The following is a 557,247-nucleotide window of genomic DNA, read 5'->3' on the forward strand; positions in this document are numbered from 1 at the left end:
CATTTTTAATCATTAAAGGAAAGAGAATATCGACAACCTGGATAATAGTTCTGTACCGAAGTCATCATTCTGCAAAGCTCCATGTGGATATTTGCAACCATTAACCCTGTACTCTAGTAAAGACCATGTGTGTTGCAAGAGTGCTTGTTTGCAGGACAGTGAACAGGTGTTAGGGTTGATTAATTTATACCATTAAACAATTTTAGTAATAACCATCCAGAAAGTTACAGTTAACTACTGATACCTATCAAGGTATCTACTATAAGCTCATATTAAGACTCGGGAGAGAACAAAGCTTAGGTGTGATATCATTTAGAGGTGTGTGCTAGCTGACACAGAGCAGGTCAAAGAGCAGCTTTTGCACATACAGGGAAAATATCACTCACTGTCCTCAGCTTCAATTCATTCCTGATTATTTCACAGTCCTTTGCACATTTTGAAAAGCACAGAAAAAAAATATCTCATCGAATCCTTCTCTCATTAGCAGAACTTCATCTGCCTTTTCCTAAGTGCTGTAGGAGTCAAGGAGTTTAGACAAACACACAGCACAGCGATGGTGGCTCGTAGCCAAAGGGCCTGTCGCTGCACGCTGCTGAGCTGCAACACAGGCAGCAGAGAGCCCTGCTCCACAGCCGACTTGGCGAACACACAGAGAAGTGATCAGAGGAGCAGGAAATAACCACATTAACCATCGTCAGTGGTACACGGCAAGCGTTATAATTGCACAGTCAACTTATTAACCTCCCCATGATTCCTTTTTGTGTTGCTCAAAGGCAGTGACATGATGAGGTGTTCGCGGTTTCCCCAGCTCTGAGCTTTGCTGGAGGAGGGGAAAATACAACAGAGGAGCAGTCAGCAGATGGGAGGGAAGGGGTAAATATTCAATATTCATATCTCTAGTCACTTGAAACTGCAGTTGAGTTGCTATTTATGGAATGCTTTCATTACCTCTCCTGGTTAAAGAAAAAAATTAGTCATTGGTTTAGGTAACTTTAATAGATAAGGTCCAATTCCTCCTCCCCTCCCCCAACCCCCCCCCACCCCCCCCCAATTTATATTTTTATTTTTTTGGTCTATTTTCCACTAAGCGCTTGTTTAGGTGAAGGCTGTCAGAGTTACAGAGCCATCCAGAGACTGATTCATTCAGCTCTTTTATGTAAAAATGACAGCAATGTGCAGGGTTGGTTAGACAACATCCCCTGTAAAATGCAACTCATGCTTCTTCTCAGGACCCAGATCTCTCTCAGCCCAAGGTGCATTTTTTGTGATTTTTTTTTTGTTTTGTTTCCTGATGAATATGTTAATGTTGATTTTTTTTTCTTTTTTAGTATGCTGTCAAACCTGTTTCACAGGGCACGGATTTTTAGAAGGTCTAGAAATCAGCTCCTCCTTCAGCTTTGCAATACTAAAATAAAATAAGTGTCACCATTGTGACATAACAGCAAGGGAACTAAAAAGAAATATCAGATGGTTCGCTGAAAATCTAAGGTTTTAAAACAAATTAAATATGTGTGAAATGACTTCTGATTGCAAAACCCACTCCCAACAGCAGTGACATGGGATATGCTAAGGGATATTTTCACAGTAGCAGGATATTAAGTATAATTTTAATTAACTCATCAGTTACTTAAAATAATAAAACACAACACCCTCTTCCTAATCATTTTCCCTCACAGTGACTATTGTGACAAGCTGTCAGTTTTTCAGTTTTTATAAATCACAGAGTGATTGTACTTCATATGAATGATTGCCCCTTCCAGATGGATCCAGATCGATGCTCTAATGTTACTTTCAGGAGTCAGGACCCCTAGCCCCATCTCTGGGGTCACTTTGTATGGGCAAAACCAAGACTCACAGTGGCACCAGCTCTTTCCCCTCGGTCTTGTTCCTGGGAAAGGTAAGAGCAGGGACTTGGGTATACGAGGAGCTGTAATTGAACATTTTTTCCATTTAAACAAGGGTGGGAAGACCCCAGCATGTTCCATCCCACAAGGTGAGTCCAGATGCTGTCTTTACAGCTCGTTTTTCAGTAACAGCCCGGTTAATTGAAAGGTGTTTTAATGGTTTCTCAGCAGCTTGGCCGTCCCAGACCAGCTCACAGGGTAATGAGGGCACAAGGGATATCTCCCCTGCACCACAGCTGTCACAGCAGTATGCAGTGACCTCTTGCATCATTAATTTCTCCCTTTCCTGGCAATTAACTTGGCAGGACCCATAACCTTTCAGAAACCATTGTATGGATGTTAGAAGACAAGTTTTCATGAAACTATCTTAAAAAATAAATAAATAAAATAAAACTTTTTTTTTTACTTTTTTTTTTTTTTTTTCTTTTTTAAAATCTTTCCTACAGGAAAAAAAAAATCCACTTCATTTATTCATTCAGAATTTATTACAAAACTAAAACCACACCTGTGTCCAATACTGAAAAATCAACTTAATCAAAAGCAACATTTCTTCCTCTTAAACTTCCAGACCAGGTTGATCATGTGTCCATTACAGCTTAAGGAGCCCCACCATACTGCCCTCCCAGAGATATTCAGTTCTACCTCAGAGCTATCCCACCGAAGAGATCTATATAAAGAATGTTTGCAAGGAGACCTCAGCCACCAATTCACCCCACCTGGGCTCCCATCACATTTAGTGATAGAGAAGTGGTGCAGAAGGACTTTCATGGGACTGAGAGGAATGGGAAAAAAAAAAAAAAAGAAAAATTCTCCATGAGACAAATTCCAAGCTATTTTGAGTTTTACAGCTCAAAGTGAATATTTTATTTGCATCTTTAAACTCATGGTGAACACAGAGACCCCCACTATCACCCACTATCACCCATTGCTCCTAGCACACAGTTTCACAGGCTATACTTTCACGTTTGTTGCTGCCTCCATATTTAATCTCTATTCCCATGTAAAGCATACTGACATTAGCCAGACTTGGCTGGGTGGAGCAACACATCCTTTGTATTCTCTGTTTTGGAACATCACCTAACAAACATGTCATGCTTTTTTTGACAAAAAAATTTCATAGCAACAGCTGCAATGTGAACTTCCAATGACAGACACTTAGCCAGAGCCTAATCTGTATGCTTCATTTAAGAGGCCACAGATCATCCTTACAGCTCCAACCTATTCTCCCCCTTTTTATACACATGCTGGAGTATTTCTTTTGGATATCATAAAGCATTAAGTCGCGGTATCTAAACGGTCAAGAAAAAATTGGTTTTGTTCCATGTTCCAAGGGTAATTTCCAATTAAAATAAGCAATTAAATAAATAAATAAATGAAATCTGACTTTGGAGTAGAGACTGGTATCCAACCACCATTCCTCCTCTGAGGTGAGAACCATTACATCTAGACAATAACCATAATCATTTTTACTCAAGACCATCGTTTCAGTTTTGGGCACCTGTTTTCTGTGTAATTGCATTTTATATTTCAAGTTCTTTCAGCCCTGGTTCATAGTTTTGTAATAGCCTTAGATACTCCTTCTTGTGATCCCTGAGACTGTCAGAGATGATTAAAATGAGTTAATAATGAATTCTGCTTGAGGTCTGTGGCAGAACTGAGTCAAGCAGTGTGGCTTATTGAAATAAAGCCTTTGCTGGAGTTAATTGATTTAATTCCAATATATGAATACTTTCATGGGCTAAAAATAGTATTTTCTGCAGAGCTCTTCAAGCTAGTGAAGAAAAGCAAAACACAAATGATGATGGGAAGTTAAATGAGGTCAGATTGGAAATAAGGCACATGCTTTTGACAGCAAACATGATTAAATACTGGAACAAACTACCATGCAAACCAGTGAATCTATTATCTCCTCAAGAGTTCAAATCAAAATGATGGAGATCTTTCTAGAAATTATGCTTTCTTTCAAATACAAGTGCCTGAGTCCACTCATAGAGGAACACTACGGCTTTCTACAATGTGTGAAGGCCTGAAAGGCTGACTAGATAGCTTAAGATTTTTATTTTTTAATACCATAAATTTGTCATTGTCTCTTCACCACTGAGCTAAAGAAGTGAAACAGAAAGAAGCAAAATCTTCTGTCCTGGGAATGTCTCACAGCTCTTGCTGGTACTGACTGATGATGAAGAAGGCAAACCTGTCCCATTTCATGCATTGATTCAGAGCCCAAAAAAACATGATTTTTCATATGTCTCCCTTTGTGGAAGCACTAGAGGTGTTGCAAAGCAGTGGCTCAGCTCACAGGCAGACACTGTACCAAACTGTTCAGCTTCCCTACCATTCATATAGCTGCTTCATTGATTTTAGCAAAAACTCTGTAGTCAAGCATCAGGAAAGAAATTGAATTGCTCCCCAGCTGCATTCCACCATTCCCACCCCACCACCTCTCACTCTGCTGTTTCTCCTTATTTGCCCTGGTGCTCAGAGCAATGCACACATTGCATTTGTTCTAAGGAAAGGCTATTAGAGACCCTGAGGAAGAGCATTTGTTTCTTAACAGAATGAGTCTTTTCACAGAGCATTTGATGAGATCTCAGGAAATCTTTGTGTTAATTCAGTGGTGTGACCTTGGCTACAATGAGGGTGCTACTACTTCCACATCTAACTGAAATTATGACCTTGAGTTAAATGGATGAAGAGTTCCATATAAGCATAGTTCTTTTTTTTTTTGTCACAATGTCTCCCTGACATTTTTATATAAGCATATGATACGATGTAAGTAAGAGACCCAGCCTGACAAGATGTCTGGAGGTTTTTGTTACACAGCCAGAAAAGCTTCTGTTGAATAGAAAGCATGGGATGAAGTAAAAGAATGGAAATAAAAGCTCAAACAGAGGATCTGTAGAGGGAAGAAAGGGAGGCATGTTAAATGCTCAGAAAGTATCTTCCAAATAACGCAATTACCTATTTGCAACCTGTAATTCGTGATGCATTTCTCTTACTTTTCACAAAGACTGACAAGGAGAATTTTTCCCTTCCCCTCCTCCCCTGACCTGCACCATTACCTAATTCTGTCACCGAGATGAGAACAAGCTAAGTCCTAATATTTCACTTGGATTAGCAGTTCCCACCAAATGACAGAGGCAAAAGATTTGTACTGGAAAGTAACAATGGCAAAGCAGAATAAAAGACTCTGCTGCTTTGAATTATTAATAGTGTATCACCTCACTGCACATACCAATCACACTGCTCTCTTTTCTGGTGCCTCAGGAGAAAGGAACATAGTTTTCAGTGTACTTCAAGCCTTTTAAAAGTGCTTTGAGTCCACCTAGCTATTTCATACCTGGGATAGTTTCAGGGCAGGGCAGCCTTCTTAAAGACATAGAATCCTGCCTAGGGGTATAACAGGAGGCTCTCATGTGGGTTATTTTGGGAAGACTTTTTCAAAAGAAGCTAAATGGAAGGAGAACAGTTTAGTGTTCCACAGTCCTTCAAGTTCTACTTAAAAAAAAAAAAAAAGTGTATGATTTTCTGAGCTGCGATGCACCATGATTCCCTTCTGCTGGGCGTCTTTATGCACATTATCCCACAGATTATGTTCAAGCCTTTCCTAATGTATCTAAAAGCCCTGAACAGTATTTTGAGGAAGAGTAGCAGCTTCTTCAGGACAACCAGAAATTGCTTTATTGGACACCTCCAATGGGTGTCCTGGAGTTACTGTGGCTCAGGGGAAACATCAGCAGGGAAAACTCAGGGGGTTGTCAGTGTTGTATTTGCTGTGTCCGAATAAGTGTTCTAAAATATGACAACCTTGCTTCCTAACAAGCTTGTGGTTTAAGTTGCAGTGGACTAAAGCAAATTATCTCCATAGTGCCCTTCATAGCAGCCTCCACTATGGCTATTCCTCACCTAGGTAAAAAATGCTCCTGCAGAGTCATCTTTATTTGCAACCTCTCTCATCCGCTTATCTTTGATGGGTGAAGATTCAGAATGTAAGAACTTGCAGAGGAATCATGAATCTGTGATATTGGATTGAATTAACTAGAAAATTTAGGATTTTATTTCTATAGCAGAAGCTTGCATTTTACTGTTTGAAAGAATAAAGTATTTTAAACCTGAAACAAGTGTAAATGACACAGCAATATGTTTTTGCACCTGCAGGAAGGATTAAACTATTGACCCAAGAGATGAAAAAGATGAAGCATGCACGGCTGACCGAGTTGCAAATTTTGACACTCAATGCAAGGGGTAGCCTTTTGGGAGATAAATCCTGCCTGCCTACTGCAAGCCTGCCAGAAGCTGCTTTTGTGTAGGTACCCTCTTCACAATGCCACCACAAGGAAATGCAAGGATCTTGTGTACAGAGACATGGACATTGCTTGTTGGTGCAGTTCTTCTGAAAGTTATGTGCATGGACTCAGTATTTTACTACCTTGTGGTAAAAGCACCTAGGGCTGGATAATCTATACAAATGAGTTTAATGGTCCAGGACAAAATTAACATTTATTTCTAACCTTGGTTACTTTTAGTCTGTGACCTGAAGAATGTCATGCTAAATCCTGCAATTTCTATCCTAACAGCAAATACTTTTCTCAGCGGGACCTGCATCACATTTCTTCCAATATTCATGGAAACCTAACTCCTCCTAGATGCCTGAAGACTCCTTGTTCAGTTCAGGCTCCACTGTGCTGATGCAAATCTCAGTCATGGAGAGATGGATTGAGGATCCATCGGAATAAATGAACCCAAAGTATTACAGCAGCACCGAACAGCTCAAGTGAGACCTTTCCTCCCAAGCCAACAGCACAAAATGGCTACTAAGATTTTGCGTCTCAGACACCCCTGGGAATTTTCCTCCTACCCTGACCTTTCTTCTTGCCTTTCCTTCATGATCATGATCATGGCTGGAATCAAGACTCCAGGAGCCTGGTGCTCATTACCATGGATGCCAAAGCACATTAGAGACTGTTAAAGTTGAAGAGCCTTTTCCAGAGCAATCAGTTTGTAACAGATACCTTTCCAGACCTTTGTGACAGCACTTGGCTGCATTACATTTAGTTGTTTGGCACTGAAACACATGTATGCACAGTCTTAAAAAACAAATGTAGCAGATGAAACATCCCACACTTGACATTACCTGAACCCTTGTTAGAGTTCAGTGCAAATTCTTCCTTTGCTTTCAGTAAGACAGCTGGTCCCATGATCATCCTTATGGAAGCTATAAAGAGCCACAGGTACAGAAATAGAAAGGATGCAAGATCACATGCAAAACCTGTACATGTGCAAACACAGCCCCCAACCTGAATATCTGACACAAGATGAAAACAAGACACTGTTGAGTCTCAAGTCAGTTTTAAGAAAATAAAGACCAAAGGGTCTAGGATGCTTAAGAGGAAGAAAGAGAGAAAGAGAGAATAACACAAGCTCCTGTTGGAAGCAGGGAGCTTGAAAAAAATAATCAGAATTTCAATAAGGTTGTCTTAAAAATGGTTTTGGAAAACAATCGCATCTGCTGACTATCACAGTCTAATTCATTAGAAAATCTGTCATACTGCTTGCAGAGGAAAGTCAGTAGCATCAGAAACATTTCCAGTATTTTCTGAGAGATCCATTTACTCTGTAATGATTGTTTAGGTAACTTGGAAATACTTTCCCTCTTTCTTGTTTTCCTGTAACATCCTTAAATAGCATTCACTTTTTCGCCAACACTGAATGTTAATGTGCAAAAAGGTCAGCTGCTTTTGTCCTCTACAGTACATCATTTTTTAAAAGAAGCTCTTAACTCACGTGGGCCTCTAACAAATAAACATCAGATGCTCTTCTCAAGCTCAATGCTCCCTGCCTGGAACAAGGAAGGCAGATATATCTAAAAATATAACGCTTTTGTATTTATAGCTGAGCAAAAAGTTTAGTGTGCAAATTAAAGCTCATGGAAATCATCTGATTTCTCTCAGTGATCACATCAGTTTTCCAGAAGGTCACACAGCATTTCTAGATTTTTCAGGCCAGCTATAGGGCCCAAACTAACCTAGAGAGGTTTGCTATATCAATTTGGATATATGTGGTTTTAATGTGAAAGCATCAGGCTTTGAATGAGATAGGAATTGAAATGAGTTGGGGGACAAGAAGAACAGACTTTTCTAACCTGATTTCTTTCTGGCAACCCCCAGAATTCCCTGTTTCACTTCAGCTTGGGCAGGGGTTGTTATACTAACTCCATCCTATACACATGTGCCAGGAAGACTTAAATGAAAGTAACAATGAACAATAGCATTCAGGACATCTCTCTGCTGGGCCTCAGTGTGTTCTGAACTTATAGGACTGCAGTTATCCAGCGTATACATCTCTATTTATCCAACACACAGCACTGCAGTAGTCAGCACAGTGGCATTCCAGCTGCACAGCCAAATTGTTGTTCCCCACAGAGGTACCAATTGCCATTGACTGGGTGCCTGCTGATAGCCCCTAGCAATTGCAAAATAAAACCTATTGGTTTAAAGCTACCTTCATGATGTGTTGCAACTCATAAGGTGCTAGGATCTCTGGTCAGGAGAACACAGCCCAGGTAAGCCTGTGAATGGCAACAGTCATTTGAAAGACATCATCTGGGAAAGATAAAACTTTTTTCAGTAGTTTCACTTTGTTGAATACATAATCCAGCACTTCCTAATGTTAAAACACATCTGTATTAGGAAAAAAAAATAAAAATCCACAGTAGTTATTGTTCTAGAAATCCCCAAAACATTACCCTATGTGTTATATTCTCCTAAACATTATCTTCTATAAGCCACAGGCAATGTCCAAGCCGTTTGGCTAATTCCTCCTACATTTATTTTATGTCACACCAGACTCTAGTTGATTTGTAATACAGTCTGTAGTCAAAGTTGGAATCCCACTTCACTCCACTCCATATGGTGCAAATGGAGTTAGTTATCTCTTCAGTGCCCTGGGAAATGTTATCAGACACAAGACCAGGTGCAGTCACAGCTGATGAGGGGGAAGTATTCAGGAGTGGTTTTGCATTACTGCAGTGGGACTCCGCAAGATGCCCTTGGTGGTTCTCAGGTTGAATAAATCACTTCACCAGCCACTTCTGAATGTGTGTCAATAACGAAGAGTTTGCAACCAAAGGGGACAAAATGGATGGAGAGGAAAAGAAAAGAAAAAGGACTAAGTACCAGAGGGATTTGTTTGATGATGTTTGGCCTGTTCGTGTCAGAGTCAAAATTGCATTTCAGGTCCTTGATCCTAACGCAGACCTAAGGAACTGAGTTGTGTCATTTCAGATAGCCTACAAGGCTTTTACAGGCTGCTTTGTTGAGCTGACCATACACATCTGTCAAACTTTTCTCTCTCCCCATAAACAAACTCTTATGGAGGTGTTCCTGCCTGAAGAGTCTAATCCTCTTAGAGCCTCAAAAGAGACTCACATGGATTTTTGTCTGTTTTCTGTCAGCGTTAGAGGATTTGATTGATTCTTTCATTATTCTCCCAGCTAAGAATAATGGAGAGTGGCATTTTGTTTGGAGAGGTGCACATTGGCTTAAAAAACACTCCCAATCCATCTTGAAGTACCTGCTCCTGATAGAGCTCTGGAGAGCTGAGCAGCACTATTTCAGGTGTTCAGTCTGACACAGAAAAGATTTTTTTCCCTTCTATGAAAGTGTTACACTGAGTGTGTGATTGTATCCTGTATGGGTTTCTCTTTTGGTCTTAACCAGGGCTCAGACAGGGCCCTTCCAGTCCTGGAGTAGATCTGGGGTTGACTCTTGCAACCCTGAAGGGGAACAGCCACAAACTCCATCCCAGGAAGCCACAGCAGTAGCATGAGACAAAGATAAATGTAGGACATGGGGCCTTAGTGCCTTGTAGATGTATTGAGAAAACTGCTGCACAGCTGCAGGTGGGTCCCCAGCAGGTCACAGGTTTCTTCTCACAGAGGCACATGAAGAGTGAATGTTTGTAATGAAGGTTGGAGCACATCACTCCATGAGTGGCAGCAGACAGGGCACAGTGATCATTGCTTCTACTTTGAGTCTAAGCAGGGAGGTTGGAGCATGTCGATTTGGATGGAGAGGAACCTCATGCAGTTCAACAAGGGCAAGTGCAGGGTCCTGCACCTGGGAAGGAACAACGGCTTGTATCAGTACAGGGTGAGGGATGACCTGCTGGAGTGCAGCTCTGTGGAAAGGGACCTGGGGGTTGTGGTGGACAACAGGTTGACCATGAGCCAGCAGTGTGCCCTCATGGCCAAGAAGGCCAATGGGATCCTAGCTGGGATCCTAGCCTGCATCAAGAGGCATGTGGACAGTAGGTCAAGAGAGTCGATCCTCCCACTCTGCACTGCCTTGGTGAGGCCACTGCTGGAGTACTATGCCCAGTTCTGGGCTCCCCAGTACAAGAGGGGTGAAGAGCTTCTAGAGAGGGTCCAGCACAGAGCTACAAACATGATGAAGGGATAGGAGCATCTGTCCTATGAGGAAAGAGAGCTGAGCCTGTTTAGCCTAGAAGAGATGAAGAGGGGATCTCATCAATCTCTATAAATACTTGAGGGGACAATATTAAAAGGATGAGGCCAAACTCTTCTCAGTGGTGGCCAGTGATCGGACAAGGGGTAATGGGTATAAATTGAACCACAGAAGGTTTCATTGACATGTGAGGAAGAATTTATGGTTTGGGTGACAGAGCACTGGAACAGGCTTCTCAGAGAGGTTCTGGAGTCTCTTTGGAGATATTCAAAACCCACCTGGATGTGATTCTCTGTAACGTGCTGTAGGTGACCCTGCTTGAGCAGGGGCATTGGACCAGATGATCTCTGGAGGTCCCTTCCAACCTCAACCATGCTGTGATTCTGCGATGCTTCCCCTGGAGCAGACACTCAGGCTTCATTTCTGGCAATCAGCACACAGTGGAGGGATGCCCAGGTCTTACACCCATGCACAATAGCTTATGAATATGAAACTGTAGTTAATCCCCAACCTCAACTAAATAGAAACACCATTGGTTACAGTTGTTGCTACCGCATTCACTGAGTGCACCTGGCAATGGAGTGGGGTCCTGCTTTCAATAAACAAACCTGCCTCTGCATGGTCCCTCTTACCTGTGTTCTGGAGTCACCCAGAGCACATTTTTCTGTTAGGTACAGTATAGCAGTGGTGGTAGCAGAAAACACGGCCATCCTGAGGCTACAGAATGGCTGAGATCTGGGTTTATATCCAAGCTCTAATACAGCCATTGGAAAAAGCTGTTTCTCTCTGCCTTCTGTTTCATTTATTTAGAAACTGAAACATTCAAATGGTGAAAAGCCTCCTTCATATTTTAAAGGTTATTAACATGCTGATGCCCTGGTTGCCTGCAGGATTGCAGAATACATGAATGAAAATGCAAGATGTGGCACAGAACCTCTGCTTTGACTAAATCTCTATTTGCATTCAGCACAGACACTGTGGCACACAGACGCTCCTCTGGCAACTTGAACCCGGTTAAAACACCCTGGCTCCTGTTTGAATAGCTCTCAGTAAGGCTGCCAGATGACAAAACCCCCCCAAGTGAGAATTCCTTTATCGCTTAGGTGTCATCTTAGGATAAAACAGCCAAAAGTGGGCCAGTTATGCTGTCACCAGAACACTTCAGGAGCAGCCCTCACTATTAGTGTCAGTGCTTCCTCAGGCAAAGAATGGTTTAGAAAGAGAAGGAGAGATCTGGGGGAAAGCACTTGAATTTGGCAAGAATATAACAATTAGCACTAGAGATGAGGATACTGAAGCCCAGGAGACCTTTCTTAGCTGCTGTGCTGTTATCACATGATGGGGGAGCATATTTGAAGGTAATAGCAAGTAACTTCATTAAGCTCTCAACGGACTGGGAAGCTTGGAGAGCATTAAAAAAAATAAATAAATAAATCTCTCTCTCACCAGGTGGCTTTCAGCAAGCTCTCCTAGTTCCCACACAATGGTATTTTCAGTATCATATTAAACACAGTAGGAAACTTAAATGCTTAAATGTCCTTGAATGTTTTTGTCTTCTGTTTTGGCAACTATTTTCCTTTGCTGCCCTCTTGTGGTATTATAGGAAAAAAAAAAAAAAAAAGACGCCCATTCAGAACAAAAATAAAAGGTTTCATTCACCAAAATACATTCTGACCTAAGTTCACCTAGACTGGAGACAGATCTTTGTGAAATTAGTTTGTTTAATTTCATATTGTTTCTTCATGAAATATGTTTCCCTCTGAGTGTCAGGGTGGCTATGGTAAAACATCTCAGATGTAAAATATCCATTTTGTAAAAATCATCATTCAGGTTGGGTGAAACCAGCATGAAGCAATTTTTTCCTGAAGGACCTCTGTGGAAATATAAATATGTGCATGTATATATATATATACCAATATATAAGCAGGTATGCAAATATGTACATGTTTATGCATAAATATTTATACATATATATACAGAGAAAGTACAATATGAAAAGGAGTTTAGTTACTGCGGCCCAAGCAGAATTCTCATTCTTATTGTCATGATTTCTAGGACAGACAAATAAAATCTTCCTGGATTAGCTTTGAAGCAAATCCCATTCTTGGGAGACTGTAACAGATTTTGAAGAGAAAGAGTCAGACAAGATTAACAGCCAAAACTTGCTTTCCGTTAAACAAAGATATGCTGAAGTGAACAAGTTTGCAGCAGCACATCAGTTCAGAGGATTGCAGCAGCACTCACACTGTGCACACATCTCACATTACAGACAACTTTGATCTGATTGTTACCCAAGATTTTCCAAGATGTCTATATCTTTGATAAAGCTTTAAGTCCCCAAAAAGAGCTGAAGAATGATCATTCATGAGTTTATCTGCTTATAGAACTCTGTGAGCTGGCGAATGATTAAGATTATGCAAGGTCTTGCTTGTTATGAGGGAAATATTTTTTCACTTGCAGAAATTATAATGCAATACATTCTCCATGCAGGCAGTCTTTTTATGCAAAATATGGAAAGGATAAAAAATCCTAAATACAATATATATACATATATATATATTTATATGTATATATATATAATGTCATAAGCTAGATCCTATAAAGACTGCTTAAGTAGGTAGGACTAACAAAAGCCACAGACAATTTACGGTTATCTTCTGCCAGTGGCATCATAAAGAGACACTGTATGACTTCATAGTGGTAAGTCATTAGAAGTGACCTGAATTTTGCATTTTATATCCATAGTAGGTTCTCTTACAGGCTACTAGTTTATTAACATCTTTAATTGCCACTGAATAATGCAGTCATATGATCTTTATTTATGAGTAACTAAATGTTATTATCCAATACAGGGTGGCCAAGAGCAGATAATGCAATCATAGCTGGATGAGCTGCAGCCAAGGCTGCCTCCAGCTTGCTGCACTGTCAAGGAAAATATCCACAGAATACGTGACATAAACCTGTAAGGCCTGAAGGTCTTTATGTTATCCCAGTAAAACAGTGCTGTGAAAGCCTGTGGGACTTCAGGGCTCTGTAGGTACAGCATCACAGTGAAACACGGTCTCAAATTAGGCACTGAAAACAGCATCAGCTGAGACACTTAAAATATGCTATTTTGTTTTTTTTTCTGCTTTTTTCCTCTTCAGTTAAAATTTATCTTTTTAAGAAGACTAAGTTTGTATCCCATAAAAAGCAGGCATATATTCACATGTTTTATAAGTGCCTAATATTTCCAAAACTCAGGCAGTTTATTTACCCTAAGCTCTTTCACTGGGCATGGTCTACCATTAGCCTGACAACAAAAGCAAACAGAGGTTTTATAGTGGTCATTAACACAAACAGAGAAAGGAACCCTCTTCAGTAAGTCCACCACAGACCCCTTTCAGACACCTCTTCTTTGGGCAATGATGGCACATACAAGCAGACCATGTTAGCTGTGTTGGGAAGCTAAATATTAGTCCTCAGGGTGATAAATTGGAGTGGTTTTCCCACCTTCCTCTCCCAGCAGATATATTCATGCAAAAAAGTGTATTCTTTGGGATACTTCACAGTCACTGCTCATGTACGTCCAAACGTTAAACTTTCTTATAAAATGTTGGCATTTGCAAATATGTGTTCATATTTGATATTTTCAGGTATTTCATATTTTCAGAAGATATTTTCAGGGATCCATATCAGGACCCTGCTGATTTCAGAGGATAATATACCATATCATATTCATCATATTGTCAGACCATGCTGCATCATAGAATGTAATACATTTGGATCCCAAAATTCAAGGCAACTACACATGCTTTGTGTTTGTGATTCTGCAGTCATTCAGAGAAACTAAGAGCATTCTTTTTGTAAATTCATTGAATTACTTTAAAAAGTTTAAAGGGGGAGATCATATATCCTAGAGGAGGACATGTGGCAGACAGAGTGGGAAAGTTAGTTGTCAAGCAATTTATTCATGATGCTGGAACAATACAGAACAGCTACTTTCTGTGCAAGTTTTGGAAGGAAAATATAGTGAATATCTTGTCAAAAGTTGTAAGTGCTGTGGGCTGGGATCTCAGTTCCAGAGAGTGAATCACTGGGGTGGTATGGAGTCATCTATTGTGAGGTTGGCACTAAATTTTAAAGTACTCTAGCTAGACTCTACTAGACAAAATTAAGAAGGCATCATTAGGACGTCATGTTCAACTGTTTATCTCCAAATATTTTCCAGTAAGATCAACACCACAATGTCACAGATGAGAAAAAGAAGGCACAGAGAGACAAATCAATTTATTCAAGGTCACGAAGCAAGCAAGAGAGCTCTATTCTTTGAACCAGAGACCAGTACTCTGCCCACTTGACCATATTGCATAATGTTTTCATTCTCTATGGCCAGAAAAAGCTCTATTTGTTCACATAATGCTTGGCATAACTAGCTGTGACTGCCCCTCTGAGAGTGATGGATGTTATTCAGTATGCTAAATAGTCTGGCCATTCACCAGTGCTCTCCACCCATGTGAACTCCAACTATTTACCTCCTATCTGTCCATACAAAAGCACACAGTAAGTGACAGCACTACCTTATGTTGCAAAACAGAGTCAGGAAAATGTTATCATCAGCAATTTGCTATAGTAATTACTGTTTTGTTTAAAACAGTGTCACTTCAATAAACTCATACACCGCTTGTCATAAATCTCATTAACAAACAGTCCAAACACGAAGAGTAAAAATATCTATTACCTTGACATGTGGGGGAAGGTGTGCAAAGAAAATTAGGATGCTGTTCTAGGCCAATGCAAATTTCTATAAATCACCTACTGGTGCAAATTGATATAGCTCTGTTGTATTGACTGATGCTACATTAACATGGGCAGACATTCTAGCTGATAAAACATCATTTTTGTCATATCTAATTTAAGGAAAAACCTAACCAATCAAATGCTCTGAGCATTAAAAAGAAACCAACACCCTGAGGTCATAATTTCCTGCAATCATTGTTCTTGTGTCCTCAGGCAGAATCTGGCAAAATGGGTGAACTCATTGTTCAAATCACAGATTTACACTCAGTGACCCCACAGTAGCATTTAACACCCACAGTATACAGCATAAATGATGAGAGAAGGAAGTGATGCCAATTAGTATCTGACCTGTTGATTTTCAGTAATGAGCAACACATTCAGTTCTGCAGCAATTCAGGGACACATGGAAGAGTCCTGGTTGCCAAACTGTACTGACAGCCTGCTCACTCAAACTTTGTGAATTCACCACATTATTTTGTCTTGGAACACTAACAATACATTTATTCACTGGGAAAAAATAATTTATCTCACTTCCATTCCTTTGCTTTGCTCCTTTTTTTTTTTTTTTTTTTTTTTTTTTGACAACAAAATCCGTAAAATCTAATGAATTGCAGAATCACATTGTATTGTGCTGTGGCTGGAAAAGTCACTGTGATATATGTTACTTTCATGTTTCAAAAACTTCTCTTTTATTTTTGTCTCACTGGAGCAAAGAATTAACTATATATTTTTCTTTCTTTATATATATTTATTATTGTTTTACATAAGCACCAACAAAGCGTAAGGCCCTTTTATCTTTATAACTTTGTAAATTATAGCCAACCTCAGAGGATAATCCTGTGTCCCAAAACTTCACAGATTAAAGGAAAAGGATAGACACAATTATGGCATGGGTATAGGAGGCATGATGTGAGGCAGGAATAATGCCTCTTACCCTTATGCTGCTAGTGTTTGTCTTGGCATGTGAGGTTTTGGAGGGAAGAAACAGAAAAATATAGAAAATAAGCCAATGAGAAAAATAAGGAGCACGAGGAGGTTTACTGCAATGGCTGGAGCTCAGTCTAAGAGAACGGCAAATTGTCTGCTTTGGGAAAGGGCTGCCCACACCTACAGAGAAGAGCACTTGACACAACCCTAACCCTATCTCTGTCTGACTTGTCTGTGCATCTACTCCTTCGTGTCTCTCCCGAAAAGAGAGTGACACCTAGCTACTCCACATCTACATGGCCATGCCAGCTCTTCACCTGGGTATGGCACAGTAGTTCCTGGTTTCCAAAACAAGGCTTCAATAAACCATCTCCCCTGTGACCATGATCAGAGAGATTTTCATGTTCATAAACACCTTGGTCTGGGACATCACAATGCACCCTGATACAAGGACCTCAGTTTCCCCTCCTTGCTCCTGAGCTGTTTTATTGGTATTTTGAGCAGACATCCGCACAGTGCAGCAGTTTTCCCAGGAACTGTTTCTTTTGTGCCCTACAGCATGAGCCCAGATCACAAATCAGGGCTGACTTCCCCATAGGAGATCTCCCAAAGCTCACATGGTGGTGTGAGTGTCACTGCAAGGAGAGGCTAGGGAGGACATGTTTGCATGGAGCTGTAAGTCCCAGGAGAAGAAAGAGTCCTTACCTCCAACAGCCACTCCTTAATTTATGCCCTGCTGGTGCACCATTAGTCAGATGTGATGAGGTTTGGAAATGTTCAGAGAAAAACAGAGCAGTTACACCCCAAGGAGAGCTTCATCTATTCAGCTCAGATTGACCTGGGAGGTCCGGGAGGTTTCTAATCAACAACGTTGCTTTTGAGTTGAATCTCAGCTGGTGGCTGGACAGCCACTACTGTAGTTTGTGATGGCAGGACTGCAGCCTGCGGCATTATTTAGCTAGATTAGTTCACTTTCTAATGTTTTCTTTTTGATTTAACTTCTCCAGTTTTCCAGATGCCTTAATTTTTGCTCTTTGCTCTCCACCAATTGGAATATGCTGTCCTACATACATGTAGGACATGATGCTCTGGAAACATAGATAAGACTGACACCTCTCAGATAAATGATCAGTTTGCTTTGCTCAGTTATTTTTTTATGTTGATCAAAAGATTCAGTAGTGGGTTATTGAAAATTTGCAGCATACTAGAAAATAGGACAGAAAATAGGACATCTGGACCATCCTCCTGACCCAAACCCCATCTGCTCAACCTATAACATTCTCACTGCTATATTTCCGTCTCTATATTTTATACAGCACCATTGATTTTTCATATTCTTCTAGCCACTGCCTAAAACAAACAAACAAAAATATTTCCTCTTGATCATTTTGCTTCTTTCTCTCTAAACTGAATCTCATTTTGTATTTGATAACAGCTCTGTGTCTTTTTAATGTTATTTCTATCTCCTGCCTGATGTTCACATTTCCCCTCGATTTAATAGTCTTTGAGAATCCCATTAACAAGCAGCCAACTCAGCCTTCCTAGACCATTAACAAGGGTGTTAAACAAGACGGACTCTAATGGTAACCCATTAGCCACTTCCTCAAAAATGATGCAGTTTCAGTGGATTTAACCAACTTTTCTGCAAAGAAATTTTGAATTAATGTTTTGGGTTAGATTTCTTCAGACATTATTCAAATTATCCCTTCAAAATCCATAGCTGATTTTCATGTTTCTTTCCTTCATTTATTTCCTGGTGTTAAAGGAGAACTGCAGACAGCAAATCTTTGTGCTATAATTCTGTTAAAAACAAGCCTCCAAAATGTATCTCATGCTTTTTGCACACAATGCCAGTATTTTCTTCATTTTAGGACTCTCCCACCATTTCATTCACCGTCAAAGGAAAAACAATTGCCAGGACCAGTTTCCCTTCACCCTCTGAGCACTCTTCTCTAGATTTTCAGAGCTGTCCCCAGTTGTCTGATGTTTTTCAATCAATGGTGTTGTTCACCTCAATGAATGTGTTTCTTTGTGACTCAGACTAGGTTTTAGCTTCAAGGGGATGTGAAAAAAAGAGCGAACCTCTTTTGTAGTACTTGATGGAGCAGTTGGACAGTGCATCGGAGCATTGAGTGTTGGGACCTGAAGGCAGTTAGGTCTCTGAGAGGCACTATATAGAAAAAAAAAAAAAAATAGTGCAATAGCTCTGTTGTGTTCTTTTCCTGCTGGTGAGATGTTGAAGGGCATCCCATGACCTTCACAGAGTTGATGGATGAGACACAGCTCTCAGAATTGGGGCACACCTGGTGACCTAAGTGCTTGGGTGTCAACACCTGAAGTCCTCAATGTGCTTGCTTTCCTCAGTTGCCCTTGGGATTTGGTTCTCCTGAGACCTTTGCTCATTGTCACATGGGGCCAGAATACCTCAGTTTCAGCCCATCATAAAAAAGGGAATATAGATTCATGATTGTCTCTTTCCAGCTGACATCTGCTTTACTTTATCCCCAAGCTATGCAGAGATGGCAGGTGTCTTTGCCTTGAGGTGACTCACTTGCTTCCAACTGGATAGTTTAAAAGCTTGGCTAAGAAGGGTTAATTAATTTTGGGAGATATTCTTCAATGCTCATAATTGATTTTATACTTAATGATATTTAGAGTGTTAGATATATAGGTTTTTGGATAGCAGAGAAATTATTTATTCACAGGAACGGAAGGCTGTACAGATCCTTGCTCAGTTTTGTGAGTGGGAAAAACATTCCAAACCTGTGGTTAGATGGCTTGAAGAACAGCAATACAATTATAAATTTACCAGTCTTAGAACAGGAAATGATCTGTTTAATAGACTCCTAATTCAACCACCTACTTTAATTAGGAGAGAATGTAATTAACATTGAAATCACTGCCTTGAGACACAGGTTTATAGGAAGAACGAACCAAAGATGTTACAGCCTCAGCCCACTGGCCAAATTCTAAAGTTAAGGGTATTTAAATAGCCATTTCATATCCAGGAAGTACTTCTGAACTGCTGAACAGTTACTTTTTCATACACTCTTGGCCAGTTTAAATTTTATTCTTTCATTATTGTTTGCCATGCATAGGAAACATTAGCAAAAAATAGTGCTTTCCTAAAAATCTCAGACTTACGTCATTGCATGCTCAGAACTAGCCCTGAAGAGAAATTCATGGAGAGCTATTCAAGCCTCATACAAAGGGCATAAAACTCTCCTCTCTGAACTGAGAGATTTTTCTGCAAAAACTTGCATATACTTTTTTAGACATCTTTCCTAGATATCTCGACACCAAAGCTCCTATTTGTGCACCTCAGTTCTATGAGGTTTCTAACGAGATCTAAACTAGCACACGATAGACATGTATTTTACAGAACTGGTAAAACACATAGACATTTTATAGAGAAACACAACATTAATTGAAAGTCTCCAAAAAGGACTCATTTTTATTCCTACAGAAGGCAGGGATATAATCCATGACTCTCCTGTCAGCTCATAGCAAAGAATCTTGCACTTAATACTTAAATAAAGGCATCTTTCCTATCTTGTTAAAACCAGATGGAGGCTTTTCATAGTTTGACTAGGCCCCATCAAGCTAAAAAGAGACTGTGATTAATGTTTAACATTGGTAACTTCAACACAAATAGCAGCACTGGTAGTGACTGACTCTAAGAATTTTAAATCACACAAGAAATATGTTGAATTCTACTCAAAAACTCATGGGTTTGGTTTATTTCTGTGTCAAATGCTGCATACACTGATGTAGATCCACTCAGCCAACACACCAAACCTCTGCAGTTGTAATGATGTCATGGAGTAAGAGGGCATAAAAAGCTATGGGAGGTGCACAGCGAAGTACTAAGGATAGAGTTTAATCCACAGTGCATCTGTCTGCTCATTAATGGACTGGAACCTTGCAATCCAGACCTCAGGAAGGAATTCATCCTGACAGTAGACACCTGTCTGGAGCAGCTCTCTAACTGTCTTTGTAGTCAATGGTGAGCTAGTCAGCAGAGTTCGGGCTGTTACCTGTCCAGTTAAATGCAGGCACCTATTTAGCAGTGAAACCAATCACAACCCGTGTTCCACTGACTCTATTGAGCACAACTCCACTGATTACAAAAATTCTGTGGTCACTCATTCCATGTAAGAATCTAAATTATAAACACTTAAAACTGAGTGAAATTCCTCCGCAGATACCGCTGTCCTGACGTTTGGGGGCAGCAGCTGTCATAGAAACTTGGTGGTAATGTAATGCAAAACTGAAATGGTACCCTAGGGAGGATGTCAGCTCTTCTCTGCAAGGAGAACTGAAAAGTTAGAGGTCTGGCTCCATCCTTCAATCAGAGAGCTGGGTGGGCATTGCAGTACTTAGTGTCTATCAACAAGATCTGCCAAAGTCATTCTACCTCCCCTCATTCTTTAATGTCCTCAATAAAAGATAATGATAAACTCCTACTATGCTTTTCTTTTTCAAGGGTTAATGGTTCATTATCTTCCTGCTTTTCTTTTCACTAAGTAAATTGTTTATTTAATTCTCTAGCTAATATTGAATCTGATATTAATGTACTTGTCATAAATTCCCTTTTCATCTCTGTTATTATTCTGATGTCTGTCATTCAAGCAAAATTCAAATTTCTCATAAGGATACTATACAGAAAATTAAAGGTGATGTCTCATGGTTGCTAAAAAAAGCTCCTTTCCATTATCCATCATTACCATAATGAATTGTCATCGTTGACAAGAAGAGGTGCAAAATCAGTTTTAAAAATATCCTGCCTCTCAAATTGAAGTTAATCAGGTCATCCCTTGGGATGAAAAGATTTTAATTTGTAGTATCTGTCAAACCTTGGCCAAGGAAAATAACCTGTATGAATATTTTAAAGGGAAACTTTATCCTGCAAAGCCAGGGGGATTTCTTTATTAACAGCAGGGTAAGGACCCCCAAATGAGATTAGTCTCCTTCAGGTTTAGTCCTTTTGAGGCCGTGCAAACACTTTTACTATAAACAAAATACTACAGGAGTGGAGAAGTGTTATATCCATATTATTGTAGGGGTGCTAAAGTAGGAAAATCCTAACTTGAGAAAGGTCACAAAGAATGTTGTAAAAGTCATAACTGACCTGAGGCCTGAGATGTTGGCTTATTCACAGGATCATCTTCTAACACCTATTCTGCAGTTCTGGCCAATGGAAAGCTCCCTCTGACCTTTTACAAACATCAGTGTTGAACCACTCACGGAAGAAAAATCCAAGGTCCCTTTTCAATCCTTCCAGAAATCAGTTAATGTGGTTTCTTCTTCAGCTACACAGAGTGAGATTTACAAAATAAGTCTTTATTAGCATTTCCATTACCTAGTATAAGTTCCTAGAAGTGCAACAGGTCAAAGAACTGAATATCTCACTTAAATGACATTATTTATCAACCATATATCTGTACATATATCTATACTTTCTTTCATTCTGGAATACTGCATAGCCTTAATGTCCGTGTTGCCAGGTTGTTTTATCAACCTCTCACAATTAGGCAGTCAGCAATCAGGGAAGACATTTCACTTGAACAGCAATTATACTTCTTGCCATATAATCAAGATAACCGGTACTAACATTGCTGTATCTTCAGATGGAACCGATTAAGTTTCCCTGTCATTAATTTATGAAGACATTATGACTTACGCAACGTCATATTAGAACCTCTCCTTGTACATCACTACAAATGTTTATCTGCTCAAAGTACAAATATGTTTTCTTACAAAGAAATGTTAGTTTTATTCAGATGTACAACTTGAAAATGCAATGTGAACTTATATTTTATTCAAAGTGAAATTTATGAGATTGAATTTTTGAGACAATTCACTAGCTCTACTTGGCTAATGATACCTCAAATGTAATAAAAGGACATATAAAATGAATATAGCTACTCAGCTAATTTGTTTAGCACAAGTTAAGGAACAAAGAAATAAAACATTTTAAGTAAAAGGAAAGAAGTTTTTGCACTTCCATGAGAAATGAACCTCACAGATGTCCACTGCAAACACCCAGAGGAGCCTAAGTGCTGGATTTAGCAAAGGACTTGCACTTTTACTGGCTACGTAGGTGGTCAGCTGAATTAACAGCTAAGAAGAGCATATGTGAGAGTGATAAGTGAAAATTAAGAAGATATTTGAAGCTTTTTCAAATAACATTCTCATAAAAAAAAATGCAATATGTCTTTATCAATCCACCTCAAAGTGTCTGGAAAATCGATTGATAAATGCCTTGTAAAGTTTTATAATATTAGCTAGCTATAAAATAGAAACCAAATTTCATGATCTGGATTCACACTACCAGTTTAGATAAGTTAAAGACACACATTTGTTAAAACCAAAATGAAACTAGGGAGGGATTGCAGATACTTTAGATCAGGGGCACGATACACATGTTCTTTCAGTACATTAGATGAACCTCAGTAAACAGAAATGTCGCATTGCATTTCTGAAGGAGAAAGAAAATATGCACATACTGCATTAAGAATGACAGCATTATCAATAGCATGGCCTAATAATAATAATAAAAGACTATGGAAGCCACATCTGAGCAATGCTTGCTGCTGTTGTCAAAAAAGACAAATTTCCTTACATTAGGAATGAATAGGTATGGTGTCTGCAAGTTGTGGGACATCATCACTCTCTTGAAGATGTCACACTACTGAAGCATTGGTTAGAGAATTGAGCTTAGGAGTGGATCCTATGCTTAAAGGAGTCCAGATAGGAGGAACAAACAAGACAGAAACTTTGCAAAATATGGCTTCTAAGAATGGGTGTCAGGAATTGCTGTGTTTAGTTCTGGGAAAAAAAAAAAAAATGTTGAAGAATCAGAAAAGAGAAAGAAAGGAAGGACTGCAAAGAACAAGAACAGAAGAGACTTTTAATAAACAACAGTTGGTACTAGGAACAATTGTTTGCTAACAGTGCCTCCTAATTCCATTTTCCACATGTTGCCACATGAAATCCTGAGTTAAATTTCCATCATGGGAAGCCTCAGTTAAATCTGAGTAAAACCCTTCCAATAACATGGACAGAAAAGCGTGGAAACAGGATATCTGCTAAAGACCATGGGCTCTCCTTCCCTTGAATTGTTGAGACCTGTCTGGGTAATTTTTTTTTTTTCCATGAGATGGTCAATGTTTAGCACATCAGTAGAGCAACAGGTTACTTCTGCCATTATACCCAGTACAGCTTTGTCCACATTCTCTCTTTGCTCCTACTGTACTGCCTGTCAGGAACAGTGTGGATACATGTGCTCTTATTTTAGTACCACGTTCCTTTATTCTCAATGTTTTATGATTTTTCTCAAGTGACTTGTTTGTTTGTTTGTTTTTCTAGAGAAACAGACAAGTACCTTAAAATATTTACACTTTGTGACAATATCAATGGGTTGCTATAGTCATTGTAAATACCTACAGTGAACAAATGTTAAAACTGAATGACAATTACATCATGGGATTCTAGGAGTATGACTTTTATTGTCATATATTAAAGTTACTATGATTTATTTTTACCTGTTCATATAAAACAAGATAAATGAAGAGAGTTAAAAATGGACAATGAATCTTATGAGTTGGCTACAGAATCCCAGGAGTGAGCTTTCACCAAAGCAATGACTGAGTTAGCTTTAAAATTTACACTTTTCTTAATTCATTAAGGGGTGAATTGCTCATTGCCTCTCTAATATAATTTTCCACTTGCCCAGTCAGAAGCATTAACAGAAGATATTGCAATTGTCATATATCAGGGCTGCTTCCTCCCTTGTGTTTGATGGTTTACCTGTCCTATATAGGTATCACAGAGCTCACTACCTTATAAATTAAAATGAGGCAAAGTCCATCTGACTTTGTTATTCTTCCAGTTTCTGGTGGCTTTGTTTCATAGCTTTCCACTTCCTTGGATAGATAACACTTTTTCAACTTGTAGAAGAAATTATGGCATTGTTCTCGGGGTGACTGATTGGTTACATGCTTGATCTTAGGAGAGTAGCAGGAACATCATTTTGTACAGTCATTTTTGTGACTTATGGGATTTAAAGAACATATTTTTCCACCTGATAGTGCTTTTCAATCCCTATAAAATGCTGCATGCCAGAAAGGAATGTGATGACTTATTTCATGCACAGAGCAAGGCAAAAGCAAAGGAGGTATTGTAGGGTAACTTGACAACTTCTTTGGAGAAGTTTCTTCTTTGAGAAAGTTCATGCTCCAAAAAAACCCTTAATACATTAGGTCAAGGCAAAAGCCTCATTACAACAATAGCAATTAAAATTCCAGTAAATAATTCTATAATGGGCTTAACAGGGGATTTTGCTCTCTGCATTTCTGTGTGCATTTTTTCACAGGAAGCCTGTGTGTGGTTTGTGGGTTTTGTTGTTTTTTTCTTTGTTGCCATTGTAATTCCTCAGCCTTGGGTCATTGCAGGGAGGCAACTGCAGAACAATGAAAGTTTGGCAACATCAACCATGAAAGTATTATAGCTTCAGCTATCTCCTCTCTTCCACAGCTACAGATCATTGTCTATATTCATGCAGGCTCATGAAAGGCTTTGCAGGAATACTGCTCAGTATGTTATCCCAAAATAAAGTGGCACTCTTACAGATCACAAATATCACTGCAAATATTCACTAAAGCTTTAAGATGATAGAATATATATGGCTTTATCCTATTCATACTGTCAGTTGCTAAGGGGAGCTTATAAGGGAGACCATATGCAAAATGAAGTAAAGTACATTGCAGTTATGAGCAGGAACTGAAAAACTGCAGATGCAAAGGTATAATCTGATTCCCACTGCTTTTTATTCATTATCTGATCCCATATCAAGTCTCTATCACTGTCACTGACTACAGCTCATAATCCTCTTGCTTCATTTCTACAGGCATTGCTGCTGAAGATAATGATATTATTATTTAATCAGATTCTATAGATAAACAGAGTCAGACTACAAAATTACAAAATTTGTAATGTCGTAGTGATGTCTTGGCTCCACCTAAAGAAGAAAAGGCTGACCTGCCTCAGAGGCATAACCAACCTGTGGAGAAAGTAAGTCAGGAAGATGAAGGAACTCCTCTACTGGAACCCACGTGTGAGATCTGCCCTCCCCTTCTCAACTTAGGCTCACGAAGTCTAGGGGTCAAGACCTGAATACTCTACCTTTGCAGAACTTTCTTCCACTGGAAAAACAATCAGTATCTGGCATCACAGTTGTAGTCTTTCATGGACTCTCTGGGTTGGACTCTTCAAAAGGAGAATTACTAATACATTTATGAAAAGCTTTTGCCTGCATTTGAAATGAACTGTCTTTTAGAGGCACATATGAATCATAAGTACATTTCCCAGTGTATCTTAAAAATTATAACCATAATGATAAAAAAGCAACAACATAAAGGATAAAGATTGAGTGGTAAGTAGCACCATTAAATACCCCTTCTCACTTCCTCACATACCTTATTGTTCATTGTTTTTCTATCATTATATCGAAGAGCCATCACAATTATAAGCTCTGTCATGGAGTTTCCATTGATCATTGCTTAACACACCACAGATAACCCTAATCAGATAATGTAAATTTGTAACTCCTGGAATTTCTTAATTGGTAGATCACTGGCTCAGACAGTTGCTAGATAATAGTCTCTATATATTTTTAATTGATACATCTTGTTAATCAGCAGCAGCCCTATAGTGGATTCTTCAAGAATCTGTAAATGCCATCTGGCTATTTCTGAAACTGGTTATTTGAATTATTTGAATCAAGGTATCTCTGATGAACTACTCCCAAGGAGAGAAAAGCTAAGCAAGTGCTCACATGAGATATTTCATGATACAAGGCAAAGAGTCTATATCTACATTGCTGAAAGCAGCTTCAAGACCACTGTCATGAGAAGTTCATCCAATGAGCTTATACCTGTGTTGTAGGTTTTTCACTTTTTTTTTTTTTTTTGGCAGGGGGGGAAGAAATGAACAGGATGGAAAGTATGCAGTGCTGTGGCCACACTTCTCACACACTGCAGCTGTAAGATAAAGGTTGTTGAATGGAGAAAACCCAAAGAATTTGTACTGGTACATCAGCAAATTTCCTCTCCCCACCTCCAACATATACACTAACCCTACAGGGACAATTTTTCATCTTTATTTGTGCTCCTCTGCATCCTCAAACTAATGCATCATGCCCAACACTGTATCACAGGGTGGAAAACAACCATGGAGGACACCAGGCATCTTTCTCCTTTTCCCAGCAGTCTGGGAGCCAGAGACAAATATGTATTTTCCACCTTCAAATGTTATGAATTGCATGGTTCACTAAATGCAGAGGGAAAAATACACTATCCTGAATATTAAACTAGCATAGTTTCTCCAGAGAAGGGGAAACCAAGGAGTATGCTGTAAAACTGACTCGAACGATTTAGCACAGAACATGCCATTACCTCTTCAGAGATTTAATGAATATCTGATCACTGAATTTGCAGAGACACACATGAGAGCTTAAATAAAGTATAACAAAAATAGAAATTAGTTTTTGAGCCACGATCTGAAAATACTGGATACTAAAATAACTGGCTCTGCTCATTCCTTTTTAGCCTTTTATCTAGTTCTCTTGGAATAGTACATCATATTATTTAGGGTGAACAGATCAACTGAAATCTGATTTTCCTTTAAATCGTATGAACTTCTTTCACTGCCTACAGCATGGCACAACTGTTTTGTTTTCTTCCCCCAATATGCACTGCAAGGCAGAAAGTTAATATGCTCGTTGCAAATGGCATAATCAGCTAGGTGATATGGGAATGCTTCTGAAAGCCTTAGCAAGTGCTCAGATCTCTTCAGCAGCCGCAGAAGCCTTTAGGGATAAATATTGAATGTGGTATAGTGGGATTTAGCACCACGGCTCCTATTACCTTTCAGGGAAGGCATGCAGCTGAAGCTTTCTGCACCATGTTAAAAATTTAGGCCTTGATGTTTAAATATTGAACAAAATGTTTAATGTGAGAACATCAGTTGCTCTTTGTCGTTCAGGCACTAATCAAAGGAGGAACGGAAACAGCTTATGAGCCTTCATGTTGGCTCCTTTCACTGATGCTATTATAAATGAGGGCACCGTTCAGCCAAAATGTGGCCCCCAGCCAAAGGCACAGAAATGCCAATTTTAATTTCTTTCATGGTTCATAAATGCACATACAGGGAACATTAAAATTCCCATCCTGGCTTTCAGCATCATAAGTGCTAGAGGATGACAGACTGTTAGGGAAGACAAAGGCATCAAATTATCATCTCAGGAGGGAAGGTTCTGCTTCCCACCGGGTATAGGAATTACTAGTTGGTGGGAATTTGGGTTACCCTAGGGAAAGTGCAGCTGCCATATAAACAGTAAGAGTAAGGATCTTCCTTGCACATGGATCCCTTGCCACTTACTGGGACATTTTATCTGGAATATTATTGATATCTGCTCCTGCATTACTATTTCACTGTGTATTTGTCATGCAGAAAGGACAGTAGACACAGAGTTTTCTCCTCTTGTTTCACAGTAAGAGCCAGTTTAGGCAATCAGTAGGAAGGAGTATTATGTGAGTGAGGGCATTATATTTACTGGTGCTGGCACCTTCTCAGTACCTGTAGGCTAACCACTCTCTCCTATGACCTACAGAGTGATGAAGCTCCCAGGAGCTATGAAGGGTATGAGGACACAGAACTTTGCATAAAGGATCTATCCCCATCAGATTCAGAAAATTGTGTGAGCACAGACATGACAAAAGTTAAAACAGGTCTATTGAAACCTTATCATGCTGTGATGTAGTTATTTTTTACCACTGATTTCCTTCTTCAGCTCTTCTTGATTGATCATGCTTTTATCCTCCTTGACAGAGCCACTGATCTCCAGGAAGTGATTTTGTCCCCATATTAACATGCTCAAGGCAACTGCCAGCAGGTCATGGATTGGGAAACAGAATGGTCCTCTACTTACTGCATCAATCCAACCTGAATTGTCATTGAGAGGAACCCTTCCCTCAGTTGATCTTGTAAGGAGTTGATCAAATATTGCAAAAACAAACAAACAAACAAACAAACAAAAACAACAACAACAACAACAACAAAAAAAAAAAAAAAAAAAAAAAAAAAAAAAAAAAAACGCTGCAAACTGCAAACCATCAGGACAGAAAAATTAAGGGAAAGAACAGTGGAGAGAATTGGAGACTGACAGAATAAGGGGGAGACGAGGGGGGAAGAGGAGGGAGAAAAGAAAATTCCAAAACAAAAGGAAAAGAGGTTAAAATAGAGGCAAACCGAGGACAGTGTTTCTGAATGCACACACACACACACAAGTGAGGAAAGTGGATGAAAGCAAAGAGACATGCAGCTGGAAGGTTTCATGTATTGCTTAATGTTGTATGCCCCTTTTGTAACAGCAGCATCCCAAGAAGAATCTAGGTAGACACTTGGTGAATATCATTTTGGGATAATCCATCAGTGCTTTATGTAGATATCCAGGGAATTTTTCAGCATGGTCTTCTTTCCTTGGTAGGAGTGTAAGAATTCCTTGAAGTTACACAGTAGAAAATAAGTAGAGATTAAGTGAACAGACAGGTCTTTGAGGCAAGTGATCAGGAAAAAGTACTGGAAGCATCTTCCTCCAAAACATCATCTTGCAAGTGAGTTGACACTGTTCTGTGAGTTCTTGCATCGAGATTCATTTTATCATTCACTTGGCTACAAACAGGAGCTGAGGTAAATCACTCTATTTACTGATTTGGCCTAGGTATTTCCTGCATACATGTAAATGGAGGAGCTATCTATTAAGTAGTGCATAGATATGAAAGTCAGACAGCTGTGAGGTGTTGCTTTTTTTTTTGCAACTTGCGTGCTTAATGATGATCATGTCACATCCTCCAAGTCAACTTAGCTCTGTGCCTTTTGGCTCCCCACCTTCAGAAGGGGGACAGTAATATTTTCTTCACAGAGACCTCAGATCCTTCAGAGGCAACATAAACACTATTAAGGGAATTTAAAATGGAGAAAAACGCCTTCTTTTGCTTTTCCTTCAATTACTTTAATGATATTCCAAACTATAGACACACCTATGTGTTTCTGCCAGTTCATTTTTTCTTTGTTTAATAATAAGAAAGAACTCTATCCAAATTGATTAAGCTTAGCAACATGGATTCCAGTGGTGAATATAAAAATTTTCAACTTCTGTCATACAGCTAAAGACAGCAGTGCACCTCCACAAACCTCTGGTGGGATGTCAATGTAAACTTCCACAGCAGCAACTACAGCCACTTTTTACTATCTCCTCTCAAGAAAGTCTTGCCTACTTAGGGCACTGATTTCTGAACTCCAGGAGCCACAACTTAAAAGAGATGTATTTTTCTTAAATTTTGCCACCCTTCACTATAGAGTGCCAAGGGGCAACTTGCTGGTAGTCCACCAAAAGCCTCCAGCTTCAAAATCATGAGATGAGACCTGGCTAGGGACTGGCACAGAAGGCCATCTCCAGGTGATCTAATTGCATGGTGGTTTTACTCATCTGGGCCGCTGAACTCCACCACACGGTTCTCTCACTCCCCCTCCTCAAAGGGAAAGAAGAAGAAAATGCAATTGAAAAGCTCAGGGGATAAAGACGGAGATCACTCAACAATTACCACCACAGGCAAAACCCCCTGCTCCTGTCTGGGCTCCTCTCCATGGGCTGCAGCTCCGGCCCAGGGCCTGCTCCTGCAGGGGCTCTCCATGGGCTGCAGCCTCCTCCAGGCCACATCCACCTGCTCCACCGTGGGCTCCTCCACCCATGGGGGGCTGCAGCGTGGAGATCTGCTCCATGTGGGACCCATGGGCTGCAGGGGGACAGCCTGCTCCACCAGGGGCCTCTCCACAGGCCACAGGGGAACTGCTGGAGCACCTCCTGCCCTCCTGCTGCACTCACTCTGGGGGCTCAAGGGCTGCTTCTCTCACATTTCTCACTGCTTTCTCCCAGCTGCTGTTGTGCAACAGTGTTGTTGTTGTTGTTTTCTCCCTTTCTTAAATCTGCTCTCACGGAGGTGCAAACAACATTGCTTATTCGCTTGGCTCTGGGCAGCATCAGGTCCCTTTGGAGCTGGCTGAAACTGGCCCTTATCTAACATGGGACCAGCAACTGCTGGACTGTTCTCACAGAGGCCACCCCTGCAGCCCCCAGCTACCAGAACTTAGACACATAACGCCAATACAACTTTTAAGTAGGTACCTGATCACTCACACCAAGAAGTCAAGATGGACAGATGGAAATGATGGTTATACCTTACCCTGTATTTCTGTGTTGTTAGCTGTGAAACTGGAATGCCTTCAGTCAGATGGCCATCTGTCTGAGACATTTTCTTAGATTTTAACTGCCTTTGTTCAGAAGGATGCATTAGATGACCTACAGAACTCTATTCTAATATTGTATTCTGAACACTAATTATTAACCAGAAACAAACAAACAAGCAAGCAAAACAGTCAGCAGCAAAGATGGAGAATGACCCAAGAAGTGATGAATTTATCAAAGGGTAAATGAATTATACAGTGTGATCTAGAACATATGCAAGATGGACTTGAGCAATATGTAATTTAACACAGGCTACATTAAAGTTCGTCACAGTGACTAAGATGCACTTTCATAATAAATAACAGTGTTTAAAATTAAAAAGGCGGCTCAGAATTCCCCAAGGGCAATCAGCTGAACATTGACTCTTCATAATAAATGACTAAAGAGAACAAGCTTCACACCTAACTGTAGAGAGGAAATGCTAATCAGGAATAGAAAGATGGTATTGCTTTTGCATGAGGAGCTCCCTGCTGGGATACTAAGCCCAGAGATAAGGTTTTCACATGGAAAATGATGGATTCTACCAACTGTAAGTTTAGTAGGACATTTATTTTTTATCATTTTAGTTTCTAGGAAACAAAAGTTCCAGAAGAGTCTAAGGAAGGGGTGGAGACTGCTGTATTGCAGGAGAATAAAAAACATCAATATAGAAAAGCTTGACAAAAGGGAAGGTGAAAGTGTAATTTGATGACAGAGTATAAATTCTCCCATGAGGAAAAGAACACTGTAAAGATTATTTAATGTAACAGAAATGGAAAGAATACAAACACTTATAAAGCTAGGAAAAATCAGACTGGAAATAAAATTGCTTTCTTTAATGGACAGTTAAGCATGGAAAACCTTTCTTTGCAATGTGATTGAATACCTATCTGCATTTAAATGCATATTCTGTGCCACTCTGCCTCTCTAAAAATATCTTTTTTAACTCAGTCATAGATGTGAAACAGAATCATTGAATGAAACTCTGTGGCCCGAGTGACCCGGGAAGTCATATCACTTGGCAATAACAATGAGTTAAGACAGTGGGACCCAGTTCTTCCTAAATCTTGCTTCTTTAAAGCACTTGCATAGATTTTATCTTGCTGTGTCTTCTATATGACCCTTGTAGGTGATGGAGCAGTGGCACAGCTTACCCAGAGGTGTTGTGGGGTCTCCCTCTTTAGAGATATTCAAAAGCTGCCTGGACATCATCCTAGGCAATCTGCACTAGGTGGGTCTACTTGAGAAGGGGATTGGACCAGATGACCTCCAGAGATCCTTTCCAACTTCACTCCTCCTGCAAGTCTATGTTTCAAGTAGGTGAAGTTTTGCTGATCTCTATGAACAAACCTTTGATCACATCATAATATCAGGAGGTAAAGGACAGTACTAGGGGTATTATGCTAAGTCTGCGTTCAGCAGATCCTCTTCTGTATCTCCTGTATTTCAGTTAATGATGGTCCACATCATTAACTGAAAGCATTTACAAAAGTATCCATCCATGCAGGCATATTCTAGATCCTTAGACTATGGTATAAATTCTCTATGACTACAATTTCCTGTGCATCTGTCACTCAGAGATGCTGATGTAAGGGTGCTAAAAAAAAAAAAAAAAAAAAAAAAGAGGTAGTTTCCCCAACAATTTCAGTGTGCATTTTGTGTTTTGATCTCCTTGACAAGATAATATTTAGAATTTTGCTGGTTGTCCTCTTGGTTGCTAAGTGACAGCAGAACTGAAGATGAGGAAAATTCACTTTGCAGGAGAGCACCCACAGAACACTGTTCTCAGGATAGCACTTTTACTATTACAGTGCAACACATGTCATGGAAAATGATATGCTAAAGAACATCCAAGAAAGGGACTCCTCCAGCAAAGCTGGCAGCTTGCAAATTTGAACTGAAACAGTCATTTCTTAAAATAAAATATATATATTAAAAAAAAAAAAAAAGTGGGTTTCAGATTGAGATCTATGCTGTCATATTCAATTGATGCTTCTAGTTCATACACCAGTCACCCTAGGGCTCTGATTTTATTGTATTCTTAAACATTCTGATAAAACCTGTCCATGCAAGTAAGTATGTAGTATCAGTGGCTAAGTTTATTCTCTGAAAGTGATGATCCAAGTGCAGGTGCAATCAAGGAGTGCTCTGCCTCCATGTGGCTGCCTCAGGTTTTGGTTGTGGACTGCCTGTTTTTCTCCACACTCACGATGCATGCCTGCTTGTGCCCACACTGAAAATCTGGAAATTTTCAAAGAGCTGCTGGATAAACAATCTTTTATTCCAGAAGGCTGAGAAGGCAGTTGAAGGACATCAAAGCTGGTATCTCCAGCCTGCTCCCTGATGGCATCTATATGCTATTCTTCAACAAGATGTCAAGTTTGCTTTCTCAGAGCAAGCATCTGTAAAGAATATCTGTGTTATTGGGCAAGCAAGAAACATGATTAATCCACTGAACTAAATGGATGTCATACCTCTTTATAGATGTATCTCAGTCTGTTACAAACATGCCAACTTTAGCACACAGGTCCTTTCACTGGCTTTAGTGAGACTGACTGTTCCATTTAAAACTGCTCATGTTTGAGACCCTTATTAAACTACAGTCCACAGACAGCATAGCAATTTATTATTGATTAACATTAAATTTAACTGCAATCTAATCTCAGTTGTAGTCTAACGACAAAGAATATATGAAACTACATTTAATAGGCAACAGCATTAATTCTACGTGGAGCTAAATGTTTCAGAAGGACCTCTTTAACAATCTCAATTCTAACTGAGACTTGAGAGCAGACTCAGCAACTTTGCCGATGACACAAAGCTGTGTGATGTGGCCAACATGCTGGAGGGAAGGGATGCCATCCAGAGGGACCTGGACAGGCTTAAGAGGTCGGCCTGTGCGAACCTCACAAGGTTCAAAAAGGCCAAGTGCAAGGCCCTTTATCTGGGCCAGGGCAATCTCAAGCACAAATACAGGCTGGGCATGGAATGAATCACAGAATCACAGAATCACAGAATTTCTAGTTTGGAAGAGACCTCAGGATCATCGAGTCCAACCTCTGACCTAACACTAACAGTCCCCACTAAACCATATCCCTAAGCTCTACATCTAAACGTCTTTTAAAGACTTCCAGGGATGGTGACTCCACCACCTCCCTGGGCAGCCTGTTCCAGTGCCTAACAACCCTTTCAGTAAAGAAGTTCTTCCTAACATCTAACCTAAAACTCCCCTGGCGCCACTTAAGCCCATTCCCCCTCGTCCTGTCACCAGGCACGTGGGAGAACAGGCCAACCCCCACCTCTCTACAGTCTCCTTTAATGTACTTATAAAGAGAGATAAAGTCATCTCTGAGCCTCCTCTTCTCCAGGCTGAACAAGCCCAGCTCCCTCAGCCGCTCCTCGTAGGACTTGTTCTCCAGGCCCCTCACCAGCTTCGTCGCCCTTCTTTGGACCCGCTCAAGCACCTCGATGTCCTTCTTGTAGCGAGGGGCCCAAAACTGAACACAGTACTCGAGGTGTGGCCTCACCAGAGCCGAGTACAGGGGGACGATCACCTCCCTAGCCCTGCTGGTCACAGTGTTTCTGATACAAGCCAGGATGCCGTTGGCCTTCTTGGCCACCTGAGCACACTGCTGGCTCATATTCAGCCGACTGTCCACCATCACTCCCAGGTCCTTCTCTGCCTGGCAGCTCTCCAACCACTCATCTCCCAGCCTGTAGCTCTGCTTGGGGTTATTGCGCCCCAGGTGCAGGACCCGGCACTTGGCCTTGTTGAACTTCATGCAGTTGACCTCAGCCCATCAGTCCAGCCTATCCAGATTCTCCTGCAGAGCTTTCCTACCCTCGAGCAGATCGACACACGCACCTAGCTTGGTGTCATCTGCAAACTTACTGAGGGTGCACTCAACGCCCTCGTCCAGATCATTGATGAAGATATTAAAGAATGGATTGAGAGTAGCTCTCATGAGAAGGACCTGGGGGTGTTGGTTGATGAGAAGCTCAACATGTGCTGGAAATGTGGACTTGCTGCTCAGAAAGCCAAACATATCCTGGGATGCATCAAAAGAATTGTGGCCAGCAGGTTGAGAGAGGTGGTTGTCCTGCTCTACTCTGGTCTAGTGAGACCCCACTGGCAGCACTGTATTCAAATCTGGTTGTTCAGCCTGGAGAAGAAAAGTCTTCAGGGAGAACTTACAGCGAACCTTCCAGCGCCTAAAGGGAGCTACAGAAAAGCTGGGGAAGGACTCTTTGTCAGTTAGTGGAGTCATAAAACTAGGGGTAATGGCTTCAAACTAAAAGAGAGTAGATTTAGATTAGATATAAGGAAGAATTTCATTCACCACTATAAGGGTGGTGAATAGGTTGCCCAGAGGAGCTGTGGTTGCCCCATCCCTGGCACTGTTCAAGGCCAAGTTGGTTGGGGCTTTGAGCAACTTTGGTCTAGTGAGAGGTGTCCCTGCCCTTGGCTGAGGGTTAGAACTAGAAGGGCTTTAAGGTCCATTTCAATTCAAACCATTCTATGATTCTGTGATAACAGTGGTGTTCACTGTCCATAGTTTCATAGTTAGTGAATAATAAAGATAATAATGGGGTTTGTGTGTGTTTGCTTGTTTCAATGTTTTGCTATATCTAGGTGTCTTTTTAGTGCCAGCATTAATTGTACAATTTGTTTTCTTAAATCATCCTTGAAATTATTGTAAAAGAAATGCTGGGAACATGTATTCTCCTAAACAAGAGAGACTTTTTATATAAATGAATGCCACATGCATTAATCTTAATCATACATGAACACATCAGTCATTCCAAAATTCTTACTTTTATAAAAAGAATCCATATGTACACTATAATAGTGTAGGCTTTATGTTTTGCAGTCTCACAGAATTAGGTTCATTTAAAGCTCTGAGGGCAATTTGTTTTAGTTTCTTGCTTTGTTTTTGTCTTGAAACTTCTGGCAAGGTGAACATATTTTATCTGATCTGTTTCATTTTGTTTTACTTCACTCCTTGAAACACGTCAGTATTTTTCTATGCTGCCTACTTATGAGACTGACCAGCTGGCCACGGGTCTCATTTGGCCAGCTGTTAGATGCTCCAGAGGGTGAGTAAGCATGCAGGGGAAGGTTATTAAACTGATTTGCAAAGTTCATGTACTGTTGTGAACACTTACTTGTAAAATAATCACTTTCTGGTCCTGTAAATAGATTAAGACAGTAATTCTCACTTTTCAGAGTTGTTCACAGCTTTCTGATTAGTGATTAATTTGTAAATATGACTTCTGAAGATCAACTTGGTTCATTCTATTTATTGACTGACGTTATAAAAGATTATAAATACTCAGCTTCAAAAAGATACATATTAAAAAACCCTTTATTCTTGCTCCTGCCATAGGCAGCATATCAAAATAAAGACAATGTTTTTAAATGCACAGTTATATTTACAGTTATAGTTTATGAGTTAATTGCATGTTTTCTGTAGCCTGACAAAATCTCTATTTGACCATTGAATACGCAGCAGTACCAATCCACTAAAATATTAATCATAAAGACCACCTACAGGTCTTCCTGTTTTCTAGCAGCCATCTGGCTGCTAGAGAAAACCTGGCTCAGAAGGAAAAGGAATAAAATTGCAGAACTCAGAAATAGCACATGTTTGTTGGAAAAAAAAAAAAAAAAAAAAGGCACTCAAGCTCCTAACAATCTCCCCCACCCCCTCAACCCTCAGTGAAATAAGAGATTTTGAAAAGTTTGGCCAGGCCTAAAGCTGCACAGCAAAACATCTTGACATCTTGGAAGTCTGTGAGACAGGCCATAATAACTGCATAAAACCTTTTGCTAACGAGTAGACAAAATAATGAATGATAACAGGAGTAGCTCAGGCAATATTTCATATGTTGCAAGAGGCAGTTGGACTTTTATAAAAAAAATGTGACAATACATCAAAGTGTCTGTGTCAGTCTTTATTTTAGTAGAACCATGAATCCCACAATAGGAACAAAGCCAAAAACTATTTTAAAACTACAGGCTGGTTGTGTGAACAGGTCTTCATTTTGTCTGCTAATGGTCATTTTATTGTTATTTCATAGCAGTTTCTAGGTTTGCTTAAAATGAAGATGGACATGGACTTGTAACGCTCATCTTCAAATGAGCCACCAGGCAGGTGGCAGTGCCATATACATCTAGGTAGGAGTTTTGCAAGCTGCTATGTGTTATTCCCCCCTTCTCAGACTCTCTGCTCTCTGTATACATATAAAGATTTTCAATCACAATAAATCCCAGATTTTGCCACAGTACCTCAAGTATTTAATGTTCTTCTGTAGGAGCCAAAAGTCATCTTATATCCTTAAATTGGCCTCTTAACTGTTTCTCTTTCTGAGTTTTCTCATCTGTAAAACACTTAGTTGTCAGTTATGAGGATTAATGAGCTGATATTACAGAAGTGCATGGAAGGCAAAAGTATTATATTAGATGCTAAATACAATTTGTATCAGCATGTCAAAGGTTTTAGTTCAGCTTAAAATGTGACTGGCCATCAGATGAGCATTTTCAGTCCTGTTATATATCATATCATGAAAATATTTTAACCAGAGTGGATAAAAGTGGTTTGAGAACTACTTGAAGATCACAGAATCACAGAATGATTTGGGTTGAAAAGAACCTTTAGATATCTAGTTCTATCTCCCCTGCCATGGGCAGGGACACCTTTCACATCTTTTTCTCCATGGTCACTCCAGCTGAGCCATCAGCTGAGAAGCTACTTCTCCAAGTTCTGACCAGAGGCCTGATACAACCATGCATGCTCAAGGGGTTGAGGGCTGAGCAAGGAAATATCTTTGGGAACTTAAAATTTTTCTATGCTCCCATTTTCTCTACATGTTATTTTATGATCTCCATACACAGGTTTTGGGAGATACAATGAATGTTTACAGAAGAAGAAGCTGATCACATTTGGGTTGTCTAGTCTGGAGAAAAAAAGAAAAAAAAAAGGCTGAGAGGTGACCTCACTGCTCTCCAACTCCCAAGGAGGACATGCAGAGGTAGGTGCTGGTCTCTGCTCCCTGGTAACTGATGGCAGGATGTGTGGGAATAGCACATAGCTGTACCAGGAGAGGGTCAGACTGGATATATGGAATAATTTCTTTACCATGAAGGTGGTCGAGCACTGGAACCAGCTTCCTAGAGAGGAGGTTGATGCCCTACACCTATCAGTGTTTAAAAGGTGTTTGGTAATGCCCTCATTAATATGCTTTATCTTTTGGTTAGCCCTGAAGCAGTCAGGCAGTTGGACTTGATTATCCTTGTAGGTCCTTTCCAACTGAACTATTCCATTCAATTCTGTTCCATTCTGTTCAAGTCCATTCCATTCCATTTCATTTCATTCCAAAACATTTTGAACATCCCAGATGAATGATTTGTACCAGGATTTGGATTATCACTGGTTAAGCTTCAACACAGTCACAGCCACAAGGGGGATCATCTTGTTGCAGGGTAAAATTGACATTTTTATCTCCTTGTTTTCCTTTTCACATTCTGTTTGAAGTAAGTTGGATGATTTTTCTGTGAACGATGATTTGTCTACTTGGGCACTTGTGCCTAAGTCTAGTGAGGTATATCCAAAGCTCTGCATAGATCCAGCTTTCCTTGTTTATAAATCAGTGGGAAACTACTCGCTGCCTGTACTAAAAGAATGAGGTCTGTGTTCAACTGTTTTGTCTCCAAACTACTTAAATTTCACTCCTGAAGATAAATCCCTTACCCTTGCCAAACACCTTTTTAGAAGACTGCAGCAATTAGAAATCCAGGAAGAACAGATTTGTTGCTCTATTCCCACTGCTAGCCCAGACACTGTCAATAAGAAAAGGAGCTGGCAAACTAGAAGTTGGAAGCTCTGAACTTACAGGCTTATCGATTCTGGAAGATTCTCGTGACAAAAACCACACTTTCAGACCTAGTACTAGCCAGATGGAAAAAGGCTATTTATTTAAGGAAGACTGAGAGACATTTTATTACATTCAGAGTACATCTTTTTGTGAATACAGACTTCATTTCTAATGTAGTATAAATATATAAACTTGCTTAATTCTGTAAAAGAAATAAAAAAGTTTTAAAAATCTATAAATATAGTAACTAATAATATGGGACCAGAACTTGCCCCATCAGCTGCAAGTTTGTGTTTAAAATGGATCCATTTCATTTCAACAAGCAAAATGAGCAAGACTTAAATTAACTCCTGAAGGTAAAAATAGAAAATTGCTGTATGTGTGTACATATACATGCACACACATGTACATACATGTTTTCAGACTCTTGTCTCTGGTTTCTGTTCTACTCCCACCACATAAATTCGAGCTTCATCAGATAGAAGAGAAAAGTTTTAATTAAATTTTAGCTGTTCAGAATGTCCAGAAGACATCCTGAGAAGAGAGCTGGTGCTGGATTCGAAGAGATAATGTAAACTGGCTTTTGAGCTGACCTGAATAGGACAAGGACACATTTAGCAGGGGCATGCACAAGGCAACCTTAGCAATACTAAGTTACTCATTCCAGTTTTAAAAATCAATTCTGATCTAATCCAGGGGTGATATATTAGACATTTGCTGAATTTGGATATACCTTATACATTCTGCTTTCCCCTCACTGTTTGTCCTGGTGGATATGAAACTAGTTATGAACCAACGGATAGCTTCTCCATTCAATCAGATTTGCCTGTAAAGAAAAACTTCAGATCTAAAAGCATTACCTGAGAAAGAAGCCACCTGGGCTTCCAGTGTGTGTGCATTGACGCCCAGCATCCTGGTTTCTCAGGCCTAAGATGTGCATGTGATAAAAAGTACGAAAAAAGGCCTCTGGAATTAATAGAACTCACAAAACTGCAGGATATTTTATCTCTGAGGTCTGGTAGAATCTCCTGGTTGAAGCCAAGGTGTCCATCAAGGTGTCCACAAGAATTAGGTGTCTGTCTTTGGTCCTCACACCAGCTCCCCATAGGATTAAAGCATGCATTCGAATGCCTGGTGGAAGGGGAGCTGTATGGCACTGTTATCAGGTCCAAAGCCTCCTGAATGCAAACGTCCTGGCATTTGGGATGTCACTGGAAGAAATGCATACATATATAAATTCCAAATAGATCTGCCTTCACTTTCTAATTTGTCATCACCCTTTTTTTATGTCTGTCTTGGGATCTAATGCAAGACAAGTCTCTACACTCTGCAGAGGTCAGAGATATACTTTGATCTTCTCAGGGGAGGAGTGAGAGATGAAGAGAATGGGAAAATAAAGTTTTTTAGCAGAAGAATGCAACATTTTCCTTTCTTTCCAAGCAAGCGCCCTCCCTCTGCTAGAACAGATAATTTCTTTCAAGGCCCTGTCTGTCTGCAGGCAGATCCTGTTGTCACTAGGGCTCGCAAGAGAGCTGCTGGAGCCTGCCTTGGCTCGCCGCGGAAATCGTTCCTCTTCGGCATAGCCCAGGCTTAAGGCAGCGAAATGTGCCAGTCTGCTGCCATGAAGAGATGGAAACCCTTGGGAGGCAGTCTGCACGGCGGAGAGCCACTGCTCCTGTGCTGTTTGTGAGCTCTTACGGGCAAACACTTGTATGATATATTTTTCTTAAGTCTCATTCCCATGCAAGCCTTGTCAGAGCAGGGAAAAAAAAATCTGAAACAACCACGCTGTTCCACCCATACAAACGCCCCTGAGCAGTGAAATGACCTGTGATCATTTCATATTTAATCACATAGCTTCTCCTGGCATAGCAGATACCACCACAGCCAGTGTAAACTAAGTGTGGATTGCCCTTGACACCAGCACTGGCATTTTGCTGTCATCTTCCTCCCACTCCAGCATCCCCTGAGAGCGCTGCTGGGAAGGGGAATGCGACCAGCTGTGTTTCTGAAGCACATGCAAAGCCATTTCTGTCTGTGATGTCTATACAGGGCTGGGATGGCTTGACAGAATTATTGTGCCACACTGAACAACAGTGCCTTTACTGAACAACACAGCCGCTGTCAGAGAGCTCTTTGATATGCACTCACTGCCAGCTTGTAGAAATAATTGGTTCAGAATTTCACAGGTGCTGAGCCTATGTAATACCAGTCATTTCATCATAGGCTACATAAGGGTAAATGAAGAATGGCAGCTGCCATGGTATCACCATGGATGAGGGTCGCCATACTGTACTTACAAGAAAAGAGGAGAAAAGTTCTCCTACCTACTCCCACTTAATTAACATCTCATTTACATTTGGCTATGCAGCTGCTCAGCTACATTCCCAGAATGTGCAGCTCTCAGAAATATACCTGAAAATAATATACGGGGAAACGTTTGCTTCATACAGGCTATTTTGCACATGAGGTCTTCATCCCTGTTTTGAGAATCGGTCCCCTTGTGACTCTGTCATTCAGATGAGGACATTGCCCTTAGGAAAAGCACTGTTTTTGTCATTCCTAAAAATTGTTCATCACATTTGATTTAGTTGAAATTGCCCTTTGGGAGCACATAGATGATTCACTAGCAGAAAACTCAGTCTGAGCTCAAGTCTGCCTTAAAGAAGGGGGCAAAGCAATGGCCCTGCAGCCCTGTTGAAAGAAAACCTCTTGCTGACATTGAAGACCTTTACACCAAGGTTTCTTGGAGACAGCATTTTCCCAGGCTCAATTTTGGTTGCCTTAGCTTGTTCTGAGTTAGTGAAGGAGTCAGAACATTTTTGTTTTTCTGAACCTGTTGGGTAACATTTCTAATGCCTCATGACCTCATTTTTCAATGAAGGAAAAAAAATATATATATTTTTATCTGATGACTTGATGACTCCTGGAAAAATAAAAAACAAATAAAAAATAAAAGGATGGGAAGGAGGGATTTAGAAAAGCAGAAAATATCCAGCAGCACCAAGAGTCACAGATGCATGACTGTAATGTGAAGTATGGAAGGGTGGAGAGCTGCAGAAGACCCTTCCAAGGGATTGCTTCCTGATTCCTGGAGAATCTCTCCCACCCACTTGAAAAACAAGTACCTTGCTGGTAGCCTGAGCAGTTTGGAAACTAGCTGACCTAGATAAGAAATATAGAGCTTTTGTCACCTTTCCACTTGTAGGAAAAACTAGTGTAAATAGGCGTAAACAGAAAGACTTCCACCTGGGATATATCACTGTATGAAATAAAAATAGGTGCACATGAAGTGGTTTGTCCAATTCCCATATCAGGACTCTTTGCACAAGAGGCAGAGAAGAGCAAGAAATCAGGGGGAGAAACCCAGAAGGATAAAAAAGTGAAGGAATCATCCTGAATGAGTCAAAGAGCTGAAGAGAAAATTAAGAACTTTTGTGTTCAGAGTTGGGATGGTTCTTGGAAAGAAAATAGAGTTGTTATTACTTGTTTCTTTTCTCCTCTGTTCTTGTCTTCAGGAATCCAGGATTTTGTACATTAACAAAATTTCATCAAAATTTGTCACCTCTCTGCATTTTTACAGAGACCTGTTTGAATTCTCCTGTCCATGTGGGCTAGGAAAGACTGGTGTTATTTTTCTCACTAACAGTGATTCTTCAAGCTATTAATTAAAATGCTTGTAGAGCACTTTAAGCCTTGAGTTAAAGACACATCATTTGTGCATTGTATCACTTGTTTTATTGCTATCCTGGGAACTAGACAGAAATATTTCTTTGCTTTGCACACCTTTGTCCTTTTCCATTTCTGAAGCACTGCTTTCTGTTTGTTATTTCTCCTTGTTTTTAACCAAGATGAAGTTTAAATTGCCATCTTTTTTGTTTACATCCCTGTTCAGCAGCATCCTCATTCATTAACTGTCAGCACAATGTCAGGAACAGCAGAGCTTCTGAAACCAGTGTTGCAAATGTCTCCCATTCCACTACCACAATCAATTAGTCACTTTGGGTCAGAACCATCTGTCTAGGTATTCTCCTTCAAAATCTACATACACTGCTATTCTTTTCAACATGACTTCTTGTTTTCCAAGCTGATGCACACTGACAAGACAGCCATAAGAAAACAAATACTTAAAACAAAGCTATCTGGAGTCCATAATACAGAATGTTCTGCTTTTTTTGAGTAATATATGATCTCTGAACTCTGCTTATGCAAACAGTTGAGAGTATGGGTGGCTGTTCATGGGAGAAGCAAGGTTCAGGACATTAATGAAGAATGTGTCATCCCTGGGGCAGTGGGAATTTGCCTTCCCAAGTGGAAAGATGGGTTAGAGGACAGAGATTAAGGTTCTTGCAGCCTTAGTGGCAAAAGTGAGATTCAGCTCCCATTTACTCGTCCATCTTGACCTCCAGGCTCCTTTGAATTGGTGGAAAAGTGAGACCAGGCACCAGAGTGAAAACTTACTTCTGTGATCCCTTCCCAGACCTGCTCTTCTCCACTTACTCCTGAGGGATTCTAATGTTTGCCAGTTCACCTAGGGCTGTCAGCTGAATCCCACAGCTCTCACCTTCCCAGTCTGATTAAAAGATGCAAATATCTGACCGCCTGAGGCTTCAAAGGACTTTCTTTAGAAGAGCTGAAGGAGTAACAGAATACTACATGGAGCATCACTTAGAGATCATGTGAAACAGTTTGCCAGTTCTGTCAGGTTGTCTGTGACTTAGTACATCAGCCACCCAAAAAAAAAAAAAAAAAAAAAAGGCGAGAGAGGGAGAGAAAATAATAATAAAAAGAGAAAAAGAGAGAGAGAAAATAATAATAATATTAAAAGAGAGAGAGAAAGAGACAGAATAAAAAGGGGGAGGGAGAAGCAGAAATCTGTCTCTGGACACACATTGGGTCATCCCCAATGCTAAATTGTTCAAATTGTTCTCCTGCCTCCTTCATCTCTCTTGTCCTCATGTTTTATGATCATTTTCAAGTGGTTTTGTGCAAGCATAAATCTACCCTTTGATAAAAGTAGATCTGATGATATGGAAAGTAAAATCAAAAGCTTGTTCTCCCCCCAAATGACAATAATCCAGGAAAATATTTTCTTCACAAACTGGTTTTATGTATAGTAACTAAATCTAGTAATTAGATCAATTTATCAGCTGGTATGAATCAATATAAAGACAAAGGGGCAAAAAACTACAGCTACAAGTTGACATTTAGCTTCCTTTAAGGGCAAATTTATTTCCTTTCAGTCAGGGAGAAGGACAGTGATGGGGCATAGTGAGGGAAAAAAAAGCAAAGACCGAAGACCACAAGTCACTGTTACTTAGGCATTCTTTTCAAAAAATAGACACAAGATCAAAATTTGCCTAAATAAGAAAAATGGGCTGAGAAATTTATTTATTCCTTTCATCTCCTCCCACCTAGCTGAAGGACAAGTTACTGCTCCATGGTGTTGTTATAAATGGCTCGGTGCACTTCGTGCTGTTTGCTTACCTCTATTCCTTTATATTCTTTTAATAAATCCTATTTTTTTATTTAATCCTAATTTGAATCCTGAGCCATTTATAACAGTGTTGATTAGCATGTCTCAACTGCGAGCATGCTGCAAGCAATGAGGGAGGCAAGGCTTGGCAGCCCCGACTGGGGATCTGCTGGGACCAGGGTCTGGTCAGTCATCTCCTGCAGGGTATTCACAGCCTCCCTGAGCAGTCCAGAGATCTGCCTGGATATTTTTAGAGCATTTCTGGTGACAGTCATTCAGTTTTCCTAAACACTGAAAAAAATAATATTAAAAAAAGACAATCAGACATTTGTAGTTAGTAAATACAGAGCAGTCTGAGACCAACTGAGGTTCCTTATAAAGAAACACTTTTCTCCTCCCCCCATGATGAAATGCAACCATGAGTTCTCCTCTTCTTTAGCCTTGTTATTACAAGGGTCATGTCCCAGCTATTTGCCCAAGGCTGCTGCAGATGCACAGCCACAAGGCCACCACGCACAGAGCCCATGCAGGTGAACCAGGGATGACAGCAGGGTGCAGGCCTGCTCATATTCCTCTCCTTCAGCTTGCTCAAATCAGGCCATGATTTGCTGCTCATTCCCGCTGCCTTGTGCCCAAGCAGGGGTTTGGGAACATTGGCTTCTCTTAGCAGTTTGTCTTTTTGGATATATGTCAAAACCTAATCTGAAGATATTCTGAAGGACAGGGACTGTTAACCTGCATGAGCTCCTGGCTGGATGGGGGAGGTACCTGTATGGCCACACTGCAGGCTTATCAGCAGACCCTGGATGAGTTGCAGCACCAGCTGCTGCTGCCAGAAGAGAGCCAGTTGCTCTCTAGAGCCTCTCTGTCCCTGGTAAACTCATTCCTGGTGAAAAGTAAAATTAATGTGCCATCCAAAGCAGCTAGAGGGTTCTTGTTCTGCCAGTTCTCCTTCAAGAACAAGGAGGCATTCACTGAAATTAAACACAGAAAATTAAAAAACGGGTTTTCATACATCACATGCAATTAAGCTGTTTTCTGTGTAATACAGCAAGTTGTCAAGTCCTGGGACCCATCAAGATCATAATGTACACAAGTGCAGTCTTGTTATCCAGCCTGTCCCAAACTGACTAAAGAGAGAGTATTTGGCAGAGCCAATTAACTTCTGTTTAAGGATTTGAAACAATTCGGCTGTTAGAGATCAGGGGACAGATGGTGGAAGACAGGGACTTTCAGGTGACCACCTCAGAGCTAAACCTTCCTCTGAAACAGCCAGAACAGCCCTTTTAAGAAATAGCTTGCCTTGACTGAACCTGTTTTATGGACTTGAGGGACTGAACCATGTTTGTTAACTTCTGGTAGGGTTTGTCAAATATTGCTTAATACCAAAATTAAACATGAAGTGGCCAAACAACATAAGCATGTGGTATCGTGAGAGCCCTTTGAGATGTAATATGGGCTGAGCCGGTGGCCAGACAGCATAGTTTCAGCCTTGAATATTGTACATGCCTGTGGGATGCTGCATTGCCACCTTCCCCTGGGGATATGCATGAGGTAGCATAGAAGTGGCTCAGTTTAGCAAGGTTTAGATTTGGAAATAGCAACCCCTTCCCAAAATCCATCTCCAAAAGCCATCAGGATGTTGTGGCCTAATTGCTAGCCACAGCAGTGCAGAGAGAGGATAAAACAGGCTGGGAAAGGATGCACCAAGGTAGTCCCCCCAGGGTCCTTTCTCCATGGCAGTCAATCCCCCTCATATAACCAGGCCTTCTCTCACTGCCTGCTCCAGGCATTTGCACTATTATGGCTGCCTTTAGAAAATATTTGTGTAGCCTGGAGCCCAGCAATTAGTGGCTTTTCATGGGGACATCCTAACCATGCCCTTCTGTCACTCCATTCTTTTGCCACTGGCTTGGCAGGGGGTAGCCTCAAGCCAATTCCTCGTTTTTTCCAGCAATGTCTTGGGTGGGGATGCACAGCAAGGATGAAAGTACCCATCAATTGCTAGTTAAATGTAGCTTTTAAACTGTCAGGGAGATAACTTCGTCTCTAAAGGACCTGCCATTTCATACTGTTTCGGAGGAAGCTGTTTCAGGGCTGAAACAGCTCCGCTTTAACTCCTCACCTGTGAAATATTTAATTTCATACTAGAAGTTCTCATTTCTCAGTAGGCTATACTGTCTGGATGCTGATCTCATAAAAAAGGCCACCACCTTAACTTTGCAGGTGAAAGCTAATACTTCAGCTCCTTTTCCAACGATGTAGTGCACACCAGTACATTCACAGGCATACGGGATGGTATTGCTTGATACCCATGCATTATAGAAGACTATCTCAGAGTGGGACTGCTACCCTAACAGTATTGCATTCATGCATAAACACAGAGAACATCTTGCAATAATATTTGTTATTTATAGCAGCAACCAAAAGCCTTCTGGCTGGCTGTTCTGCCTGAGGGCAGCCCATGCCCATCAGATCATGGCCAAGCTACTCCAACACACCTATTTATTAATTTGCTGAGATTCAGGAATGGTTAAGCTTTAATAAGTTTGCAACAACTCAAACAGGCACCAGAGACGTTATTTAACCAGCTGTTCACTAACTTCAAATTGTGAATAAATGTTTCTGTATGAGTGCCTTTCTCTTCTTTTCTCTTCAGCTATTGTAAAACATCAGAGCTCTACTGAAATTAAATTCCCTTTTCAGGAGTTTTATACTTTAATGTTGGTTAAGATCTGTCGAATTGTAATGCTAATAAGTTTTATTCCTGGCTCTGCCACTGACTTGCTTACCAAAGAAATTTATTTCACTTTTGCTTCATTGTCCCCATCTGAAAACAGATTTACTAATATTAAGAACCTTTCATTTCAAAGTACTTTCAAGGCTTGGAGATAATTCACCGTATAGGTTTTAAGCATTGTTGTTATAACCTTGGCCTACCTTGAAAGAAAGGATTGTATTAAGCCAAAGATCTGTTTTGAAGATATCATTGTTGCTGAAATGGGTCAAAATGTGATGTTTTTTCAAGAAGGCTACCAGGCAGCCTCACATCTCATCATTTCTGTCTTGTGTGACTAGAGGGAAGTTAAATAAATACACAAGAGAGGCTGCATACAATGAAGCAGGGAATATGTTTTACTGGGCTTGATCACATTTGTTCTTTTTGAACTCAGTAGTGCTGCATGCCAGAAAACTTCCATTCATTGCCACCAATTTAGAGGTTTCTCAGCATTTGAAATAAATGAAAAAAAAAAAAAAAAAAAAAAAAAAAAGATGCTTCTTAATAAACGGCACACTGTCAAGTCTGCATCCATTTTTCTTTATATAAAAAAAAAAAAAAAAAAAAAAAAAAAAAACACATGTAGTTATTCTGTATTTTTTTCCAACGGTTTCCTTCCTTGCAGTCTCTTGTCCCCTTCTGCTGTTTTACAGGGATAAAACAATCACTGGGCCAGTTTAAAGCTAATACTTTAATACCTTTTTAATGTCTATATCCTGATGATAAACAGTAATAATAGAATGATCTTTGTCTTTGCTGCACATTACACATGACAGAGCTTCCTGGAGATACTACATGACAGAGACCACTCTTACATCCAAGGAAAATATGAGCCAGAAATGCTTGTAAGGCTTTTTAGCCATACAGCACTTAGGGTTACAAATAGAAAAGTAGTTGTGTAAATAAGTACACAGGGAGAAGCAAAGTTTGTGGGAAGAAGCCACATCTTCTGTCAGAGCATAAGTTCAGAAAAAGATGAGCTTCATCAGATCACTTAGACCAGGCAACAATCATTGCAGGTGCAGTAACGCTGGTACTGCAAATGCATACACATTTACAACAGACCTGCAGAGCCTCAAATACTGAACATGTGGCTCATGATTGTCTTCTGCCTCATGTTTCCATTCAGACTGGGCAAACATGGCATCATGGCCAGGACTTCCCAGCCACTGTCTTCACCAGACCTCCCAGGTCCTTCTCTGCATGGGAAGGGAACAGTGCAGGATGTGCTGCTCCACCACAGTGAGGAAGGGGAGCCCAGACCTGTGTCACAGTTGCTGATGTGCCACAGAAATGGAAAGCTGTGTTAAAAGAAGCCCTGGCAACAAGCATGAGTCATAGCAATAAGCAAACCTGTTCATGAGGGGAACTCTTCAAACAGGGAAGTTGGTTACACAGCTCTTGGGTATGATGATAATATTTGAGAAGTCCAGCTGGGACAGGCCTTAACCCACAATTTAGGGCCTAGCAGATACAGAGTATCTGGAATTCAACTATCTTGTTATGTGCTTTTTGAAACGATGGTAAGAACCATTGTACCGTTGGGCACGTACCAACAGTGTAATTTGCATTGTGTGGGAATAAACTATGAATTCAACTAGCTGATCTGCAGCACAACACAATGAAATGGACGAGAAAGAGAAATCAGAGCTGATAGTCTTTGTACATTAGTGTGTAATCTTGTAGCTTCATGGGTGGTTTCTGACCAGCTGCTTGCAAGTACTGTGTGGCTTGTGAGACAGTTTAAATAAAAAACAGACAACAAAAAACACAGATATCCTAGTGACAAGGGTCAAAGTCCCTGGCTGAAGAAAACCACAGAGGTTGGACAAACATATACCACTAGAAGGCAGCCCAGGCCAAGCATCACAAAACCCATCTTGGTGGCCAAATCCCATAACCTAGTGCACAAGGTCTGGTACACAAGAGATTTGTGAAAATGATAAATTCTGTGTTCATAATTCTGTGTTCAAACCAGTGATGTGTTTCTTCAGCTTTGTTATGCACTGAAGCTTTTTGTTTGTTTGTTTTCACAGAGCTGCTTGTCTTGCTTTACTGAGAGGCCCAAGGAGATGTTTTTTTTCCACCACTTCACAGCCCGGGTGGTCTTTGGAGCTAACCATTGCAAGAGCTGGACACTACTGCTCTAAATAGACTTAAAATATAGCACACATGAAAACTGGCTATGGACTGGAGAAAGGAACAAGTGTCTTCCTAAGTAAAGACAGAGACTAGCAACATCCCAGCTTCTTCAATCTCTCACACTAAATCTCCCTAATGAATGCTGAGGAATGGAAGCAACAAGGTGGAGTGTCCCTTCTCCTTTAACCCAACAATGATAATCTATCAATACATCTAAACTCCAGTCCTCTGGAACTAGCAAAAATATTGTTTGGCCCTTTGTGCAGCGTTTGTGGATAGTAAAAGATGAACATGACAAGGACTTTATAAGTTACTCCATATCACCCCAAAACGATAGGTGAAGATTGATAGCTCCATCCCAAGTGTTACCTATGTGAGACATTGGCGTACATGAGCCACTCAGATATTCTACTGCTTCTCACACCTTTATTATGGCTGTATCAGTCATGTCAATAATGATCAAAAAATTAAAGTATTTAAACTTCATCTAACCCTTCTGCCCAATTATCTCCAGAATGCCAGCAAGCTAGTCACTAATTTCAGTGGGTTTCCCTCCTGATACTAATGTACTGATGTTTATTGAAACAGCCTAGGATAAAAATAAATAAATAAATAAGTTCTTCACAATATTAGCACTTTTATAAGAACTAGCAGCCAAAATTTTCAGAGCACTTTATGAACACGAATGAATTAATCTGCATAGTGAAAATAGAAGTGAAGTGACTTTGACTGTTGTCCCCTTAGATTTAAAGGAAGAGTGTACAGTCTGGTTTTGCATAAATTTATTTCTGGGTCAAGCCTTGCATTCTTTGCCAGCATTAGTATTCATTAGAGAAAGAAAAAAGTATGCAAGAATGGAATGCAGGGGATTAAAAATTGCTTTCAAAAATGGCCTTGAAACATAAGTCTTTCAAAGAAAGAGACAGTAAAACTTCAATAATACCTTTTTAGTTAATGAAATAGAAAAAAGCATTTTAATATGTTTAGGTCAATAGAGCTCAGTAATGAAGGATATTCACTGATGATGCACTAGAATGGAAAGTCATTATAAAAATCCAGATGTGGTCTATTTCACAACAGATTAAAGTGTAAAACCAGGGTTAAACCTTGATGTAAGGTGATCCATGTTCTGTTCTAGACTGTCATGAGACAAGTAACTTAAGGCCTTCTTAACTTTATATACTTGCTTATGACAGATTACTTGCTAAGACCTTAGATGCCATCAGTATGGATGGAATGATGGTCTTTAAAGGGGTCCCCATATCTCAGAACCCTAACACTACACCCCGTTAGCTTGGAATACTGGACTCAAGAGATGGCTACAGTATTTGTTTCTTTGCTGTTAGCATAGACATATATTTGAAAACTTTTTCCAAGCTTTTCTAGGCCTTTCTCCAAAGTGAGGTACAGAGAGCCAAGATGTGCAAAGGATCAGGAACTCCAGTGTTAGGTGTGGGTGCTGAGTAAAGGTGGGTACCAGGGAGAACACTGTAGCTATAAGAAAATATTGGATGATTTTACTTCATCATCTTAATTAGTTATTTACTAATTTATGAATTACCATTATGGAGAAACATGGATATAACGTCTCCTTTTGGGCCTCTCATGACTGCTAGCTGATAGCCACAAGGTCAGTTTTCCTCCTCTCTTGTCCACTGCTTTCTCCCATTTCCTTTATTCTTTTAAGGCTTACTTCAAATTACTTCATGTTTTTTTTCAGTCCCAGCCCAACAGCTTTAATAGAGTATTTACAGAGACAGGACCAGCTGCACCATATAAGTCACATCTAAAAAGTTTCAAGACCTGGAGCACTGTCGTTCTTATCCCTACAAGCCAGGGAGCAACCAATTCCTTCCTGGTGTTGCACTGTAGTCATTCCGTCCTCTTTCATGCATCAGCCCATCCTGCATGCAGGTGCCATGAATATGTAGATTCATTTCACTGTTTGACCAGACACATGTGGAATTAGAGGACCAGAAGAAATGCTAATAGACCGTTTTACCCTAAGGACAGGTAAATATCCAGATGGTCTCTGAAATTTTTTTGTCCCACTCTTCGAAATTGGCACTGAAGAAGATCCCACAGAATCTGAACAAAGTCTGTGCTTTGCAGCTTTTATATTTTGAAATATTTTCCTAATATGGAATTTGCCTTTTCCTAGCTGATTGAATGAATTTAAGTAAGCTCATTTCTTCTTATTCTACCAGAAGCCCAAATAATGACATTCTCAAAGGCCTCATCACAACATCGTGCATACCATGATCATGACTAAACTGTATTCTCCTAGGTTATGTGAGACTCTTGACTGGAAAACCATCAATAGCTTCACTAAAGCTGGATCCATAATTTACTAAAGAGATCAAGAGATCTCATCTCCTGATTCTAAACAATTCTCCAATTCTCTTTCAATAAAAAAAAATAAAATTTAAAAAAAAAAATGAAGTATTTTGGCCCAATTTGTTCTTGACACACATACACTCACTGCTTTTTAAACATCTTTTTACTATTTGACAAACCTGCAGAAATTGATTATTTAATAATATTTGCTGTTACCTGTGTAACAGAGTTAAACCATCTGATCTAGAAATCCCTGATAACATGCGTACTCTTCCCGAGTCTTCTAGGACCCCAGAGCCCTTGCTGAGTCCTCAGAGATAATCACCAACAATTCAGAGCTGCCTCGGCTGGATCCTGAAATCCTCTGAATTTTATCATGCCCTGCTGAGCTGAACACATCTATTTTATATAAATAACCGTTGACTTTTCATTCACTCCCTGATCTCATTTGCATTTCAATCTCTTTGTTAAAATTAATTTTGTCATGTATCTAGACATAAGTAATCTTTTTGGAGGAGAAAAGTGAAGCAAAGATGGCAATTATTTTCAATCTTCTCTACCGTAACTCCTTTTTTTTTATTCTTCTCATTAAATAGTGGGCAGCTACGTATTCTCCTTTCCATCTTTATATTTCTAATGTATTCACAGAACATTTTCTTGTCATTGTGGTGATTTTAAATGTTGGATTAGAACTTGGACCTTTGGTGTTCAATCTTTACTTTGGGGAGAATTTAAAGAGGAACAGGGAAAGAATCAAAGGAGAAATCCAGCGAGCAACTGAAGAAAAAAGAAAGGACAGGGCAGGAAAGGAACAGAAGAGATGAGATGGAACTGAGTGTCACATAAACTAATATCTCAATAACTTACATTCTTTATCACAATCAATTTAAAAATTTCTTCAGCATGTGAAGATAAAAAAGAAATGTTAATCTAGACAAAATAGATTTTCTTTTACATATAATTCCAGTTTCTGTGGACACATCAAGGGACAGAGGTTACCTGTGAATCTGACTTACTCTGTCATCCTAAAAATTAGTTGCTGTGGTTTCCCAAAGCACCACGTGAGTCACCCAGACCATTTCCAGCGGATGCAGTGGTAAAGGTCACTTTTCAAACACCATTTACATCGGCAGCAGCCCTTTGATACCTGGTACACTTGTATAAGACAATCTCTTTCTGAAGTGCACCTACAAAGACACAGCTGATAGAATCGGGTCATTGTTCCTCCCAGCCCCAAGGCCTTGCAGGGCATCCTGGCAAAGTCCCCACTGGCTTCAGAGGCGCCAGGAATTCACCATGTCTTCTTCTAAAGAGAAAAATGAGACGGGTTCTCTGCTGATGTCTCCAAAGAAGGAATAGGAGCAGGTCCACTGAGTACACACAGTGCAGAACAGCCAGCTCAGGGGTGACATTAACACAAGGACTCTTTGTTATTTGTCCTCCGCTGGCATTGATTGTTATTCAGTGCCACAGGACTGCAGGGCAGGTGTCATTTTAAAGATGCTGAACTGCGGTGATATGCTGCTTTTTTGACCGCTGTCAGTAAGCCCATCACTGGATACGGCAGAAGATAGCTGATCTCCTGATACAACCTATAAATTTGTCACCACTGGAGAATGAATGATCCAGTAGAGAATTATCCCTCTGCCCGTCTCCTTAATGACTCTCTGGTTTTTGTGGGTGCATGCACAGGTAGAAGCTATCCAGCTGACAGGTTGCGAGAACCAGCAGGTGCTTAGCATGCAGTGCTTGTAGCACACTCCTTGGGTAGCATTAGATTCTTTGATCTGACTTCACATTTCAAATTTATAGAACAATATTGAATTTTAACTACCTGGGAAAAGCTTGCCAGCCTGTGCTTTCCACACAGCAGACGTGGAACAAGCACAATGTGGATCACATTTAGAGTAAAGCTGTCAAATATTTGGTAGCTGTTACTGGGAGCTCAGCAGACTTCCACTACCCCATTAATTAATGTTCTTTCATATCACTGCTCTCCTCAGGTGCTTTCCTGATTTGGAGCTATGGCACTGAGCCTTGGATTTTAATATCAACCATTATTAACATAACTGCCCAACCATGCTGGATGATTTATATCTGAAATAAGAGGAACAGACCCAGGTCTAATGAGTTAATGATTTTAAAAGGTGTGACCAGAGAGGAAATAGGAGAGAAGGATAGGTTAATGGGCTCTGTGTTCAAGGAATTCCTCTTAACCTACGCATTTGTCCCTAAAAGGCACTGCATTTTTGCTACACTTTCTTTTTCTAATAATCAGAGTGATGAACAACAGCTGAACTAAGGCACTTTTAAATGCTCTGACAGCATAACTAACCACTGGCATGGCAAACTCTGGGCCAGAGCTCCATCACAGAGCAAATCTTTAAATCAAGAAGTATATTATGTTCCAGTTCTCCACAGATGTATGCATGTTATGCAGGATCCCATGGGTGGTATCTTATGGCATCTGGTAGAGAGAAGATTGGATTATTTTGTCATAATGAATTTTTTTCAGTCTTAGTATGTTCTCATTCCAATTTTAATCTTGTTCTAGGAAAGCATCTCTATTTCAGAGAGCACTAAACCATATGCTTACTCTGCAAAATGACTCTACCTTAAATTCTGTAACTCCACAGTGGCACAAGTACATGCAAAAGGGTTTGTCTGAATTGGATTGAAGTCAAAGGCAGGATTCACCATGTCAGCAAACCGGATCCTAATTTCTTTCTTTTTGCTGCATCATCATTAAACACCATGGGATCATTAAGAGCAGCCCACTCAGGTCTGCTCAGTCCCAATCCTGTGTGTTCTGGAAAGCGTACATTAGGAACCTTACATAATCTCAGCATCTTTGATGTGGTTTGGTTTATTTATAGCAGCTAGCTCTTGTGAATAATGATTCCTGCTTCAAAGAGTTCATAGCTAGTTTCAAGTTCTTGTCCCTACTGTTCTTACCCTCCAGAAAAATTGTCTGTTTTTCTGTGAGCTTTTCTGCCATGGTGGGGCAAGCGTGCAAGATGACAACACCGAGTTCTATGCACTTTCTGCTGATTGATTCACTGCAGGTTGGTCAGGACAATACCAACAATCAGGAAATTAATTCTATTGGTGGCAGGCATTTTCAGACATAAGTTTGATCTTCAGCCTGAGCCTTTTGTCCTCTACTGTATATTTTTAGAGGCTCTTGCCACTGGCACTGGTGAAACATTTACAGATGAATTCTTTGACTTTTATTGGCAGCCAAATGCTTTAGGTGGCAATTAAACCTCAAAATAGAGCAGTGACAAATTTGGTGTTGTGAAAAAAGTTTCTTTGCTCGGGAAAATATTTTCACTTTAATCTATTCACTGAATTTCTATTGACATACACAGGAAGTTTGCCCAAGGGCCCTTGAAGAGAGAATAACCATTTGTGCCAGTATTGCATAAAGATTTTAAAAGCATTGTGTTTCACCAATGTGATCTGAGTTTCTGTCCTAAGAGAAAAGCACTGAGTATTTGGAAAAGAAGAGTCTGAAGGAAGAAATTCAAAGAGATTTTCCAGCTCTTGGGTTTGCGGTTATAAAAGCAGCATTTCAGGGTCAGAAGGCATCAGAAATGAATAAAGCTTGTGTTTCTGGATTAAAATGGATTTTTACATTACTAACATATCAGAACTGGCTTTCACCTACACTGTGGTCCTTTGAAGCTCTGGGTGGTGTGGAAAACCACATGTGGAGCCCTTCATGGAGCAATTAGCTCATCATTTCATCTTTTCAAGGATGTGCTTTAATCTACCTCATCTTTTCTTCCTCGGTCAGTAATTTCAGGCCCCTAATCATTTTTATTGCTCTCCTGAAGCCTTATAATTTCCAGTAGTTAGAACTTAAAGCAATATGCCCAGTGCAGTTACAGCAAAGTCTCTAAGAGCTACAAAGAGCTTCAATTACCTCTTTGGTCTTTAACTGCAATTCTGCCTGGTTTTATTTGCTGATAATATCAAATAGACAAATTATATGTCCTCTATCATCGTAATGTCTGTACTTAAATTATTTTCCCCACATTATATGATGCCAACTAGAATTTTTTCTGACACTTATTTGTTTACTTTTTCCATATTTCTAGCCTGTTTCTTTATGTCTTTTTTTTTTTTTTTTTTTTTTTTTCAGGTTTTGTTAGCAAGCAGAGAAGCTTTAGTCCATTTAAGAACTGTATTTAGCTGCTCCAGGTCTTGTGAGCAGTCACCTTGTTATAAAAATCAGTCAGCTCTAAGGAACAAAGGCAAAATGCATCTGCTGTCAAGGAACAAACCACGTCTAGATACAGCCCTGCAACAACACAGTGTTCACCTAATGAAAAGAGGACATCCCCATATGGGTATCAACACACAGATGCCCGTTATAGTAAAAAGAAAGAAATGAGAACTTTCCGTGAGAGTATTGTCTGGTTTGCTTTGGGCATCTGTTTCATTGTGATGTGCCCTAAAGATGCTGAATCTCTTCACTGACTGAAAGGAGAGGAGGTTGCCTCTCTGGTGGGTAACACTCTACAGTGTAGACGTCTAAAAGATGGTGAGATGAATCCCATTTTCTCCACTGCTAAAGCCCCATTCAGAGTCAGGTACAGGTGCAATAGATATCTTATTTCAGCCACAGCAGCTACTTTGACATCTGAAACAGAAGGGGGTGACAAACGACTCAGATCAGGACTCATTTCCTAGGATCTGCACAGACAGCAGGAAATGCTTACAGCGCCTAAGCGAGGTTCCTAGAATAGGCTAATTACAGTGTTCAGTGTCTCTGACCCACTTTCACATTTTTAGTGCTTTGATTGTGAGAGCCTCTGAGACAGACTTCTGCTTCTTGCATTGCCTGTGTGCACAACCTAGCATAACTGGCATAGTGTGCCTACAGAACCCTGGGTGTGGCTTAAGAAATAATATCAGAACAAAATGGAATTCTGTTTTTCATGGAAAATATTCATAGAACTTAATTTAAGTGGCCCAGCACATTAAACCTAATGGGTACTTTTCTGACTGTATGATCAACTGACTGCATGAACAAGTTCTGTAAATGTCTTTCCTGTAATGAATACTAAAGGAGCTAGCTGACCATTATTACTGAAGTCAAATTTCAGCTTTTGAAAGCAGAAAATCCTGAAATATAGCATTGGGTCATAAGAAGAATGGAGTACAGTGGATAGATCTGCTCAATGCACCAAGCACCATAAAAACTCCACACAGGCATTTTTTAATTAAAGAAGGCTCTTGTAACCTACCACTGTGCCTCAGTCTCCCTCTCCTTAACTAAGAGATCATAGCTAAGTGGTTAGCAAATCTGCCTAAAACCTCACTTGACAGGCACCTAACCTGTAAAAGTCTAAGCATTGTAATTTGAGTGGAAATGCTGAGATTTCACAAGCTCTATTCAACTCCTTAAGCTATAGGGAGCCTCCCTCCAGGCACATGCAGATGAGTGAGCTAGCCCAGGAGCCATGGTTGGCCTGGGCATTTGGGAACATGTTTCTAAAGTGGCAGAGTCAGATCCAGCAAGTCAGGGTACCAGTCATGAGAATCTTTCAAATGTGCACAAAGTTTTATATCACCTTGGGCTCCAGATTCAGTATTACTTATTTCAGGAACAAGCAGTAATAAAAATGAGAAGAAAAAACCACCAGGTTTTTACAAGATAAATAGTTCCAGAGGGACATGCAGATAGAAAATCCTCAAAGGGACAGAAGGCTTTTTTTTTTTCTTGTTCTTGCAAAACAACTGGCTTCATCATTTTTTGTTGTTCATTTGTCCTACTTCTTGCAGCAGCATCTTTGCTGAGACTTTCAAAAATGGCACTGACCTCTATTTACATTCCAGAGCTTTCCTCCTCAGGAATGACTCTGTACCCCAGAAAAATGGGAGGTATCACTGTGCTGGGCAAAATGGAGATGGTAGCAGGCTTTGTTTTGACCCAAGCTCTTCTTGTCACATACACAGTATTGACAGGAATTAGCTGCCACTTATAATCTGTGCCTGCTTGAGATACAGAGGGCAATCCTGTGTTTAAACAACCCTGAACATCCCCCAGGAATAAGGAACTGGGGGGATCTCCTGAGCCAAGTCTCATCACCAGCTGCCACATATCATTGAATTAATTTCATAAACTGATCACATTTCACCTTAAAAAAAAAAAAAAAAAAAAAAAAAGAGAAGGGATTTTTGTCCTCATTGCATTACTGGAGGGTCTTCCAGAATCTCACTGCCGTGACAATTAGAAACATTATTCTACCTTCCAGCCTGGATTTATCCATAAGCAGTTGACATCTAATTGTTCTTCCAGTTGTATCCCTTAAACTAATTCATTCTGATCTTTCCCTGGTGTTCACCCACTAGTGTATTTATAGCTGACAGCCACAGCCCTTCTCATTCTTCCTTTTGCAAGACCAGACAAGCCCCAAGCTCAGTCAGACTCTTTCCCAATGATGAACTCCCCCTCCCCTGGTCATCACCATGACCTCTCTCTGTCACTGCTGCAGTATGAACTCATCCTTCTTTTCAAATGGGTGGTGAGAACAGTGCAGTGTGCAGACACTTAACACTTTCCTGCTGGAAACACTTTCCTTGAGACATTCCAGAATTGCCTTTGCCTTCTTCACAGCTGTGTCATTTCTGTGGCTCATGTTCAGCTTTTATCTGACTGTTGCACGAGTCTCTCTTCTTCTCAGTTATTTCCTGCTGATGAACTCCCAGCTTACAGCAGAAATCCATCTTATTACTCCCTAAGCCCCTGCTATAACAAAGTATTTATGTTCCTAATTCCTACTGAGACAACTCTTAGCATCCTGCTGAAATCAGTAACAATCAACTGCTACTACCCTGCTCCCACTGAAATTACTAGGACTGAGGTTTTGTAGTGTACAATAGCAAAAAATACAATTTGACAAGAGGACAGAAAAAAGTAAAGCATATAACAGATCTTGATGCAACAATTCTGTTGTCTTTTCTTTTCCTTTCTTTTCTTTCCTTTCTTTTTTTTCTTTTCTTTTTCTTTTCTTTTCTTTTCTTTTCTTTTCTTTTCTTTTCTTTTCTTTTCTTTTCTTTTCTTTTCTTTTCTTTTCTTTTCTTTTCTCTCTCTTTTTTATTTTATTTTATTTTATTTTATTTTATTTTATTTTATTTTATTTTATTTTATTGTTTTATTTTTTTTCTTTTCTCATTGAGTAAGAAGAGCTAAATGGGACTGCACTGAAAACAAAATGGTCCTAGCCTGCTGGTTCTCATAAGTCAATAGGGATATCCACACAAATACATCAGTTTCAGGAAATCCTGTGTTGAAACTTCGCAAAATAGTCTTTGCAGAGAGGGCAAAAATAATTACTTATTTATTGGTACTCTATGTAAGACATTTCAAGACTTTATCTAAACCTGTCATATGTTTCTCTTAGTGCTACAGTCCAGCCTTGCTATCCTGCTGAATTATCACAGGATGACACAGTTAAGAACATCATTTCAAAAACAAAAAAAAAAAAAAAAAAAAAAAAAACCAAAAAAACACAAGAGGAAGAGATGTTTCTTTGGTGTAAAAGTAACAATAATTTAAGAATTAATTATTTCCAAACAAACAAAAAGCAGTTAATTATTTCTTGGAACAAGACTAAAAGAATATTTCTGATTGTTGGGCTCTGCAAGGTAATAAAAGTGTGCATTTTACTTCCAACATGTTTCATAAACATTAAACAAGCTGCAAATATGAAAGAAGATTGCATTGTAATAATTACATGACTGTTCAGAAGAAAAGACATATTAATTTTCTTCCAGGACACTGAGTTTCTTGGAATTTTACCAAGGATGGCTGGCTTTTCTTAGCGTCGCAGAGATAAGCCCGTACTGCAGGAATGGGTATGAGAATTGGGAAACCAGAACCACTGGGACTGATTCTCTGTGGGGGCCCATTGCAGGGACACAGAGAGGCTGCAACGTGCAAAGCAGTCATTTGGCTGCAGCTCCTCCTTGCTGCTCAGGTCTGCACACAGCCTGCCCCTCTGTTTGCCCTTCAGCTAAATACAGAGGTTAAAATATTATGTTCTTTTCTTACCAAGTAAAAAGTCCAATACACTTTAAATCATATAGCAGTGACTAGATGTCCCTGACACAAGCACACTGGAAGAAAACAGCGATGCTACCTAAAGAGAAGATCCAAGCCAGAGGTGACATGAGGAAGAGGTAGTGTACTAAGGGTGACAGAGGGGAGTACATGTATTTGAGATGTGCCCAAAACCTCAGCCTGAAGACATGGCTGAATATTACACCATCCCAAGAGGCTTTTTGAATGACATAAAAATCCCTCTAGCCCCGAGAAAAGTCAGGACTCATGGTGTCAAAGGTAACTTTATGAAGTTGGTGCTGAATATTTAACAAGCATCATGAAGAGTCTTAACCCGAGGGCTGTGAATATGAAATTCATAGAAGACAGTGAAATACTCAGGTACTCCTTAAAAAATTGATCAGTTAACAAAGATTAGGATTAACAAAAGTATTTCCATTCTGTAGACTGGCTGCCAGGTCTCAAAGAGTGCAAGTCTGGGGGGCAGAGGGTCACCAGCATCCTGTGGAGTAGCACAGGCCATTGCATTCTTCCAAAAAGCTGGATTAAGCATGTGTTTAGTACAGATAACTAATCTCCTTGTAATGATTTCAAGTAAGGGTGAGTTCAGCACCTTTGCTGGTAGATGTTCCAATGTTTAATTAACCTCAGCTAGGAAATTGTGTCCTCTTTCTAATTTATAATCATCATGTTGCAATGTCATAGAGGACAGGGCTGGAAGGGACCCTGAGTAGTCTCTGTCCATTTTGCTGCAGAAATGGATTGGCATTATCCAAACTACTGATATATTTGACATCTGTTCTTAACAACCTCCAGAGACACATATAGGACCAAACCCCTTGGTTTGGTTTCCCTAAGGAAATCTTAATGGAGCAGGAGCGGTCTGTCCCCACGTGCCCAAAGACAAGCCAATGGGAAGACCAGCCTGGCTCAACAGAGAATTGTGGCTTGAGTTTAGCAGGAAAAACAGGGTTTACAATCTTTGGAAAAGAGGGTGGGCCACTCGGGAGGACTATAAGGTTGTTGCGAGGCAGTGCAGGGAAAAAATTAGAAAGGCCAAAGCTCATCTAGAGCTCAATCTGGCGACTGCCATCAAAGACAACAAAAAATGTTTTTACAAATACATTAGTGCAAAATGGAGGACTAAGGAGAATCTCCAGCCTTTACTGGATGCAGGGGGGAACTTAGTTACAAAAGATGAGGAAAAGGCAGAGGTGCTTAATGCCTTCTTTGCCTCAGTCTTTAGTGGCAAAACCAGTTGCTCTCTGGATACCCAGTACCCTGAGCTGGTGGAAGGGGATGAGAAGCAGAATGTGGCCCTCACTATCTATGAGGAAATGGTTGGCGACCTGCTACGGCACTTGGGTGTACGCAAGTCGATGGGGCCAGATGGGATCCACCCGAAGGTACTCTGAGAACTGGCGGAGGAGCTGGCCAAGCTGCTTTCCATCATTTATCAACAGTCCTGGCTATCAGGGTAGGTCCCAGTTGACTGGTGGCTAGCAAACGTGACGCCCATCTACAAGAAGGGCTGGAGGACAGACCCAGGAAACTGTAGGCCTGTCAGTTTGACCTCAGTGCCAGGGAAACTCATGGAGCAGATTATCTTGAGTGTCATCACATGGCACTTACAGGGCAACCAGGTGATTAGGCCCAGTTAGCATGGGTTTATGAAAGGCAGGTCCTGCTTGACGAACCTGATCTCCTTCTATGACAAAGTGACACACTTGGTGGATGAGGGAAAAGCTGTGGATATGGTCTACCTTGACTTGAGGAAGGCTTTTGACACCGTTTCCCACAGTATTCTCCTCAAGAAACTGGCTGCTCATGGCTTGGACTGGAATACACTTTGTTGGGTTAAAAACTGGCTGGATAGCTGGGCCCAGTGTCGTGGTGAATGGAACCAAATCCAGTTGGAGGCTGGTCACTAGTGGCATCCCCCAGGGCTCAGTACTGGGGCCGATCCTGTTTAATGTCTTTATTGATGATCTGGATGAGGGGAGCGAGTGCACGCTCAGTAAGTTTGCAGATGACACCAAATTAGGTGCGTGTGCCAATCTGCTCAAGGGTAGGAAGGCTCTGCAGGAGGATCTGGATAGGCTGGACTGATGGACTGAGGTCAACTGCATGAAGTTCAACAAGGCCAAGTGCTGGGTCCTGCACCTGGGATGCAATAACCCCAAGCAGAGCTACAGGATGGGAGATGGGTGGTTGAAAAGTTGCCAGGCAGAGAAGGACCTGGGAGTATTGGTGGATAGTCAGCTGAATATGAGCCAGCAGTGTGCTCAGGTGGCCAAGAAGGCCAACAGTATCCTGGCTTGCATAAGAAGCAGTGTGGCCAGCAGGTCTAGGGAAGTGATTGTCCCCCTGTACTCAGCTCTGGTGAGGCCGCACCTCGAGTACTGTGTTCAGTTTTGGGCCCCTCACTACAAGAAGGACATGGAGGTGCTTGAGCGGGTCCAGAGAAGGGCAACGAAGCTGGTGAGGGGCCTGGAGAACAAGTCCTATAAGGAGAGGCTAAGGGCGCTGGGCTTGTTCAGCCTGGAGAAAAGGAGGCTCAGAGGCGACCTTATCGCTCTTTATAAGTACATTAAAGGAGACTGTAGAGAGGTGGGGATTAGTCTATTCTCCCACGTGCCTGGTGACAGGACGAGGGGGAATGGGCTAAGGTTGTGCCAGGGGCGTTTTAGGTTAGATGTTAGGAAGAACTTCTTTACTGAGAGGGTTGTGAAGCATTGGAATGGGCTGCCCAGGGAAGTGGTGGAGTCACCATCCCTGGAGATCTTTAAAAGACGTTTAGATGTTGAACTTGGCAATATGGTTTAGTGGAGGACTTGTTAGTGTTAGGTCAGAGGTTGGACTCGATGATCTTGAGGTCTCTTCCAACCAAACAATTCTGTGATTCTGTGAAATGCCTTATATTTTAAATCTTGTCACTTATATTCATAGTCATTAGCATTCATTTCTTACTTGTTATTTAAGTTTGGTAAATTTTTATGCTTCACTGTTGCTTTCTCCTACAGGATGTTTTTTTCCCTCAAAACATACTTCTTGTGTTTGTAGGTTCATGATTCTATGGGGCGTCAGGAGTATTCAGATAAGCACAGCATTCATTAAGATCTTTTCCTTACGTTCCCACATTGCAAATACATGTTTAAAGAGAAGTCAGTTGAATACTGTGAAAGATGGGCAGTCTTAGTAACTACTAAACATCTTATACTTTAGTATTTCAAAACTATAAACATTTAAGTATTCCCTCTGACCTGGAATCACATATGACTCATCATGGTAAAATAAGATGTGATGAAAAATGCCTTCTCTTTTTCCTTTCATTTCCAGAGTTACACTGAATGGACCTTTCTCACCTATCTACCCTAACATTTTCTTCCTCTACTCCTGAGAGACCTTTCTTTTCCCTTTTGCGGTGTCTCCCAGGATCTGTGCAATAAGGCTTCCAATGTTGTCACTGGTTCCAGCACAGGCCACTGCTGGGGGACTGTCTCTCACTTCCTTGGGGTCTCATCTGTAGATAATAAAAGCTTCTACTCTTTCTCCTGATACTTCAGACTTTGGGAAAAATGTAGCTCATTGGGGAATGTTAGCTATTCAGGTGCAGAGTTTGTTTCACTGTTGACTTCCAGAAATATAGACAATCAAATTACCCACCTTTTCCTTCAGTTCAGCTGAGATGTGTTTGTAAATGCTACCAAGAAGATACCTTTATGTTAGAGTTTGCCTTAGCATCTATATAAACAAAATGCGCTAAGGGAGAAGCACTCCAATTTCCATTAAAGATTCAATCCTACCATCCTTGCAAACACAAAGATTCATACATTTTCAGCATATAGACACAGGATCAAAAGAGGGAGTGCAGAGTAAAACTTCCTACCAACAAATGTAATGTCAAAAGCTGTCTACTGAGTTTTCCATTCTTTTGTGTAAATTGCAGATCATTAAAATGTCACAGAGAGATGTTTCTTAAATCTGGAATTCTGAAATGAGAAGAAGATGCAGAATCTAGGTCAGGTAATTTCAGAGCCTACAAATGTCAACAAAACTTCATGGTCTGGGGTGATAAACGAATTCAACTGCATCAAATTCCGCAAGTAAAATCTTTTATTTTCTTCCAAATTCTTGAGGCTGTGGCCATAAAATTGTCTGTTCAACCATTACTCATTCTGGATAGTTTTCTCCTGATTGATTGGGGTTTTCTCCACACAATTTTCAAAATGGTGCCATTTACACATTGATTTTCAATACCTAGTTTATAAATCATTGGAGAGGATGAAATGAGCAGTAATGAGCCTATTTGTGCACATCATTGAGTTATATGATCTTTTTGAGTTTGGAGTGAACATACCAAACCAGACTACTGCATTCTTAGGTCTTTCTAAATGTCTGCAACACCGTTTCTATGCTCTTCACGCATTAGGATGAGGACATACGGGGGGAATAATGAGTTTTACTGTATGTCAGAACCTGAGGGATCAAGGGAGGGATAAGGGAGAGAAAGGGAAAAAATGTCCTCCTGTCTGGATTATCTGGGAAGGGCAGGCAGCTGTAGTTCCCCAAGAGCCATTTTCTAGAAAGCTTCGTCAGGTCTCCACCCATAAACCACTAAGTAGTTTAGGTGGCAATGTAATTATTTCAGTGTACATATGGAAGGAGAGTTGAATCCAAAAGTCCTCTCTGTGCACCTTGTGCTTCAACGGCTTTCATCAGCCAGGGTGAGCCACTGGTAGATCAATGCACTGCATTGGAAAGGCATCAGTGTAGGAAAGGGGCCACAGAGCAAGAACAAGCCTGGGCCTGTTTGTTCAGTTGTCTGTAGACATTTTGAACATGGAGCCACTCCAAGAATGGACCCTAAATCAGCAGGTTATTGCTTGGCAGGCTCTGCCATGTGCAATTTACTCTTCCTTGGAATTCCTCTGCGTCTCTTTTGCCCTGCCTTGAAAAGTATATACAGTTAATTTATTACCACACCTGCTGTCCCCAAGGTGTGTTTTAGAATGACCTCTCTTTGACTCTGTGTTATTACCATTGCCTCCCATCACCATTTGAATCATATCCCCTTCCTGCATTTTTCCCGCATGAATTTCAAGGAACTAGGGAAGCTGAGTTTAATTACAGTTTCACTGGCTTTATTATGTTATGGCACTGAACCCCAAGGCTAGGCTATGAGGGGAGCTTTATAATAAGCTATAATGATCCATCTTTTCTTATGTACTGTGAATTTTAAGCCTCCCTCACTGATTATTTATTATTTCAATATGGTATATGAATTATTTAATTCTTCAAAGCTCTAGCATGTATGGAAAAAAATATGAGAAGCAATAAGGGTCAAGACTTGCTTCCACTCAAGACATAAACCCAGCCCTTGGCTATTTCACATAAAAGTAGCACTAACCTGTAGAACTGTTTAAATGGAAATTATTTCATTACTTGTAATGGATTTACAATGGACTTACAATGTTGTCTAAGGAGTTGGCTTTCAAGGCCCGTGTAGACACCCAAGTAACATCCTGGTGCAACTCCTCAAAGCAATTCCTGCCACTGCGGGATCTTGTACCATTGCTGGAACCTCACCTTGTCCAGTCATCTCTGATTCAGGCAGGCTAGAGCCTGGGGTCTGTGAGAAGGCACTGGTATGATATTTATGGTCTGAGTGTAGAGACTACATGCCGTGATGGTCTATCTTGGCTTTAAGCCTCGAGTAGGTATGAAAGATCATTCCTCAGGATTGGTAGACAGCACTCTTCCAGGAAGCAGTCACTGGTTGGAAAGGGTCCAAGCGCTGCCAAAGAACAGGAGCGAGAGCCAGAAGGGATATTTATGCAACTCCTGGAAGGCATCTGAATCTAAGGGAACAGATTCCAGCCTTCCAGGCAAAGGATCACCAAAAAAAAAATGTCTGTAAAGCTCTTTGTAGAAGTTCACTTCACTTCTGAAAGGAAGTGTCTCTGAGGACAAAGAAGATGCTGCCCATGCCATGTCTTCTGTCTTCTGTTGCTATGGTAACCCTGAAGGGGTTTTTTTGGTTTGGTTTGGTTTTGTGATTTGTTTTTTTTGTTTTTGTGATTGGTTGGTTAGTTGGTTGGTTGGTGTTGGTGTTCTTATTTGGTTGGTTGATTTTTTTTTGTTTGTTTGTTGTTTTTTGACTTCTGTTTTGTTTTGTTTTGTTTTAGGACAGAGCTCTATAAGTTTCATTATTTACATTAGATTTGTTTCCTTACAGTGATCATGTTTATTTCCCACTCTCCCCATTCCCACAGACTGCCAGTACACATCGTTAAATAATTAACACTCCTTTGTATTATGCACCTGGGAGAGCATTGCAAACATCAGCCTCACGGTGCAATTTGAAAGTACAGAAATTGCTCTCTGATTTGAAGTTGAGCAGGGGGAATGTTCAACCTTGAGATAATATTTTTCAGTGCATTTACATTTCTTTGTCACTTGCAGCAAATTTTTAAAACTTAATTTGCATTTCAATTTTTGTCATTCCATACTTGCTTTCTGTATTTCACTCCACATAAAATATGAAAATAGACTGTGAAACTTACTGGAAGCTAACAAATCTGGCTCTTCTTTTCTAGCAAAATGATGCAGTGTTTGGCTTATAAACCCAGCAAGGGAATAATTCCAATCAAAATTGTTTTCATTGGAATGCTTAAATACAGAAACATTTCTATTGGTTAGAATCTCCATTTTACAGAACCTAAATTCAGCTCTAACCTAGCTTGTTGGTATACTTTCTGAAAAATCCTTCTGTGCTTATTTTCTTCCCAGCCTACAGACCCTGCAGTTGACTAACCTTTAAACAGAAGGAAATCTTTTAAGGAAAGCTTCTCAGGCTCCCTTGGAGACAGCAGAACCATATTACTTTTAAACGCAGTGATAAGCTTTAGCATTTCTACAAAGAAAGAAATTCAAGAAAGAAAAATATCCCAAATTATATGGGGGAAAAAAAAAAAAAAAGTAAATTGGGAAATGCTTTGGGTGCAAACCTGAAACAAGACAACCATATTTTCTCTTATTTAGTTAGAAGTAGAATACAATTTTTTAGGGTTCTTCATCTCCTCTGGGTTGGAGATAACCTACCTTTTAAAGTTCTTTAAAAAAAAAAAAATAAACATAAAAATAAATCCAAATTTGGATATGTGAACTGACTTCTTTCCATTATACTTTATTTTTTGTAAAACAGAAAGTTTATCTTCATTATTTTCATGTCCAAAACCAATAGAGAATGCTTCCAAATGCAGCCATGTGGATTTTGTGTACTTCCACTGAAAACATGTGTAAATCTACAGCTACCTTTCTTTGCCTGGAGGAAAATTCTTTACTTTTTTTTTAGTCATTGAAATCAACTACAACAACAAAAAGTTGATTTCTGACAATTAACAATTGCTTCTCTCATCCAGGAGATCTTTCTTGTGTTGGAGAACTGGGCCAGAGTTGAGCACTGGAACTCTGGAGTCACTGTTGCTATTAATTAATACATATCCTTGGAGGATTTGAAGCTATGCCACCAGTTCTGCCAGCTAGAATCAAAATAGAGTCTAGCTGTTGTTCAGCAGGGAAGATATCTCTTTTTCTTCTTACCTTTACTCAATCAGTAATTAATCGTAGAGTCTTCCAGAGGAAGAGAAGGTGTTAAGGTGGGACAGTTTGCCCTGTCACCCTGTTTTTTGTGAGTAGAGGGTCCCGACTCATCACTTCTTAGTATCTTTTAACATAGATCAAACCCTAGTCTGAGATTTTTATCTCAAAACTTTTGCACATCGAAGTAATCCTTGCTATGCATGTATATACCCCAATACTATGGCAGGGCAGGTTGTCCTCTGGACATAAACCCAGAGAGCTCTAATGGGATGCAGAGGGATCTGGTTTCTCATGGTTTAGTCACTGATCATACATGAATGAGATCACTTCCATAGCTGTAGTCAACTGACAGCAATCTGGGAAGTCTCATCTACTCTTGTTGCTCCTAAACAAGGGAAGAAGGTGCTGTGTGTCTGGGGAATTGGGATTGGCTGGCATTTACTGGGATGCTGAGCATCTTTGGATCCTGCTTGCTTGGCAGTCATCTCTTTAATCAAGTGCAAGTTCAGTGCTCTCTAAGGCAGCCCAGAGCAAAGCTCCGAGGTTGAGCTCTGCTAAACACTGATTGAGAAACAGAAGCAAAGGAGGCTTGAAGGAGGTAGCTGTAGAGATGAAGAGGTCATACAGCGGTAAGACTGTTTGCTTCCAAGGGGGGAATTTGAGCTAAGCTTTTGACCTCCCACAGACTTCCAGTGCAGAACTGAAAGCAAATTATATGGTCTGCTTATGTTTTAGGTCCTTATGTACAACATGGGCATAATTCTATTTCTCCACTTCACAGAAATGTCATGAGTATGAAGGAAGGGAGAAACTCTGAGACTGCAGCAGTGACAGCCACAGGAGCATGTAGGATATGAAGCCCTGGATGGGAAACAAGTTCGGATCTTCTGTGAAACTCAAGGAAGACGGAGTGAGTCAACAGTCTGCCGGGACACAACTAACCACAGGACGGGAGCTGAGAGTTAAAATGATAATTTTTTTGTATTCCCACAGCAACTCCAGAAAATTATAATATTAATAATAACCATCCACTTCCCTGTTTCACCCAAATAATCAATGCAAAGCTCAGCTAAATGTCAGTTCTCCTCCACTGTAATGAAAGAGTTTGTGCAATGCTGACAGTCAGAAACAAACCGTTTAGGGCAATGAGGAAGATTGTAACAAGAAATGTCAGGGAGACAGAAATAGCTGGTCCTCTCACAATTTCACCCTCAAGAAACACTTTTTTACAAAATGAGGCTGGGGATGGGACAGGGTAAAGGAAGGTCATGGATTGCACCATGTAAAGTCCTTGTTAGAGAGTTTTATATAAAACCTGCAAATAGAATTTTTGCCCAGCATCAGCCAAAAAGCAACACTGTTCTATGAAGAACGTCACCAGGAATGACGCTGTTTCTGAGGACAGACTAAAAGTTTATTTTTTTTATTTGTCCTAAAATGAACAGTATGCAGTATTTCCCTCATGTTCACACATCTGAGACCTTGTCAAGTGTTAGTGCTTTTAACCTCATGAAATCCTTCAGTAGCCATAGGTGCAGTTGAAGGACACGGTTTCTAGGACAGCTCACTGCCAAGAACAACAAACATCCTCAGTTGAAAGGCAGCCATGGCATGGCTGCCTTGCTTGTTTATGCCAAGATGCAGCACAGCCAGCCAAAGATGGCATAGATGAAATGAGAATGTGATGGCTGCAAGGAGACATGGGCAACACTTTGCCCAGCTTAAGACACCAGCCTCAAAGCACAAAAAGGAAGGGAAGAAGAGTATGGAACATATTCTTCCAGCCTATTCAGTGGCCACTCAACCAACCTAATTTAGGCCTTAGATAGGTCTAAACTTAGACCTGAGATTCTTCACCACATACATCCCTAATGCACATTCTGCACAAGACTGCTAGGCAGTTTAGATCAGTTTCCACTGATGCAACTTAGACTGTGAGCTGTCACATATGTTAGTATTTGGCCTTCCAGCCTCATGAGAATCTCACTCAATGAGAGTTTATGAAGGGTTGTTGAGAACAAGGAGCACAGAGGGAAGAAAAAAGCCACAACACAGAAGGCCACAAATTATATTTGCCCTGCAGCTGTATTTCATCAGCTGTTCTGCAGGAATGTGCACTATCTCAAGAGGGAGCAATAGGGCTGGTCATACTAAGGGTGTAAAAGGACATGAGAGAATCATGGTTAATCAACCAGGCCCCACACCCCATATCTTAGGGGCTTCGTAGCAGTGCGTGCAATGCTAGTGAGGATTTTCTCAAAGGATTAGCAGCTTTTCCATTTAAAATAATTTACACAAAAGCATCTTCCTTCCCTAAGTCTGGTTATTTTTAGGCAGAGAAAAATACACACACTTATCTATATAAATAATCAGGACCATATGGCCTAAGCATTCCAAACAGATCAGTTAAACCAGCTTTCCAAGAGAAGGACTTTATGTGTGTGTGTGTGTGTTTCTAAGTATGTTTAGCACAGATGAACTACATACTAGTCTGGCTTCTCAGAGACCTGAGTACAGGACTGATCCGCTATGGACTTACAACAGGTTCTACAGGTGCCTCATGCTCTACAAAGAAGGAGACAGGTTGTTTTCCACAGTATATTCATGCATGGCTGTGTTTTGTGCCTGACCCAACACAGCATGTAAGTGCCAAGATGAGTATACAAAAGAACACCAATGCAGTCCTTGGAGCCACTAAAAACTGGAGAGAGTCCAGGCCACTGAGATAATCGCAAGGCTGAAGAACCTGACATACAAAGAAAGGTTGAAGGGACTGGGTTTGTTCAGTCTCAAGAAGCAAAGGCTTGGGGAAATCTAATTAAAAACTTCCAATACCTAAAAGTAGCTATAAAGATCAGAGCACTTTCTTCACAAGGATGCACAACAACAGGACAAGAAGCAATGGGAACAAGAGAAATTCCACATGGATATAAAAAATTAGAACAAATAAACATTGAAATAGAATTCCCAAGAAACAGTGGGATTTTCCTCACTGTAAATATTCAATGTTTGGCTCGGGAGGACCCTAAATAACCTAATCTAAGGCCCTGCTTTCCAAAAAAAAGCCTAGGCCAGATGATCTCCAGGAGTTTCTTCCAGCCAAGACTTCTTTGTGATTCTGTGATTGATCCAGAGCTCTTCATGTAGGACAACTTTCCAAGTTCAGTGATGAAAATAAATAAATAAATAAATAGATCCCCCTAAATGTGTAAGTTGAGCTCAGATGGTGATGAAGGGCCTGTAGCCTGTATCCAAATGCTCCAAGTTCTGCAGGCTCAAAGGCTTTGATAATCATAGGGAACCGAAGGTGAATGCAAAAAGGAATGATCTTGAGACAGGTGCACAAAAAGTAACTCAGGTAATTTTATTTTTCAACAGGTTTTTCAGAAGAGCTGGTCCTGAGGCCCCAGCTGTCACAGTGCTGAAGGCACTGTACCCTGCAACAGATTGACCATTTTGGTATCAAACGCAAAAGGATAAGCAAGATCAGTTGCCATATTTCTAGAAAAGGCAGTGTTCCCTTTGCTGCAAGTTCACAGCAACTTCCACAATTCATCTTTGGCTTCCACTCTCATTCTGCCACATGGCAGGTCTGCACACAGCTCTGGGAGATAAATCTCCACACAGCCAGCAGGAATCATGCAGCAACCTGCACATGGGAGCTGAGGAGACAAACACATCCCCCAGGAGATCATGTTTATTTTTAGGGCTGAAGAGCCCACTAAAAATCTGTTGAAGAAAATAAAGACAGAGTCCCGTGGTGACAGCTAATGCTATAAGTAAGAAGACAGATGCATGTATGTGTGGAGCAGATTAGTTGAGAGAGCCCTGCCAAAATCTGTTGGCGTATAATTTTCAGGTCATAAAACTGTTTTTAATAGTAGGGCAGGAGCAAGCTAATATTGCTTCTCTGTTTACTTGTTTGTTTAAATTCCTAATCCTAGGAAGAAGTCACTTTGAACATTTTGCACTGTATATATGCAGTCAGCGAGCCTGAAAATTAAGAGCCTTGACTGGGGAGTGAACGAAGCTCTTTGTGCTGCCCAGCCTTCAGCTCCTCTTGGCCAGCAGAGATTTTCCCTCATGTGGGGAACTCTTTGACAGATGGTATAATGGGGCTCAGAGGGGCACTAATCCCCCAGGGTTTTGGAGGGTCGTGCAAAGAGTATGAAAGGCCACGCTGAAGCAGACTCCAGCTACTCTCAGCCAACAGCCACTTTGGCTCTATTCCCAGCTGGTGTAGGTTATTGCAGTCTCTGGAGTATTTCTAGCTCCTGAAGGGGGTAGGAGTATTAGAGGGGAAGAGAGAGAGAGTGAGTAGGCTGCAGCATCTGTAATTCCCTCAGTAGAAAGTATGGTTGCAGCCTTCACTTTATACACACACATGCATGCACACACTCACACAGTCATGCTTGGCACACATGGCCAGGAGCGACTGAGCCCTGGACAAGAGACACTGCCAGCAGACAGAGCCATGCCAAGCTAGAAAAACTGATTCCCTGTGGATGTCAGGTCCCACACTCAACAGAATATTACTGATCTGTGCTTGCACTGGTGTCTGTCTGCAAAGCCCATCAAAATGGGGTGATGAGCAGAGTGGGGTGCCCTTAGAATCGACCTTAAGTGGGCAACTGAAAGTAGGAGGATTTCAGAGATTTGATCATTGCTGCTAGCGAGGGGCAGCAGTATATTTATAGCCACCAAAAGTTAACGGATGACCAGACATCGGTATTGCTAGCGCAGCTGTACTGTGACAAAGCGGTGAAGCAAGGCTACGTGGCTCATCACTATGTTTTCCCTCACCTCATGGTAAATTAAACACAGAACAATTCTCCTTTTCCCTAGCTCTGCTCTCGCCTTTTCATTTCCATCAACATGATTGCAAACTTCAGTCCTTTTGACCTGTACTGGAAGAGAGAGAAAATCAAACACGCACATCTCTTAAATTCATGATGTTAAAGTTATTTACCTCTGTTATCTCTAGCCAAACAGAGTACTGCAGGGGCTTTCTCTTGCAGAAATATTTGTCACTGTTCTGGCTTCAGCCTCTTGCTTTTTTGTCGGTGCTTTAAAAGGAACAGTTTTCCTTCTAAACAGACACTTGGTTTTAAATCAGTGTTTAGCCCCATTACTCATCTAAGTACTCATTATTTCTCAGTTCACTGATATTTATTCATCCACATTTGATGAAACTGAGTTCTTCTTCATATGCTCTTCACAGCTTCCACGCTTTGACTGTGGTCCCTGGTGTACCCAGCTGCTTTTCTGCCTATAAAATTTCTCTGTATGCATTTTATTTTTTGCTTCATGTGTAGTTAGAAGCAAGATGAATCCTCCCTTTGAGTGATTGCTTTAATATTCATCCCTTTTTGTACCTTTTCGTGTGCATTACTTGTTTTTGTACACGTGGGATTTGTGTCAGGAGGTGCTAATTTCTTCCTCTGACGTGGGTGTTGTAAGTGACAGGTGTTAATAAGGTTTGATCTGTGACTTGTACTTTATTCAACTTAAGGGTTTTTCTTCTCACTTTAGCTGTCTCTTTAACACCTTTGATAGATGGCATACAACTGCATATCAAGGCATTTTGAGAGGTCTCATTGATATTTATATGTTTAGCATGTACTCCACTAGCTCTCGCTGTGAACTAACCCTTTGACTGAAGAGCTTTTCATTTTATGCTCATACTTTCAAGTTTCTGCCCTGACTTCCAAAGAAATGCATCCAGCCCTTCCCAAAGGACCTTGAAAAGGGTAAGAAAAATGAGAGTCACAAAGAAAGCAGTGTGACAAAGAAATATCCACATATGTTTAACCCTTGCTCTTCCTCCAGAAGAAAAAAATATATACATATGTATTTTTTAAAAAGATTTTGTTTTTGCTGAGACAGTTTTTTTCAATAGTGATAAGAATATCCTTCTGAATAAAACCTTCCCTCAGGTTGAGACTTAGCCCTGACAGCAATGACTCAACTGCTATAAATTCCTAACTGGAAATAAGCCAACTTTTAACCTGGTTTGTATTCTTTGCAGAAAATCATGGGCAGAAAGCAGTTTTGCACTTGCCCATGGGCAGACCTTCCCTGCATTTGATGTGTTATCCACATGCTGTTGCAGGAAGCTTTTGTGATATATTGGATGCAAGGGTGGTGCATCAGTTTCTGATCCATTTCTGCATCAGTTCTTGCAGTAAAAAGTGATATTTCCTTTGAAATGGGTCACCATGGTCTTGTTCTGGAATTAGTATTAATACTTTTAATTTAGATCTTATTCCCTTCTCCATAAGCTGCTTCCTCTGTTAGTTTACCTGTTATATTAAGTTCTATTTTGCCTAGGGTTGCAGTGTAGGTGGCTTTGGCTGAGCTGTTCAGCCTCTCTCCATAGTCAGTGGGCAGAAATGAGAATTTCCATGAAGCAGTTAATTGCATTTGGGAATAGGTGACTTAACTGGAAAATAAACCTGTCAAGGCCCAGAGACGAACCCAGTTGTTGTCCTCTCTGTCATATAAGAAAAGTATCACATTCTAATTTAGGTACATGAACCCCAATCTTGCCATCTCTTCACTGATCATTTATGATGCTTTTCATTCCCCCCTGACTTTTCCTCCTTACAGAAGGGCACAAGGATCTTTTTGTCTTACTTCTAACTACTAACCCACGTTTAAACATACTGGAAAAGCATTGTAAAAAAATAATTTAATATCTCCATTCTGCCAACACCCCTAAATCCTGATGGCTTCTTTGATAAAGCTCCTAAAGAGTAGCTGAGTTGCTCTGTGTTTATCCTAATGAAGCAGGAAAGGCCTACATGACCTAAAAGATCCAGATTTCTATATTTTGGGATGCCACTGAAGAAGGCCAAGAGAACAGGAAACCTGACCATCATGAAGGTCCACCAGCATGAGGGCTTTCTCATCAGCCATACCATGCATCTGCAGCCTCCAGCACCTGAGATGGACTGAACACTTGCTGTTTGCCAGTACCAATATACAACTCCTCATATTATTCTCCTCACCAAGCAACAGGTCATTAAGGTAATAACAGTAATTTAAAACTGTAATTATCCCACCAGCAGTCAGAGAGAGAACAAACTATGGGAGAATCATTCATTTATTTCTTGCTCAGTGGGACATCCTAGCACTACAGAATATGCCACCCCGAATAGCAGAGTCCCATTTCCAGTGAATAGGAACCCACATCGTAAGAAGTCACATTAACAGCCATGGCAGAGAGGTCAATGAATTTACATTGATCCAAGGTACCAGCTGGAAATGGCAGGGGGTCTTTCTACAGCACCATGTCCTGCTGCGCCATTGTTTATCTTCCATATGCTGTGCGGAATAAATAGAAAACGTTAGCCTCCAACTGCCCTGCAGTCAATAAATGTCACACAGGATTTTTAAAGAAAAAAATAACCATTTACATTTAATTTGTAGCTGCTGAAATGGGAGAGAGGAGAAAGAAAATTCACCTGTATCTCATGATTTCTGGACATGTTTTTCAGACTTGCCCTGAGTTATCCACATGTTTTGCTGTCAATGAGAAAGTTTCTCTACTCAGTTTTTTGGGGGGTTGAGCACACATTTTGATTGACTGTTGGAAAATCCTCACTGTAGCTGTGCACTGAGGGAAAAAAAAATCTTCAGTCAAAGGGAATAAAACTCCTGAGAACTACATTCTTTGCCACCCTGTGTTAAATGTGGCCATCCACAGATGCGTCAATCAGATGCAAAACATACAACAGCAGTAAGCAGACACATGGATTCAAAAGGGTAGGAGCCCAGCCTTTGTAGTAGAGAATCTGGATTATGGGAGAACATGCACTTTCTGCATGTATGTATTTTAAGTAGCTCTGTATGCATAAACAGAGAGAAAATAAGCTTTTCAGACTAGCTATGCTTCACCGCTTTGAAGCTCTGCTGTCTGAGTCATGAAGGAACTTGTTAAGAGCTCCAAGGCATAAATGTTAACATGGCCATGGAGATGTTGTTTTCTCTTTCCAACACCTGGAAGAGAGTTCACTTGTAATGGTCATAGGGAAGGTGATCAATAGAATTGGTGTGTCTGGCATACCTTTAATCTTATCCCAAAGCAGGCATCTCAGGTAGCTGAGATGAATCATGCACAGTCATTAGTTATGTAAAAGCACTAGACACATAAAATTAGGAGCAATGAATCTGACCATCGAGGTTTACTTCTGAGTAAGAAATGTTCATGATCTCCAAGGAAAACAGGAAAATATCCTTAGAGATTTGCTATTTCTGTCCTATAAAAGGCAAACATAATTTGGCTTCTCTGTTACTGACAGACTAGAAAAGAGAATAACTTTAGAGACTGGAGTTCCTAAGGTCAGTAAAAGGGATTCCTATGGACGCTGGTAGGTTTTGAGTCAAGTCTTCAAGCAGAGGCTGAAAAAGATCTTCACATCAATATTTAGTTGAGGTAGGAGCAACATCACAGTCTGCCTTCAGTCTTCCATCCCAAAGACTTGCCAATTGCCTCCAGCCAGGATGCCCCCCATAAAAGTGCTTTGCCCCTTTTCAAACCTGCATTTTTTCCTAACCCATTGCTGGACTTTCACAGTTGTGTGGGCCAAATTGTTGTTGAAGCTGTGATGAGCCAAAACCACTTCCATAGAAACCTGTTGGACTTTTTTCTAAAACTGGTCCAAATTCCTTAACAATGTTCATCACAAGTCAGCTTAAATTTCCTAGTAGAGTTCCTCACAAGGATGGGTGAAAGTGTAAGGTATTATGTGGGAGAGAGAGCAGAAAGGGACAGATATACCTTGGGAAGGCTTGGCTGACATGCTTTATCTTGGGCAATAAAAAATCAAAGGTTTTGCTCATGCAGTGGGCAAATACATACATCTCTCATGTACAACGGTCTGATCATCCCTGAGCTTTCACCCTGCTGACAGTGCTCTTTGGCACTACAAAAGACAGACTCCCAGTGCAAATTCCCCTCCAATACAGCAGCCTTTTTTCCAAGTATCATGTAACAAAAAATGCCATGGGGTTCCACGGTAATGTGAACCACTTGATTCAATATTTATCAACCTAAGCAGGTGCCAAGCAGTAGAGTTATTTGGGCATTTTCCAGAAATGCAGTTTATCATTGGAAAATGCCAGTTTGTTGAAATGGATACTTTCTTGGGAATATGCCAATTTTGATGAAATTTTCATAAGAAAGGTTGCCATGGTGGTGTTGTATTTCTGGTCAAAATGACAGACACTTATCTCTCTTCTAGAAAAGCCATTTTTGCTATGGTTAAGATATCTGCTGAAGTCAGGACATCCAGCCCTAAATCTATATCCAGACCACAGCCTTGGACCTGGCTGCTCAGTTACCTTGTTGAGTAGTTTAGCAGCCCATTTTCTGCCCTGAGATGACTGTGTTTCAGTGTCCCCTGTAAAAGCTGTTCCACATTCTCTGAATAATTATTGGTGTAGGAATTTGAACCTTAGTCCAAACAACAAGGCTTGAGACTCAGCCAAGCTCTTTCTCCTTTTCTGGCCAAATATTATTTATGCATTAGAAATTTAGTCACTGGAAGGAATAGCTGTTCTTCACTTAGCCTCAGTGTGTGCCCCCAAATCTAATTAATTGCGTCTAAGCAACACTAACTGTGTGTTTACTATACGGGTGACTGGACACTGGCACAGGCTGCCCAGAGAGATTGTAGAATCTCCTCCCTGGAGATCTTCAAATGCCATCTGGATGTGGTCCTGGGCACCCTGCTCTGGGTGTCCCTGGTAGAGCAGGGTGGGACTATATGGACCCCAGAGGGCCCTGCCAGCCTCAGCCCTTCTGGGATTCTGTGTCCATATTCATAGCCATGTGTGGTTTGCCTTCCACCCACACTGCAACCTTGCAGATAGCCTATAGCTTGCATGTTGAGAAAATAGTGCTGAGCAGCAACATGTGAGCCAAAAGCCTGCCTACTTAGTCCCACATGCTCTGGCAGGCACATCCCAGCAATACTGAAATCAAATACTTAAATCAAACAAATCAAAACACTTTGATCAATAGAATTGGATTAAGTGCAGAAATGAGTCTGGTATGAGTGGAAGACTGAGGGACATCCAAATTAAGGCAGAAAATGCAGATGTTGACCTCAACGGGAGTTAAGGACATCGAGCACAGTGGAAAACACCCATTAGGGGTGTTTGGATCCACATCCTTAAATGAATTAGTTTAAGTTCAGAGAAGTCTTATTTATTTGAATTCAGTGAGGGGTGCTGGATATCAGCTTCTGGTTTTGGCATATGTCCGCTGTCTCCAGCTGAGTGAACTTCTGACTATTTTTCTGGTAAATTTCCGCAGTTTTATGTTGTTTCGTTTTGTTTTGTTTTTTAACCAAGAAACATTTCATTATAACCACAGCTGGTCAAGTAACCTCATTGTGGATAATAATTGGTGAGAATTTTTTATGTTTTCTCCCTGGAGTAAATATTATTTGCAAGTATATAATCTGTCAGGGTTCTCCAAGGAGCAATAGGAAACAGCAGCATAAGCAGGATTTTTTTCTACTGTGATCCAAACAGTCTCATGCTTATGTAGGAAAAGGTACATAGGAAGAGAACTTACAGTATCTGATTTTTTTTTTCTATATCCCACTGCCCAGTGTGCTGAATGGAGGCAGAAAAACTGTGTGTTTATCTATCTATATGCATATATACACACTCACTTACGGGAAGGAGGAGGCTCATTCTGTTGATGAGTCAGAGTAGGTTGAGTTGAGAAGGGAAGGGGAAGTGTGAAGACTGAAATAACTGTTTCCCCTATCTAATTTCCAGTTACACCATTTAACATTCCTTCAGTCATGAGACGGTGTAAGAAAGAAGCCATGCAGCGACTGCCCAAAAGGCATCCATTTCCAGAGAGCTGAGATGGAGGCAGAGCATTGGGGTTTGCTTAGTCAGAATGGAAGCTGTGGGAGAAAAATGCACTTATAAGGATAAAGGAAGGGACAGAAAATAATAGAAGGTAAAGTGTTTGTGGGTGAAAAAAAATCTATGCTTTCTTTGCTAATGGCTGTTGAAGACACCTACCAGAGCCCTGCATGAAAAAGCTGTGCAGAACTGGGTATTCACAGAATCACAGGCTAGCTGAGGCTGGCAGGGCCCTCTGAGGTCCAACTGGTCCCACCCTGCTCAAGCAGGGACACCCAGAGCAGGATGACCAGGACCACGTACAAGAAACTTATTGAAGATCTCCAAGGATACAAATTCCACAACCTTGCTGGGCACCCAGTACCAGTTCTGCCGCCCACGCAGTAAAAAAACACTTCCTGAAATTCAATGTACAGACAGAATTAAATGCACAAACAGGAAAAAAAAAAAAAAAAAAAGTGCTGGGGCAAATGGTCAGAGCAAATGGAAACAGGAAAGAAGGTTGTCACTGCTCCCTGTGAAGGAAGTGACGTGAGGTGATGCAGCCACGGAAGGTGTAGGGTTGTTTCCATTCACTTTGACATCTGTGGGGGTTCCACTACTTTACCTCTCAGCTCCAGGTCTGGCTATCACCAAGCTGTAGGCACCAAGCTGTCAGGTGCCCTGAGAGAACAGAGGGCTCATCCATCTGGACTTCCCCTGTTGCAAGGTCTCTCTGCATTTTTGAACAATAACCAGTGATCGCTCCTTCAGGAATACCACAACCAAACTAAGACACTGCATACCAACACTATCATTTCTCACTTCCAAAGTCCCACCACTACATTGATCTTTACTTAAAGGGGGAGTTACATGTTGAATACCTGGTGCAAATGACTCTGAACTGACATTTGGTAGTTCTGAAATCTCAAATGTACTCATCCCCTTGTGCACATAATGTACATAATCCTGTGAGTATTCATTTTCTATTAATACAATAAAGAGATCATCAAATGGAACTTTAAAGCTGCAAAGAGTAACATTGTCAAAACAAAGAGATGATAAAGATTTAGCAAGTAAAAAGCTCATTTTACAGCACTAGTTTGGGGCAATCCATGGAATGTAAGATGAACATCTATCCTTAACATGTCATTGGTTTCTACACAGTCTATACTGAACTAAAAACTGAATGTAGTTCCACCACTGTGATGAATTTCTTCTAAAGTATGATCATCTTAAATATTTATGTTTTCAGTCATTATGGTATATTTCCATGCTTTATTATATTTACACACACTTGCCTGCATGTAATAAACAAAAGAGAAAAATTAAAATCCCAATCCCAGAAAAATCTGGACATTTGTTATTTCGTTTGGTTACTTGGGAGTGAGCATGACCAGAGCCTCAAGGACAAGGCCTGCAGTCGAGGCTTTTCATGGCTTATAGGTTGTGTCCTATCAACCACATCTACATGACCTTAGGTCTCAGTTGGACAAAGCATGCAATGAAATCCAATCCTGACTAAAAAAAAAACCATCTAAACACATGCCTAAGTTCTGTTTTTAACAGCAAAGAGTTAAACATGTCCTCAAGTCCTTCACTGTCCGAGGAGCTGTACGTGGCTCCAGGACACTGTTAGTTGCCATGCTTGTTCCATGCATCCCTCTGCCACCTGGTTGGTCCCAAAATACAATTGAGAGTGTTTCCATCTCTCTCCCTGCAGACTACATCCACGCCTGGAGCCCAACATCTCACCTGGGAACATGACCATCCACCACAGCTCACTGGAGGGGGTACGGTCACAGGTTATCGTCACAGGAGCCACCACCTACATGCACAACTTTTCTTCAGTAAACTGAGTGTCTCTCTTTCTGTCTCTCTTTGAAAAGTCACCACACAAAGGATAAAAGTGTTTATTTAGATGAAGTTACTGAGATGTAGCCAAGTGTTTGTAATAAAAACATTACAACATGTAAATTGTGATTAATCACTTTGTGCTTTAGAATAAAGCTGGAAGTTCACTGCAGATATTTCAGAAGTCCTCATAACAGACTTTCACTTGTGTCTAAATCAATTGCTTCCTTCAAATCATAAATATGTATATATGAGAGACCATCAGTAAAGTTTTATTTATTCATGAGCCTCTGTCTCCACTAATTGCAGCATTTCCAAGTATAACAAAAAATACAACAGCCTTCCTTCCCTGACTTCCTTCTTGATTATAGCACGATATGATGAAATAATTAATTGCTGCAAAGATTGTGCAATTAAATGTCTGGCTATTATTTCACAAGTCTGAGAATAAATCAGAGATTCATTTCATTGTATTCAAACTTGGCCATAAAATTTACACAGGTGGCATCAGTACCAGATCTTATGTACAGTTGTCTCAATTTCTATTTTAGTAAGTTTTAAGGAAATTAGAGCTTCAAAGCAGTTTGTCTAGCAGAATGTACAAATTCGACCAGAGATCTCAGCAGTAATTACAAAATCCACAAGTCCTGAGCTATGAAAAAGTTTACAAATACTAGTGGGTTTTCAAGTTCTCAGAGGTCCAAATATTTGCTGCAGATTGCATCACAATGAATCAGCTAGCCTCCTGAGCCAGGAATGAAATAATTATGATTTTTTTTTTCCATTTTAGGCTAAACTGAGACTCAGAATTTTAATTCCTTCTTTTTCTTCCATCCCCCCAAACCAAAAAGAGAATATAAACCTCTCAATTTTCATAGTCCTGGCTCAAAAATGCCTACTCTGATTTAGTTAAAACTTCCTGGAGAACAAGCATGCTTCTCACAGGAGGCCGTGCAGCAGAAAGCAGAGCAGAAATGGAGGGATTTCAGGAAACATTTCTGAATCAAGCTCCAAGCTCCTAGTGCAGAGTGAGCTTTAGCCAGAGGAGACTGAGGAGTTCTGCTTTTTCTTTTTTCTTCCCCCCAGCCTCCCCCTCCCATTGTACGAAGAAACAAAGAAAATGTCATTTAATTGAAACTGAAACTTAACAAGGAAATTGATGGATTTTTTTTTTTATTTTTATTTTATTTTATTTTATTTTTTGAAAAGGTTTTGAGACCTTAATGTGGAATATCTGGGCAAAACTGGAAGAAAACCAACTACAGTGATGTTCTGAGGCCCTGTAGCTGGGGCAAAAGCCTGGACTGCCGGTGATAGCAAGTAGGTTCAGCCCTTCCAAACTTGTGAGAAAAAGATGAATCCTCATTCCTCCCCACCATTTTCTTGCTTTCCTATTTGGGTAGTAAATGTTCCAAAACAAAAAGATTATCTACCCATGTACATGCAGCAAAACAGGGGCTGGATTTGGACTGGGGCTTCTGACTTGTGTCACTTCATAAGCAATCACATCCATCTCCATCTATTTTTAACTATTGTCAACCTGCTGGCTGCATGCTGAGCTACGTTGTGACTTGTGCTGGCCTGAGATGCTCAGAAGAGTGAAGCAGTGTGCTGTTGAGAGCTGCTCTGGCTGCTGGTGGAGCAAAGACTGGCAATGTCCCTCAGGCAGACAAGGTTGCAGGTGCTATTGCAGCAGAAGGACTCCCTGCGAGGAAAGAGTGAGGGTGCTACTTCGTTTCAAGAATATAGATGAGGATTGGATTTGACTTCAATTATTCTGCTCTTCTTAAGGCAGCCTGAGCATGTAATATTCAAGCTGGGTGCTGGCTAAGCGAGAACCCTCATGGTAATTCCTAGGTCTTTAAAAACCTGAAACTCATTACATCCTCTAGAGGTTTTCTTCCTCTAGACACAGACCACAGACTCTAGAACCTTATATATTTTCAGAAAAATCTTATACAGTGTTTTTTTAGTGACCTCCATACACTCAGTCTGTGTCAGGCCCCAAAGCTTTTATTGAGGATACTTTACCAGAAAACTACTGACTTCAGCCTCATGCAGCAGGACAAGCATGGTGAGAACAGATCTGAGTACAGGCACTGTTATCTTTGGACTCACAGTTCAATTCAGCTGCAGTTTTTGGTATCTGCTGTACCTCTGTTCTTCAGTACCCAGTCTTCAGTAACTTTAGGCAGTTCAGTGTCAGCTCAAAGCCACACAATAACTTCACATCCCAGATCCAAATTTAAGCGAGTTTCTATAACCTGACCACTGGGATTGTAGAATGTGACACACTGAGCAAAACTTAGCCAAGGCAGATCTGGGTTTGTTTTCTGTCTTAAAAAGAAGCTGTAATCCGTTCAAAGAATTACCAAGGTATTTTGTAACCAAGCTAGCTCATTTCTCAAGTTCACACCAAGGTAATGTGTTATTAACCTCCATTGTTCAGTTTTAATCTCTGTCCATGTGAGCAAAGTTGGATTTGTCTCTTGTTTAATTAAGGAAATACTCATCTGCCCTCCTGACAAAACTCAGAAATGAATGGATCTGTGTGAAGAAGAGGACAGCAAAGGGAACTGCTGTGTTATATTCTTCTGAGGCCAAAAAAGTGAAAGACAGAAACTATTTTCCGGACCATTTAGTACCATGAGTTCATCTATCATGGGCTTACTTGAGTAAGCAGAGTTCACATCGCTCAGCAATGTCTTCAGCCCTTGGTGCCAGGGTGGTTAACCCACCCTGGGGTGCTTACAGTTTGGGAATCAGGGAGGCAGCCCACAGAAAGGGATCTCTTCCGATCCTATGCAAAAAAGCCTCAAGTCTTAATCCCCTGCTTCATTCAAATCACCAGAGAGCATGACAAACTTACAGTGACTGTGCCTGAAGAAGCCACCAGTTGGCACTTCCCAGTGGTAGCTATAATCCGTGTTTACTGGCCAATTCCTTCTTAAGCTGATTTTGTGCCATGTAAAACAGGTCTGCCTGCTCCGCTGTGCTGATAGGCAGAAGTAAACAGAGGCTAGCCAGAACGCCTGGGAGCATAGCTAATGAGAAATGCCAATTAGCATTGCACAACATAATGCGCTTAGTGCAGAACCAGCAGTGTTTTGTGGCCTCTAGCACGCCCAAGGTCAGTCTAGAGGATATTAAGGACCTTCCCACCTAGGAAACATGGATGACAATTTATTTTCTGATTTTTTTTTAATTAGTTGCTTATTTGTCCTAAAATAAACAAATCAGAGGAAGTATTGCATCATAAAATACCTTCACTAGCTCCCCCAACCCTCCTTGCAGTAAGAAGGAAAGGTTAGTGAGGGAGATGCTAATAGGAAAACATCTGGCACAACACCTGGCGGGGCTACAAGATGGGGATGTGGGTAGCTGCGTCTTCCTGAAGGGGGCCTCAGATCTCAAAAGATTGGGAAACGTTGCTCCGAAGGACTGTGGAAGTGAAGTGCTGTTAGGTTTGACAGTAACAGTGTGATATTGTCCATGTAGGGCCACCAGATAGCTGTTCACAACCCTTCTCCCTGGTCTCTGTCCTCCTGGCAAGGAGATCCAGCTGTTGATTTCTCCAACGTCAGCAGATTTTGCACTCCTTTCTGTTTCCTGTGAAATGCAGTTTCTGCCTTTGTCTTTCTCCTTAATTAATTCTACATCCTCCAACTGCCCCTTTTGCCATTCCTGATCTTTAATGTGCTCAGATTTATATGGTTCTCGATGATAATCCTTAAAACTAAAGTGTATAGCTATCTATTTAATCCGCTTTTCTGCCTCCCTTGCTTTTCATCTCTGTAATATGATTCTCTCCTTCCTTTTTTTTTTTTTTTTTTTTTTTTTTTTTTTTTCCTGCAGGCAGCCAATGCCAAAACAAAGCTAGTCTTATTACTCTGGTCATACATTTTTAATGAATTTTTGTTTCATGCTCACTATTCCATTTTTGTGAATAGATTTCTATCTCTCTTTCATGTATTATTATTTATAAAGCTTTCTCACAGGTCTCCCTGCTGAGACGCTTTGACATTATGTCTCAGAGAAGTAGAAGGATGCACATTAGCAAGCCAGAGACAAGCTGGTTCCAGCACACAAATTGGCTGGTTTCACTGGGCTTGATGGGAGCCCAATTGCTCAATACTGCATCTTGAGTCAGGCTAATCATGATGTTAAACAGAGCTCCACAGCTTCTTGCTGGAGGTTGCTCGGATGTAGCTGGCTCAGAATTAGGTCAGAGTGAGTGGTGTGTCTGTACCCACCGCACAGCTACATCCCCATAGCATTAATCTCAGAGCTAGACTCTTCTAGGAAATGGGTGTCCAAGCAACATTGCATAAACTACCATTCTATTTGCTTTTCTACCTCTGTGAAGTGGCAAGAATATTTTTTGCATGCTGCCTCTATACCTTCTGTTCTGGCCTAGTTAAGTTTATTTAGTATTTTGCTTTGGTTGGCCCACTGGCTCTTCTTTTTTCTCTTTCCCAAGTGGCTTACAAGTGCATTTTTCTTCAAAATCTTTGAAAGGAGTCATTTCCCCATCACAGTTCTGTATCTTTTCATTTTCACACTTTACCACAATCAAGATGGTGCAAAGTCGTTGGATTCCTTCTATTCTTGTATTTCAGATAAAATAAGCAGTAGTCAAAGTCTCTTCAGGTGGACAGAAGGCTCCACTTCTCCCTGTTAAAGAAGAATCTGCTAAAAAAAAAAAAAAAAAAAAAAAAAAAAAGACTATTTTTTTTCTTTTTCCTCCCACTTTTTTTGCTCAAATATTCCATTGCGCATTGCACAGAAATCAAATAAATTGTTCAGAAAACTTCAGATATCTTATCTTCAACAAGACCTTTCTTGGGCAGCTAGGGAAAAAGATTGGTTTGTCAGCTTATTTCGTGACTCCACCATGGTGCTGTCTAATCTAATTCAAAACTCTGAATCTAATTTTGAGGGCCCTCTATGGACTGCAGTTAGCCTATATCACATATCAGTTGTTTGTCTTGAAAGCTGTTCTGTCTTTAAAGTCCATTCAGATGAAACGACTTACCCAAAAATTCACATTGAAGAAGCTGGCAAAAAAAGTCCGTGGCTTCATGTTTCATTTCTATTGGACTCCATGTTTCAAAATATCATCATTGTGAGCAACAGATCTGCTTTGTCTCAGAAATAATTTGAAATAACTAGGCTGAGAAGCTACATAAAAAGAAAAAAAGTCCAAGAGCATTCAGCAACAGTATGCAAGAAAAAACGAGATTCTTCAAATATACAAAATCGGATTTTTCAATATGCTTTATTTCACACCCAATACTTAACCCATTATTTCTTAATTTCATGTTTAAGCTGTCTAGACTGTCTTAAAAATCAAATATTAATAAATAAAATTTTGAGGGCACCTTTTCCTGTTTCTTGGAAGCAGGGAATAAAATGTTATAGGAAGAAAATATTCTCACAGCATTTTTATATTTTAAAGAGAAAATTAGAGTCTCTGGAAAACTCTGCAAGTACATAGTAAATGCGGCTGCCCTGTTGGCTTCCTTTTCCAAATTCCACAGTGATATGGTGGATTTTGTACACAATAGTGGCTGACATTTGAATAGCTTGCAAGAAGTTTTGCTGTTAGCATCCCTGCCTCAAACACCCAGCAGTATTTCCATTTCCCCCTCAAAAAAAAAAATGTTTAGAAGGAAAAGAATTCAGAATTGAGTTGTCTGGAATTATTTTTGGACTGAACTTGAATCACCTTTGGCATTAAACATGCCTTTCATTTTGGCACTTGAACTTTGCTCAAGGAGATGGGGAAGAGCACAGGCACAGTGCCATGCTTTAGAACAAAATACCCATTTCACATCACATTCCCACTGCCTGTATCTAATTGCATGTGAATATCTGACAGGAAATGGAACAGGATAGTCAGTATTTAATGCTTTTAGGAAACAGATAATCAGTAAATTGCTCTTTGCTATAGTTAAAGGAATGATTGTTTTACTGGACTGACCAAAATCAAATTGTACCAGGGATGCCAAAGCAGAGAGACAATCTGTACCATACCAGCTGTAAGTGATATAGTTCTTTCTTGCCTTTTTTTTTTTTTCCTGTTGGTCTTGGTTTTGTTGTTTTTGTTTTTGTTTTTTTTTCAGCTTTAGATGCATTTCTTTCCCTGATCTGATGGTCTCTCCTAGTACCTGCATGTTTGGTAAGGAGAAAAATTTAACTTTCAACATTGTTAAAATAATTAGCTGTCATATACAGTTTCTGCCATCTCCCTAACCAGGATAATGTCATCTATAACAAAGCATCAGGGCTGTCCCTACATTATAAAAATTATTAGTGTTCCTAATGATCATTTTCCAGCTTTTGAGATGGGAAGAGGCTTTGCACTTTTTAAGTGTCTTGAGATGGTGAGAGGGTGACCTTTTTTTTTTTTCTTTTTTTTTTTTCCTTTTCGTTCTTCCCTAAAAAAGAAATAAGGGGAAAGAATCCTTCTGAAAAAATATATAATAATAATAATAATAATAATAATAATAATAATAATAATAATAATAATAATAATAATAATAATGACAATAAGTTTTCCAAGGAGATGCAATATTCTTAGCCTCCACCTAGTGGTAGCTGTTAATGATCTTCCTGTGAAACTTTCCCAAAGCAAGTTTCTTCTAGACTGTGCCAAGTTCGTGGTGAATTTATATTCACTGAGACACACATTTAAAAGCCCAGTACTCAAGGGCACTCTCCTCTCCTTGGAGACTTCAGAATTACTTTTTGCATTACTTTAGCTAACCTGTCTAATATGTCCTTCCTCCTCAGTGACAGGGGGAATGCAGATGTATCTGGTGACGTATGCTCCCAGCCCCCATAATCCCACACTTTTTAAACAGATCACAGACTCTGGAGGAAGAAGGGTAAAGTCCATTTTCAAAACACAGCAGGTTATTTGGATAATGCTTACTCATTTCCTATGAGAACTTCTAAATTCTAGTATGGGCTAGTGTTTCCATATTTGAAAACAAGCCTTCTACTTCTCAGGGTACATTCAGCCATTGTTCAGCACAATGGGATTTGAAATATTGTGGTGGGGTTCCCATGGGTCAACCTACTCAAAATTTCCTCCCTTGCTTCACTAGAGATCATATTTCCACCTAGTTCAATAAATGGTAGAAACAATTGACCTGATTTTTTTGCTTTTGTTTTTGCAAAGCATCAGACAAAAGAAGTGCATCAACTGGATGGCAATTTTTCTTGTCTTCTTTACAGAACATGCTCTGTAAGTGGCATTAATGTCATTAGAGTGTATGTGGTTTGTGTATCTACTGTGGTCTCAACCTAGGAAATGTAGGACTGTTTTCTTAGGGAGTCGTCAGTCTTTGTCATTTTGCCCAGTGTGGTTTTGTTAGTATTCATCACATTAAAATATAAAACACCTACTAAAGAGCAAAAATCTAATTGAATGATACAGCTAGATAGGAAAATTAAGAGATGAGCCCAGGGGATATCTTGAGTAGCTTTCACTGTTCTAAATTATTTCCCTTATAATGAGAAAAAGAAACATTGAGGAAGAGTACGAATATCTAACAAATATATTACATATGACTTTAAATTGTGCATGTGGGCAGCAAGATTGTATTTTACTTTTCACATTCCTGCATGAGAGAAATAAAATATTTATTTTAGAAAGCTATCAGAGATGCAATTTAAATTAAACCATTTAAAGACTGATGTGCCAGATGACAATGAATTTAATAATACTTTACAGTCTTTGACATCTTTAACAGTGGGATAGTGAAGCACTCCATTAAACTTTACAATGCCCCTGACAGGTATTGCCATTAGAGGATGCTAAAAGGAAGGTGACTTGCCCAAGGTAGTACTACATGGGCAATAAACCTCAGCTATCTGAATATTCCCTGATCTAACTATGAAACCTGAACTATGTCAGCCCACTTACCTGGTCCCTCACCCTGGGACTCAGTGGTGTTGTCAGACCTCCATATCATGGTGTATATGGTGGATGGCTCCTGCAGACACAAGTTGTTTCTGCCTCTGTCTCAGCTGACTTAATTGGCGTGTCTGTTTCCTAAACATCATGTCAGATGGACCGAGGTTAGCTTTTGTGGATTTTGCTTGGATTATAACAAGTTCAGCAGTTTGTCTCTCCTTAGATTCCCAAGCTGTGACTATATGGGAAATAAATAACAACGTTGCTGTACAGAGTGAGAACATTGGCTTTTTCTAGTGGGAGCAGCAAACACAAGCAGCTCTGAAAAATTATACAGATGTCCATTTGTTTCTTAAAGATACATTCATCTTTCAGAAAAGTGTTTCTGAAGTCACATTTGGACTTGGCTTTCTTTAACATCCCATATTGCTAATTGATTTTTCTGACCTTCTCAGCCCATATGAAAACAGCACGGTTGGGACCGCTGAGGGAAAGTACTGTTTGCTACCACAAGAACCACATGGCCAGCAGCCAGCAGCACAATTACACCACGTGCCTGGAATGATAATTGAGATAATGCTCCTTTCTTTACTTTTAACCTTCATATTAGCACTGATGCAGACTTTGCTTGACAGAGAGACAGATAAGATGGGGCACTTAAGTGTATTATGAAAGCTCTTTACAGAAGGACCCCAGAAGGTAACACAAAGAGACTACTCATGTTGACCTGGTGATGGGTACCCTCTGGAGAAGAAAATATAAATTATTATTATGATTGTCATTATCATTATTACTACTGCTACTGCTATCACTGCTGTTATTACTACCATTACTTGCTGCACTGAATGAGGATCTGGGAGATGTTAAGGTGGTAGTGTCTACTAAACAGAGAGTAGAAAGGAGAAGAACATCTTGCCCCATCCCTGAAAGTGTAGGCCTCGTCCCTGGAGGTGTTGAAGGCCAGGTTGGATGAGGCTTTGGACAACCTAACCTAGTAGGAGGTGTCCTTGCACATGGCGGGGGGGTGGAACTGGGTGATCTTTAAGGTCTCTTCCAGCTCAAACCACTCTATGATTCTATGACTCTATCATCTTGTCTCATGAGGAAGCCCTACCATTTTTTCTCCTCCCATCCCCTTTGTACAGCATTCCCAGCCTCTCCAGCTCAGTTTCAACTTTTTCCCTTCTCCCATCTCTGTTTTTTTTTCTGTAGCCTGACCTCCGCTCCTCATCACTGGGGCTACAGAACTCCTGGGAAGCTTTCAGATAGTTCCAGACATTGGATTTGCGACAAGGAATGAAGTCCCAAGCCAAAAACTGAAATCAGAACTGGGCCACCAGCAAAGAATTTGGCAGTATCTTTCTTTGGGGATTAGACCCTTTGGAGATCTATGGTGCTCAAATCTGTATAGCACGTAATGAGAGACAATCCTTTCCCTCAAAAACACTATGTATGAGCTTCAGAGGGGAGACCAAAGAATGGAAAATACATGCCAGGCAATAATAATAAAGGACACAAAATAAGATTCATCAAGAGAGACAAAACTTTGCTTTAAAATCAGAAATGAGGCAGAGGGAGTAAACAGTGGTAAGACTACCATGCATTTCATATAGATCTAGACTGAAATAATAATTCCAGATTTTAGTATTCCTAATTTTCTGTTGGATTCCTTCCTTCCTTCCTTCCTCCCTTCCTTCCTTCCTTCCTTCCTTCCTTCCTTCCTTCCTTCCTTCCTTCCTTCCTTCCTTCCTTCCTTCCTTCCTTCCTTCCTTCCTTCCTTCCTTCCTTCCTTCCTTCCTTTCCTTCCTTTCCTTCCTTTCCTTCTTTCTTTTGTGTTTATGTGTGTACAGAAGCCCAAAATCTGTTCCTTTTTTAATGGAACTAGACTGGCTGCTTTTCTTCAGGCCAGATTTTTTGCCATTTTGATAATGAGATTTTTTTTTCCCAGGTAAATCCCCAAAGTTTTTGTCTATCTTCAGTTTTAACATATGTCTAAAAACTACTTCTATGTTAGCTTAACACTTCTATTCTCCTTAATGGGTCCCTTTACCAATATTTTATAACTTTCATACACTTCTCATGGGTACCAGGCTTTTAATTTTTAAGCCCAAAGTTACCATAAGAAGTCAACCCATATTTAATAATAAAATAACATAATAAAAATAAACATAACACCATCTAAAAAAAAAAAAAAAGCCTTTGAGGCAGCATGAGTCATAACAATCTATTACTTGTTGTCCTTTTATTTTTTCCTCTTCTGTCTTCCACAATTAAATCCTAATGGTCTCAGAGAAGAGATTTTCTGGGGCCTTTATACAATGTAATTTTTTTCAAAAGTATCTACAATCACTTATGCAGTAGTGTTCAAAGCATATAAATAAGCTGCTCCTTCAGATATATATATATATATAAATACATTATATATATATATATGTATGATTTTTTTTCCCATTGAGCAGTTTTAAAGTGCCCTTTTCCAATTAGTGTTTGAGAGATGCCAGGGAAGAGATGTTTATAGAGCTGTACTGCACAGTAGGGGTGAATGCAGCCAAAAACTTCCTGGGGACTGTGCATCATTGCTGCCTCTCCCGTCAGACTGAGTGCTGCTGACAGGCAGATGAAATCCCATTAAACTACTGCTTTCTCTTCCTCCTAGCCTTCCTCCCCCAGGAAATTTGTCCTGCAATGGGGTAGGGATCAAGGCAGTGCAAATCACATCTGGGGACAACTCTGTTTTTGCATCACTGCTTGGAGCAGATACGACCAAGACGTGATTCCCCAGCTGCATCCTGACTCCTCTCCCTGCCTCATCTCTGCTCGACTTCAGAAGCTGTAAATTTCCACCCACAAACGACACATGAGCAGAGTGAGGATGGCTGATTTGGCCACTCCTACTGGAAAAAAAAAGAAAGGGGGGGGGGGGGAGGGGGAGGAATATTAAAAACACATCCAATAAATGTCATGCCAATGTCAATTAATTAGGAAGAGGGAATAGTTCTGAGATGGCTATATAGGGCAGCACTGTTTTAGTGACAATTATTTTAAATAATCAAAAACAAAGTGTTGAGATTGCTGCATAGGATCTGAAGAAAAAATCAGGGTTTTAAATACATAGAAAAAGAGGAAATTTAACATTCTTGCAGACCCAGGCTGGCGTAAGCTCAGTATAAGCACAAGAGTTCAGATTCAGACCGACACTTTATACTTTGCTCATCGTCACTGCTCTCACAGCCACAGCCTACCATCTCTTCTGCAATCCTGCCAACCTCAATGTTTTTTATTACATCTCACATTATTTCAATTTTTTTCTTAAAGACACGGCTCCTAGAAACATACTCTGCATAAGAATCTCAGTCTTCTCTTGCAGAAAATTAAGTTTCCAGACCTTGCTATTGCAGGACAAGGCTTGGAAAACATGAATCTTAGTCAAACCTAAAAGCCTGAGAAACCAGAAGGAAACTCAGAAGGATAGAACCATCTTTTTTTTTTTTTTTTTTTTTTTTTAACACCTCCTTGCTTTTAAGCTTGTCACATAGTGTTTCTGGTACCTGACTCATGATTTCTGAGTGCCTGAGGCTGGCAGTCCCACTTCCCCAGATTGGAGGTTTGCCAGCAAGGAGCCTCACAGTTCTGAGCGAGAGGCAAAATGAACACAACAGCAACCCTGAGCTATGCAAAACTTCAGTCCACAGGGACGACTCCTTACATGCTTGGAAACCAAATGCTAGACGAAGTCTGCTGACAGCTTCCCTCCAGGCTGCCCTCCCCTTCGGTGTCCGATTGCATGAGCCAAGCAGGAAGGCTCTGTCAATATTTAGCAAATGCACCTGAGTCAGGAGCCTCGCCTGTGTAACCATTAAAGAGAGAGGCAGAGGCCTCTCCAGAATGTAAATTCAATCGCTTTGCAGAGGTGTTTCCATTGTCTGTAGACTAAGTATTCTGATCTCTGTGAACCAAATCCAGACATATTTATAAAGTGCCCCAGCTTAGATGGGATGAATGCAGGCTGAATCCCCATGTCCTAGGGATGCCTCTTGGAAAAGCGAGTACTGCAGAGATCTTTAGTGCAATCATGAAATGATTCTGCAAATAAGAGGCGGCATTAAGGAGCAGTTACCTGAGCCTATGTCACAGGAGAATGTTGATAATCCACCCAGCCTATGGCTCTTATTTTTCAAAATGGGTCATATGAATTAGAAAATCCCCCACATTCATCCCTTCTGCCTTCAGATACATACTAACAAACATATGGGGAAATGAAGCCTACATGGCTTCAAACAGAAGTGCCTTTAAAAAAGCCCTTTTTATTGGATGTTTCAACCCACAAAATGTGTTGAGAAGAAGAGAAGCAGTATCCCTCACAGCGAGAAACAGGGACTTGGACACAGAGGTCACTAGGATAGCGAGAACGTGCCTTCTGCTGCTCACCATGAAAAAAAACTCCTTTTGCACACTCTCCTCTCAGACTTGCTGAGTCAGGTGAATTCAGAAACAGCTCCTTCTGCACAGGCCAGGCTCTGGGCAGCAGATGCAGAGGCTGACCAAACTATTCCCTCTGGTTCCACCCCAAATATTTGTGGTTCTGAATACTGGAAACGAGAACCATCCATTTCTCCATGTCCAAGCATTAAGGAGGAGAAGGTAGCTGGAAGGTAGGAGTTAAAAGGAGAGGAAAAGAGGTTGCAGAAGGCACAAGGGTGTTTGGGAGGAGGAGGGCTGTGTGATCATAAGCAGAGGATCTGGCAATACATAGATGCAAGCAAACAAATGCCAAGAGGTTGAACAGAAGGAAGAAAACTTTCTGAAGCCTGAAATTTGGAAATACCAGAATTAAAGTTACCAGGGCAACCATAATTGGCCCCATGTTATATAAGCTTTAAGATATGGTCTTTAATTAGATGACCACATGCTATTTATTCCCTGGGACCTAAAGATCATTTTCAGTGCAGGGACTGGGTGTGGTACTGGGACAAAGGCTGATGTCCCCAGCAGTCCTGGTGCCAATGGCCGGGACAGCAGGGCAGGACTCTATGAGCAGATGCTCCTATGGCTGAGGAATGTGAAGCCCCAGATCCAGTGAGACAGGACTTTTCACCTGCTCTTTGACACCTTGTAGGGAAATCATTGATTCTTGTATTTGTCATGGCTGGTTGTTAATCAGTGTCCTTTTTGGGGATATGGCTTAATACTCCAGGGTCCAGAGGTGAACATGGGGCCTTGAAGCCAGTGGGATCCCCTGAGGTGTGAGGCTGACCCACCTCAAGTTCCCTCTTCCGCATAAGAGAAGGCTTTGGACTATCGTGGTAAACCCTCAGAAAAGCTCCAGGGAAAAGTAGCATTACAAGTCACCCCAGGGACAGGTGGCATGCCTTCAGAGTGGGGTTTCAAGCTGCACGGAGCAGATAAAATATCTGGTGGAGCCTTGGCAGTGGACCAGCACAGGACCCTAATCCACACCCATACAGTTGTTAGGGAAGAGCTTTTGCAGGTACCCTTACTATGGGCATTACCTATCCATTTGTGATCACCACCTGCAGCTGCCACGTTCCTTTAACATTATTGGGTTGGCTACAACGTTAGCAGAAGAGATGCAGCAGGGATGTGTCACGGTGCTCACCTTGCTGCTGCCGGCTGGCTGGAAAGTGCCAACAGCCACCAAGGAACCTGATAGAGGCCATCACCCTGAGCCCCTGCAGCTTGTCTCCTCATATTTTTTTTTTCCCCCTTTGTTTAGACAGGTAGTTTACAAATTAGAACTCGTCCTCACTGCCTTTTCACAGCATGAAATGTGATTTTAGTCTGGGTTTTCAAGCCCTCCTATAATCCAAGGAACAGTGTTTGAAGTGCTGCCAGTTGTTTACGATGCCTCCACCATTACAATGGCCCCAACATTGTCATTTTTCTGTTCAGCTGCAACACTACAGAAGCACACACAGACATTTGTGATGGCAGTTTTTGCTGACCCAAAGAGGAATGTGTTATTTTGGATCTTCCTTTCAAACACAAAGAAAAATGAAGGAGAACTGGGAAGAAAGAAAGCGTCTCACACAGCAAAATAATTTTTGAGCTGAAATGACTCAGCCATTTTCTGCTTAAACACAAACATATACACAAAAATATCCCCGTCACATTATGCAGAAATCACCTTTATTTCAGCTGGAAAAATAAAAAGCCACTGAAGCATTATGAAAGCAGCCAGGGCCAGCCAGCTTCTGTGCCGAAGCCGCAGCGTTGCCCTCCCCCTCCGCCCCATACTTTTGTGGATTAAATCTGACCAAAAGAAAAGGGTTTGAAAATCAGGAGGGGAGAGGGGGGGTCTTTCCTGGCCTGAAACCAGAATTCTGCTGCCAGCTTTCAGCCAGAAGCAATTTCTTACAGCTGAGTTATAAAACTGTGAAGAAAAAGAGAGGCTGGGAGAGGGAAAGGGGAGGGAGACAGAGGGGCTTGCAATGGAAACACAGGCATGACCTTTGATTCTTCAGTACTAGTGGGTGATGCTGGGGTTCTCTAGGGGCAGAAAGGTCTTGTATTAAACCAAAAGGATGAGAGGTCTTCCGACAACAAGAAGAAAATATGTTGAGATCTTTTCTTTTATTTTCTTTTCTTTCCTTTTTTTTTCTTTTTAATATTTAATTTTCAGGACATTCTTGGTCATTTATCTGACTTCTGTAAAATAGCTGTTAGTTGAACCACTGAGTCATATAATTGGATCTTGTCGTTTTACTGGTGACATTGTCTTTGAAATGTGTTTTTGGCCGGTGTTTTACCTTTTGCAATTATTGAAGATCCTCCCCCCATAATTATGCACACCCAAGGAGAGTACGTATCAATTATAGCTCATCTCTGAAAGAATTGCTTCTTTAAAATCCTATTCTATGCTTACTGGGGATCTCTATTAAATGTTAAATAGCGGGACATGTCTAATTTCAGACCAGTGGTTCAAACAGCAGCCATTATGTACACATATATATTTTTGTGACAATTTAAACATGACACTGTGCTTGTGGTTCAGGACTCCTCTGATGCCTCAAGTGTATTGTTAAATGCTGAAGAGGAAAAATGTGCCATAGAGAGAGGGGAGTTGTGAAGTGACTTGACTACTGTCATGTGTAGGCTTTTGGCAGAAGGAGGAGCTGTGTCTTGTCTCAGAGTCCAGAGTTGTGCGCCCTTTATCAGTGCTCTGACTTCAGGACTATGTTTCTCACCCATGTTAATTAAAGGATGCACTGTTCATTTGGAAACAAAATACAAAGTGTACAAAGAAAAAAAAATCACAGACAGCTTGCTGCAGTGTTGTCCCAATGGTTTTCATTTCCAGCCAAATAAGAAAAAAAAAAAAATAGACTAAATGTTAAACATTAATTTGTTACTTTTATGTTGCCCCTGTTTTCTTTCTGGCATGTTTGCGAATTTCTGTGTAGGAGGATTTTGGATGGATGGGAATAGGGTTTACAACACTTGTGCAAATGCCTTCTGATGTTCTGTACCAGTCAGCTTTTTGCAAGGGTTTTGCTCTGGTGTAAACTGCTTCTCATGCAGCTGACCCATGCTGCCCATACTGATGTGCCCTCGCTCTGACCTGCAGAAAACACTGCAGTGCAGGAAAATAGCATTTTGTCTTCGAGCTATTTGCATCTTTGGTCTTGTGGCTCATACCACCAAACGTGACAGCACCTGTGATTTAGGTAGTTGTTTACTCGAGACTCGCTACCATAGGTCATTGAGCAGACATTGACAGCATCACTGTGTGTTTTCTCTGGTCTTGAACTACAGACAATGAGAGAAGGGCCATTTAGCAGCAAACAAAGCCCCTTGCTCTGCAGTTCAGGCCTGGGATGAGATTTGTTTGTAGGACATTTCCAGCTGCCTGAGGACTCATGGGTCTTGTCTGGACACCTCTGTAGCTGAGAGCGGGAGACAGTTCTCAGGACTTGATTTAGTTGAGAATGGAGATTCCTACAGTCATTGCTGATTTTTAAATGTTTATTTATTGTATTGTGTTAGTATGGGGCAGGGCTTCATACTTTGCATATTATACACAGCTGCATCTGGGCTTGAAGCACCATGAGCACCAATATTAAAGATAAATCTTTTTGGGGATGATGAACAATTCATTCCTTTTCTGTTTTCACAATGCTGTGAAAGGCTTAATGTGTCTTTCAGCCAGTTTGCAAAACTGGTTGCAAAAGGGAGCTGGATTTTAAGGAAGCAGTGACTATGGCATCTCCTCCAGAGACAGATAGTTCAGCTGATGCTCAAGACCTGTCCTATTCATCTGCTGGTGGCTGTTCATACAGATGGCCAAGTGGGATTCACCTATTTAGGGCCTGAATAAGGGATGTGAAGGAGACACTTACCTTGCTGTAACTGGGATTCCAAGTCATAAAAATATATCTCCCTCCTCCAGACTCAGCATTTTTTCGTAGAAGACCCTTTAGTGCACTCTGCTGCACAGGAGCCTTTTGTGTAACTAATTTCTTTTATATTCTCTAAAAATAGTTCCCAGTTTTGTATCAAGTACCCTCTGATCTGTGTCAGAATTAGGAATGGGGCCAAACCATATCCACTTACCAAAGCCACCTTTGATGCTGGAAAGTCAGAAAAAAAAAATAAAATCCAAAGTTATCCTTCGGTTTCATTTTACAGAAAAGTTTTGCCAAACCACATTTACATGCTACCCAATTTGAAAAAGAAAGATTAAAAATTCTTTAAGATGTTTCAGAACTGAAGTCCAATTTTTATATATCATTCCAGCCAGATGTTCAAAACCAGATAAGCATCTAGCTCCCACTAACATGATTTGAGGGCAGTTGGGTTCTGGATGTCTTAGATATTTGAATGCTCTGGACTTCAAAGGTGTTGGATCTTACATCTTATTCAAATTCAAAGATTTGGACTTGCAAATGACTTCTCCTTCTGACTGAAACTATTTAACTAGCTTTATCCTGTTGTCAGCAAGAATTGGTCTTTGAGCTAAAATGATGTCAGTTGCACTTTCCCCATTAGAAAAGTGAAAATAAAACCCCTCTGATTTTGATATCTTGTAGTGAAGATGTTCAGCCTTTTATGTGGTTTCATCTTCTGAAATATACAGCTGGTGTAAACTGGCCTCAGTTCTGGATAGAGTTTCGAGGTTGGGCCACTTAGGGAGTCCTAGAAACTTGTACTACCACTATTTGCCACTCAAATTCCTTGTATTTGCTTCTCTTTTGATGTGTGGTGCCACTTTCACATGTGAAATGTCCTCTCCAGGATGTTGGTTTGACTTTGCATCTCCGTCAGCTCTTCAGAAAGTCAGAAATTACATCCTAAACCAAAACCAAAATGTAGTTCAAAGTACAATGCAATGCAAAACGCTAACGGAAATGCTTCTGTCTGCTCCGAGATTCTTCAGTCAAAAATCATTTTTAGATATCTGGCCACTTCCCAGCCTTTTCTAAATGGAAAACTCAGTCAGCCCGAACTCCGCTCCTTTTAGATGTTTGTCGCAGAGTTGAAATTGACTGGAAAGATGCAGGACAGGAGGCTGTCTGCCAGGAGGCAGGGTTTTCATCCCTCTCCTACGCATAAAGCTATAAATCATATTCTGCCATCAGATCATTATTTTTCTTCTGTTTCTTATAAACACAGCAGCAGCATCAAATGAAATATGAGCTTTCCAAGGCTGTTGGATTTCCTTGTACGTACTGTAGAAGGCAACATTTGCAGACATATGGCATGCAGGCTACACTTAGAGAAGCATTTTGAAAACTGAACTTGGACATTTTTCAGTCCAATAATGTGTAGGTGGTCTGGATTACTAACCCTAAATCACTTCAGTGGTAACTATTTTTCCTGGTCCTACACATCAGTCTATATGACATTAGGTTTCAGGGATGTATGGGTCTTTCTTTATTATTATTGTTCACTCAGTCAGTCACAGCACCCAGAAGTATGCAGGTGAAGGACACTCCATGTGCCATGCTCTGGTCCCAAGGCCGTGGGTTGGCTTCGATCAAGTTGGATCTGATCCGAGTTCCCCCACCAACTTGTGTTTCTTCCTGCCTGTTTCCTCTCCCTTTGTCTCTGAGGCATCGCTAGGATAACAACACATGGTTTGTTAGGAATTCAGTTGCTGTGGGAGAAGCTGACCATGGAAGTACCTAAAATACTTTATTAGTTTTGTCTTATTGATTTTCATTTACCTTGCTATGTGTATATATATGGATATATATGGAGATATATATTTAAAAATTTATGTTCATAAACATATATACATGGGATTCACAAGCCTTTTTGGAAAGGGTGCAGTTCAGGGAAGGCCATAGAAAAGAGGAAAGGAAGAACAGCAATGACATTTTGGCAGAGGGAGCTGTATGGGCACGAGCCTAGAGACTACAAAGGGTGATGAAGAGAGCAGATTGTTGTGGCAGGCAAGCAAGTGTGAAAAGCTCTGTGAAAAGACAATGAGGCAGGAACTGGCCCCATGGAACATTGAGTGCAATGGTGGCAACACCCTCCTTACAGAAGTCACATCTAAAATCCTCCTGTGAACCCTCCTAGGCTTTGCCTCTCACGTGCTCTTCCACTGGATGCCCCAAGCCTGAAGTGAGCAGTGCAAGGGCTGGACCCAGAAACCGAGGCCCCAGCTCGCAGGAGTGGGCACGGGGTACCCCAAACCATAGCAGCATCAGCATGCCACATGTTCCCAGGACTATTTCTCACCAGACTTTGGAGAGCAACCTGTGTCTGCCCTGCAGAGTAAGGTAACCATGTTCAACTGCCCACAAGGAATGACTCCTGTCTCATACTGTCTCCCAGAACAAGGCCAGGAGAGGTTTACAAGGGATCCAGTTTGAACTGAGCCATCAGGGTGCCTGGGGCTGACCTGGCAGTTTCACAGCACAAATGATCCAATCCCAGTTCCCAGATACATTCCCTAACACCATTCAATTTACTGCTGTGAATACGGCAGCCCTTCACCTTGCTCTATATACAACAAGATGCTCAGACACACAGCCGTGAGGAGTTCACCTGCAGCCTACGCCCCTGTCTATAATTTCCTGCCTTAGCATATGGCAGATGTGGCCCATCAACTGCAAGATTGGTCTGAGGCCATCTTTTGTGCTGAGCATGCAGCCAGTTTAATCACACCGTGCATCCTTTAACATGATTGCACTCATATTTATTGCTGCACTGACACAGGCAGTTTAGCTACATAGCTGATGGATGCCTTAGAAAACCTCATACATTAGCTTGGTTAGAAAACCTGATTTCCTGTCTCTAAGTGAACGGAGAGGTCCTTCAGAGGCCGATACAAATGCCTTATAATCCAGCTCTAGCATACCATTAAGGAAATTGTCTTGAGACCAGACCCTGCAGATTGATAGTCTCAGTTTCATTTGCCAGTAGCGCAGGTGCAGATGCTATTAACAAAATGCATCAGAGCATTTTCACAAAAGCTACCAAACAATTTGCTCCAAGGCTAGCCTGCAGCAAGGAGTTCCTTGAGTTAATTATTCACTGTATCAGTGCAGACACAATCTCAAAATTAGAATTAATAAAACACTAGAAGGTTAACCCCAAAGGGAATACCTTGGAGAAAGATACTACATTGACAAGAAGATTGAGTAGATGACCTAGCAAGAAAAAGTTATTTCCTTTTCTAATTTTTGTATTAAGACTTTACCATATGTGCTCAAATCCCAAGCACTTTACACACTTCAGAGAACTTGTCCAAACCTAAGTGCCTCTTGAATTATTTTTTTTTCCTTAGGATATAATAATCCTCACTGTTGTCTCTTTGGACTTATTAGTGCTGACAAGCCTGATACATGCATTCACACTCAATTCAGTTCAATTAACACTTACTGTTTGTGTTCAAGTGTTCACAGTGAAAAACCTTTACAGAACACTTTGGATATAGCACGAAATCTTAGTAGTTATTTGCATCTCTTTGTTCTCAGCCCACCTCAACTTTTATTAGTGCCTGCAGAATTGAAAGTGTTTAACGAAGTAAGGAACACAGGCAGAACTGAATGATCAGATAGGTCTTCTCCAACACTGAACTCTGAGATGTTAAAGAGTGTTTAAAATTCATCCAGAGCTGCAACCTTATTTTTTTATTTTCACTCAATCCTTGATCTTGAATGGAAAGCATTCATTATTTGTCCACATCTGTCATTCATAGATCTGTTTATTATGAAAGGGATTAGGTACTTCTCCCATACAAATCCCGTTATTCTGTAGGATTTACAGTCTCAGCAATCTTCTGCTCTGAAAACACCACTCTGTCCTTTAGCACCATCGAGCAGTTGCCGCCATTTACATAAACGCAGGACAAATTCCAGGTTCCAATGATCCCCAAAACATCTGCACTCAGCCTCCCCGACTCACACCTTCCCAGCCACTTGCACTGAGCAAAGCAGTAGTAAGAAGAAGCACAGCACTGGAGAAAGAGCTGAGGGTCCTTCTTACCACTTGTGGCAGGGGAAAGTCAGACCTTGAGGGCAGGGGTGCAAAAGAAGAACAGTTCTGGCATGTTGGCACAACTGGTGTCACCCTCAGCACATGCTGGGGCAAGTGGCAGGAGAACAAGGTCCAAGGACTGCACAGGAATTAAAAACTGGTAGCAGATTAAAGTCTGTAGCAAGACTGAAGAGATGACAGAGAAACAGAACTGAGGGATCAAAACCACAGCAGACATAGCAGTTGTCCTTAGAAACTGAGCTGATAGACAGTTCTTACAGACAGTGAAGGCACTTGGACAACCCATGCCAGCTTTTTTCACCTGATAGCAGTTTTATGTTATATGCATTTTCAAATGAAGATCTTTTCTTTGATAGGTAAGTATTGGAGCAAATACCCTTTTGAGGTGTAAATTGTCTGTACAAAAGTCCCCAACCAGCAGCATAAACCTGAGATTTTTATTTTATTGTCACATTACTCCTTGACTGAACAAGATGGCAGCACATTGAGTAACAGAGTAGGTAGACATGGCTTTCTGCCTCTTTATACTCTTAATTGCTTAGTAAGAGCACAAGGAAATATGACCATCTCAACAATAGGCTTATTCTCCTTCTGTCCTCTGCCCAAGGAGACTGCAGAAAACCATTAGTACATGGTCTGGGTTCAGCTACATCTAGGCACACCCAAAAGCAGGTATGGTGGTGCAACTCCCTGTTTTTCTGAGCATGCTGGTGGCTGTGTGGCTGCACTGGACATTGTGCTCTGCTTCCTGAGCAGCTAGCTCCATGAAGCCAACACAGCTTTTCCCCAACAAGGAAGCAGATGGCTCCTGGGACCAAGTCATCCCTGGCAGAAGTCATTGGGTTTCACTCAGGTAGGACTGCAGCTACACTCATCCCAGGGGTCCAGACCTTGACTGCTCATCTGCATTGCCATATGCTCTGCTAAAATTGTAAGCTGTAAATTAAAAGGCACAAAAAAAGTGCAGCTTAAAGAATCCTTCACTGTGTGGTGTTTCATTTAAGGGTTAGGTGAATCAGCCTCCCTGAAGAAGGCAATCTCTTACCATATGCCCATCCAGCCCCACAGCTCCCCCGCAGAGGTGCTGCAGGGTAGAAGGGAGGTGCACACTGTAAGCTATACACCAGCTCTGCCTGTCTGTAACAAAGAGTATTTAGAGAAACAGATCTATCTTTAAATGACGCCTCACTGGGTAAATACCTGAAATTCAGCAAGGACTATCTGGAGCTCTCAGAGGAGACTTGGACCTTGTTAACACCACTGGCAAAATTCCCACTGTGATCACTGAGCCCAGAGGATCACCATCAGACTCGTCTCTTTCAATGCACGAATTCAGAGCTATGAATGTTTAAAATAGAATAACCTCAGCTCTTCTTAATGTTTCCATCTCTGAGGCAGCACTGAGTTACCTGAAGTTCTCCTTTTATGCAGAGGAGAAGCAATTAGCACAATGAGTACCACACAGAGTCAGGCATCAAGCTGTGACAACCACAGTAATGGGGCACCAGAAGACAAATGGGCAAGCACTGAATTTGCTCCTTAAGACAGGGACATAATAAAAAAACAACCTGACTACCAATGCATAACAGCAGAAAGTACAGAGAAAAGGTAAAATATAGCAGTCAGCAGTTAAATTGTAGCACCTTCGGGGGAAGAAAATCTTAACCTGTGTATCTGACATGAAAGCAGCTCTAGACAGGTGATACTGAAAGTTTCACAGGCAGAAGCTACATCCTTTATCAAAACAGTTAGGATAATGAGTAAAAAGAAGACATATTAGCAGGCACACAGCCTCCCTTCATGTCTGTGAACTTCTATAGTTGTTTTTTATGAATGCTACAGACTTGCCTCAGACTTTTCATATTGGTGTTGATTCCTACCCAGCCCTCTTCTAGCTGACAGAAGGTATGTTCTGACTTAGACCTATGCCAAGCTTCAAATCACTCTCTGAAATCAACCTGTGCAATTTCACCACTTTTATAGCTATACAAAGTGAGGTCTCAATGGGAAACTAGTCAGATATTCTCTGCATGAGTCAAAAGGAAGGGCAGAATGCTGCTTCCCTCTCCCTAAAGTGGTGGTCTGCATGACTAGCAGAAATAAAACACTATTTATGTCACTGGCAGTGGTATATTTTACTCCAAATCCTTTCAGGAAAAATAAATAAATAAATAAATAGTCTCAAAGATCTCTAGAGTAATGAGGGGCCAATAACTACAATAATTTATTTGGAGGAGAGAGATGCTTTAAAATTGCAAGAAAGTACTGGGCATGTTGCTCTTATGGGAACCATTCATCTTGCATCAGCTCTTTCAGCCTTCTCTTGAGCTCCACACATGCAAAAGCACACTTGTGTGCATGGAGGGTACACTTGAGTCCAATAGGCCAAGAATTAAGAGAAATGTTTTTCTTCCCTTTTATTTTGTTTTTCAGATTTAATACATGCCTACTTACCGTATGGGTCTGCTTTAAAATCTCAGGCTGGTAAAGGGACAGAAACTCTTTCTGCAACTAGCACAATAATTCCTATCATCTCAAAATTTATCCTAAGCACATCTTAAAGTTTTTAGACAGAGATGAAATGTCTTTATATTAAAGGACTTAGGTTTGTTACAGCTAAGAAATGCACTTCTTTTCATCAGATTTTTCTTAGTTGGCTATAAGAGACTCGTTCAATTATTTCAGACAACAGTCTATCAAAAAAACAAAACAGGTATTAAATCAGTAAATGAACCCTGCTTCTCTTCTGATTTCCTTTAATTTTGGACCATTTTAACTTCAGTTAACCAGTTTTTTTTTTTTTTTTAATTAATATAAATAAACAATATTCTATTGCAACCAATAACTTCAGAGTAATTTCACCAATTGAGGTTTTGGTCAATTATCTCAGTGGAACTATTGGTATTTACCTCAATGCAAATAAAACATCAATCAAGTTCCATATTTTGTACAATTTCCTGAATTTCAATACACATATATAGAGAAATGAAGAAAACTATTGAAGACGAGGTGGGAATGGATGAAAACAGCATATCCACAGGATTTCTTAAGTAAGAAGATAAATAAGTTTTATTATGATCAATAATTAGCACTAAAAACACCCTCAGCACTTCCATGGTGCTGCTCACACAGCAGCTTGGTTATAGCTATCTTTCTGGGCTCACTTGTTCCTATGCCCCAGACAGTTTAGATCTTAGTTTGCTGCATAAAGATGAAAAAATTAATTTAGCTTAAATGTGTCAACAGAGAGTATTTCCATCAGTGAAGTGCAGTTGCCTCCTCTTAGCCTCTACAAGATTTCCAGTAGAGACATGCCCATTTACTCTCCTTCCCACTCACTCTGTAAAGCTCTGTAGGATAGAGATAATTTTCTTATACCTCTGTATGTCTTTGATTCTGAAAGGGAGAGGCATGGATTAAGGAAACACCCCAGCTGAGCAGCTGTTATTTGTGGATCTATCCCTCGGGCTAATCATGTAGCTCAAGACCTAATAAAGCAATGAAACAGGAGCCTCAGTGCTGGCAGGGCAATTTTTGGCATGAATTGAAACTCATCCTAAGACAAAAAAAAAAAAAAAAAAAAAGTAGAATGCTAAAATTCTAAGGGGCTTACATATAGCCTGTTAGGCATTGTTCATAATAAATCTGATTGTGGACCTCTCACCACGACTTTGATCAGACAATAGAGGCAGAACACCTCCTGAAAGCCTGAAATTTCAGGTACTCTGGTGTATGGCCAGGAGAGATCTTTCTGCTAAGGGGTTTGAAGTAAATCCAACAACTCATTGTTAAACACCAGCAATACTCTGAAAAGCAAGAGTTCAGAAAGAGCCTATACTTGAAAAGTCTGCTCCCCATGTTCACAAACCTGACAGCTTTCATGTGGAATTTCTGTATCTACCAGTAAAAGGGGGGAAAAGAAAAAGACTTTTCATTCACAGATGGATTATATTTGATCTTATATCATCAACAGACAATTAGAAAGCAATTCCAAAATTGCTAATATTATATTTCCAACCATTGCTTTTTGATCTTCACATTAGACAGGAGCAAATTTATCTTACCTTCCCCTGATATTTCTCTAACAATTACAAGTCAGGGGACACGCAAATTACTGACTTCTCAAGTTTGGGAACAAAACCTAGTGTAGCTCCATGAACTAATAAGAAGGATTTACAGATTTTCCTGGTTAAATGAAAAAGAAAAGAGAAAAAAAAAAAAAAAAAAAAAAAAAAAGAACTTCTATTTTGTCTTCATTTAAAGGGAAAAAAAAATGAATTCAATGAATATTTTAAAAAATGCCACTGCCAGGTGCTACCACCACTTTACTCAGTGGATTCAGAGTCCACACAGGAGGTAGAAGCCTGGGGTTCAATTCCTATTTTTTCACACTGAGATCTGAACCTAGAGAAAGAAGTTACAGCTATTGCACAGGGGAATATTCTGCTGAGAAATAATTTTTTTCGGTTGTTGTTGTTTTTTTTGTGTGTGTGTGGTTTTTTTCTTCTTCTTTTTTTTTTTTTTTTCCCTGTTAATGTTGTTCCACTGTATATAAAATATTGAAATATTCATTAAGCCAGAGAGAATGGCTCTATATCATGATGTTTAGGCTCTGCAGTAGAGAGGCAAGACATTGCTCTCATGAATATTTCAATATTGTAAACAAAGTAGAACACACTCTATTGGAGGTATTGAAAGAACAACCTTCCTTCTGTCTCCCCTCTGCACCAGGAGATACCTAACGGTCTGGTGATTAGGGGCTCTTCCTGGGAAAATAGGGCAAGCTCAGATCTCCTCAGGCAGATGAGGAAACTAAAGCCTTATTTCCTGCATTTTAAATGAGACATTTGCCCAATGAACTACTGAAAGAAAGGGGACAGGTGGCTTTTAAATCAAATAATCTGTCATCATGTATCTCTCTCTTTTCTCCCTCTGCCCTTCAAAAATGACAAATGAATGTTAACTCCTGAAACAGTTCTAAGTCCACTGAAATGTCATGTTTGGGCAGAATATTTAACCAAAACTCACTCAAACCTGAGCATATTTGATGTTCTTTATATGTTCTTTAGAGCTTTGGGTTCAACTCAAACATTCCACCGATCCTGTTTCTGCTTCATTCTATGCCTCCTGCAACTTGGACAATGTCTTACCTCTTATCTTCCTGTGCACTGCAGGTCAGGTTAGTGAACAGTGATGGAAGGAATAAATGGTCCAGAGAAGGCCTCTGATAAGTGACCATTTCAGTTTGGAAGTGCAAATCTCTCATTTGTTGGAGAAGTAGATGGATGGGTTCAAGGGAAGAAAAGTGGTGCACTATTTTAAATAAATTCTCAAATACATCTTACTTTAAGTAAATAGAGGTCTATTAGAATTGGCACTCATGGAACATATACATATACATATATATATATATATATATATATATATATATATATATATATATGTACATACATACCACATATCTATTCTACAGGATTATAGACTTAAAGATGAAAGTTACTACTAAAAGTGCCAGGAGCTGTAATTGGTCCATGATGTATTAAAGCCACAGTGTTAGTAGCTGAAGAGGAAAAATTCTTGTGAAGTGCCTCAGAAAAATTCCTAGCCACTATTGCATTTCTGTTTAAAAAAAAATATATATAAAAAAAAAAATCAACATGGTCTGATGACCAAAGCTTCTTGCATTATGCATGAGGCTACATTAAAGCCACAGCATGGTATTTCTTCACAGTGTGCCTTTCGTACCCAGTATGAAGTAGCTAGCCTAATAGTGTTAGATTTTAGGCCGACCATTTAATTTGGTTGTGAAACTTGTTTTTATGCCTATACAATATAACCTGAAGACATAAATAATGTCAGGTAAGAAGCAGAACAGCCAAGGATGTAGCAGAGTCTTTGGATGTTCAAAGCTCTAACATCCCTGGGACCCGAGTGATAAGCATACATAGATCAGGACAACATTTCTTCTGCTGTCTTCAGAGCTGAGAATCTCTCTTTATCTGGCCAAGATAAATAATGTTTTGAAAACCTCAGTGTGAAAATATACTATTTATACGATTGGTTTTGTCAGACAAATTATTTTGTCAGAATTTGTTGTGTAGCAAGCATTCTGGAAGTAATACAAGTAAAATAATTCTGCAAGGCATGATATAAATGCAGTGAACTCTTGCTCCATATAGCTCCAAGAAAGGCTTTTCAGATATATCCATCTAGTTCTCAGAGAGTTTACTAAGAATCATAGATGATAGAAATTTCACACACATCTATCTTGTGCAATTTATTCACCAAACAATCCCTGGGCTCATAAATACTGAGGGAACCATTGATGTTCTGAGAGACAGGCTGTCACGTAGAGGCAGTGAGATTGCACATTTGTCTGAGCTCTTTACAGGCATACACAGCTTCTGGCTATGTCTGCATTTGCAAGTGAAATGGTGCAACAGGAGCATCAGATTATCCTATTGCACATTGCAATTGGAGCAAAACCGTTTGTGCTGAGGACCTAATAACCACACTGCGTGTTTGTTGTGGTTTTACTTCACAACAGCTCTAACCTGGTCCTCAGGACAGGATGCCTGTTAGTTGTTGGAGCACATTAGGTGCTGGCCTGGAGCACATCTTTTGGTTTACTTTCCTCTTAAGAAATCTGGCTCTCGAACTCAGAGATCTCCATGATACAAATCCAAGTACAGAGAGTGGGAACAACAAAGAGACTTAAAAGCATGCACCTGCTAAAGCTAAAATCTAAAATGTATGCATCCAACTTTTTAAACCAGCTTGCTTATTCTTTACTTCCAACCTGTCATTTCTATACTGTTATTTCTCAACTCAAAAAAACTGTGTCCTTCATAGGAATATCAAATCTCCTGCCTCTCTAAGGTGAATAAAACCAAAGACCGTTCCAAAGTCACCAAAACCATGGCTCTGGCACAGCTGTCTATGTCAGATGTGAGCTTACAGCCCTTACAGCCCCAGGCACAGCTGTCTATGCTAGCTGTGAGCCCTCCTGGATGACTTTGTGATGGCACCTGAAGCGTTACAGGCTCACAGCTGGGCTGGATACCCATCTAGTGTCTGCTCAAGCTCTGTCCCTGGGCAGGACCAGGTGAATGCATTAGTGCAAAGATCTCTGCTGAAATGGCAGTAATGCTGGAGACAACACATCACAATGAAGAAGCAGTTCAGATACTCTTTTATGATTATCCAGCTGCGTGGAGTTGGTGGCTCAACCATCCCAGCTGGCCAGAGGATGATTTTTCTTGTCAGTGAATATCTAAATGAACCTCAGGCCAAATACGCCTATACTGAAAGAAAAGCTATTAAAATTTAAGGTAAGTATATTACAATTACCTGAGAGATGTCTGATGGCAAATTGGTGGTGGTAGTAGTAGTAATATTCTGATCATTACTTATTTAGTGGTTGTGTTGAAGGATGCAGTTCATGCACTGGCAAACAGCTCCTTCCCTGTAATGCCTGAGAGGGAGATGGAGCATTCAAGGCATAAGACAATATTCAGGGATCCTCATTGTGGGTGGTTATCCAACCCTTTGAACAAAATTACGTGTCTTTGATAAATCAAAACTTCTCACCAGCTTCCAAACCAGTCTGTTTAGACACCTGTAAACCTCCAAAAGAAAACAACAACCACAATAAAAACAACTATGGTGTTAAAGTTTTCCATGCCATGCATAAGAATACATGCATTTTTCCTCTTGCAACTCTGTTCTAGCCATAAGAAACATTCTCTTTCCTTACCCAGTAACATCCTGAAAAGGTGTTATTTGAATCAGGTCCCATAATTTTCTGATTCACAACCCAGCTTTTGTTACTAAGTCAAAAAGATACAAAGAAAGAACTTACAGTTATAAAAGTAAATTGTCCTAAAATACTTGTGAGCCTTTTGGAGCTGGGGCCCACATCTTGGCAGGCACAATGAGGTTGCAGAACATCACAGTGGCTCCTCAACATAAACAAAAAGAATCAAAATCATTTTCAGTGTCCACACATTTCACACCATAGGGATCAGACCCAACTGGCCTCCTGATGACAATGTCATATAAATATTAAATATTAATACTACTTTTATTGTTAATTTGGCAAAATGTGATACTGTGTAAATTGAAGTTTGTCTCTTTTGGCTGTCCTACAACAAGGAAAACACATGTTCTTAACGTTTCTAGCTGGATGGCTTTCTGTTACAAATGTTTGCTTTTCTTAAATTAACATACATGAGTGGGCTGGGAAGAGTTGTTGCCTTTACCTGAAGTCTTTCAGCCCCCTTTCTGTGAGTCACATTTACACCTACTGGAGATCTGGGCACGGGTGAGAGATTTTATTCATCAAATAATAACTGGAAAGAGCTATCTAAACCCATCTTTTCTTTTACTTTTATGTGTTTTAGTGCAGTTCTTGACAAAAATGTAGGTCAGACACTAATTCTAAATGTCTGGAACTATTGCTTATTCCATTTGAGGCTATTGAAAACCAAATAAAACACTGAAGTGTTCAAGCATTTTATGTACATATTTACTCTTATGTTTTCTATGTGTTGTGATAAGGAAATATTTATTTTCATGCAATCTAGAGACACTGTATTAACAGTGAGAAAAAAAATGCTTGTGAATATGGCTATCAGGATGTTTGCCAGCTATCTCTCTTCTTTAACGTAGCAAAAATATTTCTACTTTACCTCTTCATAAATGTACTCAAGTCTTGGGCAATGAAGTACAGGCTGGAAGAAGAAAAAGTCTGGAGGAGGCATTCCAAGCTATCTCCAAGTACATATGGTAGAATATGAGTTGCACTCTCTTAAATAGCTCTGCTACTAATAGCTGTTTGAAAGTATAGGAGCTAAATGTTGTTAGATGTGACACACCAGAAAAAGGTGAGGTCTTTTTGGCCAGAGAATGAGGACAAAATGGGAAATAAACAGGAAAATACAGGACCAGGTGTGACCTCTAGAAAGAAAATACTAAGGTACAATGTAAAAGCACAGGCATAAAAAGAGTGAAAGCTGGTAATGATTCTGTGTTCAGATCTGACTGTTGAATACTGATGAGATAATCATGGAAAACTCCTTTATTATCTCAGTAGGGAGACGGGAAGAAACAACACACCACAGAAACAAATAACAGTGTTTGTGGAGGTATGTGGCAGATTAATCAGCTGAGACAATGCTCTGTCACTATGCAAACGTGATGAGATAGATGCAGCTGCCCAAACTGAGATGCCCAGAAACAGCAACTAGAGGCCAATCAGGGGATCCAAGGGCAATTCAAGCAGCCCCAGACACCTTTCTAATATGAAAATATCCAAATTTAGGTGTCTACATGAATGCCGGATGTCTGAAGTTCTGTATGTGGAGGCTGACAAATCCAGTGTCATTTCAGGTTCTGTGGAATATTTGGCCTCGTCTCCATCTATTGCTCTCTGTCATGTTGGGCAATCCACTGCAGATGTTTCAGATATCCTAGGGGATCTCAGGCAGCATTAGACTGGTTTTAGGCAATGACATTCCCGCATCTGTCATTACAGCAATGGGGACTGCAGTGGAGATTACAATTCAGCCGTTCAGCCTCAAAGTAGTCAAAATGCAAAGCTGGCCCCCTGAGTCCTTCTTTCAGCTCCACTGTCTCTGTGGACTGGACCTTCATTGGCTGTAATGGAAGCTTAGACACCTCATGCACACGTCGACATACATAGTGCACACGTAACTGTTTTATTTCAGGGATGAACTCAGCCTGAACAAACAAAAGCTTGGAGAAATAAACATAAATCTGGTGCAATTCTTGGAAAATTGTGAGGGCTGCTGATTTATCTGATGGAAAGGACCAGACAGCAGCAGGTATAAAGACAGAAAGGGACAGATTAAAGTTAAAGGTCTTTAAGGCACACAACAGAGACTGGAGTCAATTCATTTGTTTTAAGTGGCCTCACATTGCCTGCAAAAGAAGGCTGCCAGCCACGAACCAGTACACCCACCGCGAGGCTGCAGGATCAACAACTGATTCACTTCCATGCAAACAGTGGAGGCAGCTGCAGTGCTCATCACAGCAACAATGAACATTATCCGGCTGCAGAAATGTGCCTGTATGCTGGTGACATACCAAAAGCTGTTCTAAAGCCGCCAGGTGAAGACAAATCCTCAATGTGAAATTCTCGCAAGGTGCATTGCCTGGGTTTGTGGAAGCAAGCATAAGACCCAGCAGGAGGCAGGACAATGTAAGCCCTGATGTGGTACAGCAGAGCCAGAAAATGTCCTCAGGGTGAGACAGCAGTCACTGTAGGTCAAGCACTCCGATGCACAAGGACACAAGACAAGGAAGTGAAGCTATAAATAGGAAATACGCAGCCAATGAGGGATGAGAAATGCGGAGGGCAGTCACTGAGGAAGGAAGTTACAAGGCTGCTAAGAAAATGGCTCGTTACATCTTTTGAAACCTGCTCAGACTGGCTTGCTAGTCCGATAGCACTGAGAGCCTTGCAGATGCTTAGGGATCTGCATCAGCCCACAAACACTGAGCAGCATCACAAAAGAAATGTCACTGCTGATTACAAGTGAGTGAAGCCAGAGCACTTGGTTTGTTCAAGGCAGAACTGTCTGCTGAATATTGCATCAGGATGAGTCTGCTAGGGATGTGCTGTGGATAATGAATTTCTTTGGGCTCAAGCTTAGTTTCAGCCACCCCAGGGAGGGTCTGGTGAACACCAAGTCAGTCACTAGAGAAAACCCAACCAGCAACGTTTATATATCTTTGAGTGCAACCAAGAGTTTTCTGATTAGAACACCTCTGAGCACACAGTAACATAATCTGAGGGGGCAACAGCACAAACTGTTGGCATTTTGCAATTACGTGGCTGGCCAAATCACTAGAAGCAATCCCCCTTCTGCATGAGAATATACAGAAAGAGCAAAGCATGCAAAAAGCGTCCTAGCTATAAAATCCTAACCAGGTTCTTGGAAAAGATCAAAACAAACTTCTAAGAGGGGAATTACATCATAAGGGAGAACTTTCCCAGTTTCTAGTAGGTGGATAATTTGGAAGACGTTCAGGCCAAACTCTGATGGGGAAACAGAAAACATATTTTGCTAGATATGACGTAACCAGGTCCCGTACTCAGACAGCCGAGCACATGACACAGTAGCAGAGTTCAAGTGACTCAGCACTCCAGGAGAATTTTAATACAAAACCTCTTCCCCTGGGTAGGCAGAAAGCAATAGGAAAACCAGATCAGCACTAAATGGCATGAGCTAAACATCCATCTGGACAAAAGAACAATCGCGCAGGCAAATCTGGCAGGCTTATATGTAACAGCAACAGGCTCAGGACAGCAGATGAAATGAAACCAGTAGCAACAGCGGCGTAATGGCAGAGAGTTGAGCCCACGTACAGCTGGGGCCACGGCCAGGAAAGTGCTGCAAGATGCTCAGCAATCAGCTGAGCCAGAGGAAATGAAAGATATGAGAAGAGCGTGTCCCAAGGAGGGCCAGAACCAAGCTGCTTGGGGGCAGCCAGACATGGAAGGGCAAATCCTGCCCTCACAGCAAGCACGTGCTGACAGCAGCAGCTTTCATCAAAGACCTACACGGGAGAAGGATGATGTAACTTAGTAGGTTACAACAAAATGACTGTAAATGGAATAATCATATACCTGAAACCCCAGGTTATCAAATTAGTGAAACAACTGTTAGTTGTTAATCAGTCATTAGTGGAACAACTGTTATGAAGTTGAAAGAGAGAAGTACAGATTGCAAAAGCACACATTTTTGAGGAGTCACTCAAGGCACTCTGGGTGCACATGACTGGGGTGTTGAGACAAAAAGAGGAAGACAAAACCATCTCAGGACCTCTGAGTAGGCCAAAAGGAAGCATACACTTGAAGCTCAGCTGCCTGTTTTTTTCTTCCTTTCCATATTCCCTCCCAGCTATTGCAGCACGTGCTGCCTCACTGTGTGCACCCACAAATTCTGTGGGTCAGCACTCAGCGTATTGAGCTGGAAACACTGCCAGCCATCTCACTTCTGATGCTGAAAGCCTCACTAATATATTCACTCTCGTAGCTCTTCTGTTTCAAACTGTGCAGAGGCACATCAGCACAGTTCCCCCTAATCCTCTTTTGCTCAAACATCCCCTATTGCTCAGGCACATTTAACTGCTTATTAGGCCGCCGCTACCTTAAGGTCAGTCATGATTATGTCGTTTAAAACTTCCAAGTGTTTCTTTCCTATTGACTAACCACATCATACAACGGACTAATTAACCCACCAGGTTCTCATTAAGCAGTATTTCTTCACTCTCCTCCAGGACCACCAGCTGTGCTGCAGATTTCCTCTGAGTTTAGGAAAATAACAAGATTCATTATCAGAAATGGATTTTTTTTTCCCCCTTGGCATGCCAGGAGGCCCACGATCTGGTTTAAAATAACAGCCCCCAGACTTGGGGGTTCAGGGTAGGACTGACACAGCCTCCCACAGGAGATCGAGATGATCCAGCAACACGGAGGGGAGTGAGGAAAGGATCCCAAGACAAGGAGACCTGGATTCCTCCCCACGTGCCCAGGATGGATGAGGAAGTGTGTTTTACTCCTTCACAGACTGAGATGTGATAGGTATCACTGATTAAGACAGACATCTCACTTCAGAGCTAACAGCAGGCATCTGACCAACCGTGTCTCCTGCCCTTGTGCAATTCTTCTGCCACTCCAGAGCTGACGCTCACCAGCCTCCTTGTTTTCCAGAGGAAGAAATGCAACACAGATACCTGAGCCCACAAGCAGAAAATGGTGCTGAGCCCATGCCAACCTCAGTTTTCTTACCCAGGAGGTGTGTAACAGTTTCAGACACAGCTTCAGACACAGCATAAGGGTTGGGCAGATGTCCAAGCTGTACTGGATCCTAGTGAAGGAGTGGCCCTCACCTCCATCCAAGCTCTGCTCAGCCCATGAACATGCACCCAAACTTCAGGCCTTGCAGTACAGATCATCAGCACACCAATGTCCTCTGATCAGCAGGTCAAAATATATCATTTTCACCTTACTTAGGTTGGTGGTGAACAAGTTAGACACCAGTGTACAAACAGCTGTCCCAGGTATTAGCTGGCTTTAAAACCAGAAAAAAAATAATTCTGATTTATTCTAAACATAATGGACCCTATTTTTTGTGTCTCCTTAACTTCAAGGTCAAAGTGGACAATATTTTTGCTATTTATTTTCACCTGTTTAAGAGATAAATTTTCTCTCATTCTCTCAAACATTGGCTTCATGCTGTGATTTGGGTCATGTTGAGGTTATAAAGGAATGTTTATTCACCATTTAAAATACCACTGGTGTGTTTCTGTAATGAAATTATAAGTTAATTTGTATTAAGTGTAATAAAATGTCTATTGTAAATAAAAAATTGTAAGTTAAAAAAATAAACTAATTTGGGCAAAGCAGATTCTCTGTTTCATGAGAATCAGCAGCATTTAAAGTATGTTCCCACCTTGAACTGGAAAAAAAAACAAACGAAAAAAAAACTGTCACTAAGACACTAAAATACAAATTGATTTTGATTTTATGTGTTATATGATCTCAGTCACTTTGAATTTTTTTCATTTAAAATTTAATGTTGCTAATCTGTTTATGAAAATACATGATTTTAAAGTAAACATTGTTTAGACTAAAATTGTTCACTCTCAGCATATTTTCCTTCAGAATTTTTCAGTCTTTTTTCTTTTCAATATCACACTTCTAAATGAATGATTTCATTTTTTTTTTTTTACTAAAACAGCTTTCTTTTTCAGTTGATATATAAGAAAAGAAAAGGAATACTGGAAGATAACAATCTCACTTTTATCTTCAATAACAGATTTTCCTTGCATAGGAAACTTTAATTTTTAAAGTTTCTAATTTTTTCATTAAAATATGCAAAAGGGAAATACAAGGGATAAAACATTCATAAGAAAGAAAATCCATATACAGCTAAAAGGCAGTATATTACCTGAAGTACATTAGAGTGTATTGATTTTATGAAGTTATCTTTCAACTACTAATTATATGTTCAATACAGGATTATCAATCTTAATAAAGTGATGGAGTCAATGCAGTCAAAGGAAGAAGCCCTTTCAAATGCATGAGTTGCAAGACTGCAGGTTTCCAGCATCACACCCAGGCCAGTCTGCTGTGAAAGCAAGTCTTCAGGCTGTGGAAGACCTTTGTGTGAAGCCAGGGGCTTCAGTGTGAAGCTATGGGTCTTCTCCCTGCCTGATTTTCCTGGATGGGATTTTTCCCCCTCCAGCCCTCTCTGCAGAGATGCCAATGGGACCATCTGAAAAAGGTCCAAGCTGCAGAGCGATATGACAACTCACCAGGAAGCTAGGGGCTTCAAGGGATGTGCACAGGAGAAAGCACCTTCCTGAACACTGAAACGATAAATAAAGAAGCCTTTTAAACAAAGATTTCATGTTGTCTGGGAATATTTTCTGTTGTTCCAATATCCTTAAATAATCAAAGCTCTTCTGCAAACTGATATTGATGAGACAAACGCACACATCCTAAGAGTAAGTCCTTGCTCAAATACTGTTTTTAATTTGTTTTTCCTCAAAATCACAACAAAGTGAACTGTTTGACACTAAACAGGCAAAATGAGAGGGTTTGATCCTGAAAACAAACAAACAAAAAGTGTGAGCAAAAAGCAGGCAGGATCAAGAAATTCTTGTTGAGAAACTTCTGGTTCAAGTGACCACAGAGCAGGATCCCTACTCAAATCAAGTGCACAGCCAACCCAAGTAAAAGTAGATTACATAGAAATAGTTTTGAAAGTGTAAAGACTAGGTCTATGAAGCAAACTTCACTTTAATCCCATGTTCACTTAGAGAAGCTTAAAGCTTATTTTTAAATTACTGTGGTTCACTTGTGCACCCCGAAGAACCACATTCAACCCAACTGGTGAACTCTGCCCCGCTCTGATTTACAGCATATTGTTTTACAGAACCTTCTTAGTCAACATATGGGAACAAGGATGGAGGAGGAGCTGGGAACATCTGCTTTTCTTGTCTTGGGCTTGCACTGTTGCTGCATACAGCTTTTTGCTCTGGAAGATTGTCAAGCCTGTAATAGTCACCAACCACTTGGATACATCAGAGCGCTCTGATGCTGTTCTGTTTGTCTTCCTGCCGCGACTAATGCGGGATTTTTCTGGTTTTGACAGGGTGTCGATGTGCCCAGCAGTTTGCTTGTAGGCCTGGCTGTAGGGCAGGTGGCCAGGGTCCCCACGCCATACCTCCAGCAGCCGTCTCGTGCTCACGCTAAGGGTCATTGCTGTTACTGATGAAACAGCTCTTTCTTATTAAAGATTTCCAATGAGCTGATTCAGAAAACAATTTGGTTTGACACCAGCTATTCTATCACTGTCACTTTCTATACGCATTTCTGGGGAAGAGATCATTATTTTCAAGAAAAACCCACACTTTTCGCTTCAGATGTGGTGGAGTGGGAGGGGAGGTGGCCAGATGTGGTGTTTGGCTCCGGAGCACGATAGGGCTCAGGTCCAGCAGACAGAGCTGAGGTACAGCTCTGCCTTGTGGTGCAGAGACTGCCTGGCTTCTGTCAAAAATATAGACGTCGCCTACAAACTGTTGCCTCAGGGAAAATGAAATAAATAAATAAATAAAATAAATAAATTTAAAAAGGTACAAATCTTATGAAAACAGCTCTGAGGATCTTGTACAAGCATGGGTTTGGTTTGTGCTGCCCTATCAGCAAGCGATGCTGAGAGCAATGCAGCCAGCATGCTGCCTCTCCTGCTCTGTGGAGGTGGCAAAGGCCAGGCTGTCCTCTTCTGGCCTCGGGTAAAAAGGCTAGAAATACTCCTTCTAACCCTTGTGGGTTCTCAAAAATATCATTCGTTGGGAGGGTGGTGGGAACTTGGCCCTTCACCTGATGAAACTCATGCCCCAGAGTACGCAAGAGGAGAAATTGCCACTTGTCTGAAATGCCTGATCACAAGGGTAAGTGATCAGCAATTGCACAGGAGCAATCCCCAAGTCTGTGTCTCAGGCAGAGGGCTTTCCTCAGCCCCTCAGTACCCATCACAGCTCTCCCACAAGCATTCTTGTCCCCACTGCACTGCTGATGTCACGGAGAGCCACGGAGGGGGGAGCAAGGAGGCTGCCCTGCTCTGCTTTCCTGCCATGGTGATCAATTATGAAATCAGTGTCTCCCAAGGCACAACAGTAAGCACTCCGCAATGTGTTAAATCACTGTAATGATGGCCAGGAGAGATGGTTTCAAAGCTGCCAAGAGCACGGCTGACTTAAGAGTAAGAAAATGGAGCGGCTCCTATTGTTCCCACAGGAACGGATCCTGCCACTCTCACGTCTGCTCCTTTGAAATCACCGCAGCCACTCATGGAGGATGGCTGCACTCAGAGCATTAAAGAGTCAGCAGCCAACTTGGCTGTGCTGGTGGGTGGTGAAGCAAGTCAGGGCTGAAGAATAACCTTGAGTGAGGGGGGAAATGCAGCCCACGGCCACAGGCTCACTTTCAGACTGCAGGACCAGGATGCTCAGAGAGACACCCAGTGAGAAGCACTGGTCTGTGAACTGGAACAGATGCTGGTTGTCCCAGGCAAACAAATCCCTTTCCTCTGACTTGGCGACCCTGCTCCCCAAAGTGATGATCCAGGGCCTCTGAGCGCTGTGGGGAAGCTCGTGTTCAGCTGTGAAGCAGGAGAACCGTGAACTGGAAAATGGCCCTGACACTGCTATCAGGCTGTGCCCGCTTCCCAAAGCAGCCTCTGCTCCCAGCCATGTCAGCACAGGCTTGTCTGCAGCTCAGAACTATCAAAAGTCACCACTAATGAATTTTTTCAAAACTGCTGCTATTTTCTGTCTCCATCCCATTTCTCTCTTCATTTGCAATCTTTCTGGGTCACACACTGCCAAAGGATATTATTTTGGTTGTCTTGCATGTTTATTTTTTTTCTCAGCGCAGTGGATAAGAGGTTGCCCCAGACACTGCGTTGTCCACGGCTTTGTCATTTTTCTGGCAGGTTATTCCCCACATTGCAAGGTCATCCTGTGCTCTTCAAACTGCTGAGCTGAAGGAGTACTTGGTCACCACTTTCCCAGTGAGCAGTGAGTAGGATTGCAGCTGCAGAAAATGAGCCTCTCTCGGGCTTTCGCAGCCCTCTTCCAGCCCCAGACGGAAATGGGTTTCCAAGTGCAAAGTACAGCTCAGGACACTACCCCAGGTGGTGTCATTTTTGCGGCGTTCCCATTTTTCACACACTGGCAGGGAAGCAAACAACAAGGCAGTTCACTGCACAAGCCCTCGCTGGGTGTCACAGCTCTGTCTTCCTGCCTCCCTGCATTAAATTCAACCTTCAAAACCTTGTCTTTCCTCCTGGCACGTCCCCTTCTCACTCGTGTGTGTGGGATCGTACACTTCTTTCATGCTGGTGATGTGCCAACAGTTTCTCAGCTTCCTGCTTGTCAGCATTTGGGGTCCATCACACATGGAGGAGAGCTGGGGTGTGCCATGGAGCCTGATGGATGTGGTGGAGAATTAGGGAGAAAAGGATTAGAGAGAAAAGGAGCCACAGCCCAAGGTCACAGCCTCCATCATCGGCCTGCCCTGACCTGTTTCTACATCCTCCCAGCCTTTATCCACACATTCAGGCTGGTTTTATCCATCAGTTCCCCTGTTAACACCCATCTCTGCTGCGTTTTCCTGAGGAACCAGCTGGGCTTTAGCATTGGCAGCTCTGTTTAATGACTATGACTGGATTTTCTGAGGACACATCTTTTCTTGTATGTCTCTGTGTGCATACCCTGAACCCACGGGGCAATTTCAGTGAAATCTGGATGAGGACATAACATCCTGAAGTGTTTTCCACATTAGGGGTGAGACACTCAGCTCAGGAGAAGGCTGCAGAGCAAGCTCAGCCCTTGCTGAATACAGGAGGGAGATCTCATCAATGTTTGAAGCAGCATCATGAAGTAAACATCAATAAGCCTCAAAGCAGAAGAGGAATTCAGGTTGCATCATTTCTGATCCTGAGATAACAATGACTTGCTTTCAAAAAGTCATTCAAAGTCAGACCCACCAGGGCTCACCTATGAGATGTGTGATTGTGTCTGCGATGGCAAGAGCAATTTAATTTTTCCCCCCCCATCCTCCAACACTTCTTGTCATGGGACATATGTTTTGGGGCATGCTTTGCCACCAAACTCTGCAGGACCAGCATTTAACCCCACAGCCCATCTAAATGGCACCAGACTGATTGCAGAACAAAAAACAGCCATAGGATAGACCCTTGAACCCAGACTTCCACAATATATTTGGCTCTGGAGTTCTCCAGGCTTATCTGAAGGATATTTCACTTCATTTTCCCCAGGGGAATGACATTTGGCTTCCTGTTCTTCTGTGAAAGGGAAATCTGCTCTTCAGAAATATTTCTAGGGAGGATGACAAATGAATATTTCTCTTCTGTCAACATTTTAGTTTTAGTCTCGTCTAACATTGTTGAAATATCCAAGATGTTCCAGATTTTAGCTCTTTGAGCTTCGCAACTTCCCTTGATGTTTTGCATCCCGTTTCCTGCAGCCACTGAGGTAAGTGGAAGGCAGTGTGGGGGAGGATTACAGATGGTCACTCCAGAGCCTAGCACTTTTTGTTGTCTCATCTGCAGTTATTTCATCACCCCAGGCCTCACACTTCCTTTCAAATGTTCTACCTATTGCCCAGTGGCAAAGTGGTAAAAGAGAGAAACTAAGTAAGTAACAAGGGTTTTCCTCTCCCTGCTTTCAGTGCCCTACAGAAGGCACTGATCCTCTTGTCCAGAAGGTGCCTGCCCTCAACAGGATGTTTCCAAGCAACTAAATTACGCACCAGATTGCTGAGAGTCAATGGAAAGAATGATATCTCTCTGCAGGGAGAGCTACAGCTTTTACTCAGCATGTGGGGAATCGCTGGGGTGAACCAGTCAGATACACTCAGAGCAAGACCTCACTTCCATTCAGCAGCATTTTCTCCTGAGATGAAAATAATTCTCTAGAAAGCTATTGGCACCCAGGCTGAGATTTTCTCTGGATCTGGGCATCCAAATTACATATCCATGAAATTATAGTAGGCTGTTTTTAAAAAGTCAGTTCCTATCCAGCCTGCTTGTCTTCACATCCTGGATGCTACGCCCGAGCAGTGCTGCGAACATTAACTCTTCTCAAAATATTCTCAAATATTTTGGCAAGCAGCAGGGCAGAGAAAAAATGCAAAACACTCTGACTCAGTCCATGCTACCCCGAGTGAGTGGCAAAGGAAACTCAGTAGCCTCAAGGATTTGTCAGATACGGAACAAAACAACATGAAGATGTGTCCTGAGGAACATCTGCCAGTCTCAAAAGTGTGTGCACATCATAGTGGTTTTCTGACACCTTCAATAAGATCTCACTGTGTTCCCATGGGTACTGCAACTTTGATTTTCTGTGCTATCCTTCCTTTATAATGTATAGAGACCAGGCTGTTGTCTCTGCAACCAGTGAGGAGACATCACAGTAGGTTTTTGGAGGTACAGTGCAGATGTCCACGTTCCTTGCACATCCTTCTAAGGAAATAACTTGGTCTGGGAAGTTTTCTGAGCTTGCACACTGGTAGGAGTCCACCCCTGGCCTTTGTAACTCAGTGGTCATCCTTGGTGATGTTCCTTCACCTTTGCTTGGAAGCAAGGAACCCCCAAAGCCTTATTCAGACTGAGAACAGCAGGGTCTCTTTGTCTGGACCCCAACATTATGCTAAATGTTACCATGGTATCATCTGTTGAAATACCGTGGTATTTTAGACGTTCCAGGGAAACAAGGGAGACAGCTGGGTTTCTACTCACCTTCCCCTAAAGAGATTTCTTGTGAAAAGGGAAAGGAAATTCTGAGTTGAGGAAGAAAGTTAAAAAAAATATAAAATAAAGCTTTTTATCTGGTTTATAGAATAGTACAAAATGTCTAATAAAAACCATGAATCTGTTCATTCTTTGATTCAACACCATGAGTATTGGGTAGAAATTGAACCAGTGACTGGCACTCACAACATAAGCTTTGTTTTATGGTATAAATATCTGAAGCTATTCTTGAAGGAGGAATGAGCTGGAGTTTTTGTGACAGCACTAGTCAAAGGACAGCCCGTAGAAATGCAGAAACCCACGCAACCAAGACAGACATGGAACGAAACCAAACAAGAGGAAAAGGCAAAATGTTGTGATAAATGCACCAACTGTATTTAAGAAAAATTAGAAGCAATATTTTGCTTGTCTTTTTAAGTGACTTAATGATAGAGAAACATAGCAGAGACAGCCTTGCAATTGAAAACCTTCCATCTCTCCACAGGAGGGATTATCACAGGCTTTGATGTTGCTAGCACAGCTTCTACTAAACAACAGTACTCCTGAACTAATGAGTTTGCAAAGACATTTTCCAAACCATGTAGAGACATTACTATAAGAGGTAACAAGCTGCAATGGATTGGTCTTTACTTGGACCAGAGGTTTTATTGAGCTTTCAGAGAAAACCAGAACTTTTGAATTTTTTATTTTCCTCGTGAATTACAAGGAAAAAGCTGCAAATGGCATGGGTTTGACAATAAATAAATCTGGCTTTAGAACACCTAGTACCAAATAAAGGCTACTGTAGCTTCATAATACAAAACATCCGATAAAAATTCACTCTGCCATCTCAAATTTCTTCAAAAAAATGTGGGCAGGTTAATTTCATCTTGACAAACTTTAGGCTGGAACAAGTAATCACTGCTTCCACTGCTTAACTTGATGATAGACCTCTGTCATCCCAAAACCAAGCTTTAACCCAGCATGAAAACACAAAGCCAGACTGAACTTCATGGTGAGTGCTCACCTAATTCAATGGAAAAGTCTTTCTCATGCTTGTTTCTCTATACTTGATCTCAATCAAAATTGGTGTTGCTGAGCAGTGGGATTGTGGTCTCTGTGCTTTCGTACCTCTATCTGTGGTTTGAAACAGTTGTTTGGTTTTGTTTCATTTTGTTGTTGTTTTTTGTTTTGTTTTGTTTTGTTTTTTTCTTCTAAGGAATGCTTTAGAAAGATAAAGTAATTCAATGCGAAAACAGCAATCAATCATCATCACCAAAATATTAGCTTAGTTTGACTAGGGTCTATGTTGCAGTGATGTGCAAGGCTGCTGTGCAGATTTCCCCCAGACAGTTCACATATGCAAGCTGGGGTCATGTCTGCTACCACCAGGCCACCTCACTGGCACTGTGCTGAGTGAAAGCCACTTCTGCAGCATCCTTGTTAACGTGCCCAAGCCACTGGGTGGGTGATTGGAGAAACACAGCCAGCAGCTTCATGAACAGAGAGGGTGCAGAAGATCAGTCTTTTCTCAAACAAGCTTTTTAACCATTTTTGCCTGCAATTTCCTCCCTTTTGCTCCCCTGTGGTAGCATAACCCATTTTGGGAAACAAGATAACGCAAGACTCAACAGGCAATTACCCACTTCTCCACTGAGGTCCAAGGATTTTATTTGCAACCAACCTGTCTTCCAACTATATATAACCAAAACCACCAGTTATGTGTGAAAAAACAGGAGTTCTTTGCTATCTTTAAAATATATTCCTCTGTATCTGATGTCTTAATGTCAGAGGTTGTTCATTTCATTTCCTTTTGCCTGTCAGGATGCAGGGTTTCTTCTTAAATAATGCAGATAATTGCATTTGACAGCCACCTGCCAGCAGAAAATTTCACAGGTAAAAAAAGATAACCGTCAGTTTAAAAGTCACAATACCTATTTAATAGAGTTAGGAACTGTTCTTTAATAGCTTCTTGCTCTTTGAACAGTCCATTCCAGGGAGATGAATGTGTGTTTTTGGTAGCGAATGAAACTGATATGTGCAATTGGACTCAGTGAGTTTTTCATGTGATTTGAATAGGTTTTGTGAAATGTGCTTGTGTGTGCACAGTCCCTGCAAGACAAACCTGTGTATCTACATGCAAATAAAGAAAACAGCTACCTTCCACATTTCTCTTAGTTACTGCTTTTGCCCCATGCCACAGCATTTACTTTTCCTTTATTCTTCAAACATGGCTGGTAACAGCAACGCTTTCCAGTTCTTAAGTAGAGCTCTGTGTGTGCTGGCAAATTGCAAAGTATTTGGCAAAGGAAAAAGTCTGTGATTACCTCCATGTTGCCAATGAAGAAACTACTATAGGAGAGTAACATTGGAGGGTTATATCTTACTTGCAGGTTATTTCATTTCTCAGGTATCCTATTTGTAGTAACTTATAAATTATAAGAGAAAACTTCCCTTTCACTCAAATATTTTCAGGTACTCAGAAAAATAGCTATATAGGGCTACATAGGCCAAAATGAAAAGTCAATGAAATGAAACTGTCAATGAAAAGTTAAAATAATTAAAATATTTCATAGATCAAAAATCCTAAAATTATTTGAGTTCATCAAAAGCCTTATTTTAAGTACGTGATTTTTTTTTCTTTTTAATCCTGATCTTTTTTTTTTTTTTACCCACTAGTGCTGCTTTACTAATGACTTAGATCATATATGTAACGTTTCCATGAACCACAATAGCAAGCACCTCAGAAGTAGCTGTTTTGTGTAATGTTGTTTATTTAGTTTTATGCTACTCAAACTAGAAACAACAAAGCAAAACATCAGCTCAGGGATTCATGATCAGCAGAATGTGTTGCTCCCATTATTAGTTAAACAGTTAGCCTTTTTCTGTTTCCCAACACCATGAATTTCCCTCAAACAATTCAACACACCTGGACCCAGTTAGGAAGAAAAATATAAAACACCTCCTAAGTATTGCAATTAGATTTGTTCTGGCAACTTCTGCATCTGTATTCAAATGGCAATTGGCTTCTGGCACAAAAAATCATGCCAAAAGTAATGTTTTCTTTTGCATACAACATATGGAGCTTTTTCGCTGAACTCCACCATGCAGCATGCTTCTGGTAAGGCTCTGTCAGACCTGGGAGTGAGACAGCCCCACACTGCTAATTTCTGCTGGGACTTCCAAGGTGTTATCAGTGCTGCTAAATGGAGAGAGCAGCTGAACTATGATCACAAGTCATCCAAGTGGCTTTAAATGTCATCAAAATTACCTGCCAGCCAGAGGCTCCTACAAGAGGGATTTCTGATACAAATGTGATGGCCACAAGCAAACTCAAACTCAGCAGGTGGAAACAAGAAGGGAATTTATTGAAATGCAAAAGAAGGAGAATTCTCAATTTGCAAAGGCTTGCAGCCTGATGCTGTATCCAAAAGGGCAAACCTGTGTGTCACACTGTAGGTAGCACTACCCCTGGCTACCACATATGGTTTTATGGTGATTCAGCCAAGGCCTCAAGCACAAAAGATTTTCAACTCAAAGTTTGAAAATCACATGATGATAACGTTTGCAAAATTTTACATGGTTTCTGTTTGCTTTTAAATCTAAAGCACTTCTGGAGATGATTTTCAGGCTTCATTCATAATGTTGTCATATTATCAGGTTCAGAGTGAAGCATTTCCTTAGTGAAACTCTTTAGAAAATGAAACTAAACTGTCATGACCCAACCTCAGAACATATATTTTTTTCCTCTTTTTCAAAAAACTGAGGGTGGTAAACGATCCTTGGAGGGGAAGCAGTGTCCAGCCCCTTCTGCCCACTTGCCCACCTTCCAGCTGGTGACTTTGGGCCTGGGCCGCCTTGGTGAGGTGCCATGTAACATCAGGGCCTGATTACAGCAGACCAAATATATTGAGGAGTTTTGTTGTCCTTCCTCCAGGTCCGCAAAAACTCTGCTTTCTGGCTGGTTTAATAGGAAAGCCCTTTTGGGAGCGAGCCTGACAGAGACTGATGTAGGCCTAGAAAAACAGATTGGAAGGCCAGGGGAAGGAGACTGTACCTGCTGTGGGCTGGCTGGAAATAGCCACAGCTAAAGGTGGGAGAAAGTCATGAAGAAGAAATCAGGGCTCTGAAAATGGTGAAATGTTCAGTCCGGATGAGAAATTGGGTAATTTGAACTATAAATTAAAACAGTTCTTTCATGTCCAGAAGCTGGGCCAGCCACTCCTAACGAGTTGTAATGAGTCAATGCAGCTTGCAGGGGTTGAGAGCCTTCAGGGAATTCAGAACCAAAACCAGCACATGTTGGCTAGATGTAGATCTAGAAGCACAGCAGAAGCACCAGCAGAAAAGACTGGTCAGCTCAGCCCAAGAGTGAGAAGTTTGCTTTCCACCAAAGCATTTTCTACAGCCTCCTGCTCTCCTGAAGGAGAAAGAGAGCTGGGGCAGGAGCTGACATGGGCTGAGGAGATGCTGAGCCACCTTCACGTGTGTGTGAAAGGCTTCATATAGTTCAGCAGATGGCTCAAGATAAGGAGTAAGGAGAGTAATGGGAACTTTGACATCTTTTACAAGTAATTTCCTCAACTTCCTATCAACCCTACAGAGGTGGTTTGTGTAGGAGTGTAGGCTCTTCGTGTAGGCTCTTTTGCAGGTGGAGTTTTTCATTGTGTGCACAGCATTAAGTGCTGCAGAAATAGGAAGTTGTCTTTTTCTTCTGAGCAAACCAGTCCCTTTCAGACCTCTCATTTGGCCCCAGTTCATGCTTCTGTGGGCACAAGGCATCTCAAACAGCTTCCAGGGGCAGAAGATCTGTGTGAAGGGCACCCAGGTCATGCTGTATATCCCAGCATAATTTCTGGGAACAGCAGAAGTACCTCAGTCGACATGTTTAGAAAATGCCATTTTAGGTGCACCCTCAGCGAAAGCAGCTGTATTTTAAAAGCAGAGTCTTACAGTGGAAATGTTTGGAAACCTGAGACACAGCGTGGTTGGAGGCAGCTGTGCTGCAGGGGCAGGAGAAGACTGTACAACTGCTCTGTCTGTATAGACTCCTGCAAGAGCTTCATGATCCAGGAAGGGCATTCAGTGTCCTGAGTCTTGCATAAATCTGTTCATTAAAGTGAAATTTTGCTTGCCATCCAGAGCAGATACACTAAAACATTAATGGATCCATCCTCAGAAAGAGACTGGTTAGAGGTGAATTTTGGTCTTCTGATTTTTTTTCCCTCCTGAACTTTTGCTTTAACTCCCAGGTTGGAAAAATAAACCAGCAATGTTCACTTAAAAAAAAAAAAAGGAAAAAAAAAAAGGAAAAAAAGGCACAGATGGAGGACAGTTTGGGAGCCTTAAAGCATATCTTGGCCTCAGCTCTGTTCCAGACCCCTTAATATCGTCATTGACTGAGGTAGTTTTAATGGGCTTTAAAAAAAAAATAAATACATGAAAAGGGATGTTTCAATCAATGCACTATCTTTAATTCAATATTCATCCCAATTGATTTTCACTTCCAAGTTTCACTTCTGCATGAAACACAGCATTGTGTTAAGGAAGTTGTGGGGGAACTTGTAGGTTTTGGCAGCTGGAGTGAGGGGAAACTGTGGTTTTTAGATTAGAGGAAGGTGTGGGAATCCGCTCTTCAGCTGGCGGTCAGAGCAGCCGGGCTTGTATGTGTTGTTTGTGTGTGCTTTTGTTGCCAGCTCGTCAGAGTTGTTACCCAGCGGAGGTGAGCGGGATGTGAAGGCAGCCGCTTGCCCTGGGCCCATCAGTCCCTGTGGCGCTGCACCAGGATGGGGCCACCCGTGCTGAACCCCATCCTGAAGCACTGAGGAGCCACGAGAGCTAATACAACTCATCTGGAGGAAAATGCTTTGGGGGAGGTAGTTTCAAGCTTATCTCCATGTCCAGGAGGATGAAGTCTTTCCATTTGGTGACACGCAGGCTCACTGGACAGGGCAGGACCCTGCATGGGTCCCACTTCCCGCACCCCAAACCCAAAATGAGCTACAGCCACATTGGGATCTGCTTCATTTTCAGGTTGCTTTGATTTTCCATTCTTAACAGAGAGCCTCTGCCTTCGAGCCAGGTAATGGCACCACGCCATCCCGACATCCCTGAGCTCCTCCCCAGTGCTCCCCTGCCTCCTGATGAAGGCAAATGATTTCCAGGCACCATCCCAACCCAGTGCCCACATTAGCTGCCTGGGGAAAAGAAATCCCCTTTCCCAGCTGGGGCATCTCCATTTACAAGTCTGCCAAGCTCCTGAGGACCGCAGCTCTCGGGCAAACATATTTCCAGATATTTTCTGTGGCTGCACTGTATACTCTGTGATTCAGTCTCATGAGATATGCAGGGCTTTCCATGGCAACCACAGAGACAGCTTTCTTCTTAAAGAAACAGTAAGCAACAGCAAATGAAAAGTTTAAAATGAAATTATCAACCCATTTAAGGATATCAGGAAGCTTATCAAAACAAACTCTGCTCGCAGGAATGCAGCTCTGTCCCTGCAGGGAGCAGGGGAGCCGTGTTTGACAGACGTTTTCATGGTTCTGGACACATGTAAGAAAAAGGAAAATTGAAAGTAGAAGCCAATCAAACATGCATCCTGCTTGTACCTCACCTGTCTCTGCACCTCCTCACTTTGCCAAGCTGAGCCCCTCCCAGTTCCCTCACCAGCTCCTGGGGCCTGCTTTTGAGTTACATTTACACTCATTCCCACCAAAAATATGTGGTTTGCTTGTGCTTCACTACAATTGCCCAAATGCCAATCCACATGCCATCTTCACCATGAACCCAAGTCCTTCTCTTTTCCATTTCTTTCACCAACCATTAATGATCTCCATTTCTCTCTATCTCCTTTAGAGCTCATTTTTGTCTGAAGCTCAACAACGTTATCTCAACCACATCAATAGCTGTCCTTGCAATGCCTGGATCATTTATAATGGTCTGTGTAGCACTTTGTGCATTGTTACTCTGCTCTTTTAATGGGAGATGCTTTCAGTAGCTTTCTTCTTAATTTGGGGCTTGGTGAAAAAGGGAGGGAGTAATAACTCCTGAATTATTCTGCTGGCTGAATTATTCTATGACTGTTATATGTGCTAGATATCATTAGAGCTGTAATGGAAAATGGAAGTGTTGACAAATTACAAGGAAATTCAGAAAATGACAACAACACAAAGGGACTGAAAAGGACTAATTTAGTATTATTGAAATTTCTAAATATTCTCCCCAAGAAAGGGTATATAAAGGTTTTGTGGACTTTGCTAAATCCACAAAGGTGTCAAGGGCACAAGCAGAAGGAAAATATATGTTCAGGGTAGAGCTTGAAAAGCAAGTAAAATTCAGAGGATCATATTAAGAAGCAAAACCCTAAGATAAACCTTCAATTGAACTCTAGTGGCTCAAGGAGCTGCCGTGAAGGCAGGTGGCCAAAATCTCCCTATTGACACATTTCCTTATTACCAGTTTAGCAGGGCAATTATGAGCTGCAGCCTCCCACCACCCAGAAGAGAAACAGAGCAGCCATCTATAAAGCCTTCTAGGATAGCACAACTTCAACCCCTCTTGTCTGAAACACTTCTACCTGTAAATAACGGCACCCGTTGACTCAGGGATGTGAATTCATGCTTCAGTGTTACTGGAGCAGAGACCCTCTTCTTTCTCTTTCCTATGAGACTGTGCTGTGCTGCAACTCAGTGTTTACCCCCAGGGAAGTTCAGGGATGAGGCTCCCTGAAGTGATTGATTTCCCTGAAGAGATTTGTCCTCACCACAGGGAGATGAGGCTTCATCTGGAAGGCTTCTGGGAGTGCTCTGCCCAAGGAGCCAGCCCTCCATACCTGCCCACATGTAATAAGAGCTTGAATGCCTAAACCAAGGGCTGCCACAGCTACTCTCCTTCTTTAAGTAGCTCTAAATGCACATAGTCACCCACATCCATGGATGCTGAGAATCACAACCTAAAGCACTCTGGACTGCACACCTGGGAATTAAAGCTCAAGCTTTCAAGGATGCACCCTTACCAGAGGAAGAGTGGCATTTCCTTATGAGGGCAAATAATTACCCTGCCTGCATGTTTTGGGGCAAAACATTGTTGTGGTCATTTGGGAGGTAATCACATTTTTTAATTATATTTATTTATTTATTTATTTTTTACCAGTCAGAAGATGCAGTTGCAGGATAGAGTGGCATGATACACTAAATGCTATGGAGCAATTTGGAAAACAGGTTAGACATTTACTCCATGTCGCATGGAAACCAGAGGCAGGACCAGCAGCAGAGCCCTGGCATCCCCCAAATATAAGCTGTAACCACAAAACTATCCATCCTTCCTCCCACAGCTGCTCTTGTGCAGCTTCACTGGGGAAGGGAAAAAAGCTGTAAGTGCTCAATAACTGGAAAATGAACTTAGTAGCGAAAGCAAGTCTGTTTCCAAACTTTTAACTACGAAGGGTCAAGGCAGGGAAGAGGGTAAGCCTATAAAAACAGATAATCTGCAGTGTTCTGCTAACTGGGATATCCTATAATCTTTATAAGACAAATGTTTTCCAGCTAGAATATGTATTCATTCTTACAAAATATCTGGAGTAAGAACCACAATAAATTGTTGCAGCTCTTTGAAGTCTGCCAAGCTTCTGTGAGCTGGGCAGGCTGAGGACCAGCTCTGGAAAACTTTCTCTTCATTTGAGTATTAAAAGGGCTAATAAAACAATGAGGACATGGCAACTTCTGGAGGTTTTTCTTTAGTTGCCAAGGGACAATTTGGAAGTAAGCATGGTTTTTAATAGCACTCTTCACTCTAGTCCGTTAGGCGTACTTAGAGGACCAGTCGCAAAGAGCATCTCCTGCTGCTTTGCAGATTAATTACCCAACGTTTGCATGAAGTGCTGTGTCAGTGCTGTGTTATTGCTTCCAGTAGCACCACTCTGCAATGAGTGCGAGCAACAACTTTGAGAGGAACATCAGCACTTCTGCAATGTCTCTGTGTTTCTTGTAACTCTGGCAATAATGTCCTGCCCTCTGCTCCAGCAAGTGCCATTTCTCTACAGAGCTGTTGATAGGGGTGCTTGGTACGTGGTGGGATATATGGCTTTTTGTGCACACCAACAGACTGAATAGGCCTCAACGGACAAAGCCAGATACACCAAATCCTGCCTCTCTACTGTGTTAGCTGCCCAAAGTGTTTTTTGGTCTTTCATCTTCCATTTCCTGTGTAATCGGACCCTATATAATGATTCCTGTGGAATTCACATAGCCAGGGAGTCCAGAAACACCTAAATGTTAAGGTGAAAGCTGTTCTATATCCTGTGATGAATGTATGGATTCGGCCATGACTGTGGTTCCCTGCAGAGTATCCCTAGTGCTTGGTCACGGAATGCAAGATTTTAGGGTCAAAAATACCTGCTCCCCAACAGTGGCTAATGAGAACTGCAAAAGAGAATAATTTACATTTTTCCCAGTCCTTGGGACAATGTGATCTTTCTCTGCAGAAGTACATGTATATGTTTGTACAGTGGAAAGACATAAAAAGCCCTTTCTGTCCTTGCCTGTTTTACTCAAAAGCCAGTCATCATCACATCCTACACTCATGAGACGTGATCTGCGGTCTACTTGCATGTTCCCCTTTCTCCAGCTACCTTGAACTCCTGTTTGCACTGATATCCCGGTAAGACCCCAGCAAGGTGCAGCTCCACTCTCTACTTCTCCCTCCTCAGGGTATTACTTAACAGAATACCTTTGGCAGTTTTCCCTCCTGCATATGCAATGAACCAGGCTGTGCACATTCATCATAGTTTCCAGGACACAAAGGAAGATATGGAGCAGATCAGAATCAGTCCGTGTTTTCTAACCACCTTCATAGCAGAAGTCTGGGAGAAAAGAGGAAATAGTTCTGAGACCTGAGGTTCCTCTTTATTTCTATAAAAATTTCCTATGAAAGGGGTGTGCATTTTCCAAGGGAATGAGTTATTCACTCAACACTTGCACTAGGAAAGTCCTGTGGGGAAGAAAGATGGGAAGGGAACACTCAGAGAATATATATCCATCCACGGGAAGCTTATATTAATGCAAGGTCACAGCCTGTTGCTGAAATACACACGGAAACAAAATCCACTTTTATACTGCTTGCTGAAGGATTATGTTCCTAAAACAAGCATTGCAGAGAAGATGGAGCCAGACTTCTCTGAGGTGTATGATGAAAGGACAAGAGACAACTTGATCTAACTTTGAAGCTGGCCCAGCTTTGAGAGACCTTCAGAGGTCTCCACCGATGTTACTCTATTGTTCTACAATATATAAAAATAAAATGTAGAATGTCTATTAAGAGGTAACACGCTTTTTGAAGATGTCTGATTTTCTTCATTACTCAGCTTCTATTTAAAATCACCAATAACTCCCTGAAATTCTCCCTCAAATTATTTCCATTTAGCTCAAAAATTCCCTGGTTTTAATCAGAAGTCAAAATGAATCAGCTGTCTCTGCACAAGAGCATCAGCTCATTAGAAATACCCTGCTGTGTCAGATCTGCCATCCATCTCCTCCACCAGTGACAGTAGGAGATGCTATTCAGGGAGAACACACCAGCCAGATACTGCCTGTGGTTTATTTCCCTTGCACTTCCCCAGTCTCTACTCTCACTGGAACATGGATGTTTAAGGATATGTCCCCATCTGTTCCCTCTGGTTGCTGTTCACGGCCTGTTTCACAGTCTCCTCTAACATCAATACCAGAAGTTCACTTCATCCTATGTAAAGCAATTCTTTCTTTTATGTGTTTTTAAAAGATCTTCACCAGTTTCAGTGAGTGTCCAGTAGTTTCAGTACTGTGGGATGTGGTCAGTACCAGTTCTGCAGTCACACTGCCTACCACCTCCTGAATTTGTAAATCCCGATCAGATTCCCCCTCAACCTTCCCTTCAGACAGAAAAGTCCTGGCCTCTCTGATGCTATTTTGGCTGCCTTCCTCAGAACTTCCCCTAACTCTTTAATGGCCTTGAGATGCAGAAACCAGGATCACACACAAGACTCCTGGGCTGGGAGCACCAACAGTGCAGCAGCAAGAAGAGTCTTTGCCATGTCTGTAATATCCTTCCTGATGATGCCCTTTTATTTTTATGATGCCATTTAATTGACTTTCTTGGTTTCTATTTAACGTTAAGTCAGTGATTTCAAAGAGCTGTCACTGATGGCTCCAAGACATCTGTCCTGAGTTGTTTTTGTTTGTTACAAAAATCCATAAAGATACTTAAGAAAAAGAAAGCTCTGTGAGTAGGCGGTGTAATATCTGGACTACCTAGAACTACCTAACTCATTTTTAAATAATGAACTAATAAGATAAACAATTAAAAATAAAAAGCTTAGGACTACAATAAAAGTAATGCTTAGCTGCACACTTTTAACTCTGTACAATGTCAGTGAGATGGCTTTGTCTTTACCTACATTATCATGATATACCTCTCAAGCAATGCTTTTGTTCCATTACTACAGCTCAGTTTGTGTTTCCTTGCAGAGTTGTATTTTGTTCACCATACATTTTCCTTAGAAATTTTCCCACACTTTGTTCTCATACAATGTTTAGAAGAAATTATACTCTCACTGTACAGATCCTTAAAATATCAACACTAAGGTGTAGTACCTTGTTAAAGCAACGTGTGTTTTACCTGGACAGCAGGGATATTCCTGTACACTGGTCTGGAACATGGGTTATTTCTCATATTTGACCAATATACATTTTCCCCTTCTGTGCTCAGCACATAAGCATGATAGACCTATTTCTCCTGCAGAGTTTCTTTCCACTGACCAAATGCTTGTCAAGAGGTATACTTAAGGAAGATGTAACATACCTTTGAGATGTGCAAATCCACTCCAAGACTTTTCAAAAGAAGGGTGGTCTTCTGGGTGAGGAATTGATGAGTAATAATTATAGACTCCAAAAACAAAATTAGAAATGTATTGTGCCCTGAATAGGAACACATGTAAGAAAAGCTAGGCTATTAATCAGATAATAGACTACTATGACAATAGAGTGCAAATGAGTAGGAAAAGTTTACAGGGTGTTATCTGCAGCTAAACTAAAATAATATATCTACCTTTTGTGGTTATGCGATCATTCAATCACACCAGCCTACTGCTTGTGCAGGAGACGTTCACTCCCTCCATGTTTGGCAGCTGCTGAGTTCTGAGCAATTCAGATTATGCAGTCTGAATTTTTTAGTGACTTTTATTTTGCCATGTCCTACAATTATGAACCATTTGCTCTAAAAAGCTCTTAGTAGCTTTTATCATTGCTGCCTCTTTCATTGCCATAAAACAGAAACGTACACAACCTAAGGCTAATTTCTGCTCTGAGTTGGACAATAGATAAGTTATTATGGAGAAAGTTGAGTATGCAACTCATTTCAAAACCTGCCTCTGGGTCCTGAACACAAATTTAAAATGTTCTCATACTGACATCAGCCTGCAGAATATAAATAAAAGTGGGTGAAGGGCAGAATCATCCATCCTGGGATTCAAGCATCTCTCAAGGCAGTCCTGGTAGAGCAAACCTGAAGTCTGTCAAGCCATGATGAAGAGACATGGGAAACAACATGAATATAGAAACCTTCAGCATCAGTGAGAACAGCCAACTCTTGTATAACCCAATTTTCTCCTTCTCCTGAGAAAGGCCAGCTCATATCTGCACTGTCAGCATGCCAGTGTGGCAGAAACATTTCCCTGGTGCTGCTACATGGGAGCACTCAAAGCAAAGCCCGAGGAGTGAGGGCCACTGGGGATCTCTAAACCCATGCTCCTGCTCCCTGTAAACTTCTAGTTGCCCTGGTGGGTAATGTCCCTACGATATAACAGCAATGGAAAGCACACACCCAGGTTCCACAGAGGACCAGAACAGAAGAGTTTTATGTGATTATGCCTCTGATAACAAGGAGCTTGGACAACACAGAAGAAATTAAATCCTATATGAGGGATCACTTGGCTTGGGCACAGTCTGAACTCCTAGTCTGGGGACTCACCTGTCCAGCACCCATGCCAAATACTGAACTTAGCCTTTGTCACATCCCTCCAAAACTCCATTTTTAAAATAATCATGCCTTTGCTAAATAGGACACACACCTTTTTCATCCACTAAACAGCTTCACAGGCATACACAGAATGCAAAGGCTGATCCTAGAAATCACACCATGCAGGAAAAGGCAAGGGGAGCCAGAGGAGTTAGGACCCGGAGGCTTCACCGCAGACTGCAGCAAAGCCGCCTGAAAGCAATTAGCTCCTGCCTGCACAGGGATGTTGTCTTCTCTGCCTTTGAAATCACTGTGGTCAGGCCTGCCTGGGCTACCCTTATGGCAACTAGCTTTAAAAAAAAATATTATAAAAAATGTTAATAACCAGATTAGCCTATTGATATCACGAACCCAGCTATATGTGAATTAAGTACATCCCTCTTCAAGCTGTGAAGTTATTTAGTCAGGGCCACCACATCAGCAAGGAGAGGGAATATTTATTTTTTTAATGATGTCATGAGCAAGACCTGGAGTGGTGCTGCTGCTGCCGTAAGAGTCAGTGATTAAAACAAGATGATGTTTATCCAGAGCCAGCACTGAAACAAGTTGTTTAAAAGGGAAGTTTGTTTACAGCACAGTAGTACCTGGACTCCCCTGAACATAGGCCCTTTTCCAGGAGCCGTCTGCTCTGCAATGGGCAGAACTGTTTTAAAGTAGCTTGACATGGGGGCAGCACTGCTCAGTGAGGACAAACAGTCTGCTTGACCCTAACATCCTTCCTTTCCTCTTCATTTAGCAAAATCCTAATATCAATCAGGAAAGAAAATGAGTCTGGTTAGCTTTTCAGAGGTTATTTGTTATTAGAGCATTTCTTTTTTCACTCCCAACAAATTCCAGATGTCAGAGACTGTCAATGAAAGATGTCAAACAGTAGCAGGAATAGTCACATGGGAGGAGTCACAAATCCACCCCTTGTATTGGGACAAGAGTTCATCATGCAGATGCAAACTGAGTTCCAGGATGACTTAGGAGTCTTCTATAGCTCAAGCACAAAATAAATACATAAAATCATTAGAAAAGCCATAGTACTTGAAGACAAGGCACTGTCAATGAAGCTACTACAGTTTACACCTGGTGGAGACCTGATCCTACATCAGTGATGTTTCCCAGCTCATCTCTTGGTTTAAGGAAAGCTCTGACCAGTTCAGCATCACATGCTCTTATAAGCCGATATGCTTGCCTTACTTACACTGTACTCTGTGCGTCTCTAAGTTTCTGGTGTTCATAACTGCTTGAAGAACACAACAAGCCTCTTCAGAACCACTTCCCCATCTTACACATTCAGCTTTCCCTCTGTATTTCAGTGCTATCACCTTTCATCAGTGTAATAGAAAAATAGCCATCATAAGGGATACATCAGCCTTGTTTCTCTTTGCTGGGAGAAACATGCCTTAATCCAAGGGCTGACTACTGCCGTAGTAGGGTCAACAGTACAGCAAATAGCCTTTACTCCATTTCTGTTAGGTTCATTCTGTTCTCGTGAGGAAAACCCTTTGTGTCTTCTCTTAAACACCAGTCTGTGCCTTGCCATTCACAGGCATGCAAAAACAAGTGATGTTATTGCACAAGCCCATATCATACCCAGCTGTGGACACTGTTCTAGTTCATTTGGAAAAACATACGCCACATCTGGCAAGACTGGTATTCCTTTTATTAAAAACAATGAGCTATATTTTGGTCTGACTCCTGTTTTGCTGAAGATGTGCAGCTGTTAAATATAATGCATGTGAGTATTAAATAGCGCTTTCTCCGTCCTAGTGTGAGTACACACATGTGTGGAACTGGCAATTCTTCCTGCCTTTTTTAAAGACAAAAGGGAAGTATTTTAGCTTGGGACAACATGAGAAGAACTTGGACAACTGGCTGAATTTGTGAGCGAGAGGGAAGTTCTCTCAGCTGTGCTGTGAAGTGTGGCCAGATACCCTTGGGCAGACTTGTCACACAAACGTGGAGAAAAACAATCCATTGCTCCTTGCCTCTGCCATCATTCTTATTTGGCAAGATAATTTTCACCAAATAAAATAACTGCTGACACCGTTCCATATAAGCAGACTGCAGAAAGGTAGCCCTCAGAGGCCATGTCTGACACCAGGTGGTGCATGAGATAAGGAAAATGATGGCTGTAGATGGCTGTAGACATCCCACATCTGCCTAAGAAACCTTATGGACACATTGCAGCTCTTCCTGGCAGCAGCAAATTCCAAAATAAAGCATGAGGAAAACATGAACACGAGGAAAAGTTCTCCAAGGTTGAACAATACTCTGTGTGTCCATTGCAGTTATATGCAACATCAGCGAGCATCCTCGCCAGGCCACTGCAGTGCATAGTACATCATGCTGTAAGAGAAGCAGAGTCTTGGGTTACTTCAACCACAGGACTGCTTTGCTGGTCAAGTCCTCTTAGTCTGATGGTTTTGTTGTGGCAGGCAGCTGGGCACCACACATCTCAGAAAGGTAAAAGCAAGGTAAGGTAAAGGTAAAAGAACCCATGGGTTGAGATAAGGACAGTTCACCAGGTAAAGCAAAAGCCACACACACAGGCAAAGCAAAGCAAAACAAGGAATCCCTTCACCCATCCCACTGGCAAACAGATGCCAGCCACCCCCAGGCCAGCAGGGCTCACCACGTAGCAGTGCCTTGGGAAGACAAACGCCACTGCTCCCAGTGCCCCCTGCCTCATTCTTTCCCCCAGCTGCCATCACTGCGCATCCTCATGGTGTGGGATGTCTCTTTGGGCATTTGGGGCCAGCTGTCCTGGCTGTGTCCCCTCCAGCTCCTGGGGCACTGGGAGTGCCCCCCCTCGCTGGCAGGGCAGCACAAGGAGCTGGGGAGTCCTTGGCTCTGAGTGAGCACTGCTCTGCCACTACTGAAACATCCATGTGCTGGCACCATTATTTTCATCAAAAATCCCAAACACAGCATCCACACAAGACTCTAGGAAGAAGATTAACTCTATCCCAAAACCATGAAATAGCTATGCTGTCTAAGTCATCTTTATGTTGGTATAATAAAACCAATTCCTTGAGGGAAAGAGCCATGCCGTTTGAAGGTTTTGATTTTTGTGTTTGCTTTTTGATTTTTCCAGTAAGAATTCCCATAACATGGGGCAGGAGAACAGAGCTGTTAAGGCCAAACATTTGTGCCCAGCCCTGACATAACTAAGCAGGCACAAGGGCACAATGGGGAGGGATACAATTTACCTGGGATGTTCTTCAACTGGGGCAAGACCCCAGGAAAAATGTTGGGGCTGTACCAGCATGGCCAACATGGTCAAAAGAAAAAAACTGATGAGTGCTGTGCTTTCTGAAGTACTGCAGAAACATGAATGAGAATGCCTACTCCTCCTGCAAGTAAATATGCAGATTACCTCTTTTACTCCCCTCTTTATGGGTCACTATTTAATTTCATTGCTTGGAATAAAGTCCAGGACAACATCTTGGGGAAAATATCCCATAACAACAGGTCCTCACTGGTCTGCAGTTCCCTGCCTTGGGACATTATCAGGAAAAAACAAATTGTTGACCTGGAGTGCAGAATCTTAAGTGTGATATTTTTAAAGAAATTAAGATCCTAGCCCAGTCAGTTGAAAGAAAAAAACATTCCACATATGAACCCCTTAGCTGGACTTTATTTTATATTCAAAAGAAATATTTTCTCCTTATCTAATCTCATTGCAATCAAATCTTAAGTTACATCCAACATAAATGTCAATTCCATTAATTATTTTTGCACAGTCCAACACAGCAGACACCTCCTAATAATTTTGTTGTTATCATGGGAATATTTTTCACTACCTAATTTCTTCTCATAGCTGTCACACATCCAGAAATCCCAGTCTTCCCCAGATCTCTGCAATGTTACCATGAGCCTGCAGTAAAAATACTGCACTCAACAGAAGTGGAAAGCAAAATATTTAGGGCACCTTAGAATAAATCAAGCTGAAATAAGGCTTTGTTTGTCAACCACATGCTTCTTTAAATTTAATTCTGGGAAGAAAAAAAAAACTTAATGTTTAAGATTTTGCTCAGTCTGTGATCTGCCACTTAGGTAAGCTCAGTAATGCAGGTGTTTTGATAGAGAAACTGGGTCAAGTTTCTCTGAGATCTGAGCAAGGCCTCAGATGTTACTTAGCATTGTAGGAGTCTGTGGTACTTCCAGGCAGCGTGGGGAGAAGATGACGCAGAGGCAGAGCCATATTCATGTGGGTACCACAGTAGACAGTGGTAGCAGCTGGGGGAAAGTGTCTACAGACCTTTAATTTGCATGTCTCTCTTCCCTGTCCTTTGGAAATTGGCTCTGAGAGCTGTGTCGAGGTGCCCTCCCAAAAGAGCTGATTTGCATCTAGCAAAGAGCAATAGAAAATGAAGAAGACTTTCAGTTGTTCTCTATTTTGGTTTCATATATCACCCACTTAATTCAGAAAATAATTGCACCACAAAGCTTCCAGCAAGATGAAAATCATCTTCTTCAAAATGAGTCAAGACACATCAGACAGGGCACAAACCAGACAAGAGCTACTTCCTTCATCAGAGGCCTCCGCTTCTCCCCTGGCAGCCAGCAAACCATCATGAGACCTTCCAAGCCTTGGGCTCATCTTGCATGGTGCAGGGCAGCCCTGAGAAACAGTCCCTGACATCTTCAACCAGAAACTGCTCCCCTTCACCCTGAATGGGAAGCTGGGTCATGCTGAGAGCAGGAGAGGAGGTCCCAGCAGAGTTTCCATCAGGGTGCACACCCCAGCCATAGCCCATAAGAAAACATATTGAGATCTGTGGTTGTGGAACAACCTGGAGCAACACTGGCCTGTGACAAAAAAAGGGCCAAAGACCCTTTGTATAAGGTTACTACCCAAGTGGTCTGCTGTTTCCAATCCATTTCAGGCGAAAAATGAAGGATCTGCTCTTGCTTCAGCAGCCTCTCCATTCAGGACTCGCTGACCCAGCTCTGCTGGTGACAAAACATTTCCAGGCAAAAAGCTCCTTCTTGACTCAAAACCCCTGACAGGAAAACAGAAGGAGCCTGTGAGCATGACCATTCTCCGCGTGCATGGCACATGACTCACCTTCTTTACAAATCTCTTTTCCAGAATAAGAATAAGGAAAAAAAAAAAAAAAAAAAAAAAAAAAAAAAAAAAAAGGAAAGGAAAGAAAGAAAAGAAAAGAAAAGAAAAAAAAAAAGAAAAAAAAAAGAGGAAGTAGAGGAAGTAGAGCAAGAAGGCAAGAAGAAACCCTCAGAAACAGCAAGAAAATAAGCTGAGACCAGAGATATAAAAACAGCTGTCTGCTACAGACAGATCTACAATTCTTCATTACAATATTGTTACATAAGGTTATTGTGAAGAAGCTTTGAAAACACAGACACCAGCACAATGCGATGCAAGTTAGTGTTTGCAAGAGTAGTGGATCTCAGCATACAGGAGCCTGATATTAATAAGGTATCTGTCAGGCCACATTCACACTGCAAACTTCTTAGTGACCTGCAAAAAGCACCCAAGAGAGAGGGTAAATGAGATTCTGAGCTTTGTGTCAGTGCAACTTATATCCTGCTAGCAGCAAAGTTAAACTTAGCTGAATGCCTCTGCCAAACCCCAAGCCCCTGCCTGGAGTCCTCGCATGGGCAGTGGCCACAGAGAGCTACATCTGGCCACTGCTACTCTTGGCAGTATACAAAAATTTGGTCCCTGTTTTAGCCTGCTCCACCATGGGCTCCTCCATGGGCTGCAGCGTGGAGATCTGCTCCATGTGGGACCCATGGGCTGCAGGGGGACAGCCTGCTCCACCAGGGGCCTCTCCACAGGCCACAGGGGAACTGCTGCTGCCTGCCTCGAGCACCTCCTGCCCTGCTGGCTCTTGTCTAACTATGGGCAATTTCTGCCCACATGAGCCCACAGCTTCCGCTCTTCTCCCAGACGCCAACCCCTGCGGCCCCCACTACCAAAACCTGGCCACATAAACCCAGGACAGCGTGGAGAGTTGGTATCTCCCTATTAATGTAATGCGGGGAGGTGCCTCACAAGCTCAGTTACAGATGGCGAACAGGAGACGACTCCCGTTCCCACATGCTGGCATACACTGCACCACAGCTGTCTATGAACCCCTGACTCTTCCTCTGAGGATGCCCAGATCTGGTGATTTCCAGAATGAAGCTAGCCACCAGATTTCCATTTGAATCAAAATCAACAGTGATCTGGAGCAATTGAAATATGTTGCTACATTGGTCTGATTCCATAATTTCCCAATATTTCTGTCAGCTTAAGCTTTGTCATTATTATATTGCTTCAAGCAATGGGGTTTCCCCTCCCTTACTGGGCCTGACATGGGACATCCATCCAAAATCCAACATGTAAAGCAATTGACTGAAGGAAACATCAGTAGAAAGATATGAAAGGGAAATAAAATAGTGTTCAGAAAAACAGCAAAATGAAACTACCTCAGCAGCCCTGAGCTTTTCACACTTGTGCTAGCAAAGATAAATTCCCTAGTCAGTTCTGGAGTGCTGAACAGATGGAAAGGGCACTTTTTACCCTATACCTGAGCTAAGTATAAATAAATGCCAGCTGTCCTTCATGTAAGCACACAGTCTAAGGAAGGGGACCCCTATCCTTACAGCTTCTCTGAGGAGTCTGTGCAGAGCAAACGCGAGCCAACTACTGTGATCCTTTGGGAATCACACTGAGAGAAGAGAGAAGACCTCTGCTGTCATTAGGATGGCAGAATATGCTGCATGTATGCCCAGGAGGAGAAGGACTCTCTAGACACTTTCCCCACTCCCCAAAAGAGGCAACAGCTTTTCCTCTACTGCTGCTGCCATGTGGTTTGGGCTGAAATCTTGCAGCCTCCTCCTCCAGCAGCTGAGCAGACAAACCGCAGGCCAGCCACTTTCTCTGTGTCTCCATTTTCCTCTTAGCAGAAAGGATAATAAAATTACCCAGCACTCAGGAATGCTGCAGCTTTAATTCATTAATATCTATAAGGAGCTTAGAGATCCTCAGCCATAAGGGGCTCTGGAAATGCCAGCGGAAACGCTTTGCATCTTGTCACTCTACTCCAGCTTTCAAAATTTCCCTACTGAATCCACTGATTCAAACAGTTTGAGCTCTAAATTTTCTGACTTGGCAAATTCGAATCAGCTGTTCACAGGGATGTGAGGAGTGAAAACGCGATCTTTGTCAGCGAGAGGAAACGGGGAGCAGCACTAGTCTATCTGCATGCTGCATGAGTCAGCCACAGTTTGTGCACCTGCTGTGACTTACAAATCTGAATGCACTTGGAGATGCTGGTTTTGCAAACAGATGGATTTTGTAAATCCTGTTAACGTTTCTGTGTGTAAGAGCTTCCCAGCAGAAAAGGAGCATGTCCATGTGAGTATTGGATCCACTTACCCTTATAGATTTTAAAATAGTGGCTTCATTTTACTCAGGCTGGAGATATAAATAGATTTATTGTAGAGTGGGCATTCTGGTTGTGTTTGTGAGAATGGTGACTTTCAGGAAATTAAATTTTAGATTAGCTGCTCTAAGCTATAAGAAGGGGAGAAGAGGAGAGATGTGTGTCTCTAAAGACAAATCGGTTCTGGAGGGCTCAGTTCAACCATACTCCAACAAAATAACAAGCTTGGAGACAACACGGGGTCTGTGTGCATAAACTGCTTGTTGTGCTCACTCTCAATCATAGGGTTTTATTCCAAAAAAGTTAGTGGAATGTGTTTGTTCTCACAATGTTTAAGCAGCTTAGGCAGGGAAAATTGCATAATGCTTTTCCTACGTAAGCTTTCAGTATCTGACTTGTACTGGACTCTTTTGCTCTGTGCTTCTACAGCCTCCTTTTGCATGGGATAGGGCCAGAGAGGTAAACAAGGAAGCCAAGCCCAATAAGAAGGGGGAAGAGGCCCTAGAGAAATGCAGAGGGGCAGCAGAAGCACAGCATGCGCGGCAGCAGTTTACATGCAAAACTGCTGAGATTCTTCCATTCGTCTGCACAGCAAGACTGCTATGGAGCTGGTCAGGCACATGCCACATCTGGCTGTGCCAGCCATCATCCCCAAATCTACTGGCCATTCTGAATTAACCCAAAATGCACAATAAACAAGAAATGGAAAGGGAAAAAGATCAGTAATCTTCAGCAGTCACAACAGGAAACTGTCACCCCCACAGGTGACCTCTCATGGCTAGTGGGCCTCAGCAGAGGGTTTAATTTTGGCAATAGTTTGAGAAGATGAGGTGGAAGACTTGTCCTTTTGCTCTTTTCTGAAGGGACATTCACACCTGTAGGTAGAACAGTGACCAGCACTAAGGCAGTGAAGTGGCAGCTGTGTCATGGTCTGACAATGAAGGAGATGAGCAGAAGTTGGTTTAAATGTTGGTGTCCAACGGGCAGAACCCACCTGTAAGACTCACCTCCATTAGGGAGACATAAAGTCCTGGTACTTCCCCACATTGCTGTGATCATCAGTTATTTAATGCCTGCCATATACTGTAAAATCCTAACTGTTTTTATCGGAATTTATTATATGGGCAATTAACATAGGCAATCCCATTACCGCTAATGGGATTTATCTGACTAAATCTCACATGTGTTATTCTCCTAGAAAAACAAGCGATCAAGTTTTTGGCTTAGCCTAAGTTTCCAAAGATAAATGTATTCACTCATTTATTACTAACTACACAGCTTGTGGCCATGTGGTGTGAGTATAAACAAGCTGAGCAAATGTCTAGTATGGGAAGGAATAAAATGTTAACGCAAATAATTGATTTGGTGATCTCTTTGCAGCCAGCGAGACAGATATTTCATTGCCAGGTCTGCCTATGTAAAACAGTAATTGTGTGATTATCACTTAATGACTGGAGTTCATTTCTTTTCCTTCCCAATCACAAAAGCTGTGTGGATCTGCTCAGAACATATTGATAATTTCAGGATATTTATGCAAACAAATCTGAAACCACAGCAGCCAGCTCAGGCTGTATTTATGTCTCTGCATTGACACGGAGGAGACCTTGCCAATAAAGATGTCTCCAGCAGAATGGGGCAGAGCAAGACCAAGGAGAGAGGGCAGCATCTGAGCTGTTACCCCTCAAAAATACTAAATCATGAGGTTACGTCCATCCAGAGGAGGATGGCTGGGGTGATACTGCAGTTAAAATGAGGGGACAATGGCATACACAGATGCTGAGCATATGGAGCAGCCCCCACTTGCGTACAGCTCCTACCCCTGATCACAGGTGTTAATCAAATGAGACTGCTGCAGCAAACCCCACCTTATACAGCACCCCAAACAATTCTCCAATCCACTGATGGCCACAGAAATCTTGCTTTGAAAAGTGGTTTCCTGGTTCACTCTACATGACAGTCTGAAACATTTTAAAGCTTGCTGAGCAAGGCTGCTCTTCATCCCAAGGACTCAGTGTCTGGACCCTACCTGTGTAGGCATGCTTTTCAACACATCACAGCTCCAGCTATTATTTTGCTCTTGGCTACTTCTGGAGCACTTCCCAGTCCTGGAAGATCTGACCCTCACCACCACTTAGACTGCCAGAAGTGGTGCTGTTGAGTACCATGATGAGGATTTTAAAATGCGTAAGGGGTTAAGCACCCACCTCCTAAAGTTTTTCAGGAAGAGGACAGTTAATTCCTTTAGTTATGCTCACTTGTAAGCATAGAGTGTCTCTGCACACAGCATGTCACAAGGACACTCTCAGGCATACAGCATTGAACTCTGTGAGCATGCCTACATCCCTACTCATCACGTGGCCCTGGACAAGATATATGTAAGCTTGGTGCCAAAGTCACTGCAGATACTTTTTCTTGTTCTGCAGGAGGAAAATCCTAAAAAAGAACAAGCTATAGATATGTATAAATATTCATCTGGCATTGAAAAGAAATGCATAGAGGCATCTAGAGTTGGTTTCCATCTGTTAGTGAAGATCCCAAGTGTTGTTACTGGAAGCAGAACCCAACTGGCTCATCTGCCCCTACTGTGTTACACATCCTCTGTCGAAGCAGTGTGCCTGTTTCCTGGCCCGGGTCTGTGTTATCAGTTGAACTGTGTCTAGGTGATGGGCTTTGTCATGAGCAGGACCAGTGCAAGTGCTTTGACTCTGTAGGCAGATGATGACCTCAGTGTATTGCAGTGAGATATGGATGGAGGGAGCTACACATCCCTCCTGGTCTATCTCCTCACCCCTCAGGTTAATGTCCGGGAGTGGAGGAGCCAGACCCACCATGGCAGCTAGAATCAGTGTTGTTACACAACCTAGATGTAAAAAAAAACTATGCTTGGGTCAAGGGCAAAATCTGCATTGGTAAATAAAACAAGCCAGAATACTTTGGGTTCAGAGGAGAACCACAAAAATGATTAAATGGCTGGAACGCTTCTCCTAAGAATAAAGGCTGAGAGAGCTGGGATTGTTTAGCCTGGAGAACAGAAGGTTCCCAGGAGGCCTTATATCAGCCTTTCAATAATTAAAAGGGACTTATAGGAAAGAAGGATAGATAATTTTTACCAGGGTCTGTAGTGATAGGACAGGGAGTCTGTAGTGATAGGACAGGAAGTAAAAGTTTTAAACTAAAATACAATAGATTTAGACATAAGAGATTGGATATAAGGAAGAAAATCTTTACTATAAGGGTGGTGAGGCACTGGAATGGGTTGCCCAGAGAAGCTATGGGTACTCCATCCCTGGAAGTGTACAAGGCCAGGTGGGATAGAGCTTTGAGCAACCTGGTCTGGTGGGAGGTATCTCTGCCTATGGCAGGGAGGTTGGAACTAGATGATCTTTAAGGTCCCTTCCAAACTAAACCATTCTATGATTCTGATTTACATCTGCTTAAGGGCAAATGAAGTGATGCAGATCATGTCCTTTGAGCTCTGCACCCCCAAACCAGAACACCTCCCTCCTTGCTTCTTGCTGGTCCTGGTCTCCTCTGAGCAGTGCTGCCAGGCTTCCTGGGACGATGCTGGTTGGATAACATCAAAAACCTTTAACACAATATTCTAATTAATGGGTTACCAGGGACGGTTTCCAGCCTGTGCCCTGGCCCTGTGTGTCTCCCTAGTTGTAGCCAAAGGGGCTGACTTGGGAGTCAAGTCCAAAGCTGAATATTCTCAGCACCGCGGGTTTTGCTGAGCCTGTGAGTCTAAACTGGGAATTCCCAATGGGACCTGAATTCCCCTGCAGTTAATAAGGGAGTCTGGAGACCGTGTACTGTCCCACTTACAGCCCATTTTCACTGGACAGGCAGTGAGCCCAGATGGCTGGTTTTGATATAAAACATGTTTTCCCTATTTTTGTCTCTCCTTCCCTGCCACTTGTATGTTTGCTTCACCCGACTATGACTCCCTGCTTATTGCAGTCATGTAGACGTAGTGAGACAGCCACAAATGCGAGGCTTAATACCTGAGTTTGATCCAGTACACCACTGCAGAGCAGTACTAACCAGCAACACAAGACTGTGTATGTGGTAAAGGAGATGGATAGAAATCTCTCTAAATACATCTTTGAAAAACAGGGAAAATAATCTACATAAGTCTTTTTTTTTTTTTTTCTGGTTTTGAATTTCCGATTGATACTACTGTAGGAGGACATGCAAAAAAATGTAGGTGTCCTGCTGGATTAAATTTGGAGGCAACTGATGATGCCACGTTACATTATAAATAACTTCTCTCTAAAACAGTTTAATTTATTCTTATGTTTTCTCTTTTCCTTAAAATCCTGGGGCTGAGCTCAATAAACTGATAGAAGAACTCCCACTCCCTTCAGCAAATTTTGGATCAGGTCCTGTGGGATTAGCCCACATGAGCTTTACAGAGCAAGTACATGCACGCAGCAGCAACAGATTAATGAGGCCATTTCTGTGACCAAGCATTTGCCGACAGGGGTTAAGTTTCCATGGCCAAGCACTAACAGACTTAAGTCATCATCTTAATAGCCTGCACATCCATTATATTGAAAGTGAAATGAGCACATCTGGGTGCCTAGAGTTGCAAATGATTAATAAAGAAAAAAAAAAAAAAGGCAGATAACTGAGTGGTAAAGTGAAGAAACTATATAAAGAGTATGTACATGTAAATGTCATTCAAAGAGTCATGCTCAAAGTTTGAGAATCTGTGAGTCCAGTGAGTGCTGTGTATTCTTGCACAAACATGTTCCACTGACAAATGAGCCCAGTATTTGATGTCCATTTGAGCACTGGTGTCAGTGCTGACACAGAAATGTAATTCCTGCTGGCTTTGGTAGGAGCTGCTTGTACATGATGGAGAGCAGCATGTGAGCAGTAGGGTCCAGTTTGAACCACCTAATGTGAGGAAATTGGGAATTAAGTCTAATAACTGACTGCAAGCACAGAGAGAAGGTTTAAATAAACATGCTTCAGTGCAGGGACAGGCGATATGTTTGGAAATCTGGGCAGGCTCTTTCTGCCGTCTGTGTTTTGTTTCTGAATCCAATGCTATCATAATGAATAAGCTGTTTGCTCTTTCGACTGCACACCACATGACAGCTAGTTTCCATCCAAAAGCTTTGGCCCCTGCATGTAAATTGATCCTGTAAAGTTAACTCCTTTGTTCAAGAGGTTAAGTATGCGATGTATCAATCGGGCTTTTTGTGTAAAAGCCATAGAATGATATACTTTTTGAGCCATATGTGTATTGCAGAATAATTTGCACGAGAGGTATGTGGAGGAGCAAAGATGGATCATACAAAAAATGTAGGCTCCAGTTCAAGAAAGCATCCATTTAGAATGGAGCGGAATTTAAGCATATGCTTAACTCCCACTGAAATACAGCTTCTAATCACGTTTGAGGTTAAGCGTGTGGTTAATGCTGGCCCAGCAGGGAGGGATTTAGGCACATGTTTAAAATCTCTGAACTGGGCAGGGGTTACCTAAAGGCTTCCTGAGTCTGCACTGACAAGACCAGTGATCCAAATTTGCACCCAGCCTCCAGCAAAAGTGCCAGATAGAGCCACAAGGGAAAGAAAAAGTCTGAAGGAAACAGGATGATCAGGAGACACTTCAGAAGGGCCAAACATGCGAGTTGGGTTTCACCCTGTATGTGAGACATGGTTATTACACCTCCCTGGGATGCAGCAGTGCAGCTAGAAGATGAGGACACGGGGGGCTTCACCATTCTGCATGAATCCTCTGCTTACAGGCTGGGGCAGGTGAATGCTGAGGACACCAGACAGGACTCCAGGAGATCCATGTTGTTCTGATCCACATGTTGGACATGACCTAGGGCTACATTCCTTCTGCAGCATAGTGACTCTAGCATGCATCCCAGCCTCTCAGGTGGAGATGGAGGACCAGGAGATACTCACAGACACAGGGGGCTACAGAAGTCCCTTTTACAGGTAGAAAAGTACCTCCATCCTATGTCCTGGTTGCTATCACTGTAAAGATATTCAAGATATTCCAGAGAATACGAAGGGCTTCTGTAAAAGTAGCTTTGCCACGATGAGGAACTCAGAATGAACCACAAGGGAAAAAGGAATCTTCTTTGCAGGAAACAGTACTGTCTTTGCATTGTCTTCTTCAGTGAAACCCACGTTGCCTAGGTAGAATGACGTCTCCTCTGACATCTTAATCCCCGCCGCCTACCCTGCTGGCAGCGGGATCATATGCATCTTTGGCAACAGACAATTGGCATTTTCAAAACATGTTAAATTCTTCCCTTCTGCTGCAGTGCATCTGGACACAGAACATACTGGCAGCCTCGCTCAATGTTATCATTTTATTAGAAACTCTTGAAGAAGCATATTTGTCTTATCCCTTCAGCTTTTTGTTATTTCTCTCTGGTAGCAAGAAGGAACAGCGAGCAAGGTACTTCCCAAAGAAAATAAAGGCACAGCCTCTGCCCTGCAGAGCCATCAATCCCTTTAAGATCCTTTGCAGTGTTGTGAAATAAGAGAATCAGAAAATCTAATCCCACCGTTGTGAAAATGTGAAGGTACTTTTAATATTTCTTTTTTGTGTGTGTCTCTGTGTGTGCGTGAGTGTATTTAACCTTCGTCTTTTTAAAAAGGAAGTTTATTTTTTTCCATTGTAATGGGGTAGATTGGGAAAAGTAATGCTCTCCTTGATTTCACTGCCTTAATCCTGTTCCTGCTCCAAGGCAGAGTGATGTATCAGTTGTAGTGCTGAGCACCTACCATGTTCTTCCTCCTCTCTGCTCCTGGATTAAGCAATTTCTACAGACACCAGAGCAAAGTCTGGGGTCATTACCAACTCTAGGGGCTTGTACTGATTTCAGGAGCATTGTTGGGCTTTTGTCTGATCTAATCTAGCACAGCTCCACTGCCTGTCCAGAGCCCTAATAGTTCCTGCCAGGTGGGGATCTGGCCCTCAGCCTCTGTTAATTATCATAATCATTCAGAGATGAAGAATACGTTTATCACAAAGCAGAGAGAGACCCGTCAGCTGCATGAGCTGCCAAAAGGGAAGGTGTTTGCTCGTCTCGGCTCCAAGGGGTATCACCTCAGTGACACAGGGCACAGATCTGCCAGGAGCAGGTTGTTCCCACTGATGCTAACCGGAGGCGATGGAAAGAGACTAGACAGCTCTTCCGAGTCCCTCCCTGCCCTATTTTTCTGTGATGTCTGTTATTTAACAAGGGATCAAGCTTTCCCTGTTGGTACAAATTATACCACCCGAGGCCAGGCAGTGTGTGTTACAGGAGCAGAGAGCTCAGCAGGCTCAATTTATGGCATGGTTTTGAGCATGAAGTTCAGTTTCTGGGGCCAGGAGCTATGGAGGGGGGGACCAGGAGCTCCCAGGGTAGTTGGAGCTTCATCAGTGCATGATGAAGGTGATGGACAAATTGAGGCCAGCTGAATTTCCCCCTGCATTTCGCTGGCTGGTTTGGGAGGTTTTGCATGGATTAGGGGAGGATTTGTCAGGCTGCAGTGCCAAGACTGTTGATTCACAGAATCCTTTTTATTTTTCAACTGTGTCAGAGTTCCCTAGCTGGCATCTCTCTCCCCAAACCTGCCCAGTCAGTGGAAAAGGAAGATTTATTTCCAGCCTTTGTTTTACAGCTGGGGTGAGGAGAGGCTTCTTTTGTCTGACTTTAAGGAGATGCCTCCTCCTCTTCCTGAGCATGCAGCCCATGCAGGCCTTCCTGCCAGCGCTGGGGCAAGTGGGGGATGCTGGCAATTTTCCCTTGGCACAAGGGCATCGATACCAACATGAGACACCCCCCTCCCAGATGCACACGTGCCTGTCTGTTGACTGCTGCAGGAGCTGCCTGCATATTTTAGGAGACAATTAGGCTAAGGCAGTGCCTACTGCCTATTCACTCTTTGTCTCCACCCTGGGGAGCAGGAGGAATGATTTATTAAGACTTAACATCTTCTGGCTTTGGTCAGCTGTGGTGTGAAAATAGCTTCATTGAAGGCAATTAGTATTGAGCCCTAATTAAAACCAAAATGGTTACTGCACTTAGAGCACAGCCTCAGAGCAGGAGAAAGAGGAAAGCAGGCAATGGGGAACAGGCAGGGGCACAGCTCCAGCCACCCCAAGCTGCCTGCTCACCCCCAGCTCATGTGAGGGCCAAGGGTGGGCAGCCCCTGGCCATGTTCAGCCCTTCTCAGGGGCTTCCCCAGCAAGAAAAAAGTAGGAAAGTGTCCGCACAGCTCTGTTGGGGCTGAGAGTGACCTGAAAGGCTGGAGAGAGCCCAGCTGGGGCAGCCGGTGTGCATCCAGACAGCACAGGAGAGACTAGTGCTCCCTGCGGCAAATCATCACTAATCCTCTGAAAGCAGAGACAAAATCTAAACAAGGGATGCAGCCTGAGCTTGCTCGAGTGGCTTTGTTCAGCCTCTGGCACCTGCCCAAGTGGGGCTGGGTAATCCTCCAGCACTCCCACAAGGTTTGCCTCAGCAGAAGGCCCGGCATCCCCCAGGCTGCGCGCCCCTTTGTGCCAGGCCTCAGGCCTCCAGTGCTGCCTGCAGCCCGGCATGGAGCCCCCTCATTAAAAATGTGATTTTTCCACCCTTGTGCTTGGCCCTGTGTCAGGTTCTTTTAGCGACTCTGAATGAGAGAGTGTTTTGTGCCTGGGACTTCTCCAGCACTGAGGCCAACTGATTTGGGATAACCTGCACTTATAGTCCCACAGTTTTTCCCTCCAAAACACTGTAACCTCTTCTGGGTGTCCTGCTGGGAAAGGTGTCTGCTCCATGCTGGTTCCTGAGGTATGCTGGAGACTTTTTCTAACAATATAACAGTGGAGACAAGTGCCAGCCCTTTGGGAAATCCCCTGATACTTTTAAATTTATTAGTCAGGATGTAGATTAGATGTCTTCAGTACATTCAGGTGACAACAGGACTTCTGTGATTGAAGTTGCAGCTCCGCAACACTAATAGTGTAGGGGAATTGTGTAGGGCTGCTGGTCAGGGGAAAACAGTCCCTGCTTGAGCCAAAGACGTTATGAATGTGAGCATGAGTCTACTCAGCACCTCCACTTCCATCACATCAGTGGCCATGGGGCTCTCAGTGCACACCCACACATCCACTGAGCATCACAACACATTGCGCGCCGTTGTCATGCCCACACCTCCCACACCACCCATTTGCACTGCCCATGCAAGTGCCTGTGCGTTCACTGCATGCCAGACCTGGGAGAGGGCTGACCAGAAATCCAAAGCAATCCTAGCCTGCACACATTATAAATTGCTTCTTGTGGAAAATAGATCACTGCAACTGCTAGGAAAATTTGGATCTGGAGTCTGGTCATTGCACTCATTTAGAGCTATGTTAAAGTAAAATATACTTCAGTTAAGTATCCATGTGCCTTACTGTAGCTTAATAAATCAGATGACACATTGCAGTCAATTAAACCAACAGAATGACAGTAAACAGTAATATATGGTGTGTGGTACAATATGCAGTCATGTCTGCTGTGGTAAGAGGAACTCATCAAAGAGCCTGTACTAAAGCAGGCAGTGTCACTCAGTTCTGGTAAGATTTCCAAATAAAGAAGAAGCTTCCTTATTTGAGGTTTCAATAAAAGTTAGGTTCCTTTTCCTACAAGGAACTGATAAATGCCATCATCCGTCCAAGTTATTCTGAGATGTTTTTCACCTCAGGTCTGCTTGCCTCTCTATGAATCATTTCCCCAGAATTATGTGCATGTATTTAAAATGTGTTCTTGGTGTATTTAAAATCTTGAGCTAATTGCCAGCTTGGGGTTCCTTCAGCATAGACTAACAAAAAGATTTTTAAGATTAACTGTTTTATTATTAGCAAGGATTAGATCTTCAGCTGTATAAACTGGGTCAGTATCATTGCAAATACAGATATGATCCTTATCTCACTAGCACACAACTTTAGCCTTAAACTACAGTGCCTTTTTCTGCATCCTGAGAGAAATCCACTGGGATGCATAACACATTCTGTATCTTAGTGCGGGGGAGAAATTGTCATAGCACCTGCCCTAGAGCCCATGGAAGGCAACAAAAAGCCATGCTTTGATTTTAGGATCAGGCCTATGCCTGGTACAGCAAAGCAGGTAGTTAACTTTAACCATGTACCTCATTTTCAAGACTTTGGGAGGGTGTGGAGGAGGAATACTTTTAATTTTGACAGGACGTTACAAATAAAATGCTATTTAATGAATAGAAAATCTGTTGAATTCAGGAGGCAGTTATGTTTTTGTCTAGAGTTCCTTATCCTTGAAGATCCTCTAGTTTCACCAATGTTTAATTCAGCGGGAGTTTTCCACAGAGAAAATCTGTCATTTATTTTTCCTTACGGTACCTACTGAGCAAATATAGAGAAAATAAAGTTTACCATGGCACAAAGGAGACTTGAAGTCACTTTTCAATTACTTGATGTTACAAATATCTGGAGCTGTGACTGGTCTCTCATGCCCACAGCTAAGTATGTTTATTGAAAAATCCTGTGCTACGTGAGCAAATGAGATGGGGGCAATGTGTTACTCAAAGCTTTTCATTATTACTTTTTTTTTTTATTTTTAATTTCTTCATTTGTCTGCCTTGATTTTTAAAAGGTTGACTCACAAAAAGTATGTCTTTGCTAGTCAAAACAGAGCTGTATCCTCAAAATTACCACATCTGGTCCAAACTAAATCTTGATCTGTGCATGTGCTTTCTCCAAGCCCCAGACTTTTTCAGATTCAGGACAGTGATTCAGACTCATCTTTCTAATGAAGATTAATTACATATGGGTTTCATTGTGGTTTCAGAGACCTAAAAGGCAGCAGAGAGACCAGCAGATGCAGATTCTTAGACGGGGAAGACTCAAGGGTGCACATATAGCTTTATAGGCCTAGTTATTATGTGCAAGAACATTATAGATTTTTTGTATATGCCTTTGCCTAATTGGGTGACTAATTATCCAGATACTGAATTACATAAAGAATGGAGAAAGAGGGTCAAAAAGAGGCAGAAGAGAAGAATATAAATTCCTCCATACACAGTCTATGTTCCTGAATCCCATATACCTATGCTGTTCCCTCCCTACTGTGGGTGTCCGTCCACACCTGCTGTTCAGGCACATCTTCATGCACACAGGTGTACATTGCTAGGTAATACAAGTCCAGACTCCTATGTGCTATCTGGATATGTCCAGCTTTGAAACTAGAGCCTTGTTATCAAAGGTGGTGGATAATGATAACTAACATAAAAATCAGATTCAAGATGAGATTTTACGCCTGGAGTTATCCCAGCAGTGTAGGGGACCTTCCACAGTTTTGGAGTGGCTGCTTCAAAATGCATGTTTTAATTCAGTGCCCTGGGTCAGTCTACAGCTAGCGTTTCTTTTCCAATTATTGTTGTGAGCGGATAAAATATATTTTAATATCTTTGTGCTAAGAGTCCTATCTCAAAAGAGAGCAGTATTTCTACTGCACTGCAAGACCATTACATTTATTTGCACAATTCACTTAACTCTGGTCCATGATATTGCCAGAAGCCCTTGATGGAATTATAGTTCCATAATTATAGCTTTATAAATTACAAGCCTTAATAGCTTAAGGGCCAGATTCTCACTTGCAATAAATCATAAGAGCTTCATTGATTTTATTGAAGTATATGGAGGTATGTCAGCTTACACCAGCTGAAAAACAAGGTGAGATCTTCACACTTTGAAGTCATTGGGAGTTCTGCCATCAATTTAAAGGCATCCAGAAATTAACCTTTGGTCCTCATTTTTCACAGCCACTTTGCTACCATGAACTGCATCAATACAATAAATTGTTGAAGATAATGGTATCACAAACCAAGATGATGTTGCTAACTAAAATCTGTCATTACCACTCACGCTTTAAAAGGTTGAGCACTAAAAGGGTATGATTCTCTACCACCTTCGACTCGCTTTGTATAGACAACACAGTAATAGATCCTGAACTTCAGCGATATCCTAACATCTTTTTATGGATGGCTTTGAATATGAATACATATAAAAGTTTCAGAATATCTCACTGCTCACTCATAGCTAATTTATTGTTCATGCATGAACCTGTGTGAAGAACAGGTTAATGACTGGAAGATAGGCATCATTTCAAATGGTCAGCAAATGGATGGATCAGTTAACTCCAATCCTCTAGAAAACTGCAGAGCATTCTGCCAAGAAGCCAGTGGAAGAGAAGGACAAAATACAGAGCATGGGAGGAAGGATTGCATTGGATTAAATAAATATAACATATTTATGTAAGTAGTGAAAGTCATTCACTGCCATGGGTTATATTTGACCTAGCAGAGATCACTCAGGATGGAGTGATCTTTCACTTCACTTCACTTTCACTTAAACAATAAGAATACACTGCTCAGTGTTTCCCATTAAAGTAATGTATATAGCACTTACATAGTGTCTGTGTGTTTTAATGACCATAATACTTCAGTGGGCTTATATTTGGCTATCCATATGTTCAGGTATGGAAACAGACCTACTGAAATTTTCAGTCCAAAATAGCTATTGATCTTTTTGGCAACTAAAATTTGCACACCTGTGTTCTGCCCAAGATTTTGCAGGGAGTCAATTTTGGCAGGCACATCGGAGATCAGCAGTTCCTAAGTCCAAGTAATGAACACTTGATTACAATTTATTTCCTCTGAATGTAATTCCCTTAAATATCAAAATAGGTTCTCCAGAGGAGGATTATTAGGGGTCTGTTAAGGATAGGAAAGTACAAGCCCAAAGTTGCTAGCAGATGAGGTGGCTGTGACGTAGGCGAAGGAAGGCATAAAATGTTTATCCCTTTAAGCCATGGTGATTGATGAAAGGTAAGCTTGAGAGTGTTCTCCTGAGACTGTTCCTGTGTTGCACTTTTCTGGTTTTCCTTTCCTCTCTGTTTATGGTTACAACTGTATTATTTGTCCCTCAGCTAAGATAAACATAACTTCCCCACTTTTGAATCCGTTATAACAAATTTACTTCTTTCACTCAGGAAAAGAAAAAAAAAATATCTTTATCTGTTGCTTCTTGACAGCTCCAACACAGAAAGATAAGAGAAGGCTGGTAAAAACATTGAACTTCTCAGAAAAGAGGAATCTGTGGTCATGAAACAGGCAGGTGATAATGAGCTCCTTGCCCCAGGGCAGGCTGTGCTCTCCTTGGGGAAGCTGGAGCAACTGGCATACCAGTTCAGCTCTGATGCATCAAAGGTGGCATTTGAGAAGGTCATTGCTTCGACTTGTGTCAGGACCATGACAAATAAAAATCAAAGATTGAAAATCAAGAAAATTGTGAAGTGCTGCAACCAAGTCCCATCCAAGGAGTAGATAACTGAGAAGTTAATAGCAGGTGGCTAAACAGAACTTTCAATGGACATATTAATTTAGACAATGATGTGCTGATGCCATAAACTACCCTGCAAAGGTAGAGCAGCCTGATCATGGTGGGTAGCTGGAGTCCTGCATCCACTACAGCCTCAAATGCAACAGCATAGAGAAGCCCACTCCTGCAAGCACTCCTGAACACACATGCTTTCATGTTATCAAGGCCTTAAAAGTAACGTGACAGTGATCTTCAAAGTGAATTGATAAAGTCAATCTGGAGATCTTCAAAAGTCATCTGGATGCAGCCCTTGGCAACCTTCTCTAGGTAGCCCTGCATGAGCAGATAACCTCCAGAAGTCCCTTCCAGCCTTAACCATTTTGTGATGCTGTGATTCTGTAATTTGAGGGCCCAATTTCTCCACTGTTGCTTGGAAGATGTATTAAGCACAGTTTATTCTCAGTCTTTCAGTGTTGCATATGCCTTTGCTCATTGTACTGATGGATGAGAGTGGAGTTTCCACAAACTCCCTGTGAGGCTATGATGAATACAGCCCCAAGCACTGCATTTTCTGGGTACCATGTATTAACAGAGCATTAACGAGGAGAACGTTAATTACACATTGCCACTACTACTCACCCAAAAGGAATTCAGCCTGACAAAACACCATCATAAAAAGGAAGGCATTTAGGAACAAATCTATGCATGTGACATACATAAATAATTTCTATCCTGACTATGCAAGCCTTGTGTGGCTTGTAGCTGGCTGCCAAGGTCTCTGCAGCACCATCAAGCACACCCTCAGGTGACGGTCCAGTGGCTCTGGTTGCCACTTAATGAGTGCTGACAGGAAGATTAGAACAAAACCACAAAATACCCTCTGATAACTTTTCTAGAATTAAAACCTGCCCTTCTGGTGAAGCTATATGCTCGAGTTCTTTTTCTCTTGCTAATTCCATTTTTAGCCAAGCTTCAACTTTTCAGTGACCATGGGCCAAGGCATCTGGATATCTGGGGTTAGCAATGTGCTGTGAGGACATGGCTACCTGATTCCCTGCCCGTTTGCATCCCCAGAGCATCCCAACCTACTACTTTTACTCATCCACCCCCAAGAGAAGGAGACCAAGAGGTCCAGTGTGCCACGTCTGGGCCTGCATAAGATGCTGCAGCATGCAGAAACAGCAAGGACAGCTCTCAGTTATGGAGAGGTACATTTGGTTTCTGTTCAGACCAGCTGTTTAATTGAACACTGATGGCATCCATCTCCAGGGCATGAACAAGAGCGTAGCTATCACCACCACCACTACCAGATGGTTGAATTGCTGTTCAGGAGAGCAAAATGACCTGTATTTTCAAATCCATACAAATGAGGCAGCAAGTTACGTTGAGCAGCTGGCTGCTTTACCAAAACGGGATATTGTTAATTTATGCACACACCCGGTGTGCAGCCTAGTGTGAGAGTTGTGACTTTGGGTTAAAGCCACCACCATTTTACAAATTGTGCACAATCACTCGTAATATTTTCAAAATACAAAGTACAGTTTGCACTCTGTTGCCTGTTCTGCACAACCCTTTCATTACAGAAACATCTGTTAGAAGCGCTTTAGCTAAAGATTTGTCAGAGTTTCCATTATAAACCACTACATTCAAGGGGTTACTGCAACTCAGCCATAAAAAGTTGCTCCAGGCTCAAACTTGGCATAAAAGGTCTCCAGTGGGAGATTTTTTTTTCCCCCTAAAACTAAAATGTTAAAGTACATACAGTTAAACAAAAGAAATTCACTTTCTCTTGGATACTGCCTCTCCCAAATCTGTATGTGTTAGACATATATGTACATATATTGTGCATCAACCTTTAAAAGTAAACTATTTATTAATTTATTTATTTGATTATTTATTAAAATAAGGTCACTAATTCACAGACTTACTGATTTATTTAAAAAGAAAAAAATTAAATAAAAACAAGTGGACAGCTGATTTCAAATAGAAAAACAAAACAAAACAAAAATAATAAAAAAATAATCCATCCATGCTAGGGCAGCAGTAGTTTTAGGACGTTTATTCACCCCCAGCTGTAACTAGCTTTCCTCTTGCAAGCAATGTGTTCACTCCTGCGCTGGCACTAGGGTCCAATGACCAAAATGACCTGAGGGTGGGCAGAGACAATATTTCTTTTAAGGGGCAGTCTGCTCCAGCAGGATGGAGGAGATTAGCAGAAGGATGTTAAGCAGGAGGAAACATGCTTGTTTAGAGAAGATAATCAAGGGGGAGGGGTTCCCCATACTGTACTGATCAAAGCAGCTAAGGTGATCCATGAACAGTGGCAGACAAAAATCCTCTGTGCAGCCTGGGGATGACAAAGAAGAGGTAGAAATCACAGGAGAGCTCAATTTAGGTTTGCAGGTAAAGGAAGGTTAAGCACAGCTAAGATTCAGGAGACCTTGGAACTGAGGAAGGGCTCGTTTGTCGGGCTTGAGCATATGAGCAGTGGGAATGGTCAGCCAGTCAGGGCTCCTCAGTGCTCCCTGAGTTTCACCCACATGGGAGAGCCGAGAGCCACCATGCCCAAATGGTGAGGCAACGATAGCCCTTCCTTACAGAACGGGTGAAGCTCTTGTTACACCATTCATTGTGCTACCCCCAGCAGCTGCAGCTACAGACCTCAGTGCTGATTCTGCAGGAATTTAAGCCCAGGAGTAATCCCATTTAAATTAATGGGATTATGCCTCAGAAGTGTAGAGTTAAGCACATGTGTATGCGTTTGCTGGTGCAGGCCTCGGGCAACAAGCATGCTTGCAGAGTGCCCTGCCTGCAGCATTGCTCTCTGTGCATCAGTCCTGGTGGCTCCATCCATCAGGCAGTATGGCTCCAGCGTGAGCATTAAGGTCTCTAAGGAAAACCCCAAAACTGAGGGAAATCACACGATGATTCACTGAGTGGCACCCTTTCCTCTGAGTCAGTCCTGAACAAAAGTCCCAGCCTGGCCTTGAGATGGGAAAGTACTGGTGGATGTGCCGTCCCCTGGAGGAGATGGAAAACAAACATCCTGCCCATGACTGCCACATAAGGTCTCAGCAGCTTTCTCGGAGAGTTCAGTTTTTAGCCCTTGTGTTGCTGGCCAAGATCCAGCTGCTGTAATTTCAGCTTTCTGGTTTGCACTCCCCACATGGGCTCCTGTTCTCTCTTGGTCTCGGCTGGATTTCTGAACACCAATAAGCAGCTGCAGCGGCTCCAGTGGGTGAGGGAAGGTGCCTCTGTACACACAACAGACAACCTGGGATCAATCAGGGAATGAGTACGATGTGAAGAAACACTGCTTCCTTCACTTGCACTGAGTAGTGCTTTAATTTGCATTAAAATCAGATATTGCTCTGCATGGCGAACTCCAGAAAAAAATGGCACCTTGGCATTCATCGATGTTGGAATAACTGTTACATTACATGTTAACAGTTCCCTTCAATCCCCTCAAAAGCTTCAGCTCTAACTGAGCTCAGAGAAGAGGTGAGAACATGGTACAGCATCTTATGTGGGTAACGCACGTATTGTGTTTTCCTGCCCATGGACGTAAAAGAGGAAAATTTCTCTGCTGCATTTTGTTATCAGCATGCAGCATGCTTGGGAGGCTTCTGATTCTTGGGAGCTGGCCAACCTCCTCCAGTGCTCTGGAGTCAACACGGCCATTGCCTGATGCCCTGTGGCACACCAAGTCATGAGCATCAGGAGCTCCTCAGAAGGAAGAGCTCAGATAAGGAGTCAGCCACTTAAGTCACAGGTTATCTGAAGTTAAGCCTACCCAGAGTTTCATTCCTCTCTCCTGTTTTCTGTAACCTTCTTATAAACCATCAACAAGTTTCTTAGATCAAGAATGCTCAGATGAACTCTCATATTATTAATTATTATTATGAAATCATGAACATCCTCTTAATTAGAGAGAATGTCCCAAATGAGAAAACTTTGACTGGATTGCTCCCAGCAATGGTTGCTTTATGCCAACCGTTCAGGTACACATTTTGTCTGATTCAACAACTCTTCTTGAAAACATAAATAAATTTTTAAAAGCTGACAATGAAAGTTGACAGTAAGTAGTTGGGGAGCTGGAGCAGACATCAGCTAATAGGAATTTCCTGCTGTTACTACATGTAGTTCTACCTATAATCACTGTCACATTATTTTCTTAACCTAGATTGTCCTACATGGCACGATAGGAACAGACATTTGACAGGTCCTAAAGAAACCTTCTAGAATAGACCAGGCATTAAAGATTTGCCTTTGTTGTAAGAAGAGAATAATGTTCACAAAAGTTACATACATTTCCATGTATTAATATATTTTCCTGGGCAGTCATAGCTAATGTCAACTTCATGTATCATTCCACTCTGAAATTTCCAACATGCCCATCTCTATTAGTCCAAGAAAAAGATGGGTCCTTTTCTTTTTACACTTTCCTTACATAAATACATAAAAGGGCTAAAAATCATGTTTTTAAAATGGATGGAGGTTGATGTGAATCTGTTATGTTAACAAGAAACAATATGGTATTTCCACATGTAATTAGACTATGTTAATTAGTCTACAGTCTATCATGCCAAGAAATGATAGAAACAACTTCTTAACTATATAAAAGTGGCAGGGGTTTTGTTAATGTTTTGTCTTCAGAGAAAAAACAACTCACATTTCCATCTGGATCCAACTCAGCTGCTGTGAAAGAGCAGCATCAGCAACCAGAATAGCAGAAGCAGCAAAGAGTCAGAGTTCAGTTCCCAGTGCCATCCTGTTGTTTCTGCAAGAACAGGGCAAACGATCCTGGAAAAATACAGCAGAGTGCATCAGGGAGAGGTGTTACACTTGGCTGTAAAGCCCTCTCCTAAGTAATCACTGGGGGTGTTGACTTGCCTTTCTTTTATTTTGGTTATTAAATATGATCTGTGATCCTGTTAGCACTTTGCATGTCACACGGAAGTTTCACACCAGAAAAGGACTGGGATGGAGATTCCTTAGCTGTGGTCCACAGTGTACCGGTGAGCTCACTGTTCCTGTGGTATGCTGGCTTTCATCCTGGATTTTACTTGGGAGGAACAGAGCCAAGGGAAGGAGAAGAGATGAGATAAACAGCAAAAGCAGAAACCATGGTCAACTTTTACAGGAAGGTCAATACCCATATTCCTCTAAAGGCCTCTTAAAAAGAGGCACAAATGCTTTTTCAGTATGGTTTTCCATGTAATGTAAATTGCCACAGGGATGTTACACAATGACTCGGAGGATAAGTGCCCATGAGGCAATTTCTTTATTGAGATGTGGAGCTCATCGCAGAAAAGCTGGAAAACACCTGTAGGCGTGGGAATAAGTTTCTACTCTTGCTGGAATAAATACACCCTGGACATGGTGCGGGCTTTTTAAGGTCCCACTTTACAACATTTATTTCTGTCTGTCCTCTGAAAAGCCTTTTCATTTTTTTTTTTCACGGCTGAGAAAATATGTGTGGCTGCTAGCAGAAGAGAAAACATTTATCCACATAGTTAAGGTGGCCCTCAGTGAAGATAAGCTGAATGACATCAGCAAAGTGAGGCAACAAATGTGTGAAATGCAAGTTTATGCTAATCCTGAGATGTTGTGCTAGAATTGGCTTTCGATGCACCAAGGTATTTTCCCCAACCACCATATTTGGCATATTGCCCATGAATATAATAAAAAGCATAGCACTAAAGGCTTCACATGGCTGACCTGAAAATCATAGAAGTTGAGGAAAGTTTTCTGTTCATTCCAGTGGTCTTCAGATGGCAATTTTTGCAGGGAGCACCACTGATTACTAAAATATCCTCAACCATGTCAAAACCCAGAGAAAATTATCACACTAAACTGCATCTGCTCACAACTGCCACATTATATACATTAGCTGTCTGTCTCAGGCTGACCTATTTTAAATAATTATTTCTTTATGGAAGTTTAAAGGCTTGAGTCATTCCAGATGATGAAGCTGCAGAGAAAACTCCCTCTCCACCTCCTCTCCCCACCCCCATGTTACAGCATTGTGGAGGCCTTTTTCATGGAGCTTCATTCCTTCCATCCATTAAAAGAATTTGAAACTTGTCATTAAAATGGCTTTTCAGACAGAAGTGTGCCTTTTGTCACATCTTTGAATGCCAGCATAAATGTAGACAAAATTAAGCTTTAGCAACCAAAATTGCCCCAAATACTTTTGGTATTGAGCGTTTGCTGGACACTTGTCTGAGAGCTACAAAGCTCACTTCTGCCAAGAAGTGAGGGAAGAAAAATCACAGATGATACAAAGAGTGAGAAACACATATCCTACAGGGAAGGGAAGAAACTCAGTGGTCAAAGATGGGGAAGAGGCAGGTTTGTAATATTCAGTATATTCCACTGCATACATCAAATCTTCATTTTTTCTGTGCAGACTTTCACAGCCTTTCCTTCCTCCTGTGGCTTTTACTACCCAAGAAGGAATTGTCTTGGAGAGGCAGAACAAAAAGCTGAAAACTGAACGGAGTGTGGGTGTGAGGGGGTTTATGTGTGCTTTGGTTTCAAAGCTTTGGCCTGAAAAGAGATATTTGCGTTAACAGACTACAAAAGATGGATGATTTGCTGCACTGAAAAAGTTAGAAACTCCTGCAACGTCAACACAGTTCATTGAAAGTTAAAAGGGGGGCGTGTTATTTTTAGGTGCTAAGTAATTCACATTTTGTGTTTAAAATAAAATATTCAGCTGTATCATTATGAGTCATTTTTGCTCAGATAGTTTACTAAAATATTCTCCTTATGTAATACTATCATCCAACATACCTGGGATCTCTATTTTAATATAAAGTCCATGTACACCAGAAAGTCTGCAGATATATTTGTATTCTTAAGCAAATAATAACAAAGCAAAACAATATTTCAGGTATAGTCACTATTAGCAAGTTGTAAAATGTTGACTTCTCTCGCTATATATTCAAATAGTCTATGTCTTCTCTATTATTACTTTTTCTCTGCAGTTTATGTGCTGTATGCCTGCAGCCAGGAACATGTGTTTCCAATTATCCAAGCTTTCCAAACCAGCTTTGCGTTCAATAGCAACTTCTTTTTTTAAGGTACAGCTCCTCCTCCCACAGAAGTTAATATTCCTCTTCTTTTTCACATAGCAAACAGCAGTGGCTCTTGATTCCAGGCCCATTTTAGAAATCATTTAATTTGGAGCTCCCCTAGACAAGAATGTATTCTCATCTAAACTTATTGTACACTTTACGAGACAAAACCAGGGTTTCATATTGAAGGTATACAGAGTGCTGAAGAAAGAGGGGGAAAACTGATGTCATCCAGTCTGCTTTTTATGATATTTTCTCTAGTTTCCTATACAGTGAAGAATCAGTTGACCAGTAGAGTGATAATAATAGAAATGTTAGATGTCGTAAGCATCTCATGCTTACCATACATGCTCAGGCCTTACAAATCCCATCCCTATAGCAACCTGTGACATGTACCATATCCGAATGATGTGTTGTAAGGTCATGAACTGTCATTTTCCCCTTTTGTACATGGAGAATTTCAGGCAGACAGATGTTTAATTCTGTGTTGGCTTAGGCCTCAAGCTTGCATGTGACACTTCTGATCATCTACATCACTGAGATGTTGACCTGCTCACAGGCTTCAGTCTGAAGGAAGACTGGGGGCTCACTACCCAAGGAATTCAGGCTCAGAACTGCAAATTGACAGTGCAAATATAACAAACATAAGGCTTGTACGGAGAAAATCAACCCCAAACCAAAGCATAGTTTATAACAGTAAGAGACACAGACAGGGAGACCAAGGCAGTGTCTCACCTGAGCCGGAGATATGGGGTGATGTATGAGGAAAGTGGGGTTAGTGCATATCCCTGGATCTGGCTCCAGGTTAGGATGAAGCCAAAACACAACCAGACACAGAAATTTGGAAGTGACCTGAGGTTTGACAGTTAAGATGAAGCCTGTGTGAGTGACCTGAGGCAAAAAGAATAGCTTGAACTCTGTAATATTCACTAAATAACCACTGCATGTTACAGCTCCTGAGGAGGAGAAGTGGAGAGGGAGGTGCTGGTCTCTGCTCTGTGGTAACCAGTGACAGGACATGAGGGAATGGCACAAACCTGCCCCAAGGGAGGTTCAGACTGCATATATGGAAACATTTCTTTACCCTGAGGGTGGTCAAGCACTGGAACAGGCTTCCTAGAGAGATGTTTGATGCTCCATGCCTGTCAGTGTTCAAGAGGCATTTGGACAATGCCCTCATTAATAATGCTTTAAGTTTTGGTTCGCCCTGAAGAAGTCAGGCAGTTGGACCTGGTGATCTTTGAAGGTCCAGCTGAACTATTCTGAATTACAATCTATATAACATCAACAGAATCTGCTTCCTGTGTATGGAAAGATGATTGGAGAGAGATCAGAAGCAGGAAGCCACCCTGAACTTCATCAGCACTTCTGTGTTGGAGTGTGGTGCAGGCCTCAGGCAGCAGAAAAGCTGGTCTGTGTTTGTGAGGCTGCTAGGAACAGGTTATAAACCTTTAAAACCTTTATAAAACCTTTATAAATCCTTTAGTCACTGAGTAACCAAAGATCAAACAGCAGATTACTCATCTGACCACCACGTGATGAAAAGTGTATGATCCCTCATTTGTATGAGAAGCACTGCCTGAACATTACTCCACAGTAGCCTGAGCACCGGGGATACAGGAACCTTCTGGAAAACAAAGCCAGCAGGACAGTGTATGTTGCAACTAGAAGGCACAAAAGCAAGACATTGACCCCAAAAGGAGTCACTGTGTTGCCCACCAGCAAACATGCTGGAACAGCAGGTTGCAAATGTTGTATGACCCTCCTCCACACACGTGCTCTGTAGCCCTACAGCAGATGTGCAGTGAGCATGGTGTGCTGCAGTGTTTGAAACTTCTTATGATAACATGGTAGAGTGGAAGTGAGATAGAGGAATGTGATCCTGAATGAGCCAGGATGAATGCTTCAGCCCACTCCCAGGGGGCATGTGAGTGAGATGTGGGCAGCCACTGCCTCTCACAGAAGAGCTGAAGGCATGTCTCCTGAGGAGAAGCCTATAACCAGAGCATAACCAGTCAAGAGTGAAGCAATGGGGATTATGATGGCGATGAGACATCTACAGAGCATGTTCCTCCTTTGGGGAAGTGCTGCAGTCCTTCCATGACAATACCAAGTCTCTTTCCTAATCATTGCATTCTTCTCCCCATGAGCCATCACACCTCCGTGGTGATGGTCCCACATGCTTTTGTAGAGAGGAGGGGAGCTGCAGCCCCTCTGATCATGAGATGTGGCACTTTCTGACTCATCAGATCTAATGGAGGCAACCACACTGTTTTCCCAGTCACAGATGTTGTCACAATGGTCATCACCTATTTCCCAACAAAAGCCATGAATGGTATTGTAAATATGTTTTATTTTTTTTCCCTATGCCCTTTCCTTTTCCAGATCCCACTAAAGATTCCTTGGCTAATAGCTCTTATATACAGTCTATGCTGTATACAAATATACAGTGTTTATAGCACATGAAGTTTGTACCATTTATAGCAGTGTTGACTCTCACATCTCTATGACAAGTCTCCTGGCACCCACCCATACTTTTAAATACTCAACTCGTAGTAATAAGGGATTTACAAGATTTTTAGCACTAATTTTATGTGTATGTCTGGTCTTCATTCCTAAAAAAAATGTTTAAAATTATTTCTTATATGACTTCCAAAGGCTGAGATCATGAGAAGTTTATTTCTCTTTTTAAGAAATCTCTAATTGCCAAACCAACCTGGTGATCATCTGGGCATTTGTCATAGTGTTTATTCACAAGTTCACATGATGCATTTGTCATTTAAATTTCCTGCAGCCAACGTATGACAACACACTGAAGAGGCATCTCTTTCACCAGTTTTTAGAAAAGAAGCTGAGGAAATCTTTGGTGGCAAAAGCAGAGCAACTCAAGCCTAGAGTGATGCTCACAACATGTCCAATGTGTCCTCCTAACCTGGCACTTTCAGCACAGCTGCCTGCCTGCAAACCTCCAGGGAACAATGCAGAGTGACTCTCGGAAATTCATATATCAGCCTGTTCCTTGTGCGGCAACATTTTATTGCAGCTAGTGTTTGTGGTGTATAATTCAACCTCTGTTTTTTTTCTCAGTGTTATCTGGACTTTCCACACATAGCAAACAATGGAGCCTGCAGCTATGTTCACACCATGGAGATGTCTTTAGGTGACAGCTGTTTTCTTTAGTGCCCTTTATGGATTGCATTTCTATGCAGCATATTTAGAGCAGAACTGTTTAAAAAGTTTTTTTGAACTTATCTTTAATTTCCCTTTTCACACACCGTTTTAGAAAAATATATGTAGGGGAGAAAAAGTGGACTATGAAAACATTCCCCCTTTTGCCATTACAGCTAGGAAGGAGGAATGAAAAGGAAAGTAGAAAAAATGAAATGCTTTGGTCTTTTTTTCCTTATAAAAAAGAAAACTATTAAACATAAAAACAGTTAAAAACGAAATGTGCACAGCCCCCCGTGCAGTGGTGCAGCCTGTAGTTACCACCAAGGGTCAAGTGCTTCTTGTCAAGGCAGTTTCCAATTCCCGGACCTTTTCATAACGTCAAGAGGTGTTATTTGCTTAATAAATGTACAAACATGTTGTTAAACCTGTTAAAACACAGCTTCTGCTGTATTTCACTGAATGAACAGTGGGGAAAGCAGCAACATTTGTTGTTTAATGTAAGAGCACATGGCTTGCTGCTGGATGAAGGGGGCTCGGTGCTTTGGCTGGTGCAGAAGTGCCAGCAGGGATGCTGATCTCAAAAGTAAACCTCCTTGGCTGCTCATTTAGGAAGGAATGGACTGTAATAAAATTGGCAGGGATCTCCAAGCAAACATGTTCAAACTGAAAGTCAGTGTACAAAGAGATATGTTTTGTAGCACGGCAAGAAGTCTCTAAACCAGCTAATTACTGAAGTTTTGTGGAAAAAAAATAGTGTTTATAGCTTATGGGAAGTTATGTCAGTATTTATGAAATCCTTTTGGTTAGTGTTTTCTACTCATTTTCTCTAATGTTTGCTAAGTTTAAGCATATGTTGTTGTAAATCCAGATAGAGCCATAGTGTGAATGTGGAAGTTGGTGTAAGCGTGACACAGTATTTCTCTGGCATCCAGTTTCTGGTAGCTACTGAAGGATGTGGGACTGCTGAGTGCACAGGGCTGGCTCCACTCAAAAGGGTAAATTAGTTTCATGTGAATATATTGTCACTATTTCAAGGGTATAAAGCCTCCGTGAGACTGAAGGGTGAAGAATGACAAAGATGGGACCATCACTTTTTGTCTCCAAATGTTTTCATTATTTAGCAGAAGTCTCTTCCAAATCCAATAAGTAGGGTGGTGGAAAATAAAGAACAGATCTTTGTTTCAAATCTATACTGAAAAATTTTCCTAACTATTTATAATAAGGCTTGTCATTGAAACATGAAGAATAACAGAGCTTGGGGCCTTGCAGGTTAATGATAACTCTTTCACAAGCATTTTGTTCACAATCTCAATTATAATTCCATGTGCTTTATCTTTCACATACATAGCTAAACCCTTTTAATCTTTAATGAACTGATCTGTCTTAATTCAGTAGCTTTCGAGTTCTTTGTTGAAAAAGTGAGAATTTCGTTATCAGCTGGAGGTCTACAGAAAGTTATATCCTGGGGATATAGAACAAGTGAGCAGAAATCTCAGCTGCTGTGCACACGTCAAGGATTAATGTGGTGTTTTTTTTGTTGTTGTTCATGATGGGGGGGTTGTTGTTATTTTTGGTTGTTTTGTTTTGTTTTGTTTTTCCAGTTTAAAAGCAAGCATCTTCACGTCTGTGTTGAGTAAGGCCACTGGCTTTTTTTTTTTTTCTCAGTTGGTAGTGGGGATTTTGCAGCTGCTTTGCCCTTTCAGGAATCTTCATTCACTTTTTTAGTTTCGGTGACTGTTGGCCTATTTGAAGTTTTCTCTCTACTTTGTTTCTGCTGAGTATTTCTGTACGGTTTATTTTTGTCAGCTTTGTTATACTACCTGCCATGCTGTCCTTTTTCTCCCTTTCACTAGGACTGACAAAGACACTTTTCTGTAGAATTTTTCAATAGAAATTTCTCATCAAGTGAAACTTTTCAGAGTACACACAACCTTTTGTCATTTTTTCAACTAGAAAACCACAAAAGTATAACCACTTTTTGCAGTTCTGTACAGAAATTTTTGGAAAAATTGATAAACTGATAGCTGTCCATTGAACATAACAATGAATTTTTTTCCCTCTCTTTGAAATTTTTCAAGACAAAAGCCAGTTTTGCAGCAAGCACTTGCTCTTCTCTTCACAGCCTATTGAAGGTAGCCAGAGGACACTAGGCTTTTTAATTATTGCTTTATCCCCTCTCACCTTGACCTAACTGTGCCCTGGCAGGGAATGTTTGTCTACCTCTAACTGATTTACAGCAGATGTTAGTGGTAATAAATTATATCCCGCTTCCCCCAGCTCTTCTTTTGTAGAGCTGCTTGAGTGTTTTCAAATGAAAAGTCTCTTAATCTTAAAAGGAAATTTTTAAAAATGTATATTTTGAGGGGTTATGAATATTTTCTCTTTTTTTCCAGTTAAACTGAAAAACAAAGGCTGTGCTTTATTCTTTTTCTCTGTTTTTGTTTTCCTTTTGCTACTGGGAAAAGTGGAACTAAAAGGAGAATGCAAGAGGGAAGGTGAAAAAAGTGACAACAGAAAAACTTCTATGGAAAGAAAAAAAAAAAAGTGAATAACTGAAGTAGCTCACTGGCAAAATACATGGGAAAGGAAAAAAACTCAGATGTTTTAATTTTTCCCTGTTTTTTTCCACCAGTTCTCTCCTGACATCATCAAGCAACCATTTGGTACTTGTTTCATGTAGCACGTGCTAGGCAAAGGGAATGACTTCATGCCTCTAAAGCAAAGCCTTTGTTCTACCAGCCACTTGCACAGATGCTGCCGCCAGCGCTCCAGCTGCATTTGTAGGGACTGACTTCCATCACTGGCCTCACGCATCCTAAAAAGTAGTGGGAGGATGACTGGCAATGAGAGGACCCAACCTGGAAGTTGTGTCCTGACTCAGAACTCAACTGGAAACCAGATCAGACTTCCCGAGGCAGAGATGCCCCCAAATCCACACTTTCCACTCCAACTTTGCTGCCAGGCTGCCCACAGCACCACTTGGCCGACACAACCTTAGTAGACCAGGCATGATTGCCAAACCTGGCCACTTTCAGGGAACACTGTAATCCGTTATATTTTTGCCAGAGCTTCTCTCTTTGAAATAAGCAGAAACCTGCCGTAATTAGCAGAAAGTGTTTGTTTGCCTCTAGTGCTCATATTTTGTTCCTGGTGAGTACCCTAAAAAATTATATAGGCTCATACTGCATGTGGGACTTACGTTAAGGCTATTTCAGAGGAGCTAATTGCCTTTGCCTTGAGCCAGGGCACCAGCCAGTGGAGATTACCTCTGTGTCTAAATACTTCTCTAGCAAACGGGCATGTGAAACTCAATATACTTTTTTTTTTTTTTTAATCATTAGGTCTTAGGAGAATCAGAAAATCTGAAGACACCGGTTTTGTTTCTAACATACTGTAGTCAGGGCTGTGTCAAAAAGGTGGAGTCAATTTTTACAGAGAAGCCACATTTTTGGAAGTGGGTCCTTGCCTTAGGAGTGAGTAACCTCTGAAAAGTGGTGAAGCCTGCAATTGTCCTCCTACAAAAACACAGCAGTCTGCATCCTGCAAAAACCCTGGGGCTCAGTTTTCTGCATGTGCTCATAGCCCTTTGGATTTCAATGGGACAACTCCAACAAAAACTTCATTTTATGAATGACATCTTTGGGAGCAAGGAGTTCTACACCTACTTTGATAGGAAGTGCTATTGCTTTCCTTTTCTATTGTAGCTAACAAAGATTTTTACATTTATAGTTCAACCAAGGTAGATTATAGAAATAAAGAAATCAATTAAGACGATTCAAACAAAAAATAAAGTAATGAGAGTCCATTCACTAGAAACAAGCAACCAAGCAGGCTTCGTCTTAATTTTGCTAAGAACTGCAGAGTTCAACCCTAAATTCCTTGACAAAATACCATAAAGGGAGTTTTCAGACTCTGCTTCTCCTTTAAGACCTTTCTCTAATTTTGGAGGTTCCCTTCCCTCCCATTCTGCATCAACCCTACAGTAAATCATCACTGGCAGCCTGCAAGTGTCCCACAGACAGACACATAAATCTTGTGTTACAGCAAAAGAGAGGGGGAGAAAGCAGAGAGAGAGGTAACACTGGTTCAGGAGTCCCAGGTAGCCACAGCTGATGGCACAGAGTGTGCACCGAGTGCAATATCACCTCCATCTCGGAGGAGGAAAACCTACCTAAAAATTATACACTTTTTAGCTAAAGCATCAGTATCTAGGAACAAAGGGAGGAAAACAGGATGCTGGAGCAACAAGGTTGGATATAAGTCCTCCTTTCCCTGCTATAACGCAGGGAAAGAAGGGCTCAGAGTTTTAAGCCCCCCCCCCCCCCCGGGCAGCTTGTGTTACAAGGCATCACATATCTGGCTGCAGCCCCCACCATGGGCAGGCGAAGGGTTAACAGGAGAGGCTGCACGTTAGCTGTATCTGTGGAGATTATGGTGTGTTTATCCAGTGTTCAGATTTCCTGTCTGAGTGTTTGGATTTCCTGAAATCCCTGCTATCAGCCCAAGTGCTGTCCACTGAGCAGACCTTTTTCTCTCTCACTTTTTTTTTAACTTTTTTTTTTTTTTTTTTTCACTTTGCTCACATGGTAGGCTTTCCTTCCTGCTCTCTTTCCAGTTGTAGTGCCTGTGTCTCCTCACCGGTCAGGACATTTATGGATGCAGATCAACACTCTTAGACTGCAGAACTCTGGGTTCGCCGTGCATTGGATTTCCTGTTTTTGTTTTGTTTTGCTTTGTTTTTAATTTTGTTTTATTTGACTTTTTCTTTTTTATTCCTTTTTTTTTTTTTTTTTGGAAATAAAACTTGAAGAAAAATGGTCTTTTCCAGCTGCCCATGGGAGAATACATTTTAGTTTGAGATGGAACAATGGCCTTAGGTTTGAAGAGCAAATCTGGAATGGGAATTCAGCCTGCACAAGTCCTGGTGAGTTACAGGGCATCGGCTGGGAGGGTGCTCAGTCCCGTACAGCTCTCGGACAAGGACAAAGGCTGAGCGCAGCCAGAGTGTGGCTGCTGAGCAAACTGCAAAAAGCAGAGGGGTATAGCTGAAGGTAAAACTTTTCTTAAAAATAAATAAATAAATAAATAAAAATAATTAAGTCCATTTTTCATTTCTAAAAATACACACTGCTCTACAGCCTAGATAACATCTAGGTAAACTTTACCGTAACTAAATCTATCAGGCCAGATTCTACCAGTCCTTACCCATGTGAGTAACTTCTACTCACACAAACAACCTCAGTGGCTTTTAAAAGAGCTCGTACTAAGGGAAGGCTTGCAGAATTGGGGCCACATGTAGCAAATTGCAACAACTCAATCTGCGTGAAATTTAATCGTAAAAGAAAAAGATCGTTTTATGAGTGTCATTGTATGCTTCCTTGGTCTTTTAAGCTTTATTGTTGATCCAGTTTTAAAATTGAAGAAAAACCCATGTGATAACTATTTCTCCTATTGTCTCTTAAATAAGTTTGCAGTAGGAGTGAAAGCGTATTTTCTGCAGTAATGTTCCGGGAGGCCAGAAAGGGGCTTTCGTTGTTGGAGGGAAAATGCTGAGTGCTGTGCTGCTCCAAACTGGAAAGCTATATTCAAACATGAGGCTTAGCTAAGGTTTTAACTTCATTTTTGGATGCGAGAGCCCATGGCAGCATTATTACTAGCCTGAGGTGTTTTTAGTTAAAACATGGTCACAAATGCAACACATTGACTGGTCTCAAAATCAGTGAGTCAGCTTTGAAAAGAAAAAAAAATCTTCATTTCAGACCTCTTTGAATCAGATTTCATTGCTGGCATCCATGGAAGAGTTTTTGGAGTCAGATGTGGAAGATAAAACATCATCACTGTTGCAGCTTTTGTTGTGTCCCTTAGCTGCAGGCTGTGGTTGCACTGCACATTCCTGAGCTGCTCCTTGGACCTGTTCCAGGGACTTGGTTCTCTAATTTTAGGGAAAAATCTTGTTTCAGAAATTGCTTAGATACTAGGAAATGTATATAATGAAAACAGCCTTCTCTACTTTAGCTCTGATTTTCATTAGACTACTGAAAATGTCCTGAACTCTAGCGTATAATACTGCACATCAATCATCATTTAAAATGTTGGGGTTTAGCAGGAGAAAATACCTTACTTTTTTATACCAATAAAGGGAAAAAAACATTTTCCAAATTCTTTCCAGAGCTTCCAAATTTGAAGTTTTAAACTAACAATTGCCTAGTGTGCTGGGTTTCTGCACAACCCTTTGAATGTGATCCTGCTGCTCTTCTTCAAGCTTTTCTTCTTTCCTCAGTATCAGCAGAAGGTTTGTGTGATACCAGCCAGACCAAACTGGCGTCTTTTTGCCTGCAAGCCTTCAGGAACTCGATTTTAATTATTAACACAGGGCAACACTGAAACCGATGGTATTTTATGCATCTAAATGTTGGTTCTTGCTGTGTACATAGGTGTGTATTCTCAGTGTGGGGGATCCCCCAGAAATGAAAGTGGGGACAAGGAGTTCCTCACCTGAGTTAGACCAGACCTTGGTGTCCTGTCTCGTGGCTGTGCTCTGTCCATGGCTGTGACTGAAGTGGCCAAAGCAGAAACGTGCTCCTCTCAAAGCTGGCAGAAGAGTCGGAACATCACTAATGATCAGTGAACTGCAGAAAATAGAGAGCACAGATGAAGACTGAGGGGAAATGTGAAGACTTCTCTAAGTCTACCCAGATCCCCTAGCTTTGGAAATGTGGTTGGCTGTCTGATGAGCAGGAGCCTTGGGACTGGTTCAGTTGCTTTTTTCCCTCTTTTTTTGCAGGATGGTCAGAGCTTTCTGGTTTAAGTCAGGTTGGAAATGCTGTGGGAAGTTTTTTCTGGTGGTATTTTGGTATTTCCTCTTCTGCTCACACCCAGACCAGGAAGTGCAGAAGCACAACCTTCAGCTCATTGTGTGCGGATTTCTTTTTATAAATGTGAATTCGCTTCCCTCCCCCCCTCCACCCTCCTTTTTTTTTTTTCTTTTTTTCTTTTTTTTTTTTTTTTTTGTCCAAATAGCCCTCACAAAGGTTTAAGGCTTGCTTTGATTTAGACTGTGGGAATTTTTGGTACCTCTTTATATAACTGCACCAAGCACTGAAAAGTGCCCTAATAAATGATTATCACATTATTTCTGTACTATCTAAATGCAATATTCCCAGCTCAACTCCCTACTGCTATATGTTAATGGGCCAGTATCCTCCAGCAACTGGTTCTGTTGGCATTTGTCCCCATACCTTCGGCAGCTAATTGACGGCTGATTGGACTCTAAGACCTATCTGTTCAGTTGCCCATGGAGAAATGTGGCAAAAAAACAATCTTTTTGGTAACTAATTGCACTGTTAAACTCTCTACAGTTAGATACCTCACATTTTTTCCCTTTTTCTTCTATCTCTTCTGCATCAGTGAGGAAGTTCAGCTCGTGCACCTTCTCCACATGTGTCCAACTCATTCACCATCACGGCCGCCAGTCCTCCTGCCTTTCTTGCTGTTGTTGGCAAGTGCAGATAAACAGTTTTGACAGGCAGAGAGTCCTGCAGAGCTAACTTCATGCATGCAGTGATATTTCTCTGCTCAGATGATGAATGGACCAGAGGAACTAAGCCACTTTCCCTGAAATTTTTCCCCACAATGTAAGCTTTTAACCCCTCCTTTCCACGCTATTTTCTGGAAAAAGCAAAGAATGCAATTCCTTACCTGATCACTTTGGGATTAAAATTGTTTCATTGAGCCTCTTCTACCCACCTTGTAGGGTCTTTTGTCAGCCATTTTATAAATGAAAATGAACTTTAGGTGGATCTTAAAGTTAGGCACATGGCAAAAGGATTATTCTTATTTCCATTTGGGTCTACTATCATGAGTGCTACATGAACAGATGGAAATACAAGCAAAGGGAACTGTCATTACATAATTCTATAATTCAAGAAGACTTAAATAGGCACAGTGGAATTACCAAGGATTTTGGAGGAGTGTTCTTATTTTGGGGCACTTTTTCTCTTTGCCCTTGTGCTTTAAGGCTCTCTCTTGTGCTTTGGGGAGGAGCAGTGCTTCAGGGAGAGGGCACCAGGTGGTGAGAGAAGGATGCTAGGCCCTGTTATTTCAGACACTGATTAGTGTGAGAATAGGAGGTGGTAGGGTTCAGCCTGGAGCAGGTATTGCCCTCGTAGAACACAGAATCCCAGAATGGTTTGGGTTGGAAGGGACCTTAAAGATTATCTAATCCCAACCCTCTGCCATGGGCAGGGACACCTACCACTAGACCAGGCTGCTCAAAGCCCCATCCAGCCTGGTTCTCGTCCACATGGTACCCACAAGGCAAGCTCCATCCACACTGAGGGTCTTCGCTTGGTCCCCCCGAAATGCAATGCCAGAGAGGCAGCGATGCTTTCCCTGTACTCTCCCTTATCTCGGCTGGAGTTAACAAAACCCATCTGCCTCTGTGAGTCAGCAGAAAAGCATTCAGCTTTTATAAGAGTTAAGGGACATGGGATAGGGCAATGTCAAAGCGCAGAAGGCTTCTCCCGGCTTTTCATTCGCACAGTGCTCACGTAGAGGAAGTCGCATTTTCCATTCCCATTCACCAGGAAAGGTTATTTACACCAAGCTGAGGATGCGGCCCCTGGCATACAAGACCAGGGCTGCCGAACAAGGCTCCTTTCATCAGCAGTAAACGTGAACAAATGCAGAAACGACAAGCGGTGCGTACCGCGATGTGGCTGCTGCTAGCAGCTTGGAAAAGTCAAGAAAACTTGATTTTCTTCTCATCAAAAACGAAACAAGGAAGCCCCCCCTCCCCTCCACCCCCACCGCTACCACCCTGGCTCGAGCAAGTCGATCCGTAGGTATTTGTGTGGGGGTTTGTTCTTGGTGGTTAACCACATAACAATTCGAAGCATGTGGCTAACTCCGAAGAAACTGCCTTTAAACGTTTGCAGACTGCGGTGGTGTTAGCGAGAGCGAGGGGCTGTGGGCCGTGGGGGGCTGCAGCAGGAAGCCCTGTACATCCTGCAATATAGTCCTGTGAAGAGGGGAAAAAAAAAAAAAAAAAAAAAGAAGAAGGTTGTGACTCTTGGAGCTTCTCCGCTGTCGATGCACGGCAGCACAGGGCAGATGTCCTCCACATCATGTTTCATGTCTTTATTGGTGTGTCAGGGCGAAACACCCAGCAGGAAGCACACAGCAGAGAAAAGAGGTGGCGACCAGTGGGAGAGCATTTCAGCACGCAGCTTTCGTAAATAAATCAGGAGGAAAAATAACAAACAAACTGGGGGGCCTTTGCGATGAAGCAGAGCACGCTTGGGACTGCAGGGCGATCTCCAAGGGAAGCGTAGGCCTGGAGAAGGAGGCTCAAGGAGGCGCTGGCCAAAAGGCAGCAAGGACCAGCCCTGCTGTAGTTTGGGGTGGTAAAAATGCTCTAGGCCTGAATTTGTTGGGCAGGGAGGAAAGGCTGGAGGGAGGATGTGCACAGAAGCGATGGGAGTAGTTGTGTCTGTGGGGGTAAATGGCCCAGCATCCATGAGTGCCACAGTGCTTGTCAGAACAGAGCTGTCGGGGTACATAATGTCCAGTTTTAAAGGATTTGGTGCTTAAAGAAACCAATACAGCTTAAGATTACAACTGGAGGAGACCCGTGTGAGACATTCAGTGAGTTTGCAGCTCCCAGAAGATCACAGGTTTTTAGTTTCTCTTCATTTCTGGTTCATCCCAAATCTATATCCAGGGGGGCCCGACTTTGAGTACAAGCAGACATGTTTCTAAATGTTACTTGTGCAGATACTGAACTTCAATTAATTTTCTTCATCCAGCTATAAGCCTCATTTGTAATTCAGCAGCTAAAAATACTGTATCTGAACCATTACCAGAATTGCCCTTAATCTAGGAAAGAAAATGACTTTTGGTGTCAGGCCCTAAGGCTGAAAATTCAACCTGCTTTGGAGAAAAGGCAAATGAGGCCTTGCCAGGTCTTCCCTCTTTGTTTCATCAGCTGGAGCTGTGGCTTTGTGGCACGGGTTGGGGTGGGATTTCAGCTGGAAACCAAGCTGTGTCCCCAGGGTCCTGGCAGGATCTGCGACTACACACGCTTCTCCATTTATATTCTCCAGTCTGGGGAGGAAGGAAATCGGCCATTAGTTAGTGGCCAAACCACAGCCACGGGACAGCCACCTTCTGGCACTGAGTTATGGTGTGACCACAGGCAAGTTGCTGCATGGCACTACCCAGATCAGCAGCAGAAGTGTGGCTGACTCCCACTTTCCTGCCCTTCATCCCTGGAGCAGCCAGAAGGGAGTGTGCAGATGGGAAACGCAGGGCACACAGACAATGTGCTCCTCAAAACTACTGGGGCAGGAAGAGGGAGACGTCTCCTGCCAAGCCTGGTGCAGCTGCATGCGCTTTTTAATGCAGTTGGCCAAACGCACAGGAAACAATTTTGTTCTGGCCAGAACTGCCAGACTGTGAGGCAGCAGGACATTTCAGGCACAAGGACACGCCTTCTTGTATCTAGGTTCAGCATATCACCAAGGCCTTACTTAGCATGATACTCTGGTTCCATATGAGAAGATAAAATTATCCAAGCCAGTGCTTCAAGATCCTGGTCAAGCAGTGGCTGACAACATACACACAGGAAGCAAGAGCCGAACAGGGATACATGTAGTGATAATTCCTCAGATTAAAATCCCAGTTTCCCAGCACTTCATCTGAAAGACTTTTGGAGTCAAAGCCCCTGCTTACATTGTACTTGTCTTGGATAGACATTTGCAGCATGGATTTGTGTTATTTTTCCTTTAAACTAATAGACATTTTTAACATCCATGAAAAAAGCTTATATGAGTTCAAAACGCAATTAGGCAAATTCATGGGGAAAAAAAAATGTCTTCAATTTACAGCTGTTAAATCATTACTGACAGTCAGGGTCCAATCCTAGTCTCCTACATGAGGTTTTTAGCTATTTAGTAACTTTATAGTGCTGCTACAAATTGAGTTTTGTGTAAATATTCCAGATTTATTTGTGGGTAAATAAAATCTATGCCAGCACCATGGAGTGTATAGATTTATTTCATCTCATTTAGAGTGTAACTATATTGCTACTTTCCTTCTGCTTTCAAAACCAGTTGTTTAATAGTCACCCAAATTAGCAATTTTACTGATATAATCATTTACCTAATGGTACATTCCCCATAAAACGTGGAAGATTGCATTCTCTACTGGTGTAGGATACTAGTTCCATCCATCTGATCAGAGGCAGGTCATAGATGCATATCCTTTAATAATTATTTCAGCAGGTGCCCTTTTATTTCTGTTCATAATTAGTAGCTGAGTATTTAGCAAAGCTTGTCAGGATCCAAAAATCCTACAATTCAGTTATCTATATTCATGAACAAAGGGGATCTCTACCTTGGTAATTTCTGAAAATATTTTATGAAGACTAATGGATATTATAATTCTACATTAAATTATTTATCAGCCACCAAGGTAGGATTTTGATTTTACACTTGTCCTAGATTAATGTCATAATCTGACTCCAGATTTAATCAATGGTAAGGTAAGAGTCAGCCAGAACCCTAGATCTCACGCATCATTTATACTTTATCACTTTATTTTGTGTGTTTATGAACTTGTGGTTGAGAAGGAGCCATGTGTTGTTGCGTTGGTCATGTTGGGGTTAAAAATCTACATCTAACACAAGATGATCTACAGCTGGTATTTGTTCTCACCACCTAGACAGTGAAATGAGATTGGGTTCAGTTGAAACCAATTTCCATACCACTGAGAATATTAGAATTAATGGGTGTCAGTAACAGCATGAATAAGGATAAAAAGGTGATTGTAAGTCATGTTTTGCTCCTGTATGCTTGAGCCATATGACAGTCTACCTGGAACCTGGTCTGAATTAGAGAATTCACTTGACAGTTGTGATTTATGCTTTTATTCCTAGAGTTCCTGGGAAGCTCAGAATAGTAATTGTACTGTTGCCACTGTAGCGTAGTATATAGTATGTACATGGTATATTGCAAACTTTTACAATTCGTTCCTTTTGTTGCCTTCAGAGAACAGCCTGACTGTGAAGTTCCTCTTAGCGAGAAAGCTCCATGCCACAAGGATCATTTATAAGATTAATTCTGCCCATTTTAGGACTGATTCACAGATTCCTTTCCCAAACAGCCAGAAGAGACCCTAGGTCCTAAGTGTCTACTTCTGAGAGCTGGGATTTGAAGTAGACCCATGTCCCATGAGTCATATCAGGGCAAAAGTCATTCAATCTCTGCAATTTGAGGAAGAGAATTGGGTTTACAGATAAACTCCTACAATAGATATGCACAAGAGGGAACATGACCCCAGGCTGAAGCTTAGGAAAACAAGGAATCTTAGATAAAGCTTTTTCATGATGCTGGATGTTGAAGTACAAATCGCCATTTAAAAGAATAGAAAGCAATCACATTCTTGTTGTGTTTTATGTTCTGGGAGGAAAAAAAAATCACAGAGACTTTGATAATTGAAATTGATATTAAATAATGTGTTACTAAGAAATCTGCAACGTTCGTAGTCTGGTCTCTATAAATGAGGCTAAGGCAATTGCACTGTGTGCCCGTCTGTGATTTTGAACCCCTTCAGTCAATTCTTATGGAGGAACAGAGAACTCAAATGCTACATATTTCACGAACACAGGCAGATAGACAGAAGAAAGAAACAGTTTGCTATCTCTGAGTACCTCCTCCCCAATGAAAAAGTCACTTCTACTGTGAGAAAAAAGAGGAAAGACAGAACTTGCATGGAAGTGAGGCACTGTGCTCACTACAACCTGTGGGAAAAGCTACAACAGGCATTTGTACTTCATTATATCCAGAGCTAAATTCACGCAGGAGGTACAAGTCCACAAGCAGCCATACACCCATCGTTCTGCCACTTGAAAGCCTTCCCCTAGGAGAAGCAGGGTGCCTCTGTGGGTTTTCATCACCCCGAAGTCCTCTCTCCGTGTTCATGCAAACCTGAATAGCTTTAGGAGCAAAAAGAGTTAGGTGAAAGACACCTGTTGTTATTTATCCCGCTACTTTAATTCTCTCTCCTTGAAAGACATGCCTGTTTGCAATATCATGGACCATTAATCCACCACATTAATAGGGGAAGCATTCCCTAGGAATAATAATATCCTGACATCAGTATTACTGGCCTACGAGTGCTGACTGCCAGTACAGAAGCAAAGTTTTGCTTAGGCAAGCAGTACTAGGAGAGAACCCTGTTTGCTAAAGCTGTCCTTTGTAGATAATGCTTAAATCAGTAATTTTCAAAAGCTGGTTGCCTAAAATTCAGAGCCTCAGCTCATACCAAAGTTCTGGATAAATTATGTCTATGTTCTTTGGACAGTGAGGTCAATTATTTCAATCCAGTAATGAAGGTTTCAGTAGACAAGAGTTCAGCACTTCTGCTTGATTTTCCCAGTGCAAGACAACGTATGTCAGTCCTGAGCTGCAGAACGTTTGTTTTTCAATCCAAATCCCTTCTAAATAGAAATCACCAGCTGGGCCAGACCATTGAAGACAAGTCAATTCGTGTCTTGGAGAAAGACCCTGGGCTCCCTCCAGAACATGAACTTAGAAGGGAAAGAAACTCAGATCCCCAGAAAGGACAGTTGAGTGTTTTCACTCCTTAGCACCTCTAGCCATCTGCAATTTGTATTAGTGTACTAGATTTAGCAGGAGATGAGCGGTGGTCACGAACACCAGAACTGAACAGTTGCATCCAGCTCCCACTCCAGATGCAAACTGCAGTGGGTTTTGCTGTGGTTTTCCACAGACAGGAGGATGGACAACAGTGACCAGGCAGCATCTGTGTGAACCCTGGCAACACCCTCTGATTTCGACAGTAGTTATCATGAGAAAATTATGTTTCTGTTTTGTCTTTTCCTGTGCATGTTAAAAACAAGACGTTTGTTGGGTTTTCTTCCCAAAAAGGAAATAGGTTCATTCGGGAATGCATGAGGCAAATCAGATTCTTTTAAGTACCGAAAGATATATGTGTGCAATTTCAACATTTTTAAGCCCTCCCGGGATATTTGTTCAATATCAGTTGTGTCTGTTATTGTACTGGTTTTGCAGTAAACAGTAGATCTGATATAAAGAAACCCAGCCTAATTTATACTGTTAATGTAGTCTTTCTTAGAAGCAGAAGCTATTTACAAGACCATAATTTCCCTCAGAGACACTATTTTTAATTGGGGAAGAGTTCTCTCAGAGGAGTAATAGTCTTACATCTGTGCAGTATTTTCCCAATCAGGAGATCAAGAGAAAGAAGATCTGAGCAACTGCTTCTTTACGTAACAATGAACATAGAGCTTTGGAGTAAATCATAATGTGCAATAAAATTAAAAAAAAAAAAAATTGGCTGGAGATTAATGACTGGAATGGGATTTACTGAATTAAATTGGATCAGATGTTCCCCAGAAAAATATGAGTTTTTGTTTTTCACAAAGAAAGATTTAGCTTGATTGTGTCATAACTACTGACAATTTCTAGACCTTGCAGAAGTGGTCCTAGGTGCCTGCAGAAGAAGTGTGGAAAACCTGGTCTTGAGCAGGCAAGGAAGAGACTAAACACAGAGCCTCCATGGCACACAGTCTCTTTAACTGCTAAAGTATTATAGAAAACATTATAGTTTTACAAGATATTAAGGGCTCACTTAAGGTTTCTCCTTCCAGGGGCAGGTTCATGAGTACAGGTCTGCCTCAAAGACAGATACCTACTGAATTGTTGAAGACTGCTATCAAAGTCCAGTTGTGCCTTTCATGTTCACTGTCAGGTGGCTTAGGTGGCTCCTTCTTCCTGTGCTTTCTTCTGTGAATCTGCTTTCGAGTGTCCAACCTTCCCGATATGGGCTAAAGAGAAACATGGGCAGCTGACTCAGGCTATTGAATTTCCCCTGGGACTGAGGCTTTCCAAGCTAACACTTGGGTTGGTGTTTCAGTCCCAGATTTTTTTGTGGCTTCAGCCTTGAGGAGCAAAATGTTTGTGTTTCTAACACTGTTCACTGAAGAGACAGGCTTAAAATTATAAGCCACAGACTGAGACTGAAGTTTCCTGTTGGTGTTGGTGGCTTTTTTTAATCAGAGATGTGTGTTCTTTTGTCAAGAACCAGACTCAGTTCATGAATATAACAGAGGAGGAAATCAAAGCTACCTAAGCTACTGACTGTGCTAGAGATACCAAAACATTTTTTTTGTTGTTGTTTTCCTTTTAATTGATAATATTTGCTGACCTAAAAGTGAAGCAGGTCTGTAACATGTCTGATAAAAAGGTTCATTCAGAAGGTGCAATGCTGAAGGTACTAAACACCTGCCTTGTTGCCTGTTCTCAGGCACCTGGCAAGGTGCTTCTCAAGCTAGCTTTGCAGCACTTGGCTGAGTGACTTTCCCTTATTAACTCAGTTTCCCTAGGCTTTTGTAAAAAATGGACCTAACAACAGTTGCCTAGAGCCAGGAGAAGAGCAAGACTACATTATTAAAACCCAGAATGCAACACCATTTTAAAATTCATCAAAGTGCTCAGAACAAATTCTCCAGAGATCGGGGGCTTAGTCATTCCAGGTTTCTCCAACTCATTTAGATAATTGTCCCTTGAAATAGTTATCTCTTTCTTTTTTACTTCTTCTTCTCTCTCTCTCTCTCTCTCTTTTTTTTTTTTTTTTTTTTAACATTGGTACTTGCCAAGTATTCGCTTAGCAGGCAGCTCAGCTCTACAGCTGCAGAAGAGCAGAAGAAACCTCAAGTTTCCCACCATGCACATCTCTGCTTTCTGCAACATGCACCAACCATAAAGCGCATCTAAAATAATCATCTCATTGTCACCTGCTGACATAGTAGCAACTCATTAACCAATTTAACTAATTAATACATTGGTCAAATTCATTTCACTGTGAAGTGATTTATTAAGTAATAGGGGAGGTTTAGAGAGGTAAAATATGAGTTATTCCATATTTTTAACTACCATCAGAGCCTGGAGAGACTCAGTCTTGATGCTTTCCCATCTTCCTGAAAGCTATGTGACTTGATTGCTTCTGTCTTAGAGTAAATTCATGCTGTCACTAAAACAAGCAGTCCAAGCACCACCATCACGTGAGCTCAAAAGGGAAACTGGTACAAATGAAACTGGAAAAGGGCGGTTTATTTTTCAGCTGCATCATTCTTCCCTCGGTAAAAATATCTAAACTTATATCACAGTTCATTAATATAAACTTGTACTATAACTTTATTGTATGTTATTTGTGTAATTTCTTGTAGCCAAAAATTTCTAAAGATAGTTAAAACTTCTCATCAGATTGCTAGTGGTAGGTACAGTCATGGTAGCATACCGAAATAGATACTGTTTCCTGGGGGCTTCCATAAAAAGCCTAGTTTTTAAGTTTTCTTTTCTTTGTCTTGGCATCTCTTCTGAAATGTAGAACTAGGGCTACAGCCTTGTATGTGCCCACAGGATGGTTTAGGCAGAAATACAAGGGCAACTGCGATGCACTTGGGGCATGCAGCACCCCAAGAGGTGTCTGCCTCTGTGCTCGGCACCCTACTCTCTCTTTTAGTCAGTAAAATGGAAGAGTCAGTTTAGGCTGTGATTCATCTGACCTTTGTAGATATCTCCTTTAGCATGTCTTCAACATCTACCCTTGTAGGATGAGGTGAGCTGCAACCTAGTTTCAGTTGACAGTATTGACTCTATCATCAGTAACTATAAAGGGAGCCTGGGGTGAACAGCCCAGGCAAAGACATTTTGTCAGATACATTCCACTTTTAAAGTCTAAAAGTTGAGTCAGAGCTCACTGAAGTGGATGTAAAGAATCCCATTAACATGGACTGAGTCTGGATCAAGTTTTAGGCTCTGTTCTGTCATTTCCTTTGAGATAATCTCATTTTTCTATATAAATAGTGCATATGATTTCAAAGGCTTGCTCATGGACCTGGACATGACTCAGTACAGGAGGAGATACAGACGTGAGGAATGAAAGGAGAGGATATTTAAGAACATCTTTGTGTTCTTGTATTGAGGTTTCTATGTGCCTTGTATTTCTGGATATTCCATAGAGAGACTTTGATAATTCTGTGCCTGACTGCACTCCGCTGAAAGCCAGAACGGCCAGCAGTGCTGTACCAGCCAAAGGATGTGAAACAGACACAGGGTCCCTAAGCAGGAGAGTGGCACAGCTTGGCACATGCCAAAGGGGAAGGCATGAAAAAAACGGCAGTTTGAAGGGCAGAGCTGTACCGAGACAAGAGGAGCTGGCAGAAGGCACTGTGGAGTCATCCTTCTGCTCAAAGCCTGGCTTTGTGCTGGAGACAGCAGACTGAGATGAGCACATCAGGGTCTGGTTCCTGGCTCTGCTACAGACCGTCTGTGTGGGACTCATCTTTGGAGAAGAATTAGCAACGATCCTTTCAGGAGGAAATGTGTTCATTGACTTTCGTGATGTGTTCAGACAATGCGAGACCTGATGAGTGCCTGAACAATCGATGACAGCTAGAAGCAGGAGGCGTGCCACTGGCTTTGCTTGAGAGCTGCCGCCACACAGCAGAAAAGTAGGGATGATGTGGAAAGCTCAGATGCACCAGACTTTTCATGCAGGGAGAAGCTGATTTTTAACATGGCTACAACAGGTTTAGTCGTTTCTGATTTGTACAATCCTATAAATCCATTTGCAAGTTGCCCTTATTGAATTCAGCCCACAATAAACAGCTATCGAAAATGAGTGGGGACAGTGACAAGAGAATGTAACATTCAGATTGTATTATTAATCTATCATCCATATACTGTGCACAGGACTATTTACTGCAGACTCCATACTGAACTAATCATTAAACAGTTACTAACCTTGCAGAGCAGGCGGAAAACACTCTCATGTCATGAGCTTCTCACAGGCTTCAGAAGTAGATTGCAAGTAACTCAAAATCTTGGACTGTGGATGGCAGCCTTGTCATCAAATATAAGAAAATACCCTTGACAGGGTCTGTGAGAGCTCTCTAGAGGTTTGCAGCTGGGAATCAGGCGCTCTGATTAACTGCTGCCTCCACAAAATGAAAAATCTTCCCCGAGCCCAAGAAACAGCTGATGGATATCGTAGGAAGTGATAAAAAGGTCACTCGTAAGTAGATCCAAAGAGGTTTAAGTCACAACACCGCCATCCTGAAGGCCTTCAACAAATAATAAAAGACAGGCATCAAAGACTGCAGAGTCCTTCAGTCTAAATACTTACACAAATCTCTGTGCCATATACCTGAGTCTTGAAAATTCACCTTTGAAGAAGATTGCAGAAAATTACCAAACAATTGCACTTAAACCCTCTGGCTGGCTCTAGCGATGTGTTGTAAAATTGTACAGTGGTGATATATTACAAAACTGTTAAACCCTAGACTTATCAACTTTTGTGGCATGAATTCCTAAAGCTGATTTAGGCTGTCCAGTGTAACTATTCCATAGCCCTTTGTACAGCCCAGGTATCATATGATCATTTCATAATCATAGGAGGATTGTATCATCAGATGAATGTGGAGAATGATTTTCCATTCTAACAGCAATGCCATCTCCTAAAACGAGTTTTTGTTTGTTTGTTTGTTTGTTTTTACTAAGAATGCTGTACAAGGAATTACCTGAATTTTAAAAGTTGATTTTCAATATGTATTCAAACACATGGCTATTTCATGGAAGAAAACTCCTACTTTGCCAATATATTTTAAAGCTCAATAGAATGACCTGAGGATTAATAATCCCCTCAACCTCACATCAATCCAGTGTAAAACAATGGAATGGCTAATTCCAGACACTATTCAAAAGGAATTAGTGAAAAGTAATGCAATTCATGGCAACCAGGATGGAATTAAAGGAAATGTATTTTATTTCAAGAAAGATATTTTGATAGTTTTTGAGGTTTTACATTTTCTTGAAAAAAAAAAAAAATCAATACTATTGATGTAGTAAGTATGAACTTTAGTAGAGCTTTTGGCACCAAGCAGCGTTTTGATTAAGAAACTAGAGGTATTTAAAGTCATATTGTAAGTATTTTATAGATTATGAATTGAGCAATTGACAGTTCTCAGAAACAATTATAAATATGGACTCAAAGAGATTGTCACTCAGTTTTTCGGGGTCTTATCTGGGCTCTAAACTATTCTACATTATCATACCTAACTTGTAAGAGAAGCAGAAGTATCGCTAGTAAAACAAGCAGAAATTGAGTGGAGACCACTGTGAACACAGAGCAGGACAGGTGGTATGCAGTGATCTGCTCACACAGTAAGGCAGGTACCAGTGCACAAGGTGAGATGAAAGATAAAGTTGCTGTGAGATGAAAGAGAAAGACAAGGGATGGATGCTGTGACAAAGAATCCAGTCCTGGTGGTCGCCAGCCTCTGTGTTTTTTGCTGAGTGCTGCTTTCCCTGCCTTGAGCACTCAGACCAGGCAGTGACCACATAACTCATCTTGCCCTTGGCTTCCCAGAGGTTAATTACAGCAATTCCTAAAAACCTGTTCGAGCCCTCTTGTAAGGACAGCTGTATGTGGACATCCAGGGTAAAACAGACTATTTAACAAAGAAATGTGTGTACTGCCTTGGTACGTGCAATTCAATGATGACTTTTCTATTATTACTTCTTTCACGATTCAGCTCATTCCCATAAGCATGCTAGTGCTTTGATGGTGTATTTTTTATGGAAGTACTGAGGACACTGCTAATATATGAGGTCAGTATGGGGCTTTCATTGCTTAGGATATATTAAAATCAGGTCTGAGGTGACATGTCCAGAGACAAATATCCTCAAATTCCCTTCATATGTTAGACCACATGCTAATAGAGTTATCCAAATCATGGATTAGGGTGAAACCAAAGAACATATGTTTCTTGCATCCTGTTTGGAGGATAACAACATAGACACAAGCAAAAGGAACCTATAGCAGATTTTGGCATAAAATGAAATATATTTTCTTTAATCTCACAGTTGATTCAAGCAAATGTCAGTTATTACATGAATTGAGTGGTTTAATTCTGTATTTCGGTCATGAAAATAGTTTCAATAATCTTTGTAAAACATGATTTTGAAAACAATCATAAAATTTGCAAGATATGCTTTTCAACAGAATCTAGATAGAGCAAATAGTTGATTCCCAGTAGTTAAAATAACCAGCCTATTTTTTTCATTTGCTCATTTGCAGCAAATAAGATATTTTCTACCTGCATCATTTTAAAACTTCTTGGGATATAAAAGCTTTCTGCTCAGTCATTAGCTGTAAATTGCAGAATGAAGAAGTACTCTACAGCATTTCCAGATGAAGTAGTCTGTTTATACAGAAAGTACAAGAGCTATAATTACTACATGATCACATTTGTATATCAAGGTCAGAATTCTGTGATTCACGCTATTGTTTGGACATAAAGGGAGTTGATTTTCAGCATGGTGGTGTACAACTACTATTATTGCTACATCAGTGACTGTAGAAACAATATTAACTTTTGCTTGTTTGAGTTTTTCTAGGTGGGTTAACTCCAGTTCAAACATTCATGAAAAACGTCTGGTTAATATTTGTCCTAAAATATTCATTAGGCATGCAAAATATGTACTTAGGTATATACTCCCCAGGTTGTTCAGACTGTGTATTCTATTATGAAAGCAAAAATAAATCCTCCATAACTAAAAGCAAACCAAAATAGGTCATTAAATGTCTTATGCATGAAATCACAGAGAGTTTAAGCAGTATCAAATGCAGGTGATTAAAGACTGCAAAAATATTTCCTGATCTTTTCTTCTTCTCTGCAAAATCCTTGCATAAGATTTTCTTCTTGCCTGTTATCCAATATACATTGCAATTTTTATATTCTACCCTGAGTATTCATTGGCTTTCCATGCTATTTTACCAGTTCTAAAAGATTAAAAATATGGGGATTCAACTCATTATACTTGTTAGTTAAGAGCTAGGATTAGTCAAGCACTTAGATTGCACCAATTAATTCAATATGATTGCATGTACTCATAATCAGGCACAAGAATAAATGCTTTCCTCATCTGAGGACTAATAGAATTTGCTATTGTATTAACACATCTCAGTTGACACCCAGCTTCCATGTGACTTTAATGTCATCCTGTTCCTCGTTAGGCCTCTTTCTCTTACTTAAGCCCCAACTAGTCTTTCTCTTTTCAGCTGTGGGTGTCCGTAGGCAAAAAGCAATCATATTGCTCCAGGTGTTCATTGTTCTCCATCCATTCTGGGTTCTTATATTTCCTATTCACTCCCTGCTCCCACTCACATGCTGTCATATATGAGCACTTTGCATAAAGCTGATAACATTACCCTCACATTGCTAGAGATGGTTGGGCAGCCTTCTTTTTTTCAGGCGAGAAGTAGAGAGGTAAGAGGTTGTCTTTGGGCCAAGTTTCTTAAAAGATGTATTTAGCCTTGGAAATACTTTATGAAAGATGAAACACTCTCATGTGTTCAAGGCCTGAGTAATTTGCCGTCTGAATGCAGGCCTAATAACCTGTCCAAGGCCACTGAGACAAGGAGTTGGACCCACGTGAGCTTCTTCAACTCGGTCCAACTCTCTTCTCTCTGGGGAAGCAACGTATGTTTCCTTCTCATTGTTGTTTCTCATCAATCACTCCTGATAACTTCAACCAACTTGATTCCTTTACAAATATTTTTCTGGATTTGTTCCACATTTCACTTTGTTTGCTAGTTAGTGTAGTACTGAGAGGCCCAGAAATGAACATGAGACCTAGAAAGGGAATGTAATCACCCTGAGCCACTGAGATCTAATTGCAAATGCTGTTAACACTGCCTATAGCAAATGGGTAATTAAATAATCTTCAGTAGCATGTTACAGTGGAAGTAAGGAAATTCTGTGACTTTTTGGACTTTTGAAAAATGGATGAAATACAAATAAATTACTATCAGTTCAAAACATAATCTAATGTAAATCATACTTACTTGTGAACCTGGGTCAGCACTTCATTTTAAAAGCAACGAGCCATTATATATATTTTTTTCTTTTTAATCTAACATTGTTTTGATTTGAATAGCATAAACCTGCAATCATCAAGGTGACTGTTTTGCCTAAGGAGGTGGATAATATCATTAAAAAGAACAGATGTGCTGTAATGTTAAACAACAGACATGTCATCATGGGTTGAGCCAGATCCAAGGTTGCCAGTGGCTGTGATTTTGTTGTAAGACTGTGGTACTCTGTTATCTGCTGTTGGAGGCCTTTCCCAGCCCATGAAAAACAGTGCAGCACCCAACTCTTCTTCTAACAGTTTTTTCCCTGCATATAATACAATATTCAAGTATAATATCCTGGATATAAGGCACATACTTCTGTTGGGTATAAGGTAGGTACCTTATACCTTATTCTGTGTATGTTAGATACCTTACATCCTTGACTTCATATCAAAGAACACAGCTCTTCCTTTAAAGCACTGCTCAGTCTTATGGACAGAGCTGTAACTATTTTTTCTCTGGTGCTGCCAAGCTGGTGGCATGTGGTAGAATCTCAAATCCTTTACATATATATGTAAAAATCTGAAATCTGTTTGGTTAATGAGGCCTCTAGTCCTCCTAATGGCAAAACATATTTTGACCACATCATTTGAAAGTATCCTAAAAAGGCTCAGAAACAGAAGGGAAAAGAAAGATAGTAATATCCCATCCAAGAACTTTTATGTCGCAATTTTTAATTGAATCCCATATGTTTTGGAGACTGGGATTATCCTACGTTGTTTTTAATGTTAAGGGTTGGCAGCCCTCCAGACCCACATAGCAAATTTGGAAACATAAAACAAACAGGACAAAACCCATAAACAAACTAGAGCAGCCTCTAGGGAAATAGGTCGACAGCAATAACAAGACTTCTCTCAGAGAGGAAAACAAAGACTCATGGAGGAATTAAGTGGGGTGCTCGGATGGAAATGGGCAGACTGGTCATATGTGGCTGTGCTCGGTGCTCGACTGAAGGCTGTGCTCTGGGGCAGCCTCCCTCTATTGGACCTAATGTGGAGTTCAGCCCAGTGGCTGAAGTGTCCCCATCCTGTCCACCCCCTCCAGAGGCTCTGCAGCATCTCCATCATTTTCCTTCCCCCACAGCAACACAAGTCTTAAACTGGAAATAGTATGGACCATTTCCATGTGGTAGGGAAGAAGTTTGATTAAAGGGTCTGGAACTACTTGTCCATGTCCTGGCACAACCATATCCCCTCTTCCCCTCTTCTACATGCAGCATCCATCCTGCAACATCACTTTTCCACCTAAACTCTTTGTCCTTCAAATCATATCTGCCTTACTCCCCCCTTTAAAAAAAAAAAAAAAAAAAAAAACAATAAAAAATTGCTGCATGCACTTGACATGGAAATTTTCAGCCTGAACAGTTAAACTGAAGTTACAGCTGAAAACAGGGTCTTCTAGAGGGAAGTGTCAGACAGCCAGGACAGGCAGTGCTCACTGCCATGCACACACAGCAGCTGAGCGAGTGCTGCCACTTTTAGTTACGCACCGAGAGTTTCCCCAGTCAGCTAAACGAAGCTCTCACGACGTAGCACTTTTCACAAGGTGCTATTCTCAGCGGGTTTCTAATGGGTCTGTTTACTCTAATGAAACTCACAATATCAAATACAGTAATCAAATACCATAGGATAAATTGCTGTCCCTGAAGAATTAATTAATAAAAGTGGCTTTAAACTGTTTGAATAAGTGACTTTGTCAGTCCCACAGCTTTGGCCAATTTTATTTATTTGTGCCATCTTTTCTCCTCATCTAGGTAGGTTTCTGGTCGTGACAGATGAGACATGAGATCTTCAGCTTCCAGGCTTTCAAGTTTTTCTTCAAGAGATTCATTATGGAATCGGTAAGGAAGAAGAAAGACATAAGTATAAGTAACCAGGTTTGAAGTGTAAAAAGCAGACCAAAATATGTGGAAAATAAGCCCCAAAGAAATTGGTTTTATAAATTTTAATACCTGCCAGTTTTTTTGCTTTTGTTTTATTTGCTAAATGCCACTTTGGATGTTACCAGAAAGTGCTTTTCAGAAAATATCTAACCTATTGATCCTTCCAAGGATCAAAAAATTGAACAAATCAGTAAATCCTTAGAAGACACAGACTGCCTTTGCAAGTACTGGAGCAAATGGTAATATTTATTATGTATTTTGCTTTGCTTTCATAGATTTCAAAGTTGGATGTGGAGGGGAGGGTATAAAAATGACACTCTGTAACTCCTTTCAAGTGTCCAGATCTGGTAACTGATGTTGTTTTAACTTTGCAAACAACCCATCTCTGAGATCAGCCTGCAAAATCTATGGCAGGATTTGTGCGGGGGCTTGAAAAAGGAGAGACTCTCTTCTTCTTGTGATGCAAAATGCTGAATAGCACACAGTTGTCTAAATATGCTTTTGTTTATTCAGTCTCTGGATGGTGAGTGCTCTTGTTTTAAAGCTTTTACTGTATTTCATTGAACCACTAAAATGGCATTTGGATTGCCTGACTTGAACCCCCTACAACAACAACATTTGCAGTGGAGGCTTTAGTTTGCTTTGTACCTGGTGCTCTGGATGCAGCTCTCCTGGCACAGGTCACTGCTCCCCACTTGGGGATGGCAGCAGTGTGGGTCTTTCATCTTCTCTTCGTCCCTGGGGGAAAGGTTGGCCATACTGCACTCCAGCCCAGCCAAGAAGGGTGAATCACTGCTGCTGATCTTCTGAAAACTGAATAAATCTTCCTTTGGTGTATTTGCTTTGTCACACAAAGCATATGCATATTTTTTTCCCCTTTTTAAGCCCATGATGCCTAAATAAGCAAGAGTCCAGAAGTCAAACAATCATCTTTTGAAAAGTATGAAGCTATTAAGCTTGATATTTCCACTTGATTTTGAAACAGGACTTACTTTTTTGAGTCATACTTCTAGATTTTCTTGCAGGAATAAAACAAAGTACAACCACAAACAAGCAAATAAGTAGTGGTAAAATTATTGAAATTAATGAAACCTGATTTCCTGAGGATTTGTTTCTTGACTGCAGCTCCCAGAAAGCTGCAAACCATTAGTGAGACTTTTCTCATGACTGAGTCATTCACAGGATCTTCTTCCTATACTCATTCTCTTGATAAAGAGCAAGATGAGGGCAAAGCTTTTCTGTCCATGGAGACAATAAATATTTTTTCTCTCCACTCACATTTATCTTCCCACAAAACTTGTCAGAAAAGAAGAAGTTTGAAACCTTTCCTGTTCCCTTTTTGAATTTTATGGAATTGGCAATGCATTAAAAAACCTCATTAGGGGCAGGATGGATGGGCTGATGACCATGCTCCACTGAAGTCAATGGAAAACCAGTTAACTTAGGAAGCAGCAAGTTCTTTTTTAGTGACCTAAAATGGGTAAAAGTAGAAGCAAATAAGTAGACAGAGAGAGGGGATGCTATGATACAATACCAGACTGAAATTTTGAGGTTCTTTATTTCGTTTAGCATCAATGGGACTAAGTCCATGTGGCAAGACCAGCTTCCAAAAGTTTCCAGACGCTTGTCTGCTTTTCTGGATTTTAAGGGACCCCCACAAAGATGACATTCAAATGTATGCTTTAATAGACAAATGTCCAGACCCTAATTTTAAAACTGAGCCATTTTTGGTTGATGACAATCCTTTGAGCACTAAACAAACTATGTTCACTCAACACTATAAACCAGCCTTTGAACTTCAGCTCAGTAGGTCCATACATGTGCACATTTGCAAATGACTTCTATGCATCTGATTAGCACAGCAGAAGCTCAGCCCCCACCACCCCCCACAAAAAAAAAATCTCTCTTTCCTTTATGTTTTCACATCATGAACAACTAGTAGAAGCAGTCCTTTTATTTGCCTGCCAACCCTTTTTGTCTGTCCAATAAAATGTTGATGAAATTGTTTGGCTTGAGAGCTCTTCTCATCCTTCAGCTGTTTTTTAAAACTCATGCAATAAAATCTACAATAAAAATACTCAGTCCTGCTATAGCACTGCTCAGCTGGAGAGCCCAGTGTGCTTTCACCCAGAAAAATACATGCAATTGTCTGCATTCCACAGATAGAGAAATGATGCACAGAGTGATCAAATGCCATGTCACAGCTGCGAGTGGCAGCTCAAGGACAAGATACCACCAGGTCTACAGAGCCTTTATTTAGTCCTCAAACTGCTTCCCAGGTTCATTTTGGCCTGAATCTCCAGTTTCACTGCAGGCAAGATTCATGCTGCCATCAGTATACATCTAGCAGCTTAGGTAGAACCAGAACTGTGCCTGGATAATGACACAGCTATATCATTTCCAGAGGGAAACAGAAAATATTGAAATGTTTGCAGTGCGGGTTGAGGCTTTATTTCATTCTCTTTTTCTTTTGGAGAGCCTGCTATGCCAGCTGCCCTGCAACATGTTCATTTTTTTGCAGTAACAGTCTCCGATCTTAGTCATTGCTATTTCCCATATTTAAAAAATGTACTCAGCTACTACTGATTCTTACTTTGAACAGACTCTTATTTCTCTTGGTTTAATCACAGAGTTCCCCTTCATGCTACACTGGCTTAGTCTTGTGCTTTGCAACCCCTACTCTCATGCTAACCAACATTTAACTCCTCCTGCTGCCTTCAAATGTGTCTGCTATGCCCTTCCCAAAAACCGTCCAAGCATTCGGTCATGGTCAGGATAAACATGCACAGGCTTCCCCTGCAGGTTCTCACCCTCACTGGCACATGTTGGTAGGTCATGCTGGGCCAGCAGCTCCCATAGGGCCAGCAGCCAAAGAGTGGTTCTCTCCATCAGCAAGGAGCAGGCTATCACCTGCACCACAGACAAGGGTTACATATGCCAGAGGCTCCTCTGACATTCCCAAGAGTTTGAGCTCTTTGAACTCTCCAAAACATGGTACTTATGTAAGAATATACTGCTGGGTTTTTATATTCTGTAGATGTTTTAAGGGCTGTGTTTGAATCTGATGCCTCCTAACACACACAGTACTATGCATCTGATGAACTAGAGTAAGGTTTCATAAATGAGCATCTCTAACAACAAAAAAACCCTGCATGCAACAAAAATACCAAATTCAGCACACCTGCAACAAAAAGTGAGCATCCCTTCCATCATCAGCCTGCTTCCAGTTGCTGCTGGCTGACATTTTGCTGTTTTTTCCCTTTGGAGGCTGCAGAGGTTCCAGAACTTCTTGTTGTGACGGTGAGCCCGGAATGCTGTTACGTGTTTGTCTGTATGGCTCTTGATCTTGCATGACAAAACCAAAACAACAAAGGCAAAACTGAATCAGCAAATTAGTTGGTTTACTCTTGCGTAACTCAATGCTATGCGCAGTTTTCAGTGCTGTTATTTTCAGCTGGCCTTTGAGATAGCTGTTTGGGCTTACCTCTCATTCAGTTCAGCTCCTTGCACAGGACATTCAAGTAACATGCAAATACTGATGCAAAAAAGATGCAAAATATATCATTCAGTTATATATTTGCATTTTTCATTTGGCACATATAGTGTTAAAAACACAAATGTAACCAAAATGTCACATATAATGAGAACACAATGGGTTCTCTTTTTGCTATCATATTAATATTGAAAGAATGCAGAATGAACCTTTTGTTTAGGCCACCAGGGCTCATGCTAACATACTTTTAAATGAATACTGTAGTTTCTAAGACAGTTGCTTATGTTTTCTTACCTACTTTTAAATATCAAATGAAGACAAATGCTTGGAAATGCCAGTATTAAAATTGAAATCAGCTGATTCTTGTATTCAAAACAGTCACAGCAACAACAGTAATTGTTGATGCAGCTCATGTATTTCATGAGCCAAATTAAAGGACACTGTAGCTTAAAAATACAGAAATGCAATCAGCATGTTTGCTGGATCTGGAGTCTGCTTTTCTGCATGCACAGAAATTATTTAGATATGAATGGTTTTCCTTGACCGGAAAGTTACCTGACTATTCTGTCCCAATAATATAATAATTTTAAAGATTTGTTTGCAAATGTCAAATTCAACAGCCTTCTTTCTCAAGTAAAACCACTTGCAGTTTACCATGCAAGTTCCCTTCAAGCAAATTAGCACCAGTCACAATGTGTGATGTAGGCTTTGCTGTCTAAAATAGACTTTGCCTTTTCCTGTGAGTACATCATGCACTTATGTGATATTAAAAGTGCAAACATGCTGCAGGTTAAAAATGCGGTTGCTACCCTTCATACAAGGTTCAGTTAGCCGATGGAACCGTTCTCTGAGAGGACGCTGTTTCTGGAGGTGAACCTCCTCCTGACTGAATGTTTCCAGCTGAAGTACCAAGGGGTGGTGTTACATGCTCTTACGTAAATGGGGTGGGTTTATTTTTTATAACAAAGCTATGGGAGTTCCATTAACAAAAAATGATTCCTGAGTTTTAATGCGGGAGATATTCCAAAACGAGCTTCCAAACCCACCCTGCTAAGATTCTCGTTGATTTGAAGCTCCTTTTATCCCCTAAACCCAACACTCAACTCAAAGACGAGTTGAATCAGAAATATTTGTGGATGCTTTAATACTTATGGCCATACATTTAAAAGAGCATTTCCAATTAATTTTATCAGAAGTTATCTGAGAATAAACTTACAAAAATGTAACAACAGCAATTGGCTTACATGTTCTCTCAGGGAGGCTCAATCCAACTGACCAAATGCAAGTGGATAAGAATTGGCCTGAAGGCCTCACACAGAGAGTGGTGGTCAATAGCTCTATGTCCAGGTGGAGGTTGGTGACAAGTGGTGTCTTTCAGGGGACTGTCCTGCTCTGGCCTTGTGAGAGCCCACTTGGAGTGCTGCGTCCAGGTCTGGGACCCCCAGCACAAGAAGGATGTAGAGCTGTTAGAACTAGTCCAGAGAAAGGCCATGAAGATGATCAGATGGCTGGAGCACCTCTCCTATGGAGAGAGCCTGAGAGAGCTGGGGCTGTTCAGCCTGGAGAAGAGAAGGCTCTAGGGTAACCTTCTTGCAGCTTTTCAGTACTTAAAGGGGGCTCATAAAAAAGATGGAGAGCAACATTTTGCTCAGCCAGATAATGATAGGACAAGTGGGAACGGTTTTAAACTAAAAGAGGGGATATTTAGATTGGAGATTAGGAGGTAATTCTTCACTCAGAGGCTGGTGAGGCCCTGGCACAGGCTGCTCAGAGATGCTGTGGTTGCCCCATCCCTGGAGGTGTTCAAGGCCAGGCTGGATGGGGCTTTGGGCAGCCTGGTCTGGTGGGAGGTGTCCCTGTCCATAGCAGGGGGGTTGGAACTGGGTGATCTTTAAGGTCCCTTCCAACCCAAACCATTCTGTGATTCTATGAGACGATTCACTTGGGTGTTGGGACACCATGGTGGCCTTGGTTTACACAGTGCTCCTATAGAGGGAGTCAGGGGAGCTAAGAAGATGGGAAGTAATACTGACTGCTGTGTTTAGCTGAAATGCATGAATATAACACCAAAGCACAGATTTGTCCAGAATATCAGCGTAGTATAGTAATATAGCCTAAGGATATTTTCCTGATGGGTTTTAGCACTCTAGTACTTCTGTTGCTATTCTGATACTCTCTGTGTTCATGAAGATGCTAAGGAGCATAACAAGAACAACGACATAGTTTACTAACAAAGACATACACATTGCAATGATCTGATGTTTTCATTTAACATTAATGCCTGATCTACATTAATTTTGTTAGCAGTAATAGCCAAGATGGGAAACTCACAAGTAAAGAAATGAATGTAGGCACAAAGTAGCATAATCTTTTGGGGAAAGAAAATAAAAAGAGCAGATTTGACATGTGAGATCCTGGCATGACTGTGTCCGTACTGGGGAAGGAGAGCCATCCACATAGCAGCCACGCACACAGCATTTTCCTTCTCACAGTCACGCTGGCAGGTTGCACATGATGCAGGTGGCAGCTTGTCTGAGCATGCTCGGCAGAGGTTTTGGCACCCAGCCAGGGACCCAGGTCAAGCTCGTTTCCCAAAACCCGGAGGCTGCCACACCTGAGGTGTGTTTGCCAGCTTGTTTTCCCTGCAGCAGGCAGCGGTGGCCTTGGGGTGGTCCTGGGGCTGCTCTCTGCATGATCACACCCAGCAGAGCCCTGCCACGCGCTGCAGCACGGCAGTGCTGAAGAGCTGACTTTGCATGGCTACACGGCCAAAAATACATCCTGCTTGCTTTCAGGGGAGCCACAACCTCCTCTATCTAGTAGAAAGATAATCCTCCTGTTCTCTCTCACACCACTGTGTGGTTTCAGCAGTTAATGGGGCTGATGCCATGAGGAGCTGTGCAAGCGCAGTGTAGCTGCTCACCCCTGGCCCATATCCGCGGTGTTTGAAAGTTTGCAATGATAAGTCATCATCACCTGATGACTACTGCTTGGCTCTTGTGAATGAGCTGTTGATCTCAATCTAAATACACGATGACTGGAGTACTATAAAATGAAAAATGCCACAGTTGCTACTCAGCTGATTGCAAAACACCTGCGTTAGTAATTTCTGCTGGTGTTGCTATGTTGTTCAGCCTCTCCCTAAGCAGTATTTGTGTGGTATCACAAATCCTGCAGAAATATTATCAACATGCTAACATGCATTTATAGCTGTAATTAACTCTCCTGTTGGCAGTCATGGTAAGAAAGGCCAAAGGAATCAAACGGATTTGCAAACTGAATCAGTGGGTGGGATGGTAGAACAGCACAACTTCCTTGACTGTGATGTATCATCCAGCAAAGAGCTGTGTTTCCAGGGCTGCTTGCACCCTTCTCACCCATGCTACCATGTCCGAGGATGGACACAGTGATGCCTCTCCCTTCAGGCAACTGATAGGAGTGAGATAAGTGTGGCTGCTGCTGGCAAGCCTCGCACGATACAAGGCTGCAGCAGAGCCTGCCCCCGGAGCCCAGACGCAGACATCGTTAGAGCAGACGCCGTGAAATATAACTTTCACACTCTGCTGATTATTCTTTGGCATTTGTGAAGTGAAACAGTGATTTCAGTTAGTGACAATTTATAGAGAGGTGCATCTTACACATTTAGAAGTGAATCTCAGATGCTGATCGCATTCAAAACAGGAAACATGGTTAAATCTGAAATCCACCGAAAGATATCTGAAACAGTTATATAATTTGACTAGGTTAAATATAAGCACATTTTGATAGTCAAATTGTGTCATTTATTTTTTATTAACATGCTACTAATTAGTTAATCCTGCTTCTACTGAGTTTAAGCAGGGAGATAATCTAAACCTAAAGAGGTCATGCCCATAGGGTTATTTTCTATACAAGCATTTATATGGGGAAATATCAACTGCTGCTTCAAAGCAGCAGAACTGAGCACCACATTCTTTATAAAGAATAAAGCGAACAATTTCAGAACTGTTGAAAAAGCAGACTAACAGGCAATTATCATTGGTGACAACTTTTTCATCTCTAGGCCTTGTGCTTTTGTCCTTATTTCCTGGTATTCTTCTGTATTCTGCTTTTTATATATTTAATATTTTATGTCAGATGATCTTTTTTTTTTGCCTGATGAGGAAACACATAAGCTGCCCAGCTATGCCTTCATTCCTGCCACTCTTTGCTGCTCCAGTTCCCCCGGCCTGTCTCCTTTCCTCTTCAATGCTCTTCAGCTCCAAGGTTTAAATTTCTCTCAGTAGGATTAAAGAACCCATCCCTCCTGAAATCTGTACACAATCTACGGGGAAAAGTCTGCCTAGGAGAGCAAAGACCATCCAAAGACCAGTGCATAAGCCCAGTAATATCAACCCGAGGAAGAACCAAGCAACACATTGCAGTGGGAGCACTCAGCTCACCAAACCCGGGTAAATGCTGTCATGGATTTACCCTCATGTGAAATCTGTCAGGGCAGGCCCAGGTCCCTGGCTGCAGTAGCCCTGGGCACTGGGCCTGAGGCAAGGAGAGCTGCGTGATAGGCCATGGCCCACAGGGTGCCATGGGTCACCCAGGGTGACCACAGAGGCCCTGTTTGGCCCCAGGGACATATCCATCACCTATCCAGTATCCAGACATGCTGAGCATGCTGGAATAGCTCTTTTCACTTCTTCTAACAACCCTTTCCTGGCCCAAACCCCCCAACCATTCTTTTCCACTCTCCTTTCCAGATTGCTCCTCATCTTGTCATCCATTTTTATCTCCTTGCTCTCTCTTCCTCCTCCACTAATTTTACAAACACGATCCTCAATTGATTTTCTTCCTACCTACTCCATTCGCTTTCTCAATCTTTTTTTTTTTTTTTTCTGTTTTTCCGCCCGCTCCATTTTTTTTCCAGTGCAACTCCCACGCACTTCTTTTCTTGGTGTCCTCCTCCCCTTGCCCACCCTACCTCTTATAGCCCTGTGACATCCCACGGCCACTGGTGCCATAGTGAGCCCCAAAAGCAACCCCATGGCCATGCAGGGCTTCTGCTGTGGCACAGAAACCACAGCCAGGCCCATGTCTCTGGAGCATTGGTCATATTTTTGCTGGCAGAGCTGCTTGCAAATCGTACTGGTGACATCATTTTTTATGGGTATAAACCAAGCAGGTATCTCCTTTTAATGCTTACTCAGGCGTTGCAGCCTCTTGTTGGTATTTTAAGCTGTTTCTGAGTGTTTTGTTAGAATTACATTGAAAACCATGTACCAGCCTAAGTGTGCTGTAGTGCAGGAGCAGGTGCTGACGTACAGAATGCTAAAACCCTGGAATTGGACGTATCTGTATCATATTGCTCATTTTCAATTATTCAGATGTCAGGGCATTTACCAGTCCTGAATTTCCTGGCTTTTGTGGAGAGCATCCCACAAATACAAAGAGAAGGAAAACACATACTCTGATTAAATAAATCAGGCTGAAACAGCAGATGACCATAATTACTTGAGTCTCCTGAGACCCAGACTTCTTTATAAAGGCACATATGGGGCCCTGAATCTGAGCTTTAAGAAAAAAAAAAAAAAAAAAAAAGGAAAAATAAAACCTCCTTATCACTGTCCATCCATTCCCAGAGTTCCATGATGCAGTAATGAAAAAAAGGACATTTTAACAGTTTGACTTATGAAGAAATAGTGCTTTTGAAAGGGTGCAGACTTGATGAGCAGCACAAAGGGAAGATAGTGGGGCTGGGATGGGGGCTTCAGGCTGGTGCTGGTGCTGCTGCCACTGGGGTCGGAGCCATCGAGCCCCAGCCATTGAGTCAGTCAGAAGTGGGACTGGGAAAGCAGCTCGGTGCTGGAGGCTTCCAGAGTGGTGCTGAGCCAGAGCAGAGCCCTTAAAAAGTACCTGGGTGTAAGGAGGGGAAAAATCAGCACAGGTTGCTTACGGCAATGACATTATCAGTAGTGCAGTTGCAGGACGATAGTTGGTGTCTTCATGCTTTGTATCATAAAGCACCCAGAGTACAAGGGCTTGTGAGTGCCAACCGGGGCTTTAACTGCCTGCGATGGACTGAGGGGAAAATAAAACAAACCAAAACCCACTGTCACCCCTGGGATTTATCTCCGCTGGTGCCGGGATGCAGGAACCAAGCCTGGTACCGGGCTGGGGAGCGGGATGTCAGAGCCGGTCAGCCCTCAGCAGTCCACCAGCAGTTGTTATTATTATTATTAATTAAGTCATTCATTATCGATCTTATTAATTAAAAATCATTACCGATCGATCATATTAAGTCATTAATTTCCCTCTATTAGTTATATGGTTTATCTTTTTATAGTTAGCATTTATTTGCCATTGACCCCCCCCCCATTAGTTACACAGTTCACATTTTCACACTATTTCCTTGCACTCAGAAACCCACCGCTCGCGCGCCTGCTCCCCCCCGACCCCCCTCCCCCCCCACACACACCGCCTTTTCGTTCAACGCCGACGTTAGCAACATCTCGATTTGAAATGTAAAAAACATTTTAATTTTAAACCAACCTCGCCCCCCCCCCCTCTCCCTCCACCTCCCCGCCCGGCAGGGGGCGAGGCGGGCGGGCGCGCCTGCGCCGAGCACTTCCTCCTTGGCCCACGTAACGGGTGCGGGCGGGCGCAGGGCAGCGCGTGCGGCTCCCCGGTGACTGTCAGCGGCGGCGGAGCCCCCCCCCTCCTCTTGTCGCCAGCCCCCGTCGCCATACCCCTGTCCCTGTCCCTTCTTCTCCTCTTCCTCCTCCTCCTCCTCCCGCCCGAGCCCCAAGCTCAGCTCGGGGACAAGCGAGGGGCGGAGGGAGGAGGGAAAAGGGGCTGAGCGCGGCGGGTGTTGCTGCCCTCCCGCCTTCCTCCCCTCCCTCCTCCTCCTCCTCCTCCCTTCTCCTCCTCCTCCTCCTCCCGCTCCTCAGAGGCGGCCCCGGCCCCGCAGGCAGCCGAGGGGAGCTGCTCCCCACCGGCGGGGCCTCGCCCCCCTTCGCCTCCTGCCCGGGAGGAGGAAGAGGAGGAGGAGGAGGAAGAAGAGGAGGAGGAGGAGGAGGAGGGTGGTGTGGGGGGCGAGGAGGCTCAGCCTCTCCCTGCGACTCAGCCGCCTTGATGCTGCGGGGCTCTGCCGCCTCTTAACATCTTCCCTCTGCTTTTTTTTTTTTTTTTTTTCCCCCGTTTACCCTCCTTTTTCCCTCCCCCCCCCAAAAAAAAAAACAAAAAAAACTTGGCTCGGTGTGGCTCCCCAGGATCATGCCGGACCAGATCACCGTGTCGGAGTTCATCGCCGAGACCACCGAGGATTACAACTCCCCGACCACCTCCAGCTTCACCACCCGCTTGCAGAACTGCAGGAACACGGTCACGCTGCTGGAAGAGGTAACCGAGCCTCGCTGCTCTCCCCCCTTACTTTATTTATTTATTTACTCGTTTAATGTTTTAGCTTCCCTAAGGAGCGTCAGGACGGGGCAGCGCTTGCAGCCCAAATCCACGGGAGCTGGAGGCATCGGTATGCACGTAAGCTCCTCTGCTCCTGGAGTCGTGGGACTTTGCGCTTGTGTGGAGCCAGTTGCAGAAAGCTTTCCTGCCCTCACATCCTCCAGACCAGCGCACGGAGCGGCTGCTGGCACTTGGGGGCCAGCATCGTACTTCTTCGGGCTCCTGGTGGCTGCTGCAGCAGGGAAAAAAAAAAAAAGTGTGGGTGTTGGGTGTTCTGGAGGTTGAGTTTGGTTTGGGAGCCTGAGAGGTTTCCCCGTGTCGTTAGATCAAGGCAATGCAGAAATCCGACCACAGAAACCTGGAGGGGGACTTTGAGGGCTGAGGTGGAGGATGGAGGGGTAAATTTGGAGAGAGGAAAGCAAAGTAAGTGGTGGAAGGAGAGCAAAATAAGGCAGTAGAAGTGGTCAGATTGTCTCATCGTCTCAACCTTGAAGCCTCGGTGTTGTCTTTCTTTGCTTATTATTAGTGTCATTTAAATGTCCATCCGGCTTCACTATCAGGGAACGTATGTATTACATCAGGCAAAGTTAGAGAGCTGCTTTCTATGGGGTATCAGGCTATTGCTTCCTATTTGAGGTTTCAATGAGATTTCTTAGGGACTAGGTCAGGAGCTAAGAGGAAATGTCTTCCAAAGGACCTTTTTTTTTATTTTTTTATTATTTTTTTTAAGTGTAGCTCATCTCTTACCCTGCACTCAGTTGAAGGTTTCTAGCCTAACGACACTGGAAGAAGACAGTTTTTTGCTGTTGCTTCATAAACCACAATGTGTTCTTGTTTTGGATTACGCTCTCAGTTTGACAAGTATCTGTCGATATTCGAGGAGCCAGTGCCTGTCTTGGAGATGGATTTCAGATTCTTTTTAGTTTTGCTGAATGTGTTGGTAGGAACAAAGTATTTGGCATGCAAGGAAAGAATATCGATCATGGCATTCTGGTGGTCCTGGGTATGGGAAATCGGATACCATAGGACTAAAATGGCTTAATATTGGCTTGGTAGAAAGTTTCCATGTTTAAAATTTCCCTAGTGCTGTTGTTTACAGAAACTGACTAGGTAATAGAATGACTGTGAGATTGCATTTAAAATCATATATCTTATTTTTTAAAAATTACATAACTTTGACTAACTTCTGCAACTTTTTTTCCGTACCTGTAACTGCTTTTTTTCTGTAACTAGGCCGTAGTTGCTTTTGTAGACTTGTGAGAAATCAACCTGTTTTGTGTTTGACAGTATTGCTGCCCCCTGGTCTTAACTATGTGGAATAGGTACAGCCACTCTCTATTTGCTAGTACTGATGACAGCATTCATAGAGTTAAACGTGCGTTCTCCCATCACTGGTGACTTTCAGGGTAAGAATACAGTAAAATGCTTTTATAATTTGGGAGATACACTCAGACTGTACTAATGTGGTAATGCCCTTCCAAATAGAACCAAATGAGGGCAGTTTAAATACAGAAGATAAATATACAGCGTTTCTTTTTTTTTTTTTTGAACCATTTCTGTGGATTGTGTGTATTTTCAAAGTTTTAATGTTAGATTTGATAGTAAGAAATCAGAGCAGAAGAGAATACTGGGTGCTTCTAGTGCTTGCGTTATTTGATATGTTTCTTTTTTGCAACTATTTTGTGTGCTCTATTTAATGTCTGCTACTTAAATTGATTCTGGACTTGGGTTGTGTTTTTTTGATTATCTGTCAGTATAGGAAAGTTTTACTTAACGGGAAACGATACAGATACACGCTGCTGATAGGTACTGCAGAAGACCTGCAACTCTCCCAAATTCATCTGTATTAATTTGCATGAAGAAATGCAGATGGGCAGAATGTGGCGAGTGATGTGCTCCATTACAGTCTTTGACTGTATGACTTTATTGTAGTTGTAGCTTGCATACACAGTTCTCCTGGTGCTACTTTAAAGCTGCGTTGGTTTCTGTACATCTGCTCACCCAAGGCTGTGATTCATATGGAACAGTGGATTGAAATTGAACGGTTGAAGTGGCTGTTATGTGGTTCTTATTACAGCTGCTATTGTCCGTGCATCGTGGATGACTGAAGAGCTCTTCAAGCAGCTCCTGAACTTCAATTCTGAGCCCACTATATTAAGGCAAACAGGATGATCCCATCCTTTCAGCTGTTTGATTTTTAACCTAATGTTGCATGTGGGTTGGAGCCTCAGTAGGCTTTTGCAGACAATGTCAAGCTCTGTGCTGTTAGGGCTCTGCAGCATGAAGTCTCTTAGCTCGATTTAAAGTGAACATAATTCAAAACAAGCTGCACCTACCCTAGAGACTGTAAGGTCATTTTTGGATAAGCAAATTATTTTCTTTATTCTAAATGAGACAGAACTAAAACTCTTGTATGAACTGAAACACTAGGGAAATTAACCAGATTAACAGAAGTTGGATCTGTTTCATGGCCTCTCAGTCTGAGGTAATTCTTGCTGTAGCTCAGATCAGTGATAAGAACTAAACCACCTTTTCATTAAGAATGTGACAAAAAAGAAATAGTTGTTTGCATGTTTATGTGTATGTGCGTCTGTATCTAGTTCTGTGAAGGCACCACAGAATTGTGAATTTACTGTTCCTTAATCACAATTAGTAAGTTTTCTGAAATAATAAATTAGATGATGGAATTACCTGCTGTTGTTTTCTTTTTTTCTCACTTGTTTTTCTTCCAGTAGAAGTACAGTTTATTCAGCTCTCTAGGTAGATAGATGCATATTCTCTCCTAGTTACGACTCTCTCCAGATATAATTCTTTTCAGATTAGACTTGGGATCCAGTTAGATGCAATTATGGGACAATTTTCAGGTAAAGTATCAGAGCAGGTATTTTCACAAATTAAGACGCCTTAGGATTTTGGCAAGTCTTTGGAAAACCCAACAAAATACAAAGGCAGACCTCAAAAAATCAGGAGCCCAGGAATGATTTTGTGAGCAGACTTCAGTGTGACTTATTTTTAAATAGTAAAACTAAATTTTACTCAAATCTGTTTTCAGACAGATTTTCCTCTGTTCCTCAGAGGAAAAAATAGTAAGTACATGGTAGTAGGTAGCAGATTGACTAGAAAGGTTTCACACTGTTTAAACTATTGAAACTTCTGAAAGTTTGCAAGTTTTTTCTTTCTTCTAAAGAGACAGAACTCTTTTTGTCATCCAGTTGCACCAGAGCAACAACAACAAAAAGACCCTGTCAGCTTTGTAGCTGGGGTTAGGAATCTACTACTTGAGTAATTACCAAAGAGCCACAAGAAATATTTTAATCATAACTTTTTATAAGTGTAAGTGTTATCTGTTGGCCATCAGTAAACACAGATTTTAAAGTTCATTCTTTCTAATGCTAAAATAATGAGTTCTTTTCAAACCCCAAGGGGAAAGAACAAAACCTTATATTGTAGTCTAATTCAAGAGAAACTGAAATCTTTGCTCCTTTCCATGTTGTTCTCTGTAGGATAGCATTGCATTTGTATGATGAAGACATTTTTTAAATTCATATTTCAGCATGAAAGTGGGAGAAGCTTTTATAAAACCATTCCCATAAAGAGGTGGATTATCTAAATGGGTGGTTAATCACTTAGAAAACAATCAAACTGTGGAAATCCTAAGATGGTATAGACAGATCACTGATGCAGCGTCTTAAAATAATAGCCTCTGCTTTGTTCCAACCAAACATGTTTTTATATTTGCAGTTGTTCCATGCTTTGTTACTCAAATAGATTTTCTGAAGAGTGGATTTTAATCCCCGAGTTGATATTACTGCGTGAGCTAGTTTGGATTTTTAGGTAATGATGACATCTGTTCAGAGAATAAGTGCTGCACATGTGGGATCTCCACGAGACTGCCTTGATTACCATTTCATTGTGCCCCAGCTCCAGCTGAAAGGACATCTTTGCACATGAGGGATAACTCAGTTATCATGACCAGCCTGTTCTAAAGCAGATGTTTTGTAGGATTGTCATGACATACAGAGGTTAAGCTTAAATGCTGAAGTTCCCTTTAGGCAGGCTGGCTAGATAAGAAGTTGCCTGGATCATTTGGAAGCTGCTGGTATAACAAGGAAGAGCCACAGTTACTTCTGATGCTTGTTTTACTGCTGTGCTCCTGTACTACTTGATCACCTAATGCATCTTTCTTTTTTTTTTTTTTTTGCTCTTCATTGAGAAGTTGGAAACTGAAAACACACTTCCTGAAAATTAGCTCTTGTCATACACTTGTTAATAAATATTTAACTGCTGAGTGGAATACAAAATATGGCTGCAGATATGTTTAAAAAAAATAACCCAATGTCTGCTGCTTATTTTGTTTTCCATTGTGCTGATCTGCTAGGGTTGGAAGATCTGTTGGTGTGGACTGGTCTTGTAACAGATGTATGCATGTTACATCAGTGAAATAATTGTGTTAGGCTGAGCCGGAGCCAAACAGCCAATTCTGTTATTCACAGTGCCAGTTTGTTATAATATAACATAACTGGAAGGGAGAAGGTTTCTCAGTGTGCTTCATCATCATGAACACTTACATAAGGTTAGAGTTGGGAACATATTCTAATTTGCGTGCGGGTTTTTTTGGTTGGTTGGTTTTTAGTGTATAGCCCTTCTTTGTAGTTTCCCATGTGCAACTTTCCCTTCGTACTTTAGTTTCTGTGAGATTTCCCTTAATCTAATGCGTGGGAAAACTTGTAGAACAAGGGTAAGGGAACTGGGTTTTTGCCTGATCACAATTTTCTTGAAACACGTAGCTGTAGTTAGCACTGAAACTGCTATATGGTCAGTTCATCTACTGTGATTTTATGCTTTTCTGACGTAAGATCCTTTTTAAGCAGAGATACTCTATCAAGGGAGGCAGATGGAACCAGGCAAGAGAGCAGTAGCGTTTTGTTTCTAAGTCAGCTTTCTGTTTTAGTTGGCAGTCTGCAGAGATTTTGTTCATTAGCCTGTGCTGGTAAGATCTATTTTATGTCTGAAGTGAAAGATTGTTTCTACTATTTCTATCACTTAATTTCCATTGAAGGGTCACCTGTGTATAACTGCAACAGATAAATCATAACATCCTGCTTCTTTTTTTCATTATTTTATAAAAAATAAAATCCTAGAGTCTGCAGCAGCAGCAGACCTAATGCCAGCTTTTCCAAACCTTGTAATGTTTTATATATGGCAGTTAGAAACAGTCTTGCACCACAGGGAGCTTTGTACTCAAGGTCTGGTTCTTGTGTAACTGGTCACAAGCAATCTTCAGTTTTTGAAGAAGTATGCTTTCGGTGGCAGACCATCCTAGAAGAAACGGACAAAAAAAATGTTTCTTGGCCAATAAATGAAGTTTAGCGTAATGACTGCTGTTCTTACACTGAATGGCAAATTGCACCAAAGAAGTAAAAATGAGTGCTCTAAAATATAAACTGAGGCCACAGTGTCTGTTGATGGGGAGTGACTCCTGATCATGATACTGAAGATGTTGCTGTCAATATTATTATCTCTTTCTTCACCACATCCCATATTTACAATAGCACGTTTCACAAAAATGCAGTTGAGGATGCTCTTACATTTAGATGCTACAGATCATTTTCATCTACTGTGAAATCGTTTTTTACCCTTCATTTGATAGTAGTTTAAACAATTGATTACAATAAGCAGGCAATCTCATTTTCCCTAATTTGACTGATGCGAGGGGGGTAAAAAAAAAAAAAAAAACAGGAAAATTTTCACAGAATCTTTCTAAGTTACAGTCTCAGTCATGGCAGATTAATTAGCTTTGCCTTCTGAGATTTTGTATTCATTTTAGGCACACTTTTGAAAGTACTTATAACTTTGTGGTAGGTAGCTCACATGTTTTTTAGAGAAGTACTGCCTCCTGTTTTTTGAACTCCCAACAGGCGCCTTCATGTTTGCTCATCAGTTTGGAAGCTGTGAAGGTGATTTTTGGTGCCCTCTGCTCAGTATGCTGCTCAGATAAATCCCAACAGAGGGTGTAGCATGTAGTCATGGGAACTTGGGCTCTACATTGAGCCCTCACTGAGAAAAGAGCTGCTTAAAGTTACATGGCTTAAAGTTGGTTCTCGTATACAGACTGAAGTCTAGTGAAATGGTCTTCTATTACTAAAACCAAACAAGGCACTTTTTTTTTTTTTTTTTAATACATTTTAAATCCAGCCATGGCATCTCTGAAAGACTGAATGTGAATAATTTGAAACAGAATTGCATTGACTGATTTCATTTGCTAACTACTGTGACTTCCGAAATAGTGAATGGAAGTGTTAGGCAATAGTTCTTTAAAACAAATACGAAACAAATTTACAGGAGAACTGTAAGAATGTAACTTCAGACTTTGAATGGAATAGTACCTTGTGACAAAATCATTAGGTAGAATCAAGCCCAAACTACTAATTGTTAGTATTGTAAGGTGCAGAGGTAAGCAATACAAAAATGCTCTGAAAAAGTGCCCTAAACCAACAGCACATTTTTTTTTATTTCAGGGGAAACTTTTCAGAATCCAGTTAATATTGTGTGCTCTGGTACTGATCTTGGGGACTACTTTGTCAGGTTTGATTGATGCTGGCTGAGAGGCCTAAACGTTATTGGGAAGTGTGAAAGAGAAACTCCGGAGATGATAGCAGGGGTTTTATTTCCTGAAGGAATACAGCTGAAAGTCGAGTCCCTGCTCAAAAGTGTAGCGGTTATATTCTGTTTTCTGAAGTGACAGTATTGATCTGCATTGTATGTGTGGGTTTTTTAATACCTGTGGGCTAATGCTGAGGTTTTGTATGAGCAGTGTGACAAGTGAGATTTTTGTGGACAACAGTGGATTTAATTGTGATGAATATGGGAAACTTTTTCTTTAAAGCTGCTGTGAAAAAGCAACAAAACCCTGTTGGGACCACATGGCCACACACACACAGTCTCTCTTTCACTCTGGTGAAAGGACAGGCCTGAAGGTCATTCCTATGGTTAAGCCAGAGGTTGTATGCTTCTTTTTTGTCCCCTTTTTAATCGCCACCTCTATCTTGACCTTACTTATTTTTATCCTTCTTATTGCATTTGTTATCAGGAGAAACACAGAAGTCTTTTTGGTGCACAAATTTGTGTTTATTAATAGGGTAATGGAGTCTTAGCTTGTTCAGCTAGAAATATTTCTACACTATCAGTGCCAGGGATCTGTTCTTTTTTTTTTTTTTTTTTTTCCTTGCCTAAGAACTAAAAACCTAATTTGATACTGCAAACTAAGCCTGTAGGAATGCAAGGCCTTTGACAGGTTTGCCGTCATGTCCTCTTGTCCAGATTGGTGAGATACGGACCAGGTAAGATGGCATTAGGGCATGTGGGGAGTTGGCTGGATTACCTAGCCCAGGGCCTGTTGGTCAGTGAAGCAAAGTCCTTATGGTCCTTATGGAGGCTGAGTGGCATCGCTCCAGGACCTGTTCTGGGGCCAGTATGACTTGGTGACTGTCATCAGTCTGGATGATGAGCTGGAGTGTGGTCTCCAACAAGCACATTTGGATGGTGCCAAGTTGGTCGGTATGCTAGAAGGCAGTCACCATTTGGAGGAGCCTGACAGGAGGGACCTGGAGGAGTTGAGTGAAGAAAAACTTGAAGTCCTGTACCAGGAAAAAAAAAAATAAGAAATGCACAAAATCATTAAGGTTGGAAAAGACCTTCAAGATCATCTGGTCCGACCATCACCCTACTACCAGTGTCACCCACTAAACCATGTCCCTAAGCACCAGATCAGGCTGGGACTGACTAGGAGGCAGCTTTCCAAGAAAAAAGCTTGAAAAAAATAATCCTTGGACACAGGTGGATGACAAGGTGAATATGGGTCATCACTACGTTCTTGGGGTGATGAAGGTCATCCTCGTGCTGGCCTCCCCAAACTTACAAGGCTAAGGGGAGGCCATTATCTCTGTCTTCAGGGATGTAATGGGAGGAAACGGGGAAGCTGTGAAATCTGATTAATGTGGGGGGTCTTTGGTTTTTGGATTTGTTCGTCTTTTTTTTTTTTTTTTTTTTTTGAATCATGAATCTGGTGAACAGCTGCCTGGACAGGCTGGAATTTCTGGCAGCACAGACTTTCAAAACTCCACTCGGTAGTAAAAGTAGTCCTCCGTAAAGTTGTTTGATGGCAAATGTAGTCCTCCTTAACTTTTTTTGGGCTGCATCACTTAATCTTCTAGAAGATACGTAGCCAGAATAAATTAGTTACTTAGCTTCATGAATGTGTTTTTGTGTTTTTCAACTAAAACTTTACGCTGAGCTTGTTTTTGACAAAAACATGTTTAAACCTAGTGAAACTAATGGTAGCAACGTTGGTAACTTTTTCCTTCAATGACGGACTACTGAAATAGAGGGGAGAGGACTTTATGGTGATCATATTTTTATGAATCCGTGTTTGACAACGTTTATGAAATTGGGGGGGGGGATATGATTATTTTAAGAGTAGTTTCAAGAGTTGAGTGTTTGACAAAGATATGATTTTTTTTTTAAATGATAAGCCTGCATTTGTATAAAGTCAATTTATTCTAAAAAGTGATGATTATGTTATAGCTTAATTATCTCTCTGCTGGTTTAACTTCTATGAATAAAATGATCTGATTTTTATGTTTTAGAGCACCAACCTTGAATTTAGTTCAATAATTTCCTTTTCTCTTGTGTTATAATTTGCTTTTCTGGAAAATTATCTTTTGATTTTGAGACTCACAAAGCAAGAATTTTGGATTGAAAACGGAAACTTTTGAAGGTGTGTTCTTGTTAGGAAACTTAGTCTTTTCCACAGCACTCCAGAACAGCTTCTTCCACAGCACTTCCAGAACAGTGGGAGGGTGAGAGAGGAGAAAATACAGCAAGATGTTCGCCAGGAGAGTTTGAGCTTGTTATGACACTATTAGGAGTTAGGTTGGTAAGTCTTCATTTCTTTAAAACAAGTTTGAAAACCCCTAATGATTGCGAGGCTCCTGTAACATTTTTGCTCTGCTCTGCTCCTCACATATCTATGTCAAAGTTCTGTATTTTACTTTAACTGTCTTATTAATTTCAGTTTTTAAACCTCAGTTAGTACACTGCAATTGTCAGAATTTGGTATTTGTTATATTCAGGTTGTTTTAAGAGGTTGAGATTGTGCTACTGCTGGTGTAGAAACTTGAGTTTCTAAGATACTTCGGCTTTTAGTTAATGAAGACTGTTTTTGTCCAAGCAATACTTGAGTTATTACACATTTTCTGGAGAAGGGATACTTTTGCCATACTGAAATTTGTATTGCATGATGTTTTCGTAGTGCTGATCTTGGTAGTACTTAGTCCTAAAGGTGGCATGTAGTATTACAAAGCCTTTAGTAGCACTGCTTGCCTCTAAGCGGGCATTGGAAGTAGTTGAGCTGTTGGGTTTTCTAATGGATGTCAAGGAAGTGTGGACAGCTGCTAGAAAAATGGAACGGGGAGGTTAAAATAAGCTATGTTTTTATTCGGTGGTGACAGTGTGCCTGCTTACGGCCTTCAAAAGCTATTTGTTAATAGCCATTGCAGTGACAGTTTATTAAAATTCAAGTTTCATGAAGTTGAATGAGGCTGGGGTGGGTCTGGGAAATTCAAGTCCCTTGACTTGTTGAGCAATCTGTGAGGATATTGTCTGGAAACTCAAGAAAAGTGGTCTGTAAAAGTATAGCAGATGGGCAAGTGTGTGCCACGTTGGGAGCGTGCAGGGCTGTGATTGTCCATCCTCGTGTTCTTGTAACGCTCAGCGCTGCTGGTAAGCATTCTTGAAGCTTCAAACTAGGAGTTTTTCAGGAGGTGGTGTAAATGTAAGGTGTAATGACATACAGATGTTCTCGTTGGTTGTGTTTTGGTTTTTTTCGTCCCTCACTAAGTGTCAGAATTAGGGGGAAATGAGAAAAAACTAAAAGAGGGATGGTGCTTTGCCAGCTCAAGTGGAATATCCTAAGTCTGTTGTCTAATCCAACCTCGTACCCCAGAAGAGTGTTGACACTTTTCGTTAGCTGTTCAAATGGAGCTCGGTACAGCAGACAGCAGGCATCACTGCAGATGCCTAATTAACAGGACGTTAAATCATGTGATCTTAAGGCTTCTGCCAACTTTAAAGTTGAATGAAGTTGCCTTGAAGGTTTTAACTGTAAAACTGGTCCTGCATACTACATTTTCCTAACCTCGTAAACAATGCTTTGATTTCTTTTACAAATAGTTCTCGGTATGAGGCCTTATAAAAATTAAGGTTTTTATGATAATGGCTTAGGGAAAATTACTTAGGCAAAATCATTTTGAGTTTCGCAAAGCAGAGGGATATGTGTTGTAGTTTGTCCTATGTTGTCATGTTTGCAGCACCTGCACTGGTTTTTTGTTTGCTTTTTGGGGGGAGGATTGTTTTTGCATCTTGTAGCCCTTTCTAGGAGGGTTGAGAGAATCCTGCAGAGGCTCTTTGATGTGAAGACCTATTCATTTATTTTTTTTTTTTCAGTGTTAGCATACCAGGGCTGTCTGTACAGACTTGCAAAAAATACTGGTGTTTAAGAGCTGATGTGATTTAAGTTTGTAAAACAAATAGCATCTCTTTGGGGGTCACCTGCAGAAGCTTGTGTACCAAAATACTGTTGGCTCACCAGTACAGCTGTGGGGAAGAGGATGCTAGTTCTCTCAACACCTCCCTTTTAAGAAATGTTTATAGCCCTTTGCTGCTGATCTTGTTGCCAAACTAGTATTGCTTTCACAGAAAGTGCTTGGAAGGAGCTGCTGTACGAACTGGCAGGGAAAACGTGACAAGAAATGCGATTTATTTCTTTGCTGACACTTTGGAGGTTAATTAAGCTCTTTGTCATAGATGCTGCTGACTCAGACCCTCAGATTCACTGCCTGCCTTTTTTTGTCTCTCTGTTCCAGTTGGAGTTCTTCGAACGCTGCCTTGCTCGGTTTGTTTCAGCACGTCTAGGACAGCTTCTTCAAAAAATATTATTTTTCCATGCATATAGAATATGGTAGCTTCTGGTTAAAATATCTGTAACAGGGTTATAATGTCTGTAACCTTAGCAAAGCCCCATCTGTTTGCTGAGCTCATTTGTAGTTCAGTATAGCTTCCTGTTTTTCTCATTTAATTGGGCAACAAGTTGCAGCAAAGCAGCTTCCTTTAAATTGAATCAGTGAATATTGCGCATATTCTAAATATGGAAGCAGCTACTGCCTTTCTGGATCTCACAACATTTGTGGACGTTGTTCTATGGCTTTAATGTTTTTGTGGCAGGCCAAACCTAGTTACAAATATTATCTGCCTTTGTGCATTGCCTTTCAACTTTATTGGATTTATTTTTGCTCTCTATTGCTGTCTTCTGACAGTAACAATAAAAAGCTGTCTTACCTTTTTCCTTTTTTCTGTCACTCTCTATATTGCTTCGTGTCATATAGCTTATTCCTACAAGTAATGGTGCTTTGGGTCCAGATGTGTGTGCTGCCTGCGTATCCTAAGATAACCATGCAATAAAATCAATGTGTAGAAGTATTTATTAGGATGGTCTTGTTTGTTTTGCAGGGAGCACTGCATAGTGTGACTATTTTTTATAACAATATAACCATGTCTTTTTTGTCTGTGCATGCCTTTGCCTTGGGAGAAAAGCAAAAGGGGAATGAGGAGAGAAAATGCAGGGAGTCTGGCTAGGTGCTGAGCATAGTTCATGGTATAGATTGAGGAAATAATGTCTGACTTGGGGGTTAACATGAAATCATTGATTTTATGACTCAAACTATAAGGGTGAACTGCTGGATGGGATGGTGACTGTCTGCTGGTAGCTGTATTGTGCTGAAGACAGAGATATTTGGATGGATGCCTCCTCTCTGACAAAACAGTTTTGCCCAGTGTATAAACATGCAGGCCGGGCTTTGTTCGTTAGCCTTCTGCTTTATCTTTTGGCAGTGATTTACGATTTAACAGGGCATTTTGAATATCTTTCATCAAGTCGATATACGAACCAATAATTATGAAACAATCCTATCATCTGTGTGGCAGAGGAAGAAAACCTGAACTATGCTGGTTGTATGGCAGCATGAAGCAGAGCTGGAGCTTTGCTTGAGGTTTTAATACATTCTCTACAGGTACCTCCATTTACTTTCATGTGCAAGAAATGTGACAGCTACTTGTGATTCCTGAGCATCAAGGTTTGGATGTGTTATCATCTGGTGCAGGGCTTGAAGGGCTTCCCAGTCAGCATGGGCATGCGCTGTGCTGCCAACCTGCTGGGCATCTCCACCACATGCAGGGTTCAGGGTGCTTCTGTGGGAATCGTTTACACAGGGAGTTACTGCTTGACCATCGCTGAGAATTTAATCTTGATTACTTTTTATTATTGTTATTATATAACATATGTAAAAATAAATTGATATAATCTTGATTTATCACTCTAAACACAGGTTTAGGTAAACTAAAATAATTAAACACCACGTTTTGATAGAGTGAATTACAAACTATTGTTTATATAAGCTGTAAGAGGTTTTTAGTGTTTTTTCCTGTCTGACCTTAAAACCTGGATGTGAAGCAGAGAGGTACAGGAAGAAGAAATGAAAATTTCTTGATTAAAATAATCAAATGCCGGAGACATGGGTCCAGTTAATGAATTTGAGACATCTTCCAAGGTGTCAGTAATTTTTTTTTTTTCTTTTGCTTCTGAGAGTTTGCTAAAAAGTTGAGTAGTTTAATTGAACGGAGAGAATATTGAGGTCTCCACCTGAAGACAACTAATTGCGTTAATTGAAAGCATGAGATGTTAAGAAATGTCTGTGTACTCGGTGCTTGACATTAATGAAAGCTTTTAACCCTAAGCTATCATTTCACTGTTTTTGACAGAGGTACAGGCAAATTCATTCATCCTTGTAAAGCTGTGAGATTACAGGAGCATCCTAAAACTGCAAGAGGAAATCTAATATTTCTGTTTTCAGAGCAGGGTTTGAATATCGTGAAGCTTTAACAGGAAGGAAGAAGAGGGCAAGCCAATGAGAGTATGATCAGGGTAGATGGAAAATGGTTATAAACAACCACCCCTGTTCATTCACACAACGCCACCCAGCCTGTATACAGGATGGGCCAGGGCAAAGTTAAAATAGAGGCAGTGTGTGTTACGTGGTATTGAGGAAGATGTGAATGGAGCCCACGGTCAGGCTTCTGTGTTCATTAACCTCATTCTTCTACCCTTTGTGCAAGTGCAAAATACACGTAGGCATCGGTACAGGGCTGCTGTCTGAATGCAACTGCTGCTTTTCTGTTTCTGGCCTGCTAAAGCAAGGCCAGCAGAGGATCAGCACGCTCTCCTTGGTGGGATGGGTATTTTGCTGGAATCAGGCTGGTGCACAAAGAGTAATTGTGGCCTTGGGTATGTTGCTTCCCTCCTGGACCTTAAGGGCAGGCTGTGTTTGGGGCAGTACAGGTGCTCGGTTTTACATTGTGGGCTCAGATCAGCTTCTGGGAATTACTAGTTATGATTATGTTGGGCTTCAGTGTTTGGTTTAACCTTCAAATCTGTTTTGAGCCTTCATAAGAAACTTCCAGTTGAGTTTGAAGCCCTACTTAGGGGCTAAAAATAAACGTGGACAAATGCATACTTTGTGTGTTGTGGATGGCCTTTAGAGCCTGATTTGGATGTACTGTTCTGCCACATTGAGTTTGCAGCCTTTGAAGCGTTTTTTTCTTCTTTTCTTTTAATAAGAGCTGACAGTGGAATGGAAGAAAATGTGGGTTGAAAAGATAGCTTGTCTAGAAAAACAAAAATGCAGACAGGAGAATGACAGGTCAAAGGCAGACGAAGTGATGCACTGCTAAAGTGTGTGTGATGTATTGGTATAATGGGTTGTGCTGTCTGGAACCCTGCTCTCCAAAAAACTCTGCGTGAGGTGTTGATGATGAAATACAATGCAAAGGTAGAGAATGAAAGATTATCATCGTGTTCCAGGAACTGCTGGGGACTGCATACAGCTTAGTACTTCCTGAGCTGAGGCATCATGCTATTGCTTCAGGATGTTAGAGGCAAAAAACAAAACACCCACCACCCCTCATTTTAATTTTAATTAAGGAAAAATGAAGCTGTATTTTAAAACTTCACCAGTATTAAACTTGAGCGTTCCTCTATATTGAAGTTATATGAAATTCTGCTTTGACATGGAGCAGAACATTGCGGTGAATATAAAGGAAGGATCTGACTGGAACACTTGGAAGGTACCAATTTATGGCCAGTGGTGAACAGTTTCATTACACCTGCAAGATTTATCTTAAGTAGATTTGCTATTGAATGTAAAAGTCAAATTCTTACAAGAAGAAAATTACTTTCTTTTGCTGACTTAGATTTACATTGGTGTTCGTGTTTTTCACGCAATTTTCCATCCTCCTGTTGTATCTTTCCTCATCCTTGTTGATATCACCTAATGTCAGCTCCCTCTCAAATTTATGTGAAAGGCTTTTAAATGCTTCAGTCCTTGTAGCAAGGACTCCAAAATACTTGTATAACAACCCTTTACATATATATAGCACTTTAAAGAGTGCTTTTATTTTGAAAGTATTAAAAATATTTGTAACTTTGAAGATCCTGTTAATGGGCAATCTATGTCTCGCTGAACTGTACTAGTTATGAATATAGTTATCTATAGTCTATCTATAGTTATCTATAATCTGTTTTCCATTTTCAAAGCTGCTTCAACATAAAGATTTTCAAGCTCACTGGTTTACATAAATGAGATCCACCTGTGTTAAGAAACAAGAATGAGTCGGTAGAATTAAAATACAGTAGGTGAGTTGAGAAACACTTTTGAGCTGTTATGGCTGAAAGCGTAAAAACAATTTATTTGCACAAATTATTCTCAGAAGTTTTCTAGGTTGTCAGGTTTTCACCAGAAATAGCTACCCTGCTGAATCAAGCCATGAGTTCTCCTAACTCAGTATCCTGCCTCTTGACAATCAGAGATCAATAGCATATGCCTTGTGAAGAACATGAAGAACAGAGAAACGTACTGTGATGTTCTTCTATCAGTTCTCAGATCAGAAACTTCCTGAGCTGAAGGTGATGAACTATTCAACATGCTGATGTTTTAGATTTCACTGTTACTAATTACTTAGGTTCAGAAGGAATTAGTTGGTGTCTGTGACAACCTAAACTTCATGGTTTTCCTCGACGTTGCTTAGGGGAAAAGGTGGACTTTTAAATGAAGCCTGCATATTGATGCTAACATTTGAAGTCTCTAGTTTGTGTAGCATGTGAAAATAAGAGATCATTCCCTTTTTTCTTGTATGCCTTCCAGATATTAGGCCTCTCTTGTTCTACATTTCTTGTTGAGGTTGAAGAATCTTAGTGTATGTATGTTTAAGCTCATCTCTCTTGGGAAATGTCTCCCTAGTTCAGGTCAGTCGGGCTGCCTTCCTTTATTCTACTTTGTTTGCCTCTTTCAGTTAAAAACTATAAATGTCCTGTGAACTTGTATGTAGGTATAATCGTGCCATTTGTGCTGCTGTTATTCCATCCCTGATGACTTGCAGCATGCTGATTTGTTGTCCTTGTAGCTCCTGAATATTCAAGGAATGGTTCAGGAAAACTCTTAAAATTATAGAGTGGTTTTGGGTTGGAAGGGACCTTAAAGCCCATTTGGTTCCAACCCCTGCCCTGAGCAGGAACGCCTCCCCCCAGACCAGGTTGCCCAAAGCCCCATCCAGCCTGGCCTTGAGCACCTCCAGGGATGGGGCACCCACAGCTTCTCTGGGCAGCCTGTGCCAGTGCCTCACCACCCTCTGAGGGTAGAATTTCTTCCGTATATCTAATCTGAACTTACCCTCTTTTAGTACTTCACCATTCACAGCCTTTTCTAGGTCACTTGCAAATACAGTGAGCTGCACAGATCATAGAACTACTTCCTGATGACTTGCTTGAATGAAAAAAACAGCAGTTTATTCCTAGTATCTTTTCCCTTATTCCCTTTTTTTTAAAAAAAAAAAAAAAAAAGTTACTGCTCCAGAAGAATGGCTTGTCCTCATATCTTGTCTGTTTTTTTTTTTCTTTTGTTTTTTTTTTTTTTTAAGATCCTTTCATAATAAACATTCTTAGATATTTTTAGAAATTCAGATGGATCGTGTCAGATAGCCTTGTCCGCTTGTTTACTGGCAACCTTATTAAATGATTCACGTCCTGAGAGATCTCTTCACTGAACTCCAGTTTTTGGTGTTTTGGTTTTGGTCCATGGTTTTTCAGTTTCTTTCTTGGTTTGAAGTGAGAGAAGATGCACAGCAGAATTAAGGCAAAGTTTTTGCTTCCAATGTGTTTGAAAAATATCCTTGTGTTTATGTATTTTAGAAGAATGTTATTATAAACACCCCGAGTGTTTTTTTTAACATTTAATTTGCAGAGTACTATTGTAATTTCCTTATTTGTTCATGACTACAATTTGTTGAAGGATGTTTTCTTCTAGTAGTCTCCTTTACTGGCTCTTTTGCCATTGTGGTCTTTCTGACAATATGTTTTTGAAATGACAACCGTTCATTTACTTAGGTACAATCACTTAAAATATTGTTGTCAAAGATTTGAAGTTGCTCATCAGGGAGAAAGCCTCCTTCGACATATCTTGTTGAAATACGGTGAAAATTATATGTAAGCACTAACTTGGTAGAGCTAAATATTTATAGTGTTTCAGCAGGAGTTTCATATCACAATAAACTTAATTTTAATGTACTTCCAAAAGGTTTGTGTTTGCAAGCGAACTGTTACAGTTGGGGTAACACCCAATTTTCAAGCAAAAAGACCTTCTAATCAGGCAGCCTGTGCAAGACTGCTTATGGACGAGTTTTAGCTTAGAGGTAAGCTGAAGACATCAGCATCTAAATTTCCTTTAATTATTTATTTGAAGAGCATCTGTCATTCACCAGCAAAATGGGATGAGAGAATGTGCTTCCTCTGCATTCGCCCTGTCCTTCAAGCTGATATTGAAAATGTCAGGAAACTTCTTATTCTTTCCCTATGGAAAATTACACAGCACTTCACAGCATTTTCTCTGCAGCAGGATATTCTAATGTGAGAAGTGCTTTCTTACATCATCTGAGAATTGTGCGGGTGCAGCGAGGAGTGAGGTTAATACCAACTGCTTTTTCTCTGACCTACGTAGATGAGTTAAATTACAAAAAAAAAAAAAAAAGAAAAAAATGCAAACCACAAAAAAACCTTAATTGTTTCCAGTGTCGTCTTTGTGTCTTTACACAGAGTATTTTGTTCACTTTTTTTTTCCCCTCCTCACTTCGGCACCTTGCTGCCAGGCAGCTCCTGCGCTGCTGGAGCCTCTGTCAACCGCAGCAGTGCCTGCAGAGGAAGCGGAAACTTTCTCAGCAGCACTGCAAGAAGCGTTGTGACATGGGGACACAGGCTGTGGAGGTGGCACTGCTGGCGTGAAGCTCTCTGCCCGCGGCAGGAAGAAAAAGCAAGCCTCCCCTGCGCTTCTCAGCAGGGGGAAAGGTTAGATTACCAGGCTTTGAATGGAGAAAATCTCCGTGTGTTTAAAAATACTTAGCTAACTGTCTCTGCTAGTCATAGAAAAAGGAGACTTTGGTTTTTCATGTTCCTGTTTGGCATATTTTTCTTTACTTTTTTCTACACTTTTTCTACATTTGCATGTAGTAGGTCTGGAAGAGGTACAGGGTGCACTCCTCCAAGTGTAACTCGCTAACCAAGGCATTTCTTCGTTGTTTCATTACAAATCCCTATGTCAAAGGATAGGTGAGCCACTCTGCTGGTGTTACACAGTTCCCAGTTAGCCAGTGGTAGTGGTGTGTCCAGCTGGGGTGCCCAGTGTATTTCTCCCCAGGCTGTTTTTCTCGCCTTCCTTGCACGCCTGCACAGCCAGCGCTGGACAGTCCAACAACAAGGGTCACTTCCTCAGCTCTTGCTGCTGAAGAAGGCAATTGCTTGTTTTTGTTCCTGGTGGCTGGGTGCTTGTAGGTCTCCACCAGCAGCATATTTGTTTCCTGAGCTGTATATTTCACCTGCAACTTTTAAAGCATTTAGAAAAATTTCCAAAAGGATCCTCTCTGCCCCAGAAGTGGCTTTTTGCTGGAAATGTAAAGTAATGCACTTCCGGATGATGTTCGTCATGCTTCCATGTTATCTTCAGAACATGGCTTTTTGTTTTTCTTCAGAGATAGCAAAATGTATCATTAGATTTAACTGGGAATTTGTGTCAGGCCCAAAGATACCAAAAGCACAGTCTTTTGGGGTGGGTCTTTGATGTTCGTTAGGGAGTAGCTCTGTTTCGGTGCCAGGCGATGTTTACTTTATCAAGTTGCTTTTGTCATTTCCTTTGCAAACTGCAGTCTTACTGTCTCTTATTAGAAGTAAAAGGAGAAATTGTTTCTTGTTTAGCTTTTCCTTTCCAGTCAAGCTACTACGCTAGAAAATTTATAATCTGGGTTATGTGAGAATAAATTTAACGCAAAGAAAAATTGAGATTTTTTTTCTAATATTAGTGTTATTTGTTTCATTCAAAGGACCATAATTCTTATTAAAAACATAGTAATATTAAAGTTGCATGTGGATGAATAGGTTATCCACCTGTAGTCATTAAAGCAAGTATTTCAAACATTACAGCCTGGATGCTGTGTTCTGTGTTCTTGTCATTTTTTCTGGTGTTACTAAGCTGTAAATGGATTTTCGGTTCATGTTTTATGTAGTTCAGTGTTTAGCTTTCAAATATTCTTAAAGGTTTGTTTTTAGGTCTAATGGATTTGCCTTTAAGCCTCTTCTTTGTAAAATTAGCAGGACTTCACAATTGCTGTCATATTTAAACTAAATTACCAGTTTGGAAGAGAGAAAGTAGTTACTCCTGCAAGCTGTTGCTTACAGCAAATAGAAACTATTACTTCATTATTTTTAGCTTGCACAAGTGTGCCTGGTGTTTCCTTTCTGTTTCGTACCCCAGTCTCAATATACTTACTCTTCGCCAGTCGTCACATTTTTAACTTCTGTGTCCAGTAAAGTGGGCAAGCCAGTACCACACCCAGGTGTCACAAGCATGCCTACAGAAACTGCCATAGAGGAAGGAGCTTGCCCAGGAGGTCAGAATATTGCAACAGTACCAATAAAGGTCAGCATCATCCTGTGTCTAGGAAGTTACCCAGTTTCAGCTTAGGGCCAGAAGCAGAGGAGACACCCATACCAGGGTTAGGTTGTGTGATGGGAGGATGGCTAAAGTAGATTCCTGGTTGTGTAATCGTTACGAACCGGGGTAACCTCAGCAGGTCACAGTGCATGCCTGGGACAGCTGAGAACAGTTTTGACCAGTCAGAAACGGTATGGGCTATTTAAGAGAAGTCATATCTTCAAAGGATTCTTGTCTTTCATGTGTGTAATTTTTTCATTTTTTTTTTAATGAATAGCATTTACTGGTTGTTAGCCTTTAATTAAAGGGGATTATAAACAACGTATCTGAAGAGCTTTGCCCAGTTCATGAAAATGATAATTTTCATGATAAGAATGAATGATAAATGAAATACAATATTAAAAAGAAAAAACTCCAAAATTGAAAACAAATTCCACAGTCAGTTTATAACTTAAAAACAAACACAAAAGCCTGCCAAGTAGGGTTGACATCTACTTAGCAGTAAAGTTATTTTAAAATTGAGTTTGACAATGTCCTTAGCCAAGTGGCGGTCAAATGTGGATGTGGATAAGAGAGCAGAATAGTGAAAGGCTGATCAAAATGTGCAGAATCAGCACACACTTTGTGTAATGCTTTCTGTAAGACTGACATGAAATCGCCTACAAGTACTCGCCAGGAACTAGTTTTACAGAGAAGTTTTTTTAAGGGACATTTAAAGCAGTTCTTCAGGATTATTGCATGTGTAGCAAGTTTGACAATTTTGGAAGAAATGGGCTTTTTGTAGGAGTTGGTCTGCAAGCGGATAATAAATGCGGGGCTTTTAGGAGTTACAATGCGTGCCTTGTAGGTCTTGCAGATTGGATATAATGCATGGGTGCCGATGCCCAGATTCCTGAATATCTACAGGCCCAGTAGGAGTTTCTGCTGCCTATATGTTGGGTCACAAAGCCTTTGGAAATCCAAAGAGCTGCAGAAAAACCTGAATTTTTCTGGGTATGAATTTCTTAGCCTGTCCTGCCCCTTCACTGCCTGCCCTGCTCAGCTGAGATGGGAGCTTTAGCCCTTTGAGGGCTCTGCAGTACAGAAAAGGCAGCTGGAGTGTTTTGTAGCATGCCCCTCTGTCGTAATGGCATAAATGGAGAGCAAATCTTAAAGCTCTCCAAAACTCATGATTTGCGCTACACAATCGCAAATGTTTCTAAATGGTGGAGGTGAGATAAATAATAGGGAAGTGATACTGAATCACATTGTACCAAACTTCGCTTTGGGTTCTTGCCCTCTCTCTCATGTTAGCAGTTAGGTTGTTTGGGTAGGCAGGCGCCTGTCTTGCCTTCTTTCACTCTTCTTACCCCAGCTGCTCCTGGAAGAAAGCACAGCCAGACTTGGTATAGGGTGTCTGTGTGTGACTGATCTCATCCTTGAAGGTAGGAGATGGGAAAAGGTCTAGACATACAGTCTTTCTCCAAATTTTTCTTTCTTCCTTGGAGAGGCAAATTTGGGACAAGGTCTCGCCCACTAGCCTGTTGAACAGGCTAATTGGCAAATACTTGCCTGAGGGTTGGGTAAGATTTTCCTGTCCCTTCTAGTGACCGCCTAAGCATGTTGCATTGCAGCATTGCAGTGTGTGTTTGTTGTTGTTTTTGTTGCCTTTTTTTTAATCAATTGAACTTCTTATTCTCTGTTGGTTGTACTTTATATGAGGGACTGATTGGGATAAGTGTATCATTACTAGTACTGAATTAATTCTAAGTCACAATGAGATCTATTGTTCTTGGGATAATCAATCTCTAACTTTTTTTCCTAAATTTAAGAGAAGAGTGGACAGTAACCTGTTCCTGCTTTTCAAGAATGAAGGGGTCTGTGGAATGACCTATCAGTTATATTTATCAACCAACCCACACCCCCCTCCAAAAACAAACAAACAGGAAAAAAAACACACCACCACCAAAAAAACCACCTTTGTTTTATCCATAATTGTCTGTCTTTTCTCAGGATCACCTGCATTCAATTCTCTTAACTACAACTTTTAAGAAAAGCATAATCTTAGGAAAGAATTACTCAATGAAGAACTCTCATGAGCTCTAAGGTATTTTAAATGTTATAATAAGGTGCAAAATTGAGAAGAAAAGTATATATTAGTAAATGTTTTATTGAGAACATTCCTGATCTGATGTAGTGCATGATGAAAGAGTTGTAGTTCAACTTTTTTTAAAAATAAATAAATACGTTACTTCTTTGTTTACTGATGCCAGTGTTAAGTGAACAACTTGTTTGAGTTCAGTAACTGCATGAGTGACTTCTGTGATATAAAGACCACCCGGATGTGTTGTTCTACCTGAATGTTTAAGACACCTCAGACAATGGTATTTACAGACAAGCAAGACAGTGGATGGCTTGTTTTTCATCCCCTTCTCCAAGCCGTTAGGATTGATCTGGCTCCAAGCTGGCACTTAGACACTTGAAAGAAGATGAAACCTTAAAGATAACCTTCAGGTACATACATTTTAGTGTGTTTTGGGGTACTTTTTGAAAATAATGCTCCTCCTAACAGTTGAGTTGCCTGGAAACTGCTAGATGATTCAGAAAGTGTGATTTCTGGTTGTAATATTCCTTTGTAATCTGCGGTGCAGATGCAGTCAAGTCCTGTAAGTTGGGCAGCTGCGGTGACTGTGCAGTGTTGTTAATGGAAGTAACCTGTACAAAGGTGGGCTCCAAGCTGGGAGCATGCACAGGGGTGCTTAGATTTCATTTTCACTTATTGAGATGCTGTATGGTGATTGTATGTCTAAGGTGTGTTTTTGTTTTTTTTTTTTTAAAAAATAAACGGGAAAAAAAAAACTTGTTTTGACATTTGTAAATTGTTAATAACTTCTTGCTTCTCAAGACTTGTGTTTATTTTTATTAATTTGGATGGATGAATTCTGGAAGAGTTTTCAAATAACTTCCTGTGATGCAGAGAACCAAAACTGCTGCTGATGCTAATAAACAACCTTATACTGACTGGAGGCATAAACAGAATAGAGGTCTCAACTGAGCATGTGATTGTTCAGGCGTAACACAATCAAGGAAGTTGGTTGAATAGCTTGTGGCTTGTTTTTTTCTTCTTTTTTTTTTTTGTAGTGACAGCCTTGCCAAGACATCTGTGTTCTATAAGACATTAATGGGAGAGGTTGGTTTTAAATAGCGTTTCTGCGTACCCAGTACTGGTAGGTTTTTGACAGGCCTGCCTTTGAATAAGGGGTCTGTACGAGTTCCCACTGTCAGAAAACCAGGATGCCATGTGAATGCCCCTTCCACTGGGATCACTATAAAATGCAAAGCGTTTTATTAAAACTCTTTTTATTTGGAGTGTCAGTTTTGCATCAGAACTCTCTTACCAAGCAGGAATATACTTTGGATCCCTGGTGTTAATGGAACCAACGCTGAGTTTTGCCTTGGGAGAACCAGGGAAAAAAAAAAAAACTTTTAATTTTTTAGATTAGCTACTCAACTGTAAAACTGAAAGGTTTGCAAGGTATTTGATTTTTAGCTGTAAGTTTTAGAAATATATACCAAAAGAGCATCCCATGGTATTTTTGTATGCACATCCTTGGAAAATCCTTTCTGCAGTAGAAAATTGCCTCCAGCTAAATACTTCACTATGTGTTTTTTCTTCCAGTTTCACAAAGCTTTGAATAGAGGTGATTTTTTTTTCAAGATATCCAGGAAATCAGACACACTTTATAATCCAGTACTTCACCTAACTCCAGTAGTTTGTAATAGTTTAATTCCTGTTAAATGACGTTTAGGGATTGGAAGATGCTCCCTTGTGAGGCAGAAGTACTTGCCCATGCTGAACTCACAGAAAGGTTTTCTTCCTTACAGCACCAAAGACTGTATAACGTGAGCATAGTTGAAATCTGCTGATGCTTCATCACAGGAATAGCACTTCATACTTTCAGTATCTAGACAAAATAAAGCTATGCACTACCACAAATTGCACAGGAATCTTTAGTTCTTAACCTCAGTGGACAGCTGAGCAGAGGGGCAAGGTTACTACGAACTGCTGTGAAATGTTGCAATGAAGCTCTTTAATTTTGCTGTTCCTGTGTGTGAGAACCTGTGCACAATAGTTGCAAGAGATGAACGTGTCTTGTTACCTGAGTGACCTTGCCCTGTTGTCATGTGTGATTTTATTACACTGAACCACCTTGAATTAACAAGTTGATGTAGTCCTTGCAATTTAAATGTCTTGGGGATTAAAATTGTCTCACTGTAAGTATTAGCAGCATGAAATGTGCAAGTTTTAACTAATTATTTTTTGAATTTGTAATCATGCTGTCAGGACACAACCAAAATCTTGGCTTTTCAGAGGTTCCCAGGGAACATTTCTGCAGTAGCTGCCCTTGCTGGTGAGGCACTGGACCAGCTGGAGCTGATGTGTATTGCTGCATGTTCCTGATTGCAAATTGTCTAATTGGGAAACCTTTCTGCTAAAAAAAAATGTGAAATTCTGAAAAAGTCCTGCATTTTTCCTTTAATTTAGCTAGTATGTGGTACCTTGGGAAAGCTGACTTTTTTTTTTTTTTAACTTCAATTTTAGGCAAAAGTTTATATCATATCACATTTGCTTGTTCTGAATTTGTGGTCTGAGTTAATCTATGAATTCCCTTAACTGGTTAGCCTTCGAGTAAGCGACTCGGGCTCTTTTGCAGTTCTATCGGAAGCGTGTTGAAGTGTGTTGGTTAGACTATCAGCTGTTTGGGTAGGCAGTGGAATTAATACAATTTTGAAAGGATGTGAGCTTTCACCCTGTTCTCCCTGTTCTGAGTTTACAAAACATGCTTAGTTACAATGGTCTCCCTCTCTGAAACACTGATCAAGTGACAATGAAAGGATGGGAGTGATGGAGACTTGGGGGAGAACTGAAATACTGAACATGAGAGAAGGAAGAGACTAGGTAGACTAGACGGAAGAAAGACTAGGCATGCTGGGTTAAGTTGATCAAGGATTTGGAAAAGAGAAGAGCCTAGTAAACCTCAATGACAGGCAGAGAAAGACAGTGTTACGTGAGCAAACTGCAGATCTTCAGGTCAGTAGGTTAAGACAATTTTTTCCCAAGGTGGTGTATTTTGAATGGCATGCAAGGAGGCAGCCATCAGGAACTGTAACACTTCAAGAACAGCGTAAAATGCAATATCTTGGAGTTTGTGGGTCTTGCTGAGGTCTGACCTTACCAAGGGTGAGAATCTCTGCTTTCGCAGGGATTTTGTTGCTTTTTTTTTTTTTTTTTTTTTTTTTTTAAATCTGGTCCTTGACAAATTTATTGGTCTGTGGGATACAGATGAAGAACATGCTTTATCTTAAAGACTGTTCTCGTGGAGAACAAGTGTCTTGTGATTCTTTGAAAATAGCTGTGGTGGCTTGTATGTAAATTGTCAGCTGTTTGGTTTTGGGGGAGGAGTAATCTTAGAGCTTTCCACTTAACCTGTTGTCTCTTACGTGCTGTCTCCTACTCTCATCCATCCTTGATTCTGGCTGCCTTTGCTTGTTTGCCTAAGAAGCTGGCTTGTAAACTTGAAAGGAGCTTCCTTGACTTGTGTGATACCTGTTATGCCTGCTAGGAACTCCCCTAAGCATGCTCAGATGTTACGTGCTTCTCTTTCATGATGTCAGAAGAAACTTGAAAAGAGTGCTGTCTGTCATGCCATCAAGTGCTGTCCTGTTGTGCTCCTCTTTTTCTAAGAAAGCCTATTCGCTTCCTTTCATGTGCTGCCTCTGTCTGATGCGAGGCTGCACTTCGCACGTGCAGAGCTCTCACCCCAAAGAAGCTCGGTTTGTGGTCGGGCACTTTGGTTGCGTAAGAGAATATTTCAGCTTTTACTGAAGCTGATGATTTGAATTAAGTTTTATTTTTGGAATTATTACAATATGCTATCTGTGGGATAGCTGTCATTAATGGTTAATGGGATAGGGCAAGTCCTAATCCCATTACAAATTAATTTCTCTTCAATTTTTTTAAGGATATCTGGCATATGCGTACTAATAGGTTTCTGATTCGATTTGCAGGCTTTAAGTATTTTGTCATATTACAGCAGTGTAACTGCTGAATATTTGAGGTACAAGGTGTATGACAGTGCAGGCCTGTCTGGCTTTTCCCCTGAGTGAGGGGGACGTTAGGTTGTGTTATAAAATGCTCCTCTCCACAAACACAAAGGGAGCCAGGGGAAATCTTAATTGCAGGGATGGAGCTTCCTGACCTGGCTCTTCCCGAGCCCATCACAGGAGGACTGACAGCTCCATTGTCCAGGTATGAAACCCATCAGGATGCTTAAAGGGGAGGGCTCTTAAGATCGTCTTACAGACTGAGGAAGGGTTGTACCTACAGGACCACGAGGCTCGTGGGATGGAGGGGATTGTACAGGGCTTGTTACAAAGTGCTGAGGACCAAAGGTGGGGAAAGGGTTTGAGGTGGTTTGGGGAGCATAGGAAAGTGGAAGGATAAGGGGATAAAGGAGCTGGTTGCATGTCAAAAAATTGCTAGTTAGCGTGTTTTTCTGGCCATGCCCTATGTCTCACCAGTGAAGTCCATCTATCACTTCCTTAAACTTAATTTTTAACTATTTCCCTAGGTGAGGGGGCTCTTCTATGTGCGTGTGTGTGTATATGGAGCTCTAAGTGCTGGTGTCAGACCACACTAGTTGGTGGCCAAACTGGACTTACACCATGGATTATAGGGGTCTTTGTGTTGTGTGTGCCAGTGACTGGAGTGCATGCGTGCTGTGTGGGTATGTATGGCAGAGAGCAGTATTAAGCTAACAAATCTTAAGCAGGACTAGTATTAAACTGTTGAGTAAGTCACCTGGGAAGCAGGTTTTGAAGCAACCGTAAGAGAGCTGGGGACTGGAAGGTCTGCCAGCTGGCTCCTGGAGGGACCAGTGGGTCCAAGCTGGCCACTGGAGACACTGTGTCCTGGGACACTGTTTGCACGTGTGTGCCTCTGCATGAGGCACATTGCACTGCAGAAATGCACTTTTGTCCTGGTCAGCCATAGAGAGGGCAGGATGAAGCCATTGGTGCTGTGTGCGCATCCCGGGAATGCATTTTCGGCCTCAGCACTGGCTGGACCTAGGGACACGGAGCTGCAGCAGCCTCATTTCTGCAAAGCTGCTGGAATCAGCCACCCATAAGCCATTTGGATGGAGATTGTGGGTATGGTTGTCATTTTCCTCTGCTTTCTTTGGGGTGGCTCTTGGGATGTTGCCAACATGTCAATGAAGCTTTTTATAGATTTGATTCCAAAGAGATTTATTTACCAAATTACACATGTATGCTTAAGGATAGCAAGCCATTATTGAGATGCAACAAATATCACTTTTAACTTCAGATTATTTTTTTTTTTGAGTACTAAGGGTCATATCTAACACCAAAAGGGACTCTTCGTATAAACCTGGTGATGGCAGACCTGTTCTGTGCAGTCTATAACCCCTGTTTCCCACTTTCAAGAAGCAATGAATGGATATATCTTTGTATGGTATGAGCACAACATTTAAAGAACTGGAGAATGAGTAAGTGTATGGCAACCTAACCATCATCTTCTGAAAGTCTCCCTCATCTGACAAGAAACCTTTGGTAGCAATCTCAAATTTCAGCACTCTGTGCTGGGTTGATGTTGGGAGCATGAGTGTTATTTTGAAGTAAATTTCCTAGTTATCCTCCTTGCTACGACGTGTTTCATGTCACAGAGTATTATAGTAGACAAAACTGAGTTGCTCTTGGACAAAAATAAACTGGAAGATGCCTTCCAACTGCTAGAGAGCATTCAGTCCACAGAGCAGATTAGGTCTGAGCGGGAGTAAACCTGTCTGAGATGCATCTAATGTGGATAAAGTGTGTTTGGCTTAGAGGATCCTATCCTAATACTGTGCTCTGCTGGTCGCTATAGATATGGGTTCTATTTTATGGAGCGGCTCAAATATGCGTGGTGTGGTTTTGTTATTGATTTTTTTTTCTTCCCCTCCTTTAAACAGCAGCAAACCTAGGAGTTCCCTCCCTCTCTGAGGTAGCTTTGTATTTGTGCACTCTCCTGGAAAGTGAGCTGCAAGTAATAAATACCCCTTGAAAATTCTCTGGATTGCAAATCTTCTGCTTCGTCATTTCCTTGTTATGGTGTAATTTAAATGCTTTTCCACTGTGAAGCTTATTTTGCTTCACTGTTTGTATAATTTCCCTAACAACAATTTTTTCCTCAGTGCCTGTGATTTTTTCAGTTGAATGTCTGCAAAATAATCCCCTGTTTATGGTCCTCAAGCTCTGTCTTTCATCTTTTGATAACTATTGTGAAACGTACCATACAATCACGTCCACCGTGGGAGATAGTTATCTACGGTTGCCATCGCCTACTGTACTGCGTGTCTTTAATTCCTATTTGTGTACGTTACACAAACTGTGCAACATTGGCATTAAATCAGTCTATATCCAAATTTTGGGACTCTCCAATTTTGTGATTAACAAGTGTTGCCTTTTATGATAATCCAGTACATAGCTGGAGTTTGAATGTGTTCCAAATGCCAGTGCTTAGAAAAATAGTTCTTTACTGAATCTTCTATTTATATTCCTCATTTGAATGAGCTGGAGGTTTACTTACTTTCTTCCTCTTATTCAGGCAGAATACAAATCAGCAATAGGATTTTTTTGCATCATTGCACACAGCTTCCTTTTCTACTGCCCTATTTGTGTCCTGCCTGCAGCCCTGCTCAAGTGGAGCCCTTAGCATTCTGCGCACTGCTAGCTGGGAGCCAGCCAATGCAACATTCATGAAAAGCTTCAGAGCCTGTAGTTGCCAGGTATAGGATTTACTCTGTTCTTGCTAACTACTGGAAGCTTGTAATGAGGCAAGGCAAAAATGGAATCCTACGATATTCTTGTGTGAGTTCACATGGAAAGACTTAAATTCATGTGACCATAAATACTGTTGCTTGGTAGGCTCCTGGCTGTCTCTAACCAAAGGGAGAGATGGATGCGTATGGAGAGAGTGCAAAAATGGTATGTGTTGATATCTGCCTTGCTATACCATTCCACCGGTTTATTAACAGGGATGTTTTGAGCTGGAATTCCATAGGCACTGTTGTGTATCGAACCAGGACTTAAAGGCAGCGACTTGTTACCACGTACTGTCTTGTGTTAATATTTCTGTTTTCAGTACCCTCCATCTATGGTGTAAATTGGAATATGGTTGTGGTTTGCCTGGTAGACATTGGATTATTAATCACCAATATTCTTTTTTTGTCAAAATATTCTGGGTCAAGATAAATGCTTCTCAATCGCCATGCCTTGTTGTCACAGAATCTCAGAATTGTAGGGGTTGGAAGGGACCTGAAGGGATTATTGGGTCCAGCCCCCCAGTGTCCTCATTGGTAAGGCGATTGATGAAGGCTGAATCAGCCTGGTGTTTTTTTCAGTGTTCGATACTCCAAGGTTCTTTCCAAGACAGTATATGTATAAAGAAAATCTATATTACAAAAACGGTATTTTAAAAAGTCTAGGAGCCAGCAACCAGCTTGATAACAATTAATTCATCTTTTCTGTAAAGGATTATGGATTTTATCAAACAAAAAGGTTTGCTGAAGGTTTGCCTCTGTCCTCTCAGAACTTCAATTAAATGCATTAGTTCAGTAAATTTCCCATGATTGTATGAAGACTGGATGGTCTGGAATAATATTTTTTAAAAAAAAGAAGTTAACTGACATCAACTCTTGGTGGGTTTAGTGCAAAAATGCTATATTAGACAGCTGTCCTTGTTAACACTGGCAATAAATCAGAGCTATGGTTTTTGTGTGACTGTAAAAGCAAACATTCCCCGTTCTATACATGAAACAAAATAGGCTTTTGTTCTCTTTTGAGTTTTAAGACCTACCATAAAATATAAAACTGAAGTTTGAAAAATTGTTTCTTCTGTTGTGAGTTTAATCATTTGATTTTGCTAAAGCACATCGGTGTAATTCGTGGAGTGTGGTTTGGTGTATAAGGGCTATGTCTGTTTGAAAACCAAAGCTTATGAAATATTTCACTGGACCAGTGAACAGAATTGTTCGGTTAATACCTTGCTACCTAACTATTGCTAGAAAGGGGAAGATTTTCGGAAAAGTTTCTATTTAAATAGGATTTTGCAGTGACAGCCTAGATCACAAAGAAGAGAAAAATTGTCATAGGCTGCTATGGGGCTTTTTGTTGTGTTTTTTATTTTCAGTTTGTTTTGCTTGATTTATTTATTTTTTATGGATGTTTGTCTGTTGCTTGGTATTATGCTTATGTAGTTATCTTCTGGTGAATTCATTCTCATTGCAGCTTATACAGCAGAAATACCATTAGTGAGAGAAGAACAGCTGTTCTGGGATAGACAGAAGCTGATAAAAGCCTAGGATCTCATCTGACTTAGCCAAGGGCAGATGGCAAGGGCAGAAATGTAGGGAGACCTTCACCAATACGATCTCCCAGCTCCAGGGACTTGTGGCTCAGGACAAGGCAGGCCAAAGGGATCACACTTGCATTTAATGGTTGGGAGCACACAGCTTTGGAGGTCTCAGGGGTTATATTGGCAGGCTCAGGTAAGTAAGGAGTGGGCAGGACTTCAGGGGGGCTGCCCCGTGAAAGGAAATTCAAGGCAAATTCTGGAAAAGCTGCTGTCTATTTCCAGTGATTTGTGTTGCACCACTTCAAGGCCTAAACAGAAAGAAAACCTTACCAAGGTCAGTTTCTGGCCTTTTTTACTAAATAATGCCTTCCCTCTCTGTGAGGAGCATGCTGAGAGGGGATGCTGCTTGCTGTAGTGATGCTGTGGTGCAGGGGATAAATGCTCTTACCAAAGTAGCAGGATGTGTTTAAACTGGGTTACGAGTGAGTGAATGACAGAGCACACTGAAAGTTGTGCATTGTGCTGTTCATGTTTTGCTAGATTGGTATTGTCACGTGCAGTAATTCTCTACGGCTCCATATCTCACTGCAAACATAAAACTTCAGTTCCTACTTTGGCAATAGTTTCTGCACTTACGAAGATCATAAGCAAAGGCATGAGGAACTCCAGTGAGTTACTCTACTTTAAATAGCGGCTGAGTTTCTGAAGGATGTAACTGTTTTAAAAGCAAGTGAAGGAATGTGAGATTAGAGAAGTAAAACTGTAGCCTGAGTCACCCCTGCTGGCAAAGGAGCAAATGCCATTTCTGTATGCATGTGGACTGATGCTTTTTCAGAGTTGGTTTCTAAGGATCCAAGCTTTACAACTCCAAAGTGTATCTTCAAATGTAGGTGGATTACGAGGGATGCAGCTGCACTGGAACAGATCTCAGTGCAGAGAAAATTATTTAATGCTACGAGTCTTCTCAGGTCACAGTCATACAGTGATTGTGATCTGGCATAAGTTTGTGCATCCTCTGAAAGGGGTAGAGCCACTGTGTGTGTAGCTGGCCTCCTTTGTGCTGGCAGTAATGCAGCAGAAGGGCAATTTTCATCTGCTCTCTATTCTTGACTTTGTGGCTGTTCAGACTATAGCGTGCAGGTACAAATGAGGTAGTGGTAGCGAGTGGTTGGCAGAGGGAAACAGGCAAACCATTTCTTTCAGATCCTACAGAGCAAACAAGCAGTCCAGCTTTTCACAAAAATCTCCAGGGCTGTCTGTTGGCCTGGTGCTTCTGTCCTAATACACCAGCCAGAACATGAAGGATAAGTGATGTAGTGCTGTTGATTTTGATCTTAATTTGCTTAACCATTTAGCTTTTCCTGTCTGAATTTTCATATTACTCATCGTTTCTATTATACATCCATTCTGCATTCCAGAGAAAATCTTTAAACCTTGAAGATGGGTGTGGAGGGGAGTGCAGAAGGAAGTATTTTTCTGGCCCAGTAAAAGTGGTTATAACAAGGCTCTGCATTTATTGGTGATGGTCTTGTATTATGTCCCATACCACCTGAGTCTAAGGATGTTTGTCAAGAGTACGCTGTTGCATAAGTTTAGGATTTAATCTTCTGTTCATAGCTGCTGCTTTGAAACTTTGTGAGATCTACTGTGACATTATTTAAAATTAAAATGCTGCGGCCTATTCATCTACTGTTGTTCAGTACTTCAGTCTGCCTTGTTTTTCTTTCAAATCATCAACAAAGTGAGCTTCCTGAGCATCTTTGACTGATGCGTTAGCTCTATTTAAGCACTAACTACTTCCAGTGGGATTAGCTGTTTATAATTTTTAGTGTGAGCTGGGATGAATAAATCATTTTTGAGAACCAGGGTAACTTTCAGATAAATACCATCAATTAATGATTTTAGTATTAGTCTTAGTTTTGTGCTTCAAAAAGGGGAAGGAGGGAATTGTGTACATAACAATAAATAAATAAAAAATGACCAAAATATGAGTGATGTGGTCTCAAGTTAAATATTACATATATTACATATTTCATTATGTAATTACTATTTTGGGTGGGTTTTAAACTCTGCCATTGCTTCATCCTATGCTCAGGTGTAATGTGTATCTTCTAGTTATATAGTGGGCAACAATGAACAGCTGTATGGCAATGATCAGCTTTGTCCATTCGCTGTTGTTTCCCCATGTTAGCAGTTTTGGTTTTCATTACCTTGCCCAGAGTTCTTTTTCAGTCTTGAATCGTAAATTATACTCTGTGCTTTAGAGAAAAGAGTATTGCCAAGCTGTTCTCTTTTGAAGTACTGTACATCCTCTTCAGCTGTAAGAATGCGTTTGAAAAATATTAGTATTAAAAAAACAAGCAGCCTACAGTATTTTCATTGTCACTACTGTTTTCTGATTCTTCCTGTATCCAAAAGCATTATTTACAGGCAGATTTCTCCTGAGTGCTTGCATTTATATTCTAGCCAGTCCTGCTGGAAATGGTGTTTCATGATCTACCAAAGCCAATTTTACTTTCCCCTTGCCTACTTCTTGTTGCAGGAGAGGCACTCCAGGTCCCTATGTGTTCTAAATCCCTTAAATAAGAAGCAGTTTTCTGATATAGGAACGCCCCTTCCAAAAAGGGTGAGGAGAGTAAACAGGCAGAAAACCTACTTCCCATATAATATCTAGCATGAAAAGGAAGTGATTAAAATATGAGATTTTGAAAGACTTCCCTTTTTGTTTTTGACTCCAAGTGAAATAAATCAAAAATCAATAGCAGCTGCTAGAATCTGGCTGTTAAGGAAAAAACTGTTCTTGCCATTAGTAGAGCAAGATTATTGATTTCTGAGGTGTTAATACTTACTGCTGTATTTAGGCTTCTTATGCCCATGATTTACTATCTGAGAGTTATCTGGAAAGCTTATGTTTTATCTAATGAAAATTAATTCAAATAGTACTTGATAGGGCAAAGTTTGTTGGATAATTATTTGACATGCAGCATGGATGTGTTGCCCGAGAGTCTTGTACAAGTATGGGCAAAAATCTTTTCACGTTATTTTGAGGAAGATGGGGATGGCTGTGCAAGATACGATCTTCTTTACCTCCACGGAACTTGAATGTGGTATTTGGGTGCTGTGTGTATGAGGAAGTTGTTACCTTGGAAAAACTTTTGCTGGTTAGTCTGCAGAATTTGAATGCCTTAAAAGCTCCAGGTTCTCAAACAGTCTCATATCTCCCAGCTTATTCCAAAGACTTTCTTCATCCTATAGACTCTTCTGTTTATTTGTTTCTAATTTGTACAAGCTGCTTCATAATACCTCCTAAAATGATTAATCTGTAATTGAAAAGCATCATAAAACTGGGATATTTTGGGGGAAGTTAAGTGGTGCCTGACAAAATAGTTATTTATTCAGTTAGTGTCACAACTGTATACTCATGTTATAAATAGGACGTCACTTCTGTTAGCAATATTCAGTTAAATTTGTGATCAGACAAATAATGGTTGCATTTTCTAAATGGGATACAATGCAGCTATTATTCTATATGACAGCAGAAATTTTCTTCTAAATATACGCTAGTACAATTTAGTCGTGTTTAGGATCTTGGCTCTAACTTGTCTGATATTCTTGAGAAAATGTATAGAATATTTGGTGAGAGCATCTGTTCTCTAATATGTTCTTAAAAGAGAAATGGGGTAGTGCTATTTTTACCGAAACACAGTGCTATGTTAAAAATTGCTTTGAAATAAGTAATGGGTAGATTACAAAGAGCTCATACTGTTTCCTAACATACTGGAAATGTTACTATTAAGTTCTGTTACGTTTCATTGTAAATTTCAAACAATTCCTTTAAAATCAACACTACATTTAAAGTGCCCTTCCTATGGAAGGGAAAGCGGTGTTTTCTGTGTGGTCCCAGTGACTTTGTCAGGCCATATACATTGTTGGGGCAACTCATACTGTAAGGAGGTTACGCTACTTTGCAGTATAGGATTTCTGTCTTGTTAGTGCACCCTTTTCTTTCACCCTTCATTTCACCCTACAACTGAATGCCTCTGTACATAAGTCGGTGATTCCTTTCTAAGCTTAATGCCAGATCATGATGTGTGCCTGTGTCTCCAAAGTAAGCTCTAGAGAGCCTAATTGGATGAGAGGTCTTCATTTTAGGTTGGAGATTGCTTCTTGTTTCACTGTATCTTGCCTTGGAATGAGATCTGCTTTCTCAATAGTATCTTACATTGTATATAGAAATATTCTTGCAATTAAAGTATATATATTGTTACATACGTAACACGTTTTTGTATTTTTTCTGCCTTATGTTTCTCTGTTCTCTGTGTACCACAGTGATGGCTATTCAAATTGCCATGTCTCCTGTCGTGTAACTTCCCTTATTAAGTTAAGTATGTTCAGAGAACGTTTGTATCGATGAACATGATGTTGAAATTCAGAATTAACTCTAGTACTTAATACCTGAATTATACTTGAGATTTAAAAAAAATAAAAATCTCCCCTTTTTGAGCCCCCTACCCTCTTGGGTGTTTTGTAAGTCATCTCTAGCCCAAGACCAAACATAGCAATTAGAAGTACAACATTATACGTTGCAAGACTTACTTCTGCTTTTGTAATCCACCTCTTTTTTTCTTTTTTTTTTTTTAAATGTGTGTTGGAATGTGTCCTTATTTTCTGTACTGTTTCTGGACTTGATATTTTCCCTCACTCCGGTTACTCTCCTACAATGTAACCCTGCATTGTATGGGGTGTGATAAACATTAAATGCTGGAATCTTCTAGCTGGTTATTTGGGCGTAGCTCTGAATTTCGTAGTAAGTGCTGGTGATCATAAATTTAACATGGCTTGAGATGAAGTCTTATTGAATCTGTCCTCATAGTCCTCTCCAATAGCAAAAATCAAACATCTGAGTCCCAGAATGCTGCAGTAGTTTTCAACAATATGCTGTAATGGAAATACTACTTCCCCTTCCCTTTTTTTTTTTTTTAACCTAATGTGACTTTTGAAATCTGTAGTTAGGAATCAGTAGACAGAAGTCTAAATATTATATACAATTGTTGTAATGCATTAATATTTTTCCACTCTCTCTGAATGCTGAAATGTAACATTGCAATCACGCATCAGTGTGTGCATTTATGTATTTCTTCAGAGGTGGGAGGCAAAGGAACATGGGTTGTTTCTGCTCTGAAGTAAAGAAGAAGAAATACTGGCTGATGCAATTTTATTTGCAGGAAAAAAAGTGGCCGCAGTAGGAGTAGTAACCCTTTGGAACAGCTTGGTCTACCACGACTGTGTATCTCGTGTCCTTCCTATCTCTGCTGCTAGCTGATACCAAATATCAACAAATAATAATACTGATTCAAATTTAGAGCTGGCAGGGGTAAGCGTACTGTGCAATTTCAACACCACTGTCATGCTGGCGATGGCTGAATGAGTGAGTACTTTATTCATCCCTGAATGTCATTTCTGAGCTCCTGTAAAATTCATCGGATCTCTGTAGAACACTTTAAAGAATTTTTCTGCCTGAGAAGGTGGTAATAACCGTAACTCACGCGTCCACATCCAGTTTCTCTTGCTTCCCTGGCTAGATAATGTCTGTGAGTTACTGGGATAACAGTTTAAATACAACGCATGCTGCAAAATATTTTGTGGTTTGAAAAGAGAAAAGAGCTAACAAAGAAGGAAAATATTTTGTGGTATTTAAGTGTGATGGGGCAGCTGAAGAACTCTCCTGTTAGTGAAATTTACAGTCAAGTGTGGTGGGAGGGGAGCAACTGGGGACTTTCATTTGTGCTTTTTTTTTTTTCTTTTTCCAAGTCAAGTTACTAAGAATCGGATTACTTCCTTACAAATTCATGTCAGCTAGCATGTCTGTTCTTTGAAAGTGGTTTTGGGTTTGTGCTGTTTGCGTGCTATCTCCTATTTGGCTAGCTGACTTTTAAAAGACCTTGCCTCAACTGTTGGATGTTATCTCACATATTTATTTTTTGATTGTTTTAGAAAATAACCTTGTTCCGTTCTGGGCTCTTGTGAATTGTATTTAGTTACGCCTTTCAAAAATATGCTTTTGGGGTTAGATTTTTTGAAAGAGAATTATGCTTTATACGGTATTGTTTTTTTTGCAAATGACAAGCATCTTTGATAAATTAAGGACTTCACTTATATACTACTTCTACGGAACTACATATTTGTATACTGAAAAAAAAACATTTTGTTGAGTATTATTTGGTAGCCAATACTGATGCTCAAAATACTCAAAATATTTGCACGCAGGCATTTCTACCTGACTTTGGACAAAAAAAAAAGTGTAACGAGGGGTGTGTAAGAGCAGAGAATGGGCTTTTCTTTCTTAGATTAAGATCATCATTCCCTTTGGGCCTTTAAAGTTCCCCATAGCAGGGGAGTTGGAAATGGACGGGCTTTGAGGTCCCTTCCAAGCCAACCCATTCAGTGTTCTTGCTTAGGTTTGTAATAATTAGTGATTAAGCTGACTGGTATAATGAAGAGAATCTGGATATGAGTGATAGTAGAGGTGCTATCATTAGTGCACATTCAGAGGCACGTGGATGCCTGTGTAAAGGTAAGGATGTTTATCATCCGGATGAGTTTATCCCCAGCATGAGCTGTTTTAGAGCTTGTGCCTGGGGGAATATTTTGCATCTGTCACTGGCTCCCCTCAGGTGTTGTCACTAGGAGAGGGCTTTTAGCATCTCCTACACATCAGTTAGAAAGGGAATCTTACCTGTCTCATCACTGGATCTGGAAACAAATGTCATAGTTCTGTTTTTCAGTTAGCTCTAAAGATGCTTTATGCACACAATTAGCTGAACTCAAGTTTTAATATAACTCAACGTAAAGGACGGAGGTTCCCAAAATACTGTTACATATTCCCAAATGTGTCTTAGCATGTACGAGATTAAAGATCACCTCCGTGCTCGTTAGGAAAAGCGTGCTGCTAATTTCATGTTGTCTACAAGTAATCATACCTGGATAGCAATTAGCAGCTGCTGTTGTGCCCTTGCAGTAAAGGCATCTGGGTAGGAGTGTGGTTGCCTGTGGGGATCCAAAGGGCAGTTGTCAAAACAGATTAAAATTTAGCTATTTTTGACTTTTTAGAGAGATTTTATAAGCAATCTCAACTATACTGCCATGTGAGTAATGCTTGAAGAATAATCTAGTGACAGTTATTTTTGCAGCTCTTTTTAGAGGCTGTGCGAATGATTTGCTCCTCTGCTGTGACCTTGATAACACGATCAGGCCGATGGCATTCCCCATGTACATCAGCCTGGGGAGGGGCTGCTGTTACACAGCCCAGTGCAACGCGAGCAGCACGTGATAGGAGAGAAGTTCGTTGGTGGGATGTCTGTAAAGCGTTGCATTACTCCAAGAAAATATTTTCTGCAGATACATATTTCTTCAATTTGATTACCAATGCTCTTTTTATTAGTTTGTGGTTAAACACAACCTGGAAATTGTAAAACTTCAAGGAAATTACTATCTTTTTTTATTTTTTGAGAAGATTAACTTGGTCTTATTTTGGGAGTAGCTGGTAAATAATGGTGTACTAAATGATGATGGTGTTGGTTATTACAGTGAAAAAACACATCATCAGTCACTTATGTTTGGTTTTCTCTCATTTGGACCCTTTGGGTTTTTAAGTAATTCAGGATGAGTTCAAATACAGCATTCTGTATCCATCTTTTACCAAAGGGATTAAGTGTCTCTAGAAAATTCTTAACTGCTCCCCTATTTTTGTCGTTTAGACATGTGCTGAGAGCAGCAATGGGAAACAGACGGCAAACTTGTGGTTGGCAGGGCCAGCACGAGCAGGGTGGAGGGGCAAGGACAAGGAAGGGTGGCCCAAATCATCTCCATATAGAGAGCTGAGAGCTTGGTAGTCCGCCTGTTTCTCAGGGGGAAGGCTACAAGAGGCTTACTTTCATCTTCTGTTTTCGTTATATTTTGCTGGAAAAATCATCAGGGCTTCTTTTGTTGCCGTGTTTCAGTGGTATATAATACCTACATATATATATATATATATATATAATAAATGTATATACATTTATTATCCATCCCACAAAGGCTGGACTTTATTGTTAAGAACAAATTAAATATACATACATACATATATATATATATATATATATATAAAAGGTAAATGCCTGTCCAATACCAGTAAGGTGCCTTTGCTCTGCTTGGTTATGTGGCTATCCCAGCTGGGACTTGAGCAGATGGGAAACATATTTGTAGTAGACAAGTAAATGTCAAGTCACTTCTGTGCCAGGGTTAAGCTGGTGAGCGAAAGACTTTGATGTCTCATAGTCCCTCAAAGCCAATGTATCACCCCATGTATTTCTGTGAAATAACTTAACGCCTTGTATCTGACGAAACGTGCATGTGACTACCAAGTGTTTATTATTCCCATTTGCATGTCTGACCTCAAATATTTTACGCTTCACATGGATTACTTTATATATGAAATTAATTTCTTAAAATACATGGAGGGTTGGATTTTGTGTTTTTTTTTTTTGTTTTTTTTTTTTGTCACAAATACACATGTATGCTTGGATGGCCTTCAGGCTTCTGCCATGGGTTTGTCTTGAGCAAAATATTGTAATTGTTTAAAACATTTCTGGTTTGGTGTATTATTTTTGTGGGTGGGCTTTGGGCATGAAAATTTTTAGGGCTAACCTCCTAAATATTTAGTGAAATTCTAAACCTCTGGTACATAGATGAGAAGTTTGTTCCAGCTGGAAAATGTATTTTGTCTGGATTAAATCTAATTGAAGATGATAATAACATTTGCTGATATATAAATGTGATTGTCAGTATCTTGAGCCACTCAACTTTTTATTATTGTAAGGTTGAAACAAATCAGTCTTGTCTTCCATCTGTAAAGGTGCGCAAAGCACAGGCAACAACAGAGACTGGAGTTTTTATTAGATTTAATGGAAGTAAAGGGCCACAGCATCCTCTGCAGATGTCTGCCCCTAGCACAGTGTCCATGTGTCACAGTGTCAATGTCTAGAAGAGCTAAATTTTGTGTATATATGAAATGCTTCTGTGATCAGTACCTGTAAGAGTGGTTTATACATCAGTCAAGAAAGGAAGATTTCTGTGTTGGTCAAACATGTCTTCATGCTTATTAGGAGTAAGTACCTTTAAATGATTGTAATTATGGTCTCTAGTGTATAGACTGACATGTGCATACAGATACAAAGATTTGTATCTTCACACATTCACACGAATATGTGTATGTACGTATATGTATACAAGGGTGCTAAAAAGGCCCAAGCTTCTAAAGAAACAATTAGTAGTTTGTCTAAATGCAACCTGGGCAGGTTTTGTACATCAAAGATAGAAATCCAGCATCTAGCACTTCTCGTACTGCACAGTAGGGTAATTTCTGGTTTAATATTTAGCAGCTATTAAAATAGAACTTGGTCCAAAAATAAGCTATGCTTCATTCAGAAGAGATGAGGTGCTAAAGAGAGTCAAAAGCAGCGCCTGTGTGGACGCCTCAACCCAAGGGAGTGAAGGAAGATGAAACCTTAACAGGCCATATCTCAGGGATCATGCATAGCAAATCTGCTGCTATGAGGAGCAAGGAGCTTTCCTTGTTTAGTTTTATATAATCAGATTGAAAGTGGAGTGTGTGTGTTGTTTTTTTCTTTTCACAAGTGTGTCTCAAGGCTTTTTATGTGAATGCTATATTTGCATTATTTTTGAATAAATATGGAGGTTGTCTCCAAGATGACCTGGTTTTGAGAATAAAGCATTATTCAACCAAGGAGGTAGCAAACCTGTGTTTGCAGGTACCTTTTAATCATCTGTCTCTTCAGAATGCTTCAAAGTATTCAGAGGGTAAGAAAATGTTCTCCCAAGGAAGTTAAAAAGATGTCTTGGGAGATCATATCATAGCAATGAAGAAAGAAGTATTTTCCAGGAATGAATGGATGGTGATGAGGAAGAGTTGAGGTATACAGGAAGGTAGCCAGGAGCATGTCTGAGTACCTAAAGATTTGTGTCAGAGAATTCCTTGGTTCTCTAAGACATGATACATTTCAATAATAAAAAAGTACATCACTTTTATGGGAACATTGTCGTTTGTCTTTTCCACATTGGGGAATAAAAATACCTAGTATTCTAAATACTGCAAAATAAAACGAACAGATATTGCAAAAACACGCTTTCACATAACTGGGGCGAGCAAGACTGTGTCTTCCTTGTTTAACATATTGCAAAGGTTATATTACTCGGGAATAAAAATGGAATCGAGCGTTGAGTGCAGCATACTGCCTCGGCAGCAGAATGCAGCTATAAATTATGAGCAAAAGGCTTCAAGAGGAATGTAATTTATTTAGAAACAAAATGCCTGCATATTTATATATATATATATATGTATTTTAAATCAAAAACGAGATAACAGGGTTTGGACGCCTAGAATCCTATGTAGCATTGAGTTCCATCTGTGGTAGGCATTTTCTGCGCTGCCCTGATATATAGTTACAAGTGCGTGTGGATTTATTTTATTTAAAGAATTTTGGACTGTGACAAATTAGTTCATATAAAGCTTGTGTTTGCAAGTATAAAAATAAAAAAAAAAAAAATGAGCTGTAGTGTCATTCCGATTTTAGGTCTCTGGCTCCTTCAGGCACTGGATGTCATCTCTGTATATGGCTTTGCTCAGTGACTGCTCTCAAAGTAACGAATGTTCCCTTTCCTCTTCCCTCCATATTAGTGACTAAATGTAATTGAATATCAAAGTCCAATTTGCGAGATTTTTCTAGCCTACCTGTTCTAATTTTTCCAGATTGACATCTTTAGGAGCAAACTCCAAGAAAGATTCCACTTTGGTTTTGTTTTCTGGGTGTCAGGTTTGCTTCAGTATTAGAACATCACACTGAGTTGTATTTCTGAGTTTCATCAACCTTAACAGTTGTCCTTTTCCAAAATGTTGGTTTTGATTTCTTATACTACCCTGCACTCAAACACTCAATAAATTAGTGAATCATACTGTCTTTTCTGCTAGTTGAAGATGGAGAAGTTCAGTGGAAATGTCTGATAGTGACTGTCTGGCATAGCACGCAGACAGAAGCCAAAGCTTTTGACAGCTCTTGCAAAGGAATCTAAGAAGAATTGCCTGCTGTGCACTGGCTTGAAAAAGAACACAGAGTTCTTAATATTTTATTAAATGTAAAAAATTTAACTCTTTCTGTCTAGATGTCTAGAAGTCAAGTAAAAGCAAGCATCGCATTGTGGAGCAGAAGAAATATTTGTTAATTCCGACTGTTTGAGTTAGTTCTGATGCAAATGGAAAGTGGATTAAACAGTATTAGAAAACATTTTTATAAACTCTGTGGTTCCGAATTTTCTAGTTATATCAACTGTAGAAATGTTTGTGTGGTTAAGAATCTGGTGGTTTTTAGTTGGATGTTAAAGAACAGAAATTCTACTTTTTCTTCCAGATTTTCATGTATTGTTCAATTGTAATACACTTTGTTGAACTTGGGCCACCCTAAAAGAACTGAGATAGTTCAGCTGGTTTCTCTCTCAGTTGGTTCCTGCGTACACTGAAATTCTTATTGCTGTGAACCAGAGCCTTGGTGTATGTGACCACCACCACCTCCAATTCTCTGCGCTCCTGTTGTCCTGGAGCGGCTGCCGTGGTGTGGTGGTGGTGGTTGTGGGGGTTCTTGTTTGGTGGTAGTGTTTTTTGTTTGGTTTTTGAGATTCTTGATGCCTACCACTGTGCACTGCAATCATCTCAGTTTGGACAGTAAAAACTTAGGAAGTTTTCATCCATACCATTGCTGGTGGTGACCCTCTCTGAGAAGATGCACCATGCCATGAGCGTGGCTGCCTTTCTGCCTGCTGAGGAACAAGTTCAGCATCAGTTCACCACTCTTCAGATACCAGACCCCCAGGAGCTTCAGGCTTCCAAGTTTCCTCCAGTGGATAATGATAGCTACCCACGCAGCCCTGCCATGGGAAATTTGTGGTCTGCTCCAGCTGACAGATTAGCTGGGCTGCTATCCTGACAATAATTCTGAGTGCGTTATCCAATTTTCAGTGACTTGAATGGGAATATTATATAGCAAACACTGCCAGCTTGATTAAAAAATAAGATTATCGGTCTGACATCATTTATGGGAAATTAGCTATGATCTAAATGGGAAAAAATAGAAACGTTGAAATTATTTTCTATATATTCTCCGTGTACAGCAGGACTTGTGTAAAATGTGCTGTGCATGCAGGATGTCCAAAGCTCACACTTAAGCGAAATTAACTGGATCACTGCAAACAGCACCAGTATCAAGCTGTAAGTCTTCATTCCACAAGTCTAGAGTAGTGTTTATTTTGACTTTATATTTTGCTATATCACAACAGTTCTTTCTTATGTTAACTAGATTTCTTACATCAGATTGCAAGAGGGTAAGGAAACTAAGTTATTTACAAAGAAGAAAGTGTCTAGAAATCTAATCTAAATTCATCATTATTGAATAATGACCTTATCTTCTGGATTTTGAAACTATTCAAATCCATGAGGGGATCCTGAAAGTGTATATTTGAATATTACTCTTGTAAATACTCCTTTTCAGTGCTGTGCAAAATCAGATCGTACCTCCTTTTTTTGGTATTTTCATCTTCTATATTTATAGAAGTTGTGGGGCTTGGGGAAAATGGTTAGTATGGTTGCTTGTGCAAACTTCTGGTATTTGTCAAAGTAATTGCTATAAATTATTTATAACTGAATAAAAGGATTTTTCATGGATTTCTTTCACATTCCTCTTCTCATTCTCCCCGGTTAGGTATACATACTTACATATGAGAATGTATTTTGTGTCTGTAGATGGAACAGGGCTAATAGGGGCAACCTATGGAGTCCACAAGCAGCTTAGTTATAGCAGAAACAATAAGAGTTACAGTAGAAGCTTCTGACTGTTGGTTGTTTGGTGGTGGTTTCTTGTGTGAAATATGTTACATTTTGAATAAATGCTTTGTCCTATTGCAAAACTAAAATAGTTTAAAACATTTTTTTTCTTTTAGTTCTGTCACTGTTGCTCTTCTCTGCCTCCAGACCATTTTCACATCAGTTCTTTAATTCAGCTTGAAGGGGCAGAATGATCTGAGACCTTCCTGCAGGCTGCATGTGTTGTATTGGCAATTTTTTTCCAGCCTGTGAAACTACACATTCTGTGTTTTTAAATGTTTTAGTGTATTCTTTTGATTAAGGAAATATATAAAGTTCCTGTATTTGTTGTTTTTACAGGCATTGGATCAAGACAGAACTGCACTACAGAAAGTAAAAAAGTCTGTGAAAGCAATATATAATTCGGGCCAAGGTAAGACATTGTTTCCAGTTCTACATGAGAACCTAATAATTTGATTTCAAGTTTGAAAAGTGTGTCTTAATATTTATGCTGTTTAAGTACATAGCATGTAGGATGCTTATCTGTTTACCAGTGTTGGGATTGAATGTTTAAAAACTTACTTTGGTTTGATGCAAAATCAGAAGCAATGTTTTCCTGTTCTTTCACCCTCCTGGTGCTTCCTAAAGGCCTCTAGGAGAATTTCCATGAGGAAATTTTTCCTGCTGCCTTAAAATTTCTAGCAGGTTTCTTCAACTAGAGCAGCTATAAGACAGTGTCCTAAGGTGGTATCCTGTGTTGAATATATACAGAGCACACTTCTAGGTGAAATAAGAAGGATAACTTGTTAAAAACTTGTAGGAAAAAAAAGTGTACAGTATTTTGTTCCTTCAACATTTGCTCTCTCCTAGTAACACAATAAAAATGGCATATCTCACTCGTATGCCTAAATAGTGGAGGCTTACCATTATTTTGCACTTTTGCAGAAGCTGTTGATGTTGCACTGAAGCTGTAGTAGTGACTTTGGTGGAAGGATAGGTGGTTAGAGTGTGAATCAATAATCAGAGTTCAGTTACAAATGATGATCAAACACAGCTCAAAACACAAACTGGGTTTTAAAGATGTGTTAAATGTCTTCTACCTCTGTTTCTTTTAAGGTTAAAAAAAAAAAAAAAGTCAAACGCAAATATGGTAGCAGAGCTGTACACCTTCTAGTAACCATCTGGTTGTGAGTAATGGGGTTTAGTAAATCCCAGTTCCTGTTCCCCAGCAGAAATTATGAATTTAGCAAGCATTTTCCTTTTGCAGAGACACTTCTTAGTGGCCTTAGTTTAAAACCAAGATGACTGTTCCTGTGTTGTTTTGGCAGTGTTTTTGTTGTCCTATTGACTCCAGTTTATGAATGTGTGTGAGCTTTTAATGAATTGTAGGTTCTTCATGCTTCTGCTAATCACTAACGTTGTGCTACTTGCATCATATTTTGATTAGCTTTTCTATAACTTCTGCTGATGATGAGTGTTTTTTTCCTAATAGGATGTGAAGCCAGGTACAAAATGAGAATAGTACTTGATTAAATGTGTATTTACTTTAATGCTTTTAAAAGTACTCAGATGTTCCAAGCAGCTCTTTCTATATGAAAGTACCTATTTACTGAACTTTAAAGCTGCTGGACATCATCGAACATGTGACAAGTTTTCTGCATGTTTTAAACGTTACTGGGTTTACCCATTGTTTGTTTTGTTATAAAAGTAATATTATTTTAAGTGCTTGTAAGTAGGCCGTGCTATGTTATGAATTTGTCACATCGAGTAGAAGTAATAGCGGGTTGGTTAATGGTTTCAGTTGTCTGTCTTGGTACTTAAAAAGAACTGCAGATAATTTGGTAGCTGCTTTTCTCCTTTTTTCTTTTTTTTCTTTTTTTCTTTTTTTAAAAAGTATTGTTTTGAAAGTACAAGTTAGTGCTCTCTTCAGAAGAATTCATACCGTTCCTAATACTCTAGCTCCCTCTTCAGAATGCTGTGGAAATAGGCTACGGTATAATTTGAAAATGTGCACAGGAGGCAATTCATACAGTAACTGATAAACTAGGATTAGTAAGAGGAGAAAAAAAAAGTGGAAGTTTTTATTATATGTGTGGAAGCTTGTATAAGTTGATATAAAAATATCGAGCTAATTAAACCTCAAACTCCCTTTTCCTGCTTGTACAAAGAGAATAGCTAAGGCATCTATTTTATTCTTCTCTGGTGAAAGTGGATTTTGCTGATGTTTATCTTCATGTAAAGCATGCTAGAAACAGCTGTGAAATGCATTGTCATGTATTGAGCTCTGTCCCATTGTTCAGGCAAAATTTAGCTGACTGTTTTCATGAGGGAAGCCTCTATATTTTTGAGAATTTGAAATTGAAATTGTTTTGTTTAAAAACTTTATTGTTTGCTAAACCTTATCTAAAATTCTAGAGTAGGAAATGTTTTTTGCATCTCCTGTGCTTCCTAATCTCCTTTGAGAACTCTAGCCAGACTGATGACGGATGGTTATTCAGCTTTAATACAGATTCTTCTCTTTTGAGATCAGTAAAGCAATTTATACTCTACCAAAAGTCATAGCTAGAATTTTGGGGGGTTGTACTGGGGTGTGGGTGTTTGATTTTTTCTGTGTTTTTCGTTTGTCTGTTTGTTTTTGCCTGAGGTTAACGTTTGGATAGTGCCATTTACACAGTACAATGTCTCATACGCAATTCTTCAGAATACCCGAGCACTCCAGCCCTGTGGTATGTTGGGTTTTCTCTTTGTTGCTGAATAATGAACCTCAAGGGACGCTTCTCTTTTACTAAGAGAATTTAAATGTCACCCAAAGATGTTTGCTTTTTGTGCTTGGCCCTCCCCCATCTGTCAGATTTAGATTTGGAACTATGCCTGTGGAAATGAAATCATACCAGCACAGAAATGTGGAAATCCCTTAAAGATCCCTTCCTATTTATTTTTTTTTTTCTGCCAGAATGTACTGTTATGGCAAGTACTTTTTATGAAATCCAGAGATAACAAATTGATACCTCATTCTCACCACTTCTTTCATATACAGCTTGTGGTTTATTTCTGTCGTGATACAGGGAATATGTAATAGGAACCTATCTTATGTGACTGCTCCATGAACTAATGGCAAATCTGTTCTCACTAGCTTCCCCATAACATTGAGTCTGAATTCTAACAGCAGGAGATTGCAGTCAGTTTTGCTGTAGATTTTCAGTAGTGTTTTTTTAATTATTACTAATAGTTCTATTTCCACAGTATGACTTCCAGATACAGTCAAAAGAATTTAAACAACAGAGAAATAAAAACATGAAATGGCATGCAAGATCAAAGGTACTGTGTGGGACAAGCAGTTCATCAGGTCTCCTGCAATGATAAATAGAGGATGCTTGAAGAAACAGCAGAACAGTCCAAGGATTGGGGGGTTATTTATTACTTTAGTTTTTTCTTTTCAGCTTGCAATGTTATGAAGATATGGAATGACTTATGTAAAGATTGATAAAATATTATAAATTAATGTAAACCTTCAGCATTCGCATCCTTGAATCAGTCTGGTTAAAGGCACTCTCGCTCCTTTGCAAAGCTGTCCCGTGCATCCTATTCAGGCCCCAAATCCCCTGAGAAGCAGACTGGCCCTGTCCATGTCTCCTTTGGATCATTTGATGTGAAATTGAGGGACTTTCCCATGTTCTTAATGCCCGCGGAAAATTTGAGGTATAAAAGTTAGTAGGGGATTTTGGAGACCCAAACTTGCTAGAGTAGTGTTAGAGGACCAGTCTTTGCAGGTGAACCCCTATTAGATTCAGTGTCAGCTGTTCTACCTGTTGAACGATATGGATTGCCTTGTCAGCCACAATATCTTTTTTGTTTGTTTTTATTACATAAACTGTCACATACGTTCAACCATCCTTACTGTCTTTCTCCAAAATGGCAGGGTAACATTTTCATTTTAAAGAGGAAGGAAGAAGAGAGAATTTGGTGCGACAGGGACAGGAACTACACATTGTATGGAGGGTTTAAATACACAAAGATGGTTTATGCTTCTCTGTTGCATCCTCTAGTTTTAGGATTAGCATCCTCTATATTTCTTAACCATTTCTCATGGCTCAGCTTTGTTTTGCTTGGTTGCTGAATGTCGAGGCGTTGTTACTCCAGGACTTGGTTGTATAACTAGACATAATGATTTCTTAAAATTAGGGGGGCTTCCCCATGTGCGTTATGCTGCCTAATGCAGATGTTCAGCCCATCAAATCATAGACTTCTGTGGTGAGCTACATCTGCTTTCCTGTGCGTTCACATGAGGATGAGCTGAACTGGAACAATTTCTGCTTTGAATGTAAGGGAAGGGTAGATGCCAAACTCCAGTACGGGGATTTTTGTTGTAAACATCTGTTTAGACAAATTAATTTCACATCTGGAATCAGCTTTTGTTTTTATTGCCCTGAATAACCCACAGTATTGTATGTTAAAAAAAGCAACAAAGTTTATCTCTATGAAGCTTATTTCCTATTCCACTATATCTTGTTAAATGATGTGGGCCCTTTCATAAAGGGCTTCGCTGGTGACATCCCTCAGAGAAAAGTAACTGATTTCCTTCCCTTTCCCCACCTCATCTTTTTTTGACCAGTTATTTCTGTATGTGCAGCTCGTCCCTGTTGTCCTTTGCTTAGTTCCTTTGGATGTTTTGGTGAGGGATGGATCTTTTCAGGAATCCAAATGGGATGCTGAACCTGGAATTCCTTTCCCTACGTGCTTGTCAATTCCTTGAGGGCAGGGGAGAGGAAATAGTTTTGTGAAATAAAATTTCCTTGTATAAAACCTGTGTTTCTTGTTTAGCATTTTATATTTATATGTGTGTTCTTTTCTGCACTGTAATTCCTACCAATTTGCCTGAGTAATATATAGGTGCTCCTGCTCTGTTGGTGTGCACTTGAATTCTCAGCTCTCTGTGGAGCTCTTATTAAAAACAGCTATTAGATTTGTCTCATTTTTCCCGTTATATTGAGGCTGTTATAAATATGAGGCGTTACTTTGCAACTATATAGTTTACATGTTCTTCTTTTCTGCATCTTGGTCTAAGTGATTTGCTGCTGTTCATATTTTGCAGCTTCTACGAATTCTCCTGTTAGCACTTAAATTTGATACAAGCCCTCGGAAGCAGCGTTGAAAGGAAATCCTTGCAGAGAGCTGCTTGAGCCCATTAGTGATGAACACAAATACAAAAAGTCCTTTACCTTTCTGGTGTGGCTCGTCTTCTCTCAGTGTTCTTAGAGCATGGTGATGTGGAGAACCTGCAACTCCCAGAGCTGCACCTTGCTCTAGATGTCTTTGAAAGAGACCTTTATTTTGCATACTGTAATCTCAGTCCAGAAAGCTTTATCAACAAGTACAGATGAGAATACAATGGTCAAAGATTTTTTTCTACTCTTTTTCATTTCATTTCAGCTTTTTGAAGGATGAAATAAGAAAGCGTGCTTTATGATTTCAAATATCTTCTTTTGCCATCCCCTTTAACTTTGCCAGCTGTCTTGTTCTTTCTGAGTCTTTTTCATGTGTGTGTTTTTCCATTCATAAATGCAGCTTGGCTCTGACCTTTATTATTTTTCCTTTGGCTGCCCAGAGAACAAAGCACTTTTATAAATGCAACATAAAAACAATTCCAAGTTGATTCTGAGTTGTGATTCCTCTTTTTCAGACTCGAACAGATAAGCAGATCTAATTCAGTAAATTGTATATTCTTCAGGCATAATTTAGGTCAAATCAGTAAAAGGAAGGAGTTGTGTTTATGCATTTTTCTTCTGTAAGCTATTTAGCTCCTTTTCTGTTCTTCAGTGTTCACAAGTTCAGGTCAGAACAGAATCCTTTAAGACAAAGGAGAGTTAAGGCTTTAATTTCATTGTATTTTGTCTGTTATTTCCTGCTCTTAACAGACAGTGCTCCATACCTGCATTAGTGGGATCCAGACGTGGGCTCAGTCACTGGCTCCCCTGCCAGGACACATCGGGGAGGGGACGATTTGTGAGCCCCTGACCCCACTTACAGCTCCCATTGTCAGTGGGAGCAGAGCACACCCCAAAATGTCTGTGGTCCTTGTACCACCTCTCAGGGAGCTGCTGAAATGCGTTGATGTCAGGCTGTTACATATTCACAATATTGAGCTTTGTTTACAATATTGGGAACACGTGAGCCAGTTTGAGAAGGAAAACATGGTTTGTGTATACTGCTGCCAGTGTTCATGTCTCTGGGGGGTTTACTGAAGTCCTTCCTATACCACTTGTGTCTAAGGAAGTAAACATCAAGCCATGCACGAACTTTACACACTTAAAACTTTATGCAAAGGAAATTACATTAGGACACTGGGAAGTCACTTCTGTGTTTGCATGAGGAGTTGGAGCTCCAAACACTTTGCTCTAAGCATCCTGGGTTTTCATATGCTGCTTTTTAGCATAGGATACGTTACAGACTTAATTTCAATGTGTCTTTAAGGCCAACATAAGAGCTACAGTACATCTTAGTAAAATGAAAATATTTTTATGCCTTTCACAGGACTTATGTTGATACTTGCATTAAAACAAAAAACAAAAACCTCTGTGCTTTATTTGTACACAGTAGTTGAATGCTGTGTGTTTGTTGCGTGCAAAGTAAAAGGAATACCTCTGTAATCAGCCTGATGCCTAGATGTAGGTGACTTGTGGTATGGGATTCCGGAGAGTTTCCTCTATATTGTTCTAGGACAATCATCTGCTTCCTGCTTCCTTTTTCTGGCAGAATTACTTTGCCTTTCCACAGATAAAGGAAATAGTCTTGAGCTTGTTCTTTTTCAGTCTCCTTGAGAATTATTCTTGAAAATGTCCGTGCTCTGTGAAACAACACACAATGTTTAAAATGGAAATGCTAGGAAATATGCTGGAGTCAGAAGTGCTTCACTCTGTCCCTGCAAGCACAGGGACTTGATGATCTAACAGCTTTCCTACCGACTTTGTTGAATTACCCTTCCTTCTCCCTCAAAGCAGTAGGTTACTTTTGAGCTTTATTAGCTCAGGACTGTATAAACCAAAGCTCCTTCGTAGCTCAAGCCTTCTGTGTGTATTTATGCAACAGCTTTTACATCAAAACAAAATGCATATTTTATTTTTACATAGTGTTTTCCTTGCTTTAAGTACTAACCTATTTGATCAAAACCATATGCTTTTGGAACAGTTTTAATCCTACTAAAAACGTACTGTTCGAGCTACGATACTATATTAACATATGATTAAATATTTGGCTGTTTGAAGACCTCAGTGTTAATAACTGGTGTTAGAATGTTACTTGTCTGCTGTGAGATTTGGGGTTTGTTTTTGGTAAATAAGCAATGTGATTGTTTTGGTTTTGTTTTTACTTTTTTTTTTGTCTTCTAATAGGAGATCCACTTTTTTGTTGGACCCTTAGTGGACTATTTTATGTGTCTGTAATACCTTGGAAGTGTTCCTTAACTCTTAACCAGCTCTTAGTTAATGTCAAAGTAGATCCATGCACTGTGGGAAATTATCCCTAAGCCTGGTTTGAAATTTATAGCTTTCTGGGTTTTTTTTGTGTTTTCAGTTTTTTTTTTTTCCCTTTTCTTCTTTTTCCCATGTGATTCAAATAGTTTCAGGCAATACAACCAGAAAATGAAACTTTGCAGGGCCTTTGGGGAAAAACACAGTACCTATTGGCAACTACAGTTAGATAGATATACATATTTCTTTCACTGCACAGAGCAGGCAGTAGTTGGAATAGCTGTGGTTTTGTCTTTGCGGCTTACGGAACAAAAGACTAGACTAGGAATCTCATTAAAGTTAAATGCTTATGTAACTAATACCAACAAATTCCTCAAAGAGAGATGGAGATGATAAAGTCACTCAAACGGCTGTAGCAGTAGATTCTCTATTTAAAGACATCAAAATGGAAGTAAGGAAAAACAACAAAAAAAAAAAAGTGAAGAGATGCCAGACAGGAAGGTAAAAGAAGCAGGAAACAATGGTCAGGAACAATGGTCTGTAATTCAGAATTTCTTTTTCATTTTTGTGTTTAGAATTTCTCTTGTTTTTGTTGGCTTCAGTTTCATTTTCTTGGTTCAGACCTCTCTGTATGTCAAATTTGCTATTAAAACAACTATTTGGCTATATACCAAATACTGTGGGATACATTCTGCAGGGATAACACAGTTTTGCAGGTTAAAAGGGAATCTTTTCCTGTAGGACAAATTTCTTTTAAACATGCTATCAGACTCAGATCTGTTTTCCTTAGTTTTATATCTGATGCCACTGACTTTTTGTTCTGTGAAAGCATTCTGTGCTGCAAGCAATTGTCTACTTCAGTCTGCGCCTTATACATTTCTGAATTGTTTACACAACACAAAATGAGGATATATTCTTGTTTTGCTTGATCTTCTATTGATCTTACTATTGTATTGACTGACACAGAAGTTTCTTAATACAAGTACTTCACATCAATTCAAGTGTCTGGTTTAAAAGAAGCATATATGTCTCCCTATTAATTCTTTTAAATATTTAAAAAATAAATAATAGTTTTTAGTAAATGTGTTATTTTGTGGCTTTTTTGGAAAGAATGCTGTTTTTTATGACACTGCAATATATTTTGAGCTATATTAAAATAATACTGTCTACAAGAAACTTTTGACTTTTTTTTTCTTTGCAGATCATGTTCAAAATGAAGAAAACTATGCACAAGTGTTAGACAAATTTGGAAGTAATTTTTTAAGTCGGGATAATCCAGATCTTGGCACAGCTTTTGTAAAATTTTCCACGCTTACTAAAGAATTATCAACGCTGCTGAAGAACCTGGTGAGAGATTTCATTTTTTAATTTTTTTCCAAAATAAGGTTGTACAGTACATTCTTATGTATTGTACTTCATGTTCCTGATAATTTTAAAGATACTTTCTGTTTTTTTTTCGGAAACTAACAAAATACTACATGTAGAGATTATCTGTAGAAAGAATGTTACTACAAATTTGCTGTGTTTTGTTTTTAATTGGTAGTTAAGAGGAAAGATGAAAATCTTGAGCTTTCATTCTCAAGTGATTTAAGGTATTCTGTGGACCTTACTTCTAACTCATTCTGTGATTTCAAATCTTTCTGGTTAAAAATACCATTAGTTATGATTGTTTTTATCTTACTTCAAACAGAAACTTTCACCTCTTGGAAAAAAACTAATGATTTGGGAATGATGCTTAGCTGATGTTAGTACTCCATTTTCCCTCTTGTATACAAAGTATCCATTGCTTAAATACTAGGCTTTTGAAGATGATTTAAAGGTTTTTTTCTTTTTATGAAAATAAAGCTTTTTCTCATCTAAAATTAGTATTAGGCCTTTTTCTTCTGATGAGAGATGAGTAAGAAAACCAGTCACAGCAAACAGATCTTTGAACGCTGAAACTAATGAAGCCCCATTTCCTGCGAATGTGCAATTTATGGGTTTAATTGCCATTGTATTCAGAAAGTGGAAGCATCAATTTTATATTTTTCTTGTAGCTGGGCTCTCTCCAAGTCTTTTGGTATATAAGGTATAGCAAATGTTGCAGCCTTTCTTTCACCTGTAAAACTTCCGGAGCTTTCTTAGCATCACTGGAAGTATTTCCAGTCCCCTCCTAGCGGGAGGTGTCCCTGCCCAGGACAGGGGGCATGGAACTAAGTTGTCTTTAAGGTCCCTTCCAATCCAAACCATTCTGTAATTTTGTGAAATCTCCCTTTGGTTAGGTTAGGGTCAGCTGTCCTGGCTGTATCCCCTCCTAACATACGCATCTCCACATTATGAGAAACAGGAAAAAAAAAAACGTGACTCTTTTTGAGCACTGTTCAGCAACAGCTAAACCATTGGTGTGTTATCAACATCATTTTTCACCACAAATCCAAACCATAGCACTAGGGTTTTCTTCAGCTACTGTGAAGAAAACTAACCTTATCCCAGCCAAAACCAGTGCAGGCTGGCACGAGTAAACGGACATCATTGTTACAGACACAGGCAGATACTTCGTTATGGGGACATCTCATTTTGTTTACTTTTTTAGCATTGAATGATGTTACTCACCTAAGAAATAATTCAAATTGAATAATGGCTTGAAGTTCTATGTTGTCACAAATGAACTCCGTGTTTCTCTCTAGTCCTTGATTATTTCTGCATCAGGGACTTTCAGCTGGTGTAAGGTGGAATCACGTAAGAGTCGGTCCTTCCCCAACCCCTGCAGCGTTTGGTGGCTGCTGTCTCTGAATCCTGAGAGCCCCCAGCACAATCACAGCTGCCTTAGGTCAGGTCAAAGCTCCATGTAACCAATACCTTGGCTTTAACTTCTGTGCTGTGACCATAAAACCATCTGCAGCTGAGACTTTGGAGCTGGAGGCTGTATCTTTTGGTTTGTAGCCCTTGTTAGGTAGTATTTCCATTACTTTGTCTAAGGATTTCTTGAATGAATGTTGTGCTTGGCACTGAGTGTGGTGGGTTCCTTCAGAGTGCTGAAGTTAACTGCTTTGAAATATCAGTTCAATTGCTTTTGAACTTGATGGTTTAATTTATTGTTCCTGGATTCTTATATCTAATTAAAAAAAGAAAACAAAAAGACTCATAATGTCTTATACCTGATTTAAAAAAAAAAAAAACAAAAAACATATTTTTCCCATGAATTTACAGATTCCAGAAGAAGCTAAAGAGGAATGACAGCTAATTTTCTAGCTGATTCTTAGTTATTCCAATTCTAGTGATCCTATTACCAGGATCATCTCATTTGTTTCAGTGTTGGAAATTTTAAAGAACAGTAGATATGCCAGGGGCCTGCTTTCTTCTCTGAAGACTTCTGTCATTCTGGGTCATTTTAGTCTCCTTTAAGCTTCTTTTAGCATGCAATTAAAATCAGTATTTTAAAATGTGTGTTAAATTGGATAGTTTGAGGCTAGAACTCGTTTCTTGGAAGCTCTCTATTGGACCACAGGATTTCTTGCAGGGCTTCTACAGAATTTTTTTCTTATCTTCTTTTGCCTGGTAAGCAAGAATTACAGGATTTTTAATTTGTTTTGTTTTGTTGTTGTTTTTCTGGTGGTGGTGTTTTAAGTAGTCATCATTAAGAAGAAGGCTCTTTAACTTGACCACACCTGACGTGTTCAAGGCTACATCATACTATTTCAGTTGATCCATGAAACATTATCTACCTAAATTCTTGTTGACAGAATGTAAAATTGGCTATTCCAAAATTTTCTTCATTTACCAGTCTCAAGCAAGCTTATTTTACAAATGTTGCAGCATTTCAAAAAAGCTTTTCACCTCTTTTCTCTCCGTAAGCATAGAAATTGAGGCCCAGTGGAAAAGAAACTGGGAGTTACCATTACACGACACTGAAGAAGAACATCCTGTTTGTCCTATTTCTGAGATCATAGAATCATAGGATACCCTGAGTTGGAAGAGATCCACAGGGATCATCAAATCCAGCTCCTGGCTTCACACAGGACCACCCCAAAATCAGACCATGTGTCTGAGAGCATTGTCCAAACACTTCTTGAACTCCAGCAGGCTCAGTGCCGTGACCAATGCCCTGGGCAGCCTGTCCCAGTGCCCGACCACCTCTGGGTGCAGAACCTTTCCCTATCCCACAGCCTGACCCTCCCCTGTCCCAGCTCCATGCCGTTCCCTCAGGTCCTGTCGCTGTCCCCAGAGAGCAGAGCTCAGCGCCTGCCCCTCCGCTCCCCTCGTGAGGAAACTATAAAATTAGCAAGGAGCTGAAGAATTCACAGATATATTTAGGAAATGAAGGAAGCAGTGGACTAGGAGAGTCAACCCACTTTTCTTGTGGGTACTAGACTGGAATAATACTGATACACATCTCTTTGCATTGATCTGATTTTTCAGCAATCAGACATACCCGCACGTGTTCAGATGGGAGTATGGTGATAGATTTTTCTGCTGTCAGGAGCATTTCCACAGATACGTAATCAACCAGGCAGTAATTTAATGGGGTGAAATTCAAGCTATTGGGTATCTAAGCAGATGCCACATTTCTACACCAGGCAAGGAGAAGAACAGTTTTCCCAAGTAGTTCAAGTAGTTAGGAACAGTCGAAGACCTGAGAAATCATTGCAATTTAAGTTGGTAGGTGAATTAATGTGTGTCTTGCACATTACCTGCCTGTAGCACAGCAGGTCCTTGCTTCTTACTCAAGAAGTTTTTAAAAAACAAACAAAAAAATTATTCATTCCCTCCCCCACTCCCCTAGCTAACAGGCTTCCTAAATAATTAAACAGTATTCAACTATGAGCTTAAAAAGACTGAAGATTATCTTGATATGTTTTCAGAACTTAACTATGTGCTCTTTTTAAAAATCAGTTTTTATATCACCCTGTATATCTAAAGGCTAACTGTTAAGCCTTTCTCTCTGATTCAAGTGAATGTTTATTAATTCTTTCCAGACTTTCATTTCCTATTAATTTAGAAAATTTGAGATGGTTGCATTCATTAGTGAAGTTATAAGACATGTTGGCATGTCTCATGGTTTGATAAAATCATAATAAACTTTTAAATAGCAGCAGTGTCATGTTTTTTTTTTTTTTTGTTTTTTTTTTTCATTTCAGCTCCAGGGCTTAAGCCACAATGTTATTTTCACTCTGGATTCTCTCTTAAAAGGAGACTTAAAAGGTGTCAAAGGGGTAAGTGTTGAAATTGAGCTTTATATTTATGGAAATGCTTTTAGGGTCTGCTGTCATCCTGGCTCTTCCATTCACCATGAGATTGTTTCTTATGTTGGCATCCATTAGTATCTTTGTAGAGGAAAATAAAAATTTGCCATGGCTACAATTTCAGGTGCTTCATTAGAATTTCACGGTGAATGCTTGTTATAAGATGCACAAGAAAGCAATAATTCACAAGGTTCAGAAATGATTTTTTTCAGTAGTTATTTGAGAGTCTATTAAAAAAAAAGTTTTTTTGCTACAATTTATGACTTGATACCTTAACTTAAAAAATTTTTCTGTTTCCGAAGGACCTCAAAAAGCCTTTTGACAAAGCCTGGAAGGATTATGAAACCAAATTGTAAGTGTTTCTTGACCTTCCTCCCTCTCTCTAGATTCCCTTTCCTCCTAGTCCCAAGCTATGTACTTTGTCTTCAGATGTAAATATGAATATGAGCAAGAAATCTGTGTTTTTCCAGTATCATGTGCACTGATAGAAATAAAATAGTTTCTTTGTGTAAGAGTACCCAGTATTTCTTTAGTGTAAGGAAGATAATTATTGCTTAGATACTGAACACTGTGCAAATAATTGTGGGGATTTCAGATGGCATTCACACATTCCTATAACCACATAGATATAATCTCTTGATAGTTTAAAAAAATAATAAATTATGTCATTCTATATTGCAGAACTACGTTTTTGAGAGGCAAAATTTTTAGTGAAGTTAATGTCACTTCTGAAATATCTGTGCTTAAAAAAAATAATAAAAATACAGTTTTCTTATTGTGGTACCTGTCTGTGGGTAAAGAATAAATTGTAAAAACAGAAAGCTGGCAACAAGTAGCACTTTAGTTTCAGAAACATTAGTGAAGTGGTTCAGAATGCTCCCAAGGCAGCAACAGTTGCTTTATCTTTTAACAGTTGCTTTAAAGAGGTCTCAGGAGTTGATTTTTTTTTTTGCTTGTTTAAAAAAGGAAATAGAGGATACCAAAATAATCATGTTATTAGGTTTTGCTTCACTTACGTCTAACCAGGGGAACAAAGAAAAAAACAACTTTATTTTTGCTTTTTTTTTTTTCAGTATATCAATGAAAGGAATAAGGAATTTTCTATTGTTTAAAGTTCAGAGATCAGTAAACACACAAATCCACACATCCCCTATCTTCCCTGCCCCGACAAGGGGCAGCAGTCTAAAACACACACTGCTTTGTCATGTGTTTCACAGAAGCACAGGTTCAGTGTTTATCTTCTCAAAAGGGTGGCTAAAGAGGAGAAATAAATAGTTCAGATTTTTCTACTCTGTACGGAGAAATACAGAGCAGTAGCAGAGAAACTACTCTGAAATCTGAATAAGGGGAGCCACATGATAAAGCTGTAATTAGAAAATCTCAGGATGGCGTCTTAGTTCTATATTTGTATTTCGCTATTTCAGACTTTCGCTGTTGGCTTTCTCTGAAAATGTAATGGCTGGAAGTCATATCATTTGGTGTTTGTGGTAAACTTCATGCTGTCATCTTGCTTTTCTTAATTCCTGCTGTAGGAAATGAGAAACTTGTTTAAGATATCTTGCCATTTTCTTATCGAGTCAGTATTTTCATACATACATATTTTATATGTATGATTTACATTGCAATATATAAAGATGACAGCTATGGAGAACATCATATAGAAAAAAATTACATACAGATTCTCCCACTCCCCTGGTAATGTAGTTAAAGGATTTAAAGGAGGAAGGGCAGCTTCATAGATGGATAAAAAATAATAATATAAAAAAAGCTTACGTTACTGCTGGATTTAAAAAAAAGGGGGGGAGGGGATGCACTATCATAGGGGTACTCGTCTTCAGAATGGCTTCTTTAATATAATATTCTACTTAAGAAAACAAAAACAAACAAATGATCACATGGTAGAAGAAATTCTCTAAAATTTATTCTAATTTCAGTACAAAAATTGAAAAGGAAAAAAGAGAGCATGCGAAACAGCATGGGATGATACGAACGGAAATAACAGGAGCTGAGATAGCAGAAGAAATGGAGAAGGAAAGGCGGCTATTTCAGCTACAGATGTGTGAAGTAAGAAGTTTCAGCTTTTAATTAAGATACTGTAACATGAAGTGCTTTGTGAGGCTTACTTAAATATGATGAAATCTACTTTATCATTTAGTGCGGGTGTAGTGAGGAAGTTATTTAAATGTAACATAGTACAGCAATATAAGGATAATTTCTTTAGCAACTCTGAAACTTGGTTTTCTTTGTTTTGTTTTGTTTTTAGATTGTTACAGTAAGATTTGTGGGCTGAAAATGCACCACAAAAGTATTTTCTTATTTTTCAGGTGTATGGTTGAGCTTTCAGGAATAAATTTTTTTAGGAATGACCATATGAAGTGTTACCTAATTTACATTTTGCTTAACTGTGGTGGACTGATAGTTTGAGTTAACACCTAAGTTGAACACAAAGATAATAAATTAATTGAGCAAATGATGTTTTATTGTTTGAAAACAGTTAAATGTTGTAAGGCATATGATAATCAGCATATTTTTTCACTGTCCATACAGTATCTTATTAAGGTTAATGAAATCAAGACAAAAAAAGGTGTGGACCTTCTGCAAAATCTCATTAAGTATTATCATGCACAATGCAAGTAAGTGAAATGCTGTTAAGCTTTATTTACAATATTTAATTTACATCGGTGTTTGCTTTCCATTGTTCTGAATTTGTTTTGGTGACACTAGGAATTCTTACCACAATTGTGACCTGCCAGCTGATTTGTTAGGCTGAAGTCTTTGAGTAAAAAGTAACTGGTGGAGGAGCGTGATAGAGAAAGAGGCCAAAGGAAAACACTACATGTTACATACAAAGTTCATTTTAGTTCCTGAGGCAGGGTAGAACAGAATTTTAGAAGTAGCTTGTTTATTCTGTTTAATGGCCTCATGTGAATTATTTTAAATCGTTGTGAAAATCATTAATTTCTTTGAAATCCTAAAGCTTCCTAAGGAAATCCTGATCCCTTGAAGGGGTTAAAAAAAAAAAAAAAGCTCCACAGTGATAAAAATCAATTGATTTCCTTCACATTTCTAACTTAGAATAAATGCCTGAGGATAGAAGTAGGAATTGTTTATCTACAACAGCATGTATGCCCTGCAATAAACTTAACTAGTGAATTCAGCTGTGCATTTAATTGAAAGTGCAGCATTTGTAACATTTTACAAGACTAATTGTTAAACTTTTATGATTACTATCTGGCAAGAATTACATGTACTTTAGGTGTTGCCACTTCATTTACTAACATGAAATTCTTGTTTGGCGCATATTTTTATATAGTGAAACTAAATTCAGCAAGGTAAATTAAATATTTCTGGATTGAAATGCAACCTTCAGGCCTTTTCAAAGTATATTGCTCTTAGAGGAATGTCTAATCTGTGCTGTAAAATGGTTAGATTGATAATAAAACCGTTCACATTGGGATAGAGGTGTTCTTTTTTCTGAACATGGAGCTGGTTAAGTTTTTAATATAATGGGAGGGGGGAAAAAAAAGGTGAAATCAACATACTTTATTCGATGAATTATTTGTATTCCTGATGAATCACAGGTATTTTTCATTATAGTTTCTTCCAAGATGGCTTGAAAACAGCTGATAAACTTAAACAATATATTGAAAAGTTGGCTGCTGACTTATATAATGTAAGTTTGCTAGTAAAAAGTTGAATGTCTGAAAATCGATTTTTTTTTTGTATGTTTATATGGATAAATTTTAGATATTTGTATCATATAAATTATGTTATTTGATTCTATGCGTATAACTAGACTGAAGAAAAACATCTTGTCTCTATCTTAAAGCATATATCCTGTTGTTACAGTTAAAATGAAAAGCAGCTGTCATTCTACTACTGATTTAATGTTGTATTTTAAATAGACCTAGTTTAAAATGGGAATCTTTGAATTTGATTACATTACTAGCACCAATTTGAGCTGCCACTTTCACTTTTTTTCCCATGTACAGCTGCTTGATGATACCACCACAGTATGGGTTAATTAACTTTCCTGTGGTGTTTGTGGAAGGCACGTAGTAATGTAGAGTCAAAGCTCATTTGTCACCCAAGTGCTTTTGTATTCTATAATAGGAATTACAATAATTCCATTTGCTATTGTAGTTTGTGTCTAGATTAAACAGTATTTCCATTCCTTAAGTCATCTGTGAAGCTTATTGGAGTTAATTAATATTTCAGTGACTTAGTTGCGTTAGATGTAATGAACCATTAAAGTATAACAGAACAGGGTATACAGAACTGTATATTTACCTTAGCTTGCGACTTATAGTTTATAATGGTAATCTCTTTCAATAGATAAAGCAGACACAAGATGAAGAAAAGAAACAACTTACCGCTCTTCGTGATTTGATAAAATCTTCTCTGCAGCTTGATCAAAAGGAGGTAAATAATTTAGATGTACTATTTTCAGAGATAATGTGAGTTTATGAATTCTGAATTCATAAATTGGTTTAATTCATTCTCAGTTTGTGTATCAATTTATTCAGAAGAGTTAGTTTCATCACATTCTTCATAAAGTAACATTTAGTGTCCAACAGCATTTCAACAACCAATACCTTGACTAATCCTCTGTTTCACTTTAATGTATCAAAATAAATTATTCAATGTTTTTTGTACAGTTTTGTATTTTCATGTATCTTTTAATTTACAGTTGTGGTAGTTTCAGTCAGCTGGGCTGCCAAGCTCTACTACAACTGCGCTTTCAATTACCCTTCTCAAAGGGAAAGGGGGGGAAAATATGATGGGAAAGGGCTAAAGGGTTGAGATAAGGACAGGGAGGTCACTCAGTAATTATCATCATAGGTAAACTAGACTCAGCTTAGGGACATTAATATAATTTATTGCCTATTACAGAGCAGTGAGAAACTAAAAGTAAACTAAAAACACCTTTTGACCCCAAGTGGCACAGGGGAGCCTGTGGTCAGTCCTTGGATGCTCCCATGAGATGCCATCCTTCCCGAACTGAGCATGCGGGGGCTGCCCACAGGCAGCAGCTCTTCAGAAACTGCTCCCACACAGCTCCATCCCACGGGGTCCATCCCCCAGGAGCAAACTGCTCCAGCACGGGTTCCCCATGGGTGGGTGGCAGCTCCCCCCAGCCCCCCTGCTCCTGCGTGGGCTCCTCTCCATGGGCTGCAGCTCTGGCCCGGGGCCTGCTCCTGTGGGGGCTCTCCATGGGCCGCAGCCTCCTCCAGGCCACATCCACCTGCTCCACCGGGGGCTCCTCCACCCCTGGGGGGGCTGCAGCATGGAGATCTGCTCCATGTGGGACCCATGGGCTGCAGGGGGACAGCCTGCTCCACCAGGGGCTTCTCCACAGGCCACAGGGGAACTGCTGCTGCCTGCCTGGAGCACCTCCTGCTGCACTCACCTTGGGGGCTGCGGGGCTGGGTCTCACCCCTCTCTCCCAGCTACTTTTTTTTTTTCTTCCTGCCTTTCTTAAATCTGCTCTCACAGAAGTGCAAATATCACTTATTGACTCGGCTCTGGGCCAGCAGCAGGTCCCTTTGGAGCCAGCTGGAGCTGGCTCTGATCTGATATGGGGCAGCTGCTGGGCTCTTCTCACAGAGGCCATGTCTGCAGCCCCTACTACCAAAACCTTGCCACGTAAACCCAATTAACTATAACAGTTGCAGTGGATCATATAAATACTTCATCTACCCCAGCATCCTATCCTTGGCAATGATCCAGAATAAATGTTCAGGAGAAAATGCCAAGTGATGGGATGCATGCTTTTCTTATCCTGCCATCCTCCAGCCATGTTGTGCTCAGGTTTTTCCTGACTTAAGTGGTCCAGGGTAGACATAGACATAGCCTTTATGTAGTGGCTTCCATATTACTGTTCATCTGTTCAACTTTATGGATTTTATTATGCTGTACTCCTCCCCAAACCCCTTTTGCTAATGCTGTATCATAATAAGGAAAATTTATGTATGAACCAGATAAGTGCTTGAGACAGGGCAGCTAAAAACTAAAAGACATCATCAGTTGCACTGTGGTATCAGAAGTGAAGGGAAAACATGCAATGTCCTTTGCAGGTGTTCTGGAATACTCATTAAATTAGCAACTAGGATATAAATAGTGAGTTTTTACCCGTGATAACAGGTGCAAGTCATAATGCCTGAGAACTGATTTTTATTTATATTTTTTTGATTTCCTTTAGGAAAAGTTCACTTAATTCTCCTCTGTTCATGTTTTTCTTAGGTAAATAAAAAAATAGTATTTGTCAAATACCTGTTCATCTTACTAAATATTTATTATTAAATATGAGGGATTTAATGATTATTCATTAGACAGCGTTCCATTACATACATTTGATCATGCACGGATATGATTGGAGAGTACTACTAGTATCAAATATACATAAGAATAGAACTTATGAGCAGTTACACTGAGTCAGCCAAAGGTCTCCAACAGTGATCAGTCATGAGTATTGAGTAAAATGTAGAGCAATTAATGCTGATACTTTCCCACAGTATTTTCTTGTTAATAGTAAGACTATCCTGGTCATGTTTCCATACTGACAGTGATACCTTTATATTTAGAATGCTTCTATTGTTTCTTCTCTTTGAACTTGTGCAGTTGCTTTCTGAAGCAGTGTTAACTAGTAGTGCCTGCTTCACCCATGTCTTCCCCACCATCGTGGCATGTTATCTGACAACCCTTTTTCATTTGTTTTGAACTTTTAGATCTGCATACCCTTCTCAGGATAGCAGTGCTTGTGGATTTATGATAGTATCACTGCCTTTTCTGATGTTTTTTTTTTCTTTCCATAGATGTCCTTACATTTACTTAACTCACAAACACTTCACGCAGCAGAGTATTTAAAAACAAACAAAATCTTATACCCATAGTATCCTTTTCTGAATGTTAATAGCCAATTCACAGTATCTAATTTACAGTTATCTTCATCGATCTAGTGTCAAGTTACTCATGATTGTGAGATCCTCATGAAAGACTTTCCTGGGTATCCTGAATTATGTAATACCATCTAACAAACTTGGACAGTTTAGCCTTTTCTAGATTGTTTTAATGTTTGACACCATGTGTCCTGTCACATCTTTCTATGAAATTCATTTATTTCCTGGTTTTAACTTCTTTGCTCCCGTAGCACTGTAATTGTTTCACTTTTGGAAGTGAAAATTGTGCTGATTGAAAGTCCAGATAGACCGTATCACACGTTTCTCAAGTCTGTCTGCTTACTGATTCTTTCACAGAATTTCAGGAGACTTTTAAGACATAACCTTTCTTCATAAGCTGCACCAGTTCTTCCAGTATTATATATACGGAAAGGATAATAAAGAATATTAATATTAATTTTCATAATTTTCTTCATGTTGTGTGAAGCCTACCAAGTGTCTCTTTTCCTTTTGGAAACCTCATCAAAAATAGGACTTCAGTAGTTGGGGAAAATGAGTATTTTTATGGGTTTTAACATAATTTTGTAGGTAGCATGTTGTAATTATAGGTATTGCATATAGATAAATGCCTTGAAGTTAGTGAATTATTTCACAGTCACAATTAATAAGGAATGATTGAGTACTATCTTAGCATTCTTTTCTTTTGAATACTTGCATATGCGTGCTTTCATAATATAGATGTACATCTGAAACAGATGAACCTTGGCAACTAGGCTGTGTCTCTCCCTGCATCTGCACGTGGAGGAAAGAACTAACAATGTGCACGTGGACCAAGTGGATTTTTTTCCATAAAACATACAGAACTTCACATACGTGTCTTACATTTGTAATCTCCCTGCTACCTGAATCGCTGTGGCTGTAACTTGTGCTTGGCTTGTTCTCCATGCTCACTGCCAGAAATTGAACAAAGAACGTTAGCTTTCAAAAGGTATTTGGAAATAATTTTTAAATTCGTGAAGTGTTTTTATGGGTCAATTCAGGATACAAGATCAGGAAACAAAATCCGTTCTCCTCTTAGTACCTTTTTCTTTGCACAAGCTGCTTATGTGGGAAGCAAAAGAATGACCCCTTCTCTCCTGGCTGCTGCATGTGCTAAGTTCAAGCTAGTGAATCTCAGAATTAGGACAAACAGGTCTTTATTCTTAAGTACCATGTAGTGTACATGTGTGGCAGCATATTGTACGAGACAAACTTCAAAAACTGCTTGCAGGGTATCACAGAAGTAGAATAATTACAAGAGATGTACTATTAGTTTCTTGGTTATGTTTTTCCTGAATGTGTAGCAAGAATTGTTCTATTTCAGTGGAAAGTAACCTCATATTCAAAATAAAAATAAAAAGTCAAATTCTGAAACTTAGATACAAGTTGTAATAGAAATAACTTCATAGGCATCAGCAAAATAAACTACAAAATTATAACGTAGACGTTCTAGGCCTCTTAAGAAACTGCAACTAGATATTTATGATATCTATATAGAAAACATGGTAAATGTAAAAACTATATTTGGCTTGAAGAGAATTGAAATTATGTCTTTGAAGAAAAAGAAGCAATATTATGTTTCTCAGATATTTAGTCAAATCAGGAGAGAGATAAATCTGCTCTTATGAAGGAATACACTATTTTGGATAAAATTGATCACAGATGTCTTTCAAAATCAGCGTAAGAACTTTCACTCATGTAATTCTGCTACGTTACCTAATTTAGAATTAATACTTGCAAACATTGAGGAGATCAACAAAACAGTGTCTCTGCTATCTAGGTATTCAGTATTTTAATCTTGGTATAGCATTGCAGCAGTCATTATTTGTTAGCTAAGTGACAATGAAACTTGAAGACATGTGGCCTGAGTTTCAGGTCATCTGTCCAGGATTGAGTGTGTCTGACTCTTAAAGTACACAAAGCTGGAATTTACTGTTGTAGCAGATGGCCTACTTGCTTATGAATGAGAATACATTTCCTCCCCTCCTCCCCTCTTACATTAGTTCATTGTAATCTCACCATTAAAAAATAAAAATTAAAAAAAAAAAATGTGAGTTAATCAAAGTGCTGAAGAAGATGAAATTAATGGGATTTTCTCAGGTGGGTTTGTAAAGATTCAGAAGTACGCTTCTAAAAACTATTCTGGCAGGGAAACAGTTTGAAACCGAAGTTTAAATTCCTTTGACTTTCTGTTGTAAGAGAAGGGAAGGCCAAACTTGTGATTCCCATCCAGATTATAAATTCTGCCAGTTAGGCTCTCTGGAATTGCCATTAAATGAGACTTCCTTCTTGTCTCAGGCAGACATTCTGTCACAGATGATGAGAGATAGCATAGCTATTAAATCTACTAAAGCATTTAAGGTCATTTTGAATTTAAAATAACACCTATGAAGAAACTAACACTCAGTACCCATACTTCGGAAGAAACAGTAACTCCCTAAGTGACTTAACAGCATTCCCTACTCTTTCAAGGCTTTATAATACAACTCTCATTTAACTTTTGCTTGCATTCAAGGTGTTTGTGTATCACTACAGACATCTGTAATGCTCATACACATTTTGCTGGCATGCCTGTCCTTGGCATCAGTGAAAAGCTATTACTGTAATCTTTGGAGTTACCTGGTTCTTGGACATATCTTGGCAATCTGTGAATGTTGGTTTGTGCAGAAGTGCTGGTGCTGTAACTTCACAATGGGAAGTACAACTTACAAGGGCACTGCTGCATGTAATGTCTTTTGCCACTGCGTGCCGTCTTAATATCGTTTCTTTAATTTTGTGTAAGAACTGTCTGTTTAAAATAAATATGGTTTAAATCCTGGGGTAAAAATATTTTAAGCAATAATAGTGTAATTTTAAAGCTGTGAAATACTTTGTATGTTAAGCTTTTTAACATTTAAGCACTTCTAGGTTTCAAAGAAAACTGAGCCTTTAAAATGCATGTCTATTAGTATTCTTATGTTTTAATTATTTTTGCAAATGCATCTGACAGCTTTACTTTCAGTATAGCTGATTGTTAGACTCATGTTTCATGTCTGTTTTGTTTTTTCCTTCTTGGCATTTTGATTTTTTCCCCAAATCTCTTATCTGATGCACTCTTTAGAACAGGAATTATATGTTCAGGAATGTAAAGAACAGAAATTATGTTCTTTCCAATGCCGATATCAATAGAACTCTTGTTCCAATGGGGATTCAAAGTCTATGTATAAAAAAAACAGCTTCTTACTGTCATAGTGTAAATACTGGTGGCAGCACGTTACATGTATTACTCTTCGTTATGCTTCCAACCACAATTGACAGAATTGACAGTTCTACCAAATCACTTCTCTCTAAACTCATCTGACAAATGTCTTACCAAAAAAAAAAAAAAAAAAAAAAAAAGTGCCCTGACAGGGAAACCAGGGAAGTAATCTAACTTCCATTCTTTTTTTTTCTTTTTTCTTTTTTTTTTTTTTTTGGGGGGGGGAGGTGGTTTTCAGATGTTTTGCAGATAATTGCTTCACAGCTACAGTAAAACAGTATTAATGTATTCTTAATTATATCTTTTTATACAGTTTTGCAAGAAATTAAAAGTTAACTTTGGGCATGGGCTTTAATAGAAGTTCATAATTGACTCCACTATGCTGGAGGACACAATATGGCTATCATTTTAGACACTTGAAATGTAATAAAGATGCAAAGACACTTTGTAGGATTTGATCCTGCAGTGGTTTTAGTTGCTTTTATGAAGTTAGTGTCATATGTAACGTGCAGAGTTTTGTCATGTTTTTTTTACTTAATGAGCAAAACACCAGTGTGCTTAATAAAGAATTGTTGGCCACCTTTCTAGTAGTGTCATTAGAAAAGGAGATAATTGTTTTGTTATATATGGGGGCTATAAAATTTATGTTTAAGGAGTATGTTTTAAAATAATAATTCTTGTTTAAAATTATGTGCTTTCTCTTTCCTCTATTGCTTTTGCCTTTCGTGATCGAAGTCTAGGAGAGTAAGTCAATGTTTTAATGAACTTTGGGGGATTTTCTGATGCTCTTATTAATCCATTCCACGTAATTGTTTCACTAAGTCAGGTCAAAAGCTATTTCAGTTGACATCATTCACTAAAACTCATGAATTACATGTGTATTTTTAATTGGTTAAAAAAAACAGTTATTAGCATTTGGTTTTGTTTGTGTAAATATGAAAATGTCTGTATACATGCATGCTTTATTCTGTTGCTTTATTTTTGAAATTTGATGTCAGCCTTCTGTTCTTCAATTATAAGATTATGCAGTTTATGCTCCCGTATTTTAAAAAGGCATTATTTTGAGATACATATTGGTCATCCATACTATACTCAACACTCCTAATGAGGTAATAGTCTTAAGTGCGCAGTTAGCTCAAGATCAGGTGATGCAAAAGCAAGCTCTTCTATGGATGTAAAAAAAAAAAACTATGTTAGGAGTTCTCTCTTTTTTAAGTTTTGATTCATTTGCGAAGTTGTTGTAGAGACAAGAAGTCAATAGGAACAAAGGTTGGGAAAACTTAATGTATCCCGATGTGCACAGTAACAGTGTTTTCTCTTTTTTTAGGATTCTCAGAGCAGGCAAGGAGGATACAGTATGCATCAGCTCCAGGGGAATAAGGAATATGGCAGTGAGAAGAAAGGCTATCTTTTAAAGAAGAGTGATGGGTATGTTCTCGGACTGCATGATACATAGTGGGAGCTCTTGTTTATGCATGGATTTTTACTGTTTTGTACTCTGGGTGCTTAAGGCACATTCATCTATTACATGTGCCATAAGTACTGAAGAATTTTTGCAGTTTGAATCAGATCACAATCAGAAATTATTACAGTAAACACAAAAAAGTCAAAAACAAAATCCTATGTCAAATTAAAAAGAAAGCTGTTGTCTTTATAAGTCTCTGAAAAGCACTTAAGCCCTGTCATAAATATCCAACTTATTTTTGTTAAGGCATTTAATAAAATTTCAACTGCCTCTGTTTCTCAAGGATAATCTTGTCAAAACATATAAGGGATTAAAATGTGTTTTGAAATCATGTCTAGATACTGATTTTGTTGTTGATGTTCTTACCTAGGTTAAGGAAAGTATGGCAAAGAAGAAAGTGCACTGTTAAAAATGGAATTCTTACCATATCACATGCAACTGTAAGTTATTTTTATACGTCTTTAAAATAATAAATTTTGATTACCCTTTCACAATGAATCTGTTTGCATTCTGTTATTACAAAAAAGATGCAACTTCTGCTTCAAACTGTTAAAGTTCTGTGAGTTATCAGAAATTGGAGATAGACTTAAGGAGGTATGGTTATAAATTGTTGCTCTGTTTTCAAACTATTTGGCTGTTACTGACCGTTAGTATGACGAGTTTCAAGTTAGATGGACTTTCTTTTTTGAGCAGTACACCTTTTCTAACTCTACCTTTGAGTAGAGTCAAAGGTAATGGGTTATGAGCATCTATCTAAAATGAACGGTCTACAAAGAGACTGCATTAGAGCAAGATGCTACGGACTCTTCTTTGAGCCACTGGAGAACTAGTCTGGGTAGATTTGGTGAGATGTCATAAACTCAATTCTAGCTGTTGACTGTACTGAATGACTAATCAACTGGTTCATATATAGGTGTCTGTACTACAGACATTTTACTCCTTCATAGGATATTAAAAACATAAATCACTTTAATGCCCACACATTGGTTTTGTTTAAAGAAATAAATTGCAATCGTTCAACTACTCAGTCGGAGAAAAGGGAAAAAAAAGTAATTTGAAATTAGTTTGAATCTTCCTGTGGAAGATTTGAGGTAGGTAAATTCCTCTTTAGACTCCTACATTTTTTTTGTTTTTTGCTTCTATAGACTCTGACATTTAATTGAATTTCAAAATGTATTAATCAATAGTTTGATAAGGAAATGGTGAATATATTAATTGCTTTTAAAAAAACCTTTTATTTAAAAAAGAAGAGGGTGGAGGATCTTGATCATAGCAAGTGTTGGGAATTTTGGGGAATTGGGCATATATCTGAAGTGTCTTCCTAGGAATGCTAAATCTTGAGGAAGCAATAACAATGTCACAGTAGAGGCAAAAAAAACCCCACTAAAATTACCTTGGGGCAGCATAACACAATCTTCTTACTCCTGTTACTTTTTTTTTAAAAGGAGATGGGCATATTTCAGCACCCTTCTTTGACCTTTTCCCTAAATTCCACTGATGGTCGTGACTATTAGTGTCTAAAGTTAATTTCCTTTCTTAAGAAAGTTAAAAGGAAGTTATTTATAACCCCGGAGGGTTGTGCTTTTTTCTAATGGCTAGGAATATATCCTCACCTAATTTGAGGAGTTGTTTAATCAAATAACTTGAGAGTAGTCAGCAATACCTTAGTAATTAGTAAAGTTAGTAATGGTTCAGTTTAAATCTCTATTTAAACCTCTCTATATATATAGAGAGAGATGTTTTGTGAACCTTAAATCTTGCCAGTTTAGAATTCTTTGAATCACACTATTGGTTGTAGTTTTCCGTTTCTTGTATGTAGCTGTATAAAAAGAGCAGTCCATTTGCTATGTTCTGTTGTAGTGCCAAGTGGAAAGTAATTTTCTTGTTTTCAGTGATGAAAGGTTCAGATCATGACAGTACGTTTGAGACTAAACTTTGAAAACTGAGAATCCAATTGTATATTTACTCCGTCAAGGAACTGTTGCTCCTTGAGTGTTAAAAATACTGCGCCGATTATCTTGTCCTGCCAAACATTTGACAATGTGGGAACTACATTTCTAGTTTTTTTAGTTTGTTTCTTGTGCATGGCTTTTTTTTTTTTTTCTTATTCACAATTTCTAGCATGAACAATTTTTGAAAATCAATTCAGAAGTATTTACTAATACGTAACACGTCTCATGTTTATTTTATATCGAACAGCTATGCTAACTTAAATTCAGTATCTTTATAGTTTTTAAGCCTGTTTATACCAAAATTATTCTAGAGTCATATTTAGCTATCATGTCATATTGTCTGCTGTTACTTTAGTAGCCGTATTTAGTCCAAGATCTGAAACTCCAGATCTCCGGCTTCTAATATCCCTTTAAAGTTTTTAAGACTATTTTAAAAAAAAAAAAAAAAAAAAAAAGTAGATTTGTCATTGTTTGTGAAGTACAGTAGAAGATCTAAGTAGTAGCTTATTCTAAGTTAAGGCTTATTCCTTTAATGCCTTTCAATTAGTCAGGAAGAGTTGCCATGAGGGTTTTAGCTTTGTTTTAAATCTGACCCTTCTGACAAGCCAGGTCAGACACAATCATGCTGGTCTCAACTGTTTGGAGGTGTACATGTATTCATGTCCAAACTTTAAACTATTATCACACATGCCCATTTCTCAGAATGGAAAAATAGTCCTAAATCAAGATATATTTAAAGTAAAATAAATTTTCTTTTTAGTCCAACAGGCAACCAGCTAAACTGAATTTATTAACCTGCCAGGTGAAGCCAAATGCAGAAGATAAGAAGTCTTTTGATCTAATATCACGTATGTAGCAATTTTAGTACCGTCTTGCATTATGTGGGATTTCTAAAAATGTTTTGAAGTCTTGTGATTACAAGATACTTTCATTAAGAACAAGAATGAGGCTACAGTTCAAATTCAGATCTGTATCCAGATACATGCAGTGTCTCATGAGTGTTCGGGTCCCTCTAGTTTTGAAAACAGATTGAAAAGACCAATAAACATAGAACGTGTTCTGTGTGACATTAGTACTGTTTATTTGTGACAAGCCATGAAATGCAGTGCTGTTTTCCTAAATTCGGACGGACACACGTGCTAAGCTGTTAAACGTAAGCTGTATCCACTTGGTAAAGGGGAAGACCTTGTTTTAATTCGTTATCTGTTTGGTTTATTGAGCACTATTTGGGGTTGAAGGTGAGGGAGTAGAAGAAGCAAGGTGAACCCAGTTTCTCTTGTTCTCTTATACTCCTTGCAAAATATTAATTATTTTATCTAAAATCGGTAGCAACTTCTGTATTCTCAGCATTAGAGCTTCTATGATTTCACTTCTCCCTGTTTTGGTCTTTGTATCCATTAGGCTTTTAACCATTTTTGAAGTAGATGAGTATGGATTTCAAGATTTACATATACGTTATTAAATAGCAAGCAGTTCAGCATTCCATATTTACAAGAACAATCTATGAAACCTTTGAATGTGAGGGCTAATACCCAGTTTGTACCTCATTCTTTAATAAGCAGAAAAATGTTTTAACCAAGACAGAAGGAAAAATACGATGGGAATGAACTATTTTCTGCTACTGAGGTATCAGATTTGACTTCAGAAAGGACTGTGAGATAAAATACAACTCATGCTAATTATTCTTTAACATTTTGAAGCATAGGTTTTTGAAATACGTATTCCTGGTGTAAATCAGAATTCACCATTTCATCTTTCTGTGGGTTTTTTTTTTTTTTTTTTGAATTTTTTGTCTTCCATAGCCATGAATTACTGCCATAGGTTAAGATAAATTGTTCTTAAAGACTTTGGTTGTTGAATAGGTTTAGTAACAGTTTCATTGATTTTTTTTTTTTCATGTGTCAAATTAAAAGATGTTTGTTTATTTCAGATAACAGAACATACCACTTTCAAGCAGAAGATGAACAAGAATACGTAGCGTAAGAATGTTTATACTTTTTCAAGATTTCTGTCTGTAGAGGTGTGTGTATGAAATCGTATGTAGCAGTGGAATTATTTTTCTCAGTTAATGCAAAAGTAATGCACACTTATTTCGGTTGTTGAGTGTATACATGTAAACTGTTGTGTTTAGATTTACATGTATTACTACAAGGTGCTATGAAAACCTTGTAACATTAAAATAATAAACAAAAACAATCAAAAGTTTATTTGGATTGTGTACCCTTCCAGAACATTTTTTGTGTCCAATTGCTTGGCTAATACAGTAGATGACATTATTAGGGTTCAAATGAAATATTTTAAATTTTTCTTATCTTAATTGTCAACTCTGTTCTGCAGTTACGTCTTTCCTTTTTTACATCTTTTTTTACATCCTTCTGATGCTGCCTTTTTCTCTAAGTTAAAATCATTAAGTAGATAAGCAACCTCTATATAACATACAGAAATTATTTAGAAGTATGCGTCTTTTCTACAATAGGCCGAGAAATAAGTAACAAAGCATATTTCTGAGATTTTGTACTTTAGAATCCAGTAACTTCCTTCATCAATGCATGTTTCCAAACAGATTATTTCATTAAAAAAAAAAAAAAAACAAAAAAAAACAAAAACAACTTTCTTCCTGCTATGCCAGAACCCCTTTTCCTGAGAGCCATGTGCCACTTGTTTTTTTTCTTGAATATTGCTTTCACAGTCATCAAAAGGCTGTTGTGCAGAACATCACAATCCAATGCTCATCACCTGACAAACCTAGGAATAAAGTTACAGTGAATAGTGCAGCAAGCCTGAGCCTTCCAGGCTGCCTTGTTTTTCAGGATTGTTGTACTTTTGTTGCTTGTCCATCTTCTAATGGAAGACTGTTGTCTCTGTTTTAAAATTATGGAGAATGTTTGATAGATATTCAAGGTATTTGGTGATAGTGGGAGGCAACAATCTCGACAGCTCAGCTCTGGGAGGGGCAGGTGAAATGAGAAGCTTGTAGAGTTCTTCATCATGCAGCTGGTTCCTCCCAGTGTCTTCCACAGCCTTATGTTGGCAGAGTGCAGTTAGTGTGTTATGAGTTATCAGTGCAAAGCTGACTTGCTTAGTCATTCTGGAACTTAATTGTTCCAGTAAGTTTATTACTAAGCAAGAAAATATTGCTGGTCAGTAATGCTCTTTATGAGTAATATGGCAGAGATTTTTGTGTCTTGGCCATAAATTACCATGTTGGTTTAAAAGAGGAAGCTGCTTTTTTTTTTTTCTCAGCAGGGGAATACCTTACTAAAATAATTTTTATTATTGGCAGGTTGATAAACTCAATTTAGCTGGCTTGGACTCTTGAAATTCCAGGCTGGTTTTGTTTCCCATTAAAAGTATAAATCCCATCTACTTTGCACTAGAATCTAGTTTATCGTTTTAAAATAAAGAGGCTGGGAAAATGGACTTGCAACTACATTAAAATACTCCACTGCAAGTTTTAAAGGTTTCATTTAGCAAAAGAGGCATTATTTGCATCCCAGTGTTGCAACACATGCTGACAAACTGATAGAAGCTAAGGGCATTTTGCCTACACTTTGGCACTGTAGGCCACCAGCGAAAAGTTACTGTAATGCTACACAGTCAAGTGTTCCATTTCAGAAAATTACTGTAGTGCCCTAAATAATGCTATGTGATTTGAGATGCACGTGGAATCACTACTTTTTTCTGTAAGAACATTTGTACACTGGTTTTAGTTCATGAACCAGAATGGCTGCTAATGCATTGATGGAAAAAACTACAATAAAACCAAATGTTTTGTTTTCCTTGTGCAGCCACTGAGTAGGAGCTTAATAGCTTTGTTATCTAACGTGTCATGTGAACAGAACCCTTTGACTTCCAAACTTGTTGATTTAAGACTGTTCTGTATGTACTACAGGCTGCAGTTCCTTGCTAATAGTTGTCACCCTCTAGTTCCAATTTCCCCTTGATTTGTATGTGCTCTTCTCTCATCTTTCTCCTCCACTTTGTTGCATTTTTTCCACCTAATTTTAGTGCTGCCACTACTCATTTTTTCCTTGTGCATCCATTGAGAAATAAATGTAGAAATAGATTTTCAAATCACTTTCCTTCCAGCCTCACGTTTAAATGAAAAAAGCAAGATGCATTTCTTTACGTTTACATGACCTTGCATGCTTTTTCCTACTGTTCATTTTGAACTGCTTCCAAATACATCTTCACTAATAAAGAAATAAATAAAAATACGTTAATAGCAGGCAGTTTAAAAGACAAGTAATTGAAGCTCACATTCTGTTACAGCTCAGTTACTGTATTCCCTCAAATACTTCCCTGAGTTCAGTGCCTTTTTTGATTCTTATCCAGCCAGCTGTCTGCTGACCTTTAATTACTGCTTGACTGTCCTTCAGAATTCTCAGGTGGTTATTCACTTCTCCAGTAGATAAAGCACAGGGTGGGGTGCAGTGGTTGTGTGTGTGCATTTGTATGTGTAATGTAAGAAACACACACTCCGACTTTAAACAGATTTTTAAAAAGCATTTACAATAGTAGATGCTTTCTAATTTTGATAATTGTGGATAAGGCCAAATATACAGTAGGCATGACTTTTTAGTTCTTTTCTACCACCTTTTTTTTGAAGGTTAAGAGCATATCCTTTTCTGTGGGATTAACTATTCTGCTATTATGCAAACATATAACTTCAATCTAGTATCTAGCAACACTTGTTGCTAGATACTTTTCATTGAGAAGATGGAATTGGAATTGGAAAAAAAAAACAACAAAACAAAACACCACCACCAAAACTATTAACACAGTTATTCTGGATTTCTATTAGCTTAGAAATACTGAAGACATAAGAGGAATCTGAGTGAGAATCTGTTGTACCTGAGGCTAACAAATACTTCTGTTGCCTTCACTGGATTCAGAGCTCACACATGATGCCTCATTTTTGTTTAGTCTTCCAAATTTGAGAATCTGGGAGTCTCCAGCAAACTAAATGGACCAAGGAAAACTATTGTGGTCCAGAAAAAGTGCAGCAGAAGACTTGGACTACCCATTTTATTCTATTAGATACAAGGCAAAGCAATTCTTTGAGACTTGAGTAATTTTTAAATGATTTGAAAGAACTCTACACTGAAGCTACCTGAAGCTTTTTGACTGTCAGTTTTATGCTGGTAGTGTTGTGAAACCAAGCAAATATATTGAAAGAAAGAAAAGAAAAAAATGGGGAAGGAAGAAAAGAAAAATGACTAGTACAGATAAGAAAAAGAGGAAGAACAGCAGTGAGAAAATTTTTATAACTTTTGACATTGACTCGATATGGCATAGTTACTGATATGAATTGTTTTTTTTTTTCCGAACGTACAGCATGCCAGGAAGGCCTGGCCACCAACTGTGGACTTCATGTATAATTAGCATTAGTTATTAAGAATAAGTCTATTTTTGTCTTTGTGTTAAATTGGCTTGCTGACGCTGCGTTACCTCGTGCTTTGACCGTCTCGCAGATGACACCAGGGACATGGGGACGTGGACAGTGGCTTCCTCCTAGCTGAGGAAACTAAACAAAAATAATTTGTTGTCTTACAATTTAGAAGCTCTTGATATGGAAATCTGTGTCGAACTAACAGCTGGCTCAGTGAAGTCATGTTTATTTTAATTACATCTAATATTTTTAATTGTTACTGCATAATTGAGTTTTATTCAGATTCTTAATTTTTAACAAACTAATGAAATCGTAACCCTGAAAAGAACTGTCAACAAAGGTCAGGATAAATTTTGTTGCTCTAAGCTTAATGATTATTTTACTTAGTATGTTTACCACAACATTACTATATCATTAGAAGCAAGGCACTGCCTCCTCTTACATTTTAATACCACCAGATTTCATCAGAAAAATTGCAGAAGAGTGCCATCTAGCGTGGGTCCTTCTACTGTGTCATATAACTGGAGAGAGAAAGGCATGTGAAGGTTGATTTCAAGTTATAAACTACGGAGCAAAGTTATTTCCAAACATTTCCATTTCTTTTATTTTTATGATTAATTTTTCACTAGCTCCTTGAAGCATTTGCTTTAAGGTACAAGTTCCCAGATTATTCTCAGCCCACATATTTCAGAAGCACGTGTATATGAAGTATATAATATATGCTGCCCATATACCTGTTCAGGCTCTGAATCTGCATTGCAAGACTACTTACATAAATTTACCTCTGAAACCCTTTAAAATTATCTTTGCATTATTATTTCAAGGAGAGATTATAAACTTCAGCCTGAATTGTTATCAGTGTATTTGGATGATCATAGACATTCTAGCACATTTCAGAATGATAGTTGGAGCCGATTGTAATACTGTAAACAGGAAATGGAATGAGGGCACTGCTAAAATATTTCTGTGCAAAATATCTGCAGCAGAAGTAGATTTAAAACCAACTGAAATCATTATACTTCAGAGGATTTCTTAACATGCTCTTCTTGTAAATTAGGTAATGCTGCGTCTGCAATGTGCTTGTCTTTAGTGTAATCACTTTCTCCACTTTGGTTTGACCTTTAAGGCAGCAGCCAGAGGTTTGTTTTGTTTTTAATTAAAACATTATGGTGTAATCAAAAACTGGCAGAGTGAGTGCACAGGGAAATCTAATGCCTGAAATATCATTAGGGAATCTTGATTTGCTGCAGTCAGCAGGTGCTCTTAAAACTCAATGTTGGTTATCAATATCGTTACTCTCCTGTCATCTTCTCTTTTTGAACTCCTTACCCATTTGTTGCCATGGCCATTTTCATTAATGTGGGCATTATGCTTGGCTCTGGTTAGTGCACTGAGACTTGCATTTTGAAAGGCAATCAACATCTTCCAAAATGTGCTTGCTCTGTCCTCTGCAAGGAAGGATGCACATGGAAGAAAATAGTGGTTAGAATTTCTTCTACTAATGGGATAGGCTTTAGGAAAATCTACTTTTTAGGAAGACACCTACTTACGACAGCTAAATTTACAGGAGTTTATTGGCAGCCTTTCTCTTCCACAGCTTCTGCTTCTTTGAGGAAACTGAAAACTGCACTGCTTTAACCTTAAATTTGATTGCCAAAAGGGACCTTAGATTTGAGACTTGTATTCTCTCTGTCTTTCTGTTCTTACCTTTTCTCAATTCTTTTCCTTTGTGTCTCAGTTTTTCCCCTACTTGGTCCCAAAATGTGATTCTTCCTCTATATTAACACTAATATTTTGTTCCTGGAAAACTTTCTACCGTTTATAGATAAATTTGTATTTGCAAATGCAGATCTTCATTAAGGTCTTTATCTTGTGCTAGATGGATATCAGTACTGACTAACAGCAAAGAAGAAGCATTAAATATGGCATTCCGTGGAGAGCAGAGCACAGGGGAGAACAGTTTAGAGGATCTGACAAAAGCCATTATTGATGACATACAGAGATTACCCGGCAATGAAGTCTGTTGTGATTGTGGCTCACCAGGTATCTCAATTTGTTAATGTCATCAACTTCTTGTTGCTAGCAAAGTGTTTTCTTTGGAGGTGCAAACTAATTTTTAAGCAATATATTGATCGGTCTTCAACCTGCTTTTAAAAGAACAAATATTGACTTTCATACGTTAGTTCTGTTTAATTCACTAAAATATTTTTGTGTGTTGTCTGTGCTTAATTCCAGCAGTTCAAGCCCCTCTGGAGTTTGAACTGTTCTTGTTGCACTGTCTCTAGATGCTTGTTGCACTTGAATGGAAGTTGCTTGGCATCACTGATCCTGTGCATGCTACTAAGTAGAAGTGAGTAATGCTTAGAAAATGACTGTGGAAAAGTTGACCTGGCCCAGATCTTACTCTGAGGTTTTATCTTGGCATGAGACTACTGGAACTGCAGTATCAAAAAATATTTGTAGATGGAATAAGTAGTTTTATGCAAAGAAATGAGACCCAGAGTTAGAATCCTATCCAATTTTAGCCTCAGATGTACACTTACAGGCCAGTTATATGTCACTTGGAGTTTAAGAAGCAGCAGCTTGGCATAGGACTACTGAATTGGTATAGCTCTTGGTAGCTCTTACAGCTTTCAAATCTAAGGAGGTAGTTCAAGAAGATGATCTTCACTGGGAACTGAGTAGATAGAATATATCTTGGAGATGCTTACCGAGGCAGAACTGATCCACGTGTGAAATACCTAGATAGAAACACAAAGTAGAATATTGCAAATTAATTACGTCAAGTCCTAGAATAGGTTCATTCCATTACTTGGTTGTGTAAAGCTACAGAAATTTTAGATTACAGTTCTCATTCATCTTCTAATTTATAGTGGAGTTTTAAGCTTCACTCCTGCACCCCAGCTCTCTGCTTTAAAGTCTTGATTTAATGCTTTATCTGTTAATATTTCGGACAAGGAAGATTAATTTGAAGACACGTATGTATACAAAATATGTCTACAGTTACTATTTTTCCTTCAAAAGACTGATCTTGCTCCTTAAGTAACATTTGTAATCTAAGGATGGAGATCTCCACGACAGTGCACTTTTTTTTATTGGACTAACCCCTTAGTTCCTTAAATTTTCCACATCATATTACTATTCTACGTGTTGCAGAATGCTGTGGTCAATTTTTTATGAAGAAATACTATTTAAGAAGTAAAAATTAAGACTTCAGAAGTTGTCAACAGTGGAATGTAGGATGACTGTTATTTTTAGAAATGGGAAACAAAAGCTCTTTCTAGAAGAAGCAAATGTTATACGTGTTAACGTAGTCATACATTATGGATTTAGAAGTCTAAATTCAGTGCCATTGGGACTGTCACTAAATCTGAAAAACCAAATTCTGTTGGTCACAATGTATGGTTATACTTGCACTGCATTTTGGGGAAGAGTATGAGATACTCTTAGTTTATTTCCATTTGTTAAAAGGTTAAATGAGGAATTATTTTGGATTACATTTGGATTTCTTTCCGCCATAGAAAACCCTTTCTTGAACTTCCACTAAATATTTTGTTTTTTAATTCTACAGATCCAACGTGGCTATCAACCAATCTGGGCATTTTAACCTGCATAGAGTGTTCTGGAATACACAGAGAAATGGGTGTCCATATTTCTCGAATCCAGTCTTTGGAATTAGACAAATTAGGAACGTCTGAACTCTTGGTAAGTTTCTTTTTTTTCTTTTGTGAGTTCGCAAAGTTACTATTCACTTAAAGCAAATTTTGCCAAGCATAAGTTTCTGTTAAGTCTGAGCCTTTTTCCAGAACTTCCAGATTAATGTACCAGCATTGTTCCAGTGTTCATGCTGCTAGTTTTTCATTGGTTTTGTATCTGAGGCAGTTTATCCAGAAATACAAATAATTAGCTGTGGCTGAGAAGTCTGTTTTACAAAAAAATCCTGATTCACACTTGATTTTAATTGCTTTCCATTTTAAGGTAAGTACTGTGCTTTAATTTTGCAACTTTTTGTGTTCTACCTTTTGTTAATAGTGGGGAAAGTGCATATTACTAGTCCAGGTTTTAGCTTTCTGTTATTTAAAAAAAAAAAAAAAAAAAAAGACGACAAAAACCTTTTTTTTTTTTTTCTTTTTATTGCAGCTGGCCAAGAATGTAGGAAATAATAGTTTTAATGATATTATGGAAGGGAATTTACCTAGTCCTTCACCTAAACCGAGTCCATCAAGTGATATGTAAGTTTTGAATCTCTAAATTCTTCAATATTAATTTTACCATGGAATATATATGTGCTTGTAAAATGTCTTAAGCAATTAAAAGAAAAAAAAAAAGCTAGAGGCTAAAAAAAAAAAAAGCTTAAAAAAAGCTAGAAGCTAGACTACGATGGCAGAAAACTTATTTTTTAATTCCATCTGTGGCGTTTCTTAAAAGTTAGTCTTCTGCTAGCTAGTCGCATTTTAGCTACTTGAGCTTCCCTATAGAAAACTGTAAGTTTGGACTTCTATAGAGCATGCTACTGAATCTTGAATGTTTTTCAGTTTTGTAGTACAACCTCAAATGGTAATGCCCTTGGACTACGCTGACACTAGTTTCAGTACTGTCTTGAGGTTGTGACACGCTTTCTCTTCCTTTCCCTGGTGTAGGAGTTGAACAGAGAGCATAACAGATGTGGTTTTGCCAGAAGACCTTTTCATCTGTTAGGCTGTTCTGTAGCTGCTTTCGTGTTTTTTTTTTACTTTGAGTCTGTTTTTCATGCTTGTATTTTAATATGTAGGTGTGTTTCCATGAGAAATCACGTTTTAGGCTTTGTTTTTATCTTTGATATTAGTTACCAGAGTGAGAGTAACTTTCATATTTAGCAAGAATGCAGGATACAATTGAACAAATATGTTATTTCAAGGTTGTTTACAAGAAAAGCATATGTTACAGTAATAAATAAGTCTTCATCTGCTAGAAACTCTGAAGGGAGGAGGAAAACTGAGTTAGGCAAGGTGATTTAAAATTTAAATTGTTGACCCGTTTTTCTAAAAATTTCTAAACCAAGCTCTATTTTCACACCCCACAGGACTGCACGTAAAGAATTTATCACTGCTAAATATGTAGATCATAAGTTCTCTAGGAAGACTTGTGCATCTTCAGCAGCTAAACTGAGTGAATTACTTGAGGCTGTCAAATCCAGGGATTTACTTGCACTAATTCAAGTCTATGCAGAGGGGGTAGAGCTAATGGAGCCACTGTTAGAGCCTGGACAGGTAAGCTTATCAGGTAAACAAAGCTGAGTATTTTAAGTAAAGTATATCTGTAAAATGTCCGGTACTGGAGGCTGCTGCCTATTTTGCTAAGAGAAAAAATGGATGAAAATGTTTTTCTGGCTTTCCTTAATGTGATGCCCTTGGGGGGGGGGGACAATAGAAGACTGTGTGTGTTGCCAGCAGTTAGTCTGAAGGAGTGTGAGATGCAATAGTACTGTGATACACTATTGTAGGTACAGCTTTAGTATGTTGAAAAGCAGGGTTCTGCAGTATGTTCCTTTTAGGAAAAGGACCAGACAGAGAGGGTTTGGCTTACTGGCTGTATACAGGTCTCTGTGTATTCTATAGGAGGAAGCAATAAATTTGATGCCTGCACAGCTTGTAATTAAATATTTACAAAAGTATAATTCTTTCAGCCAGGAAAAGGCTTTTTTTTTTTTTTTTTTTTAATTTATTTAATATAGTTCTGAATACTTAACAGTTCCTGCTGAAGTCAGTAATGGTTTCTCTGAAAATCAGTCCCGTTTCACTTCAAGTATCCATGTAGAAATGTTACTCTAGAGCAGCATAACTTGATTTTATAGAGGTTGTAGAGGTTATATAGGATGCTGTGCAACCACTTGATCAGCCAATTTTTTTCCCATTACTTTTAAACTCAATACAGAGAGATCTCAGAACATTCTCAGCAAGTTCTGTGAAAGCAGCTAACTTGGCAAAGGTCAGAGCACCTGCTGGTATTGAGAGTTTAAGTTCAGTATAGCCCCAGCACTGGAGATACCACAGGATGCTTGTTATGGAAACACTTTCGGATGCTTTTAGTTACTAGCAAGTTAAATAGTTAAAGGCTTTTGGGGATTTTTTTATCCATCATTATCCACCCAAAGGGAGGACTGGTTACAACCAAGCTATGATCTCAGAAAAAGTGATGCCATTTCCTTTGAAGCATGCAGTGTCTGTTTTTGAGATATTTCTGGATATTTTTCTGTAGAATGACTTACTGTAAAAAAGTGACATATATTTCAGGTCTGATATAAGTTTTGCAGGGAAAAAAAAAATGCAAAAATCTAACTTTTATTTGCATGTGTTTAGGAGCCAGGTGAAACAGCACTTCATTTAGCAGTCCGGACTGCTGACCAAACCTCTCTCCATCTGGTTGACTTCCTTGTACAAAACTGGTATGGATTGCACATTTTTTGATTAAATTATGAAAAATGTAGGCGTTCAAAGCCATCCTTGCAATGCTTTGGATGGTGTTTATCACTTAAAATTATTATCCTTTGATATCTTTCAAAAAAGCTTAATTTAATACCTTTGAGCTGACTTTTGTGTTCCTAGTCAGTAGAGGGGGAGGAAAGAAGAGTAGAATAAAAACAGAAGGAAGTTTCTGTTTTAATCTTAATTTCATTTACGTAGAGCAAAAAGAGAATTGATTTAGAACATATGAAAATGAATAGTTCAGATAAAGTATGGATGACAAGTTTCTAAATACAGGACAAACACAAGGAAACAGTGGAAAACACGGATCTTTATCAGAAAATGATGAATAGAAGTTAGAACACCTCTTTCAAAGTAAATCTAGTAGTTCATCAACTGTGTTAAGTTAAAGGAGTTGGTAATTGCTTGCTGTGTCAGATAGTGGCTCTTGCAGAAAGGTGAGAGATAGGACAGTCAGGGAAAACCTAAAAGATTCATCACAGCATGCTTGAGCTAGGGGCTGGGTGTTTGATTTCAGGAATGATTTATTTCCCCTTGAGCACAGGAAATCATACCTGCTATTTGAAATGCAGTGAGTGAATATTTTTTCCTTCCCTTCTATAGTTCATGGACCACTGCATTTAGGCAGCGTTAGGGAGGAAGTTTGGTCCTCCAGTAACAGCAGACTCAGAGTCCTTGTTCCTGGCATCATCTCTGGCACTGTGCGGATTAGCTCTGTAACCTTCAAGTCACTTGAACTTTATTCTACCACTACTTGTTTAAGTTAAATGGAATATTGACTATTATAAAAGTGTTATTTAAACAAATAAAAAACTAAGCAACTGATATTCGCTAGCCATTTGGGTCCATAATTTAATAGTTGTATTAGAAGCCAAGTTATGATTTTGAGTATTATTGAAGAATTTATTTTGGATTATTTTTAAAATTTTTTATAATTTGAATGTTATTTGTGTAACTTTATAGTTTCTTTGGGTAACTATCATTTCATATGTGCTTCTGTCAGCATTCTATATTTTTGTCTGAATCTCAAATGTAAGAGGACTTTTACACCATGTGGCCTCAGCATTTTGCCTGCTCTTCCTGTTCAATATGGGTAATACTGAGTGGGGGAATAGTTGTCATCTCCCGAGCTTTTCATTTTTATAAATGTGTATTATATTGATCCAAATATATGTTAATAAGTTTTTTGGATAACCTTTGTTTTAGAAGTTGAAAACTGAAGGAAGAACACTATTAAAAAACCCTGTGAAGGCCTTTGCACAGCTTGTCTTTCCCTAACTGTGTACCCTTATGAACATCTGTAGATTCTCAGTCATTTTCAACTGCAGCTCAGGAATTTCCAGCAATATGCTTTGAGCCATAATTCTTAATAGTCTTGGAGTAATATTTAATTGAAAAATATTCATTTCTCCTTTACTTCTAATTCATATTCACCCAATAAAGTATTTAAGTGAAATCATAACTATTTTATTATTTATAGAGATGCTAGATCTGAAATGAATTGCATGTACTGTACTTTTTCTTATTATTTTTTTTTTCATTTGTTATTAGTGGAAACCTGGATAAGCAAACAGCATTGGGTAATACGGTTCTACACTACTGCAGTATATATAACAAGCCTGAGTGTTTGAAATTGCTTTTGAGGGGGAAACCAACTATTGATGTAGGTAAGTGCATTATTTAATACTAGAAAACAGTGATTTCCTAAAAATTCCTTTAAATTTTCAACCACTTTTATTTATGTCCCACTGTATTTTGAGCTTTTTTTATTAAAACAAACAAACAAAAAAACCTCCTCTGTTTTAAAGATGAAGATTTTCCCACCAACAAGCCTAAAGAAATCATTCAGTTAAGAAATTGAACTTAGTCTTCAAAGATTAGCAACAAGAAATTTCTAATATGAGATACTAATTGATAATCCCTAGTTTTTCTTTGTTATTCTGACACATTGTGAATACTCTGGATTCTAGGTTTGTTGTTTGTATCATAAAAATCATCTAGTACTTGTATGTTAAGGAGCTTCAAATGGCTGTTCACGTTAATTCCACTCCAGATGCACATGGGCTTTGTGTACATAACAGTTAATTCTGTTTTTAATGTTAATATCACTTGGCACTGTGGCTTCACCCAGCATTCCCAAGCCACTACAGCAGCTGATCAGAAAAGGGATTAGGTCTCTCAGCTGCCTTTCTTCTTCGTCTATTTGCTGTCTTTGTGTGCAAGATACAACACTTTCTGTACCTGTATCAGTCCATTTTTCATCATGTCTTAGCAGAAGCTTTCACAAGAAATGGAATCTCTGTAAACTTTTGCTCACTCTTAATATAATCAATTTGCTACATGCTCCCCATCCCTGCTGTAGCTGGAGGGTAGGAATGTATTTTGAATCTAGCTTGTTAGGTTCAGGAGCCGTGTCATCATCTCTCTATAAAACTTGTGTGTTGTGTCAGTTCTTGCTGTAGGAAGGAAGCTTTCTAAAGAGTTAGCACAAGATGAAGAGCATGAACTTCTATTTTTCCCTTTTTCATCTTTGATATCATTTTCCTCCACTGGCCAGTCTACAAACTGTTTTAAAGTTAAGTTCATAGCTCTATGGCAGAAATCTTTGCTTTTTAGTACACCCTTAAAATACGATATGATTCTAAAACTGTGTCAAAGAACTTGATATGACCTTTTTTAGCATGTATGTCCCTAATTAATAAAATGGGGAAACTAACTGAACAAGCTTAAGTGTGTATATTGGTCATTCTGGTCACTCTCTCCTAAGCAGAAATCAGAAGTGTCCTTACCTTTCTGGGGTCCCCAATCCTTGAACAATCAAGTAGGAACACCACATTTTCTTATATCTTGAAGCACAGGTTTATTCTTAATGTCTGAAAGTTTAGAATTTATGTAGTCTCTTAACCTATATGTGTTAAGAAATACTGTGTTTTCATACTTAGGTATGCTAAACCTCTTGATCCATCTCAGATCGTTCAGTAAGGAACCCTCTCTTCCTCCAGGGATCTTAATTCTTTATTATATATTATATTATATATAATTATTTATTTTATATATATGTGTGTGTATATATATATATATACACATATATATATTATATTATAATTTTTATATTTTATATATATTTTAAAATTTTTATAAAACCTCCTCGAATGCATAGTTATTGAATGTGGCCTTTCGAGCTGACTGCTTTTCATTTTCTAGAATTAATGATTGGCATTCTATGTATAACATAACACATATAGATGTATTTACCTACGAGGCCTCAGTTTGATTGTTTCCAGTGCTCAGTCACCAAAATCACCTTTCTGCCAGGAGTTATTCTAAAATGTAAAAGATTTTACAGTCTTCATAAATATAAAATAGCTAGAAAGTTTGTGAATATCAACTTAGAATAAAACTTCTGTCTGCAAATTCAGGCTTCATACCGCTTTGTGTTAATCACTTTGAGTAAAATGTGCTTGGATCAACATAGGCATTTTTATTTTTATTTTAGAAGTTCTCTCTTTTGAGCTATCTTACTCTGTCTGCTTGCTTTTCCTACTTAGTCATTTCAAGCTCCACTCAACTCCCTTGCCAGTAAAACTCACTTGAATAAATTTCTGTATATTCTCTGTTAAGATGGTTAGGAGGGATTTGGGAACTGTCCCAGCAGATGCTGCTGTTCAGAAAGAACCTGATGATACATGAAATGCATGAACAATTAAAGTGGAGTCTTAGAGCTGCAGCTGCTGCAGTAAATAGATGCTCTGAAAACTTTTAGAAGTTACTCTGCTAAGAATAGCGAAACTTGATGAATCGATTCTTTAGACTTCTCAAATAATTGCTCTTTCTTATTGTTGATTTTGCAGTAAACCAAGCTGGAGAGACAGCTCTAGATACGGCAAAAAGACTGAAAGCTGTCCAATGTGAGGAACTGGTAAGAATGGGGTGGGTGGGGGTAAAGTTCACTTTTTTTAAGGATGTGATCTGCTTCAGATATACCTTTCACTGTATTTCAAACTTCTTTCCCAGCTGGCTATGCTGTGATCTGAAGGCCCTACCACAGAATATTTTTTTTTTATTTTTTTTTAACTTTGCAATGTAACAATCATTTTCTTTTTAACAGTTTTGGTAAAAACTTACTTCTACTGGAAATACTTAATTATTTGAGGAAGTAAGTGTTAGATTTAAAAGATGTTTCCCAGGTGTTCTTCTGAAGCAGTTAGCCAGGAATAAGGTTTCTAGATCAGAGCAACAAGCTTGTTTGTTCTTAGCCTTCTAATATGCTCCAGACTAGCATGCATTTAGCAGGCAAGTGAATTTAAGTATTATTAAGGGATTTAAAAGCTTAAGTACTGTGGAAATGTCACATACAAGACAAAGCCAGAAGAATTTGCAAAATGGTAGGCTGCTTACTAGTATTTTTCAGCCCTTTTCTGCCTCATTTTGACAATCCAGAGAGGATATTTATTTGTTCTCTGCAGCTAGTGAACTTAATACCTCTCATTTGACAATGAAAGGCTCTTGTCATGTATTAGTTGTTACACAATCAAGAGAGCTTGTCCTTCACAATTCACAATCTTTTCTTTTTTTAATATACGCAAGTCCACATTTTCCTGTGGTTTATCAGGTGGTACTCTTGCTGACATCTCAAGTACTCCCATGTCTGCTGTAAGCAGTTTCCAGTGTTTTGAGTGTTCCAGCAGCTGAAAAACAGGTCTGCTCTACAACATCCAGTTGGAATGGATTTTTTTTCTTTGCAATGTATACTTAAGAAAGTAATATCTGCCATTAAAGTGAAGTAGCTGATTGTATTAAAGAAGAAACACAAAAAAATGGATTTTATTAGTGAATTTACCTAGCAAATAATTGCATTGATTATTGTAATTGAAATTCTGCAAATACCTCAGTCTATTATAGTTAGTGTAAATGCTCTGCTTCTTTTAATTATTTCCATATCTTCCATTCTTGAAGAGCAAAATTATCAGCATTTTTCTCAGAAATAACAATGAGATGAGGGTAGGAGTGAAGCAGAAATGAGTGAGCATCTTGTTTGCCACGGGCAAAAACAAAAGATGAAATATGAAATATCTAAATGCTTGCAAAATAATAGATCTACTGAGCTAATTTCTGTTGCTTGGAGTCTTAACTGTGTAATTACATTAAATTTCAACTAAATTAGTTACTTACTGATAATTACTAATACTTGCATAAGAGATTGTAAATACGTTCTCTTGCAAATTTTGTTTGGCTACGGCCTCTCCTGAATCAGTTAGTACCAAGCACTGCAAGCTGTATGTTTGCGGCCCAGAAGGCCAATCTGTGTCGTGGGCTGCATCACCAGAGGGGTGGCCAGCAGGGTTGAGGGAGGGGATTGTCCCCCTCCGCTCTGCTCTTGTGAGGCCCAACTTGGAGCCCTGCACCTAGGTTTGGGACCTCCACCCCAAGAAGGATGCGGGGCTGTTAGAGCGGGTTCAGAGGAGGGCCACGAAGATGATCAGGCACTGGAGCACCTCTCCTATGGAGACAGGCTTAAAGAACCGGGGCTGTTCAGCCTGGAGAAGAGAAGGTTCTGGGAGGACCTCATTGCAGCTTTTCAGTACTTAAAGGGGGCTCATAAAAAAGATGGAGAGCAACTTTTTGCTCAGCCAGATAATGAGGAATGGTTTTAAACTAGAAGAGGGGAAATTTAGATTGAAGATTAGGAGGAAATTCTTTACTCAGAGGGCAATGAGGCACTGGCACAGGCTGCCCAGAGAAGCTGTGGATGCCCCATCCCCTGGAAGTGTTCAAGGCCAAGCTGGATGGGGCTTTGGGCAACCTGATCTAGTGGGTGGCATCCCTGCCTATGGCAGGGGTTTGGAACTAGATGGTCTTTAAGGTCCCTTCCAACGCAAGCTCTTCAGTGATTCTAAGTAGCCTATGTTTCAAAGCATGTGAAGGAATAAATAATGACGGGAAATCAATGAATTTACTTCAGAAGATTTATATCCTCAGAATAACCATGAACTGCATTTTTTTTTTCCTGATCACTGAAGTAGTAGTAGATTTTTAAAGAATGTGAATACATTGTTTGGACTGGCAAAGTAGAGGAATTGGCCTGATCCCAGTGAGGAGAAGGTAAAGAACATCTGAATACTTAAATGAGGATAGGTACCTTCGCTGTGATTCCAACACAAGGACTGAGTTTGGAGGGTAGTAGTTTTAGGTACAAGACTTCATAAACAGTTTTTGCCCTTCTGTTTTGGAAAGGAAGTCTCCAGATGCATACTGCTTTTATGCATGTATGTTTTCTCCATACCATCTTTTCAAATGCTGGTCAAACATTACATCTTCTACACATATTTATAAAATCCTCCTTTTTTTTTTTTTTTTTGGATTTTAGCAGTTCTTCAGTACCTCAAATAAATGGAGGAGGTTTGTATGATTGCCTTGATTGAAATTTTCTTTGTAGTGTCTCTGAAATGTTAAAACTAAATATTTCCATTAATTGCTTGCTATTACAAAGCTAACTTCATTGACACTGAAGGAAGAGCAAGTATTCTAATATGAATTACTTTTTCAGCTTTCTCAAGCCAAGGCAGGAAAGCTAAACCCACATGTCCACGTAGAGTATGAATGGAATCTTCGGCAGGAAGAAATTGATGAAAGTGACGATGACTTAGATGATAAGGTAAACATGAGTTACTGATATGGCTTTGCAAAAAGCTGATAGTGTTTCCATTCGGTGGAAATGAGTGAAAACTTGATACCCGTTTTAACTTTTTTTTTTCCTTACAGATACTGTGGGGGCTGTGGAGAGAAGTTAGTTTTAAGGTCTGCTTAAAGACTGCCAGAGTGCTTTTTAAATGCACTTTGTCAACCTAATTACTTTAGGCTTGAGGTTCAGAAGTTTTGCTTTGACAAGACATACAAGAGAATACAAATCAATAAACGTAGATTACTTTGTGGTCACTATTCCCTTCAGAATTCTGGGTTTTACATTTTTAGCTGAAGGAAATCCACATCTTGCATACTTACTTCTTCCATAAGTTAACAAAAAAGCCCTAATTGTTGAATCAGTAACTTCATGTGTTTTTTCAAAAACTGTGCTGTGCATTTTATTCCTGATTTAAAAAGAAGTAATGAAAAGACAGAACTTGAGGGCATAGGATAATTGCCATCTGAGAAGATGTCAAAACTTAGCTTCATTGTCCTACTTTAGCAAGTGAGTTAATTACTCTGTGCTCTGTTTCTGTAGTAAATGGGAATACACCTCTCATATTTTACATGGGTGCTGTAGAAAGAAATTTCACAGATAATAAAGTTAAACGCATTTGGGACTGAAAAATTCAGAAACCCAAATAATTTACATATCCTCAAGGACAGTAGAGAACAAAATGATCATCTGTGCAAGGATCCTCAGGAGGATGACTAATGCTATACTGGAGGTAATAAACCTGCCTGAACCAGAGCTAGAATGAGGCAGATTGTGTAGCTCTGTTTGCAGCTGTTAAGAATGGTTATATACACTTAAAAGATGAGCCGTACCACTGAATATATTGCTGGTTCAGTAAACAAATCTCATGTGTCAGGAATGGTTATTTAATTTTAAATATGTATTAACGGGTGTTGTTGATCTTTGTGGTTAAGTGTCTGGTCTGAGTAAGGTGCTATTTGAACTAACAATTACTCTTACAATCTGAAAACTATTAGGTTTTTATTAGTGTATTACTTAGTACATTATATATTTACTGCTTTAATAATAAATCTGTGTATAGATTTGTTGATTCTACAATCTTTATCAGTTACAGAGGAAAGGATCTTCTAGGTTTGATCCTGAGAAAGAAAGGAACATGAGGTTATTTGTACAATAAAGTTATGCTCATGTCCGCTAGAATATGTTCTGTTTTATTCTTTCCTGAACATATGAACTATATCTAGTATTTAGACACCTGTATAATATATTTGTCTTTCTATTTGCAGCCTAGTCCTATAAAAAAAGAAAGATCTCCAAGACCCCAAAGTTTTTGTCACTCTTCAAGTATTTCCCCCCAAGACAAAATGACTCTTCCTGGATTTAGCACTCCTAGAGACAAACAGAGACTCTCCTATGGAGCTTTTACCAATCAGATTTTTGCTTCTACAAGCACAGATTCACCCACTTCTCCAACTGCAGATGCTCCTCCTCTTCCTCCCAGAAATGCTGGCAAAGGTAAGTCTGTCCTGAAACTGTTTGCAAGCAGTAATTTTTCCACAGCTGTCCTTCCTTTAATCAAATGCATTACAATTTTTAAAGATGTAGCATAGTTCTCTTATTATGTTGATGTTTTAATATGATTCAATGCATGTTCTCAAAATCAAAGGGGCACTTTGTGATGGATGGACTCATTCATCTTTCATTCATTCATGTATGTTGTAATAATAAAATAATAATTTGCTAAATAGAAGTTGATTCATTTTATGTAGAAATTATTCTTATTTTTTGAAGAAACGCTTTAAACCAGTTTTATTCACAAGAATATGGGTCTCTTAGAAAAAGGTTGCTGTTTTGTAGTGCTATAGGATGATGCCTCTGGCAGAGGCTACAGGATATAGCCTCTGGCAGAGGGCAAGGTGGTTTTGTAGAATTACCCATAAGGAGTATTTGTGCTACAGGTTGTTTTTGCAATCTTCATTCAGTCAAAATGAGTGAGTTACTTTTTGTCCTGTGATTAATAATAGTGACATTTTTGGTAGTGCTTAAAAGGAAAGAGAACTTACTTTCACATGAGACTTAGTCTTGCAGTTGTGGTTCTGTAGTGTAGATAGTGGTTCTGTAACATACCTATTTTTCTAAGGAAGGAATTCTTCACTTAGAGGGCGGTGAGGTACTGGCACAGGCTGCCCAGAGAAGCTGTGGGTGCCCCATCCCTGGAGGTGTTCAAGGCCAGGGAGGATGGGGCTTTGGGCAACCTGGTCTGCTGGGAGGTGTCCCTGCCCACGGAAAAGGGGGATTAGTACTGGGTGATCTTTACGGTCCTTTCCAACCCAAATCATTCTATGATTCTACCTGTAAATAAGTATTAATTTTGAAGTTAGAAGAAATATAACAGGTGTTGTTCCATAATTTATGCAAATCTAGCTTTAGAGAAAAAAATCATCTTTTTATTTTTCTAGTTTAGAAATAACTGAATTGTGCTTCTGTAGTAGACTTGTTAAAGAGAAGTGATTGTTATGAAGGCTTCAACATAGTTTAAGGCTTGAGTGGTAGTGCCTCTTTTGTTAGCACTGCTGTAAATTCATATTCCTTTTCTTACCTTGTAGTCAACTTTGTTCTCAGAAATAATGGTGAAAAGCTCTCAGAAAAGTGAAGGAGTAAAATGGACAGAACAGAGTTGTTTGACATCAAATGTCAGTTTTTATACAATTCAGATGCTGGACTTTAGAACTACTGTTCCACCATCCGTCTTTGTCATGTACTGGCAACTTCAGAATCCCTTGGCTCTGCTTTTTATACAGGCTTGTTTTCCATTAAAAGGCAAAGCAATTTTGCCAGGGCATACATACTTTTTTCACATCAGATTTCAAAATCTGAACTTCTTTGTATCAGTTTCATTTGGGGACTCATTTGTACTGCTTGTGACTTCACTGTGTTGAGCTTCCTGTGGGCATTACAAGTTTATAACCTTTCCCCTCCCTCCCACCCCACTTATTTATTTTTTTTTATATTCTCTGTCTAATGACTGCTACTGAGTGTCCATTGCCAGACACAGGATATTGGCATAGCTGTTCCTTCAGTCTGACCCAGAATAACTTCTTTGTGTGTGTGTGTGTGTGTCATTATAAAAGTTACAAGAGTTGGAATCCTGACTAATTGTCAATCCCGTTTCCTTCAGAAGGTTAAGGAGCTCATTTTGCATCTGTCTGTACTTAGTATATGTATTTAGCATGTTGTCAGCTTCAAGGGATTATAAAGAACATAATTTCTTTAGCATTATAGCTCTAAAATGGATGTATTCAGAAAATTGTCTTTTTTCCAGGAAGGTGAATATTTGCCTGCATATTTCATTCCAAGTATATAATCAAGTTTCAGAAATAAGTATTTTCCTAGGTGTTTCTGCAAACTGTTTGCCAGATGAGTTTATCAACACAACCGTGAAACTAAAAATAAAATCAAATGAAAAAATTACAATTTGAATTCTTTTGTGTTTTCATGTCTTGGAATATACACAAGAAATCCTTATTCATGTTGCAGCAATATAATATGATATTATCACAAAGTAGAGACCCATTGCCTTCTAATGATAATAGTGATGTTAAATACTACATCCAAGTGGAAAGTGCCAGATTCACTTTCTGAGGGATGGATTAGATGGAACTATTGTTAAGTTAAAGTCACTGGACTTCTCTGCTTCAGATACGTCAGAATTTCAGGCTGTGAGTAATGTTTTTTGGGGGTTGGTTTCCATTGAATAACATCATAAAGTATCTAATCATTGTTTAGAAATATTCATTATATACCTAAATCTGCACTGTCTGTGTAGGAATAATTTAATTACAGGAATAACTTAAAGACTCAAAAGGACAGGGGAACGAAATGGTAAATACAAAGAACATTCATCTGTGTGGAAGAGTTATTCTAGTGGTATCGTTGCACCTTATCTACCCCCACCACCAAAAACACACACTTCCCCGAACACATCACTTACAAGAGAAAAAAATCAGAGTATCTGCTTCATAAGACACTGACACATCTTAATTGTGTCAGACTGTTTCAAAATTTTGTTTCTATAGGGAAAAAATAGTCCTTCAAAATTTAATCTGATGGGTTTTTGATGTAGTAACAGTGTATCCCTTACATCAAAGTTAAGTATACAAGTTTGATTATCAAATCTGGTTTTGTTAGGTAGGTGAAATAAATCTTTTCTTATTTGATTAAGAAAACCTTATTGTATTTTACCATATAGAATATAAATTTAAACTTACCTTCTGTCCCCACATGTAAACTGATCTTGTTCCTGTTCTGCTGCAAGGCCCCAACAGATACCATGGGACACTGCTAGGGCATGGAGACAGTCTGTAGGGGGTGGTTAATAGCTGGAGAGATCCCTGTTTTAGAAGGAGACATTTTGAAAGTTTTATAATGTCTTATATCCTTTGGGATATACAGATGATAAATCTGTCCAGAACTTGTTTTGTATTTAAACAAAACCACCTCCCTTTAGCCCTCTGTAAGCTGGCTTCATTTGCCAGTGAAGTTCATTGGTAGGAAGGTTCCATGGTGTTTGATGAGATATCACAGCAGAGTGGAAGCCATCGAGTCTGAACTCTGTGTTGGGGAAAGAAGGTGAGTTTAAAGCAATTTATGTAATGCACACCACTCTTACCCATGTTTTTTAGTGGATGTGATGTCTAAAAAATAGCTTGATTCATCACTAAAACAGTATGGATGGAAGTAAACTTGTTGGAGTATGTGTATACTTTTTTAAAAGTTTATCCACACATCATTGTAATGTAAGTCCAGATTTTCTAGTTTGATAACTCTTAAAAAAACAAACAAACAAAAAAAAAACAACTGCTGGAGCCAAGATTATTTGTCTTCAGGTTTATTTACATTCACAAAGCAGCGAGACAGAATGATTGTTTTCACTGCTCCTTAGGCATTTGCTGTCAGTGTTGAAGTGAAGGCTCCTGCAGCACAACAGATGTGCCTGCCTCTCAGCTGTACCTGTGCGAAGGAGGATGAGTGAGCCTTAACTGATAACGAATATTGGCTAAGCCAGTGTATTCTACACTAAAGCAGCTTGTTTATGGATATATCTTACTTTTCACGTTTTCTGCTATGGATTTAATTAATCTTAAGAAAATAAAGAATGCAGAATGAGTACGGTAGCTGCATAAACCACCATGGTTATGCCTTTTCCAGTAGTCGGTTTAACCTTATTCAGTTTCAACTTAGTTGTCTTGACAGTCGTCTGTGATCAGTAACTGTTTGAAAATCATATTTTTCATTAAACTTTCCAGCTTATGTCTGCATTATGTCTTTAAGTAGGTGCATGAATCAGCACAATAGCTAAATAAACACTTGCAGAAGCTTAATTGAAAATCCAAAGCGAGGGCAACAATGCTGGTTTTGTAGAAAGGTTAGAAAACCTAAGCCAGGTTTCCTTAATTTTAAATGAAAGTTAATTGGTCTTCAGTGGTCCTCCCTGTTTCTCTCGTGTGCATTGAATATGGAGGTCAGGGATCAATTTAACGTCAGGAAATTTGGATCTTAAAATTTGCAGGCTTTGAAGCATTTACACTCTCTTGCAGGTCTAATAGTAGGTACATGAAACCAGAGGACACCTCTGTGGTTCCAGATACCATGTCAGATAATCTGCTGCTTTTCTTGATCAGACTCCATTTCTAAACAAATTAACTCAGTAGTGACTTCTACAAGTTGCCTGACTGCATTGCTCGTAAGATTAGAAGTCTCCTGAAGCCCAGTAGATTACTTCATGTATCAACATTATTGTTTACCTTCAGTGATTTTTCTTTCGTTGTCTGTATCGAGGTGCTGCTGCCTGGAGAGACATTATACAAGTCTCTGTTTTTGTTTTGTTAGACTAAGCAAATCTAACAGCTCTTTTGTTTTCTAATAGAGTATTTTTATTTTGCTATGATTCAAGTTGTTTGTTCATCATACTAGCCCTTCTCTATACCTTTTAGTTTCAATAAACCTTCTGGATTACAAGGGACTGGGAAGTGTAATGACAGTGTTTTTTTTTCCAGAATTTTAACATTGTCCATTACATTGTTATATTTAATATTTCTTAAATAATCTTACTTCAGCCTTTGAGGTCATTCAGTTTCGTCTGTTTCTTTTGAATGCTGTCAAGATTCTACAGTTCTCTTGCATATAAAGACTTAACCAAAAGTTACTACAACACATTTACAAAATATATATATATATATATATATATATATATATATATATATAAAAGTCAAATAATAGTTATCCCAGTCTAATTTTGCATTTTTTAGTACCATAATAAAAAGGGTTGGCTAACTGATATGTGTTGCTTTTCTTCTAGTTATATTTGTGCAGCAACCCAAACTGCATATTTGTTTAATGTAAATTTTGGCACTTTTTTTTAAACAGGATGGGTTCTAGCATTGTTTTTTCAGGTGCTAATATTGAATCAGTTTGTATTCCTAGCTTTCTTGTTTGTATTGACTGATCAATTTATTTAATTATGGTCTAAAGTAAGACAAAATGAAGAAGGCTTTTAGTTATATCTATGCAAAAAGTGTCAATCATTAGAACTTGAAAAATAAAAACACCAACATTTGTTAATGAAAATACAATTTTTAATATAAACTTACCTTCCTTTTCAGTACCCGTTCTACCATTAACTGGAATACTGGTTCTTCCATCTCTCTCATTAAGTGGTAAAAAAAAAATGCATAGAAATATGAGGTTTTTACACTATAAACCCACCATTTCTTAAGTGGATGGTAGCAGCTTTGCATGTTTTCACCAGTACACAAATAGATAATATACTAACGGCACAAAAGCTGAAGCGCAGTGCACTATTAATTGCAGACTTCTTTCCAGTTATTTCCTGTAGTATAATATTTAAGATTATAAGGTCTGTTCACACGTGAATCTGGTTCTTGTAACGGAGGAAAGTCATAAAAGTTGCCAATAGCTTGTACTTCGTTCTGAAAGCAACTGCCCAGTTCACTGAAGGGGAGAGCCCGGTGGAAACAAAATTAAAGGTTAAGAGGGTTCTTTGTTTTTTTGGCCTTTGGGAGGAAGATGTTTTTTGTGAAACGTGAAATTCACAATGATGTGTGAAAACATCGTTATGATGACTGTGGAGAAGAAATGGTTGGGTTACTTGTTGCCTGGTTAGAATCACAAAAATATCTTTGATCTAGAAAAGCAACTGTTCTGATTATTACTTACATAAGGCTAATTTTAAAAAATAACTTTTTTTTTGAGATTTTCTTTATGTAATATGAAATACTTTATAATTTTACAAACAGTACAGTATCAGATATCTTTATTATTCCATCAACTGTTTCCCCAAACTGATTTAGATCTGAGAACATTCCCCAGGTCTGCTTTATGCAAAACATCATGTGACTTTATACCTTTTTCTGAAAAGACGTTTGAAGATTTCCTTTGTTTACTGTTAATTTGAAAGTAAGTGGTGTTTCAACCATCTGATCATTATGATCTGATCATCTGATCAGTGTATGAATTCGAAGTTATTATTTACTCACCTGTGAAATTAATGTAGGAACATAGGCCAGGAGTCTGAAGAGATGTCCTGTTTTTAATAGCTTAACACCTTTTCCTGTAATTGCTGTATACCGTGTGAACTCTTTAAAGCAACGAGAGGAGGGTGTTTTTAAACTTTGATGTCTGGCGACATCTTACTAATGCAAAGAGTAAAATACTTCTTCATAAACATAGTGAAAGAGTTCTTAATCCTACTAAATGTTATTGTTACAGTGAAAAATTCTTCGTTTTGTTGGCAATAAGTACAAAGTTTCTTTCAATTCCGAAGGTTTTTATTGTAACAGATAAATGTGCAATACTACCTCAGTGCATTTCCTGCACTTTTTCTCTCTCTTTAAGCAAAGTTTGCACGGTTTGTGGTTTGCAGCAGGGACGGGGAGGACTAGCATTGCGCGGTGAGGCTGTAGTGTAGTTCCCAGCATAGGACACCAGGTGGTGGCATGCTAGAATGGATGAATTGCCAGCCAGGGCCACTTGCAGACATTTTGAAAGTATGTAACTAACTGCTTGTCAAATTTCAGTACAGTACTTTTATTTTATTTATTTATGTGAGAAACATTTAAATGCATGCTTTAAATTAGTTTGCATTCTTAAATAACTTAAGGTCACAGGAAAAAAAAATGAAAAGAGCATACAAATTGGAGAACAGTCTTACGAATTTGCATTTACATTTGCTGCTTCTGTTAATTATTTTGTGAACTTGGGAGTATATTAAATAGAGAAGAAAAACTGAAAAATGTATAATTTGATTCAAAAGAGTAAGTAATAAAAAGCCAGGCCCAAAATACCTGCTGGGGTTATGGGTGAGAGATTCTGCTGAGCAGTGAAAGGCCTTGACTCTGGAACAGAAGAGATTGGATCATTAGGGGCAGTCTTGTTAACATTTTATTTGAGGTTAAGAAGAAAGAGGAAGGTCACCAGCTGAAAATACTTGGCAAATGTGCACAAGTTTATGGGGTAATTGAAGCTACTTTTCTCAATGTTCAGTATTCCAGCTAATGAAGAATAACGTTTGCTAAAATTCACTGATTTTAATACTTTTATGGTACATATTTGGGAAGGAATGCAGACTTCAGTATTTTTCTGTCTGCCTATAGAGATCAGGCAAATCTTTTTAAAGATGCAAATCCAGTTCTGTGTGCAGGTTAAGGGTATGTGCTGATGGAAAAAAAATAGTCTTGTCTCAAATGCTGTTCAGATAAGCTGTGTTTTCAGAAATAAGCTGATTTTATAGTGCTACAAAACATGCAATGACAGACATGAAATTTCAGATATAAATAAACTTGGCTTTTAAGGCTGTCTGGTCAGTCTTCTGCATTTATCCACAGTCTGTGATAACAAAGCTCTCTTACGTGCAGAATTTACTGCAAGATCATGACTGCAGGGAAGTGTTATTAGTTGAGAAGATTAAAAAAACAAATGAACTTTAAGCTAATCTAAAGAAATGTAGAACTAAATTAGATAAGTGTCACAAATAATTTGTTTTGGCAGTAATGATGGCTGACTTGAGCAGTTGTCCCCTCGCTGCATGCTTGTGCCCTGTGCTGCCTGCTTCCTTCAGTTTCTTGTTGAAGACATTTTGAAGGTGAATGGTGAAGTTAAATAGGGAAAACTCTTGTCTTCCCCTCGGGTTACTTTTTCTTTTAAGTAGTATCTGTTCCTGTGTCATGTAGAACACGCTGTATTGATTAATAGTTGTGCCAACATTGATTTGGGGGACATGCAGGGTTTAGGTGACTGTGTAAGGTCCTACAAGCAAATTTAACTATCTAATCTCAACCTGATCAAAAGGTCTTTCTGATATATGTTTATATATATGCAGCATACAACAATTTTCATTGCTCTAAGAATATGTTTAAGAAATAAAAAAATGGGAAATAACTGTAGGAAAAAAATTGGTTTATTTCAAAATACAAAGCAAAGAAAATTTGAAGACACATTTCTCTACCCTTCCTCCCCCCTCCACTTTCTTAGAGAGTTGGTATGTCATGCCCTAGAGAAAGGAGGTAAAAAACAACAAAAAACTAGCCACATAATTGAACATCTAGGATGCTATTTTGTTCTGATATGTGTAAATAGTAAGTGAAACCCCAATTGCTAAATGTTACTTAATTTTAAGATCTTTTTTAAACGATACCTGAAATTAGAAATCCTGGAGCGATTAATCCTGTATTTTCAAACATAAGTATGCGTGTTGTTTTATTGTCAAGTTGCTTATCTTCCCACAGCTAACCTGGTTACAAATGCGGTGAATGTGTCATTGAATCCAAATGGTGTTTTGGCATGGCTCGTCTTTTGATTTTAGTCCTTTGCTGCACTTCACTGTGGTCTGACTGTGATTTTTTTTTTTCGGTGCTGCTTTGCTGTTTATGCACATGTATTTGTAAGAAGGTTGTTTGTTATCTTGCAGGCCCTCCTTCAACCCTCCCTCTAAGCACTCAAACCTCTAGTGGCAGCTCCACTCTTTCCAAGAAGAGACCACCTCCCCCACCCCCAGGACACAAAAGAACCCTCTCTGACCCACCAAGCCCACTACCTCATGGACCCCAGAATAAGGGCCCAATTCCTTGGGGTGAGTTTTGAACTGCAAAACAAAAAGGGCAGGGGAAAAGCCTTTATGCTGGATGATATATGATCTTTGGTTTCTTTCACCTGGTGCTTGCTTTCCGATGATTGCAGCTTGATGTAATGTCAGCTCAGATAAATCAACAGTTCTGTCTTTGGCCACTGTAGCTTCCAGGCTTCTGTATCTGAGTCTCACTTGAGAAAAACTGAAAATATTCCACGCTTCCCTGGGGCCCAGCTCGGTCTCCTCTGCTGCCTCCCTCTCTCTACCCTTAGCTTCCCAGGCTGCTTCACCCCATCCCTCTCATCTGCTGAAACTTCTCTACATCTGTTCGCTCACCCCTGCTGCTGCCCTGACCAGCCAATTGGTCTGGGTGGATCTCAATTTGGGGGCAGATGCCCCCCCGGTGGGTCTGTGCAGTTCACCTGATTCCCAGAACAGCTCGTGGCCTGGGGCTCTGTACCAAGTCTCTCCTGTGCAGTGTTCACACCTACCTGGTGGGATGTGTTGTCTTATGTTTTCAGGTTTTGTGATGTTGTCTGTATCCAAACACGGATAGGTTTGCATCCTTCTACCAGCAGAAGTTATACAGAAACAGCACTTTTTTTTTTTTTTTTTTTTAACAGGATACCTCTCTGACACAGGCTTTTTAGAAATTAATTTCCATTCTACTCAAATTCTTCCTCTTTGCAATAAATGTTTCTCTATGCCGTCAACTTCTCCCTGTAGCTATCAATCTTAAGACTATGTAATTTTCTGTAATTTTAGTGATCCTGTCAGGATTTCCATAAATGCATAGATTTTTGAGCTGGAATCTAATACTTCCATAAGGGGGTCATCCATACACTACTCGTATCTTAGGAATGTCCTCTTTCTATTTGCATGTAAACACAAAATTAATATCATAAATGCATAAAAGCATTTTTTCTTCCCCCAGCAAAGTGAGTTACGTGTGTTAAATCCTGTAGTGCTCACATGTAGAATATTATCTGACTTAATCTAGGATTTAATATGAAGTGAAATACGGAGTCCAATGAAAGATGAAGCGTTTTTCTCAAGGAGTACAAAATGGCAATCTTTTTGATTATCTACTTTTTCAGACATCTGGGATAAGGAAAAATGTTTCCTACAGTAGTCCTTTACTATTTCAGAGGTAGTAAAGACATTGGAAGAGCTTGGACTTCAAAGATTTTTTTTGTTTAAAGTCCAAATCAACTCCTAGAATACCAGACACTAGAATATTACATAATGTAACACTACCAGAATGAAAGGTGTGGTGGGAGCCAATGCTAAGTTAGTGACAACTTTTCTTTAAAAATACCGGGTAACCATTGAAGGAAACCAAAATACAGGAAGGTGCAAGTGTGGAGTTAGGCTTTTTTGTAGTGGAACATTGCTTCTTCTGTCTTTCTGCCTACGCTACATAGACTAAACTTCAGTGGATAGAAGAGGGGCATTTTCTCCTCCTTTTCTTAGCTGAGAACTGCACAAAACTTGTTTCAAAGTCCATTTGGATTTGAAGCAAGTATTAAGTTTTGTGTTTATAAAAGAGGAAGGCCCTTGTAGATACGAGCCTTTGTGGCTTTGGTGTAAGAATGTTGTAAGATGCTCACTGCTTTCCCTTTCAGAAGCTCCTTTTCTGTGTTGCTATATTTCTTGTAATTTTGAATTTCAGCTTTTGTCAAGTCTGTGCATTAGCTGAGGCTTCAAGCAGAACAATCCTTAGCTTATGTCTAAGCAAATTAAGTTACAATTCACATATGTTCTAGAAATGTCTTTTTGATGATGCTGGATTTCCATAGCAACCATGAGATATTTTTGTTTTCCATAGGATCTATATGTGAAAGGCTTAGTTTGTTTTTAGTCTTAAAAATGTTTTGTACTTCTCCTTTCTTTTTTTCTTTAATATAAACAAAAACTTTTAGGGAGGCTCAGCCTTCTCTGTTTCATTTAGACCTCAATGCACTAAGAATGCTATCTAGCAAGGTATGTCATTCTTTTGCATAGGAAGTGTTGTGCATTCTCGGATCATTAAATGCCATTTTAGTCAATTTTGTCTCTGAAATAGATGTAATGTTTTTGAAGTTGGCTTTCAGGCTGTTGAGATATGCTGTAACATAAGGGAGAAGGGGGAACAAAAAAGGCACTAAAACAAAGTAGTTGGATAATGATTAATGAAAGAAAAGCTTTCTGTTGAAGGAGCTGAGAAGCATGTGGGTTTGGATTTTACTACATTTTGATATAACTGAATATACCCAGGATCTTGTTTTTACCATGAGTTAACGTTCAATTTATGGTGATATTATGGTAACAAGGCTTAAAGAATAGCCTTTGATTTAATGACTCTGTACAATAAAATACCAATCCTTAGAAAGTTGATACTTTGTGAATAAAATCAAATTTGTGTTGATTTTTATAACGGTTTGCTTTATAATTCAAAATGTAAACATCTGCCATAAATATATTTGGATACTGGCCTGCAGTATCTCCTTTTCAGAGAAAATTGAAACACAGTATTCAAAACAAATGCCTTACAGCATCAACTCAGCAATGTAATTCAGTCTTCCCTTGACAGCAGATGTGAGCTAGCAGTGAATTCTGAAATGTGCTATATGAAAGGTCAGATTGGATTATTGAGGTCCCTGTAGCTTTTTCAGTTACTAAATTGTTAGCAAAGAATGATCTTTAAAATCTTCAGGCATTGTATAGAGCATACTTGAAAGACTGTGGACTTTGCTTTAAGTTGCACCCTCTGCTGATCGTATTTCAGTTATCCTAATGTTCATTTTTGTAATTGTTTTTTTTCGCCTCAGGTAATGATTTGGGCCCACCTTCAACTAAGGCTGCAAATAAGTTTGAGGGGATGTCTCAGCAGTCAAGGTAAACATCTCTATATAAAAGGGAAGATGAAAAAAGTCTTTTGTATGAAGTAAAATCCTAGCTGGTTCTTCATTAGTTTTCTGCATGCATTACTGCCATACAAATACTTTGGCTTCATCGAGCCTCCTACGCTTCATTCGTGGCTGCCCATACACAATTCACCCTTTGAACAGGATGGACAGAATGACTTGTACCAGAATATCTGCCTGTTGTTCCTACAGAAGCGAGGCCTGAACTAGGGAATGTTGCCTCGGATCACAGTCCAGCGGGACAAAAGTTTAATTTCCACGTCTCCTGACATTTCATGTTATCTGCTTCAATGTGAGGTCTCATACCCGTAACTGTGGAAAAACAAAACATTTCACAGTGTCACTCTTGATATAGGTAGACATAGAAGTTAGCTCTATAGCAGAGAGGGATCGTCTCGGTCCTCCAGGTTGACTCTGTTCCTTTCTGCCAGGTTTATGTGCTGACACACAAGTCTGTAGGAACACAAAACATTCATCTGGCCCCTAGTTAAGTGTCTTTTTCAATAGCTGGACTAGTAAGGAGAGCCACATAGTCCTGTCACTGTTTGTTACTTCATCTGTGTTGCAATTCCAGAGTCCTTAGGTTCAAAGCATAGTAGTGGTAACAAACACATGCCTCAAGCAGGATGATGGAGTCCTTCTCTGGCCACAGATGTGTGTGGTCAGGGCATGGAGATGGATGTGTAACATCATGCACGTCACAGGAGATGTGCAGATGGAGCTTGTGGACATGCTCAGTGTGAGATCTGCCTTGCCTGGACAGACTGTGTTTGTGTTCTTGGTAGCACAGCAGACTTGCCATATTTGCTGAATCCATCTAAGTGTCATTTGGAATTCAAAGAAAAAGTGGTGATGTTCTGCATCACAAGGAGCTGGTGCCATACTTGATATGTGTAAGGTGACGGTAAAAGTGTGAGATATGTGCTTGATGGTATTAGTCAAAGGCCTGGGTAATTACATGTTGAAGATTGAGTTTGGCTCTTACAGTTTTATGTCATGATGTATTTTAGCTTTTAAAGCCAGGAAATTAAGCTTTAGTGTTCCATTGTGCTCATTTTCAAAAGTTACCTTCAGAAACAAGGAGTACTGGGATCAAGGTTGCTGATGCAGCAGAAGACTCTGCTTTGTTAAATGTATACTGACGAGCTTGTCACTCCCCTCCCTTGTTTGAGTAATTACTCTGAAATTATACTGATTTTTATTTATTGATCAAATTTTTTCATGCCTTGAGTCTCTTTTGTAATGTTTTTTTTGAGTAAGGAAATCTGAATCAACCTAAATATGTCATGAAGAAGCAGAGCTAGCTATAACTTCATCATCTATGCTTAAAGAGCCTCTAAATGAGAAGCAATGAAGTTACCCTAGCAAAACGTTCAGAAGGCTGGAGTCCAAAGGCACAAACCTCGTCAGAATTGTAACTTCGTTAAAGCAGAACAACCTGTCAGATTATTTTCCCTTTTACGGCAGGGTTTAGCTGGTGCCAAGCCTGCTGGTAGTTTAGGATTAAATTGAGTTAAGGAAGCAAGTATTTTATAAGATTGCTTGTTTGAGGAAACAGGTGTCACTGTTGTGTTTGGATCAGGAGCGAAACATTTTCAACAAATAGCTTATTTCCTTAAAGATCAGAGTTCATTTTAATGCATTGTTTGTTTTAAAACAAATAAAAAAGTAGGTCTTCTGGGGAGCCTCTTCCTAACTGAGTATAGAAAGCAAAAGGAATCACAACCATTTATTTATACATACTTGTAACTGATATTTGCAAAGCCTCGTAGGGTTCAGTGTCCTAAGACAGTGTAGTATGTCTCAAGGAGAGCTACCTGTGACATAGGTAGACCTGGCTGCTGACAGCAAGTTACAAAAGTATAATTCAGTGCCTGTGATTGATGTGTAAATTGACCACATGAAAAATGAAAATTCCAATCTGCTAGTCAAGATGTGGTGGTCTTATAAACGTCATCTTTGTGTTTCTTACTCACTGGTGTAAGAGTAGTTCTAAAAAGCATACAAGTATGTGCACAGATTTGTGTAATTCTTTTTGAGTCCTTTTCTATAAAAATGAGTAAGGTATGCTATTGTTGGAAGGATTGTGATTCTCTTTTGTTGAAGTTTGTAGCAATTTTTGCAAAGTTGAGATGTCCTGCTATGAATTCCAGGGGTGAAAAAAAAAAAAAGTCCAGAGTGGAAAGAAAGCATAGGAGGAAAGTTGATAATATGGAACTATATAAGACTTTTGTACTGTAATGAAATACTCCCAGCTGTCCTGCTTGTATTGTTGCTTACCACTATGAGTAGCTAACATGGCTGTAACAGAAGTTCAGAAGTTGACAATGATGTAGGGTGTTGCTTGCCTGCAGGTACCAGTACTTGAGTAGCAGATATGTTTTTGCCTAATGAAGTTGCAGTTTTGTGTGCAGTTACATTCATGCAAGGCATAGACCCAGTCCTGGAAAACTTCAAACCACTCGCATAAAGGACAGTTGATATTTTAAATGATTCTATATAGTTATTTTAATATTGAAAGACTGAAGATTCTTTCAAGTTCAGGGTCTCTCCACTGAGCTGGTCTGGGCATTCAGCTTCATCCATTTTCAGAGTACATTTTTGCACATTTTGTTTATAGAATAAATCTGCCCTGTAGCAGTAGAGCTGAGTGGTGTTTGTGTGTCCCTTTCTCTGTTTAGAAAAGCAGTCTGTTCTTAACAGCACTTTGAGTTTTGGGATTGTTGCACAGAGAAGGTGACAAATTGGTTATACAAAAAAAAAAAAAGTGGATTTTTCTAAATTATGGTTGTGTAGGGGAAAAAAATAGAAGAAATACACTTTATAACAATTGCACTAATAATTCACATCTGTTGATTTAGCACTGGGACTGCAAAGACTGCACTTGGCCCTAGAGTTCTTCCCAAACTACCTCAGAAAGGTAAGACTGTTTTTTGTGGGTATTCTCATAATTCTCTCTTAAATGTGTGTGACAGTATGTGTTTGTGTCAAATATACTGGTCTTTTCAGCAAAAGCTTTATTTCCAAAACACCACAAACCATGGAACTTTACATGGAACTTTAACTGAAAAGGTTTTGGAGGTTGGGAAACTTTTTATTAAACTAAAAGTTAGTTAGATCTATAAAACGTAGTGAAAGAAGGAAAAAAAAAAAATAATATCAAAACAATAGAAGCTGAAAGAGACCTCAGGAGGTCATCTGGTCCAATACCCCACTCAGAGCAGGGACAACTTAAAAACTAAACTAGTACTATAGATTGTCTTAGAGGTCCTTTCGGTCCTTTCCAACCTGAATGACTCTGCAATCCTATGAACTTTTTGACACGAGAGCAGGTTGTTGAATGCCATATGCAATCACTTTTTGAGTATCTGGGTGGATAACTTCTCTCAGCACTCCTTTTTTCATCTTTGGCCACTGTTATTGTTGAATTCTTTACCTAATATCCATATGTCCAGTTTCTTAATATCTTTGAAACAAGTGTGTCCATTGCCGTGTTTTGGCAAACAGGGTTGTTGTCCTTTTAACTACTTGGAAAGGAATCTGGTACTCTTATGTGCTCATTTATATACGTATGTATATCAGTGACAAACTTGCTGAGATCATCATCCCAGTCAACACCTTATGGTCTTTTTCTTTTTAGAAATGCTTTTTTTATCCTCTTTAAATAAAACCTGCCTTACGAGTTCAAAGGTTTTTTGCACTTCTGCATCAGACTATAAAATAGTAAGCAGGCATACATGCTACTTCCTCATAATACAGAATCCATCAAGAATACATTATGCGTGTATGAGTGGATGATTACTCAGGATTATAGAGCCTGAAGATCAGGAGGTGAATACTGCCTGTCCAAACTTTTAAAACTAGATGTCTGAACTGTAGAGCACAAACGAGTTCAAAAGAAAATGCAAATGTGAAATTATTAAATGATAATTATGATATTACATCGTCTTTTGAAAGAGACACTAATGATATGATAGAGTATGAAAAGTAGTATTACTCTACATTACAGTAGAGTAGTGAAATCAACATGTCTTTGACTTAAATTTTCACCTGTAACCATCTATATCATTTTAATATGGGATCAATCAAAGCATAAGGCTTTGATAAGAGCTAGCGTCGGTTTGGCATACTATTTAAGTCTCAAGCCAATGTGGATGATCAGTGCTTGTACATTTCCTACTAGTTAAGTCTAGTAGCTGTTTTAATTGAGGCTTCTAATAATAGCTATTCAGTTTCTCCAGGTAAATTATGCAAATTTTTGCTCTTTTGGTATAAATAACCATAAAACAGCATGAAAAGGTTCTTTGTAGTAGGTGATACTCAAAGTGAGTGGTGTTGCTTTCTTAGTAAAATGTCGTACCACCTTTTTTGGCTGGTACGATACAATAAACCAATTCTGAATACAATATAAAATGATTTCTTCTAGTCAAAATTTGTTACTTTTGTTATGGATCACAACTTTTTTCTTCTTTCTCTCATTTTCCCTTGCATCTCCTTTAATACAAGGTTGTTTGGCTTGGGGACTTTTTGTTGTCTTCAGTTTAAGTTTTTAAGGTAGATTTTAGTCAAGTAGCATTATACCATTAGAATTTTTCTTAAGGGAATAAGCAGTAGAATCAGCGCATGACACCGAGGAAAAGCTATTTTCATTTTCTTTCCATAAAATTTGCAAAATACATCATTGTAGAATATCTCCTCTTTAGTAAATTGTACACATTTAAAATCACACACAGAATCACACAGAATCTCTAGGTTGGAAGAGACCTCAAGATCATCGAGTCCAACCTCTGACCTAACACTAACAGTCCCCACTAAACCATATCCCTAAGTTCTACATCTAAACGTCTTTTGAAGACTTCCAGGGATGGTGACTCAACCACCTCCCTGGGCAGCCTGTTCCAATGTCTAACAACCCTTTCAGTAAAGAAATTCTTCCTAACATCTAACCTAAAACTCCCCTGGCGCAACTTTAGCCCATTCCCCCTCGTCCTGTCACCAGGCACATGGGAGAACAGGCCAACCCCCATCTCGCTAGAGCCTCCTTTAATATACTTATACAGAGTGATAAGGTCACCCCTGAGCCTCCTTTTCTCTAGGCTGAACAAGCCCAGCTCCTTCAGCCGCTCCTCATAGGACTTGCTCTCCAGGCCCCTCACCAGCTTCGTCGCCCTTCTCTGGACCCGCTCAAGCACCTCGATGTCCTTCTTGTAGCGAGGGGCCCAGAACTGAACACAGTACTCGAGGTGCGGCCTCACCAGAGCCGAGTACAGGGGGACGATCACCTCCCTAGCCCTGCTGGTCACAGTGTTTCTGATACAAGCCAGGATGCCGTTGGCCTTCTTGGCCACCTGAGCACACTGCTGGCTCATATTCAGCCGACTGTCCACCATCACTCCCAGGTCCTTCTCTGCCTGGCAGCTCTCCAGCCATTCCTCTCCCAGCCTGTAGCTCTTCTTGGGGTTATTGCGCCCCAGGTGCAGGACCCGGCACTTGGCCTTGTTAAACTTCATACAGTTGACCTCAGCCCATCGGTGCAGCCTATCCAGATCCTCCTGCAGAGCCTTCCTACCCTCAAGCAGATCGACACACGCACCTAGCTTGGTGTCATCTGCAAACTTACTGAGGGTGCACTCAATGCCCTCATCCAGATCATTGATGAAGATGTTAAAGAGGACCGGCCCCAGCACCGAGCCCTGGGGGACGCCACTAGTGACTGGCCTCCAACTGGACTTGGCTCCATTTACCACAACTCTCTGGGCCCGGCTATCCAGCCAGTTTCTAACCCAACGAAGCGTGCGCCAGTCCAAGCCAAGAGCAGCCAGTTTCTTGAGGAGAATGCTGTGGGAAACGGTGTCAAAAGCCTTGCTGAAGTCAAGGTAGACCACATCCACAGCCTTTCCCTCGTCCACCCAGCGCGTCACTTTGTCGTAGAAGGAGATCAGGTTCGTCAAGCAGGATCTGCCTTCCATAAACCCATGCTGACTGGGCCTGATCGCCTGCTTGCCCTTCAAGTGCCGCATGATGACTCCCAAGAGGATCTGCTCCATGAGCTTCCCTGGTACTGAGGTCAAACTGACCGGCCTGTAGTTCCCCGGGTCTGCCCTCCGGCCCTTCTTGTAGATGGGCGTCACGTTTGCTAGCCGCCAGTCAGCTGGGACCTCCCCCGATAGCCAGGACTGCTGATAAATGATGGATAGGGGCTTGGCCAGCTCCTCTGCCAGTTCTCTCAGTACCCTTGGGTGGATCCCATCCGGCCCCATCGACTTGTGCACATCCAAGTGCCGTAGCAGGTCACCAACCAGTTCTTCGTGGATGGTGAGGGCCACATCCTGCTCCCCGTCCCCTTCCACCAGTTCTGGGTACTGGGTATCCAGAGAGCAACCGGTTTTACCACTAAAGACTGAGGCAAAGAAGGCATTGAGCACCTCCGCCTTTTCCTCATCTCTTGTAACTAAGTTTCCCCCCGCATCCAGTAAAGGATGGAGATTCTCCTTAGTCCTCCTTTTTGTGTTGATGTATTTATAAAAGCGTTTTTTGTTATCTTTAACGGCAGTAGCCAGCTTGAGCTCCAGATGAGCTTTGGCCTTCCTAATTTTGTCCCTGCACAGCCTCGCTACATCCTTATAGTCCTCCCTAGTGGCCTGCCCAATTTTCCAAAGATTATAAACCCTCTTTTTCCTCCTAAGCTCAAGCCACAATTCTCTGTTGAGCCAGGCTGGTCGTCTTCCCCGCTGGCTCATCTTTGGGCACATGGGGATAGACCGCTCCTGTGCCATTAGGATTTGCCTCTTGAATAGCACCCAGCCTTCCTGAACCCCTCTGCCCTTCAGAACCGCCTCCCATGGGACTCCACCAACCAGTGTCCTGAGCAGCCTAAAGTCAGCCCTCCGAAAGTCCAATACAGTGGTTTTACTGGTTCCCTTCCTGGCCCCGCCAAGAATAGAGAACTCCACCATTTCGTGGTCACTCTGCCCAAGACTGTTCCCGACAATCACATCCTCCACCAGTCCTTCTCTGTTTGTGAAGAGAAGGTCTAGCAGGGCACCACCCCTGGTAGGTTCACTAATCAGCTGCGTCAGGAAGCTATCTTCCACTTTCTCCAGAAACCTCCTAGACTGCTTCCTCTGGGCTGTGTTGTGCTTCCAGGATATGTCTGGGAAGTTGAAGTCCCCCACGAGTACAAGCGCTGACGATTTCGCAACTTCTGTCAGCTGCCTGTAGAACTCCTCATCCGTCTCCTCATCCTGGTTCGGCGGTCTATAGCAGACCCCGACCAGGACACTAGCCTTGTTGTCCCTGCCGATCCTAACCCAAAGGGACTCGATCTTGTCATTCCTAGCCTCGAGTTCTACAACATCGAAAGACTCTCTAATATAGAGAGCCACACCGCCACCCCTTCTGTGCTGCCTGTCCCTTCTGAAGAGCCTATAGCCAGGCATCGCAGCACTCCAGTCATGAGACTGGTCCCACCACGTTTCCGTGATGGCAACCAAGTCGTAGCCTGCCCGCTGCACGATGGCTTCCAGCTCCTCCTGTTTGTTACCCATGCTGCGTGCATTGGTGTAGATGCACTTCAGCTGGGCCTTTACCTTATCCTCCGGCCTTGCCACTGCTCCCCCTGGTACAGCCCCAACAGTCCTCGCTCCAGCCCCATCCCCCTTCTTACCTAGTTTAAAGCCCTATCAATGAGCCCCGCCAGCTCCTGGCCCAGGATCCTTTTTCCCCTAAAGGATAGGGACCCGTCTACGGCCACCAGACCAGGTGCTGAGTAAACTGCCCCATGGTCGAAAAACCCAAGATTTCTGCGTAGGCACCAGCCCCGGAGCCACGTGTTTAACAGGTGGGCTTTCGTTGTCCTCTCCGTACCCCTCCCTGTCAACGTAGGGACGGACGAAAAAACTACTTGCACTCCTGCTCCGTCCACTAACCGTCCCAGTCCCCTAAAGTCTCTTTTGATAGCCTTCAGGCTTCTGTTGTCAATGTCATCAGTGCCCGCCTGGATTATCAGGAGCGGATAATAATCAGAGGGGCGCACCAGGTTGGGGAGCTTCCTGGCCACGTCCCTGACCCTGGCCCCAGGGAGGCAGCAGACTTCCCTACGGGTAGGGTCAGGCCGACAAATAGGGCCCTCTGTCCCCCTAAGGACAGAGTCTCCCACGACAATCACCCTTCTTTCTTTCTTGGTGGAGGCAGTTCTGATGCGTGGAGTCGACCTCCTCGCCCTAGGCATCCTCCTGGGAACACTTTCTATCTCTTCCTCAGCTACCGGTCTCTCAATCTCCAGGGCCTCAAACCTGTTTTGTAAGGGCACCTGGGAAGGTGGGGCCGGAGGGGGAATCATTCCTTTAGTTTTAGTTTGAAAATCTATTCTACAGTTTGTTGTATAGGCTGTACACACATACACGGTCGCTTGCTCTCTTCCTTAAGATTTTACAGATACTAATCTCGAGATTTGATTTTTTTTTTTTTGTATGAAGTTCAATTGTATGTATGAATTATTGGCATTAAAGAGAATTTTCATTGCAGTCACATCGGTGGGTTGATAGACTTCCTTGCAAAAGGCATATTTTTTTGCATTTGATATTTTTGTCTCGAGTCTAAGTACCAATCACCTTATTTCACCACAAGTGGTCAATCTATAAATTGACACCTAGTAGCTGTTGGGTTAAGCACTCCTGGCCTCCAGTCGGGGCAATGGAATGAGACCTAGCATTGTCCTCAGCGAAAGAGGGCTAAGTGAAGTCGTGTTGTTGTGTGTTTGTCACAGACTAGGAGGACATATGGGTAGTTATCAGAGCTCGGTGAACATATGGTCATTATACCGTTATGATTTTGATATGCACCTCAGTTCTTTAATATTAAAATGAGATTGTGAATAAACATTCTTCTTTTGTTTTAGTGGCACTAAGAAAAATAGAAACCAGTCATCATCTTTCAATAGATAAATCCAATCAGCACACGGAAATGTTTAAGCCCTCACTGTCCATCGATATACCACATAAACCACAACCTGGAGATTTGCCCCCAAAGCCTCTGCCTCTGGAACTAACTCAGAAACCTCAAGTGGGAGATTTACCCCCAAAGCCTGGAGAACTACCCCCAAAGCCTCAGCTAGGAGATTTGCCACCAAAACCGCAACTTGGAGACTTACCTCCAAAGCCGCAAATGAAGGACCTTCCTCCAAAACCTCAGCTTGGAGAGCTGTTGGCTAAAACTCAAGGTGGAGAAGCATCACCAAAGCCTCAGCCCTCAGAGGCGAATCAAAAATCTCACTCCTTAGATCTTTCTCCAAATGTACAATCTAGAGACACCGTCCAAAAGCAAGCATCTGAAGAGTCTAATGACATAACGCATACCTTGCCAGAAACCCCTGTGCCACTTCCCAGGAAAATAAATATGGTAGGTATTATTCCAGCTAGTTAAAATCTTCCATGCAAGGCTTTGAAGTTGCCATAGGAGTATCTGTGTAAAAAAGAAAGCCCTTGAGCTAAGCACACAAAGCTGGTAAAGTTATGGGCTGGGACGGGGAATGAGGTTCTCTTTTTGTACTTCCAAACAGCTTCAGCAAATCCTTGGGGTTTACAAGGCCTCTTGCATGCTGAAGCAAATACTAGTAATATAAAACGGTAGTCTTGGGAGCATGCTGATGTATTTAGATTTACTAGGGAACTTGGGCATGTCTATCTGTGCAAGTCATACTTCTGAGTTAATTGGTTTTCTCTGCTGTCTGCTGACTGCTTTGTGGATTACTGGAATATTTATATATTTGATTTTTGTAACTGTTAAAAATTATGTTAGCACCTATTAGTGCTGACCGATATTAATCAGTAGATTTAAAAAAAAAAAAAAAAAAAAAGTAAATTACAGGTAAACTGTGACAAACTTGTGAATGTTCCTGTCATGAATGTTTGATGTAAGTGTACTTATGTGGTTAACAGAGGTTCGGATATATTGCTCAATTTCTAAAATAGACCTGGCTGGATGGTGTGCCATAACAGAGCTGGGGCTATAACTAGGTTCCAAGTCTCCTTGCTCAATCCCCAGTTCATCTTGCTATTCATCTTGCTAGCAAGTGCAATTTCCATCCAACGGAGGCTTTTTTTTCATGCATATGTATATTGAAATCGTTTTATGAAACTCCAGAGTGCTCTCAAGATTTTCATCATTAAGAATACATCAAAAAGGAGCTGGTTTTGCTTGTCAAATTGGCTATGCAAAGCACTTATGTGAAAGGAAATGTGACTTCCGTTCTGGTAGTGAAAGCAGAGGGTGAGTTTCTCCCTTCGTGTGCTTGTTTGAGAAAGAACACTTTGTGTAGGGCCATTATTCTGCCTGGCTTCTGTACTTGACTTGTCTGTAACTTCCTATCTGAGCTGAGGAAGACAGTTGGTGCTGGGGCTTCCTGATCACTCTGGAGATTAGATTAAAAATAAAAAATACAGGGATCTGATCAAAAGGTGTCTGCAACTATGATTTGTTTGTTTATGTGCTTTTAAATACAAGGAAGCAAATGACACTGGTCAGCTATTTTCCCTTTCTAATAGAGGGAATGACAGCAAATGGTGGATAAGGTTTTTGGGTTTGTGTTCTTCCCCTATTTTATACAGAAACATCACGAGTAAAAATTCAGTGTTCTCCAAATTCAGCCATTTTCATATGTTCAGTACATTAAAAGTTCCTCTCTTTTGGAGTGATCAAAATGATGATGTATCCATGATAATTACCTTCCACTCCTCTGCTCAGCATTGTGTATGCACATACAGCTTTCTTGTCCACTGCACTTCTTTTTCCTCCAGCAATAATGTGAAAGAGTTCATCTTAAATGTGTTTTGCTTGCACTTTCAACCTGTCGCTATTTCCTCTCAGCACAAACTGATGAAATACTACATGACAGTGCAACATTAAGACCTGTGAGAACAGCCACGAGTACGTGTGGGTACTTCAGTCTTGGTTTTGCCTGTTTAGCTAACAAATAGAGGAGCGAAGATTGGTTTTTGGAAGTTTTAGAAAACCGGTTGTTCAAAATTATTAGGAAGAAATACAAACACTGATAATACATAAGGTATTGAAAGGATATTTTTAGAGAAATGAAGCCTATTCTGAATGCTTGTAAAATAACACTGAACACTTGTGTGTGTATGTGTTTTATAGAGAAAAAATGCTTTTTAAACAATTCTTGAGTGGAAATAAGAACATAAAGGGATTATTTAATGACTGTAACAGCTGATTAATATTTGGTCTTGAACAGAAAAAATGTGTTCCTGAATAGATACTAATATTGGGATACAGGGCTGTGATTTTTTTGTGTGTTTTTGTTTATAGTTGCAAATTACATGCCCTGGAATTACTTTCATTTTTTTTCACACACCAGTACCCCAGTCTCTGTTCTAAAAACATAGACTTTCTTCATATCCATCCCTTTGTAAACCTTCCCAAGTTTAATACCACCTCAGGCTCGAATTCTTCTTTCTACTTCTCTTCTAGCTGAAAGGAATAAAATATTAAAATGTTGTCTGTAGTACTAGGCAAAAAGAACCAGGAGCAACTTCAGGCATTTTTTTTATGGGTTCTTACAAACAGAGTTGCACACAGTCCTCTAAGGTTGGAGGAGTAAAACTTCCTGCAGTCTCCTTGCTGAATGATATAATTTTTATCTGTCAAAAGTAGTTGTGTCCCTTCATCCAGTGAGCATTGATTGGAGCTGTTTTAGTTTGCAGAGCTTCTCTGGAGTTGAAAGCTGGGACGGGCTCCAAATATCCATTAAAATTGAATTTCAATCCCTTGTGATAGTTAAGATTTCTGTTCGAATTACCTGAATTTATTAAAAAAAAAAAAAAAAAAAAAGAGAGAGAGAGAAAGCATTTTTGAAGTAATTTCTTGCTGCAGTAAATCCTTCGGGGGGAGGGGGACAAAAAAACCTTCCTTTGATCTCATATGAATTTCACCTAAGGTATTTCCATTCATTTGTCTCAAGAGTACATTTTTCCTAGTCTTACGTTGTGTTCACTGCATCACCCCTTACATATGTAATTGTTGTTTTTCTATAACTTCAGTGTGAGTGCTGCTTGCTATGCGTCTGTTCTGCTGTTGAACTGCAAGCATTTTTTTTTTTTGCCAAAACGCAGAGGGTAGGTAACAGAAAAGAGAAGACTCCCTAGGAAATTTCCTCAGTGAACTTACTTTTGGCGCAAATTCCTCTAAACCTGCTGACTTTTTCTTCGTAGCCCTCCTGCTTCTCATCTCCTTCTGCTCTTCTTGTTTTTTGCATTCTTGTTTTCTGACTACTTCTGTTCAAAGAGGAACTGCAGTTTCTGAAGAAGTGTGGGTATAAAAACACAGGACTTTCAAGCAGCAGCATATTTCTGTGAATATAAAGTAGCAGCATATTTCTGTTCACATTGCTTACTTAGTCTATTTGGAAATAATTTAAAGCATTTTTCCTGCCATGAGAAACATATGTTCAGGGAGGAGTCCATGGCTCAGGCTTTTTCACATGAATTAGCAGCATGCAGCAAAATATGACCTAGAAAATACTTGGACTCAAAACAGGGGAACTGTGAGAATATCTATTGTGAACTATCATCACAAAATAATGCTGCCATCTGAAATTAAGATTCTTTTTAATAAGGAATCACTAACACTCTGGATAAAAACCCATTCAGAAATAATTTCCAGATTCAATCCTATAAGCAGATCTGAAGTCAGAGGATGCTGTATTTTCCTGCTAGACCCAAACCCCAAATTTAAAGGAATACTGGGATTTAAAGGCAGCGTTTTCCACAGTCTGTACCACTCCTGTAGTGTTCAGAGGAGATTGGAATTCATTTTCTGCCTTTTTTTTTTTTTTAGTTATGTATGTGTTGTAGGAGAAAGGGTGGTTGTGCATTGGAAGAATGTAATGACTTTATTTAAGCTTTGATGGAAGATGTGTAGGATACTTATGTACTAGGTATAAAAGTCTCTTGGGAGTTCTGAATCTTAAGAAAAAACCTAGACCTGTGTAGGTATCTTCCTTTTTCTCTTTTTTTTTTCCTTGTTGAATTTTAGTTTTTAGATTTTCATGCCCTAATTACAGAGAAGGAGATTTGGTGGGCTTCACATTTTCGTAACACAAAGCATAACTGGAAGGTATAACTCATTCGGTACATTTTCGCTGTTCCTCATGTCTTTCATCTAAAACTTCTCTGTATTTTTAGGGAAAGAACAAGGTTAGGCGAGTGAAGACCATTTATGACTGCCAGGCAGATAACGATGATGAGCTCACATTTGTTGAAGGAGAAGTAATTATTGTAACTGGTGAAGAGGACCAAGAGTGGTGGGTATGTATCTTTGCCTTTTATAGCTCCACAAAACTTCCTTATGACTTTTAAAGGACAGCCTCTTTTTTCTTACATTTTTTTGTAGTTGTTGTTCTATGTTTTTTTTTTTTTTGTTTTGTTTTTTTTTTTACTGTGAAGGAAGAGGAGAGGAACGCAGCAGGGGAAGGTTGTTTTGCACAAACAGATGTCCAGCATTTAAACTCATGTTAGAAGAGACCCCCTTTTTCTCTTAGGGTCTGCAAGTTCCTGGGAGTCTGCTAGCAGCATCCTGACTAGGTTTGGCTTTATCGCAGGCTCATAACAACACATCTAAATTTATTTATTTACGTAAATTGGGCTGTATCATACTCTAGCCTTCCATCAAGTAAAGAGGATGTGTCATATCTTCACCCTGTTTAGCATGCTTACGCTCTTCATGAAAAATGGGAAGTGTAATTATCTGCAGTGCACCAGAAATGATAACTTTTATCTATAGGGGCTGCTGGGAGTCTGAAAAACTACTTGAAATTAGTGCTCCCAGTTGCTGATTTTTTTTCCCTAAATGAGAGGTAACCGATCAACATTTTCTCCCATCCTGTGTCATAATTTTGTATCATACTCCTCCCCCCTTCTCTATGCTGTTGTCTTTGGTTATTCAGTGCTAACCTCAGGCTTTCTCAGCCCTGCTTGGGGGCTCCAACCTCCCTTGAAACTCTAATTGTTGTTTCCAAAGCCCTCCTGCATCAAACTGCCCCACCTGAGAGTTATTACGGGGGAAAATGAGACAGGTTGCCTTCAATTTGATTAAAACAAATTCTTCTTGCAGTGCTGCCTACGATTTCCTAATCTAAGTGCGATGCAATCTTTGCTGTTTTGGTTCTAGCTACATGGTTTCCTCTCACTGATCAGCAGGGCATTGAAATGTGGAAAAGTTTCAGCTGAAAAGATGGTATCAAAGGAGCAACAGGCAGCAAAAAGCTGCTGTATTCGCCATACCATTCAGTCAACGATTATAGTTTTGTTAGCTGCTGAATCTGTTTTGTGAAGTACGCAGGGGTTTTATGAAGCCACATGCCTGACAAATTCCATGAAGCGCTCCGGTTCGAGCATTTCTGAGGGGGGAAATGAGTGCTGTTGACTCATACGTTTCAAAAATTTGGCTCCACAAGAGGAAATGGCCAGCCCTGCATGTTTCCCCTTCCCATTTTGTTAGTTCGTGGAAGAGGAAGGAGGCACATTATTATTCTGAAAGTAGTGAGCAGTGCTGTAGCAGGATGAGAAGAGGGTTATGTGGTCAGTCGAGACTGCTACCCCCGTGCTATCAGTTTGACAATTGTTTACCATACAGCATTTTGAACACGAAAAGTTCATATAGAAAGTGCTGTCTTTGTTAGAAGTTGCTTGAAAATTTCTTTATAAATGACTATTATTCAAAGTATGTAAGAAATTGTATATGGAAAGTGCTTAATGAGACAATGCTGTCGTTTGTTACAAACACTACTATGCACATAAATCGTTAGAAATCATGCTGTAATTGAATGAGCAAACAGCTAGGCCTTTATCACTTCAGATAAGTGAATTTTATCGAGGATTTATTGTATCCAGCAATGCAGATTATCATAAGTAACTTCACAATTGTAAGCAGGCATTCCCTCAAGTGAGATGTTTAGCATTATTCAGTTAACTAAGATGAATGCTTCTGAGAGACACGTGCCTTGTTACTGCAAGTTAATCTGTCAGAAAATAGAGAGTCGGCCTTCAGTTTTGGTGAGGTTCTTGAAATTCAGTGGTGTATATAGCCCCTACAGGCTTCTAAATTCAGCTGTAGCTTTGCTCTCTTTAGCTTTAGTTGGCTTGTCTTATTTATAATATGCTCGTGTGGTTTTGTTTTGCTCCTTTACAAAATTCAAATGTTAGCTAAGGTATGTCTTAAACTATCAAAGAACTTGCAGAGGCTCCATAATATCTATGCAATTCAGCTGTTTGTGAACAAGATATGTATGCAGATTTACATTTTTTTTCTCTTGTGTTGCAGATCGGCCACATCGAAGGACAGCCAGAGAGGAAAGGCGTCTTTCCAGTGTCCTTTGTGCACATTCTGTCAGACTAGTAAAAACAAACAACAAAAGAACTAAACTTGAGCATTGCACATTCTTCATGCAAGACGGGCTTTTTAGCAAAAGCAAACGCTGCTGCCTCCCTGTAATCCTGTGCACAATTGTATATATAGCTGCTGTTACAAATTAAGAATTCATTTAAGTTTCACCTCATGAGGTTGAATTATATGTTTTGTAAATATACTGTGTTATTCTGCCTTTGCCAGTATTATGGTAGCCTTGGAACCTGGCACGCCTTATTGGGTTCGTTGAAGCCATCCTCGGCATCTAGCACTTACATCTCTAAGCTGTTAAAAATATGTATGAACTGCCAGCTTTCCAAACATAGGTGGTCTCCATCAACCATGTAACTGTACAGAAAGGACTGTTCCTAATAACTTGGTATTCTCAATATACAATTAGCAGAAAGTTAGAATGAGTGAATGGTTTTGGACAATTTAAAAATCAGTCTGCAGTTTCTAAGTGTATGCAGTTTACAGCTATGAAACCCACTTCGGTATTTATTTAATATAGTGCTCAGTTAAGTGTAATTATGAAGACAAATATTCACTGACTTTACAGATAACAGTAATGTTTTATGGTGTGCATACAGCATTTCATGTTTATATTATGTGGACCTATGCCAAACTGTGATTGCAGTTCCCCTGTGATATTACCTCACTTTGACAAGTTACAAATTTATTTCATCCGAAAACTTATTTTAATGAAAATTAGTCATTGTTCTTTCGTAGATATATGTGAAATTTGCTGGTTTCTTTCACTGAATTCTTAGTAACCAAGGACTTCTAGAAAATGTTAACTGTTGACATTATGCATGCATTTAGATGCTTACTTGAAACCTGCCTTTGTACAAAAGTAGTACTGTAGTCATATAGCTACATTTGAAGAAGAGAACATTTTAACTTAATTGCTATTCAGATTAATGTGAGCTTGCAACAGTATTTGTTTATAGCTAAATTGGCTCTTTGAAAAATGATTTTGTGGGTTCTTTTTCCTCTGTCTTCAACCTTGCTAAAAGTTAGTTATCTAAATAAAATTTCTTAAGTGGTGGTATAAGGATAAATTTAAATTATTTTTAATTGCTTTAGAAAGTGGAAGTTAATACGACCTTTCATGCATTTGATCAGGCTGTTAATAACTTGGATGACAAGTATCGAGCTGGTTTTAGTAAAGTTCACTAAACAGTAACTGTAGTAGTCTCAATTCAAAGCACCAGCTAACAAACATTATTATAAAACTAATTGGTAAGAAAATCATTAGAAGGCTGCATTTGACCTGAGGTTTCTTGAAAGTTGGTATAAAGCTGCATTGCCAGAAAACACTTACATGCATTACTGAAAACTTTCATTAACTGTGTCACTTTCAAGATCATTTCTTAACTTTGAAACATAATGCAATTGTGGTTTTTCCCATGGTTTGTCTGTAGCGGGTTCCATAACTTCCATACGTAGCTTCGCATTACTTGTGTTAAATGTTATTTTGGCTTCAGTACCTAGCAGTGCGATTTCAAAGCAGATTGTCTTGGCTGCATGGAAAGATTTTCATTTCATAAAAGCACATCTCAGGCTCTCTGAGGGCTTTCATTTTTAATTCAGTTTTACAAGACTGTAGTCAGTGAATATTTAATTCTGTTTGTGGTTAATATGGAAACAAATACGAGTCTAAACCCCAGATGGAAAAAAATGGAAAAACATTTATCAACTGTTAATGGTTTTATCACTTATGATAAAAGTTTATTAAAAAAAATAAAATTACACAATGAGTGAGCAAGCCTGCTGGCATCTAATCTTCAGTATTACCAGTTCCAGTATTTCAGACTTTACTCTGTTTTTTTTTATGGAAAGGAAGTCAGGATTAGCATTTATTTAGCATTCCATTTTAGCCATTAATACAATGTTTTAAGTTGCATTAAAGAACAAAACCTATTCACTTTTGTGGTCAATTGTATTTTTAAGTGATCTTGAAATAAACTGATAAAAAAGCAAACCATATAGAGAAAACCTAGGCATGTAAAATTATGTAGAGTCAAATGTCTATTCTTTTCTATGCTCTTTAAAATAGTATACATATGCATTTTATAAAATTAAATGAGTTCCATCGGGAACAATAGTTCTGTTTATTCTGGCTTATTGTGGGTCATAAGAAATCTGAAAATGTATGATATTGATTGAGTTTAAGTACAGTATTATATTTGAACTCAATGAGCCACTGTCTGCGATTTTGTACATGACATAGTATTTGGAAAGTCTAAATCTTTATGGAAAATTAGCTGATAGGGGCTGGGGGGAGGGCCAGGGGAAGGTGCCCCCAGAGGGGGAAGTATGCTCTGCAGATGTCTTATTTACTGTTGAACAACAGTTGCTATTTATTTTTTTATTACATAGAACATCACATGTACAGAAATCAGATCTGATCATGCCACTAGTTAAAATCTTGAATTCTCATTGAATGTTAAGGTAAAACATCAGTACACATGTCTATTCACATGTATTTAATGTGACAGTTTTTGAGTACTGTATGTGTTAATTTCTACTTTTTTAATATTTAAAATTGCTTTTAAATAAATGTATTCAGTTGATCCCAGATATCTGAACCAAGGCCCTTTTGTCAACTGGAATATCATCCAGGGAGAAAGGTTGGATTCCCAACAGGTAGAACTTCAACACTTGACATGTTTCCTCTTGACTATAAACCACCCCTTCTGTAGTGCCATTTAAATGTGTTAACGGTTGTTAAATATGGATGCAATCCCCTTTTTTTCTGGAAAACTTGACTTACTAAAATTAGCATCAAAACATTTTGGTCCATGAGTTTCAATTTGCTTTCTCTGTGGCTTCAGTAGGCCCTGTGGAAACCCTGGTGTGTCTTTGTTTTCTAAAGCTGGCCCTTCTGGTTGAAAAGAGCTGCCCAGCTTGGTCCTCTGCCTTTCTGCCTTGCGAGCTTGTGTGCAGGAAAACCAAACCCAGCAGCAGCCCTCAGCCTGACTGGAGCAGTACTAACCTTTCCCGGACGGAGGTGACGTTATTGCTTAGAATTTCAGGTCTGATCCAGTGCCTAGATTTTATTTGCCCCCAGCTGGGTGCTTGGAAGTTTTTCATTTAACACCCAACTGCTCCAAAAACGAACAAGTCGCTTGAAATTACTTTCTTATCCTTTAGCCGGAGGAAAAGTTGGAGCGTAGAGTTATCAGGTCTGGTTTGTATCAAAAATAGTAACTGCAACAGCACGGGGCTCAGGAGGCTGCTGCGATGAGGTAGCTTCTTGAGCTCTGTGCTGTAGTGCAGGCATTGCCTGGGTTCTTCGTGGAATATTTTGCTCAGTTTGGGGTTTTGAATTTGCATAGCCTACACATTTTTGGAGGAGGGGGAGTGAAATGTGGACCAGGGAGCAGGAGAAGCAGTCTGGTTAAACAGTGGTGCTCTTGCTCAGTTTCTACCTTGTCCCAGTATTTCACACAGCAGCATTCAGAGATCTGCTGGTTCCAGTAACCTCAGTCTTTGTCCTACTTGTATTACTTGCTCTTCACTGACATGTATGATTTCCTTTTGCAAGCCAAAATTGAGGTGGGTATTTCATGTACTGTTTGGAGCTGAAGAGGCCAAGACAAACACATGCTCCAGTAACACCCCTGTTATCCAGGTTTACAGAGTTTCAGCCTTTTCATTCTTTTCCATGGCATACTTAAAGTTCATAATTTAACAGAGACTAGTGGTCAACACTAGTAAAAGTGATGCAAATCTTAAATACCAATCAATGAAACTCTGAATAGCCTCCCTCTCTCCCCTCCCCCTCCCCTCCCCCCCACAAAAAACAAAACAAAACAAAATAAAAAACTAAATATTCCAGCCCTATAAATATGATTTTATAATTTTCAGATGCTTCCCCCTTCCCCAAACTCTAGTTCTGGGTGATAGTTGACTTGAACATCAATAACAAGTAACTTTACTTTCCCAACAGTACTTTTTTACTTTTCCTGGTTCACAGCTTTGTGCCATTCACACCCTGGACCAGTCACCTTCTGGTGTCAGGAAACCAAAATATGACAGAAGAGCAAAAGTTATCCCTTAATATTTAAAGTTCAGCTTCAGACCTTGGTTTCTTACAGACAACTAAGCAGCTTGCCCTTGAGTTTAAGGCTGTTGGGGGTGACACACTTATTTTAGCCCTTCTAAAACAGACAGAGGCTTTTGAGATGAACACAGAATACACACAGGACTGTGAGATGTTTCCATCTATACAGCTGTAAGCCCCACATTTTCTTACCTAATGCAAACTATGTCAAGTTGTCTTAATGATACTTTCAGGGCTATACAGGACATGATTTAGAGCCCAGCCATCTGCCGAGAGAGTGCTCAAGTTTCTTCTTGAGATAAGCTAAGTGCTGTTTGTCAACTTGTACTTAAGCTCGCAGCCCCCTGTGCCGCAGCGTGCACAGGAGCTGCGAGTTTTGGCTAGTTCTCGTCAGCTGGTGTTGGAGTAACGCTAAAACCGATAGTGTGTCACTGTACAGGCCTTGCCTTGTTCCTCTGCAAGTTGCAGAACAGACCCCAGTGTATGCAGTAGGGCAGATGTCTGCTCCAGTCTCCTTTTATAATAGCGGGGACGAGGGACAAACAATTTGTGGTGGCTATTGCAGCTGCTATGGCTGCAGAGGAGAAGCTAATCTCGCTGTACTGCCTGATGGACGGGTGTTTAGAACAAGCTTTAAGCTTACCTGGAGCTTTAAATCCAGCGTTAATGCTGCTGTGCAGCTCCTGCCTGCCTGGTCTTGGCTCATGTAGTGTCTGATTAGAAATGTTCCCTCCCTTATGTTTGTTATTTTTGCTGAAAGGTGGTCTGTAGCTATGTCCGTTCCCTCATTTTTATTTTTATTTTTTCCTTTAAAGTTTGAGGGTATTTTTATGCTTCAGATACCACCAGAAATTCAGAAATCTGAATTCATATTTTTTTCTTAATCACGTTGCGTAAATGAATCACCCTTGAACGTGTAAGACTGCCCTAGAATGGCTGCATATAGAGGTTATTTCGCTATATTTACCTTTGTTCGGTTCAATTAGTGGCATTAACAAGTTTTTTGCTAACTAGTTTACTTAGTCTCTTTTCCAGGAAATACTACAGGAAGATTTTACTACAGTTGTCTGTAAACAGTAGGGAATAATATGCAATAGCTTCAAGTCTGAAGCTGTTCTCAAACCTTGTTTAGTAATCTGTTTTTCTTTGTCCCTCCCTGATTCCACATCCCTGCTACTCTAGTAAGTATAAACATGCCTCTGAGCTGGAGTTTAGTGTTTAAATAAAAGTCAAAACCTGCTACTTACGGAAAAGTATTTAAAAAGTGCTGCTGAACGTTGGGACTGAAAAAGACAAGCCACATCTCGAGTGAAGCCTGCCCCAAAGTCAGCAGCTGTTTGCTGGTTAAGCAGGGGTTTTGTAATGGCTTTCTGCTGGAGCCTGCAGCCTGCCTGAGTGACCTGATGACCCCAGGAGCCACACAGTTTCAAAAATACCTTGAAAATTAAAGCAGGCATTTTTATTTTTATTTTCCAAATTAGGACAGATTACACTGCCTGTAATCACCTGCCTATAATGCAAGCTATTCCTTCCCTGGCCCTAGACCTATAAACTCGTGCTTCCTAACCTTCCCTTGATTCACTGTAAATGCTGAATTTAGAGCTGTAGCTCTACTGCAGTAATTGTAGGCAGGAAAGCAAGAGCCCCTACAGCTGAGCAGTCGGTGAGCTGCAGCTCCTTCCTGAAATTGCCAGCCATGTGCTCTTATTCCAGCTGAGACCTGTTCTTGGGTGGAAACTCATCCAGGAGCTGGAAGAAGCTGTGTGTAACAACTCGGGGGATGTTGCGTTGGTAGAAGCGTGGGGATGAAGGGCAGATCTATGATCTAGGATGTTCCTTAGTCTCTGTCTTCCCTACATAGGAAGCAGGCGAACCTCTACAGAAAGGCACTGGAGAGAAAATGTTAAAACTGCCTCCATAGGGTGCACAGAGCCTGTTTACAAGGGAAATGTAGCAGCTCAGACAGCTAGAGAGCAAGGAGCTTCCAGCGTTGAGCTTCATGTGAAATGAACTGGCATCGAGTGGTGGAAGATGGGGACTTCTTCAGAGGAGATTTTGACATCTCCCGTCTCCATGGCACAGGTCTGGAACACAGCTGCCTTGCTGAGGGCTGGATTTTGCTCAGGATCATTCTTCAACCCAGCATCTGTGTTCCTGCTAGGTTTGAGTGAGATGCTACCAGGTGCAGCAGAAAAGCTCCTCCTGTTCCTCCTTCCCGGCTGGGGCACAGAGAGAGCTGGGATGAAAAAAACAATAACAAATGTGGATGTGGAAGAAACCCCTCTACTTCAAAACTGTGGAGAGCAGAATTTTCTTCCTGCCATCTTCCAATGGCAGTGTTCTACCTAAGTGCCCTATTTTTATTTTTATTTTTTTTTTTTTTGTGCATGGTAAAGCCCCTAGCAATATTAATTTAGCCAGGGGTCTTCCTAGGGTCACCACCTCCCCCTCTGCATAGCTGGCATCCATTCTGCTCGTGCTCCACAGTGTTGGTTCATCTAGTGCAATAACTTGCAAGTGGTGGAATAATAGAAGAGATCTGAGCTCAGTGCTTCTGTATAGCAGTCCCATTTCCTACGTAGCATCTCAGAGTGCTGTTAGCTCTGCCTCCAGCCTCCCTGCTGTCACCTTTCCATCTGCTTTGGGCCGTGTACAGGTTTTGTAGTCGCTGTGGCATTGCAGAGAGCTGTGTGCACAGGGCCTCACTGGGGCTGCAGAGCGAGCTGCAGTGTCAGTCCCCTGCAAGCTCCTGCCAGTAAAGCTGGCCAGCAGAATGCCATTTACAGAAATTACCTTAAGAGCTGTTACCCCATCTAATCCCTGTCCCTTCCTGAAAGGGATTGACGGTGCTGGAGAACAACAGCATCTGTCACTGAGGGGAGAGCCCTGATGCAGCCTGAGCAGCCCTTTGTGCTGGATGGGTGGGATGGGGGTCCTGGGGGAATCCTCGCTCCTTCTGTGAGCAAGATGCCATCAATGGTTGGTATGAGAGAGGAGACACCATGCAGGGCTCCTCAGGGTTGTCACAGGTGCCTGAGCACAGCCCTGTCCCCAGGACCACGAGCTATAGGGCCTTCCTCCAGCTGCTAGCCCACAGCCCAAGCCAGCTGGTCAGGCTGAGGGCAGTGCTCTGTCACCCTTTGCACTCTGAAGACTGTTGTAGGTGATTATTTTTGGTATGTACGCATTTAAAGTTTCCAGGAGTGTCTTCTGAGTGTCAATGCTGGCCGCTATCTTCCTACTTCTGCAAAAGCTGCCTCATCCTCTGCTTCCTCACAGGTTTGATGTGCGTTTTGACTGGGGCGGCCATGCTGAGGTTGTCACAGTGCATGCTAAGGTGGCGGGATGAGGCTGGGTCATATCACAGAATAGGATCACAGGATGGGTCAGGTTGAAAGGGACCTTAAAGTCCATTTGGTTCCAACCCCCTGCCCTGGGCAGGGACACCTCCTACCAGCCCAGGTTGCCCAAAGCCCCCATCCAGTCTGGCCTTGAGCACCTCCAGGGATGGGGCACCCACAGCTTCTCTGGGCAGCCTTGCCACCCTCACAGTGAAGAAGGGTCCTTCCAAGGCTCCCAGGGGGGACCCCAGGTGGGGAGAAACCCCGGTGGATTTGTCACCACCCCAGGTGCTTGAGGTGGAAGGGGACAAGCTGGTGCCTGCAGAACAGCTGAGCGTATCAGGTTGTGCCCACATCCAGGCTCCACATCCTCCTTTTGGCTACAAACCTTCATCCCCCTCCCTCCTCCTCCTCCTCCTCCACCTCAGCACCCCTCCCTGAGGCCAGCAGCCCCCAACCCGCAGCCCCCCTCCTCCTATCCTCCATTTTGGGGCCGCTCCCCCAGCCCCCCGGTGTGTGTGGGGGGGGGGGGGATGCTTCGCCCTCCCCTGGTGCTCGCTAGCAACGGGCCGGGGCAGGGCGGCCCAGCCGGGCCCGATGAAGGTGCCGGAGCCTCCTCTTCCTCTTCTTCCTCCCCCCGGGGCTCGGCTTCCTTTTATAGCGATGCGGCACCGCTCTCGCCGCCCAACCTGCGGCGGCGGAGCCGGCCCCCGGCAACCCGGAAGGCGGCGGCGGGCTGAGCGCCGCGGGCGGCCCCGCGCCCAGGTACCGAGCCCCGGGGGGAACCGGGGGGTATCGGGAAGGGGGGTCCCGAGGGGTAAAGGGTGAGGAGGGGGCTCCCGGAGCCCTGCAGAGGGGCATCGAGGTCTGCTGGGGGGGGCTCCGAGCTCTGCTGAGGGGCCTCGCCTTCGCCCCGAGGAAGGGAGGGTGCGGGGGGGCTGGGAGGGGATCCCCCCGTGGTGGTCCCTCAGATCCCTCCTAGGAGGATGGAGGGGGCAGGAGACCCAGCCCCAAATGGCCATGGAAAGCTGAGGGTGAGATGGGGTGGATGTTTTTGGGGAGGAAGCCGGGGTTTGGCTCCACGTCCCACTGCCTGCGGTGGATGGAGGTCTGGGGTCGGTTTCTGTCCCAGGCTGGGCGCGTTGCATTGGGTTGTCCCCTCGCACCAGGACAGGTGCCAGGCTGGAGCCTCCTCACACCAATCTAGCACCTGCTCCTGTACGGCCGAAATTCAGGCGGCCAGAAGCTGGGCGAGGAAGCGAGAACGCCTACTTTGGGGGCTGCCTGGCCTGGGCAGGGATGGCGGCGAGGTCGCGGTGGTGGCTCTGTGCGAAAACTGCCCCGGCCTCTTGAGCAAGTCGTGGCGTTTCAAAAGGATCCGTGGTGAAACGGAGAGGAAATCGCACGCAGCCACCCCTAAACCGTGATCTGGCTGCACAGTGTAGAGCCACGTTATCGTTTTGTGGTTTAAAAATTCATTATCTCTAATAAATGAAACCCCCAGCAGTGCGGGGTTTCATCGGCTCCTGGCTGCTCTGCTGCCGGTCAGACTGATGGGCATAGTCAGCGCCTTGTCCACTGGTTGTAACCCCTTGGTTTTTAGGGTACAGCAGGGTTGGTGGCACAGATGGTCCTGTGGGTCAGGAGGAGAAGCTCACTAGGAGCGATGAGGTTTCTGAGCAGGGAGAGCAGTGCCCTGCACTGAAATTGGGAGCCAGCAGGAGCCATCTGAGGAACGGGACTTCCACAAATATTTCCAGTAAGGTCGAGAGCATCTCTTTCCTTAAGCAAGATCGATAGTTCAGATTGCTCGGCAAGGAGCACATACAATGGATTTTCAATGATGTCCATGCTGCAGCCCAGGCTTGGGGAAAAAAAAAACAAAATAAGGAGGCCTCGTTTGGTGCCTTAGAGGTGGCATGGCCAGCGGCAGCAGTGTGAGAGGGCAGCGGAAAGCCTAACGCAGCCTGTAGGTGTGGGAAGGCACAGCCTCTGTGCACCGCTGTTTCTTTTTACTCAAAGGTGTCAGAGAGTAAGTAGTGACTTAGAAGAATAAAGGGCAATGTTCGGCTGAGATACTTCCTGTGCTTGTTGGAGAAGAACAAGGACAGGAGTATTTTGAAAGTAAAAGCTTATTTCCTGCGAAGAACTTTTGCTGAAATGAGGGGTAAGATCATTTCGGAGCCGGAGTCACGGCTGCAGTGACTCAGGCCAGCCATGCTGGCATCGGGACGGGGCTCAGCTGAGGCAGAGCTGAGGGCACCGGGCGCTGGGCTGTCGGAGCCTGCAGCGGGGGAACAGGCACAGCATCGTGTGCTTCTCTTGCCTCACCGAGAACAGGAAGACGGCCTGGTCTGCTGCAAACAGCCTTGCTCAGTAGGCTCAGTACCACCTGGCCTTGCTCTGCCTCTGCTCCAGAGGCTGAGTGGCAGCGGCGCGGTCTCCTGTCCACCCAGCGAGTGTCCAGGAGCACGGTGCCACCGTGGTCACCAGGACTGCTCCTGTAAGCTGAAGGTCATTTCTACGGCGCCTGTCTCAACCGTGGCTTAGAAAGGCTTGCCTCTGAGGTTAGCTCCAGCCGAGATCTATCTTCCTAATCGTCTGGTTTAGGTTTTCCTTTAGTGCTTACCGTGGCTGTAAGCTTGCTTATCTGCCGCATCGCCGCTGTCATGCAGAGCTGCATGGTCCCACCAGGAGCTTTCCCCTGCAGGAGCGTGCCCCTGGGCGAGGAGGTGGCCTCGGAGCAGCCTGCAGAGCTCCAGGCTCCTGCATTACAGTTGTTGGAGCGGGGATTTCCCATCTGCAGCCAGGCTGTGTTTCGTGATGGATAGAGAGCGCCTTGCACGGCGTCTGCAATTGCCCAGCTGTTCAAAACCTTCGTTCTGCGCTGCTTTATGTGGATCTTGATGTAGCGTGGATTTTCTTTTGCTTTCTGAGCTGTATTGCTGTCCCCGCTGGGTGTGGTTTTAAAACTCTTTCCCCCAGAGTTCTGTGGGTTTTTTGTTTGGTTGTTTGCTTGTTTTTCTGAATGCTGCACACGTGAGTTTTATTTCCTTAAAACCTTCCTGCATTGGAGATGCTCAAATTGAGTATATGTGTGACCTTGTGGAATTAGGTGGGACAAGTCTGATGTACAGCTCTGGTTTCTACTCACAGCAGGTTTTTTACATGATATGAGATGCTTTTCTATCACCCAGAAATGCAATTTAAAATAAAAAAAAATGCTGCTTTTGATATCTGCTTTGCAGAAATGCTGTGAGACCTACTCCAGGGTATCTAGCGAACAAGCTCTTCTTGTTTTCTCAAAGGCTTCCTGGGTAGAAAGGGAAGACTATCAGGCCTTCCAACTGCAGCAGCAAATGAGGACATTTATCTGAGCCTGCCTAGGACAGCCTCTGTCTCAGCCAGAATTAGGACTCCCACCCCACACATCTGCCTTGCTGCCAGTCTTGAGCCCAGGCCTCTCGGCCACAACCCTCGCTATTCGAGGAAAAAAATCACGGGCAGTAGATGCAATCTGCACTATGAAAATCTAATCTGTGACCTAATTTGTTGTGATACCATGAAGGACCTGTCAGCAGCGATCACTGTAACCGGCGGAGCAGACGCGCTGCCCGCTTTCCAAGAGCTCTCCGCCGAGCGGCCTCGGAGGCAGTCACGCCGGGCCGAGCGTGTACGTTTGAAATCCTCCTTCGCTGCCAAATTTGGGGAATAATACACAGCCAGTGCTCCGACCGCTTTCATTACTCTTCTACCATCTTCTATGGTGTCTTACTGAACCTACAGCACTGCCAATCTTGCTCCACGAGAGCTGATAAGGAAGGAAAGTTTTACAGCTTGGGAACGTGCAAGTAAGAGGCCGATAACTGGAGGTGGTGTTCCTAGGTCTGGGCACGGCTGCAAAAAATCTTCACTGAGAAACTCAGGGAGAAATCTTCACTGAGGAACTACGGCTCTATCAAAAACTGACAGCAGAGCTGGGCTTCCTGTGTGCTTGTTTTAGAAATAACAGTTCCCCTTTTTTAAAAAATATTATCTTTAAAGTGCTTTTCTTGAAAGTACTCAATTAAAATATGCCGGGGTGTGCAGCCTATTAATAACTGCTTGGACTTGTGCCCTTGCCCAGCGAGGCACTGTTGGTCCCTTCGGGCTTTGAGGGCCTCCCGGTTCCTCGCACACCTCAGGCACACGTTTGCATGGCCTGCACATATTTGTGTAGCATTTTGTAAACTCGGGGTCCTTGTACCCATGCCGGGCACTCTGTGCTCGTGTCTCTGCGTGCTGTTTGTTGATTTTTGCTCGCTTTGGGCTTTTCCCTCCACCCACTCGCTTCCTCTCAGTAGCAGCCAGCAGCGCCTCACGTGCTGTGGGCAGGATCCCTGCCTGGTCTGGTCGGGGGGTCAGCGCCTCACTGCGGGCGAGTGGAGCAGCAGAGGCAGGGGACGGGGACATGTCCAGGGGATCTTCTCCCTTCTTCTCAGTGCTGGTGGGGCTGCAGCTGGAGGGCTGTGGCTGGTTCTGGGTGTCCCAGTACAGTGCTGTGTTCAGCTTTGGGCCTCTCACTACAAAAAGGACATTGAGGCGCAGATCAGGGCAACGAAGCTTGTGAAGGGCCTGTGGCACAAGTCCTGTGAGGAGCAGCTGAAGGAGCTGGGGGTGGTTGGTCTGGGGAAGAGGAGGCTCAGGGCAGGCCTCATTGCTCTCTGCAACTGCTTGAAAGGAAGCTGTGGGGAGCAGGGGGTCGGCCTTTTCTCACGTATTATAGGACTAGAGGGAATGGCCTCAAGTTGTGCCAGGGGAGGTTCAGGGTGGAAATGAGGAGACATTTCTCCTCAGCAAGAGCAGTCAGGCACTGGGACGGGTTGCCCAGGGAGGTGGTGGAGTCCCCATCCCTGGGGGTGTTCAAGGAGAGGTTGGACGTGGTGCTTGGGGACATGGTTTAGTGGTGACATTGGTGGTAGGGTATGGTTGGAGCAGGTGATCTTTTCCAACCTTAATGATTCTGTGACTCTGAGAGGGAGCTGGGCATACTGGGAAGAGTCTGATGGAGGCTACCAGGGTGCTGAAGGGATGATGGGCCCTTTTCGTGTGAGGAGAGGCTGGGAGAGCTGTGAGAAGAGGCTCAGGGGGATCTCATCAATGTGTACAAATACCTGAAGGGAGGGCACAATGACAGAGCCAGGCGCTTTCCAGTGGTGCCCAGTGCCAGGACAGGAGGCACTGGGCACAAACCAGCCCACAGGAAGCTCCCTGCAAACACCAGGAGCACTTCTGTGCCGGACAAGTGACACTGGCACATAGGGACAAGAGGAGCCAGGGCAAGCGATGGGAAGCAGGCTGGGTGTATGGCTGGAGGGGACGAGGGTGGGAGAGGGAGGATGGCCGTGTGTGACTGGGCTGGGTGCTGCTTGCTGTCCCTGCCTGTGGGGACATTTTTTCTATGGGTAATTTTTTCTATTTCCTCATTTCTCACTAAGGGTTGCCACCTCCCCTGGGACAAGACCAATTACTCAACCCTGCAGGGTGCATCTGGCAGCTTACAGCCCGTCAAAAAGAGAAAAAAAAGAAGCCCATGAAAATAGCATGCCTGTAGTTTTAAATTAGGCAAGGGCTAAAATTAAAAAAGAACAGGCCTATCTGTGGCTACGCAAACCGACAGGGAATTAATATTCAGCTGACTGCCGAGGAAGGCGAGCAGAGGTCTGCAGCTCGCACTTCCTTTGCCTCGTCCCACTCCTGTCCTTGCAGCTTCTCCTCTCCACAAATTGTGGTCAGGAGTTAGGGGAGAGCTGCCCAAAATCTGCTAACATTTTGCTGGTCACAGTGCTACTGTCAGTGCTGTGACATGTCAGCAGTGCCCCACGTTTTTACCTTTAATTTCTTTCCTTGGCTGCTATGGATGAAACTTTGGGTGCCCTGCACTGGGGTCACTCGTCATCAGAGCCCAGGTGTGGCCTGGTTCCACCTCCCATTTCCTGGGAGGGAGAAGTGCTCCTCAGACACTTGTTCTTGTTTCCTCTCCCCAGCTATGGTTTGCTTTCCTCCGCTGTGATGGCGTTGCTATTAAATGGGCTGCAGCAGAAACCAGTTGCCGAAATAATTCCCATTACAAGAATGACTCAGTCTGCTCGGTTCCTAGCAGGGCCAGCTTTCACTTTGCACCCCGTCGTTATTTTCACCTGCAGCATGAGCCATGCAAATGGTTTTATGAGAATGAGTCGGTGGGCAATGGACTGGTGAGAAAGGGAGGAGCTTCCTGGTGGAGGGGAAAATATTAAGAAAAAAGGGGTCAGGAGCTGCTGGGGAGGGAGTTGTGGTGGTGAAACTGTCTGGTCCTGCTGGTGGAGGTGACATAACGGCTCTGTGTGTATATTTGTGGGCTGTGTATGTGCTTGACGAGGGGAGATTTTGACACCTAGAGCCAGGAGAGCTGCAGGTAGGGTTTAAAACTGAATCCCAAACAGAGACGGGTTTTGGGGGCTGGATCCAGGCTGGAGCACAGACCTGCAAGCAGGCAGCGAGTGCCCTCACTGCCAGGCATGGATATTCCCCAACCCTTAGTATGTTCAGAGGGGCTGGAGGGTGCTTGGAAATCAACACTAAACATTGCCTTAGCACAGCTTTGACAAGTTTACTCCAAGAGCTGGTGTTACCCAGCGCAGATGAACTGCCGAGCTGCCTGGAGAAGCAGTGCAAGGCTGAGGGATCCGGCTGCAAACTTGGCGTCCTGCCCCTCTCACCTTGCAAAGCTTGCACCAGGACTTCCTGTGCCCACAGCTGGTCAGACACGCCGGTTATAGGTGTTACTGGCATTGCTGTTATCAGCAAAATTGGCTTCTGGTTCAGTCATGCGTGTTTTAGGGCTGCTGGTACCCAGGGCTGTATCCTGGGCTGTCGCAGGAATCGTCATGCCTCTAAAATACCTTTATGCCTTCGAGGGGTGATTATGCCTTGGACTTAGAGTTGCTGTGCATGCAAAAAACGGTCTTTTTAGCTTGTTGAGGTTCTGTTTGATCTGTCTTTTTTCTTTTAAATAAATCTCTAGCCATGAGAAGCAATCGATGGGTGCACTCTTACTGGGGTCCCGCTGCTCGGGGTGAGGAGGCTGCCCCCTGCTTCTGCGGGGGGCTTGTGGAGGTGCTGCAGGACCCGTAAATGCTTCTCCTGCAGAAATGAGCCAGTTTGAGGCAGCAATCGGGGCCTGCGCCTCGGAGGTGTTCCTGGGCAGATGTTTTCGTCGAGCTGCAGGAGGCCGTTTGCATATTGCGTGGGGCTTTTCCTCTTCCTCTTCGCTGCCGTCCGCGTGTCTGGGAGGAAAGTATCGCTCTCAGTCAGGGCCTGAAGTCGTGCAACTTCCTCCGAGCAGCGGCTCCTGGCAGCGCAGCCCCCTGCGGGAAGGGAAGGGTCAGGGGCTCCTCCGGGAGACCTCGGAGAGGAACTTCCCAAGCACTTCTCCTCCTCTGCCGGTTCTTGGTGGGCAAAATCAGAGCCCCTGTGCTCCCCTGAGAGGCAGCTGGCTTTGTGCTGCAGGGATGCTCACATCGCCGGTCCTGCAAACCCTGCTGTGAAGCCACCAAGCAAGGCTCTGCCGGAGGAGACACCGCAGGCAGTGGGTTCCCTTTTCTCTCCCCGCCATGCGGAGGAAAAGGAGCCTCGTGCCTGCCCCCACGTACCCGGTTGGAGCATCCCACTTCCCACACGAAGCACAGGCAATGGCAGGCTGTATCCGAGCGTATTCGAGACTGTAAAATACATAATTTTGAGGGCACTGAAACTTGGTTCCTTATCCCAAAGCCTCCTTTTGCCCTCAACACCATTACTGCCAGTAAACTGGGTAAATTTATGTCCCAGCGCCGTCTGAAGAGGTACCGGATAATGCAGAGAACTGGAAAACTGCCCTTCCTTTCCCTGATGACACTTCAATCCCTTGAGTATACAGGGATTAGAAGATATTTGATGAACACACTGAACATTCCTTGCGCATTTCTCTCCCTGCACCCATCTGACCTCAGATCCCGAATGAAACGAATTTGCATTTGTTTTTAAAAGTGTCTCATTTTGTGAATCAAGATGTCAACACGTTTGCAAAGGGTCCCCCAAGAGACGTTTGTGTCTCTTGGAGTTTAAATTGCTGGCTCAATTTCCCATTAATACTAAGGGTGTTTAAAGGACAAATTCTCTGCCTACTGCAGTGAAAATGAACCCTGGGGTGTGACATTTCACCTGCCACTGAGTGTAAGCTAGCTGATCATAATGGACTGGAAGAGCTAGATTTGCACATCCTGGTAACAGAAGAGGGTGAGCATTACAGTAAGCCTTGCCTTATTGTTATCTTTTGTCTTTTCTGCACATGGAAGCTTTCATTCTCTTTGCCATTCATAGTACTGCACTATCCAGAAGCCTTTGCCTGAATGTGAGCATGGTTTAAACCCTGAGAGTGCATGAAGAGAGAGCTCTGATGAGCTTCCACTCAAAAGGGCATGAAGGAAAAGGAGCACCAGGGTACGGCTGAGGTCTCGCAGCAGCCCCGATGCCCAGTTCCAGCTTTATGGGTCCCTGCACAGAGCCACCAGCCCCGTCGTGTGTCCTGCTTGCAGCTGTGCTGGCAGACAGGGCTTCTCCATGGCTTGTTCCCGCTGCTCAGCACGGCTCTGTCCTGAGTTAGAAGGAGGGAGGAGGGTGCCTGGCAAGCCCCAGGGCGCTGCTCCTCAAATAAAACACGGAGGCAACTGGAATCAGCTACTGGCAGAGAGCGTAGCTGCAAATTATTCAAAGCATGGTGGACCTCAGCCTGCACGGAGACATGTTTACCCAGGGAAGTGCCAACATAACCTAGGCATAACCACATAAAATTGCACCATGCTGGCCCATGGCCCTTGCACCGTCACAGGAACCAGTTGCCAGGATGGAAAAGCACCGAGCAAAAGAGCTCCAGTATCAGAGAGCCTTCCTCGGCTTGCTACCTTCTGCTGCCGGCCCTCTGTGCTTCCCGGCATTCCCTGATCTCTTGCCAGCTCCCATCAACAGCTGCGGTTTGCGGTTGTAGTGCTCAGCATTTGTCTCCTCTCTGTCCGAGCAGACCTGTGCCGGGGCTGGATGCGCAGCCTGCAGTCCTGGGGCTCCCAGCACCGGCCTCCGGGTGTGAAATCGGCTCCTTCCTGAGAGCTAGGGCACTGCAGGAGGGGGTTGGCAAGGTTTCTGGGTCCTTCTGGCGGAGTTTGTGAGGAAAGGTTCAGACAAACCGCTTTGTAATGCGTGGTTTTGTTTCCTTTCAAGAAGGGAAAAGTGCCCCCAGTAAATCCAGAGCTGTGCTGCCAGCCAGGATGAAGCCCACTTTCCACATCTGGCAGCTCAAACGTTGTCAGTCTACCACTTTTTGCAGCAGGGATCACTCCATTTCTGTGTCTGTCTGTCACTGCTGAGACTGCAGTTGGAGCAGGAGCGGCTCCAAGGTGTAAGTGCGTGCCCGTGAGCAACCCCGCTGCTTGTTTCAGGGGACCCGAGAAGCTCATGAGATGCTGCAGAGCTTCCAGGCCACGCTGCACCAGCTGGGACTGAACCGGTGACCGAGAGGGGAAAGGTTCTCTCGCACATTTACAAACCCTGAGGCCTCTGTTCCCCAGGCACAGATTTGACTAATTTCCCTAAGCCACTGCTGACCTGCCCTGAAACGATACTCTCATTCCCTTAGGAGCTCCCTTGGGTTGCTATCAAGCAGATAGTTATTTTTGGGTCCCTTCCCAGAGAGAGTGCACGGGATTGCTCTGATCCTCGCACGCCAAATAAATATATCATCGGACCGTAGTAAAGGTCCAAAAAGCTTTATTGGAGGGGAAGCGGATTATTAATAATTGAGGATAGTTCACTGCATTGTTTTGGAGCCAAGCAAAGCTAATCGAGCTTCTTCAGAGCAGAGATAAAAGTGTGGAGTATCAGGACGGAATTGATTGCAACAGTTAATGGGAACATAAAAGTCAATTAATGAATTGCAATGGTTAACACTGCATTAAAGTGAACCACACATCTCCCAAGCAGGGTGTTAAGCATTTTTAAAGACTACAGAAAGCAAACAAATGAACAAAGGAATGGCAACAAAACAGTAACAAAAACCCCGCACCTTATTGACTGGTAAATGTCTGTGTAAATAACTTTTTTTTTTTTTTTTTTTTTTAATCCTGGGAGAGGAGCTCACGTGACCATTTTTTAATCCACTTATCCTAAGGCTCTGGGTGCACGTGTGTGTTTTCCCCTCAGCACCTTTCAGAATGAAATAAAGCCTCTGCATGGAGTGGAGCGGAGATCAGTTCTGCGGCGCCTCGTTGCGGCGAGGACTGTAGGGCAGGGGGAGCCGGCTTCTGCAGGAGGGTTTGTGACAGATGCTCTGAACCAGGAGAGTTCCCGGCTGCTACGTGGCTGAGCTGCCCCGAGGTGTTGGTTACTGACCCCGTGTAGGTAATTTCACTCCTAATTTCACAGTATATTCTCTATTTCTCTGCAGTAACAGAAGAACATCCCCTACTGAAAAGTGAAAGCTGAGGCATTGGGTGGAATAGCTCGACTTCTGGTGGGTGAGGAAGGTTTTGAAATGTCCTGCATTGAAGAAATTAAAAGGTTTCTTGTGGAATAAACTAGCAGCCATTCCTTCTCAGTGACCATCACTATATTGTAATGCTTCCTCCCTTTGCAGCCTTTTGAAAGCCATCCATTTGTTGCTCTGAAACCTCTGTCCAAGCCTCAGCCAGGCGAGATGCCTTTCTGTGCACAGCTCTCCTCTACTCTGCCTTCTTTCAGGGTCGCCGTTCAGTCTTCTGGAGGGGACTCGTGCTCCTCTTGGCCATCTGGCAACACACGGGGCCTCTTTGAGCACATTCCCCTCCATGCTAAAATCATCTGCAAAGCCTTTCACAAGCTCCGGGCCGGAGTCTGCCAGCCGAGCTGCAGCGTGTTGTGCCTCAGGACAGGAGTGACCCCATTAAAACCACTTAGGAACATGCACACTTAGGACCGTCTCATTGTCCTTATGTTCATCTCTGCTCCCACGTGGTTCCCGTGACACTTTCACATCCCTGCTGGTCTTCTCTGAGCAAACCATAGCGATGTTGTATTTGCCTACATCCACCCCTCTCACACTTTTAAAGTTCAGCAGAGAAGTGATTAGGATTAAAATAAGAACGGGCACATAACAGAAGCATGAAGAAGCAGGTACTGTTTGCTTTTGCCTGGCAGAGAAAAAGTATTAAAAAATAAAAAGTCTTGTGAAAAGAATAACTAAGGAATCCCAGTTCCCTACGGATTTGGGTCTGTGCAACCTCTGTCTCCCACCGGAGCTTTCTCGCTGCAAAACCTCCAGGCTCCTTCTCCTCACACTTAGTGAGAAGTCCAATGCCAGAAAAGTGGTCAAAGCTCTTCCATGGTATAGCCTGGTGCCTCACAGAAGAAGACTATTTTACTTCTTTCAATTTTTCTTGTCTCTTTCAACTGCCTAAGATGGGAATCTTTTATAACAAGGTGGATATGGCCACCCATTGAAAAGAAAAAAGAAAAAAAAAAGAGTTTATGATGCATTCAGGTAGAGGCAATGCAGAAGCTGCTTGTTCCACTCTGATCAGCAGCAGACCTCACCTCAGCTCTGGCTCGGGGAATCCACCGGCCTCGAGTGGCGCTGCGTCCTGCTTGGTATGAGCAGAATGTTTTCCCGGCCCATGCGTGGGGTGTTCCAGCTGGACATGAACACTATTAGTTTTTCATTAATTAGGTAAGCTCGGGGTATGTTTAAGTAACCGAAATGTGCAGCATCAGCTTTAGTTCCTTCTCTTGCTGACTGCATGCTGTCCAGCTGCGCTCGGGGCTGGGCTCAGCCTGAGGTGCCACGTCCACGCTCAGGAAGAAGGAAGAGGGAGATGTCTGGTGTGCAGCCCTTCTGCTGCTCAGCGGAGGAAGTGTTGGAGGGCATGCCCCAGTGCTTTGTTTTATGGCAGCCTTCATCTGCGCCCAGTCTGTCCCTTGCAGATTACCACATGGGAAGGAGTCCTGGCTTTCTATTTCCTCTGCTGGCAAAGTCCTCTTCGCCGTTAGAGACTTTTGCTTTATGAGCTCTGTGGACTCTGCTGCTGTCATTGTGGCTACCCAGACTTCTTAGATCCAGTTGATCCAGTTGGTGATCTAGTTGGTGAGCCAGTAACCCAACCCTAAGTCCTTTTTCTCTCATTCAGCAGCCTTGTACTCAACATCGCTCAGATCATAAATGGAGATTAGTTTTGTTTGCAGTTCTTCAAGTAGATGTTACAAAACCACTCCAGGTTTTGATCAGCTAAATCGAAATCTACATTTCAGATGGGAACAAGCAGCCAGGTCTTTATAAAATGGACGAGGGGGACAAGGACAGAAAAAGCCTCAAAAGCGGCACTGTAGCCCCGCAGGGTGCTGAGCACCCTTGGCTCGAGGTCATGCCATCAGTGATGGAGGAGACCCAAGCCAAGGGACACAGCCGGTGGCTTTAGCGTGTCCCTGCTCGTGTCTCCCCCAGCAATGCCTGCCACTCCTGGGCTGTGAAGTTGCATTCGTACACTGGGGTTTGAAATTGGCCCCTCTGAGACTGCCTCTCCAGCGCCCTTCACTGAGGTGCTTTAATTACCTTACTGATTTCCCTACTGAAAGTGTTCAGCATCTCCTGCGATCCCCAGAGGAAAGTAACAGCCATGGCAGCAAAGGGAACAGCTGAGATGAAGTGAAATGGTCTCCTGACGTCTTGACAGCATCCCTTGGTAATGACTAGACGAGGCCCCCAAACCACTTATGAACCAAATGCTGATAAACAACACCCAGGAACAGCCAAACAAAATGATTACATCACTACAAGGGCTGTGATCAAAGGTAAAATACCAGCCTCATGCAGCCTCCTGCTCCTGAGGTAGGCAGAGTTCTCGACGAAATGGATGAATATTTGTTTCCGTCAGGGTGGCGTTATTACCTTTGCTTGAAATCCACCAAACAAAAAATTGTTTTCCCTTCCAGAGGGTAATGAAACAGTCTGGCCCTCTAAAATATTGCCTTCCCTGTTCTCTGAAGCATTGATTCCGTCCATTAGCTGGAACACCATTACGCTACTGATTGACCCGAAACATTTTGTGGAAAAAAAAAGGAAAGAGGCTGGTGGGGAGCTTCCAGCTCACATAGGGTGCTCGTTTCCTGTGGTGCTCCTGGTGGTTAGCTCAGTTTTACAGACTGACTTGACTGAGGGCTAACGGGAGGTCAGATGAAGTGCCTGGCACCCTCCAACACACCCCGATTCAGCAAGGCACTGAAGCTGCCCCCCAGAATAAATCCATGTGGTGATGTTTGGGTGCTTCCACACGCGCAGAGGTGATGACCCAGCACCTGTTGAAGTGGTTGTGGCTTCTCCACTGCATTGAGCGACCAGGAGCAGACCTCTGGGTGCTGGACAGGTCACAAAAAGCCCGTGCATTTCATGTTTCTTCCCACCTGAGTGCTGTAAGTGAGGAACTGCAGTCTGTGGCCATGACCCACTGCCCTTGGTCATGCTGGGTTATCTCCCGTGCTTGGCAGGGCTCTTGCTGCCCAGTTCACCCAGTTCACCTCTTTGCTACCCACAGCGTTTTTGCCGTTGTGGTTGTTCAGAGTACTGAGCACGCTGGTATCCATGCATTGGTTAGGGAAGAAATTCTGCGTGTCACAGACTTGAATGAGATGCCTGAAGATGTTAGCATCTAAGGCTGCATTCTGCTCTGTTCTCTGACAGGTCTACCAGTATAATTTGTCTTTCTATTTTCCAGTAGAGAGAAAATATGATTAAAATAGAAGCTGCAGTTCCTCTTTCCACCTTCTCTTATGCTTACTGGTCTACAGTCTTTTTTTTTTCTTTTTTCAAATGCAGGCTTAACACCTGCCATTTTCTTTTTATTCCTCTTTTTGCTTCCCTGTCTCATACGGGTAAGCTGCTCTGCTGAGGGAGGGCAGCAAAATGTAAAAACAAAAGAGCTTTATTGTATAAAATCCCTATTATCTTTGATCACAATCCAACACCGAACTCTCCTGCGTCATTTGACTTAGAGGAGCTGTTCATTAATGGAGCGTGCGTCGCGGCTCTCAGCTGAGGCATGCCGAGAGGCTGTGCTGATCATTTGCAGGGAGCAATTGCATCAACAGATGAGAGAACTCGAAAATAATCTCAGATTTGGAGTGGCAGAAGAGGAGGTGACTAATGTAGGTAGTCACATGAAGTGAATGGGGCATAGCACCGGGAGACAGTGGACTTTCTCTAGGTTTGCTAGGGTAAAAAGAAAGAGCTTCTGAAACACATTGTTCTTCCCATTTGCCACCTAAGTATCAAAAGGACCTTTGAGGGGAAGGAGGGCAGTTTGAGATGGCATTGCCTGACTCCACGCGAGTATAAAACATTGTAGTTGTTTGCTCTTACGGTATCTGGAAGCACTTCAGGCATCCTTGTAAGCACAGAGTGCTTCGACCTTGGCTTTTTGTTTTGTCTGTGCTTTTTTTGAAATTTATGTTGATCATCCACACTTTGTTGCAACTGTTTATACTGCTGCATTTATATCAGAGGATTTCTGCTATCCAAAACGAGAGCCCTAAAGGACACTGTAGTGTGAATGTGATTGCTTCTGCAATCCCTCATCTGCCAGGCATACACTCGAAAAGGTGGAGAAACCTGGAAGAGGGAGGGCAGAACCTGATGGGAGCTTTATCCGGGCTGAAAGGTGCTACGAACCACGGCAGTGTAACAAAGGATCTCTGCAAAGCTGCTGCCATTTTCCAGCCTAGAAATTTTGCTGCTAGAAATCTCATCTCTTTAAAAATTAAAATCTCTGTATGGATATGGATAGGGGCTGCTTACTTACCATTTTCATCCACGTAATGGAAAAGTTAGTGCTGCCCCCCCCCCCCGCCACACAAACAACACTTGTCAGTGGACAACGCACGCTGTTGTCCCTGCTGAGTACAAATGAGAAAAGATGACTTCCTTTTCTACTTTTGACTTTCTCCCCTAGGCTACCATTAAGCCTAAAAGTAGCCGAAGTATTGTAGCTGTGCATGGCACCCAAGGGCAGTTTTGCTTCTCTGTCTTAATTTGTCTGGCTATCTATAGCTGAAATAAAGTCATCTCTTGTCACTGGTACATATGGACGTGTATATGCTACATGTACATCCAGCAGTACGTTTGGAGCTTAATAATCTTTGCTCTGTGAACATGCTCAGACCCATTTTCTCTCCTAAGGGTGAATTTTACCTACCCGGCAACAATACTCCTGCTAACAAAACAATCAACAGGCATTTAGGACCCTTGCAGCAGTTATGTTCTATTTCCATTCTGTAATTTTATCATGCAAACTGGCAAATATAATCTTATATATATATATATATATATATATATATTTATCCCAGTACTAACCTGGTTAAATCGTTTTCTATTCAGAAGGAGTAATTAAGAAATTAAAAGTGAAGACAGAACTCACCGAGAATTGGCAGGTTTTTAAGTCATGCAACATTTTCCAGATTGTTCAATAATTTTTATGCTTCAATTATTACATGGGATGTGGATGTCTTAGTGTGCAGCTGCTGTTAAAGCATCAGTAATGCACAGGTTCTGGTCACTCTGACTTGTACTCCTGAAAGATGAGAGGGTATGTTAAAATTTGGGAGAGCCCTAAAGAGTAGATATTACTGTAAAACTGCTTATAGTTTCAGTAGGAGAGGCTTTTTTTTCCTTCCCCTCCCCAAACTCCTTGCAGTTCACAGTGTCATGAACATCAAAAATCATTCTTCCCTGAGGCCGGTTGCATTGTTTCCTTAGCTCCGTGCAACAGGACAAAGTTCTGTGCAAGAGAGGTGAGAGCCTCTCATTAAACCCACGTGATGAATCCAACATAAACTTGGAGCGTCGTTCTGCTTCCCTTGAATCCAGTTCAGTGGGACCTGGATCTCTCCTTGCCTGGCAAGCAGACTCTGAATGTCTTCAGAGAAGAAAGAGAATGTGGTAGTGACCTGCCAGCATCTCGGGAAGGAGGCTGCATCGATCTCCTACAGTGCAGATTTTTTTATCTGCTGGTTGCAAAAACATTCTTACTGCAGCAGAAGTGAAAAGTCATGTCAGGCACTTTCAGTTTAGCCTACCCACCTACAGGAATCAAACACAAGCAGAACTGGGACTTCTGGTCTTCTGCCACTCTGCTCATCAGCTTCTTCTCTGAAAATCTTCTTTCGTATCTTGGACATCTCACCTATTTGCTCCAATCCGCACTAACCTGTAACAGCCCCCCAGGCTTGCCTGAGCACTCCCCTTTCCCTGTTTAGGTGGAGGCAGCAGACAATTAGGAGTGTGGTTTACCAGCCCTGGTATTGCCTGAATGCTCTTTGAGGACCCAATTTATAGTGTAGTGTAAATTGAGTTTGTCAGGCAGGTTTTGGTGCTCAACTATCCTCACGGACTGCTTCCTTTATATCCCAGGATCCTATCTTATCCACAGTCCTTTCAAATCATTAGTTTATTGAATCTGTACTTCACAGCATCACAGAATGTTAGGGATTGGAAGGGACCTCGAAAGATCATCTACTCTAATCCCCTTGCTAAGTTAGGAGAAAACCTAAGTTTATCAGTTCAAGTTAACATATATACAGCTGTGAAAACGCAAAGAAGAGAAACACACTGACATGTAAATCTCTGAAGTACTTCCTATTTTTCTTCTTTCTCAGACTGGCCTGGGGAGGGAGAGCTCTGCATTCACTATTATTTGACAGTTATCAAACTGCCGCTTGGCTTCAGAAGAGAAAGTTGCTGACGTGGTTAGACTTTCAGGTGTCTTGTATGGCTCTTTCAGTTTGAGCAATTACCTTTGTCGATGATAACGCTTTACCTTTGGACGCTGTGCATGCGAGGCTGCAGGGAGAGCCAGCCACCTGTTTTGTCTTGGCTGTATTTGTGTGTTCCTGCCCCACTGTCCTCTCATTCTCCGGGCTGTTCCTGGTGGAGAGTACACGGCAGCAACCAATTATCACAGTCGAGTCCTTGAAATAGGCAGTTGATTTGTGTTCAGCGAGGTGGTTCTTTGATACCTATCAGGTGAGAAGTCTCACCAAACGTAATGTAAACTGGCCTTTGGCTTCTTCAGCCACTCAACGCGAAGGTCAGAGGAGACTTCATGGGAAAGTTTTGAAAATAATTGTCTAGATTCCTGATAACGTTAAGAGGAAAAAAAAAAAAGTAAAAAAAAAGCAGAACTTTTGTCTTCCTGTGTGTGTATATGTAATTTCCCAAAAGAAGCAAGCCCCAAAACAGGATATTGATGTTATCCCTCTGCTTTTGCAAATTAGTCTCTACCAGGAGTAAAAGTAACTTGGGGTGTGCCATGTCCCAGAGCGTAATGACACCAAAACCCGAGTTATGAGAGAGGTGTGGAAGAGGTGAAACCTTCAGAATTTAGTTTTTGCATGCAGATGTCTACATGGAGAGGAAATTACATAAGTAAATCAACAGTGTCATTAAAGGACACTTTTGTATTTCTTAACACATTTTGCATATCTTTTACATTTTGTGGGAAATAGAGAGCACGATGACTCCTGCCACTGCCGTAGTGGGACGTTCCTTCTCAGGATGCTCTGGCAGCTCAGAGTTCACCAAAGGATTTAATTTTTCTCTTTTTCTGCTTACTTCTTAAAACACGACCCACCTGCAAAGAGATTTACGTACGTCTTTAAGTCAGCAATCCTGCTTTTCACCAAGAAGGAGCTTTATGTCCTTTCCCATCCCAGTTTTGCCCGCAGCAAGCGTTTAGAACCCCTGAGTCAGGCCTTAAAATAAAAATAAATAAATCACACAGTTGGCTTGGGGCACGACGCACATTTTTTGAGTCAGTGGCTTTTCGCTTTATGGTGCTAAGTCTCAATGCTTCACCTGCAAAAGCTGCTCATGTCAAAACAAATGGCGGTGGCGACTCATGAGGACAAAGACCTGGACTTTGAAGTGTGTGAGGAGGTTTCAGGGCTGTGCTGCACCCCTGGCATTTTTGGGTGAACTTGGGTGTCCTTCTCCTTCAGCAGCCACCTTTCTGGGCAGGATGTGACCCTGGAGGGGCAGGGTAAATGGATGGATGTATCTCAAGTACTGTGTTCAGTTTTGGGCCCCTCAGTACCAGAAGGACATCGAGGCCCTGGAGCGTGCCCAGAGCAGGGCTACGAAGCTGGGGAAGGGCCTGGGGCACAAGTCCTGTGAGGAGCGGCTGAGGGAGCTGGGGGTGGTTGGTGTGGGGAAGAGGAGGCTCAGGGGAGGCCTCATTGCTCTCTGCAACTGCCTGAAAGGAAGCTGTGGGGAGCTGGGGGTCGGCCTCTGCTCACAGGTAACCAGTGATAGGACCAGAGGGAATGGCCTCAAGTTGTGCCAGGGGAGGTTCAGGCTGGAAATGAGGAGACATTTCTGCTCAGAAAGAGCAGTCAGGCACTGGGACGGGTTGCCCAGGGAGGTGGTGGAGTCCCCGACCCTGGGGGTGTTCAAGGAGAGGTTGGACGTGGTGCTTGGGGACATGGTTTAGTGGCAACACTGGTGGTAGGGGATGGTTGGCACAGATGATCTTGGAGGGCTTCCCCAACCGTTACGGCTCTATATGGCCACACACCTCTTGTGCCCACAGCAGCCCTCACAGCTTGGCTGGGATGCCCTGAGGACAACCCCCCCATCCTCTGGGGATGCCCTCATTTCCCCTAGACCCCCTCACACACTCTATGCAGACCCTCAGGACAACCTGGGGCCCCGCACCGAACCATGGCTGCCCCCCCCCCCCCCCCCAGCCCCTTTTCACCCCCTTCACCCTCACCCCCCTACATCCCCCTACTCCACCCGCCCGCCTCCATTCCCCCCCCTCCCGTGCCCGAGACACAAGGAGTCAAAGCAGGTGCATGCGCAGTGCGCTGGCAGCCGGGCGCGCCTGCGCACTCACCTGCCGGGATGCGCGCTGCTCCCCCCCCCTCCCCACCGGTACATCCGGGTCAACGCACGCCCGCCCGCACCGCCGCTCCCCCGTGGCGCTCCCCCTGCGGCTGCCCCCCCCCCCCCCCCTTCTTCCTCCTCCTCCTCCTCCTCCTCCTCCTCCTCCTCCTCCTCCCGGCCGCCGCTCGCTGCCTCCGGCCCGGCCCGCAGGGAGGGAGGGAGGGGAGGAGGCAGCGGCTCCCGGTTCCCGGCTGAAGCTCTGGGTGAGTGGCGGGGAGGAGGAGGAGGAGGAGGGAGGGAGGAAGGTCCCCCCTTGGTGCCCTCACCCCGTTACCTCAGCGCGGCTCCACCTCAGGGAGCCCCCCCGCAACTTCTCGCTGCCTCCTTCCCCGCTCCCGGGGGGATTTGGGGTCCCCCCGGTGGGTTTGGGGTCCCTCCGGGGGATTTGGGGTCCCCCCCGAGGATTTGGGGTCTCCCAGAGTCTCTCGGTGTGGGCTTGTCCCCAGAGGGATTTAGGGTCCCCCCAATTGGCGGCTCGTTGCTGGGAGCGGGTGGACTGAGGAAGGTGTTGCCGGCATCTTGGGGGTGGTGGTTGGGGAAGGGGGGGGGGGTGCAGGAATTTGGGGGAGAATGGGGACATTTTGGGGCGTGTGGAAATTTTTTTGGGGAAGTGGGAGTTGGGGGGGGCGCATAGGGATTGGGAGGGATGTGGAAATTCAGGGGGGTGCAGGGGTAAGAGGGGTGGTGCAGAAATTTGGTGGGGATGTGGAAATCTGGGGGAGTGGAGGCATCAGGGAGGGGATGCAGGAATTGGTGGGAATACAGAAATTAAAGGGGTGTGTGGAAATTTTGGGGGGAATGCAGAAATCGAGGGGATTTGCTCCCCCCCCCTGTGCCCAGCCCCGTTTTGGGTTGTGGTGGCCGAGGTGTTGGGGCTGTCGCTGCAGCGGTGTGACACAGTGGTGGCCTCGAGCTGCCACTTACAGGAGCGACCAAACCAAAAACCAAACCCTGGCTGGGGCTGAATTTCGCCCTGTGCCGCCCAAGAATGAGGGCACACACAGCTCAGCCCGGTTTTGTTACTTTGAGGTCTCGTTTATTAATAAACAGCAGCCTCCTGCCCAGGAATGCCTCGGATGCCACCGAAATCAAGAGCCTGTTAGTCACCACGGTTCTTGAAATGTGTTTTTTTTTTTCTTTTTTTTTTTTTTTCCCCTTTTTATCTGTTCCATTGCATCAGCAAGCCCTGGATCCAAATGTCAGTGGCGGCGTGACAGCTGTCTTTCTGCTGTGGTGGTAGAGTCGCAGCGACGTTTAAAATCTGTCATCCTGCATTTCTGACGGGGTGATGGGGAAATACAAGCCTTGCATTAATACGTACGTGCATCCTTAAACCAGCAAAACGTCTCGGTTAATACAGTAATCTGTCTCCTTCCCTGTTACTGCCTCTGTTATGGACTGCGAAGTTTGTTTTACTCAAACTTTTTTTTTCCCTTTTGTACACAAACTGTTTCATTCATTGTGTTCTGTCTGCATGGACTCTGATTATACCTGTAAATTAATGAGCGTTTTCTCTAATAGGGTCTGGTTGGTAAGGGTGCTGGACAGAGGGATTTAGCCACTAACCTGAAGTTACGATTGTCAGGGTTGGAACTGGTATTTAAACTTGGCAGCTTCTGCCTGACAAATACCTTTTTCTAGTGAGATACTTCATTAGGCTTGCAAAACATTTTCAATTCTGCGTGGCAAGGGTAACTGTAAAAACCTTAATCAGGTGAATAAAATACCGCTCTCCTCTGAAATAGGAGTGGTTTTTGTTTGACCTAGAGAGAGTGTTTCATGACTGAAACAAGCTTTTAGGAGGAAGGTAGGTAGAGTTTTACTGAAGTCAAATTGTGAGGTTCCTGGCTGCATATATTGGGTGCTGGAGAATAGGGTCAGTAGAAGGAAGTGATCCCAGGGTCGGTTTTAGGGTACCCCTGTCATGAAGCCTCACCATTGTGTGAAAGGGAGGAATGAATTGGATCCCTTCTGTTACATAACTTCCCTTTGTCATCAGGTGCTCCAGATTTTCTTCATTGTTTGCAGTTTAGCTGAGGCCGCCTGAGGTGACTGATGAGTGGAGAGGCTGTCTTCTGAAATCCTCTGCCTCTTCCTAGGAAACCTTTCCTGCAGGAGCCTCGCTGTCTCCAGAAGCGTGATGTTAGCTGTTTCTCTTCGTGCAAACATAACTCTTCTGCTCCTTTCCCTGAGTTTTGCGTGACTCTTGTAACGTCTGCATCAAGGAAAATATGGAAAGTATTTTACGTTGTATCTCCTCATAACTCTTAGCGGAATCAGTAATTTTGAAATGAGGAGGTCATGGAAAGGTAGGTGGGGAAGAGAATCGAGGTGTCTGTCTCCAGCCTTCTGCTGGTGCTCACTAGACACCTGGATGTTATAAAGAGAGAGGTGGGGAATGTTTGTGTTGCTGCCTGCTGGATTATTGGGTGATACAGTAATAGGAACTGACTTTGTCATGTGGCCAGTAGTACGGAGAGGGCTGCTCTGGATTTCGGTAGCTGCCTAGGCATGGTGAATGTAAATGCAGGATTTTCCCCCCACGCTGTGCACAGGAGCACACAGATGCCTGGGCAGCCTGCAGTATCATTTTGTTGTTCCCTGCCAGCTGGGGCATGGATGGAAGTCAGGAGTGCCCTGTGGTAGAAGCAGGCAGAGGTAAAGCTTATGTGTGAGGAGCCAGGTTGTTTTTCTAAGCAGTCTCTGGATGATTTGGTTGTTCTTTTTAAGAAACAGCTGTGCTAGAGTAAATCAAGGTTACCACCTCTGCCTGCCCTTCCTGAACACTTGTTCTCTTGTAATTACAAGAGTTGTTCTAGTCATTGGTGTAGTCAGGCTTCAGTTGAGAAAGATGACTGCTGCCTCTTAAAGTGCTGCTAACTACCCTGAAGTATATTATAGGCCAATATCATGGGGGTTACCATAAAAATGAATGGAAATACATCTTCAAAGCTGGAATACTTCAAGTGTTGTCAGATTGCATCTTGTGGACTATCAGTAGTCAAGAAAAAATGCTACAGGTGAGGTGTGAAGCCCAAGTGAACACAAGTGCTGATCCCACCCAAGGCTTGAGTGTCAGCGCTGCGCTCCTGTGCTTAGCAGAGAGTGTTTGGACCACAGGCAGTCAGGTGCTGGGGGTGTGAGGTGCTGGCATCTGGGATAGGTGCATCAGGTAGGCAGGGTGAGGGTTATTTCGAAGCATTTCCCAGCTGTAAGTTGTCTGCACCTTTCTTTTCAACACCCATTCATTCGCATGTATCAAGAGCAGGTATAAATAAATCATAAGTCTTCCTGTAATGTTAATCTATGTAAAGAGTATTAATATTTTCTTGTGATTATCTAATTTAATACCTCTAAGTACCCATCAAGGAGAAGCCTGCTTTTTCTCTTCACTCGTACGAAGAAAGTGGCTTATCAGATTGCTGTCAGTCCCAGGGTCTTTTCGAAATTCACCTCAGTTTCCCTCCTTCTGTGGTTCAGGAATGTTCTCTGGAGTGCCAAAAGTTGGCTGCTGCAGCTGGCAGAACGTTTCAAACCGTCTGAAATTTGCTGAGAGTAACGAGCTGCCTGGTGTAGGCGCTGCTCTGCGTCTGCAATTCCAGCGCTTACTGGGGGTCTGAGCACGGTGATTATGTGAGCAGCAGAGCTTAGCAGAAACCACCAACAAACAATGAGTAGCTTTAGAATTGACTAGGTAGAACAGGAGGTATTTTTAGTTACAGTACTTCCTTCTGTGTTCCCCGTCTCCTGTGGTTTTAATTGCATTCTCCTTTTTAGAAATGGTGCTTTGTGGCCCCCGTCATGTGAAAGCCTGACGTGCAGAGCGTACCTTCGCTGTGGAGACAGCGAAACTAGTCACAGACAAAGCGTTTTGAGAGGTGAAAGCAAAATGGTGTGCTCATTTGCCTTTCACTCCTGATAGCTTAAATTTCAAGGTGGTTCCAAGACAGTCATAGATAGGAGGTGAAGGCTGACAATATCCTGAGGTAACACGTGCTCACGTTCGTTCTTACAACCTTTGTCATCAGTTGTGCTGCCGTCATCTGCTCCCGACTGAGTCCTGTGGTCTTGGCTACATGGTTAGTTGTGTACCTCTGAGGAGCTCTGCAGGTTTCAAAAATTCAAAAAAAAATCTTAATTTTTACAAGGCCTTTAGGTACCAGACTTCTTCTTTCTTAGTGTTCTTTAACTATTTTGGGTATGTGAGGAAAGATTGTTGTCTGCCTTGTTTGCTCTAACCTATGGTTCCAGCCCTGCATGTAGGGCATGGTGTGTGACTGACCAAAGCCAGAATTTTTTCTTACACAGGGTCTTCATGGGCCTGCAGAAAAAATCAGAGACTAAACATCTCCGAAACAAAACAAGTCCAAACTTCAAGTATATAAAAACTTCCTCTGATAATGTTTCAGGGGGAGGCTCCTGTTCGGTGGAAGCGCCCTATGGTCTGTGGGCTTATTTCCCAAGTGCCTGCCTGGTGCTGCAGCCCTTGGGATTCCCAGGTGGGCTCTGTGCAAATAGGAATTGGGTCTGGGACAGCTTAGCTTGTGGGATTGAGCGCCCTTGGTTTGGTGTGGCTGTCGTTCCCAAAATAGCCTGCCTTGCAAAACAGGCCTTCTGTCTGCCACCCACACCAAAACCTAGAGCCTGATCCCGCAGGCAGTTCATACGCTTGTCTGCAAGGCTGATTCTCATCAGCAGGCTCGGCCTGAATCAGTGACCACCAGGCAAAAGAAGTTCAGCGCCAATAACCAGTCGAGGAAGGAGGAAACCCGGCAGAAGGCTGCCCTAGATACATCTTTAAAAGCCCTGCCGGCTCCAGCCTGCGTGCTTAACCATTCCCCGGTAGCAGGAGGCTGCTCCGTGAGTGAGTTGTGCTCAACTGGTGTGGTTCACAAGCCTCTGAAATTCAGCCACGAGGCGGTTCTGGTTCTCCTGTAGCGCCGGATGACTAAATTAAATGCAGTGCTAGCGTGAGTAACTTCTTCGGAGGTGCTGTACGAGGTAAGAGCTGAGCTCCTAGGAGCCTGAGTTGTAAATGAGCTGACTGGAAAGCCCTGTTTGTGTGACGAGTGGATCTAGCAGTCGTGGAACTTCAAAAGTCAGATATAATTGAGTCTGCTTCCAGCCAGGTGTGGCACTGGGAGGTTACTGGTTCTCCCATTCTCTGGATTTATGGCAGGCTTGAGGGTGACATCCTCACGCAGAAGGGGATTTTGGGGTCTGTGCTGGACAACAGGGTGTGTGCTTCAACTTCTGCCGATGTACAGGTCAGGCTAATCTTTTTACTGCAAAAAGCGTGCTTTTCTGAATTCTAGGCTGTCTGTTCAAGGGCACTGGTAGGCTGAAAAAAAAACTTGTAAGTCTGACTACGAAATATATTCATGGCTCTTATTTCTTAAAAACAAACAAACAAAACCTCCCTGTTTAGTGTCTGTGAGAGCGAAACTTCTCAGCCCAAGTGTGTCCTGGGCAAGAGCCTGAAAAGCCAGTTCGCTTCTTGGTGTTGTCTTTGCACCTTTTACGTGCTGAGGCATATGGTTACTTGCAACTGGTGTCATGTGGAAGTGAAATATGTAACCACTAGACTCCATGAAGCTTCATCTTAAAGATAAAATCGCTGACCTCTTACAGAAGTGGGGATCTTATGGACAAGGCAGAGCACAGGGGCTGGTGATGGACGATATTCAATTGATTTAGGGTTTAGATTTCCTGTTTGTGTGCTTTCTGGGAAGGGATGTGGATCTGCCAGGTGAACAGCCAACTGAACTGTAAGAAGGGTTTAGCAATTTTTTGCTCTGGGTGCTTCTTGCAGAAGATGGCCAGCTGCATGTGGGAACAAGAAGCAAGCAGATATAATTCTCTTGCATGCTAAAGGGGTACTTGAAGTGCTTTAGCAGTGCTTAACTTTGCAGCTCGGAGTTCAGAGCTGAATTTGCTTCCTAGCAGCAGTGACAGAAGACTGTGACCTGCTGGCATCTCCTGCCTAGAAGTTCAGAGGATGATGTTACAGGAGCTTTCGAGTATCCTAACAAATCCTAAATTGTTTTCTTACCTTTTCTGAAGTTTCCACTTCTAGCAACATTCGACCTTGTTCTGGAGTAACCATCCAGTGAGGTTCTTAGCCAGCACGGGGTGGGATTGTGTCCCAGCAGGGAGCTGCCTGTAGGTGAGGCTGGCGGTGTAAGTCACTGTTGAGGAAGACTTAATACTTCGAGCAAATAATGTTGCATAATATTGATGTTAATATTGTGTCAGGTTTTCGAGAGAATTTCAGTCAAAGTACTTCAGTAGCTGCCAAAAGTGAGGCTTGGGAACAGATGTTGTAACTATTCTTTAAAATTTTTGACAGCTCTTGAAACAGCTCTGGCGTGCCTGAGCTCTGCAGCAGGGTGTTTCTGCGGGGTTTATGCCTCTCGCTTTGCTTTTCCCCCCATCCCTTGTCCAAAGTGTGCCTCGTTTTGACCCCATTACGGTCCCATGACAACTCATGCTCTGATAAAGGTGTCCAGTCAGACAACATGGGGGTAGAAAAGGGGTTGGATGGGGATGAGCTGAGGTGAGGAATGGCAGCAGTAAGCTAGGAGGAGGAGCAGCTTATTTTGAACTGAAAATAGGAAAAAATGCAAAGTACAATCTGGGGCTGCATTGGGGAAAACTTGCTCAAAAACTAGTGTAGGGCTGTGCTGGGAGCTCACTGGCCTTGTGAGGAACATGCGGCAGGCGCTGCGGGATCGTGTAGGAATGGCAGCGCTAGTCCGTGCTCACCCAGCCTGCTGGGGTCAGCGAGGGAAATCTGTCGCTGGGACAAAGAACTCTTGCAGGAAAAATTAGTCAGGAAAGCTGTTGGGAACGGCCTGCAGCTAAAGCACACTGAGTCTTTCCCACTACCACTAGTAGCCAGCGTGTCTTTGCTGCCTTGGCCCAATACATGGTGAGGTGGTAGAAGCTGGAGCCATTGAGCAGCTTTTCAGACACATGACAAAGATAGTTTTGCCTCTCCTTTCCATCAGAGTTGTCACAAGAACATCTCATTTTCTACGAGACCATTTCTGTAGTAATTTCATGCTGCCTGGTCCTAGTTATAACGTTTCATGCATTATCACGAGGTCTTGAAGTTACAAGTAGTTGATAAGTGAGTGTGTTCCAGTTTCCACTATTAACTCTCACAAGTATGTGCCCTTTAGGTGCAGAGGTGAGGTGCCTGCAGTTACCTGCTAGGCAGGGCTATCTACTTGGGTTTCCTTTGCAGCTGAGCCACCTGCCACTGGGAGGAGGGCAGCCCAGGACACCCAGCCCCGTGCCACCCCTTCACTTCGTGCCCTGCGTTGTCCCAGGGTGCAGTGCCAGGTGCTCGTTAATTCAGTCCTTGCCATGCTCTCACTAGTTTTCACTCCCAAAATGCAACTAATTTTCTATAGTATAGTTCCTACTGTAGTATAGCACACTTTCTGTGCAGTTATTTATTATCAGAATGGCCTAGCGAGATGAGGAAGTGGCTTGCTTCCTATTTTACACAGGAGGAGCAGAGGCCCGAAGAAGAGAAGTTCAGATAGTTCTGCATGCATGGCTGGAAATGACTGGAACCCGCGTCTCTTCAGACTAGTTTACATACTGCAGCCACATCCCTACCAAACCCGCTGCTGTTTCTTGCCATGATTCTATTTTAAGGCTTTATTCTGACTTCACATCTTGTGTTAATTTGCTTTTGGGACCTGCAGCCACCGTAACCCAACTGGAGAACACAGCAGCGCTCAAGGTCTTTCAGTTTATTGCGGCAGGACGCTGCCATTTCGCTGTCATAAAGGCAAAGGTATTCCTAGGAGTTGTTTTTTTCCTCATGTAAATACGCTGCTCGCTCAGAGAAATGCGGAAGGATTAATCCTGGCATTGTGTGGCTCCCCGGAGCTGTGTGCTATCAGTAATCCCCAGCCCCCTGATTGTGCTGCAGATAGCGCTGGTTCCTGCATTCCCCAGTGCACAGCTTTGGGGTCAAACTCCCAGGGGGTGTAAAAAGCTACCTGGTAGGGTTCAGGTGCTAGGGGGAAGTCAGAGCGGGGGTGAAGCTTTACGAACAGAGCTCCTTTCTCTCTCTGTGTGGCAAAGGAGGGGTGAGCCGCCTTGTTTTGCAGCCAGGGCTCTGTTTCAGCCTTCCACGTTGCTCCGTGTGACAGGCAGTCCTGCTGCAGCCGCTGGAAGGCAGGAACCACCAGCGCTTGCTGTTTCATTCTCAAGTTTCTCGTTAGAAGAACCCTATCTGTTTGCTCCCTCACTAGAGGGAAGGGTAAAAACGCTTTTGCTGCTCTGTTTTTTTGGATCCTCCTGTTAGCTCAACGTGCTCGGGATGCTTCTGCGTAAGATAAGCCCTACGAACGTGGTTTACGCTGGTTAGAGAGCTGCGTGGTACTTTAAAAGGAGGAAAAAGCGAGTTTACTCCTGGGTAAAGAAAAGAACAGCAGCCTCTGCTGATGGAGCTGTGGTTTTTTTGCCTTTTCTTGCCAGGCCTACTGTGTTGGCTTCCGTTCAGTTCATGTTTGGCTGATCAGCTTTGCAGCTAGCAGGGCTAAGAACGCTTCTGCTCTAGGTTTCTCTTGAAAGCTTTGCGTTCACCTGTGACAAATATCTTCTTGAGCCCTTAAAGGTGAGATTTCTGACCCCCGTTAGGGAGTGGAGTGATCCTAGGAATGGTTTTGATCTGAAAAGCCAAGCCTGTGCTGGGGGTTTCTTAGAAGCACAGCTGGCTGCGATGTGGTACAGGGTAGGTGACAAACAACTTGAACATCGGCATTCAGACTGGAGATACTTTGTGTAGAAAAGGCTGAGCGAACAAAGATCAAACAATCAGAGCCTCGGGTGCTGTTTTCTGGCCTTCTGCAGGCTTTCTGTGCGTTCAGCTACGCGATCTGTCAGCTCTCCCCACCTTCACCTCCGTGGGTGGATTTATGCAACCCGGGGATCGCCGGCTGTAGCAAGCATTGCGGTGCCACCCGGCAGGAGCACGGCATGCCGGAGCAAGGCTGCATGCGGCTGAGTCAGGAGGGAGCGGGGAGCAGCAGCCCTGAAGAAGAAGAGGAAGTACAGTCATGGTAAAACTTCATCTCGAGTTAGGCAAACAAACAAACCCAGAGGACGGGAGCGCAGTGAAGCGACGTCCTCGGGATCTTCCCGTCGCTCTCCATGTATAGCTTGGTGGGTATATATAGGCACAGACACGCACCCACAGACCCATATGTGTCCACATACGTTGCAGTATAGTTAGCTGTGTTATATCCTAAAATAGCATCTCTGGTAGGGCAGTTTGGATCCCGAACACACTCGAGCTGATGTAGAACCCACGTGTCTTTTTAGGAAACGTATAGTTTAACTGCTGGCCAAAATACTTGAGTGATTTTCAGGCCTCTATTTTGGTACACCAGCGGTGCAAGCGCTGCTTATGCTCTTGTTCCACATGCTGAGGGCAGATCCCTGCTGCCAGGGGCCAAGCCTGCATGCACTCATCAGGGCACGCCGCGTGTTGCTGACAGTTGTCAGGAAATAAAACCGACCGAGTACAATATAGAGCAATTTTCACAATGCTTTGGCTTTAGGCCGCTGCTAGAATGACTCAATGCTGCTTGATTTTGTCTTGGTGTATGTGTAATATGCTCAGACAAAGACCTAAAAATAATTTGGTACCTTCAAGTAATTTGTGTTTGGCTTCCCCAAGCATAGAGCTTTTAACTTGCTCGCAAAACATCTCCCAGTACTTGGTGTGTGGAAAAATAAACACAAAACCCAAAGGCTTTCTGATGACAAGCACAGTTGCGGTGCTCAGAATCGGTCTAGTTCCTGGTTCTGAATCAGAGCTTTTGGAAAAAACACAATTTCAAGTATTTACTTTAGTCCTGGTAAGCTGCTGTTCTCAGCAAAGTGATAGGGTGTTTCATTCTTATCATGTGTTCTAAATGAGCAGAAGTTTCATTTAACAATTTGAGATACTTTTTATAACTTATTTTTCTTTTGATTGTTATGTTATGAAGGCACTTAAGTGTATCTTTTTTCTAAGGACAGTGGTCAGCGTAAATGAAAGCTGCTGTTACAGTTCATCTTTGGAAGTTCAGGGGAAGAAATGGAAGACAGTGAGTGAAATCCGTGTTAGATGTCTGAATAATCTCTCTTGTTTAGGGCAAGGTTTTATAAAGACCCTATTTATTCAGGATACTTTTGTGATGTTTTTTGATTTAAAGCTGGTTGAGTTGAGGCATTCCTTTTTTCCCCCTTTCCTTAGGAGGTCTCATAGTACGGATTCCTACACTTCTGCTGCTGCCCTTCACTGAAGGGGAGCACCTAAAGAGTGTGTTTTTATTTCCTCAGCCAGTTTCTGTGCTGAACATCTCTTCGTTACTGCTGGCAGCTGTGCTGTGCTTCATAAGTTGCTGAGACTGCTGCTACAGGACGGGCTTGAAATTTGTCCCGCCTGTGGGCAGCGTGACAGCAGTAACTGCACGGTGGGTCTCGTGCCCTTGCCTTATGTCTGGTCGGGCAGTTTCACTCATTGCCCTCCTAATCCTCTTTATTTGGCATTTATTGGGAATGTTCTCGCTCGTACTTCAGGAAATATCTGACATAGGGAACATTCTTTGAGTTTCCTTCTGTTTTGATCCACCACGCTTCTCTCTGCTTTGTTGTCCCCCGAATGCTCATAAAACCAAGATGTTTGGGGGCACTGCTGTGAGCAGTGTCTTACGTGGCAGTACCATAGCTCTGGTTGTTGTCCTGCTGCTTCCTTCGTTTGGCATTGTTAACACTGTCTGAAAAAGAAACTGAATTTCTTCATTTTTTTTGGAAAAAAAAAAAAAAGGACGATAATGGTTGCTTTCTCAGTGAAACTAATCTTCAAGGTTAGTACTATAAGCTTTTTTAGTAGGATGTCGGGCAGTAAAATTGGTATCTCCTATCTTTATCATTAATAGGCCTAGCAATGTTTGTCCCAGGCTGCAGATAACAGCTGCTGAAAGATGCAGGTCTCCCTAGCTGGCATCTCTTATTCCCTGAGACTTCATTGTGACAAATTTCTGACCTGTGCATAAGTCATTCTGAAAATCTGCTTGGGCTGAGCTTTTGGTGTTTGTCTTGACCACGTCTGAAAGGGAATCTTCTGTTCTTAGGTTGCTTGTGTGTGTTTTGTTTTTATGCCCACATTTTGTAGGTCAATTAGCAAGAGAAAACCTTTTGGGGAAGCTTGTCTCTGACACAGCCATGTCCTCAGCTCAGGAAACCGAACTATTAGTTCCTTCTTTGCTGTAGCACCTGCTCTGAATAATTGGCTCTGTGTACCTTGCAAAATGGGGCCAGTTTAATCTTCACATGGAAATAGTGTGGTCGTGGTGCTAAATGTGCTGCATTATTGTTCTAATAGCCAGCCAGACTTCAAAGAACTGAGTTTTGAAAATATTGCTGAAAGTTGCAGCCCCGGAATTGTCTCATGCTTAAAGAGTCTTGCGCCACTTAAAAGCGATGGGAGCAGTGGGTTTACAGTGAAACCTGGGTGTAGTTTATAGGAAACCAGGGCGCACATCAGGGCTGAAACAGTGCACCAGGGCCTCCTGCCTGTTCAGAGCAGGGAGGATGGAAATGCCTCATCTGCCTGGTAGCAGGGGATCGGCTCTTTCTGGCTGTTCCATTTATAAGAAAATTTTTGTATTTGCATTTGTCTCATTGCCCGTATCCTGACTCAGTGGCAGGTGTGGATAGTAATGCATAACCTAACATGTGATAAATATAAACACAAGCTTATTGTTTATCAATATAAAATATTTAAACACAATGCTACATGATACGTGGGACGTGAGTAATTGTTTGTTTCAGAGTCTGATAGTGTATTTATTGGGAAGTTGTACTGACAAATACAACTTATTCCAGCAGGTCTGCAATGTTTTTTTTTTTTGTTTTTTTTTCATTAGTTTTAATGGAGTTCCTGTAATTCGAGTTGCTGAATTGTGCCAATCATAAAAGCATGCAGTGATTGAAGAGGCCTGGTTGTTCCAGCGTGATGAAGAGGGCTACAGCAGTGTGTTGCATGACTAGAAGTAGCTGTGTAAAGCTGAAACTTACCTCCTTGCAGGTGAATAGCTTTGCTTGTCCCAGCCCAGGCACCAGTTAGGCTGCACTAAGCTGGCTGGGGAAACTGGTCCAGGTTTCAGCCAACTTCTGGGGTTGTGGTAGTGTAACCGGGGAGCTCTGCCTGTGTGAAGGCAGCGGGGTTCGTGCTGGTACCACGGAGGGAAGGAGGCAAGGGGTGTTCCTTCTGCTGGCAGTGAGGGCTTAAAGTGTAGTGGGATAAAAGCTTTGTTTTATGTGGAGTTTTAGAGGGACTGAAAGAAACAAATACATACCTTAATTTCATTTGGATTTTCCTCCTCTTTTCATTCTTTTTTTTCATTTTTTATTCAAATTTCATACTCTTTAGGAGGGCATTCTGTTGGAGTCTCCAAGGGCAATCGAACTCTGCTTTCTCCCATATGTGAGGTGTGTTTTTAATGCAGTCATTTCAAGGAATTGGCTTGTGCTAATTCACTCCTAATAAACATTAAAGCCTTTCCTTTAGCTGTGAAATCCTTTGACGAAGCTGGCTGGCTGTGAGGAGCACCAGGCTTTGCTTCCAGCAGGAGAGAAGGTGTGCAGTTCTCTGTCTGTGTCATCGTGGAAAATGAGCCAAGGAATTGAACTGTGGCCTTTGCCAGTGCTGTGTGTTCTCCTGGATGCGAGACTTTTCCATAAAAGATATTTCTTTTCTTTTAACGTGATCTGTTAGCTTTCTGAAAGGAGACCGAAGGATGTGACTCAACCTTACAGAAGGAAGGAAACATGAAATGTAGGCTGTTCTCCTGTTCTGAACTTGCAGCAAACCTTTGCAGAGGGTTCAGTATTGTTGCTAAATAAATGCAGAACTGCTGTACTCTGCGTGAAAAATAGGGAGAGCACAGCTGTGTGTGTGTGTTCTCGGCTTTATGAAAAAAAACATTGGCTGTTAATGTCATCTTGCATGGAAGCAAAACAAAAAAGCACCCCACACACCCTATTTTAAGCTATTTAAACCCAAAGGGGTCTGAAATCAGCCCTGTTCCTGCTTCCCTCTCTATGCACAAAATGCCATGGATCCTGCTTGGTATCAGGTGGGGGTTTGAGGTGAGGGAAGTCGGCAAATGGGTAAGCTGTGGACAGGAGGACAGTAATGCTGCTAGCTCTGCTTATTTTTCTTCTCAGCATCTGCTGATCCCAAATGAAATTGGGATCAGTACCAATTTTGGAGCCTAAGTGGTAAGCGTCAGTATTAAACTTCTTGGTTTATGGTAGTTTTTTTTTATCTAAAGGTAGCACGCTAGCTAAGGCAAAGAAGATACAATAGCAAAACGTGGTTCTTTTGTTCCTTTTATTCTACAGTTAGTGTAGAAAGGGTGTTCCATATTTAAAGGAATTAACATCTTCTTGAGCGTAGTACCCTAGGGGTGTTTCTTCCCTGAAGTGGGCTATGGATAATGTTGTGAAGCATGGTTATACAATGAAAAAAATGAAAATAAAGCAACAACAAACACACCCTGGTGACTTGGAAGCACCAGCTATGCTCACTCCTTGGTTGAGGTGTAAAATGGATTTTATCCATACCGTACAGGTGCCAATCACTGACCGAACGCGGCAAGTCTTGTCCGTGCCTGCACTGAGGAAATCTTACTGACCATTGATGGGTCACTAAACTGCCTTCAGCACTGCCATTTGGAGCTGTCAGCTGAAAGCAGCCTTGTATTTATTTTTAAAGCACAACTGGTGGCCCCTCTGAACTAGGGAGAGGCTCGCACAGCCATACAAACACCGCTCTTGGCACTCACTGCAGCTGAGGGAAGTGGAAATGCCCGATATTTCAGCATGGGACCAGAATGTCATGATACGATAGAAATATGTCATCAGAGGCTGCTGCAGGACTTCCACCCTTTAAGTTCATTCTTGCCCTTGCCCTTTGAGGAACAGGCTAAGTGATGGGGAGATTCAATGGCAGCAGAGACGGGAGGAGCACAGGTGGGCAGAGGGGCTCTGTCCACGTGCACCACCGTCGGCTTTTTCTGCTTGATTGTAGCGAATCTGCATGGACCTCAGGAAATGGCTGACCTAGTTTCTTGGCTGCTAAATTAATAGACACGTCTGCTTTCTGTAAAATCTGATCGCAGACCGAGCTGATGCTTAAAATGATTGAAAACCTTGGAGCGCAGAGACAGGATGCTGACCTTATCTGGGCTTTGATGTTAAGGCACCTGAGAGGTGATGTGATCAAGGGATATGGAATAAATAACACGGCGCAGGGTGACAAGGAATGAGTAACTTCGTCGCGGTACGTGAAGTTGGCATCCAGTTAGCAGGCGTAATAGGTGTGAAATAAATTAAATCAGGCTTTTTTTTTTTTTCTCTCCACATAATAATGTAACTGTGGGACTTGCTGTCACACTTGTGTTTATAAATTTAGTTAAAAAAACCAAACCAAAACAAAACACTCCTGTACTTGTTTTCATAGCAGTACTGAAAGTCAGTGCTTAAAGGTAGTGGTAGTGCTGGTTGTGAGATCGATTGTGAGATATTTTTATGCCAAAGAATAGCGTGGGAGGGGAGCCAGTCTTATCCTGGTAAAGTGCACTGGATGTGAAATCTGTGCCTTGAGAGCTGCTTCGGAAGTCATCCTAGATCAGGACCTGAGAGTCTTTCATGTGGTGATCTCCTTCTTAGTAAAGATGCTGAGGGATTGTTCATTTTTCACCATCTTGTGTGGAAGGTGACTTTGTAAAACTCTGTGTGTGTGTGGGGGGGGGGGTGTATACATACATATTTTTTTTTTCCCAGATCACTTGCATCAGTCTTAGCATCTCTTGCTCTGCAAATCCAGCCTCTGTGTGGAATTAGGCTTGTCTTTTTGCTGCTGTGTCCAGCAAGAGAAGCTCAGGTTAACCTGATGAATGAGGAAAAAACAAATTCTCCTTCCTCTTGCTTTTGGGGTGCAGGGGCACCCCAAAATGGAGCTGCCGATTAACAGCTCCAGCAGCTTTCCAACAGAGCTGCTCCTAACGCTATTCAGTGTTAAACAGTCTTGTTTAAAATATGCAGAATTGTAAAATTCCACGCTAGAGATAATGCTTGGCATGTTGAATGCTTCTCAGTGCCGGTACTCTGGTTTTCTTCCCTTTGGGTGACTGCCCTAGGAGTGGGTTGTTGATGCTCTGTACGTGAAACTGTTTTTTTTTTTTCAGCTTGAAGATGGGAGTTTTCTGCTAGCAGGTGTGGTTCAGATGAATTTTGTCACTGTGATTCCTGTTGGTATTCATATGCTGTGTGTAAACTGACTTTTTGCAGCTATTTTGGTGGCTTCATGTTTCCCTGAAGTTAAGAGCCTTACGTAGCTTCGTGTGCCTCTCCAGCAGTGAGTGACGGGGTGGGAAAACTTATTCTCAGATGTTTCTGCTGTCTGGTGATTTAAGTTTGCATCATTTTATCTCTTCACAGCCTGGATTACATATTTCCATCTGGGTTTGTTAAGGATGAGTAGGTCATCAGAACAGAAAGGACAGCTTAGAGCAGTGTGGTACAGGCTAACTTTCGGACTAGTGTTGTAGTCACCAGTACATCCCCAAGTCTCCTTAATTTTTGGTAAGGGAGGAGCAGTTTGACCATCACACAGTTAGTTGGACTTGCTTATACAGCTCAGCAGAAATACCCTATCCTTGCTCCAGCTCAAGTGTTTGAGTGGTTTGTCCTAACCTGAGGGTCATCAAAAGATGGTCAATAACATGTTAGGGAGGAAAGCCAGCAGCAGCTGATTCTGCTGCTTATTTTCTGTGCTGCTGGTCCAAGCAGCCTTAGAAACTGCAGCTGTACGTGGTGCTGGTGGTTAGTGGGATGTCCTAAAGCCCTGAGATTTGGGTGACTTGCATCTTGTGTTAATACATGAGCCCTGCTGGGAAGTTAAACTGCACATTTTCTGATTCAGATCTGTGTTAAAATGATGCTGTGCTTCCGATCCTCTCAGAAATCTATTCCGAATGGGACTCAATTGTGCTCTGTGGTCCTTACTTCAGATGTTGTTTTGCTAAACCTGTTGCCTCAAAGCAACCTTGAGATAAGCATCGGCCTCCCCAGGTAGTTCTGACAAACGGCGTTAAGCGTAATTGGGCACCGTGTCTTTGTAGTGGCTTCGTGTTCACACAGAAACCCTCACCAAAACTCTAAGCCGTATTTTAGTTTAACACTGGCAGGAGTTGTGCGAGTACCTGAAGCAGTAATCTGGCTGAAGAAACATTTGTTTATGCCTTTTTTTTTTTTTTTTTTTTTATAATTTTGGTTGCTGAGCAGCAGCTTTGTGTGTGTGTGTGTGTGTGTGTGTGTATGAAGATGAGCAGGGAAGGGCTGCAGTCCCCGCTGTGCAGCAGGTTATTCTGCGAGCTGCTCTGAAAATAACTGACGGAGTGCTATAAATGGAGTATAAATGGCAAAATAGTTTTTTATACATTCCAGCAATTTTTTTTTTGTCTCTTTTGTCTATTTTCATCCTGGTGTACCTGAGTTTTGAGTGTAGCCTTCTGCAGTAACATCTAATCAAGCAGTGCTTAATGAATGCTAGCTGCTGAGCGTGGACAGGATTTTTCTTCCCGTGATGCAGCTGGAAGTTAGGGTAACTAGAAGACCTACGCTCTGTCCTGTGGAAGATAGGATGGGAGGTGTTTAAATAAATAAAAGCACTGTTTGGGGGTAAGCCTCTGTTGCTCTGGAAACTGGGCAGATAAACCAGCCTCACTGCATATGTGACCCTGGGGGAGGAGCTGAGCTTCAGCTTTACTCAGGCAGCCCCACTGCGGTGTCTGAAGGGTAAATCAAATGGGATCCTTGTTTAATCCTGGGAGGAATTGCGTCGAGTAAGTACACCAAGCAAAACGGAGGTCTCTTCAAGACACGGCACGGGCGTGTGTTGAGTAACCTTAGAATAACAGGAGGGTGATGAAAAGCGCAGCTTTGACTCTCGGCTGCTAACAAGAAAGCTGAGATTATTTATAATGGTTAGACTGAGGGAAGCTGTAAGTGTGTACGGATTTGAAGTCCTGCAAGAGGGCTTGACAGGCCCGACTCCTTGAACAAACTGTCATAACGCGGGAGTTGATGAAAGCTTGACTCCAGTAAAAAAAAAACAAAAACAAAAAAAAAAAACAAAAAAAAAAACAAAAAAAAAAACAAAAAAAAACAAAAAAAAAAAAACCAGAAAAACAGGTTACGGCCAATGCTGTGAGTTCAGCTGCTTCATTGGATCCAGCTACAACAATCCCGTTCTTAATTATGGTATGGCTCTGTGTTCTGGTGTAACAACTGCCCCTCAGTTTTCATCGTGTTGTCTCTTTAATTTCCTGCTGTTCCTTGCAGCTAACCTCCTGCGTCCTGCAGCAGCAAAGGCCGTGTTCCCCTCTCCCCTTGGGAGGTAATGAGGACGGGTGAGAAAGTGGCTAATGTTACCTCCTGCCACCCCCGCTGTCTGCTTGCTCTTTCTGAGCTTAAATAATTTTCTAGCAGTTCTTCTCAAGGTTGTAGTTGGTTATGTTGATTTTCAACATCAGGTATTTTTAGGTCTACATATCTCAAGGCTTTTCTTCTGACAATATCAGGCTTGTGTAGAGGCAACAATGATGCTTACTGGTCCAGCTTGGATAAACCAACACGTTTCTCATGGGGGACTTAAAGGGGTAATATCTAGAGCTGTCCTAGGCAATTCCAGCATCCTTCTTGTTTTTAATTAAACAACAAAAAAAAGTTGGTCATTTTGGCCAACTGATCTTTTTGTCATGGGAAGGGGAAATGGGCACTTTTGGGTCTGATAACAGAGCTTTAAGCTAGGAACCACTGAAAGTCTTGCAAATACCTTTTAAAGTCAGTCCTCCCATTAGAGCTGTGAAAGTGAATGCTTTTAAGAAAAGCTGGGAGTCGAATCCAATCCTCTGATCATTGTCACAAGCAGCTCCCCTGCCTGTGTGACTGCAGGAATAACGGGGGGACCGACTACTTGGGGCCTTGGTGCCGCCTTTGAATTCTGTGCATTCCTAGCAGGTTTTTGTTTGTTTGCTTTCAGATACTGGTTTCATGTGTGCATTGGGAGACTAAAGCTATAAGGAGATGTTTTGTTTACCCTTTGGTTTTATGGATGCTCGCTCATATACATACAAGATTGTTTTTGTAGTTCGTATGCCACTGCAGTGTTGAAAGCATCTAAGAGTGGCACTCCTGGATTATTTTTTCATCTCCTTTCTGCTGTGGAAAGGAACTAACTAGCCAGACTTTTCTACCAGTAAGGGATACTTTTCTGTATTTCTTTGAGTGTAGCTACAGGCAGTGCGATTTCACCAGTGCTCTGAAACCAGAAACAGGTTCACCTTGACTGAAGGAGCAGATACAAGGCTTAACTTCCCCTTTCAGTCAAATACCAGCAGCAGGCGAAAAAAGCCAGCCTGTACTTACCTTAATGTGATCCAGCTGTGTAACTGCATGTTTTAAATGGTTCCCAGTTTAAGGATTTACAAGAGCAAAACTGGGAGCTGCAGGTGCCTTCTCTTCCTCACCTAGCACCTCAGGTAAGTTGTGGGCTGACTTCATTTACTGTTTGATTTGCCCATGAAACCCCAGTCAAGGCCTCGATACCAAGTGTGAAGCTCCAGTAGGCCGAGATTTCTCCAACAACGGTGTTATTTTGGCCTGGTCGCTTTTCCTCAAATAATCCTGGGACAGGTTTTTATTTGTTCTGGTGATGTGCTGTGTGTGTTTTTTAGTTCTTCTAACTAAAGCCAGCCCTGTGGCTTGGGTTTCTTGGCAGTTTGACTTGTGCCCACTGATTTCCAAGTGACAGGAGTGGAAATTACTGGGTTTTGTTGACTTTGTTACTGTGGGGGTTCTGTTAGTGTGCATCAGGAGCTGCTTGCCCTCTGCCTTCACAAGTGGAAAAAAAAAAAGTGTGGACAGGTTTCAATTTCTCTGAGTTGCAGTAGTGTTGACTTCAGTCTCATGGAGCATTTATTTTGTAAGTGGATAAGAGTAGACTTGGTTAGGATTCTGGAAAGCACAACTAGTCTTGAAGATCAGTTACTTCACAAGAACTCATTTTTTTCCCTAAAATACCCACTCAGGCGTTTTAAAGAGTAAGCAGGGCAGAAATAAGTTTTTATCCTTTAACACAGGGCTGAAAGCTACACATTTGTGTGCTGGGATCGGTGTTTACGGTGGTGTCTTTGAACTGTTGCAACACTGGTGAATGCCTTAGTGATGAATATTTCTGATAACAATGCCTGCGCATCAGAGGAGCCTGTTAAGGGTAACCGTGGAGCTTGATGACAGCTGAAATTTGCTCTTGGCAGCTTCAAAATCGTGAACAATGACAAATAATATCACTTAAAACCATTGCTAACTCTTAAGCTTTCAAAACACTTTATTTAAAAAAAATACAACCTTCAGGGGAGCTACTGAGCTGTGATGAAACGCAGCGCTAAGTTCGGATAAAAGCTCCGAGCTGGTGTCTCCTCTCGTCCAGTGTGTCCCTGACAGCTCCTGGGAGTTCCTGATATGGCCGAGTGCAATTTGGAGTAACGTCTGTGTAAGGGCAGAGTTGTTCTGTCTGTTGTTGTTTCTGTTTTCATTGGAAACATCTAAAATTAAGATATGAAATGCATTTAAAATATATATATATTCACTTACCAGGACATACAACTTGGCTTTAATATATTAATGTTGATTGCTTGAAATATTCAGTTTAAACCGGGAATTTTCCAGCTCTGTTTCTTGTGTGTGCATGTGTGACAACACTTTTGTGGAGCCCAGGGTGCTCTAAGTACTGTGACCCCAGGCTGAAAACCTTTTCCAACAACAGCTGCATTCAGAAAGGGTAGAACAGAGACCTCAAAGTCTAGAAGAAAGTAAGTGTTCTGCCTTTGGCTTTACAGGGCATGGGCTTACAACGCAAAGTAGAGAGAGTTGCAACTCAAAAAGGTTGAGCCACTCCTTGGGGTGGTAGCTGTTAGTGGCTGGTAGGGAAGTTATTTCAGAAACCATCATTGCAGGTGTTGCGCTAGCTCGACCCAACACCAAAGTGCCTCTTTGGAGCAGTGATCCTTGGGGTAAGGTAGTGTTGAAGCAGCTTGTTGGTGTTGTGGGCAGAGTGGGCAATGGCAGACCCTAAATGTCTGTAAAAACACTGTTTGTATTGGTGAAATTTCTTATGGTAATCAAAATTGTAAGTGTGTGTGTACAGGGGTTTGTGGTGATACAGAAATTGCGTGGACTCTGGGGTTATGGAGAGAGAGAGAGACCACCCTTCAGAGCAAGCATCTCTTCCCTACCTAGTTTTTGACTGACCTTCTTGACTTTGACTTCTTGAGGAAAACCTGGTCATGTTTTTTGGAACTGCTTGGTAGCTTGTTCACTGCTTGTGCTCTCAGCTGCCATAAGCACGGTGTCTGCTGTCTGGGACAGGGCTCTGCCCGCGGGGCTGACCAGGAGCCAGCCAAGAGGTTGGTGGCCCTGTTCCAGGGAGGCAGGAAAGGACAGAGCTGGTGGATCCTGTTAATGGCTTCAGTCTAGCTCAGCATTTTCACAGAGACCACAAACTTATCTTGAAATCTAAGGCTTGCCTGTGGAGCAATTTATTTATACATATGGTATTGCTAATACACCTAGTAGAATGAAAACTGTACTTTTACACTCATTTTTGATCTTAAAAAGTTGTCCTCGTTTATTAAAAATCATTAAACTGATACTTCCCAACATTTTAAGACACTTCTCTAATAATCCAAAAACAACCAATGTTGCAGTTTGACCTGGGTGAAACTTTTTTCCATGTATATCATATTTGACATATATTCATCACTTTTTTATTTATGTTTATTTGTAACTTCTGTGAAAAGATGACTTGACCAGTGATTTGGGATGCCTTGCATGATTTTTATTTTGAAATAGTACTAATAAAGCATCTTTGGGGTAGAATATTAATTCATATGTTGAAGCAAAGTTACTGTTACGTCCAGGATTAGAGTAGACTGGCTCAAATAGTTAACTTTTTACTGCCTGTAAGACAAGAGACGATTAAGCTTTCAACAATAAAACAACTTCCATTATTTCTCAGTTGATGCTCAAGAGTTTAACGTGAATACTTTTGCCAGATATAATTGCACTCTGATTTTTGGAGCTGCCCTGTGTCAGCAGCTGGTGTTCTTGATGTGAAGCAGCGGGGAGATCTGTTACCTGGTGTGCTCGGCATGGTGTGTCCTCAGGGACTGCCAGAAGGTCTCTAAGCAGCCTCTGCTACACTTATCTCTTTCCAGATTCACCCAATTTTACCTTTGCCATCTCTTCCTGTAGCAGAGTTCAAAGACTGCACGCTTGGCTCAGGTCCTGTGATGCTTGGTGGTGTATGTGCAGCCTCGCTGCAGGTAACAGGTACGGCAGTGTTAATTACCTGAAAGCAAATAGGAAGCCTGTGCTAAAATCTGGGGTTGAATGCGTGTTACTGCAGTGCTAGATGGAGTTCCTGTAGCTAAATACCTTCTAATGTAAGATAAGAGCAAGATGAATAATTATCTGTGAAACTCCTCTGTTTTCTCTGCGGTTACACATTGACTGAAGCATGTCCAAGTGAAAAGCTTTCGTTCTCTCAGACCTGGTAGATCTTGCTCAAATTTGTAATGCTATTTTTGCTGCTATTTGTAATTTTAAGCAAATAACCAAAATTCCTCAAAAATATGAGAGATACAGGCACAGAAGGCCAACATCCACTTCTGTATTTTGATGATAAGGCACTGAATACGGTTAATATTTATGGTTTTTAGAGGCTTAGTAACACCACGTTCATTTTTATAGATAGACTGAGGAAAGCTACTAAAAGCCCCTTGATTGGCCAAGTGGTTTTGCATCGCTTGTGTAAACTCAGCTTGCTTGTTCTAGTTTCTCTCTGGTGCTCATGACAGCGCCATAATGCTAAAGTAATTTTCTAGTGCAGTCACAGTGACAAGCATATCTTTATTAATGGGATTTATAGTTCTGTAAGTCTCACTTCCTCGGTCTTGTTTCTGTCGTGTTCCAATACGCCGAGACGTCTGCAGTGTTTGGAAGGTTCCTGCTATAGGAAGCTCTGCTAGAGGAGCACCAATAAATCACCCGGTTCTTTGGCAGTGCCTTTGCCACATGAGATGTTCCTGATAAATTGCTTAAGTTCATGAATGGCAATGCAAATAATCCCATAGTAGGTAATGTTTGTTCTAGCCCATGCTAGGCGTGACAGGCCTTGAGCTAAATCCTGTCTCTCGTGACAGTTAACTATCTTCCCTTGCTCTGAAGCTCCTTTAAAATAGATGATATGGAAGATTTCTGAAGGAAAATCTTGAAGGAATCTGAAGGCAAGGAGACTTTAATCAGTCCTGCTGTAGCAGATAACTTCTCTGAGTGCTCCACGGTGCGTTTGTAGCCCTTTCCTGCCAGCAGCCAGACACGTATGTTGTGTGCAATTCATCAGTGCAGCTGTACCCCATCCAACACGCCCTGTAGGCACTGAATCATTGTCCTTGCGCAGCTCTGTAGGCGCTGAATCACAGTCCTGGAGCAGGTGAGCACTGCAGCACCACACAGTGGACCCAGCTTCTTCCTAGAAGGCATGCATCTGCGCTGCGTGTGCGCACTTTGTTCGTACCTCCTGCCAAGCTGGAGCTTGCTCCCAGGCTCCTGTTGCACAACGCAGGTAACACTCTTCCAGATGCTGTGTTTCAGAAGAGCTCACGACTCTCTGCCTCTGTAGGACTGAGTGTGGGGCTCCTGCATGGTGTTGCTGCCTGTCCTTTGGCCACATGAGGTGGGTGAGGGCCCTGCTGGCTGCTCAGGAAGGAGCAGCTGGGAGCGTGCTCCACCTGTAGAGCAACTCGCTTGTCACATGGCTGGAAAGCTCTTTGCAAATGAAGTCCCTGATGTAAATTTGGAGACTCCAGAAGGCAGGCACTTCAATTTCAAGTCTACTTAAGCTTTATTCATACCATTTATTCCTGTTGTTCTATTACTCTTGAAATCCATGGTCCTAGAATTTTGTGTCAATGACTGCTGGTGGGTACAGGGCTTGTACTGATGATACCTCTGTTGCATGTGCTTTCATCCACTCTGACTTACTGGTAAGTAGATGAAGTGAAGCTGTAATGTCTGTCTCTTGTTGCACTCTTAGTTATACACAGCAACTTAAAATCCACAAGAACTTGTGCTGGGTGTGACTCTACAATGTGAATTTAATCTACCACGGGGCCTTTCTTTCATGTGTGTATTTAACATCAGGTTTTTGGCTGCATTTTTCTGTGAAAAACTGTACCCCAGAAGCTGTTAATCTTGAAACAAGTATTTCTAGCCTCATAGTAGCAAAAATGCTTTGCAGTTCAACCAGTCTGTAAATAAAAGTAGATTTTTTTTCTACCTGTCTGGTGTTCCAGAATACTTTGATTTGGAAAGGATGAGCTGATTCCGTTGTCTTAGCCTCTATAACACGTATGTGACCGTTTGAATGTTGGTGTTGTTGTACTTCAGCAGGAAAATATAGCAATTGTTGTTAAATGCTTCTTTTGTCACCACAAATACAAAGCAATTTAGAAAAAATGTAGAGCTGCTGTATTGACCTCGCCTGTAACATGTGCTGAATGCATGGTGCAAAGCCTGTGGAGATGATGGCCCTTCCAACTATGTTGTCAACAAAGATCTCGTACTGTAGATGCAGACTGAAGTGCTGGGAGGATGTGGGAGTGTAAGAATGGCTTAAAGTTCATCAGATTTCCTGTGCAGAAATAGGAGTCCAGTTGCCTCTAATGACTCTGGTGAGAAGCGGATGTAAGAGCTGAGGCAGCGTGCAAACAGTCCTCCGAGGGTGAGACTTCCTACTCGAGGTCTGAAGCACTGCAGTATCTGAGAGAGCAAATGGTAAATATTTGGGCCCTAAAAAGATCATTCAGGCCATCTAAGCGAAGAGTTCAGGATACTTAAACATGAGATTAAGTTAGGTCTTGTAAACAAGGCTAAGGGCTTGAAGTAATACCTGTAGACTAGATAACAAGCTTGTCTAAATCCAACTGATTAGGAAACAGGAAAAAAAAAAAGCTATATTGACCAGATACCTAGATCAAGGGCTTTGTACACCTTCCCTGCTACCTGGTTTCAGTAGTAAGAGCATTTAAATTGCACCTAATGCAAAAGAAGCAGGCTCTTCTGCATAGTTGGGAAACCAACCTCTGATCTGTTTGGGGAGTTCAGCGCCTGTGTGAGCCTGGCTGGTGCCTGTCCTGGCGGGAGCTGGGGCACTTTGCAAATAGAGGTTTAAGGGGTGGGTCTAGAGAAGGCTCAGCGCAGTACAACCTGGTGAGAAGGTATTTTTATGGCATGGGAAATGGCTCAGTTCTAATCTTTGCTAACAGTAGCTCTTTGTCCACTGGAAAACTGAAACTGTTCTTGGAGCCTGGATGTGCAACTGCTATCCTCTTGCTATGAGCCTTACTTAGGAAGAGTTCTTGTAGGGTATTTATCGTTAACCATTAGAGTCAATGCCAACTGCTGGTCTGCTGTTTTGTGTCACACAGACCTTCCTTTATTCCACCTCTCTAAAGAGTAGACCAATTAGGACTGGTCCTGTGTGCATCCTGTAGGTTAATTCCAAGTTTTAACAATATATTTTGTTCAGTCTCATGGCCAGGTGTAGTATAATTAAGGAGAAAATATTAACTTGAGATTTCAGGTCAAAAGATGGGATGCCTGTGCTTCAAGATGAAGAAATTTTCGAAGTTCTCTCTTCCTATATTCTCTTTCTTGCCTTGTATCAGGAGCATCCTCTCACCAGTAATAGGATTGCTCCTGCTTCAGTCTGTGTAACTGTGGACCTGCCGTTTTCATCCTGCTATGAAAACCTGTTTCATTACTAAGCTGGGGAATGCTTCATCTGTGTCCTGCCTGCTCACCCCAGAGCTGAGCCACTCGAAGGAGCTGACCTCCTTACTATATGAATAACTATTTTAAAGAGGAACTGAATAAAATACTGGTTATGTTTGTGTTTTTCTCAAGTCCTGCCTCAGATATATTCTGGCTGCCCATAGTTAAATTCTCTGTCTCATGTTTGAATATTCAAACGATTCCTATCAGTACAGCTGTACTTCCAGTTCCACATTTCTTTTAAATAAAGAAATATGCTCGTTGTATGGTTAAAGAGATCTGTTGTTAGCGGTTTCAGTTTTATGTTAAATGCAAGATCTGCGGTGTTTCTGCTGCTGTGTTTATGGTAAATGTAGGCACAGGTTCCTGAGCTCCAATGAGTTGAGTGAATTCAGGCTGGAAGATGGATGGATGGTCTGATGGTAACCAAAGCTGATGAAGTGTGAATGAGCTCTCCTGCATCTTGAGCTTTTCCCCATGAGTTTGCCTTGAGCTTTTTATGGTAAAGCTGGTAAAGGCAGTATTCCCAGATTTAGACCCTCTGTAATACTTCAGGTTATTCTGAGAATCTGTGTTTTAAAGGACGGTGTCTAAGCCATGCAGCTGTGAGCTCAGAATGTCAGGTCTGGTGTTTGATGGTGAGATACAGCACCAAAAGGAGAAAAGCACTTACAATTGGAAATCCTTTCTATGACTTTGGAGTAATTCACAGAGAAAAGCCGGTCAGTGTTTTGTTTGGTAAACTATACTTCAGCTAATGCATTGCGTTGGACTGGTAGTACTTTAAACCCATGCCAAACACTTGCTGTGGGGACAAGGAAAGGTTATGTGTGAGTGCTTTCTGTTTCCATCTCTGCAACTCTTAATTTAACTGAACAATCCTCACTTTACACACAGAATTAACTTCTGGTACGTGGATGTTGCAGTGCCTTCCCACTCAAACATGTAAAGAGTATCATCAAATATCTAAGTCTGGTAAATAAAGAAAATTAGCAATTGACAACGGTCAGAGCACCTCTCGAGTGCTATGGAGCTCTGAGGAAGCAGAGCTGGACTGTGTTTTGGAAACAACTCGTTTAATCTTTGTTATGCACTGGAGCATCATCATTATTAACTGAGTGATTTGCAGCTGAAGCTCAGACTATTGAGTTGTAGTATTGTTTCTTTTGATCCTAAACAGCTTCATTACTCTCCTGAAAATAAAGAAATGAGAACTTACTTTTTCAGCTGTGTAGAAGGGAACTACTGGGGATATGTTAATAGCTCTCTGACCAGCAATTCCTCAAGTCACAGAACAGTTTCTTCTTCCAACTGGAAATTGAAGTTTTGGCACTGTAAGTTGGCAAGGAAAAAATAACTTTGCATCATTCTGGTGAGTGATGGAAGCTTTCAACCAAGTTTTGTTTTCTGTGGAAACTATCTATAGGAATGCTAGCGTTTATTGGTTTTCCTGCTTTTATAGGGGACTGGATCTTTTTTCATAGCTGCCATACTATGAAGAGCAAGCAGTCTGTCAGAAGCTCTGCAGGGGTTATTTTGACTGCTCAGTTCGCCTGCTGTCTTATGGTTGGCAACAGAATTCTTTATAAACTACCAGAAGCCTTCTGACACTTAGTTATCCTTAAGGATCTTTATAGGGATTTTCTAACCCATCTTTCTATATTGAACCTTACATATATACATTAACCTGCTGATGGGTTGTTGTCACTCACAGTCTGTTGTGATCCATGTTGGGGAGGGTGCATTGCCTCAAATTCCTTTGCTGTCTTCTCCACTTTCTGTGTTTTGGGCTAAGCAAAGTCGAGCACAGATAATGATGTGTCTAACACGTGATTTTAAATGCGGTTCATGTCTCTGCAACAGTGTTGGGTATACAGGTTGATGCCAGATGGAGTTATTTATGGAATCCTAGAGTAGCTTGGGTTGGAAGGGACCTTAAAGCCCATCTGGTTCCAACCCCCTGTCCTGGGCAGGGACACCTCCCACCAGCCCAGGTTGCCCAAAGCCCCATCCAGCCTGGCCTTGAGCACCTCCAGGGATGGGGCACCCACAGCTTCTCTGGGCAGCCTGTGCCAGGGCCTCACCACCCTCTGAGGGAAGAATTTCTTCCTTATATCTAATCCAAACCTCCTCTCTTTTAGTTTAAAGCCATTCCCCCTTGTTCTATCACTACACTCCCTGACAGAGTCCCTCCCCACTTCTCCTGTAGGCCACCTTTAGGTTCCTGAAGGGCGCTGTAAGGTCTCCCCAGAGCTCATGTTGAGCTTCTCATCAACCCTCAGGCCTTTCTCCTCAGGGCTGCTCGCAATATTCCTATACATAGGAGCCAGGCAGAGCTTTTAGTTACAATTACCTACCCTGTCAAGTTGTTTGAAAGCCCACAGAGATGTAAATTTTGCCTGTCCAAGTTAGGGATCACAGAGGAAATGGCAGCTAAGGCTGCCCCAGGCCCTCACCCTGGTGGTGTCTGTGAGGCCAGTGTCCTAGCGAGCAAGACAGAGCATTGGAGGCTGTTGGGTTGGCAGCTGATGGTTTGTGCTGAGTTAAAGGAAACACTTTGACTTCATTTTCCTTCCAAGCAATCCCTGTTACCTGGCCTGTGTTTGTCCTGTGAGCAGGCTCTTGCTTTTACACTGGCAAAGCCTGAAAAACCTCTTGAGGTGACTTCAACCCCTGCCTAGAAACTGCTGTATCTGGCAATAAGGGCTGTTTTGCCACAATATTTCAGCAAACTTTATAGCGTGGAATACTCTGATTTTTTTTTTGATTTTTTTTTCAGTAAAATGCATTACCTCCTGTTACTGGCTTTCCTATTTTCTGTGGAGGATGCAGCCTTTAATGGCAGCGGGTTCTCATAGCTCACATAAGGGCAACATGTGGAGGCTTGGGAGGTGTTGGCTGAGGTTGTGCCTGTTGAAACACGTACACCAGAGCAAAACAAACACCATGCGACTCATGGAAGACTCTTTGCACCTTTATGGTTAATAATTTTCATGAGCATGAGTTTTGTATGGAGAGCTAGATTTAATGGGGCACTGTGCTGGGGAGCTGAATTCCACCTTCCCCTTCAGTGACAAAACTAAGGTAAGGGATGGTCTCCTAAATGAATAGGTGAGGTGTGAGGGTTGAAGTAAACGGGTGAGGTCTCCCTAATTTGCCAGAGACAGGTAGGTTTATTGTCTGCTTCCTTCTTTTGGATTTGTCCTTACAAAGCCATGCCAGGGCGGTATGCGGAGGGCAAGCAAGGATGTCTTCTGAGAATAAGCGTGTTCTGCTGTTGTTTACCAGCTATTCTAATTAGCCTGTCAAAGAGACAGTGTTAATTTGCTTCACAGAGGTCTATTGAAATAAAATTATTTTTTGAATGAATACTGACAGAAAGCTATGAGCTGAACTGGCAGCTGCTTAATTCTTCAGTGTTGTCGTTTACATCATAGGTTACAAGCTCTTGACAGGTTTTATCAATGGAAACAGATTATCTAGACCATATAAAAGGATATAAGGGGTAGTTACTTTGAAAGCTCGATTATTATTTTCTTATTTCATTTTTTTTTACAAATTTCTGTAGGGACCAAATCTTCAGCAGTGCCTTTCCTCGACAGTTCCTCATGTTGCACCAGGCTTAATTCTTTGCTCAGCACCAGCAGATCAGAGTTCCTCTGGGAGTGGATGTTGCCATGATTTCTCTGCTCCCCTGTACCTGTTGCTCTTCTACTACGTTGACTTTTACCATCTGGAGTTGCTCTGGAGCTGTAACTCCTGGGCTGAATGGCCAGCACACAGGAATGAGGTGTTAGGGGGAAGCTGCAGCATGGGGAGCGCTGAGCAGGGGGAGAGCAGTGCTGGGGTAGCATGGGGCAGGAGGATCTCCATACTGGGTTAGATACAGCTTTTAGTAAGACAAAATCCTCGTGCTACTTAATGTAGTTATGACGAGGTTTGAACACACAAAGCTGGCGATGTGAGTTGGTCCAGTGGAAGTGTAACCCAAGTTTTCTGTTTAATGAAGTCAGCAGTCATGCTTGAAAAAAAAATCTGTTCTCTAATACTGAATAGGAAGCGTTTTCTACTACAGTGTAGCAGTAGGATCCAAGTATTTGTTGAGTGTTGAAGGAAATTACGCATGTTGCAATTGCATAAGTGGTCACAGCCCCGAGATCTTTCAAATCCAGTTGTCAGGGCTGAAGACAGCAATATGCTGAGCTACATGTGAGTATAAGACCTTACGGCTTCCATCAGGGGGGTTTAACTGAATTGTCAGGAGTTGTTAACTTTAGAGAGCTCCTTGGCAGGAGCCATGCCTGAAATATGCTAGAACAATTGTTGAAACAAAGCCTGTGGTTTAACAAAACGAGTAAGGTGTCAATGATGTTTCTTGGATTTCTGCTTCCTCAGGGGGACAAATCAGTACTTCATACAACAGTGCTGAGAGGGGGGGCAGGTGATAACTGGCCAGGTACCGCTCATTGTATGTGCGCACAAACTAGCAAAACTTATCATTGATTAACAGTGGTTTTTTTGTGTGTGTTTTTTTGTGTTTTTTTTTTTTTTTTTTTTTTACTTTTGAACTATGTGTAGCAAAAGACTTTGTTTCAGTGTGACCGCAAATAGAACAAATTTATTTTATTTATCAGTTAAATTTTAGATAGTGACCCCTACTAATCTTTAGAGTCCTTGCCTTCTCCTCCTAGCTGTGCTGTTTGGGTTTCAGTGCTCTTTGGTGGGAAGGGGAGGAGGGAATGGATAGTAACTTCTGATGATAGCTTTCAGAAAACTCAAATAATCCGCCAGCCCCAATACTGCAGAGCCCTTCCCTTTCCCTTCCTCCTTCCTGAGCTGGGACAAATCAGTAGTACGATGTTTTCTGATTAGAAATTTCACAGCGAAGCAGCATAGTTTGCTATTAAATGCTCGTTAATCAGGATTATCTAAGGTAAAAGGAGCTGAAGTAGTACAAATTATCACTGAATATTTCATGTCTCTTCAGCTGGATCTGCAGATGTCATTAATGTGACAGGTATTTTATATTTCTAAAACAATCTCTAATATGAGATGCATTGCAGGAATGGTTTGACTTCTCTACTGAAACAAAGAGAACTGTAGGATCAAATGGGAGGATCAGTCTTTAAAAGAACCCTTGAGATGTGAAGTATCTGCAGGGTAGATTCTGGTACCAGGAGCAATGCCTGCAGTAGGAGCTCCCCTGGCTTTACTGGAGGCAGGTGAAGTGACACCCCTCAACTATAGGTAAATTAGCTGAAATCCCTGAGAGATAAGCCTGCCACCCCCCCACCCCATGGGACAGGTTTATGTAATACCCTAACACAAAGGCATTAGTTTGGCTAGTTCATCACCCAGTTACTGCACTAAAAAAGGTAGGTGTTAGTTGTTGTGTAAACCTTCTCCAAATAAACAGAAAGACACCTGGAGTGCTTGCAGTAGATCTCAGTGGAACATTTCCATAGGAAATGTTCAATTGCACGGTAAGAGTCTTAAGTTTCTAAACCAGAAACTTAATTTTGAAGCGGCAAATGTAAGTAATCTTAGTAAGTTCAGAAAGGTGTAAGCTGTCATTGACCTCAGCTGTCTTTAAATGATGAGAACTGACTGTAGCAACAAAGCATTTCCCCCAGTATGCACTCTCTCTCTCTATATATATATATGTATATGTCAGTGTCCATAGAGACTTCCTTTTTCTCTGCTGCAATGAAATGTAACTTGGCTCCGTAGTGCTGAGATGTAATACTCTATTTCTGATGCTTGTGATCATGGATAGCTAATTGCCTTACTGACTCACAGAACAGTTTGTAAGGATGCCTCTTTATTTGCTTGTACTGTCAGATTCATAAAATCACAAGTGTTTGTTTTATTTGGATCCCTAAAGCACGTTGGCTCCTTGGCACCACAGGTCTAACACTGATTTACCACTGGCACTGGCTGATGTAACTGAAATGCTGTGTATTGTTTCATTTTAATGGAATTCTTCTGTTTGTTCAGATTCTGAAGAGAAGCTGCTGCATCGGTAATCTGAGGAAGGAGAGTTCTCTGTTAAGACTGCAAGAAGATACTACCAACTGGTAAACACTTCCTTAGGTTTCTTTGCTTGTTGACTGTTTGTTTTCTGTAATATTGTAGGCCAAGGAGAGCAAATTATTTTGATCTATTTAAATCCAAAAACAGTCTATGCCGTAACTTATTGTATTTAGCTCTAGCTAACCAGACAAAAGGCAAAATATTGGTTAGTAGCATGTGGGGATTTAAATAGAATATGGAGTGATTAAATTCTTCCCTACCAAGCGAGAAAAAAAACAACCTTTTTTCTGGAGTGGAACTTTGAACATCATCTATTTGCATTTTCCAGTAAGACTAATACAATGTACCAGTGCCTCTTACTATACAAAGGCTATTTACTTGAAACATAACAGAACACTGAAACTTCTGATCAGATGCTTCAGAGCCTGGAGGGAGAGAAAAAGGGAAACTTAAAAGAAATCTGTTTTAGAAGCTGAACATGGCTAAGCATGCTAATTGAAATTTCCAGGTGCTTTAGTAGATGTTATTAGTGTGCTTTTAATTATTCTAAGGGTGTTCAATGAGACATAATTTTCACTGAAAATAGTGCATGATAACATAATTAAGGATGTATCATAATTCACAGGCATTTATAATCATTTGTAGGTTGCCAGTAGGTTCAGAACAGTAAAAAGATCATCAGGGAAGAGCTACAACCTCTTACTGGCAGCATACCAACCCAGTTAAGGGGTTGAGCTACGCTGTTCCAAGCCAGTCACAAGGAAACTTGAGAATTTAGGCCATCTGAATGTGACTTGACATGTGTACATCCATAGGTGGTACCAGATTAACAGCTCACTTCTCACATACTCAGTATAAATAAAATAGTAGTCTTCAGTAGGGAGGGGAAGCATCCAGAGAGATGTAAACTAAGCGTGCAATTTTCCTTTGTGACTATCCCTTACTATACACCTTCTATAAAACTTGAGTCCTGTGCTTCTGTTACTGCTACCATTCGAGCTACAGGGCTGAGTAACCCAGGAGACAGTCGTTAGCCCAGAATGGGATGAGCAGCTGGGTCCAAGGATAAACGCGAAACGAAGCCGCGTCCTAGCCAGTAAGGAAACATTAAGCTTCAGTGACCCAAATATTTACAGATGCTTATTAAGCTTCCCATGCCAGTTAATTTACCAAAGTTTTATAAACAACTGGAGATAGAACAAAGTTGTGTTGTACAGCTCTCGCTAATAACCAGGGTTGACAGAGAATATTAAAACACTTTGTCCTGCTGCTCTGCCAAGCCTACAAGCCTTCAGAGCTTTGCTCTCATTAATATATGTGCATCTGTCAGAAATGACGTAGCGAGAACATTTGACTTAGTCTAGGCTTTTTTTATATATAGTTTGCATGCTACAGCTATTTGTGAGCTATAATTTGGAGAGCTCTGGTGCTGAGCTCTGTAAAATAGCTCCAGATACTAAAATGTGTATAAAACTTCTTCCCAGATGCCCAGTTTGAAAGTGCGTGCCCCTTCAGTTTACAGCAAAAAAAGCCTTGTGGTTTCTAGTACGTCACAGTTTGAGGTACTTCACTGACATCAGTCTTGAACTGCACTGTAATTATCATTTTTAAGTATTGTAATCATTTTTAAGTATTGGATTATTCTGATCATACATGATAGAACAAATGATACATCTAAATTTGAGTGCACAGCTTGCCCTGGGCACAACTGAAATGCTTGTTGGCCCAGCAGTGAGGGCAGTACTAGAGGTCATCTCTGCGTTTCCTTACTTGAGCTTCCCTTCCCACTCCCCTAGCCCCATGTCTTGCCAAAAGAAGTTAAACAGGATGGCTGTGCTGAGTGAAACTGGGTAGCTCTAGAAGGGAGCTCTTTGTCTGCAACAGTGGTAAAATATTTGTCTTCCTTCAGTATTTCCTTTAGGACCAAGCAGGGCTTTATTAGCTCGGGGGTAGCATTGCGTAAACCTGATCTCACTGTTTCCAGCATGAGCTTTAAAGGCTGGGAAGACACCAGGTGAGAACCTGCTCAGCTGTAGCACATCTTAGAGCTCACTGAGGTCTCAATTTGGAGCTCCCAACTCTGGAAATATGCTGAAAAGAGAATGTGGTCGTGAGCACTGTGTCACTTGGGGCACAATGTGTCTGCATCTTGGTACTGAGATCGAAATGTTTAGCCAGCTGGGCATTAGTGTGGGGCAGGCTGGCCCAAATGGCTGTAATGATTCAGCACTCCATTATCACAGGCAGTGAAGGACATATAACATTGTAGTGTTTGCCCTATTTTTCATGTAGTAGCTTTTCTTTTTCATTATATTACCTCGTACAGGATTGTTTTTTCAGAGCATCAATCATTCAGAGAAGATCTTGCTAACTATCTTCTGCTTTTGAGCAGCTATAATCTGTGGTAATTATTCATTCTTATTCTGTAGCTGCTTCTCTCAGCGGCAGCTTGAACTTGTGCACGTACTGGAAGATTTAAAAATCTTTCCATGTAACTTGTTCCTCTGTAAAACGATGGCGGGGAGATGTCTTAAACTGATTAACATGTTGTGGAGTCTGTTCCAGCGCTCCTATTGCACTGTGTGTGGATTAACAGGTTTTGCATTTTGTGCTAATTTTAATAAGCGTGAAAACACCTTTGGTGAAATGTTTGCAGAGTGGAAACAAAACGCATCCCTGTCACTTCATTATTAATTTTGGGAACTCTTTGTTGTGGCTTGTATAGCTCTTCCAAGGGTAGCATTTGTCTGGCTGACACGACTTTAAATGTTCTGCTTCCTTGTGGGCAGAATCCTTAAAATTTCTTCAGCAATTATTTCAGTCTCTTAGTGCAGATCCCTTGGTATCTGTCAGACTTGAAAAGAACAGGGAGGTTTGTTTCTAGCTGTCCCCATACCTGCGTGCCTACGGAAGGTTAGTAATGAGGGATCTCATCCAGAAGAGAGACTTTGTTGAGCGAGGCCATATTGCACGTGTTACAGGCTTCTGTATGGCTTTGACTGCCTAGGAAGTTTATATAAAAGTTAAACGTGCTGCAAGAGATATAAAGTAAGGTTCTGTTCTGTTTTGCTCAATGCTAAATGTTTCCTCTATTAAACAAGGAAATAGGTGTTAAAAAACCTGCAGTTTTAATGTGGGCGCTCAGAAGGAGGTTTTTCATTTGGGGAAGCCTTATGTAGCCAGTATAGAAAGGAATGAAGTTCCAAGTGCTTGTGAGTAACGTGAAAAGCTTTCACTGCAGAGCCTACCAGAGAGCAACTGTAGGATATTGGGAAACCACCAGGATAAAAGAATAATAATCCATCACTGTAAGGTCACATACTGTAAATACATAAAGAAAAACGAATATCTTTCTGACAACGGAAACCGCTTTTACTTCCCATTTGTGGCAAAAGTTAAAAACCATCTCCTTTGATAGTGTTGCTCTAAATGTATTGCTGCAGGTTTGCCTATAAATTCTCTTTGCAGTTTGGCAGAGCCTGAACTGATGTCACCTCTGTGATTGTGGGTTTGTTAAAATGGTTCTAAGAAAATGGAGCTTGAGTGCACACACACCTCTTGTGTTTTTTGTCGCTCGCTGGAAAAGATTTTGGTAGAAATCGTGATGGCTTTATTCATTTTTTTTTTTATCAGCATCCATTTATTTTGTATTAATGCTGGTATCTAAGGCAGGAAAGAGGAATAGCTGGCAGTTTTTAGGTCGAACTGAGCCATCTCCTATTTACTGGATTTTGTCTTGGGGCTTGTTTAATACGGCTGATTGCAATAGCATGGGAATAGATCAAAGGCTTATAATCTTCTGTGCAGTCCTGGTTTGAAAGCCTAATTTTGCATTCATTGCTGATATGTGCTTAGTCTGCCTGTACTGATGCAATGTATCATGGTATGTTTTCTCCCACAGTGGGCATACAGTTACTGAAAACCTTGAATGAAGATGGCAGTAACCTGCAAATGATCAATGACAGGTTGTTGTTTTTGTTTTTGGACTGTGATCAAGTGGAATTCAATGCTGAGCTGTTCCAAAATGTTCTTCCTTTATATGCAGTAGTCCTGCTGCAATGCTTAGTAGAGTAAGTAGAAAAAGAAGTGAGGTTTTCAGTCTGGTCTAATGGCTCGCATAGCACACTGTGCTCTGCTCAAGACTTGAGCCATGCCGTTTTGTTTATGAAGGTGAAGCTGCTATTTTTCTTCACCTGTAAATAATTGCTCAGGACAACATGAACTGTTTAGTTCTGTTTGTTCAATGAACCTTCAAATCAAAGACATTAATTTAAGGGTTGTTTTGACTTTTTGAAAAGTCACTTTTAAACAGACCTGCAAAATATGTAAACTTTTTTCACTAGAGCGGCATTTGGCCTGAAAAGCTGTGCTTGTTGAGACAGGTGATTGAGATTTCACATTACATTTTATATGGTCTGTTCTAGGAGGTTGATGTCAGATGTTGCTTATTTCACTTCCTGGCTTACAGAAGGGCTCTTATATGCTTGTCAAAGGAAACTTCTAATTTATTTTTTATTTTATTATTTTTTTTAAAAAGCTCTGTAGGGAGCTGGGCCACTACCATGTAGTCCCATCAGATCTGGTTAATGCCCAGCTTACTGCTTGGCCGCAGCTGCAGTTTTATTATTTTTGCTTCCTTTTATCTCTTCTTGGAAGTAATTTTGGATTTTAATGAGCAGAAATATTGTGCAGGTGTTGAGACTCAGTATCACTAAATTACAGTGCAGCAATTAAGACTTTGTTTTACAGCTTCTATTCTTTTCCCTGTCTGTTGGACAAAGCTGTTGAATGCACGTGAAGGTCCCTAGGAGCTAGGCCCAGACTCTTGTATTTACACATTGTGTCTTTTGTCTGTATTACGGAATTTTTGACCATGCTTTCATCTGAAATGCTTCTGAATAAACATTTAGGTCGCAGGTTAAAATAACTTGGTTAGGTTCTTCCTTTCTGGACACACAGTGATAGGATTGCTTCGAGTTTTCTCACGTTATATTCTTTACTAGCATGCAATCACCCATATTTTTCTCTGTATTAGATTAATCATGATCTTTGATTAGTGAGATATTACCGTTCAGCTGATGTGAAAAGCTTCCTTTATGTAATTAGAGCTGGAATGGTTATCACCGCTCTCTCTGGACGGGTGCCGGGGTGGAGGTGAAGGTACTGCTTGGCAGGTAGGAGGTGCTTTGGGGACTGCCAGCGCTGTGGGACGGCTCCTCTGGCTGCAGGGGATCTGCTCTGACGGCTCCCAGCACAACTGACTGCTGACCCAAGGCTCTGCCATGGAGCCAGACACCTGCATGGTGTTGCTCCTGGCTTGTGCATGAGGAACTGCTGCGAGTGAGCTGCTGCCGAGACTTGCTTAGTGGGGAAGAATAGGGATCTTTGGGAGGAGGCGAAGCAAGCTGCTTAGGTATCCCCTTGAGCCTGAGAGAAGCATGTGCTGCTGCTAGTTTCAGTCAGAACAGTGTTTCAAGCTTTTTAAAAACCAGTGTGTTTTCTTTAAAATCTGGAATCACTGAATCCATTGCATCTGAGAGCTGGGATGCTGCTGTGGTGCTGCTGGAGCTCTACCCTAAGCTGCTTTGGTCTGGAGTCACCCTACAGTTCTACCTGGTGGGGTGTTAACGGGGACTTCAGGTCTTATTTTCTTGTATGGTTGAGGATTATGGTTAAAATTCACCAAACAAAAATAAAGCAACAGTGAAGATCTTTTAGGTGGTAGGTTGTTCTGTTCCCCCCTTGGTTCCCTTTCATGGCAGAAGTTCCCTTTTGTTGATAGGGCCTAGTGTAATCCTGAGGGAAGTGGTTTACTCTGGGTGTAGGAGTCTAGACTGTAAGACATAAGGGCTCTTCTGTGCAAGTGTTGCTGAATGGGGCACGGGTCTTGGGATTGCTCAGAGCCGATAACGTACTCCTAATAATGGTGAATGGGAACGCCCTTTTGACCTTTTCTTGTCTTAATGTTTTCCTTATGCAAGTGGGTGAGTATTGCTGCAAGCTTCCTGGGACAGGGTACGGCTTTGTTTCTGTTACTCGCATCTTGGTGAGTCACAACTCTCTTCAACTGTCATGTTCCCCCCCAAAAATTGCATCATTTACAGGGCTCAGATAAAGAGCTGTTGAATCACTTGGCTGGCGTTCAGGAACACTTTGCAAATGGGTGTTAACGGTGAAACTTCAAAGGAAGCATTAATAGCAGAAAAATAGCAAGGTTAAGTAGTCATAGGGAAGTTAAACACGCAATAAACAGACAGCTAACAGCAATATCACTTAATGGTGGAAAGGTATTCAGTATCTGTGCCTACCAAAGGAATGCTTTAACACTTTGAGAGGAAGGAAAACCTGACTGCTACAGAGCTGTTCAAAATTCTGCTTGTGTAATGTGTGTGGGACTGAATTGCTTGAGGATTTAGGCTTATGAAAGTTCGGAAGAAATACAGGACACAACGTACTACCAGAAACAGCAAGTTCAGGTGTTTGTGTAATTGGCTATTAGACACGGGACTTGCTTCAATAATTCTTGCAGGCTTTTGTCCTCTTCTCCCATTTTTTGCAGTAAGGCACAAAGGTGCTTAGCCCAGAATACAGCGGTTCATGTTCCCCTGCCCCATGCCCAGCCCCAAATCCAATCTCTGTTTTCCTGAAAGCCCTTATTTGTCTTCTCATTACCTAACATGGCATAATTCTCGCTTGCTTGGAGAAAGCAAAAGGATTATTTGGAACTCTTTGATTTGGTGTAAGGAATCCCTTGGACTTGGACTTCAACTTGCAGCTTTTTTTTTCTATACAAATATTTGACAAGACGCAAAAACTAGGCTTATGATGGTTAGTTTTACTGTTACTGCTAAGCCAAAATAATGTTTTTATGTGGAAAATGTAGTTGTAAGTGGATGAAATGCAAAATTAGATGCTGAGTACTAGTCTTGTGTGCATGTGAATATCCTCTTATGCCATACAAGCTCGTGAATTATCTGTTTTTGCCACCTTTTTGGATGGAGGGGTTTATGCATACAACCCTGTCCCCTTCGTGTGAATCTATAGTGCAGCATCTCAACTTCCATGAAATATTTTCTTCAAAGCAAACCTGACAGCTATTTGCCACACTACTTTGAGGCCAGGACTTTGGGATAAGCATTAGGGAAACTGAAACAGTGCTTTGTGGAACTCTCTGGGAGCATGCTGAATAATTAACTGTGCTTCTAGCTGAGCACACGGACCTGAGGGTGCCCGTAGCTGTCTGGATGACAAGTGTGAAGAGCTGAATGCTAATACAGCTGTATAGCACAGCAGCTGAGTTGGCATAAATGAACTTTCCTCGGTGAGTAAAGGGCAAAAAGCATAGCATGTGCTTTGGGTAGGTGGCTAGCACAGGTCCAGAACTAATGAGCAAGCTTTCGTATCAGACCACCATTTCTGTCATGAAATTACAGGCTTAAAACAGTGTTGAGTTATAAGGGATCCTATAAAGCAGTATTGAGAAATGATGTAGGATTGGGAAAAGTTTAGTACAACACCCAAACTGTAAAGATCCAACTTAGCTTTAGAGGGATGATTGAAAACAAACAGTGAAGAAAGATTGGAGCTGATGCTTTCTACAGCCAGAGGTCAGAAAGGTGGTATTAAAGTAAATCCAGTGGTTGCCTGCTCTGTTATAAGAACTGAGATAAGTAGCTATAGACATCCTCTGCAGAGACTTAATGTGTGATTGCCATGCAGATTTAGCAGTCTTCTTTTAGCACCATTAATGTCAACGGTAGAGCTCACGTCCACCTAGGATTGAATCTGGGCTCATCTGCGGAAACCTTGAATTTATTTAAAACATAATCTTAGGTATGATTTATTTTGATAGCTTAGCCATCAGTTGGTGTTACTTAAGTCAAAAATCAAATTTTATTGCTAAACGTTTCTTAACGTTCTTTCTTTATTACCCACAGCATGTGGAATGTATTTGACTTGTGGTTCTGTGTTGGACTGAGCTTGTTTTTGTATTTTTTTTCAGTGTATACTTCCAGCTCTAAGAGTAACCAGTTTTTGAAGTGGTTTCCTCAAGCTCATTTCAAGCTCGTAACTGAAGCAGTAGAGCAGGAGTGTCTTAAAAAAAAATGCCTGAGCAGTGCAGTCCTTGAGCTAGGTCCTATTCTCCTCAGACTTAAGTGATGCTCAAATTCCTGGACACAGGACATCTCTGCCACAGCCCACCTCGGGCTTGCACGGAGTCCAAGTTGGTGATGCTTGCAAGGCAAATCCCAGTGCGATCTTGAACTTCAAGTGATTTAAATACTTTATCTGTCAAGGTATCAAAGGGGATTGTTCTCTGAACACCTAGTATTAAGCTAAAGCCTGCGTGCCTAACACTTAATGGAGTGCAGGAATCGTTTGCGAACTTGCTTTGACTAGTGGTGGAAGCTTGCCTCATGGAGCAATTCTGAAGTTTCCTGATAAGCTGAGCTACCAAGCTAGGACACAGCAAGTAATCAAGGTCCTTCTAACAAAGTTGTCTTTTCTTACTACTCAGTCTCTTCAGTTCTTTGTAGGCGGAAGCACCGTGGTGTTGGAAAGCTGCAAAATCCCCTTTCTTACCAGTTCACATCTGTTACATTTGCTGCCAAGGCGGTGCTTATGTGTAGGGGTTTCTCAAGAAGTTCAGGGGAGCTGGGCAGAGGACCTTGTTTGCATGCTGGCAGTTACTGGTGAGCTCGTGCTCTTCTGGGATCTGTTCTCATGCACTGCTGAGTTGAGCAGTATCACTTCCATGTGAGATGGATACCCAAAGCACAGAGCTTAGCCCCTGGTTAGCCTGTTACCAGTCTTTTCAAGTTTCATTATCTGCAGGATACCAAGTTTACTTAGTGCCTCTTTTGTATTTGGGTAGCATTTAACTTCTGTCAACTCCAGGCTTTTCTTGACTTGCTGATTCACTACCCAGCGCTAATGGCTGTAGAGGGCTTCTCCCATCTATTCTCCAGCTGCTGTGACAACTCCTTGAATTCCTGCTCCACTTGGCCTAAGGAGTTGTTAGCATATGCTTCAGCCTCCTCCTGCTGTGGTGAAGTTAGGCTGCAAGTCAGGGGCTGGGCTGTGTCTGTCTGTGTAACAGAGGTTCCAAAAAATGAAACGCATCAATCTTTCTGCTGCCCGTCTCCTTTAAAATAAAATAAATCCACAAGCTGGTAACCCATTGAATAAAAGGTAATACTCCTCACAACTGCTTCTCTCTGTGACATAATGTTCGATACTTGGCTGCCTCAAAACTGTGAAATCTAAGCAAAATGCTTGATTCTGTATTACTCATTTTTCACTACCTATTGAATTACATGGTATATGTTTCATCTTCTGCCTGCTGGTATTCTGTCTGTATCAATCTTCACATCCAGCCCTTGAGAATCAGATTCAGAAGGGAGATGCGATGTATATTGCAGGTCCTCTCTGCTGAGAGAGATGTGGTAATAATGCACCCTGACCACTGGCTCATCTTTATTCAGATACTCGCTTGTGTCTGAACTGAGATGCATCCTGAAGTTAGTCTTGGAAAGAATCCATCACACCATTAATTTCACATCTTGCCATTTTTAATGGATGTTTGGTGATTATTCCCCACTGACTGCTATAAATCTGTAAGTCAATTCCTTACCTATTTACACTGTGCTTTATTGTGTAGCATAGTGTTAATACCAACAGTTAAAATACCCCGTGATGTTGGGTTTTGCAGTGTGACTTCATACCGATCAGCTTGCCAGCATAAACCAAGTTGATAGCATCAAATATGCTCAGTCTGTTTTGCATGAAGGCATGCTCATCGGTACTAAATTTGGACCTGGAGGTGCTGGTTGGTGGCCCGCTGACCATGAGCCAGCAACGTGCCCAGGTGGCCAAGAAGGCCAATGGCATCCTGGCCTGTGTCAGAAATTGTGGGGCCAGCAGGACCAGGGAAGGGATTGGCCATTTGTATGCAGCACTGGTGAGACCTTGAATATTGTGTTCAGTTTGGGGGACTTTGAGTTGCTCTAGTGCGTGTGGAGAAGTGTGTGGTGAAGGGCCTGGAGCACAAGTCCTGTGAGGAGCGGCTGAGGGAGCTGGGGGTGGTTGGTCTGGGGAAGAGGAGGCTCAGGGGAGGCCTCATTGCTCTCTGCAACTGCCTGAAAGGAAGCTGTGGGGAGCTGGGGGTCGGCCTCTGCTCACAGGTAACCAGTGATAGGACCAGATGGAATGGCCTCAAGTTGTGCCAGGAGAGGTTCAGGTTGGACATCAGGAAGAATTTCTTCATGGAGAAGGCTCTCAAGCATTGAAACGGGCTGCCCAGGGAAGTGGTGCAGTCCCCATCCCTGGTGGTATTGAAGAGATGTGGACAGGGCACACAGGGACGTGGTTTAGTGATGGGGCTCTTTGGGTCAGGCTGATGATTGGACTTTGTGATCTTGAAGGTCTGCTCCAACTGAGGTGATTCTGTGACAAAGATGGGAATCCAGTTAGTGGATTCCTGTCTTTCTGCCTGTTGTTTGGTCTAACAGACCTATAATTCTGAGCTCTCCTGGTTGCTTCCCTTTTGCCTAAGGGCTCTAAACTTCTGTCCTCCTCTCCGTTATCACAAGAGCCCTGGAAGACTTTTGTTAATAATCAACTTTCATTCATTTCTCTAAAGCCTTGAGGACAAGCTAGCTGAGCATCAGCACACTTCTCAAAAGTGTTCAGCGCTTACAAATGGGATATTCTATATGGAAAGATGTGAAGAGCTGAGCAATTCTTCATTTTTCTAATAATTGTATCAGTTGGAAATTTAGTCATGTATTTGTAGCAATAAACTAATACTGTTAGGGATTTTTAATTTTTTCCTACCTTTGCTCCTATTGTGCTTTTTCTGCCTGTCACTTTCACATTTACTCATATACTTTGGCCATTCTAATGAATTTGGACTGTTCCTGATTGTTAATAGCTCTGTTTAGTTAGTCTATCTAAATTTAGTTGGACTTCCAGTCAAAATAATCTTAACCGGTGCTCTTGACTACCCAGAAATCTGTTTTTAGGTAGAAACTTCTCTGTTCTTAAATGTTGTTTCCTGTGTGATTTTTTTTTTATTTCAATTTTCTGTTATTTCAGGAAATGAGCTTTTTGAAGTAGTGTTTTTGTTGGATCTGACTGGTTTTGGTTTCTGTTCACAACTTGAGTTCAGCCCCGACCTGTAGGGGACCAACATTTTCCAGTTAGTGTTCTGGTTTTTGTTGTTTTGCCTCAAAGTGTGAATTGAGCAGTCTATGGTCATGAGGAGGAAAAAAACATGCATAAAGTATCTGGTGAGAGTAGGTGGGATTTAGGAGAATATGAATTAAATCTAATTTTGCCACTGATATTTTATTACAGCTTTGACCCTCTAGTAATTAAATTTATTATGGCATATGTGTTCTTTCAGAGTATCTAACACCAGCAGCCCTTTTCCCTAGAAACAAGTTTGTTGCCAGATAATTGTTCCCTATTTATTTGTATGCCTACAGATAGAACAATTCTGCATTCTAGTTTTTTCATGTATTTTTCAAAAGTCAGTAACACATAGCTTCAGAACTACATTTATGAGGTAGATTCTGAAGAATAGTACTGTCTGGAGCAGATGTGTTAGCTTTTGCAAGGCTGCATAGCATTACACTGAAGTTTTTTGGTGCTAAGGAATGTATTTTCATAATCTTTTTTTTTTTCTTTTGAAACAGAGTGGAGGCCAAGAACAGAGTGCAGCACTGGCTGTAGGTAAGAACCGAAACTTAACCTGCTTGAAAACTTTCCCGACACATAAGGAATGAAAAATTTAATATGGACGGGTAAAATGGGCCATACTGAATATTAGCAATTTTCTTTTCAAGAACTTCTTTTCCCCAAGTTGCTTCCACGACTTCTGCAAGCCATCATTTTCTTTGGGAAACCATTGATCTGTAGCCTAATGCATGTGTCCCTGTGGTTAAAGATACTAAATGGGTTGCAAGCATTTGGATTTTTGTTTACCTGGTACATCGCCACACAGCCTAGTAATGATTTTGAAGACTCACTGTAGCAATGTGCGTTTTTAGTGTGTAGAACACAGTAGTTAGCCACACTTTAAAACTTATCCTGGAAGATCATGTTTAAAATTCTTGGAAAATTTGAATGGTTTTTCCTTCTCGGTATTTTTTTTTGTCTCTTTACTTATGTTACTGCATAACTTCAAATCTTTTCTGAGCCACCTGCCTTAAGCCAGAAGCAATTACTCTGAGAAGGTTTATAAATCTGAACAGGTAGTATATGCTCATGTGAAGGCTTTCCTTTCTAGTTTTATAACCTGCTACTTTTTTAAGCTACTTCACAATGTGTTATAGTATGTGTTTATTGTGTTGTGCCAGCATAGCTGTCTTTTGTGTCATATTAGTAAGGTAACTACCAAATGTGAGATGGGATATATTTTACTTCCATTCCTGATGAATCATCAAAAAGTCATTCAAATTCTGGGGAGATCAATTAATTTTTCATCAGTTTTATTGACAATAGTGGGAAAACATTTGAGTGCCATATCCAAAACTCTTTTTGATATCCCATTCAGAAATTAAGAATATAAGGCACAGTTGCCTTATATTATTTCTGTCACAGAAATAATTTTTCCCTGATTTTAGTATTTGGTAAATGTGTTGAAAGACTTGCTTTGAAAGAACAACAACAACACTGATTTTGTTGAGATTTGTATCGTTTTTTGTTAATTTTTGGAGAGCTTATAGTGATTCCAGATCAGATAAACAGTCCATCTAATCTACTATCTTGCCTGTGTTATGGAGTCTAGGAACTGGGTAAGCATACAGTAATATTTTTCCCAATCTGCAACAGATGGATAGGAGAAGATCCAGTGTTAGCAGTAGTAGTGTTTTCACCTGGTAGTAGCCTTTAAATCCAGAGTCACGGGTAAGTGTTTTAGCAAAGCTGCAATTTGAACCAGTGCAAACCTTTACAGCAGGCTGTGCGTTTGCAAAGGATACAGTGTAAGAGTAACTGAAGCAGACCATGGGGCTGCGTAGCCAAGTACACGGTCTCCAGGAATTACCATTTTATTTCCCTCTGGATACATGCACTTGGTTTTGCTAATCCTTTCCCACTCCTCACTTACTCCTCTACCAGGACAGTGCTGCTTCTGCTCAGGAAGGTGAGTCATCCCTCACAGCTAGCAAAGCTCAGGGTATCGCTGGGAGTGCTGCTGCCTGCAGGAGGAAAGGCTGCCCAGAGAACAGCTACAGCACATGGCAAGAAACTTCTGTTTTCTTTGAAGAAACTGCATCAACGTTTCTGGTGTTGAAGGGAAATTGGTTATAAACAGAAATGATGCTGGCCACTTGAGCAGCCCTTCAGTTCAGATATCTCTGACTGTTAATGTTTTCACCTTCTCCAGCCGTGCTGAAACAAAACAGCTGCCAAAAGTTTGATAGCATCTCAAACCAAAAGGGGATCACCAGTGTAAAGGGCTTGAAGGGATTGGTAGAAGCCCTAACCAAGCAACATTTTGAACGGGGAAAACACCAGTAAGATAACAATGGTAAAGTTCTAGAGACTGTTGAAAACTTTAAAGCCTTTAAAGAATGAGGCAAACTTCATTAGATGGCACTTTCTGAATAAGGTTAACAATTGAAAAAGCTTAAAATACAGTAATACTTGAACCTTTAACATAAATAGATGCCTAGGGATGAACAGAAACCAGGAGGGAATATATTGATGATGGTTCTAGGTTAGAAATATTTTCAGACCAAGTGTTCTTGAGTCAAGTGTAATTGTTAAATGTGTTCAATGTTCTTTAATGGCTTTAAATTTAAACCAGTATGTACTGGTTTTCCCCTAGCACAGCTGCAGACTTGTAGCATCCTTTCTCAGTGAATTGCGCTGACCTGCATAAAGACCGATCAGCTCCTTATTTATTCTTGAGCCTGGTTCCTTCTAGTTTTGTTTAGTGCAACTGGTAATGTTAAGAGTCTGTGTTTTGTTTCTTTATTTATGTGTTCCTCATATTACTTATGACTTTATAGTTCTTTGTTGTATTTTCCCCACATCAGAAAATCTTTCAGATGAGGAGCATAAGACAGCTGAACTGTTTCTTCTGTGGAAGTTGTGGCAGAGCTTTGATCATCTGTGCAGTCCTTCATTATTTTTTTCCTGTTCTTCCATTTCTTTTTTGAGATTAAGGGACCAGAATTCCCTTGTATAAATTGCAGATTCAATACTGAAGTGTAATGGTGTTCCTCATTCCTTTCTTAATTCTGAACACCTAGATTAAGTATTTTTTTTAGCTGTTTATGAGCGTAATTAAATGCAAGCCTTAGCTAAACTGAGCATGACTTAAAGGTTTTGTTCCAGAATTGTAATAGCTTGGAGTGGAGAATCTTCAGTATAAAGTTAGGGTAGTTTTTACTTTGGTTCATCACTTTACACTTCCACAATTGGATTTCATTGTCATGTCATGTTAGCTTTGTGAGGTTCTTTTGCCTGCCTGCCTTTTTCCTCACTAGCCTGAATATCACCATGAGTTGCAAACTTCCTTTTTACTGCTCTGGACCTCCCCAGGTCATCTGCTTATGTATTGAACAGCATTACTGTGAGAAACTCCCTCCACTGGCGATGTCCCTCCATAGTGAGAATTGATCACTTACTATTTTTGTCTGTTCCTTCTAACTGTTCAGGGATCTTCCTTATCCTGTAGGTAGGTTTGTTTTTCTCTTTAAAAGCACTCTTTTGAGTACTTTTAATGAAGGGCACTGGTAATCCAGCTAGTTTATGTCAGCCGGATTGCCATTATCTGATTGGCTTGGCTCACTACACTTTGATAGCCCTCCTTTCAGTAATACCTCCAGACCATATCTTCATAATATATCATCACCTCTTAAAAAGTTATTCTGTGTGCATTATCATAGCTAAACCAAGGAGGGTCTCCACTAAAGTACCTAATGAATTATGAGTCTCTAGGTCCCTTTCAGCTAGACTTGTAAATGAGAGCAAACACCTTGTGGTGCAAGATGGTACAGCTTTGCAGAATTCACTGAGGGACCAGTGCAGGAAATCAGAGCTCCACATAACGCTCCTCATACTTGCTGCTGATCTCACAGGATTGCAGGTTGTGTAACATCTCTGGAGAATAGCAAACATTCCCCTGTATTTCCAATAGTGGAAACTAGGTGGGAATTAAAAAGTATAAAACAAGATATTCAGCACAATTAGTTCGCATTGGTCTAGGCTTTTTTTTCCACACTACCTTTCTAACAAAGAAAAAATAGTATTGAGACTCAAGGTAGTCGATGCTATGCCTCATGAGACAATCTGAAGAACTAACTGGAAATAACAGACTGCTGCAGAAACCTGATCTTGCAAGAAATCTCTTGTGAAATTTTGAAGAAGCAAACAACCATGTAGAGACCATTTTTTTCCCAGCCTAATGCCTGTCTGACTTTGTTTCTGTTCTGAAAACAGATGGATGGGGTAGCATTCTGCTGATCGTCTTCTGTTGTACCGTCAGGAACCTGGTGGGTTTCGTTAGCTGACTGCAAGCATGCTCTGTCTGATGGGTGGTTTGGTAAAGGAAGGCTCTACAGAAAAATCAGAAAGCTTTCCTGGAATACCCAGTTCTGCCTTCCCTGCTATGAGTTTTGGAGGGCCATAGGACATCTATTCCTCTGTGGTTGGCCAGGGACAGGTTGTCAATGAAATTCTGAAATGGACAGTCAGCATCAGCTTCATACACGTGAGATTTGCGTTTGCACAAGCTAAGAAAATCTTTTGAGATTAAAATATGTAAATGAATAGATATACCCATCAGCTTTTTGACTAGATAATATAACATTGTTAGGATAGGAGCTGCAAGGCACTGAAAGGGCTTCAGTGTAGTGGTTCAGAGCCAAACTAAAATGAAACGTTTCATTTCAGCATTGAGGAGCAATGCAGATGACTGTACTCCTTGCATGAGCACATTAGATGGCAGTAATGGGCAGGCCGTTTGTCAGAGCCTCAGAGGAAACTTCATCCAGCTTGCTTACTGAAGTGTATGGCAGTCTGATTTGCATGGATAAAAATGGAGCTGTTCTGAAGGAAAACACATTTCCATATAAACTCGGGATTGCAAAAGAGTGCTTTTTCACGAGTAAAATGCCAACTCAAGGTGGTAGAGCAATTGTATTAGACCCTGTAGTGAAGATAGGGGTTGAACATATCTCACTGCTGTCCAGACAATAAAAGGAGAACTTTTTTTTTTTACTCTTGAATGAAAAGCTGACGGGAGGAGGGTTTGGCACACAAATTGTTTTGGTTGTGTGTTTATTTTTGATAAAGGAGCTTGATAGCTCTTAAACCATAGCCTTGAATTACAAAACTTATTATAGTAGAGAAATAGTGCTGTTTTAATAGGGATACCTTCTTTTGTAGAGTAAGAAGAGCTTTTGTAAAAATATTTTCTAAAAAATTTCAATCTCCATCTCTTGTTGAATGTATTTTTTCATCTTTATGTACCTTCAATATTTTCTTTATTCAAAGAAAGTTGAGAACATTCAGTTTTTATCATTTTATCAGTATGGAGAAAAAAAATACTTTAAGATCAGCCAGTTTTTCCCTGATAATCTCAGTTGGTTAAATACTGTATTTGGGCTGGAAGGAAATTGCTGGCTCTCAGTCATGTAAGATGCTAAGATAGTATAAAATAGTGTCAACACATTTGTTACACGCTTCCCTTTATCTGGAAGATGAAATTGTAAGGCAGTGACCTCTGTTGGAGGAGTTACAGCACTGCAGAAGACTTCCTGAGATTTAAAACTTCTAAGGAGAAAGTGAAGTGTAAATTGCGTTTGGGTATAAATATGTCTAGAGAAAGCCTTTTGTCTCCTAAAAGCTATGATTTTTTATTATTATTATTTTATTTTTTTTACTTACAGGCTTGCTCTTGGCATAGTTGCAGAGTTACTCAAGGGTAAATCAGAGTGGACTTCTCACAGCCTCATCTCTCCCCTTTCCAATACAAATTCTGTTTTAAAAATCAGAATAATCCTTCCAGACAAACTAGGTCTTGCTGTGAACTTGTCTGGCACTCCATAATGACATGAACTATGATAAACTAAGCCGTTCACTGTCAGCTGTGCCACTAAAATATTCCCAAATTAACAAGACTTCAACGCTGCCACTTCTAGAGGAACTGTGGAGTCTTCAGAGCCTTTCCCTAGATTTCCTCTAAATGGAAAAATGGTCTGAATAAACACGGAGCTGCCTGTATTTTACAATTCTGGTTTGAAGGAATGTGAGCCTTTTTCACTAGGCTGTTTTCCCTGGCAGGGCTCCGTTTTCCTGATATGGCAGGTTTTGAACTCACTGTTGTTCAGAAAGGAGCCTTTATTGATGATGTGTGATCTTAAAAAAAAAAGTAACTTCAGTTTCAGCAAAGGTAGTTCATTATATCAAAGGCAGTTTAGCCAAAAGAACTGGTATCAGAGGAAGCTCTAAATAACCTTTAAGTAGTACTTTTATTAGGCTAGCCTGAATATTTCTTTTTCTATAGAGAAACATTTTCTTGTACTTTTTTTTTTTTTGCTTTATTTGAGTAAGATAGGAAATTCAGTGGCTTTTTATCCCCTTTTTTAATTGTTCACGGGAATAAAATCAAAAATGATTTGTAACTAGTGGTGTGTGGAAGAATAACCGCTAGATGTCAGTAGTGGAAAGCAGTGTGTGGGCCTTTGCATAGGTTTAGACTGAAGTACGCTGTAAAAGTGTGTGTAAAATGGTGAAATCCTCCCTTTGCTAGAACAAATTGGTTAGTGGTGAATGAAATAGCACATTTTATGTGGAATTGGTGACTGGAGTGGCAATTCCTATATGCATTTGATTCAGCATTTAGATTCAGATTACAGCATCTGGACTGACACCTTCAACATTAATAACTTTATTATAGCTCTGATGGGTCTTGAATATGAGAGCAGCTCATCCAAAATCTAACCCATTTCAAGCTCATAGCACCAGCTTCTCCCTCCTAAATCTACAGTTAACAGTTCTCATGTTCTGGTCTTTTCCAGATTGAGTGATAATGAATATTTAATAATTATTTCTTGTCTGGGCAATGTGTTTTGTTACTTTGGGACTTCGTTTAATGTCAGGTGTTTAATTACTTTAAGCACCACGATAACAACAGCAGTGGGGATTAGAATGTCAGAGGGGTATCTGTGCTTCTCGGGCACTTCTCAGGAGATAAAAAAAAATGTGCATTAGATTAAGAAAAACGCGTTTGGATCCAAGGAAAATATTAAGACTTCTTAAGAAGGTTTAAAAAGGATTCCTACAATGTAGTTCACAAGCCCTCGCTGGCTTTTTAGGATTGAGGGCAGCTGTATTCTCACTGACTGAGGAGCTGAACTGCTTCATTGGGGCAGAAAACGACACTCAGCCCGATGGGCTGTCCGCTTTGTGAGCTCGTGTGTTGCTGAGGGCTCCCTTTGATTCTGCTAATGCAGGCAGCCACTTGTGCACTGGCTTTTTTTTCCTGTTGGTGGCCAGATACTGGAGGCAGGCAATGTTCAGTAAGCCTTGAGACAATTGCTGGGCTGATAGGATTATCATTCGGAGGAACAATACAGGGAGACATTCAGCTGGGCTTCTGGTAGTGGTAGAGCTCAGATTATAACTTGAAGCACTTTGTGTCATACTATAACGTTAATACTATTTTTTTTTCACTTTGAATTGTACCAAAATCTCCCTGGATGAGAGGTTTGTAGCACACATCCCTGACCAGCTGAAAATTTTAAACTCAATCCCCAAAAGAAAGTGTGCGCTTTGTGTGTGTGCTTGCATACGCACCTCCAAACTCCAGAGCATGGATACAGGCTTCTCATTGAGCAGAGATTTTGTGCTCTGGATGTTCCTGTTCAGTCCTAAGCTTTGTTAAAAGGAGTCAGGGAATAGCGTATGGTTTTCTGAAAGGTCAGCTGGCATTTTCTAGAGGCAGGTGTTCTTTGGTAGTGACAACCGTGGGTTTTTACATTTATTTAACTTGGTATTAGTTTGGAAGCGTTCTATTCTGCCAGCAGAACAAAGCAAAATTCAAACTGTGACGTGAGCATCCTCCTGGTGTTTTGCCTTTTACAAAGAGTTAAGTTTTCAGCTGCTCCCCAGTTGAAAACAATCCTTGTTAACGTACAGTTTTTCTTTCAGGTGAGAGAGGGGGAAATGTCTTCGGTGCTCGCCTGAATTTAGTTGCATCGTGTATTTCTATTAAACTTCCCCTGGGCTTAGCTTAGAAAAAAAGCACTGCAATGTGTCAGGGATGTTTTCAGCATGAAGGGCATGCGTGCAAGACTTGTTTTGAAAATATGCCTTCGCTTTCCGCTTGTCTGATCATGGCACTGCCCTCAACATCATACAACCCCATAAGGCTGTAATGGGCCAAATCACTGTAATGAGATGTGGCATCCCGTATGTCTTATTCTGCGCAAGTAGGTCAAGTTTAAAGCCTGTTCCTGGCTAGGGCTTCGATTTCCCACAACCTGCTCCACGTGGCTCAAGCGTTGTGCTGGCGCTCAGAGCGTGCCAGGAGGGATTCTGGGCAGCTTCACAGGGACGGGAGGCTTTTGGACACAGATGAGCAGCGTGCTTTTTTTTTTTCCCTACTTTGATTTTGTGATGATGGATTCGTGGCAACAGAAAACTTCAATAGTGTAAGATGTGTATTTACTGCATCTTACACTGTCTGTTTTCCTAATGAGTTACCTTTGGGCACTGTACAATAAAATCTTAATGATGAAGACCCCTCAGAGGAAAGTTTGGTTTAAAAGCATGCTTTTTTCTGAATGAGAATACCCAATAAAATGTGTTGGAGCTTGATCTGAAGCTGTGGAAGAGCAAAGAGGTAGTGAGCTAAACTGTACTTAGGACTGGGCTTGTGAATGTTTTGATTTTGTGACTGCAAGGTGCAAAATCCCTCTTGATAAGGGTAACCCCAGTTTGGCTTTTGTTCGAGTTGCAGCTGAATGTGATGGTGGGTCAGAAGGGGGCACCACCCACAGAAGTCACCTCCAGTTCTGAGTCAGCTCTGGGACGAAGACAAACTGCAGGGTAGGAAATGCAGTCAGTAGTAGTGCTTGCATTGGCTTTGATCTTTCTATAGGCTTAAATCTTTCTTGAATCAGAGCTGACTGATGTGGCAACGTGCTCAAGAAGGCCACAGTTCATACTGGAAGATCTGCTTGAGTAGATACAAGGTCAGGGCCGGGCAACTGGAACCATATCTGACTTTCTAAAAACAGTAGTTGTACTTACTTGAGCTGAAGACGTGGGCTTTCAAGGAAATTGGAAGAGTGCTTGGTAAATCCATTCTAAATTGGTTCGTGTCACTGTGGTATTAATTTACCAAGATAAGATATAATCCTGAACAAAACAAGACTCTACTAAATCTGGATCTGTCAGGAGCCTGAGGCATCTCTGAGCTGCATTGCTGTACCCTGGGGTTGATTCAGGTGGGCTGCTGACACCACAGCCTCACAGAATGGTCACTTTTAATTTTGCCTCTATAGGTTCCACGTGTGTATGTGCAACAGGTCAGCTCTGCTGCTCAGCTATACCTTTTGAAGCAAAATAATGTACAGAAGCGAAGAGTCATCTAACCTGAGCCATTGCATGTTGATCCACAGCTTCTTCCATGAATCTGGGGGGCTCCACACTGTGACAGTGTGCCACTGTCTCACTTCTAGGCCATTTCAGAGCTCAAGAAACTAATGCTTAGCCTCACAGCAAGAGTCAGTTTCTATCTCTTGAATCTTGCATTCACTCCTTGCTTCAAGGAGTGCAAAAAGGGGAGAGAAATCGTCCTCCCAAGAAATGTTAAATCCATTATATCACCTCAACTTTGGTCTAAATTGGGCTTTTTTATTTCTCTCAGTTCCTTGAGGTCTAGCTTTTTAGATTACAACTTAAAGGAATCGTCATTTCTGCAGTTCTTCAAGCACACCAAGTCCTGTGATGTTTAGGAATACTTGAGAGTCTTGAGTAATTTAGAACTCACCTTGGTAAGTATCAGAAATGATACTGCATTTGTCCAGCTTCTGCCGGATTTCCACTCACTCCATACAAACTGAACATGTGGCAGCTACTTGGCTGTGAAGAAAGCAAATGTGATGGTGTCTTTTGCATGGAACTGTGATATGGCTAAAGTGTATCTAGATTGTTTCAGTGTGCTCAACGCACAAGGGAGAAGGGGTCTGTTGAGAGCTTTATTACAAAGAAGTGTACCTGCAGCTCTGTGTTTGTGTAAATTTGAATGCATTCCTACATCACCTGTTGTCTTGTTGCTGCCATGGTTGAACTAATTCATTCTCGCCTTCAGTTCCTCTCCTTTTCTGGGAGAGGTTGTTCACCGACCTGCTGTCAGTAGGTCAGTTGCATTTTCTGCTGAAGTCTCTTTTGTGCCTAGTGTTCCAGGGTAGTGTCCAACCTTATGTTGGGCTTTGCTGTTGGTTAATCTCACTCCCAGAAAAGAAACTGTGTGTGAGTATAAACTAACTTATTTCTGGGGGGTAGACTTGTGTGGAGCCAGGAGTTGGACTCAGTGATCCTTGTGGGTCCCTTCCAACTCGGGATATTCCATGGCTCTAACTTTTTTGGGAGATAAAGGTCAGAATGAAGCTGTTCGTATTGCAAATCTGAGTCCTCAGCCCCCTATTTACCCCCCATTTTAGGAAGTGGTAGGGAATCAATGAAACGATCTGTTCTGCCGTGGCTACATGCTCTGCTGCAACCTCACCTTCGAAGTATTTCGGCTCTACAAGCTTGCCCCTAATCTGACCTTCAGAAGTGACGTTATACAATATTTACACCACGTGCATGACCCTGTAAGCTGTTAGGAGGCCACTTGATATCAAACTTACGTGGGAGAATTCAAATGAGGCATTGAAAATATTTTTGTGGAGGAGGAGATAGTGCAGCTGAAGAGCTGAAGCATGTCAGTAACTGGTAATTTTAGGCATAAAGTTCTCTTTAATCTCTTAACACCATTCACTTTTGTGTGTTAGCTACTCTTCTGTGAACTGGAATTGCAACACTTACGGCACCGTTTTGTGATTGAAGTTTGGCTCTTAAAGCTGAACCTGCAGAGTTGGTTGTCATCAGGCAGCTTGTACTTCTGCCTTTGATTGCTGTCATTGAGAGCGTTTCAGAATGTCTCCATTTCAGCGTTTTCTAGGCTGTGAATGTCCTCGTTGAGGGAGGGGACCAAGTAATTCTTTCAATCCTGTGTTGCAGAATACTCCTGTGAGATGAAGAGTAATAACCTGCTTTCTGCTGTTGCTTCTTTACACAGTATTGTTGGCACATGTGTGAGCTGCTCAGTAAGCTATGGAACAGAAAGCTGTAGGAAAGCTGTCTATTTGGAGAAACATTTGTTTAGATGGATTTTTATTTTTTTTTTTTTGAAAATGAGAGTTGAATCTGGACATCCTAATCTAAATCTTCCACACATAATGGCTAGGAGGTCTGATTGGACTTCTGATTTCAGTTCACATGCTGAGGAAGCAGGACTTGTGTTTTCAGGTGATTCAAGGGAGAAGCTGAACATGCAGAAAAAACAAGCACACACATAATGACTGGATCTTATGAGCAGAATCCACTGTGGTCAAAGAAACTTTTCTAAAAATCTGGATTTTTACCCATTTGTTTGTTCTGCAGAAATTGTTAGACTAATGTTACTGATTTGGCCCTGAGTAAGTGTAAAAAAAGCCTGGGATTAATTCACTGCGGATTCCCCAGCTGTTGATGATTGTATGAGATATTGTTGAATCTTGTGGATCCTGAAAAGCAAATAACTTAGTGCTGGCTGGCTCCTTCTCACACACCAGTTGCATTTGCTTTTGGAACTCAATAAATCTGGCAGCGCAGGATGTAAAGACTTAGTTTGCCAAACAGTTTGTGTAGGGTTCACACTGCTTCAGTTTTCTTAATTCCTCATAAACTCACAATTCTTACTGCCATGCTGCTTCTTTCATCCAAGTACATCAACCTTAAAGCAGAAGACAAACAAGCAGACACTGGTAGATCAGCAGAGTTAGACTAACTGTACACTTGATTTTAGATCTGATGGTTGAGACCAACGTTAGACTGATAACTTTATTTTTAAAAGATTTGAAATATATATTCAGGTAGTATCTTTAGCTTGTCTTGCAGCAGTACCCCACTGAACTGATATTTCAGGGCTGTAGTTCTTGAAGTGTTTTTAGCCTCTGTAAGTCTCTAAGACACTGGAAGGTCATTGAAAAGGCTGCCTCTTTGTGAAATGCTATTTTTGTAGCCCTACTGAAGGTATTGATTTCAGAAACTAACAGTAAAGTTTGAAACTTATGTGAATTTGTCTGCCCTAGATTAATAACTTTTAATTTTTCTTCCACTTTTCATTTCTTTTTAGCTGGGATGTGACAGCAAACATAAGAAGAGCTGTGGAAACTTGATTATCTCCTGGTTTTGGAAAAGACTAACTTTTACCTGATTTTATTGGGGGGAACGCTGTCCATTGGCCACAGATTACTGCTGAGAGTTTTGTTTTGCATTATGGAGAGAGAGTCAAAATCAGGCTTGTAGCAGCACCAGTCCTTTGGAGGCTACTCTTTTCGTAAGAAATAATTGCTTTGTGGGTTGTAGCAGCTATGCAAAGCAATTGCTCAGTCATCATAGGTAACAATTCTTTAATTCTATCAAACTCCAACAAAAAGAGCCAGTAGATCAGAACTTCGTTTTTGCCAAAGCTATTACTTTTCATTTTTTCCACTGATCGAGGAGAAGAAGGGGAGAAGAGAAGCACTGTCCAGTGCACACTTGCTGCTTCCCACCACCAGGTGATGAATCTGCAGCATGCAGAGCTGGATGAGAGCCCTGCTCCAGCTGCCCCCAGGCGTGTCATTAACACAGGAGTCGGTTGTTGGAACTAAATTATTTTGCCATTTTTATTTTTAGGTTTGCTGGCATGGGTAATCTCATTAAGGTGCTAACCAGGGACATAGACCACAATGCAGCACATTTTTTCTTGGATTTTGAAAGTAAGTCTCTCAGCCCTTCACAGCTGGTGCATTTAAAAGGGTAACGGTAGGGTTGCTTATACCTGCTGGAATGAAGGCCAGGGGACTCAGTTGCAAATCTGCAAATTGAAAAAGGGTTGCATGTGGTTTGTTTTTGTGTTTTTGTTTTTTTTTTATATATTATTATTTTTCAGTAGTAGCCAAGCCACCATCATGCTGCTGTGTAAATTTTCTTTTCGTGTGCTTAGTCATTCTGGGTCTCTGTGGTCAGTGATGTCCGTCCATCTGCCTGCAAATTGAGTGATCATAAAATGAAAAATTCTGTCAGTATGCCATGGTAATCTGTGCTGAGCAGTTGTTCTCTGTAATCCTATCTTACATATGAGTGAGTACGAAATCATTCTTGATTCTGGTTTGTTCATTCACAGTGCAGTTAATGTGTATTTTGACACCCAGAAGTCCAAAGTGGAGTCGTCTGAGCTGCTCAAATGTTTTAGGCACCTCATGTCAGAGATCTGGGGCATACCTCTGATAGCATTTTCTGCACACTGAAATGATGTATCCTGATTCAGCTTTCTCTAATGGCTTTCTGACAAAATTATAAGGGCTGCCAAAATGAAAGCTCTTCCCTTCTGTTGTCCCATCAGGTAAAAATCTGTAGCATGGCTACCATGACAATGCTTGCCAATATGGTACTTGGCCCTCAATCCGTGGCACTCCTGCTCAGGACACTGGTGCTAGGGTGTACCAGGACAGAATTAGTCACCTTCAGCTGGAGTCGTGCCCCTTTCTCCAAGGGGAGACAGAAGATGGTGGTGACACATGTCACTTGTGACAGGGAAGCTGCGTTGCATCTCTGGGACCACCAGCTGTACGGCCCCGAGGTGGGGTCTCCCTCCACCTGGAGCCTGGAGGATGGGTTCATGCCTGATGGATGCCTTTGGTTGTCTTCCCCCACCGCTTCATTCGACTACATTTGGGCTGTTCCTTCTTATAAAGGAATATTTTTTTTTCTCTCATTCTTGTCTTGGCAGGTACCTTAACATGGGGAACCTTCTTAAAGTTTTGACATGCACAGACCTTGAGCAGGGGCCAAATTTTTTCCTTGATTTTGAAAGTGAGAAGATGATTTTATATACCTATTACTCTTTGCCTGCAGTAGACTGCATTTGTCATGTACTAAATGTATGTTTTCACTTTGCCATCTTCCTAACAGCTTTGCATGCCCGAGCTATGAATAATTGTTCAGCGAGCTTTTGATGAAAGCGATGATCTGTTTTAAAATATCCTGAGTTTCTGAAATGTAAATTCCTTGTTTCAGGGAAGCCTTTCAAATTGCATTTTGACCTCTGGAATCTGACATGGTTCCCATTTTAAAAACAAAAATGCTGTTTGTTTTTAATCAGAACTTGTAAAATATTTTTTTAAAGAATTGGAATTATTTGAAGAGCTACTGAAATTACAAGGAGATACGTGCATCTTAAAGGGAAGATGAAATATTAAACCTAATTATTTTTTGTGCACTTCCAGTGTGCCTGCAGGTGCAGAACAACGCTGCGTGTGCTGACTGGCTCACAACAGCTATTCATAGCTCTTCACACACCACGTTACAGGTGTGTATGTGAACCTTCTGTGATTTGGCTCTGGGATTCGACAATTAACCTCATCCCTCCTTAAAGAGGAAGCTCAATGCGTAGAGATGAAATTGCTTTCGAAAAGAAGAGACGTGTTGCTTTTTCGATCAGGGCCAAGCTTTCTGGAAGGTTCACATACTGTTGATATTTCTGCTTTTTAGTTCTTGTTGCATGCTATAACATAGCCTAAGAATGGCAGGTAAGTGTCGTTGGCTGCTGCTCTGCATGTTGAATCACTTGGCTTTGGGATACGCTATTGCTTTACCCCAGCTGCGCATCAGCAAGCGTAAAATAAGAAAACTAATCTTCAATGCATTTTGACCATGTAATAAAATACAATGGGATACCATAACAAAAAAAAAAAAAGTATTGTGATATGGATAATATGAGATTTATTATCTTTGTTCCTTCCTCTAAATTATTTTTCAGTTGTTTGGTGAAACAGTGGCAGTTGGTTACATTAGTTGTAACGGAAAAGGGAATGCTTGGAGAAACATGTTTTTGCTTTAATGCTGTTGGAACTTGTAACGTTTCTAAACCCTTGTCTTGTACTGTTGATTTTATCATTTGTCTGTTCTGAACATTTTGTTTACGGGAAGATGGTAGCCATACCGATTGGCCATAAAAGGAAGATAATCCAGGGTCATGTTCAAGAACTGGCAAATAAAAGTGTTGGTTAAAAACAGTTCAAGTCTTACATATTCTCAGAGTAGGTGCAATTTAGTGAAGTAGGGAGAAATGATGCAGGGGAAATTTGCAGCTCCAGCTTCATCTGCAAATACTAACCATTATATAGGACTAAATTACTTCAAATTAGATGGATGCAAGGGGCATAATTCTAAAAATCAATTACAACGATAATTGCTGCTAATTTACTTTAAAAGTCAGTTTTTTATCCATCAGGGTTTGTTTTTTTTAAGTGCATGTTTTGAGCATGAACAAGATTTGGCATGAGAGTAAGCAGGTTGCTGACATGAAATGTTTACATTCGCAGTCAAATGAAATGACTTGTATTATGGCTGAGTTGTTAGACTGTTCTTTATTCGTTTTGGACTCTGCACTGTGTGTGTTTCTGCTGCTATACTGTGTATCTGCGCTTCTTTCTCCTCTGTTTCAGATAGCTTGCCTTGACAGAAACTTGGCTCTGACACAGTCAAGATCTTTCTTCAAGACTTGGCACTTAATCTCGTGATACTTAAGTTTATGTTTTTATGGGGATGAGCAAGTAAGCTCTGTATTAAAACTAAATTTGCCAATGCTATGTTATGCCTGGCCCAATAATACACAGGTTTAGGTATTTTGTTTTTCAATCCAGGTATGAATTGGCTAGTTAAATGTTTCTTGACACAGTACCATAGAGACAAAAATCAAATGTCCATAAAGCTTTGTAGGGATACAGATGCTGAATTTGGAAATGCTTTAGACAGGTTTATGAGACTTACAGATACTTAGCTGGGTGATAGATTCCAGTTATTTCTGTGACTTAAAATACACGCAAAAAATATTTAATTAAATGATATAATGGGCTTTACCCTGCCTTAACATGGGTTAAGCTCATATTTTCTTTGGTCATCCACCTCAGTTACTTCGAACAAATAATCGTCTCAAATATTCTCCTAATGTCTCTGCAGTGCTGCTTGGACGTGAGCAGAGCAAAGTGCCCAGCTTCGGGAAGATAATGTTATAAATTTAAACCAGCGACCTGCAACACTGGAAACTTAGAGCTCAACTTTTATGTTGGTGTCACCACTGTCACAGTGCAAATCCTTTCCAAATTTCCTGATTTGAATAGTAGCTAAAGCGCAGAGTACTCTTGCTTGCAGACAGTGATCTCAAGCTAGCACTGAATGTGTTCTGCATTACCTCCAAAGAACTTGGCTGGGTTTCAGAAAAGCCACAAAGATAACATTCTCTGGAGTAATGATGATAGAGATGCATAGATCATTTCATCTTCAGCAGTCTGGGATTTTTCTCCCCCCTACTGGTGGCTTTTGTCCCAGCCAATTTTAGATGACTTCTTTCCTGGGAAAAATACCAGTTTAAATAGCATTTGCTGTGCGGCATAAAATTTTAACCCTGATTTTATGTCCCTTCACTAGTCTTTAGGATAGCTAGATATGTTTTTTAAATAATCACTAGATATGTGTGTTTCCAGCGTGCAATATGTTGTCATACTTTCATAGCTTTTTGTTCACATAACAGCATCTGTGTTCTTTCAGGTCTACTCTTTTTTGTTTTTGTTATCATGTGAGCATTCTCAACCCTCAATGTATATTGCATTTAGTGCAGAAATGGTTTGATTAGATCTAAAAATCATTTAAAGAACTCCCCTTTTGCTTGAAGGACCTCAGTCTTTATTTATTTATTTTAATACTGGATTAGAAGTAGAAAGCTGTCATGAATGAGCAGGGGCTGGCTCCCTTGGCAGCTATATCAAACCTGCCAATTTATTCTTCTCATGGACAGTATTGCTAGGGAAAAGCCAAACCTTGTCCTGAAGTTGTAACAGGACCTTAGTTGTGTAAGGGGAAAGAGGGAATCCCCGAAATTTCTTTCCTCATGCTGCTGTTTGGATACCTGGCATTGCTGGCTGCTCTTCCTCAATTGCCAAACTGAATTCCAGCTTGCTTTCCTGCTCCGTGCCCTAGGTGGTGAGGGAAACGAGTTCAAGTCCAAATGAAAGTCCTAGAGCTGAAGTTCTCAGACACATACTGGTATCTGGGAATGCTACCTCTGTTTATTTGAGCTTCCAGCAGTGCTTGGTAAGACAAACCTTTCCCTCTGCACCTTTCCCTCTGCCTACCTTGGGCTTCTCAGGATGCAGCACGCCAGGGAGCAAAGACGTCAATTGCTCTGAGCCAGCCTGCTCTCCAGTTTGAAGTTTTTCTACATTGTCTCACTTTAACCCATCTTAATCCATTCTAAATTATTTTACATTCACTTCACAATCCCTTTAGGTTTACTTTTTAAATTTGAGATGTTTTCTCTATAAAAATGTAACGCTTCATTGCACGTCTAGGCAAGGAGGAATTGCAGATGGGTGAGGAACTTAGCTGGGACAAAGCAAGCTGTAGGTTTTGTCTGTCGAAGGTGCACCAAAATAAAATACATACCAAAAGAAATAATCCAGTGCCTACTGGACTTTAAAATGGGTATATTTAGAAGTTTGCTGTAATAACAACAACAACCCCCACCACCACGACAAATTAACCTAAAACAATGGCTTATGCTTTCCAGGAACATTTTAGGCAACTAAAATACAGCTGGTGGACTGTATGTATTTACTGTATGTAAATCTTCATCTCCACAACTGGCGTGGAGATGAAGATTTTCATGACCACGTGAAAATCATCTCCCAGATCCAAATCGTTTCTGAACGTGGAAGGTCACAGTACCACATCTGTGCTGCTTGTCTGGGGGTTTTGAAATGAGGAGTTGCTCTCGTAGGCCCTTCTGCTGGGCAGACCCCCCGACCCCAGTGTTGGAAAACAAACTGTCCTTAGAAGAGAGGGTGAAGAAATAGTACGATGAAAAATTAAACAGGCAGGAGGGGTGCTCAGCGTGAGACAATCCAAGTGGCAAGTCTTGATTGCATTATTTAACAGCACAATCTGGAACGCTACGGAGCTTCACGTCTTAGTCTGTATTTCACTATAGCATTTCATGTCTGCGCATGAACCGCTGCCAGTCAACTGGTGCTTACCTGTCTGCTCTTTTTCCCTCATTTTTTTTTGTCTTCATTTCTTACAGCAGTCTTCAGCAGCTTTCAAAATTACAAATGACCTTTGTGATGATCTGAAACGCATTGGCCACTTTTACTCGATGCCTAATCGATGTGGTGCTCTTAGACATTTTATTTCTTTAAAGGAGTGACCTGTTCTATTTCATCCACGATAATTCTTGGTGGTTATCAAAATAGCACAGGAAAATTGTTGCAGAGTCTGTATAAGCATATTTACTAATAATGCCTCCTTTAATTTTCTCTGCAATGAACCATAAAAATAAGTATTATGCACAAATTACAGCAAAATCCAGACAAGCAATGCATGTGAAACTTTTGTTTTCTCCCAATGCAAACTCTGCTTTATAATGTCTTTTTCTAGTGTGTAACACTGCAATATTGTGATTTTTCCATTTAAATGTCCCTAACTTCCATCATCATTAGTGGGAGTTGTGCATGTGGGTCATGGAAAAAGCACTTCCATTGAAAAAAGATATTTTCCAGTCTCTTTAAACAGCACAAGATTATGAGGATATATTGTCCGTAGATAGCTTTTGTTTATCCCTGTAAAAAAAAAAAAAAAAAAAAGGATTTATTGTTAATTCCCTGACTTCCAACATTGGATATCCTGAATTAAAGTACCCTAATATTTATTTATTTAGTATCATATTTTTCCTATTTAAACAGATGAGAATCTCTTTTGTAATGAGTGACACTAACAGTAATTTTTTTTATATCAGTTTAAGAGGAACTAACCTTATAGCTTCCATCAGAAATTTAAAAGAAAAATTGATCTTGTGTCAGGTAAGCCAGGTCTCAGAGATTTGTACCAAGAGATTTTGTTAAAATGTTAGAGCCTTGGTTTTCTCAAAACTTACTTCCTATTGAATGACGTTTCTTTAAACATGTGTAACTTTCTGAAATGATCAAATATGCTTTTGGAAAGTTTTTAGTTCGTTATTGAAAAAAAAAAAAAGAGACAACATATATCCTTAAATGAAAAGGATTTTTTTAATAAAAAAAAAAAGGAACACGTTTACATTAGATCTTTTTGTTCTCAAGTCTAGTTTTGCAATTAGTGCAATAGAGAATGTTTTGTGAATTAAATCGATTAAAAAGTAAAAGATACAGCTGCTTTCCAACCCGTCACAGAGGAGGCAGGAAAATAACCTGATGCAGTGTTTCCAGATAACAGTAGAAATTGAATGCCTCCTGCTAAGGTTAGTATATGTGCAGTGAACGTGTCTTTTGAGTACTTAACCAAGTCCTATCCACTGAGTTTGTAGTGCAGGTGAGGGTTTGCCCAACGTGAGGATTGGTTACCTTGATATAAAGGCAACCTGCCAGGATTTCTTTTCCTAACCTAATTGTAAATAAGTCAGAATAGATTCCAGGTAGATTTTGGGGATGCTAAATTAATGTAAAAGACCACTACAGTAAATGCAATTGCTCTTGGAGTTCCTCATACATTGTTATAGCTCTTCAGAGAACAAAAATACTTAATGAGTTGATACATGAAGAAATTGTCCCGTAGCTGATGGTTTACCTTTTGAATTCCATGATGTTGTTACATATATATGTATGTAATATGTTCTACTGTTTAGATGCCCAACCTACAGAATCTGAAAAGGAAATTTATAATCAGGTGAATGTAGTGTTAAAGGATGCAGAAGGAATACTGGAAGACTTGCAGTCATATAGAGGAGCTGGCCATGAAATACGAGAGGTGAGCCAGAGCGTTACGATTGTGCACAGCCTGTGATTGTTCATTGATCCTAACAGTACCACTGGATGTAACTTTGCTTGCAGGAGCTGTCTTGGCAGAGCATGTTGTCTCTTAAAATTGCTGTCTTGAATTCCCTCTCTGGAATGTTCCTTTTTTAACAGCAAAATGGATGTCACTTTTTTTCAGTAATATTAATGCACTTGTGTAATAGTGAAAGATTCTCTTCACATGTTTTGTGGAATTGTTGCTGTTATTTTTTTATATTACCACATAAGCTCTTCTTGAGTTAGTGTCTGATTTGAGAAGATTATGGTATGACTACAAGACAATATTCAATAATGTCAACATCTTTTTGTGTGCTAATTGAAGAAGTCTGTGTGGGAATCCTAGCACACGAGACCTTTCCAATCCCTTTTAACTGGCTTTTATTTACTACAGTAGGTGTTTGGAATGGGAACAAAGTTTCTGTACACCATGTCACTGTTTTTCTTTTATCTTCAGTAGACAGTGGAATAAATGCTCCTAAAATGAGGAGGTACTTGCTATATCGTACTCAAAGAAATCCTAGCAGACAAAAGCCTGCTAATTTGACATAAATTTGATAACTTATAGCTATTCATCTTTCATAAGTAACATGATGTTTTTATTCCCTCTCTAAAGTCGTAAGTTAGGTTTAGGAAGGGTAATTGTGCCACACAAAACCCGCAGAAGGGGGAGTTGGTTCATTTATCCTTCAAGAAAGGAGCGTGTTCAAGGAGAGGCTGTAGGATCTGACACCAAAGCCTGCAGCTCCCTTGTGGAAAGGAGAGAGAGACATCTACCTGAGAGGAGGTAGACAAGGCCTGGAGGAAGCTTTTAGGGCCCAGAGAGGAGTGTGTTGAAACATGTAGCCCAGAGTTGACTGAAAACGTGACTTTTGGAATCACAGACTTGACTGTAAAGATTGAACAGGAGAGTTATGAGCACTTCTATTTGTTTTCTTAGTAATTTTCAAACTGCTAGTTTCTGTCTTAAATGTGGGGAGGTAGAATTTACAGTAAGCTTCTAAGCCAAAAGCCTTAAAGATAAGGTCTATGCATTTATGCTTTAAAGCTCTGGCATACTCCATGTCTTTAAGTTGCTGATTGTACCTGAATGTTGCTACTGTAATACTTAGCCTGAATTTCACAGTGAATATGTTGTGATTTTTCACAATTTTGGAAACTGGTGATAGATATTAACAGTACAAAGAGGCTTTGATCACTAAACTGTTTAGTTTGCAGATACCCCAATGAAGTTATTGATTTTAATTAACTAGATATATGTAAGTTTTCATACTCTGAGTAGCTTTATTTTTAACAATTTCATTATGATTTTTTGGTGTTTTTTCCTGGTGTCCTGGATACTTATTTTCAACAGAAATATTTAGATCCTTTTGGAACAGTCTTGGGTTAGTGCATGCACTTGTCTCTTTACCAAGAACTTCTCGGTAGAATTCTAAATAAATAGTTCTTCAAACAATCACCTTACAGAGAATTTTCAATAAAGTCTCAGATATCTTTAATTTAAGCATACTTTTTCTTTCTAATTTAAGGCAATACAGCATCCCAACGATGAGAAGCTGCAAGAGAAGGCATGGGGTGCAGTTGTTCCACTAGTAGGCAAACTAAAAAAATTCTATGAATTTTCTCAAAGACTAGGTAAGCTGAACTTGCTTTTTGTCTTCATTTGGTACACTTGACATATAGAGACATGGATCATATCTAGGTCAACCACTTGTTACTAGATAAAAGCTCTTACTGTATAGATTCCTTCCATGCACTGGATTGGATTTTATTATATATGTGTACCACCTTTTGCGTGTGAAAGCAAACATATTTTAGTGGATACCTGAGAGGAGAAAATGGGAGTATTGTTGCCATCTTCTTTCCCTACCCCTTTATTAACTCTGAGGAGCACTAACCAGCTGGTAGACTAAGACAATGAGTTTGAGTTTATCTTAAAAACAAACAAAATAATAGCTTCTGCTGGTAGGTATGTACCTTGAATTTCATGTTATCTTCTTGTAGAGTCTACAGTCTGCTAACAGACTGCTGAAATATATTTTGCATGTTGCAGATAAGGCTTGGACAAAACTTACTTTTAAAGTTTTAACTGCTGTCATAGTACTGATTAAACCTAGTCTTTATAGCAGTTTATAAGTAAATATGGTAACAGTGGCACATAAAAACAATTCATCAACCCTGCTTATTATTAATTGCCATGTGTCTTGGCAGATGGGTATTTTAAGTGTAGTGTGCAGATTTCAGTGAATACAGATACAAGGTGCAGGTGCAGATGTATATTGCAAAACATTCTTCTCTGATTTAAGAGGCGGGATTGCGAGGTCTGTTGGGAGCCCTGACAAGCACTCCATATTCACCAACACAACACCTGGAGCGAGAGCAGGCTCTTGCTAAGCAGTTTGCAGAAATTCTTCACTTCACACTCCGGTTTGATGAGCTTAAGGTAAGAACTTGACAGGATTTTGTAAGTGCAAATGTTCAGAAGAAGAACATAGTCTGCTTACTGAAGGAGTTTGTCTTGTGTTCTGTTCTAGAATAGATTGTGTATTAGATGCTCAAATACCTGCTATATACGGCTAGTTCACACAACCTATGGTTAGATTAAACTGGAACACAGAAGAAATATATTAGCTTTAGGCACTTGTTATATTTTGGTACATATTAATCATGTTTCTTAAGCTGAATTTGGCAGATCTCTTGCGATAATGCTGCCGCTGCTTCTTCTATATGCACATCCAATTGTTCAGGTATTTTGTTACTAATGTGCAAGGAACTAAGCTGAGATGATATTAATGTACTGGTCTAATTCAAGTCACATTTCCAGAACTTTTTCAACCTACTAATCTCAAACTCCTATTAGAAGACCAACTGCTTTTCATGTTCTCATTAGGTCTTGTTGTGAGAATCTCTGTTTGCAACATCACAGGACTTTACTTCAGAAGGCTGAATGTTTCTTGATCTCAGTATTAAGTTTTATGAAAACTTATCTTTATATCTTTCTTGAGATGTTTGGAACAACTTTTTTTTCTTCCATATCTATGTAGATGACAAACCCTGCTATACAGAACGACTTCAGCTACTATAGAAGAACTCTGAGCCGTATGAGGATTAACAATGTCCCAGTAGGTAACCCTTAGATGAGAAGAGATTTACCTTTATACTATCACCTATTTTTTTCCACATAAAGAACAACTGAACTCTTCTCTCCTTCTGTTTTATAGGCAGAAGGAGAAAATGAAGTAAATAATGAGTTGGCAAACAGAATGTCTTTATTTTACGCTGAAGCAACACCAATGTTGAAAACCTTAAGTGATGCTACAACAAAATTTGTGTCCGAGGTAAGAATATAAACTTATGGGTTGGATAGTGTACCTCAAAACCATGCAGGGACAGACATTGTTTTAGAAACACAAAACTTTTACCAGGCTTAATCTGTCATCCAGAAACGAAACTTGCTTTTTGGGTCCTCAAGAAACATGAAGCGTCTTTCTCAGATGCTGTAGGAATTAGGGTCCCTGTGAAGGTTTGTATTTAAAAAAAAAAAAAAAAAAAAAAAAGAAACACTTCTAGTGAAAGCTTTTCTCCAGGAGGAAGGTGAGGGAGGTAAGTGTGTCGCCTATGCTTTGGTGGTGGCTTGGATCAGAAACTAAAATTTTGAGGGAAGCAGCTTGATTTTTTTGTGTGCCCTTGAAATAGGGAAGGGGATTGCAATATTGCTTCCTTTTCTCCTTCCCAAAACACCTTTGTGCTTGACTATATAATGTTAAGTATGCTTACGTTACTGGGGAAGGAGAGAGGAGACAGAACTGAACAAGTATTCCAAGATTATAATCCATCCTTGTTTCTTCTTATCTAAATATCAATGATAGACTCTTGCCACTACAAGTATCGTGATTGGCTTCTGATAATTATACAATGAATTTTGTCCTAAATGGGAAGAATACACATCATTTAATAACTTGTTCATTCAACTTTACACTTGAAATGCCTTGAAAAATTCCATCTCATTTTACATTTCTTTGACTGAAATCTGAAACAATTTTAAGTCTTACTGTTCCAGCACATGCACAGAAATTACTACAGAAATTTCTGTATTACTTTTTCTGTAATACTTCTTAGATTTTTGTTTAAACTCACCAAAAGTCAATGGTGTGTGATAGTTCTACAAGCATGCAAAACCTATATAATAGGCTCCAGTAGTGTAGACTATGCTCTATGGGTTGCTAATTTTTAAAGTAATGTTTAAAAACAAAAATGCAACAGTACCTAACTTACCTTAGCTGTATTCATGTTTTTAATTGCTCTGTGTTTCTGTGCCAGCAGATTACTAATTTGATTTAGGTTTTGTAGTATAATCTTTCACAGTAATTAAATTGGAAACTGTTTATCTTTCTCTGCAGAATAAAAATTTACCAATAGAGAATACTACGGATTGTTTAAGCACCATGGCCAGTGTGTGCAGGGTCATGCTGGAAACCCCGTGAGTACAATAAGTGCTTGTATTGTGTATGAATTACATCCATTTTTTTTAAGACATAATGCATAAGAAAAAAAACATAATTTGGGTAATTAAGAATTGTTTTCTTTTTACCAACTTAGTTTCATGTCAAGGGTTACAACTAACTTGTTTCATTTTGCTGGCCATGTGAATCATGTCTACTTTTCAGAACATATTAATATTTTAAAATAGATTGGCTTTGAAAGCTAGACAACCTCTTGTTATTTTTTATAAAAGGCTCTCTCATATATAATTCAGGAAAATTTGAGCATGATTGCCTGGGGCCTTCTGGAAGAGAGGTTATGGGCAGTGCTTTGGATGGTACCTTCTTGGAAGTTGGACTGAGTAGTGACTAACAAAATTACTGTCCCTTTCTGGGGAATTCATGAGACAGGTTTAAGCATGAAGTCAGTCTATTGTCTGCTATAAATTGGAGAGGCTCTGGGAGTATGAACGGAAAGTCAAACTATGCTTTGTGTTTCTTCTGGGATCTAGTTTCCCATTGATAAAACTACTCAGAGGAGGTATGATGTCTTACTTTATTCAGACCAAATATCACAATAAATTTTGTTTTGAAGCCTATTAGAAGCTTCAAACACTTATATTAGTACCATGCCTAAGAATGATCTGACCCGTTCAAGAAAGTGGTTAAGCATTGTTCATTAGGCTTGCATTCCCCCACCCTCCTTTTCTGAGTCAGAATTTTGTGTTGCTTGTATATTAGGGGGTGGAGGGGAAATGGATAGGATGCACTCAAAGCAAAGTCAGTGTGTTCTGTTTTAATCTTTTTTTTTTTTTTTCCTGGGGGGGTGGGGGGAAGTGTGGAATATTGTAGCAGCAAGGCACTATTTTAAGTTTGAGAATCTTCAACTTCCAGTTAACACTTTCTAAGCAGTAATCTGACTTTTATAGTCATATTGTTGAAAGGAAAAAGGAGAATTCTCAAAACTGTATTTTTCTCTGAGGATATACGGCAGGATTTCTCTTTAATCTTTTTTAGGTCATTACTAGTAGCTATCTCTTGTCTTGTTTGATAGATAATGCTCTGTATTTTTCAATTGCAGTGAATATAGAAGCAGGTTTACAAACGAGGAAACAGTATCATTCTGTCTGAGGGTAATGGTGGGTGTCATCATACTCTATGACCATGTGCATCCGGTGGGTGCTTTTGCCAAAACTTCAAAAATTGATGTAAGTTTATTGTTACTGAATAATCTTTTGGATATTTAAGCTGCTGTAGGCTTCCTTTCTTCCCTCCAGGTTTTAGTAACAGATCACAGAATCACAGAGTGGTTTGGGTTGGAAGGGACCTTAAAGGTCATCCAATTCCAACCCCCTGCCATGGGCAGGGACAAATGGGCAGACATACCTTTCAGATTGATAGTAAAAGGATGGTGTTAACTGTCAGCAAAACATAAATGTAAGTAGTGAGAAATCCAAAACAGGCTTTCAGATACATATTGGTTATTGTCAAGTCATGAAAAATCCAACGGAGTTCAGGTAGCATCTTGAAATACTCTGAACAGTCATGTTGAAAGGTACAAATCAGAATGACTGAAAATAACATTAGCATCTGGTTTGTTCCTCACTCTCTTGTAAAATGCTAGCTTCGTTGTCCACTAGTCTTCAGGTCTAACTTCCTGCTTTTGTTTTATAGTAAAAGTCTGTGGAATGCATGCTGTTAACATATGCTGTTTAGTGGTTGTTTCAAATAGGCTATTCTCTGATTGTATTAGCTACAGATTTTGTCATTATTTCACTGGCTGAATGGCGTTCTTGATGGATCTGTTGTAAGGAACTGTAAACAATCTTTGCTTTTCTTAATATTGATACATCAGAGTGTGATATCAAAGTTGTGTTGTGTAAAGATAAAACAGATTTGAATTTAGCTGAGCTGTTCTGTTATAGGAAAATGTAATACTGAAAGCTTAATTCTTTTCCAATATCAAGAAAGCGTATCTGTGCTGCTGCAATTTCTAAATAAGTTTTTTTTTTTTTTTTACTGACAAACAATATAAATACTTTTGTAAACTTACAAGGTATTCATATTAAAATGTTTAATTTTTTTTTTAACTTCTAGATGAAAGGATGCATCAAAGTTCTTAAAGACCAGCCTCCTAACAGTGTAGAAGGTCTTCTAAATGCTCTCAGGTACTCTTTTATTTGAAATATTTTTCTGTGGATTTTCAGAAGTTGTTTGTTGTCTTTCCTTCAGCCATGAGGTATTCATTCAGTGTTACATGTAAAAAGTGAATGTGGTTATTTCAGACTTCTTTTCCAGTGTGGACACATGAAGAAACAGTGTTTAAAAAGCTAGGTTGCATGTTTGTTCATTCTACGATATCTTTCTGCATACTTCAACTGCATGCAGTATAAGAGTGAGTGTAGAGGTAAATGTGACAGAGTGCCTTTTGGTCAGCAGTGTTACTACCTTCAGGTATAAAGTACAATACATACTGGAAATTAACTGATCAGATCTACTGACTGAGCTTCCAAACATGCAAGTGAGCAGCTGCAGTAGGTGCACTGTGACTTCTGCCAGCTTCCTAAAGAAATGGCTGGATTGGTTTGTATTGGCTATATCCTCAGCTGTGTGTGATTTGACAGTGTCTTAAGTGTTTTATGTATTATTGGTAGAGTATAAGTAATACAATTTTTGTTTTGCTAATAGTTTGAGACATATAAGGCAGATATTTCCTAGGTACCTAGCAAAAACTTGTTCCTCTGTCACAAAGTATTTGTAGGGAGGTATTTCACAGAATCACAGAATGGATGAAGTTGGAAAGGACTTCAGAAAATCTAGTGCATCCCCTCTCGCGAGTAGGATCACCTAGAGCACATTGCGCAGGATGGCATGCAGGTTTTGAACATCTCCACAGAAGGAGACTTCACAACCTCCCCGGGCAACCTGTTCCAGTGCTCTGTCACCCTCCCAGTAAAAAAGCAGGAGAGTCAATGTCTCTGCTGTAGAATATACAAGACAAGAAGTCACCACATAAATTGGAGAGAGAAAGAATGAGTAATTCTGTATAGAACCATTGAAACTGCAAATTGGGTCACAACGCTGTATCTCTAGTCAGTAACCTGTTCTTCATGTTGGTGTCCAGCATCAGAGGTTTGGCAAGAAATGCTGAACCATGATGGGCAGGTGAAGGCTTTGTTCTTGTCCTTACTTGAAAAATTACCATATTTCATTGCTAATAGTTAACCAAAACTGGGTATGGTTATCCATGCATTCACTTAATTTGAAGTGTGGAAGCTTTAATTTGTCTTTCTCTTAGTTTTGTAGTGGGTAGTTTTGATTTTTCTTATCAGTAGTGAAACTCTCTTTAAATTTGTTTTTGTTTTTCCTTGCGTTAAGATGTGGTAAGAAGTGAAATGATGTGGTGACATAGGTGGTTTCACTTTGAAAGTTTTTTCAGATTATTAAAGAAAAAAATGGGTTTGGTTTGAGACTTGAGTGTTTCCGTACCTGTGTTGTTACTTATCTCTGAATCTCTTGTGATCAGTATAAACACGGGTTTCTAGGGAGAAAGCGCTATATTAAAACTTCCTTTCTGATTAGTAAAGTACACAGAAAGTGTAGTTCACATCTTCACTCCATTGTGTATTTTGTGTTTAGTAGTGTGAATTTTGTCATGCTGACATTTCGCCACACTAACTCAATTCATACTTTAAATATTTTAATGATATTAGTATTTCATGCATTTGACTCATTTGGGTAAGATATTTAAATTATATATATATATAGTTTTTTAAATCACATTTGGAATTATCAGGAAGAGATGCAGAGGTGAGTTGTGATGTGCATGCAAGGTGGAAACAAGTTCAAGATGTCATGAGAAATTAAGTCAGTCTGAGTCTTTGATTCTGGAGGAGTGTTGGAAGCTTTCTTGTTTTCTCAAGAGATAAATAAAGTGTCTTAAAAGTGATAAGGGTTTTGGAGGGAGATCAGCTGTTCAGAATTAATTTCATAGAAGTATTTTAATTGTGTTCAGCTTGTTGTGGGTAGACTTCTTGTGGGACTCTGCTATAGACCACCTGGCCAGGATGATGACACCCATGAATTATTCTTTAAGGAACTGAGAGAGACTTCTAGATCAGCTGCCCTTTTGCTTATGGGGGACTTCAACCTCCTAGATGTCAACTATGAATGTCACAAAGCTGGAGACTAACAGGCCCATGAGATTCTTGAAGCGCCTTGATGATAACTTCTTGGTACAGGTACTAAGAGAGCTGACTAGGAAAAGTGCTCTCCTAGACCTGTTGCTTGTAAATGGAGAGGGTCTTGTGGGTGAAGTGGTGGCGAGAGATGGCCACCTTGGCCGTAGTGACCATGAAGTAGTCGAATTTAAAATCTTTGGCAATAGAAAAAAAAACTGCCACCAAAACTTAAGCCCTCGACTGGGGGAGAGCAGAATTCAGACTAGTTAGTGAGGTCCCCTGGGAAACTGCTTTAAAAGACATTGGGATTCATCGATGCTGGTTGGTTGTTTTTTTTAAGTACCACCTCCTAGAAGTGCAGGAGCAGGCACTACCAAAATGTCAGAAGTCAAGCAGGAAGGGCAGAAGGCCTGCCTGGCTCAGCAGGGATCTTCTGCTAGAGCTTAGGCAGAAAATGAAAGTGTATGGTCTCTGGAAGCAAGGTCAAGTGACATGGGAGGACTATATGGATGATGCTTGCCTTGTAGGGAGAGATTTTATGTGGCCAAGAGTCCTGAGTTGAATCTGACCAGTAGTGTGAGGGACAATAAAAAAGGCTTTTTGAAGTATGTTAACAGGAAAATGAGGACCAGAGGAAAGGCTGGTCTGATACTTGTTGAGGACAGTCACCTAACAAACAGGGACATGGACAAAGCAGAGATTTTTAATGCATATGTATATATACAATATACATATATAATATGCATATTATACCCTTTGGGTTTAGGAGCACAGTTTCTTAGCTAAACAGGAAATTAGGCTAAAAAGTGGTTAAATCCATTGTCATTAAGGAATCTATAAATGGTTTAGTCATTGAAAATGTGGAAGAAAAATCTCTGAAATCTCTGCAACCGTGTCTTATTTGAAGATATTGCTGTGGACAGAGGGCTCAGAGCTGGTGCTAGTGTTCATGATTGACTACCACAACTGCTCATATGAGTTTACTGCTACAAACTGGTATACGACCATGTGAGCCAACATCTAGCTGAGGGTTTTTCTTTAATTCCTCTTGTTGCAAGGCTCTTGGGGTATAGTTTCGATAACAATTTTCTGAATGTTCAATCTGTGTGCTTGGGGTAACCATGGAGTGGGTGATCAGTGGTCAAGGGGCTTGCTGTGACCTAACAAACACAATTTCTTCAATTATGGCTCAACCTATCTGTACCATAATAGCATCTAAACTCTTCTAAACTTGGCTTTTATTTCTGTGTTTAGGTACACAACAAAGCATTTGAATGATGAGACTACCTCCAAGCAAATTAAATCCATGTTGCAATAACAAATACCTGGAATTCGCACCTGCTGTAGACAGACAGTATTCTGCAATGACTGAGATGCACAGATTTTTTTTTAGTGATTGCAACTACTATCTCGTTCATTCTTGCTTTTTTTTTTTTTCTTCTCTCTTCCTGTTTACCCTTTTTTTTTTTTTTTTATCACTTTCTTGTTCTTAAGTAAGCTCAGACTTCTTTTCTGTGCCAAATCAATGAAATTATCAATTCTGGAAAGTATTTCTACTTTTCAGAATAGCCATCCTAAGTGGCAGCTAATTATGCGTTGCATTTGGATTTCTCTGTACTGGGGAAAGATTTGTGACTTGAACTAAATATTTTTAAACTTGTGGTTTTTTCTTTTTTTGAAAAACTAATATTTAATATTGCTTCTTCTGCATGGCAAGACTGCCTACTTCTGCTATTTAAAAATCCCTTGATGACTTCATTTTCTATTGCAGCTTATTTTCATGTGCAACCATGAGGAAACTAAAAGCAGATTTGTTTAAATTAACTGTGTTTGTACAAAATGGTACCCAACACAAAAGTTTTTTTAAATGAGTAAAAACTGTTTTGTTTAAAAGTTACGTTTGCATTTTGACTCATTTTTGTAAGGATGTATGTTGTATGTTTAACCTTTAATAACTAACGTTAAACTGTGGTGTGTGCGTAGCAAAATTACGTATGCATGTTCATGTCAAATGATTGGCTGTGGATAAGATAATAAAATCAGCTTTCATTTTTCTAAGTGTGGTTTGATTTACCAGTATTTTGAGTGAGATGTCTTCGTGCTCTTTGGATTTTTACAAAAAATAAATTTATAAATTTTATATAGTGAAAACTCTGCTGTTTCATTACCAGTTACCGCTAGAGTCTAGTACGCTGATTTAAACCTAGCGTGGGGCAGGGTTCCTGCTCTCTGCACTGCGTTGATTCCTTATCCCCAGAAATACTGCACAGGGCTTGAGGAGGCCTGGGGGAAGAACGCTGTTCATTCCATACAGGTCCCAGTGGATCTTGCTGAAGAACTTGCACCGTCACTACCTGTGGCTTGCACAGCCATCAGGAATGATGTCCCAGATCAGGCTGCCGGTTCGGCTCTTTCCATTCCAGTGGTGGGGAGATCGGCTTCCCTCTCTGTGTATACTGGTGTAAACTTCTGTAGAGCTAGATGTTCTGAACAGTGTGTAAAATCTGAGTTCTCTTAGCACAGTAAATAATGGTGCCTGGTTGTTGGCTAGTGTTTTGCAGGAGCAAAGTTAAGCTTTGGTGAAGAAAATCAAGTTTTTTAGTAAGGGGAAAACAAGAAATAATTGCTGTAAAGAAACCTGGAAGATTTATTTTGCATCAGTCAGTAAACATTTAATGCACTTGACACGTCTCTGCTGTGATTATACCTGAAACAAGCTGTCAGCATCCTGGAAAGGAGGAAGGGACACTTTAAAACTGTAGGCAAGCAAGAACACACTCAGCTTCGTTTGCTGTGTAGCTGATGTAACTTTCCATGGCTACTGATGGAAAATACCAGCGTGACTGCTAGGCTTCTTGTGGGCACACTTCTGCATCGGGAAAGATTCTCCTTTTATTAACTTTTATTTTTTTCTGTCAAGGATGCTTAGCAGAGGTCCCTGCTGAAGAGAAGGCAAGCCATGTGCTGTGCTATGAAGAGGAATAAAATTTTCTTACTTAGACCTGGTACTTCACAGAATCACAGAATTTCTAGGTTGGAAGAGACCTCAAGATCATCGAGTCCAACCTCTAACCTAACACTAACAGTCCCCACTAAACCATATCCCTAAGCTCTACATCTAAACGTCTTTTGAAGACTTCCAGGGATGGTGACTCCACCACCTCCCTGGGCAGCCTGTTCCAGTGTCTAACAACCCTTTCAGTAAAGTTCTTCCTAACATCTAACCTAAAACTCCCCTGGCGCAACTTTAGCCCATTCCCCCTCGTCCTGTCACCAGGCAGGTGGGAGAACAGGCCAACCCCCACCTCGCTACAGCCTCCTTTAAGGTATCTGTAGAGAGCGATAAGGTCGCCCCTGAGCCTCCTCTTCTCCAGGCTGAACAAGCCCAGCTCCTTCAGCCGCTCCTCGTAGGACTTGTTCTCCAGGCCCCTCACCAGCTTCGTTGCCCTTCTCTGGACCCGCTCAAGCACCTCGATGTCCTTCTTGTAGCGAGGGGCCCAAAACTGAACACAGTACTCGAGGTGCGGCCTCATCAGAGCTGAGTACAGGGGGACGATCACCTCCCTAGCCCTGCTGGTCACACTGTTTCTGATACAAGCCAGGATGCCGTTGGCCTTCTTGGCCACCTGAGCACACTGCTGGCTCATATTCAGCCTAGTCTTCTCCCTAGTCTTTTTGTCAGTGTCACACTTGAATCTAGTTGAGAAGGGACAAAACTTTTTTGATTAAAAAAAGAAAAAAAAAAAACAACCAACTTTCCTAGGATTGTACGGATATTAAAATCTTTATGTAACCAACAATTCTACTTGTATCTGAAATGGTAACCATTATCCTGAGTTCATTGCCTTTAGAGAAAAAAGTAAGTTTCACCTCAGCCTTGCTATAGAAAATAGCTATTAAATAATCATGTCATAGTTGTCCTGTCACGTGTTAAGGCATTAAGGCATTTTAAAGGAACTGTATTTTCCAGAGAATAGGTTTTAAGCAATGCTTAGGTATAGGGCAGTCTTTATTTTTGGTCTCATTAAGGAACACTTGAAATAGTAAATCCAGATTGAGTCCCATTTTTGAAGGACTAGCAACATAGACTTCTTTTTTGTTTGTCTGCCTCAATGGCTATGGATTAAACAATCCAGAATTTGTTACGTCTACTATTGTGGTCAGATCTTTGCTGCTGCCTGCTGCTATCACAGCTCCCAGCCATGGTGGTTGTGGACAGAGAATAATTGGTGCTTTCCTTTTTCCCTCCAGCATTTGTGTTCCGCAGTTTCTCTGCATATGCAGCTGGGCAAGGAGATTAGAGCTGTGTGCCTTTCCTTTGGCTGGCCTGCAGCTCTCAGCTTCTCTGCTTGGGAGCTTTCCAATGGAAAAGCGTAGACCTTGGTGCATGGGGCATCAGCTGTTTGTGTTTCTGACCTGGAACTGCTGAGTGTTTGCTACTGGAGCTTTGTTGCCTCTTCCTTGCAAAACCACTCCTTAATCTTCTCCCTTTGTTTTAGTTCTTCTACTTCCTGTTGCGGTGGACAGAAGAGCAGCTGCTGGGCACAGTACTAGTTCTTGGTTGCTGAACAGCTTCTCTGCTTTATGTAGGTTTGGAGGAAGAAGGGGAATTGCTCACTCCTGTTTTTGGATGGCATCAGCCTGGCTTGAGCAGTTGCATGTAGTCTGAGAGCGCTTGACAGGGTGGCACTTGGTGGTTTAAATCAATGCTCAGCTCCATCAGCCATCCTGCCTTGGATCCTAAAATTTCCCATACAAAATACCCAAATGATGGAAATGTCTGTCCGAAAAAACTATCCTTTCCTCTCTGTCTTCTGCTTCTAAACCACATCAGATTTCACTTTGCCAGAAATGCAGCCGATTCCCTGGGCTGCTCAACATGTGAACGTGCAAGGCTGCAGTGAGTCCCGAGGCCAGCCTGGTCCCAGTGGTGCAGTGCAGGTCATCCTTTTATCAGGGCTGGAGGAGATCCAGAGGGAGAGCTCCTGAACCTTGCTGGTGGGCTTGGTGTGTTCATCGTGACCCAACTCCCATCCGTGCCATGGGTGTAAGCAATGACTGAGGAGTCGTTTATGAGGGAGCACTGAGTTTGTAATTAACTATGGTATTTCAAAACCATCTGTGTTTTAATGGCCCCAAACTTTTTTCACTCTTTCTCCTGATGTGCTGCCCCAGTGTAAGGTCTGCTTATTGGTCAATGGCAGGAGCTCTCCAGCTGGGGTTAGCAAGGTAAGGAGTAAAGCAATCATAGAATGGTTTGGGGTGGAAGAGAGCTCAAATATCAACAACTTCCAACCCCCTGCCATGGTCAGGGACACCTCCCCCCAGCCCAGGTTGCCCAAAGCCCCATCCAGCCTGGCCTTGAACACCTCCAGGGATGGGGCATCCACAGCTTCTCTGGGCAGCCTGTGCCAGGGCCTCACCACTCTCACAGTGAAAAATTTCTTCCTTATATCAAATCTAAATTTACCCTTTTTAAGTTTAAAGCCATTTCCCCTTGTCCTGTCTCTACACAGGACAAGGGTCTGGAGCTCCTGGGGCCACTCTCTCCTGCAGCCTCTCCAGCACTGCCCTGCTGCTTCACAGTTACACCTATAGCTCCATACAAAACCTTTATTTTCTTTTTGGTAACAGCTGGAAAAACAAAGCATTCATTAGCATACATGGAAATGTATTTGGTGCTGTCTTATCACGCACGTGTGGCTATGATTGGGAGCGGCTGAGGAAGGTGCAGTTGTCTTCTCCTCCAGAGCAAGCTGCTAGAAACTACCATGGTCTGCTCCTCGCCGGAGACTCCTGCCCTGGGGATGTACGTATTCTGCTCACACCTGAGTAGAGGGCCCTTTCGTGCCTGATGATCAAGGTGGGGAGTTACAAGAAGCTGGTGACCAGTGGTGGTGGAGTGTGACATCAGGGACATCAGTTCCTGGCTCCTGCCGTGGGGTTCCTCATTAGCTGGTGGCACGTCTTTGAGACCAAGGTCTCCACAGGTGACCTGCACAGGTCTCTCTGCATGCTCTCCCCTTCCTCGCCATCTGGTGGAAATCACCAATCTGCAGAGGTGTGGAGAGCTCCTGCTGCAGGTGCCGCTTGCAGTATGACCTTTAAGGCTTGGGGTTTTCCTGCAGGTAGCTACATACTCCATGAACTGTCTGGGGCAGAGAGAAGAAGAGGTGAGCTCTGTAATTCTGGGAGTCCGAGACAGCTGCAGGTCACAGCTGGCCTGATCCACGGCCCATCTTTCCCTTGGATGCAGGCAAGGAAGAGGCTGAGCTGCTTATTTCATCCCAGCTCCCCATCCTCCCTTATTGCATCTGTTCACATGAGCCCATTGTGTCAAACCTTGGCCAAATGACCGGCTGGTGTCCAGGCTTGGGAAAGGAGGCCGGGTGCTCATCCAGCTCATCCCATGCCACTGTGATTGAGCCCATTGTGTGAAGGGGCACAGGAGACAAGCGTCCCGTTGCAGCACAGAGGGATATGTTGCAGGGCAAAGGGAATGTCTCCATCACTAACTCTGTGACCCCTGGTCAGTGTTGGTGTAACTCAAAGCAGTGTGAGAGAGCATCTGCTTAAGTAACGTGGAAGTCCTGACCGTGCTATTTCCTAGCTTTTAAGCAATTAGCTTTTTCTTTAGCATCCTGACGGTTGTTTTCAGGGTGATGAACTGAATTTAGCACAGTGTATCCTTCCAAATGGCTTGTAGTGAGTGAGAGGGGAATGCCACTGGGAGAGCCAGGCTGGAGGAACTGGCTGGGCTGATCAGCTGGCTGGCTGTGGTCAGGCTAGGAGAACGATGATTTAATGCTAAGAGAAGGAAAGTTGGCTGGTGTCATGAGGAGTTTCCTAACACAGCTCTTACGCTAACATAGGCGTCTTGCAAGAGACAGGGAAGAAGGTGGCTCCTGGGAGACCTTGAAATGAGACTGAATAAAGGCTGAGAGGTGCCTGTTAGGAGATATTGTTTCACTGCACACTGGGCAGTGTACTGCACGCTGCCTTGCTTGGTCCTTTCCATCTTAAACTCATTTGCACTGGAAACTGTAGTTATGAAGCATTCCTGTGTGGGTACCTTGAGGTGCCACAGTTCAGAAGCTGGGAGGCACTGGACCAAACCCCCATCCATAACAACTACAAATGCAACTTTGGCAGGAGTTGCAGCAAACACTTTCTTTTATATATTGCATGAATCAAAAAATGCCCTGGAAAAGCCGTTGCACCTCCGTGAAGTGAAAGCATCTGTCCTGAAGATGGCAGTGATGCTCTTCTCAAATGAGCCATATTTCCTGGCTAAATGCCACTGTTCTTTGAGAGTGACTGTCCCACCCACCAACTCTCCCTTCTATAAATTATTGCAATATTACTTTTCCCTTCAAAGGCTCGGTAATCCATTGCTCTCTTTATTTCTCCCCTCATTTCGACACATTAACACAACTTGCTTCACGCTTGGGCTTTGCAAATGGGGAACAACTGGTGCTGCGGCGTAATTGCGTGTCAGCTCTGAAGTGAGCAGCTCGTGTACAAACCCAGCAGCCCAGGCCCCGGAGTTCTGCCTCCTCATTCTGCAAGCCTGAAATATGTTGTTAATCAAAAGCTAATTAAACATTTTAATTAGTTTTTACAGGATGGGTTTGGTTATGGAAGGTGCTGTCTAGGTCTTTGTGGTGCAGGAAGGTCTTGCCTGGGGCGCAGAGCAGGAGCGTTTTAATCAGCCGCTCTGCTGAAGGACCTTCAGCCTCACAGGGCACCTTTATCTTCGGTGTCTGTCCCCCTTCACCCCTAGCAGAGATGTCTGTAAATACTGCTTCCCATCCGGTAGGCGTCTATGAGTGCTGCTGACCATCTCACCGAGGAATTTTTCCAGAAAAACACATGAAAATCTTTTGAGTTTTTCATAGAGGGGTTCACAGTGAACAGCAATGGTTATATATATATAAAAGTACACGTGCACATAGATTATAAAATATGTTTATATATGTATATTTTAAATATACTGTGATATCACTAAATTTACACTAAAGCCTCTGTTGCAGGTAAAAGCAAGGGGTTGATACTGTGCACTGCAGTGACTTCTTCAAGCACAGTGTGCTGCTTCTCACCCAGCCCTGTGATGGGGCAGGATTTGGCTGCATTTTTTTCCCCAAAGTGATTATTTTATTTTATTTTATTTTATTTTATTTTATTTTATTTTATTTTATTTTATTTTATTTTATTTTATTTTATTTTATTTTATTTAAATGTTGATAACAACAGACAAAACATCCAATACATGGAAATTTCTGAGGCCTGACTAGCCTCAGGTTAGGAATATCCCACACTCTCCAATTGATTTCTCCTGTTAGCAAAGGGCTTGGTGTTCTCAGCCCCTGCTGGAGCAAGATGCCTGCTCCGTGCTGCACCGGAGCAGCTCCTGGGGGCTGTATAAGGGGATCAGAATTTGGGCAGTCTGCACCTCTTCTGCAGACTGCTGCTTTCTTCTGGTCACGGCTCAGCTTGGCCTCTCACTTGTCTACACAATGGTTTACGTTACTGGATCAGTGCTGGTTGGCCAAGCACATCTATTCTGGTCCTGTGTGCTGGTTTCCTGTGACATCCCTCATCTTACCCCTTCTCCAGGGCACTAAGATCACTGAAAGATCACCCAAAGAATACTAGATGCTGGGGGGTGGAGGTTTGTGGTCCATCATTACATTCCTTTGGTGACCTGCTACAGGAAGAGAAAGTGCACGTGGGCAGCAGGTGAAATGTTCTTGTGTTGAAGCTGTAGATCTGAGGACCACCATAAACTTCCTCCTCTGTGAGAAGCATCTTTAGGACCTCCTTTATGGAAGACTTGCCCAAACCCATCTGCTTCTGCAACAAACCACCCCACACATGCCTGCCTTGGCAGACTGAAAGCAGAAGGCTCGGTAGACCGTGTGCCTATAGCTAAGGCCGGATGGGGCCCAGACACTGTGAGACAGTCCCAAAGCAGTCCTAAAGCCTGACCGGGTACAAACTGTGGTGCATGGTGGCCATGATGGTGTCCCAGAAAGCAGGTACCACAAAAGCACCACAGCATTACCAAAAAAAGATCTTCGCTACTTGACTGACTGCTGCTGAGCTTGTGAGTATTCTTTCTGCCTTTTCCTTGACAAATCTGGTTTCTTCCTCATTTTTCTTACCCTGAACCCACCAGTGTTCAGTTGCACTGATGTCTGCCTGTGCCTTTCACTGGTTTCTGCTCCTCCTCGTCCTTCAACTGCTGCCCCTGCTGCTGGCCTAGGCCCTGGCCTTGCTCTTCCTGGGGCACAGATGTGATGGGCTTCAACATGGGGTCTGCCCGGGTCCACTCTGACCCTAACTCAGAAATACCATGAAGAGTTGATATTAAAGGCCCCAACCCAAGTGGGAGACCTCTTGTCCATAACAAAATCAGTGGTGAAAATAAGTTGCTGAGAAGTTTGCAATGAAACCATAAATGGATCCAACACTACTAGGAGGAAAGTGAAGCAAAGCAGGCTGTGTAATAAAGAGTTCCAGTGAATTGAACAGATCATCTTGTGAATTGGTACATGCATGGACTTTGCCTATAAACTGCACAAGGAAAATAAATAAAGGTGTTTAAGCTCAGTTCTCCTGTGCTGGGGAACTGTTTTCTCACTTTAGCTGTCTCATATACTACAAGTTGTCTCATATTCATTTTAAAAAATATTTTTCAGCATCTGATTTTTGTGCATGTGTATGTATATATATAATGTATACATTAAATAAAAACCAGATGTTTGTAACGGACAAACTATTAATTGCAACTCCTGAGGGAAAAAAAATGGTAGTTATGGTAATGGTTGGCCTGCAACAAAACATCTGATTTATATAATAATATATTTCTATGATTTTGTTCAAATGTTTGTAGCAAGCAAAGTATAAGCTACAATTGCATTTCTAGGAATTTAGGAACTGCTAAGCTCACTTAGACCTATGAGCCTTCTAGCCCAGGATTTTGACATTGACCAGAGTGGGGCGGTCAGAGTGCGTTCCAAGAAACCCTGCACCAAGCAGTTAGGTTATCCCTTATCTCCAAAAAAGTTTCCATTCCTCCCTCTGTAATTAGAGGTTAGCTAATGCCTCAAATCATGAGAGTTTATATCTTTCCTGAGACCTCATTTCAAAAATAACTTTAAATATTTACTGCTGTAACGCTGGTCGTGCTCGTTACGAAAGTCCAATCGTGGCTGGAGTCTTGCCAGGATTTTATTATCTCTCAGCTTCATCCCATTTTCCTGCTGCATGATGATCTAAGGGTGGGTGAGAGCAATGATTTATACGATAACCCAAAAAAAGAATGGTAGCTGTTTTGGGAAATTGTCAGAAAGCAACTAACTTTTCCTATATATAGTTTTTTCCATGTCATGTAACTCACTGCAGCAGGAGCACAGGCTTTGGCGCTGTGCTGTTAGCCGTGGGTTTGTTTTCCAGCCTTATGGCTCTGTGCTGGTGGAGACCCCGAGGCTGGGGCCCACCTGCCAGCTGTGATGTGCTGCTGGCCCAGGGCCACCCCAGGTGCTGGGGTTCGAGATCTGGTCTGGAGCAGCCCCTTCCCAATTGCCTTCCCTTTCCTTTTTACGCACTCAGGGTTGATCTCTGGGGCAGAACGGCGAGCGTTGGCCTGCAGGGTGCGGACAAGAGAACCAGTGATGATACAACCATGGAAATATTGGAGCTGTGGAATTTTGGAAGGCCTGTGCACAGCATACTGGGGAGCTCATGCAGCCTGGAGCAGGTGAGTTGAGCCGTCACAGAGGCAGATGCGTCTCTGGTGGGTGATCTGGCCATGTTTGGAGCAGAGGTGAGGCAGGTTAAGATGAGGATGACAGCATGTGGTGATGTGTGATGGGCTGGACTCGCCTGGTGTGACTGGGGGTGTATGGCCTAGCTCCATGCACACACCCAGCAGCTGCTTTTCTGATAACTGAACAGCCAAATGCCATGCTTTTGCTGAACACGGTACCAACAGAAGACCATGGCCATGTTTTCTGTATGAGCCAGAGGTTGCGGCACTATTCAACAGATACCTGAGAGCTGCCTCATTGAAGGGAAGCTGTAGTCAAGGCATGGCATGATGCTGGTTCACATGCAAGGGAGAAGGTAGCTGGCAAGCCCTCAGTACAGACCCTTTCAGAGAAGCCCTCACCCCTCTGGGCTTAGCCTTGTGGGGTTTGGAGTGGTCTCTGACAGGCTTGTTATTGCTTGGATGAAAGAGAGGCACCGGGATAATGAAAAGGGGTTCTGGCAGGATGATAACCTCACCATAGACTCCCTGTTAGGAGTTAGTAATCTTGCTGATAAACTACCTGCCGTGATGTTATCAGTAGGGATCTCAATGTTAAAAGCTGGATTGATGTCGTGGAGTTTGGTTTCCTCCTCACTCTTTTCACAATGGTAAGGCATTGATGTTTAGCCGGGATAAACTGCTGTATTCCACAGCCATGTGTTTTTGCCTTTGTTTGTTTGTTTGTTTGTTTTTATATGTACTAATAGCAGTCAATATTTTAAATTAATTACCCTGTTCAGGAGGGAATATTGAAATTGGGTGTTAAGCGGCAATTTTGCAATGAGGGAAATAATATCTGAGCTCTTCCCAGGCTGAGTGAATATTTAAACCTGGATCCATCCTTTCCTATCCCTCTTTTCATGGTCAAAGGTGCTGAATAGAAAGAAAAGGAAACTTAATCCGACTTTGAAAGTTCAGTAAATATTCAGTGAATAAGCTGTCCACTGGAAGCCTTGCATTTTCTCGAAAAATTCATAGACACTTTCCAATGTTAATCATACCAACATGTGCATCTTTAGCAAGCAAAGCTGGCTGTGTCTTTCTAAAAATCTGCTAACAATGTCTGTGTGTTTATTTGTATTCGAGTGGTACCTCAGGACCTTTGATTTAATTTTAGGAGCCGTATAAAAAGTAAGAAATAGGGTTGCTGTTCTGGTGCTTAGATCAACAGAAATAGAGTGGCTACATGTTGGGATGCAGGGTGGAACAGAAGAAACAAATGAAGAATAGTTGTGAAATGAAGAAAGTTCCCCAGGAAAGGTCATACCCTAATTCAGCTAACTGTTGTCTTCTGGACATGACTCAGTGTCCCCAAGTGAATGGGTATTGTGGCATGACTTAAAGTAAGGTAATGTGGCCACGTGGCTATTTTTGATGGGAAGTTTGCTAAAAGGTGGGGAAAGGCTGTGTAACTCAGCAAAGCTCTGTCTTGCAGCTCCCAGAGGTGGGGAATGGTCTCCTGGGTGCCTTGTGACCCCCTGGGCTGCCTCCCCAAAGACCTTGAAAGCAGAGGCAGGCACCACGGCTCACTGCTGGAGGGGATGCTCAAGAGCAACATTAAGACTACTTGCGGTGTTGTTTTTTACCCCGTCTTAGCTATTGCTTAAAACCACACTTGTTCTTCAGCTTCGGTTATTGCTCTAGCAGGCAATTTATCCGAATGAGCAGATAGCACGGCGCACTTTTCTTCCAGCTACAGCCAATTCGAATGCTATTAGTGTCTCTGACTGCTTGAAATTGCTCTTTGCCAGCTGCAGCGCCTGGTGCCTTCCTGCACGCAAGCGCCGGGGATGGCGCAGCCAAAGCACAGGACTTTGGCCATTGTCCCCAGTGCTCCTGACGGAGAGGCTGAGGTAGCACACATAAACCTATCCTCATGCATTTAGATGTCTTCATCAGCAGAGAGCACCGTTTGGGAAAGAGACGTTTAAAAATCTCTTTGTTGGGTTTATAGGTGCTTTAAAGCCACTTAGTCATTTGATAGCAGGTTAAAATTAGTCCATACAAGATCAAGCACCAACACAGTCTTTTCCCAAAGCTCCTTATTAGCATTGATTTTTCAGTCAGGAGAAGAGTCGAGTAGTGGAAAATTAAATTAATGATACTGCAGTCTGTATGGCTTGCCTGGAAATGCCTGGCATCTTGTGCAGGGACCTTATCACATGGTTTTCCATGATACGAAACCTAAAGATTCAGCAACACGAACACTAAAAAGTCATTCTAGTTTTTAGGGCATTATTTTGACTGCAGTTAAAGAACTTTTCCCCACATCTGTCTTTCATTTCTGTAATAGTCAGTGGTTGAAATAACATGACCCTTATTATTCAAAACTTCACTTAGATAGCATCCTGGTGATTATGGTCCCCAAAATCACGAGTGTGTTTAGAAATAATACATTGAATCTTTCAGAAACAAACAAATAAATAAAATAAAAACAGTAAAAATTAATCATGGTAAAAACCAGCAACAAAACAAAACACACAAACAAACAAACAAACATAAAGTCTAGGTGTGAGGAAATCTCTGCAAAATGGTGTGCTGGGAAGACAGGGTGCATTCTTAGCTCTTGCATCTCACTGGTTGGCTCTGGCCAACAAAAGGCCAGGTGCAGCCTCAGCTGGGATTAAAGTGAATTCATGCCCAGCAGCGGTGGCAGCCAGAGCAGAGGGAAGGGAGGAGGCAGCCTGACCAGGACAGAGTTTTCCCTGTGCTCCTCATGCTCTTGGGCAGTCAAGGATGGCTACACTGGCACTTTGCAATATGCAAAGGAAGAAACTGGATGTTGAAGAGATGAAGATGAAGGTACCTAAAGGGTAATGGGTTCCCCCAAACACCTTCATTTCTGGCAAGTCTTTTAGTGTTGGGCTAATCAAATCTACCCTCAACTATGTCAAAGCAGGAGTCTCATCTAAGCTCTCTATGTAGAGAGACGTAGAGAGAGATGTTCCTCCATGCTGATTCATCCTATCATATGATAGTTAGGCAGACAAGATCAATGACTTTCTGAAGGCACCTCTCTCCCTGTGCCTACAGGGAGAACCTATGTGGTCAGAGTCATTCCTTAGATATTTCAAGTGATGTCACATCAATCCTGGTGCTGAAGGGACAAACTTAAACCAGCACAGGTATATGGTATACACTCATGACACTGACACATCACTTGTAAGGTATTTGCAAGACCAAGGAGGTGACAAAACAATGGTGAAAATTTCAAACAGCAGGGAGTGGATACCCTGAAGTCGGTGGAGCTGTGACTTTAGATGATTGGACCATATCAGTTTTTGAGGAAAAATCTGCAGAACAGCTTGATTTGTACCAGTATATGATTTCTGGGAGGTGAATGAAATCACCAGAACAGGACTCTTGTGCTAAGCTATGATCACAAACTTTGTACAATGACAAAATGTACAACAGCAAAGACAAAAATTTAATCACAACCTTTTTCTGCCAATTGATGAGTTACTGATGTTCTCCATAGGCATTACAAAACATCTGTTGACATATGAAAAAAACTTTTTTTTTTTTTTTTTTTTTGACATGAAGCATTTCATGGGCACCATTTAAGTTACTCCTAGCCCACCACTGCTTGTTCCATATGTTCTAGGTTGAAAACTACTGGTTTAGAAGATGTTTAGGGATTGGACCTGTTCAGCCCTTCAGAGGGGGAAGAGGGGGACCCCAAAGCCTGTGGTAGAGCTTCTGAGGTCACTTCTTTGAAGGAGCAGGCCTGAAGGTGACCATACAGGCACTGCAGTAAGGAGCCAACCATGTTTATTAACTATCAGTGGGGGTGATGCTGTAGAAGGAAGGAGGGCTGGAAATAATCCCTACATCTCCCCATTTATTTATTTTTGCCTCCATGTTTTCTCTTAGAGTGGTGATGCAAGTTTTCAAAGTCAAATTTTGCCTTGTGGGGAAGAAAAAAAAAAAAAAAAAAAGCTTTCTAAATGTTGTTTCTTGGGATTTTAATGTGCCAGGCTGGGGCCCTTGAGGAGGATGTGACCGTCTGTCTCTGCAACCTTGTTAGATCTCCCTATGCCTCTTCCCAAAAGCATGTGTTTGAGCACTGCAGGAACATCATGTCATCAACACCGTAGCAGCCAGTTACTTTATCCTATTCAATGCCATCATTTCATAAATCAGATCAGAAGATGACACTGGGTCATTCTGTCCTGACTGAAGTGATTAAGTAGATCTGTGCTATTAACTGCAGTTATCTTCTGAAAATGTCAGACTGCCTGCCAAGATCTTGACATGAGTTAAATAAGCATCTGCTGGCTGAGGACTCGAGCTCTGGATTGGAGGCAAAAACCCAGGGCTCGAGCAGCCTCCCCAGCCTCCAGATCCCACATTTTGCTGCCCCTTGGTGTTTTGGTTCTGTGCACAAAACTCATGTGCCCAGCAGTTTTGCCCCAGCTGTGTAGGTTTTGTAGGTGAGATATCATATAGCTGATGTGAGGAAATTAAGTATTATTCTTAAAGACTTTTTCTGTGTATTTACCATATGAAATCAGTGGCTCCCTCAGATATCTGGCAAGTATCGTGGCTCTGTCAGACATTTTGGAGAAAGAGCCCTGGCACTGACATTAAATGCTGTACAAGAAAGCCCGGAGAAGAGAAATTGCTGCTTTAAGGAGGGAGGATGTCTGCAGCATTGCAAAGTGGCACAGAGAGCACATAGACACAGCTCTTACTGTGGGCTAGGATTGGATTAACATCCCCTCAGCAGTGCTGTGAGCCACCTCCTGCCTGTCTGGGGGTCACTCAGGACCTATCGCCCCCGGCTGTGATGGTGCCATCCCTTTGCATCCTTCACCCACAAATGGGTGCTGGCTCCCATGGTGGCTCGCTGACAATTGCTTTAGGATCTGAATCCTAAACGCACTAGGCACTAGGAAGCCTGCACTGTTGGAGAAAAAATGAATAAATAAAATAAAATAAAATAAAATCATAAAATAAAATAAAAGGTGACACAAGATGTTTGGGAAGATAGAGCATTAGCAGTTCCCCTCTATGTAAGTGGTGTGTGCACACATAGATGGATGGATACTTTTGCTTCAAGTGAATGTACAGGTACAAAGTCAGGGCTTACAACCCTTTCCTAGGTTAGGGAAGGGCCACTCATGTTCCTAATCACAAAAACACAAATGATGATGATTTACGTATGTCATTTCATTTCCTGGAACTGTTTCACGGGTATATGTGAATGCTGCAAAAGTATAAAAGAAGACTCTTTACAACAGAAGTGCTTTTTACATAGATATCGGGAAGGCAGGGCTCCTAGGTTTTATTTCCCTTGGACTTCTACCATTATCTTGGATATTGCATCAAACCTCTTCGTGCCTCCTGTTGGCTTTGTCACCAAAGCAGGAATTCCTTTGGCCCTTGGAGGCTGCAGGGAGCAGAGCAGAGCAGACTGGTGGGGCAGCAGGAGAAGGGTGATTTGTGGTGTTAAACCAGTGCCTGTGTCCTGTCCCTGGGCAGCTTGCTATATTTCATTAGCTCTGCTTCCAGTGAAAGGATCCAAAACTGTGGATAACCAGGAGACTGTGTTCCCTTGCAGGTGGTTAAAGGGGTTGCATCAATGGGATATCAGGGGAGAGAACCAGGTGTTGTTAGTTTATCAGCCTTTGGCTGTTCACTGAAAGACAATTTTATGTCCCTATAATTTGTGCTTTATAAGGAAAATTTTACAAAGCCAGGCTTTTAGAGCAGCTCCAGGAATGTGCCATTTAACTGGCTGTGGAGTTGCAGAGACACCTCTGGAGGTACTGCTGCAGCACAGCAAGGGCCAGCGGCATTCAGGGGTGTTTAGATGAGGTCCTTGCCACTGAATTCTCCAACGTGATTTCCTTACATAACTCAGGTATTGAATAATTCTGGTTTATAAGGGTATTTCTGGCACCATTGCTTCAAGAGCATCTCAGCTTTAGAACAATGGGTGGCCGTGGGATGTGAGAAGGATGGGGTCAGCAGCTCTTCCAGCCCACCCTGTGCTAACAGGGGTCTCCCAGGAGTCCTAAAGGATCTCAGGCACATTTCTTTCCTGCTAACACAGGGCTGTGCCGGGAGGCTTGGCCCCGTGTGGGCTGGTGGCAGCGGCTGCAGGCGTTCCCCTCCCTGCATGCTGCAGCCATATGGGCACAAGGACACGGGCGGCTCTCACAGCCTGTAGTTTTGTTGCAGCTGGCTCCTTCCCTTTAAAGTTTTGATTGCCTGAGATAACACCCAAGCTCGGCAGCGGCGTGGTGGTGACGGTCCTTTGCTTGTTGGCTGTAACAATTTATTTGCCTGTTTATCACCCACCCCTGTAATACCTTAAACACAAGGTCAGGAGAAGAAAAGATTTAAAAAGGCTCTTTTATGGGCTCATGTAAAAAGCAATGCCATCGGCCACATTATCCCAGCAGGATGTCAGACCTCAAATTCTTATGTGGAGTTTTAAAATAAATTCCCCAAATAGGACATAGTTCAAAATTGGTTATTTTTCAGATGCTTTTCATTGAATTTTTGCATAACTTCGTCGACATTTGCAGAGAGTGAAAATGGTTGTGTCACATCCTCAGCTGCTGCAAACTGGCACGATGCCACTGAAGTCAAAGGAGGAAGGATAATTTACATCGGTTGAGGTTTTTGGCATTGGGAAGTGGTGAGGAAGGGACACAAATGATTTCCCCACATGCCCCATAGTGAGTGACCTGCTGTGTCCAACTTCTGCACAACAGGTTTATCATTTTCTTTTGGTACTTGGCACTTTGAGTCTAAGCCCTTTTCCCCATTTCCTCCTGCCAAAAACGGAATACAAGAAATGAGTCAGGTCTCCCTCGCTCTGGATGTATCTCAAAATCCCTTGGAAGTAACGTTACTGCATTCTAGTAATAGTTGGCGGGGATTTTTTCCATCCACAGCGTATGGCTGCTAATTATGGGCCTGGTTTGCAGGCAGTTGCAGAGGGCTGTCAGTGGGATTGGAGAGCACTGAACATCTTCATGTTATTAATTTCCACCACAATTTGGGGTGGCAGATGCTGCTCTGTGAAATGTTACAAAGAACCCCAAAGTTCCCTGGAAGGATTTTTTGCTCATTTTAGGGGCTTTAACAAAGACACGTGAATATATTTATTTTTTTCCCCTCTTTCCTTGGCTCATCATGAACATATCTTCTCCTCTGAAGTTCTTGGAAAAATTTATATATTGGCCATGAAATTGCTTTTAACCATGCATGTATTTCCTTAAAGGCATCCACCCACCAATTATTTTTCGCTGCTTCCTCCCCTCCATTTCTTCTCTGGCCACAGGCACAGTCATTCCCTGCCTCTAACATCAGTGAGGTCTGAGGGTAAGTCTGAAGTTGGTGCAAATTTCCCTCTTTTTCACTGACTTCTCTGGGAAGAAGAGAGGACATTATGAATGAGCCATGACTGTCCTTTAGCCTCCCATATGAGTAAAAATATTTCATGTGGGACCAGGCACTGTGGTGATAGAGCACAAATGGGGTTTTGACATGGAGAAGTGGAGCAGGGAGCAGTGGTGTTCTGGAAGCCAGCACTTGTCCTTTACCCGTGAAGCTGCATTTCACCTCACCACCATCACAAATTTTTGCCTTTTTCATACCAAAATATGTGCTCTTAGAGTGGAGAACAAAGTAGCCTGATTTGCTCCTCTCAGTCTGCCAGTGTCCCACAGGTAGGACCTTCTGAGGGTACTTGGGTGATGGAGACAGGAGATGAAGGAAGAGGGCTGAAGCCAGGGGAAATTTGTCTTTGGCCTCTCTCACCTAGTTGATCTGAGCCACTTTACCTTCAAGATTTTGGAGTCTGTGGCACAGCAAAGCAAAGTGTGGGAGCTTGGAGGCCCTCCAGGTGTTTCTGGTAGGGAAAAGCTGCAGCAAGTTGCACCCCCATGCTCAGGTTGACTTGGGGACCCATCAGAGCCACAGGCATCCTCAGTTTGGTTTGTGTGAAATAATGAGCTGTTTTGCTGCATCCAAATCATGTGTACACCACATGTTGTGGCCGAAGGGAAGGCGAGTTGTTCTGGGTTAAAGTATAGCCTTTTGGCGTGCTTTCTTCCCTCCTCCTGTCCTTCCTCCAAACCAAGAGCCTTTTCTACTCTCCTGCCCTTAACTTGAGCTTTGCAGGGCACCAGAAGGGAGAACACGCTCACTTTGTATGGTAAATTAATGGGTTCAAATGGTCACCTTCCACAGCAGAGATGTGTGGGAAAGAAAACCTGTGTCAATGTGAAACATGTGTGCGCCTGTCCGAGGACGAGGCATCTGATTCATAAATCAATGGCAGGGAGGTAAGGAGAGATGTGTGGGTTTGGTAACAACTGTCAGGCTTAAATGGTGCATTTTACTCTTTTTCATCTTAAGTCTCCCAAGAAGATCATATTATTGACTAATATGTTTTCTCTCTGGTGCTGCCTGGAGTTTAAAGCATCCAGAAGGTCAGCACGTTCCTGTTTCATGTCGTCCTGTGATCCCTGGTGATGCTTTGTGCACACGAGTATGTCAGGGTCTGCAGGGCACGTGCTTGGAGGCCTGAAGAAAGGCTGCACAAGCTGAGTGCTGTGTCTTGCCCACCACGTTTGGGCTCGTTGTCTCCTTGCAGCTTGTTGATGCTGCAGTGAACAGGATACAAAGAAACTTAAAAATTTCTTATCTATGCTGGGAATATTTCCACCAAGGACACATGAACGTGGCTTAAGGGAGGTTACAGAGAATATATGGTCCTGCTTGTATTAATTGCCTCTTCAGTGGCGAGTCAGACTGAACTTTCAGCATCTTTGTGTGCCAGGCAGGGAACTGTCCCACCACAGGCAAACCTGCAGCCTCCTGATGATTCGTCCCAAGAAGCTGTTTGCGTACCTAGTAGCTGGCAGCTCTCAGAGATGGGGTTAAGGTGGGTTCGAGATCCAAAAACATGACTGATCCCATAGTTTGCAGGATCTCCTCTTCTCTAGAGTGCTGTTGGGTTAGTTATCACAACTGTAGCAGTTTCAGAAGTGGAAGTGAGCCCCAAACCTAGGGTGCTGACCTTGCGCATGGAGGGGCAGGCTAAGAAGGGAAGACTTGGTCTAGGTTAGAGATGAAACAGGTGGAAAGAAACACACACAGTTTGAAGAAAGACAGCAAATCTTTCTGATTTCTGATTATTTTTTTTTTTGGAAATGCTTCACTTTTTACTCATTGCATTAGCAGTCCCTGAGCGTTGCCTCCTGGGCTGAAGAAGAGGAAGACCATGCCCAAGCAAACTGCACCATGTCTTCTCCCACACCACAAAGATCAAATGGGTCCAGCCAAGGCTCTGCAGTTCCTGTTTACTCCATATAAGACGTTTCCAGTCCTGTCGGCATTCATGGTAGTTCCTGTGGCTTGTCCTCGATAACTAACTCCAACTGGCACAGCTGAGACATCAGCGAGATGAATCCTTGGAGAGCAGCCAGCTCTTGCTTTATTTTGCACTCATGTTGCTGATGTCAAACCTCTGAACGAGGCCTCAGGCCCCCATTGCCACGCAGGGCAGACAAACACAAAGAGGGGGCTCTTGTCTTGTGGGGAGGACAAGAAGTCACAAGAGCTCCAAAGGGATGCCAGACTGTGAGCGTCTGTTGTGGTCCAAGCCGCTGCTTGTTTCCTGCAGTGACGCAAGCCTGTGTCAGTCCTTCTGGCTGGCTGAGCATGTGCGAAGGGAGATGTTAACCTCCCTGGTGTTCCTCTGCCTGTTCGTGCGCACGTGTTTGCGCAAACTGAGAAATGACGCGCTTGATTCAAAGATTTCTGGGTGGGGTGGTTTGGTCTGTGGGATGCTGGAGGTCTGAACCAGGCGCTGTTGGGCTGGAAACCTCTCAATGGTGATGTGGAGGGTGCATCTCACGTCACCAAGACCAGCAGAGGCTGCGCCTTAAACTTCTGGAGCTTAAACTTCTGGAACTTCTCATCTCTGCTCTCTGGGGACAGCAACAGGACCCGAGGGAACAGCATGGAGCTTGGACAGGGAAGGGTCAGGCTGGGGGTTAGGGAAAGGTTCTGCACCCAGAGGTGGTCGGGCACTGGGACAGGCTCTCCAGGGTGGTGGTCACAGCACTGAGCATGACAGAGTTCAAGAAGAATTTGGACAATGCTCTCAGACACATAGTCTGATTTTTGGGTGGTCCTTTGAGGACCCAGGAGTTGGACTGGATGATCCTTGTGGGTCCTTTCCAATTTGGGATATTCTATGATTCCCGGCAAGAGCTAAATGCTTGCCATAGACATTTGTAACAGATGTGGGAAAAAATAGCATATTCTTAAATAGCCAATGGTAATAATCATAGCCTTGGATGTAAATAGCTGACAAGCTGGTCAAAGCAGATATTAAGCTTCATGCTTGTATGACACTGACTTTGCCTCCTGGTCTGCAAGGAGGAAAGAGAATTCTCCATATCGCAATGGTACATACAATCGTGGGTTTGTGAGTGTTTGTCAAAATGAATAATTTAATCCTCAGTACTTCAGCAGCTTCTTTCCCATGTAGTAACAACACATAGCTCTGGTTTTGTGGTAGTTTATATTCTTGAGGTGTGCAGAAAGGGCAGGACTATATTGTGTGAGAGCAGCAGTTGATGTTGACTGAGCGCTGCCTTACTGTGTGTTAATGGTTGAACACGTACCTGCACTGCACATGCAAATTTATTGTTTCCAGAATATGCTGTAGAACTTACTGTCTCTGATGTGACACTGATCAGTCCCTTCCTGTCCCTGACATAGCACTGCTCCTCGAAGGCATGACACTCTCCCTCTAAATAGAAGCAACTCCTTTTGATTTGGCTGGTGCAGGAGTAATATTTGTATACAAAACCTTTCTCTTTTTGAATAAAAAATTCCCTTTCCTCTGTGGAAATAAGAAATTTAGTACATGTAAAGTCTTCCAAATGAGGTTGATTTATTTTATACATTTTTTTTGTTCTCTTTCCATATAACTAAAACTTGCCTGTGATGAGGATATCTAGATTCTACGGCAGTAATGAGATTTCCTTGGCTTTACTGCGTAGTAAAGGCAGGTGCACACATACTGAAGTTCTGACTTGACATCTTCAAAAGCCTGTACTGAGGCTAAAATATTTGGCTGAGGTGTTTGGCCCTGCATCTGTGGGGCTCCTGTGCAGAACAACTCCACAGTCCTGAAGTGGCTGTGGCTCGCTTTCAAATGGCTTTTCCAACGGGAACCTTTGCTCTTATATTTGGGAGAGAAGGTTTCTACAGAGCCAAAGCATCATGTGATTTGATTTGCCCAAATGTGGGTTGGAAAATATGAAGAAAATTAGTGTAAATATTTTTCTTTACTGATGATAGATATTTTCCCCACTTGAAAACATTGACTTTTTATTTCTTTAAGTCTCAGATGTGATGCTTGAAATATATTATATATATACATCTGCTTTCCAGAGTGCAAAAAAATTAGATTCTCTGCTATTATAAATTAATTAAATTACAGATCAAACCAGTTGGAGTGTCACTAGAGGTGCAAAATGCTTTTCTCTGCCTTTCTTACTTCTCCAATATTATTATCTGGCATGACAAATTTCCTACAATTGACCTACCAGCTTTCCACCAGCTAAGTATATGACCAGTCATTCTCCTCAGTGAAAATCAGCCAATCCTTTTTTAACATGGAATTAATGAAGTGATGAAAATTTACATCAGCAAAGGATTTATCACAGTATTTTACACACAGACTTACTACAGAATTAAACATATTGAAAGGCTCCATAAATACCAAGCATTGTTGATAATCCAAGACTTGAAGTCTTAATTCTGTCCCTTTATAGTTAAGCTGGCAGAGGAGACGCATAATAGAGAAAGAATTTCTTCCCTTTAGCTAAGAATATTTTATTTTTTTCTCCCGTGGAAAGAAATGATTTCTTGCAGCAAAAATGTTGATCATGTTAATTGCTGATCTGAGAAATTTAGTATTTTAGGCACATTTTTATTGTATGTGACTAAAAGGAACTGTAGTATCCCTAAAGCTTTCCTTTTTTTTTTTTGGCTTTTGCATCTGTTATAAGTAGTCAAGTGTCAAATACCAATATGCATGCATCCAAATGGGTCAATGAGTCCTCCTGTTGTCTACTTCACTGACCCTGAAGCCTTTGTTTCCCATTAATGAGTAGAAGCCAAAGATAATTCACATAGCCTGACACCTGGCTGATAATCTTTGGGATCACCTAAAGCTTAAGTGAGAGCTTGAAGAGTATGCGTGTTCAGAACCAAAGAGTCTGTGTGGTCATGGTGAACCTACTTGGGAAAACTTGACTGTCACAGGAATATCATGCCTAAAACACATACCTTTTTTTTTTTTTTTATTAACCAATTACTATTTTTTTCAGTTGGATGGATTAAGCCTGCTTACTATTTAGGTAGGTGCTGCTGGTGTCACTACTGTATGTTATTCCCAATTCTTTCCTGGTGCATTTAAAAACACCTTATTTGTGCTCTTGCCATTGGATGTAGCTAATGTCTATGTAGAGTAATCACTGGAAAGGTGCAAAAGCAAGCAGTGAGATAAAGGCCACATGTTCTAATTAAGCCAGATCTGAAGACACTGACTGTCTCTGCACTAATGAGCAAAGCCAAGTCCCAAAATTCATGGCTAAACTCTTTCTTATCATCCGCTTTGTCTTGTTTAATGCTTTAAATGCTAGTGTTACTTATGCTCTTCTATGCTGCCATAAAATGACTTGTACTACAAATCCTATTTGTTCTACCTTACTTTGGATTCTTCACCTTCCTTAGCCACGTCCTAGCCTTGTTTGGCTCACGTGGGTCACCTCTGGTTGGCTCGGTGGTGGTGGTGCTTGGTGGTTTGGTGCAGGGCATTGTGTTGCTGGTGGTCAGGCTCCATGCCCTCAGACAGGAGGCATCTCATGCCAGCAGGCATGGTGAGGGGCACCAGAGCGAAGTCACACAGCCAGCATTTGGAGGACAGTGTTTTGAATCACACATGCTTTTCAATGACATCCACAGTAGACACTCACTTCCCCCCTTCCCAGTATCACTGAGAAATGGGAAACTCCTTAGCAAAGGCAAGAAATTCCTGCTAGCTCCTACAACACCAAAATAGACAAGCTAGAGTTTATCAGATCGGATGGCAATGAGTGCCTTCTGGCTGCCATCAAAAGAAACTTGGGAGCCTGCAAGAAATTCTTCTCCCTTTCTCAGTGGAGAACAGAAAGACACGAGCAAGTGCCTGGATCCGAATCCCAGCCTCGGCCAAATCAGGACAAGGGTTGGGCTCCTATTCAAAGTGTTCTCACTAGGGCTCATCTGCCAGTGGTGGATATCTACCAAAATATGATGGTTGCATGACCCTTTTGCAATCTTGGCCAGAGATGTAGGGGAGACTGTTCAGTGAAACAGACCCTTTTGTGAACCAAGACTATAGAAAGCATTTTCTGGAGTATATATAGACAGAGGTATGGAGGGGAGTAATGCAGGAGAACATCTTGATTTGTGGCCAGTCTGGAACAAGTGAGAAAAAGAGTCAAAAAAAAAAAAAATATATATATATTTAGGCTGGGTGTTTCTTTATATCAGAAAAAGCTGCTCTAAAAATATTCCTAGAGGCGCAATGAGCCCATGGGCAGATTTCCCTGAAGAAGGCTGTGTTTCCCCTGCTATTACTGCCTTGTGTAGTTTTTTAAGCACAGTTTGCTATAAAAGGGATATCTTAGTGCTGATGTATGTGACAGTAGTGGATAGTTACCATGGCCTGGCAGAGATGCAGTCATGTTAGGATGGTGTCCAGGTGATCAGGCAAGGTCCATACAAGAGTAAAGGATCCTCCAGCAAATTTACATCAATTCTTATGTTAGTTCTGGTGGTACTTTGCACCATCATTTGCTGTCTCTGTCCATTTACGCTTCACTGGAGGAGAGCTTTTTTATGTAGTCCAAGACCTCCACACTTCGTTGAGTGCCATCCCTCAGAGATATCTTTTTTTCTCCTACTCACTTCATTTCCCTTTGGATTATTGTCTTTTGTCTTCATTCAGTACTGAATGATGCTGCCTTAGTGGGTCAGAAATAAACAAAAGTTTTTGGCACTTTTGTTGATGTGGTAAAGCTCTAATGATGGTGAGAACAAGGGCAATGAAACTGGGTCAGGTTGGGTTCATTTCATGCTATAGGTACCAGTGTATGTACATAAACCCCTTCCTCTTTAGCATGCACTCCCCTTTCAGGCTTTACATTTCTTCAGCATGGTTTGGGGTTAGCTATGGTAGCATATAACTGGTGGACATAGTTTCTACACTTATCTTTGTTGTTTATTCTGCTTCCTAAATGTATTTCTCTGGCATCTTTGCAGTGCTTTAGTGACAAGTTCTCCAAGCCCTCACATGGTTCGATCTCTGCAAAGACTGTTCATGAGGCTGGTGGTTTTGTTTGTTTGTTTGTATTTCTTTTGTTTTGTTTTGGTTTGGTTTGGTTTGGTTTTTGACAGGTTTGTGCATTCCAAGTGGTTGAAATGTGCTGGTCTTCAGTGGTGACTGAATATTTTGGGGTGTGCAGGGGACCTCAAGGGATGTAGAGACATAGCTTCTTTTTAACCCCAGTTTATCTCAATTCCCAAATTAATAGGCAATGCTATCTGGAGAAAGGAGAGGAGAGGAAAATGTTTTAACCAAAAACAGAAATTTGTCTAATCGGAAATCAGAATTATTGTCTGAACATAACAGCAGCTTTGCTAATCCCTCCTTTATACTTTTATAGTGTGTACTACTAAAGTGTAAGCATCTGATTAAAAAAGGATTATCATTTATTAGCTAAGAATTATGTAGTGAAACAAATCATAAAATTGTGGTCTAGACAAACCTTTTTTTTTCCCCCAAACTGATCTCTGGAATATATCAATCAAAAAGAGATTAAAGAAAACAACACTTTTCTGTTTTCCTCTTCCTTTTCCTCTTCCTCTTCCTGGCTCTTGTATATGTTATACTTTCCTCTCTTGTTTTTCATGTGATCTTTTAGATAAAGGGGTAAAGAGCAAACCAAGGCATTTAAAGGGAGAAGCAGGTCTCGCTGCAGAGAGTGGCAGGGCAGCAGGTTAAAGGAAGGTGCAGAAGGAAGCCAGGAGGGACAATTAGACTCTCCCAGATCTCACAGACTGTGAGATATTACTTCAAAAAGTTTCACAGAAACTGATTTTTGATGAGGTGATGACTACAGTCCCTATGAACTATTTTACCAACCATAACACTGATTAGAATCCACTAAAAAACCTAAAGCGAGTTTTCCTTCATTGTCCTCGTGAGAAAACCAACTGCCCAGAAACCTTTCCAACAACCACAGAAGTTAACATCGATCACCAGGAAGGAATTCATCCCTTAGACAAAACGATTTTGCAAGTTTGCCGTTCTTAGCTGTGCATGTCGAGAGAGAAGGGAGTGTGTGTCTGCCAGACATCAATGCCAGGCTCAGCTCTGCTTGGGTGCTCTTACTGCAGAGCTGAAGTCCAGCCTTTTGTTTAATCCCGGGGGTGTCCTGTAAATAACCTTTTCCTTTTGCATCCAGGTAGGGCTCTATTTGCTGCCACCCTGGTCCCACGTGGAGACCTCCTGAGCAAATCCTTTCTGTAGGAGTTGGTTGTTGTTATTTTTATGTCAGGGTGGTGTCGGGAGGGGAGGATGATGTGGGGGAGCACCCATTTTCAGGATCAGGTTAATCACAGGTTTGCAGGGGCATGCCTGGCCTCGGCTATGTAGGGTCCCATGCAGGCTCCCGCTGATCCGTGCCTCAGTTTCTCCTCATTCCTCAAGTAACTACAATCTTTCCTCCTCTGAGCACCTAAGGGATTAGAGATGAGTATTCAGCAGCATTAATTCACGGTCTTTGTAAGAGCTCCTTTCCTCTTCACCCCACCCCGCAGCAGTTAAACCTTCACTCTGCCGAAATATAATAAATTACGGGTCTGGCCCCTAACGATTCCTCGTCCGGGAAGCTGGGGATGCGGGCGATTTATCTCCGAATGATTAAACCTGCAGACAAAAAAGGGCGAATTGCCTGAGCTAAATTACTGCCCATGAATTATTCAGCCGGCGGGGGCAGCGCTGGGTGGCAGCAAAGGCTGCGGCATGGAGAGGCGCGGGTGGGGCTGGGCTGCTCGGGAAGGGGGGTGGCTGCCCTGATGGGGCCCTGAGAGGAAAAATCCGGCAGGATCTGTCCTACAGACAGCAGGGAGAGAGTGCTGCTTTTGGGGGTGTTTGTCCCTGCCTGGGTAGACCAAGTGCACAGGGACAAGGTGTGCTTGGAGCAGCAGGAGGCTTTGCCTCCTCCCCAGATGCACAGGGACCTGCCTGCTGCTCAGGGACACTCTGACAGCTTTATTTTTGATGCTTGCTGGACCATTTCCCCCAGGCTTCAGTGATGCTGCCAACAGGCAGTGCAGATATTAAGTGGTTTTGGTTGTAGATGCAAGAGGTGGGGGCTCCCCTGGTCTGCTTCTGCAGGGCTTCAGCCTCTGCTGCTGTTTGAGCCTCGTCTGTCAGACACAGGGAGTCAAGGAATGGGGCACTGTGCTCTGGAGTGGGATCTCAGATATTTGCTCCTAGTAATCACAGGACTCCCAGTTTTCTGGGGTTTGATGATCAGCGTGTCACACCTGGCACAGGAGGCTGCACAGCTCTGCAGTGAGCACTGCTGGTGCTCAGACCACTTTAGGGGTGACCTCTGCTGACCCTCCTGGTGTCCCAGGTGCCCCCATGCTGCCCCAAACCCATAGACCCTTTTCTCTGCAGGGTAATCAAGCTGGGAGCAATGCTATCTTTCAAACACTAAGAAATGTAGGTACAGACGAATGCTCTCCCCTGAGCTCAGATGTTTACCTTCCATTCTGCTCCTGAGCAGGGTGTCCACCGCACCGGTGCTGGGCAGCAGGGGGAATTTACCCTATGATTGCTCTTTTGGTAACTCTTGCCCCAGGTCTTGATTGCAAAGCCCTAGAAAACTTACCAGGGTGAACCAGATTTTTGATAAAGTGGCAACAAAAATTTGAAAGTTTTTGTTTTCTTTTTGGACAACCCAACAAAAGTTCCACACTCAGACTTTGGCAAAATTACCTCAAATCTTGTCCTTTAGGCCCCTTCTAGCTCTGTGCAATGTAAGACTAGGGCATGGGTGAGTGCAAGTGCTAAGAAATGAGCCCTGCAGCCCTGATCACTGAAATAGGATTATTTGGCAGGCTAAAAATCGGAGTTCGTGCCACCTGTAAGCGGTGCCAACTGGCTATGTTGAGTCTGGTAAATAGGCAGTACCTCTGGGGTGCTAAAAGTTAAGGAACGCTCTTCGTTTTGATTGCACATGCATGATAGAGAAACCAGTGCCCTCTGCTCCAGCGAGGCGTAAGCAAGTGTTGAAAAGCAGCAGGGTGCTGGCAGACGCCTCTCCACTATAAAATGTGTCTTTTACTTCCCAGGCTCAAAGTATGGGAAAGGGTTTTGGCCAGTGATCAGGATCAGGGAGAGAGTTCATGCCAGAGCAGCGAGGAAAACTGCCTGCCTGTGGCTGAACGTACAACAACAGCTCAGGAGGTGGTTTGGAGTCGCTGTGCCAGGCATGGGTGACAGTCCCAAATGGATGCTCCAGCACAACGTGAGTCAGAACTGCCTCATACCCAAACGACACCTCTCATTTGGGCACCCTTAGGTGACACATTGCTCCGCTGAGGTTCATACAGCTGCAAAACCCAGCCTGGATAGAAATGGGTGAGAAGCACTCCAGAGGACTGTCACACAGCCCTTCCAAGCCAGGCTGGGGATGTGTGACACAGCCTGGTGGCGGTGGCCCTTGCATCCGTATCTGCCCAGGCTTACTAGAACTGGTTGAGCTGAGGGTAATGTGAGGGTTGGTGGAACTGGGTGGGTGCATCCGTAATGTGAGAACAAAAAGAAATGGTATTGCACCCATCAGCTCCGGTCCATGAATAATAGAGATTCCCAGTGTACAGGATGTGAGGCAACTGTTTAATTATCAGTGTTTGCTGGGATTATTTTTCCTTTTTGTCACTTCTTTTAAAGCCGTAGGTTTAAAAACAAAGCTGTGGGAAATGGGGTGGGCTTGTGGAGCCCCCACACCTCCTCCTTGGGCATGGATACCCACAAACAGCAGCCATGAAGCCGTTCCCAGGGGAGCTCACCCTGCCCACCTCCATGGCCCCGAGGTGCTGGGGGATTTGAGTGCTTCTACTCAAAGGGCCTTTGAAGGAGACAGCGAGCGCTAAGGGAGAGCTAACAAACGATCCCTCCTGCTCCTCCTTGCCCTCCCAGCAGCCTGGGGGCCGCGTGGCTTTAATTAATCAGTCGGCTCACGCAGGGACGTTGACACAAATGGCACCTGCTGTCGGTCTCTCCCACATAAGTGCCGGTGATAAATGGCACGGGGTGTGCTGGCCAGTGATTCCAGTTGGCCGAGCAGAGATGGATGCTCGCGTCCCTCTCCGTGACGGAGGAGTTAATCACAGTGAAGGGTGAGCATGCCATGCAAGCAGCTCCAGGCTGCTCCTCCAAGGAGGGTGCTGGTGGTTTAGGAAGGCACAGAAGGGACCTGGTCCTCCCTTGTGTTGCAGCAGTTGGGGTTGATGCAGGATGGTCACATTTCAGAGGATGTTTTGGGTACCTGTGTATGGGAGGCTGGTAACTGCTTCTCATCCTTAACCATTCCCACGTGCAATGTGCTGAGTTCCTCTCTCCCAGCAGAAGTGTCCCAGCTGATGCCATCAGGAGCAGAGCTCTGTTCCAGTCCACAGGAGGTGGAGGCACAGCTGCTGCTGTGCCTGTGTCTGCCAGGCAAGGTTTCAGGATGGGCTTAGTTTCCCCAGAAGAAATGGGCACAAGGAACCTACTCCCAGAAGGTGCATCCAGAGGGAATTGTGCTTTCTAAAAAAAAGGAGGGCTGATTTTCCAGGTACCCTGAATTCCCCATCACTCCTCTCCCTACCAGCACTGCTTCACTGTGAAATCCCAAAGCCCTCTCCACCATGCACACCGAGGACAGGAGGTCCTACGAAGAGTAGTGTGACTGAACACGGACCATGTTGTGAGGTGACATAGCAGGGAACATCTCATGCTTGTGAGCCATCAGAGAACAGGACAGTGCCATCAGTACTCCTCCCAGCATCTGGCCAGGAAGATGTGCAGGTCGGTGTAAAGCATCTGCATGATGCCCAGTGTGATTCCTCCTTTGTCACCTGAGCTCAGCCACTGTTTTCAGTGGCAATAACTCTTGCAAGAAGCCAGGATAGAGGGCACTTACACATGTGCTCAACTCTCCTTTCGCAGGAGTGTTTCACAGGCATCAAAGGTATTCAGGTAATGGTGGACCTGGTGGTGGAAATAACATGGGGGCTGAAGGGAGAGCATGGCAATGGGACCAAGAGCAGGTCCTGTTTGCCAAGGCTGAGCTCAGCTCAACAGGATTGCTCTTGTCTAGGGTGAAGGGGACTACATGGGGAGGTGAAGTCTGGAGCACAAAGCCTCGCTCGCTTGCTCAGGCTGGCTGCACACAGACTGCAAAATCTCTGGGGTCTGTCTCAGGCCTGGCCCACCAGACTGAAAGATCACAAACCAAAGGATTTTTTGGAGCCTTCTCCAGTAAACAAGGAGAGAGATTTTAGTGTCTGCAGCGTTTTCTCAACTGCGCTATGTGACTGAAAAATTAGTATTTGTATTGTTATTGACTTCTCCAGGATGATTTCAGCAACCCCTATTAAGAATCTCATTCTTGGAGTAATTCTGTAGTTATTAAGAGTAATCTATATAAATGATGCTGTGCTTCTGCATAATCTCATCCAATTAATTTTACTGTATCATATAAATATATATATAAACACGTGGGGGAATTGATACAGAATTCCTTGTTTTATGAAGAGAAGACCTCAAAAAGCCTTCCAAGCACCAACTTTCTTTTAGTCCTTGCTGAGCAATGTGATTTAAGACTAAAAATACATGTCTCTGTCTGAAGTTTTGACAGTGCAGTTTGAACGTGAAGAAGTGTCCAGTGTTTCCTCCTCTGACAGCTCATTGAACAGGTCTGTGTGTCAGTGCACCATATGGGGACATTACCCAGAGTGGGGTCACCAGGGCGACCTTTACTCATCGCTCTGCCACTGAGCTGGACATGCAGCAAAACGGAGATGCCGTCTGCATGCCAAATGAGATCAGTATTCCCGATCTTCCCTTTTCTCTGCTTTCAGACCCATTGATCACTGTCACGGAGTGTCTGCTGGGTCTCCCCTGAAATAAAGCCTTGTTCTGCTGCTTGCTGTCCAGATCCCACAAAAGGCTGAAAACTCTTTTTGACTTCAGTGATGTTTAGATCTTTTGCTTTCAAAAAGATAAAATATTAGATGTGATTTACTCTGCTGCAAATCCCCTAAGGAATTAGAAATAATATTGGTAAAAAAGATGGAGTTGGTTCAAGGACTACCTGCACTGCTGTAGGCACGCAGGACTCATGTTGATTTGTGATGCATTTGCTGTTGGAAAGCAGAGGACTATGTGGTCTTCAGTAGGCATGTTACTCCAAATCCATGGACTAGCCTGGTTCTCCATCTTCTCAGTCTCCAGCTTGTGACTGCTGCCCAAGATGGGACACCAGACCTCGCACTGAATGAAATATTCCTCATCTCCCCATCCCTGTGAAACAGAGAAAGCCTTTTCTTTCCTCTTCTTCCTCCAGGCTAGTTGTTAAAACTCAAAGTGCTGGGTGTGGGCTGCTCAGAATTTTACTGCTAAGGCTCTTTGTTCTGGCGAGAGCTGAAGGAAATGTTGAGTTATTTTGGGACTTGCACTGCAGGGCATTCTGGAGCTTAATTACGGTGACCCTGAGTTGCTCAGGTTTCTGGCCTCTGTTGCAGCCCTACACTGATGTGCTTCCTGGAGCACTGCCTCTGGGTGATGCTAGTGTCTGTGAGCACAGAGCTGACCCTGCCACCTCGCAGGTGGTAAGCTGGCATCAGGGATGGGAAGTGCATGGATACCTCTCCTTTCCAGCCTGTGCCAACCCATTCTAGACAGTGGTCAATTTTTCTCTTGGAAGGAGATGTTGGGGTGTGCCCACTTTCCAGAGATCTTGCACATTTTCCTCCCAGGGCTCTCCAGTGCTGTGTAGCTACATAAGAAATACTGCTTGTGGTTTCAGCTGAGAGGTCTTGATGTGGTTTGCCTGTGGAAACTAAAGTCTTCCTTCAACCACTGCATTGTGTCCAGAGACAGGTATGAAGTGACCGCTGCTGCTGTTTTGCTGCACCACTTTTGTGGTTAATCGACACTCTTCATAATCTATGTAGAAGAAAGTTAAAGGCAGGTCTGATCCTAAAATATTTGAAGTTTCTGAATTTTCTAGACAGACCTGAAAAACTTAGGATTTAAGTGATACACAAATTTGACAAGGCCTTCCCAGGGCTTTTCCTGTACCTCTGGTCCCCACAAAACACATGCTGCTTTTCTCCCTTTGGGCCACTTCTGAAGCATGACCCCACTGTGAAGACCCTTTATAAATCAACCCTTATGCCTGTGGAAAGATAATTTAGTACCATGTCACACTGTTTTGTTCAGTCACTGCCACCAGAGCTTGCTTAATGAGCTGATGGAAAATTCTTCCCAGGAGAAGGAAAAATAATGAAGAACTGAAATAACTTGAGAAGATTCTTCACTTGCTCAATCTGACCATGAGTCACGGTGAGGGGAGAGACACTAACAAGATCTCCCTTGATCCAATGCTTCCTGACTGCTCAGGTGGCTCCTCTCCTTCAGGCTCTCTCTTCTTTCCAACAGGGATGCAATGGATGCTTTGGCGGTTAGAAGAAATTGAGTACTGGGGTACTGTTGTCTTTGCTGATATCACCTTCTGAGCTGTTCATGGCATAGGAGAGAAATGTGAGTGTAGAAACATTTTTGGTTTGAACTGAAAACATTTAAAGAGCCCTGGATTTCACCTTTTGTGCACCTCCTTGCAGCTGTGCAAGGTCCCAAGCAACAAACCGTTTATTTTTGAGGAAACTCAGCTTTTGGATTCCTACATTTTAAGTTCCCTTTTGAGACACTTAGGCTTGTTTTTCTGTGGGTCTAAGCATCCGCAGCTTCTGTTATTCCTTAGCCATGTACTTTTATCCAAATCCCACTTTGCAACATGCTCTCCCCAACTTCAAAGTTTGCTAGAGCTGTGATTTGGATCTGCTTATACAAAACCTACTATAAATATAAACAGCTCCCTTGCTTTCTCCCTAGTATTTTTACTTTGTTATGTTTCCCAGACGCATACATTTTAAAATCCCTTGTCACGTTACTATCAGACACAGGGGGAAGTACAGACTGCTGCATTAAATCACACAGCGGCAATGAGCCCAAGCAATATTCAGTGGTGCATGTGTGTACCAATTAAGAATGCATCCTACTTGCACAGTCTGGATGTTTTTCTCCTTCAAAGGGGTCTGATTGTTTGCTTGCAATTATTTGGTAAGTCTAATGAGGCTGAAAAGAGGTCAGATCACCTGTAAATGTCTTAGAAGTGTGGAAACAGATGTGAATATGTCTGTAAAATTTAATGTTCCAGAGGCTTTAAAGTAAAACAAAACAATTTCCCTGGAGTCCTGACTCTGCAGACTGAATATAAAAATAGTTGTTTCCTAATTTGCGTAACCTTTGGGACTCTGGAAAGGAATTACCTGCCAGAATCAAAGACTTGTTGCGTTTAGTCTGTCACTTGTCAAACCCAGTGCTGTCATTTCAGAATAAATACTAATATGCTGATATTTCTGGTTCATCATGCCCTGACTGTAGAGATCATTGCTGGGAAAAAAAACAACGCAAGACTAATGATATTTTACTTTGGCCGCGTGGTGGTTTCTACTGGCACTAGTGGCAAAGCTTCCATTGATTTTCCTAGAAGGACCAGGACTCTTGCATGTGTTAATCAATCACAGTAAATTGTACTTTATAAGAGACTGAGGTTTCCTATGGTCTGTTCTGGGAAGCCTTCCTATCCCAGAGAGATAAGGGGGCATATATGAAACCAAATTGTTCCATCTGATAGTCCCCTCTTTTTGAATCAAGCTTTCTTTCACTTGGGAAATGTTGTAATACCTGAGCAAGCATAAATGAAGCATAAATAAACATAAATATGCTTATTTAAGTTGAGGCTGCCCCTTCAAAGATTAACAACAGGACTTGCTTTTTAAATGTAGCCTCTTATTATTATATTATTAATTATAGCATTTTAATTCCTTTATACTTTTATTTTAGGCATGAAATAAACATGTAGGTTACTGACAGTCCTTGTTCCAAACAACTTCACACCTAAAGAGGCAAAGGAAGAACCTGAAAATATTAGTAACTCAAGTGTACAAGAAGAAAATGAAGTACACATTTGGCAAAACCTCAGGTTGATATATGCATAATATGAAATATCCATGAGGTCTTTGGGGATAATCACCAGTTCCAGATTCAGGAGATGCCAGAGATATTTTTTTCTAAGTCTCCCCAAAATTTTGACACTAAATTCTCTTAAAATTAATAAACTTTTGTTATGGATGATTTGAAGATCTGTCTGGGTAATCAATTTTTTAAAAATACCTTTGAGTTTTGGCCTAAAATAGCTCTCTTAATGTCATGTTGGGTATTTCTGATGGGACTGTCACAGGAGCCCAAATTCCTGCAGTCTCATTACAGCACCTTACAACTTTCCATCCTCCCCTTCCTTTACACAATAATGAAACTGGGACACTTGTCCCCATTCATTGTCCTTCTTGGAGCTTTGTAGAGCTGTGTTGCACAATGTTTGTATAGTGCCTGGAAGATTTCTAGTTGAAAAAGCATGGTATTAGAACCAACACCTTTTTTCTTTCTTCCGCTCTCTCTCTTTTTTTTTTTTTTTTATTTTTTACTTTTTTATTTTTTTGAAGAGCTATAAATCTACTTGCCAAAGTTACATCCTTCTGTGGCTTGTTCGTTGGTCAGTTCCACATCAATGTGTTCATTATATAATATGCTGATGTGGAAATTGCCGGAAATTATTGCTTCCTATTACATAACTGTTGCTGTGTATCTGATGTGCTTTCTGATGCTCGGGGGAACAGAAAGAGTGGTGGCTCTAATCGCTGTTACATTTTTTGAGGACCCTTCACTGTAGAATATAATTATCTCTTAATAGTTGCACAATGTGATTTCCTTGGGTTGTCCCAATTTTTCCTGAAATATTTTCATGTTTACAGGTTCCTTTACTGTCTCTATAAAATCAAAGCTTGTAAGTATATATTTGCACAGGTGTGCTGGAAGATGGAGAGAGATAGACCTCTGCATTGCATGAGAATGTCAAACACTAGGATCAAGCAGGTTAAATCAAGCATACGTAGTCTCAGAGCTCAAAGATAGAAAGGTAACCTCACAGTTAAACCCACTAAAGCACATGAGCCAAGCTGTTGTAGCTCTCCACAGTCTTCAGAGTGCGTGCTCTTAGCCTATGGGGTCAGGTCTCTTATCTTGAACTTTGATAAAGAACATTGAAGTTACATTACATTTCCACATATCTGGGCATAAGCAATCATATGGACAGTCTCCACAATTCAGCTGATCGTTGATAACTAATGAAGGCACTGTTTCTCAGCTGTGCACAAAGTTCTCGGTTATATTAGTGCCCGATAAGGCTACTGGTTTCTGCAAAGTGGTGTAACGTTGAGGATGTCACAGTGACAGCCCATGTTCTCTCTTGTAATATAATGCAGAATGTTTATACAGCAGCATCAGACTAAAATGTGCCAGTAGAAAATAAGATAGTTTCACATTTCAGCAAACTGAATTCAGAATTACAGGGATAGGTCTGACTCAACTTTGAAGTTGTCAACCTACAGTGTAAGTAATGAACCCAACCAGGCTCTGTGCAATAAAGTCCTGTGCCACTGCTCATAGCACAGCTCATAGAATATCATCCAGCAAACATTTCATCAATCAAATGTGCCATGCAACTGGTGCATATCATTTTGCAAAAATGCTCAGCACTGATTTAAAGTTTTCATAGCCAAATCATATTCTGTGTCTGACAAAATATAACATGTAGATGTCTGGTAAGAAGCAAGAAAAAACATTTTTCTAATTAGGAACTGTTAAGTGCTCTTGGCATGTATTGAATATTAATGAGTGAACCTAGTCAAAATTCAAGACCCTTCCTAGAGGTCACTTCATACACTGTATAGAGAGGACAAAGGCTGCCTTAAATGACTTAGTGTCTGCATAAGGCAAGACACCAATATTATCTTCTGCCTGTTGCCTTGGCAGGCCCTGACTGCCAGCAGAAAAGACACAGCTGGGCTTCTACGGGCCGCATGCTTTGCTGTTCATCAGGATTGTGCAGCAATTCCAATGTATTTCATCATAGACCTGCATGCATGGCTACATGGACAGTGCTTTGGGCTTTGTGGTGATTCAGCTGGATGGTGCAAGTTGATACAGCAGGCGGGCTCAAATGGGAGCACAAGACCCAGCATGGGTCAGCAGGTCAGATTTCAACACCCGGTATAGCACACTGCTGTCCAATTTCCTGTCAAGAATTATACACATTGTTAGAAAAGTGATTAGAAGTTGGATTGGCAAATGATTAGCTCATCTGACTGCTGATGGAAACACCACTGCAGGTACCAATAACACAAATGACTTGTCAGTGTCTAATATCCAATTCAGGTAGGCAGAAGAGTAATTATTTTATTTTATTTTATTTTATTTTATTTTATTTTATTTTATTTTATTTTATTTTATTTTATTTTATTTTATTTTATTTTATTTTATTATTTATTAGTGAAATGTGGGTTAAACTGAATTATATCACTGAATTTGGAGAGGCTTTAAAATAAGAATCCACTTTCTGTAGGGCTGAAAATCTGTTTTACACAATACAAGTTCATGGGTTAAATGGTAGTATGGTTGGAACTAGATGATTTTAATATCCCTTCCAACCCAAGCTGTTCTATGACTCTATGATACATCCAAGTTGGGAGGGACCTCAGGAAGTTTCTTGTTCAACCTCCTACTCAAAGAAGGGTCAGCTGGGAGATCAGAGCAGCAGAGCTTTATTCATTGGGATCTTCAAAACCTCCAAGGATGGTGAGAGCACAAACTCCCTGAGCTTGCTGTCCTGACAGTGATCTCATTGTCTCTTGAAAAGTGTATCTAAAGGGTGTAATTCTGCTTGCTCTCCTCAGACCAGTGAGTCCAGTCATTAAGCTGGCACTAGGCACCTGTCTATTTTAAAAGGCTTTTTTTGGACAGGTAATCTCTCTTACATTGCTTGTGTAAAGAACCTAACACAAAGAACCTTGCTCATGGAGACCTCTATGTCCTACTGTTACACAAATAATAAATAGAGCACAAAAAGTGCCACACTACTGCTTAGCTTATCCTGAAAGAAGATTTTTTTTTTTTTTTGAAACAGAGATCTGTTTTTATGTTGAATGTTTTCCTTCTTTCACATCTGAACTCCCAGAGGATCCCTCTACTCCCACCCATGTTATTTATTTATTTATTTCCCCCTCCAAAGTGTAGGAGGAGGGACATTGTATAAGAAAACTATCAGTCACTTTCTTTCTCTGCAAGCTTTTCTTCTGCAGATACCTCGGTGAAAGTGAATAAAAACTGCATGGCTGTTCCATTTGGATTTAGAGACATATTTCACGGAATTGTGGTCCCTCTCCTCTGTTTTTCCTGGCAAACTCTGATTTTATGTCACAGTCAAGATGCTGAGTATTTCTGCTAACTTCTCAAAATGCTGCCAAAATTTCTATGTAGGAGATGGTGACAGGTGACCTGAAAGAGATACCACTTCTCAGGAAAGAAAATGCCTGCCATGGCTGCCCACAGGTCTTCAGGACCCGAGGGCTTATTTCTCTAAAATGATCTGTGAGTTACTTTGCGGGTGATGAAAGGAGGAGGATTCCTCAGTTCTTGCAATTTCTTCCTGGAATATTACAGCATCATTTCCCAGACTGTCTCCCAGTATTGTGGTAAAAGTAATAACAACCCAACAGCAAAACCCATCATCAAATAAATCTGTATGAAGAGTACTGAAGCAAACTACTCCCAAACTCCTTGTGAGTGTAGGTACAGTCATCTTCTCAGGAGACCACATTTAGGGAACCTTATCAGCGTATTGAACATTCTTTTTGACTTTGTGATTCATCATTTTTCTGAGAGTCCCCTGGATTTCCATCACTTTATTATCTGAGCAAGTCATTACTTTTGCAAGACAGGTTCAAGAGGTGATACATATATCCCCTGTCTGCTGAAACCCTGAGCACCAGAGATGCTGCTGCTAATTATTCAGGAGATGTTACCTACAGAGGTCTTGCATTGAATAATAATGCTTTGTGCCTAATATTTCTTAATATACATAGTATTATTAGTTATTGCCTTGATAAGCATTTAGATAAAGACTGGTCATTTGACTTTCTGAAATAAAAATATGATAATTGTGGCCTGCAGCTCCTCTGTAAATAATAGGACTCCATACAGGAATTATCAAGGCTATAGTGCACAAAGCTTCATCCACAACTTCTTTAAATTTATGCCCAAGTAAACCTAATGATTGTGAGGGGATGGTTTATGGGTCAGCACCTGATACTCGATCGAATATTGAGTAACACCTTATTGCAGGGAAAGCACTGTCTGTTCCAGTCAGGTGTGAATGGTAGCTGCAATGTCACTTGGGCTGTGTCAACAGCTGCTTGTTGTTGTGAATAAGATACTTCCAATCTTGGTCTCATTTCTCCTCTATTTATAAAATTTAATTGAAAAGGAAAATGCTCTGCTTTGGGTTAACAAAAAGAATTTACTTCTTGATCGTTCTCAGTATTGTCTCCTGCATGGTGGTGGGAGGGAAGTATTATGAACAATATAAGAAAAGAAATTTAGTTTCTTATATGTTTGACAATTGAAGGGCATGAACATTACCATTTCAGTGAATTCTTAGTATCTAAAATTAATTACACTCTATTGACATTGCTGTCATTAAAAAGTCTAGCTCCCCCACTCAGTTACCTATACCCCAAAAAATCTATAGTAATGCAGATGTAGGAGTGCTCTGAGGCTGCTCTTTGCCACATTCAGTTGATGCAGACCAACATGCTCAGGCTGTTAGTGAAGGACTGTCTGAGGGACAACACAGTTTTGTTAAGCCTTTTTTTTTTATTTAAGGAGCCAGGATAAAAAGAAAGATAAACTCTGGGATGAGATTTTTCAAACCAAATAGTTTAGACTCTTTTAGCTATAATGTGGTGGCATGCCGTTTTCCATGTGGTGCTCCTGATTAAAAACCCAGAGGTGTATTAATTGTATTAATAACAAAACAAAACAAAAACCAAAAAACAAGCCTTTCTAAAATACACTAGCAGAAAACTTGAAAGCAGATATTTTATTAGGGACCCTGATCTACAGAGTGGCTCTTGATAAGACTGCAGCTCTTCTATTCTAACACGTATGTTCCTTTTTGTTGAAGCCCCACTGGCTGTGCTACCATGAACGTAAGCTTTGTGCTCTGATAAGAGTCATTCTGGCCACACATTGAGATCATGTCTGGTGCCTCCTTCCCACTGAAATCCATGCCCTGTGAGCAAAGTGTGGTCTAATGTGTGTGAGCAACATTACTACAGAGTTGAGTGTAGTTTTTGGAGCTGGGTGTTGATGAATCCTGTCTAAGCCAACAGATCAAGTGCTGAGCGATAGAGGAAAGAGTTTTCAAGAGGAAGAAATGCTCATAGGCAGAAGTTCCCAGGATATTGTAAGCTCACAGGCTTTTTAACAAGCCAGAAAATGTCTTTTCTCTGCTTTTGGGCTCCACCTTTGAAGGGTAGGAATTGAGTTTCATATTGCACCAACACTTCTAACAATACAAATATAGTTGTTGGCAGGACTGAGATTTTGATCACTATCCAGAATGTTTAATCATTTTGTTTACTTGCAGTTACCAATTTGCTGAGAATGGAATGACTCAAACATGCAAAGTTCTACTGCAATAAAATAAGAAATTAAAGCAACTGAGAGGCTCCTGTGGAAGCTTTATGACTGTTCTTGTTCTTACAAGGGCTGTTCTTTAAAGCTTAACAGTATTTTGTATAGCCCGTAAAGAGTAAAATTTATGTATAAAACACAAGGGTTGTTCTACTTAAACTGTAGGAAAATCACAACACAGGCAGGCCTGGAGTCAAAAGGAAAAATGAACTAGAAATGCTCGTAATACATTAAATATGCATTAGGAGAGAGTTGGAGGGAGATAAGGCTTGTTTCGCTTATTTATTCTATTTATAAAGAACTGTTTACTCATGAATGTCAATATATTCCCATTTTTAACACTTATACACACTGTAATAGAAGGCATGCTGTACTGATGATTCCTAGGGCTGTGCTGGCATTTTTCAGAGAAGGGCTGCAGGATGAGGAATAGGCAGTGTTGAATGAGGGTATTATCGGTGCTGAGATGTGGCTTAGTGGAGACCTACAGAACCAGCTCAGCTCTGTGCTTTGCTTTGGGTGAAGGTGGGTCTTGCTGATTTCTCTGAGCCTTCCTGATTTGTCACCTCTGGGAAGCTCCTTTCCCTGTTATCCTCTGCTGCAGTCCTACATGGACTTCATTTCTGTGTAAGATTATCTCAGAGACTGAGCATGCGTTACATACATAGTATTTTAAAACAACAAACAAACAAAAAACCCAACAAACCAAACACTAAAACACCAAAACATAAACAATCAAGCAAACAAACAAAAAAAACAAACACCAAAAAATAAACAATCAAATAAATAACATACACATACACACACAAAACAAAAAACAAAGCAAAACAACAACAACAAAAACCACCCCAAACTCTGTCATCACTTGGTCTGAAAAACCCTGCAGCTTTGACCTGTGCCACTCATGGGGCTTAGTCTGTGTCTGTCTGAACCGAGGGTGTTTCATGTCTAAATTCCTGCTCACAATCATTTGTCCGGGAGCTGACACAGAGATTTTATCTTAAATCCTGCAGTTGCCCCATTGATTTGGCGCAACAGTTTCAGATGTCTGATTTTTCCCCCCTAGTATTCCATCTGTTTGGAATTTGATTGCATCATTTTAACACTTTTCTCCTGACAATGACATGGTATGATTTTGAAATTTGTTCAGTTTTGCTACACTGCTGGAGACTGGCTAGCATTTTTCTCTTATGCAAAAGGGGAACTTATGTTTTAAAAGTTCAAATAAAGTAGAGATAATAATTACAGTATGCCTCCCCCCAAAATAAAATAATCTTTGAATAAATCTCTGTTCCCTTCAGCGTTGCCATAAGGCATCTCCCGGTTTTGCTTATCTGTGAACAATGTGGAATTTTTTAGTCTGTATGTAAGTCCAATGTAGTTATGATCTGCCATATCATATTTGTAGCTGCCAGCTGTTAAATGGTATAACAAGATATGCTCATTGTCACTTCTAATGGAAAGCACTCCAAAGGCATTTCTCCATCTTTCTCACAATCTTTTCTCACTAAAAGAGTTTTCAATTGCTAGGGTAATGTTTCTCCAATCATGGAGATAATTAATGAAAATATACCATTAAACACTTTGTTTCCAAAGTGCTAAAGCCTGCGTGGGAACAGACCAAGGCAGCCTCAGATGGATATTCTAAATGCAGATCTCATATCCTTATGACATTATTCATGGAGATATAATTTTGTTTTGAATATATATTTTTTCTTTTTCTTCCCCAAATGAAAATGATGAATAACTTTTCTTATAAAAATCTTCCTTTAGAGGTTTCAACCAAGTACGCATCGAGGGCAAGACTTTTATGGTAAGTGCTTTGCCCCACACCAAAATGTTTGACTTCTTTCTTCCCATTAAAAAATCTAAAGAATCAGATGTCTTTAGTCAAGCCATCATAACGGCTTTTGGGAAAGTGACAAGCGAATAATAGTTGGGCACATGTAAGCACACATAGATAATCGCACTGATGCAGTAGGACTGCACAGACATTGTTTCCCAGGAATTAGTTATGGAGAAAAAAAAGAAAAAGAAAAAGAAAGAACACTGGGATGGAAAAGGACTGGTCATTGAGACTGGCAGAGGAATATTTGGAGAGCACAACCTCACACAGGCTTATGAGTGGAAACAGTAAACTACACTTGTATCAAGTAGAAGCAGTATTCTTGGTCTGATCTCATTCCGGCTCTGATGCATTTAGAATTTGGCATCCTGACATGTGGGTGGGAATTGTTGCTCTTAGGAATATGTGATGGAGATGCAGGAAAGTGTGAAGGTGGAAGGTGATTTTGAGAAGCAAAATTTCTGAAACCTTGCTGACATTTGCCTTGTCAGTAGGAATAAGCTTGGCTGCCATGAAACTAAGACTCTGCATCACCACTATCCAGGAGTATTTTAAGTACTTTTGTTCACGCTGGTGACTTGTGTTGTTCTGGTGCAGCCAAGGGATGCAGGATGCTGCTGCTCACCCCTGGCTATATGCTGAGGGGCCAGCTCTCCCTCCAGTCTGCCAGCATACCCACACATGGAATCGTGCCCTCATGCCATGGTCAAGGGGGCTTTGCTTTGACTTGGATTGTTTGGGTGGATCACTTTAGGCAGCAATTCCCTGAGCAGGTTGGGAGGTAGGTCACAGGAGCAGTGACTTCAGATGGAGAGAAAGGTGACAGCAAACTGCTAGGGGTAGGCTGGGAGAGTTACCTCTCACCATGCTGACCGACAGCATAACAGGGTGCCTTGTCCCTATGTCCTGCTCATTTCCACTCCGCTGGACACCTCACAAGCCTCCACCCTGGCTGTCCGTGCAGCCTTTGGATGCAAGCCTGCTCTCTGGCTCAGCCTCACTGCCAGTGTGGTGCCTGCTCTCTCCTGCCTTTTCTTTTTTCCTTATACCCTGTGGCTTTGCAGCTCATTAGCCACAAAATATCAGCTCGACTTGACACTCTGGGAACAGTGATTTACATTTTTTCCAGTTGATTTCTCCACTGCTTCTCCTGGATTTGTGATGAAGGCGACGGTTACAGATACTTTGGCCATCTGAATGGATAGTAATGACCTCGGACCGAGGAGCACCAGAAACAAACTCCCTGAATTATGAAGTTCAGGCAATAAACAGAGCAAGGGTCACCCAGACACAGGCATATTTTTCCCCTACTGCCTCAGGGTTAAGAGTGGGTAATTGGTATTTCCAGTTCAGCTTCTTTCTCATTCTGTGTCATCCCATCATGGCATGCCAGGATGCATTACATTAAATGGCATCAAATAGTCATGGAGTGTGACACGATACATTATCTGACATGTCACCTCACACCCTGTCATAACACAGTGCACTCAAAGATCAGTGGGGACCAAAGATTCATTTGTCTGATTCCATTTTATCAGTCAACCCCAAGGGAGGCAAGCGTGTTAATTATTTGCATGGTGGTTTGCATCCAGTGCTAGTGGGGAGAGAAGTGGTATGATGGGAGAAGGACAATTTCTACGTTTCAGAACAATTTTATACCTATTGTCCATGCATATGGGTGGCAGTGAACAGCGTGTTATAGTGAAGGATATCCCTCTGAAACCTGATGCATGATACAAAGTGTCTGTAAGGATGAAAAGGTAGGTAGGGAAGTTCAGGTACCCCAGAATCAGCCAGCACTGGAATTTGGATTAAGTATCCTTTGTGCTCTGTAAGAAATTGTGATAACATGAGACAGAAATGGAAGCATTTCTAAAAATCTGGTTCAGAGACAGCTGATCTTAACAGGAATATTTTCATATGTTTCAGAAAATTGAGTTCTGAGGAAGGAAAGACCGACAAATGATCCTTCAGTGAATCTAGCTGAGGTGTTTTAGGACATTTGTCCTTTGTTCTTAATGTCCAGACTCTCAGGAGAAGGCAACAAGTATGTTGGTCTCAGCAATACCAGCTCAAAATATGTCTTCACTAATAGTGTCAGACAAGGTCAGTTTGTCCCATGGCATGTGATCCTGGATATAGAAAAGGTGAGAGCACCTGATTCAGATAGCTAAGAAAAAAAAAGTTCTGTTGCCAACTGATTTGCTAAACAGAAATCAGTCTGCACCCTTCCTGACTTCTTGATGTGCTTTTTTGTGAGCAATTGTATTTCTGTAACCATTTGTGAAAAGCAGGTGTTTGGAGCCTCAAACCGAGATTCTTATGAATAAATGAACAGAGGTTGTTTGAACTCATCAAACAGCAGAATGTCACAGCAGCTTAGAAATTGTTGCTTGTAAAGCTACAGGTGTCACAAGAACTCATAGAAATAGTGTCTGACCAAAAGGAGCAGTCATGCTGAAGAGAAATTGGAATACAGGGGGAATATGTGCTGCAAACAGTGTGAGCAATGCCAACCTCTGTGATTGATTTTAAAGAAGAAGAGCCTGAATTGTGGAGCCCACTGCAGGCATTTGGGCCTTAGCCTCGTAAAAGAAGTTTCTGGAGTAACACAGAGCGGTTACTGGAGAAAGAAGTTACTGGAGTAACAAGTTAAGAAAATAAAGAAATTACTGGAGTAACACAGAGCTGTTTCCAATGCCAGGGTATTTGATCTACATCTGCAATTCCCCATGCTTTTCAAACCAGTACGTAGCTTGAATTGAGGGTGACAGTTCACATCAATTGTTTGATGCAAACTGTGTTGAGCATCCTTAGTTAGCACAGATTTGCAGAGAAGAGCACACAGGAAACATCTGCACTAGCCACTCTTTTTCTTGTGGTAGGAGACTGCATTCCCCTCCTTTGGCTGCAGAGTTTCTTGGCAGTGTCCCAGGTTTGTGGACTGGGATGATGTAGGGACTGTAGCTTCCCTCTGGGAAACTAGATGGGGAAGCATTGCAGATTCCAGTGGTGAATCTGAAGCAGGAGGATAGATTTCACTCACCTGCTTCAGGTGTCCTCAAGGTGTTTCAGACTTGTGACTTGGATCCATTAGGTTGCACAGTGGAGAGATAGGTGAGGTCAGAATGTCGGTGAAATATATATCCCCATCCTGAAAATCTGTCTTAAAATATATCAAAGTGTCAATTTCTTCTCAAGTAAATGACAGGGTCCACTTGAGTCCTTACTCTTGGAACTGAATGCTGGAGTACCAATGGACGTATGCAAAATTGCCAAAGACCAGGTCTGGTCACACAAGCTTATAAGCAGAGATATGTTTGGATGGACCTCATTGATGCTTGCAATTAGAGCATGCTCTCATCCCAAAGTGAGACAAAACAGTGCATCAAGATGTCCCCAGGATGGAATAATCCTATTCCTGAATTGCTAAAGCAAGCCATGATTGAGGGCAGATATATATGGGGTATACTCAGCTGCTTTCAGAATAAAGCTTTCTTGTTGGTACAGATCTGACGTATGAAAGGGGAAAACTGAATTACTGGTAGGTTTTATCTACCATGGAATTAAGACAGGAGGGAGAAAAGGAAAATTATTTATATTTTCCCACAGAAGAGTCTCTGCAAAGAAATACTGAAAGTGGGAGTGAATTCTAGGAAAAGGGAGCATTTTGCATAGAACATTCCTTAAGATTGCTGTGTGGTTCAGGCCACAGCACAACAGGGCTGAAACCTTTAACTTAAACTCCTATAGATGTGGCAGAGTAGAGTGGGGGAAGGAGTGTGGCAGGCGGACTTCATAATGTGTTCACTTGGAAAGAGTCAGTGGGGAGGAAAAGATTAAATGAATTAGAGGAAGAAAATAAAGAAGAAAATACTTGTGGAGTTTTAAGGTATGTGAGTTTAGTGACAGTCCCGATTCTCAGGTGTTATTGCAGTTTCTGGTGCGAGAATGTATCTCTGCAAAAACAGGCAAAGGACTGGGTCTTTGATCAGAATTTATCCTACAGAAGTTGTACAGCTGACAGATCTGGGTGCTGCAAGGAAATAACTGCAGAGACAGTCAGGAAAGAGAGATTTAGCCCAACTCATTTCAGTCATTCAAATGAGGTGTCTCATTTAGAAGCCTAATAACTTTAGACTCCTTCAATAACCAAAGGAGACAGGGAATGATACAGATCTTGGTGGTCTCATAGAGGATAAGCATCCTCCTTCATGCTCTTAGCTCATGTTTGCTTTGGTTTGAAGCCAACAAAGTGGATTTCAATAGGCTTACTGCCACACCCATTGAAAACTGTCCTCTGAAGCCAGAAAGTAGGGATGTAATTCAGTCCACCTACCATGGCCATCTGCACAGTCGGTCCCCATCTGTCATCAAAGGAGTAAGACAGGCACCTCCCTGAAACAACTCTGTTGGGCGGGATGAATTGCTTTAAAATTAACCCCTCTCCTTTGCCTAGATGGAGTGCAAACAAAATGTTTAGACTGGATAAACAGCCAAAGACAGATGACTTAAAGGCGGTGCTGGAAGTCATGGTTATCTGTAGATCCTGGCAAGGTGATCTACTCAGGGGTAGTCCATATCATGGGCAAAAAAGTTCCTTACAGTTTTGTGAGGACCAATCTTTTTGTAAGAGTGTGAAGTCAAAGAATGGCAGTTTGACTTGCTGTTTTCTGACTGGTGTGGAGGATGGAGTAAGAAAACACGTTGTGCTCATGGCAGTCAGCTAGCTGGGCTAGCTGTTCAGGTGAGGCTGCTGTCCACGTGGCTGAAGGCAGTTTGAAAATTTGTGGGTTTGATTTTCAAGGAGTCTTTCTCACAAACGGCAGGGCTGGTTCCAGGAACAGTGCTGTGATCACAGGGCGTGGAGGAGACAATGCCATTCCCCACGCTCACCCCATTGTTGTTTTGATTATGTAAAATTCCCCTCTGCCCACAATGCTTGGGTCACTATATCATAACCCGTAAACTGTTTTTCCCCTTGGCCGCATTTTATTGCTGTTATCCTTCAAGACAGTCAATATCTAATTGAATGTGGGTTTTGTTGTATGCTCAATGAATTCCATGTGTTCATCTCTTAGAAGCAATTTGACAACAATGAAGACAAGAAAAATTGCAAAAATAATGAGGACTCCTTTTGGGGAAAAAGTAATTGAAATGATACAAGCCCAAACCCTGAGTGATGTTGAGTGTCTTCTGGGTAGCACTGGAGTTAACTTGAACAGGAGGTGCCAGAAATTCAGGCAGCATTTGTCACAGAAATGTATTAATATGTCTAAGAAAAGCTACATCTATCATATAGTGGAATATTGGTTCACTAAAACACAGGCACGGGTTTAATCCTTCTTTCTCTTACTAACTTGAGAATACCAGGAAAGTGCAAGTGAAAGAATTATATTTGCATCACAAGAATTGATGTAGAACAGCAAAAAAACAAAGCACATAAGATATGTTGATCAAAAGTAGAAATTAAATAGCCCACAAAGACATATAACTGCTTGAGCAACCTGAGAAAAAGATGTGATGTTTCTACCATGCACGTTACATAAAGTACCAGCTTTTTGTAATGGGATGTCATACCAAATGATTGCTGGTCTTGTTTGATCACTGCTCAAACTGTAATAATAATGGGTAAACACACACACAGAGCAAACAAGCAAGGGGAAGAAATAACCTGAGAGCTGGGAGGGGACAGAATATATTTTGATCTAAAGAAGAATCAGTTTCTCATCTAAGGGAAACTGAATCTTTTTTAGATCAAAATGTATTCTCATCTAAAGGATGAGAAACTATCGAATCTACTGTTTCTCACAATTTCTTAATTAGTCATGACTGAACACAAGCGTTTCATACATTTCTTTTCTCTCTGTTCTTCTTTTCCCCTAATGGACTTTTTTTTTTTTTTTTTTTTTTCCTAACAGTGTTTGTCTCATTAAGCACTCAATGGTCTATTACACTGTGTTAATCCAGTGCTATCTGACCATGGACTTTGTGTAGATTTCCATTTTATCATATGTTTCTCCCCTATCCTCTCCATTCTGTGTCTGTGCTCCTTGCAGGAGCTGCAGTGATAGCCCATTCATCCAAACTCTGCTGAAGGGCTGACCATGAAATTCTTCTTTCTTTCTTTTCTTCCCTCCTCCTCTTCTTGCAACCTAATGCCTCCTCTTACTCTTTGATTCTAGCTGCATTCTTATGGGATTAAGGGTTTTCTGTTTCCTACAAGGAATAAAATATAGCTATCTGAGCCAAAGGAGTAGGAAATTTCTCCACAGACTCCTTAATGGGGGGTTTTATGGGGTATACTTTCACCTCATTTAGCTTTTATTTCTGTATGGCTCTTTCATCAGTCTGAGCAGCTGAAGGAAATGACAACTTTATGGGAATGCAAAAGGAATCACTGGATTAAAAGAAGACATGAGAACAACTCAAGGAGTGGAAAGATTTAGAAAGAATAAAGTCCCAATACATGGCTCACTGAAGTCAAAATATATATGTTCTTTGGATAGAGAGAATCCTGTAATACTACTTTGTGACTGCATGTGATGGTCCATGAAAGTGGGCAGATCAGCTTGTCCTCAGGTTTTAAAGTCAGTAACAGGGCTTTGATCTCCCATACTGCTTTCTTTCCAGCAAAGGCCATGTCCATTCCCATATCAAGATGAATATTATTTCCTTCAGCCATGCCATGTCATTATGGAAGATAGCTGGCCTTTCAGACTTCCTGAGATTTACACATCTACCACTTTCCTTGGTAAGTTGTTCCATGATTATCTGAACTCAATATTTAAAATGTATCTGTTATCTAATTTGAACCTAATTTCAAATTCTAGCTGGTCAGACATTGCATGCCTTTTGCCTGCTAAACCAAGGAACTTTTTATTATCAGAAATATTTTCCATTCCCTACGTACAGGCTGTGATCCCTTTGCCTCTTTATTTCTTAGAGAAGTTAAGGGGTTGAGTTTCTTAAGTCTTTTGTTTTAAGGCAGATTTTCCAGACATCAAATCATTGCTGCAGCCTTTTTCTAATCCCTTTCCAGTGTTTCAGCTACCTCCTTGGATTGTACATATTATTACAGCAGTGGTCTCGCCAGCACCATATGCAGAGGTAATAATAACATCTTGCTTTGGCACAATATGCTCTCAGTATAACTGAGTATTGTATCTTCTATTTTACAGGACAGCATATCAGGTTTTTGGGACTGCCTACTTCTGAATATGCTCTAAGAGTGACTTTGTGGTAGATGCAAGAATACTGCATTTGGCTGTAGAGTGACGTTCAAAATAGCAGTTTACCAAGCTGTGAGCACAATTGACCCATTCCCATTATTGTTTACAGTTTTCCAAATGTTTGTATCCTCTGAAAACTTTACCATCCTGGCTAAAGATGTTGAATAACATTGGACAAAGAAAATCTCTGTAGGACCCACAGAAAATGCCCCCCCTTTGATGATGATTCCCTATTAACAATTGCTTTTTAGGAGTACAACTCTGGAAGAGACCTCCTGGGTCACTGAGTCTAATCCCCAGTTATTTCCAGTAACCACATCATACAGTCACTATTCGAAATCTAGCTCAATTTTAATCCATTTAATATGTGCTGCATTGGTTTTTATGTAGTGCTGCTTTTGTAATCTGAATGCCATGTGATAGTAAGTCATTAAGTCATTATTTTATTTCTAGTAATGACAAAAACCAGCTGAACTGATTTTTGTATATTCAACTTCAGTCTAGAAACAATGAACTGAAAAAAAAAGAGCCTGAGGTTTTTCTGCTTTACTCAAATGAAATGCTTTTTAAAATTAGAATAACAAAATAAGATGACACCAATAATGCACTGAGCCATGCTGCTTAAAAAAAAAAATAACACATGGGATGTTTTTTAGTAGGATGGTTTGAAGTTCCAAATGGATTTTTTTCTAAGGATGTTGATTCACAAGGACAGGAAGATTAAACCTTAGATGGCAGATATAATTGCTATCCCCAATATTTCCTTCCTCCCCTCTCCCAGAGGTTGCTTCTTTCCTTTGCAGGGAAGTTGAATTGCATGTGAAATAACTTTTGGACTACAGCCATTTGCATCTTGCTCTGTTAAAACCATCCAGGTTGGAGATGGTAGTTTGAGAATTGTATCATGTGCTTTTTGACTGTATTTACTGCAGTGCAGCAGTCTCTAGGAATAAGGCAGAGTGGGCAGTCAAGGGAGGTACCTCCCCTAACCCTCTGAGCTTACCCTGCCAATTGCCATGAATCAACAGCCCTAGATCCAAGCTTTTGTAGGGACTGATGATGCTAGAAAAGGCCAGGCAGTTTCTGAAGCAGTTTCCTGCAGCATATAAAATCTGCAGGGGTGAGCATATGGCCAATGTCACCTATAGCTGAATTCAGTGACAGCTGATGGCATGTACAGTACTGAAGTTGTCCTTCCTCCTGGTGTGCAAGTGTTTATCCCTCTGTAACATGACGGTTAGTGACAGAACAAGATGCCTTTGTGTGTTTTGGGAGGAATGAATGCAGTGCTCAAGCCAGCTGCCTGTGTGTTTTGAAGATTTTGCTGTATAACTTCCTCTCCCACTTGGTAACTGGGAACTGGATGGAGCTTATTTATTTATAGAGATATACTTTAATCTCTATCTGTCAAAGTGGATTTAGGTAACATATATATCCTTTGTCAAAGTTGGAGGCTGAGCAGTCTAAACTCTTCCTTTAGAGGTAGGGATGGGAGAAGAGTGGGAAAAAATCTTTTGTATGTTTTCAGCACAGTAGTGGTGTCAGATTTACCCAGATTTCCAAACTGACCAGAACACTGATGCTAAGGTTTGAATGATTTCCCACCACATCTGAAGCAAATGTAGCTCTGGCCTATTTCCATGGTGTTTTGAGCCAATTACCACTTTTGGATACTTTGGGCTGTTTTTCTCTGTGAGATTATGGGTTTCTGTATTTGGAACAAAATTTGTAGGCACGAGGCCTTTGGCCGTGTGCCAGCACACTGAATCTGTATTGAATCTCATCTTTGTGTCAACCCAACTGAATGGTGCTTTCTGGGTCTGAGGCTTTCTTTCAGCCTCATTTCTTTGGTGAATTATACTTCTAAAGAATAGTTTACATTATGCAAAATTATCATATCACTCTTGTTTAAATGAGATGCTTTCAGGTCAGTGACATAAGTCCAAACAAGGAGCAGGACTTTGGAAGCTGACATTGCCTCCCACTCAGCAACCTCAGAAATATCAATCTTGCAACTTCTATAAATATATTTCATCAGGGACCTGCTCAGGCTGAGCGTCAGAGTGGAAAACACTTAGGTACGAGATTGAGCTGAGTTTGGTCACTGGAGTGAGCTGTTCCCTGCATAGCCGAGTGCTTGCGTGAGGAAGGCACCGGTGTGATGGTGTGGAACTGAAGGCAGTGGTGCGTGATCGTAACCTTCGAGATTTTTCTGTTCTGCTTAATGGGGCTGTTGCTGCTCCTGGGAGCTCACCACAGCCTTCTTCATTCACCTATGGAGAGTGTTTTAAGGCAAAAAATCTCAGAGGCTACTTAGGCAGAATTTAGGACCCTAAGGAACTGTGGTATGTAATGGCCATGTTGAAGTGGTCAAAAAAATCAGCTTATTTCTATACCTGTATATTCATCAGCTGTATTTTACTTGCATTCTGCTGCATGGCAGGACCCACCCCTTTTGGTGAAATGTCCTAGCTAATGTGCTGAGCCCTCAAAGAGTCCTTCCAGCTCAGTTCTTCTAGTGGGTGGCATCCCTGCCTGTGGCACGGCATTTTGAACTAGATGATCTTTAAGGTCCCTTCCAACCCAAGCTGCTTTATGATTCTATGAGTTATCCTTTTTTCCTTGCTTTATTCTGAATATGTTTGCACAGCAGTGGTTCCCCCCAGTACTCTTTCACAATGGAGTACTCTAGGGCAGCGGATGTGTGAATATGCTTTATACCAAAATTGGCAGTGTTGCTTGTACAGGACTCCTACTTCTCACCTGAATGAGGCATCTGCTGGGAGGGTAGGGCCTGAAAATCTGCTCGTGTTTTTAAGAACATGCCCTGCTCAATTAACAGAGGAACTCAGGCTCTGCATATCACACTGGCAGAAGTTTTTGTTGTGCAGCCTTGACAAGAGAACCTGAATTCCAGGGAAATATGAATATCCCAGGGAATTTCATCTACTTTTAGATTGTTCTCTGTACTCTGTCCAAAGCGGACATGTAGCCTTTATTACTGACTGCTTAGGAAACTGGCTAGGTCTGCATCTCTTAAGCATTCTCATGTGCCCAAATATCTAATTTCTAGGCACTGCAACATCCAAACTGAAAGGAGAATAAACACTTTATTGTCTGTAGACCCTCTGCGTTAGTTCCCATCTCATCATTGGGAATGGTAGCCCATCCTCCCTTCCAAGGATGTTGTGAGGGTAAATGCATTAAAAGAGAAATGCTCAATTATTATGGTAATAGGACTTTTATAAATACCTAAGATATATGTGTATATTTGTATTTTAGCGGAACCTAGCTTACAACTGCAGCTTAAAAAAACTACCATCAAACCTATATAAATTCCATCTGTGAATATTTGATCAGATGCTATGTGGGTGGAAAAGTATGTTTCATTGCTATTGTGATTGCTTTCTTTCTTTAGCTTTTCATGAGTAATAAATGTGAAGAATGTCCCAACACTTTTATGCTCACCCAGTCACAGTAATATTTTCTCTGAACCTGTATGTGAATGTTTAATTCATTAAATGGTATCATGTAACTTTATGGTGAAATCATAAATCTGTTCTGTTACATTGCTTATTGAAAAATTTTCTACTCCAAGGAAACCCCTAGCACTATAGCTTGCTTTCCTTGATTACATATGTCTTTTATTGGCCGCTTCCCACTTTCTCTTAGGATGCTTTCTCCCTCTGCTTCCAAACTCTCAATTTTATTTTAGAGTAATGAATCTAACTGGTTTGAGAAGAGGACTTTTTTTCATGTGCATATATCTAGCAAAAAAAAAAAAAAAAAAAAAGAGGAAAATATAATATAATACATCCTGCATTTACTTCACAGTGGTTGTGTGTTCACTACTGCTCAGCTTTTCAGAATGAAGGTGGCACTGAGAAATTAACTGTCCACTGACCTAGCTTGGGAGCATGAAATGCCACTGATAATATCTGAAGTTAGTAAAAAAAAAAAAAAATGTTCGTTTTGATTTCTTATTTTCTTAAGTTAGCTGTTTCTAGTGTTAGCAAAAACTGTGCAGGGTAGTGTGCCATATCCAATATCATACAGGGTTGTCTTTCTCAACATCATGTTTAGCTTTTAAGTTTCTCATGGTAATGGCTGATGATATAGGGTCCTCAGAAGGCATCTCTGGAGCCCTGGAGGTGGGGACCACAACTCTGAAAGGCTTCTAGGAAAGCACTTTGATAGCAAGAACACAAACAGCTTCACTCCCATTGGAAAAGTCCTGATGACAATCAGGCATCTCTAGAGAGCTTCAGCATTACTTTTTGCCCAGATCCCAATGAAATTGAGTCAAAGTCAGCATGCCTGTGAGTGGTACCCCAGAACTAAGATGGTCCTTGCTTGGGGCTCTTTGCTGCTGGCTCATCTACAAAGCCAGTAGTATGAACAGCTGTGGGACAGACAGCAAAAATTCACCAGATTCTCAGTTGTCCCAGACTCTCTTAAAAGCTACCTTTGAATCCTTCTTCCTATGTGCTGTATTTTCTGTGGTCACATCTGAGGTTGTGGGACAGTAATTATTACTGAAGCCTTGGTAGCAGATCTTCACCGAGTTCTTAGTGGTAGGACACCTACATCACAGAAACTGCCCAGGCATCTAAGGATAGTTGGCAGCTCCTTGGCAGTGTCAGCTGGAACACGAACAAAGAAGAGATTAAACCTTAACTCCAAATCTGGCTCAGGCACCCTTAAATTATAAGAAAATTACCCTTCTCCTGCTATAGCTACTGCTCATCCTATGGCTACTGTTGTGTTGGATCTCATCTATCCCCATGGTCTGAGTTCCAGAGCTGTCAGCACTAAGATTTTAGTCCAAGAAAATATGTTGCCACCATTATGGTGTCATTGTGCATGGTGATACAACTAATGCCTATGCCTAAGAACTTAAAAGCAGTGTTTCTAAGTGTCTAAATACTACCAGGAGCAATAGGATACAATTATGATTAGGCATCTAAATGAATAGAAAAAAATCTGTTTTTTTGAATGCACACATAGGCTCATGCATAGTTTTATTAAATACAATGAGCTCTTTTTCTTTAAGGTGGGCATGCATTTAAGTGCTCTGATCAGTTTTTTTGTTTGTTTTTGTTTTTCTTTTTTCTTGTTTTTTTTTTTTTTTTTTTTTTTCTATTTTCTTTTAAAAACAAACAAACTCTCCTGCATTTTTAAGGGATCATTTTATTTATGTTGAGGAGTGTCCTTTGTACAGAGTGGGATTCCAGTATATTTTCAGGAAAGTGAATCAGGCAATTATCTTGCAGGACCAGTGCAGATGCCAGAATGAGGAGGTGTGGTAAAGGGAATGCATGATTGATTTCTTTCCTATTCCAGAGCTGGATGAAATGCCTGACACAGCTGTTAGCTCACTGCTTACAAGAACGAGGAATCAATCTTACCAGATGTTGTTCATTTCCTCTGTTGCTGTGTGGCCAGCTCTGTTGTACAGAGGATGCGGGGGGCGGAGGGGAGGGAGGGAAAAGAAAGGGGAGAAAATCTCCGTCTAAATTACACAAGAACGGCCCAGTGTGGGAATGTAACGTTAAGTGAGGAACACAAGAACAGGCCATGAGTGGGAAAGTGGAAGCTGGGAAGACAGAGCCCACTCATTCGTTTGTCTGATTCATCCACTGGGGAGCACAGCAGACTCCCTTCCCCCGTGGGTCGATACATGATTGTGAGCTCTGAACGCTAATGTTTTCCATTAAAAGGATGCGGGAGGTACACGGGGAGGGTTCAGTAGCAAACAAGCCAATGATTCAAGGACACATCTGCCAGCTGCATTGTGCACTGTGTCGCACCAGTCTGTGGAGCACTGACACACATGCGTAGAGTCTTTGAGCAACAACATTTGGGGAAGCAATCACGGCGACAGTGTGATGTGCTGCTAACACAGGCAACATACCTGAGTGCTTGTGGTCCTGAGCGTGCAATCACTATTTCAGATGACCTTCTTTTCCAAAGCTGGAACAAGTGCCCACGCTGGGAAATGCAGATGGAGAGCATGGTCATGACATGGGTGGCATTTGGGGCTGGGAGATGTTAACCAAGATGTTATGTCACCCCTTTGCATACTTTTCATTACGTGATTCCTCCAGAAGGAAAGGGGCTGTGGCATCTCCCTGCTGCGAGATCCCATGTAATGCAGCACAGCTCATCTGCAGGTGCTGCAAGGAGAGCTGGAGCCACTGCTCAGGGGATGGAAGAGGAAAGGTCTGCCAGTGCCTCCACGTGTAGGAAGAAGGGAGGGAGACAGGGCAGCTGGCGTCAGTAGACCACTTAGCGGTTTATTTGCCTGCGTCACTGGTTTACAAGAAAACAAGCACAAAGGCAGAGGGAAGGACCTTCATATGAGGAGGGGACTTTAAGCTAAGGCTATAAGCTTCAAGAAGAGAGATATGAAAAGATAAATGTTTACAGATTGGCTCTGGAGGTGCCACAGGTCAGGAAAGGCCATGCTACCCATGGAGAAAAGTGAGTGGAACCCTTACTTTAGCATTTGTTGTGGAATACACACTTCTAGGTGTATTGATTTTTTTTGTTTTGGTCACTTTTTTTACACATTCTGCATTTCCTTGCAGAATTCAAGTAGGTTCCTGCTGCCATGTCTGCAGAACTCTAGTGGTAGGAGAAAGGGAGACCTCATGAAGCTGCTGCCACAGGAGATTAGTTCAAGCCACAGCTCATTAAACAGGGAAGAAATAAATTAATATGGTCCCCATCAAGAGATGAAACAGGACAGTGAGCAGTAAGGGAGGTATATCGTCTCTGGAGATGAAACAAGTCAAACGAACACACTCCCACCAACCTGAGGACATGAATTCAAAAGAAAATCCCTGCCTTTATGTAGCAGTGTTTTTACGGTGAGCTCTACCTTTGGCAGAAACCTGCAGTAAGCTGGGGAAGAGAGCTGTGGATTAGCCCCAGAGCAACAGAAAGTGTGTCTGCACAACAAGATGTGTTCACTGGTCTCCAGCCTGAGCTGTATGAGCTGGTGCCATGCTTTGTGGTCTTTCTGTTTAGAACACCTGAAAGTAAGCCTATCCCACTATGCCATACAGCATTTGAGGTCCTACTGGTAAAAAAAAAAAAATCAAACTAGCAAACAAACAAAACAACAGTTCACAAACAGAAAAAAAACACAGTGCTTTTTTTTTTTTTTTTTTTTTTTTTTTTGCCTGAAGTGTTTGGCCTACAATAGTGTAAAAGCTCTGCGGGAGAAAATAACAAATAATCTGTCACTGCTGAAGTCATTCTGGAGAGACACAGTGACAGGATCATGATGGACGGACCTGTTTCTCTCTTGAGATACGACCACCACTGCAGAGGAAGAGACATCCAGCCTGTTGCTGTTGTGCCTTAGGACAGATACATGCATGTTGAGGTGGCAGTAGGGATGGCAATGGGACCATCATGCTCCCAATAACACTGTTGTGTTGCATGACGTGTGGCTGGGTCTGGCCCGCAGTTATGGAGAAGGGTGGGCCTACTCTAAGATGTCTTCTCATGAAGTCGTTACTTCTGTCAAGGGCTCCATATTGGGTTAGATGGAGCACTCAATTCACCTTTGTGCCAGTTTCTGTGGTTTTGGTTAACAAAAGGAACATAAATTAGTTGAGGACCGTTGGGTTGAAAATAAGACAAAGATTCTGTTCTCCAGTTGCAAGGATGTCAAGTTCTGAGTCAATCTGTTGACATCCGTGCAGATAATCCAGATTTATCCCAGTGCAAAAGGATGTCATTCAGATGGATTAGGTGGAATGGCTTCTTATGGGTTGAAAAATATGGTGTTACAGGATGTGTTAGAGGGTCTGATGAAAGGGATTGTACAATTCATGGGAGTGTGGATGGGACACCATGATACTCTGTAATTATATTGATCAGATCCTCACTACTGCTCTAGGAAAACCCAGGAGCTATTCCTTGAAGTACCATCTTATTTCACTCCCAATTATCTATTTCATGGCTGTCATATCCAACCGAATCCTACTGTGCCACATTGCATGACTAGATTGCTCTGAACATCACCTAGAGGACCAATTATTTGCTGTGGTTTGCAAACTCATACCACTGTGAGATATGCCCAGCGTACCTGACCTTTCCGTGACAAAAGTTGGCAACTTGAGGGAAGCCCTCTGCTTTATGCAAACCTCCATTTGCCACCCCTGAAAGGCAGACAATGTATCATGTGCAGTTTGAAGTTACGGTTAAAATTACATGGGAAAAAAAAATATGACAGAAGTAGCTGTCATATTTTTAACAAAATTTGGTGGCTGCGGATATGAAACCTGAGAACTTGCATAAGAGACCCACTCCACCGAGCGTTACTTTAGTCCACAGAGCAGCTGCACGAAGGGGGCATTTCGCTGCTGCTCTGGCGCTCCTTGCCTGGGGAATTGTGGCTGCAGGTTCCCGAGGGCCCCCTGGTGTTTTGCGCAATCTATCTTTAGAGAACTGCAAGTTCATTTCTGAGAAGGGCACTGGCTTTGAGCAGGGACTACCTCTAAACTGACAAACCACTTCCTGCAATCGTTAACTGAATTAAGAGCTGGCTGTCCCCTTTGCTCCCCTGAAGAGATCCCCCCTCCCCTTTACCACCACCACCCTTTGGCTTGGCATCAAGAAATATTGTAAAGACAAGAGGGTATGGAGGATTGAAGTGACACTAACTCATAGGCCTCATCCTCAAATCTTCCACAAAGATATCTGGTATTGTTCCCATTGGACTTTCTGCAGGAGCTAAAGTCATGTCATTTCCAGAGAGTTTTATAATCCTGGGAAAGAAGGCAGCTCATGTATCTCTGCATTTGATGCTTCTTTTTCATTTTTACCAGCACAGCCCTCCTCTGAAAGGCTGTTGTAATTTTTGGTCAAATTCTGAGAAGTAGTAGAGCACCTGCAACTCCTGGGATGTTATTCCCTGTTAAAAACTTCCAAATCTGGTGTGTGTCACCTTCCATTATAGGAGGACATGGCAAAACCTTGCAATCATCAGTGTTGACCTTAATGGTATGCACTTGTGACCATTGAGAAAAAGAGCCACAAAACTACTCTAAATTCTTCTTTTCTCATATTCTCACTTGGTGGTAGTGGTGGGTCTTTTTTGTTTGTTTGTTTTTGTTTCATATTTTTCTGTTCCCAGATTTGTGGTCTTGAATATATGTGCTCCTTATACTGGGTGATATATACAAGTGCTTACACAGTATGCTTTTTTTTTTTTTTTTTTCCCCTTTAGATTCCTGGTTCTACCTGTCTGAAAGAATCGAGGCAGGCTTATTCAGCATGAGACTTACAGTCATTGAGCTGTATTTTGCAAAACAATTACAGAAATTGAAATGTTAGCTAAAAGCATTTTCCCAAAACTTTTCAATTATGGGCAAGGCAATTTATTTAAAAACGTTTTCTCTTCCATCATTGTGCTTCCAGCACCATTACAGGAGCCAATTGTTTCAATAAACGTGAAACACACAAATAGTTTAAGTCTTTAAACACACCTTAGCACATGCACTTTTTCATTTTTATTAGGTAAGATCCATTAAAGCATCTTTACATCTTGAATGGTTGTGAAAGACATTCTTCCTGTTAACACACCTATCTCAAAAAATAAAGCTTTGCATGTTTTCACACACAAATAAATATAAAGAAGAGTTTGTTTTTGCAAGCAAATATTTTCTCTCAAAGGAACTATTTTGCTCCTCCTCTGTCACAAACATGATGCCAACAAGAATTAAGGAATAGCTAAATGGGGAACATATGCTATATGTTAGTATCCAAAGACTGAGAAATGCATGGAGGAGTGAATTGCATAAGTAGAAGAAGCCAAAATCAAGAATATCTACGTATCTAGAAGAAGCCATTTGAATTAAACTTTGAAGGCTACTTAAAGGTGTTTGCAGTTTATATTGAGGAAATTGCCAGAGCAAAGCAGTATGTATAGAGGAGTTTCCAAAGGTTGCTAACTTCTGTCCCAAAAAGTGACCAGAAAAGGAACTGGAAGCCTGTACTACAATTCTCTGTGCAAGATGAGCAAGAACATATGACCAAAGACAGCCTCTCCAGTTGGAATGGGGACTCACAAGGGTATATTTCAGCTGCAAAAGAAGATGGACTAAAATGTATGTTCACTATATTATCTTCAGGTATTTTCATCCAATATTGCCTGAATGTGCAAAACACCTAAAGGCAGGAAAAGCCTTTGAATTAACTCAAAACGCAGAACCAGTGAAGGATTTTTCAGCAGATCAATTTTTATGATTTTTTTTTTTTTTTTTCACTGTGAAGTGACATTTCTTTAAAACCAAAACTTTCCCTGGGAACACACCAGTTGGAACAAAACTCGTCATTGTCATTGCTGACAAAGCTGCAAACTCCAGAGGTTTATAAAAGCTGAAATTGCATAGGAAATACATACAGGCACGTAGCTTGAATACAGGCTACAATATATACACCCCAGGAGGCTGGAGTGTATAGAGGCAGGCATATGGTCCCACCAAAAGCACTTGGAGTGTTTCCATCTTTCCTAATGGAAGCAAGACCAGTCCTTTAGCATGGAAATGCAAACAGGCAGATAGTGTGAACCCAGGGGAGTTGCTCATTTGTTTGGCCATTGCTGTACGTCTGTTGAATGCTCACTTTAGCTGCAATATTTCTTGTTTGGTAGGAAGCCCTTGATACCATGGGTATCATTTCTCGTGCCTGCATAAATTGGGGTTCATGCTATACACGCACTGGTCCCTCTGTAAACCCGGGGATGAGGGTCAGATCTATTTTCATTGCTGTAATCAGAACACAGAAAGCTTTTGGAGATACATAGATAAAATATGTGATGAACACATGCAGAATTGTGTCATTTCACAGTTCGCACAGCTCTGACTGTGGCTGGTTTTTGAGATATTTCATCAGTTAGTGCCTTTCTCCCATGTAAACTCACATGGGACCAAGGGGCTGAGACTCACAGCCAGTCACTCCCACACATGCATCCTGGGGTACTGGGACCTCTTCTTCTCACGTCTGAGGAAAACTTCACCCATCATGCCTGGAGAGCATTTGCAGCAAGACTGGGCGCAAGCTGCATTGTGAATCCCTCACGAGGAGTGCAGGAGTCACAGGTCCCCAAGGAGAGAAGGACCATGAGTGATACCTTGCAATCCCATGGCCATGACTCTGAGCAGGGAGCCTGGAGCTGGCACTGGGGAGGCCCTGCTCTACCAGGAGTGCCTGGGCTTAATGCAGTGGTGCTTAATGCTGCTGGGTGTCACATCTGGAAGGGAACATTGACAGAGACACTGACAAAAATCAGTCCAGGATGTCTCTGTAAGGACTTTCTGAACCCCGCCTCTTCAAATTAAACATTTATTGTCTCTTTTTTTGCTGTTTAAATTCTAACTTGCAGATATTCCATTAGATACAGTTGTTTTTGAATGATATAATTTTCACCTAAGCACTTAGTTGTTTGTCTAATGGAAGAGGAGTCTATTAAACTGCTCTTAAATTATCTGACCTAGGTCTACAAATCCCATTCTCCAGAAGCAGACCAAGGTTAGACTAAACACGAGCGTACTTGTCCCTCTGTCTGCATACTAGCAGGAGATGGTATTTCTCACCCACTGACTGTAACTTACAAGTTGATTGTAGTGGAAAGGCTTATGACTGCAATTCCTCTAAAAAAAAGCATGTGCTGAAGAAGAGACTGAGACATTCAGGCTGCAAGGGACAGCTCAGCTATACATGGGTGGGAATCTTTGGGCCACTGCAGTGAACAGCGGTGAATTTGGGGGTAGGTCCCTGGATCTCATCCACCTTTTTCAAAAGACAGACATAATTTCCATTCGTCTTGGGCAGAGCCTGTACCCAGGGGCTGGCACCTCACCGAAGTTATACCCCATCTTTCTCGTGCATCTTTCTTCATCCATCCTTGGTACTCTGCTGCTTTGGCAAATTCCCCGTCATCTTTTGCTCCCTCTCTCTGCCCTACACATCTAAATAAAGTTCAGCTTCCAAGTGTAAAGCAATAGAAACCAGGGCCTGAAGGGACTTCATGGGGGTGCCTATCCCATCCCAGTTTCACAGAGAGACTCAGCTGTGCCTGAATTGGTATATGAAGAGCAGGAAGGGGCAGAGAGGCTGTAAGCCTTCAAGCCACTTTTGGCTTGGCTCTGATTAGCACCAGGCACAGGTGCAGAGCACCTCTCTGCTGTCAGATTTTCCACTCAGTGTATGTCCTTAATACAGGCAGAAACTATTTTTGGTTACAGCACAATCAGCTATCTTTATCAAGGGGTTTTCTACAGTGCCCATCTGTATAGCAGCCAAGTACTTCCCAGACAGATTCGGTCTTCACAGGCTGAATGAGAAAGCATTTCTCTGACAAATGATTTAAAAATAGTCTGAGTAGATTTATTAACACATTATAAAAACACAGGCAGCTGCAGCTAAGTATAAAGTCAGGCGGCAAAATGGCAGGATAAAAGCTGGTTAATGTTTTACAAGAGGTTTTCTAGACAAAAAAAAATCCTCTTCTTTCAAAATTGATTTTTTTTTAGAGAATTGATGTCTTTGAAAAGTTTTCATGTGATTCACTTTTACAGGCCAGATACTTCTGCACTCTAACAGTAATAAACATCTTAAATTTGAGAGTCTTAGTTCAGTTTACTTGATTTTAGTCAGTAATCTATGATTTCTAAATTTCTCTAAGTAACATTTAAGCTAAGTTTACATTGTCTGCAGAAAGGTTTGCACTATTTAAATCAATTTAGAAATCTGTTAAGTAAATCTGACGCAAGTTTAGTTATAGCAAATGTCTTAGCTAATAAATTTCTTGGGACTGGGTTGTATCTTTTCTGCATGCATAGATGAAACTCAAGTGCTCTCAAGGCTTCAGTGAATAAATAATAAATGATGCAAAATAGCTTTTTGATACATAATAATATCATAACTTTAAAATGTGTTTTCCCAGGACCAGAAATGAGTGTGTCCCTCTGGGAAGTTATTAAATACAAAGAAAAAAAAGAGCTATTTCTAGTGCTGGAAGCTGGTCAATGCATCTCTCACTACACGCTGGTTCCTGGCAATCATTTACACTCATCTCTTCCACCCTTTCAAAGGGGCTGTAAATTATTGCCAGCTCAGTATGCTACACCCACCTTATCACAGGTGAAAATAAATTGCAAAGCAATGAAGAATCAGATCCGTGGTATCTGCATGTGTGGAAAGGCTGCTGCTTTAGCAAAACAGATATCTTTATTTATCGTCACTTCATCACAACCTCATGTTTAATACTCTCAGCACCCCCTCAGCTGTTATTCGACCCTCTGTATCATATCAGAGGTCTGTTTTTCCCTTGTTGTGTCTTCTTAAACCCTTCTTGCTTAGAACAATCTCTTCTAAGACTGCAGAGTACAGCCAACATTACAGAAACAATGTGAATAGTTTCTTAATCTTGTTTCGATCATATGTAAGTATGTCAAATATACCTTAAAATGGCTTTACAATAAACCTAGATAACCTTTTAAAAATGCCCATTTTTTCCACTGTATGATGAGTTGAAATGGAAGCACGGAAGTAGATTTAATCTTCCTTTTCCTTTTCCTTTTCCTTTTCCTTTTCCTTTTCCTTTTCCTTTTCCTTTTCCTTTTCCTTTTCCTTTTCCTTTTTCTTCCAGGTGTGAGGTAAAGCAAGTATATTGTGCTTGTTCCTCTCTTTCCCCTTCCTTCTGAAAGGGGGAATGTCTTTATTTCAACAGATCTAGTACCCACCAAGCAGCATCCCCAGACTATTACTTGCGAGGAGCAGTTTTTTAGTGTAGTACAGGGTTGTGCCTGCTTTTCTGCTGTTAGTCATATCTCAACCCCTGGGACACACTAAAGACAAAGAGGTGTCTACTGGTCATCATCTTTGACAAATGAGACCTGTGACACAGTTGTTCAGAAGTGTTTCTTATGTTATTTGCTAAACCTTTGAAACAATTCCTTTCACAAGTATTGAAAGAATCTTACCATGGTGGCAAATTTAAGTGTCACAAAATTAGGAGATAAAGTTTTCTAGGCAGCCCCAACTTGATTGCTTTATATGAACAAATTAGTCCTTAATGATGTAATCACAGACCCCTGAATCTCTTAGGGCCTCCATGGTCAGTGTTCATTTACCACTGGGCAGTTCAGCACAGTCAGCGTGGGAGGCTTTTGTCCCACTTGCAAGACCTGCACAAACCATCCTCCAAAGGAAGCATCGCTCATTCTTCAAGAGCTTTTCCATCATGGCAGCAGCCAAATGTTATGGCAACTCTAAAGAAAGTATTTTCTCACTGTTGCCAAAAAGATGAAGTTAAGATATTATTCCCATTTTTGGTGACATGGAGATTCAATAGTCAGTAATTACAGGCCAGGGATTTTCAGAGCCCTTGGAGTGTGTTTGGAATATAGCTCCCTTCACCTCCATTTACAGCTGAGGCAGCAGCTGCTGCAAACCAGTTTTATCTTCTGCACTGAATGTGCATGGGAAAAGCTGGCTGAGGTCACTAAATTTTTAAAAGTGAATTCGTAAAGTTTGCAAAAAGTGTCTGGGCATGTGGTATTTATTTCAGCATGTATTTGCTTTGTAACCTAAATATGATTTCATCTCAGTGGGTACAGGTTTTTTTTTTTTTTTATGCATTCAAAAATTTGGAAACATGACATGTAACATCATGTGGGAATCAGAACATGGTATCAGCTGGACCAGGCACATTAGATGTGCTTTGTAAAGCCCTGCCAAATGCATTAATAGGGTAACCCACAGCATGAGCAGGTCCTCATCATCCCTGCTGCGTGGAAGGAAATGGAACATGTGGCATGTAAGTGTCCCAGATGTTTGTCGAGAGCAGAGGAGTGAAGAGATGTGAAAAAGGAGAGGCTTAGACCATGGAGGGGAAGTGGTTTTAGGACAGAAGTACGGAGGATTTGGTGCTCAAGTTGAGAACTACAATGATTTTTTTTTAATTCAACAATAGTTCAGCAAAAAGGTATTGCTGGAAAGAGCTTGCAAGGAAGGACAGGGGATCTTTGTGTGCTGTTCAAGCCACTGACATCAGTGCTGAGTCCCTCAACAGCTGGTTTTAACTCAGACATGCTGAGAGGGAGTGTGTTATATTTTATCTCGAGCTTCCTAAAGAGCCAATTACTTGAACAACTCCCACCACTCAGAGAAAAAATAGACATTTGTAATGAGGATTCACAGGGTCTCTAGCAATCCCCATGCTCACCAGCTCTGTCCTGTTTGAAGCATCTCATGAGCTCATGAGTTTTAGCTCTGTTTTGCTCAGCATAGTACCTTCCCATACTTTATTCCTTGCTTCTGTTGAATCTGGTTTTGATGTCAAGGGTCTGGGCTCATTTTTTCCCCTATTCTTTTTGTTACGGAAGCTGTAGATCTGTCTTCCATTAGCAATCACCTCGTGGGAGGGAGGCTACTTCACAAGAGACTATTGTCCTCTGCTGTAATGGACTAGTCTGGTGTCCTGTGGCCCCATTAAATTGATGTTATCCACTATCACAGTAGATTTTCTGGTTCACTTTTTTTTTTTTTTTTTTTTCCCCCATAAAAATGCTCCAGCATTTCACAATTTCACATTACTACTTAAAATAATCTGCCAGTCTGGGCTGAAACATTCTCTGCAGGTGGCAGCCCTATTTGGAGGGTACTGATCTGAAATTAAGCAGCTTCAAATAAAGGTCTTCATCACTTTTAAGCACCCTTTTAACAGTACATTCGTGACTTTCTTTCTTTCTTTCTTTCTTTCTTTCTTTCTTTCTTTCTTTCTTTCTTTCTTTCTTTCTTTCTTTCTTTCTTTCTTTCTTTCTTTCTTTCTTTCTTTCTTTCTTTCTTTCTTTCTCTCTTTCTTTCTCTCTTTCTTTCTCTCTTTCTTTCTCTCTCTCTTTCTTTCTTTCTTTCTTTCTTTCTTTCTTTCTTTCTTTCTTTCTTTCTTTCTTTCTTTCTTTCTTTCTTTCTTTCTTTCTTTCTTTCTTTCTCTCTTTCTCTCTTTCTCTCTTTCTCTCTTTCTCTCTTTCTCTCTTTCTCTCTTTCTCTCTTTCTTTCTTTCTTCTCTCTCTTTCCCCCCTTCCTTCCTTCCTTCCTTCCTTCCTTCCTTCCTTCCTTCCTTCCTTCCTTCCTTCCTTCCTTCCTTCCTTCCTTCCTTCCTTCCTTCCTTCCTTCCTTCCTTCCTTCCTTCCTTCCTTCCTTCCTTCCTTCCTTCCTTCCTTCCTTCCTTCCTTCCTTCCTTCTTTTTCAGCAACAATAAAAGGTATATATCCTTGAGTTGAAATAATACTGTTTTTAACTCAAAATTTTTCAGAACAGAGACATACCAACTGTGATCCATGACCCATTATTACTGCAGCTGGTATGCTGTGGCTCACAAACATGATTTTAGATGTGAGATTGTGTACTTGGTGGTTGTATTCTCTAATAATGCTGTTTATGGATAAAAAAGGGTAATAATCCAGAATGAATAGGTGATTTTTCCCAGCACATACAAATAAATTAATATAAGTATTGGATTGTGGATCTGAAGTTTCTGTTGTTTAGCAGAAACTGTAATTTTAAACTGATGTTAAGAGTCTTTCTGACTATTCTGGTCTTTTTAAACTGCCTCTTTTTTACAGCGTTATTTAGAGCATTTTCATCTGCATTGTTTTCTCTATGGAATTTGTCTATACCCTGGACATTTTGAGTTTTCTTTTGTAATTTCCATATTTTAACCTAGTTCTCTCTTCTCTTCACCTAACTTTATATTTTTCTTTTTCTCTGCAGTCCTTCTGCACTCTTCCAATGACATTGTGATATGCTTCGGGTGCAGAGTAAATACAAACCTCAGCTTTTAAAGATTGTGCTTTATCTCAATTTATATGCCATTATGACAGGGGTGTCTGTTTTGGTTTTGTTTTCAGACATATACTTATGATCTACTATGCAGACTGGCTGAATGTCGTTCCCATCCCTGGACCCCTTCCTTCTCCTTTCCTTTGGGAGCAACCCAGGGCACAGATGGATACAGAGGCTGTGGTGTTTTCAAGGCTGCAGCATGTCCCAAGACTATGATGAGCTTGGTTAGGCCTCATGAAGGAACAGAAAAACCTCCTTAGGGACTCCAGGAAGAGCAGGGAAGGCTTGTGGGTAGGTATTGATCTATCCATCCAAGGTGAGTTTTCTTAATTTAAAAACTGAAGCTGCTATTGAAAGCAAAGATATTTTATTTTATTTTATTTTATTTTTTTTGCGATAGTATGCCTGCAGGGAAGGGTCTGGGCAGTTCCCCTCTGTGGTGTGGTGAGTGTCCCACCACACCTGCATGGCACCTCTTTAGGAGTGATTTGTCCTCTGTCTGAGCTGAGCATAGGTGGGACTGGGTTTGTCTTCACACTACCATAAATCAGGTATCACACAGATCTGTGTAGTAACACTCAAACTAAAACTAACAAGGGATCTGTCAGTGTTAGAGGTGAAGATCTGTTCCATTTTGATAGTTCTTGAATCTCTCCCACAATAAATCATGCTTGCTCGTGTAAAGATAATGTACTTTACACCAACTTTGGTAAATTCTGTCTTTTTGGACCCCTCACTACAAGAAGGACATTGAGGTGCTCGAGCAAGTATAGAGCAGGGCAATGAAGCTGGTGAGGGGTCTGGAGAACAAGTCTTCCAAGAAGCAGCTGAGGGAGCTGGGCTTGTTCAGCCTGGAGAAGAGAAGGCTCAGGGGCGACCTTATCGCTCTCTATAAGTACATTAAAGGGGGCTGTAGCGAGGTGGGGGTTGGTCTATCCTCCCACATGCGTGGTGACAGGACGAGGGGGAATGGAATAAAGCTGAGCCAGGGGTGTTTTAGGTTGGATATTAGAAAGGACTTTTTTACTGAAAGGGTTGTTAGGCACTGGAATGGGCTGCCCAGGGAAGTGGTTGAGTCACCATCCCTGGAGGTCTTTAAAAGACATTTAGATGTAGAGCTTAGTGATATGGTTTAGTGGAGGACTTGTCAGTGTTAGGTCAGAGGTTGGACTCAGTGATCTTGTAGGTCTCTTCCAACCTAGATGATTCCATGATTCTGTGATTCTCTTTTTCAACAAACATTTGCAAAATTATTCTTGTTATTACAAACTACAGTGGCTCTGTCTAAAGTCTAGAAATCCATGTGGTCCGTGTCCTCTTCCACTTTTTGTAAAGTCTTTCATGCACCGTTCTTCAAATTTTCATATGTAGCCTGTTCTTTTTTGAGCTTTTAATTTTCTTCAACTTGCTCCTTTGTGTAACTCAATCCGTTGAACGAGACCTGCTTTCCTTCAGAGCCTTCAGTCTGCAAGTGATGTTCTCCACTTATGCTCTAATTGCCTTTTCCAAATTGAAGTCAGAATATTTTCTGCAATCTTGCTCTTGGTTTTGGCTCTCAATTACATTTTTTATCTCAAATTAAGGATTCCATAAGCCCTCCAAATGACACAGTTAATTCAATAGTCACAACTCTGTTCTCAAAACCTCAACAGCCTTTTTTCTCATCTTTTTGAGTTCTCATGTGATATATAGTCACCATCATAAAGTCTCTCTCAAAAATTTTGTTCTGTCTAGAATTATGACATTTTTTTCAGGTATCTTGATCATCTCATCACTAGCTTTGTCTTCATTTATATCCACATTATCAAATAAGGTTTGTTCTTTACTAATGAAAAAGCTGCCTTTAGTCACCCTTTTTGGTGTCTTTGCTTGCCTTCATGAAGGGGAAGTCTTCTAGCTTGATCCAATCACTTAGTGGGGGTTGAGAGCATTTTGGGGCCTTCTCAGCTCTGTGTCCTTTGCTTTGTTTTGTTCTGTTTTGTTCTCTGTTTCTAGGTACAACTCATGTATAATTACCTCCATCTCCAGTACCGTTTAGAGTTGCAAATTCAGCATATTGCGTGTTTGTTCCCAGAATTTTCTAAATAAAATGACAAAAATCTGCTAGTAACAAGAGAAAGGTTTTACTGTGTGGCTTTGTTGTTTGTTTGTTTGTTTGCTTGTTTGTATTTTTACTCCTTATTTGCAAGATGTTGGTCTGCTTTTTCAGTTTTTCATTGATTAGGCTGACATAGTATAAGTTTTGAGAAGGTGGTGAACACTTGAAAAAGATTTTCAAGTGGGTGTTATAAGGCAACTAATGTGTGCTTCCAGCCCCTGATAAAGGGCACCTCTCCTACAGAAAAAGCACAATGCTTTGCTGTGCTTGTGGAAGTGTCAATGACAAACATACTGATCTGTGATATTCATCACCTTCCCCCTTTTTTTTTTTTTAACCCGTGAACTCTACATCCCTGCTTCGACGGTTACACACTTTTGTTTTTCTGTATTTCATCACCTGTACTGCAAATTTGTAATTAAATCTGTGCCGGGCTTTTTGTATGTAATAGCTCAGTGTAGGAATGGGCATCAAGGTGCTCCGTGTTTCACCCTTGTCATGGCATCTCTTTGGGCCTGAGCTTAGGCCCCTGCCTTATGCTAAGCTGACATCAGGTAAATAAGGGGATGCTGAGCTAAACCCATAACTCTGCCTGGTCTGTCTGCAATCCCTGGATACTGAGGGGCCAGATGACTCTGCTAGGGCTAGGGTGAACTCACTTGAAGGTCAATGTAAATTTAATGTTCTCTTCTGAGTGTTTGGTGTTTGCTTCTTTATTCAGCTCTGAGTAGGTAGAAGGTGAAGAGAATGAAATGCTCTCAAGCAAATAACTGTGTAGGAGCATAAGGAGGTTATGAGAGTTCAGACTCATTTTGAGATGTATGCATAATGCATTTCTAATACTGTAAATAAGTAACGGATCATGTGAAAAGCTCACATGCCTACAACTGGCTGGAAACCAAAGCTGTTGATCATACACAAGTAAAGTGAGCAAGGGTCACACATTTACCTGTTAACATAGAGGCTGCTTTAGGATAAATCTGGAGCTGGTTCACTGTGGAACCCTGCTTGTTTCTAAATTTGGACAAATAGGATAAAGAAGGTTGTGGTTCAGTGGCATTTCACTCACTGAAGCTAATGAGTTCTTCCTATCTCCACCCTAACCGCAGGGTATCAGGAGATGAGGATGTGAATTTAAGTCTAAGAAAGGTCTGAAACGGAAATGGATTTGTTAAGTGGAACTAAATGCCAGGACAGAAGCTCCCATTTGGAGTTAAGGTGACCTTAATTCACATTTGTTTGACTAGCTCTCAGTACACTAACTGCTGGCTCTCCTGCGGATAAGGACGTCCAGGTTCAGCTGTTTCTTAAGGAGTAACATATTGAGAATACGCGAGGTAATTCCAAGTTCCCTTTTAAACAGCTGGAGTTGTACATTAATTACAGCTATCCATAAACATATTTTCTTCGTACTTCAACAAGAACAAAGAACAGCTGTACTGTTGTTAGTAGCAATGTGAGTGTGCACCCACCTCCAGAGAATTCCCTCTCCCAGGCCTTTACACACATGTTATATCTGACTTTCTGAGACAGTTTTTTTTTTTTTTTTTTTTTTGTCTAAGCTTTTCCAGTTTGCTTAGGACTTTCCAACAGCATACAACTTTCTCAAGACTGCTGTGTGGCTCTGGTCAGTGCTCAGTTGCCCTGCCATATCAGCAAGCAACAATGTAAATAAAAGTAGTTTCTAGATGAAAATGGCACTTTTACTTCCCACTAGACTCTGGCCACATGAAGTGAGCCCTGGGGTTGTGCAACTCATTTCCTTGCCCTCAGCATTCTGCTCTGCACTGCGGTGGTGGCTCATTGAAGCATGCTCATCTTACCTTGGGAAGAAGCTCTCTGAGATTTATGTTGAAACTGTGGATTATGCCTTATCTCTGGTGAGAGGGAGTGTCTGATGGTGTTTTGCAGCAGTCTCAGATGAAGTAGGCTATCACATTGTGCTGGCCAATCTTAACATGAGCTCAAATCCCTCTAGGCTGTCCCCCTCAATAAGTCCCTATGTGCCTATGTAGGAGAATGGCCTCTGTTTTACCTTTTATCTGCTGGCTTTAACCTTAACCTCTGCTTGCCATGACAGATCTCTCTAGCAGATGCCTCTCTGTAAATCTAAGTTTGGCACAAGGGAAATATTACCTCCATTGTCACAGGTGAGGTCACGGTCCCCTGGTATTGACTAGGAACCAGCCTGCTCTTCCTTTCCAGCAATGGTCCAGGAAGCTGGAGGACACAAGTTCAAGCAGACATGTTAGACCAACATCTGTGCGGGGAAAAACTTGGAACTGCCATTCCCCAGGATAGACTGACATCTGCTTTGACGTGACGTGATGACAAATGTGATGACAAAGTAGCAAAATAATTAATTGCAATATATATATGTGCCACTGACCTAAGGGAGATCAGCTGGTTATTCTTACTGGTTTAAAAATCTAGATTGAAAAGTGACCATATCTTTCAGCCTTTTTTTTTTTTTTTTTTTTTTTTTTTCTTGTATTGTGATACATGAGCAGAATAATATGGTATATTATTCTCAAAAAATTCTCTTGTGAAATTTCAAGTTTTTTCTTCAATGAAACCTTTTAAACATTAATTTTCAACAAACTTTTTTATTTTGCCTGCAGGAAAAAATAATTGAATTTTGTATAATTTTACAAGTAAATGTGGTTGTATTTTATATTTTTCCTTCCCTGAACTAAAGCTCCCAAATCCAGATAGTTTTGATGGAAATTTGCCAGTATGTTCCAACCTTTGAAAAGTGTCATAGTAACTCTGCAAAATGTTGAAAAGATTTAGTGCAGACAATAGCATCACTGAAACAGAATACCCCAGACCTTGTACAGTCAGAGCCTTTTTAATATTGTTTGGTGCAGTGTGCAATGAATGAGGTGACCAATCAAACACATTTCAGAAAAAAAAAAATGTTTTGAGCTATTAAACCCTATCAGTTTTATGTGTTTGCACACACACTACTATCAGGAGATATAAATCTAAGTTAAGTCAAGTGAGGTAAGGCTCTGGTCTCTGGTCAATAACAGAGGAGATTCTGGGAGGGGGAGAGTGATTTAGCAGGAGCATTCTTCCTGCACTGACTGGCACTGAAAGTACAAACCTGAAGGAGTTCCCAGCTAACAAACCAGAGATAAAGAGCTCTGACTATTCACGTTTATGAAGATCTCTTTGCATTTTGCAGAAGAACAGATACATCAAGTTTCTGCATCCTGGCTAAGTTGTAGTATGTATTCTCTTCCCATAGACACCCCTCTTTTGCCAAGAGAAGATGGGTGCTCTGCTTCATATCTGCAACTTTATCTTTTACTTTATTTGTGTAGGGGCATGCACAGCAAGAGCCATGTGAGAACAATAGATCATCCATTTTGATGATGGGTCTGTGAGGGCATTTCATACCTCTTAGAAAGAAGGTCCCATAGCTGTGTGTCAGGAAAATCTGAATGCCATAGATTTCACATTAACAAGGATATCAGGAAGGCCATGCTATCTTCTCTACTTTTTTCTCTCCAGGCACTAGGTAGTGTGCAATTGTAGATGTTATTGGCTACCCTACCCAGATAATTACTAAATTTTAAGACTTTCTTGGGCTTCAAATCAAGCATCTGATTGAATGTTAAACTATTACACACTCTGTATAAGTTTTGATGTCTTTTTCTGTCCATCTTTATTCCTTTCTACATTAAGATGGACTTTATTGAATAGAAGAGCTGGTGATGTTGCATGTATTTATGTCTGGGTACAATCCCTGTGTTCACTGACTATAGTCTCCTGTTAGTTTTTCCTAAACTATACACTGTATGTCCCTAAGCATTATGTAGTTTTTGATCAGTGGATGGTAGTACGATTTACATCATTATGTATAAGTGACTTGTATGAACAATGAAGTTTAGATGGAACAGGTTGTATGTACATGTAAGCAAGTGCATGCAGAAAGAGATGAGGCCCTTTGCATCTGAATTACAAACCTATACGTGTGAAGCTGTTGTGAGATGTGGGGGATGCTGAAGAACACCACTGCTTCCAGTCCATCAATTTGCTTTGAAGATCCTTGAGGCATTGGAAGGTCTGTGGACAGAACAGGCATATCCCTGTTCCTTAGGAGCAAGAGTCAGTTACACACTATGGCCCTATGGGGGAGCTGAGCCCTGTGAAAAGGAAACCAGGCTTTATTCTCTCCTGTGGCACAGATATAGTTTTTGATCCTAGACACTAAAAATGCAAGCACAATTGGACCTCCCTTTGTTTTCAGACAGACTGGATAAATCCATAACCAATCTATTTTACTTGAATTGTCAGAATGGTGTGAGTCCTAATCAAATAGTATTGGGATTATGCTGCCTGTATGTAAAATTAGCTCTCCCTGGAGGACCATCTGAAGGTGAAGATCAAGTTCCATTGAAAATCTGGGAAAATCTGCCCTCAGAAGCTTTCAGATCTGCTCATGAAGAATTGTAAAAGGAATACAAAAGATGTGTTAGAAGTAAGAGGTGGAAAAAGAAATACAGAATACTCAAAAAAATATATATATATTAAAAACAACCAACCAAACAAAAAGAAAATGAAATTATTATACACAAGTGAGTATTTCTTTATTTGTACCAAGTCGTTATGAAATCATTAATAGTTCATGCCAATCTTTCAGTCTATTGTGTCTGTCTGATGAATAATATTTATCTTGGGTGATTAATGGAGGTGAATAAAGATAAACCACAGGAGCACATATATTTTCTTGGTTATGTCTCATAAAAGAATGAACTTGGACAAAATGATTTTCAGATATTCCAAAGAATAAAAAAAATCAATTGCAAAACAAACTGAAATTGAAAGCATATTGGGGTGAATCCATTTTAGTCTTTCATTTCCAACTGTTTTAGAACCTTACTCTTTTTTTTTTTAAAAAAAAAAATATATTTTTTTTAAAGTTTCATATATTTATTTATTTATTTATTTATTTATTTTCTAATTCACGTTAACACAATTTCTCTGTCTGGCTTGGTGAGAACTGAATTGTCCCTCGCTCTCTGCAATCCCTCCAGTGATCAGCAGGGGTTCCTCTTGGGCTGCGACTAACTTTAGTCTCTGCTCTCTTCCCTCCCCATGTATTTCCACACTTGCTACCTGTTGTGCATCATGTAATAATAGAGAAATTATATTAATGTAATTTTATATTGAAAAATTCTCTCCAGTTTTCCCTTAAATAACCATCCACAAAGGGGAATGGCTGTATCACTATAGATGTGTTGTCAAAGGACATGTTCTATGTTCCAAAAGCCATGCAATGAAGGAGCAGCAGCACCTCATTTGGCCACTGATGGATGTGGACAGACTTTGTTGTAGTTTCATTACAGCTGCAAATAATGCATGACAAATTACAGATCTTGCTAATTGGAAAACACACAGGTAGCTTCTCTTGATGATGTATCATATAACAAAAATGTGGAGCTGAATTTAGCTCATCTTGAATCTAATGCTCTTGGTTGTATGCAATTTGTTCAGTGTTACTTCCACTGAGTCCAAGGATATTTAGACTCAGCTCTCAGGGTCTGCACTCCACTGGGAGCCAAGAAGTTTGATCCAAATAAAATGAGTGGTGTATCTGACTGTCGTGACCAAGGTGGCTCATGATAGAGTGACCCAAATGTCAAAGGTGACAGGAAGAGATAGAAATAGCTCTGTTGTACTGACAAGTTTAGCAAATTGGTTATACACTTATGTTACTAATATATAGATAGCCTGGAGAAAATAAATTGCAAAAGTACAAGTGAGAGACCAATGCCAATGAATCTGGACATTTGTTAAATCTTGTAATTAATTTGGCTGAAGTTTGGGAGAGAGACAGCTTTCAGAAGAAATCTGAAGGAGACGGAGGAGGTAAGTCTTTAAGTAGCTTATGTTGAATTATTTATTTCATTACTGAAAATCTGAGAGGATAAATTATTTACTCAGCTATTTTCCAGCAGGCAAAATAATAATAATCATAATAATAAACAAATCTAGCAATAAGAAACATTCCTGGAAGGCTATAATGATTTATCATGAAGAAAATAAGACACTGAGAGCAGTGGCTGTAAACACAGTTGTGGATACACTGTGCAATAGAAACTCATGGGATACTTTTTCCATCTTGTTAGAGCAATAAGAAGAGCAATAGAGCAATAATGAGTGTTGGCTCAATCCTTCCTAGCTTCTAGTAACACAATAACCTTGATTTTTGAGGGAAGTAGGGGAAAACAAATTCTTGGAAAACAGCATTCATGTAGTCTTCCTTTCACTTGGCCACTCCTTCTTTCACCAATACTCAAATCAGAGCAGTTTTTAAGAGTGGTTGTCTGCAGACAAGCTGGCTGGCTGCAGACTTCTGTGACAGTCCTTGGAGATGTGTCAATGAAGTCAAAAGAGTTCAGGGTGAGATTTGTCTAACAGATTTAGAGGGTCTAACTAGGCTAAGCTGAATTGCACCCTAAAGAGCATATAGTGTGTTGATCAGATCTCCATCAACTTTGTAAGGAGCCCAGAGCAATGTGCTCAGGTGTGTATGTCTACACCATAAACAACAGCATTTAACACCATGACTCCTAGTTGTTGTAGTCCAGTAGACATTTTTGGAGAACGCCTTGTGCTCCTTGGAGGATGTTCAGTCTGCCAGAATGGACCTGGAAATCTTTTCTGGATGAGCATCAGTAAAACCTTTGGATAAAATTCTGGTTTGCTTAACAATTCTCTATTTTTTACTTTTTTTTGTGAAGTTGTGGTTTCACTCCATGTCCAATGAGTATGTTCCACATATTACCTGGGGAAAAATAGTGGAGATTTTAATGACACTATTGAAAAATGGTATTTAATTGTATAAAGTAGTTTTAGTAGTCCAGGTTTATAGATCTAGTATCAGCTCATATTAATGAAATCAATGAGATTACTTCTGGCTTGCTTAGCTTCAGTGATGTATAGGCCAAAAGCGAAGGGGATCCTCTACGGATCTGGGAGGAGAGCTTGAAGCAGCCTTGTGCTCATATATCTTGACTATCATTGGTGGTGAACCTCACTATGTACCCATCTCTAGAAAAATGTTTATGCATCAGAGTATCCCGAACTTGCTTTGCACACCCTCAGCTGTGTTTCCTGATACCTGACCTATGCCAGGAAGAGCATAGCACCAGATGTCCAGCATGGAAAAAGAGTGGGAATAAGAAGCACAACCAGAAGCAACACTGCCAAATTAGACCTACTTCACTGCTACAGTCAGCTGTTATGTGGCTGTTCCTGTTTGTGACTGCTGGTAGGTCATTGTCATGACTTCTACAACACCTTCCATACCATGGCTCTTCTGTGGACATGAGCTCAAAACAGTTTGGAGTAGGTTTTGTCCCTTGAAGAGCTCACCTACACTTCTGTTCATAACTTTTAGACACTACAGCTATGAAGATAATATCTGGTTAATAAAAGCAATCCCAATTCTTGAGGTTATTACAATGAATGCAAAATCATTGTATCCTCTGTATATATGAGACTTGCATTATGCCGTTACTATAAATATAAATTACTAGGTAGAGATATGTTTTGAGTATGGCTGTTGAGGAATCAGCCATGCTATTCTCCTGACAGGCAATGGGTTCTGCATGGCTAATTCCCTGAGAAATGGATGGACAATATTCTACGTTAATAGTAGAGAGAAAGAAAACTTTTTCACGCTTTGTAGGTGAAGGTAATCGGCTTTGCTCAAACTATTGAACTTAAATGATTTCTGTGTCTAGCATGCAGAGCAAAAAAGCCATTTCACAGCTTTTCACGAAAAGTGGCCAATCATTACCACAACCCTTGGGATTGCCTGTGATAACATTAATCATGATGAATTGGTGTGGCATCTGTGGGGTTATAATATGTAACTCTATGAGAATCCCATTGGGTTGTGTTTTCAGAGTACTGCAGACTAGGTTATATTCTTGTCTTCATCCACAGAGAACTTTTACCAGTCACTAACACTACTGTATTCACAATAGCACCTCAGCTGAATATTTGCTACAGTGAATAGGATGGATTTTTGCTTTTGTAAGGTCAGAACAATGAACTCACCTCTTCTGACATAAACAAACTTATCTAAGCAAGCTCCAAAATATATGATCACTGCAGAAATTAGAATCCTGAAGTAATCTTTAAAATCCTACAAGTGAGACGTTTGCTTAAGAAAGAGAGAGAGAAAGAGAGAGAGATCAAGGGAAAAACTTATCTCTTCCTGTGTGATTGATCTTTTTCTCCTGTGATTGCCCTCTGACCTGCAATAAATCATTTTAGAGTGTGTCAAGAAAATCTCTTCAATAGCTTTTGAGCTCAGAGGCGAACTGTTTTGTCTCTCAAAGTATTATCATTAAAACCTCCAAACAACTGCAGCTTTGCTGTTGTATTTCCCACCTCCAGTGAAGTTATGGAGATTTTCCTCTAAATTGATGTGAGTTGATAGGGTCTACTGAATGAGACCTATTGCTATCTGAAATACATATGCAATTGTAATGCTGTAGCAGCTATATAGAAGAAGCCTTGAATTTCCTTTAGAATGAAGAATCTAACAGGAAATTCTAACGGGAGAACTTTTAGCCCTGGTTTAAGAATTTGAGTGCTCATCTGAAAATATGGGTATTTTTAAAATAACCCTGTTTGAAAAAGAAAAAAAGGAAAGAAGGAGGGAAGGAGGGAAGGAGGGAAGGAAGGAAGGAAGGAAGGAAGGAAGAGAGAGAGAGAGAGAGAGAGAAAGAAAGAAAGAAAGGCATGGAGGGAGGGAGGGAGGGAGGGAGGGAGGAAGGAAGGAAGGAAGGAAGGAAGGAAGGAAGGAAGGAAGGAAGGAAGGAAGGAAGGAAGGAAGGATGATGCTTAAACTGCTGCCACACTTGGTCTCAGGAGGCAGGAATAAGTATGAAACCTGACTCTCCTCTGACCTGTTTTCAGATGGTCTGATACTTCATGGTCATTGTCATGGTAAGTCGATTGCGGTTCTTCTACATAGTGAACCACTGTGTTTGCAAAACCACCTAAGCAACATCACAGCCTTGATGTGAAAATGATATGCAATACCTCCGCTGGGAGGGAAAGTAATGCCTTCTAACACCTGTTGGCCTCATAAAATGTGAATTTGGTGGCCTTTGTTGAATGCATCCTTCACAACTCATCCATTTGATGAGGAATTTGGAGGTGGCTGATGCCTCCTACAATGACAAAAAACCTGAAAAGGGATTCCTAAGGGAAGCTGAATCTGCTCCCATTAAAATGTTGAAAGTTACCATTATTAAGTTGTTATTAAACATATGTTAGGACATTTGGAATGGGCTTCATGTGGGTAAATATAGGAGTCTAAAACACAGATAACTACACCTGGTCTAGTAAACGCACACTTTTGTTAGCCATTGGAGACCAGAGAACAATTTGATACATACTGTCTAAAAGTTTCATCCTGAGAACATATTAAAAGTGTCTATTTCTTTCTGCGGGCTATTTATTTATTTATTTATTTTTCTTTCTGGAACTCTCAGAGATTAGCTCAGAGACAGATGTCAATATTTCAGATGTCTGATGTTAGGAGAGATGGATCCCTGGGGATCCAAAGCAATTTTATAGGCATTTTAAAAGTATAATTCTCAATCTAAATACACTAATAAATTCAGTAGGTATTAGATACTGACTTTTAATATGTTACTTATACATGTGAGTTTATTATATTCTTCATATTACATAAACTTGTGAAATTGCACTACTATTTAAATTCAATTTCTTGTGGTTTTGCTATTTACAACCCCCGCCCCTTGCTTCAAAGAGGCCCCCCACATCTTTACAGTAAAGCAGCCCAGAAATACCATTATGTAACTCCGATACCCTCCTAATCAGTTGGGCTCTGGCAGGGTGGGTAACCCAAAAGGCAGCGAGAATCTCCTGTACCTACGGCTTGTCCAGCTTCCTGTTCTCAGAACTATCGACCACAAGAAACTCCTGTGGTTACTAACAGAAGAAACAAGTTCCCTCCAATCTTCCAGTGCACCTTGTCAGTTGTGGTTTGTGAGAATTACACTGTGCTCTTATCCAAGGCAGTCAGGACTGGTGCAGGCACATCTCATACTGCGAATTTGGGGTCCTCAGCCTATGGCTTCGAACTTTCCGGCACAGTGGCTTCTTTCTGTGGGAAATTGTTCAAATTATTCCCACAAAGAAAACCATTGCCTTGTGAAAACTACCTGCGCACAATCACAACCACTCTGTGGGAATGAAACATAGCTTCCCTTGGAGATTTTTTTATTTATCATTTGTTTCTTTGCTATTGTGTGAGATGGTAGTCTGTGATGGAGATCTTGGCACCTTCTTCCATTTAACACTTTCTGGGGAAAAAAAATGAGCAACCTCTGTACATTTATATTATTGCTCTGACGTTACCTTTGCTGTGAGAAGGATAAACAACAAGCCAGTTAATGACAGTGAGGTGGGAATTGGGTGATATGAAATGGCATGTTTCCTAATTAACCACCACCAACAATAATAGATGCTGCCAGCTTCTTCTGTTATAGCACAGCTACAGCAGGAAAACCTTTCTGGTGTACTTGGTGTCTCACTCTTTCAATTTCCTTGAGGCCTTTATGTACATTTGTTTCTCAATCTGACTCCAAAGTTCAGGCCTTGCAAAACATCCTCCTTTTCTCAAAGTTGCCCTGTGATCTGTCAGTGCATCTCTCACATTGCAGTTCTGTCCTGTGACTGCTTGGCTGTGATCCTGGTGGGATTACACCAGCCTCGAATGGGCATGTTTTCCCTGGTTGCTCCTAGCTATTCTGCAATAGCACCACTAAGCTCCGTCAAGGAAATAGCTGCAATTTTCTCTTCCCTAATGAATTTCATAATGTAATCAGTGGCAGGCCATGACTGAGAATGAAACTAAAACTTGATGTAATGGTCAGGCAAGAAATTTGACTTGGAGCTTTGTTTTGACTGGGTCCCAAATGAAGAGAGGCATTGCTGACAGCTCTGTGTATGCTCTGTGGATGCTGATGGCTCCAGAGGCTATAAAAATGTTCACAGTTTTTTGGTTTTGTCTTGTTTTCATTACCACTGTAATGTTGCTCCTTTCTGTGAAGTTTGGGTTGCCAGCTAATGACTTGGTTCCAGGGGCAGGAATGGCCTTTAACTCCCTGCAGAAATTAATTAAAGAAAATACAATAAAATCACACTGAGAATTATTATGTGGAGTCTTGGCCTTCACTGGGTGCTGGGAGCAGACAGCTGAGAGCAGGTAGAAAGCTAAAGATGTTACCAAGCACCTGGGAAATCCCAGGAATATTCAGGTTTTGAGTATACTTGGGATGCAGAATGTACATTATTTGGTTGTAAAGCATCAGGGACTGGTGGAGGGCCATCATGCTTTACCCACACAAGGGTACACCTCCACGTAATTTTTGTACTCTTCAGCATGACCCAGTTAAGAATTGACCTAGCAGGGTGAGCACATGAAATGGCCGAGTGCTGACAAGCCTGACTCCTGCTCCCTTCCCTACTTCCCAATCTACCAGGCAAATTTAGCATCAGTTGAACATTTCAGCCAGGCAGAGGCAACATTTGGCTTGGTCCTGTATATCTTTTGCCAATCCAGGACTTTCAAGCCAAACATCTGTGGGAATCTGGTGACACACAAAGACCAGTATCAGGGGGATTTAACGAAAGAAGCAATTTGGCCTAGACAACATGTGGGCATGGGAGATGTCAAAACAATGCTGTATCAGGAGTAGGCTGCACTAGCAGTATGTTGTCAGAACAGCATGACTATTCATAGAATCACAGAATCAGAGAATGGCTGAGGTTGGAAGGGACCTCTGAAGATCATCCAGTCCAACCCCCCTGCTGAGCAGGATCCCCTAGAGCACATTGTGCAGGATGAATATCTCCAGAGAAGGAGACTCCACAACCTCTCTGGGCAGCTTGTCCCAGTGCTCTGTCACCTCACAGTAAAGAAGTGCCCTCTCATATTCAGCCAGAACTTCCTGTGCTTAAATGTTTTCCTTCAACACATCAGCCCAAGCACAAGCCATGTGCCACCATAACTGCTGCAGCATCTTTAATGTCCCTTCATGATCTTAGATCTGGCTGTGACTCATTGTGATTATTGTAATACTGATTTCCCAGATGGATGGAAGAGAATAACTGTCTGGGAGCCCTCTCAGATTGCAACCAGAATAAAAGCCACTCATAGTTTTATTATTCTCAGCTGTGGCAGCCATCACTGTGCCAACCTTCCCCCAAGAGGAGCCTGGTCCAGACGTGTGGTTCCTTCCACTGGGCTGGTGTCTTAGGAGTCAGAACAATGAGAGCCATCTGGAAAGGTATCTGGAGTTTCTCCTCGCTGCGGGTGCTGCTTTCACACAGCTGAGGCTGGAGGTGAGCTTTCTTGATGGGCTTTTTGCTGGCTCATCATGCTGATAAGCACAATCCCACACTTCTGGAGAGCTTTGGAGGGTCAGGGAGGACTGTAATAGTTTAGCTGAAGTGCACACAAGGCTTCACAGAGTCATTTGTTACAACTGCTGTTCCACTGCCAAAATCTCTGCTATGGTCATTTGGCACCTGTCCGTGGAGTCGAGCACAACCATGCCAATTGCCACCAACAGAGACTTGGCCCTCTCTGCTGGAAAATCCCAGCCTTCCAGGATATGCTTATCTTACTAGAGCTATTTTATTTTGTCTGCAGCAGAGCTGGACAAGTGATTTGGCATTTTAAAAATGCTTATAAACGTTGAGGAGCTGTCATTGCCACAGCGGGCCCAGCTCCACAGACCAAGTAGGAGAGCACTTTCTCTGCAGTGAAGACAAACAGCCCTCAACGGTGCTGACCCCTCTGGTGATCAGGACCCATAAAGAGGCAAATCTGCCCTGAGTTTTGTTGTAATACCCTTTCTTTTGGGCATGTCTAACCTGCCACCTGCCACGTCCATGCCCTGTGGCTCAACCCGTGGCTTTTGGGAATGTCTGTAAACTCCAGTGCTGTGATGACCTCCTTTCCTCCCCTTGCTTGGGATGCTCTGATGCTCTGCCCATTGGAATGTGGTTCCTCCTTCTAGATGGAGACTTACTGCTGCAGTTACAACACAGGTAACACAGAATATGGGCCTGCACACAGGGAAAAATCTTATGAAGCTGCTGATATGCACAAACTATTTCTGATTGGGTTCCAGGCAGACTGCTAGGTAGACTAAACTCAAAACTGGTCCATAGAACTGCATGGGAAGGTAGACAATCAACATGAGGCAGAATTAACAAACTGCTTCTTCTAAACTATGGAGGTTATGATATGATTTATTTTGTTTATGAAATTAAAAGTAAATATTAATACTAGCCACTGTTCTGGACCTTGATATTTTGCTTCAGTGATCAGATCATATGACCTTTGCAATGCCTTCAGTTAAGAAGAAAGGAAGAATGCTCTCACATTTTTCATAGTTCGGTGGTCTCAACCAGGCAGGCTTAATACTATGAGTGCAGTCTGCACTGAAGATCTGTTTCTCTTTTTTCTTGTTATTATTATTTGTTTGTATGTTTGTTTGTTTGTTTATTTATTAGGATGGCAAAACTACTCAATACTGAATACATAGAGTAGAATATGGCAAATGTTAGCAGAAATGGTAAACATAAGTCTTGCAAGGCTGTCACCTCCACATAAACCTTCTACAGAGAGGCGGGAGATGAACTGCTGAGTGAATGATTCAAAATAACTGCAATAATTGTGGGTTGCTTTTCGGTTGCTCTTTGTGATAATGTGATTGCTTCAAAGTACATGATGTCTTCCCTCCCAGAACTCCAGTCAAAACACGGTTTGTTGAAAACAGCTCCCTTTTACACTTTGACTGCCTGGTATTTACATTCTTCGCTCATTGTTTGTTCTCGTTTTCTTCTTGCCTCCACAGAAATGCCTACTGAAAGTTGTGCCATTTGTTAGGGACAGACAGAAGATGTTGACTCTTCTGCCTTCTCTGCAGGAGTTTTCTGTGCAGTGATGCTCACCGCAGCTGTGTCTGATTTCCTGAATGGTGTGCAAGGTAAACATGTGATCAATTAGCTGTACTACGTGACTGATGTGATCACATTTTCTAGGATTCATTGATTTTACAAACACAAAGTCCTGTTAGCATGTAGTCTGACCTTGCGCTTTCAGGGATTTGTTGCACAGGTCATTAAAAGCCCTTCTCTCCTTTGAGATCTGCAGGGCTATGCACTATTATATGTAAGGCTGATGCTTACATGCCAGTTTCCAGAGGTAAGCCCCAGCAGGAGATATGCAGTTGGAAACCAGGTATTTAGTTGTTGAAAGCTGGTATTTAGTTGTTATATATTTATTTTTTTCTCTTGAGATGTGGAAAAAAAAATATTCACATGCTGCAAATTAACTAAAAAGGGAACACTTAAATGGTAATCAGAGGCTTCCACACTTCTTAGAAGCAAGCATTCTCCTCACACCCCACAATTAACTTATTTCTAGGCAATTTACTAATTCTAATTAAATCCCTACACTTTGACTATATAGTCTCTATACAGTCAAAATTTCTATTAGAAGATCTGTTCCAAGGTGGAGGTCATTTATTTATTTATTTATTTATTTTCTGGAGACTATTTTTAACATTTTTGGATTTCATAAGTCTTCAGCTCAGGCTGCAGTTGCTTAGGAAATGGAGCAGGTAGGAGAGCTTTTTGTTTTGGGCTGTTTGCAGAAAAATTTAGCTGGCAGGGCAGGATGATCTCCAGTGGATGGTGTCCAGCACAAGGGGTATGAAATGTTGGTGACCAAAGGTTACAAGGTTCACTGGTCCGCCAGAGCACAGGCACAGACTTTTTTTTCCCACAATGGTCTGGGGTAAAGGATCCCATGTGTTCTACAGGAGTGGACACCACACTGTGCAATCCAAATGAATCCCAGCTCACTTTTTGTACCAGATTAAGGAGTGCAGTTGCTGTGTGTAGACTGCCCTTAAGTGGCTTTATTGGTTGACTGAGAAGAAAACTTTCAGGAAAAAAGTTTATTGATTTAGTCATCCTAACTGTACATACTACAGGCATGTGGGATGATCCCCAGATCGTCTAAATTATTGGTGGTCAACATATAGCATTTACCAATATAGACAAAATTAAATAGTGTTCTGCAGTTGGGAAATATGATAGTGCAAGGGGGTAAAAGTTCAAAAGTCTCTCAGAAAAGGAGCCTTGTAAAATACCTGTCATTTGTGAAACAGAGACTAAAACTCAATGAACCTCTTGTGCATGTGATAAGTTATTTGGGACTTCCTCACTCACAGCACTAGTTCAGGCCCTACCTGTTTGTTGTATTCCTCCCTGGTCATGTGAACGAAGAAGTATTGTCAACCTTGAGGCCATTAGAAATACTTTTACTGATTTCTGTAAATCTGAGATCAAGCTCTAAAGTAGTACAGTCAGAAATCAATAGAAGAAAAGAGAGAGAAAGAGAGAGAGAAAGAGAAAGAGAGAGATAGATAGGAAGGAAGGAAGGAAGGAAGGAAGGAAGGAAGGAAGGAAGGAAGGAAGGAAGGAAGGAAAGAGAGAGAAAGCGAGAAAGAAGAAAGAAGTATTTACTGAAGTTGGAATATTTTTTTTTTTTTTTTTTTTGGCAGCTGGGCTAATAAACAGCACAGCCTGGTCAGAAAAGACTCTCTTCAACTTATGTAGTGGTCATTCCTTCAATGCAGCCACAGTAGCAATGTTTAAATCAGTTTTTCTTTCATTTCACAGGCACCCTTGTTGCTCTATGCTTTATTATTATTATTATTTTGGGGAGGTGGTGGTGGTGGTGGTAAATGGGTAGCTTCTAATCAGTGCCTGAAAGAAAGTCAGCCCTGGCTGGTGGGGCTGCAGTAAAAAAGTGCATGTGTGTGACTAGAGCAGTTCAACTCCTAATCTGTTCCTCCTGTTAAAATACTCTTTATTGCTGGTTGTCAGTAAAGACTGACCAGTAAATAAAGGTTCCCACTCCATCTGGGTGCCAGATTACAGGGAGGGGAACTGCTCCCTTTGGATCTTCTTGACACATTTCCTAAATTGAAGCAAGGCTCTCTCTTTGCTTGGGAATAATTCCCAGCCATCATTAGAGGGAGCTGTTGCACCAGAAAGCCCCAGCCTCCCCTTGCACTACTCCAGACCTGCTCTGAACTGCTGTGCAGCAAGAAAATTCAATTGATTCATGAGTTGGCACCTTTCTGTACTGCGCTGTCAATCATGTCAGTTCTTGAGGGTGCTTTGTAAATAAATATCTTCATTTTAATTTCGTTGGCTTTCTGTGCGCAACAGGAGAAAGATTTCTGAGCTGAACTGTGGTGGCACTGTGATCTTCCACTGCTGGCTAGGGGAGCTGGACAAGCCTCTTAGCCCTTCTGTTAACCTACATTAAAAAAGGAGGGGAAAGCTTTGACATAATTTTCTCCTGTCATTTCACCAGCCCTTTGTCTGAACCATCAGTCTTTTCCCTCATCCTGACCCTGTTCTCATTTCCATCACAACTGGAGTAATTGAAACCAAGCCAGGGAAGTTACATGGATGCAACTCCTCTGAATGAGATCAGAGTTGGACTTTTTGTGGAAAAGGACAAAGGCCTGGGACCAACATCTTAGCAAAGTCAAGCGTCTGACTCAGTAGTTAACCTTTGCTTTTAACCATTTTTATTGGAAAGAAATGTCAGGATTGTGGCTTGGGGCACCACCGTGTCTCAGTGGATTCAGTGGTTGTTTTCCTAAATGGGGATGGGCATGCTGTTAGGTTTTGTTTTCTGACGAGAAATGCGTGGAGATTAGATACATGGTGTCATTGACTAGTCACCGGTGTTATTCCAGGCTGATGATATCACATGGCGTATTTCATACCAAAAGGGAGTGTAGATTGAATTACTGCAGACCCAGCATGGGTTATACACGGAGTGTGTAACAGCATATTTTAGCCCTATGAAGCAATATGTGGGGTATTGTTTTAAATGTGCATGAGCTGAATTAAAAATGTCAGCTATCACGAGGGTTGTTTTTTTAACGGACAGGAACAATTGTGTAACTAGATCCCCGTGCTTATTAAACCTAATTCAGATCAGTGGATATAATTTAAATAGGAATGAATTTGCCTGTTTACTTTTACTATCTCAAAGCTGGGAGTTGGCCCACTTGCAGCAGAGGGACTGCGCCCTGTATACCTGTAAATCACCATTCTTAAAACTATGCAATTCATGCGAAACAGATAAGGTTATCTCGGTATGTGCAGTTTTCCTCCTACTCTGCTGTTTTTCCTATGGAGCACACTCGGTAGTGTCTCTGCTCTGAGGTAATATTTCATTTTCTAAAGCAATTTGTCAGGTCTCTAAGTGTGACTATTCAGCATGTAAATTCGATGCATAATCCTACTGCTGTCATTTTACTCATTTAAACGGACTGAATACAAGGCATATTTTTGTAATCTGCCTGTGCTCTCTCGGGACAGCTTTGCAAATGACATGTTACATTCCCAAGTCTCAGCCAGGCTAAGAGGTTCATTCAGTGCCAATAAAGAGCAGTTATTTCCTAATAAGTATATTAACTGCTCAAAATGCAGTTCTGAAGATCTGAGGAGAAGCTCTGCTGGAGAGAAAGCAAGGGGGAGGGAAGCAGAGTGCCTCTGCTCAGATCATGCGTCCGTCAGGAGGGCTTCCAGCATCTGTATATTTGTTCCTGTGGGGTGACGCAGGGGCCTCATGTTTAGCTGCTCTGTGGTCAAAGGACATACCACCAAGGAGACAAGGAGACAGTGCCCAGGAGTAGAGCAAGCTTGCTGTAAGCTAGCAGCAGCCAGCATTGCCACCAAGAGAAGCAGGTCTGCCTGTTCCTGGCCTGCCTGTAACCACCCCTGAGCTCTTGACTCTGCACATTTTGGGGAGCAGCAAGGAAGGCCAAGATTTAGTGGTTGGCTTAGTGAGCTCAAAGTGGAAGGTTAACCGATCTATGGAGACATTTAGACCATCTGCACAGGCAAAAGCTCCTGCCTGCCTCAGCCCCACAGTGCTGGGAATTTAAGTCCATAAATTAAAGGGCTGCAAATGGAGATCTGTTTTGCACACCCAGTGAAACCCCTGCCCATCTTTGTACCTTCATGCTATCTTGGGCCATTTGGTTCAATTAGTGCTTGCACCTCCTCCAGTGAGTTCCCTTTGCTGTTTCTCCTTTTGCTGTGTGAGGCTGTCAAGTCACGGGCTTACATTTCAAGGAAGGAAAAAAAAAAAAAAAAAAAAACATTATTTTCATAAGGTTCAGAACTGAGCATTGGAACTCACTGCCACAGGATGCTGTAGAGGCCAAAAAAGTAAAGGAGTTTTCTTTAAAAAAGGGTTATGATAACCCATGAAGGAGGAGTATAGTGACATCTATTTAATACAATGATCTCAGGAAGGCCACTATTAGCTAATTGGTAGGAAAGGGATCATTCTGCACATAACCTGTTCTATTCTCTTTCTTAGAGCTTAATCTGCTCCCTCAATCCTCCCCTTAATCTGCCGGGGCTAAAGTTCAGGACAGCAAATGGGGCTGCTGGACTTTTGATCTGATCTAGCACAGCAGTTCCTCTAGTTCATAAACAATATTTTAATAATTTGTGAATGGAATTTAACACGTGGACATGCATCATCACACTTTGAGCATGCATTATCATCTGCAAATGCAGTAGCTTATCTAGCAAGCTGTACGGTCGTGTATTCTCAGGCAAGCACAAGATCTGGGTGTTAGCTTACAAACGTGAAGTTATCCAGTTCTGCACAACACAGATAAGGCCAGCTATGTTAAACTTCCGGTGTATTTACTCCAGCTGGTACTCAGCTTTGGACACCAAAGCTTTAAGAAGAAAGGAGAGCTGTGAAACTTCCTCTCTTCAGTACACAGCTTTAATTACAATCAATTATTTATCCCACAAATGACTATTTGTAACTGAATATCTCCAAGGAATATATGAAGACTGAATTTGCTTTTATTTGCATGGGAATGATTAATTTGCAGTTACTGGATGTGAAGTGATGTGAAAACAAGCAGGATAAGACCTTTTTTATTTCAGGTACATTGGGTCAGAAACAGCAGAGCAAGGGAGGGCTCCTCCTGCCAGTCCTCTGCCTGTCCCACTGGTAGTGCAGGTGCAGGCAATTAAGAGCTTTTATATCAATGTTTTTTGTTGCAAATGCTCCATGAAACAAATCTTAAGTAACAGGAAAAGTTAAACAGAAATAACTACACCCTGCCCTCCAAGGTCTTCTACAATTGATAGGACTAGTGTGGTTGATCCTGTTGCTTTCTTCATGGTCATTTCATGATCATGTGAGATCTTCTCAGACTGAAGCCAGTACCTACAGCTGGCCCACAATGCATGCCATGTGTTAATAAACATGGTCACAGTAAATATTTTGGGTGCTATTATCAGGTAAAAGGGGTTTCTGACACATGAGGAAGGGCTAGCTTGGGGCTGCTTCTGGGGTCCCCTGCACTCCTGGGGGCATGGAGGAGACCTCTTGGGGTGTGCTTCAGACATCTGACTTCAGGTTCATGCAGAGGACCTGTGGGATTTATCAAGAAAGAGTGAGGGAGAGGTACCAGGCCACATTCTTCCACTGTGTGGTTTAGAGGATGCATGCAGCATGGCATCACCCAGCAAACCTGGCCTCAAACGCAGCAGGCAGTGCGAAGCCTGCCTGTCATGACAGATACTTTTAGCAGCAAAACACACAAACAGCTCCCAGATATGTTCTCACAGCCACCTCCGACAAAGACGCGGGAATTTTAATGCTCAAAAGCACTACAGCGGGGCTGTGGCAGCGTGGGGCTCCTGGCCACTAAAACACAGTGAAGTGAGAAGTGGTTTCGTTCAGAAAGGCAGTTTCTGCTTTTCGTTCAGAGTGGGAAGCTTGTGACAGGATCCAGCGAGGTGATGGAGGGAAGTAACCTTTACACGCAGTGGGAAACTGAATTCATTGAAGAAATGCCGCCTCTGTCCCTACCCATCTCCCAGCCCCGTCTTCTGCCTGGGGAGGGAGAGGATCTGTCAGAGAGCAGCCACGCTCTCTTTTTTCTCAATGAAAAGTAGGAAGCTCTCGATGCAAGTCCTGCTTCGCTTCCTCCCTGCTGGCCAGGGCAGAGGACGCTTGCTTGTGGGGGGGCCTGGGGAGAAACCGCTCATTGTAGGGCTTGGCCTTCAGGGCTATCGCTCCTGTCTGCGAGTCATGTGCCTTAATCCTCCCAAGTGGACTGCCCTGCAGTTTAGCATTCCCCGAATTCCTGCCGCCTGCTGACACGGAGCCCATTCAAAAGGCAGGGCCAGCGGCCGGGAGGCTGCAGGAAAGCTTTGCAGTGTGGGGTGGCTGCTGCTCCCCATGTGCTTTGTGCCAGGAATTCCTTTCTATTCGGAGCTGCCCAGGCCAGGGACGGATATAGCTGGGGAGCAGTGGGAGAAAGGGTCTGGAGAGTTGTTGCTCGCACCCCAGGGCTGGAAGCCCACCTGCTTCCAGGGCAGCAGCCTCCAGCACACCCGTGAAAAGTAATTGCACTGATCTGCTGGCTAACGACATTTTTCTGGGAGGATGGGTCTCATAAAGTTTTACAATTCTTGGGGAAAGTGGCTTCTTTTTTTTTTTTTTTTTTTTTTTTTTTTTTTTTATCTCTCAGGAGGGTGAAAGGTTTCATCCCTGTCCTGACCCTGGGTGCTTGGCAAAGTTTCACTTCACTGACCCCGAGCAGGGCTGAAAATGAAGGCTGCTCTTCCCTCATTCATTTTTTGTAAAGTGGAAGCAATAATAATAGTAATTAGAATAATTAATAATAACTATGCTTTCTTTCTCTGTCACACAGAGTGTTTCAGTAGTGGTCAGTACAGCAGGAGCCTGAGCTTTGTGGAGAAGCACTAGAGCTGCCACTGCAATGCAAATGTCACAGGGGTTACTTAGGGATAAAAAAAATCACCGAGGTGTCTGCAGCCTTTGGAAAGAGTGAGAAATTTGCTTGCCCATCTGACCTTGTGAACGCTTAAAGAAACTAGAAGTCCTGAGGATATCAATAAGATGGCTCTGCTAAGTAAGCATTACACTTGTGGGCAAGTGCTGGTGTCCCAGGCAGCAGCAGGATAGCACAGATCACAGTTACATTTTCTCAGCCTGTTATGGTTTCTCATTTTCTAAGAATTTCAGTGACAGGTAGGAATTTGGAAGCTTCTGCATGCTGATAACAATGGCTGTTAGGATTTGACAAGTTTGAAAGACAGGGCTATGTTGTCCCCAAAGATATGCAACACTAACCATCCATGCATCATTTGTGGACGAGTGTTTACATCTTACAACTTTCTGAATCAACTGTCACTTTTTCTTATTCTCCCCTCCTCTCTCTCTTTTTATGAATGAAGTCTGAGGCAAGCCAGACAGAAAGGAAGGCTGCAGAATGTTTTATGGCTTGCATTTCCTTCTGGTGAGGATGTTACATTTGCTGAAGTGAACTTCTGAAAGAGATGTGGAAGGGTTTTCTGGTCAGGGGTAGGGGATATTTCATTCATGCAGGAAGTTGCAAAAGCTGAACAGAAAGTGTATATTCTAGAAGTTTCAATTAAAAAAAAAAAAAAGTAGGCTGGAGGGTAAAATTGCAAAATACCAGCTGAAACTCAGAAAATAAGTTCCGTTCATAGTCCTAGTAAAGTTTAATGTTCATAGTAATAAGCAAATTCCTTTAATTCCAAGATATCAGAATACTTTCCCAGCCACTGTCTTCTACTGTAAAATTTGGAAAATGCTCATTTCTATGGATGTATTTCTGTGACTTACAGCAGCTACCTCCTACATAAGCTGTTGCAGTGCAGAAACTTCAGACTAAACATGGGGAATTCTCTGGAGCAGGGACGGGCAATATGGACATAATAGTACTGGAGTTTGGGTTTAGGGAGTGTAAACACACTGCTGCTGAGCAAGCCACCAATGCAGCAAGAAATGGGAATGTTGCTCTGATGTCCAGAGGGGATGCACAAGCTGATCTGAGTGGGGATTGTGGTTCAAATGCCTTTAATACTCCACATACCAGTGCGTCATGGAGTGGAAGCTGATGTGTTTTAGTTTTGTTCTGCTAAGCAGTCAGGTTTTCCCAGTTGTTTGCTCTAAAACCCCACTGTGAGACCTGCAGCCTCAGCAGACCAGATGCCAGGGGGGTAAGAAGGCAGAGTTGGCACAGGCAGTGAGTTATACCTTACTGAACCACAGGGACTCAGAGTTTCACAGGTTTTAGTGTCAACAAAGGTTCACTGTGGCCATCTAGGCTGACCTTCTGTGTCACATGGGTGAAAGACACTCACTCCAAACTTTCTACACAGGGCTCATAGCTTCTGTTTGAGTGTCTGTGTATTTTTAGAGACACTAATTCAGTCTCAATTTAAAAGAGTTCTAATGAGTTTGCCATGTATCTAGTTAAGGTTATGCATAGACAGAGCTAAAGCCGTGCAAGCCCTTTATGCAGACCAATTACCACCAGTTTAATCCTCTCTTACATCACTGTTCTAAATGGATAAGTTCCAGGTCTAAGCACATGGGAGGAAACAACCGAGTTACTGAAGATGTCCATGATACGAAACCTGGTAAGTGACCATGTGCATGCCTTAAGCTTGACCCAGTGAGAAATGTGTAAGTTTAAACTGTCTCTACAGTGGATTTCATTTTCATTAGGATCTAGGCTATCACAATTTACTTTGCAGCTACATTATGCTAAGGACACATGCACCGTCAGGCACTGGCCATTACTGTGGCTTAGCTGATAATCAGTAGCATGATTAACTGCCTGAATTCACTCAAGCACCCAAGCCCAAAAGGTAGTGGGTGGAAAAAAATCTAAATAGCTATATTGTTATCTCATTTAGTTGTCCCTGGACACATTTTATAAGCTAGAGGAGGCCTTGGATACACTTCAGAAGGCAGCTTACTGCGCTATCTGAAAGCAAACGGAAGCAAAATTTACATTTCTCCAGTGAGAAATGGGACCTCTAACTTAAGCTTTTTCATTAGAGAAAGCAGCCTGTGATCTTCAGAGGTCACAAGTGTTCCCAACAGCAGCTTAGTGTCTCATCCAGTTAAAGAACTCCTCCTGTAGCTTAGCGGCCTCCTGACATCACACGAGGGCACCGCTGCAAGGCCTGTATCTGCTGTGCCCGTGTGATCTCATGCAGTCAGATCCTGGACTGGCACATAAAGTGACAGGTTGACCCAGCAGATGGTTTCATTAGTACTGCACGGGTCATGACAGCAGTGCCCACAGCAGCCCGTAAGCATATTGAGAACCGAGTGCCAGGATAGAGAGGGAAAGCAAAAACAAATTTGGAAAATCATCAGGTTAAAACCTCAGGGAAATGAGTAGGACACAGCTGGAACCTGTATGAAGGACTGGTTGTCTGCTGGTGTGCAAGCCTACCTTTCCAATACCCTGGTGTCCAAGTGGTTGACATAGGCTCTAAGAAGCATTCAAAACTGTGAAATGCACAGAGGTCTCTGCCTTGTGATGCCTTTTCCATCATTCCTAAACACTTAGTGTAGTAGTAGTTTATAAAAGTGGTGCTCATTCAACAGTTTGGTGCCTCTCAGCTGCTTTTCAGCGTAAATGAACTACCATCCCCAGGTTGCAGACCCATGAACCCAGGGCAGAAGGGGGCCAAGATGTTTAATGGTGTATTGTACAGGGCAGGGACTGCTCCTGGCTCTGTCTGTCTCCAGAGAATCCCAGAAATGGTGGGTGGAGAGGAGCTTTGGAGGTCATCTAATCCTTCCTCCCTGAGGGAGCAAGATTATTGTCAAGTGAAGTGCAGAGCCACTGCATAGATGGGAGCGTAGCTCAGGGTATTCCAGAATAGAGCATTTTAATGTCAAAAAACACTGAAAGGGAAAGGAAAATAAAGAAAGGGGAGGGAAACATAGTTTTCCCAGGGAAAAAGGGACTCGAAGTGCAGTTTGACATCTATCATGAAGAAAATATAGTCAACTGAGGAAGGATAGGAAGGAGTAGGACTGGAAAAAAATAATTCATTTTCTGTGTAATTTGGGTGCAAAAATGGAAAGCTTCCATTCTCATGGGGTGAAGGTTGGGGGTTCAGCAGCTATTTGCAGACAGCACTTGGTTGCATTGGAGATGAGCATTTACCCACTGCTGGTTATAATCCTGGCTCTGCCTGCATGCACAGTGAAGCTGACTGGACTCAAAAGTACGGTCTCTGGCAAGGTTTTTGCTCTGCTGAATGTGAATGCTATTGATCTGCTGAGCTTAATTAAACTGTCTGACTATTTCAGCTTGCACGATTTAGATAAGAAAATAACTATTCTTCCCAGACTCAGTCAGAAAGCTAGCTCTCTATTTTATTTGGTTCAAGACTGTCGTTGTTGTGCTGCCCAGTTTGTGATACTGAGCTGTCTCCTCAAATTGAAGGCTGCTCTCCAGCATGGATCAAAATTTTTGTCTTGCTTGCCCTCTAGATGGCAAACTCTCCTTAATTTTGGAACAAGAAAAAGCTGCAGCAGTTGCTGCTGGCTTTTACGGTTTTTAATTTGCAGTGCAACTTCAGTTTGCATTTTTGAATCAGCCAGACACAAAAAGAGCAAATCCCAGCAACAGTAATGGAAGAGGAGGGGAAGGGGGGATCAGTGGTGACATATGCGAGGTTCATAGGGAGATTTCTCATGAGCTGAAATGCGAAATAACAGGCATTGATTTATCATATGTATTTGGGAAGTGCTGCTTATCCCCTGCAGCTGGGTGCTGTGGAGCTTCAGCAGTTGCCCCATTTGGGTGCCTCAGTTGTGGCTGAGGCAAGAATAAACTTGACCTTTTATTTGTTTGTTTATTTGCTTGTTTATTTGTTTGTTTGTTTGTTTATTTACTCATTTACTTATCTTGTTGGTGAGAAGAGCCTCAAGCAAGAAGCCAGACTCCCAATGACTCTGTAAGCAGAAAGTCCTCATGCTTAACCCTTGTTTGGTTGTTCCCTAGAATTACCTAATGTTTGTCTCTAAATCCATTAGTATTTTTCATCTCCCTTCTCCTTGTACATACTTTCTTCCCTCTTTCACAACTACATCACAACCCTGGGACTATTTTTTAACCCCCAGTTATCACCTCCACTCCCAACCCCCACCACCTCTGTCTGCCCTATTCCTATCTCCCGTAAAAATTTGGATCCAAAATGTGGTCAGCACCTGCACAGAACATTGTGACAAAGTCACAAATGACCATCTGCAAACTGCCACTCAATATATTATTGCCCAGAAAATATAGATCTTTTAAGTCTTAAGAAATGGAGAGTTTGGTGGCCCAGGTCTTTGCCTTCCCACCCCCTCTCAGAAGTGCAGGGCCTCAGAAGAGTGTGTGTCCTTCCAGGGTGGGATTTATCTGTTTAAAGTGGTTGTCCACAGTGCAGGCATCTATATCTGAGCTAGTCACCTGGGCTGCCTTTACAATCAGTGAAGAGCTGTCAGGAGAGTTCGGGGAATCTATGGCACTTGATGAAGTGGTCACCCACGTTGGTCAGAATTGCTGTCATTCTTAAATTGTCCATAAAGTGAGCTTGGACACCCTGCTTAGATGGAAAGTCATATATCACAGATAGAATTAGGGAAGTGGAATCTCATTCTTGTGCTTCTGGTCAGCTGAGGTGACATTTTTATTGTATCTATTTCTTGGAATTCAGAATATTTCAGACTTCCTCTTTGTGCAGGAAACAGGAGTCTTTGACATGGCTAGTAAGACTTCCTTCTTACCTTCTCCTTGGAAGGTTTTAGAAGTCAATTCTCAAATACTGTATTAGAGGTAAGTAAAATATGCAAGCTCTCCCTTTTGGAATCCAGGGAAAGAGGGTAAATAGAGTATTATCCAAAGCAGAATTGTGTAAACACCATTTCTTTGTACACTCTTGATTATAAACCTAGTTAGGAACGTGAGGTTTCAGAAAGGAACTAGTTCTTCTTTCATTTTTTGGTATGATGAGGAGGACAAAGAGATCGAGGTGAGTGTCTGTATTCACTATCCTATCTACTATTGAAATATTTTCCTAGGGCAAGTGAAACACCATTTGTCTTTTCTCAATCATCAGTTCTCAGAGTAGAGAAAAAGTGAGTAACTTCCAGTCTATATAAAGTCAACATGACAAATTGTTCCACTCCCCACTGCAGTATTTGCTTGTTTCCTTTAAGATGATATGTTGATATCAAGTGGAAGTGCACATTCCTAAATGAGAACATGTTAACGGGGTAGTAGAAATTTCAGAACTGCACACAACCAGTTGCTCCTCTGTTCATTGCTCATTTGCCATGTTAGTACAGGTCTCTTTATTTTCAAGCAGCTGAGTCAAAGATCTGTTACAGAGCCTGATTTCTTATGATTCATATAACCTAGTTGGAAAACAGTCAATTAATAAAAAATGAAAAATAGTTTCTGCTAACAAGTGTAACCTCAGTATTCTCCAGCTACAAATAACCACATTCAGATCCATAAAGATTTAAATACAGAGCTATGATGGAAAGCAAAGGACTTGTGAATGTGATGGACTGGAGGCCACACTGATGGACCAGAGTGATCCTGTGGCAGGTCCTGCAAATGCAAAAGTTAGGGACAGCACCTGCTTTTCAAAACGTATGTAAAATTACACCAGCTGATGGCATCTGTGCTTTAGCTGTGTGGTCTTGATCATTGGTATGTGACTTTTAGTTGCAAATTGGGCTTAGTTATCAAGTGGATAGTTGTAGAACGCTGGATTTCTATTTTAAATATTTGTTAAAACCGTGACAATCAAGTGCACTCTTGAGATATTAATGAAAGAAATGTAGTTGTGTGAAAGGCTCCAGTGTTAGATCTCACTTTATTACTTATTCTAAGCAGAGACCTCCACCAGAATTACACTAATTACATTATTATGAGCACACTGTAGGAGAGCAATTATTACCCATGGGAAACTATTATTTTTTATTAATTGATATGTACTTAAGAGTTTCAACCACAACTTCATGCCTGTGTCCTAGGGGTTATATCAGTGCAGAAGAAAAAAACCAAAGTCCAAGGGAGAGGGTCTAAGAATGCCTTTGCCAGAGTTTGTCTTAGAGGTGGTTTGTACAGAGGTGGTTTGGAACTTTCCTACTGGGAGATGCTCTTTTAGCAGAACTGAAACTTGCATTAAGGAAAATATAAGTTGTGCATGAAAATGTTGAGTTTTCTTTTGGGAACCTGAAATGGTGGCAGGCTTTCTACTGGTCTGGAAGCATGCTTGGTTTCTCTCTCAGACACCTGACAAGGAAAAAGTCTGTCTTATTTCTGACCTGGGGGCTTAGTGTTGGGGGAAGAGATGGGCTAGATAGTCCCTGGTACGTCAGCTTTCCTAGAAAGTTTAATGGCCTGTACTTCTGCATACCATGAACTCTGGGAATGGGTGGAAAGGGACATTTAGTCCTGTGAATGTTTTGGAGGGTTATTACTGTTGGTTCCATTTGGCATGAATATTTTTTCTGAAACCCTGATGCCCTCTATGGAACAAAAATTTCACTGATGGCCAAATGTACAGTATAAACTTCTTTAGTGTGCCAGTTACTGCTGACTGATAGTGTTATGATGGTTCAAGCAAGATAGCAGGTACATGGTTTAACCATTCATCTCAATTGGTTCATCATATCTCCGGGAACCTGTTTAAATCCAAATTTATTGCTTTCATTGCTATCTCAGGATAAACTCTACCCAAGTTAGTCTTTTGATGCTTTGTAAATGCATACCTCACCACTGGCTGTTTATCTGACATGTCGTATGGAATTAATGGTGTTTATTCCCAGTTGACCAATTTGCATTATTGCCACCTTTACCCGGCTGCAGGATATACTTGAGCTGACCCTCTGCAATTAATCACACCCATCAACACAGCCTGTGCGACCTTCACTCAGTCACATTCACCAGCTGACAGGTATTGATTCCTTATAGGAGGATGTATTTGCAGAAATCTCTGTTAAGAAAAGCAGAAATACAATCTCAGACTGTATTTTGCCTAGATACATGTACCTTGTGAGTATTTGGTTCAATTCTGGATCAAAAAAGGAGATTTCTCATGGACATGGCACTCTCATCTAAGACTAGAAAGCTCTAATTCTTGGACTTATCCACCCAGTTTTATATACTTAATTCAAGTGCCAAACAGAAATATTTTATCACTGAGGCTATTACAGTCTAAGGGAGAGAGATGGCCTTCTCTAGGCCATTTTTTAGCCCACTGAAAATCAAACCAAGGGAGGTACCTTTATCTTTCTACTGACAAGTATTCAGCTCAGAGACAACAATCATAGGCCAAAATGGCCAAAGAAAGGACAGAATATTCCTCAGGGAATCTCCATTGGCATGTTTCCAAATGAAGTCCTAGCTGAAAATTAAGCTTCCCCTGAAAGGTGTAGGGACTCAACGTTCCTGGCAGAGAAGGATCTTGCTTAGGACAGGTTTCAGGTTAGCCATATTCCACTTCAATCCTTTTCCTAAATATAGGATCTAGTAACATTTCAGATGACCTGCCATAACCCAGCTGACCTTCAGTGGCTGGAGAAGGACACAGGTTTCCTTCTGCGTCACATTTAGCAGTGTCATTATATCTCATATAAACAAGGGCATCTTAAATGGCATCAGACACCTACATTTAATTAACCCAAATTTGCTTGGGAGTTATTATATAAATGTCCCTTTTCAAAAGTTTAAGTATCCTTCAGACTGCAGGAGAGATCTTGGTATTCACAAATTTTGGGGTGTGTAAATTGTTTGTGTCTGTCTTACATGTTTGCGGAGTGCTTTGGAGGAGATTCCTCTGCTGTAACATTGAGCACTTGGCTGATCTTTGGGACTCCTCATACAGTCCTTGGGAAAGGTATTTACTGACAGATTCAGCCCTAAGTGGGCTGATTTACCCAAGTTTCAAGGACTGATAAGACTGATCAGAAAAATTGAAAGATATGATTTTTTTTTTTTTTTTTAAATCACAGCCTTGAGGTAATTTTGTTTGATTTGAATTGTTGAAAAATGAGAATAGCCAATATTTAAACCATGTCCTAGCAGTTAGTGGAGAACATGAGGTATCCCTTTCTTATCTTTTCCTTCTTTCTTCTACATTACTTCTTTTCCTTGTAAGATCCTTTTGGCAAGGGAGTGCCACCTTTGCCTAGGTGTCATTGCTGTTAACAGTGCAAAAGACCATCTTTGACTGTTGGAGCAAAATTCAGGGTCTTACTGCTTGTTCCAGTTAACAGGACAAGGCAGGGATAAGCCAGCTTTCTCTTTGCCATAGCGTTATTATACCAACGGAGGATGAGGCCGTTGTTCTTTGGTGGAATGAGTTAGAGATGCTGGGGGTGCTCACAACACTTCAGTTTAGATGCCTGTACTTGCACCCTCCTTGGGAGGATACAGCTTAGAAACATCTGTACAGACAATGGTTAGGCTCCTGCTTGAGAAGTCAGATCTCCTAAAATAGATGCCTAAAATCAGTGGGTTGAATAGCGCCTGCCCCACATAGTATCTCCTCTGACAATCTCTCCTCTTTCTGGGCTAGTACATGCTCCTTCTTTGTAAGCTGTATTTGATATTTTTCTCTGGATAAAATCTGGTGCTTTTCTGCTACATTTTCTATCAGCCTCTTGAAAAACATTTCTCAGTGGAATGCTCACGGCCCGCATATGCTTTCCTTATGGCCATGACTGGAGTGGACGCATGCACTCAGTGGGGGTGGAGGCTGCAATTGTTCTCTTCTCAGGGAGGTTTAGCCCAAACCAGCACACACTACTTCTCTTGAGTACATACCATTGTTTTCCCCAACAAACATGGCTGGGCAACAGTCATTTTTAAGTGACATTGAAACAGCATGTACTAGATTCTCCTTTTATCAGTGGTGGTTTTAGCCCTCCCTCTGCACCCTCATCAACTGCATTGAACTTAGTGGCAGCGTTTTCTGTGAACAAGATCAGATAACAGTTAGTGTATTTAATGCTCTTGCATCTGTGCATAGCCTATCGTTTTTTCCTCCCCCTATTACACTTATTTTCTCAAACACACATTTAAACTGCCTGGCTAAAGTCTAGTGTTAAACAAAAGCTTTGAAACTCCCAATGCAAAATTAAAATAATCAGGCTTGTTGGTTACCTAGAAAAGCAATAATTTATTGTTTACTCTCTTTATCACTAAACCTTATTAATCTTGTTATCACCCAAGTAGGACTGGTAGGTAAAAATTCAGTACAGAATTATTTTGGCAACAGCTGCTTCACTAGCAGGCTTCAGTGAATTAGCAAGGCTATGGGAATTGCTCTACAGTAGTGTTATCCATCAGTGTGTACACACCTGTTTACTGTTAATGGTGGAGTGGGTTTAGCAGAGGCGACAGCTTTTTGGATAGGAGCATGAGGGAAGGCTGTGGGGACACAACCCTGGAAAGATGTTTGGCCACTTTCCAGTGAAGAGAAGAGAAGCCACATCATCCTGTGGAAAAGAGTCATGCAGAGAGAAGAAAAGATGGAGCTGAAAAGACTCTCAATATGCACAAATGTAGGCATTAATTAGTGGGTGGAAACTGCCAGTCAAGAAGTATGAGTTTCCTCTGTAGGTTAGAGAGGGAATCTAAGAGATACTTAGGTTCTGTGTGTGTGTGAAGAATAAACAGGCTCCCAAAGCAGTGTGGTGACATTCCTGTGATTCCTACCCTCACACCCATGTTCACAAGCCCTGCAATGTTTAGGTGCAGTGGTTCTTATGCAGTGTTTCATTCCAGAACTGGTGCATTTCATGGGCTAGACATGCCCGTGGCTTTCCACAGAAACTGGATTAGTCTTGCTTTGATCTAGGTGTCCACAGTATAGAAACACACGTAGGTGTCAGTCACCCTTGGCTTTCTTCATAGTCAATGGAGGGACATAGTCACTTTCAGGACATTGTCCCTCTGAACTATTTCAGGTGTCTACCTCACTGTGAGACGAATTATGCCCAGATGAGCCTATTTCTCTTCATGGATGATAAAGGACATCTAGATGATTAGCTTATGGGTAAACAACTACAAGGAACCCATGGGACTGCTGTCCAGAAAAACAAGCAGAAAAAATGAATCTGATGGCTGCAAGCTATGTGTATTCTCTGCACGGCCACATTCTTCTGGCACTGGAACCCTTTGCATTTTGTTGTGATTAATGCCACATTTTCTGCAAGTAAATTTTGTCCAGGCCATTTGGTGACCTTTGCAGCCCTTCTTTTTCACTTTGGTATGCATTTTTAATCAATTCCCTTTGGTCTTACTGAACTTTCTTTTTGAAAATCTGAGTCTTGAATTGACCTGTTAATATCAAACTTTTTTTCAAAGTCAATTCCATTGCTGCAATAACCTTACTCTGATATCATTGTCACTTATACTACATATAATTTAATGTCTAACTAATCCATCTCCTACACTGTTCATTTTCAGTGTTCTTGTCTTAGTGGCTTGCAGAAGTCCTTATGCTTCTTCCAAATCATACTGTACGTTTCGGGTGTCTTTGGGGCTGCCACATCCAATACTGAGTAAGACTTCAATCTGTCTAATTTCCCTGTAGAAATGTTTGCTTCCAGGAACAGTAGGAAAGACTGTAACTCTTTCCTCTAGTTCTGCCCCTCAAAGGAAGGACCTCAATTACTTGGATCTTACTGGCAGGGTAATGAACGTTAAGTGCTTTTACCATGTCTGATAGCTGCAGTTTCTTTAGTTTTGAGCCCTATGTGATCCTACTGGAAGTGGATAGTAACCTCCATGTGCTATTAAAATTAGACATATGTGACAGAAAGGATCATGGTGATTCAGTCCAGGCCTTGGAATCAGAGGTAAAGAAGGTCCATGAAGCACCCAGTTTGTCCCACTCCTGACAGCACACATCCATGACAATGTCTTAATACTCTCTCATTTATTAAGACCCTTTAGGAGAGCTCTTACAGCCATCAGAACTAACATGCCATAGAAAGTGAGGAGAAGAGCAAGGAAATTAGCAGAAAAAGTCAGGAGCATCAATAAGTTTCTGTATCCTCAAACTAAGATAAAGTATGTGCTAGTGGAAAGACTTAAATAATCCCATTAAGTAGACGGTGGCGCAAGCTAAGAAGAAAAGTAAGAATTTTCAGCAATGTCTTTCAGTATTTTTGTGGGAGGAAACACCTTCCTTATCCCAATTAATAAAATGCAGAGACCGTGAGGCAAAATCTGCAGCAAGCATTATACTATGGACATTTGCAAAGCACTCTGTCTTGGAAGAAAGCAGACAATCTTGAACAATTAGGTTTACATATTCCTGGCTTCATTCTGCCCTGCTTTTGAGACCTGAGCGAGTATCTCTGTGTGGAAGAATCTGCACAGCATAATACATTCTCTGTACCATTTTACATTGTGGTTCACTCAGAGATTTTTTTTTATGAAGCTTTCCCTACACATAACATTGCTGTTTTACATATGAAACAGTGGCCTAGAAGAGAGAAGATTGGCAGTATGCTGCATGCAGAGAGGGTGAATCAGTTCTGTACTCTGTACCTTGTTCTGTATTCATGCTGCTGCTCGGGCAAGAAATCTGTGTTACTGGTTTGGGTGGAATATAGAATGATACTGTCATTCAAAGAATGGTAAAAATGCAATAGATCTTTCAGACACCTCTGTCTTAAAACAAGAATGGCTTTCAGCCATTTACATGGGAAAAACAAAAAACAAAACAAGATGATCATATAAAGGGCACATCTTTAACACATCTATAGTATCATAAATTCTTTAGTGTCTGGTGCAAAATTTTTAATATCAGGTGACAATCTCAAGCTGCCTTCAAGCTGCACACTTTACGTGACACCTTCTGGAACTAGCAACAATCACACACATTGTGATGTATGATTGTGACATGGATTTCTGGAAAAATGGGTAAAACTGTTTGGAATGTGCTCTGGTAGCATTTGTAAACATGTCCCATTGGTTTTACAGTGAAAACTCCCTCTCCTATCACTCAGACTAACTATCTGATCTAACAAGTACTATGAACGTGCCCATTCCAGAAGGTGTCATAAAGGAGGAGGACTCTTTATGTTTTCCATATCCTTTTCCCCCTCCCATGCCTCCATCTCCAATTGCAAAGAGTCTTGATTTGAACATATGGATTTGAAGATATGGAGCTGGATGGGAGATATGGAAAGGGAGAGGCTGAGGCTACTTGGCCCATACAATGGGGATCCAGGAGATATGGAAAAGTACAGATTTCACCTGTTTCATGAAAGATCAGTAGATGTGTGAAAAACATAAGGTATGAAATCACTAAGTGAGTAATGCATGCAATTTGGGATACTGAAAATGCTTCGTAATATAAAGGGAGGGTTAATAACACTTCAGCTGAAAAATCAGACATCCGTCTAGTCCAGCTCCCTTGTAGTCAGTGGAGAGCTGGTCGGTAACATTAGCAGAGTTTAGGGTGCAGTATAGCCTGTAGTACAAAACACTGATATTTGGCCAAATGTATTTCATCTGGCCTCACTCATGTAAAACTGCATAATTATGTGATGCCTTAGGCTTTTATCATTAGACAGCAAGCCAAATAGTGTCCTCACTGTATAACCAATTTATAAATGTTTGTTTCCTGCATTGTGAATGGCACCTTCATGTGTCGTTCACCAAACCCAATGACTTCAATGTTATTCAATTAGTAATGAAGAAGCATGAAACATTAAAGACTGGGGACTTTGGTGACTTTATGCACCAATGTTTGGCACTTCATCAGCAAGCAAACATGGGTTTCCTATGGGCATAGTTATACACTGGTGGGGGCAGAACCAAAGTCAACAAACATCTTAATTACTTTAGGTACCATATCCGCAGGTATCACATTACAGACCATGTACTTCAGAGAAAGCCACAGCTTAGCTGCAAGGATACCAGAGCCTTTGCATCAAGAAAGGTCAGAAGTCAGAGGAAATGCCAATATAAGCAATAGTCACAGTAAAGGAGCTTAATAAAGCCCTCACCTTCTTGTTTACCCTTGATTTCTCATTTATTGTGTAATAGAGGAAAACCTAAATGCATAACGGCACAAGAAGCAGCTGGACTATGTTTGCTCAAGAAGGGGACTCAGCTGACAATGTTGACAGGAACTGGGTTAATCAAACCACACTGGTTTTCTGCTCATCAATGCCCAGAGGCCATGCATGCAGGAGCTGGAATTAAGTCCTCACATTTGCACTGACGGATAGGATGCCTTTAACAACTCCACAGCAGAAGGGAAAATTTGCCACTGATGTTGAGAATGTAAATAAAGTAAATGGATGAGACTGATGCAATTGCATGCCTGGTCTGTGTACACAGTTGCTTGAATTGGATGTGAATACCAGATAATGGCAGATATCACTGGACAACCTGTACCAGGTTATCTTCCCACCTTCCCATTGCCAGTTTGGCCTGACTCTCGTCACAGGTATGCTGATATAATCTTTCTGTCTTAACTCACATCTCAGAAAACTGCAGTTACAAGTCCCAGATATGTTGAGGTGGACATTTAAGTAGATGTGGTCAAGACACCATTATTGTATTGTGGCATGAGATGGTTGGTGGTATGAGGTGGCTGGACCCTTTGCAGCCTGGTCAGCCCCAGCCCCAGGCATTGGGCACCTCCATGGGGACAGTGATTAACTGAGGCCAGGCCAGGCCAGAATGTGGGCCTCTGGTTGGGCCTGGCTTGGTGGGGTCCATGACGGTGAACAGCTGGAGACCTCATGTTCTGTAGAATTGTTGGGGCAGGAACTGATGGTCCATGGGGGTCTGAAATAGTGACCTGTGGGCAGGTTGGGGCAGTTGAGGCAGGCACAGTAAAGGCTGTGTGTACACTTCAGGCTGTGGCAACTCCTCAGGAAGAACTTTTCTGTGTAGGTGACTGGGTACTGACACAGGTTGCCCAGAAAGGTTGTGGAGTCTGTGCTTGGAGCTATTCAGAAGCTTCCAGGATGTGGTCCTTGACAACAGGCTCTGGGTGTCCCTGGCTTGAGCAGGGATTGGGCTGGATGACCTCCAGAAGGTCCTTCCAACCTCAGCCATTCGGTGACTCTGAGATTCCTACTAATCTCATTTTCTGCCTGGGGTCCTGGTGGATCGGTGCATGGCAGAACCTTCTCTCTTTGTACCAAGATCAAATTTCCCTGAGTAACCTCAGACCTCACCTTGACCTTTGTTCTGGACCTTGTCTACATATTATCTGGTCTAATTGGTGGCCTTCAGCTTCTGCCACCCCCAACCATGTGAATATGCCAATGCAACATGTGACTATGCATTCTATTTCCTTTCTGCTTAACATGCTACGACTGGTCATTACCAAGGCGTGTGTCTGAATTACCAAAACTTTAAAGGGGTCCCATCACTGTGGTGCAGCTTTGTGGTGCAGATCTAAGGTAATATACAACCCCAAGTGATTTTTTTTTTTTTTTTTTCTGGATACTCAAGCTTAATCTTTGTCTCTTTTGTTGTCTCATTGTTGATTCTTATTTTCTCAATTTCTTGTGTCTTCACTTCTAGAGGGAACCCTAGGGGAGCTGCTGGGATGGAACATGCATGACATACCCTTACTGAAACCAACAGCTCGGTTGCCTGGTGAAGGGTGGTGCAGTCTCCATTGATTATTTGTGTGGTATAGGGCAAGTTTCTTAGACATTCAAACCTCCTGGAGACCTGGCTGACTGTCTGTGGCTCAGACTGCCTATGCACAGCCTAGCCTTCATGCCTACTCATGCCTCCAAGTTTCAGGGAGTGCTGAGTGAGTCACCTTCCCGCTGTACTGGGCTTAGTGAAGAGCAGAGCCAATGGAGAGCAGTGATAGCCACATTTAATGTAGGTGCTCCAAGTAAGTGATCTGAATATAATGTCTTGTGGTCTGTGAGGTGCTCAGAGGCTGCACTGACTGATTTCAAATGCTCAGCATTTACCAAAAGCATTGCAACATTTATCTGGGTTAAATGGTTAACTCCAATAATAAAATCACCCATTTAGCTATGGGATCATTTCAAATAGCCTGTTATATAGTAAATCATACACCTGCTCTCAAGTCAGTACTAGTTGCCTACATTTTGTTCTCTTTTACTACACCTCACTGGCTTAAGCAGATTCATCCCAGTAATTACATTTTTCCTGATATACGATCTGACTTTTCATTATTACCCCAAAGTAAGTTTGCATTCAGACTGAATGCAGAATTAGATCCTCAGTCTTACAACAGTAGATAGTGCCTGTTTATCAATATCTCATAGAAGTTAAAGTTGTGGATTATTTATGAGCTGCTAAATGTAGTCATTCAACAATTAGTCTGGATTTCAGTACCTGGGAGGTGGGTGCTTGCTAGTCATGCCTGACATGGAAAAACATGAATGGGTAAAATGACTCTTCTTCCACATTTACAAAAGGTTTAAAAAATTGCAAAAGCTGCTGCCAGGTCACCTGTAACAAGTTTCAATTCCCAGAAGCATGTGGGAGAATTTTCAAAGTCAAAAATCAATGGCTATGAAATTACACATTAGTCTAGGGGAGTGTACTTCGCCTGTTTTCACGGCTAACATTCATCTTCCTATAGTAATAGTGGTGCAGACAATTTGCCAAGGTAAAGTTGATCTATAAGTGTTTTAATTAAAGTTCTGACAGCAAATTGAAATCTTATTTTACTTGCAGGACAGACAGAATTCATTTCCCTCTCATCTGAGAACTTATGCTTGGAGGAGGACAACAGGATTGGCACAGGTTTGAGAGGAACATCAGGAAAACGCACATGCTTATCAAGCTCTAAGTTAATCATAGAATCATAGAATCATAGAATATCCTGAGTTGGAAGGGACCCTTAAGGATCATCAAGTCCAACTCTTGACACCGCACAGGTCTACCCAAAAGTTCAGACCATGTGACTAAGCGCACAGTCCAATCTCTTCTTAAATTCAGTGAGGCTCGGTGCAGTGACCACTTCCCTGGGGAGCCTGTTCCAGTGTGCAACCACCCTCTCTGTGAAGAAATGCTGCTATGTCTTTTTTCCTGCTCTGAAGGTGAGGGGCTGTAAGAAGTGGGTTGTTCTTGTGGCTTGGAAACTCCTTGGACATCAAGACTAATTAGCACTAATCAGTCTTTGGGCACTTCGAAGCTGGTTTGTAAGGTGGTGTGGATGTTTTCCTAGCTAATACATGGGCAAGAGGTGAGGAATGCAGTCCACTCTGAGGCAGGTTTAGAGGCTTGACAGAGAAAGAAGATATCAGAAAGACCAGAACATCACACCTGCTCTCACCTAACTCCTTCCCTCACAGCAGAGGAAGGTGGCAGCAGAAAGGAAGGAGAGGATTATCATGGAGCTTTGGAAGGGCGGCAGACACGGCTCAAGGAAATGCTCAGAAATGATGAGGAAACAGTGGCAAGTGTTTATTGCAATTTTTATTGATTTCTATGGCCTTGGTAAGATGTTTAAGAAAAAGTATGATGCTGAGCAAGCTTAAGAAAAAAGAAAATTAGGTAGGAAAATTTTATGCAGTGGAAAAGAAAAGTTATACTTTTGAGACACAAAGAGAGACCCCACTGGTCTTGGAGCAGCAGCAGCATCCCTGTCAGAGTTGTGTGCCAGGTTGTTGGGGATGAGGCTTCCTGGGCACATGCAGAGCAATGCAACAGGATGGAGCAAATCCCTAGCAGCACTAATAACTGCTGATGTACTTGTCCCCGAGGGCTATCACCCTCCTAACTGCTGAAAATAGGCTGTGTGTATTGTAGGGTTGTATATGCAGGGACAGCAAGGTGTGGGAGAAATTGGTCCTGGCTGTGTCAGTCACTCTGTCACCCTGGAGTATGGTGTGTGCACTGTCAGCTGGGACAGAGAAACAGGTTGGGGACCAGTAGAGGAGAGCCATGGTGACCTGCTGTAAGGACAGGGCACAGAATTTTATCATCCAGAATTGTTTAGGTGATGCTGATGTCCAGAGGAACTGCAGTTTCTTCTGCCAAGATGAACGTTGTCTTCACTCATGAGAAATCCTTTACTATGTGTGTGAATTTAGAAATCTCACTTTTTACTTTAAAAAAAAAAAAATATGTGCTGGAAGGACCTGTCTCTTTCTGCTGATGGCAGAGGGGATCTATAAGGCAATGTTAACAAACTGAAGAGCTTGGATTCCTCAGGAAAAAAATAAAATAAAATAATTCACCGAGGCTTTCCAGACATAAAGAGGAAAATTTGATTTAATTCCCAAGAGTTCAGCAAGAGAAATAAGTGATCTGGAGTATAATGGCCTCATACCTCACCAGCTGAACTTCCACTGGGAGCAGCTGAGATAACTCAACTATCTGTGTCCCCAGTTATTCCTGTGCAAAATCTGGTTTAAAGGATCATGAAGCAGAAGTTTCCACTGAGATAGATGTTAATATTTGATTATGCTTTGATTTGAGAAGCAACTTGAGAATCAACAAACTATAAGGTCATACACCTTTACCTTCAAACCCACCCTCAGCAAGCTTTATATATATATAGTCTCTAGTTGGGGCAGAAAAAAATCTAGAAAACCACCGAAGCGCATGCTTAATTTTCACAAAGTGTGAGACCGTGGAAAAGATCCATGCCTCTTTGTTGTGGGTTAACCACTAAGTCTGTCAGCTCCTTTTGGGACTCACATAGCGGCTTGGTTTTGTAATTATTTATAGAACATTAATTTTCAGTCAGGAAAGAACTAATTGTTTACCATTAGCATAACACTCAATTTGAAATAATTAAGGAGAACTCTGTTTTTCACTAATCTTAATCTAAGTCTGAAATGTATCCCCAAAGTCCATTAAAAACAAAGCAAAACCCACTGTTAATTAGCGATTTACTCTGTTACAATAGCTGGGAGTTCTAACACATTCAAATAAGAACTAGACAACATTATAAAATAAATCTCCCAGTTTGTCACATTTGAGAGTTACTAATAAAGAGGGTAATTCAGCATTATAAAAGTGCTTACTTTGTCTGGGAAGCTTGATAGCATGTCAGTATTACATAATTCGCATGATGGGGGATCAGATGAGAGATATAAATTGTTTGGTTGGGGAAATTAACTGAGAATTGATTCTCTCTGTTTTAATTTAACATCAGAATGCTAGAAAACTCCTAAAAGCAGATGGGCTATTGATCCAACAAGAGGATAATCAGTGCATCAAAGCAGGAGGACGAGAAATGGGAACTCTTGAGGCTCTTCAGTGGCTGCTGTCTCAGACAGAGAAATCTTATTCACAGTGAGTCCTGGGAGGAGGGAGCTGGAATGGGAGAGAGGCTGCTTGGAGACAAACACTTACCCCTGCATGTGAAGCTGAAAAATTATGTCTAGCAGGGGAGGAAATGTAAAATCAAAGAGGGAAAATCTTGAATTATAAGAGGATGGGTGAAGTAAAGACCTTGCAATAACTCACTGAGGATCCATAATCCATCAATGTCTGTCCTGTCTGCAAGGCACTAATTGTCATGTTCATGAAAGGAGTTTGAGAGTCCTGAGGGGATGGGGGGCTCAAAAGATGCTGTGTCTTCTGCTACACGAGGTCCAAACACCAATGTGAGCTTCCATGACTATTTATTTCTCTGTGAAGTTTCTGAAGAAATAGAAATAATTAATGACTGACTGTGTCTCTTTGGCTCAGGGAGCAGACCATTTCTGTGTCCATGTTAACCACACATAAATGATGTTGTCTGATGGGAAGCCTGCATTATGGACAGAGTCAGGACGTCCTGACTCTTGGCGTGACTGTTATATGCAGTGTCTTAAAAGCAGCACAGGAGCATCACTGAGGAGGAGGATAGGGAGGAAAGGGATAAAATTCTTATGTTCAGCCAGCAGTACTTAACGCAGATCCTGGAGGGGATCCAAGAGAACTTAAGGCAATATTTATGTTTCCTTCATCTAGGTTGTCTTCCTGACACAGCATATCACTAGTGAAATTTGGATGACCCATAAGGGTCTTTGCTTTTTGCACACCCTTGTAACCCCACTCTCAGTACAGCATTTGAGAAACAGTTGAGTAAGACATCACCCCTTTACCAGTTGATGCATCCTACTGTGGGGTGTCTGTGGACACAGAGCAGGACTATGTGTGGTCTGATGAGCAATGCACCAGAATGGGAATGGTCTATGAACTATAAACTTTCTCAGTGCCTCTAAGCAAATGACTGTCTCTTTCTATCTATTTATGTAGGATGATAATTGTTTTTCCCTCACTTCTCATGCAGCTGTTTTGTTTGGAAATCTGTCTAGGAAGACATTTTCTTTTACTGTGTATCATAGAGACATAAAATCTTTTAGGTTGGAAAAGACTTCTAAGATCATAAAATCCAACTGTTTACATCTTACACAAGAAAGGGTGTTGTTACTTCATTGTTTCTCAAGTGGGATGTCAGTGCCATTCCACACATCACCAGGGATCCTGCAAATCATGGTCTGCTGAAGGTTTTGCATCATACCTGATAGCTCCCTGTGGACATTCTGGATGCTTTAGGGCACCTCAGAGTCAGTTCTGCCCTGTTTGTTATGGTGGATCCACAGCAGTCATTAATTCACTTATTTGTGTTTCTAAACACTTATGAGGCACAAATAGTAGAAAGAAGTTACATCAGGAACAGACATTTTTCATGACGTTGAACTTATTCCAAGATATTTACTGATTTACTGATGCTTTTCTACAGCTTCCACTGGGTTTCAGTAAATCCCAAAGTTTTATTCATCATAGACTTTATTTTAATAGTGTTGGATTCACAAGGCTGTTAACCCATGCCCTGGCACTGGTGTTACTTCTGGTCAGATACTTCTGACCAGAATGCCCTTGGAATTAATGCCACAGGTTGCTTTCAGCACAATGACATAAAGAAGACAGCAGAATATTTTTAGTCCTTTTGGGTTCTGGAGCATCTCAGCCCCTGTGAGACACAGTACTTGTGCCATTGGCATCAGTTTTTTCTCTCCCTGCATCAGATACCCCAAGGTCAAACACATGACCAGCAAGTGCTCTCCTGACCACAAAATTCTGTGTTTGAGCCAGGCAGCCATAAGCCAAGTACAAATCGTCCCAATTAGTTGCTGCTCTGACATTGCTGGTTCACAAATGGATATGTAAAGAACAAGTGGACATGGTTGGAGATGCTCCCTGTAATTTTGAGGTTTGCCCCTTTCTATGGCCATTCAGTTTGTGGTATCAGTCATAAGAGGAAGCAATTTCTTATCACAGGGACTCTGGAAAAAGAAACCAAAATTCACTGCCCTTCATGGGCCAAGCTAAATATTTCTGCCAGAGAGACATCAAATAAGCCTCTTCTATATTGCTTTTTATCTGGCAAGATTGAAATTGGTTGTGTAGAAACCAAAATAATTTTGCTGAACTCTTGTGGACTTGGATCTACAAGTGAACCATCAACAGAGAGGGATTCACAGAGGAAAAGTTTGGAAAAGATGTTTTGTTTCATCATTTTGTTCTGTAAAAGTCTCATAATATTTTAATGTTTTTTAGAAGTTTCACATCCACGTTTTGTGACAAGCAGAGCTTGTTCTTTCACTTATACTAAAAATGTCAGTTCCATTTTGAGACGGCAGGGACAACTTTAGTGTTATAGAATCTGAGGAACCTGAAAGCAGAAAAATCTCTACCTTTAATTCTCCAAACTTAAAAAAAAAAAAGTCTTTAGATTTTAACAGGGTTTAAAATTGAAATGGCTTTGAAGTAAGATGGTAATGCTATGAAGTAGCAAGTAGACTGCGAACCTCTTCCTTCTGCTGCTCACTGGAAGCTATCTCAGGCAGCTTGATAGTCACTGTTGCTGTATTACATGACTGACTCTTCCCTTGCAAAGTATGAACAACGTGGGTGCTGATCTTTGTTCTGAAGCCTCCACTAGCTGGCAGGGAGATGCTCTTCAGAGGACATAGAAAAGTTTATGGTCCAAAGTAATTAAGGTGGAAGGTACTTGTTACTCTTTCAGTTTTAAAGATAGTGAAGCCAAAGGACACTGGAAAAATAACCAGTGACAGTGACAGGTTTCAAAACCACACTACATGTATTCACCTGCTCATTCATGATTGTATTTACATGTCCCTACCACAATTAGTAGTTATCAAGTTAATTTGCATCCTGCATCCTAATTGTCAATTAAAATTTTTTGAAGAAGTTGAAACTTCAATATTGATTTTAAATCAAAGAGCTTTTTCTGAGGGAAAAAAAAAAAAAAAAAAGAAAAAGAAAAGTACAGCGTGCTTCACCAGGAAATTATTTAGGCTCCTGCAGGGTGTTAATCCAAGCAGACTAGACAGGCAAATAAATTATTATCCCCTCCTTATTAATGGAGATTTGAGGGATTAAGCCTGAGTTTCACAGAAGCAGGTATGACCTTGAAAGAACTACACCCAAATAATCTAAAGCCCTGCTAAGTGCCATTGGCTACCAATATTATTCCTTTTGTCTTAATAATCTGAAACAAAAGCAAAAACATAAACAACACTACCGTACAAGTGGTCAAAAACAGTGAAAAAAAGACATAGGGAAGTGTGATGATAGCCTATCAAGCAATTGGTTTTATCCATTGGAGGAAACTCAAGGAAACTGCCATAGCCTCGTTTATGGAACTGAGGAGCTGGTTGCTATGGGTGGGTATGAGGGATGCAAGCAGCATGTTTTATATAGTGAAACAAAATCTTTTCATAGACCAGCTGAGATAGCTGGAGAAAGCCGACAGAATTTTTGGCAGTCAATCTCAAACTGGATGGTAATGGGATCACTAAGTGTTAGCAGCTTTTAAAAAAGCACAAGTCATTCCTTCAAAGCTAAGCAGCTTGTTTCTGTTTATTTTTGTCTTTGGAAGAAGGGGTAGGGAAAGTGTAGATTTGTTAACTCTCAGAAACTGAGTGTCTGTTTATATGGCCCAGTGCAGTACTGGCTCCACTTGAGATGGTTCCTGGTCCTGTGTCATCATCATCATCATCATCATCATCACCAGTTTTGCATAAAATCCACAGAAAAAATAAGTTTAGCAAGAAGGAAAGCACATCAGTGTGGTAAAAGACAGTATAAGCATGGATGCACTGTTTCTTATTCAGCACTGATTTGACTGTCTCCTCCCACCTCTGCACCACACCTGTGGGCTGAACTTCCCCTCTGAGGACCAGCGTGGTCTCAAGACAGCAGCAGGTCACATCAAACTCTCCTGTGTCTCATCTTGTCCTGTCATCATACTCCAGGGGCACAAGACAGAGATGCAGGACCAGTACTTTGTAGGTAAATGACCCTTTACAATGTCTGCAGGATCACATTACCTCTTCATCAAGCCACATACATGGGTAATTTTGGTCTTGAAGCCACCCACAGTACTGCACATACAGACAGACAAGCATATGCATAGAGTACCTATGGCTGGCTTACCACAGTCCAAAGGAGAACATTTTCCCTGGTGGATATTTGACTGTAGAAACTGTCTTCTTCTTAGTATACCTGTATCATATGCCACCTATAGCATTGTGACCTGCCTGAAGGATAAGGTAAGCCCCATATTACACAATACCATTGTGTAATAAACGTGTAAAGGTTGTCATAGTTAAACCTCATGGCTCAAGGTCTTGGTGCAGAGTATCCTAGGCCTGACTCAGTATCTGAACATCAGCAAGGTTTACTGGGAAAAAATTATGCACATGAATAAAAGTTATGCGTGTACTCAAACACAGGATGCTTTTTAAATGTCTGGTAAATGAAGGAATAGCTAAGTTCCTTTAACCAACAGTTAACTTTTATTAACCTGAGAATTTCCAGTTTTTTGTTAGGTTTGTCATTCATTAACAAACTTGTCATTTCTTGGAACAGTTGTTTTATGGAGTAAGAACCTCATAAGGTTTGCCTACTCCAGGATCTGCTAGCCTGTCTGTGCTATTGCCCCTGTAAAAAGAGGCTGCTTCACCATCAGAATAAGAAAGGAAAAGAGAAACTCATGATCTTCCAGTATAGCAAATGGTTTCTTCAGCAGATAAATGTACAGAGGATTATCACATCTGAAGCAGTAGCTCCTAGTGTCTAGTGGTCTTTGAATAAATTACCCACTATGCCTGAGTTACCAAGTCATTTCCTAGTTTATTGTGTTCAGCTCTTCATCATTCAGTGGCTCATGGAAATTTATGTGATGTATTCACAAAGGAAATAAAAATATTTTCAACTGACTTAGTGCGTCTAACATATAAAGTTTATAGCAATCTTTTCAGCTAAGTCTGTTGAGTAAGTAAAATATGATTTTATTGGCCAATATTGAAGAAAAAGAGTTTCATTGCTAATTCATCATGCTTCATTCAGTCTCATTATTTTATAGCTGTCCTGATGAATGTCACTGTAAAACAAAGGGTTTGTGTTGTGCTGTTCATATCACAGGCCAGTGCTTTAACTGACACTGTAGTCAACTATTTAGTTGTACCTATATCATTGCCAAGTTTCAGGCTTTGAAAGAAAACATCTGAATGAAAGTCGAGTGGAAACCAGTCTGCCTATAGAACACTTTGGCTTTGAAAGAAAAGTATGCTTTGTTGAACAGCTATTCTGGTCATCCCTGTTTGTGCCTTTGGTTCATTATTTCTACTTCCAAAACAAGAATTCTTTAGCACAACTGAGCTATCAAGTTTGCACTTACTGTTTCTTACTAAGGCTTTTCAAAACCAGCCTTCACCATGCTGCATCACTTTTCCAAAGGAATTCTATAAGTAAAGATCATCAGGGTGAGGATATATATTAATCTCACTTTGGTTCAAGCTAATGATCTCCCCAGAACCAACCAACCAACCAACCAACCAAATAAAATCAAAACAAAATAAAAAAAACAACAAAACCTGACAAAAACTGACTGCAGACATTAAGATCAGCATAGTTTTTGAAGAACCAAACAAAAACAGTACAGTGTAGTGCATTTAAATCTTCAGGGCTTTGGAGAAGCATACTACTTTTAAAAGACACTAATGGAATTCCTATTCCCTCACTCTCCTTTCCTGGGCAAGCCCCAAAGTATTTTTATTTATTTTTTTTTACCATCCTTTTAAGGAAGAAATGTCTTGTGGGAGATGCTTGTTAAATCTTGGCAGCATATCATTGCAATGCACCTTTCCAAACAAAACCACAAACCTTATGATTGCTCTATAACGTTTAATGTATAACAAGGAGTTCTGCTGCTATTGTAAAAATACCAGCTGACTTTTAACAGGACCATTAATTGATATTGTATCCTATTAGAACTCTTGTTTAAAAGGCAGTAAAATGTTAAACATTCTTGAATATATTAATAAAGAAGGCCATTAGACATGCTTGTTTCAAGAGTCTTGATAAATTAATAAATGTTGAGTTAATTACAGTGCAGGACATTGAGATGTATCTTTGAGGCTGCAATGAGTATATTTCAAAGAAGACTCTTATCAGAGTTAAGCATGTGTGCAACAATAGTTAACTGGTGTAGTAAATCTGACAAGACTGTTTGTGTTTACACTCTTCATTATCTAAAATGATTTTTTTTTTTTTTAACTTTAGATGAAATTAGATTAATACTTCAATCTGAAGATCTCCACAGGTGTGGGATTAACCTTAGTCATCTATTTCTTCCTCAGATTCCTCAATGTTATTTGTTGCCATAGAATTTTCATTAGAACTAAGTTAAATAAAATAATAGATAAGAGACACTGCACTTAAACCAAGACCATTTCCCACCTACCATTTTCATCTCACTCTGTCTCTGAGGAGGAAGAGCAAACAGATTAGACTCATGGCTGAATACAAGTGGGAAATGCTTACTTCTTTCTCACGGCAACCACTTGTGCTAGCACTGTATCACTTAATAGAAGAGGTGTTTTTGTATATACTTGGTGACTCACCTTTCCCTTAGCACCATTTTTGGTGAGTACATATATTTTTTACACATAAGGACTTTGATACAATACACCCTTGCTAACATTCCTACAAATCATTCTGTAGCAGTTTTTATGCCTTTCTGCCTAAACATCTGGTCTGCTGTAATTGGTGACAATGTTCTAGTTGATTTTTAAGGGTTCTTATTGATTTAATCTATATGTTTATGGGTATCCAATATCCAGTAGTAATGCTTAGTGGCCTTTCTACTTTTACAACTGTTTCACTCTCTTTGAAACCCTGAGTTATTCTCTTGAACTTTGGCTCTACTGGCTGAGACCCAATGGGACTATTCTGCACAGCACAGGGTAATTAATACATGGATTATTTACTATTTTATTTATCTGTTCAATAACACCCCACTCTCCCTCTGATTCTTATGAAATTTTCCAGAAATCATTGCTTTTTGTACCTCTTTTGCTTAGGTGTAATGTAAATAAATCTTGATAGAAAAGCAGGAGGGAGAAAATTCTGCTGGTTCCATATGTAGAATACAAGAAGCCTGGACTCTGTACCAGCATTCCCCGATCTTAGAAGCAAGAGAAATCCTGTTTCAAAAAGATGTGTGTGGTTAGTAACACAAAAGTTTAAATGATATTCTTCTGACATGATACAGACTGGAAATGACCTGAGTTATCCTTTGACTGCTGAGTACAGATCAAAATATAAAATTCGATATTAGAACACTATTCTGACATGGTTATGCAATTTAAATCATACATGTTGTGCTGTCTGTTCATACAAAAGATTATTTTTTGACTGATGGAGCATGAACTTGATGCTGAAACATAACCTTTTTTTTTTTTTTTTTTTTTTTCCTAAAAAAAAGGAACCTTTTTTTAAGACTATGTGAAGAGGAAACAAATGCTTTTATTAACTTAATGCAACTCAAGTCCCGTTGAAAGCGGAAGGACTGTGTACCTCTGGAACAAGCATGGCAAAAATTGACCCACAAGCATATGACAGGAAGGTCATATTTTGTTAATTTTCCTCTCTAGTGGTCAACTGGTATCTAAACATAAATACTTATATGAGTCTTTATTTAGGCCATTTACTAGAAAGATAATCCTTTCAAATGATCTCTTATAATATAAACTCTTACGAAAAGCAATCGACACCTTGAAAAGTTAGTTTCATTTTTTTGTAGCAACTTCTCCCATCTATTTCTTTGCCCCATCAATCTATTCAAGCCTGTGTTTGCATGTAATAAAAGCAGAGGATATGCAATATATGTTGCTTTTGGTAAGCTGTTGTTTTACCTGGGTAATTTCCATTGATGTCTCCAAGGTGGAGATTCTCTTTGCTAGATTCCTGCAGCAACTGAGAGCCAAATCTGAAAATGAGCTATTGGTTTGTGTTACCTATGACTAAAGAAGGGCAAATTATTATTATTATTATTATTTTATTTTTTTTTTGAGACAGAAGAGAGATTTGTGCTTTCTCTCTCTCTCTTTGGAAGAAACAACATTACTTCAGTTTTACAACAATCTCCCTGAACCTGAGGATCTGTCCCCAGAAGTTTACCATTGGGTGGATGAAGAATGATGATTATGACTCTAAATTCTAAGCGTTATAGCCTAGCTTAGCAGAATGACAACAGTGTGAATAGCAACAGGGTCATTTCTGTAATGAGAAAGCCAGTGCTATTTGTATTTTGTGGGTTTTATGATTAGAGAAGCAAATCTAAGCAATTTGTAAGGAAGTTAATTACTTTACAAATGTGCTCAGATTTGCTCATCTGCAAAGCTGTATGCCAAAAGATGTTTACCCAGGTCTTTCTTGGATTAATGGTGAAGGCCAGGAGATCAGTACAATGTTGGTGCCATGCAGAGTGGTGTGAGGGAGCCCTGGACACTGCCTGAGTGGGTGGCTGTGAGCACACTCTGCAGTACTGCCTCATGCAGAGACAGTGAAGGTCTTAAGCAGGTGTTTTTCTTCTCTCAGGGATCACATCCCTTGTTCCCCTGACTTTCTGAAAGGTTGGATCATGAAACCTTGCTTCATTTTGGAGCCACCTACTCAGCGCTATATTTGCCCTATGTAAAGTGGACATTTCCCCTCCTGTTCCATTTACAACCTTTCTGTCTTGCTGTCTGTCTGTCTGAGATGTGTAGTGGATCTCATCTGTCCTAGGCACAAAGGCAACTGGATCCCTTCTGTTAAACAAGTTTAAGTTAACCTGCAATTCATCAGACATTGCTACCTGTGTCTACTAGTTTCATTTGCGAGGATACCTGCGTAAATACTATTTGGAATGAAAAGTTAATGATGATGGAGGTTACAATCCAACATGCTATTTAAAAGTCACAGTCCCCTGCTGGAAAATAACCTGAGAATACTCTGAGGTCTAACCACAACCCACAAGTTGTGGGTTGTCCCTCTGAAAGGGCTCTTATGGATACCATGACAGCTTCCTCACTCCTAAACAAGGAAGACTGCTAAGCAAACACACATACAACAGGGCTTGCTTGTAAGAGTATGATGCATCTTTATCCATATTTATTGGAGAGTTTGGTGATCTGCAGCAGAGGAGAACTGAAACAATAAGTATCAGAATTGTTCACCTGAAGGGAAACTGGTTGATATCTCTCACAGATCTTCCCCTTCACTCTCCAGACACAACTTCTTCCAATTAAAATGTGAAAGGGACAATGTCACTGTCCTGTGAACTCAGGCTCTCCCCAAAAGCACTTGGTTTTAAAGCCATTTCCATTGGTAGCATCAGCTCAGGGCTCTTCCCCTCTGTCACCTATCCTGATCTGAAATTTTCTACTCTTCTTTTCTGTACCCACTTCTATTTAAGGGGGAATTAAAACTTTCAATCCAAATGCTGAGTAAAAGTGTTTTTAGCTTAAAAGTGGAGGAGGAAGAAAAGCTGTCTTGTATACCAAATGACAGACTTATCTGCTTTCAGAGCTGAAGTTTCTCTACCAGTTCACCCAGTCATATTCCTCTTGGAATCAAATTAGCAACTCAAAAAACAGAATAAAACCAACCAAACAAAACAAACAAATAACAACAACAAACAAACGAGATGAGTCAGTGCTGATGTTGTTTAAAGCCTGTATTGTATTCTTTTATCTAGTCCCTCTTCCCTTGTCTAATGCTTACTTCAGCTTAGCCACCTCAGTAATGGCTCTGTGGGACAGTTTTCCAAGGCAATATCTTTTCTAGCCATATGCCTGATTTCAATGCCAGATCTGTCAACAATCCTCTTCAGATGAACCATCCTGCTGATAGTAGAATAAAAGTGAAATATCACTAAATGCTTGGGAAAAAAAAAAAAAAGTCAAAAAGGTTTGTGTTTTAATACTTGTCTTGAACCTTTTTTTCACCTCACTTTGTAGTGGATTTGACTTCAATTCTGATTCCACCTAATTTATGTATAAAAGATGTATTTTAAAGTGAGATGATTTTCCAAGCAATTTTGTGCCTGCGTGGGAGATGCTCTTAGGCAAGTCACCACTTCTTCCACTCAGAGTTAATGTAAAAGTGGACCTAAGGAGGTGTTTTATATTCGATGCCCAAGGGAAGATGGTATGATCAACAGAGACAGTGCTATCCTGAGCACTTAGTGCTGTCAGGTCCCCCAGTCTGTGCTGCCAAGGCAAAAGCAGTACATCCATCCTAGATCAAAAAATAATTTTGTACCACTTAAATGTTTCTAATATATTTACGATAATGATAAAACCATGATGATCATGCAATGATTTTGCTTGACCCCAGGAGGTCAAGAAAAGATTCAAATTAAGAGCTTCAGAAAAAAAAGATTAGTTCATTAAGGTGGCCCCATTCCTTAGGCACTGGGAAAGGAATAGGAAGGGAAGGTGATGTTGGATGTACATGAGAAATCTTGCAAACCTCCCTGATCCCCATGTCCCCTCACCATGACTACCAGAGCAAGGATATGTGAGAGCCATCCTGATTTGGGTGACATCATTTCTTCAGCTGGTGTGTGTTGCTCTGCCATGCTACTCCTCAATGGTGAACTTGGATGCTGGGAGAAGCACAGCTGTCACACTGCTGGGCCTAGAGTCCCCTTGCCTGGCAGTGAAGGGTATCACAGCTTTCCCTCCTGCACATGACACATGGCATTCACTATGCCAGATGGAGCTGAGAGGACATTTTCTGATAAAGCCTCAGTAAATCTGCCTTGTAGAAACTGAGGGCATCCAGTTTGGAGTCTGCAAGACAGAATGCAAATCCCGGCTGTATCTGGAGTTTCCTCAGGTGCTGCAGATGTACCACATCTGGCTGTCAGGCTGAAATATAGGACACACATATATGTGTGACTGTTTGCAGGTATATTCAGCAGGTGTGTTAAGCACAGCAGCATAGCTATGAACAAATCTGAGAAGCTTTCTTTCACAGTTAAGGAAATTGAAACCAATATACCTGCTGCATATGAAGCAATGTTATGGAGCCATTTCTTGCATCTGGAAGACATCCCATGTGACTAGTACAAGTATGTCTGCTTTTAATATTTTAATCTTCTGTGCAGTTTGGAAGCATCAGAAGCATCAGTCTAGACTCGTAGGAGTATGTCAGATAAGCCCAAGTAATTGCATCCTCTTTGGAAAAATGGGTAGGAATTAGGGAATATTAAATGAAGAAGCTGAAATTATATTATTTTGTGGTGGATAATAGTGTACCTGCAAAAGGAAAGCCAAACCAAAACCTGTTTGAAGTGGCTGCCTCACATGTATTAGGGTCAAGCTGGCTCTGCCTGAGAATAACCACAGAATTTGACAGCAATCACATATAATTACAACAAATGAATTCACTAATGTCCCTGAAATACAATAGATCCTGACAAAATAAATGTTACATTTGGTGTAACAAAAGTTCAGCTGCCTCTTGCCTTCTCTGCCAGTGGAAGGTTACTTACTCCATGTTATGTGGGAGAGCCATTTGAGGTCTCCACTTAAAACCAGGCTGAAATACAATCTGTACCCTAGATAGCCATCAACAGGAAGGTTTCCAGACAAATTAACTAGGTTAAAAACGGAGAGCATTTACCTTAAAATCAAATTCACCATACACTTTCAGTTCTGAAAGCAAGCTGGTCTTTTTGAAACAGTAGCCAGGAGCAGGAGAATCTAGATTTATTTGAAGGCATCTGGAGTAATTTGTCCTTTTATTTAGATTATGTTTCAGAATTCACAGTTGCTGGAATTCAGGCTTATGCATGTGATCCGGGCAAGCTGTTTTGTACCACATATCAAAAATGAGGGGCAATCCCATGCACAAGAACCAGTTTCAGCCATGATACTTTTTTTTTGCAAAAGTCCTCAAACATAAAGCTGTTACCAACAATTTCATTTATCGTTTTATACCACTTAGGTATTGCCCACTATTTCTTAGTGCTGGATTTCACCTTAGGCCAGGGCACTGCTGTTATTAGCTTTATGGTAGCCAGGCAGCAAACAAAAAATGGATGTTGATGTTTCTCTGTGATGCAGGTGACAACAATGAACCAGGTACTGAGACTGGGACTAACTCATCAATAATTATGCACAAACAATGCAATATTATTTTGGTCAATGGCAAGTTGAAGATGAGCCAGCAGTGAGCCCTGGCAGCCCTAAGGGTCAACCCTACCTTGAGTGCCTCAGGCCCAGCACCACCAGCCGAGTGAGGGGAGGGATTGTCCTGCTCTGCTCTGCGCTGTGTGGCCTCACCTCGGGCACTGTGTGCAGGTTGGAGTGCCACGGTGTGAGAAGGACATAAAGCTGTTAAAGAGTGTCCAAAGGAGGGCTATGAAAATAGTGAAGGGCCTAGAGGGGAAGATGTACTAGGAGTGGCTGTGGTCTCTTGATTTGTTCAGCCCATAGCAGAACTGGCTGAAGGGAGGCCTCATGGTGGCCTGCAGCTCCCTCACAAGGGGAGCGGAGGGGCAGGTGCTGAGCTCTGCTCTCTGGGGACAGCGACAGGACATGAGGGAACGGCATGGAGTTGGGACAGGGGAGGGTCAGGCTGGGGGTTAGGGAAAGGTTCTGCACCCAGAGGGTGGTCAGGCAGTGGGACAGGCTCCCCAGGGCAGTGGTCATGGCACTGAATCTGCAGGAGTTCAAGAAATGTTTGGACAATGCTCTAAGACACATGGTCTGATTTTTGGGTGGCAAAGTGTGGAGCCAGGAGCTAGACTCTATGATCCTTGCGGGTCCCTTCCAACTCAGGTTATTCTATGATTCTATATACGAAGAAAAATAAGTTCTTGATTTTCAGGATTTTCATTTCCTTTGAGAAATGGCCAGCTAAGCATTCAGAACAGGATTGTTTTAAATTACTTGTCTGCACTGGTGTGCAGAATGAAGCAATGATATCCATAGGGCTATGTCCTCCCCCTTCCTGGGATGACCAAGCTGTAAATATAAGGCTTCAGTCTGGGACACCAATGGGGTAAAATTAAGGTGAAGTTTAGAACAGAGAAAAGACCTACAGCTGCATTTTGAATATCTCATGACTTCAGGCTGTATAGATCCAGGATTTTGATTCAAGACCACTGCTGGTTTCATTGCTATTGATAAGCCGTCAGATTTTGAGTGTAAGCATCTTTTTACAAGATATTGTAATAATGCTATCAATATTTATACTGAAAATTTATAACTACTTTCAAAAGTTTCAAAACCTTTAAGAATTATTTACCTTCTGGATTCTGCTGTTAAAAATGTTGGCAAATTGCTACACATCTTAAAAAAAAAAATAAAAAAAACAACCATCGTCTTATCAGTAATTTTACATTGGCAACAGTCAAATTCTCTGCACTATAAGCCTTCTGGGCATTACAAGTTAATGGCTGAAACTGAGTAGCAGTAAAACAATGATTAATGGAAAAATGTCATGTCTCCCTACAAAAGCTGATTCAAGAGCTATGCTCATATAGCAGAAGTTACAATATTTCTCAGTTTTGCAACCTCCAGACAATGAAAAATGGCATCTTATATATTCCTAAGATAGATAGGTCCCTTAATATTAACTCTATTATTTGAGAAAATTGTGCTTTAAATAAGGATAAATATTGACACATTTTATTATTGAAAATAAACTCACATTTGAGTCAACCTGCCACAGCTATCTTCTTTAGTGATTTATTGTTTAATCATTATTTAAATTTAGGGTTTATTTACTAGGAAAACAACAACAACAACAAAAACACTTAAAAAGCTGATAACTTGTGCCAAAGCAGCACAGAAGTAGCAATAAACTCAACATTTGAGAACTACAGAAAGTAAAGTTTTTACAGCTGGGAAACATACTGCCAAGGGAAGTATGGAATTGTAGCAGGTGAATACCTCTAAAATCACATGTTATCAGCCTTGTGTTTAACATGTTTGACAGAGGCAATTTCAGAAATGATATAGAAGAGGTTCCCAGGGAGCCATGCCAGAATTTGGGTCTTGTCAAACCCAGGCAAGCTTAGAGGCATCATGTAGTTGTCTCAGAAGGTTTCACAGACATGATGACTGCACTGCCCAGGTCTTGACAGCCTCTGGAATACCACACTCTATTGAACTCATTAAAAGTATGTTGCCCGTGTATCCTGAATCAGAAAGTAAAACTGCAGAAGTAAGAGTCTTCAAGTTTGGGAGATTTTGTATTATGTTGATTGTGTAAGATAGACCCTGAGATTGATGTTCACACCAGGATGTAAATGTTTCTTTCTGCCACTTCATGGTTTTGAAAAATACCCTGCTTTATACTGAAAAAAAAAAAATAAAGAAAAAACAACAACAACAACAACAACAAACAACCTCAGTCCTTTGTGTGTTTTTGTGCAAAAACTGGACAGCAGTCCTGTGGATTAGAGCACTCAGGAGTTCAGTGCTCCTGTGATTACTGGGCAGAGGACAGATCTGAAATGGCTTTCTCTTGGTTACTGATCTGTTCTCAAACTACTTCCAGTCTCCCACTGTTTGAGCAGAAATTGGATCCCTTCCCTGATCATTGCTGATAAACCTTTCTCTGGAACTAGTACCTTTCTATAAACAGTTTATGTTTCATGGACAGGTGTTGTCATTTACACTTAAGTCTTTTTCAGTCTACAAAATACATAAATAAAGATGTTTCATGCTCTTTGGAGAATATGACTGCTCCTTAGCTGGCAGCACCTTTGCTGTCAGAGTGGACAACCTTCAAATGAAAGTCATAGCAGTTGCAGAGTGAGAGGTGATTTTTGGTGTAAGGAACGATATATCTGAAAAGCTTTGCGTATCAGCACAGAGACCTGCAAATCGATTCTCTTTAACAGTGAGATAACTATGATGTTTTGTTTTTAGGACATGTTAAGATCCACAGTTTTTCCTCAGCAAATTGCAACAGAAGCCTGAACAGACAAATGGACCCTGTGGTAAGGTTCAGGTGAGTATCTGGTTGGCAGTATCAAGTCCTATAATTACTACAGCCTCCAGTAAAATTAATTTGTAAGCCATTGGCTTTCTAAAGGCCAGATGTCTACAATTACTTTTTTTCTTCTTTGTGCCAAGATGCATTCTTTCAAGAAAAAATATCGCTAAGCAAAGGGCACCTGTCTAAAATTACTAAGGCTCAAGTAAGAGATTTGCAGATCAACTTTGCTGCCCTTTTCCCCCTGCAGTAAAACTATATGCTTTGTCTACCGAGAACAAGAGAAAATGACCTTGCCTTGATTTGTGAACTTTAAAAAATGCTAAAATGATATCTGCAAGGACATAGAATGCAAAACTGGCCTTCAGCTATGAAGGCTTTATTTTTTCATGTTTCTTAAAAAGAAAATGAGGATGCCATAAACATATCTGTCTTTATTTATTTTTTGGTCCTCTGTTCTTCCTCAAAATAATTATTGCAAGGATTTATTTACACCATATTTGATTTACACTTTAAGTAAAACCAATATATTTGCAAAAGGAAAAAAATGACACTTTAATTTGTTTATCTCAGTTGTATTTAGACATAGTCAGAAAATAGAATTTACAACCTACGTAGGTTTCTGGAATATCTGTATTTCATTTTGGCCTTACCCAGTATAAAAAGTCTAACTATCATTGATGGAATAAAATGCTGTAAAACGATTTTATTTAGAAATACCTATTTGTTCTTTATTTTGCCATTGAAGTTGAATACAATTTTCTGCTCTGAAATAGCCATATGCGTACCTCCTTTCTGTGTGTCTTCTCTTGTATGACTTTCAACTGAAAAACATTTAACTATAAGTTATTTTCTTCACTGAAAATAATAATTTCATTGAAACGGCAGGCATCAAAATGCATGATTGCTGAATGATTCTCATTAAGACCCTGATTACATCTTAGAGATGTAAAAAGTAAAAGTACTTTTATTTATTTATTTGTTTGTTTTACGAGCTGTTTTTGTACAGCTGGTGTAAGAACTTCAGGAATCATTGAATCATAGCTTCTTTGAATCACAGAATGGTTTGGGTTGGAAGGGACCTTAAAGTTCATCTAGTTCTAACCCCCCTGCCATGGTCAGAGACACTTTCTGCTGGACTGGGTTCCTCATAACTCCATCCAACTTGGCCTTAAACACTGCCAGGGATGGGACATCCACAGCTTCTCTGGGCAACCTGAATCAGTGCTTCCCCAGCCTCATAATAAATAAATTTTTCCTAATGTCCAATCTAAAATGTACCTTTTTTAGTGTAAAGCCATTTCCCCTACCAATTCACTCCCTGACAAAGAGTACCTCCCCAGTTTTCTTATAGGTCCCCTTTAGGTATTGGAAAATTACTATAAAGTCTCCCCAGAGCCTTCTCTTCTCCAGACTGAACAACTCCTTCAGTAGTGGGCATGACACATCTTCACTCACACCTCTGGACTTTACCATTGTCCGTCTGTGATATGCCTCTGCAACCTCTGTGACATCTCACATGCAGGATCTCAATGTGATGAAGTCAAAGAGCTCACAGTGTGGTCACCATATTTTCTGCAGTGCTGAACTGACAAAGGACAAAAGATCTAGGCAAGTCCAAGGAAGCTATTTTGTATTCTGGATCAGTGCAACATCTTTTTTTTGTCAACCTACTAGTACAGGATCATAAAAACAAGATTAGGGCTTAAGTAGCTATCATTACAAAACTGATGACAAAATGCCATTTCCTGCTACTGATAAAAAAACGTCATAAAAGAAAGCATATATTTTGTTGTTGTTGTTACTGTTTTGCAGTGGGTCTGTCATGATTCCAGTGTTCCCAGTGTCACTCCTTACCTGGTACACGAATTGCTGAGGACCTGTTTCCTGAAATGCTCTGTAATGGAAGAGATCATCAAGTAGTAATGTCTCATTTTTTTTTACTACAGTTTATCTTATGATAGTGAACATTATTATGGCACTTCTTTGCTCCCATGATAATGCCAGCATAGGCTGCTGTGCATTATTGTACATTGTAAATCACTTTTCCAATAAAGAAAACTTTGCAATTGGAAATATCAATGAAAAAATACAAGAAGATACACATCATAGTTGTTCTTAGACTATTGTCACCCTATGCTGTGCATTAAAATTGCATACAATGTGTACAAAACTGAGGACCAAGATTCAGTTTTGTAAGAGTGCAACATTGCTTCACAATCTAGAGATTATCCATACTGCTGTGATTTTTCAAAACCTATGATAATAACTCTTCAGCTACTGTAATCATCTGAACTTGGGCAATTTACTCCATTTCAAGATTTTTGCTGCAATTCAAATTGTTAAATTCCCCTGGGCAGGAGAGAGTTGTAGAACAGTCTCTGTCTTTCTCACACTCTTTTGTTAAGACAAATTCTTTCACAATGCTAAACAGTGCAGCTTTATGCAGACCAGTTCTTTCTCTAAGCTAACTCTTCAAGGACAGCAAGCAAACAGCTTAAAAATCTAGAAGTTGCTTTTGTTCCTCCAAAATAGAAACTTTTTTTTTTTTTTTTTTTTTTTCCCCGTTTATCCTAGTGTGAGTATTCAGCTGAAGGAAGAATGCCCCAAGTAAGTCAGAATCAGCCCCCCCCCCCCTTTTTTTTTTTTTTTTTTTTTTTTTTTTTTTTTTTTTTTTAATTAGAACAATAAAGGCTCCTGACCAACAGGCTCCTGTTGGTCAGTTTCTTGAAGTATATGTGCAAGTTGTTCTCGCAAAGTGTGTGTGTCAGGTAATGGAGCATACACTTTTGCCTGCTTGTTTTGGAAGCATAAGGTCAAACACATCAACTTGAGAAGCGTCCAAATTCTTCACAAATACAGATTCTCCAAGGAGCTCAGCAAGCACATAAAAGTGGTACTAGGGTGATACCGGTATCTTGGTTTAAAACAAAACAAAACTGCTTTGCAGGTTGTTTTATTTTTCTTTCATGCTCCTTATTGCTCTGTGCGAAGTAACCAAAAGAGCAAAGCCAGGCTACTGCCACTGACATGAGATATAGCTTAAAGTGTGACAATCAGTGGAGCTGGGAAGCATTTCTCTCTCATGAAGTAATGTGTGCTGATAATCCTAGATACCCTTCAGCAGGAGGAACAGCTTTTTAAAGGGCTCAACTTTCCTCTTTGAATGAGATTTCCTGAGTATCTGGGTTATTGTGAACCATGGCAGACATTTTCAAAAGCACCTCAGGCACCAAGGAGCTCAAATCTAAAGAGTCTTGGTGCCTCCTGTATCCTCAAGCTGCTTCTAAAATGTTCTCTTAAAAATAAATAATAAATAAATGTATTATAGAAAACCTGAAATCATGAGAAACAAATCCAACCACTTTTGTGGGACAACTGATATGCAGAGGGAACAGGAAATAAATCCATGTTTTGAAGCAAAATTGAAAGTCACTCTCTGTTCTTTTTTTCCGATGACCTTTTGAATTGGAAATTTAAAATAATAGATAATACTGTTAAAATAAGATATACGAGTTTTCCCTGCATGCTGTGGCAGTCCCTGTGATGCTGGTATCAGCAGAAAATGTCTCTATGACTCCCATGGAGCCCTGTCCCCCTATTGATGCTCTGCTGAATATGCTGGAGGTCTGTGAACAGTTTGCTTTGCAGCACCTTACATAGGGTCTCCATACACTTGCATTTCACTCAACTTTCAGTGCATTATCCCAGCTTAACAGTGCAGAGTACTGGTGCCTGCTGTGGTTATGACTCTGATCTGGCACATTCACCCACTAGGCGTGTTGCACCCAGAAGGAGTCAGTAGCTGATCCAGCAGTCGCCTGCTGTTTATACGAACTGCTCGCGATCCCACAGTAAATTGCCAGAATGCTGCTTTCATGACAGACCACATTCCTTTCCCCCTCATTGCTCCCCTCTCCACATGGCGTAGCTGGATTTCCAATTATGGTTGAACACTGATGTGTCTTCTATCCCCCTTTTATTTTTGTTTCTAACCTCAGAAGCCATTGCCAACCTGCTCTTCTCTTAACTAACCATATTCTTCCCTCATCAACATGAACAAGTGCGGCACCATTGAGCCCTGTGTAAATAGCCAGAATGACATCTGAAACAACAGAAATGTTAGTATTCGCTTGATGGGGGTTTTTAACAACATGCTTGGAGATGTCGAGGGTTTGCTTTACATCTGCAGCAAATTCACTATGTGATCTGTTGATGGGTTGCAGATGGCACCATGAGCCACTGCTTGCAACAGAAGTAACAACCCTGGTCACATTTTACCACATTAAACAATTTACTTGGGTGGTAATTACATAGCAATTAACTTTGCTGCTTCACGAATGTTATGTGAGCAGCACTTTTTTTTTTTTTTTCCTCTGTCAGCTTCACTCTTTTATCTATGGCTGAGGACAAGTGTTCCTGCCAGAACAAGCTATTAGGAAATGAAGGCCAGCCATGATCTCTTTGGGAAATAATATCTGCTCCTCTGGGCAGGACTGGAAGATGAGGTACCAGAGCAGTGTTTTAGCTACTACTAGAATACTGTTACCACTTAAAGGAGAGGCTTTGTCTTGATCAAAAATTTTGATGTCTTGTCAAAATCTTTTGTCTAGGTTCCTTCTACAGTCACTGGGAAGATTAGTACCTCAAAGGGGTTATCTAGCTATCCAGAAGTGAGGGGAAATGCTCTCTTGAGATGTTTTTCTCTACTGAGTGTAGAGGCAATATGAATAAGATCTCATGCTTACTTTTAGATAACTATATATTAAGTGAAATGAGCCTTGCTCTTCATGCTTAGCATAAAAACAACAAAAACAAAAAAGTGTAAAGAGTATTTAGGGTATTGAGAAAGTCTCTACAGTGAGAAAAATCTTCATCTCATCTAGCTTGAAAAGAAAATTTGCTTTTTGGTTATAAAAAGAAGCCACTATCTGATATTATTATATCACTTTATAACCAGGATTATAAAACTGAGGCCTTATAAAAAAGAAACTTACAACAGAACCTTTTGTGTGGAAGTGAGGGTGCTATTAACCACCAGGACACTCTGAGGTGCTCTGAGGTAAGTTGTGAACACCTGATATAAAGAATACATCTTTCCAAAAGTACATACAAGTAATGCGTTATAAATTATTGGACTGAGTACTATGTGGGCAACGTCACACAGGATGACCATTGTAATCTTTCTGGAGTAAAGTCTAGGAAAAAAGTCTTGATCAACTGCAGGATCTGGTCCTTAGATTTTAAATCTTTAGGGCATATGACACATCTTTGCTCTGTTAGCATATTTTCATCACTAAAATTTTCATTATTCATCTCTAAAGAAGAAGGGCGACCACAGATGAAGGCAGTGCATGAGGACAGAGGTGATACAACTTCCATTCTGCCATGGGTTTCCTTTGTGACTTCGGTCAATTAAGCTCAGCAATTCCAATGCATTTATTATTCCTTTTTGAAATCCATAAGAGGCTACTTCATAGCGGAGCTTCAGGCTATATAGGCTGCATATAAACTTTCTACTATAAGAGTGTAAAAACGCTACTGCTACTAGTTTGACATGTACACTCCACAATGGGCTACTGTGGTTGTCTGTTATTCAGCAATGTCAGACCTTTGCTCCCTAATCAGTCATGAGAGAATTAGTTTCAGCCACTAGTCTGGCACATTCAGTAGGAGGTTTGAAAGTGATCTTTTTTTATTCATTTTCTTCTATTCTATCTTCCCAGTCTACAGAGACCATAATCATGTTGTATGTAGACACTTACAATTGCAGATGCAGCTCTAAGTGCTACCTTAGCATACCTAAAAGCAACTACATAGGATAGTCACACTTGACAAGTTTCTTTCAAAGGCTTTGTCATTTTGACCCGTGTTACTGTATCACATAGAATTGCCTACATTGTCCAGATTGGACTATAAATTGATAAATTTTGCAGTATGGAGGAAAGGTGGCAACTGCAGAAGACAGGAGTTTAAAGTACATTAGAAGTCAGTAATATTGTTGCTTTATAATCTCCTCATGTAGCTTTTACTGTCCCTCCCCATCTGTTCTGACAGAATTTCTCTATGATCTGAACAAAACCTCGAATTAGATATTTTTCTAGAGCCATAAACTTAATCTAATGTAAGCTCTGATTACAGTAATTTTTTAACTTGTGTTTAGATAATTACTGTGCCAAAACTGCTGTAAAGCAAATGGTGTGCTGACTGATTAAAAAAAATAGACAACCTCATTTTTTTCTTCTTTTATAATATTTAAGAACTGTCATTTAGCTCTGTGGCATCTGGAAAAGAGAAGTCCAGCAAAAGCTGTTAACGTTATTTTTATGACATATTTCCATCCCTGACTATCTTGCTTACTACACCAGCTGCTGGAAGCACTGAAATGCAACTTCTAACAGTTCTTTTAGTTTCTATTTTTACTATTATTTTTTCCTAATGTGACACACAGCAAAAAAAGTTTTGTAATAGACAAGTTCATCTGCAGGTGGAACTTCCGTTGTGGTTTATTTTTTCCAAAATTCAAGAAGCTTCTCAGATTTATGCAAGACACTGGTCTGGAAAGAGGTTAATATTGCCAAGGTTACTACTAAGCTACCTGAGCTATCTCTTCTGATGGATATCAGAGATTTCCCAAGCCTATTTGCAGGACTGGCCAGGGATTTTGTGTGGAAATAACTGCATTGTAGAAAATCCAGTTCTGGCAAAAGGGACCTTGATACATTTTAGTTATGTATTCTGTCAACCAAACAGAAAATTCTCAACTGTTGAATTGAACTGAAATTATAATGTTAGATTATTTTAAGATTAATCAATATTTGCCTAAGATTGCTGCAACATTTAATCGGTGTTATATGGGAAGTACTTTTTGCTACTTTCTTTTTATTTACAGAACAATTTTTCCTTTCAGTATAGCATACACATCTTAATATACAATGAATTAAAATTTGTCTTGTCTTAAAGTAGAATAGTCTGGAATTTTACTAGCTAACATTACTTAGTCCCTGTACAGTTAAATACAGGAATTTTCCTCATAATCTAGGTAGTTATACAGACTTCATTACTATAGTATAAAGTCACGTCACTATCTTCTTTCTCAACGTCCATGAGAGGCACCAGTTTGGTAGTGTTTCTGTTTTACGAAGGAGAATTGAAGGCCAGCTCACATACTTGTTCTCTCTACAGGAGTGTGAAAAGGAATAGACAGCATGCTATGCAGCTCTCTCAGCCAGCTGCTGAGCTGATTGTAAAGACAATAAGAAACAGAGCAAGCTTAAATTCTGTCTATCCAAAATAGCTTCCAGAAGTAAGAGAGAGGAAACTTTTTCTTCACCTAGGCCAACTTAGCTCTTTGAGGACAGGGGAGCTTCAAATCTAATCTCTGTTTTGGAGCAGGGCTTGAGTGCCAAGACACCCTTGTCCAAAGGGAATGTTTGAAAATAACAGTCCTGAAAGAGTTCCATTTTGTATAGAATTTCTCTTCATCCTGGCAGAATCTGGGCCTCACTAGTTGTTAAAGACCACAACTGTTAGGAAGTCTTTCTCTTACTCTTTGTGGCCTCTTGCATATTTTTGTACATTAAACAGAGTTGCACAGCCTCCGGAAGAGAAAATAATAGTCGGGTGACTCAAGAATTCTCTTAGAGCTGAGTCATGATATCAAGTTCCTACTTTTCCTTGGAAGAGTGAAAAATCATGTTTCTTCTGACACAAGTAGTCTGTAATGACTGGGTAATAAGAGAGGCACCAGCCCTGCTCTCAAATTGCTCAACATCCTGGGCCTCAGATGCATGGGGACAGAGAGTGGCATAGAAGTTGTCAGTGCAGATGAGGTTTCACAGATCACCAGGTCACTCTGCAGAGCACCAGAAATAGAAATACAGCTGATGAAGTGAATTCCCTGAGAAAAAAAAAAAAAAAAAAAAAAAAAGGCCAACCAACAAAAAACAACAAATGTGAGTGCCCTCAGGCTTGGCAAAAAATGAGTTTGAAATCTCTGTGATACCGAAATGTCTTTAAGACTAACAGGAGTATTTCACCTAATGGTCTGAGGGATACCTGAAAATTTTAACCAACCTGTTCAAAAGCAGGGTGTTTTCTCACTTTGCTGGTAAACAGCATAAATGTAAAGGACTGTGACGTTATTCTTCTTTATGGCCTGCCTGGAAGCATTCCCCTATGTCTGATTTTGTCCCTCAGCTGTATATTAAGAAACTTCCTTTTCTACTGTGGTCTAACCACCTTATGTGGCTGAGATTTATGGACTGAGATAAGACATAGGTGTGACTGGTAAGGTGTCAGTTCATAAAGGAGGGCACACGGCCATCTGCAGTGTAGAGCAACTGAAGCTGCTCCCCACACTGATGATGACAACACTATGCCAAATGTGGGCATGTGGAAGAGAAAAAAGCAGCTGAGGATTTGACTCTATTCCTGGTTCCTGACTGCTAAGGTAGAATATCTTTAACGGACCCTGACATAGCTTCTGAGCAGCTAACAGAAACAGGATGTCAAGAAACTTGTAATGAAACTCCATTTCTCATAGACTTTTTCTTGTAGCTGAGAATTCTGCAAGGTTACTCTGCAGAGAGACAGAAAAAGTGAGTGAAGAAAATAGCGTGAGCCAAATGAATGGACAGGTATGTGAGGAAAGTCTTCATTCTTCTGTCTTCATGCTGCAGTCACCCAGCTTAGCTGTTTAGCTCCTAGAATCAAAGGATCATAAATCATAGGATATCTCATGTTGGAAGGGACCTCAAGAGGTCCTCTAGCCCCATCACGTTTCTTATTCAGACATTCTCTCAACCAGTGTGTGTCAATCTGTGAAAAAAACCATGCTTTTTGTTAGCTGTCACATTATAAGTACATTGCAGTGATTTGCAGCTCTTCTATTTGAGACATAACGCTGAGGATTTTCCTGCTCTGATGAAGTAAATACAGTATAAGTATATTCTCTCTTCTTAAATTAGACCTTAAGATACTGTAATCTTTTATATGAAAACATTGTGGTCATGGGATTCTGTATGAGAAAAGAGGGGAAGGGCAGAAAGGATTCACATCCGTGTTATACATTCTCCCTATTGTATAAATGGCAAGAGAAAGAAAGTTATGCATAGATGAATTAGTAGTCCCAATTGAAAAAACAAACAAACAAACAAACAAAACAAGCAATCAAAAAACCACCAACAAACAAACAACAAACCATGTGGACTGTAAGCACACGACCGGCTGTGTTGGCCTTAATCTGAATTTGTTTGGTGATTTGTCCTCCTCTGTCTATTATTTATGTCTATATTTCTACATAATCTGCATATACATAAAAAGGGACATCTCACAGGCAGAGTAAACATGTAATTCTAACCATCTGGTAGAAGGTATTATGTGTCTACGTATGTGTCTGTACATTTTGTAAGCACAAGTTGCTATGTTAGTCTATTTTATTTACTTAGTTCATTGACACTATTGCTATAGAACTAAGGGTACTTAAGATATCTTACGACTTTACATTTTGTGCCATTTAAAATTGAATAAATCCTGACAAAATAATATAAGGAGGAAGAGGGACAGGCTGACTGCATTCCTTATGTTCATTAAGAGGCTTCTGTTCCAGGCTTTGAGTAATGTTAATATGATCATCTCTCAGAGGAGTCAATGAGAGCTGAGCTGCATGCAGGGTCAAAATAAGGGTCTGTCTTGCTCTGCATTCCTCTCCTGGCTGTTTTGTGCTCAGTGTATGACAATCGAGATATTTTTGGGTCCATGCAAGACGTTCAGGAGAAACTCCTTAAAGTCCCTTGAAACGACTTGTTCACTGGCTTTGTCTGTTGTCAGGTACTTTTTGAAGAAATTGTTATGTGTCATTCTGGGGTATGGGATGGAAGTAAATAAAGTGAGGATGTTTCCTCTCGTTCTACTTCACCTTTTTGCTCAGGTTTCAAGCAAATTCCTTCATACTTTTTCTGAAAACAAAAAACAAACATACATACATACAAACAAACAAACCAAACAGAGGAACAAAAGCAACATCCCGTATAGGCATATCTATTGTGCTATTTCATTTCTTCACTTTCCTTCTCAATATTCTCCTTGGCTGCTAGGTTTCAAAACCAGGGTTTCTTTGTTCTCCCACTTTTGAGTATTGACTTTGTTCTCTGCCCCTTGGGGGACAGGGCTGTTGATTTATGCTGCTTGTACAGTGCCTGTGATGAGGGGATGCCTAGTCCAAGGCATCCCCTGAGACCTTTTATCCTTTCCTTCCCTCTCCCGACAATTCAACTACTCTAAGAGGCCGTGAGGTGAAGGGAGACTCCTGGCCATACTGAAGCATCCTGGACTTGGTTCTTTCCAGCCTAAATTACTCCTTGATTTTGTGGATTTGGCAGGGCTGGATTCAGCAAGAATGGAGAAAAAATTAGCTGTATCTTGCCCCGTTTTCTGCACCTTGGGACAAATCACTCTATTGTGATGAAGCACAGTTGCATCACGTCATGCTGGAACCAACCATGTGGTTGCTTACATCTGCTCAAATTAACATAGGGTTGGGTTCAGTTGGCCAGATGCTGACACCATCTGTATTTAGTTCTCACAGACATAGCAGGTGCAGTAATTTGATGAGGTTAACCACCAGTTAAAGGGATGCATAAACCACTTCTCATGTTTCAAGCTATTGTATTTGGTGTGGTAGGAAACATCCCTTCTATCTATATGGTTATTGATAATATCATTAGAACGTAACAGTGGCTGGAAACTAGAGCTATGTGAAAATATCATCAGAATAAAATTTCCTAGAGATAGCATCGAGAAATAACAGCCCTGGTGAGCGTCTTCATCAGGTTTGCATTCAGGTGAACTTAATATTTCTAACTATAAAAAAAAAAAAAAAGCCATAACAATTAATATGCATAGAATTTTATAGAATTTTGCTCTTTATTTCTTTTTTTTTTTCTCTTTTTTTTTTTTTTTTTTTTTTTCTCAGTCATAAATCTAGAATGGATGAAGAAATCATCAAAATCATGGAATAATTAGAGCCAGCTTGAAACTTAGCTCAGGTATCTACTGGTTTTGTAGAACTTGGCCAGTTTTGGATCAGGAATGAAGTGAAAAAACAACCTAATCAGCTCCTTTACTTCATATTAATAGTAAGAGTTTACATGGAACCCTGACCACAGAGAGCTTGTATTTCATCCCAGTTGTCTCTACTGGATGTTTCCTATTTAAAGAGTAGTCTTTGAGTCTTACGCTTCACCATTCCTTTCTGGTAGATTGAAAGCATGTGAAATTCTCACTGCATTTGCAGTGAGAATGCAGCCTGATCTACAGATTGCTTAATAGTTGGGAAAGCCTTTCTCATCAACTTCAAACCCTCTGGGGATGCAATCCTGAGATCAGTGTATAAACTTACCATTTACCATTTAACTGATCATGGATGTTTCACTGACAGTATGGAATGCCTCACCTGGCCTCATCTTCTTCTTCCTGCTCTTGCTGGGGAAAAGCTGCCTTATTGCTACAGAGTATAGCACCTTTCACAGAAGTGCCTGATGTTGTGCTATGTATTCAGAACATTACCCATGTGGTACAACCAGCATACCTTTGGTTGGATTCATAATTTCTATAGCTTGCAGATTTATCAAGTTATCTAATATCTGATTTATGTTTAATTACCTTTTTGGAGACATTTGCCATATTCAATTGCCAATGTTATGGTTAAAAAAATCAACAAATGTCTAAGGTTACTAATTGCTAATTAACCCAGCAAGGGAAGAGTCCTGGTGAAATGTGTGCTGTATGTCCTCATACATGTCAGAGCTCTCATGGGGTTCTCACAGTTTGCTCACTAAAATCAGCCATATAAATCTTCATTAAGCCAGAAATTATGGACACTATCACAGCTCTAATTCTGGCTTTCCACATCCATACCTGAGATTGTTCATAGTGAAGATACCACTTCATTTCCACGTAATTTACAAAGGGTGTATTTTTTTTCCCACTCAGAAGTCACATTGTAGCAGCAATCAGCAATCCAGAGCTTTCAATTAAACAGTGTGCCATTTAAATGGCAGTAAAAATGAAATGGTACACTGGAATGGAAAGGAATCTAAAAACAGGTGCAATTACACTCATTTTTATTTCAGACTCTTAAATTTTAATGCCTTTTACAGGCACATGAATAAATGAATTATGCAGGATTCACAACTTTTGGGAATTAATTCATACTATTCCAGAAAGCTCTAGTTCAGCAAAGGTAGCAAAGGGAATAAGAGATTCTAAAGACACCAGCTGTTGGCTGTGGGTCTTACAGTGATTCCAAGTATATGCCTCTAAAGATTGGACTAGATGATCTTAAAGGTTGGACTAGATGATTTTAGAGGTCTTTTCCAACCTGAATGTTTCTACAGTTCTATACCAGCAAGTTACAGTATATGCTGTATGGGTAGGGAAAAGAGGAAGGAGAATGATCCTGCAATATCCTAATAAAATGATTTCCTGTCAATATCAGTGGGAAGTAGCTGGTTTCTTACTTTCTTTCCATGGAAAATTATGGTGACTGTTAAAATTAGGCACACTTCCTCCACTTCATCAACTATTATTCTCTTGACAAGCAAAGTCCTTACCTGTGAGCTCATTAACTGTCATTATTAGGTAAGTAGCCTCTCATGAAGAGCAAAATGTTGATTCACTTAGACCCACATTGCATAAATATATCTCCATTTCATTTATGTTCTTTATGTGTTGCAAATTTCCACTAGCTTAAGGCCATTTACATGCAATGGGATTCACACTGGCTAATTATATTTCTGGAGCTGAGGTTGATGCTGTGGTCAACATAAATTTAAACATTACTCTGAGGATCTTAGATGCCTGAGGTCTGATAGCATGAATATTCCTCCTTTATCTCTCTGAATCAAAGGACACATCTGGAATCACAGCTCCAAGGGTTTCATTAAAACAAGTAGCATATTTATCTTCTAAAGTTCCAGTGTTTGAATAAAAGAACTGGAATAAGATTTATCTGGATTATGTTATTGTTTTAGACAGGAATCAACCCTTTTCAAATTTTAGAGAACATCAGCTGTTGAACTGAATCATACATAGCCCTTTTTGCCATGTTTTGAACACCTGAAAGTGAGAAGATGACATGGGATTTGGGGCACCTTGCAAAACTAGGAGCTCATTAAACCACTGCTCCGTGCCAAGTTCTGCAAACGACTGCAAATGTCCAAACTGACTTTCACCAGGAATACTCCTTGAAGTTAGACAAGGTGGTAAGCAGGTGAGCCTATTGTTTAGATGTGTTTTCAGTGTATACATGTGCATCATGCATTCAGATATATTTCCTAGGTGTGAAATAGCAATATAAGATCAGATGGCCACAGCACTGGTTTGCAGTATAAGTCTTTTACGAGCCATGAAACGCTGCTAGGTATCTCTTCTCCAGCAGCCATCATCCTCTGAGTCCAGGATGATGATTATACCCTCCACAAGGTGCGTCTCATGGTTGTCTCACAGCGATGTCTGGCACCGTAGACATGCAACATGAACAAGACCATGGCATGCCCTATTAAATTTTGCCTTAGCTGAAGAAGTATGTGAAGAGGAAACAAGATTCCATGACATGTGCATGTGAATGCAACTGATGGGTTCAATATCTAGTCCTCTTTGTGCATGTTACAAAGTTCACATAGAAACAAATAGGAACAGAAACAGGAACTTTGCTGTTCAGATTTAACTACATCCATTTAATTGTTATTTATTTATTTTTTAAAAAGTTGGTGTCATTTTGGTTTCATGACATTGATTACAGGCTTGGCAAAATGCAGCAAAACCCTCTCCTCCTCCCTTTCCTCAGCTGAATTTCTGCAGTGGGTGAGGAGCTGTAGAGCAGCTGTGATCACAACTCTGATTTTTTTTTTTTGCATTTTTCTTAAACCTTCATTATTACTCTTCATGACATTACACTGACATCACTCCTATCACATCAGGAGGAACTGGCTAGAGAAAAAGGCAATCCTGTCTGTCCTCTCTCTGCACATGAGGCTATTAAAATTATTAAGAGTATCATGTTATAACTTTGCTAACACCAGAGCAACTTAACTCTCTTTTTCAGTCTTGTTCTGTAATTTATCTTCATCAGAGAATATTCTTGACTCTGGGGCTAGGAACACACATGGAGTTCATATGAATCTTCTTTGAATTAAACTTGTTGCTGCATCTCAGATGAAGAACTGAGATAATGTTAAGAGGAACAGAGTCCTCCCAGTACTTCCCTCACTTCCATCCCTTGTAGTGAGATCAAAGATCTGTGAAGTGTTACTATAGTTTATAGAGGAGGGAAAGGCAAATCTTCACCCCCCTCCTGCTGAGGCCTTTCCCTGATTCTAGGCCACTTTTTGCATGCAGTCGGCAGGATCTTTTGAGTAAGGTGCTCCCAGAAGAGTCCCAGACTCTTTGATCCCCCACCACTCTGGCTTGGCTTTTCTGACAGCCTCGTAGTCTGTGCTCAGATCCCCCACCACAGCACAGTGTGCAGTCTTTAGCAGGAGACCAGCTGATGCCTCAGGGTTTGTTCTCCCACTGATAAGCAGAAAGCATTTGGGTAAGGTAAATATAAACAAGGAAGATTTTCTTGAGCAATGAAAGATTAGTCGCAGTCTGGGAGGCAGCTTCTTGTTGGTTATCCACTGAAACATGTCTTCTGTTATTGCAATGGGGCATCCTGCAAGTAATTGTGCCCCTCTGCCAGTTGATCTGCAGCTCCATTCTCCTTTATGCATTTGTTTCAGAGGATGAAAACCAAACCCCACCTTGCTCCAGTACTCATCTGCATCAACTCAGTGTCACTTTTGCCTCAGAGTTAAGCTCTTTTAGGAAAGATATAACAAACTCTCGCTTGGACTTTCTCCTCCTGAGCTGTTGTGTGCGGCCAGCTGCCTAGCTGACCTGTCCAGTGAGAGCCCTGCTGATTCCTACACAGTCAAGTGATCTGTTCTACCTAGTGCAAGTAGTCTAGGGACCCAGCACCTCCGTCAGGGTTGGTCAGCAGGAGCCCACTACTCTCTGCTCTTTCATCTTTGGGCAGGACAGGATTCCCACTGGATGGAGAGCAGGCTGTGCCGTTAGTTCCTGTGGGAAAGAAAAGTGTCTGAACAGAGACCGCTTTGGTAAGAGAGATGGGCATTTGCCATGTGGGATTGTACTGCTCATGTGTTTTCAGTAAAATAAATATTTCAAACATACTTTGGTAATTTCGAAAGTACAGATTTTTGTGAACCAATACCTGTGAAAATCTTTTGGCTCACTTATTATAGTGTTTTTCTCAAAGGGACAAAAGTGTTTTTTCAACTCAATATGCTTTTTTAAACTCAAGAATTTCATCTAAGTGGATTGTGCTATTTACAAAAGATTTCTTTTTGTAGCTGTGTCCTCACACAGCTGACCTGTTGTTGGAGCCTTAGTTCCTCTGACACATCTGAGTCACAAAGATTTTAGTTACGTACTCTTATCACCCTTATTGATAACAGTAACCTTAAAATATCAAAACTTTTAATGCACTCTAAAATTAAAAGAAAGAGGTAAAGGTAACTCTGTAGTTTGTTTAAGAATAGTTCTTCTATAAGAGAAAAGCAGATGAAAACATGGATTCATGGACGTCTGATTTAGATCAATATATTTGGTTAGTAGCTCACTGACCAGTGGTGACACATAAGCCACAACACAACAACCCATGAAATGACTGCCAAAATGTATAAATGAAACAAACACTCTATTCCCACAGCTGCCAACAAAATGGGAGAAATAAGAACACTTTCAGTGTTTAGCCTGATCCTTATTTGCTTTTAAATGACACACCACTGGGGCATAAAATTGGCCTAAGACTTCCTGCAAAAGGTGTTGTTCTTTGATTCAAAACAGTTGGAAAAACACATGTCTCAATGAAAGTACACGTAGAGGTCCAGCTGCTGAGCTGACTGTGCCACTTGAAGTCTTGGAAAATATAGTGGAAAGCAATCCCAGAACTGGCAAAGAAACAAGCTTGGGATAGATTTTGAAATCGAGAGTCAATGTGACAACAGGAGAGCAAACAAGAGGATGAGAAAAAAAAAACAGGATGTGAAGCAGTCATAAAGTAGCAGGTATGAAGACCTATAAAGGTGACTATAACTTGAACCATTCCAGTTTTGGTGCTTTTTTCATTACGAGTTTTTTTCTGGGTAATGTCCACCTTATTAAGAGAGGTATTAAGAAACAGCAATTCAAGGAAGAGTTAGCAGTGGCAAAAAAAATATATATATTTCAGAGGCATGACACAGATTAATTATATAATTCTTTAACTCCACTGATTTATATATGAAGCCATGTAAACCATCACTTAACAAGAGTGTGTCATTGCCAGCCTCTAATATATATAAGACAAAAATGTGTGACTGGAGGCAGTGTGCAAATGGAAAAGAAGAAGAAATATTGCTTTTTATGGTTTGTGAAGGTAACAGGAGATACTGAAAGAACACCTGATACATAAGGTTGGCGACTAGTCTTGAAGGAAAAGTTCTAAAAGCCATAGGGGTGGGAACACTTATGGAAACTTGGAAGAAACAGATGAAGGATTAGACCTCCCACCCCTGACTCTTAGCTGTATTTAAATACTTCTGTTTCATTCAGTGAAAGATGGTGTTTATCTTCTGGGAGGAGCTGACGGAGTAAGATACCCTAAAGCCTGTCCATGGTCAGGATGTGCATTTTCATGATAATGTTTTTGATTTTTTGTCCCTCCATTCAGACTGTTCAGCTACAGGCAGAAGATCATTCTGGTTCCTGTTTGAAAAGCGCATGGAGCCCTGTTGCTGACATGCACTATCTAGCACCCAAATTTTGAAACCCTGAGTAACAATGCTTGTGACATGGAAGGGAGGGGGAGAAAGCATGCTATTACTGTCCCTTTTGAGCCGGCACAAAAGCCGTGCTAGTGAGTAAAGGCAGAAATGGCAGCAGTGTCCAGGCATTAAAATCAGAAAGTCACCATATCACTGGTTCAGCTGTGCTCTGAGGAGTGGGGAGTGCCAGCTCTGAGAAAGAGGCAGTGAGAGATGGAGAAATACAGCTGATGTATGAAATAGCCAGATGTGGAATTTTAAGGCAAGAAAAGGTGTGGACATCCCTGAATGTACTTTTGTCTGGGCAAGTGCTTTGCAGAGCTTCCACATCAAAATTAGTCTCTGGTGGTAGAAGAGAAGATTGTTTTTTGAAGAACTTGGGGAGAGCTAATTTTGTGAATCAGAAGATAAGTGGATAAATGCTAGCTGGGAGAGCTCAATGCTGAGAAAATCAAAACAACAGAAAGTTTCCCAGGATTAAAAGCATCATCCTCTTCATGTTTCCTTGTTGCATTCTTGCACTTGGCTGGCTCTGCTCCAGCAGACACTCGGATGGAGCCTATGGTTACATAAAGGAAAGCACCTGAAATCTCTCTTTGTCATATGTGCAACCACACGTGTATAAATACATAACCTCTAGATTTAAAACTTGTCCTACTGGGAAGTCAGGAGTTGCCACTGGCCTTGCTTGTGAGGCATCACCCTTCCCTTCATCTCTGTCCAATGGCTTTGTCTGCAACAAGACAGAGGCTGAGAAGAGCCTTGTACATTTGTGTGCCTGCCACTAGAAACAAATAGAAAAGAAAAGAAAAAATCTTCTGATGGAGGGAAAACAATGGGCTTTATTTAACTCTCAGAGTCTCTTTGTTTTCCTTCTGACCTCATGCGTGGGCTCTGCTACTATCCTGCTTTCCACCAAGGCAGAGTTCTCTGTAGGTCCTTTTTTGCTTGCATAATACTTACCAAGTTCATGCAGATCTTGCTGCACATACATTCACTGGTGATTTCTGCAGGAACACAGGCTTGTTCAATATGTATCATATTCAAGCTTTACATTTAATCCCTCTATTGGGATAGTATGGCATGGCTGTGGTCTTAAGCACTGCACAAGCACAGAGGGAAAAACAGTCCCTGCCTAGAAGAGCTTGAAGAAAGACAGATGTAAATCATAAATGAACAGAGAGTTTTTTTCTCCTTTTTTTGCCTTCTGCTAACCACCCCTCTCATCTCCATCCAGTTGTGAAGACACGTGCTCCACCCTGCTTTGTCTATGCAAAATGCTGCCCCTGGCAGAAAGGGGCCTCATGACACATCTGCTTTGCACAGCAAAGAAGGAGGGGAAAGAAGTTGGCATGCCTGTCTGGCTTGGTTCATCGATGTGGGTGACAGCAGCACAGATAGGCTCTAGCAGGTGATAACTCTCAGATGCAGGTCCTCAGAGAAGCCCTGCGTGTGCACCCCATCAGCACAGAGTGCACACAAATGAGGCTGTGCTGCTCATATTTCGGCTCTGCTTGGTGGTGGAATATGTGAGTGCAGGGAATGCAGGACACTTACCTTTTATAAAAGAGAAGAAGGAAGAATGGGAGATTAATCTTCCAGGATTGCTCATGCCCAGCCCCATCCTTCCATGAAGTAACTCCCAGCAAGGCACAGATGGGAGCTCACAGGTCTCATCCCTTTGTCTTGAAACCCCCAGATCACGACTGGAAAAGCACTGTCACATCTGTGTGGGAGAGCCTGCCATCTTCAGGAACCTGCCAGCTCTTAGATGGGAGGCAGTGACTCCTTCTACCTCTTCATGGATGGGAATAATATGATGAACAATTTAGTCTAACTCTGAGGAAGTAAGTCCTTGTTTACTGATGTTCATATAATATTCAGCATAGGTTTTGCAGTATATGCATTGTCATTTTCCAACATGCCACAAAGTTTTGCACTGACATTTTCTAAACTGCATCAAAGAAGCTGTCAGAGGTGAAATGATATGTTTTGACAGCTGGAGAGTTGACAGCTGATACTTTAAACTCCTGGGGAGGCCTTGAGAGTCAGTTTGCAGCCCTAGGACAAGCACTTTAAGCGGATGTATTGGCAAAACAGTGAAGTTATTAAGAATGCTGGGATTTAAACTGTCATCAGAAACCCATCATCATCCTGGCTTGCACTCAAGTTTAGCTTTCCAGATTTACCTGTGCAATGACATACTTGTGGTACCAGGTGAATCCTACAGTGGTCTAGTCTCAGAATATCATGGGTAGCATAGAGTTGGCCTGCTTTACTTGTGCTTTCAGAAATTACAGCTCTGCCCTGGATTTTTATATTCATTGGCAGGTTAAAGTTGGAAGGCCACCATTTTGCCTTCTGCCTTGGCTAGTCTTCTCCATTCCTCAACTGGTTTGGAACCTTGCTTTGCAAAGACTGTATGCAATAAATTAAAGGTGATTTAAAGAAGTTGAAGATATTAATACCAAGCCCATTTCACTAGTTTTGAAAGTTTGACAGTAAATTTCCACCAATCTGGTTTTGCTGGCTTTTGACAAAGCAGGATTCCTACCTGGAATACATAACATTTGTTGCACAGATGTAAAAAATCTGTCTGTGGTGATATATAGGCACACAACCCAAACTCACTTTCTGAGCTATCCATCACTGTAGTGATCCTTTTCCTTTCCTAGTTTTCCCATGGAGATGATTAATTCACTTCAAAACTCTCTCCTTCATCTTGAGAGCTAATGCAAGGCTTGTTTAGGAGTAGCTCTAACCAAGATATGTGAGGACATTTGAGGCTGAGCCAAGAGGCCCTGTTCCAGCTCCAGCCGACATGCAGCCCTCACAGCTGATTCAGACATCTACCAAACAGCTGGCAGGATGCAGCCCACAGCTGTTAGGAAAAAAAAAAAAAAAGGAGACGGAACAGTGTCTGCTTAAAGAGGCAGAAAAGATATTTTAGATCCTATGAGCTAGGGACTAATAATACACAAAGGAAGACATTTTCAAGCACACTATGTCATCCATATGTGTATGCACATACAGGCACACACTTCATTGCAACAGGCTATATAATAAATGAATTTGGGATGGTAGTAACCTCAGGGCAGCTAGTCCGGTGAAGGCTCTGTGTGTTGTTCAACTCTCCATGCGAGGGAGAGAAAAACAAAGGGAATGGTGGGGTCTGTGTGTGAGGCTACTCTAGCTTTTAAGGGTGTGGAATTGTATTTATGAAATTATTTCCTTGCTTCCACATGACGGAAAGTCATTTCAAGTGTTTTAATAGATTCCTCATACATCAGGTAGCAAAAGATTGTGAAGCCATCTGCCTTGCTGCTGAATAAGACCACTGTTCAGATCTCAGAGTTGCTTCAGGTCAGATTTGGAAAGAAATGTAGAAGCCCAGATGTAATGTGCTGCAACTCTTGACATTTAGGGAACAGATCTTTGGATTCACATCCAGAAACTGAATGTCTTTGCTCCTTACACAAAGTCTGAAGAGCCCTGGTGTCTCCAAGCTGCTGCACAGATACTCGTCAAGAAAACACTGCACAGAGTGGAGTGGTTGAAGTGCAGTCCTTCTAGATGCCAGGCAGAAGATTACAGGCAGAAGCCAAGAAAAATATTGTTCTGACTTGATTTGGTACCTGAGCTGTTTTTCTCCTAATGAGGGCTGCACTGGGCTGACATGAACTTGCACATAGGTCATATGTGAAAATACACCCATCCCCAGCTTGAGGTCTCCTGTACTTTGTCTCATAAAAATTTGAGGATTAACTGCAGTCAGAGATGGAAAAGCCCTCTTAGCTGCTGAACCCCAGCTCCCTGTAGCTTGGGATTATACTCTTGGTAGATCCTGCTGTAGCTCAGTCAATAGAGGAAACAGAAAACCAAATGAAATGGGATATTTGGCTTCATGGAACTCAGTTTGGAAGCTGCACTTTTATGAACATCTGGTAATGCTGCCTCCCACTCATAAATGTCAAATGCAGGACCCTCCGTGTCCCTTTGGTCAGGATCTTCCCCTTCTGCTGCAACACTTTAACCAGGGAAGAATTTAGAGCATTTCCTCCTTCCCAGCAGGTTAGAAAATGCAGACATTAAGGGAAAAAAGTTTTGTTTCCCACTCCTATATTTTTTGCTTTCTGGTCAGAAGGGACTATTTTATATCTTCTTGTTCATTAAAAGTGCTCATGCATTTTCCTGGTCTTTGTGTTAGAAACAGATTTATCTTTCTGTATTATATTCTTAAATTTCAAGTGAGCCTGCAAGATAATGTCTTTCTGTCCATAAACATAGCTCAGATCTTTTATTTTATTAGATAGCAACTATTTATCTAGTTGGAGCTTTCTGAAAGGTCTAAGCCAGGGAGGCTAGCTGGATGCCTGCAGGTTGGCTCTTACCTGTGGACCAAATCCTCTCACAGGAAATGGGGACATTTCTTTTATTGGTGAATATTCTGCCATAACTGCAGCTTGCTCCAATGCCAATATATGCTGGGCACATGAGCCCAGCCCAGCCACCATGACTATTATGTGCACATGGGAGGAAGGCGCAAAGCTCTGCACTTATTAGATAAGCCTGGGTGTTAGCTCTGTACTGGGTCTCTAATCTGGCCTCCAAGAGGGAATCATGAAACTAGGATTTGGGCACTGTGGTTGGCAAAGTCAATTGTCATCTTAAATACAATGAAAGTCTAACCACTGTTGGTATGTGGATTATACCAGAAACCAAGGATGGGCTCTCAAACTTAGGCTACAGTACATTAACTTGAAGTGACCCTCCTGCCATGCCTTGGCCTGTCTATGTAGCATAACATCTGTGAGATCTCTACCTGAGCACAGTAGCAGCAGGAGACAACATGTGCCCCTTCTTCTGTTGTTGGGTTCTACAGACTGCTGGCCCCACCTTCAAATTCAATGAAATCAATGTTCACTGTTTTCCACAGGTTTTTGTTTAAAAATGCTGACGATAATATTCAGGAAAAAAAATGCAGTCATTAAATTTTTCTCAAAGGTAAATAACAATAAAACTATGCCAATGAAAATAACTATAGATACAAGAGTTCCTAGCTTGATACTAGTCAAATGATCCCTGAATGTGTACGATTGAATTCCTATTTTCCTTCCTTTCCCACCACAAGCAGCCATCCTGTAAGCCCCTAATGAACTATCCTGTGAGGCCCCTAATGCAGTGGGGAGAAGTGAAGCAAATCCATGTGACCAGACTATCTACAAGGGTTTAATTCTTATTTAACATTTCTCCCTCTGTTACACAAGACTACCTGTGTGGTGTCTGGTTGCTCCCTGGAGGCCATTTATATTAATGGAGATATGGGCCTCCACTGGAAGTACATAATCTCTATTAATGGGTTCCTTGCGTATTGAAAGAGGAAGACATTATGAAGGATAAAATCTTAACTTTCTCACTAGGAAATTTATGCAGAGATAACCCAGATGAAATGGCTGAAAATCAGCTTATGCAAGAATCAGCTTCCTCTGCAATTTTTAATTTATCACCTGTCTTAAAATATTGCTCAGTGGTCCTTGCCCAGAAGGGGGAGTACCTAACTGGAGACTGCCCTTGACTTAAAAAGCTTATAGCCTGAGTTCAGATGGTACATGCTCTAAGAAAACTTCTAAAAAGGTCAAGTAAGATAAACTGGAATTTTATAACTTAAAAAAAATTAGGAACTTTTTCTGCCCGCATCCATGAGATGCACACACACTCTTGAGAATCCAGTTAACCTCTTTCCCCATTCCCATTTCCCAGTACTGACCATAGCTGTCTAAAAATTGCAGTAGGCCTATGATGAAGAGATGTTGCCCCTATACTTTCCTCTCAAGCCATTCACTCACCCAGCTGAAGCACAACTCCCCACGTGGGACCACCCTGCACATACTAAGTGAAATCAAAAACTACTGTTCTGATAGCTCCCAAGGGTTCTTCTGGTTGATGCAGCTCCATATCCTTATGGGACATGTCTGTAGGAGACAATGGCACACTGCTAAGAAACTCTGGTGGCTAATCATTCTCTAACCAACTATCCTCCTGCTTAATTGAATTTTATCATCTTTCATTGTCTACTGCAATCAAAAACATGGACCAGAACACACAAATGAGTGTTACTAAATTTTAATGCAAAAGATTATATCTTTTGATTCAGTGATTCAGCAAAGCTCACTGGCTAATTCAAGAATCTCTGCTAGAAAATTATACACAATATTTCATCAGTTCTTTCCTTAACATCTCTTAAACAAACCTCAAGAAACATCAGTGTTTCCCTGCTAAACAATGCACCCCAGGCTGCCATAGAGACAGGGCTCAGCCCTGTTTATCACATTCACTTTAAAAATGTAGCTGTGTTCTGTCATAGATAATTTCCAAAGCAGGTTACAAGGACTAATTTATCCTCCAGCTATTCCATGACAACACTAGGTGATAAGAAAGACCTGTGGGTTTTTAACAGCAGTGAGCACTCCAAAGCGTAACTCCAAAATCTGTCATATCAGCAAAGCATATAAAGATTTCTCCAAATTTGGACTAATACGATCTTCACTATCTATCAGGAGAAGAAACATTGTTCTGGGGTAGCTTGTATGTTTGCTTGCCTGCATCTATCTGTCTCCAGCCTTCTAATTTAGACTGTTACCACTTTGGGATTTGGACCATCCTTTTATACTCCTCACAGCAGTCATGACTAAGACTTGAATGACTAGGTAGATAAACAT

At 41.2% G+C, this 557,247-nt stretch overlaps 2 protein-coding genes and 4 long non-coding RNA genes across 15 annotated transcripts in view; 3 read left to right on the forward strand and 3 right to left on the reverse strand.

Moving 5' to 3' along the window:
- The first annotated feature begins 168,286 nt into the window (after nt 1-168,286).
- On the forward strand, nt 168,287-316,820 carry ASAP1 (ArfGAP with SH3 domain, ankyrin repeat and PH domain 1). 6 transcript variants are annotated; one of them, XM_038174126.2, is made up of 31 exons: nt 168,297-168,628; nt 187,481-187,567; nt 198,341-198,470; nt 241,333-241,405; nt 249,640-249,785; nt 253,556-253,630; nt 253,963-254,012; nt 255,595-255,724; nt 256,208-256,293; nt 257,258-257,333; nt 257,996-258,082; nt 265,164-265,264; nt 265,672-265,741; nt 268,014-268,101; nt 269,184-269,232; nt 274,525-274,688; nt 276,217-276,350; nt 276,786-276,877; nt 277,708-277,894; nt 278,984-279,069; nt 280,661-280,776; nt 282,961-283,028; nt 285,657-285,764; nt 287,057-287,285; nt 292,433-292,486; nt 295,756-295,917; nt 298,725-298,791; nt 301,682-301,740; nt 307,720-308,219; nt 312,017-312,139; nt 314,154-316,820. In XM_038174126.2, exons 2-31 carry the CDS (start codon nt 187,509-187,511, stop codon nt 314,226-314,228), a joined length of 3,444 nt encoding a protein of 1,147 aa, XP_038030054.1. In that variant the 5' UTR covers nt 168,297-168,628; nt 187,481-187,508; the 3' UTR covers nt 314,229-316,820. The 6 variants fall into 6 exon arrangements, with proteins under 6 accessions (XP_071890408.1, XP_038030054.1, XP_027308517.1 ...); XM_072034307.1 differs by lacking the exon at nt 292,433-292,486 and having other exon boundaries at nt 168,287-168,628; XM_072034308.1 differs by lacking the exons at nt 168,297-168,628; nt 187,481-187,567 and adding an exon at nt 197,701-197,757.
- LOC119715810 (uncharacterized) lies at nt 168,464-181,745 on the reverse strand. Of its 2 annotated transcripts, XR_005263215.2 has the most exons (3): nt 181,554-181,745; nt 170,200-170,333; nt 168,464-169,636 (listed from the first exon to the last, which is right to left on the reverse strand). It is a non-coding gene; the product is annotated as an uncharacterized lncRNA (long non-coding RNA). The 2 variants fall into 2 exon arrangements; XR_005263214.2 differs by lacking the exon at nt 181,554-181,745 and having other exon boundaries at nt 170,200-170,638.
- LOC140001808 (uncharacterized) lies at nt 187,434-191,613 on the reverse strand. Its single transcript, XR_011807334.1, has 3 exons — nt 190,791-191,613; nt 188,258-188,422; nt 187,434-187,542 (listed from the first exon to the last, which is right to left on the reverse strand). It is a non-coding gene; the product is annotated as an uncharacterized lncRNA (long non-coding RNA).
- On the reverse strand, nt 195,950-197,955 carry LOC113842926 (uncharacterized). Its single transcript, XR_003495850.3, has 2 exons — nt 197,819-197,955; nt 195,950-196,985 (listed from the first exon to the last, which is right to left on the reverse strand). It is a non-coding gene; the product is annotated as an uncharacterized lncRNA (long non-coding RNA).
- A 23,751-nt stretch (nt 316,821-340,571) lies between the features above and the next one.
- Nucleotides 340,572-413,614, forward strand: CYRIB (CYFIP related Rac1 interactor B). The gene is given in 14 exon segments (XM_072034311.1): nt 340,572-340,616; nt 340,618-340,697; nt 340,699-340,865; nt 371,638-371,717; nt 383,373-383,409; nt 402,647-402,768; nt 404,342-404,447; nt 405,119-405,255; nt 405,857-405,934; nt 406,034-406,150; nt 407,213-407,292; nt 408,375-408,501; nt 409,391-409,461; nt 412,729-413,614. Coding segments are annotated over 14 exon segments (1,311 nt in total). The 3' UTR covers nt 412,793-413,614.
- Nucleotides 413,615-421,877: 8,263 nt separating this feature from the next.
- LOC106019000 (uncharacterized) overlaps nt 421,878-557,247 on the forward strand; it is a 236,403-nt gene continuing 101,033 nt past the window's right edge. Inside the window, exons 1-8 of one of the 4 annotated variants that reach the window (XR_011807337.1) lie at nt 421,878-422,236; nt 459,793-459,913; nt 477,323-477,548; nt 491,594-491,763; nt 493,287-493,418; nt 501,917-501,981; nt 533,591-533,672; nt 535,473-536,283. This is a non-coding gene — a long non-coding RNA (uncharacterized lncRNA). Of the gene's footprint in view, nt 422,237-459,792; nt 459,914-477,322; nt 477,549-491,593; nt 491,764-493,286; nt 493,419-501,916; nt 501,982-533,590; nt 533,673-535,472; nt 536,284-557,247 lie in introns of those variants that run through there. The other 3 variants (XR_002404884.4, XR_011807336.1, XR_001193474.5) reach the window with 3 other exon arrangements.

This window comes from Anas platyrhynchos, chromosome 2 (genome assembly GCF_047663525.1).
Source record: "Anas platyrhynchos isolate ZD024472 breed Pekin duck chromosome 2, IASCAAS_PekinDuck_T2T, whole genome shotgun sequence".
Classification (NCBI taxonomy): domain Eukaryota; kingdom Metazoa; phylum Chordata; class Aves; order Anseriformes; family Anatidae; genus Anas; species Anas platyrhynchos.

What these genes read in the sequence shown, in the direction of transcription:
- ASAP1 (XM_038174126.2), top strand. Translation starts at nt 187,509, where the DNA reads ATGAGATCTTCAGCTTCCAGGCTTTCAAGTTTTTCTTCAAGAGATTCA. An exon ending in AAGGATTATGAAACCAAATT is followed by an intron (nt 254,013 to 255,594) that starts GTAAGTGTTTCT and finishes TTCTAATTTCAG; the next exon opens with TACAAAAATTGAAAAGGAAA. An exon ending in CTGTCCAATGTGAGGAACTG is followed by an intron (nt 283,029 to 285,656) that starts GTAAGAATGGGG and finishes TTACTTTTTCAG; the next exon opens with CTTTCTCAAGCCAAGGCAGG.